Here is a 575,076-nt window from a genome sequence, read left to right on the forward strand (position 1 = left end):
ATAGGGGCAGTAGGTGTCCACAAACCCATCAAAGGGTGAGGTTTAGTGTATATGTGCATATGTGGGCTTTTCTAGGGAGTACTGTCCTTAGCTTTCATAAGATATTAAGAGTTCATAACCCCAAGAAGATTTGGAATTTTAGATATATAAGGGGATGTGTTTTGGGGAGAAAGCTGCTCAGATGCGTGGTAGGGGAGACTTGATCTAGGTTCTCAGGTTTGTAAGACCTTAGATGGTATGAGGGAAGAGCTCTTTGCTCACTTACATCAGCCCACCCAAGTTGTGTGTGTGTGTGTGTGTGTTTTACCTCTTCTGTCACTTATAAAGGTGATAAAAATTCATCAGATTCACATAATGGTTGAACTCAGAGGGTGATGAAATCCCAGTATAATTCTCTCCAAAGAGTGTTCTGATTAATAGAAACTGCAGAGGAACTAATTTTATGAAAATAGCAAACGGGATTTTTTCAGCTGAAGCAAACCGGGAGAGCGGGGTGCTGATGCCGAGTGAGCGGAAGATGCAAACAGCCCCATTGTGCGGAGCTGACAGCTCCAATCTGGCCGTTTATTTATTAAATGTCTTTCCGCTGTAAATTATTAAGCCTGGATTCTGGGAGATGAGGGAGCTGACAGGATAAGACAATAGAATGGAAAGCAAACCTGGATGGCTTGCTTCAGAATTATTGCAGCATTGTGTCTCGTAAAAGCCCCTGTCTTCCTGGGTTTGGAGAAGGGGGAAGAAATCCTCTTTGACAGGACTCAGACATGGAAGAGACAAGCAACATGCTGTTGATTTCTGATTTTTGTTTGCCAGTTCTTACAAGCCAGAGTGTTCTTCAGAGAAATTTCAACCTGTTGGCTCAACAGCTGGGAGTCAGGCATTTTGTCTATTCTCTGCAAGAAGCTGTTTCGCCCAAATAAGGAAGAACTTGGTCAGTTTTACCGTTAAGTATCAAATGAAATGTTTTAGGGTCCTCGACCATGACAAGACTGTATTCACTTGGTTTATTTGATAGTTGGAAAGATTTCTCATGCTGGGAAGATGTTCTAGGGTCTAATTCTGAAAAAGAGGAAAAGGCTGGTGACAGAGAGGGAATTGAACGTTGATTATGCTCATCATTGCTTGAAAAACTAGAGTTCTGATCAATGGGGAGTGGCTGGTTTATGTGACCTTAGGCTTTATTTTTACACCTCTGTTTTCTGAATAGTGTAAGAGGGTGTGTGCGCGCGTGCCTGCTAAGTCTCTTCAATCATGTCTGACTCTTTGTGACCCCATGGACTGTAGCTCGCCAGGCTCCTCTGTTCATGGGATTCTCTAGGCAAGAATATTAAGAGTGGATTGCCATGCCCTCTTCCAGAGGATCTGCCCAACCCAGGGATCAAACTTGCATCTCCTGCATTGGCAGGTGGATTCTTTACCACTGAGCCACCTGGGAAGCCTGTGTGTATGTATATATATATATATATGTGTGTGTGTGTGTGTGTGTGTGTGTGTGTATACACTCTTTCATAAATCTCTTATAGATATTTATCTGGTTCTCTGGTCTCTGCTTGAATATATTCAGGATTAAGGAGCTCTCAACCTCCCAAAGCTGCCCGCTTCGTTGTTGGATAGCTATAAACCTGAGAAAGTTCTTAAATTGGGTCAAACTGCATCCTCATATTTCCTACTCATTCTGTTTAAGCTTTGCCATTTGTAGCAACACATAAAAGGCCACTCGAAAAATATTTGAAGATACAATGAAATCTTCCTTCCCTTTTCAGTTTTCCAAGTTAAGTACACACAGAGCTCCCTCGTTCTGTGTTTATTTCATCGATTCTGGACTCCCTTACCCTTCCGGTCACACCTATTTGGATGAACTGTGGTTTATTGAAGCACCTTTCAGAATCTGGCACTAGAATTGCTCATAATACTTCAAATAAACCCTAAAGGCGTGGAGTACGGCCGTGACATTGCGGCTTCTTTTGAGCTGGACACACTGTGACTGTCCGGGACTGTTGTGGCCTTAGTTTGTTACTGGCCACATCTCACTGTTTGCTTTTAAAGCTTTTGGTTAACCAACGCTCCTAACTCTTCTGTACCTTAATTACTGCCAAGTAAATTCTCCACCATATTCAGTATGTGTGATTCATTTCTGAAATCTAAATATAGAACTTTACATTTATTTAAATGTTACTTTGTTAGTTTTCTAGACTACTAGCTTCCAGCCTATTAGATTCATTTTTAAAGAATTTTGTTTATTTATCACTGTGCACAGGCTTTCTCTAGTTGCGGTGGATGGGGACTACTCGCTAGTTGCTGGGTGCAGGCTTCTCATTGCAGAGACCTCTCGTGTAGCAGAGCATGGGCTTCAGCGAGTTCAGGCTTCAGTAGTTGTGGGACCCGGCCTTAGTTGCCCTGAGGCATGTGGGATCTTAGTTCCCAGACCAGGGATTGAACCTGTGCCCCCTGCATTGGCAGGCAGATTCTCGACCACTGGAGCACCAGGGAAGTCCCTAGATTCATTTTTTAAGCCTTCAATTTTCTTTTTCTATGATGTTAGTTGGCTTGTCTGCACATTTGATATACATTTGTTATATGCTTTAATCCAGGTCACTAATAAAAATTCTGTCTAGGATAGAATTTAGTATCATTGGAGACCTCCTTCCAGTCTGGATCTGTGTTCACACAGCTTCAGTTTTGCCCAGTGACCCATTTTACAACATTATTCATGTGATAACTTGATACACTGTATTTGGCACGTCCTCCCATTCAAATCAATAAATTTTTATTGTTGACCTCCTATCTACTAGGTTCTGTGGTAGGTACTGAGAACACAAAAATGATCATGACATCACTCATGTCTTGAAAAGCTCATGGAGGTGACGTTCATTCAAATCAATATGTGTATAATTAAGTATTTGTTGTTTTTTAGTTGCTAAGTCATGTCCAGCTCTTTTGCAACCCCATGGACTGTAGTCCACCAGGATCCTCTGTCCATGGGATTTCCCAGGCAAGAATATAGGAGTTGGTCACCATTTCCTTCTCCAGGGGATCTTCCTGACCTAGGGATTGAACCTGTGTCTCCTGCTTGGCAGACAGATTCTTTACCACTGAGCCACTAGGGAAGCTCTATAATTAAATATATGTTACCTCAAATTTGTATTAGAGATATATATTTTTTAATGTTTTTTCTATAATAGGTACTATGCCATGTACATCATATGCGTGTGTACTAAGTTGCTTCAGTCATATATGACTCTGTGGCTCCATGGACTAAAGCTTGCCAGGCTCCTCTGTCCATGGGATTTCCCAGGCAAGGATACTAGAGTAGGTTGGTTGCCATTTCCTCCTCCAGGGGATCTTCCTGACCCAGGGACTGAACCCCACGTCTCTTACATCTCCTGCATCGGCAGGTGGGTTCTTTATCACTGGTGCCACCTGGGAAGTCCCACGTACATCATATCATTTTATATATTAGCAGGATAAAATATACAGAGAATCCAGAGAAAAAGTAGATTACTTCTTCATAGGGGGAAAAGGAAAATGCATGTCTTCACAAGAGAAATGACATTTTAACATAAGTGGAGAATGAATATGGAAAGATATTCCAGACTGAAGAAACAGAATATGGAAGAGGGAATGTCTTTGGTTCAGAAACAGCAGGCCTTCTAATACAGGTGGAGTGTAGGTTCAGGGAAATGAGTGGCAGGAAATGAGACAGAGTGAGAAGGATCTTGAACACCAGATTAAGGAATTCAGGCTTTACCTTGTAGGTGAAGAGTTTTAGCTATATCAGAAGTCTCTGAGCAACATGATCTGATGTATCAAGGTCATTAACTCTACTGTATAGGAAATGAGTTCAGTTTGGCAACACTTATTCTTAGTGAACTCATGTTGGCTCTGGTATTAACCAATTATTAAGGATCTGTTTAATGAGCATCTCAAACTGTGTGTGTGCGTGTTTAATTTTAATTTTTTTGTTGAAGTATAGTTGACTTACAATGTTATGCCAATCTCTGCTGTACAGCAAAGTGACTCAGTTATATACATATGTACATTCTTAAAAAATTTTTTTTTCCATTATGGTCCATCACAGGCTATTGAGGCAAGGAAGAGACTTTATTCAGAAAGCAGCTGACAGAGAAGATGGCAGGCTAGCACCTCAAAATAACCATCTTATGGGGTCTGGATACCAGGTTCTTTCCTAGATCATAGATGGTGGGAGGTGAGGAAGCAAAGTAAAAAGGCCATTAATCTTGCAAACGTCTCCTAGAATGGTAAGCCTCAGGCAGGGGATATGTTAATTTCTTCCTTCCTGCCGTCCATGGCATAGACAGGGTTCTGAACAAATGCATTTTAGTTTAATAGTCAGGGGCAGGATTCTCTGAGATCAGCTATTAAGTATGATTATAATAACAAAAGCAATGAAAAGCGAGTCAAAGGAACAGTTCCAACATGGAGTTAGAATTGGCTTCCTCCCTGCAACACATTCTAGACAACTTCCTTTTTAAAAGTTTTGGCTATTTGAGACACAAACATTTCTTGGGAAGGAGACACATAGGGTGGAACTTCCTGTGAACTCCCCTGTGATTGGCTCCAAAGCTGCCTGTCTTAGAGGAGCGACCCGGTCTGTGCCATCTAGCGGTTATTGCCACCAGAAGCCTTACCCGCCTCAAGGAGAGAGCAATTTAACGCCATTTCCAACTTAAGCACCATATCTACAGGGCGTGAAATTAGTTCCAGCAAGCAGCAAATTTGCTGCTAATAAAAATATTTAGCGATTCACTTGTCTTTAAATCAGCAGCAGAATATTCTTTTACTTGCATCAATGCTCGTTTCTCCCAATTCTAATATTTGATAATCAAGCTGGCGTTGTTTAGCTAAAGCTGTGAAACAGCACATTTTTCAGTTCTGCAAAAATTTGGGTTTCCAAACTTTTGGTCTCTTTCCTTTGGTCAAAAATAGGCCTAGATGTCTGGATCATGGAGATGGAACACTTATGGTGTTTTGGGAGAGCTTGGAAATAAGTTTTCATTCTCTTCTGTCTGCCAATATTATCTCCCAAGTCACTGCACATGGAGAATCTGGGGCATTAAGAAAGGATGTGATGTCTATCTCATGTTTAGACACAGCCTTCCTCTGTCTCAGTGCCAAACTCTTTTTAATTTCTTTCCTTTTAACCTCTAGTCCAATGTTTGTGTGTGTGCCCAAGTGCTCAGTCCTGTCTGACTCATTGCAACTCTATGGATTGTAGCCCACCAGGTTCCTCTCTGTTCATGGGATCTCCCAGGCAAGAATACTAGAGTGGATTACCATTTCATCCTCCAGGGGATCTTCCTGACCCAGGGACGGAACCCACGTCTCTTGCTTCACCTGCATCGGCAGGCAGATTCTTTACTACTAGGACCACCTGGGAAGTCCAGAGTGAGGGTTATCTAAATACTGAAGAGACACTGAAGGACATTAAAACTTCTTTTTCATTCATTCAACAAATATTACTGGGCACCTCCCATGTGTATTCTTAGTTCCAGGTCCTTTGGATCAGAGTGTTCCAAGAAGCCTAGAGTGATAGTTGGGTGAGCGACTCACCTTCTCTGGGTCATGGGAATAGTGGGTCACACAGACGCCTACTTCCTTTTCCTTGTGGAGCTCATCAAAGAAACAAAGAGCTGCAGATACTCTTGCTCTCATCGCCTAATTGGTCCAAGGGTCTAAACAGATCACTCATTTCAAAGTCCATATAATTTAAAGAAGGAATGTAGAGGCACTTGGGAGACTCTGTCTTCTACCCTAGAGGAGCCCTGGCTGGATCATCTTTCTTCAGGTCCCAGTAGAAATCAGTTTTGATCATCCTGACAGGAAGTCAAGATACAAGCTGCTTCTGACTTAGAAAATGAACTTACAGTTGTCGGGGTGGGGAAGGGATAGTTAGGGAGTTTGGGAAGGTCATGTACACACTGCTATATTCAAAATGGATAACCAAGAAGGACTTACGTAGAGCACAGGGAACTCTGCTCCGTGTTATGTGGCAGCCTGGATGGGAGAGGAGTTTGGGGGAGAATGGATACATGCATATGTATGGCTGAGTCCCTTCTCTGTGCAGCTGAAACTATCACAACATTGTTAATCAGCTAAACCCCAACATAAGATAAAAAGTTAAAAGTTTGAAAAAGAAGATATAAGCTGCTAATGACATATACAACTCTATCCTTCTCAGAAATCAGCCAATAAGAGATGCTGAGGAAAGCTGGCCTCTTGGTTAAAGGAGAGCCCCTGGCAGGGCCCATGATTAGAATCAAAGACAAACGGAGCCACCTAACACTAAACCTCACTGCTGGAGATCCCAGAGGGAGTAGATTAGAGACATGCCATCGAGAAAGACAAGGCCCAGGGGTCAGCGTGGAAGCTCAGGAAGGGGATGGAGAGCAGCACAGCGGAGGCACACAGGAATGGGGGTCAGGGTTCTAGGCTGTGTGCTTGGCTTTTGCCCTCAGGTACACGACTCTGACGAAGCACTGTCTCCTGCTTGATGTCAGCGTCCTCATCCATCAGAGCAGATGGATGCTCCCTCCCTCTCCCAGATCCTCCCCCTGCAGCTTGAGAAGATCGGATGGTGGCTGTTTTGAAGGCCTGCGAGAGACTCCCCAGAGGGGTAGGTGCTGTGATGAAATTCCTCATGGGATGGCAAGCACAACAACATGATACATTTCAGTTAGATGAAGCAAGGCTGTTCTAATTATAAGGGACATAGGGCTGGATTCAGCAGAGCACCTGCACTGAAGGAGATATGAAACCCCCTCCCTCATGCTGTAATCTGCAAATCCCAAATATTTGTGGCTAGTGAGAGTCAACAGAAATTCCTCATGTTTAAAACCTTGATTCTATCCTAGTTCTAGAATGATGGGAGTCATCAGATGTGAATTGCTAGGGAGATATAAAAAGTGATTTGAAGAGCGTGTGTGCATCCGTAGTCATGTCTGACTCTTAGCAACCCCATGGACGGCAACCCACCAGGCTCCTCTGTCCATGGGATTTTCCAGGCAAGAACACTGGAGTGGTTTGTCATGACCTCCTCCAGGTGATCTTCCCAACCTAGGGATGGAACTCAGGTCTCCTGCACTGTGGGCAGATTCTCTACTGTCTGAACCACCAGGGAAGCCCAAGAATTCTCTAGTGGGTAACCTATCCCTTCTACAGGGGATCTTCCCCACCCAGGAATTGAACTGGGGTCTCCTGTATTGCAGGCGGATTCTTTACCAGCTGAGCTACCAGGGAAGCCCCAATTTGAAGAACAAGCATTACCAATTAATACTTAAACAAGAACCAGAATCAGGATCAAGAAAACGAAAACTGAAATAATTTAGTAATTAAATAGAAATAAAGACATTCTCCAATCTTCCTGGAGACTGGAGTCTTTCTTCTATGTCCGTATGTAATCAAGACTTTCTGGCAACGAGTGTACAAGGAAAACATGTGACTTGGCAGATGTAGACTGAATGTTGTTGAGGGCAGCTGGGATAGAGCACAGCATAAGGCCACTGGGAGAGCAGGGGACGGAAGGGGACAGAGAAAGGAACCATTGGAAGAGAAGGAAGGGAGCTGGACCATGTGAACCCCTGGACCCTAGAGGCAGAGCTGGCAGAGGCTGGGAGAGGAATGATGGAGTTGGGGCAAGGATGCAGTTCTTCTCTGCCAGGTATCCTGGTCCCTTGGACCCTCCTAGCTGCTTCTCATCTCATTGTCCTTCAGGGAAGCTGTCTGCCTCTTTGTTTCCCATGGCAGCCGCCTTGCCCCTATCAGCTCCCACCCAGGTGGGAGGGTGGGGGGGTGTCTCACGCCTATGGCCCTCTTGCAGTCAGGTGCCAGAGCTGGGTCAAAAGTTAAACAGGCTGAGGGTGGGTTAATGATGCTTCAAAATGTCTAATCTCTTTAAATGCCCATCTGTTTCTTGGACATTTCTCATAACAGCATTCATCATAAGCCTGTCATTAGATTTCCCTGAGTTCTCCTCTGGCTAATGCAAATAGAAGATAGAAACTTAGCACTACTTCCACAAAGCCCTCATAAACACAACCCTAGGAGGTTGATAATCCAAACCTAGGCTGTACAGAGCTTATAATCAAGGGCCAGTAGTCAAAAAGGGCTTTACAGATAGAAAGAATAATGCTCAGGGGTGTTAAGTCTCTCTGTAATCACAGAAAGAGGAGCATGGCTAACACACTGGTTCATAAAACAGACTGGCCTTTTGCAGAATTTCTAATGGGTTAGGTGGCTGATCTCATTTAAAGTTGTTATTCTCAGAGGTCATATATAAAATACTTGATTTCTTTCTAAGGAAAACGTATCCACTTTCCTAGCCCTTAGCATCAAGAATTTGGATTGTTGAAATCAAGACTGCATCCTGTGTATTTAGGAAAGAAGACACGTTGGCGCAGAGCTGTCAAAAGAAATGCCTTGCTAGGACACCCACATTCCAGAATTGGGAGGTCATTCGAATACAATGAGAAATGGAAACAATTAAAAAAATTTGGGGGGTAGCCATGCTGCATGGCATATGGGATCAGGGATTAAACCTGCATGCCCTGCCTTGGAAGTGCAGAGTCTTAACCTCTGAGCTGGCAGGGAAGTCTCTCTTTACCATCATTTTAGTTGGATTTTTTTGAGGGAAAATAGATAAAGATGTCTAATTCACCATGTTTAACCAGAGTCCTGATTGCCTTTCACTGAGCTGTTCCCTCAGCCTCACGCTCACGTTTTAAGGTGGTTTCTTCTTTGACCCAACCTATAGGTTTCTGCCAGATGAGTTTTTCTATAGCACGGCTCTAATTATTTAACCGCTCCCTTGAACATCCTTAAAACGCGTCCCCGTTTTACTATAGAACCTTAACACTAGAAAAGACGCTACAGGTTTTTCACACCAGCTGCCTGCTGGATGCTTGAGTCCTCTGTCTGCGGTGACTGGTTATGGGGCCTCTGCTGGAGTGAGCATCTCCGTGGGGAGGAACCTACTCCTCACGGGGCCGTCCATTCCCTCACTGCACAGGTGTGCTTGTTAGAAAGTCTTTTCCTACACAGAACTGAAATCTTGCTCCTGTAACTGTAATTTGGGTCTAGTTTTTGACCCAAATTATGACCTATGGATTCTCACATTAAAAGCCTTGTCTGTCTTGCACTTGAGAGCACTTTATATAATTGAATTATTGCTGCTGCCATGAACCTCCTAAGATCTTCTCTTTTAGTTAAAAATTCCTAATTCCTTTTTACCATTTCTTATCTAACATTGCCTACTGAATAATGTCCAGAATTCCAAACAGGGGAACCTCTGCGGCAAGAATCCAACTCCCCTCACCCTGTCCTCTCTCATCTTCTTCTGCTTTTGCTGAGCACTCCAGGCACATGACTTGCCTTTTCTCTTACTCCCATTCTTTACCTGTGATACCCTTTTCCTACTCTTTCTGTGAAAATCATTTCCACTTAAAGATGAGGGCTGATACACAACAAATTGTTAAAATAGTTAATCTGGGGGGATGGAATGGGGTGGATGAGAAGAGAATATTGACTTCTTACCCTCTATAACTCTTAAAAAACAAGTAGAATTGTTGTTGATCATCTTTGAAACAAGGATATTCAAGGGACTTCCATGATGGTCCCGTGGCTAAGACTCCACCTTCCCAATGCAGGGGGCCCAGGTTTATTCCCTGGTCAGGGAACTAGATCCCACATGCTGCAGTTAAGGGTTTGCATGCTGCAACTCAGAGTATGTTGCATGCTGCAACTCAGCTATGACCTGGCACAGTCAAATAATACACTAAAAAATGCTATCCAATTCATTTTTGCAAATGCATCCAAGTTAATTTGAAAATTATTTTAACAACAAGTTCTCTCCATCAATTGCAGTTCATCTCAAAAAGTTATACGGCTCAGGAAACCTTGGCTTCTTTTTTCTAACGTGAGGTTCCCCACTCTGAACACTTGGAGCATTCAGGGGTAACTTTCTCAGTGACCTTACCTCGTTGCACTTTACATCATAGATATTTGTGTGCAAGCCTTACCTTCTTATCATATTGTAAGCTCCCAGACATGAAGGATGGTATCTTATTCCTTCAGGAAGCCCCTGCCTTCCAAACATACTTATATGCTATACACACTGCAGGAGTGCAATGCATTTCATTAAAAGGGTGAGTTGGCGAGTTCATATTATAATTCACTCATATTCCTTCTAACATGGTCTTCTGTTGTTGCTGCTGTTGTTTTAATGAGGCGCGAGAACTCAGCCTCTGGTCAGCCACTGGGTGGCTTAACTAAACATCACACTTTCCAAGGTGCGGACAGGTGCTCTGGCTTCTCTCTTAAAGAGATTTCCTCTTTCCTTAGCCTCATCTGTTTCCACGTCTGAGCGCATAAAGTTAACCCAGAGACCCTGAAGAGGGCAAAAGACTCTGGAGATCTGGCCGGGGCCGGAGATGGGGAGGTGGGGGTGTGGGGAGGTGGCGGGTGCAGAGGAGACTGGGTCAGAGCCCAAGGAAGTGAACTCGTTCCTGTCCCAGAAAAGCATCAAGCAGGAGAGTCAGAGGAGAAGAGAGGGCAGCAGGATGGGGAGCAGAAGGCATAGCAGGAGCACAGTTAGTGCGGCATCTTCGCAGAGGCAGCCGGGGTTGCTCCCCCGAAAACATCCCCACCTCACAAGTGCCATGAAGAGATCTTGCTCCATCTGGTGACAGAGTGAATGGAAAAAAAATGCTCTTTATCTCTGTTGAATCTGGGGCTGTGCCAGGCCCGAGCTGAAAACAGTGTCTGACTCGCACACAGGCACCACACTGACTCCCACCTTCCCCTGTGGACAGGATGCAGCTCTCTCATAGCTCCTTGCAGTAAGGATAGGCTTAGGCCAAGGTGAGGGTAGGGAGGCGGGGTCATCCCTGGCTTCCAAGTTCTCAAGGATGTGCCTGGTGACAAGGGTAAGAAAACATAAGACCTCGCCGAGTTACCTGCCTGGCTTTTCTGAGTCCACTGGCCCACAGGCAGGTGTTCAGTGACAGAGTAAAGTGAACAGGGAAGGGGCAGCGTGTGAACTGCCCACAGGCGGATGGTTTTGATCTGGTGGGTTTTGCACCTGACGGCGTCGGTCACGTTCTTGATTCCGAGTTAAGCCATCAGGGCTGGTCCACCGGGACCTCTCGTGGACTTCCTGGAACTTCATTGCCTCCTTCTGTTTCCCTGTCTCCATGCGGGCTCTCTTCTCCACACTGAGGGCTCCCACTCTTGATTACTTAATGTGTCCCTTGATGAGGGCTTTCTGGAGAAGGTTCTAAGATGAGACTTGTGCACAGGTTTGCTCAGGAGAAACATATGAAGAAATGAGAATGGCTAGTTAGGACTGCAGGTGAAGCTGATTCCCATCATGGTTGCGAATGAGGACTCAGCTGAGGCCATGCAAGCTCGAGAGCTGGCAGGACCCTTGAGAGCTTTCCCAAGGGTCCTTTGTGAGACCTGCCTCAGCCAACCACGGATCGCTTCCCTTAGAAGGGGCCTAACCTTGGTGAAGCAGTTCCCTTGTGGGGCGCACCTTAGTCTCAGCACTAACATCCCAGCAGATGGCGGTGGGTGCGCTGGCCCTGAAGAGGGGGATGCCCAGAGCACCCCAGTGTCCACTGTCCTGTTATGTCCTTCTAATTCACCTTCCAGAAGTTTATTCACCCACAAATGTACCCTTGAAACATAAGTAGGGTTCCTTTGTGTCTTTTAAAAATTTATGTAAATGGTATTGTGCTATGAATCTAGCCTCTCCCCCACATGATACCCCATCTCCCGTTTGGAAGCCTATCCCTGTTGCTTTGTCCTGTGCTAAGTTGGTTCAGTTGTGTCTGACTCTTTGCGACCCCGTGGACTGTATAGCCCACCAGGCTGCTCTGTCCATGGGATTCTCCAGGCAAGAATACTGGAGTGGGTTGCCATTTCCTTCTCCAGGGGATCTTCCCCACCCAGGGATTGAACCTGAGTCTCTTGGGTCTCCTGCCTTGGCAGACAGGTTCTTTACCACTAGCTCCACCTGGGAAGCCTGTTGCTTTAAGCAGCTCTGTTTCATTCCATCTTACCACTGCACGTGGTTTCGTCATTTGTAGTCACCGCTGTTTACTCTTCTCTTCCCTTGTTAATGGACGCCCAGAGCTACTAGCGCTTTGCTGCCTCCATCAGGGAGGTGACAGACATTCGGTACGAGACTTCCTCCAGGGCGTGTGTACCGATGCAGTGGCAGTGCTGGGTCCTGGGCTCCAAGAAGTCTTCATTTCAGTAAGTCCTACCAAACTGCCTTCTAAAATAACTGTGCTAGTGTGCACATTTATCAGCTTTATTGTTTCTTTACATCCTTGCCAGCACTTAGTATGATGAGACTTCTGATTTTTTGCTAATTTACTTTCATGCATTGAAGAAGGAAATGGCAACCCACTCCAGTGTTGTTGCCTGGAGAATCTCAGGGACGGGGGAGCCTGTTGGGCTGCAGTCTATGCGGTCGCACAGAGTTGGACACGACTGAAGTGACTTAGTAGTAGTAGTAGTAGTAGTAGCTGTATAGTAGTGGGCCCCAACCTTTTTAGCATCAGGGACTGGTTTCACGGAAGACAATTTTTCCACGGGCAGGGGTGGGATGGTTTGGGGATGATTCAAGTGCATTGCATTTCTCGTGCACTTTATTTCTATTATTATTACATCAGCTCCACCTCAGATCAACAGGCATTATATCATGGAGGTTGGGGACCCCTGCTGGAAAGTGATACCTTATTTTTTTTTCCCTGTGTTCTTCATATTATTTGTGAATTTAAGCATCATTTCAAGGACTTGTTAGCCGTTAAGATGTCCCTTTCTATGAACTACCTATTTATAGACCTATACTTTGCTCTTTTTTCTGTTGTCTCCTCTTTTTATTTTTCTTACTAATTTTTTGGATTCCCTGAACATTTGTTCGTGCAAATGTCTTCTTCTAGGTGTTACTTGTCTGCTAACTCGGTCGATGGTATACTTCACCGAACAGCAGTCTTTAATGACAATGTAAACTCCAGCCATTTTTCTCCTTATGATATCTTTTCCCACCTCAAGGTCACAGCATATTATCATATATTTTCTTCTACTAGTCTATGTTTTCACCTTTCCCATTGAGGTGTTGACTCCACATAGAGTTTATTTTCTTATTCAGTTATGAAATAGATTCAAACTTATTTTACCATGTACAAAATAATAATTCTTTTTACTGTGATTCATGATGCCAGATTTATCGTATGTCAAGTTTTCCTTGCAAAAGCCTGTTTTTGGATTTGCTCTTCCATCGCATTGGCCTGTTTCACTCTTTTGAGGAGGGGCACGTGCTGAGTCACTTCAGTCACATCCGACTCTGCAACCTCACAGATTGTAGCCCGCCAGGCTACAATGGTATCTGTCCATGGGATTCTCCAGGCAATGGTATCTTACTATATACTGAATTTGTTTTTACTTATAAAAAAGAATTGTGTTTTATTCTCTGTTGGTAAGACAATGGCTAATTCATGCTCTGGGGGTAAAAATACAAAAAAAAAAAAAAAAAAAGCAATATTTGAGCAGCCTCTTCCCTTTTGGTGTCAAATAATGACCAAAAATGCTGCTGTTGTCTGGAAACTACTAATGTCTAAATTCTCTACTAAGATGTCACTAATTTTTATTTGCATCCATTTTCCAATGTCAACACTGGGTAGGTGCTAACATGCACCTCCGCCTCTACCCCAGCCTTCTCTACTTCTGCTTTCTCTCCTTCAGAGAATTCAGTGCCTGGAATTTCTGACTGAACCAAGGTTGGTGGGTCCAACGTGGTGTGCGGTACTGCTGATTGGAAAGTTGGGCGAGGGCCAGAGCAGGAAAAATTGACAAGTCTTCCTCAGACACCATTAAGTAATACCTTTTCTGTCTCATTTCCCAGACTGACTCAGAAGGGGGTCTTGGAAGGCAGGAGAAAGAAAGCAGAGCTGGGAATGAATAGGGCAGCAGGGTCTACCAACCCCATCAGGGAGCACGGCTGGAGAGGCAGCCCTGCAGTGTCTCTGAGCTGAGCAAGTAAACCAGCAGGCTCAGCCCACGCTCCCTCTTCTATGTCCTTCCTTCTCTTCCCTGCAGTCTTCTTAGGTTAACCACAACAGAAGCAACACTTTCTTTTTTTAAAGTCTTTATTGAATATGTTACAATATTGCTTCTGTTGTTTATGTTCTGTGTTTTTGGCCACTAGGCATGTGAGATGTTAGCTCCCAGACCAGGGAATGAATCTGCACCCCCTGAATTGCAAGGCGGAGTCTTAACCACTGGACCACCAGGAAGTTCCCCCAAAACAATACTCTTCATCTCACTGAGTTCATGCAGGCGAATCCAGGGACTATCCATCTCAAAATTAGACTCTTTACCTTTTATTACAATACTATGGAAAATACTTTTCACATGCTTTGAGCAACACTTTTAAAAATGGTTTCCCTTGTGGCTCAGCTGGTAAAGAATCTGCCTGCAATGCGGTAGACCTGGGTTCAATCCCTGGGTCAGGAAGATCCCCTGGAGAAGGGAAAGGCTACCCACTCCAGTATTCTGGCCTGGAGAATTCCATGGACTATATCCATGGGCTTGCAGAGTCGGACACAACTGAGCAACTTTCACTTTTAAAATGGTTACTCCACATCCACTGTGTCCTGTGATTCTCATAGCACCCCTGAGAAAGTGAAAAGGCACAGACTCGCCCCTGTGTGTGCTCAGTCACTTTGGGCATATTCCACTCTGTGACCCCATGGACTGTAGCCCACCAGGCTCTGCTCTCCATGGGATTCTCCAGGCAAGAATACTGGAGTGGGTTGCCATTCCCTTTTCCAGAGAATCTTCCCGACCCAGGGGTTGAAGCCACATTTCTTATGTCTCCTGCTTGGGCAGGCGGGTTCTTTACCCCTGAGCCACCAGGGAAGCCCTGACCTGCCCCTGATGCCCAGTAATGATGTTAGACTCAGGCCCTAAGCCTAAGTCCTTCCACTCTACCATTGTTACTCATATTTGATTAGTGTTCAGAGTTTTCTCAAAGAGGAAAAATAGTTTCTCAGACATCTAACATGGACCTGGATTTTTTGTATCATAATATGACTTAAAAGGTGCAGACAAAAGAATAGGTATGACTTCCCAACACTTGTAGCTTTTCACATCTAAGAATTAATTAAATGCTAACAAAATTCTAAAATAAAAAAAAATTAACAATGTTAGTCCAGTTTGAGCCATCATGTCATTTCCCTGCAGCTGAATCACCCTGTGGAGGACATGTAGCCCTGACTGCTCAGCTGTGGGTTCTTTTCATGTGGCTCCCCTAGTACTTGGGTCCCACTGTTCTCCTGAATTCAAATTTTCTAAGATTGTTGAAAGCACCATGGCACCACTGGGCCTTCCCTTGGCCCAGATGCATCCTTTAAATACTGGGTCTGCCTCTGTCTTCTGCTTTTTCAAAGTTGATTCCTTCCTAAGGAAAGACAATTAGTAATTTGTATTAAACCCGGCTTCCCAGCATGAACCATAGTGAAATTAACTCTTTGCATGATGTAATTGGGTGATCCTCAGGGACAGAAGGAATCATTTCTAGATTTTGGGTCTTTTAAAGAATGATCAGCTTTTCCTCTTTGGGGAGGAGGTATGAAGAAGAAAATAAACACTGGAGAATGCCATTTTGCTCTGTGGAAGGTCTCATCTCTGACAAGCAGTTCATCTCTTTGTTGAGACTGTGAGAGGCGAATCTCCAGCAGGGAGAAAATTAAAAAACGCTCAGCACCAGTTGCTACACTGATGAATCCCATCCAGTTACTTAACAGGACACTGCTGTTATGTTCCTTTATTATTTTGGCTTTAATATTATTATATTCTCTGTTGTCTGTCTTACCCTTGTGAAACTTTTGGAGATTAAAAATTGTTTTTCTGAGTCCATCCTTTTTTGTTTGGGATCCATTGATTTCTTTTGCTTCTGTTTTCATAACTGAGTTCAAAATTAATGTAGGATTATTATTGATTCATGTATTTCTTTGTTTACTTTCTTCTTGGAACGTAGCATCTAAGAGGTTAGATTCTGAAAACAAGAGCATCAGTTACAGTAGGAGAGTTTTGGTGTAAAAAATAGCATAGAGTTGTGTCAACTTTCGCAAAAAGTGTGAATTACACTTCTCCTTTGCTGGCAGAGACCCCCTTTTCAACATGAAGCACTGAGGCAAGATGCTTTCAGTGAAGGAAATTCTTTCTTATCAGTTTGAACCTCGCTAGCCTCTGGGATTCCAGCAGGTGCAAAAAGATATTTTTTTTTTCCCCTTTGGGGGACTCAGTTGTCTACCACTTGAATTTTGGTTCCATCTCAGTCATTGACAGATAAGGGGCCATACTCTCTACACAGCCCAGGGCCTTTGGAAATGATGGGGTCTTTCATAACCCATCATAGTTGGAAGAATTGGCCTGACCCACTGACGCTGTATGGTTAGGGCTCTCTGGCATGCTTTAGCTTTAGGAAGATTGTCTACCTCTTAGATCTATGAAGATACTCTTGTCCTCACCAAACTCGTGACCTAGCCTCCCGGCCACCATTCCAACTCCTCCAGCCTCAGGGAGAGGGTGCCAGATAAAATACAGGACAGCCAGTCAAATTCGAATTGCAGATAAACAATGAATGGGTTTTGGTATGAGTGTGTACCAAACCTCACAGGAGATGCCCTTACAGTTCTCGTTTTCTCCCCTGTCCTATGCCATACATGCTCAGAGTTCAATTGTCCTTCCTCTGGCTCCTTTTTCTCTTTCAGCTTCTAACCTCTAACAATCTTGGATTCCTGGCTTTTTTTCAATCTCCTCACCTCCATCTCTGAAGACAGGCTCTCCCCTGCTCAGGGCAGCAGCTGACATTCTCAGGCCAAGGCAAGGGGGTGCGGGGAGGCCTGCCCCCAGCACCTCCCCTCCCCACCTTTCCATCACCAGCACAGCTCTGGTCTGCCAGGAGCCCCATGTCCCTTGATCCCTGTCCCAAGATGTGTCTGTATCATAACTCCCCACTCCCCTTCCAGTGCTCACCCTGAGGCTGGCCCAGCCCCTGGAACACGACCCAGAAAGGGGAGCAAGGTTTCTGCTCCCTACCTCCTGGGGAGGAATGCCCATAGGAGAGGGGCACAAGCCCTTCTAAAGTGTGGGGTCCGGCAGAGTCCCAGTGGTGGGTCTAAGGATGGTACTGCCCGGGCACAAACTGGAAAGCAGAGTGACCATCCTCTGGGCTTATGGCCTGTGCTAGCTGAACTTCTTCATCTTCATCGGGAGGTTCTATGAAGAGAGAGGCGTCTGGTTACACTCACTTCCACCGTCATCCCTCCCCCCTCCCCAATCCTTCCTGGCCTCAGCCTCATCTTCCTCCTTCCATCGCTGCCACAGGATTTAGGGCTTCCTTCCCTCACTTGTCTGGTGGCTTCCCTGGTAGCTCAGATGGTAAAGCATCTGCCTACAGTGTGGGAGGCCCAGTTAGAGCCCTGAGTCGGGAAGATCCCCTGAAGAAGGGATAGGCTACCCACTCCAGTATTCTTGGGTTTCCCTTGCAGCTCAGCTGGTAAAGAATCCACGTGCAATGTGGGAGACCTGGGTTTGATCCCTGGGTTGGGAAGACGCCCTGACCTGGGTTTGATCCCTGGGTTGAGAAGATGCCCTGACCTGGGTTTTTATCCCTGGGTTGGGAAGATGCCCTGAAGAAGGGAATGGCTACCCACTCCAGTATTCTTGCCTAGAGAATTCCATGGACAGAGGAGCCTAGTGAATCCCAGTCCACGGGGTCAAAAAGAGTCCGACACGACTGAGCGACTAACACACTTTCTTTTCCTTGCCATATAGATCGCTGGAGACAGAGAGAGAGAGGGAGTGTGTGGGTATGGTGGAGAGGGTCAGCAAATTTAATTTAACAAAATCTTGACAACTAACAGTTTTAATTTACTGTGTTCTGAGGCCAGAGGAACAGGTAGAATGTTGAAGTGACAGTGGAAAAGGATTATTGTTTTGGGGAGAATTCAACCATTCAACTGGTGGTCTTCACCCTCCCCTCCCCCCCCCACCCCCTGCTCGGGGCTGAATTAGCTGGCTATTTTCCAACCCCTTGGTGTGTAGAGACACACCCACAGCAGCTTTCATCCCCTCCTCTCCTCCTAATAGACTAACTGCTGCCAAAGCTTCCAGCTTCTTTCTCCATGGTGACCAAGCCCCTCATTTCCATTTAATCTCAGCCTCTACCTCCCACAGCCGCCCTCCCTTTGCAAAGCCTGGCCCTTTCCTTCTCTGGTCGCTTTGCAGGCTTCCCACTTCTTTGCTTGTCTTCTGGTGATCTTCCCCCACCATCAAGGAACACACATCAGCATGTCCTGTGTTCCTTCCTTCTTCCTTTATCTGCCTCCTTCCTTCTCTTTGTCCCTTTGCCTCAATGATTCTTTGTAGCTCCCTTCCTGGCCCAGCCTCTGCAAAAGGATGCAGACATGCACAGAAGCGGGTGCAGAGAAAGGGCCCTTCCCCTGTGGCTGGCTCTGCCTAGACTCTGGGATTTCCCAGGGAAGATGAGTCTGTGGTCCCACCTGCCTGTCCATCTCAGGTTGGGGGTCCAGGCCCCCAGAGTCCCCCAGAACAGTGCCCGGAGTCTGCTACTGCTGGAAACCACCCCTGGTGCCCAGCCAGGCCTCTGCTCACATACAGGCTCTGTGTGCAGGTGAGCAGAAGGGCCAAGTCCGAGAGCCGGCCTCTGCACCTGTCTGGACTGTGGGGCCTGACTCTCAGTCTTAAGACAAGTTTGCAGAATTCCCTTCATACCTCCCCTCTGCCCCAGGCCTTCCCATTCTAATCAGTGATTCTTTCGTAATGGAGAAAATGGCCCGATCACTTAGAGACAGTTTATGTTCCAGTCTTTTCCAACATACATGCATTCTTACCCAAGTTATCCTACTTGGGCCTTGTGACAATCATGTGATTCTGATTTTGCAGATAGAGAAACTGAGGCTCCATGAAACAGAACCTATTACCCAACTTTGCAACAAACATCTGGAGGAGCTGGGACTAGAACCGGGCTTGTCCCACTCCTGGTTCATTGCATCATCTTTCCTTTGGTGGTCTAAGAGGGAGAGGGGAGGGGAGAGGGCTGCCCCTTGGGACACAGACCAGGCACCAGTGGGAGGGATGAGCTGCAGTTCCCCTGCTTCTGCCATGTCCCCTCAAGCCCAGTTTACACAGTTATACAATGCTTTGTGTGTGCTTCATGTTAATGTCTCTTTATAGATGTTTTAGTTCTGTCTGCCCCATATGCCCGCCTGATCCTTTCCTGGACACTGAGCTTCTTGTGGACACTTTGCACTGCACAACTCCACCTCCTCCCTCCCCCTGGGTCAGCACAGGCTTCAGCCCAGGGTCCCTGGGGTGTCTAACTTAAGGCCCTGCAAAGGGTGAGAGAAAACAGTGCTGACATCATGTGCACCGGGGCAGGCAGCAACCTGACCTAACTTTCTCCTTTTCCCTTCTTTCTGTTACACATCAGCCAGGCTTCTCAGCCTCCTTGTTAGCCTCTGTGAGAAATTAAAGTCCCCATAATCAAATCAGCCCTTGTAAATTCTCTAGAAGCGGCTCCAGAGCACCACGAAGCCAGCAAACCCCAGACCCAAATCCATGTCAAATTTCATAGATATAATTTAAACAGGGATCAAAACCCATACCAACCCAGTAACTAAGGCTGCTCAAAATGCAGAGTTTATAGTCCATCTGCCTCTCTGCTTCAGGCAATCTGTATTAAATTTATTGCAAAGTAAAACAAACAAACCCAGGCAAAGGCAGGCTGGAAATCTGCATACTCTTCAGAGAATTAGCAGCCCTCTCGGGTTAGGAAGGCTGCCTCTCAATTTGCATCTCTAAGAAGTTGTGACCGGCCTGGGGGCTGGGAGGTTCGGGCCGGGACGGAGACCGGCTGCAGGACTGCCCCCTGCTGGCCGATTGCTGAACGGCAACCCTTTGACCGTGATGGACCACAGGGCAGGAGGTCACGGGTAGTAGCTGGGTTCCCCGGGAACAGTTGAAAAGAGAGCCCGCAACTGAAGGTGGAATTGGAAGAGCAGAGAGAAGAGAGGGGCTGAGAACGAGATCCTTACTTGGAAACCTAAGACGGGGCGGGGGTGGGGGGGGGGGGTGGAAGCGGGGTGTGGAAGCCGGAAGCTGGGAACCTGGGAGGCGCTGGGAGAGGCGGAGGTTCGGAGCTGTCTCTAGTTGTACAAACCAGGGACTTGGAGACTTTCTTGACTCCTCCCCCACTTCTGTCTCCCTCACCTCTGCTCCTGGTGGATCACAAGGCCCAGAACACAGATGCTGTCCTGTTGATTGTGAACCATCTGTCTCTGTGCTCCCCAAGGGAGCTGCGCTTGGGTTCCGGGCTGGAACTCGGGCTGGACTGACTCTCTGATGGGGCTCTGCCTGCAGGGCCTGACACGGCGCTGAAAGGAGACGACCTCTGAGGTTCCTCTCACTGCTCACATGCTCTGATTCTATGCCTCTGTGTCCAGGGATTCAGGGATCTCTCATATGCTCTCCAGGGATGCTCCAAGGAGCCCAGCTGCTCTCCTGGGATATTCCCATCATCCTTCACAACAGGCTTACATGGCACCTTCCTCAAGGGCTGTCCTCCTTTCAATGCTTTATGGATAGAAAGACATATACTGATAGACGTCTCTAATCACACTGTGATAATTTTTGCATTTATTCAGATATCAACCCATTCCTAGAATGTAAAGTCCTTGAGCTCCTGGATGAGGGCAAGGGGAAGGGGCAGATTAGTGTCATGGTCATCAGTATGTGGCTGTTGCTCTTTTCTCAGCCCAGTGCCGAATCATAGTAGATTCCGGCTAAGTATTTGTCAGACGCCACTGAACAAATAAATGAATTAAGAAGGTGTCACAAGATGATGAAGGTCTGGCTGTGCGATTTACCAGAGACCTGGCTGTCACCCCAACCTCCTCTTTCTCTCTCTCCCTCTCCTTTAGTTTTCAACTGTGCCATGGTGGCTCTAATTAATTTCCTTCCTGAGTGACTCTCAAAGCCGCCTACCTCTTCTCCATTTCCTTAAGAGATCAAGAGCATAGGCTCCGGAATCAGAAAGACTCTTGCACTTAAAACTAGCTATGGGAACCCGAGTCTCGGTTTCTCTGTCCATTCCCCCCGCCAAAGACAATATGGATTTGTGGTTAGGAGTAAGGACACCCAAGCTAGACTGCAGCTTTTAATCCTGGCTGCTCCATTTTAGCTGAGTGGCCCAAGGCAAGCGTCTTAATCTCTCTGTGCTCAGCCTTCTCATCCATAAACTAGAGTTAATAGAATCTACTTTATGTGGTGGTTTTGAGGATTAAAAGAGCCAATACACAAAAAGCCCTCAAAACAGTGTCTGGTACACAGTTAGTGTTCAGATCAGATAAGTTGCTCAGTCGTGTCCGACTCTTTGTAACCCCATGACTCGCAGCACATCAGGCCTCCCTGTCCATCACCTTAGTGTTAGCTAACTCAATTTTGTTGTTGTTTCGTTGCTAAGTCTTGTCTTACTCTTTGCCACCCCATGAATGCCAGGCTCCTCTGTCCATGGGATTTTCCAGGCAAGAATACTGGAGTGGGTTGCCATTTCCTACTCCGGGGGATCTTCCCAACCCAGGATTGAACTGGCATCTCCTGCACTGCAGGCAGATTCTTTATAGCTGAGCCACTGGGGGCTAATGTTAGCAATTATTAACAAAAAGCAAGGGAATTTTGCAGAATTGAAAGCAAGCACCTGAAGAAGGAACCATCCCAGCAGATGCTCTGAAAGGCTAGGGGGAAGCTTATAGACAGAAAAGCAAAAGATTTCCATAGGGAATGTATGCAGACATGCTGAAGGGAGATTCCCCTGCATAGGGTGGCAAGAAAAGTTGACTACTTCTTCGTTCCTGTAGAACCCACACTGGCATTCTTTTCCCCCCAGCAGAATCAGAATCATCAATGGGTGTGTCCTAAGTTTTACAAGGTAGAACAATGTCTCGTGTTCAAGATCTTCAAGGGCACGTTTACTCATGAGACCTCCCCCAGAGGGCTCCCCTCACTTACTCAGCCTTGTTCTCTCCACTCCTCCTCTGACACTACAGGCTCCGTCCACAGATGTGCCCTGCCCTGGTTTCTCTTCCCCTGCCAATCCTTCTGGGAGCCTTCCCTTATCCCTAGAACCGGGCAGGGTGCACCTGATCTGGCCCCCTCCCATCCTGAAACATGTTACGCTGCCCCAGCTGCCATAATAAAATGCCACCGAGTATGTGGCTGAGACAACACAGCTTTATTTTGTCATGGGTCTGGAGGCTGCCTGGCCCAGACAAGCTGGCAGCGGAGTTGGTTTCTGGTGAGGATTCTCCTTCTGGCTGGCAGATGGACCCCCCTCCCCGTGTTCTCACGTGGCCTCTTCTCTGTGTGTGCGTGGTGAGAGAGAAGGCTCTGACATCCCTTCCTGATCAGGACCCCACTCTCATGACTTCGTTTAATCTTAATTACTTCCCTAAAGAGGGGCTTCCCAGGTGGCTCCGACCAATGCAGGAGACGTGGGAGATCCCCTGGAGAAGGAAATGGCAATCCACTCCAGTATTCTTGCCTGGAAAATCCCATGGACAGAGGAGCCTGGCGGGCTACAGTCCATAGGGTCACGAAGAGTCAGACGCCACTGAACATGCATGCACGCATTTCCCTAAAGACTCTGTCTCCAGACACAGCCACACAGGGGATTAGTGCTTCAGCATGTGAATTTAGGGAGGATACAGTCCAGTTCATAACGCTCCATCAGACCCTAAGTTCCATGAGAGCAGGGCCTTTTCTCCAGCTTATCTGCATGTCCTCCAGCTTGGTCCTTACCCCACCTCCTTGTGAGTCTCTGTAATTTCTACAGTACCTGCTCATAGCAAGGGCTCAGTAAATATTTTTGAAATGAATGAATCACTTTGTCAGTTACCTGTGTTGATAGCAGGAGCTTGAGACACACAGACATTTAGACAGGATCTGTTGAGGTTCCCAACAGGAGGCTCCTTGCTAGCTCATGACAGAATGAGGACTGGAGGTCAGGGCTCCATACTCCCTTCTGTGAGCGTGCTAAGTTGCTTCAGTCATGTCTGACTTTCTGCGACCCTATGGACTGTAGCCCACCAGGCTGCTCTGTCCATCAGATTCTTTAGGCGAGAATACCGGACAGGATTATTCTGAGTCTAATGGTCTTTTCAGAAACCCGGAATAAGAGTTGTCAAAGATCTGTGTACATTCTGGATTCTTTAAAAATCCTTGCCTGAGTTTCCTTGCACAGAAAGGTCTCTGGTCTTTGAGGGACAAGGAAAAATTCTTCCTCACTTTGTGTTTTCTGCGCACGGGCTGGTTTCCTCCCATGCTGAGCGTCGGGAAAGCACTTGAAATGCTTCTTTTGCTTCCCCTCCGTCTGCTTAGGGGCAACAGCACTGGGCTGGGGCGGGCACTCCCTCACCGCAGGTTTGATTCCAAGCCCAGGTGTGTGGCTCATTGGATGCCTCCTTCTCTGCTAATGGATTTTGTTAACTGTTTGTCATTTGCTTATGCAAATCTACCACTTTCTGCATTAAAATGAACCCAATTATAAAGTGAAATTTCACAATTAAACCACTTAGTGAAGGACATTAAGCGACCAGAAGGAATTGATTTGTAAAAAATTCAGCGATAATTACCAAGTGTTTCTGAAATGTGACTAAGTTCTAGGTTTTCCTTTAAACCAACTGGCATACGTGCACATTTTCATATGCGTACTACACACAGACACATGCGTGTTTTTTCACACACCTGGTTTCCATCTTCTCACGACGGGACTTGTTCTTGCTCCTTCTCAGGGTCTAAATTTTCCCCAAATAGAGGAAATTCCACCAGCCATCAGATCATGTCTGCAAAGTTCTTGGAAACCTTCCAAGAGAAATGGCCACTGGGCGGAGGAAGCTGGGGTGGGCAGGAAAACAGAAGAAGGTGTAATGGTTTTAATAAAGTCTCTCTGCCATCTTGGTGATTGATTGATATATTTTGGCATTTGCTTCCCAGCTCTGCTGTAATCAATAGCAGTTATAGAGCGAGGAGCAGGAAAGGGTGGGGACGTGGGGTGGAGCAGTATTGATTGGCCTTTACAGGAAAGAGCCTTGCCTGACGATTGCAGTGCTGTGGCCACAAGGAATGAGACCCCGCTGTCCCAGTGAGACATCATCTTTGCTTACACTCATCCAGGCAAGAGGGCACAGAGTCTCAAGGCTTGGAGATGGATGAGGATAGATGAGCATCCTCATCCTAAAAAAAAAAAAAATGACTCTTTCTGGCATCTGAGGGAGCCAGACACACTCACTTTAATCATAGTGCCCAGTTTGAGGGTGGAAACCTTAGTCTCCTGGGCTGGGCAGGGTAAGTTTGTTGTTGTTGTTTAATCGCTCAATCATGTCCCACTCTTTCGTGACCCCGTGGATTGTAGCCCATGGTCTCCTCTGACAATGGGATTTCCCAGGCAGGAATACTGGAGTGAGTTGCCATTTCCTTCTCCAGGAGATCATCCCAACCCAGTGATGGAACTCGTGTCTCCTGCATTGGCAGGTGGATTTTTTTTTACCACTGAGCTACCAGGGAAGCCTTATGGCAAGGGTCTTTAAGACAGAGAGAGATTGTATGCTGATGGCTTCAGGCTATACCTATATCCAGGAATGGAACCAGCTCACTTGACAGCATGCCACGTGCTCAGGCAGAATAAAGAAGAGCTGACTTTAGTTCAGACTGGAACCTGATTGCTCAGTTTTAAAACCCAGCCCTGCTTCTTAATGTGTGACCTCAGATGGGTTATTTAAACTTTCTGTACCTTGATTCCCCATCAGTAACATGGAAATGATAACAAGACCTATTTCCTAGAGTGGCTCTGATCAATATGAGAGTTCATATATGTAAAGAATCTGGAACAGTCCTGGTATATAGTAAATGCCATGTACATGTTGTTTTTATGATCTGACAGTGATGGATACCTGGGTTGGCACCTGTGATTTATGGATGGAAACATAAGGATACACATTTCTCTAATCAAACAGGGTCATCACAGCATTCACCTTCTGCTGAGGCGAACACAGGGCTCAGGACTCAGCCTCTGTTCAATAATTCTCTTAGTAGATCAGCCCATTAGCTACAGGATTTCTCAACCCTTTTTATATTTTTTTTTTCTAAAAGCTTTAAAAAAAGACCACGTACACATATACAGAAATAAGGATAAATTGGATTGGGAATGATAGCTTCAAAGCCTAACAAATCCAACCTAGACGGGTATGTATTTGTTCAACAAAGAATTTCTGCTATGTGTGAGACAGTTTTAATTGATGTGACAATTTCCACGTGTGAACCTGAACCCCGTGTTGATCCATTCAGATGTGTAATCACCCCTCTGCAACGCCACGCTGGCTTTCCTGTAGCTGGAAATCTTGTGGCTTAGAACAATGTGCTCAAAACAGAAAATAGTTTATTAAAGAAAAACACTGTTGCCACAATATTTTTGTTGAAAACATATTCCCTTTTGAAGTATAGTTTTGTTTTCTTTTACAGACATGGGTGAATTTTCAGTTTTGGCACGTGAACTGATTTAGGGGCTTTTTATTTTTTTCCAGTTTTAGGCCTAGACACATGACTAATAGAAGTTGGCAGATTGACAAGCAGATACTAAGGAACACATTACAAACTCTTTTAAAGGTTAGAACTGGAAGGGACCCTAGAGATCCTCTAGTTCATCTCCTTCAGTTAAAGATGAGCCCAGAAAGGTTCCTTGGCTTTTGGAGTTTAGTCTTTTGATTCCAAGCCCAGTGCTATTTCACATACCATGAGTTTGTACCTCAGCCCTTCCCCTTTTTTCTCTTTCTGTTCTCAGATTTGTATATTTGATAATTCAGTTCAAGTTGGTGAAAATGCACTGAATGCCTACCTGGTGCCAAACATTATGTCAGGTCCCGGATGCAAAAATAAGCTGTGGATGCCACCAAGGAGACTGCAGTAGATGGTGTTATTGTATGCAGTTCTGTATTTCCTTTCACCGTGAGAGGACTGTACTTAACCTGGGTCATTGACGTCAGATGTGGTCATCTGAGTAGCTTTAACCAATGAGGCTTGGGCAGAAGTGATGTAGGTCACTTCTGAGCAGAGGCTTTTGGGGGCACTTTATGGTCCTGCCCACATTTTCTCTTTTCTATCTTCCAGGAGAGTGGTGTGTCTAGAAGAGGGCTGCACCTTTAGCTGGGTACCACCTGGGGAGAAGACATGGAGTAGATCCAGAGCCACAGCCGCCATATAACGTGACAAGAGATAAACCTTCGTGCAATGAGTGTCTGAGACCCTGTGGCCGCTCATCCTGCAGCATAACTAGCACAAGCTGATGACTGCGGAGAAGGTCGGGGGTTAGTTAGAGAGTCAGCTTATTACCAGCTGAAACATGGGGTGACGGATGCTCTGCTAGAGGGATACACAGAAGAGTCAGACGTAGGCCAAAAGACGGAAAAAGAACTGTGGGGAAGAGGTATCAAGAAAGACTTTCTAAAAGACGCAGTAACTCTGAAGGGTTTTAAAGGTTGAAGAGAAATTCATCATCTTAGGGGCTTGGGAGGTTTGTTTTTTGAGGCATTCTAATCAGAAAGACCAGCACGCACAGACATGAAATATCACAGTATGTTTGAGAATTGCCTGTAATGTCCACAACTGGAGGCCAGGATCAGATCCCTTCATCTTTGAAGCCTATTGGGTATATGCAGACACTCAGATAAAAAAATGTATCATTTATTTCATTTTAATTTTTATTTAACTTTGCATCATTTATTTTGATCAGAGCTTTGGCTAAAATTTTTCGTCTGCTCTCACACCCTGGGGATGTAAGCTGGACTGTGTGTGAGCCACAGAGGCCCTTTTTCAAATGTTTAATTTTTATTTTAATCACATAGTACATATACATAGTTTGCCTTGCTTGTCTCCTTCACACTCCCATTCTCCAGACCAGTCACTCTGTTTTTATAACTCATTTCTCTTTTTTTTTTAATACATGGCTGTGTTTTAAAATGAGCTCCTTTGTTGCTATTTCTTGACTTGCTAATTTTAGAACTTGTACACTGACTTTCTATCATGATAGATGAGAACTTAGTTCTCCCACACAATTCTCCCTCAATTTCATTCCTACACTTCTCCTTCTATCTTTCCAACATAAACTTATTTTTTGTTAAATCGATATCTTGTTTGTATATTAATGAATGTGCAAATATTTCTTCCCGAGTCAAGTAGTGTACTGCGACCACGTGTCCTCTTTTGTACAGTTCTTTGTTTCTTCCTAGAGTTAATAATTGCCTCCTTTATATTGACCTGATGTCCAAAGGTACTTATCATGCATTTTTCTCAGATGGTTTAACAATTCTGCTAATACCTGTCAATTTTTCCTACAGTTCCACTTTGTTCTACAGCTATTCCTCCAAGAACTTTCTGTTTTTCTGCTCCAGTCTGGATTGGCTGCTCTTGGAATTGAAACAGTGTATAGTTGTCGTCTTGAGACTTTGCTTTATCATCATTATGAATATTTCCTTTACTGCCTTCCCACATGGGATCCTCTATTTACTGAATCCCTCATCTCTTTAGTGGACTGAACCCCACTAAACTCCAACTTTTAATAACTTCTTAAGAATTCGTGCTTGGGAGGTAATTTTCTGGAGTCATTGGCTACCTGGAAATATTCTATACTATTCTGGCATGAGACTGATAATTTATTTGAGATAGAATTCTAGATTTAAAAATATTTTATTTCAGAATTTAGAAGGTATATTTAACATCTGATGTTGTTTTTGAAGAAGTTTGATGTTTTCTTTTTCTTGTGTCTTTTACTTGTTTTTTCTCTTTAGAAGACTTCAGAAACTTCCATTTATTCATCATGATTTAACATGTCATAATGATCATGGTGGCAGGCACTGACTGGTCTATATCTTTTTCTCATTTTTTGTGCAGGGCTAATCAGGAGACTAACATCCTTTATTTTTATCCTAGTCTTCTCTTTTTTCTTTTGCATTTTCACTCTTTGGAAGATTTCTTCAGTTTTTGTCTTCTGAATCATGTGAGTTTTGAAAAAAATTTTAATTATATTTTTAACTTAAAAGAGGCTTTTTTCATTTAATTTTTTACTTTTTCATTGTAGCCTCTTCTTGTTTTGTGAATACAATCTTTCCTTTTATCTTTGTGGACTGGTGTTATTACTCTTTCTAAACTTTTGTTCCTTGCAAAATTTCTATTGTTAGATCCCCCTTTTTCCTGTTTACTTGCTCCTTTTTTCCTGTTTAAAACTTTAAAAATTAAAAAAAAAAAACAACTCTGATGATTCTCAACTGTTTATTCACATTTAAGAAAGAGGCACTAAACGTTGATTTTAGAGGCTTGTTATGTAAGTGCCAGAATTTGCTGACCGGTGGGCTTTATCAGGGTGATTGGATGGAAAATAAATCTTCTTATTGAGGGAACTTCAGATATCAGTAACTGGAGTTCTTTTTGGGGCTGTTCAATTCTTCAGAGTAGAATGTTTTATTCTACTGGTTGGTGGTGGTTCAGAGTTGCTAGGTGGGTCAGAGAAAGGACTAAATCCACCTCTCCTCCTTACTCTTCACCTTCCGCCATACTTGGTGTTCTCAAGTCCGATATTGTGCTTATTTAGTTTCTCCAAAGAAAACATTTCTCATTTCCTGAAGGATAAAGGGCATGACTGACTGGCTGTGTTGGGAGAGGAGGGGCCCCTTCCACAGACAGACTTTCCACCCATGCCCCCTGTCCAGCCAGGCATCAGAACCCAGCCCCACAGTGCTTGGTGCTGCCAAAGGCTGAGCTTTCCAGGGCTCTGTAGGGTGCGGCTGCCCGCTCCATGGACCCTTGGCTTGTGATTCCTCTCTCTGTTGACCCAGTTACCATTCTTCCTCCTTCATTCTCTTAAAAAAAATAATTGTGAAACTCTCTAATTCTCAGTTTTTCCCTCTCACATTCGTGTCCTTGGTTCACGTCTTTGTAGTTTGTTACTAAAGGGTAGGCTGTTGACCCACAGGCTCACAGGCTTCCCTGGGGTGATGCCTGTGTCCTGGAGAAGAAGGGGATGGGTGACTGGATGTCCGTCTGGGTCTCACAGCTCCTGAATTCCCCTTGCTGGCTCCTCTTCTTCATATTGTCCCTTGAATGTTGGTGTTTCTCAGGCTTCTGCCACACAAGGACTCTTGTGGGCCCTGTGCGTGCTAAGTCACCTCAGTCGTGTCCGACTCTTTGTGATCCTATGGACTGTAGCCCACCAGGCTCCTCTGTCCATGGGATTCTCCAGGCAAGAATACTGGAGTGGATTGCCATGCCTTCCTCCAGGGAATCTTCCTGACCCAGGGATCGAATCTGAGTCTCTTATGTCTCCTGCATTGACAGGCAGGTTCTTTACTACTAGCACCATCTGCTGAGCTAAAGACAGGGGCCAGGACTACTCTCTGCTCTGCAGCCCCTTTCTCTCAGCTCATAGCTTGGTTTTGGCTCCAGAACTGGAGAAAGAAGCAGAGAAGATGGAGGAGCAGGGCTGCTCTTTGCCAACTGCTCGAGGCCCCTGGCTCTCTCTTCTGCTCTCTCTTCCTTTGGTCTGACCTTGCTGCTTGTCTGGCCTTAAAGTGGTTTTTCGTGACCCCAAACAGGAGGGGCTCCCAGACTGGCCCAATTATACGGGCCTCATGGGAAGGCAGGCCTGTAAGGAAAACCTCTTTTTTCCTGGTCCAGCTCTTTCACCCATTCCAAAATGAGTCAGGCACCACACTAGGTGTTGGAATTACACTTGGGAGAAAAGCAGACTGGATCCTCCCTGGATCTTATCATCTGGTCCCAGGAAATTTACCAACAACAACAACAAAACGAAAGCCCGCCACTCCATAGTGCAGAAGCCCCGAGTGTGTCACTGCCGAGCTCCTGTTTCTCAGGCCTGGGGTGGGAGGGGGAGGGGGACTCATGGGGAGCGGGGGGCTTTGAGTAGGGGGCTGCTTCACGTTTCCCTGTCGTTTGCATGTTGGCTTTCCTTCCCTTGTCATTTTGGCAAAGTCCGTCTGTTCTTTAAAAAAGTCCTCCCTGACCCGCTCCCCAGCCTTAACCACACTCCTCCTAACCCCTCCCTCCTGATATAATCAATAATGTCCTGGGTTAGGCACTGCTGCGGGGGCTAAGGGGCTCAATGTGGGGAGACCCTGAGCAGTGTGTGGGGACATGCCGCCTTGGGTTGAGTCCTAGTTAGGTGTCCCAGCTCTCCCACACGCTGCTTTGGCTTCGGGCAAGTGAATTAACCTCTCTGAGCCTCAATCTTCTTATCTGTAAAATGAAGATAATAAATCCACCACAAAGCGTTAGGGTGGAGATGGAATGACTATGGTACGTTACACAGGAGCATATAACTGGCCCTTAGATATTGTCTCCTTCCCCTTTCTCCTTTTAAGGGGCTTCCAGTCTCATAAGGGGAGAACGACAAGCAAATCAACAAATGTCAGAAGTGCTGTGATTAAGGACAATGACGTACCTGCTGTTGATGTATGATTCTACTTCCTGTCCCTCCACTTGACTGTGAGCTCCCGTGTTAACAGGGTTTTCCCCAGCACAGAGCACAGTGTCTGGCACTCAGGGTTGCTCAGTAAACATTTGAGTAAACAAAATGGGAATAAAACTCCTGATCACAGTTTTATTTATTTATTTGCTGTGCTGGCTCGTCATTGCTGCATGAGCTTTTCTCTAGTTGCGTCGAGTCAGGGCTCCTCTCTGTGCACTTGTGCTGTGCAGGCTTCTCAGTGCGGTGGCCTCTCTTGTGGAGCATGGGCCCGAGAGCGTGGGCTCAGTAGTTGTTGCACATGGGCAAGGTTGCTCCCCTGCCTGTGGGATCTTCCTGGACCAGGGTTCGAACCTGTGAACCTTGTTTTGACAGGCAGATTCTTAACCATTGGACCACCAGGGAAGTCCCTGATCACAGTTTGATAGAGCCATGGCCAGTGGTGCCTTCTCTTCAACATGCCCCCCGCTGAACTGTTCCTGCCTTAGAGAAGGGGAAAGTATGTTTTATCAGCCATCTGGGTGAGAATCTTCCATCCTCACTAGAGGCTAATTTTTCCAAACATTATGCAAGTTTGGGACACGAGTATCTCCCACCCCTCTAGGATGATGGGAGTGAATGGACACAGATGAGGCCCCTCTAGGATGGTGGGAGTGAATGGACACAGATGAGGGACGACTCAGCTGAAGTTCTCCTGGTGGACCAGCCCCTCTCTGCCTCCTTCCCTCTGAGCATCCAGACATGCAGACCTCCCTCCGTCAGCTTATCCATCCTCTTCAAATAAGTCTGTCTCCCAAGAACCAAACATTTTCTCTCCCTGGCCCTGACTTGGAATGAAACGACTTAGCCCATCGACAGTTTTACGGTCCCTCGCCTTCCATTCCTCTTGTCGAGTCATCACGCTGGTGAGAGCCCAGCCCGGGCTGATTTATGCAGCTCTCCCCGGCCCTGGTGTATTCGGAGTCTGGAACAATGAGACAGGGCTATCCATCACCCCTCTGTTCAGATCTCCCTGGACTCATTGGGAAGGAAGGAGGGGTGGGTGGCAGAGAAGACAGCCTCAGGGGTTCTGCCCAGAGAGCATTTGTCACATTGATCGAAGGCACAGGGCGGGAAGGGGTGGGGGGATTGGGGGCTTTTTAGCTCACCCCAAGCCTACCCTGTGACAGCAGAGATTGAGTGGAGGGGGACGAGGGTGAGAGAACACATGGGGAGGGCAGGAAGGGAATTGGAACTCAGAAGGCTGCTGGTGACCACCAGTGCTATCCTTGCGTGCTCCAACTCAGAATGTAGCAAGCAGCCCCAGGTCCAGCCACGGTGGACGACCACCAGCTTCTCCATCCTATTGGTACCATCCTATAGCCTCCTATAGCACTGTGCCCGCTGCGTGGTAGGCATGCTGCAGATTGACCAAGCCTCCCTTCCTCCTTCCTTCCTTACCTGATCTCAGGCTCAGAGACCGTTCTGAGACGTCCTGGCACACAGAAGCATGCTGCCTCTGTGCTTCTGTGGATGTGTGGGTGTGGGTCCCACGTATTCATCTGTGATGAGTGTGTGTGTGTGTGCGTGCACAGGTGCATGTGTACTGCACACATGTCCACACAAGCCCACACTCAAGAAAGAACTTTCCGAGAGTCAAGCTTCTTAAATTCTAGAGTGGATGACTCAAGCAAAACCATGGCTTTGGCTTCTGTGAAAAATTTAATGATTGAAGCCTGGGGCTGGAGGGGTGGGGAAGCCTCTAAATCAGCAGTCCCCTACCTTTTGGGGGCAATTTTTCCATGGACAGGAGTGGGAGGGTGGTTTTGGGATGATTCTAGTGCTTCCCTGGTGGCTCAGACAGTAAAGATTCTGCCTGCAATATGGGAGCCCTGGGTTCGATCCCTGGGTTGGGAAGATCCCTGGAGGAGGGCATGGCAACCCACTCCAGTATTCTTGCCTGGAGAACTCCACGGCCAGAAGAGCCTGGTGGGCTACAGTCCACGGGGTCGCAAAGAGTAGGACACGACTGAAACAACTAGCACAGCACACACATATAGCATTTATTGTGCACTTTATGTTTCTATTATTATTACATCAGCTCCACCTCAGGTCATCAGACATTAAGATCCCGGAGGTTGGGGACCCCTGCTCTAAATGTCCTCCTCTACTTCTGACCCCTGTTCAGCCAACACAGGAGGGGACTGTTATGTGATTATCACCCGCAAATAACTTGAAATCGTCATTGCTCCCAAGGACCCCACCCTCTGGTCTTGGGGATCACTTCCCAGGAAACACACTGTGGGTGGAGAAGCGGCAGCCCCCACTACTCCCCAAGCAGACGGCTGGCTGCAGCGGCGTGCAGGCCGCTCCTGGCCGTGAGCAGACTCTGGGGAGAGCATGTGGTTGTCAGGAAATTAGAGGCTTTGTTCAAAGCCAGGAAAAGAAAATCGACGCCCAAATCTGGGAGCTGAAGAAAAGAGAATTCAAGAGCCGCGGGGCGGTTGTGGCTTTGTCGTGTCTTTTTTGTTTTAGTGCTGCTGAAGCAATAACATGTAATGGCCCGAGCGTCGCTGCCTCCCAGCGCCTGGGAAGTTGGCTGACCTGAGGAGAAGCCAAGGGTGGCTAATGAGTCATTAAGAGTCTTTATCAAATTAGGATTATAATCCATCTCAACATGCAGAGGAGAATGTTTCAAATTATCTGCTTTCTTAATTGCAACTCAAAGATTTGGCAGGAAATTATCATGAGAGATAACGTCTGGAAATTGACGGATTGTGCTGATGTGTGTCTAAGTTTCCATAACCGTAATAGCTGGAGAATTCATCCACACACGTGCATCATGCTGACACTGATCCTTGGATGCACAGACACCCCTGCTGTGCATACTGATTCAGCGTACCACCCAGACAGACAGACAGACAGACACAGTAAGTCTGCCCATGGCACATCAAGCCATCGGCATTTATTAGGCAATTCAGATAGGCCAAGGTTGCTAACAAATGCTGAGAGATTGGGAAGGACAAGATAGAAAAGAAACACTCCTTGGTTTTGAAAAGTTCAAAATCTGCTTGGAGATATAATGCATACTTGAAATTTTTTATTTTTACTTTTTAAAAAAATTTTTTAGCCCATACTGTGTGGGAGCTTAGTTCCCCCACCAGGGGCCAAACCCGAGTTCCTGGCATTGGAAGTGTGGAATCTAGACTTCCACTGGACTGCCACAAAAGTCTCTGTACTTGAAATTAAAGAACACATTCAAAGCAGCCTTCCACTGCACACTGCTAGAGTGGAAATGTGAGCATAAGAATGCAGAAGGATCCAGGACACGGGTGTCCGAATGTAGAGTTTCTGGAGAGGCTGAGTTTTGACGTGAGTGTGGCCTTTCCCACTGCAAGTTGTAATAGAGGCCAGTGGGGAGGAAAGCAGAAGAAGCCAAGCCAAATCTGTCCAGAGGTCCTGGAAAGGGTGGGGCTGGATGACACACCCTGGTTTGGTTGGAGAATCCAAGCTGAGATTAAGCCAGAAGAACTTTAAACTCACTCCTTTCTTGCCCCTCTGACCCAGCCTCACTTTCTCTGCCTGTAGAATGGGAGAGGGATCTGAAGGCAAACACCTGTAAGACCCCTGTGCGTTCAGGGAGGGTGATCTGTTCATCCATAGAGTCCAAGGGCTTAGGATGTGCCTGGTCAGCCTGGATGCTGAAGGGGAACCAATACTCTGGCACGTGGCTTAGCGGCTCTCAGTCACACACATGCTGAAGGAGGATGAATGAGTGAATGAGGGAGTGAGGAAGTGGACGTGTATGCTTTTAAGGAAGCAGCGCAGGACCGTGGTTTGGAGTGTGGGTTCTGGAGGCAGGCTGCCTGAGTCCCCTCCTGGTGATAAGTTACTTACCTAAGCTTTCACGGGAATGCTATGGGGAGTTCATGAGACATGGCATGCTGAGCACTTTGCATGGAGTCTGGCACTGAACAAATAAATCCATGCGTATTGGCTGTTATTATTATTGGTGTCACTCAATTTTGTTCTTTTGCTAAACAAGCCGTGTTCCCCGTGCTGCTTAAGTTGGATATCTTCTTTTCTCATTAGATCACTCTTCTGCACCCTCCTCCTATGAAGTGATAAGACATGATCAGCTTCTGCTGGGGCTGTGGCCCTCTCCCCTTCCCAGAGTTGTTCCTTGGTTCTCAGAGCCCTGCCATCAGGCTGCTGTAGGTCCCAGCCACCAGAATGAAGTTGGGCATCCAGCCCTTCTGTTCAGGAGGGCCTAGAGGTTGGCTGCAGCATCAGGGGCAACAAATACAGATCGAGTTCATCCCTGGAGATGGGGAAGACATGGTCCACTGGACAGGAGGAAGGATGCAGGTGAGGATGGGGATGGAGCTGAGGGAGAGGGTGGTGAGAGGGTGACGACTGTGATGCTGATAAGGTGGTTGAAAAGGATATGGGGGCTGGGTCCCTCCTTACAGATAGGAGAAGAGGTCTTGCTTTTGGAGGGGGATATTTCAAATACTCCATATAACCCTGGGGGCAGAGGAGGGGGGATCTGAAGTCTGAGGGAGGAGGCACTGGATGTCCTGCTGGCCTCCCATCACCCCTCAGCTACCAGAGTGATACGTGATCAATGATAAAAGTTTCAGCATCCAGACACAGTTACACCAGGGCAAATCCAAAGCCCAGACAAGAGGCTTTAATAAAAATCGAAGGCAAGTCACATAATAATTTTAAATTTTCCAATAGCCACATTAAAAAGGTAAAAGAAACAGGTGAAAATAGTTTGAGTAACCTATTCTGTTTAATTCAATGTATTTAGAAGACTATCATCTCAGTATCTTATTGTTGTTTTTGTTTAGCTGCTAAGTCGTGTCTGACTCTTGTGACCCCATGGACTATAGCCCACTGGGCTCCTCTGTCAATGGGGTTTCCCAGGCAAGAATACTGGAGTGGTTTGCCATTTCCTTCTCTAGGGAATCTTCCTGACCCAGGGGTGGAACCTGGATCTCCTGCATTGGCAGGTGGGTTCTTTACTGCTGAGCCACCAGGGAAGCCTGCATTATCTCATACATATAAGCTAATTATTAATAAATACTTTGCACTCTTTTGTATACTGTCTTCTAAATCTATTATGGGCATTACGCTTACAGCACATCTCAATTTGCACACCAGTGCTCAGCAGCTTCTAGTGGCCAGTGGCTGCCAGGTGGGCAAGCACAGCTTTACATCTTTCTTCCTCAAATTTTGGCGGCTAAATTCTTGGGATGCCATTTCCCACAAATGACTCATTTTTTAATCCATTAAATATTAATTTTTTTAATTGGAAGACACTTGCTTTACAATGTTGTGTTAGTTTCTGCTGTACAACCACATGAATCAGCCGTATGTATACATGTATCCCCTCCCACGAGTGGCTCTTTCTGGCGATCATCTCAGCATGTTCCAGTCTCAATATCCTCTCTCCCAATAGTCCTCTTCCTCCGTTCTTTCAGACCGGCTGTGACACTGCCTACTTCTTGCTAGCACCTGGAACAAAGTGCAGAATCACTCTAAACTTTTTCCTGTTTCCGGCGGAGTCCCTCATCTGGAGCTAAGGCCTGGCAGCTCCCTTGAGAGCTTATATATTCGTGTGTGTGTTCGTGTGTGTGTGTGTGTGTGTGTGTGTGTGTGTTGGGAGTGGGGGTTGGCAGAAGTAAGGCATGGGCGGGAGATGGTGCTTAAAGAATCCCCCCAAACGTATGTCGGCACCATAAGAAGGATGGGTTTTCTGAAAGGCTTTGGGGACCATATTGCTCCTCTATTAGGGAAGCCGGTTAGAGACATGACCCAATTAGCTGCCTGTCTGTGCCCAGAGGACAGGCTGCAGCCCCCGTGCTTCAGAGGGCGGGAGTGGAACGCAACAGAATACCCAGAGAGACTTTCTCAGGGTAAAAGAAAAAAAAAAAGAATCAGAGTCTGAGGGGCCTCGACGTCCCCTCTTGCAGCTCAGAGCACCGTCCTGGAGCTCTGCCTTTCAGATGAGTTATAGAGGCTGATTTTTCACTGCTCTGGTCCCCAGCCCCAGTCTCTGAGGGAGCGTGCCTTCAGGCATTTAATCAGAAGCAGACTCTTCTCACTTGGCGCTGACTGCCGAAGCACCACTGTCCCACCTGGTTCCAGGGTTAGGAAAGGGCCTTAGGTAAAGAGTAAGCACCATGTTCCGCTTTCCCTTGCTCACATTATCTGTGTTTTCAGCCCTCAGAGCCTGTTGCAGCATTCTCAATAAATGCTATCTCCCATCCTCAGGCCAATTAAAGAAGCTCTATAATAAAGGCATGGGCAAGTGCCATGGAAACCCTGGGAAAGGGCCATTAAATCTAATGGCTCTGCTTATTAAGGAGCCTCCCGTGTGCCAGGGACTGTGCTGAGCTCCTCGCCTTCAGTACGTCCTTTCATCTCCATGGGCTCACTAGTGGGATATTATCATCATCCTCATTTCACAAGGGCAGAAACGGAGACTTGGAGAGCATCAGGAGTCTCCCAGACACCTGGCTATTTCGTGATAGGGTGGAGATTTGAGTCAGGTCCCTGCGATTCCAAAGTGAGTGCTCTCTGCTGGAAGAACCAAGGAAGTTTTGAAAAGAGGTGATATTTCAGTGAAGTCTCGACAGCAGTTACAATTTTGGAAGGTAGGGTAAGAATAAAAAGTCAAGCTGAGCAAGTATGGAAAGTGTTGGGTGCATGTGGAGTGTTTTCACATCCATGAGTGCCCAGGGTGGCTGGGATGAAAGTGCCCAAACCTCTCCATCACAGTGACTTTTTAAAACATTAAGAAACTTTATATTTTAGAGCAGTTTGGGGTTCATGGCAAAATTGAACACAAAGCATGGGGATTTCTCCTATATTCTCGGCTTTCCGCCCCAACATGAACTGCTTCCCTCATTATCAACATCTCGCATCAGAGTGGAACATTTCTTGTAACTGATGAACCTGCATTGCCACATCATCACTCGGAGTCTGTAGTCAGCAACAGGGTTCACTCTTTCGTTGTACATTCTGTGGGATGTACAGGACTGATTTCCTTTAGGATTGACCACTTTGATCTCCTTGCAGTCCAGGGGACTCTCAAGAGTCTTCTCCAACACCACAGTTCAAAAGCATCAATTCTGCAGCACTCAGCTTTCTTTATGGTACAGCTCTCACATCCATACAAGTGTACAGAGTGTCGTTGTTCACTCTGTCATTGTACGTAAATGTGTAATGGACAAGCAGTCATCACTATCAGTTCAGTTCAGTCGCTCATTTGTGTCTGACCATTTGCAACCCCATGGACTATAGCATGCCAGGCTTCCCTGTCCAACAGCAAACCCATGTCCATCAAGTTGGTGATGCCATCCAACCATCTCATCCTCTGTCATCCCCTTCTCCTCCTGCCTTCAATCTTGCCCAGCATCAGGGTCTTTTCCAATGAGTCAGTTCTTTGCATCAGGTGGCCAAAGTATTGGAGCTTCAGCACCAGTCCTTCCAATGAATATTCAGGACTGATTTCCTTTAGGATTGATCAGTTTGATCTCCTTGCAGTCCAGAGGACTCTCAAGAGTCTTTTCCAACACCACAGTTTAAAAGCATCAATTCTGCAGCACTCAGTTTTCTTTATGGTATAGCTCTCACATCCATACATGACCACTGGAAAAACCATAGCTTTGACTAGACAGACCTTTGTTGGCAAAGTAATGTCTCTGCATTTTAATATGCTGCCTAGGTTGGTCGTAGCTTTTCTTCCAAGGAGCTGTTTCATTATAGTATCATACAAATAGGATCATATATCATACACATATCATCATTATAATACCATACAAAGTATTTGGCTGCCCTAAAAATCCTCTGTTCTCTACCTATTCATATCCTTTCCCCCTCTCTAGAAAGAGAGGTCTGTCTAGTCAAAGCTATGGTTTTTCCAGTAGTCATCAGCCCTAGCAACCACTGATCCTTTTACTGTCTAAACAGTTTTGCCTTTTCCAGAAAATCATACAGTTGGAATCATTCAGTGTGTAACCTTTTCAGGTTGGTTTCTTTCATTTAGTAATATGCATTTAAGTTTCCTCCATGTTTTCTCAAGACTTGATGGTTTATTCCTTTTCTAGTGCTGAATATTATTCCACTGTCTGGATGTACCACAGTTTATTCACCTACCGAAAGACATCTTGGTTGCATCTGAGGCTTGCCAACTATGAATAAATCTACTGGAAACAAACATCTGTGAGCAGATTTTTGTGGGAATGTAAGTTTTCAGTTTATCCGGGTAAACACCAAGGAGTGTAGTTGCTGGATCTTACAGTAAGATCCATGCGTAGTTTTGTAAGAAACTATCAAACCATCTTCCGAAGTGGCTGCACCGTTTTGCATCCCCATCAGCAATGAAGGAGAGTTCCTGTTTCTCTGCATCCTCACCAGCATTTGATGTTGTCACGTTCCAGATTCTGGCCATTCTAATAACTGTTCAGTGGTATCTTGTTTTAATTTGCATGTGCCTGATGACATATGATGTTGAGCATCTTTTCATATGCTTACTTGCTGTCTGTATACCTTCTTTAGTGAGGTGTCTGTTCAGGTCTTCTGCCATTTTCTAATCAGGTTGTTTGTTTTATTCATGTTGAATTTTAAGAATTTTTAATATATTTTGGATAACAGTCCCTTATCATGTCTTTGCAAATATTTTCTCTCAGTGTGTGGCTTGTCTTCTCATTCTCTTCATGCAGTAGTTTTAACAAGACGGATTCCCAGGCCCTTCTCCAGACCAGCTTCCTCCAGGGCTGGAACCAGGAACCCTGAATTATAAAGAGGTTTCCCAGGGGATTGTCATGCAGGAAGTCCATGGGCAGCACTTGGAACCACTGAAGCTGGAGTTGGGAGGTGTATGCAAGAATACAGGAGATGAGCTGAAAGGTGGCCAGGGCCAGAGGAGGAGGAGGAGGTAGGGAATGTGGCACTGAAAGCCATCCTTTTTATTACAAGGCTCAATAAACATTTTAGGCTAAATATTATAAGCAGTGAAAAGTGATTGAGGATTTTGAGGGGAAGCCAATGTGTGAGCCAACCTTTGTTTTAGAAAGAACATTTTGGTGACAGTATAGGGGAAGTATTGGACATGTTGGAGTAATGAGACCAGTTAGAAAATCATCAAAATACTCGAGGTGATTGGTGATAAGTCCCTAAACTGGACTGGGACAATGACAGAGAAAGAAATTCCATTCCATTCAATTCAACGAGTATTTCTACAATGTTTTTTTGTTTTTTGACTGAGCACAGTACCAGGTTCTAAGGATTCTAAGATGAAATAAGATACTGTCCCCATGCTCAAAGAACTCACAGTCTTTATGTTGAGAATAAAGGAAACAAGCACGTGGACAGTGTTCCGGACTGAATTGTGTCCCTCCTAAATCCATGTGTTGAAGCTCTAACTCCCACTGTGGCTGTATTTGAAGATGGGCTTTAAGGTGATTAAACTTAAATGAGGTCATAAGGGTGGGCCCCTAGTCCAATACAACTGGTGCCCTTATAAGAAGAGGAAGAGACACCAGAGGGCATTCTGCAGTCTGGCGTACACAATGGAAAGGCCACGAGAGGACACAGCAAGAAGGTGCCATCTTCTAGCCAGGAAAAGAGGTCTCATCAGGAACTAATCCTCGTTGGCACCTTGACCTTGGACTTCCAGTCTCCAGAACCGTGAGAAAATAACTGTCTGTTGTTTAGGCCTCTTAGTCTGTGGTATTTTGTTATGGTACCCCAAGCAGACTAATACAGACAAGTCTTTAATTTACAAGGTGATATAGACAGCAGCATAGACAGGATTCAGTTAGGCCACTGATTAGACATGTCTAAGACTCAGAAGAGGGCTTCCTAGGTGGCTCAGTGGTAAAGAATCCGCCTGCCACTGCAGGAGACAGAGGTTTGATTCCTGGATTGGGAAGATGCCCTGGAGAAGGAAATGGCAACCCACTCCAGTATTCTTGCCTGGGAAATCCCTTGGACAGAGGAGCCTGGTGGGCTACAGTCCATAGGGTCGCAAAGAGTCAGACATGACTGAGTGACTGAGCATAAGCACAAGGGCTCAGAAGGGACGACTTAGGTTGCTGTTAGCTTCTTCTACTAAAGATGGATTAAGCGCAGATAGATTGAGAACATGGCCCAGAACCACACCTGATGAACTCCAGCACTGAAGAAAGATGGCAAGAGTGGTAGGAACTCCTGTTGGTTCTAATGTTGATGTGTTGGTGACTTAAGTGACATACGTGCCCCTCTCTACCCTCTTCTTCATCCTCAGAAGGATGATGGGGGAGAGATGGTGGATATCTGAAATGAATTCTACAGACTTCATTTCTACTCTATTCCTTCTCTACTCACCGACAAAGCCAACATTTAGAAATGGAGTTTATGGAATTTGACATATTGTCGATTCACTTGTTCATTAATTTTTTGTGAGCTGTGTCATCTGTTGGATTCTTGTATTATTATTTTTTAATGTTTTCTCTATTGGGACTTTGCCTTCTTCAACAAGAATGGAAGCTTCTTGAGGACAGGAGCTGTTATTTGAATTTCTTTGTTTCTGCCCTTTATCCTTAGCTCTAGCACACAGCTGAGCTTGGGTACAGGACAAACATTTGCTTTGAATGATTATAAGAATGGTCACATTAAAAAAAAATTTTTTTTGGCTGTGCTGGGTCTTCGTTGCTGTGCATGGGCTTTCTCTACGTGCAGTGAGTGGGGGCTACTCTCTAGCGGCGGTGTACAGGCTTCTCACTGCATTGGCTTCTCTTGTGAGCATCGGTGCATGGGCTTCGGTAGTTGCGGCTCTCAGGCTCTAGAGCTTGGGCTCAGTAGTTATGGCGAATGGGCTTACTTGCTGTGTGGCATGTGGGATCCTAGTTTCTGGACTAGGGATCAAATCTGTGTCCCCGCACTGGCAGGCGGATTCTTAACCACTGGACTGCCAGGGAAGTCCCAGAACAGTTACATTTAGATAATCATTTTAAAACTTCTGCAAATTACAAAAATAGTCAAAGTAAAATATCTTTATTTAAAATTACAATGTGCATTTTAAAGCCTCAAAAGAATATTAGTGTAGAAATCACAGTATTTAAGTAGACTCCAAAATAGCTCATGGCAATGGATCTCCTGTACCGAGAGAGAGAGATGGGCAAGGAACTAGATTTCAGAAAATGAGGGGTGTGACAAGTGTGAGTCAGTGATGCATGGCCGTTGCCTGCAGCACTATTTATGGCTCAGTGACACCTCTCTGATGGGGTTAAGTATTTACATGCAGCCTGATTCTTCCCTCTGACTCTGCAAGCTACAGCAGCTCACTGGGAGCCCTGGGAAAGAGAGAAAACCCTCCCTCCAGGGATCCAGGGGCTAGTGGATCTTCCCTCCCCTTCCTGGATCTGAACTGGGCTTCCCTCTGAGAGTTTATGGCAGCCTGACCTCCAGCCTCTGAGTTGGAGAATCTGGCTGCTTCTGTACTACATAAAAAGGGCAAGTGTGTTCATTATTATTATATTATTATCAATGTATAATATATAAGTGCGATTATACTGTCAGCAGCCAGAGTTTCTGACCACAGATCAAGCTGGGGTGACATAAATACACCTAGTGAGGTCTTTGGAGAGTCTATGAGAAGCTGAGAGGATTCAATTCTGTCTATGATGGGGGCTCCAGTGAAGTATCTTCCACAAGCGACTTTGGAAGTGGAATGTGGTGGGAGGTGGGGTGGGGTGAGGGTGGGGGCGGGCACTGGGAGGATCTGTATAAACAGTATTTGCTATATCTGGGTTGTGATGTAAAAAAAAAAAAAAAAAAAAAAGATTCAATTGCCTCCTCTGAGCAGTAGCTAATGGTTCTCCTTCTTGGCCAGGAAGGAGGCAGACAAGGAATGACCCAGAGGCCTGGAAAGAGCGAAGGGGCAGCCTTCAGCTTCTTGGGTCAGCTTCTTTACCTGAAAACCTGGGCTGCTTGGGTTTCACTTTCTGCTTTCCTCACTTACATCCGTGTCTTTTGTCTAGGCTTTATCCAGGCCCCCTGCCTGGTCTGGGGTCAGAGGATCAATCGCTGCCTGACAGTGGCTGAAATGGCTCCTCTCCAGAGAGCAAGAAGCAAATTTCATAGGGGAAGTGGGGTTCTCTTGTCCCTTACACAGAGGGCCACGTGCTAAGTTGTGGAAGCAAGCAAGCCTCCACCTGACACTCACTTAGTAGGACTGTAATCTTGGTGGAAGGAAAGAAGGCACACGTCTGACCACACATGCTTGTGTTGGTCCTCCTCCTGTTGAATTTCCTCCCAGAAGCAGAGGAAGCCACCCCAGTAGTCAGTCCCAGGCTGTAACAGTCCAGCTGGCCTCTCCTTTTACACCACCTCACCGATCCCCAGAACTCTGCCACTTTTTAGAATGAAAATAGGAAGAGGCTTAAAACAGGCCTGCCTCGCATTTGCAAAGAGGTGTTTTACTGACAAAGCCCCCACACCTTTTTATCTCTCCCTCTGCCCCACCTGCTAACAGTCTTCCCCTGGAAGAACCAACCGCCCCAGGAAGCCCAGAGCAGAAGGAGCTCTTGAGAACAGGAATAACTAACCAGAGTGTCATCTGAGCACCTTTTCTGGGGCCAGGGTAATGAGAATTATTCAAATGCAATCATAAAAATGAGGCCAGCCAGGCAGCAATGGGGTGGAGCTGGGAGAGGAGTGGGGGTAGGGGGAAGGATTTCTTGCCAGTCTTAAGTTTCATAATTTCTGGGGAGTGCTCTCAGGGTCCACAGAAGAAAATTTCCCCGCATCTCCACCCCGCTGAACTCAAGTTGTCTGGAAGCCCCGCCTCGGTTGTCTGCCGAGGGGGACTTGGCCTGGGTTGCAGGTAGTATCCCCGAGATCCTGGAGGGCAGGGGGTGGGGGGTCGGCTGCGTTCTTCCGTCGGAGGCCACTTCTCACTCTGAGGTTTTCTCCCGGCAGCCGGAGCCGGCTTAGACGTCTTAGAAAAGTCTCCAGCAGAGGGAGACACTCCGGCGGCTGCTCCGACTTGGAAGCGGCCGGGGCCGGGAGTGGGTGGGGGTGATGGGGGGGTGGGGAGAAAGGGGGAGTGGGGAGAGGGGAGGTGTGTGGAGGGGGGGGGCTCCGGGGGGCGGGTCCCTGTGCCGCTGACGTCCCGAGCAGTGCTGGGAAGTATAGGCTGTGTTGTCACGCCGGTGTCAGTCTGATGAAGATTGGCATCAGGTAAGCTGTCATTCATTTCCATGTCAGAGACGCTTTTGCAGGCGGCGGCGGCGCGGCGGCGGCGGGTGCTGCTGCTGCGGGCGGCTGCCTCAGAGCGCGTGTGTTTTATTCCAGTCCCCAAGCCAGAGTATTATTCATTGCGACAGGGCAAGGAGGAGAGAGGGAGAGAGGGAGGCAGCAGGGAGGAGAGAGAGGGAGGCAGCAGGGAGGAGGGAGGCAGGGAGCAGCGAGGGACGGCGGGAGCGTGCAGAGGAGCTGGGGAAGCGCCGGGAGAGCGCGGAGCGAAGCAGCGCGAGCGGCGTTGAGGCCCGGGAAGGAGGCGGCCCGCCCGCGCCCGGGCCCGGCCAGCGCGCAGCCCCGCCGCCCCGCCGCCTCGCCCCGCTCGGGCCCTTGGCGGGGCGTGCATTGTCCACGAGTGCGAGGAGCGGGGCTGCGGACTCGGACCCCCGCGGGCCTAAGACACCGTAGCGGGCGGGCGGGGAGCTGCGCTCTGGGTGCGCCGGGGACCCGAGTAGGGACTCGCGCGCGGGCCGGCGGAGCCCCGGTGCCGGGAGCTCCGGGCTGGGCGCTCCGCGGGGGAGGCTGAGATCGGCGGGCCGGCTCCAGGTTCGCTTTCTTTCTCCCGGCTTCGGGCGCCCTTCGGGCCGGCGCTTCCTTGGCGCCAGCAGCTTGGAGCTGCCTTCGAGCGGCTGGAAGCCGGAGCAGCCCCAGACTCGGGCCGGGTGGCTGGAGTCCGGGAGCCGCGGCCGCGTCCTGCCCGGCCTGGGGAGCCGGGACGAGTGAGGGTTTGCAGGCGGATCCGTGGGGACAGCGGAGCACGAGCTGTGGATCAGGGAAGCCGGGATCGCAGGGGCCAGGCTCGGGGACCCTAACGCGGGAGGAGCCGTTAATTTGTAGCGTTACTAGCTTTCCAAGGATTGTTGGGAGTCTTTGGCGAGGTGTGGGGAGGCGTAGGGGCCCTAGGCGAGATTCGGGAATTGGAAGCCCTCCTGGCTTAAGAACTAGGGCACGAGTTCGTAAGAGGTGGGGTCGGAAAGCGCTCAAAGAGAGAGAGCCGAGGGGGATGGGGCAGGGTCCCGAGTCTGCTGCGCAAAGTTTGCGTTTCTTTCGGGTGAGGCGTGCGGGGCTTTCCCGACTCCAGATCCAGAGGAAGAAACGAGCCACGCGGGCCGCCTTTTCCGGGGGCTCTCAGGGGAGAACCCGAGGTTCCGGCGCTGTGTGGAGACCAGGGGCTAGGACTGGGAATAGGGCGAGGGGTGGGCGGTGGTTGTGCATCAGCCCTGAATGAGGGCTGGGCTTCGGGACGAGGTTAGAGTTCGGGTTTTTAGGATCCAAGCTGTTTTCAGAAGCCGGATCTAAGGGCCGCCGATCGAATCTGCACACCGGTCAAAGCAGGGAGCCGGAAGGCTGGAGTTAGGGGCCTGGGCTTACATCTGAGGCTGGAATCGGAGGAACTGTTGGCGTTTTTTAAGGTTTAGCCACGGGTTCACGGCTTTTTTTGGAGGCGGGGTGGGGAGTTAAAACTACTGGAATTTGGGGAGGGTCGCGCCCGGGAGTCCCCACTCTCAGTGGGTTGAAAAACGATTAGGTAGGCAATGAAAGTAGTTGATGGGCGCCATGGCCGGCGAGCCCCAAATTCCTGCCGCTTATCCCCGAAAGAGGATCTGGAGGAAAGGACTTGAGGAGCGCAGGACCGGGTCCTTGGAGAAAGATTCCGGGAAGCGGACAATTCGAAGGGGTGTTCTGGGCGAAGCGACAGGGCAGCCTCGCAGGGCCAGGGATGGATAGGGACCTTGGCGGCTCGGCGGGCTCCGGAAGCCACTTGGAGTCTGCGGGTGCAGCGCGGCGGGGTGGGTGCCGTGGCTCGCAGGGGCCGCGGCCTGCGCGGGGGGCGCTAGCAGTAAGGCCTCGCTCCAGGCCTGGGGAGTCCGGGCTGCGGCGGAGGGCATGCTGGGCTCGAACTCAAGCGCCCGGACCGGAGCCGCCAGCTGTTGACCCGCAGGTTCTGTCTGCACTTCCCCCCGGCCTCGTCCGGAAGCCCACACGCCGGGCCGCCAGTGTGACGATCCGCTTGAGAAAGGGGGGGAACTTGGGGTCCTCTGCCCTTAACCCTTTGCCCCAGTACTCCTCCAGCGTGTTGAAATGTTTTCCAACTAGTGGAAACCGAAAGCTTCACATCTGAAGCAGATTTAGACTATCTCCTCCTCTTCAAATTTAAGAAAATGATGGTGTCCAAACACAAGCTCTATCACGCAAAGTCCTGGTCCCTAGCCCGACCGCGTGCCCTGCATTCTGGCCTTCCCGAGGCTTCAGGACCTTGGTGGGCGGAAGGTAGGGAGGGTCTCCTGTCTCTGATCGCCCACTCAAGCTGCACCCCTCTTGGCTCTGGCCTAGCTTGGTGGGGCCGGGGAGGGAGAAGAGAAGTCCCGACTAGGAACGGAGATTACCCCTTGGGCCACTGGAGAAGCAGAGTTGGGAAGTGAACAGGAGGAAGATTTGAAATTTCTCCTTTGCCATCTCAAACCCACTGTCCCAGCACTCTGCACACACCGCGCCCCTCTCCCGGGCAGCCAGAAGGCGCTTCCGGGACGCAGAAGGCGCGCGACCCACGAGTGGCCGCGGCGGCCCCGGGGCGCGGCGGCCGCCCGGCGGCGGAGCTCCGAGGCTGTTGTTTTGCAGGCTTGGAATTCAGGCGCCCTCTCTCCCGCGGAGAGCCCGAGGGCGGGAGGGAGCCGTGACCCCACGGAGACTCCCCGGTCACCGCCTCCCGCTTTGTGAGCGCGAAAAGCATGAAAGCCGAGAGAAAGGGATGCTGTTCAGAATAAGGGGCAGGGGGTTACCGGAGGGAGATGGGCCCGGCCACCGCTCACAGTAAAATGCCTCGTGCAAATTGCACTGAAGTGTACCCAACTTGAGACTGGCTGTTTTATGATCCTTTCTGCGAGTTTACAGCTCTCTGCTTTTAAGTCCATAGATTGCTTTAAGTTAATGAAAGTGCTGCTTTCAAAAAGGGCTTTTATTGTGCGGCCCTGGCAAGTCCAGCACCTCCCCTTTACTCTTCCAAAATGGGCCTGTTTAGAAAGAGGGAGCCTCCTGGAGTTTTCACATGGACAGAGCTTGGGGGGAGGACGCCATATGACAATGAGGATTAATAAAAATCAATGTCCAAGTCATTCGGCAAGAGGAGCTCACTTCTTTTCCAGTCCAGCGCCATCTGTACATTCCTGTCTTGCCTTTTGGACTTGCACTGAGTCTGACTGCAAATGTGGCGGGGTGCCTCCCCCTGACACCCCCCTCTCCGCATTGCTTTATGTAGGCCTGACCTTGTTCAATTAAACTCAAACTGGATTTCAGGATTTCAACTGGCTGCCCATTCAAACTGCAACTAAAATATTTACTTGGGACTGGGGGAGGGGCTTTGCCTGGCATTCAGGGAGATAGATGTGTTAAAATGTCAGGGAGGATGGTTGGGAACCTTGAGAAGACACATGGAAGGCTGTTTTCCTGGGCTTTTTTCCTTTTCTCAATCTATTTGGCACAAAAGGTGAGATGACAAGGTTTTTGACTAGGTCCTAACACAGAAACTGCAGTGGGGCTGGCCTGCGGCTTTGACCGCATGTCATAACCATTTAAACTGTGGTTAGTTGTTCAAAGCCCAAAGCTTCTCCAAGCTGGGTTTCATTAACTCTACACCAGTTGCCTGGAAGTTCAGTAGCAATAAATTGTATAAACACATTTGAAGTAAGTTAGTGATGAAATAAGGAGAATTACTGTCTTGTGAGTGGAGAATCCTGAATTCATGGAGTTCTAGCTTAACTGGAAACATACCTCCTCTTCCTTGGCCTTGATGTTTATGGGTGTACCAGAGTGTGTGTTAAATTTCTTTCTGCTATGTCCATCTTCAACCTGGGGCTGTAACTCATTAGGGACCAAGGCATGCCTAGAAAGCAAAAAAGCTGGGTTTTAAAGGGCTCTCTATTAGCCTGGTTTAGAAACCAAACCAAACCCATCAACCTGACTTCCTTACCCTGGATGAATGCAATGTGCAACAGAAACAGCAGCAGAGCAGACCAAATTAGATTTTTAAATGTTAGCGGCTTAATAATACTGTGTTGTTAGCAACTGAATTTGTTTTTATTAAAGAAACAACCTATAAAATTTATAGGCTTCCAACATGTTGCAAGATTTCCTTGCTATTTATTTAGCCTCCTCCCCCTCTTCTGAAATTCTATCTTCAATTTCAAACTTTTTGTTCCCGATTTATTTAATTTGGAGCACATTTTCTAAATTAGTTCAAGGAAGGTGAGAAATGCAGTTATAAGTTTTTCTTTTTTCCTGTGCCGTGCGGCACCAGGACAGCGATGCTGTAAGATATATATAAATGTGTGATGCAATTGCCCGAGGTGCCGGCATGTGAAGCAGAGTGTCTGGATCAAACAAAATGCAGATCAGTGTAGGGAGAGGATGAAAATGATGCCACAGAGGAAGTTACGTGGGGAATGAAATCATCACGAGCCACCGTTAGCCTTGATTCTAGCCAACACACCATGCTTTGTATGACACTTCAGATGAGATCCGTGACTTACTGAAGATTGAATTAGGCTGAGAAGCCGAATTTTGGAGGAGGAGCCTTACTGGCTGGGCTCCGTCCAGGCTGCATGGCCAGGCTTGTTGCGATGAGGATCTGCTAATTTAATTAAAGCTAATACCTGGTGGGACTTCCCTGGTAGCTCAGTGGAAAAGAACCTGCCTGCCAATGCGGGAGACCGGGGTTTGATCCCTGGGTCTGGAAGATTCCCTGGAAGAGGAAATGGCAACCTGCTTCAGTATTCTTGCCTGGAAAATTCCATGGACAGAGGAGCCTGGTGGACTACAGTCCATGGGGTCAAAAAAGAACTGCACACAACTGTGCGATTGAAGAGCACCAACAATGCCTGGTGCGAAAGGGAGGAGGGAGGTGATGGAGGCTGGCAGGTCAGCGTGCCGCGCGGTGTTCAGGCTGAAGCTTGGGGCCCTGGCAGTTTTATGCCCTGTGACTGTCTGGCTTCATGACTAAAGTGGGTCAGCTAGCTAAGCTTCCAGGTCTTGGTTTCTTCGTCTGCAAAGTGGAATGTCTCACACAAATTCCTCATTAGGCCCTGAGAAAGACTGCTGCCTAATCCCTCACTCTAAATAATAAAGGAAATTGGAGGGAGGAGACTTCTGAGAAGTAAAGTTGCTTTCTTTGTGTTTTCTTGCTCTGCCGAGCCCCAGAGCTGGTCCCCACAACTCTCAGGAGTTCCCAGTTAGACTTGGGTGGAGGGACTGAACTCCTGCCTTGCTTATATCCTAGAATTTGAAATCCCTGCCGTGATTCCAAAATCCACCTGGACTTTTTCTGGAAAGGCAATTAACCCCGAGCTGGGGGAACCAGGGTACTGATTCCCAACAGTGCCACCTGGAGTAGCTTTCACCCATCAGATGAACACAGAATCTGACTGATCAGAAATGTTGTCTCTTTTCTTTATGTCACTGGGAAGAAGAGGCTGGGGTTGGGGGTGGGGGGTGGGGGTGGGGAGCAGGGTGGGCGCTGGTCTGGAGCTAACTGCAGCTTGAACCTCGCTGAGCAGCTTCCACGCTGGCAGATCAAAGCAGATTCTGGGCCAGAAAGCCTGAGAAGTTACACCCGGCCCTTACACAAAAGTGCATTTGCACTTGGAACCTCCTTCCGTTCCGGCGCCTGATTTTTCAAAGCTAGCCAGTGATACTGGAGACAGGCTGCAGTGGAATGCTTTGCCTTTAAATCTCCCTCATCCGGGGGTGGGGGGAGACTTCTTGGGGTAATTTTTCCCTCCGCACATCCTTCTCCAGTGGTCACAGGCAGCATCTGTTTCCAGTCTGATGGGGGAAGAGCTGGGACACACAGAATGAGGGTGGAGGGAGATGGAAGGCACTCCTTCTACCAGAGCTCGACTTTTCCTCGGTCCAGATCCCCCAGGAGGAAGGAGGAACCAGCCCTGGGCAGCTGGGGAAGAGCTTGCTGCCAGAGTGTTGTCTTGAGGGAGATCTGCTGTTTGGCTTGGATCTCTCACCCCCCAGCCCTGCCCGCCTGGGTTTCTAATTACAAGAAGGATGGTTCTGCTAAGACCTATCTCACTAAAAACACATCTTAGTGTGTAATAAGAAACCCTAAACCAGGCAGGATATTTTAAAACTGAAGCAATGAAGATTAGATTAAGTTCTCCACCAAACAGCTCCGCTCTCATATTATTTTTGGCTGGAATGTGGAGAAAAGCCGCTAGCCCTAGGGCCCAGGGCAGACTCCGGAGGGTTTGGATGGGGCTGGGGAGGGTGGCGTAACTGTTACTTTCTCTGCTCAGTAGGAACGTGGCCAGTTTCAGTACAGCTCAGGCCAGGCAGCGGGGTGCCTTGTGGGGGGAGGAGGGAGCCTGAGGACAGGGAGGAGACCCTACCCAAAGGGGCCAGAGAGTGGTCCTGAGTCAGCAGGTCACAGGGCACTGAGAACCTTTTAACTCCCTCACATCATCTAGTCTTCTGTGTTCAGTTTATGCTCCTACCCGCCCCCCACTGCCCCATCCCAAGCCTAGTTAACCCAGCCATCCGCCACGTGGCCTTTGCAGGATCCTTAGTTTGTACAGGCTTTCCTGACTAAGAAGGTAAAGAACCCACCTGCAATGCAGGAGACCTGGGTTTGATCACTGGATCGGGAAGATCTCCTGGAGGAGGGCATGGCAACCCATTCCAGTATTCTTACCTGGAGAATTCCATGAACAGAGGAGGCTGGCTGGGGGGCTACAGTCCATGGGGTCCCAAAGAATGGAACGTGACTTTCACTTTCACTTCAGTTTATTGGGTATTTTTCTGGGTGGAGAGAGGAACAAGCAGTTGTGCAGACTTCCTGGTAATAGAGTAACCAATAATGGGGCAGAAGAAGCCCTCACTCTGTCTTGACCAGGATGGGCAGCAGGGGGTCTATTCAACCCTTTGTTCCTTCATTCAGCAAATACTTAGAGTGGCTCCTCTGTGCCTGGCATGGTCCTCGGCACTGAGGACGCAGCATCAAAAACAAATGGAACGAACACACGTGACCATCAGGTCACTGCCCTCGAGTAGTTTGCTGCAACAAGTTCAGAGTACAGGTTAGCTTCAGAAAAAAACCACATCAGAAGTCTAACTCTACTAGTTACTAATCGGGTGAATTTAGACAAGTTGCTGTGGGCTTCCCAGGTGGCACTAGTGGTAAAGAACCTGCCTGGCAATGCAGGAGACATAAGAGGGTTGGATCTCTGGGTCGGGAAGATCCGCTGGAGGAGGGCATGGCAACCATCTCCAGTATTCTTTCCTGGAGAATCCCATGGACAGAGGAGCCTGGAGAGAGAGAGTTCATAGGGTTGCAAAGAGTCGGACACAACTGCAGTGACTTACCATGCACACACAGACAAGTTGCTTACCATCTCTGATTCAGTTTCCCCGTCTGTAAAGAGGGAAATAGAAGAACATAGCTCATAGAACTGTGGAGAGAGGGTCTGTAAAGTGCGAGCACAGTGTCTGCCCCCCAGGATGGGCTCAGTTGGTTTTCTGTCCAGCTTGTGGCTTATCCAGCCTCCCCTTTCCCTTGCCTTTCCTTCCCCAGGACATGGCCTGGGCCTCCCACAGGTCACTGGCACAGCAACAAGTGCTGAACAAACAGCCGTGTGCTCCCGTCTGCATGCAGACTTCAGGAGGGGCTGTGGTAGAAATGGGGACACAGAGCGTGTCCCCAGGGACTGTGCAGCTCCAGGAAGGACAAAGTTGACCCACAAAGGACTGAGAGATGCGTGCGCATGCACTGAAGTGAAAAGAAAAAAAAAAGGTAGAAATCAATTGTTAACAACAGAGGCAAGAGGAGGATGGGAGGCTGCCAAGTGATGGGGGCTGAGTGGAGGTGAGCTCTCAGTTGGTCTGGAGTTGGAGGGGCAAAACATGAGACTGTCCAGGTCAAGGTGCTCCAGTGCTGTCCTGGTGATGGCTGGCGGTGGGGGGTGGGTGGTGGGCAGACTGTACTAGGTTAAAAAGTCCAGCCTCCTCTGACCACAGCCAGGGCGTCAGAAGGGGCCACCACTGCCTCAGGAGAGCCTCCCAGGCCTCCCTGTTGGGGAATAGGCTGGTTTCACGCCTTGATCTTTCAATGCATAGAATTTAGGATTATGATTTAGTGCAGGGGGCCAACCAGCTAATTTCACTCCCGGCTGTGATGCGACTCTCTTACCTACCATCCCTGCACTCCCTAAGCCAGGAGAGCAGAGGCTAGGCCCACACCCGGCCCTCTCGGGGGCCACAAAGCTGCTGATGCCAGAGCAGCTGGGATGTGGAGAACAAGGATTCTGCTCCAGACTGGCCACTGGCTTGCTGTTGACCTACAACATGTGACTGACCTGTGGATGTCAGTTACTTCGGCCATCTAACCAGGAGCTGGAACTTGCTCTCAGAGGCCCTGCTCAGCCCAAAGTTCTGTGATCCTGTGTTTCCTTCCATGGACTTGATTCACACAGAGATGGTCATTGGAACCACTATTGAAACACCAAACCAACAAGTATGACGCGTAGCAGCCAAGGCACGGAGTGTGAGGGCTTGGCCCTGGGGTGTCCTTCTGTTGTAGGGTCTCCCAAGACAATGGGGAGTTGACAATGGCTTTGGCTTGATCGATGGCCTTCCCAGGGTGAATGGGCAAGTCTAGCAGTAGGGGCGGGCTTCCCGGGTGGCACAGTGGTAAAGAACCCACCTGCCAGTGCAGGAGACACAAGAGACATGGGTTCCATCCTGGGTCAGGAAGATCCCCTGAAGGAAGAAATAGCAACCCACTCCAGTATTCTTGCCTGGGAAATCCCATGGATAGAGGAGCCTGGCGGGCTATAGTCCCTGGGCACGACAGCAACTGAGCACATAACTCACAAAGAATGGTAGGGACAGCTCCATGAGGTGGCCTTTTATCTGAAGACTCACCTGCCTCTTTAAAAAGTGCCGTTTGCTTCTTTTGTTGAGCTAGTGTGGTGCTGGGAGAAGGGTCACTGGCTTTGGAGCCATTCTGTGTTCTGACCCTGTATCTACTACAACTAAGCTTGTGTCCTTTGGCACATCATCGAACCTCCCTTAACCTCACTTTTCTTAGCTAGACAGGCTGCTGCTGCTGCTGCTCCTGCTAAGTCGCTTCAGTTGTGTCCAACTCTGTGCGACCCCATAGACGGCAGCCCACCAGGCTCCCCGTCCCTGGGATTCTCCAGGCAAGAACACTGGAGTGGGTTGCCATTTCCTTCTCCAATGCATGAAAGAGAAAAGTAAAAGTGAAGTCGCTCAGTCGTGTCCGACTCTTAGTGGCCCCATGGACTGCAGCCCACCAGGCTCCTCCATCCATGGGATTTTCCAGGCAAGAGTACTGGAGTGGGTTGCCATTGCAGGATAGTAATAATACGAAGCACATAGGACTGTTGGGTGAAGAAGGGAATGGCAACCCTTGGGGTCGAGAAGAGTCAGGATTGAGTGACTAACACAACAAGAGGAGTATTGTGACTTTTCTAGAAGAAAGTATCCATAAGCGTTCATGGTGAATATTAGCTTTTTTCCCCCAATTAGAGAATTTTCTCATGCACTCTCTCGTCTGAGCCTCTCAACTTTGTGACGCTGTCTCACTTTACAAGGGAGAGGAACCTGGGCGGAAGCGACAGAGCCAGGAAGGGACGGCAGATGCCTCTGTCTGTCCAGGGGGACACACGGTAATTAGGGTGGCCTGCGTCCACCTATGATGATGAGGGCTCTTTCTTTAGCCTTCCAGAGACAGAACAAGCACCGCTGAGCTCTAAGAGCCTCCGTGTCCTGAACTCTACCTTGCCCTCTCCTGAGAGTCTCTTCACAGGAGCCGCCTGAACCCAGCTCCCCGCCACCCAAACCTTTGTTTGGCAAACTGCGGGTACCTCCCGGCTGTTATGGAAACCCAGACTATCTGCGTTGACGGATTTAAGGACCGCCGGGGAGGGCTCGGGACTGAGAACGAGCTCCTGTCACCCTGAGGCCCTGGGCGCATACCTGGAGTCTCTCTGGGCTGCTGTTTTTTCACTTCCACAAAGCTTTCAGGAGGGCTGGGGTGCCTGGCACGGAGATGGGGAGGTGGGTTTCGGGCAGGGAGGCGGGGTGATGGCAGGGGCAGTGGGTGGCAGAGCTGCAATGCCATCACCCTGCCTCCACCGGCCGCCGCGGCTGGGAGGTGGCTCAGAGTGAGCCGACTGATGTGATGTCCTGGGGCTACACGTGTGGTCCTCTGGCTCTCCGTCCTGACAGACACGGGGGACCCTGAGGCTGTAAGTGGCAGGGCCTCTGTCTGGGCTGAGTCCAGGGTGGTTCAGGGAGTCTAGATGGAGCAGGGGGAGTGAGCCCACACCCAGAGGTCCCTCATGTGGTCCTCACTGCGCTGTCCCTTGTCTCTGAGTAGTCTCCATTCCCAGGCCTGTGCTGAGCCGGGGGTCCAGGGCTGTCCCCACCCTTTCTCAGGTGAGGCCCTGCTCTGTGTGGGTTGTGAGTTCAACTCCAGGTCAGGGGCTGAGAGAAGCAGCCCAGAGAGATTCCACACGTGCACCCAGGGCCTCGTGGTGACAGGAGTGTGTTCTCAGTCCTGAGCCCTCTCTGGTGGTCCTTAAATCCGTCAGCGAGCCGCCTGCTTAATGAAAGCCTGGCCATGTGCTGTGTGGTTCTCAGGGCCTCGTGTGTTTGACCTTCGACACGCCTCTTAGCTTCTCTGGATCTTGGCGTCCTCATTTTATACAAGGAGGAGGTTAGATAAGATTGTCTTCGAGGCCCCTTCCGGATCTGCTATTCTGTGACTCTGGGGGCTGTCCATGCTGGAGTGTGTGCTCCCGACGCCCAGGCGCCCTGCGTCCGGAGGAGGTGGTGGGCTTCAGGGAATGTTCAGCCCAGCGGTGGTAGGACTGCCTGGCTCTGACTAAGCAGGGCGGGGTGGGGAGAAGGAGATTTAAGGGCAGCCGGGTCTCACTTAATTTGGGTGCTGGAGCTGGCGAGCTCCCACCGAGGGGCCCTTTCTGAGTGGGGGGGATAGTCATCAAGCAGGAGAGACCAGCGGTTAGGGAGCTCAAGTCTGATGCTCTCCTGTGGCCTGAGCAGAAGTGGTGGTTTTGCACTGTTGCCTTGATGGGAGCGTGTCTCATGGCCCCATCTCCCTCCAGCCCTCTCTGGGAGGAGCTGACTAGATGCACAGTGGGGCGGCAGTCCCCTGGGGGCTCCTCACTCGTCGTTAGTATGACCCGGAGGACAGCCAGAGAGCTTGGTGGGACTCCCCAGCTTTCCCTGGGGGCCAGAGGAAGGCATCCCGTTAGCAGCAGTGAGATGGGAGGATGCTACCACCTGTAGACGCCCAGATTGTTGGGAAAAGCCCTTTCCAAGCTGGACGTCTGGTCTCCTGGAATACTCTTCAGAGTCGTTTCCATTGGCTTTGGAAGGGAGAAAAGATGGAGAGAGCTCTACACTCGCGGGCTGTGCTCTGGGTGGTGCAGTTAGCTGCTGGCAGGGGACTAGGGGAACATCCCCCACTTTCTTTCTGCACAGAGTCCAGCTGCCGCCCGTCCACAGTGGGGCTGGATTCCGCTGAGAGGGAGGAGACCAGCTCCCACAGCGAGCATGCAGACCACGGGAAGAAAAGGGCTCTTCTGAGTCCTGTGATTTTTGAGTTAGCTGCACAAGTCCTCAGGAGAGTGGGGACCCTTTCACTACGTTCTGGGAGCACTCACTCTTTATCTGGCCATCATCATCATAGACCCAGGAAAGAAAGTGAGGCTCAGTGTGCGTAAGAGAACTTGCCAAGGGTCACCCATCTGGTTCTGTGTCCCTCTGGATCAGTGGTCTTTCCAGCCCAGCTTGCTGCCTGCTCTAGGGAGACGTGTGTTTAGGGGTAAGTTGCTATTGATGGCTTGCTAACTTTTTTCTCCTTCTCTCTGCCAGCCTAGACCCTCTGTTCCAGCTCATAGCAGGCTCAATGTGAGATACAGGGCTTTGACTGGGTAGGTCACAGGTGATGAGATTCTGGTGTGACAAGGAGCATGACTGAGGCAGACCAGTGCCTCATGAGCCAGAGCCTTGGGTTTGAGCTGAGACTCAGCTGTATGCTTAGTGCATGGCCTTAAAAGCTGGCCCCACCATCCTCCTCAGTAAAATGATGGTGATAACGCCTACTGGCCAGGACCACCTGAGCTAGCAGATGAGGATGTGTTGGCATATTACATAAACATAAACAAAAGTGCCTGCACTGTGCTTCACACATAACATGTGGGGGAGAAAATCGGTTGGCACAGACTCTATGTTTCTTAATAGTTTAGGGTTGAGCACACATACATGCACACACACACACATACTACACACACCCCCCTCATGCTCACTCAGAGAGTGATGACAACCCTGTTTAAGTGATTGAAAGCTGGCAGGGTGGCCGTTCACAATGGCCCCACAGCTGGGGCGTGAATGGGTGGTTTTCTAGATTCCCGCATAGAGTCAGCAAACCGGAATTGCAAGCCTACTATGTGCCAGTGGTTGTCCCCACTTAAGTTTTCCCGTTTGGCCCAGTGAGGGGCCATCTCGGGCCTGGTGTGGGGAGGCTTGGCCTCTGCTGGGTCCCATCAGTCTGCACCAGGCCATAGGCTCCTCCCTGTAGGTAACATTCATGCTATAGATTTTTACTGAGCACCTTGTACATGTCAGACCCGGTGAAGGTGCTGAGGAGACCGTGAACTAGGCAGACAGGCACCCTGCCCATGGAACTCACAGTCTTCGGGGGAGATGGGCATTTGAGTTCTGTGAGTAATTAGTGAAACCATGATAAGAGGCATGGAGGAGAAGTCCAGAAAATGATGAGCACATAGCTGGGGGATGTGCGCTCCTCTGGGGATCTGGAGGGCATCCTGGGGACATGAGCTTCATGCTGAGGTTTAAGGGGAACTGGTGAGGATTCTAGTCACCTTGGGCTGGCTTTGCCTGACCTCGTGGTCACTTGAGGCCCTTCCTGAAGAGAGAGAGTAGGCCAACCCCTCATCCCGGGGGGCTCCTTTTCCATCCCAGGCAAGGGCAGAACAAGGTGAGAGAAAGCCAGTGGGCGCCAGAGACAGCCTGCCAGGGATTTTGCTCTCACTTGCCATCTCTGGGGTCGCACAGAGTTGGACACGACTGAAGCGACTTAGCAGCAGTATCAGCAGCAGAGTTTACCAGGCGGCTTCACAGAGCAGAGCTGATGCTGTTCCCACAGAGCCCCTCCCCCTAACCCATCCTTCCACACTCCTCCAGGGCACAGCCTCCAGGGGAGCCTTTAAACGATGCAGGCCTCCCTTGCCCATTCTTTCCTGGCTGGGGCCCTGCTCGTATCTGGGGCTGCCTGGTGATGTTGCCTGGTGATGTTCACATTCATGTCTCACCTGAGTTGATTTCTGGAAACCCCTTAAGGGCAGCAGCTGTGAGCTGGGGAGGAAGGCTCACCCTTCTTTCTTGGTACCATTGAGAGGACTGTATTCATCACAGATCTGGCCCTTCCCCCTAGATGGGATGAAGTCAACCTCTTGAGTTGTTTCCTTGGTGAAGTTGGAAACACTGGGAACAATAGATGAATATTTTGTAGTCTGGTCCTTTGGAGGGGGCACTGGAGAGGCAGGAGTGGGTAGCCAGAGAGAGACTGATGAGTTTAAGTGACTAGGGCTGTAAATGCAAAGTTAAACAGATGATTTAAAAAAAAAAATGGATGCTTGCAAGGGAATAGCTGGTGGTACAGAATGGACCTTTGCCTGAGGCATCAGCATCCCCCGGGGTTGGCAAAGTGTATCTGCCTTGGGGTTGGAGAGGTAGGGCCTCACTTATGCCACAGGCTGGATGTGTGATTTTGGGCAATTTCCTAAGCCTTTGAGCCTGAGTTTCTTCCCTTTTGTGAAATTGGGAGAACAAAGACTCTGCAGAGGTTTGATGAGCCTGGTCTAGTCCCTGGTTGCTTGCTTGCTTAATTGTTTCAGTTGTGTCCAACTCTTTGAGAGCCTGTGGACCATAGCCCACCCAGCTCCTCTGTCCATGGGATTTTCTAGACAGGAGTGCTGGAGTGGGTTGCCACGCCCTCCGCCAGGGTATCTTCCTGACCCAGGGATCAAGCTCGTCTCCTAGGTCTCCTGCATTGCAAGTGGATTCTCTACTAGGGAAGCCCCTAGTCCCCGGCACAGGGTACTAAAGATGTGTGGGTTCCTTTCCTGCATGTCCTTCTCTCTCCCCACAGTGCTGGACACAAAATTCCCCTTCAGGAGTCAGGAAGGAGTGGGTGCAGGGAGGTGTGGGCCTCTCTGGGGAGCCCAGCTGGAATGGCTGTCCGAGGACTGCAGGCTGGAGGCATGGATGTCAGAGCTGGCGAGTCTTCCCCAAAGGCCGGGCACAGTGTTCTGGGGCTCCCGCAATAATCAGAACAGGGTAAGTGGCCGTGGGAGGGCTGCAGAGCAGAGATTCTTTGAATTGGGAGGATAGGAGGGAGGAAATGAACACTTAGGAAGAGGCTGCTCTGTGCTTGCCCTAGAGCTAGGTGCTTTAGCACCCATTGTGTGAATTTATAAATGTAGAAGCATAAAATTTTAAAGTCTCAGAAATCTCAGAACTGGAAAGGACATAAAGACATCTATTTCAGCCTCTGTATTTTATATATGGAGAAATGAGGCTCAGAGAGGGCAGTAATTTGCCTAAGGTCACACAGGAAACTGGTGGCAGAGGTAGGTTAGAAACTGCCCAGGCCAGGACAGTTGGAGCAGAGCAGAAAGAGCACAAATTTTGGAATTAGACAGTCTAAGTCTGACTACAAATGTGCTTACAGTATGACCTAGAGAAACTTACTTCTTGAGCCTCAGTTTGCTCAGCTGTAAGATGGGATAGTAATTCTCGACTCAAGTGGTGGCCATGGAATAGAAATGAGATTACCTGGATAAAGTGCCCGATATGATAAGGGGGCTCTGTGGGCTTGAATCCTTTCCCCTCTCAGCCCTGCCCCCTCCCCACTTGGCTCAGGGCTCTGACCACACCCACAGGGCCTCCAAAGAGCCTTGAACTGGTCCAGCCTTGTCCCCACTAGGGTGCCAATACACAGGAGGCCTGGGGGCACTCATTCATTTCCTCATTCAGTTATTCAAGTACTTACTACGAATCTCGCGAGTGTGCAAGGCATTGTCTTGGTGCCTGGGCTTTATTGTTGCTGTTGTTCACTTGCTAAGTCATGTCCAACAATTTGTGACCCCATGGACTGCAGTGCACCAGCCTCCCCTGTCCTTCACTATCTCCCGGAATTTGCTCAGATTCATGTCCACTGAGTCAGTGATGCCATCTAACCATCTTATCCTCTGCTGCTCCCTTCTCTTTTTGCCCTCAATCTTTCCCAGCATCAGGATCTTTTCCAGTGAGTCAGCTCTTCACATTGAGTGGCTAAAGTATTGGAGCTTCAGCTTCAGCATCAATCCTTCTAGTGAATGTTCAGGGTTGATTTCCTTTAGGATTGACTAGTTTGATCTGCTTGCAGTCCAAGGGCTAGAAAGGAGCAAAAACAGATGTAGCCTCTAGCCTGATAGAGTTTTCAGTGGATGGAGAGAAACATTAATTTAAAAAAAAATCATACAAATAAATTTGAAACAACACATGTAAAAGGAGCTTTGACGGGAAAAATGTGGAACTACGAGAGCATTTAAACAGGAGATTTTATTTAGAGAGAGCAGGGAAGAGTCTGCAAGGAAGAGAAGTTTGAGCTGAGATCTGAAGGGAGAGGAGGAAATGAGTGAATAAAGATGGAAGCAAAGAGTAGGGTTTAATCCCTTGGCCAGGAAGTTCCCCTGGAGGAGGGCGTGGAAACGCCTTCCAGTATTCTTGCCTGGAAAATCCCATGGACAGAGGAGTCTGGTGGGCTACCGTCCATGGTGTCCTGATGAGTCGGATACAACTGAAGCAACTGTGCACACATGCAAAGTGTATTCCAGGGTGTGTGCCTGGGGGAAACAGTAGGTGTGAAGGCCCTGGGGAGAGAGGAGGTATTGATGGATGGCCAGGGGGCCAGGGCAGAGAACCATGTCAGGAGGGACAACTTGGAAGAGCTGGGAAGCACGCACAAGCAGTCTGATCTGGACCAGGCAGCACGTTTGGATGAGAAGGGAAGACCAAGGCTGTGATTCTAAAGTAGAGACAAGGCTAAAGCTTGGCTAAAGCGACTTCCCTGCTGGTCCAGCGGTGACGAATCCACCTGCCAATGCAGGGGATACGAGTTCGATTCCTGGTCCAGGAAGATTGCCCAGGGGCAACTAAGCCCGTGCACCACAGTGACTGAAACCTGCGTGCCTAGGGCCTGTGCTCCGAAACACGAGGAGCCACCGCCCCGAGAAGCCGGCACACCCCAGCTAGAGAGGAGTCCCTACTCACCGCAGCTGGAAAGAAGGCCGAGTGCAGCAACCAACGCCTTGTGCAGCCAGAAATAATAAATAAAGAAATAAAAAATTTAAAAACGCTGGCTATAGGCCCGGAGAGAGAAACAGAAATGAAAGTAATAATAATAAAAATCATAAATAGATTGCAGGTCCTTGGTGGAGAGGAGGGAGGTAGAAGTAAAAAATGAGCAAATCCATCATATAAGTGAACGGTGTCAAATTCATTTACGTCAAAGCCTTAATGATTTGGATTCATCGTTGAATAAAAGCCGAAGCCCTCACCGTGGCAGAATCCCCACCTCCCCAGTCCCGTTCTTCTCGCTGTCTTCCTTTTGCACTGCTCTGGCCAGCCAGATCATCCCCACCCAGATTTCCCTGTGGAACCCAGAGGGGTCAGGCATGCTTCTCCCTTGGGGTTCTTATACTGGCTGTTCTCTCTGCCTGGAGCCCTCTTTCCCTGACCTTTGTTTGACTCGCTTTGATCTAGGCAGAGCTGAGGGCGAGACCCTCAGGATTCAGGATTCTTAAACATTTGGGGAACTTCTGAGAAGATCCTCCAAGTCATGAGTCCCCAACCTCTGGGATCTAGTGCCTGGTGATCTGAGGTGGAGCTGATGTAGTAATAATAGAAATAAAGTGCCCCATAAATGTAATGAGCTTAAATCACACTGAAACCACCTGCTCTGACCCCTGGTTCGTGGAAAAATTGTTTTCCATGAAACTGATCCCTGGTGACAAAAAGGTTGGGTACCACTGCTCCAAATGGTCTATGAGGTTGTGGCTGTTCTGTGTGTGAGGTGGGCAAATAATCTCCCAACGATGATGAGCATTTGTTTCTCAAGACCTGGGTCCAATCAGCTTCCAGTGTTGAGCACTCTGCTCTTCTGCCCGCCCCCTCAAGCCCCAGCTCCACCCAGACTGGCCACTCTTGGTCTTAGGCTGGAGCTGGGATACACAGAGAAGATGTCTTTGCCCTGGTGCCTGGGCCTTTGGGGGCTGTGCTGGGGGACAGGCCTCAAGCTGTGTTCCTATTCAGAGTGGGAGCCATCAACGTTATCCTTCAGCTGATGTTTGCATTCTGAAAATGCATTTGTTTTGTTTTGGAGCCACAGAGCACAGGAAAGCCTCAGTCACCGGAGGCCAACCATCTCAGTTTGCCCGGGGCCCTACTGGTTTAGTGCTTTGGTGCTGAAAGCCCCAATTTCAGGTGGAGCCCTGGGTCCCGGGCGCTGGGGTGGTTGGTAACCCTGTGAGTCAGTTCAGACAGACTCATACAGCCACTAAAAGCTGTCCCCTTGCTCCCTCCATCTGGCTTCTGAATCTCTCAGCAATAACAGAAGTCCCCGGAGGGCCTAACAGAAAGATAGAAGCTTGTGGCTAGAGATAGTGGTTTAGTCGCTAAGTCATGTCCAACTCTTGAGACCCCCATGGACAGAGGAGCCTGGCAGGCTACAGTCCATGGGATTCTCCAGGCAAGAAAACTGGAGTGGCTTGCCATTTCCTTCTCCAGAGTTCAAATCCCACGTCTGCTGCGGACTATCATCTTGACTATCATGTAAACCTGCGTTTCAGGGTCCTCTTTTGTAAACATGGGGACTGTAATAGTTCCACGATGGTGTTGGGTGGGGACTCAGATGGCCTGATGCGTATATAACTCCTGGCACATGATAGGTGTTCCTGTCACAGGCTAGGTCATCATTTATTCCCAGTGTTGGCTATCAGATCAGATCAGATCAGATCAGTCACTCAGTCGTGTCCAACTCTTTGCGACCCCATGAATCGCAGCACGCCAGGCCTCCCTGTCCATCACCAACTCCCAGAGTTCACCCAGACTCACGTCCATCGAGTCAGTGATGCCATCCAGCCATCTCATCCTCTGTCGTCCCCTTCTCCTCCTGCCCCCAATCCCTCCCAGCATCAGAGTCTTTTCCAATGAGTCAACTCTTTGCCTGAGGTGGCCAAAGTACTGGAGTTTCAGCTTGAGCATCATTCCTTCCAAAGAAATCCCAGGGCTGATCTCCTTCAGAATGGACTGGTTGGATCTCCTTGCAGTCCAAGGGACTCTCAAGAGTCTTCTCCAACACCACAGTTCAAAAGCATCAATTCTTCGGTGCTCAGCCTTCTTCACAGTCCAACTCTCACGTTCATACATGACCACAGGAAAAACCATAGCCTTGACTAGACGGACCTTTGTTGGCAAAGTAATGTCTCTGCTATAGGATGGGAGAAATCACCACTTCCTTTCTCTCAGAGAGGCTGGCCTAGGCACCCCCAGTGCCATGCACAGAGGGTTCTTAAATGGGCTGGGAGTCATCTGGTCAAGGGACTCAGGGCATGATGGCTGCAGCACGTGACAAGTATGTTTCTGACCGTGGGTCCCCTGCCGTGTGGATTATTGGAGACACGTCTTAAATTCATGGCCAGCTACTCCCTGCCTCTCTGATGGAGGGTGAACTGTGCTCATGGGACAGGAACTCTTTTTTTTTTTTATAAATTTTTTTTACATTGACCTTTTAAAAAAAAGAAATTTATTACTTATTTATTTGGCTGCACTGGGAACTTCCTTGATGGCTCAGCAGGTAAAGAATCTGCCAGCAATGCAGGAGACACAGGAGATGTGAGTTCAATCCCTGGGTTGGTAAGATCCCCTGGAGGAGGGCATGCCAACACACTCCAGTATTCTTACCTGGAGAATCCCATGGACAGAAGAGCCTGGTGGGACACAGTCCATGGGGTCACAAAGAGTCAGACACGACTAAGCACGTGGCACACAGATCTTCACTGCAGCATATGGGATCTAGTTCTCTGACCTGGGATCGAACCCAGGCCCCCTGCATTGGGAGCACAGAGTCTTAACCACTGGACCATCAGGGAAGTCCCTACATTGCTTATTTCAATGGCCAAAATGAAACAAAGGAGATAAACATGATTTCCAAGGCATTCTAAAAGTCACAAAAAGAGATGATTGTTTTCAGATCAACTCTTTTCCTGGATTTCCAGTCTAACATTGACTTTGACAAGCCGGGGGCATCAGCAGATTGCACTCCCTCGATGAACGGAGTATTCTTGAAGGGCCAGTCTGAGCAGGGGACGGACTCATGCAGAGAAGAGAAGACCAATGGGCTGTTACTCGAAGCTGAACACGCTCTATTTCCTGTGAGGTTTTCCTCTGTTGCCTGTGGCCCCTCCATTTGGCTCAAATCCATTTTCAATTTGTTTAGCACCCACCGTGCACCAGCCACCAGGGAGGAAAACAAAGATGATGAGCTTTGGCCTCTACGTGAAGGAGATTACAGTTTGAGTGGAGAGAGAAGTGTGGAAACATGGAAAATTAAATTATTTTGGAGGAGTTACATAGCAATACAAGAGGGTGGATCGTCAGAAGAGATGTTCCAGGACAGAGAGGATTCCTTACCGAACAAGAGACACAGAGAAGAGCGTCTCAGAGGAAGGAGATGTAGAGGGCTGCAAGACCCAGAGACCTGATGGAACAGGCGGGTGGGGTACCAAACCCCTGATATGTATGATCTTGGAGCAGGCTTGGGATGCAGGTGTGACTGCCTCGATTTTTTTATTTGTTTATTTTTTCCAGTATTTAAACTCTTTATTTTATACTGGAGCATAGCTGATTAACAATGTTGTAGTAGTTTCAGGTGGACAGCAAAGGAACTCAGCCACTCTCCCCCAAAGTACATGGCTCCCCAATGGCTACATGTAGCCACTCTCCCCCAAACTCCCCTCCCATCCAGGCTGCCACATAACAATGAGCAGAGTTCCCTGTGCTCTACAGTAGATCTCTGTTGGTTATCCATTTTAAATATAGCAGTGTGTACATGTCCATCCCCAATTCCCTAATTATCCCTTGCCTCCATCCTTCCCCCCAGCACCACCCCCCGACAACCATAAGTTCATTCGCTAAGTCTGTGAGTGACTGATTCTATCTATACATATGGCAAAGGCTGAGTCGCCCAGCTGATAACTTTGGCGCAGAAGCCAGGCCTATCTTCGTCTCAACTTTTCCAAGAGCAATCCTGTCTCCCATGAGCTAGACCCTGAAATTTGGGAAGGATTGACTAGTCAGGGAAAGGAGAGCCGTAAGCAAGGGTGTGAGTGAAGAAAGTCAGGGAAAGAAGAGCCGTAAGCAAGGGCGTGTGTTGGGGTGTTAGCCAGCTGGCCAGGAGCGGGAAAAGTCAGCCTTCTCCTGGGGAGTAGCACCCCCAGTCTACTGTGGGGTAGACACTTGAGCCTCCAGAATTTTGCACATGCTGACTGCTGTTCTCCTCAGGACCTCTCCTCTCCACACTCAGGAGCACCCAATGTCTTTCTCTTGGCCTGAGTCAGAGGCTGGCTAGGCTAGCATCCTCCAAGAAGACCCAATAAATCCCTAGTGGTAACAGTAATGATAACAACACCATCTCACCTGTATAATGCATTTCTATCTACACAGTCCTTTCATTTGAGACCTGAAACAAACCATGAAGAAAGATGTCCTGACGACTGAACACAGGCCAGGGCTCCAGGAAGATTACTCACTGTTTATTGCTGTGTGTGCAGCACATAAGAGGTGCTCAATAAACATTTATTTGGTCTCACTCCATTTGTGTGTACCAGATTCCAGCCCCTCTGTGGAAAGCAAGCAGCATTTCTGTCCTTCTCTCCTAGAGTTTGTTCTCTGTGCCCAGTGGCCCCATGTCTCAGCCAAGTAGAAGCTGTTGCAAAGCCCACATGCATTTATAACTATTGACTTCAAGATTGAAAGAAATCTGAGTTTTTCTCTTTGGTTAGGTTCTCTGTGTTCAATTTAGTTTCACGTGAGAAATTAAATAACGACACTTTATCCTTGTCCTTTTTTTTGAGTAAAATATAAAAATTTGCCATTTTTAACTATTTTAAGTGTATAATCCAGTGATATTAACCACATTCACAATGTTGTACAAATGTCATCATATCTATCGTCAAAACTTTTTCACCACTCCAGGCAGATTAAACAACTCCTATTCCACTCTCATTCTGCCCTTGGTAAACTCTAATTATTTTCTGTCTCTGGGAATTTATCCATTCTAGCTATTTTATATAAGTGGATGATAGTATATTTGTCCTTTTGTGACTGGCTATTTCAGCGTTTGTCTGTGTTGTAGCATATAGAAGAATTTAATTCCTTTTCACAACTGAACAGTGTTCTACTGTATATATATGTACTATATTTTGTTTAATCCAGTCATCTGTTGATGGACACTTGGGTTGTTTCTGCTTTTTAGCTATTGTGAATAATGCTGCAACTGTCTGAGTCTCTATTTTGAATTCTTTTGGGTATGTACCTAGGGATGGAATTTCTGGGTCATATAGTAATTTGGGCTACCCTGGTGGCTCAGATAGTAAAGAATTTGCCTGCAGTGCAAGAGACCCAGGTTCAGTCCTTGGTTTGGGAAGATCCGCTGGAGAAAAGAACAGCTACCCACCCCAGTATTCTTGGCTAGAGAATCCCCTGGACAGAGGAGCCCGTCCATGGGGTCGCAGATTCAGACATGACTGAGTGACTGACACACACGTAATAATTCTACATTTAGCTTTTTGAGGAACTGCCAAACTGTTTTTCACAGTGGCTGCACCATCCCACTAGCAAAACTCCAGGGTCCCGATTTCTCTAAATGCTCACTAACACTTGCTGTTTTCTGTTTTTATTGTTGTTGTTTATAGTCATTCTATTAGCTTTGAAGTGGTGTCTCATTGTGGTTTTGATTTGCATTTCCCTAATGACTAATGGTGAGGCATATTTTCATGTACTTACTGGCCAATTTTTTTTATTAAAATTTTTTTTTCTTATTGGCTGTTTATATCTCTCCTTTGGAGAAAATTCTATTCAAGTGCTTTACTCATTTTAAAAATGGATTTTCCTCTTGCTGTTGAGTTGTGGGAGTTCTTTATATATTCTGAATATCAAACTCACCTGAAATGTACCTTGCAAAGATTTTGTAGGTTGTCTTTTCACTTCCTTGATATTGTCCTGTGATGAACAAGCTTTTATTTTAATGAAGTTCAATTTATATACGTTTATTTTGTTACTTACGCTTTGGGTGATGTATTCTAATCATTGCCAAATCTGAGATCATATAGAATTATCCCCATGTTTGTTTTTTTTTTTTTTTAAAGAGTTTTATCTCTAATTTTAGGTTTTTGATCCATTTTGAGTTAGTGGTTTGTATGGCATGAGGTAAGGTCTAAAGCTTCATTCTTTTGCATATGGAAATCTAGTTGTCCCAGCACTCTTTGTAGAAGAGACTATTCCTTCCCCCAGTTGAGTGGCCTTGGTACCCTGTATATACTCAGTAGCTCAGTTGTGTCTGACTCTTTTGTGACCCCGTGGACTGTAGCCTACCAGGCTCCTCTGTCCAGGGGATTTTCCAGGCAAGAATACTGGAGTGAATTGCCAGAATCAATTAACCATTAATGTATAGGGTTACTTCTGGACTCTTGATTCAACTCTGTTTAGACTACTGTAGCTTTGTGGTAAAATCTGAAGTTGGGAAGTGTGAGTTTTTCAACTTTGTTCTTTTTTTTTGCCCCAGGATTGTTTTTTATATTCAGGGCTTCTTGTGATTCCATGTGAATTTGAGAATCAGTATTTCTCTTTCCATGGCAAAACCTGTTGGAATTTTGATAGAGACTGTGTTGAATCTGTAGATTTCTTTGAGTGGTATTGACATCTTAGCAATTGTAAGTCTTCCTGTCCATAAACGTGGAATGTCTTTCCATTTATTTAGGCCTTTTTTAGTTTTTTTCAGCAATGTTTTTTCAGGTTTCTGGGTAAAAGTCTTTCACTTTCTTTGCTACATATGTTCCTGGGTATTTTATTCTTTTACATGCTATTATAAATAGAATTGCTTTCTTAATGTCCTTTTCAGATTGCTCATTGTTGGTATATAAAAACACAACTGATCTTTGCATGTGATCTTGTACCCTACAACTTTGCTGAATCTATTAGTTCTAGTAGCTTTCCTGTGGATTCTTCATGATTGTCTATATGTAGGTTCATGTCATTTACATATAAAAATTTTGATTTCTTCCTTTTGAATGCCCATCCCTGGTGGCTCAGATGGTAAAGAATCTGCCTGCAATGCAGGAGACCTGGGTTTGATCCCTGGGATGGGCAAATCCCCTGGAAAGGGGAATGTCTACTCATTCCAGGATTCTTGCCTGGGAAATCCCATTGACAGAGGAGCCTGGGATCATAAAAAGTCAGACATGACTGAGTGACTAACAAATTCACTAGCTCTTTTTTTTTTTCTACCTAATTTATCTGGGTAAACTTCTAATAAATGTTGAATAGTAGTGGTGAAAGTGGGCATCTTGTCTTATGCCTGATCTCAGGGGGAAAGTCCTTCATCATCGAGTTAGCTGTCCACTGCCCTTCTGATGATGGACCACTCCTAGGGCCCTGAGCCAGGTGGGAATGGGGGATATTATCTGCTTTATTACTGAATAGATGTATTTCTCCTGAAGGAGAATGTGTTAGTCTTTTGGGGCTGCTATAGCAAATTACTGTACACTCAATAGCTTATAAACAATATAAATTTATTTCTCACAGTTATGGAGCTGGGAGAACCAAGATCAAGGCACTGGCAGATTTGGTGTCTATGGAGGGCTTACTTCCTGATTCATAGATGTCCATCTTCATGCTGTGACCTTACACGCGGAACGGGCAGGGAAACTCCCCGGGGTCTCTTTTATAAGGACACTGTTTCCATTCATGAGGGCCTCACCTTCACAACCTAATCACTTCTCAAAGGCCTCATTTTCTAATACCATCATATTAAGGAATTGGGATTTCCTCATGTGAATTTTGGGAGCACATTTTCAGTGTATATCAGAGAATCATATCTGGAGCCTGTTCAAAGACAATACCCACTAATTCAAAAATATTAATTTTATGGCAACACCAATCACACTAATAAAGTGTTAGCTGAACTAACAACCTCCCCCCGCCCCGCAATTGTTAAGTTCCTGCTATGTTGCTGGCACTTTCTTTACATCATGTGATCCTATGATAGCCCATGGAAGCAGGTTTTTTATTATTACCTCCCCCATTTTAGAGGCGAGGAAAGGAAGGCTACGGGGCAAGATGATTTATACAGCAGGCAGATATTCAAAAGAAGTTAGGTGTGTATGGTGACTTTCCTGATTTGTAAATTGACTTCTTTTCTGTCCAGTAATTTTCAAGGGGAGAGAGTGATAACTGCCCTTCTTTGCAGGGTGTTTCAGAACCTCCCTGGGGGTGGAGGGAAGGAAGGCGTTCTTAAAGACATTGCCACCCCTCAGCCCATCCTGACTGATCACTCATTCAGGGGTGATCTGACCCCAGTAGGGAATCATCGCTGCAAGGATTCACCATGACTACCGAGCTTGCTGCAAACTGCAGGGGCGAGCAGTGGAAAAAAGGTCGAGGGCCACTGCAAACCACAGCATCCTTTTTCTTTCACATTGTTGATGTCACCAGATCGGCTAGAGAGACTTGGGGACTTGATTCCATCAGGCGATTCCAAGGGGGAAAACTTTCTGAGGATTAGGAGCACCATACTTGGAGTTCAAGGAGAAGTGCTGGGCCAGGCAACTTTGTCCTACCCCAAACCCTGCGTTGTTAACTCAGGAGTAATCAACACTCTTAGAGAGATTAGCTTTATCGCGAAACTGCAGCCACAGGTACTTGGATAATTCATAGCCAATGGTTAGTTTCTGCCTCAAATTTCTGGGTCACTGGAGCTCTGTAAGATCCTATTCTGGACAATGATACAAGACCCAGTTGGTGGACTTGTGTGTCTTCCATAGAAAAAGGGCGGACATGATCCTGGAATAGAGAATCCCGACTGTGGAAAGAGGATGGTGGGAGGCAGCCTGTAGAAAACTCTTAGGTTTTCTGAGTCCTCACACAAAAGTCCATGTCAGCCCAGGACAGGGGAAGACTACATGTTTGCTCTCTTGATCTTGAGGGCATTGAATTTCCTTTTCTTTTCTTTTCCACCTCATTTTCTGCATTTTAGTTGGAAGAGGGACCTGGTGAATTTACTTCCCTGCTCCCTCTGTTCTGCTTGGAGCAGGATTTACTGAGTCTCCTGCCAGCGCTGGCCATTTCGATGCCCCATTTATGTTTTCAGCAACATTAGAATCATCAGTTCATGATGAGACTTCCCTGGGCTGCAGATGGTATGAGGACAAGCCCACCAAGAGGCACAGCGACTGAAATTCTAAAAGCATGCATATGAACAAACGAAGCTGAGGGGAGAGGGGTAACCCTGCCTCCTATTTCCCCAACAGTCGGTCCTCTTTAGATCAACTTCAGAAGGTCTTTATTGTCTCAATTCAATTTAGCAAATACCTGTGTGATAATGCAGGTTAGAGGCAGTTCTTGTCTTTATAGAATTTAAAATCTGCTTGGACACTCAATTTCGACAAACTGCTCTCATCACTTATTTCTCTGTTGCTCTGTGCTACCACCCCTCGCACCTGTCCCTGTCAATTCCAAGCTTTTCCTTGCTTGCAGGCTTGAAACCCTGGAGTCCATCTCTCCTCCACCCCCCGCTTCATTCTCTGGTTTGACCAGGACAGTCCTGGTGCCAAGTCTGTTGTGCCAGTGTAATTGTAATGGCTCGCCTATCATCATCTGAAGTGTCCAATTCCAGGTGATAAGTAACTGATCATCCAGTCTGTAACTTTCAGAGGCCAAGGCTGTCCTCCCATCCCTCTCCATGCCTGGCACATGTACCCCAGTGTTCACTGTGGCACTATTTACAATAGCCAGGATATGGAAGCAACCTAAATGCCCGTTGACAGAGGAATGGATAAAGAAGATGTGGTACATATGTTCAGTGGAATATTGCTCAGCCATAACAAGGAACAAAATTGGGTGGTTTGTAGAGATGTGAATGGACCTAGAGTCTGTCATACAAGGTGAAGTAAGTCAGAAGAAGAAAATCAAATTTGTATATTAACTCATATATGTGGAAAAATAATACTGATGAACCTATTTACAGGGCAGGAATAGAGACGCAGACACAGAGAACGGAACTGTGAACACAGTGCGGGAAGGAGAGGGGGGGATGGCTTGAGAGAGTAGTATTGACATATATAATATATACACTATCATGTGTAAATTAGATGGCTAGTGGGAAGCTGCTGTGTAGCAGAGGGAGCTCAGCTTGGAGCTCTGTGATGACCTAGAGGGGTGGGAGGCAGGCTCAAGAAAGAGGGCATATATGCGATTATTGTTGCACAGCAGAAACTAATACAACATTGTAAAGCAATTATACTCTAATAATAAAATTTTTTAAATGGCATGTCACTGCATCTTCACTGCCACCATCCTGGCTCAGATGCTGTCACCTCCTGCCTGGACTGCTGCAGTTGCCTTCTGTCTGGTCTTCTTACTTCCAGTCCACTCTGCAAACTGTTGCCTGATTCGTCCTTTCAAAAAACAGTGTTCTGTGCTCACTCCATTGATCCCTTGCTGGATAACAGCACATAAGTCAGGCTCCTGCATCTGGCACTTAAAATCCTTTGTAACTCAACCTCTGCTTTTGTCTTCTGCCTTTTGATTTCTTTAAAATTTACACTCTCATTAGTCAATGCCCTGTCCCCCGACCTGCCCTTTAGGAACCACTGTTGCTCATGAAGGACTTCCCTGGTGACTCAGTGGTAAAGAACCCACCTGCCAATTCAGGAAACTTGAGTTTAATCCCTGGGTCGGGAAGATCCCCTGGAGAAGCAAATGGCAACCCACTCCAGTATTCTTGCCTGGGAAATCCCATGGACAGAGAAGCCTGGTGGGCTTCAGTCCATGGGGTCGCAAGAGTTGGACACGACTTAGTGAGTACGCATGCTCATGAAGAGTTCCTGCTTGGCAGTTCCCACTGATGCAAATCCCTGTCCGTGTGTCATTCAGCCCAACGTGGGCGCCCACCTCTCCATTCAGTATTCTGTGACTAGGTGTCCCTCGGTGCTCCCTCATCCTCTGAACTCCTCTCAAGCAATTATTGCTGCGCAACTCTTTTAGCATCTAATCACGTACTGCCTCATGACTGTGCATATGTGCCCTTGCTCTCTTGCACAAGGGCTGCAAGTATTTGTGGTAATTTCACTCTGGTTCTCCTAGACCTTTCTCCTCAATGAAATTGCAGGCTCCTTGAGGCCAGGAACTGAGTCTTATTCATGCTTATATTCCTTATGGCACCAAGTGCCTGGTGGTTGTTTTTTTTTTAGTTGCTAAGTTCTGTCCGACTCTTTGCGACCCCATGGACTGTAACACACCAGGCTTCCCTGTCCTTCACCATCTCCTGGATTTGATGATGCTATCCAACCATCTCATTCTCTGTTGCTCCCTTCTCCTCTTGCTCTCAATCTTTCCCAGCATCAGGAACTTTCCCAATAAGTTGGCTTTTCACATCGAGTGGCCAAAGTATTGGAGCTTCAGCATCAGTCCTTCCAATGAATATTCAGGAATGATTTCCTTTAGGATTGAGTGATTTGATCTCCTTGCTGCCCAAGGGACTCTCGAGTCTTCTCCAGCAGCACAGTTCAAAAGCGTTAGTTTTTTGGTTCCCAACCTTCTTTATGGTCCAGCTCTCATATCCGTATGTGACTAGTGGAAAAACCATAACTTTGACTTTATGGACCTTTGCAGCAAGGTGATGCCTCTGCTTTTTAATATGGTGTCTAGGTTGGTCATAGCTTTTCTTCCAAGGAGCAAGCATCTTTTAATTTCATGGCTGCAGTCACTGTCTGCAGTGATTTTGGAGCCCAAGAAAATAAAATCTGCCACTGTTTCCATTTTTTCCTCATCTATTTGCTATGAAGTGATGGGACCAGATGCCTGGTAGGTATAAAGAAATTCTTCCCAGAAACCCTGAATCGGTGCTCATCTAGGAATCCTGGGATTGGAAGGACCTTTCTAATCAGGTAGTTCAGACTCTTATTTTGTAGCTAAACAGAAAAATGAACACAGAAGACATCAACAGGCTTGCTCAAGGTGACCCAGCTCTGCAAATGGCACAGACAGGATTCAAATGCAGGTCTTCTCTGTCCGCGGGTTCCATATCTGTGGATTCAACCAACCGTGGATCAAAAAGTATTTTTTTAAAAATCCAGAAAGTTCCAAAAAGCCAAACTTGAATTTGCCACATGCCAGCAACTATTTACATAGCATTTACATTGTATTTACAACTATTTACATATCATTTACATTATATTAGGTATTATAAGCCATTTAGAGATGATTTAAAGTACAGTATGAGGAGGGAATGGCAACCCACTCCAGTATTCTTGCCTGGAGAATACCATGAATAGAGGAGCCTGGAAGGGTCCATGGGGTCACAAAGAGTCAGATGCGACTGAAGCAACTTAGCACGCATGCATTACAAAGTACAGTATACAGGAGGATGTGCTAGGTTATCTACAAATGCGACACCATTTTATATAAGGGACTTGAGCATCCACAGATTTTGGTACCCATGGGGTTCTGGCACCGATCTCCCGTGTGTATCAGGCAGTGGCTGTATTTTCCCCAATACCAGGCTCCCACCTGCGTTGATTTTATTTTGTGAGTGGATTACAACACTTTAGAAGCATGAGTAGGCATTTAGAAGGCACAGGCAAAGAATGTGAGCAAACCAGGAGGTCGAAACGGCCTTAGCAGAGTCCCAGAGATGAAACTTGCTTGGCATAATTATGTGGAGAGAGCAGTCAGGCCTAGATTGTTCCTATGTGAGAGTTTTAGGGGAGGGGTGGGTTCAGGAAGCTCTCCGAGCTCCTGATTCGGGTTGTAAGATGTCTGTCACAGAAAGGCACCTGCAAGACTGTTAGAAGAATGTCTCTTCCCTAAGACACATGCCTCTTTCAGAAGGGGCGGGGGAGTGGGAGAGAGCTCAGGAGGGGCAAAGGAGGTCTCAGGAGGTGCCCGCTTGGAGGCAGCTGGGTCACATTTACTTTGGGCGGTAAGGAAGCCCGACTTGAGCGGTGTTGAGAAGTGCCACCGGTAACACCGTTATATATAGCTTTCAACTTTAATAAGGTGTTGCAGAAACTATGAACATACACATAACTAAAAACACATTTCACTGGAAGCCTGATCTCGAATCCCTCTCTACTGCTCCTGTGCGGTGCTTCACGCTGGCAGTAGAGCTGTTAAAACACAATGGAAAGTGGGTAATTGTGCATTATATGGCTTTTGTTTTCCGATATGAAATATTGACATCCGAAAAGAGAGTGGGATTATCGTGGTGGAGGGCGCTGTGGGAGATACCGTGAGAGGGAGGCCGAGGGGGCCCGTGAGGGCAGAGGAGGGGAGGGCAGGCATCTGGCTGCTTCTAGTCCGGCAGGTCTTGGCTTTTCCAGCCATAAACCTGGGGAAATTCACACATCTCAGGGCGTGAAGAGGCTCTGAGCTGACAGAGGATTAGAAAAGGACTCTGGGGTCCTGGCAGAGCTTCGAGGTGAGGGCAGGGGCTGGGAGAAAGAATGTGTCTGCAGGCCTCTGGGGGAGATAAGGGCAAATTAAGTCAGGAAACAGGCGCTGGAATGGTTTCCCGGGAAGCCAGCGGCATCCATGCCTGGGGCCTCTCCAATGACGACCCGCGACCTGAACCAGGAGCCTGAGGGAGCCTCTTACCCAGAGCACACGCTCCTCCCCTAAGTAACAGCAACCATAAAGTAATAATAGCTATGCTTTATTGAGTGCCATGTGGCAGGTGCTTTATATCCATTTCCTAACTTAATTCTTACAAAGCCACTCTTTCTGGGTGGAACCGAGGCCAAGTTGGAGGACTCCCTGCCATGTCTCTGGGGTCTCCAGCCCCTCCCTGTTTCTGAGGGCCACAGGAAGTGGAACACTTGGTCAGCAAGTAAGAAGCAGGCCCAGCTGGTCCTGTTTGTGTGTGTGTGGTGGGGGGCAGGGGTGCGCAGGGGACGGGTCTTGGTGGTGAAGGAAACAGCACTGGCTGGCAGAGAAAGTAGCTGAGTGGGGTTTTGGATGGGAAGCTTATCCCGAGGTACCCTGAGAGCAGCCTGCCCCAGGGGAGACTTAGAAGCACCGCAGTCATCAGGGACAGTCCCCTGTCTCCGTACAGGTGACCCACTTGCTGCAGTGGGGTGTGCAGGGTAACCCCCCTGTGCGGCCCTGCGGGGTCCGCCATTGGGTTTGAGGGACGACCTGTCTCCCCAGACAGATTATGTTTGGTTTGCTCGGAAGGCATTTACGGCTTTATAAAGCTCTTAAATTGGCTCTTTCCCCACCCTCAAAACATTTCTTCAAGCTTACAAGGCCAGTTTTAGAATAGCAATTACCAGCTCCAATATCCCCCAGCAAACTCACGCTGTGCTGTTGTATATAAACTGCTCGGGACATTTGTAATGCTGCCACGCCGCCTATCTGCTCGGCGGAAAGCCCCGTCTGTCCCAAGGAGTCTGCAGAGGCCCTTTCTCAGCTCTAATTTATGGGCCACATAAAACTCTGTGAAGTTGCCCTGCATCTTTCTGAGGCAAAGTTGAGGTTTTTTTTACTGTTTCAAGCTGCTAATTTTTACCATTTAAAGCCAGCCTTCTGCCCGTGCCAGTGTGCATGTGTGCATACAAGTTGGCCACTTTAATTTATGTGCCTCTTTCTCTCTCCGGGATGCTCATAACTTACAAATGTGTGCATAATGTACAGTCAGTTCTTCCTGGTTACGAGAGAGGCTTGGCAGCTTTGTCCTGTGCCCGAGTTAACCCGGACTCCCTCCCGCTCCCTCCTCAAACCCCGGGAGGGGGCCCCGGGGTGGAGACGGAGAGGGACACTGGCCTGGGAACAGAAAGTGGTGAATGGCAGGAATTCACTGTGCGAACCTGCTCCAGGGTTCTTTCTGGTGCTGCGGGATGCAGCGAGCCGGAAGGTCAGAGCCGCGAGAGACCAGGATTTCAGGCTGGAAAGGAGCAGGTTCCAGGTGGAACCTTCTAAGCCTCAGTGTCCTCATCTGCAGGATGGGGGTACAATTGGAGGTTTCTCACTGGGGTGTTGTATCAAGGAGAACGATGGCTGTGAGAGCCCATCCCAAGCTTAGGCAACAAACATCTTAGGGCTGGTTGGTAGCTGTTCCAAGCTCGAAACTGTGGGCAGGGCCCCAGAGGAGGGGGCACGGCCAGGCTCAACGTGATGCCTCAGGGTTTTCCAAAGTCCAGTGGCGGTGCCTCTGGCAGGCCTCGCCAAGCTCTGCTCTGTCATGCGGGGCAGGCTGTGGGAACCCTGGGAACTCAGCTCCTCCTTTCCCACCAGGATCTTTTGAACCCTGGGTAAGAGCTCCTTGGCACCCTCTTCCCCACCTCTAGGCCTGCTTCCACCCCTAACCTTCCTCGGGGGCAGTAATCCTCTCCTGGCCTTTGCTGACGCCTTTCATCAGGAGATGACACAGGCGGCTTTTCTAGCAGTCTCCCGGGGAGGCTGCTGTCCAGTAGTCTTGGGGGCCCAGAGGAAGGCGGTTTGTACCCCAGTCCCCCGTGTCCCCACAGGGGGGCCCTCACTGCACTGTGGGGGCCTCGACCCTCGATCCCCCGAGGTGGGATCGCTCTATTACACCAGCTGACAGAGGGGGACGTTCAGCCCTTCCTTGGGGGTGTGGGTGAGTCCCCTGAATCCCACCCTTCCTTCAGCCTCCCTCTAAGCCTCATCCCTCCTCTGCTTCTGCTGGAGTGCTCACCCTTGGATATTTTGCCACTGATGTGAACTCCACGAGTTTAAAACGGGCTCATTCCGCACATTTTAGTGAAGGGAAAGACGCTGTCACCTATTAAGCATCAACGATTTGGCTGGCGGTGGGCAAAGTGTTTTGTATGCTCCTAATTTCATTATCACCACAAATCCTACCAGTAATAATAACTAAAGGGGATGCGGCCCTTACTATGCGCCAGGCCCTGTTCTGAGCTCTTCACATGAACTCAGTCCTCACAGCACTTCTGTGAGGTAGGTACTATTATTATCCTCTGATATTATAGATAATCAACCCGAGGCACACAGAGGTTGAGGAACTTGCCCAAAGTCACACAGCTAGGCATTTGGGAAGACAGGATTGGCACCCGAGGAGTCTGGTTTCTGAGTCCTTAACCGCTACACAAGAAATACTGGTTCTTTAAGGAAGGTGTTTATTATTACTCCTTTTTATACGTGTAAGAGGGCTCCCCAGGTGGTGCTAGGTAAAGAACTGGCCTGCTGATGCAAGAGATATAACAGATGCAGCGTTAATCCCTGGGTCAGGAAGATCCCCTGGAGAAGGGCATGGCAACCCACTCCAGTATTCTTGGCTGAGAATCCCATGGACAGAGAAGTCGAGGGTCCATGGAGTCAAAAGAGTCGCACATGATTGAAGCTACTTAGTATGCATATAGGTGTAAAAACTGATATTCAGAGAGGTCAAATAACTTGCTCAGTAACACACAACTTGGAAGAGGCAGAACCAGAATTGAACCAGGATTGGTCTGACTCCCAAGCCTAAGGTCTTTCTGTTACACCCTCCATCCTTTTGCTGACTGGCTTAAGATATGGGTTCAAGACACATGGTTTTCCCACCCCCAGTTCTTAACATTGTGAGCAGATGAGTAATATCGTAAAACTGAAGTTTTTAAGAAGATATGGATGGTTTGTGCTGGGAGACCTGAGAGGCAGGAGCAAGGGGATGAACTTGGCAGGAGTTGGGCAGTGATGGGAGAGGGGGTGTGGTCCAGGTTAGAGTGGGAGGAATGGGCGACAGGATGGACTTGAGAGCTCTGTAGAACCAGTAGAACCTGGTGATTGACCAGGTACTGGGAGACTGCCTTGGGGTGGAATCTCCAGCCTGAAGAGTTGAGGGAGTGACATCCTAAGTCATGAAAAGAGCAAGGTTCTTGTGGGACAAGGGTCTCTTTTTACGGGTGCTGACTCTGAGCCCCCTGCAAACATCCGGGGGAGGAGTTCTGTGAGCAATGTTCGATCATTTCTCCAACTTCCAAATTTGATTTTGGGTGTCATAGCCTCTTGGAGAGCGTGGTAGAATGATGGATTCTAGCCCAAGAAAAACGTACACACACACACACATGCATACCCACACACAAAGTGTATTGACAATATCCCATGGGGGATCGCTAGGATTCAGGGTCTCCAGGTTACCAGCACTCGGTTTAGGGCTCTGTTCTGGCTGAGGGCATCTGCGCTCTGCCACCACTGGGTCTGCTTGGGAAGCTGGAGATGGATGTCCTGGGAGGCTCTGTCTCTGCGTATTGGACGTGTGGATTAGGCCAGAATTCCTCAAAGGGACACTTCCCCATTTCAAAGCTTGTACCTGGAAACAGCATGGGTCGGGTTTCCTCTCAGATTCTGAGCCAACGGGAGGGTCACAGGTCATTTTTCCTGGGCTTGTGCATCCCTGGGTGTGCCCCAAACTTGGCCCTGAGTTTGTTCAGTTTTTTCCTCTCATTCACTCATGTTGCTGAGTGCTGACCGCGTGTCAGGGGCTGGGCTGGGCGTCCCCTGAGGAATGGTGACTCCGGACAGAGCCTGAGCAGGGCCCGAGCCCATCAGATGCTTCCGTCAAGTCCGTCTTCTGAGCCTATCGCCAGACCCAGGGTGTCTCCCCAGCACCTTCACGGAGTGTTGTGTATATCTCTCACAGAATTTCCAGTCTGTACGGGGGTGGAAGTGTGGCAGTCAGGGAGGGTACACTGGGGTTTGGAGGCGGTCCAGGGAGGGCGGGGGTCGTAGAGCAGTGACGTCAAGCCTGGCTTCTGATGGCCCTGCTACAGTTTCCTCTGTGACCTTGGCCAGCTGCCGCACCTCTCTGGGCTTGGATTCCCATATCAATAGAGCAGAGGAGCTGGATCTGGTCATGGCCAAGGTCTCATCCAAGTTAATTTTCCATGATTCTAAGTATAGAGCCGCTGCTTGCTTTCAAAGGCTCCCGGAAGGAAGTGGCCCTGAGACTATGAATATAAAGCATGCCTCCTCCCCCAGACTAGTGGTAAAGAACCGGCCTGCCAAAGCAGGAGATGCAGGAGATGTGGGATCCATTCCTGGGCCGGGAGGATCCCCTGGAGAAGGGAATGGCTACCCGCTCCAGGATTCTTACCTGGAGAATCCCATGAACAGAGGAGCCTGGCGGGTTGTGGTCCATAGCGTCGCAAAGAGTCAGACACGACTAAAGGGACTTGACAACATGCCTCCCCCAGGCAGGGCCCCGGTGCTTCATCACTTAGAGAGGAGGCCTGTGTCAGTGCTGGGAAGGCATGGGGAATGTTCTTCCTTGAGACCATTGGCTTTTACCCTGTGTGGTAAGAATATGGTAGCCACCACGGTGTGCCTGTGAAAGTGAAGTCACTCAGTCATGTCTGACTCTTTGCGACCCCATAGACTGTAGCCTATCAGGCTCCTCCATCCATGGACTTTTTCAGGCAAGAGTACTGGAGTGGGTTGCCATTTCCTTCTCCAGGGGATCTTCCCGATCCAGGGTTCGAACCCAGGTCTCCCGCATTGTAGGCAGACGCCTACAATTGTAGGCAGATGCTCTGAGCCAGAATTCCCTGGCAGTCAGTGGTTAGAACTCAGCACTTACACTGCTATGGGCCTGGGTTCAATCCTTGGTGGGAGAACTCAGATCCCACAAGCCAAAAATAAATAAGTAAATAAAAATTTTAAAACATTTCAGCGAATTAAAATGAGATCACATGAAAAACTCAGTTCCTCAGTCTCACTGGCCACATTGCAAGAGTTCAGTCACCTCATGTCCATCACCTCAGGAAGCTCTGCTGGATGGAGCTACTGTAGAAGCCAGCCCCAGCCAGGGCCCAGTGTCTCTGAGGGGGCAGAGGCCTTGTGCGGTTGGAGAGGGTGGGTGTTGACTGATGGCGCTTGGGGAGACCCCAGTCTTGTGTAATTCATTGTATCTAGGATGAGAGGAAGATGCAATTTCTCAGGCACAGCCACTCTGACCTTCAGACTCATTTATTTACTGCCCAGCCTCTGGGGCAGGCAGTGAGCACAGCCCAGAGGTTGCTCTTGGTGTCCTGTGACTGTCTCCGCCCCAGGGTCTTTCTTTCTGAACCTCTATTTGACTGGGGCCCCAGAGAAAGCTCTTCTGCTCCATACCCACCTGAGAAAGAGGTCCTGCCTAGGCCTTCACCGGGGGTCTTCGGCTTCCCTCCAGTCTCTGCTGAGGCCTCAGATAGGGAGCGTTCTCCCATTGGGGACTTGTTAGTAATAAATAACTGTGCCTCAGAGCCTTGCCTGCCCCTGGCAGGGAAGAAAGAGACCCAGGTCGAGGTTCCGACGCAGCAGCTGCAGCGGGAGTGAGCTGAGAGTCGTCAAGGAGGAGTGCACATCCCCAGAGGTCCCGGGTTGCTGTAGAGTTGGGGTCAGTAAGGGGGTTGGGGTTGTTTTCGCAGCAGCTCTCTGTGCACAGAGCTGGTGGGATTCCTGGAAAAGGATCACGGTGACCTCTGGCTGGGTCACCTCCACCCCTGCTTACACTGCCCTGCACACAGTCGCCTGCACAGTCGTCTCTGAGGACCACACCACAGCTGTGGGTTGCAGCTTGGAAGATCCTGGGAAACCTGGCTGTTACCTCCCCACGTGACACATTAGCAGCATAATCCTGGCTTGTAGGCCAGTGGAGGGCCCTCTGGGAGGCAGTTGATTCTTTGTCTGGACCTCAAGGTATAGTTAAGACTATGGTTTTTCTAGTAGTCACGTACGAATGTGAGAGCTAGACCATAAAGAAGACTTGATGCTTTCAAACTGTGGTATTGGAGAAGACTCTTAAGGGTCCCTTGGACAGCAAGGAAATTAAACCAGTCAATCCTAGAGGAAATCAAGCCTGAATATTCATTGGAAGTACTGGTGTTGAAGCTGAAGCTCCAATACTTTGGCCACCTGATGCAAAGAGCTGACTCATTGGAAAAGACCCTGATGCTGGGGAAGATTGAAGGCAGGAGGAGAAGGGGATGACAGAGGATGAGTGGTTGGATGGCATCACTGACTCAATGGACATGAGTTTGAGCAAACTCCAGGAGCTGCTGATGGACATGGAAGCCTGGCATGCTGCAGTCCATGGGACTGCAAAGAGAATCAAACCCGACTAAGTGACTGAATAGAAAGAAGCTTGGGAGGATTGGGCCTCCTGGCAGTGTCTGCCAACCTGTGGTCAGGCTAAGGCCTGGAGGGCCATCTTCCTGGGACTTGCTGGGGGCTCTCAAGTCTACTGACCAAAGAGAGATGAATTGTGTTGGAGTTTAGAGTGGAGGTCTCATTTGGAGGAGGCCAGATGTTCCACCATCATTTCTATAGCAGGCTTCCCTCCCAAGGGGACAAAGAATTCTGTCTGGAATCCTTGCTTCCGTCAGCTTTTTGGATGGAAAGTGCAGAAAGGCAAAGGGGTGATGGGGAACAGGTAACACACCCCGTGGACCAGCCTTTCCACCTTGGCTTCCCTATTGGTGCCTTCCCCAAGAGATAAGAAGGGTGGGGGTAGCAAGGGAGGGGCCAGTCCTCCCTTCAAAACTTGCTTTGGGTTCTACTTCAACACACTCATTCCTGCCCATTGTTGCCTGGCGATATGAGTGCCAAGGTCAACTTGACTTGGGCACATGTGAACTCGGGCACATTCACCAGGGTAGGTTTGTTTCTGTCTCCACTTCTTTTGAGTCCCTTTGACCTGTGACAGCCAGAGGCCTTGCATCCCAACCCTGCAGATCTGACCTCCAGACTCTTCAGACAAGATATTCCCCCACCCCACTCACCCGGCCACCCACCTCCCCTCTCTGCTCCTTGGCTGGCCCTGCTCCCCACCTGCCTCTTCCCCTGTGTCTTCCTCACCCTCCTTCTTCTTTCCTGTCTTTCTCCTTCTCATTGGTGGTTGTCAGAGTCCCCACCCCCCTGCCCTCAGCCCACCCCCAGGTGGCACCTGACTGATGTTTCAGCTGACCAGCCTCTGCTCCCCTGGCCCTGGTCACCCACCCAGGCCCCTGTCTACTCTGAAAAGACCGAGGAGCTTGGCTGCAGTGGGATGTAGGCTGCTCCCTCCTTGTCTGCAAGGAGGGAGCTTCTCCTCGCTGCAAAGCCCTCTTTCGTTCTCACTGTCATTCAGGTCCAGGTGCCCCTGCCACCCTCTCACATTCATTCATACAAATTAAATTTATTATCCATCTGAGAAAAACCAAACCAGGAGGTTAAGTCAGTCAGCACGAAAGAAAATGGTGTGATGCATCTCGCTGTCCCCGATGAAGCTGCGTGCGGCTCCCGATCTCTCCGTGGTGCTCTGTGGACTGGCTAAGATGCAGGCCGTGTCCACGCACAGGGGAACCCGGGCTCCCCGTCGACACAGCAGTGACACTGATGTCCTCTGAGAGCAGTACCCGCGGAGCACACCTGGTGTTCCATTAAGGCACAGCGCTGGGTCCTGCCGCTGGGTCCTAGCCCCTGGCCTCCCTGCCTTGCAGGTGTAATGAGGTGAGGCCAAAGGTCCCCACTGTCAAGACGTTTTGCTTTCCTGGTCGCAGTCATTAGTCACAGAAGGAAATAAGACAAAGTGATGAGCAGAGATTCTCTTCCAAGAGCTGGAGTCAGTGTGGGGTGGGGACAGAAAGGTCACCCCAACTTGCTCTCCTCCCCCTCAACTTAGTCTGCACCTCCCCAGCCTTCCCCACCCCAGGGGACAGCAGGAGCATTCACCAGGTTGCTTGAACTGAAAACCAGGGCACCCTTGACTTTGCACTTTCCCCCATTTCCACATAGCCAATCCTGTCCGTTTGACTTAGGGTCTAAGGTAAGTCTTGGCCCGACCATGGCTCTGCACTCCCCACACCATGCCCTCGGCCAGATCTCTGCTTACAGCCTGGCCGCTGCAGTGCTTCCAACTGGCTTCCCATTCACCCTCGTGCCCCGATCTCTCCTCTACACGGAAGCCAGAGCCATCTTCCTTACCCCAAGTCTCTTCTTCATCGAGGCCATTTGCAGCCGAGTCTTTATATGTGTGGTCTGACTTGCCGCTTAGACAGGCTCCAGGAGGTCAAGGAGAGTGTCTGGATTGATCACCACAGGCACCCCAGCACTCTGGATAAGCAACTGTTGAGCAAATGAGTGAATGGAGGGCCAGGTGGGGCATTTGCTTTCTTGCTCTCTCCTCCAAAGGGATGTGCGCTCCACATGAGCAGGGGTCTGTCTCTTTTATACACTGTTGTCTCCTTAGAGCCTAGAACACCTGCACATCCAAAAATTCTGTAAAGGTCATAGAGCCGAGTGATTTGAGAGGCTCTAAAGTAGAAGGTTTGACCAGGCTCCTGAGCTCAGACCACTGGCCGAGATTCAGACCACCACGACATTCTCAGACCACCACCTCATTCTCTTTCCTTCTTCCAGGCCTCCCAGGCCTTTGGTTCCAGAAGCGCTTTCTGAGCTGGGAGCTTAGGTTGGGGCTGAATTGCTATCGATTGTGTCCTGCGACCCCCTCGAGGAGGAAGTGGTGTCTTCTTTGTCATTTCTGGGTTAGGGCTGAGCAATGGTGAGGTGTGCTGGGGCCATGCCCTTTGGTCCCGTGAACTTTTAAGAACAAGCCTCGGAGCACTTTGGAACTGCAGTGTGCGTGCTCAGTCGTTCAGTGTCCGACTCTTTGCAATGCTATGGACTGTAGTCCCCCAGGCTTCTCTGTCCATGGGATTCTCCAGGCAAGAATACTGGAGTGGGTTGCCATGCCCTCCTCCAGGGGACCTTCCCCACCCAGGGATCAAACCTATGATTCTTACGTCTCCTGCACTGGCAGGCGGATTCTTTACCACTAGCGCCACCTGGGAAGCTGGAACTACAGCAATGCAGCTCTGATCCTTCTCAAATATTGCTTTCCTCCTTTGAAGAAGAAAAGCAGCCTACCTCCTCCTCATTCAAAGTTCTGGTGACTCCCAGAAAACATGGAAAGTGTCCGCAAGGTCTGGCCACAGAAGAGAGGACAAAGCCTTGGGGAGAAGGCAGCTCTGGGAGGCGTGCTGTGCTGGGACTACCCACCTCGGTCCCTCTCCGAGCCGCGGTTTCCACCTGTGGGAGGGAGGTTGGGGTACCTGTGTGCAGCCAAGCTGAAGACTATTTGAGAGGCTCCGGAATAGAAAGTAAGACAGCTTGGAAATGGTCATTTTTCATCTCACTCGTCAGGAGAGCCCCAGCTTCAGCACACCCTCCCACTCTCCCATTGTGAACGACCCCATGGATCCAATTCCTCCACTGCCTTGAAGGTTTTCTTCCAGAGCCTTCTCTTGGGCACTCCCAGCTCTCTTTTCAGTTTCTCTCCTGCATGCAGTCATTTCCCCCTAGAGCCCAGCTAGCCTGGCATCAGCTCTGGTTTGGGGAAGAGAGGTGTCTGAGGGGTGGTGGGCTCGGCTAGGGGGCTAGGGGTCGCGAGTTGCCTTGTGGCTGCTCCGCGGGGTCTGGCAGAGCCCCAGCCTCTGGCTGTGACATACAGCCCCCTTCATGAAACCAGACAGAATTAAGCCTTTTGTTTCCTGTTTGCTAGGCCGGCTTAAAGAAAACACAGAGGGTCCGTGCGGCTGGGGCTCCCAACAAGACGGCCTTTGTATTCATTTAATTAATCAGTTAGCTGAGGGGAAGGAGCGGAGGGAAGTTCATGTTATAAATACATGTTTTTCTTTGGCTTTTTTCCCCCAAAAGACAGGGCTTGAATGGCATCCCCAAGAGAGCCCCCCATCTCACCCCAGACATGCTGGGGCCCTGCGGGGCTGCAGCTGTGACTCCCCCGCCCCCATGCCTCCAGGGGCATTAGCCCTGGTCTCTCTGGGTCCTGGGGAAATGTCAAATGCTGGTGGGGGGGGGGGTGTGGAAGGGGAGGGAGTGGACGTGCCCAGTTGTCTCTGGACTCCATCTCCCGATCCTTGCTTCTCCTCTCAAACCCTACATCTTCCTACACCCCCCACAGCAGAGGAACCTGCACTGCCAGGTGGAGAAGTGCCTGCCCCCAGAGGCGGGGGTGCTCGGCAGGTGCACTGCGGGGAGAGGTCCTGGTTTAGGAGCAGAGTGGTCTTTTTAAAAATGTACTTGTCTGGCTGCATCAGGCCTTAGAGGGAGCACTCACTGTTCTCTCACTGCCTGCCCTCGACTGCCTGGTGAATTTTTTTTTCTTTTTTAGAATTCAAAAAAACCTTTTCTGATGAGGTAAAACATTTGCAGTCCCTAAATATATGACCCTCACGATGGAATTTCACTGTGGTAAAGTTTCCTTCCTGTTTCCTTCATCTCAAATCTTAGAGGAAAGACTCTAGTTCTGGGAGCTGGATGAGTCTAGGCCTTGTGGACACACCATGCACAAAACCCCAAAACAGAGGGTCCGGGGGTGGGTCCTCACATCTGGCCTCTAATTATCAATATTTATCTTGTCTCATCAGCCTGATATGCAGCCAGGGTGCTGCCACCTCAGCAGGGGCCAGGCCCCTGCTTCCTTCCCATGCCTCCCTGCTTCCTTGGCCCTTCAGGGAAATAGGGAGACACCAAAGCCTGGGCGGGAAGAGAGCATGTAAAATGTTCCTGGAGACAGGACTACAAGGCCTTGATTTTCTCTCCCGTCTACCCCCATCCCCTCGACGAGGGCATTCTTTCCCCTAGTCTACGGTTTCAAGCCACAAACCCTAATATCCTCCCTGTCGGCCTTTCTGGGAGCACAGTCAGGCTAGTGAAACCCAGGCTGGGGTGGTCTTTCGTTAGCACACCAGCACGATGCTTGAAGCCACGTGTGACCTGCATCAGCAAACTGATCCACGTAATGTGGATCCACGTAATGTGTGGCTGAAAGAAGTGTGTGTCTGCTTGCCCGGCCCCTGAAGCAGGGACTAAAACTCAGAACTCTAGAATTTCTATGGCATTTCTGGGGCAATCTGGCGTCGGCCCTTTTCATCCCAAGCTTCGTGTCCCCCGACCAATTCTCTACCTTGACCTCTGCTTCCCTTGCAGGGAGAAGTACAAGCCTCTTAGGTTCCTCTGTCTGGAGGGCGGGCTGTAGGTTCAGGGGAAAAAAAAATCAGTGCTGCTTTTTGTGGCTCCTGGAACTGCTTTTTACCAGAAATCCATACATTGGGGGTTGGCAGGGAGCAAGATCAGACCCTGGAGAGTAAATCTCATTTTCAAAGTTGCTTGAATCTAAGAGACTCTGAAGCTGGAGAGGATCCCCATGATGAGCTGCACGGGGAAGAAGCCATGGCCTCCTGCTTTCTAAGCAGAGGAGGTTTAGTCCATGGCAGGATCGTGGGTGCAGCTGGCAGGGCTCTGGTTTTGGTCCTCAGGATGCAGCCAAGGTGGCTAGGAGTTGGATGTCCAGGGGACAAAGGGCCACCAGGAACACGTTTTTCAAGCATTATTGAACAAATGAGACACATGGGTGTCTTGTTAAAATGCAGATTCTCAGTTGCGTCCTTCTTATTGCGACCCCAGGAACTGTAGCCCACCAGGCTCCTCTGTCTGTGGGATTTCCCAGGCAAGAGTACTGGAGTGGGTTGTCGTTTCCTTCTCCAGGGGACCTTCCCAACTCAGGGACCAAACTCGTGTCTCCTGCATTGGCAGGTGGATTATTTACCACTGAGCCACCAAAGAAGCCAAATGCAGATTCTGAGTCAATAGGTCTGGATTGGGCTGAGATCCTGCATTTTGAACCGGCTTCCAGATCATGCTGATGCTGCTGGTCTGTGGGCCACACCCACGGTAAGGGTGAATAGTGAACAGTTTGGGGCTGGTGGATTTGGCAGTGCTGTGCTCACTAAGTGAAAAGTTGCTGGCCTGTGGCTTGAACGACTGCTCTGTTCCTGTCAAAACATGACCGCTTATCCGTTTCCCTGGGAATTCCCCAGTTTTGTCAATGAAAGTTCCCTAAATGGCTGACCACCCAGTTCCAAACCTCTCCTCCAGGTGACTATGTCTTTAAGGCCATCATCTTTCTTTCCTGGGCCTCACCCTGTCATATGGTTTCCATTTAGAATGTTAATTGACCCCAGTCCAAACCCCACTCCTGGCCTTACTTTGCAGCCCCTAGGGGTTTGCCTTAAAGGTGGGATGAGATTTTATGGGGCTCCCCGGGTGGCTCAGATGGTAAAGAATCTGCTTGCAATTTGGAAGACCCGGGTTTGATCCTTGGGTTGGAAAGATCCCCTGGAGAAGGAAATGCCTACCACTCCAATCTTCTTGCCTGGGAAATGCCATGGACAGAGGAGCCTGGGGGGCTACAGTTCATGGGTTTGAAAAGAATTGGATACGACTTAGTGACTAACACTTTCAAACCCCCTTTCAGGCTCGCATTGTCCTTCTCCCAACTCTGCTAATGCCTTTTCTATAACACATCGGGACAGTCTTCCTCAGGCCACGGACCTGCCTCTTCTCCAGGTGATCCTCCCCTTCTCTGAGCTCTGGGACCAACTGTGTTTGGCGCAGGCTCTCTGGTGCCACTGACTGTCAAGTGGACTAATGGCAGCCATGAGAACACTCCACACCCATACACAAAGGTAGTCTGAGTGAACTCCGGGAGTTGGTGATGGACAGGGAGGCCTGGCGTGCTGCGATTCATGGGGTCGCAAAGAGTCGGACACGACTGAGCGACTGATCTGATCTGATACACAAAGGGCCTGACTCCAGAGATAGGCTGCTCACTCCCGGAGGACGAGGACCGTGTCCCCTCTTTCTTTGCGTCCTTTGCATGCCATGTACACAGCAGTTGTTTATTCTTGGAAGGATGGGGCTTGTCCTGCGGGCGACTCTATTCCCAAGACTCAGCGGGCAGGGCCTGGCACAGAGTTTGTGCCTGTTATGTGTTCATTACACGTTGGAGTGAGTTAGAAGATATTCAGTACATAGTTTAATCACGAATGGTTTTCTATGCCTGAGTTCTTGGCATTTATTTTTGTATCCATTCTGCCTGGCAGTACTGGGCTGGATACTTTTTATTTTTAATGAAACTGTGTGGCTGGGCACGGAGTTGCTTCTGGAGAGGAAGGGGAGGAGTGAGCCCTTGTCGAAGGCCTGGGACCCCGAGGCTCCAGGTGGGCTCTCCCCTTTACCACTTGGCCTGCAGGGGCTCCACATGCTTCTTGGCTCAACTGAGGGGGACTGGGCTTTGGGGCCCAGCAGGCCAGGGTGGCTGCTTCTTGACGGATGGCAGAGAGTGATATTTTTGGCTTTTATGCATACACTGTGACTCCTGATCTAAAATTTTAATTCAATGTTTTATTACATTCAATTAAAAATCGATTTCAAAGCCAGCAGCTGACTCTCTTGCTTGGGATGAGGATGAACCCCCGATTTTTGGCCCCTTGAAGCAGCCCTTACTTTAAAGTCAGGGTCTCTCCCCTCTTCTCTCATTGCCCTCAGCCCAGCCTCGGCTTCCTCAGGCTGCATTTAGTTACATCACCGCACGTTTACTGAGCACTGAGGCTGCACAAGGCACTCCTTGTCTGTTGTTTAGCCCCTCAGTCCTGTCCGAGTCTTGGTAACTCCATGGACTGTTAGCCCACCGGGCTCCTCTGTCCATGGGTTTCTCCAGGCAAGAATACTGGAGTGGGTTGCCATTTCCTTCTTCAGGGGATCTTCCTGACCCAGCGCTCAAGCCTGGGTCTCCTGAATTGCAGGCAGATTCTTTACTGGTGAGCCACCAGGAAGCATTTAGGAAGTGAAATCTAGCCCCTAATTTCCATCTCCAAGTTTATCCTCTAACTGGGGAGGCGGTTCATGAGAAGAAAGTGACAATGTAGGAGTTGAATAATAATGAAGATGGCAGGGCAGGAGGTGTCACGAGATGGGACAGGATGGATTAATCACCGAATGAGTGGCACAGATTGTCTGTGCTGAGGGAATTCTGGAACAAGGAAACTGCTGTGCACCGAGGTGATCTGGAATGACTGGCGTGGGATGGGGTAAGCTGAGGAAGCCAGAGTTGAGTTTATCTCAGTGAATACTTACGGGGCATCTGCTACTACATTCTAGGCACCATGCTGTGCCCTGCAGAGATGAGGGGAATAAGACCTAGTCCTCAACCCTGAGGAGTCTACAATCCAGGGGAGAACTGTGGACGGAAGTTCAAGGGCGGAGTGGGGGTTTGTAGAGCACCAAGGAGGGATACCTGGCTCAGGCTGATGGCCGTCAGGGGGGCTGGCGGGGTCCATCCCTTGTGACGTCTAAACTGACCTGAGGGGAAGTTTGTCCAAATGTGGCCAAATGCGAGAGGGGGAGAGTCAAGCCAGGATGTCATGTGCATGGAGGCTCAGATACAAAACCAGCCAACTGCAGATGTACCAAGCGAGCATCTCAGGGTTTCTGGGGCAGGAGGAAGTCTCCATTGTCCTAGAGAGCCTCAAATGCCAGCTAAGGAACTTGGCGTTTTCATCTAGCCCATGGGGGAACCCTTGAGGGAGCAACATGAAATAGCACTGGAGAAACAGGTCCAGCTCTGTTTCATCATCTGTGTAACCTTGGCCGAAAGATCATCTCTTTGTGCCTCAATTTCCTAATCTGTAAAAAAGGTGTAATAATAGTACTGACTGCCTTGGGCTCTCATGAGGACTGAGTGGGTCAGTCACCACAGAGTGCTAAGAGAGCAATCTTGGAACAAAGAGAATACTCAGTAAATTGTAGCCATCATTGGTATTAAGGGATTTTAGGCTGGCAAGTGCCTCGGGCAGATTTGTGTTTTAGAAAGATCATGTTGGCTGTCCTGAGAAGACTGGATCAATGTGGGCAAGACTAGATGTAAGGAAGCCATTTAGAAACTTAGCACAGCCCTCCAGGCATGCAGTGAGGAGGGCTGGTTGGAGACAGGGGCACTGTGGCTAGAGGGCAGGGGCCAGACCCCAGAACTTTGTGAGAATAAAGGGAAGGGAGGGCTCCAAGGAGACTTCTGAGTTTTCACTTTACGTTCTGGGTGGAGAAGATGGTTAGATAGCATCACTGACTCAATGGACATGAATTTGAGCAAACTCTGGGAGACAGTGAAGGATGGGAAGCCTGGCGTGCTGCAGTCCATGGGGTCGCAAAGAGTCGGACATGACTGAGTGGCAGAACAACAACAAAACCGCTGGGTGGACGGTGCTTCCAGCAACTGTGCCAGGAAATCCAGGAGGAGCAAAGGGTCTTCTGGGCTGGGAGTCTTCCCTCCCTTCTTCTCTCCCTCCCCTTTTCCCTCCATCCCTCCCTTCCTTCATCCTTCCTTCTGCAGATTCTTCCCTCCCTTCTTCCTTCATTCTTTTTTCAAAAAAGGAAACATTTTGAGTTCCAGCATCTGTGGGATACTTAGTTGGAGATGTTGTCTATCAGGAAGTTGAATGCACACTTAGAGGATGTGACTGCGATAAAGGTGTGGAAACCATGAGCCACGCCTGGTGGTCAAAACCATGAAAGCGAACGAGATCACCAGGGAAGAGGGTACAGAGGGACAAGAGCCGTGAATGCGGTGAGGAAGCGGGGGCAGCCAGTGTGTGCGGGGCGTGGCCAGCTGTCAGCCTGGCTTTGCCAGAGGACCCTTGGATGGGGAATCAGACAGGGGCCATTGCACCCATGTTGCAGATGAAGAAATGGAGTTTCTGGGGACACAGGGGCCAATATATGTCTTGGGGGGAGTCCTGCCTTCTGGGCTATCATTTTTCCCACTATGCTTTCGTATCTGTGACGGTGATGGGTCTGCAGGGCTGTCATGCCTGTAACAGGGCTTCCCTGATGGCTCAGACAGTAAAGAATTCACCTGGAATGCAGGAGACTCAGATTCAATCCCTGGGTTGGAAATATCCCCTTGGAGAAGGGCATGGCAACCCACTCCAGTATTCTTGCCTGGAGAATCCCATGGACAGAGGAGCCTGGTGGCTTACAGTCCATGGGGCCGCAAAGAGTCGGACATGACTAACAAACACATGCCTGTCACATGATAGCTCGGTCTGGGAGACTCTATGTGCATAGGTCCAGGGGCCTGAGCAGAGGGAGAGACCATAGACACATGAACACACACACACTCACAAGAGATGGGCACCGTGGGATGGAGGGTCAGAGCACAGGCAAGGCCTTAGGAAGGAGGAAGTGGGGTCTGCTTTTGAGAGGGGAGGAAAGGAAAGGGAGATTAAAGATATATGCTGAGAAGAAAGGGAGGCTATTAGGCAAACTCAGAGTCCCAGAGTTGGAGGACACTGAAAATGCCTTGCTGAAAAACTCAGGCATTTGTGAAGTAAAGTGCCCATGAGCACAGGGATGAGCTGGACTGGCTGGAGGATGTGCGAGGCGATGAGTGGGTTGTGGGCCCACTGCTTTGGCCTAGAAGATGCAGGTCAGAGCCACCTTTGTTGTGAAAGAACAAATGAACGGAAGGGTGGAGGGCCCCTCTCCTGAGGCCCTGAACAGATTAATCTCAAAGGAGTGTGTCCTATGCAACCCTACATGCGCCCCAGCATCTTTCTTCACTCCTACCCTCACCTGCCCTTGGCCTCCTGTGACCTTCCTGCCCAACCTGTTCTTATTGTAGGCCCCAGGAGAAGGAGTGACCCGCCCCTACTCCGGATGGAGGGGAAGCCAGGTGGAGGAGGGAGGCTGGAGGATGGACCCCTCTGGAGGCAGGGGAATGAAAACATGGAGTAAAGTTTCCACCAAAGTCTGCCGGGGAGCAGAGATGTGGTCTCTTGTACTGAAAGAGCATCTCACAGAGGTGACCTCATGCTCGAGTTCGTGCCTGTGGTCTGGGAAGCCAGGACACTCCACCCCGTGGGCCCTACCGTGCTTCTTGCTAACTTCTGGGCTGTCCTAAATTCTGCGCTTACTGCCCAGCTCCTTGGCTGGAATTCCAGGAATCTGCCCTCCTTGCCTTCAGCAGGTCATCTTGTCCCTGCGGTTGCAATCTTTTAGGGAAGGAGCCCACACTGTTCTTGTTCTGAGGCCAAAGTCTGCATTTGGGGCAATGAGGAGGGGCAGGACCCCTCATAGCTTCCTGTCCTCCCCCTGCACCAAAATGGGCTAGGACTTGCATGTAGAGAATCAGTTGCAGGCGAGGTGTTGGAGGACGTACAGCCAAGTGGACCAGACACAGCTGGGCCCTCCCATCGCTGCAGTGGGAGCACATGGGGGCCATGGTCCTTCGCAGGAAGCCCCCTGCGCTTGGGTTCAGAGTTTTCAGGGTCTCTAGCTGTGGCTGCCTTCCACCAGGGGAGGCTGGCTATTTCTGTTGGCCTGGAACTGAGGCCCTGGAACTGGGATAGGAGTCCTGCATATGGAAACCTGGAAAGTCTCAGGAAAACTGGAACAAGTTGGTCACCTCAGTCCCCACGCTGACTTCTAGAAAAGGGCAAAGTTCAGGATCTCCAAATTCCACTGGGTACAGCCTGGATTTTCCTCTGGGTGGATGCACTCTCCACATGGGTCATGGATAAACTCTGCAGTGTGTGATGTAGCTGTGGCCTAGGGATCGACAGGCCTGGGTTGGAATCCCCTTTCTGTCACTGCCTAAGTGTTCAAGTTTGGGTGAGTTACTTTATATTTCTGACAGTGTCCTTGTCTGGGATCAGGTAATCACAGTATCAATCTCACAGGTGGTTGTGAGGATTAAATGGGGTGACTTTTGTCAGTCAGGTGCCTAGCACAGGACACTGGAAGGAGACCATCAGTAAAGCATTGTGTGTGTGTGTCTGTGTGTGTTTAGTTGCTAAGTCGTGTCCGACTTCTTGCAACCCCAAGGGCTATAGCCCTCCAGGCTCCTCTGTCCATGGGATTCAGTTCAGTTCAGTTCAGTCGCTCATTCGTGTCTGACTCTTTGTGACCCCATGAACCACAGCATGCCAGGCTTCCCTGTCCATCACCAACTCCCGGAGCCCACCCAAACCCATGTCCATCGAGTTGGTGATGCCATCCAATCATCTCATCCTCTGTCGTCCCCTTCTCCTCCTGCCCTCAATCTTTCCCAGCATCAGGGTCTTTTCAAATGAGTCAGCTCTTCTCATCAGGTGGCCAAAGTATTGGAGTTTCAGCTTCAACATCAGTCCTTCCAATGAACACCTAGGACCGATCTCCTTTAGGATGGACTGATTGGATCTTCTTGCAGTCCAAGGGACTCTCAAGAGTCTTCTCCAACACCACAGTTCAAAAGCATCAATTCTTTGGTGCTCAGCTTTCTTTATAGTTCAACTCATATCCATATATGACCACAGGAAAAACCATAGCCTTAACTAGACAGACCTTTGTTGGCAAAGTAATGTCTTTGCTTTTGAATATGCTGTCTAGGTTGGTCATAACTTTCCTTCCAAGGAGTAAGCGTCTTTTAATTTCATTGCTGCAATCACCATCTTCAGTGATTTTGGAGCCCAGAAAAATAAAGTCTGACACTGTTTCCACTGTTTCCCCATCTATTTGCCATGAAGTGATCCAGGCAAAAATACTGGAGTGGGTTGCCATTTCCTTCTCCAGGGGATCTTCCTTTGATCCAGGGATCGAACCCACATCTCCTGCATGGGCAGGCAGATTCTTTACCACTGAACCCCCAGGGAAGCTCCAGTAAGCGTTAATTCTCTTTAATTTCTCACTCTTCTTTTTCCTTGCATTGGAGGGATACCTATTCTGCAGATGGAGAAAGTGAGGCTGATGAGCGGGTTTATTTTATTCTGGATCAAAATGACAGTCAGAATTAGAAATCAACAGCAGACTTGCAGCTTTTGACTACCATCTTCCTACTTTGGATAAGAGTTTCTCTATATGGAATGTTCCCTGGATGAGGGAAAGGAACTACATTTTTATCTATCTATCTACTTACCTATGTATTCACCCACCTACCCACCCACCCAATCCATCCATCCATCCATTCAACAAATATATATTGAGTACTTACCATGTGCCAAGTAGTGCTCTAGGTGCTAGAGTTTAACTGTCAACAAAACACATTAATTTCCTACCCTCTCAGACTTAAATCCTGCTGGGGGAGACGCGCATGGGGGAGACGCACAGTAAGCATCTATCTTGGGACTTCTTTGCTGGCTCAGTGGTGAGGACTCTACGTTCTCACTGCAGGCAGCACAGGTTGGATCCCCAGTTGGGGAACTAAGATCCTGCATGGTGCATGGCATGGCCAAAATAAAATTTTAAAAATCTATCTAATATAATGTAAATCAGTAATATTTGCTCATCAGGGGAAACAAAGCAGGTCTGGGGGTGGAGTGGCTGGGACGTCTATGTTCTATGCCGAAGGCGGGATGGCCCCTCTGAGAAGGTGACACTTGAGGCGTGAAGAATGCTGCCTGGGTCCCATGGGCCTGCTCCCTTCCTCCCAGAGCTCCCACTGCAGGCCCAGCTGCCCAGGGTGGAGTCAGCTGGTGAGGAGAGACTGTCAGTGCCCGATTTGGCCTGCAGGGGAGGTGGGGTGCAGCTGTTTATATCAGCTGTCTCTCTGTGGTCTTGACCCCTTTGCTGGTTTCAGCCTACAGGATGGGGGAGGGACTCAGGCTGGGAAAAGAGTACTGAGGGTCAGATCACAGATGAAGATAAAATAAACCCCACCTGAGGACACTCTATATTTGGGACAAGTTACAGTGGTTTTGGTTTCCTATACAGCTCCACTTTTTGACCTGGCCTTTTACTTTAAGAAAAAAAGATGCACCCTTGTTTGGATTGCATGCTAAATGATTTATGAACCTTATTCTTCTCCATCAGTCTACCTGTAGGAGCTCCAGCCCTCACAATCCTTTTCATGTTGATTAAGTACATTTGAAAGCAAAAGGAGACGGTTTGAAATTGCTTCACTATAAGCCTCCCCAGACCCAGGAGGGACTCCTCATCTTCCCTCTAAAAGAGTTCCTTTGCAGCTAGTTAAGCAGGAGAGCAGTCTAGAAGAGTGTAGGCAGTCTTGTGTGTTCTGGAGGAGGCAGTCTTGTATATTCTGGAGCTGGTAATTATGGATCTGAGACCCCAGAATCCTTGGCTAGACCGTCGGCCAGGAGTCATCCTTCTAGTCCAAGTGGGACTCCGCCTGGCCTGGCCCTGGGGGTGGGTTAAAACCAGTTAGGAGGTTAAGGAGGAGTTCATAAAGGGCTGGTCAGAGCTCAGTGCTGTCAGGAGACCCCACTGAACAGGATGGGAAGACAGGGGGAAGAGAAGGAACGTCATACCCATCTTTGATGTCCCTAGCCTCCTGGAAGGCATGTGTGGAGAGGAAATAGGAGCCAGAAAGCCAGCCCCGAGGCTGAAGGTCCTCTGGGTGGGTCTGAATTACACCAGGACCCAAAGCTTTCTCTGGCTCCTCCCCCACTGCTGTTGAGTACCATATGGTGGTGATCTCGGACACATGTTCTATAGTGTGTGCGTGCGTGTGTGTTAAGTCACTCAGTCGTGCCCAGCTCTTTACGACTCTGTGGACTATAGCCCACCAGGCTCGTCTGTCCTATGGTAATTATGGGTCCACACTTAGTAAGTGGCCTTGGGAAGTGGACTTTAACTGATTTGGGTTCTACCACCTAGTCAGTCTCCTGCGCCCCAGTCTGGCCCAGGGCCCCCTCTCGCGGGTCTTCATGTCCCAGATGTAGTGGACAGCTTTCCCTGGATTCCCGCTCAGGCCATGGAAATGGTGTGAAGCTGCTCTCTCCTGTCTCCTTGTCCAACAGACGTCCCTCTGCGTTGCTCGCAGATTCCGGTTTTTCCAGTCCAGGCTTTAAAGGTTTGCTTAGAATCCTTCATTTTCCAAAAGTTGTCGTCCTTCGTGGTTTCCCTTCTGGCAGAAGCCCCAAGTTCCCTCCCATCGGTCCCCCCCGCCATGTCCTGTACAGGGTGGCATTTCTTAGTCGTGTCTGCCTTGGACACCATCTGGGTTCGGCCTCATCTTACCGGTGCTGCTGACCTATTGCGTGGCTTTGGAAAAGTCACGTCATATCTCTGACTCCCAGTTATCTCCCATTTATTAAATGGGAATAAGACCATTTGAGGAACAAATGAGATACTAGTTTTGAAAAGGAAAAGGAATTGTTGTTGTTTAGTCGCTCAGTCATGTCTGACTCTTTGACCCCAGGGACTGTAGCCCACCTGGCTTCTCTGTCCATGGAATTATCCAGGCAAGAATACTGGAGTGGGTTGCCATTTCCTTCTCCAGGGGATCTTCCCAACCCAGGGATTGAACCTGTGTCTCCTGCTTGGCAGGTGGATTCTTTACCACTGAACCACCAGGGAAGCCCATAGTTTTGAAAAGTGCTCTGTAAATTCTCTTCACTGTGCCCTTATGACAAAAGCTAGTATAGACACTTAAACATTTAAAATTCTGCTGTCGGGGGATTTCCCTGGTGGTCCAGTGGTTAAGACGCTGCATTTCCAGTGCAGGGGATGTGGGTTTGATCCCTGGTCAGGGAACTAAGATCCCACTTGCTGTGTGGCATGGTCAAAAATAAAACACAGAACAAAATAAAATTCTGATGCTGGGACAAGGGTGAGGCCGTGCACAGAGGAGACCTGAAGAGAAGGATGGATTGTCCAGCTCGACCCCAGTCCTCACAGTGGTGGGGGGCTTTGTGCTGGGGTCCCCTGCTTGGCTTTAAGGGTCTGCTGTCTGTGGGAGTCTGAGGACTCCCATCGCCCTTGAAATCATTGTCCCCATTTGAGCAGATGATGGAGAGAAGACTCACATAGATGGGATAAGTTGTCCATGATCACAAAGTGAGCAAGTCGTAAGCAAAGAATCAGATGCAGCTCCTCCTGGCCCTCCTGCCCACGCGTGTGACATCACCCCTCCCGGAGGAAGCCTTTGAGGATGGCTGGCCTCCATCAGTGACAGCGGCTCACTGATGCCTCTGCATCCCACCCGCATCTTGAACCTGTGATTCTACCTTGAGCAATTTGGTCCCCAGAGCTAAGCGTTTACCCTCCTGGTTCTCTCTTCCTCCTGTTCTCACTCCCTCCCTCTTTCCTCTCTCTTGACCGCACACACCAGGAGGGTTGCCCATGAGGCATGGATTCATGTTGTCAGCCCCTTTTTTCTTGGCTCAGAGAGACGGCCAGAGCAGAATCTCTAAATTGTGTGCCCTGGAGGGTGGCTGATCCCCAAAAGGGCAAATAAGAAAGGCTTGCCCAGCTAGGACAAATGTCATCCCCTTCCGAGTTTCACCAGAGCTGTCCCTGCCTTGGTGCAAGTTGACCCAAGATCTGCGGACAGTCTGGGAGACCCACATCCTCCACCATCGGAGAGCCCAGCCACCACCCGATGGATACAGGGCTGTGGTTAGTTGCTGACAGTCTGAGACACGCAGTGCCCTGCCTCCACCTCCCTGCTCCATTTTCTCCCTCCTCCCCCTTCTTCCCCCTCCTCCTCTCTCTCTCTCTCTTTCTCTCCCTACTCCCCCATCCTTGACATGCAGGACTCAGTCCCACTGAAGCTTAGGTCCATTTGAAGAGCCCCTCTCTCTCCAGAGGGGCTCAAAGGGCCTTTTCAGTAGGGAGCAGGCAGGCTGTGGGCCTGGGAGGAGAGATAAAGGCGTGAGATCCCCCGAGGGCTTGAAGGGTCAGGGGGCTGTGTATCTGGTGACTTCTGAGTGCAAACTCCAACAAAGAGAAATCTGTGAAGGGAGAGCCTCTGCGAAGGAAATAAAATCTCCGTGAAAACAAACTTTTGTTGGAAGCTCTCTCCCCCTGTTTTGGCAGCGAGGACGCTAAGTCCTGGAAGGGGAAGGCTGGGTCTTCCGGAGCAGTTGGGAGGATCTCAGATTTTCTAAATATCAGCTTGCTACTAGGGGACTATTTTCCTCCCACCGGGAAGACAGGGCTTGGGAGCTGGTACAGTGATAATTGGTTTTCTGATCAAGGTTACAAAGAGTCAGAGAAAAGCTGGGGACCATGCAAAGAGCCCTGGACTGTGGGTTAGGGTCTCCGCGGACACAGCAGTGCTTGTGGTCCAGTGGGGCAGACCCAGAATCCTCCAGGCCTTACTTTTCCTGCCTGTAAAATGGGCAGAATTTGCCCTGTAGAAAAGCAGGGTCTGAGCCAGGAAGTAAACTTCTGTTGTCCCTGAGCCTGTAATTCACGGACCCAGAGGACAGAGGTGAAAGATCTCTGAAGACATCATAAGACCGAGGGATGCTGGAGGGTTGTTATTGTTCCTTCTTAGGCCTAGGTGGTCACACTCCAAGCTTAGTTGTTTAGTGTCTGCATCTTGTTTTCCAGAGAAGCTGCGGGGAATGGCTAAAGAAGGGCCTTTTGACTTAAATCAACTGTGTTGGCCTCTCTCTGAATTGGTTTGGGGGCACCAGTCCTCGAAGGGTTTGGAGATGCAGACAATGAGCCTCTCTGCCTCATCTGCTGGGATTTTTTTTTTTTTTCCTCAGTTTGGGGAAAGGGTAAGGATTGGCTTTGGGTCCAGGCCCCATCAAACTGTCTTCTTTCACCCTTCTGAGAGAGAAAATCCTTGATTGTAACTGTCATCAGACAGAGCTCAGAGGACTCGGGCAGCAGTGCCCAGGGATGGGGATTCCGAGTCTGTCTGCTCCCAACAGGCTGGACGACCTTGGGCATGTTTCTCCCCCACAGACAGCGTCAGATGGAATGAAGGGCAGAAGGGAAGAGAAACTTGGGGGCAGTGCTGGTGGGTGCCAAGGGGTCCTGAGAGAGCTGGCCGGGAACCAAGGTCGCCTGCTCTCCTGGGACCCCACCCCCCAACTCCTTTCCCAGCTGGAGGCCACGCTGCTGATTGATGGATTGGAAAGAGGAGTGTGTCTCACTCTGTGCTCTGAAAGTCTTTGAAAACCGAGAGACCCGCGGGCAGAAGGGCCTCCCCAGAGTCCTCTCTGACCGGACCGACCGTGATGCGTCCAGGCTGGGGAAGGTCCATCCAGAGAAGGCGCTTCCTGCCTCCCCCTTGGTCCCTTCGGCACCCTGGCTGGGTCACCCTTGGGCTAATAACAGAGCCAGTCCTGCTGTGTCGCATGGCTGCTTGCCACTGCCGGGAACATGGGGACACTGTGAAGAGGCGAGTTAACAAGTGAAGTTTCCCCCTGCTGCCCCCACGCAGAATTCATGGGGATCGGGGGCAGGTTTGGGCTTGCTGTGGCCTGAGTGTGAATTGGCATGGAAGGAAGCAGGGGGCCAGTCCGTATGGGCTCCCCTCAGCCCTCCTCAATACACACACAGGCACTCACATGCACACACACATTTGCAGAGTCACACTCATGTATAACACAGTCATATACACATGTGCATGTATATACTCACAGAATCATACATGTGATCTCACATAGATACACACGAAGGCACATACAGAGTCTTATATACACACAGGCATGCACATACACATTGAAGAGTCATATTCACTTTTAACACAGTCATATACACCTATAACACGCAGTCATATACACACGTGCATGTATGCACACACAGAATCATACTCATGGTCTCACATAGACACACGAAAGCACACACGGAGTCTTACATACACAGATACACACACAGGCATGCACACACACGTGCAGAGTCATACGTATAACAGTCATATACATGTGTGCACGTATGCTCACACAGAATCACATACGTGGTCTCACATAGACACACACAAAACACACACGGAGTCTTACATACACACACAAGCAGAGGCATGCTGGTGACGAGGGAGAAATCTCTTCTAGGAGCTTCTCCTTCGCCCTCGCATCTCCCTGTCTCTCACCCTGGACCCCTCTCTCCTCCCCTCTCCCTGGTCACCACCTCTGATTTCATCAGCAGGAACACAAGTCCTGGATCTGTCAGGCCGGCTGCATTCCACGTGGTGTGGAGACAGCACAAGGCAGTGAGGAGAACTCAGGTGTGAGAGCCGGACAGTGCTGTGCTGAGACCTGAGCCCCGCTGCACCGGGTGCCTGCTGGGGACACTCTGGCAAGCTGTCTGGCTCTCGTGAGCTTCACTCTCTCTAGATCAGATGGAAAGCACCACCTCGCAGGGTGGCTGTGATGTGCGTGTGGGGACACGCAGGCACCACGAGCCACACACAGAAGCGCCCAGTGGCCGCCCGCGCTCTCCTCTCCCTCTTGTTCCCATAAATATAGTTCTGCTCTGTGGTCACCAGGATGGTGTGTGAACTAGACAAGTGGCCTCCTAGTGAGGGGTCGGGGTCTGCCTCACTCTCCGGGGGCTGCTTTCAGCTCTAAGGGGGAGCCAGCGTGGCTCTCGGTACCGAGCAGTTTCTGTGAGCTGATTGATGACAGCCGGGTCATCTTCATCTCATCCCTCCTTCCTAAATAAGGAGGCGGAAGCACAGAGGGCTTAGGTGACTTCTCTGTGCTCACAGAGCTGGTTAAGTGGCTGGAGCCCGGCCCCCGGCCCCAACCTGCTGGTGCGGTGGGGGTGATGGGCTGCAATCCCGGGTCCCCAAGTGTGGTACCCACACCCAGGGCAAATGGCCTGGTTTAATCTGGTGGTTTAATAGGTCATCTGCTTCCCTTTCTGATGGGACCTCTCTTTTAGCTTCTCTCTACAGTGACGTGGACTTGGGTAGGAAGAAGGTGGGAGGGGACATCTGGGGGACAGGTGAGATGAAATTAGGGAGCTCTGTTCAGGTCTGCAGACACTGCTCAGATGCCTGCCACATGTGGAATCCTGAGCTAGAGATGCAGAATAAACATGATATCTCCTTGTCTTCAAGGAGCTCACAGGGCATGAGCAGGGTCGGAGCTTGGGCACGTAGAAAGAAGTATAGACCAAGAGGTGAGTGCAGCCTTGGGAGAAAGCTCTGGCTGCTCATGCTGGTGATGGGGTGGGGACAGGGACTTGGTGTGCAGTTTGCTTGGAGGAGGTAATGTCAGAACAGACTGTCCTGGGGATCAGGAGAAGGAGGGATGGCCTCTCCACGGAGGGAGAAGGCGTAAGGCAGCAGGAGCAGGGAGGGAGGAGGGGCCGGCGACAGACCGTGTGCTCCATCGCTTGATCGCATCTTGTAGGTGATGGAAGCCTTGGGATGTATTAGGATAAGGCAAGGGCATTGCCAGGTTAATATTCTAGAACACAGGCCTCAGCAGCAGTGGGCGTGGGTTGGAAGGGATCAGACTTCTGCTAGAACATTCAAGGTGTATATCGGTCAGAAGGCCTTTGGCTGCTAATAGTGGCAAATCCAACCCGAAGTGGGTTAAACAGGAAGGGATTCATTTTCTTATGTATTGTGAAGTTCAGAAGCAGGACTGCTCTAGGGTTGGATAAGCTCAGTGACTCAAGGACATCAACAAGCCCCCAGGTTCTTTCTCTGTCCCCCTCTGTATATCAGCTGTTTTCAGACCAGCTTCCCTCTGGGTCACACAATGATGGCAGCAGTTTCAGACATCACACTGATGTCCTGGCTCACATTTAAAAACAGTGAAGCAAGTCAACTGTAAAACTGGGGAGTCACAGAGCTTGCGACAAATGGGAGAGTGGATGCTGCTGGCCTTTTAGAATTGAAATTAAACATTTTAGGAAGCACCTGCAAAATACCTAAAGCAAAGCCAAGAGACAAATGGCTAACTGGGAGAAAAGTTTTGTAACTCAAATCACAGGGCTGTTCTCCCTCTTATACAAAGAGTTCCTAAAAATCAACAACAAAATAGAACCCATTAGTAAAACCGGGCAAATAATTCTAACAGACTGGTGACGGAAAAGAAAATACAAATGACTCTTAACATATATAAGATGTTCAATCTTACACATAATAAGAGAAATGCAAATTGAAACCATCCTGAGTGAGCATTATTCATTCATCTTTTAAATGTGCAAGAATCCCAAAAGTTTGTTGCCACACTGTACTGGCAAGTCTCGGGGGGAGCTGGCTGACTTATAGTATAAATCAGTACAGCTATACTTGGAGGGCAATCTGGCAATAGCTGTCAGAATTATAAATCATATCCCCATTGACCAGCCATTTCATATCAGGGAACTGATCCTAAAGATACATTTGCACATATATGAAATGACATATGCATAAGTTATTCTTTTTAAAAATATTTATTTATTTGGCTGTGCTGGGTCTTACTTGCAGCGTGTGGCATCTTTGATCTTTGTTGCATCATTTGTGATCTTTTGTTGTGGCATGTGGGACCCAGTTCCCTGACCAGGAATGGAATCTGGGCCCCCTGCATTGGGAGCACAGAGTCTTAGCCACTGGATCACCAGAGAAGTCCCTTTTTAAAAAAAAATGTATTTATTTATTTATTCCTTGCAACATCATTTGTAAGAGTGAAAGATTGGAAAAGACCCAAGTGTCCATTAATTGGGGACCAATTAGCTACATTATAGACGATACTGACAGTGGAATAATATGTCTTTAAAAAGGAATAAGGAAGCTCTCTTTGTACTGATATGGAAAGACCTCCAAAAATACATTGTGTAAAAAGAAAAAATCCACCAAGATGCAGAAAAGTGTGCACAAAAGGGGAAAACAAGAATCTACATTTGTGTTTGCTTGAGCAAGCGGGAGACAGGGATGAGAGGAAGACATTTTAGCATAAACTTTTATGTGATATTTGATTTTGGAACCAGGTTACATATTACCTGTTAAAAAGTAGAACCAAAAACTCTAAGGATATCCCTCAAAACTTGGGTAAGAGCTGCTTATGATTTTCACCCCTGAGCTCTGAATTATGCAGTGGTAGTGGAGATGGGAAGAGATAGATCTGAGAAGTGTGCTTGGGGAGTGAGGTCCCCTGGACTGGGTGTGGGAGTGAGAAAGAGGGCAGAGGCAGGATGGAAGATGCTTCTCAGATGCCGGCACCTGGTGGCAGATTCTGAGATGGGAATATTGGAGAGAAGCATGTTGGGGGTGGGCTTCGCAGGTGGCTCAGTGGTAAAGAATCCACCTGCCAATGCATGAGATGCAAGTTCAATCCTGGGTTGGGAAGATCCTCTGGAGAAGGAAATGGCAACTATGCCAGTATTCTTGCCTGGGAAATCCTGTGGCTAGAGGAGCCTGGTGGACTACAGTCCATGGGGTCACAAAGAGTCAGACATGACTTAGAGACTAAACAAAAAGAAGAACACAATGTTGGGGGAGGCAAGGCGGCCTGGAGAATCATTTCACCCTTGAACTCAATCTCTGTGATTCTCGAGTCACTGAGTTCCTGGGACCCTACCTTGTCCTAGCTGTCCATCCACCAGCAGTGTATCTGGCTAGACTTCTAGCTTCCTGGTGATGTTCCTCCTGCCAGACACACGGTCAGCGCAGCCACATGGGTGTGAATCCCAAGAGAGAACTGGGGCTGCAGATGGCTCTGGGCAACCGTCTGAGCACAGAGTTTCCCAGGAAGCAGAGGCTAATGTCTGGAGCACTAGGGGTGGGGAGGAGGCCCGATGAGTGGAACTGACAGCAGAAATCCGCATTCCCCACTGGGTCAGCCTGTTCTCGAGAAAGGGCAGGTCTTGGTGTTCTACTTCCCATCTTGGTTCTGATCGCTTTGGCTCACTCTGCTGCTGGAGAGGACTCAGGGCTACGAGCCTGGCGCTGGGCATCCCAGGAGACAATGTGCTGTGCTCTCCAGGACTAATAGATCCAGGCACACCGTGTACAGACGGCAGTGCTGACGGGCAGGAAGTGGACCCCAAGGAGGAGAACTCGAGGCCAAGTGAACATCCCTGGGAGATGCCAGTGGGCTGGGGTGTCTTTGGGGTGCATCTACCCCTTTGCTGCCAGTGATAGTCCCCTCTTCCAAGCCCTGCTCCAGGCCCATCTGCAGAGTCAGGGACCAGAGTGAAAAATGGATGAGATAGCTAATGGCAGCCTTGTTGTTTGGCGTCGGAAGCATTATGAACTGGTATGTGAAATATGGCCACACTCCTGGTTTTCATTGTAGCTGGAAAGGATTAGGAGACAATTAATAAATCATTTAGTGCCCTGAGTTTAAGTAACTTATTATTATGAGCTAGCTGCATATATTTATTATGCTTCACTGAGCAACATTGGCAAATTTCCTTCAAATGTCACACAATTTGTATGTAATTTGTTTCAGAAGAGGCTTTTTATTTTTAAAGAAACACATATATAAATTATTAACCCGAATTCTTCAGAACACATTGCCCGAATTCCAAGCTCTCCCAACCACCCCTTATGAGTGTCATAAAGATTTTCCTGTCTCCCAAACGATGACAGCACCATGTCCCCTGGCCTGCCGTCTGAGAGACTGGGGAGAGGATGAAGAGTCCCTTGCTGTCCCCTCTGGTCAGTCATCTGGGGCAGAGATCTAAAGGGACTCTGGATAAAACACATGTGTTTTTGGATGATTGGCTGGAGGCCATAACTGTTGGTCAAAAATCCTTCCTTCCAAATCTTTGGAGAAAATAAAAGAAATCAAGTAGGGAGGGTCAGTCCTTGCATAAAGCTCAGATCCTGTTGACTAGGGAGCTGGAAGTGTTTCAGACATTGATGGCTCCAAACTGTTTGTTTTATTGATGGGGAAGCCAGGCTCACCGAGGGGCAACCGCTTTCTCTAAGATGAACTGGAAAATCTGTTCCGTGTTTTTCCAGACCCGATGCTGTGTTGTCTTTTTGTTTTTCTTGGTGGAGCAGTTTAAAGTTTTGATCAGATGACATTTTTAGTTGACTCCTGAAATATTACAGTGCTTCCCCACAAAGATTCTCATTTGAGTAGCTAGGGACTGGGTCAAAGGATGGTCTGACTGGCTTGCCTATCCTCTTTACAGATGTGTTTTCTACATCTGTACGACATGTGTCTGTTGAGCATCTAAGGCATAATGAGTGTCCCTGGTGTGCGTGCGTGCATGTGTGTGTGTGTGTGTGTGTAATGTATCAAAGCCACCCTTGCCTTCTTCTCATTTTATGCATTGTTAGACCACTCCAGCATCCATAGAGTCAATGCCTGTTGACTGAATGAATAAGCCAACCAGGAACGAATACAAGCAGCTTCTGCACAAGCTCAAGATGACCGATAGGTCTGTGGTTTATAGCAAATGAAGCCACTGACAAGGGATTACTCTCCAAAATAGGCCAACAGGTCATGTAGCCCAATATCAAAAAACCAAACAACCATCAAAAAATGGGTGGAAGACCTAACTAGACATTTCTCCAAAGACACAAAGATGGCCAACAAACACATGAAAAGTTGCTCAATATCACTAATTATTAGAGAAATGCAAACAAAATTATAATGAGGTATCATCTCATGGTCAGAATGGCCATCATCAAAAAAAAAAAATCTACAAACAATAAATGCTGGAGAGGATGTAGAGAAAAGGGGCCTATGCTGTTAGTGAGAGTATAAATTGGTGCATCCACTATGGGGAACAGTATGAGGTTCCTTAAGAAAGTTAAAATATAACTACCGTATGACCCAGAAATCCCACTCTAGGGCATGTATCAGAGAAAACCATAATTCAAAAAGATACATGCTATGTTCATTGCAGCACTATTTACAATAGCTAGGACACGGAGGCAACCTAAATGCCCATCGACAGAGGAATGGATAAAGATGTGGTACATAATGTAGTGGAATATTACTCAGTCATAAAAAGGAATGAAGTTGTGCCATTTGCAGAAACGTGGGTAGACCTAGAGACTGTCATACCTAATGAAGTAAATTAGAAAGAAAAAAATGAATATTGTGCATTAACACACATATGTGGAATCTAGTATAATGGTACAGGTGAACTTGTTTGCAAAGCAGAAATAGAGTCATAGATGTAGAGAACAAATGAATACCAAGGGGGTGAAGGCTAGGGTGGAATGAATTGGGAGATGGGGACTGACATATATACACTATTGATACAAAGTATAAGACAGATAACTAATGAGGACCTATTGTATAGCACAGGGAACTCCACTGGATGCTCTGTGGTGACCTAAATGGGAAGGAAATAAAAAAAATAGGGGATCTATGAAGAATCCGCCTGCAAATCCAGGGTAGCCTGGAGTAGGCTACCCACTCCAGTATTCTTGGGCTTCCCTGGTGGCTCAGATGGTAAAGAATCCGCCTGCAATGCAGGGGACCTGGGTTCGATCCCTGGGTTGGGAAGATCCTCTGGAGGAGGGTATGGCAACCCACTCCAGTATTCTTGCCTGGAGAACCCCCATGGACAGAGGCATCTGGCGGGCTTCAGTCCATGGGGTCACAAAGAGTCGAACACCACTGAGCAACTAAGCACAGCACACATGTATACGTACAGCTGATTCATTTTGCTGTACAGCAGAAAATAACACAACATTGTGAAGCAACTATACTCACATAAAATTAGTAACAAGATTAAAAAAATACATGAGTGAGATCAAGAGTTCAGTTCAGTTCAGTTCAGTTGCTCAGTCGTGTCCGACTCTTTGCGACCCCATGAATCGCAGCACGCCAGGCCTCCCTGTCCATCACCAACTCCCGGAGTTCACTCAGACTCACGTCCATCCAGTGATGCCATCCAGCCTTCTCATCCTCTGTCATCCCCTTCTCCTCCTGCCCCCAATCCCTCCCAGCATCAGAGTCTTTTCCAATGAGTCAACTCTTCGAGTGAGGTGGCCAAAGTGCTGGAGTTTCAGCTTGAGCATCATTCCTTCCAAAGAAATCCCAGGGCTGATCTCCTTCAGAATGGACTGGTTGGATCTCCTTGCAGTCCAAGGGACTCTCAAGAGTCTTCTCCAACACCACAGTTCAAAAGCATCAATTCTTCGGTGCTCAGCTTTCTTCACAGTCCAACTCCCACATCCATACATGACCACAGGAAAAACCATAGCCTTGACTAGACAGACCTTTGTTGGCAAAGTAATGTCTCTGCTTTTGAATATGCTGTCTAGGTTGGTCATAACTTTCCTTCCAAGGAGCAAGCATCTTTTAATTTCATGGCTGCAGTCACTGAAATAGAAGTAAACCTTTCTTTTGGTTTAAAAAAAAAAAAAGACAACCTACAGGAAGGACCCAGCAACCTGGAAGCATCTAGAAGGAGACTCACTTGGGATTTCTGAATGGGTAAAGGTTTACTCCTGAAAGTCCTCCAAAGATATTTTAAACATCATCAGTGGACTGCTTCCTAACTTCCTGAGAAAATGACCCTGAAAATGACTGCAACTTGTGTGGTAATTCACAAGGTTCCCCTTAGCTCTCTCCTTGGTCAATCCTCCATCCCCTCAACCTGCGTTCTGGCAAAGCCCAAGCTCCCTCTTCATGTTTTTGCTTCTAATCAGCTGTGGCTCCAGGGTTCAGATAACTGAGCATATAAAAAACGCATACGAAGAATTAACGCTTTTGAACTGGGTGCTGGAGAAGACTCTTGAGAGTCCCCTGGACAACAAGGATATCAAACTAGTCAATCCTAAAGGAAATCAAGCCTGAATACTCTTTGGAGGGACTGATGCTGAAGTTCCAATACTTTGGCCACCTGATAAGAAGAGCTGACTTACTGGAAGAGACCCTGATGTTGGGAAAGATTGAGGGCAGAAGGAAAAGAGGGGACCACAGAGGATGAGATGGTTGGATGGCATCACTAACTCAATGGACATGAGTTTGAGCAAATTCTGGGAGATAGTGAAGGACAGGGAAGCCTGGCATGCTGCAATCCATCGGGTTGCAAAGAGTCAGACACAACTTAGCGACTAAACAAAAACGACAAGAAATGAAATCAGTGAAGAAGCTCTAAGCAAAGCCAGGGAGTTTTCTTATGACTCAGGTTTATAGACTTTAGTGCAAAGATTTTGCAACATGTCCTTTGACTGCTCAGAGATTTTTTTAAACATTGTTTACTTTCCAGTGTTCTCATACTATGCTGAATTTATGAGGTTACTGACGAGCTAAGCCACATGCTGGTGAAGAAGGTATCTTTGTCATAGAAATTCTGGCTTGTCTGCTGCAGGGGTTGGTAAAGGTATTTTATCTACCAGTTTGCTTTCAAGAGCGTCGCAGGGAATGTTCTCTGATTCAGTTATTTTAAGCCACAAGGAGGCAATTTCACGACGAGCAGGGCCTCTTGTTTCCAGGGGTTTCTGCCCATCAGTCTTGAGAAAGCATCTGCTGCTGGGGCCTTGCTCACCAGCTCTTCCTTCCCCTTTACCCCTGGAGGGTGCTTGCTCTTCACTCGGCCAGAAACAGAGCTGCTTTTGTGTCTCTCGGGAGGGGCATCCCAAGCCGACCTTGCTGCAACCCGACAGAGGGCCTTTTGAGCTGGTTCTGCCTGGAGAGGGCCTCAGTGGCCCTCTCGGCACCCGGGGAGGGTGGCCTGAGCCAGCCTATGACGCTCACCAGTTCTTTTGCTGGCAGGTGGCGGGTGGAGACTGTAAGCGGCTCAGGAGAGAGATTGTTCTGGCTAGTTACTGTTAGCAAGGAATCTCATTTTATCTACCTGCCCTCAGAATAATCTCCTGGAGGCACCTCAGAGGGGCCCTGAGCAAGTGAGCCACGGCAGATGGCAGGGCAGCCAGGTGACTCCGGGCTGGAGAGGGAGGCGGCCAGGCCTGCTCAGGAGGCCGAGGGTGAGTGTGACATACTCAGGAAATCTGCACCCTCCCTGTTGATGGTGAATTGGGCCTCCTTCAGGAAAGGCACAGTTTTCCTACTCCGTTTGTTCTCAGATTGGTGTTATCCCCTGGAGCCAAATTAGTGGCTAAGAACAATTGGGAACAAATGCTCGTTCAGCATCCTGCTGCGATCTGAGGATCCAGGTGGGGACACTAGCAGAGTGGCTGGCTTCTCTTCCACGGAGCCACCGCTCTGCAGAGAATCAGCACCCCAGAGCCATTGAGCATCATCAGCTGTGCCGAGTGCATCTGCCTACCCTCAGCTGAACAAGCTGGAGCCCTCTCATGTTACTGACGAAGCAATATCCAAGACCAGGCCCCATGGCCCCATGATGAGTTAGGAAGTGATGGACTGGAAGCGCAGTTTAGAGAGGTCTGGTTCCTGGGACCTGTGGCTGGCCGGCCAAGCGTGGCCTCTAATAGCAGGGCTGGACCCTTGAGGCTCCTTTCCATGGCTGCCATGGTGGGTACCCTTCTCTGAGATGCAAGGGGCTGTTGGTTTGGCTTGACCTCAGAGGGAATATTCCCACTCCCTCCAGCACTGACTGGTCTGAGAGGGAGTGGCTGAGTCCCCACCTCACCCCATCTGGATGCACCTGCCTGGAGTGGGGGACCCTCGACCCTTCACCCTTTCGTCTGTCTCTCTCATCACACTGGGCTCCTTGGGGGCAGGGAGCTGATGCACCACTTATTATTATCATTATTTTAAAAAACTGCTACCCTTTAAAAAAAATCAGTTAATTTAGTTATGTATGGCTGTGCTGGGTCTTCTTTACTTTGTGGGCATTTCTCTAGTTCGGTGAGCAGGGGCTGCTCTTTGCCAGTGGTGTGCAGGCATCTCATTGCGGCGGCTTCTTCTGTTGCAGAGCACAGGCTCTAGGGCATGCCCTTCAGTAGTTGTGGCACGCGGGCTCTAGAGCACCGGCTCAATAGTTGTGACTCACAGGTTTTGTTGCTCCAAGGCTTGTGGATCTTCTCCAACCAGACCAGGGATCAAACCTAAGTCTCCTGCATTGGCAGGCAAATTCTCTACCACTGAGCCATCAGGGAAGCCCCACCCTTTATTATTGATCTCCAACCGGAGGGAAGCCTATGATATGCAAAGCACATCTTATAAATGAATGAAGGGAGCTATTGGCCTGACTTCCCTGCTAAGTCTCCACCCCTCTCTCAACCCATTTCTTCACATGTGAAAAGAGGAGTCAGAATAGATGTCTCTCAGGTCCCATCCAGGTCCGAGCACGTGCGGTTCTGACACTGCCTCTGGGCTGCTCTTCCTGGCTGGTGCTTCCTTTATGCCCAGGTTCCCTCTGTCCTGGTACCCCAGGTTCCCAAGCCCCTGCTTTCGTCATGACCCAGGTTTCCAATCCGGGTCCTGCTCTCCCGTGGTAGATGCCATCCTCCACTTGGGCTCTTCTGCCAGTTGCCTCCTCAGCCTGCCACTCGCCCAGTTGAAAATTTCCTCCCAAGTGTGAAGCCAGATGCAAGAAGGGGGCTTGTTGGCCCAGAGGACGCCTTTGCTCTATCTGGAGCTGCACCTCCTGGGGAGGCTGTGTTTACTTTTCTCTCTGGCTGAGACCCCTCTCCACAAGAAAGATCAGGGGCCTTCATTTCCTATCAAAGGAGAGTCGCCCTGCAGAGCATCCCCTCCAGCCACTGTGTATCCTTTGTTGAGGATTCAGGGCCTGGACGAGCTGGCCTCCCTCCTCCACCTGTGTGTCTGGCCCAGAACTGCCCCTGCTTTCCGTGAAACAGCAGCAATAACCATCTTTATTTGCACAAAGGAAATAATTTTAACTTTTCAAAGTATATCATCATTTTGCTCCGTTTTTACAACATCTCTGTTGCAGGCAAGGCAGGAATAAGCATCTTGACTTCTTTGAGGCCCAATATTTGTTGGTACTTAGTCCAAGATTTCTCAGAATCTTAGAATTTTCTAGTTGAATATAAGCCTAACGATTATCCCCTCCAGTGATTCTTAACCTCTCTGGGGACATGCACTCGGTCACTCAGTCGTGTCTGACTCTTTGTGACCCCATGGGCTATAGTCCTCCAGGCTCCTCCCGTAAGGATTTTCCAGGCTAGAATACTGCAGTGGGTTGCTATGTCCTTCTCCAGGGGATCTTCCCGACCCCAGGGATTGATTCTCTCCTGCATTGCAGGTGGATTCTTTACCATTTAAGCCACTAGGGAAACCCAGGCCTCTACAAAGCCTCCCAACAGTTCCTTTTCTTTTTCACCCTAAGCTGTCTCATCTGTATAGCCTCAGCATTCTGGAATCAGATGTTCCCATAGGAAGGTTGCCTCCCCTGCTGGCCCACTGGTCTGGGAACCCCAGTCCCTCTGTGTTCCCCCACTGTGGCTGCACAGACTTGGGGCGCCCTGATCTCTCTTACTGCCCTGAACTCCCTTATCCTCTTTTTCATAATTGTAATTAAGTACATAGAGCATATGTCTCACCACCTTAACCATTTTAAGCTTACAATTCAGTGGCATTAAGCACATTCATATTGTACAATCATCACCATCATTTCAGTTCAGTCACTCAGTCGTGTCTGACCGTTTGTGACCCCATGAACTTCAGCACGCCAGGCTTCCCTGTCCATCACCAACTCCTGGAGTTTACTCAAACTCACGTACATTGAAGCAGTGATGCCATCCAAGCATCTCATCCTCTGTCGGCCCCGTCTCCTCCTGCCTTCAGTCTTTCCCAGCATCAGGGTCTTTTCAAATGAGTCAGTTATTCACATCAGATGGCCAAAGTATTGGAGTTTCAGGTTCAACATCAGTCCTTCCAATGAATATTCAGGACTGATTTCCTTTAGGATGGACTGGTTGGATCTCCTTGCAGTCCAAGGCACTCTCAAGAGTCTTCTCCAACACCACAGTTAAAAGCATCAATTCTTCAGCCCTCAGCTTTCTTTATAGTTCAACTCTCACATCCATACATGAATACTGGGAAAACCATAGCTTTGACTAGACGGACCTTTATTGGCAATGTAATGTCTCTGCTTTTTAATATGCTGTCTAGGTTGGTCATAGCGTTTCTTCCAAGGAGCAAGCATCTTTTAATTTCATGGCTGCAGTCACCATCTGCAGTGATTTTGGAGCCCAAGAAAACAAAGCTGTCACTGTTTCCATTGTTTCCCCATCTATTTGCCATGAAGGGATGGGACCGGATGCCATGGTCTTCGTTTTTTGAATTTTGAGTTTTAAGTCAGCTTTTTCACTCTCCTCCTTCACTTTCATCAAGAGAATCTTCAGTTCCTTTTTGTTTTCTTCCATAAGGGTGGTGTCATCTGCATGTCTGAGGTTATTGATATTTCTCCCGTCAATCTTGATTCCAGCTTGTGCTTCATCCAGTCCGGCATTTTGCATGATGTACTCTGCTGCTGCTGCTAAGTTGCTCCAGTCATGTCCGACTCTGTGTGACCCCATAGACGGCAGCCCACCAGGCTCCATTGTCCCTACCTATAAGTTAAATAAGCAGGGTGACAGTATACAGCCTTGACGTACTCCTTTCCCAATTTGGAACAAGTCTGGTTTTGTTGGAACAAGCTGGTTTTAATTGTTGCTGCTTGACCTGGATACAGATTTCTTAGAAGGCAGGTAAGGTGGTCTGGTATTCCCATCTCTTGAAGAATTTTTCACAGTTTATTGTGATCTACACAGTTAAAGGCTTTAGTGTAATCAGTAATGCAGACGTAGACATTTTTCTGAAACTCTCTTGCTTTTTTGACGATCCAACGGATGTTGACAATTTGATCTCTGGTTCCTCTGCCTTTTCTAACTCCAGCTTGAACATTTGGAAGTTCATGGTCCACATACTGTTGAATCATCACCATCATCCATTTACAAAATGCTTTTATCTTGCAGAACTGAAACTCTGTATTTTTTAAAAAATACTTATTTCTTTATTTATTGACTGCACTGGTTCTCAGTTGTGGCACACGGGTTCTTCAGTTTTGATTGTGACATGCGGGGTCTTTAGTCGCAGCATGTGGAATCTCTTTGATTGTGGTGTGTGAACTCTTTTAATTGCGGCATGGACCTAACAGAAGTAGAAGATGTTAAGAAGAGGTGGCAAGAATACACAGAAGAACTGTACAAAAAGATCTTCACGACCCAGATAATCACGATGGTGTGATCACTGACCTAGAGCCAGACATCCTGGAATGTGAAGTCCAGTGGGCCTTAGAAAGCATCACTATGAACAAAGCTAGTGGAGGTGATGGAATTCCAGTTAAGCTATTTCAAATCCTGAAAGATGATGCTGTGAAAGTGCTGCACTCAATATGCCAGCAAATTTGGAAAACTCAGCAGTGGCCACAGGACTGGAAAAGGTCAGTTTTCATTCCAATCCCAAAGAAAGGCAATGCCAAAGAATGCTCAAACTACTGCACAATTGCACTCATCTCACACGCTAGTAAAATAATGCTTAAAATTCTCCAAGCCAGGCTTCAGCAATATGTGAACCGTGAACTTCCTGATGTTCAAGCTGGTTTTAGAAGAGGCAGAGGAACCAGAGATCAAGTTGCCAACATCACTGGATCATGGAAAAAGCAAGAGAGTTCCAGAAAAACATCTATTTCTGCTTTATTGACTATGCCAAAGCCTTTGACTGTGTGGATCACAATAAACTGTGGAAAATTCTGAAAGAGATGGGAATACCAGACCACCTGATCTGCCTCTCGAGAAATCTGTATGCAGGTCAGGAAGCAACAGTTAGAACTGGACATGGAACAACAGACTGGTTCCAAATAGGAAAAGGAGTACGTCAAGGCTGTATATTGTCACCCTGTTTATTTAACTTATATGCAGAGTACATCATGAGAAATGCTGGGCTGGAAGAAACACAAGCTGGAATCAAGATTGCCGGGAGAAATATCAATAACCTCAGATATGCAGATGACACCACCCTTAGGGCAGAAAGTGAAGAGGAACTAAAAAGCCTCTTGATGAAAGTGAAAGAGGAGAGTGGAAAAAGTTGGCTTAAAGCTCAACATTCAGAAAACGAAGATCATGGCATCCGGCCCCATCACTTCATGGGAAATAGATGGGGAAACAATGGAAACAGTGTCAGACTTTACTTTTCTGGGCTCCAAAATCACTGCAGATGGTGACTGCAGCCATGAAATTAAAAGACGCTTACTCCTTGGAAGGCAAGTTATGACCAACCTAGATAGCATATTCAAAAGCAGAGACATTACTTTGCCAACAAAGGTCCGTCTAGTCAAGGCTATGGTTTTTCCTGTGGTCATGTATGGATGTGAGAGTTGGGCTGTGAAGGAGGCTGAATGCCGAAGAATTGATGCTTTTGAACTGTGGTGTTGGAGAAGACTCTTGAGAGTCCCCTGGACTGCAAGGAGATCCAACCAGTCCATTCTGAAGGAGATCAGCCCTGGGATTTCTTTGGAGGGAATGATGCTGAAGCTGAAACTCTAGTACTTTGGCCACCTCATGCGAACAGCTGACTCATTGGAAAAGACTCTGATGCTGGGAGGAATTGGGGGCAGGAGGAGAAGGGGACGACAGAGGATGAGATGGCTGGATGGCATCACTGACTCGATGGACATGAGTCTGAGTGAACTCTGGGAGTTGGTGATGGACAGGGAGGCCTGGCGTGCTGAGATTCATGGGGTCGTGAAGAGTCGGACACGACTGAGCGACTGAACTGAACTGAACTGAGGATCTAGTTCCCTGACCAGGGATCGAACCCAGAACCCCTGCATAGGGAGCGTAGGGTGTTAGCCACTGGACCACCAGGGAAGTCCCTGAAACTCTGTATCTATTAACCAAAACTCTTCATCTCTCTCCCCCAGTCCCTGATAACCCCCTTTCTATTTTCCCTCTGTAAATGCCAGTACTCTGGGTACCTCATGTGAGTGGAACCAGGTAGCACTTGTTACTTTGTGATTGGATTATCTCACAAAGCATAATGTTCTCCAGGTTTATCCACGTTGTAGCACTTGTCCTTCCTTTTGTCAGGTGAACCATACTCCGTAGTACTTAGAGACCACCTTCTGTTTATCCATCATCCAGCCGTGGATGCCTGTGTTGCTTTCACTTTCCGGCTCCCATGAATGACGCTGCTATGAACGTGGGAATACAAATTGGCTTTTTGAGTCCCTGCTTTCAATTCTTTGGGGTATAAACTTAGAAGTAGAGGGATGTTTTTTAAGGAGTCTTAATTATTCTCTGTTCTCCATCGAATCTATTTTTACTTTGTTCTTCAACTAACATCATTTGCATAACTACTAACCTCACTGGGTCTGTGGAATATGCCCTAAGAGTACTTTCTTAGGGAACTCTGAGGCTCTTTCATATCCTACCTCTCGAAGATGCCCTCCCCAGTCACTTCTGCTCCCTAACCTGTTGCTTTTTTTTTTCCTTAAAAAAAAAAAGACTTTTTATTTTGTATTAGGGTATAGTCTATATTCAGTGTTGTGATAGTTTCAGGTGGACAGCCAAGGGATTCAGCCATGCATATATTAATACATGTACCCATTCTGCCCCAAACTCCCTTTCCATCCGGCCTGGAACATAACATTGAGTGGAGTTCCCTGTGCTGTACAGCAAGTCCTTGCCTTGGGCATCTTTTTTCTTCAGTGCTTATCATTTCAATATTATATAATTGTGAATTATATAATGTGAACTATTAGAATATGAGCTCCATGAAAGCAGGAGCTTTTCTGTTCTATTTACTGTTGCATCTCTGATGTCAGGCACAGTGTTGGTGCATGTGTCTAAGACACAGTTATTCAGTTATTAATAGTTCAGTCCAGTTCAGTCCCTCAGTCGTGTCCGACTCTTTGTGACCCCATGGACTGCAGCACGCCAGGCCTCCCTGTCCATCACCAACTCCCAGAGTTCACTCAGACTCATGTACATTGAAACAGTAATGCCATTCAACCATCCCATCCTCTGTCGTCCCCTTCTCCTCCTGCCCTCAATCTTTCCCAGCATCAGGGTCTTTTCAAATGAGTCAGCTCTTCTCATCAGGTGGCCAAAGTATTGGAGTTTCAGTTTCAACATCAGTCCTTCCAATGAATATTCAGTACTGATTTCCTTTAGGAGGGACTGGTTGGATCTCCTTGCAGTCCAAGGGACTCTCAAGAGTCTTCTCCAACACCACACTTCAAAAGCATCAATTCCTCGGCGCTCAGCTTTCTTTATAGTTCAACTCATATCCATACATGACCACTGGAAAAACCATAGCCTTGACTAGACAGACCTTTGTTGGCAAAGTAATGTCTTTGCTTTTGAATATGCTGTCTAGGTTGGTCATAACTTTCCTTCCAAGGAGTAAGCGTATTTTAATTTCATGGCTGCAGTCACCATCTGCAGTGATTTTGGAGCCCAAGAAAATAAAGTCTGACACTGTTTCCACTGTTTCCCCATCTATTTCCCATGAAGTGATGGGACCAGATGCCATGATCTTAGTTTCTGAATGTTGAACTTTAAGTCAACTTTTTTATTCTCCTTTTTCACTTTTATTAAGAGGCTCTTTAGTTCTTCTTCACTTTCTGCCATAAGGGTGGTGTCATCTGCATATCTGAGGTTATTGATAATTCTCCCAGCAATCTTGATTCCAGCTTGTGCTTCATCCAGCCCAGCATTTCTCATGATGCACTCTCCATATTGTACTCTGCATGATGTACTCAGTTATTATTAACTTAATAAATGGAATAAATGGATGACTGGATGAATGAATAAATAAGCAAGGTACTGTTCCTGCCCACAAGGAACTTATGTTCTGGGAAGGAGACAGATGTAATAGAACTTTAATAGAAGACAAAATACAGGGGCCCTGAGAAGCGTATGATTAATTCCTACATCAGTGCCCAGCAGGGTCAGTTCAGAAAGTACCTCTGTGTATTGGGCAGACCAGTCGCTCAACATTGATTAAAAAGGTCTAGGCTATTGAGTAGCTTTAAATTTATTTTCTTTTCAATCTCCACCACCCCCCCCGCATCCACCACCAACCATGCTATGATATTATTATCATTAGTTTCCAGGTGAGGAAACAAGCAATGATGGACAGACGTTAAGTAACTTGCCGAACACAATGCAGCTAGTAAGGCAGGTTTTTTTTTTTTTTTTGTAATTTATTTATTTGGCTGCTCTGGGTCTGAGTTGCAGAATGTGGGATCTAGTTCCCTGACCAGGAATCGAACCTGGGCCCCCTGCATTGGGAGCTTGGAGTCTTAGCCACTGGACCACCAGGAAAGTCCCAGTAAGGCAGGTTTGAAGTCGGATTTGACTGCCTCCCAAGTCCAGCCAGTTTTTCTTTCTTTTATCAGTTATCTTCTTTTCTTTATTGATAGCTCAGTTGGTAAAGAATCCACCTGCAATGCAGGAGACCCCGGTTCGATTCCTGGGTTGGGAAGATCCCCTGGTGAAGGGATAGGCTACCCACTCCAGTATTCTTGGGCTTCCATGGTGGCTCAGCTGGTAAAGAATATGCCTGCAATGCAGGAGACCTGGGTTTGATCCCTGGGTTGGGAAGATCCCCTGGAGAAGGGAAAGGCTACCCACTCCAGTATTCTGGCCTGGAGAATTCCATGGACTGTGTAGTCCATGGGGTCGCAAAGAGTAGGACACGACTGAGCAATTTTCAAAAAAAAAAATTGAGTTTCTTTTCAAAAATTACAGAAGTGGCAGTGCTCACTGCGACCTGAAACCAGGCAAAGGCGCCCGAACCGCGGCGGGCCTTCACCCCTCGGTTCCTTGTCCCACACCAGCACCGGCGTGAACGCGCAGGCTGCGCCTTCCATCTCTGTGCTCACACAGACTCATGCACATGGATGCACTCAATCTGGAGTTTTTCTCTATTTTTCCAGAAATGGAATCACACCGCACGCATCATTCTGCTACTCAGTTTTCTTACTTGGAACATTATGGCGTCTCTTGTGGCAAAAGATGTAGATCTAACTTGCTCCTTTGGATGCACTGTGCTGTGCTCAGCCATATTCAACTCTCTGCAACTCCATGGACTGAAGTCCGCCAGGCTCCTCTGTCCATGGAATTCTCCAGGCATGAATACTGGAGTGGGTTACCATGCCTTCCTTCAGGGATCTTCCCAACCCAGGGATCAAACTCAGGCCTCCCTCACTGCAGGCGGATTCTTTACCAGCTGAGCTACCAGGGAAGCCCTGGCCTTTTGAGTAGCAGCATTTAATGACAGTATAGCTGTATTGCAGGTTATTTGAACATTCCCCACCTGGTGGATATCTAGCTTCTTTTTCACTTCTTCCCACTACAAATTGCTGCTGCATTATCCTCATGCATGGATACTTTCCTTTTTTTAAAAAAAATGTATTTATTTATTTTCATTTCTTGGCTGTGCCATTTGGCATGTGGGATCTTAGTTCCCCGACCAGATATCAAGCCCACACTCCGTGCACTGGAAGCTTGGAGTCTTAACCACTAGACCTCCAGGGAAATATCTGGTGCTTTCCTTTCTATAGGATACATTCTCAGACTGGGGCTGCTAAGGAGAAGTGTCTGTGTGCTTTTAATTGCAATAGATCTTGACATACTATTTTTTCCAAAGTTAGTAGCCATGCAGTGTCATGCTTTGAATCGCTGAAGTTTCTAGGCCCGTGGCTGCCCCTCTTTCTTCCTCTGCTGCTTCTCCACGGAGCCCAGTCCCCTCAGGTGCCTCCCAGCATCTTCTGACCTGGCCAGGACTCCCCAGGAAGGCTGCAGGGACACCGCCTCCTTCTCTCGCCTTCTCTCAGAGCCTGGTTCTGTCCTATTCCTTGGCCAGTGAGGCATGGTCGTCAGGAAATCTGAACTGTAGTCCTAACTCTGTCACTAATCAGCTGTCTGACTTTGGACAAGCCACTTAACTTTTCTGTGTATCGGTTTCTTCATCCATAAATTGAAGGAGGTTGGGTTGGATGAAGTATGAAGCCCTCCTTCTCCAGATGACCTTCCAGGGTTTGAGACCCCATAGTGCCGGCCCCCAAGTGGAGTCTTGTGGTCTGTCTGCTCTCTAGGGATCCAGGGGCCTGCGGCAGACAGAAGAGTCTTTCTACAGCTAACCATTAAAGGGTCTTCTAGCCACCTCGACCACTCGTTCTATCAAGAAATTGTGTGGAAGGTGGGGATTCTGGAGCCAGGCTGAATGAGACCTGGGCTCGAACCCAGCTCAGCCATGACCTTGGGCTGCTTGCCTCACCTCTCTGTGCCTTGATTTCAGAATCAGTTCAATGAGCAAGACAACTGACTTTCATATACTAGAGCAGCACTGCCTGCCTGTGATGATGGGAACGTGGTCTTTCTGGGCCTCCCAGTACAGCCACACATGGCTGTCAAGCACTTGAAATGTGGCCAGTGAGGCTGAAGACTAGATTTTATTTAATTTTCATGAATTAGGATTTGTATTTTGAAAGCCAGATGTAGGGACTCCCTTGGCAGATGGTCCTGTGGTTGAGACTCCATGGTCCCGATACAGGAGGCACGGGTTCATCCATGGTTGGGGAACTAAGATCCCATGTGCCTCGTGGTACAGCCAAACAAAAAAGAATCTTACCTTTAAAAAAATTGAAATAGGACTTTCCCTGGTGGCTCAGTGCTAAAGAATCTATCTGCCAGTGCAGGAGACACTGGTTTTATCCCTGATCCGGGAAGATCCCACATGCGGCAGAGCAAATAAGCCCATATGCCATAACTACTGAGCCTGTGCTCTAGATCCTGGGAACTGAAACTAACGAGTCCACGTGCCCTAGAGCCCATGCTCTGCGACAAGAGTAGTAGCAGTAGTGTTAATCACTCAGTCGTGGCCCACTCTTTGTGGCCCCATGGACTGTGGCCCACCAGGCTCCTCTGTCCATGGGATTCTTCAGGCAAGAGTACTAGAGTGTGTTGCCATTTCCTTCTCCAGAGGATCTTCCTGACCCAGGGATTGAACCCAGGTCTCCTGCATTGCAGGCAGATTCTTTACTGTCTGAGCTACAGGGAAGATTCTGCAACAAGAGAAGCCACCGCAACGAGAAGCCCGAGCACCATAACTAGAGAGTAGCCGCTGCTCACCACAACTAGAGAAAGCTCGTACATAGTGCTGAAGATCCAGCATAGCCAAAAATAATTTTTTTAATTAAAAAAAAAACTTCAAAAATAAATAAAAAGCCAGAGGTAGCTAGTGGCTATCTTGCTGGCATCTGTAGCTACAGTAGATGAAGATATAATACAATACCTGGAAAGTGCTCAACCAGCCCAGTGTCTGGCACATAGTAAGCACTCAGTAAAGGTCTGCTATTGTTAGGTGTGTGTCTCGCTTTCCAGCCCACCACACCCGATGGCTCTCAACGACACCCCCACTTGCTGTCCCAGAGTCACCTGGGGCGGTGAGGAAGGGGGGAAGGTGTCGCTGCTGGTGGGGCATGTCAGTAATGAGCCTGGCACTAAATGTTTCTGGTCTGCTACTTTCCCTGGAGGGTCATGTGAGCCGGAGTGGTATGTGGCCTGCTTTGCAAGTGATTAACATGGTGTAAGCAATCTGCATGGAGAGAAAAACCCCTCCGCTGGTATTCCATTATTCTATTAGAGTTTCAGAGCCGGGATTAAGTGGACATGATTTCTTCCTATGGGCCATTAATTTTGTTTTATTGCTGGTCTGATGGCCATTACCCTTTTTTGCCAATGCATTCCCCCATTAGGTTTGTACAATTAACAAAATATGTGCTGTTAGGGCTTTGATAGGAACAGTGGGATGGAAATAAAGGGAGGGGGTGCAGCTTCCACTGAGTTGGGGGTGGGGAGAGGCTGGACTCAGGGGTGGGGCCCTGTAGTCCTGGCATTCCTAGAAACTGCCCTAGGACCTTCTCTGGCTGTCTCCTGGCCAGAGGTGAAGCAGCGAGCCAGGGGAGAGAGAAGGAGGAACGCTTGTGGGCCTGGCTGGGAACAGCGCGGCTACGAACGCAATGAGTCACCTCCACACTGCCACCTTGGGCCCTCAGCCGGCAGCATGAGTCAGCCTCCAGGTGCCCGGCCCTGTGGGCTTCTTGCAAGCGACACCTGCCTTCTCTCTGAGAGACAAACAGGGGGACCCAGGCCTGAAAAGGGGGCCTCTGACACTTGTTGTCATCCAGCGACTGCCACGTGAAGATGCAAGTTTGGCGTTCATCCCGAATTCGGGAGAAAAACCTAGGATCTGGATTTTCAAATGTGAAACTTTTAGCGTTTTAGATGTTGTCAGTGTTTACAAAAACATCAAGCAGGCAAGAGGCTGGCTCAGGGCTGCCGGGGGGTGACCTCTGCCAGACGCTGAGCTGTCCTTGGAGGGTTTGGAGGAGGAACGGACATGACGGAATTTGTGTTTCAGGGAGATCCCGGGCTTGGGGGAAGTGGTGGACGGGCCGGAAGGGGATGAGGCTGGAGGCCCAGAGATGGATTAGGGGCCCAGCAGAGAAAAGGAAGCCTGGCAGGTGACGATGGGTCAGGAAGAAGAGCAGTGACGTTCCTGATGGAGAATAAGTACGTCTTGTGTCTCGGTGTTTTCTCATCCCCGAGGGTGCCCTCTTTACAGGTGTAGGACCTGGCTTAGAGTCTCGGGCTGAGGCCGGAGGGCACGACTGAGGCAATTTCCCCGGTCCTCTCTGCAGCTGGGCGCCCAGACCTGCCTGCAGCCCAGGGCGCTGAGGACGGCGGGAAATGAGCCTGTTCTCACCTGGCTCTGAGGAGACCTGTGCAGCACTCTCAGGGCTGGACGGATACGTTTCCCAGAGCCAAGCGCTTAGTGCCAGCTGGGTCTCTCGGTGTTCGTTTCCTCGGTCGTTGTGTTATCGAGAGGCTGGTGCTCAGGGCCTGCGATGCTGTGACTGACTGACCGCCTCACTCTAACATTAACATAAACCACAGCGAGCTTTCATGGGGGGGTGTGAGGGGAGTGGAGGTGGAGTAGAGAGGGTTCTCGGGGTGATGAGGCGGGAGACGCAGGACCCACTGTGACCCTGCAGGTGACTCTGTCTCAGAGGGTCTTATTTATTTATTTTTGGCTGCGCTGGGTCTTCATTGCTGTGTGGGTTTTCTCTAGTTGTGCCAATCAGGGGCTACTCTTTAGTTCTGGTATGTGGGATTCTCATTGTGGTGGCTTCTCTTGTTGCAGAACGTGGGCTGTAGAGTGAGGGCGTCAGCAGTTGGGGCTCCCAGGCTCTAGAGCACAGGCTCAGCACTTGGGGCTCCCGGGCTCTAGAGCACACACTTGGTGGTTGGGGCTCCCGGGCTCTAGAGCACACGCTTGGTGGTTGGGGCTCCCGGGCTCTAGAGCACAGGCTCTGTAGTTGTGGTGCACGGGCTCTAGAGCACAGGCTCTGTAGTTGTGGTGCACGGGCTTAGTTGCTCCATAGCATGTGGGGTTTTCCCAGACCAGGGATTGAGCCCAAGTCTCCTGTATTAGCAGGAGGACTCCTTACCACTGAGCCACCAGGGAAGCCCTGGGAGCGTCTTTTTTAAGTTTTGTTTCTCTTTGGGGAGTTTTACTTATGTGCCTACAGAGGTTTATCAGAGATGGGGACCATCCAGAGAGACTCCAGGTGCCTGAGAACAGATTGTCATGTCACAATTTGTCCTCCTCCTAAAGGCCTGGTCGGGGGAAGAGCAGAGCGGCTTGTCATGGGTGGTGGGATGAAGGCAGAGGCCCTCAGGCTTCTTGATTTGCCTCCCTTTCCCCATCGAGCTGCTGCCAGCCCTCACCTCCTCATGCTGAAGAGCAGCAACAGCAGCCCCATTCGTTGTTAGGAGTATGTTCCAGGCATTGCACAAAACTCTCTTGGGGCATCACCTCATTTAAAGGCGCTGCTCTTATTCCCCTTTTACAGATGCAAACATTGATGTTTGTAGAGATTAAGGTTAGGGAGGCGATGGACCCATGCTAAACCCAGAACTGCTGCCTCCTACGTCTATATTCTTAACCACAGTCATAGACTGAGCTACTTCAGGGCTTCCATGGGGCGGTGGGGGAAGGGGTGAGTCTGGGCAACATCAGAGATGTGTAGAAGTCACATGCTTCCAGAATCATCTAGTCAAGCACTATCATTTTGCAGATGGGAAAACGGAAGCAGCCAGTGGTTAAAGTTCCATGTTCAAGACCACACAGTAAGTTAATGATGGAGTCAGGGTGTGAACCCATGATGCCCTTGGTCTAGTGCCCTCTGTGTTAGACCCATCTTGCTAAGTTCCAAGCCCATCTCCCTCCAGCCTTCTCTCTTACCCAGGATGCTTCGTGGGAGCTGGCTCAGCTCTCCTGGGGCATGCAGAGTCAAGTTCTAGGGTGTCCCCTCCTGTGGGAAGCTTTCTTCTGTCCCCCTCAACCTCTTAATGATGAATGTTCTTCAGCTCCGTCCTCATTTACCATTTCATGAATGTCCACATATTTATAAATCCCATTTATGATTCACATCTATGTTCATTGGTGAGTAAGGCAGGCCTGAGTTTAGATTCTGGTTGTATAGGGGCAGGGCTGCTTGTCACAAGGCCTTTGATGTGGCATGCCAGGAAGAGAGGCTGCTGGCCTTGGAAGCCCTAAAATGACATGCACTTGGCTCCCCAGCAGCGCCCCTGGGTCAGTGCCAGACAAGAAGACTTTTCCGCTGGTGCAGAGTGAGGAGTGGCAATCAAGGACAATGTGGAGAGGTTGTGTGTACACATATGTGTGCATGTGTGTTGGGTGTGAGAGAGAGAGATGGACACATAGAGACCGAAAGAGACAGAGACAGAAAGAGGAGACAGGCGTGACGGTGGTGGGGCAGGGCTGCTGCTGTTTATGATGCCCCATTCATTTCAGAGAGTTCAGTGAGTGGCCCTTTGTGCTCACCTTACTTTGAAGGGTTGGTTTACTTTATAAAACAATGATAAAAGAAGACACTTTTAATATTTTATCGATACGCGTGTTTGTCACCTCTCCCAGTCTCCCAGCGTTTTCTTATTAGTGTTTTATGGGTGAGGGGAGCCACGTCTGGGAGACCATACTAAGGGGCATCTTCTTACCCAACAAAGGATCCTCTTTCCTGAATCGGAAGCTCATTTTCCAAAGAAGCCTAACTCCCTGTTGGATGGTTCTTCGGACTAGAGGAGTCCTTATATATTGAACTGCAGATTGGCTTCCTCTGCTGCTGCGGCTGCTAAGTCGCTTCAGTCGTGTCCGACTCTGTGTGACCCCATAGACGGCAGCCCACCAGGCTCCCCCGTCCCTGGGATTCTCCAGGCAAGAACACTGGAGTGGGTTGCCATGTCCTTCTCCAATGCATGAAAGTGAAAAGTGAAAGTGAAGTCACTCAGTCGTGTCCAACTCTTAGCGACCCCATGGACTGCAGCCTACCAGGCTCCTCCATCCATGGAATTTTCCAGGCAAGAGTACTGGAGTGAGGTGCCATTGCGGACTAGAGAAGTCCTTATATATTGAACTGCAGATTCGCTTCCTCTAATATCTGTCAGTTAGCCCTAAGTCTACCCTGTGGAGCAACACCAGCCCCTCTTCAAATATCTGGAGGACCCCATGTGGGAGAGAGATTGTTGTCAATAGAACTAGGACCAATAGGTCATGTTAAAGAGGGGCAAATGGAGGTCCATCTCCAGTTTCTTCTCCCATATCTTCTATTTTATGGCTCCTGATAATTAAAATCACAACAATGACAGGTAATATGCAATGTGTGTTTATTTTGTGCAAGGCACTGTTCTAGGCATTTTACAGTATATGGATTCATTCAACCCTTACAGCCAACCTCAAAGGCAGAACAGAACCCTCATTAGCGCCATTTTACAGATGGGAACTGAGAACTATGGACAAAAGTTCCTTAACATTGTACAAGAGGTAGTAAACAATAAAACCATACCAATGAAAAAGAAATCAGATCAGATCAGATCAGTCGCTCAGTTGTGTCTGACTCTTTGCGACCCCATGAATCGCAGCACGCCAGGCCTCCCTGTCCATCACCAACTCCCAGAGTTCACTCAGACTCACGTCCATCAAGTCAGTGATGCCATCCAGCCATCTCACCCTCTGTCATCCCCTTCTCCTCTTGCCCCCAATCCCTCCCAGCATCAGAGTCTTTTCCAATGAGTCAACTCTTTGCATGAGGTGGCCAAAGTACTGGAGTTTCAGCTTGAGCATCATTCCTTCCAAAGAAATCCCAGGGCTGATCTCCTTCAGAATGGACTGGTTGGATCTCCTTGCAGTCCAAGGGACTCTCAAGAGTCTTCTCCAACACCACAGTTCAAAGGCATCAATTCTTTGGCGCTCAGCCTTCTTCACAGTCCAACTCTCACATCCATACATGACCACAGGAAAAACCATAGCCTTGACTAGACGAACTTCTGTTGGCAAAGTAATGTCTCTGCTTTTGAATATGCTATCCAGGTAGGTCATAACTTTCCTTCCAAGGAGTAAGCGTCATTTAATTTCATGGCTGCAATCACCATCTGCAGTGATTTTGGAGCCCAGAAAAATAAAATCTGACACTGTTTCCACTGTTTCCCAATCTTTCCCATGAAGTGATGGGGCCGGATGCCATGATCTTCGTTTTCTGAATGTTGAGCTTTAAGCCAACTTTTTCACTCTCCTCTTTCACTTTCATCAAGAGGCTTTTGAGTTCCTCTTCACTTTCTGCCCTAAGGGTGATGTCATCTGCATATCTGAGGTTATTGCTATTTCTCCCAGCAATCTTGATTCCAGCTTGTGTTTCTTCCAGTCCAGCGTTTCTCATGATGTACTCTGCATATAAGTTAAATAAACAGGGTGACAATGTACAGCCTTGACGTACTCCTTTTCCTATTTGGAACCAGTCTGTTGTTCCATGTCCAGTTCTAACTGTTGCTTCCTGACCTGCATACAGATTTCTCAAGAGGCAGATCAGGTGGTCTGGTATTCCAAAGAATAGCAAGAAGACATAAGAAAGCCTTCTTCAGTGATCAATCCAAAGAAATAGAGGAAAACAACAGAATGGAAAAGACTAGAGATCTCTTCAAGAAAATCAGAGATACCAAGGGAACATTTCATGCAAAGATGGGCTCGATAAAGGACGGAAATGGTATGGACATAAGAGAAGCAGAAGATATTAAGAAGAGATGGCAAGAATACACAGAAGAACTGTACAAAAAAGATCTTCACGATCCAGATAATCACGATGGTGTGATCACTGACCTAGAGCCAGACATCCTTAGTGGGTGGCTTAGAAAGCATCTAGTGGGCCTTAGAAAGCATCACTATGAACAAAGCTAGTGGAGATGATGGAATTCCAGTTGAGCTATTCCAAATCCTGAAAGATGATGCTGTGAAAGTGCTGCACTCAATATGCCAGCAAATTTGGAAAACTCAGCAGTGGCCACAGGACTGGAAAAGGTCAGTTTTCATTCCAATCCCAAAGAAAGGCAATGCCAAAGAATGCTCAAACTACCTCACAATTGCACTCATCTCACACGCTAGTAAAGTAATGCTTAAAATTCTCCAAGCCAGGCTTCAGCAATATGTGAACCGTGAACTTCCTGATGTTCAAGCTGGTTTTAGAAAAGGCAGAGGAACGAGAGATCAAATTGCCAACATCCGCTGGATCATGGAAAAAGCAAGAGAGTTCCAGAAAAAGAAATGCAAGATGGCAAAGTGGTTGTCTGAGGAGGCTTTACAAATAGCAAAGAAAAGAAGAGAAGCAAAAGACAAGTGAGAAAGGGAAAGATGTACCCAACTGGATGCAGAGTTCCAAAGAAGAGCAAGGAGAGATAAGAAGGCCTTCTTAAATGAACAATGCAAAGAAGTAGAGGAAAACAGTAGAATGGGAAAGACTAGAGATCTCTTCCCCAAAATTAGAGATACCAAAGGAACATTTCATGCAAGAATGGGCACAATAGCGAGGACCAGAAGCAGAAGAGATTAAGAAGAGGTGGCAAGAATACATAGAAAAACTATATGAAAAAGGTCTTAATGACCTGAATAACCATGATGGTGTGGTCACTTACCTAGAGCCAGACATACTGGAATGTGAAGCCAAGTGGGCCTTAGGAAGCATTACTACAAATAAAGCTACTGAAGGTGATGAAATTCCAGCTGAGCCATTTAAAACTCCTAAAAGATGATGCTGTTCCAATGCTGCACTCAATATGCCAGCACATTTAGAAAACTCAGCAGTGGCCACAAGACTGGAAAAGGTCAGTTTTCATTCCAGTCCCAAAGAAGGGCAATCCAAAAGAAAGTTCAAGTTTCTTATAATTGCACTCATTTCACATGCTAGCTAGGTTATGCCCAAAATTCTTTAAGCTAGGCTACAATAGTATATGAACTGAGAGCTTCCAGACGTACAAGCTGGGTTTAGGAAAGGCAGAGGACACAGAGACCAAATTGCCAACATTCGTGGAGAAAGCATGGGAATTCCAGAAAAATGTCTACTTCTGCTTCATTAAATATGCTAAAGGCTTTGACTGTGTGGATCATAACAAAGGAAAATTCTTAAAGAGATGGGAATACCAGACCAACTTATCTGCCTCTTGAGAAACCTGTGTGTGGGTCAAGAAGCAACAGTTAGAACTGGACATGGAACAGTGGACTGGTTCAAAATTGGGAAAAGAGTACGTCACGGTTGTATATTGTCACCCTGCTTATTTATCTTATGTGCAGAGTACATCATGCGAAATGCTGGACTGATGAATCACAAGCTGGAATCAAGACTGCTGGGAGAAATATCAGCAACCTCAGACATTCAGATGATACCACTCTAATGGCAGAAAGTGAAGAGGAACTGAAGAACCTCTTGAAGGTGAAAGAGGACAGGGAAAAAACTTGAAACTCAACTTTAAAAAACGATGATCATGGCATCTGGTCCCATCACTTCATGGCACATAGAAGGGGGGAAATGGAAGCAGTGACAGATTTTATTTTCTTGGACTCCAAAATCACTGCAAACAGTGACTGCAACCATGAAATTAAAAGATGTTTGCTCCTTGGAAGGAAAGCTATGACGAACTTGTGCTGTGCTATCCTTAGATGCTCTGTCATGGGGTTGTATGTTGACTCTTTGCAACCCCGTGGACTGTAGCCTGCCAAGCTCCTCTGTGCATGGGGATTCTGCAGCCAAGAATACTGGAGTGGGTTGCCATTCCCTCCTCCAGGGGATCTTCTCAACCCAGGGATCAAATCCAGGTCTCCTGCATTGCTGGTGGATTCTTTACCATCTAAGCCAACAGGGAAGCCCAACAATTCTGGAGTGGGTAGCCTATCCCTTCTCCTGGGGATCTTCCTGACCCAGGAATTGAACTGGGGTCTCCTGCATTTCAGGCAGATTCTTTACCAGCTGAGCTACCAGGGAAGCCCATGACAAACCTAGAGAGCATATTAGAAAGAAGAGACATCACTTTACCAACAAAGATCTGTATAATCAAAGCTATGGTTTTTCCGGTAGTCATTTATGTATGTGAGAGTTGGACTGTAAAGAAGGCTGAGTGCCGAAGAACTGATGCTTCTGAATTGTGGTGCTGGAGAAGACTCTTGAGAGTCCCTATGGTCTACAAAGAGATCAAAGTAGTCAATCCTGAAGGAAATCAACCGTGAATATTCATTGGAAAGTCTGATGCTAAAGCTCCAATACCTGACAACTTGATGCAAAGAGCTGACTCATTGAAAATGACCCTGATGCTGTGAAAAATTGAAGGTGAAAGGAAAAGGATGTGGTGAGGATGAGATAGTTAGATAGCATCACTGACTTAATGGACATGAATCTGAGCAAACTCTGGGAGATAGTGAAGGACAGAGGAGCCTGGTGTGCTACAGTCCGTGAAGCTGCAAAGAGTCAAACATGACTTAGCGACTGAACAACAGCATATGAAAAACTGAGACATAGAGAAGTTAAGTAACTTACCCACCGGCCCACTGCCAGGAAGCGGTGGGGCTGTGATAGACACCTGTACTGTCTGATTCCAGAGGTTGTGCTTTGAATTACTAAACTGTTAGCCAGTACTTTGACCACTAGACATCTTTGCTCACCTCTCTCTTCTACCCATCACTGTCAAAGTTATTAAAATATGATGTCAAAACTGCATCTGAAAGTACTGTAGATCGCTACGTCTAAAGTGAGAGGACCATTCTCTTGGTTGCCTATCATACAGCTATTAAGGCAACTGAGATCAATGTAAGGGGTTTGGCAGCAACATCACACCCTGGGCTCTACCTCAACTTGCATTTAACTCAAATAACACTTGCCCTTTTTTAAAAAACCAGGTCACCCCAATCTGTGATTTCTTTTATTTTGACCGTGCTGGGTTTTTGTTGCTAAGCATGGGTTCTCTCTAGTTGAGGCTACTCTCTAGTTTCAGGGCAAGGGCTTCTCTTGTTTTGGAATGTGGGCTCTAGGGGCTTGCACTTCAGTGGTGTGGCGCACAAGCTTCGTTGCCCCTTGGCATCTGAAATTTTCCCAGATCAGGAATCGACCTCGTGTCCCCTGTGTATTCTTAACCCCTGGACCACCGGGGAAGTTCCCAATGTGTGACTTTTGCAATTGACTTTTGAATGTTAAGAGTAGTATTTGGTATATTTATCCTTGTCAAATCTTTTTCCACAACTCAGTAAAAAACTAAAATGGATTTGCATGTGGACATAGCATATAATAATTTGATGGTTTAGAGTGATAGGATGTAATAAGAATTTTTTTATTTTCAAATTTATTTCATTTATGGTTGTCATGATGTTATTGTATGAGAGATAAAAACTGGTCGTGGGAAAAATTGACTTTTTAATTTTGGCCCATCCTTTCAACTTGTTCAAAGCTTTGTAACACGTGCCCATCAGAATCCATCTCCCGAACAGAGTGGCTGTCCTGTCCAGCTGACCAGCATGTGCACCTGGAGGTCCAACCTATTTCCTTCCAAGTCTCTGGTGTCTCAACAGTCAGTCCCAGCAGGCAGGGATAAATCCGCACTGCATGCAGTTCAATCAAGAAACTTCCTGTCTTGAGTTCATATACGCTCAGTAGCAATGTGTCAATAGTGTAGAAGATTACAAGTTGGAGCCCATTGCCAGCTAGGAGCTGGTTGTCAGGTTCTGGTTAGAATGAACAGAGTCCACCTCTGAACATTGCAGCAGACACTTGTTGAGAACCTGTTATGTTGTGGGCTAAACAGATGCATAAATGCAGTCCTCATCCTCAGCCACGTGCCATCAGTGGTCTGGTCTTGTCTCTGAAGCACCTCCATGAGTCAGCAGTCTTGGTCCTGGAGATGTTAGTAGACAGCCCCAGGAAGTGCCTCATCTTGGGTGACATCATCATGAACAAGAGGGACATCTTTTCCAGGAGTGCGTTGTATCACACTCCATTCCTGAATGTCCTGTCTGAAACTCCACCTTTTCCAGGGAACCTCTCATCTTAACTAAAAGGAAAATACTACAGAGTGGTGGGGGTGGGGAGGGTTCTCTCTTTCATGACATTTCTTTGTAGGAAAACCTTCCATGGCTCCAGGAGCTCCCAGCCCAAGCCTGACCTCTCCAGCTGCCACTCGAGCTGGGATGCTCTGGCCCCAGCCGGCTGACTCAGCATTAATTCCTCCTCCAGTGTCTCAGGCACGCAGCCTCTGCCTTGTCCCTGGACACTCCACGCTTTCCCCCATCATTCTTGCTCAGATTGCACCCTTTCTTGGAATGCCACCTCTCTTCTTCCACCAGCTGAATCTTGCCTGACCTGTCCTCCAAGATCCTGGTCAAGTTCTCCCTCTCCCTGAAAACTTCCCTGAATTCTCCAGCTCTCACAGTCCCCATTTCTGTAGAGAGAGAGCGAGTTATAGTCTCTACCACACAGTTCAGCACTGCTTTATGTACGTTCTCATCTTATCTGATGGATATTCTTGTTTCACCAATGACGTGGCAGCACTTTTATTATGGGACCCATGGATTTTATTCCTGCTGGGCTGGGTGAGTGTAGATGGTATAAATATGTGCTGGCTTTTTTTTTTTTTCTCTCCTTTAAAAATGTATTTATTTGACTGTACTGGGTCTTAGTTGCAACATGCAGGATCTTCGCTGTGTCATGTGGGATTTTTCGCTGCAGTGCACAGACTCTCTAGTTGCAGTACTTGGGCTCAGGAGTTGGGGCACTCGGGCTTAGTGGCTCCAAGGCATATGGGATCTTAGTTCCTTGACTAGGGATTGAAGCTAAGTCCCCTGAATTACAAGGTGGATTCTTAACCACTGGGCCACCAGGGTAGTCCCTGTGCTGGGTTTTCTTCTTTTTATTGTTGTTGTTGCTTTATCCCAGGGTAAAGCAATCATGTTTTCTGATCTTATCAGTCACACCCCATCACTGTTCCCCATGAACATCTCCCTTCTAACCCAAGGGGACTGACTCTTCACTTTCCGTAATCCTGCCATAAACCACAGTACTGGTGGTGGTGTTTGCTTGTCTGGGCAGCTCCCCCATATGAGTTTCAAGCTTTCCCAGGGGCTCCTCCATTCTGTCCCGCTCTGCTGGGGTCTTTGGTCAGACAAGAGGCATTGGTAAATGATCATTGCTTTGCTCAGCTCAGGGCGCCCCACAGCCATGAGCTGCTTTTTCTCTGGGACTCCTACAGGGGAGGTGTTGAATCACACGCAGTCTATAAAGATGTCTTTTTTCACCATCAGGTTGAAACTGGAGTGGGACTCTGAGGCCGACCTCCATGCCGCTCACCAGCAAAGGGACTGTGAACTGTGAGTAGCTTTGATTGGCATTTTCTAAGCTAACTCAATAAGGTTATGGGTTAAAGACCAGCCCTGAACCTGATCTTCCACAACCATGCCTTGTGCGAGGGACGCGCTCGACAATGAGCCGGTCAGGACGTGAAATATGGTGGACCTGTAATTAGATGAGGCCTGAATGTGACGAAGAGGCCCTGTAACAGGACATCCTATTTAATTAGATTGTATTGATTGTGCATTACGGTGGGTCTGATGTGTTCTGTGAGTCATGAGTGTTGGAGAGGGAGATTCTGGAGTTTGCAAGGCCAGGCCAGACCCCAGCCACTATGGTGTGCGAGCTAAGTGTGGGAGGCTGTGAGAGGAGGAACCAGGCGAAGTTCAGAGCTCGCACTTGCTTTTATGTCTGGTTGTTTCTAGAGAGACACGAGGGAGGAAAAAGGAAATACGGCTGGTCGCTTCCCTCTGGTCAGCCTAGGAACCACTGCACCTTATATGTGTGTGTATTTGCTCATCAGACTCTCCCACTTGGCAGAAGTCTTCTAATCCGTAGGCCCTGGCCTCTGTCCAGTCTGCTCAGTGGAACTTTCTTTGGTAATTCAGCTAGAGGTGGTTTCTCCATCTTCTGGGTTTCTTTGCCTTATCTGTCTGCTGGGCATCTCTCTGCCGGCACAGTGCCCTCATGAGGCTGAGCTTCTGGAGACTGGTCTGGGATCCCCTCATCCTTATTTCCAGCTGTGCCCTCCAGCTGTGCCCTCCATCCCGGCCCTGCTCAGGCAGTGTCAGCTGGAAGGGCCTGTGGCTGGGCAACCTCCCCCACTCTGCTTCAGGGGCTCCCGGGGCCCCAGCGGCTGCGACTTTGATAGTACATTGGCTCCCAACCAGTCCATGGAATTATAAATGATTAACCGTTATCAGCGCACATCTTCACCTCTGTGTAAAAATAGATTGACTGTAATGAGTATTTGAATAAATCATAAGAATGGCCACCCCGCGATCGTCTAACATCCTGCCGATGGCTGCCCGATGACTGAGCAGGGCGCCGGCCCTCTGCCTAATGGCCTGCGAGGCCATGCCGGTGCCTCCGTGATTGACGGGTGTGGCTCCCAGGGCACCCCCTCTCAAGCCCGCAGGCCCGGGGGTGGGAAAGGGTGCCTCCCTCCCTCCTGTTCCAGGAAAACCTACCTCAGAGATGGAGCCGAGGGGGCGGGAGGGGGGAGCCAGGGTAGGAAGATAATGACCTTTGTGAGAATCGATGTCTGCTCGCGGCGGAGGTTAGAGGGACCCCATAAGTCAAGTCAAGTGTGAGAGGAGCAAGCCGAGCGTGAACTTCGTGAGAGCCAGCAAGTAGGGGAACTAGGTCTGCACACATTCTGCCTGGATCCGTGAGGTCAGCTGATGCCCAGCCTGCGACCACCCAGCCTCGGGGGAGCGCCCTCTCGGGGACAATCTGGGACCTGCCCAGAGGACGGAGGCAGAGCGGGAATCTGCAGGTCCCAGGATGCTGAAATGGGATGATTCAAAGGGTCTTTCAGGGAGCAGGGTTTTTGCTCAGGCTGCCCCATGCAGAGGAGCCTGCAGAGAAGGGAAAGGTCTCAAAGTCTGAAGTGAGGGCTGGATTTGAAAAGGAAAAGTCAAACATAATTTGGGTGGTGTTCCAGTTCCTAGGGCTATGTAACAAACCACCCCAAGACTTAGTGACTTAACAACATTTATTGAGCTCATTTATTCTGTGAGTCAAGAGTCCAAACAGGGCACGAGGGTGGGGGGTACTGTCTCTGGTCCACAGGCCTGGGGTCTCCTCGGGGGCAGAAGCTGAATGCTGGAATCATCGGAAGGCTCGTTCGCTTGTCACTCTGCAGGTGGATACCAACTGTCAGCCAAGGTGTTAGCTGACATCAGAACCATGTGCCCTCTCCCTGTGGCCTGGACATCCTCATAACATGGGTGCCCTGAGGGAGCATCCCTGAGAGGAGCCAGGAGCTGGGCGGGGCTGCCTGCTATCACTTCCACATGTTCCTGTTTGGGGCAGACACAAAGGCTCACCTGGGTTTAAAGAAGGGGACGTGGACACCCCCTAATCCCGTCTCAAAGGAGGAATAGGCACAGCACGTTCAATGAAGAATGTGTTGGGGGGTGGTAATATGTCATTGCAGCTGTCTTTGGCGAGGACACGCCCACAGCTAGTGTTCATCCGGTATGGCAAAGCACAGCCTCCTGAGGCAAGCTACGGAAAGCCCTGCTTTCAAGAATCAAACCGTCTCTTAACTCACACAATGTCTGTGTTTGAAGCCCCCCTGGAAGGCTAGGCTCCTCCCCCTGGCAGGAGGTGTTGAGGCTCTGCAGCTGGTAGAAACCTCTACCCAATGGTCCTTCTCAGCAAGAGGGGCTCCAGTTTGCAGCCCACAGCTTGAAGTGCCAGGTCTGGAGAGGGACTTAGACCTGTGACACAGACGCCACAAGCCTTGAGCCCTTCATTCCCTGGGGCGTAGCTCCTTCCCCACCCCCCGCCGACTCCAGGGCTTTCCAAGCTGGGAGACTCAGCTTTGGCCAAAGATTGGATGAAGAGGTCCATCCCTGGATGGAGCTCAGGGCAGGCCACAGTCTGCTTCGTCCCCACACCTTCATACACTCACTCACACACACAACACTCTCACTCGCTCACACACACACAACATTCACACACAGTCACTCACACACACTCACACTCACAAACATAACACTCTCACACACATTCACTCACACATACACACACACAACACACACACACACACATAGACACACTATACCCTGTGGGAGGCAGAACCCTTGAGGCCCAAACTCCCTGTCCTTTGCCGTTTTCCTGAGCCAGTTGCAGCCAAGTTTTGAAAGAGGATCTGAGTCCTCTGGATGCCCTGTCCTGACTTAAGGGGATACAACCAGAACTCAAGCAGCTGAAGGGTTGAGGGAGAACCAGTTTGTTTTCCCAAAGATACGGGAATGGCTAGTGACAAAAGGGAGGGGGTAGGGAAGAGAGGGGGCAAAGGGGCATGATTTTGATGAAAAGGTTTGGAGGGAGCGTCTGAAGTCTTCCACAAGTTGGCTAAATATTAATATTAATAACCATGTTAGTTGAGCACTTACTATATGCTAGAACTCTGATCAGCATGTGATGGGCATGTTCTCCTTAAAACCCTCTACTGCTTTATGAGACACTGTTATTATCTCAGTAGTACCTACAGAAAGGGGGCAGAGGTCCAGACACCAGAGAGGAACCCTAGTCAGGGATACAGTAAGTTAGCCACAGACCTGAAATCAAACTTAAGACTCTATTCTAAAGCCTTAATTACTTTATCCTGAGGCTCCGAGAAACCCAGTTTACTCTCCCGTAAAAGGGGGAAGTCTGATGACCTCATCTCCAACATCACCCGCAGTCCTTCCTTACCTTCCAAACGCGCAGAAAAGATTCTGGGAACTGGCTTTGTTGTTGTTCAGTCACTAAGTTGTGTCCAACTGTTTGTGACCCCATGGACTGCAGCATACCAGGCTTCCCTGTCCTTCACCATCTCCTCAATGAGTTTGCTCAAACTCATGTCCATTGAGGCGATGATGCCATCCAACCATTTCATCCTCTGTCACCTGCTTCTTCCCCTGCCCTCGATCTTCCCCAGCATCAGGGTCTTTTCCAATGAGTTGGCTCTTTCCATCAGGTAGCCAAAATTTTAGAGCTTCAGCTTCACCATCAGTCCTTTCAATGACTATTCAGGATTGATTTCCTTTAAGACTGACTTGTTTGATCTCATTGCAGTCCAAGGAACTCTCAAGAGTCTTCTCCAGCACCACAATTTGAAAACATCAATTCTTTGGTGCTCAGCCTTCTTTATGGTCCAGTTCTCACATCTGTACATGACTACTGGAAAAACCATAGCTTTGACTATAGGGACCTTTGTTGGAAAGCAATGTCTCTGTTTTTTTTAATATGCTTTCTATGTTTGTCATAGCTTTTCTTCCAAGGAGCAAGTGTCTTTTAATTTCATGGGAACTGGCTTCAGTTCAGTTCAGTTGCTCAGTCGTGTCTGACTCTTTGCATCTCCATGGACTGCAGCATGCCAGGCTTCCCTGTCCATGACCGACTCCCGGAGCTTGCTCAAACTCATGTCCATCGACTTGGTGATGCCATCCAACCATCTTATCCTCTGTCGTCCCCTTATCCTCCTGCCTTCAATCTTTCACAGCATCAGGGTCTTTTCAATGAGTCAGTTCTTCACATCAGGTGGCCAAAGTACTGGAGTTTCAGCTTCAGCATCATTCCCTCCAAAGAAATCCCAGGGCTGATCTCCTTCAGAATGGACTGGTTGGATCTCCTTGCAGTCCAGGGGACTCTCAAGAGTCTTCTCCAACACCACAGTTCAAAAGCATCAATTCTTCGGTGCTTAGCCTTCTTCACAGTCCAACTCTCACATCCATACATGACTACTGGAAAAACCATAGCTTTGATTAGACAAACCTTTGTTGATAAAATAATGTCTCTGCCTTTTAATATGCTGTCTAGGTCATAGCTTTTCTTTCAAAGGGTAAGCACCTTTTAATTTCACGGCTGCAGTCATCATCTGCAGTGATTTTGGAGCGCGAGAAAATAAAGTCTGTCACTGTTTCCATTGTTCTCCATCTATTTGCCATGGAGTGATGGGATCGGATGCCATGATTTTAGTTTTTTGAATGTTGAATTTTAGGCCAGTTTTTTTACTCTCCTCCTTCACCTTCATCAAGAGGCTCTTCAGTTCCTCTTCACTTTCTGCCATAAGGGTGGTGTCATCTGCATATCTGAGGTTATTGATATTTCTCCCAGCAATCTTGATTCCAGCTTGTGCTTCATCCAGGCCAGCATTTCTCATGATGTACTCTGCATATTGTACTCTGCATGATGTACTCAGTTATTATTAACTTAATAATAAATGGAATAAATGGATGACTGGATGAATGAATAAATAAGCAAGGTACTGTTCCTGGCCACAAGGAACTTATGGTCTGGGAGGGAGACAGATGTAATAAAACTGTAATATAAGACAAAATACAGGGGCCCTGAGAAGCATATGATTAATTCCTACATCAGTGCCCAGCAGGGTCGATTCAGAAGGTACCTCTGTGTATTGGGCAGACCAGTCCCTCAACATTGATTAAAAAGGTCTTGATTCCAGCTTGTGCTTCATCCAGTCCCACATTTCACATGATGTACTCTGCATATAAGTTAAATAACCAGGGTGGCAGTATACAGCCTTGACGTCCTCCTTTCCCAATTTGGAACCAGTCTGTTGTTCCATGTGCAGTTCTAACTGTTGCTTCTTGACCTGCATACAGATTTCTCAGGAGGCTGGCCAGGTGGTCTGGTGTTCCCATCTCTTGAAGAATTTTCCACAGTTTGTTGTGATTTGCACAAAGGGTTTAGCATAGTCAATAAAGCAGACGTAGATGTTTTTCTGGAACTCTCTTGCTTTTTCGATGATCCAGCAGATGTTGGCAATTTGATCTCTGGTTCCTCTGCCTTTTCTAAATCCAGCTTGAATATCTGGAAGTTCTTGGTTCACGTTCTGTTGAGGCCTCACTTGGAGAATTTTGAGCATTACTTTGCTACTGTGTGAGATGAGTGCAATTGTGTGGCAGTTTGAACATTCTTTGGCATTGCCTTTCTTTGGGATTGGAATGAAAACTGAACTGGCTTAGACATCTCTAAAGCAGAGACTGACTCTGTGGGCATGGGTCTATGTGAAAGCATGGAATGATTTCCTCTTCTCTCCTTTCTCCTTTCATGAAACTTGAGTCAGGAAACCAATGTTTAATTTGGGCAGGTGAAGGAAACAGATAAGAACTTAAAAGACCATTTGTATTTTCAAGGCCTCAATTTGGGGGTGGAGCATCGGGTGTGAAGCCCAAAGCTGGGGTTCAAGTTTAAGCCCTATGACTTAGAACCTCTATGATTCCGGACACATCTCTTTGGTCTTTAGATTCCTCGTCTCTGGAATGGAAATGGGATTGTACACGCGTCCCAGGGCGGCTTGGGGACTAAATGAAATTCAGCACATACGAGCTTTAGGGCCATTCCTGGCACACATTAGATACCCTGTAATGGTTCAGCCATCCCCTCCCCACAGTACATAGGGAAAAAAGTGGAGTTGGAAAGACTGTTCCTTTCCATCGCTTCTGACGGAAATGGTCAAGCATCTTCCCTTTAACTGTACTCTCCATAAAAGTTCACTCATAAACTATTGATATTTTAATAATACACATTAGCATCCTGCCCTTTGACAGATGAATATTGAATGAGCAATAAAGAAGCAAAAGAGTAACCAGGTATGTGGCTATGGGGAAGCTGTTCTCAGAGGAAAGGCTCCTCTCTGGGGAACTTGTGACTGGCTTCTCTCTTTCTAGTGACCCCTAGGAAACAGCTCTCAGAAGGAGTTCAGAATCTGGCCCAGCCCAGCCCAGTCTGAGCAGAATTTGCCCTTGGTTTTCTTTCTCTTGGCTGGAGGGGACTTGGGAAAAGACAGAAAAAGGTCATTAAAGAGATGCTGAAGGTCTGGACTTTGCACCCTTGTGTGAAATTCCTGGAATCTCTCCTCTCTCTTTGAGGAAGGTGCTGGCTTCTTCCCCACTTACGGTGTTCAGTTCAGTTCAGTTCAGTCACTAGTGTCCTGCTCTATAAATGAAGAGTCTTCAAATAATGTGCCCACAAGAAATCAGGCTGTCCTCTGCCCACCAAGTCTTGATGGGCACCTGTGCTCGGGGTGTGTGTCTGAAGGTTTACAAGATAGAACATCCTGCCTTTGCCACTCGGCTCCAGCCCCGCCGCCAACAGCCTCCGGTTTTCCATGGCCTCCATCTGGGCTGGGAGTCCTTGAGTGTGCAGAGAACAGTGACAGGGGCCTCTTCGTTGGTCCGGCTTAATTGGTGTGATTTAATGGCGTTGGTGGCGGATTCAGATTTATACGGCTTTCTGAGCTGCAAATCTGCTTTCTAAATGTAGAATTTTTGTGGAGTGGTAAAAAATAATGGCTGTTCTGTGATTCCTGCCTCCCGAGCTAGGAGATTGCAATTTACATTATGCAAATAGACATTATGCAATCAAGGCACTTTAGCAGGAATCTGACGACAGAGAGGCCGCTGATGAGCTACGAGGTCTGCAGCCCCAACTGGAAGGGTCCTGGAAGAGCAGAGATGGAGTGGGGAGGGTGTGTGGTGGGTAGAGGGGACCGGGTCTGTTCCACTGGCCCAAGGAGGCACTGTGGAGCCAGGCCCAGAGATGAACGCTTCCGGGGGGCTGCCCAAGCGACTCTCTCAATTAATGGCTTTGTTTAATCATACCCCCTGTCCAGAGGAGTATTGTCTTACGGATAATTTCGTTTGCCTAACGAGATTTTGCTAATTAAATCTCCTTTCAGTTGGTGTGACTATGCCTGCAGGAGACAGGGCTATCTGGAGTCTTCTCCATAAACCTTTCTGGAGAGGAGCTGGGGAGAGGGACAGAGGGAGGGGAGAAAAGGAAGGGAAGGAGGGTAAACTTCCCTGCTGCGAGCAGGCCTGGAGAAGCTTCCAGCAGGGTTTGGAAGTACAAAGTGGCTGCCACCACCCACCTGGCCTTTCTCTCCTATTCTCTTTGTCCAGCCTGAGGGATTTTCCTGCTGTCTGCTTCCTCTGTGGCTCCTGTCACCTCCACCGTTATCCTTTCTCAAGTTCTTCCCGATTCTCAGGAGCTTCTGTGAGCCTTCTAGGCACTGATTCTAGCAGCTCTAGCTGCGGTTGGTGATGGTAGCGATGTGGGAACCTTCCCCTGGTCTCTGCTGTTAGCCAGCCAGCCTGGCTCTTCAGAGAGGAAGATTGGCCAAACTGGCCATTTCTCTAGGGATAACTGAATGAATCAAAGAGGAGAAAACCTTGTCAAATTCATGTTTGACAGAGCCAGCCAGAATATGAAGGAGCCTAGCTCTGGGCCTGCAACACCTGGAGCTTAATAAATGCTGTTGTGAGCCTGTGCCCGTGTCACACCTGTGCCCCCACATCCCCAGGGATTCTTTACTGTCTGCGGCTTCCTGGGCCTGGCTGGCCATGGGCCGCACAACTCAGCTCTGTCTACCTGCCAGCTTTCTCTCCTGCTCGCCTTGCAGCTCCCTCCTCCCCATTACTTACAGACACTCCTACTCCTGGTGCCTAGAATGCCAGGTTGTTCGGTTTCCCCAAAATACTCTGCGTAACTTCGCACCTCGGTGCCTCTGCACTTGCTGCTCCCTCCATCTGGAATCTCCTCAGCCTGGATAGACCTGCTCCTCCTGCAATGCCCAGCTTACGCATCTCCTCTCTGACTACCGTTGACCGGGCTTCCTGCCTTTCCTGAAAGGGTGCTGTCTTTCCACATCCTGTATATTGTCACAGGACCTCAAACAAGGTATCTGTCTGTCTAGCCAAGTTAGGAACTGAATCTTATTCTTCTCCTGATCCCAGTACCTAGAATCATGCCTGGCCACAGTAGGCCCCTACAGTTTTGGATGAACGGAAAAACGAATGAATGAGCCAAGGGGAAGAGGGTGGAGTGATGGAGAGGTTTTCTCCATTAAGTCTTCCAAACCCCAGGATGAGTGATGGTGGTGCAGCGACAGGAGACTGACTTCTGTAGGGGCTTTGCAGAGTTACTTGCTCATCCATTACCTTTGGTTCCGGGATGGGAAGGTCCTAATTCACTCTGTGTGCCAGACCCTGCACATCAGCAGGGTACATCAGCATCTCTTGTCGTACATTTTGACATGGATCTTGTGAGATGGATATTATTTTTGTAGAGGGCACTGAGGCTTGTCTGTCCTCATCAGAGAGTAAGGCAGTGCTTGCCTGTAACTGGCTGAATGGCAGGGCCCCAGCAGGCTCTAAGTAGGTGAAAGCTCCTATGCTTCCCAGCCTTCCCTCCCCATCTATCCAGCTAACGAGCCATCCAACCAGCCCATGCATCTACCCATCCAATCCATCATCCATCCATCCATTCATTCATCCATCCATCCATCTATTCATCCACCCATACATTCATCTCTCCATCCATCCATCCATCCATCCATTCATCCATCCATCCATCCATCCATCCATTCATCCATCCATCCATCCATCCATTCATCCATCCATCCATTCATCCATCCATCCATCCATCTATTCATCCATTCATCCACCCATACATTCATCTATCCATCCATCCATCTATCCATCTATTCATCCATCCATCCATTCATCCATCTTTCCATCCATTCATCCATCCATCCATTCATCCATCTTTCCATCCATTCATCCATGAACTCATCCACCCATCCATTCATCCATCCATCCATCCATCCATCCATCCATCCATCTCTCCATCCCATCCCATCCTATCCCATCCCATCCTGTCTATCCATCCTGACTATAACCTAAGCTGCCCTGGATGGGCACACCCTGGGCTCTCCCCATGCTGGAATTCCTGGGTTGTTGCACTGGGAGAACCTGTGTGTGTGCTGGGAGACGGGTGAAGCTGAAGCCCCACAGGCAGCCTCCGGCTGCTGGCTCTGGTCTGTTGCCTAGCTAGGAGTGGGGCTGTAAGGATAAAGGAGTCTGCAGGCCATGCTGGGAAACATGAGGGCAGTTGAGGAGAAATGGCTCATATCTTCCTATGTGATAAGGGTATATGCCTCTTGCTTGTATGTGTGCAGACTGTAGGGTGTTCATGTGTGTGTGGGGCGGGGGGCAGTGTTTGAAGATAGTGCTTTATGTTTTCCTCTGTTTCTGAGTTTCAGTGCTTTGCTTTTTGCCCTGATGTTTTCCCCTTGGTGCCAATGTTCTGTCTCTTCATCGAGGCTTCCAGTCATCTTAACATCCCACCATGTTATCTATGCTCTGAGTCTGAAGGGTTTCTTGGTTCATAATAGGTGCTCAACAAATACTCCATGATGCACTGAATGAGTGAATGAGTCAGCAAGCATGCCCTTTGCTATCAGAAGTCTTGAATGTGAGCCCTAGTTCTGTTCTTTAGGTAGCTGGGACCTTGGGATTTAATTTTCTCATCCAGAAAGCAAAAATACTAATAGTGCCTATTCTATCTTTCTCCAAGTGTCGTTGGTGGAAGATTACAAGAGATACATGAAAGTGTTTTATAAACTATAAAGCACTATGCAAGTATAAGAGGTTATTATTATAATGGTTATTATGCTTGAAGTGATCATTGTGTTTGAAAATTAAGGATTCTGTTTTCAGGAATGTAAAATCACCCAGACCTTGTTGGAACTCTTGAGACGTAGGAGCAAGCATCACAGGAACTGATTCCACACTGGCCCGACTATGGGACCTTTCAGGGGCTGGGGTGGGAGAAGGGGTCTGGTGAAAATGGCGCAGGCAGATCTTCATTTGTGCTACGTGTCCCCCGTGTGGACCCACACACACGATCTCTCTTGAGTCTCAGCTGCTGCCAGGCTTTCTACATTCATTATTTTTGCGTATGCTGTTCCCTCTGCTAGGTAAACTCTTCTTTTCTCCTCTGGTCTTTTGAGACTGTCATGCCAAGTTGCTTCCCTGTCCCTGGGCTCTCAGGTTACCAAGTTTACCTCCCTGAAGGCATTTATCATGTGGACCCGGGACTGTGAAGTCTGCCTCCTGGGACACAACACATACCTCCAGGGCAGGTGTCAGGTGTTACTCATGTCTGTAGTTCCAGAGGTAGGGGATGGATGGATGGATGAGTGGATGGATGGATGGATGGATGGGTGGGCGGGCAGGTGGAAGGATGGATGGGTGGTTGGATGGATGGAAGGGTGGGTGGATGGATTGATGGGTGGGTGGGCAGGTGGATGGATGAGTGGGTGGATGGATGGATGGATGGATGGGTGGGTAGGTGAAAGGTGAAGGAGTGCTTGGGGGTTGGTAGATGCACAGAATTTGAACTTTTGAAGCACTCTAAGCTGCAGGGGAAGGTAAGGAAGAAGTAGCTTCAGAGAAATTAGCACTGCTGTGTAAATAACCCCCAAATCTCTGAGAGTTCCCACCCACTCTCAGGCCCAAAGGGTCAAGTAGGCTGATCTTCCCTGGGGTCCCGGGAGTCCTAAATCCCATGCAGGTTGGTGACTGGCCAGCAGCCAGGCGAGCAGTGAGGCGTTAGTGTTGGGGCTGAGTCTCGAGGAGCGAGGCACCGGCCTGTCATGGTTCCCCAGAGATGAGCCGCCATCCATGTGGGGAGGCAGGTGCTGCCTACCGCCATCCCCAGCACCCCCAGATCCTGTCTGTTGGTGAAGTCAGTCCCAGCTGGTGAAGAATCTGCTGGAAGCCCTCCCAGCACCCTGGCTCCGGCGCCTTCTCCCTGTGTTTGGAGGCATCTTGTCTCCACCTTGCTCTGGCCTCTCCTCCATGCCCTCCCACTCCCAGCACTGCTCCTTCCAGAGCCCCCAGGCAGCCGCAGCCAAGTGCCAGGGGGCTGGGAGGCTTTTCATTACCGAATGCACTGAACCTATTTGTGAGTGTTTTGCAAAGTGTTTAATCCAAGGTGTTCCCTCAATTAAATTAGTGCAAACATCTGTGTCCCACATCCACCTCCATTTGCATTCTGTGCCATTTATTACAGCGGGAAATGGGAAGGCACCTTAGGAATACTTAGGACTGAATTAGGCTAGCTTGGGGTGGGTGTTGGGGTGGGCGTCTCAGGGTGCCTGTGAGGTTGGTCCATAAGGCGGACCCATCTCCAGGCCGGAACTGGTGGAGGAGCCGCTTTCTGGGGCAGGGGGCCACGCAGGGGATGTGTCTGATTTGGGGACCACCCGGTCTTGTGGGGGAGGCTGGATGAGTTTCATTAATGCCCCTGATGCAGGTGGTGCTAGTGGTAAAGAACCCGTCTGCCAATGAAGGAGACATGAGACAGGGTTTTGATCCCTGGGTCGGGAAGATCCCCTATAGGAGGAAATAGCAATCCACTCCAGTATTCTTGCCTGGAGAATTCCATGGACACAGGAGTTTCACAGGCTACAATCCATGGGATACCAAGGAGTAGGACACGACTGAAGTGACTTAGCATGATCCCCAACTGTCCAAGTATTAGTACCTGCAGAAGCAGGAGGAATTCACTGCGGATGCTTTATAACTAAACTCATTAAAAGAAAACGAAAACAACTGTATCACATTCAAGCGACCCACCTGGGTTTCGCCCTGGAGGAGACATTTCCTGCTGGAAGGTGGGCTTTTTCATCACGGAACTGCTCAGCCTTGGTGACTTGGCCGAGTGTGGGTGGTGGCACTGCTCCGCATACCGCGTGACCCCCAGGACTGTAGAGGACTTTGGGAGTCCTGCCGTTAACCCGACCCAGGAAGCACTGAAGAACAGCTTCTGCTCAGTGCGCTTACCTGTCGTAACCCTCCCCCCAGCCCTCTGAGACAGGGCCTCAGGACAGATCAGAAAGCCGGGCTTAATCAGACAGAGTGAGCAACACACTCAGCATTGGTCCATAGCTAAAGAGGAGCGGAGGGGATGTGAACTCAGGTCTACACGACCCCGGAGAGGATGTATGTACTTCCTGCCACATTAGGACATCTCTTGGGAATGAAGCAGCTGACTTTGGGTCAGGGACCTTGCCCCATCCCCAGATGTCGTGGCCAGGACACCCTGGCTGGGCTGTGCAGAGGCCCCTGGCCCTAGCTTGCCTGCCTGCCTCTATTTATTGTTCAGTCGCTAAGTCGTGTCAGACTCTTTGTGACCCCATGAACTGCAGCACTCCAGGCTTCCCTGTTCTTAACTATCTCCCAGAGTTTGCTCAAACTCATGTGCATTGAGTCGGTGATGCCATCCAACCATCTCATCCTCTGTTGCCCCCTGCTCCTTTTACCTTCAATCTTTTGTTATAACTGATGAACCTGCATTGCCACTCATCACTCGGAGTCTGTAGTGAGCGACAGGGTTCACTCTATTCTGTGGATTTGGATAAATGTGTAATGGACAAGCAGTCATGACTATCAGTTCAGTTCAGTCACTCAGTCATGTCCGACTCTTTGTGACCCCATGGACTGTTTCCTGTCCATCACCAACTTCCAGAGCTTGCTCAAACTCACGTCTACCAAGTCAGTGATGCCATTCAACCATCTCATCCTCTGTCATCCCTTTCTCCTCCTGCTTTCAATCTTTCCCAGCAACAGGGTCTTTTCCAAGGAGTCAGTTCTTCACATCAGATGACCAAAATATTGGAGCTTCAGCTTCAGCATGAGTCATTCCAATGACTAGTCAGTGTTGATTTCCTTTCACATTGACTGGTTTGATCTTCCTGTTGTCCAAGGGACTCTCAAGAGCCTTCAGGTGGCATAAATTGGGATGCCCAGGGGCTTCAATGGTCACTTATCTGAGAGAAGGGATTCCTGGTTTTTGCGTGGTGGGGCAGGGAGGAAAAGGAGAGGAAGTGAGGAAGAGGCTCATGAGTTGCTCAAGGACTTAGAGATCGCTGAATTCTTTGGAACTAAATAGGAAAACTGAGGCTCAAAGGAGGCATCCCCTGCCTAAGGCCACTGAGGGTTTAGTGGGAGAGGCTGGACTGGAAACTAGGGCTCTCACCTCCTGGCAGGGTAGTGATGTCAGGGCCTGGGGAGGCTGCAGGGGTTCTGTAGGATGTGCTGGCATTCTAGATACAAAGTGTGTAAGTCAAAGCTGGAGAAGGAACCAGGGTGAGAAGGGGATGGATGGCTGCTGTGGACTCGTCTACTAAGGATGCTTCTGGACACCTTTAATGAAGAACCTCCCAGGTCCTAGAGGGCTACTGGCCAAGTCTGACCTACAGCGGGTCTGCACCAGCATCTAGAGTTCTACCTGGGGATGTCCAGGGGCTGTAGAACCTGGGGAGCCTGGAGGAGTCCAGAGACCTTGGACTGTGCACCCACGGTGTCCAGCTCACCTCCCCCTTCCCCATCTGCCCAGGGTGCCATGGACTCAAACTCCAGTCCCCTCTCTCTCTTCCTCCCCAACAAGCCAGGACCAGGTCTTAGCCTTAGTTTCCCCATCTGTTAAAGAAAAAGAAAACCTCATCTTACAAAATATTTGGGAAAATCAAAGGAAATAGTAGGCATGCTTGACCCTAGTTCTGGAAGCAGAGCTCTGTTGTTTTCTGTTCTTCTCCATGGCTCAGCTCTACTTTCCCCTCTAGACTCTGAACTGGATACAAGGGGCCAAGGGCTCTATAAAGCCAAGGGTGGGCAGCCCCTATCTCAGCTCCTCCCCCTCCCTCTTCTCTCCCCTCCCTCCCTCCCTCTCTCATCAGAGGACTTTAATAAATGCATATCAGCATGTGGTCCTTCCTGGGGCTTTATAAGAATGAATTGCTTATCCCGGCCTACAGTACTTCCTAGAAATGACAATCTACAATCAACACACATTTATTAAGCACCACTGTGTGTGGTACCCAGTTCTAGGCCTGGCAGGGTCAGCCTGGGAGTGATCCCTGGGCTTCCTGTCTCCTTCCAAGGGCCCCAATGACCGTTGCTTTCTTTGGCTTTGCCAGATCCCAAGACAATCCGCCATTGCTAGCAGGACTGGGGATTTTGGTACCCTTACCTGCCTCTCGACTTCTGTACAAGGTCGTCTCTGCCTTGAAGTGCCCTCCATCCCATCCCCCTCATTTACCTGGTTAGAGCTCAGGTTCTCCATGATCAGTAGGTCTGTGACCTCATCTCAGCTAGGGTTTATCCTCCTTGAGCTCCTGGTGCACACTGGGCATCTCTCTGAGACTACTGTTGTTGTCCTTTAGTCGCTCAGTCATGTACGACTCTTTCGACCCCAGGGACTGTAGCCTGCCAGGCTCCTCTGTTCATGGGATTTTCCAGGCAAGAATACTGGAGTGGGTTGCCATTTCCTTCTCCAGGGGATCTTCCCGAACCAGGCATCCAACTTACATCTCCTGCTTTACAGGAAGATTCTCTACCACTGAGCCACCTGGGAAGTCTTCTGTGACTATTAATCACATCGTATTTTCATTATGCTTCTACTAGGGATGCTGGGCTCTTTAAGAGGAAAGCTACTGTATGCAGCACCCTAGGACTCGTTTGTTCTACCTCGCCGCAGGCCATGTCCTGCTCAATTCATCCCTCAGAGCAGAGAATGCCTGTTATTAGAATGCCTTCCCCTCCCGTTAGCCTCTGGTTCTCAGGAAGTGCTTATTTTGTTGGAGGAACCACTGGCAGGCTCGAAGGGAGGCTGTCATGGCAGCACGCCTGGCTCTCTAGTTTCCAGGGTGTTTGGTCTGAGAGCATGTCCCTGTCCCTTTTATATTCAATTCTATAAGTATTCTCTCCCTTTCACCGGCCTCAGGATATGGGATCTCCAGATGGAGCTGAGAATGGCAGAGAAGAATGCGCCCATTGATTTATTGCCCCTGTGTCTTTGCCACGGGCATTTCCTCTTCCTGAAAAGTCCTCCCTGCTCAGCCAAAGCCTGCCCTTCCTCCCCAGTCCCGCACCACCTCTTCCAGAGCCCTGAGGGGAACGCAAGCAGTGTCTCCCTTCCCAAGAGCCTGGTGACTCTGAACAGAGTCTGCCTGCATCCTGGGTGTACCTGTCTGTCCTTTTCCATGGAGATATGTCAGAACAGGGCACATAGCTGATGCAGTAAGCCCTCACTCCACGTGGCATGGCGCCTGGCACATTCTGAATTTATCGCACATGTTTGCCAAATGAACAGGATTACTCCTGGTCTGTCTCAGAGAGGGGGATGTCTGGGTTCTCCCTGCATCCTCTTGCTTTGACTTTTCTACCCCACGATTCTAAAGGAGCTGGAGGCTCGTTTGTCACCAAGTTCTGGAAACTGGAGGCTCCAGCCAGCAAAAGAAAAACAGGTGTTAAATTCTGTTTGGTGTACTGAGCAGACTGGAATTACTTCTCTATGGCAGGACTGTCAAGTCCCAGACACTGATACGCTACACGCAGAGTCTCCAAACCAGAGTGAGCAAGATGGGCCATTGGAATAAGAGAAGAAAACAGTACAACTTTGTTTCTGTGCTGTGTGCGTGCTAAGTTGCTTCACTCGTGTCTGACTCTTTGCGACACCATGGTCTGTAGCCCACCAAGCTCCTCTGTCCATGGGATTCTCCAAGCAAGAATATGGAGTGGGTTGCCATGCCCTCCTCCAGGGAAATCTTCCCAGCCCAGGGATCGAACTAGCAGTTCTTATGTTTCCTGTGTTGGTTCTTTACCACTAGCAACACCTGGGAAGCCCTTTGTTTATATGGATATTTTATCTCATCCTGTCCAGATTTCTATTTTTGAATATGCTCCATAAGACATTTCATGTATTGGCAGAGCAGTAGGCTTTATATATACTCTCCCACACATGCATCTTCATATATATAGGTACTGAGGTATATTAAACATTCTTTACTGATAGAGTTGTAAACACGTCTGAAAACCTTGGACTTGGGCCCCTGGCCCACTGTCCAGGACATGAGTTCAATGCATACGTGCCAGTGTCTCCAGACAAATGTCCTGTCCCCTAGCATGGCCCCATATCATGCCTAAAGCTTTACAGCCTGAATCTCGCTGGAGGGCAAACTCCTTGGGGATGGTAATTTGGGGACCCTCTTCAGCGGTGACACGTGGCAGTGACTCCACAGGGTCTGGAGCATGGCAGATACTCAATAAATTACATGGGGCTTGAACACTATTTATTTAAATTGAGACATCTGAGAGTCTTTTAAAGTTTTAAAATTTGACTTTAATCCTCAAATGTCTGCTCTCAGAAAGTATGCTTGATATATTTACTTGGGGTCTATTATATAACAACAAAAAATAAGTATATAGGCCAGCAGAGGATAAGATGTTAGGTAGCATCTCTGACTCAGTGGACATGAATCTGAGCAAACTCCAGAAGACAGTGGAGGACAGGGAAGACTGGCAGTGCTGCAGTCCATAGGGTTGCAAAAAGTTTGACGTGACATAGCGACTGAACATCAATGCCTCCTGGGTACCAGGTTGTGAGTTAGGTCCTGGGTGACAAATCTGAGGTCTCTGATCTCAAGTTATTTATATTCCTTTTTCAAAATGTTTATTTATTTATTTATTTATTTTTCGGTCATAGGTCCTGTGGAATCTTACCATTTCCTCAGCAGATGCTCTAGACTGTCGGTCTGTTGGTATTTTAGGGAGGGCAGAACCCATCAACCAATGCAGTTGTGTTCTAGGGGCCCTGCTACCCCTCCATGGATGTGGTCAGAGTCCAGTGCAAGCTGGGAGTGATAGTTCTCCCATGAGGGTGGGATGGGGAGATAGAATGGGACCAGGAAAGATACTTAGGCTGTCTCTCAGCTCAACTTCTAGGCTTCTATGTGGAAATTTCAGAAGCCAAGCAGGGGCCTATCATAAGGGCTGAGTTTGAAGGGAAGATCCATCAGTAGAGGGAGATGGCCTTCGAGAAGGCAGACACTGATAGATCTGACAGCTGGCCTCCCTCCTCTTAGGACCAGAAGCCGGGGGCCTCTTGGCCAGGGTTGCAGAACTGGAGATAGTCCGTGGCTGAATCAGGGCTCTTGGCTCCTCCCTGGGATCCACACACAGAAGACCCTGGGGCACAGGCTGGACCTGCTTCCTCCACCCCAGGTGGTTATGCAGCCAGGACCAGAATCCTCAAAGTCCCCAGTGCTTCTGGGCTGCGGATGCAACTGCCTCCCTCCAGCAGCTTCTGGAGGGGCCAGTGGCCCACAGCCCCAGAATGATCACAGGCTGTGTGTGACTTCTTCTTTCTTCCTGTACGAGTTGAGCACTTGCCACCCTGCTGTCTGTTTTTCCTTGCTAAGGTTCAGTTCTAATTATGTTGATTTTCTTCATCCCACCCCCTCCTGGAAGCTTATTAGGTTGAATATTTTTATTTATTATCATTTCGCCCAACTCCTGCCAGCATTTCCAATTACTCTCCCCGCTTCCTTGTAATTGTCTTTCTGTAATGGCTCTGAAACAATTGCGCTAAATGAGGTGTCTCCTGGAAGATGAGAGTCTCACTTCATTAAAGGCTAATGTATTCTCAGCTCCAGCTCTGTGGGGCTAGCTTGGAAGGAAGACATTTAAACAGCTTCTTTTATTTTATAGGGAGCAACTTTTCAGCGACGAAGATGTCTGTGGGGTATATGTGTATGTGTGTGTGTTGCCTGATTTTAATTTAAAGAAAGTTTATGAAATAGTGCAAGTCTCCCTGTTGACGAAACTCTCTGTTCCCGGGTAGCTGAGGTTGACGCAGATGGGGTCCAGGGTTCCAGGGCGCAGGAAGACAGGGACATTCTATTCGGATATCCTCCCTGCCTTTCTTCCAGGTCCCCTCCCTTCCTGTCGACCCCTGACCTCTTGATGCCTCCATCCTGTGCTGAGTCCCACTGGATGATGTACCACCTCCTGCTGCATATAATTTTTTTCAGTTTATATATCCTCATTCATTCATTCATTGTTGTTTATTTGTTTACTTGTTCATTTGTTATTCATTGAGCACATTTTTTGTTTTTTTAAAAATGGAGATGGACTCTTTTTTAATTATTTGATTATTAGTTTTTAGTCGCACTGAGTCTTTGTCACTGCAAGTGGGCTCTCTCTAGTTGCAGCGAGCAGGGTCTACTCTAGTTGTGGTGTGCAGGCTTCTCTTGGCGGTGGCTTCTATCGGGGCAGACAGAGCACAGGCTCTAGGCCCTCGGGCTTCAGTAGATGTGGTGCATGGGCTTAGGGGCTCTGCGGCACGTGGGATCTTCCTGAACCAGGGATCGAATCCATGGTGGATTCCTATTCACTGTACCACGAGGGAAGTCCCAATGCATGTTTATTGCCTGCTGTGTTCAGGCATGATTCAGGATGGGGATATGACATTTTGGAGCTTACAGATCAGTGAAAGAACAGAGGTCGATGACAGGCAAGCAGGCACTTCTAGTACAACGTGTTAAGTGCTGTCATCAGGCAAGGGAGGACCACCGGAAAGCTCTCAGGAGGGCACCTAGTAAAATCTTGTGGGGTCGAGGGTGACTTCTAGAGGGCAGGGGATGGGGTCTGGGTTGACACCGGGAGGATGACCAGTTTACCAAGCGACAAGGGCGTGGGTGGAAGTCTTTGAGGCTGAGGGAACTTCTGTAGCAAGAGAGGGCCTGGAAGAGTGAGATGCAAGACAGGAGCCGGTGTGGGGCAAGGGCTGTGATGGGAGGAGGGGCTGGAGATCAGGAAGAGTCCCAAAGGCTCGGCTACTGAGAGATTGAGTGACATGGGAGAATTTTAAGCTGAGAATTGATTTGGCCAGATGTGCCTTGGGAAGATTGCTCCTACTTGAGTGTGTAGAGTGGATTGTGGTGTGGTGGCTTAGTCGCTAAGTCGTGTCTGACTCTTGCGACCCCATGGACTGTAGCCCACTCTGCTCCTCTGTCCATGGGACTTTCCAAGACAGGACAAATTCAGCCAGGAGTGGGTTGCCATTTACTTCTCTGGGGGTTCTTCCTGACCCAGGGTTCAAACCCAGATTTCCTGCATTGCAGGCAGATTCTTTACCACTGAGCCACCACGGAAGCCCATAGAGTGGATTGAGGGAAGCCCCCCCAAAAAGGCAAGAGACCTTTGAGGAAGCTGCTGCAGGTGATGGTGGTGTCCTGCCTGGAGGAGGCGGAGGAGAACGAGAAGGCTGTGTACATTAGTGAGATGTTACAGGCGGAGAAATGATGGGCTCCAAGTGGGGGTGGTGGTGGTGAGGGAGGGGGGTGTTAAGGATGAGAGCTGTTTTCTGGCTCCAGCAGTCAGGTGAATGTGTGTGGTGGGGTTCCCATTTCAGGACAAGGACCGTGAGAGGTCCGGGGAGCTCCCTAGGATGTGGGGCTACCAGGCTCAAATCCCAGCAGAGGTGGGGTGTCTGTCCCCAGTGACAGCTGTGGAGCCCCAGCTTCTTCACCAGCGGGGTCCGTGGGTTGCAGGTGGGCATCAGCTCACTCCGTTAAGGGGCGATAAGCAGATTCATCATCAGACTCTGTGCTCCAGGCTAAGCAGGTCCCCTCTGGGCTCTGACTTCTGACCCAGGCAACACAACCTGTACCAAGGCCTTTGAGCATTGCCCAGGCATCTCCCATAGTTAAGGGCTGTCTCTTCTTTTTTTTCAGCCGTGCCACATGGCATATGGGATTTTCGTTCCCTGACCAGGGATTGAACCCCTGACCCTTACATTGGAAGCGTGGAGTCTTAACCACTGGACAGCCAGGGAAGTCCCCAGGGTAGTCTCTTTTAAAGGGTTTTTTATTTCATAGTCAAGAAGGAGCAGGAAGACCCTTCCTGATATGTTTGGGTTAGGAGTGAAGAATGTAAGCTTACAACAAGTGGTGAATCACGTTCATCCAGAAGTGTTTTATGCCTCCGAGCACTTTTTTTTGGATTCCTGGAAGCTCGTGAGTACCACAGTGGTGGTGATAGTGATAAAAGGAATCGTGATGATTTCCCCGTGTATCCAGGCTGCTGTGTCCAGGACACTCTATTAGGCATTGCCTGAAGTATTTTATTTAGTCTTTGTGACAACCCCATTGTGCTGGTATTGTTATCATCACAAACAGGTTACATAAGCAGGCCCCCTGGACTCCCAGCCTGCGGATTCCTTCTCAGGGCAAGGAAGGAATGGGCTATGCCAAAGCCGGTTTGGGGGCAGCCAAGGGCTAAGAGAAGCGGCTTATTCCATCCTCTGCTTGCTGTTTTTTCTGTACTCTTCATGCCCTTTGTTATGGATCATCTTTTCTGCTTATGTCCTAACTCACTCATTCGTTCATTCACGTGAGTCCTTCAAGGCCTCATGCAAATGCCACTAATTCCTGAACAGAGCTGGCACTCGCCCCCGCCCTGGTTCCCAGAATACACTCCTCTCTCTCTGTTATAGCTGCTGATCTGTAGTGAGTTCTTAGCGTGTCTGTCACCTCAGCTGTACTTTGGGTTTTCCCTGGGAGGGGATCTTGGCTCACTCCTCTTTATACCCTTGGTACCCAGCACCCGGCCTGGTGCACTGGTGATCTATGAATATACTATTAGTGATGCCAGGATGCTCAGGGGGGGCCTGGGAGGTCAGCAGACAGGAACTTCCTGCCCCCTGTCCATTACAGGAGGAGCAGACGAGCTGCCCAGATACGCGCCAGACTGGGCTTGGCTCCCTGGGTCGGCTGCCTGCTGATAAGGGGCAGCCAGCGGCCAGGAACAGAATTTTCTGTGTGCTCTGGGAGAACGTGGGGATTGAGGTAAGCGCTCCTCCAGGGCAAGGACTGAAGGAAGCAGCGTGGAACTGGATGTTTATTCCGATGAGGTGCTTATGTAACACCAGGCTTCCTTGGGCTCCCGGGGACTGAAGGGAGCACACACCAGAGAAACAAACAAACGGAAGACAGCGGCGAGCCACTCGCTGTATTAGACAAGCGAAGTGAAGAGGTGCTCGCATCTGCTGTCTCCTGTGAAAATTTAGTGCAATTGCCAGGCAGCTTTTTGTTACAAAGAATAAAATGTGTCTAAATACTCAAGTGCAAAAGTCAACGATAGTTTTCCAGCTCCTCAAATCTTGCTCTGATCGCCATTCCTCCCAGGCCATGATGGGGTGCCGGGAGATGCTGTGCTCAGGAGAATTGGGGCCATCTCTTGAGCAGCTCCCTTCTCAACCTGCAGAATCAGGGCTCTGATCACAGCTGGAGGGCAACAAGGGGAGAAGGAGGAGGAAGGAAGCACTAGGGTTCCTGATCACTAAACAGCGGTGTGACCTGGGGCAAGTGCCTTGCCCTCACTGAGTCTCAGTTTCTAAATCTGTGGATGAAGAGAACCATTACCCTTGCCCTCACCTGCAGCCTTGTTGTTTTGAGGCTCTGTACCCCATGGCATGGAGAAGGAAATGGCAACCCACTCCAGTGTTCTTGCCTGGAGAATCCCAGGGATGGGGGAGCCTTGTGGACTGCCGTCTATGGGGTCACACAGAGTCGGACACGACTGAAGTGACTTAGCAGCAGCAGCAGCACCCCATGGCAATGCGTGGGATCGTGACCCCTCTGTAATGTGGCCTCTCATACAAGTTGGGTAGCACAGAACCCTCTGCCGTGCTCTCTCTCCCGCCAGCTTTGAAGCTGAGTCAGGGCTCCCCACCTCACTCTCCACAGGGGATGAGGATCTAAGTGATTTCTAAGTCTGGGGCCTCCTGGGGCTCTTGGAAACAACAGGCCAGGCCTCCTGAGCCCAAGGGAAATGGGGAACCGAACTTTGTGCTACAGAACAGTGGATAAGAAGTCTTCAGATCCTAGAATGGAGCTGGACAAAACATCACTGTTCATTTAGTAAGCATTTACCTAGGACCTACCACGTGCCAGGCATTGTGCCAGCAGCCCCTGGCCTTCCAGAACTCATGGGCTAACAGGTATTCCAGGTTAGTGCCCAATCCTCTCCATTCCATGAGAGAACAGACGGCCAGGGGATAAAGTGACTATCACAAAGTCACATAGCCAGTCGGTGGACTTGGCAGGATCAAAAATCTGCTTTGTGAGGCTAAAATGAGCTGATACACGCCAAGGGCTCAGAGCCATGCTAGGCACCTGTCTAGTGAGTTCGCTGTACCTGCATCCGCTGGGGCCACAGGCTCTAGGAGTGGCACTCACATGGCACCTCTTGTGTCCTGAGTCCAAGTGTTTGAGATGAGACTGCGCCGCACCTCTAAGGTGACACTGACAAAGGGAGGGTGGGAAGGACAGTGGGTCTGAGGCTACCGGCTCTTGGCATTTTATTCTTCTATTCAACCCAGGCTTATGGAGAGTGTGCCTTATGCCAGGCACTGGGACTGAACAACCCCACAAGCTCCATACCCTTGAGGGGTTTGTTTGTCAATGGGGAAGGAGGTTGGACCATAAGTAAACCACGTATTTGCCAAATGATAAGTGTTATGAGAGTGCTGTGAGAGTCCTGTGCAGGATTTTTTGTTGTTGTTGCTGTTGTTCAGTCGCTCGGTTGTGTCTGACTCTTTGAGACCCCATGGGTTGCAGCACGCCAGGCTTCCCTGCCCTCACTGTCTCCTGGAGTCTGCTCAAACTCATGTCCATTGAGTCGGTGATGCCATCCAACCATCTCACACTCTGCCTCCCTGTTCTCCTGCCTTCAGGGGGCACTGCACTCCTTTGCAGTGTGATTTAGTAGAGCTTACCCAGATAGTGGGTTAGGGGGCAGTGAAGGTGGGGTGTGGGCCAGGGTGTTGAGGCAGATTTTCTTTGCTTCTAAAAGTTGCCCTGCCAGGAATGAGGGGTGTGGCATACGGAGAACTTCTGCTCAGCTCTATCCCCTCACCTCTAAAGCTCAGGTTCCCAAATGATGTAGCAGTACTGAAATTGTCTCCTCCCTGCCCAGCCTCCAACCCACAGCAGGAAGTAGCGAATCCAGAATAAGACCCCTCAGATTTCACCACTATCCCCTTGAGGGGCTCAGGGACTTCCCTCCGCTACAATTTGGACATCCATCAGAAGAATTCTTAAAAGAAACATTTGACTCAGAATCAAGTGTCTTCCTTCTTCTGGGCCTCTTCCTCATTGCCTCCCACCCTAACTGGGCATCTCAGGTGCAAAACCAGGAACAACAGAGACATTCTTGGCCAGATAACACCCACTGTGTCTGTATTTGGGGTAGGCACAGAGGAGCAGGCCAGATTTCATTCAGTCCAGTCCTGGGCTGACAGATCCGGGAATCCCCAAGGGGGCCTATTCACCTAGCCCTAGGGGTTAATGGTCAGCCGGGCCTCCCCTCCTAGGGTATTGATTCTTGTGCTCAATCCCTTTTTGTCCACCAGTCCCCTGACTCAGTAGCCCCTGGAGAGATGCTTTCTTCCCGGGTCATTGGCCACTCCGGGTCTCTCGGCAGATGGACCCCACTGCTCTTCCCCCACCCAGCTGCTGAGGTGGGTACAGATTTCTTAGTAATGATCTTCTTCCAGGAGCCAGGGAGAGAGAGGAGCTGCTGCCGCTGCCTCCGCTGCTGCCAACATCAAAGCTTTCTGCGTGGCTTTGGTAGGATGTTAAGAATTGCGAGATAATTAAGTTGCATTTCTGTGCATTGTTTACTGTTGCTCTCAACCAATCACTATTCCGTAGGGGCTAATCTGTGCTGGGTTTTTTTTTTCCCCCTCTTTGGAGTGCCTGTTTGTACCACATTCTTCATTATGCTTCAGTTACAATTTTAATTTTACTATTATTAAATCTTCCCCAAAGCTGTATTATTCTGCGCCTCTGAGCTGGAATTCCTGATTTGGGGACTGTTTGCATCTGGGCCTGTTCACAAATGATTGTTCTTGTTTACAAAAGAACATACATTACAACTCAGCACTGGAGGAATCCTGGCTCCCTTCTCCTCTCCCACCCCTCGACTCACCTGGTTGTAGGAGGTGGGGGAGAGAAGACAGCAAAGGGGATCTGACAATTTTTAAGATTTTCCTGTTAGAGCACCTTCATAGCCTCTAATGGCCAAAGAAGAGGATTGGAAATTGAGTTCGAGGTTGGGGGCGGGGTGGCGAATGAGCTTCATTTTTTTTTTTTTTTTTTAGTATTTATTTATTTGACTGTCAGGTCTTTGTTGCATTATGTGGGATCTTTCCTTCCAGCGCTCAGCTCTAGCTGTGGCTCGTGGGCTCAGTAGTTGCAACGAATGGGCTTAGTTGCCCCGCAGCATGCGGGATCTTAGCTTCCCAACCAGGGGTCGAACCCACGTCCCCTGCATTGCACGGCGGATTCTTAACCACTGGACCACCAAGTCCTGAGGCTTCGTTTTTATACCCTGCAAATTACCAGCTTCTTTACTTCCTTAGGCCTGTGACATTGGGCTGTTAAATAACATTGCTCAGCCTCTGATTCTGCTTGAAAAATCAGGAAAATTCTGATGATGCTATAATACTGCCCCACTGGTAAGGATGAAAAGGGATAGTGGAGCCCGCCAGATGAGGAGGACTTAGCGAGGGGCAGGTAGAGTTACATTATCCTCATCATCAGCACCTTCTCGTTCTGTCTCCTGTCTGTTTTGCTTCTTCCATCGCCTGTCCCCAAGTTTACCCGCTTGGCTCCCCTTAAGCCTTCCTCTGCTCTGTCATCACTAAGCCAGTAGAGTGGAATCGCAAGTGCTTTGCATATGCTCCCCATTACTGGGGGCTGATAGGAGTAACTTACCTACCTTCTCAGGAAGAAAACAGGGCAGATTTGCAGGGGCCTGAGCTTGCGGAGGGAATGGAGCTCTGCCCCTATGAAGGTGGCCCGCCCTGGGGTTTTGAGAGCCCAGAGCCAAATGCCAGAGTCCTCTGCCCCAGCTGGACCGGACAGGAGCAATGCAGCCCATGTCTGGAGCTCTCCTCTCTGCACTCAGCCCAAGGTCCCTGCCTTCTCAGCCTCCTCCTGGGGTCCCCTCAGCTTCCTTCTTCCCTGTCACCCGGTCCCCCATGCCTCCACACACACTAAAACCATAACTTTTCCCCCCTTTCCCATTATCTCTAACCCATATACTCTGGGAAGTTTAATTTGTTCTCGGTAGTAATCACCATTAACTAGAAATTGTCTTTCTCTGTGTAAACACGTCATTAGTGAAGCTGGTTTTCTGCAGGGTCCAGATTTCATTTTTATTAAAATGAAACACTTTCAGGCGCCTCACTGTGTCCAAGGAGAGAGAGTATAATTTTAACCCATTGGGTTGGCCACAGATAATTGGGCTGGCATTTGATTGGACGATTAGGGAAATATCTTCTTCACATGCAGTATAATTTGCATTTTTTTCCCACTTATATGAAGCTAAGTCATGCTTTCGTACACAGGCAGTTTTAATGAGCATTATAAATCCTAATGAATATATTTTCATGTTCATTTTATTGGCTTGTTTTTATTACAAGAGGTCTGAAAAACAGGGCCAGTGAGGGAGCCGCAGAGGAAATGGCAGGGGAGAGAGGCAGCCTTCCGCCCCTCCCTTGGCCTCTCCAGGCTGCTAGGGAGGGTGGGGGATGGGGGGGACTCTGTTGATGTGGGAGGGCTGAGCAGGAGAGGGTCAGCTAGGTCCCCATTAACCCAAACCAGAAGCTGCCCGGGACCCAAGGGGATGCACAGAATATGCCTCTGGCCCTGGGGTCCTCGGAGCTCCTGCTGCAGCCCGGCCCCCTCTGCAGCCTCAGCTGCTGCAGCAGTGAACAATCTGGAACCAAAGGGGCACAGGCTACTTCTGCACAGTATCTGGCATGTGCTAGGAACCCCATACAGGCTGATGAGATGGAGTTGAATTGAATTCTGATTCACAAGGAGTTGCCGTAATCAGAGCTTTGTTGTTGTTCAGTGGCTCAGTCATGTCCGACCCTTTGCCACCCCAAGGGACTGCAGCACGCCAGACTTCCCTGTCCTTCACCATCTCCCGGAGTTTGCTCAAACTCATATCCATTGAGTCGGTGATGCTATCTAACCATCTCATCCTCTGCCGCCCCCTTCTTCGTTTGCCTTCTTTCCCGGGATCAGAAGCAGAGCACTGGTTTTCAAACCCAACCCTGAAAGGACGTTAGCGAGTGTACAGCATACATTCTTCTCCTGGATGCTTCAGAAGCTTTGTCAATGTCTTAGGGTCTCAGCACATTGCGATGAGAATTAGCTACAGGGTCAGAGCTCTGCTTCTCTCTCTATTCGTTCAACAAACATTTGGGGGGCACCTACTCTGTTCCAGGGCTTCCCTGGTGGCTCAGACGGTAAAGAATCTGCCTGCAATGCAGGAGAACTGGGTTCGAGACCTGGGTCAGGAAGATCCCCTGGAGAAAGGAATGGCTACCCACTCCAGTATTTTTGCCAGGGGAATTCCATGGACAGAGAAGCCTGGAGGGCTACAGTCCATGGGATCTCACAGAGTCGGACACGACTGAGTGACTAACACACATACTGTGTTCTAGGGGACATGTACAAAGTGATCCCTAAAATCCCCACCAGCTCCCGCATTTTAAAAATATCTGTAATAAGTGACCAATAAAATATAAATAAGTAAAGTGGCCTTTTTGTTCCAGCTTGGATTTCTGGTTCTAGATTAATCCGTGTGCGCGCAGGGTCTGGTCTCTTTCTGCCAGGCACCCTGAGTGCCTCTCTGTTTTCCAGCCGTCCTGCCCCCGCGCCCAGTGTTCCCCAGGCATCTGCTCAGACGGATACGGCGTTGTGGGCCGGCTCTTGGTCACTCAGCCTGGCCACCAGGATTCTCCTTCTCAGTGCTTTGCTCCAGCCAAAGGGCACCCACGGCATCTCCTCCTCTCAGGACCCCGGGGCGAGCCCACCTTCCCTTGCTGACACAAGCTTGGCTGTGGGCCTCGCTCTGGGAAGCCTGCCTAAGGACCTGCCTAGCCTCCTGTGTCGTCTTCCTGCTGAACTTCTGCTCCTCCTCACAGAGCTTGCTCTCTGCTGACCGTCCCACCTCGCTCCTCATCTCCCACCTACCCTTCCCTCCAATTTTTGTTTCTTTGAAACTATGATTTTATTTATTTATTTTTGGCTGTGCTGGGTCTTCGTGGCATGTGTGCTGTGTTCAGTCGCTCAGTCGTGTCTGACTCTTTGTGACCCATGGACTTTAGTCCTCCAGGCTCTTCTGTCCATGGAATTTTTTCTAGGCAAGAATACTGGAGGGGGTTGCCATTTCCTTCTCCACAATTTTTGTTTTTTTAATCAGAAAGATGTTTGCTGCTCTTTTGGGTTGGGAGTTTGGAGATGTTTTAGAAGCAAATTCGACTGAAAACGAATTCCGTTTCCTTTGCCGCCATCCCTTCAAAAAGGCAGCTCGGAGCTAGGGGAGCCTCCTGGGAGGCTGACCACAACCACAGGGTGGGCTTCATCCTCTACCAGAAACTCCCACCCCATGCACATGGATGCAGCAGAACACGCCTTGCTGCAACCTTCCGGGCGACTTGGTGCTTTCCTGCTATGCAAGAGAGGTTTACTGACCAGCTGTCCTGTGCTAGACTCTGTGAGAGACAGAAAACTATCAGAGAGGCCCCGTGGTCATGGAAAGTGGACTGGCCCACGTGGGAAGGACGCAAATGGTGCAGTTGAATTCTGGCTCTGCTGTGTGCGGCCCCTCACTTCCCTAGGCCTCTTTGCCCTCATCTGTTACATGAGTGTCATGATGGCACCCACCTCACAGGAGATGGTAGAGATTTAAATGAGACAGTGATGATGGAAACTGTAAATGCTGCTCATTATTCAGGTGCAATGTGACTGAGTCCTAAAGGGAGTCACACCATGGGTCCTGGCCCACTTCGTGTCTTGGATGGCCTGGTGAGAAGGTAAAGAGATGCATGCTGTCGGGCTGGGATGTTGCTGCTTCCTGGAGTCCACTGCTTGTGTCTTATGTCCAGCTCTGGTCGGAGCTGTACCACTGGGAGGGTTTGGTGGGTCTGGTTTCACCCTCACCACCACACTTTGAGCAAAGATCCGTCGATGCTGAGTGAGTGTCTGCATTTGGCATTGGGCAGGGGGCAGGGACCCTCCCCGTGGGCAGCTCTTCTCCCGAGTGGGGACTCAGCACCTGTGGCATCATATGCAAGGTACTGATGAGCGCTGATTTGTCTGCTTCCTGTGATAGGTAAAACTGCAAACTTCTGGACAGGGGTCCTTGCCTGAGATTTTTTCCACATGCTCCCCTCACTACCACATCCACAATGCCTGGTTCTGGGTCATTGTTCAATAAACGCTCTCCGATGACCTTGCTGGCCAGGGGTAGGCTCCAGTCCTGCTCACTCCCAAGTCAAGGCCAAGGGCCCAGATGTACACAGCTGGTCTTGCTCTGTAGGCAGAAGGCTGGGCCAGCGGACATGACACCGGCTCTGATGCTGTACTTGTTGGAGCTGCAAAAACAGTGGAAATCACTCACTGGAGAGACTGGAGTTTTCAAAGTGGTCAGTGCAAAAGCAAACCGCTGCCCCAGGGCTTGATCTTCATGAGGGAGCTCAGAAGGGAGAAGGGGTGCAGAGTGGCCACCCAGTCGTCTGAAACCAATGATTTTAGGGTGACTGGAGGGGAAGATTATTGAAAAAGATGTAAACTCATCGGGAGTGGTGAGACAGGGGTACTGGAGAGGAGGAGGGGGCTGCCTGCTCACATCCCAGTTCTAGAGGAAGGGAAGTGGGGGAGGGAGCAGGCCTGAGTGACCTTCAAGGTTGGGGATGAGGGTCAGAGCAAGCCGGGCATGAGGCAGACCTCAGAATGAAAGGAACCTGTGTTCTGGCTGCCACAGGAGGATGGCCAGCTAACGGGTGGAGGAGGGGGGCGGGCCGAGAGAGTCTTCTCACCTCTCCGGCAGGGGGTGTTTGTCTAGCGTCCAGCCTGAGTCTTGACAGGTTGGTGTGTTTGCTCGGGGCCACTTGAGGAGCTCCAGGCATTGTGGGATGGCTGGAGATGCCACCCCGAAACCAGTATTTTTTGCCCTCTACCACTACCCATCCCCTGAAGTGAAGGGTAGTCACTCAGTCGTGTCCAACTCTTTGTGACCCCATGGACTAAAGCCCACCAGGCTCCTCTGTCCCTGGGATTTTCCAGCAAGAATACTGGAGTGGGTTGCTATGCCCTCCTCCAGTGGATCTTTCCAACCCAGGGATCGAACCCAGGTCTCCTGCATTGCAGGCAGATTCTTTACCGTCTGAGCCACCACCTGTCCTCAAAGGCCACATGCTTGGGGTAGGGGGTCAGAACTAGCTGAGACCTAGGCTCTCCTCTGGGGACCTCATCACCCCCTTTTCCCTCCATCTCTGACTCTGCCCCTCGGACCTGTCTGCCTCTCCCACGGCTTGCCAGCTCGCTCCTTCTCTCTGTGCTCCTCTTTCTGTTTCTATGCTCACTGGTTGGTGCTTCTTTTGTTGTCAGCGACGCCCCCTCGACCCCAGGCTTGTGTCCGGGAGTGATGCTGGGTTAAGCATCTGCAGGAGCAGACGACCTACGGTACATGCCTGTCTATACTGAGAGGGACATAAGCGAAGATCCACGGCACCTGTGTGCCAACCCCCCTTTTCTATGGGCCTCAGTTTCCCCAGAAACGCAGTAGGAGGATGTGGCACTACTCTTCAAGAATGCTTCCCTGGTGTGTGCTCCCCACCCCCGCCCCCCCTCCTCCTGCCTGGGCTGCAGGAGTGGGAGGTGGTGTGAGAACTGGGAGGTGGGGGGAGCACACGGAGGGGATCTGCTGCCCGGACCAGTTTAGGCAAACAGCAGGGACTGCTGGCGGAGGCTCCAGCCCCCACTTACGCGGTAACAGCTGCAGTCCAGCTGCTGGCATCCCTGCTGGGGGAGCGTGCTAAACCTCTCCAGGGTCAGCGCTGTGGTATGTCGGTTTCCATAGCAACCAGCCAACGGGCCACTTTCTCAGAACAATTCCCCTACTCAGCCGGGTTCTGGACTTAGCTCAGCCCAAGGGCATGTGGCTGAGGAGCAAAGCAGGAGGGGGAAAGGCTGCCCGAGGGCCAGATGGCCCCCCCACCCCCTGCAGAAAGTGGCTATCTCCAGTCTCGTCTGAGTACAGAGGGTGTGGACCAGCAGGACAGGGCAGGCGGACTCTCTTCCGGTTCTGGCTGTCCCTCGCCCCCTGCTCTTTGCCACCCTCCCACGCCCACTCATCCACAGACCGCCCAGCTCGGCCTGGCTGGACGTATCAGGTCTTTGTCTGGATCACAGCTGCCTTGGCTGGGCTCACAGCTGGGAGGAGAAAGTTCCGGAATGGTGTAGGATGGGCGGGGGAGGGGGCTTGCTGTCCTCCATCTACGCACCCTTCCATCCCACTCCAGGGCCATCGGAATTCCACCCGCCCGCCCTCAGTGACCTCTGGGGAAGACAGGGTCAGAGGATGGGAAAGGTCACCTTTCTCAAGCCCCTTAGAAATAAACTCCCTTAACCTGAGCAGGTTGGTGCCATGCCTGACACTTTCGGAAAGGGAGACTCAGTAGAGAACAGACACATTAGAAGCTCACAGGGACCTTGATCCATTTTCTGGGTGAGGAATCGGGGTGGTGGAGGGGTTGGACTGCTTTGTGTGAGGATGGGATAGCGTGGGGGCACCAGGCCTCCATTCCTGGGCAGAGGCCATCACTCCTCCCCTCCTTCCTCTCCCTGGTTGGGCTCGCTGTTCAAGTCCAGAAACGGTGAGGGAGGCCAGAGCTTCTTCCCCAGGCCCCTTGGAACACAGCTCAGGCCACAGGGAACTTGGGGGCCATAGGGCCCTTGTTGTTGGACTTAAGTTTATTCCCAGAAGGGAGCAATTAGCAAATGGGGAAACTGGGATTAGGGCTGGTGTCTCTGAGCAGGCCTAATAACCTCAGGGTTGGGCACAGGGCTAGGACTTGGTGTCCTGACAAGTGACCAGGGTGGTGCCTGGGGAGGCGTAGTGTTCCCAGAGTGACCTGTCCGGCTGTCTTGCTCATCTTTTCTGATCAACGGTTATGCACTTTCAAAGGGCCTAGTTCTTCCTTCTCTTCCCCTCATCCCATCTACCCTCTTACCCCCTTAAAAGGACGGGACAGATGTCCTTTCTTCCACACACCACAGCTGCAGCCGGACACATTCCCCTAGCCCCCGGAAACAGGTGTGAAGGATTTCTCAGCCCCTGGGGATGAGGGGCATTCAGGAAGACGACCAGTTTTAGAAGCTGCATGAGTTTTCATCCCCCTCTGTGAAATGGGCGTGTTGCCTTGGATTAGCACTTCCCAAAGTGGGCTCTGCAGCACAGTGGGCTCCTTGGGGGGCGGGGGGTGGGGAGGGGAGAGCCCTGAAGCCAAGCAAACTTGGGAAATGCTGCCTAAACAATTCCTTTTGAAGAGTTACAGGGCTCCTTACCATTTTAAAGATTTTAACAAGTTCAGGATGCAAGACAACCCAGTTTAACCCAGGGCTTCCTAAACATTTATGACCATGGCACCCTTAGTGCACATTCTATGAACAAACCCACCTGGCAGTTATCAGCCTGTACCAGACTTTCTAAGGCCTTCCAAGTTACTCCTCAACATCTGAGGTGCTTCCCCCACATCTGAACATCTGAGATGTTCCCGGCACCACAGACAGTCCTGTGACCACACCCCAACCCTGGGCTCAACCCTCCTGCCCTCCCTCCACCACCACCTCCTGCTGGCTGGCTGCTCAGTTTTGCTCAGATTATCTCCATTCCAGATGGAGACACTGGTGTCTGGTACGAGGAGAGGTCTCGCCCTGGACCCTCGAGAGCCAGGGAAGAAGTGGAGAAGCAGTGTGCTGGGATGTCTCAGGTTTCTCGAGGGATGGAAGCCCTCATGGCTCCACCCCAACCCCCAACTCTCCCCCCAAGGCTCATGGGTCATCTGTGATTTTACTGCTTTAAAAAGTGAGGCAGTGCTTCTAGAACAAAGGGAGGAGAAAGTTCTGGCTCCCAAGCGTCTAGAAGGAGGACCGTGAGTGGTGAAGCTTAAAAAAGGAAAACTACAGGGGCTTCTCTAGTGGCTCAGTGATAAAGAATCTGCCTGCCAATGCAGGAGACATGGGTTCGATTCTTGATCAAGGAAGATCCCACATACTCCGGAGTAACTAAGCCCGTGGGCCTCAACTACTGAGCCTGTGGCTCTAGAGCCCAGGAGCTGCAGCAAAAGCCACCACAGTGAGAAGACCACGCACCGCAGCTAGACAGTAGCCCCTGCTTGCTGCAACTCGAGAAATGCCTGAGCAGCAACAAAGACCCAGTACAGCCAAAAATAGATAAACCGAAAAAGGAAAAGTGCCCTTCTCCTCTCTTTCCTGTCCAAACTCTCAGAAACAACACCTCACATTCTCCAGCCTTTAAATTTTCCAAAGACCTTGGGTGGAAATGCCCACATCTGCCTGTGAGGGGACAGCCGTGACGGACCGGACACCTGACCCTGAGGCAGAGCACCTGGGCTCCCTCTGTCAGATCCTCCGTTCAGTTGTCCCGTCTCTCAGAAGGAAGAATTAGTTGCATTCTCGCAGAATTCTTCAAAGAACTAAATGATATGATAAACACAACAGGGCCAACACGTAAGAACCCAGTAAGCCTCAGCTTAGGGGAATTAAATCCCCCAAGAGGCAAGAATTCTTTATTTTTAGTGGGAAGAAAATTGAAGTTCGGACAAGTTAAGCGACTTATCCAAGGTCTCACAATTTTTCAGCCTCCTGATTCCAATCCTTTGCTTTCCCGTTTTATGTCATTTCCAGGAAAATGCCTCTGAGTGGGTACATGTCTCACTGTTTCTGGAGGGCGTTTAGCCATTGTGATTTCCTTTACTTTTGAACTTATTACTCTCCCTGAGCAAGTGAAATGCTTCTAGAGACAGACAACAGGACAGGCCTGCTTTCTTGGAGGAGTTTGGCTGGGGGTGTGGAGGTAGAAAGCGGGCATTTGTTCTTGAGAAAGCAGCAGGTAGCTCTTCACGTCACCTGCAGAATTTCTTACCCAGTTTCTGCCCCTTTTTCTTATAGCAGCAAAACCCATCTACATGCATAAACCTGGGGGTGGGGGTGGGGAGTAGGAGAGGCCTCAGTGCTTTCTCCTGACTCGACTCAGGCTTTAAATCATTTTAGTTAGCGCACGGAAATGAGGACAGAATAGAGAGAAATGAGAAAAACAAGAATGCCTTAATGTGCTCCTCGCTGTGCTAGGATCTTAGGAGCGCGCTTTCTGCAAACATCGTCTCTAGCTTTTGATTTTTATGTCGGTGAGAGGGAAGCTGTTCAGAGCCTTAGGTGAAAGGGGTTCTTTTCCTGCAAGGAGTCAGCTCTGTGATTGCTATCACTGTCATCAGGTCTGATACTGACATCTGAGCACAACATAGACCCTGGTCAGCAGGTTCATTTGGCTAAGTAATTGTGTTGGCCAAAAGCTCATTCGGGTTTTTCCGTAAGATGTTATGAAGAAACCTGGATGAACTTTTTGGCCAACCCAATACCTTCTTTTCTGCCACCTCCATTCCCCCGTCATCATCTAAAAAGATCACAACCAGTGAAGTTGGGAGGGGTGGGTAGACCCGTTGGTGAAGTTCAAGCAGCTGGTCTACCAGACTTGTCTCCACATGCTCACGGGCACACTCGTGTGCCCAGGCAGACCTCCCTCCTGTCCCTGGAGTGAATCGAAGGATGTGCTTGGAGAGGAATGTCCCTGAAGTCAGCTTTCCTCAGCTCCTTTGGTCCTGCCCTCCACCTGCCAGGGCCTCTCTCCCCCTGCCCGTTCCGATGCAGACTTTCTGAGAAAGAGGAAGAAGGAAGATTCTGTCTCCCGGATGATCCTAGCTCTGCTCATCTCACATAAAGGGCTGGCCTGGCTCCAGCGGGTATCTGGAGTGAAAACAACAAACAACCCCAAACGTCTTCCAGCATCAGATCGATAAGCTCCGATCCCACCACAGGCGGTTTCCTGCTCAGTTTTCTGATGGAGGAGCCTGTGTGTGTGTGTGTGTGTGTGTGTGTGTGTTTTCTCTGCTGATTTATAGACACTTTGTGGATCGGTCGACACAAGAGGAGGAGGGGGGCTGGGGGCAGGGTATTGTCTTTGAGTAGAGGCCTGATTAGAACAAGGAGCTAATCAGCAGTATTTATGAAGGTGTTTTGTACAGGAGTTTGTGTTGAGTGATGGGAGGAGGCGGAGAGCTGTGAGAGAGAAAAGGAGAAAATGCCACATGGGTGTCTGACACCCAGAGGGTCAGAGACATGAGACAGGTCTGTCTGCAGCTCACCTCTGAGAGTCTCTGGCCTAAGGGTCACAGGAGCCTTAGGAGGAGCATGGGGCCAGGACCCAGTGGCCCCTGGAGTGAGCAGAGAGCAGTCACTCCCCCCGTATTGTCCCCATCTCTGCAAATGTCACCAGGCCAACTGTTGCTCCGAAGTCAGTGCGCGGGCTCAGAAAGCACCTCTCGGTCCATTTTCCCCTCTCCCTCTGTACCTAGTGTCTGGGACCATGTGCTGGTGAAACTGCTTCCTGTAACAGTGGGAGCAATTTTGATTTGAAATAGACAACCTTGGACCTGTCGTGTGGGCTTTCCAAACCTGGGTTTCCTGTGTCTAAAATGAAGGCTCCCAACAACCCTCTGACCACTTTATGACACTGTGAGGTCAAATGTGATGTGTGGTTGTTGTTCAGTTGCTCAGTCATGTCTGACTCTGCAAACCCATGAACTGCAGCATACCAGGCTTCCTTGTCCTTCACCATCTCCCGGAGCTTGCTCAAATTCATGTCCATTGAGTTGGTGATGCCATCCAGCATCCATGTCTTGTCCCCTTCTCCTCCTGCCTTCAGTCTTTCCCAGCATCAGGGTCTTTTCCAGTGAGTTGGCTGTTTGCATCAGGTGGCAAAGTATTGGAGCTTCAGCTTCAGTATCAGTCCTTCCAATGAATATTCTGGATTGATTTTCTTTAGGACTGATTGGTTTGATCTCCATGCTGTCCAAGGGGACTCTCAAGCGTCTTCTCTAACATCACAGTTCAATAGACTCAATTATTTGGCACTCAGCCTTCTTTATGGTCCAACTCTCACATACATACGTGACTGGATGAAAACCATAGTTTTGGTTTTCATCTGGAAAACTGGAAAAACCATAGCTTTGACTATATGGGCCTTTGTCAGCAAAGTAATGACTGCTTTTTAATATGCTGTCTAGCATATTAAAATGTGATGTGGGAAAGTTCCTTTTCAAAGCTTACGGATATATGTTTTATTATTCTTATGAGCAGACTTTGCTCACCAGCTTAATGCTGGGCTGGAGGCTGGGCCTGAAGCTGGGAACTGGAACGGATGCAGAATTTTACTCTCTCGAGTGCAACCTTCAGATCTTCAGGAAGTTATTCCTCCCTTGCATCCAAATTAACTCTGGCTTGCAGCAACATCATTTAAAGCATATAGAAGTTGGAAGGCCTTAGAACAAAAGCTCCTGGAGGGCAGGGGGTCTGGGCTGTATGTGACAGAAATCTCTTGCTTCAAGGAGGAATCAGTTCAGTGGTGGTGCTTCTTCTCTACCCTCAAGGTCTGGATACGGGCGAGCACTTTAAACCCACAAGGTGGCTGCGTCATCTCTGAGAATTCCATGGCCGTCTCTGGGATGAGCTGAGGAGGCCAGGAAGTGGCTTTGGGTCCATCAGTCACTCTGGCACCAGAGGCCAACAACTGTAGCCTCCTGGGGTGGCACTGGGGGAACTGCCAGTGGGGGAGGGTGCCATGTGGTGGGGGGATGGATGTGTTACCATCACATGCCCTTTTCCACCAGGGTGCTGCTATATGTGGTCCCTGAAAGTATGACCGAGAAGTGTCTCATGAGGGGAGAAGGATGATAGAGATGGGAATTCTTGTAAATTTTTAATCTGAAAAATAAAGTGTGAATTAGAATTAATGCAGGTATTAAATATTTAAACTTTCTGTACTCACTTTCATTTCTAACGTATTCCTCCCTCAAAAGCCTCGATAACTGTTTGTCAGATTTGTTCTCGAGCCGTCCCTCTCTCTCCATCCTCCCCCCAGCCCCAGTCCAAAGTTACCCCCAAAGAACCCTGCAGGTATTCATCATCCTGATGGAAATTTTCATTTTATTTCTCCTACAGGAACTGTCTGATCTCTCTCTCTCTCTTTATATTTATGCTTTCTCTATATGGCAGCATAAATAATTAATGCTGTTATAAACACATCCTATGCAAAATATTTATTAGAAAAAATAACTCTTTAATTTGGCGTGTCATTTAATTCCGCTTTGTAATCATAGCACATGGGCTACAATTAACGCCAGGGCTGGAGAATCCAGCCCGTCTGCTCACACTCGCAGAGATGTGACAAATCTCTGAGGGAAAGACCCCTTGGCCATTGGTTACGTGTGTGTTTAGTTGATGGAGGTAGATGGTGTCCACTGCCCAGCCTGGGGCTGGGAGTGAGGCTAGAAGGAAGTGGGATGGCCAAGGTCTCTTCAAGTGCATTTGATAGCCTGCATCCTTCAGGATGCTGGGACTTAGAGATGTAGGCATTCTTAGATCTTGAGGGTGGAGGCAGGGGGTGGTGGCAGTCCTTGGGTTGGGTTTTGTTTTGGTAAGTTCCCACGAAGGACTGGCTAACAAATAGTTTCCCAGAGATCAGGGTTCTTGCTTGTATTCATCTAATTTTTTTTTAGTTTACTGAGTTCTTCTTCTATGCTGGGCATTGTCACTGGCACTAGAGATGCGACAGCAAACAAGACAGGCGATGGAGAGGAGAACGTCCCGGGGTCCTGACTGTTCCCCCTTTGCCTCTGTGCATCCCCTGTCCCCATTAATAATCTTTCGAGGGACCTGTAGGAGAGCAGCTCCACCCCCAGGCTTCAAGGTCTAATATTTGAATAGCTCGGTGTTTCTGGATTTCTTGATGCCTCTGGATGTAACCCAACCTTGCTAAATCCTGAGGAGGGATCCTGAGAACCAGGGGAGTGGCATCCGCATCCTTTGCTCCTGGGCCCCAGTGTGGTCCTCCCTCTGCAGGAGGCGAGCGACTGAGTCTGATCCTGCTGTGACGCACCCCGCTGCGCGTCATCCTCAAGGCCCAGACTCTGGGCTGAAGTCCCAGGGGATTCACTTTTAACTTTAATGTAGCATTTGTCAGTCTCTCCCCCATTGGGTGGCTTCTCAAATTGTCCCCAGGCCTGGCATCATATCTTCATTCAATGTGCATTCCCAAGCTTAAAATCTCCCATTCACTTATGGTCCAGACTCTCGTGAACTGGCTGGTGGGGTAGAGGATAATGAGAGGATAACAAATGCCTTGGAAAAATCTTTATTTTGTACTTAGCCACATGTTACTCGTCGTGGTCTGGAAGGCCAATACGGCCTCCCCAGCCTGGAATTTCATTGAGGAGAAAACTGGAATAAGTGATGCCTAACTCCCTGCCCACCTTCCTAGGTGCTCTTGCATTTACTGTCTCCCAAAATAGGATGATAGGAAGAAACATGGAAAACCAGAACTGACACCCTCTCTCCTACGCTCGGGCTCCTGGCTCTGGGTCTGTGATAGGCATGGGCTATTTGGGGCAGGTGACGTCTGACCCATGGGAAGGGTTTTCCAGGCCTGTCAGGGGCTCCCCCTTAGCTGGGATCAAAGATATTGAGCCTCTGCTGGCTTGAGGATGAAACAGAAGGTTCTAGACAATGACGCCCAGTAGCATGATTTCTGTGTCCTTCACAGGGGACCGGTGTTGCTTCTAGGGGTTGAGGAACAGGAAGATGTGAATAACTTTGCTGCCCTGTGCCATGTCACCTTCTCCCCGCTATGGCAGTGGCCACAGGATGCTACCCCCTGGGCTCTAGCCAGGCTCTGGGCTGTATATTCACCTTCTTTTGTCAGTCTTTTGTCTTGCTTCTGCCTTTATAAGAACACATTCCCATTCATCCACTGTGTCCTATGGGTAAAGAGATTCATAATCTCTTTCTGGACTTCTCGGATGTTGAACGCTACCTGGATATGTGTTTCGTGTTCGAATTTTCTAAGTGGACTTTCTCTCCCCTCATTTGCACCTGGAGTGCATGCCTGGCTCAGCTTTCAGCCCTTCCCCTGTCTCATTCATTCATTCACTCAATACTCACTGAGCAGACTCTGTGCCTCAGATATTCTGCAGGGCGCTTGGTTTTCAGAAGAGACGTGGTTCCTGACCCCCGAGGCTCTGGTTTCCGTTCTACTCGGTCCATCCATGTATGCGCTGTCACAAAACTAGCAGAGTTAAGGGAAAGCTGGCAGTAACTTGATGACTTCCTCAAGAGAAAAAGAAAAAAACCACCAGTTCTTTAGGGAGTCATCTCCTCTGCAGGCCCTGCTCCAGCTCATGGGCCTGTTCCTGGCTCCACTCACTCAGCCCACGGAGCCCAGAAGTGAGGTAACTGCAGCTGGAGCCGCAGAGGGGCCCGGCGTGCTGATGGGGAGGCTGCCACTGCCTGTCCTCCCGGGACAGATGACCACTCTTCCCTTGGCCTGTTGATAAAATCCGCTCTTGCTTTCCTGATGTCTAGCGCCTGGAGTTTCAGGGCCAGGGCCACCAGTGCTATGGTGACAAAGCCAGAGAGCATGACAAGCCCAGAGCCGCTCAGGGCCTTTTATTAAACCTGACATCCAATAACCCAGGCCTCTCGCCTAGTCTCCTGGAACATTTGGAACAAATTGCATGGAGGCCTGGAGGAGGGGCAGAGATGAGAGCTGGCAGCCGCAGTGCCTCTGGGTCTCTAAGAGCGGGGCTGTGAGGACAGCAAGGCATCTGTCTCGATGGGGCTGATTCTCGATCCTGGATGATTGATCCGCTGATGGAATGTCTGACTCTGGATGAGTAATCTATGACATTTCCAAAGCCCTTCACCACTTACTGATGCTTCCATTAACCCTGAGATGGGTCTTCATCCCAGGTTTTTAACTGAGATGACTGAGATGCTGAACGTTTGACTTGCTGAGGTCACATGACTAATCCATGGGCCAGCCAAGACTCAGTCAAGATCTGATCTTATACCCCAGGTTCCTCTGACTGCTTGTGCCCTTTGGTGCCCCCACTCCTTAATGTGAGGGATTCAGGTCCCCTTCCACCAGGGACCAGGCTGAGGATTCAGGAGCTCTTCCTCAGGCTTTGATCTTGTCAAGTAAATAGAGTCCAAGGGGCAAAGCTTCAGCAAGCCCCAGAGGAGCAACCTTATTCTCCCTGGTGCCCCTTCCTTTGTTGTTCCCACCTGTTCCCTGGGCCGCCACTGCTGGGCTGGGATGTGCAGAGGACCAGCAGTGAACAGTGCCTTCTGGAAGTTGTTGGCTGGAGGAGGGGGGTATCGACTGCTCTGGATGCCTCGCTGTTCCCCTGTTTGAGAGGTGATGAAAGCACTTCTGAGATGCTCTTCTCTGGGTTCTGGCCACAGTGCAGGGAGGCTGTCCTGCAAGAGGAGGAAAGGCCAAAGGCCTTGCATGTTCTTGACCCAAGCCAGCCCGCTGCCTCAGTCTCAGATTTATGAGATCTTGCAGCCTGTCTCCCTGAAAGTGTGCCCTGCTCCCCAGAAGCCCAGGGCAAGGGGCCAAGTGTCAGGCCAGGAGACAGTGGCCGTGCTAGTCAGGAAGGCAGCTGATAAGATGCACAAATTCCCCGGCGAGGCTCAGAGGTCATGAATGTGTGTTTGCCTTTGCAGCCCACATTGCTTCTTGCCGCTTGAAATTCTCCTAAAAACCCAGAGGAGCAGCTGAAAATATCCCAGGTAATATGAAAATGAATAACGGCTCAGCAAACAGAGCCCAGCTCTAAGCAAACAGCCGAAAAGGCAGGCAGCCCAGGCGAAACGAGAAAAGAAGAGAATGAAAAAGGAGGGGTGGGCGGATGGAAAAAGAGAGGCCAGGGATGCAGAGGCCAGCAGGAACCTGGCCCAGGGTCTCCACTGCCAGCCCTCTTGGCACGGTGCTGCCCTCTCTCCTGGAAGATCCCCTTCCACAACTTTCTTCCTCAAGGGGTGAGGAAAAACAGAGCAGAGAAAGAGTTTCTCGGCTTTGGCTTGGATGGAGCCACTTGGGAGTGAAATCCCTTGTGGTTTGGTGCCTTACACGTGGTTTTCTACAGTGGGAGGGAATTGGGAGCAAGCGTGTTGTCCTGAGTTAGGAGGCTCCGGCTCTTACTGTATGATCTTGTGGGGGCCTATGGGCTCCAGTTTTCTTTTTTTAAAAAAAAAAAATATATATATATATTTATTTATTTATTTATTTATTTGGCTGCACCTGGTCTTGTTGCAGCATGCAGGGTCTTTGGTTGTAGCATGCAGGACCTTAGTTCCCCGACCAGGAATAGAACCTGTGCCCCTTGCATTGGGAGCATGGAGTCTTAACCACTGGACCACCAGCGAAGTCCTTCCAGTTTCCTAATTAGCAAAATGAGAAGGCAGGACTAGATGATTTCTGGGAGCACAGGGAGGATCCTTTCAGCTCTAACATATTGCAGTTTGGTTCCCCCCCACCCCCGCCCCATAATCAACAAAGACTTGGGTAAGTTCTAACTCCTTGTTAAGCTGTGAGATTCAAGAGAGTATGGGTGTGATTAACCCAGATTCTCTGGGAATGTACTCTCTGAGACTCCCCTAGGTTGGTCCCCTCCCAGAAACAGTACCAGCAGAAGAAAAATCTTCTCTCTTCCCAGTCAGACCAGGGTGAGGCCTGATGAGAAGTTCCTTCCTCCCAACCATGGGGAAGGGGGTGTTACCAGGCTCTGGAGCCAGAGGGTGGAACTGGAGGACCTAAAACCCATGGCCACTCTCATTTCTCGAAGGCTTTCGGTATATCCATAGCTGTGCTCTGTGATTTGAATCCACAACCTCATTTACTTTCTTACTGATCCCTTGAGCTCAGTGTTATTAATATCCCCACTTCACGGCTGAGACTCAGCCAGGTAACTTGCCCATGGTCACATGAGCTGAGTCTTACCCAGGTCTGAATGGCCCACATCCCTAACCACGTGGTCTTCATGACCTTAGGGTCCTGCGGAAGGGAGCACCTGACCCTAGAAGGGAGAGGGATGTTCAGCAGTCAGTGACGCACCCCAGCTCCCAAAGTGGGGTCCTCGGGGGAGCTCAGATGGAGGGCGTGCTTCATGCAGCTCCGTCACTGCTGTGGTTCTAGCCCGGTGTGCAGTGGAGGGTTCTTCCCCAAACTGTGGCTATTTTTTATTTTTTCACCATTTGATAAACTACAGAACCAAGTAGACCACAAGAACACAGGCAAGGATGTGCAACAAGGAGCACAGGGGGCCGGGAGGTGGGGCACAGGATACAGTACTGACCAGGGGCAGGAGACGGCCCCGCCCGGCCAGGCTCTGTGGGCAGTGGCCCCAGGCTACCCTCTCAGTTGCTGGGCTTCCTCACTGAACATTTGAGGATCTCGAAAGGCTCAGTGACCACCTGACATCAGAGGGATGTCTGAATACAGGGAAAATCCTACTTTAGGTGGAGGGTTAACCAGGGCTTCCCTGGTGACTTCCCTAGCGGCTCAGACAGTAAAGCATCTGTCTATAATGTGGGAGACCTGGGTTCGATCCCTGGGTCAGGAAGATCCCCTGGAGAAGGAAATAGCAACCCACTCCAGTACTCTTGCCTGGAAAATCCCATGGACAGAGGAGCCTGGCATACTACAGTTCATGGGGTCGCAAAGAGTCGGACATGACTAAGAGACTTCACTTTCTTTCTTTTTCTTTTAACCAGGGCTACTCAGACAGCATCCAACTCCAAGATGTAATAATGCATCCCACGTATTCCCCATCACAGGCTGTGCACCAGGCGCCGGGAAGGGCCAGTCCTGGCACAGAGTGAGTGAGATGGCAGAGCCTGCCCTCACCACCTCTGCCCCCACACCTAGCCACAGATTGCTCCCTTCAGGCAGACACTCAATAAATGCAAAGTTCCTCCTGTGTGCAAGGCCTGTGGTAGGTGCAGGGGATAGTGCTAAACAAGACAGGGTCCCTGCCTTGAGGGAGTCCCTGTTCTAAGTGGGAGGGAAAGAGTCAACAAACGAGAGACAAGCACGGCAGTAAGGAAATGTTAGGTGCATACTCAGGCATGGTGACCCCACAGCTCCTCTGTCCATGGGATCCCCCAGACAAGAATACTGGGGTGGGTTGCCATTCTCTTCTCCAGGGGATCTTCCTGACTCAGGGCTGGAACCTGAGTCTCTTGTAAAGATCCCATATAGCAGATCCCATGGCAACTAAGCCCGACTGAGTGTGGCAACTATGGAGCCTGCGTGCTCTGGAGCTCTCAAAGCCACAATAGACCACTGCAAGCTCTGCAATGAAGCATCCTAAGTGCTGCAGTTAAGACCCCACATGGCCAAAAATAAAGAAAATAAATGTTTTTTTTTTAAAAAAGAAAGAAAGAAAATGAGGACAAAGTGGGGTCCAGGGAGCATTTATTAAAAGGAGGTATGTTAGCATGCTGGTGGAAATAACTTAGAAAAGAGGGAGAAATGATAATGCAATACAGAAGTTGCAAAAAAAAAAAGTTATCAAAAAGGCACAGAAGAATGGGTTCAGAGCCCAGTGAAGGTGCTGCCCTTGGGTAAGGAGCCAGGATTCTTCTTCGACTGAACTTGGGGAAGGGGCCGGCAGCGTATTTGGGTTCGGGTGCAGATACAGTGAAGGACTTGTCCATGGGAAGATGAGGTAGTTCTCATCTTATAGAAATCTATTTTCTCTGTGAAATATATGACAAGGTTATCAGCTGGAGAGCGGGACAGAGAAGGGTGTGTTGGCGAGTCAAGTGGAGAGAACGAAGTGTGATGGTTTCCTCAGAGATTGGGAAATTGAATTTTCTAGGGAAGTGTAGTAGGTTTTTCTGACAGTGTTGAGTGAGATTTGTGGTCATGTTTGTACCAAGTCTAGTCAGCAAATCTGGGTCATTTTTCTCCAGCAATGTTCAGCTGCTCTGGTGCAGGCTCCACGTAAGTGGCTAGGACACCAGGCTGGAGGCATAACGGATCAGCACAGCAGAAGGAGAGAAGCCAGAAGTTTCGGGCTGTTGGTGAGGAGGTGGCTGGAGTGTGGATTTTGGAATCAAGAGCTGGGCAAGGAAGAAAGTAGGCATGTGTGGGGAGTGGCAGCAATCGATGACAAAAAGAAAAAGTGTTGTTTTCTTTTTTGATGAAATGAGATCTTGATAAGGTTGGAGAATGACTGGAGTGGGAGTGTTGGAGTAAGCTAGCCCCAAAAAGGGTGGTGATGGTCAGAAAGTGGGAGTTGGAAATCTTCACTTAGAGGGAGATTCAGTGATTGGTGTGACCAAGCCTAGGGAAAAGCCCTGTGAGTGGAGCAAAAGCTCATTGGAGCAAGGAAAGTCCAGGAACTAAGAGGTCAGGATGTGGAATGGACCGTCTTCATGGATGTTGGAGTCTCCAACGATGGTGGCAGGAACAGTAGAGAGAAAGCCTCAGTGATACGTGTGCTGCTCATTCAGCATGATGCTCATTCATCATCCAGGAATGAGGGGGAGTGACCAGGAACTTGGTAGAATGATGGCGTTATGTATGCAGGGGGAGGGTCACGAAGTCTGATGGTAAACTTTTCAAAGGAGCTTGGAATTTTGAAAGCAAAAAGAGACAGCTGAGACAGCTTCCTTGCTTAGAGGAGCAAGGAAGATACATACTCACCTTCCCATTCTGAAGTAACGTCAGATGTGGGAGACAAAACTTCTTCCACCAAGAAGAAGGGCTTCCAAGAAAATATACCCTGGGGTGGAAGGGGGGACACCAGGATTCAGTTATAGCAAGAAAGTGAAGGAGATAGAGTGGACCAGAATTCCTAGAGGGCAAAGTAAAAGGATAGGGAGAGAAGTGGGAGGGGAGGTTAGGGGGTTAGGGGGCATGCACAGCATGGACTTCAGTGTCCACACGGCGATGTCGAATCTGGGAGGTCTGAGATATTGATGGCAACTCGGGGGAGTGAGAAGCTGAGGCACGACGGGATTTGTCCTGAAAGTCATCACAGTCTGTGGTTAAGGACAGTGGCAGTGCCATGCTTGGCTTGTGATGGGAAAGTGGCGGCCTCAGCGGGAGACCTCAGCGGAAGGGCTGAATGGCTGGAGTTAGCGCCACATGGTGACTGAAGATCTGGGTGGCTAATCCCGTCCACCACTGGACATGTGTCAGCTGTTGGCATATGGGAATGGAAGATTAGATTTGTATCACAGAGAATGTAATTTTAGATATCCCCAGTCAATGCCTTTATTTTTCAGGTGAGAAAATTTAGGACCAGTAACGTGAAATGATTTGTCCATGGTCATCAAGCTAAAAAGTGGAGTTAGAATTTACTCAGCACAGAGGTACGGGACTTCCCTGGTAGTCCGATGGTTAAGAATCTGCCTGCCAATGTAGGGGACATGGGTTCGATCCCTGGTCTCGGGAGATCTCACATGCCACGGAGCAACTTCCGCAGCCAGGGCTCTCTAGAGCTAGTGCTCCCCAACGAGAGAAGCCACCACAGTGAGGAGCTGACGAATCGCAACTACAGAGTAGCCCCTGCTTGCTGCAACTAGAGAAAGCCCATGCACAGCAACAAAGACCCAGAGCAGCCATAAATAAATGGATGAATAAATAAAAATTTTAAAAAACAGAGGTACATGTATAGTTTATGGGTGCTGCTCGTCTGAGGCTGAGGCAGAAGGAGCCGAGGCATAGCAGCTGTGGGTGGGAGGACACTTGGTCTCACCTCGTGGTTTGCTCCAAACAGCAGAGGTGCCACTGCAAACCAGAAAGCTTGGACTAGGGCCTCCAGCCCTGTTGGCTTCGGGGGCGCCTTGGACTAGGGCCTGCAGCCCTGTTGGCTTTGGGGGCGCCTTGGACTAGGGCCTCCAGCCCTGTCGGCTTCGGGGGCGCCTTAGTCGAGTGCCTGCGCTTGTCCGCTCTGGAACCCTGTCTGTGACGGTGGACTCTCCTGGGTGGTGAGAAGTAGGTGCAGCGCCTGTGACCTGCGGTGGGTGAGGCTGCACCCAGCCCTCTCAGGACCGGGCTGCGGTGTGCCCCTGAGTGGGCTCCTACCTGATGACACGAACAAATCGTTTACTGTGTGCCTACCCGAAGCCCAGTGCTCCTTCCGTGAGGCTCAGAGATGGCTTGAAGAGACCAGTCTTGCACACGGGACTCAGGCTCAGCACTAAAAGATACCTGGGAGGTGGTCGGATTCGGTGGCCTCATGTTTCGGGTGAGGACATGCGCGGGGAACAGTAGAACAAAGACCTCACCCAGGCCCCTTAACTCTTGGTCCAAAGCTTTGCCACCCGTGTGTCCTACCTTTTTATTCAAATTGCGATGGCTGCTGGGTGGCCCACCATTGGAGCGGCTGCCCCATGGGCCCTATCCCTCTTTTTCCCTGCAGAACTCGGAGTTCTGTCCCTCAGCCCTGAGCCAGGAGCCTGTACTGAGAGCATTATGGGGCCTGGGGGGCCCTCGGGACGTCAGAATAGGATGCCCATGAATGTGGCCTGAAGAGCCAACTCCTGCCTTTCAGCCCCTCTCTCCTTTCAGCCCGCGCAAGTGTTAAATACAGCATCAAATTAAGCAAAATTAAATACATTTCCATGAAGCATTTTTCTCTTGACTGAATCAAACAATGCAGTTGCCATAGGAACAGCCTCTTCTGAAAAGGTCACCTGCAAGAAACTGTGTTTTAGGTACAACTCAAGGAGATTATGGGGGATTAACTCATTTTATACGTATATATTAAATATATATTTTTTTCTTTAAAGTGGCTGTTATGAAGGAATAATATCCAACTGAGCTGGAAGATACCCACGGAAAAAAATTTTAAGTCCCTGATAAAGGGTTTTTTTTTCCCTTTCCTTTTTTTTTTTTAACCAGCATGCAATGGGGGTGATAACTGAAATGGCGACTCTGTGTTTTTACTTGGCTTTAATTAAACCTCAGTCGGGGCTGAGAAATGTGGTGAAGCGAGATAATTGCACTATTCCCAGTACAGTTTTTAAACTCCAGCTTTGATATGCACCTCGTGACAGTCTGAACCTGCACCCAGACTCCTGGGGCTGCTTGAAGCTCAGCTTATAACCACCCCTCTTAACCTGCCGGCATCTGGGGAATGACACTGGGGATCTTGAATGGGAAATTAAGGCCGGGGGAGGAGGGGGCCAGGCCATCTGCACAGAGGCAAATGGAGGCCGTGTCTCCCCTAAAAAAGTTCCTCTCTGGCATCCAGGATTCTCTTAGCATCAAAAATTTTGGGGAAAGGACCAGCCCAGGTCAGTCTGAGTCAGGGAGAGAAGGGAATGGGTCCTCTCTAGCTTTACTCCCATAATTTAGAGAATACCTGGGTGATCTGGAAGAAATCCTTATTGGATCTGAGTTCTAATGGAATGCCCTGGTGTAGGCTCCTTTGCGAGTGTCATAGGCAGTATTGGGGAGGAGGGGGTGACACATGTTTCTACTTGGTGCTCCATGTAAAGGACCTGGCTGGAGTCCTCCCACAGATGAGGCTCCAAGTTTCATGAGCTCACCCCTTACATGCCCTCCTGGGCTCCCCACGCCCCACCCAGCCTGGCCAGTAATACCACAGGCATGGCAAGGTCTGGCTGTCTGCGGTGCCAGGGCGATTGGACATCCATGGCTGAATTGTGCAAGGATTATTCCTGGCCCCTTCCTTCCTCCAGTCCTGCTTGCTTTCCAGGAATCAGGGGGTTCAGGGGTGTCTGTGTGAGGCCAGGAGGCAGAGGGTCTCCAAGCAAAGAGTTAAGACAGACGGCGAGCCAGAGGGACCTGGGGATCTGAGTGATCCCACTGGCCTCCTGAACACTGGCTAGACAGCTTTCCTGTAACCCGGAGTTGCTCACACTTTAAAGATTATTCAGAACTTGCTGGTTGGAGCTGACAAGCCCAGCTGTCACATCAGGGTTGCCCAGAGGTCAGTATCCTCTGGAGCCCAGGCCACTTGCTTGGGCCAAGCCTCCCCCTGGGGCTGTAGGAGTTGATGGCCAGAATCAGCCCAGACCTGCCTCAGGAGGAAAGGAATTGAGAGCCTGGGATATAGACATGGGATTCGGTCAAGTGTGATTCCAGGAATATGTCGAACAGGCCAAATTTATACAAATCCGTTTAGAAATATTCCTTCGAAGTCTTCCCAGAGGTTGACCTGCTGTCCCTTAGAACGAACGTCTTTCCTTTTCCGTGTTTACCAGGCTAGTGTGCCTGAGATTTTCTTGTATTTGTCCCCATATCCTCAGAGTCCAGTCCCTTTCTTAATCTACCCCAGTGCCGGACAGAGTAAGCTTGTATATGTGGTAAACAGTGAGAAATTGTAAAATGGGCTGACCTGGGTTTGAATTCTGACTGGCCACTTACCCAGTGAATAGCCTTCTTTCCTCATCTATTAAATGGAGGTAATAATAATGGCCACTGTCTTAAATAACAGGTCCGGAGAGAGTAGTTCTGAAGATTAAATGAGATGACCTGAGGGAAAGTATCTGGATAACATAGGTGCTCAGTGGATGTTTGTTGAATGTTTCGGGCACATAACTTTTGTACAAAACAAATCATGTGTTTCCTTTACTCTGAAATCCAACTTGCCAGCCTAGGGACCACCGCGGAGATTAAAGAAGGAAACAGCAATTTCGAGCTCTAATCCCCTATAACAATCATGGGAGGTTTTCTTGAACTCTTAAGAAAAACAAATCCACAGTTTTTCCAGGGAAGAACTTTATTTTTAGAGCAATTCGTTTCTCTGAACTCACATGTACCCTTAAAACAAGATGCCTGAGTTTGGGCTGGCCAAACTAGAAAGACCCAAAAAAAGACCACTGTCCTGAATGGTGGAGGCTTGGTCTATGAATTACCCAAATCCAGCTCATTTCCCGACTTGGGACATTTCCCCATTTGGAGCTGTTGTTGCTGGGGAACTGCTGTTGTCATGGCTGCTCCGTGGGAAGTTTGGCCTCATCCCTTTTCCCGTCTCGGGTCCCACTGTTCAGCTTGTCAAATGAGAGAATCTCCAAGTCCCTTCAGTTGACAGGAGGAGCTCTCTGCTAGCTTCAAACATGGGGCTGTTACGGCACAGGCTTTGGGAGTTGTACCAAACTGGGTTTGAAAACTGCCTCTGCCAGCTGTTAAGTGACCTTGGGCTGCATGCATGCATACTCAGTTGCCATGTCATGTCCAACTCTTTGCAACCCCATGGACTGTAGCCCTCCAGGGTTCTCTGTCCATGGGATTCTCCAGGCAAGAATAGTGGAGTGGGTTGCCATGCTCTCCTCCAGGGGATCTTCCAGACCTAGGGATGGGACTATGTCTCCTGTATTCCAAGTGGGTTCTTTACCACCCTGCCACTGGGGAGTGATCTTGGGCAAGATGCTTCCTATTCAGCACCTCAGTCCCTTATCTGTGAAATGGGACTATGATGTTTATCTCACAGCATCATTGCCAGGTTAAGGGGGAATAATACTTGTAGGAGCTCACTGCCATGCCCAGCACAGAGCAACATCTGAGCATGTGGCATCATTATTTATCTACACAGTCAGACCTCGGAAAGCGTGGGTTCCTCTATGTGGATTCAACCAACCTCTGATCAAAAATATTCCCTCCCCCAAATACAGAAGCTTATAAAGAGCAAACCTGAATTTGCTGTACTCCAGCAGCTATTTAGATGGCATTTACATTGTATTAGATATTTTAAGTCATCTAGAGACGATTTAAGGTATATAGGTACATGTGCATAGGCTATATACAACTATTTTTCCATGATATATAAAAGACTTGAGCAGCCATGGATTTGGGTGTCCTTGGAGGCCCTGGATTCAATCACCAGGGGATACCGAGGGATGTACTAGTACTTGGTGAGCATGCAGAATCCCTGGAGCATTAAAGCGCAGATTGCCCGAGCTGACCCAGGTCTGAGATGGGACCTGAGGATTCCCGTTTCTCATCAATTCCCAGAAGACAGGATCAGATTTTGAAAATGCAGGCTTTACCATCCAAGGGCTTCCCTGTTGGCTTGATGGTAAAGAACCCGCTTGCTAAGATAGGAGATGTGGGTTCAGTCCCTGCATCAGGAAGATCCCCTGGAGAAGGGAATGGCAATCCACTCCAGTATTCTTGCCTGGGAAATGACATAGACAGGGGAACCTGGTTTGGGCTACAGTCCATGGGGTCAAAGAAGAGTCGGACGCTAGTTATCGACTAAGCAACAACAAATGCTATCCAAAGTAAGGAAAATAGTTAACCATAATCCATTAAATTTGCACCTTATAGATATCCAAGCTAGTTAACAAAAGCTTCCAAGTGGGTTTAGAGGTCTGAATTATCTAGACACATGCTGTCCAGTAGCACTTTCTGCAGTGATAGTTATGTTCTATATCTGTGCTGGCCAATTTGGTAGCCACCAGCCACATCCAGTGACTGAAAACTTGAAATGCAGCCGGTACAACGAGGAACTGAATTTTATGTTTACATTTGAATAACCATGTGTGGCCAATGACCGCCATATTGGGCGAGCAGACTGGTCTCACACGCTTGTGCTGTGTGCTTAGTCACTCAGTCATATCCAGTTCTTTATGAACCCAGGGACTGTAGCCCAGGCTCCTCTGCCCATGGAATTCTCCAGGCAAGAACACAAATGGGTTGTCAGTCCCTTCTCCAGGGGATCTTCCTGACTCAGGGATAGAACCTGTGTCTCCTATCTCTTCTGCACTGCAGGTGGATTCTTTAGCCACTGAGCCATAAGGGAAGCCAGATAGAGCTTAGTGAGGGCAAATATCCTGTTACCCAGGAAGATTCGTGATTAAGTGGATGGCACCTCAAGAACCAAGGCTAGGTTAAGACACAATATTACAGCCACCTCCTCCTTCAGTGAGTTCCCTCTACCTAAGGACCTTCTCTGGAGTCAAGTAATGAAACCTCTGCGTTCCTTTATGTACATGAATATCTAGGTATATTGCTCTCTGGGGGAGACAGGGATAGTTGGAATACATGAAGGGTAGGGTTTGGATATCCAAGTAGAGTGAATATGATGGATCTCTTAGGGACAATGTCAGCAGCAACACACCAGGGTCGTGACCCATGTGTTATGGGGAGAGAAAACAATAAAGACATTTTCTGGAAGGAAATAGGAACCAGAAAGCAGTATGATTTGTTCATGGTTAAGTTGGGAAAATGAAAGGGTCAGGTTGAAAGGGAAAAGGCTCTTGTTCAAAACTAGCTCTGCCACTTCCGAGTCATAGTGTCCTACACGAATTACGTAACCTCTTTAAGTCTGGGTCTCTCCATCTGTAAATGGAAATAATCGTGATACACAAGTACAGGGTTGTTTTGAGAATTAAATCAAATCATGGGGCTCGTGTGCTTTACATGATGTGAGATGGGAACTATTATTTTGTTCCATACACCACTGACCTCAGTCGTAGTTTCAGCAGCCATGGGCTATCCCATAAGGGCAGCATGAGGGTCAGACTCTGGGAGTCCTTCCCTGGGTGAGTGGATCGGGGAGGGGTGTCCCTTCCTTGGGCAGAGGTGACCCCTAAGCCTGTAGTCCTCCTCCCCAGGAGTGAGCCTTTACAACAACCATGATGGATAGTGGTGCGTGTTAGCGCCAAGACACAAGAAATAGCATCACCAGAGAACCAACTTAAGCCTGGCCTGATTTAGTACAGAGAAAATGACAGCTGCTGTGCTCGGCTGGCTTCCACCCAGCAGAAGGCTATTTTTTGCAAATAAAATGGTAAGTTGCTAATCAGAAAGATAAATTAAGAAGCATTAAGATAATGATGGTCTAATCACCGTCCACACAGAGAATTGCTAGAGTGAATATCCAGGCTACCGAGTGCTTGAGCGCATTTGGCAATTATTTGTGTTATGAAGGGAATGATGGATTCCAGGCCTGTAATCCATCTATCTCAGGAAACCCACAAGACCAGCCTCCTCGGGGAGAGGACACCAGAGACTTCTGGAGGTCATTTGAGCCTCCGCCCATCCCCATCCCCAGATCTGAGCAGCCTCCCCCAGACCATTCCTCATTCATGGCTGTTTCACTACAGAGGTCCCCCATCTTCTGTGAGGGCACGTACTGGTCCAGCTTTTTAAGTAACCAGTAATCTTCTCAGAGAAGGCAATGGCACCCCACTCCAGTACTTTTGCCTAGAAAATCCCATGGACGGAGGAGCCTGGTAGGATGCAGTCCATGGAGTCGCTAGAGTCAGACACAACTGAGCGACTTCACTTTCACTTTTCACTTTCATGCATTGGAGAAGGAAATGGCAACCCACTCCAGTACTCTTGCCTGGAGGATCCCAGGGATGGTGGAGCCTGGTGGGGCTGCCATCTCAGGGGTTGCACAGAGTCGGACACGACTGAAGCGACTTAGCAGCAGCAGCAGCAGCAATCTTCTTCTTGAAGATTGACCACATGGGGATTGGCTCTAGTTTGAGAGAAGTAGAAGAAGCCCTATCTGGGAGTGAGTCAGCCACACAGTGGAGAATGGAATCCAGGCTTGCCCCTGTGCTTTCTGTAGGCTATTAGGCAGACACTGTGCCATGAGCCTACAGTCTGGAGCGGGATCAAGATCATGCAGACCGTTGTTCCCCCTCTTCTTCAGCTGGGAACCCTAAGGCCTCGGGTGGGTAATAGGTCCAATAAATCAGAGACAGAGCCAAAGTTAGAACCCAGGATAGTGCTCCTACACATCTCTTCTATCTCGAAAAAGGCTCTCACACTAGTCAGAGAAAACCTTCCCCAGATTCCCAGTTCTCTCCTGAAATCCACTTGAGATAAGGTGTTGAGAAATTAAACTGAATAAAATGAAGACCCAATTGTCTGGTCTATAGCCTTGACAGTTAGACTGAGGGGCTTGGATTTGATCTAATGTTGTTTGGTTGCTAAGTTGTGTCCGACTCTTTATGACCCCCTGGACTGCAGCACACCAGGCTCCTCTGTCCTCCACTGTCTCCTGGAGTTTGCTCAAACTCATGTCCATTGAGTTGGTGATGCTATCTGACCATCTCATCCTCTGCCACCCCCTTCTCCTTTGTCTTCAATCTTGCCCAGCATCAGGGTCTTTTCCAGTGAGTCGGCTCTTCCCATCAGGTGGCCAGAGTATTGGAGCCTCAGCTTTAGCAACAGTCCTTCCAATGAATGTTTAAAGTTGATTTCCTTTAGGATAGACTGGGTTGATCTCCTTGCAGTCCAAGGGACTTTTCAAGAGTCTTCTCCAGCACCACAAGTGGAAGGCATCAATTCTCCAGTGCTCAGCTTTCTTTGGTGATGGACAGGGAGGCCTGGTGTGCTGTGGTTCATGGGGTCGCAAAGAGTCGGACACGACTGAGCGACTGAACTGAACTGAACAACAGCTTACTATGGTCCAACTCTTACATCCGTACATGACTACTGGAAAAACCATAGCTTTGACTATACGGACTTTTGTTGACAAAGTGAAGTCTCTGCTTTTTAATATGCTGTCTAGGTTTGTCAGAGGGGCTATCAATCACTGAACGTCTCTGAAGCTTCAGGGTAGCCTCACTGGGATCCTCATCTGTAAAATGGGGATAATAAATGACTTTGCCCAGAGGTTTGCAATGAGATGCCCATGAAAGCTTGCGTTTAACAGCTGTGCTTGACCTCCTCCTTCTTCCTGGGGGTTAATGCAGTGGTGGCAGTAGCAGTGGAGGCAGCAGTCCCATCACAGCAGTAGTTCGGTCCTAGGCAGTGGGGTACCAGGGCCAGCGTGGGCCAGCTTGCAAGAGCTGACTGTTAAATTTTCAGGAATTTGGCAAGCCAAAAGCATAGCCATTATTAAAACTATGTAGGCTTCAATTAAATTATATTGAACACAAAGGTAATAAATACTCAAAACTCATGGGTTCCTGGGCATTCTTCTACATTTTACTGTTATCTATGCCCTTGAGTTTGCTGATGCCTATTGTGTCTGAATGGTGGAAATGCTATTATATATCATGGCATACTACTTACTCTGCTCTCTGCCCTTATTGGTATGTTTAAATGGGCCACGTAGGAATATTATTTCAGAGAGCAGTTTGTTGTTGAATATTTACCAGCAGTCCACAGGTCCTGGGTGGGTCACGAGTGACCAGGGAGGCGTTGTGAGGGTCTGGTCATGAGGATTAACGAGAGACCAATAGACAAGCCCCCATCTCAGTGTTGGGCACACGGCATACACTCAGTTTTTTTTAAAATTAATTAGTTAATTTCTTTATTTTGACACTGCTGGATCTTCACTGAGGCACGCTGGCTTTCTCTACTATTTTCTGGTTGTGGTGCGTGGGCTTCTCATTGCAGTGGCTTCTCTTAATACCGAGCACAGTCTCAAGCTTGGTAGCTGTAGCTCTCGGGCTTATTTGCCCTGCAGCATGTGGAACCTTCCTGGAGCAGGGATCGAACCTGTGTTCCCTGCATTGGCAGGCAGGTTCTTATCCACTTGACCACCAGGGAAACCCTGCACACTCAGTAAATGATGGGTGGAACTGCAGAGACATGGAAGGAAGAAAGGAAGGAGGAAGAGCAGAACTTGGGACAGGACACCGATGCTGACAGGTGGGTGAACATGCAGAGTCAGCACCTGAAAGGGATTTTAGTGTTTCACCAACTTGGATTCCTGAACACTTAGTGTGTCGACTGGGTTTTTTAAAATTCAAGTAATATCCTAAAGTTATTAGGAAGCTGTCACTGAAACATCTCCTGGTAAACAATTTTGTAGAGGAAAGAATCCTTCTGAAATAAAACTTTCTTCCCCTCAAACTGAAATTTTGTGTAAAAATGGATTTGGACTCAATTCCTTCAAAGTAAAGTTCATCAGACTTCATAAAAGGATTGAGTCCAAGGTCCTGGTGTGTGCTGACCGACTGTGCTATCTCTTGCTGCCGGCTGAGAAAGGGGCTGGGAGCCCCTTTCCCCACCGCTCCCTGCCAGCCCCTGGGGCTGGGGGCGCCCTGGCCTGAGGGTGCTGCTGAGCCTCCCACCTGGGTAACTACTCGGCTGGCCGCATAAGGGCCAGGGCAGCGCTTGGCAGTGTATTCTCCTTCCCCTGGTGGCTCAGACAGTCCAGAGTTCACCTGCAATGCAGGAGACCTCGGTTCAATCTGTGGGTTGGGAAGAAACCCTGGAGGAGAGCATGGCAACCCACTCCTGTATTCTTGGAAATATCCCTGGACAGAGGAATATGCCTGGAAATATGCCTGGAAAATCCCATGGACAGAAGAGCCTGGAGGGCTACAGTCTGCAGGACTGCAAAGAGTCAGACACGACTGAGCGACTAAGCATTTCTTCCCCTTTCCCCTCCAAGTTCCGTGTGAGCCGGGCCTCAGGCTCCCTCTGGGAGGGACATCTGCAGCTGGAGCCCTTGGCCCTTTCCCGCTCAGGGGGCTGGCGAGGCTGTTTGGCCAGAGTTCCCAGGGGTGGCTTGGCCAGAATGCATGGGGAAGGATGGTGCGTGTCGTAAGTGTCAGGCAGAGTACAGCTGGAGGTTCTTCTTGTTCCTTCCTGAAAGGGGCGGAGTCACCGATGCTTTCATCCTGGATGTGGGTCCCCTCATGAGACCAGGCTCATGAGAGCTCATGAGAGCAGGCCCTTCTGAACCCTCTGCTGCCCAGCTGCTTGCCAGCCGGGGATGCGGAGACCCTTTGACTTGGGCCTTTCTCTCCCTTGGCCCCTCACCATTAACCATCTTACTGCATTAATCCCCATCATCACCGTATGAAGTGCAGATTTTACTATCCCATTTTATAGATGAGAAAACAGAGGCACAAGGAGATCTTGTAGCTACTACGCAGTGGCATGGGGACTCTGTTCAGATCTGTGTGACCCCAGGGTCCAGGCCAATGCTGTAGCATTTAGGGAGTGACTGGTGGGAAAAGAAGAAGCAGCATCTCTTTGAGGGAAGATTCAAGTGGAGGCTCAGCCGAGGCACCCTGCATGCAGGCTACTCACCCACTCCCAACTCCACCAAGCTGACTGAGCATCTCTTGTGGGGTGACTTGGCAAAGACTACTCCCCAACCCTGCACAGAGCCACTGGGGCTGCAGCCTGGGGAGAGGATGTGTTAGCAGCCAAAGACTCTGGGGGTCCTTCTAGAAAAAGAGCCCAGATCCCCCACCTGTGTTGGCAGGGAGGAAGGGGTCCTCAGGGTCTCACCAGACAGGGTAGTCACTCCCTCTCCGCTCTATCCAAAGCCTTGGAATCCACAGGCAGAGAGCAACACGTGGCTTTGGGCTAGTTCCCAGCTAAGGGGGTGGGGCGGTGGGGAGGAGGAATGGGGCTGGAAATTCCTGAAGACTTAGTCTTCTGAGGAACAAACGAATCTTCCCCCTCCCGGGTCTCCTCGGCAGCTGCTGCCGAGCTGCAGAATTTATCGAAGGCCTTCACGCACTATGACAGACTGCTAATGAGGGCGGCCAGGGCTTCTGCTTTCTTTGCTTTCTAATTTGCCTGGGATTCTGCCCCCGAGAGGGGGCAAGTGACTTGGAAGCCAGGAGGGCCCCCCAGAGCCCTGCAGCCTGTCAGCAAGGCTTGGCTTGAAAGGCCCCTGCCGAGGGCCACCCAGGGGGCTGCTCCCAGGTACCTGCCAGGGATGTGAAACATGCCCTGGGATTAATGGGAACCAGATGGGCAGGACGGCCCCTCCACCTGGCCTCCACCAGAGAATGCTCAGATTTCTGGCATTGTGGTGAAGGTTTTCTGAGGATTTCTATAATACTGGTTTGGGGGTTTTTGTTGTTGTTGTTGTTTTTGCTTCAGTCCACATGCCCAGGAACGGAAGCTGGGACTTCTGGAGCTTTTTGTCCAAATGTAAAGATGAGGTGGGTGAGGAAGGACTTTTGAGATCGTCCAGTGTCATGGTCTCCACCCAGGTCTCCCCTTAGAATCACTGGGGAGCTTTTAAAAACGACCTGGGCTTGAGCCCTACCCCAGATCACTGCGTAAAATCCTCTGGGGAAGGATTCCAGATGTTTTATTTTAAAAGCTCCCCAGATGTTTCAACGAGCTGCCCAGGTTGGGAACCGGTGAACTCTCCCTTTATAGAGGAGGAAAATGAGGCCCAGGTTGAGGAAGCGATCAGCTCACAGTCCCATGATCAGGACCAGTTACTCTGCCTCCAGTCCCAGCTGAAAATGTGTTCTACCAGGCCACAAGGGGCCCTCTTCTGTGGCCCCATAACCTCTTGCTCCTTCCCTGATGGCTCTGCAGATAAAGAATCTCTCCTGCAATGCAGGAGACACAGATTCGATCCCTGGGTTGGGAAGATCCCCTGGAGGAGGAAATGGCAACCCACTCTAGTATTCTTGCCTGGGAAATCCCATGGGCAGAGGAGCGTGGCCAGCTACAGTCCCTGGGGTTGCAAAGAGTTGGACACGACTGAGCGACTAAGCAAGGCAGGCAACTCCTCACTCCCAGAGCCTGTACTGAAAATGCCTATGTCCCTCCCCTCCTCAGAACTGGGCATCAGCACACCTCCTGCAGGACCTGTCCACCCAAGCTCCTCTCACTTGTCATAAGGGACCATACAAAGCCTTGCTGCTCAAAGTGTGGCCTGAGGACAAGCAGCACCAGGGCCATCTGGGAGGTTGTTAGAAATGCCTCTGCCAGTCTCAGCTCCCAACCCAGACCCACCGAACCTGCATTTGAGCAAGATCCCCAGGTGATTCATAAGCACCGGGAAGGTGGAGAAGCACTGGTGTTTGTTCTTTAACACCCACCCTCTGTCAGAGTCACGCGTGTCGAGATTTTGTGTCTCAACAGTAGAGTTGCCTTCTTCTTGAGAAAGGGGACTGTGGCTGTTGGGTCTCACACAGAGCACGGAACTCAGAGCACAGTCCTAGGCGCACAGTAGGTGCTTTTTCCCTGACCTGGAACAATTGTGTGTGGACATCTCAGGAGAACGGACACAGAGTCCGGAGTCCATAGCAGCCAAGGGCCCTGTCACCCAGGGAAGACCTCTCAGCTGCCGGCTGGGAGCACCCCCAACCAGTGGAGCAAGCCCACTTCCCAGCCAGGGCAGCAGGGGAGGACAGAGCATCTCCTCCTCACCCACTTCGGCCACTGGTCACTGTGTGACCTGGGTGGGTACTGCAGGTTGGTCCTCTAGGTTCCTTTTCTCTGAAATAGAGGGCTAGTATCTGTTCCACCAGAGAAGGCAATGGCACCCCACTCCAGTACTCTTGCCTGGAAAATCCCATGGACGGAGGAGCCGCTGCAGTCCATGGGATCGCTGAGGGTCGGACTCAACTGAGTGACTTCACTTTCACTTTTCACTTTCATGCATTGGAGAAGGAAATGGCAACCCACTCCAGTGTTCTTGCCTGGAGAATCCTAGGGACGGGGGAGCCTGGTGGGCTGCTGTCTATGTCGGACACGACTGAAGCGACTTAGCAGCAGCAGCAGCAGCAGCAGCAGCATCTGTTCCACAGACCTGCTGAGGTCACCTCAACTTTGGGGCACCTGGTGAGAGTGTGAAAGTATTAGTCGTTCACTCATGTGACTCTTTGTGACCGTGCGGATTGTAGCCCGCCAGGCTCCTCTGTCCGTGGAATTCTCCAGGTGAGAATACTGGAGTGGGTAGCCATTCCCTTCTCAGGTTATCTTCCCAACCCATGGATCAACCCAGGTCTTCTGCATTGCAGGCAGATTCTTTACTATCTGAGCCACCAGGGAAGCCAGGGGATACCTGGTAGGCAGCCAGTAAATGCTTTGAATGATAATTCAATGAGATAATCAGCATGAAGGCCCTTTGCCACTTCCACCCTGATTTATTTATAAGGCCATTTTCTCTTTCAGTCTATGGGGTCGCACAGAGTCGGACACGACTGAGCTACTTCACTTTCACTTTCTCTTTTTAAAATTATTTATTTATTTATTTTTAATTTATTTATTTATTTTTGGTTGTGCTGAATCTTTGCTGAGGCTCATGGGCTTTCTCTAGTTGCAACGAGCGGGGTCTACTCTCTCAGTGCTTGGGCTTCTCATTGCCGTGTCTTCTCTTGTGGAGCGCAGGCTCTATGGTGCAAGGGCTTCAGTGGTTGTGGCTCCCAGGCTCTAGAGCACAGGCTCAGTAGTTGTGGCGCTCGGACTTAGTTGCCCCAAGGCATGTGGGATCTTCCTGGATCAGGGATGGAACCCATGTCTCCTGCATGGCGGGTGGAGTCTTTACCACTCAACCAAGGAAGTTCTAAGGCCATTTTCTTATTCTTTTCTTTCCCATTTTCTGGATAAGCAAACTGAGGCCCAGTTCTCAGCTCCGAGCTGTGGGTTCTGGGTCAGATTCGAGCAGAAGCATTTGCCCCTGGTGCTGTAGTCAGAGGCTCCATGAGAGGAGGGGGTGCTCACAGAGGAATGGAACAAGGGTCACCCTGGCCAGAGCACAGAGTTCACCCAACCAGGTCCTAATGGCGGAGGAGATGAAGGTGTGGGTCGGAAGACTAGGACCTTAAATCACTTTAAAAAATTGCTGCTTACCACCAGCATGCCACCCGGTGCTCATTAAATGTGTAAGCACCTTCACCGGAGGCCTGTGCCGTCTGGATGCTTCATCCTTTGCCCAATAACCGTTAATCAGCCCGCAGCAGCAGCACCAGCCCTGTGAGGGCTGGGTCTTGCCTGGCAACCACAATCTGTTCCTATTTCATCTAAAAATAAAATGGATCGGATGTTGTGTTTCTCCCCCACCCCCAGCATGAAAGAGTGAAGGATCAGAGCGTTCTCCCAATCCCCACCCCCACCCTTGATGAAAAATTAACCAGCTGTGCAGAGCGAATGAATCCCTAAAGGGGAATGAGGTCTCTGATGTGAGGGGGGCTGGGTTCCGGGAACTCCAAAAAAATCCTCCTGGTTGTTAATTCTCTGGCCCCTGGATCAGCGGAGCAGCGCGGACAGGTGTATATAGCATGCTAATCGCCCCTCTGCCCGCAGCCAGCTGTGCCAGCAACTGGTGGAGCCAAGGAGGCCTGGCCGGGGTTTTGATGTGATGTAAGTCCCTGTGTGCTTTAGGGGGAGATGGAGTTGCCTGAAGCTCACTGCTTGTTCATCTCGGTCTCCTCTTCTTCAGTGGGCTTCCTGATGGCTGAAGCTGAGTGTTACTTGCAGCTGAACCCCAGTACCTAATGGAGACTGACACTTAGCCGTGACTGGAATAAGCGAATGAATGCATGAATGAGGCCTGAGGGTCTGCTCCACAGGCCCATGCAGTCCCGGGGATCCCATTCATTCATTCACTCACTCATTAGGTCAGTCAACAAACATTCATCAGGGTTACAAACAGTGTGCAGTTCATTCAGTCATTTACTTTCATTCATTCATTCATTCAGTAAACACTAGGCCCCAGGCCTGGTTTGTCCTGGGAATGCACAGATAAAATGCTCATTCTCTGCTGGGGAGACACATCAGTAAGCTGAAAGCATCAGTGAGTGCATGATGACAGCCTTGAGAGTGGATTCCCAAGGTGCTGAGGAGCCCAGAGAGGGGTACCCAGCTCCACTGAGGAGATGGGGGCTTCCCCAGGGCAGTAATACCTGAGCTGAGTCTGGAAGGGTGCACAGGAGTTAGCCAGGCAGCACTGCTGGGAGAAGGGGTCTCTGAGAGGGAGCGGAGCCAGGCCCAGGACTATGACTGCACACGGGCGTCATGACGATGCCCCAGCCCAGAGCTGGCAGCTGGCACAGCGGGGGGAGCGGGGGGACCCAGGACAAGTGCTGGTGGAGTGCGGGGTCACTGTCTCACACATAGAGCAGGAGGCAGTGGGCACTGATTCGCTGTCTCCCACCCTGGGAGTTTATAGTAGGCTCTCTCCCCGGAGCTGGATGGGTACTTGGGGAGGGGCTTGGGGGGCCAGGCCTATCAGGCCCTACTCTGAAGCCTCTAAGCTCTGGACTCTTCTCTTCTTCTCACTCTGGGCCACGCTGGCCAGGCGAGAGGAATGTGCGGTCTCCAAGGCCAGGGTGCCCAGAACACACCTTCTAGATCTGGACCGAGTCATCCCCTCACATCTTTGGCTAGGCACTGGGAAAAACAGTATGGCAGTTCCCCAAAAAGCTTGACATAGAGTCGCCACATACATAGCCCAGCAATCCCAGTCCTATGGCTATACTCTAGAGAATTGACCGCTGAGACTCTGACAGACATTTGTGTGCCCACATTCACAGCAGTGTTATTCACAATGGCCAAAGGTGGAAAAGCAGCCATCAGCAGATGAATGGATAAACAAGATGTAGTATATACATACAGGTACAGGGGACGAGTGTCCAACCATAAAAGCGAACTGATTCATACAACTTGTATGAGCCTTGACATCATTAGGCTAAGTGAAAAAAAAATGAACAAACCAGACACAAAAGGACAAATGTCATGTGAACCCACTTTAAAAAAAATCTATTTATTAATTTTTGGCTGTGCTGGGTCCTCCTTGCTCTGCGGGCTTTCTCTAGTTGCGGTGCATGGGCTTCTCACTGCAGTGGCTTCTCTTGTTGCAGAGCACCAGCTCCAGGGCATGCGGGCTTCAGGAGTTTCAGCTCCCAGGCTCTAGAGCACAGGCTCCATGGTTGTGGCACACGGGCTGAGTTGCTCCACGGCATGTGGGATCTTCCCGGATGAGGGATCGAACCTGCGTCTCCTGCATTGACAGGAGGATTCTTTACCACTGGGTCACCTGGGAAATCCCTGTACCCACTTCTGTGAACTGTCTAGAGCAAGCAAGTTCATAAAGACATAAAGTAGATTAGAGGTTATCAGGGGCTGGGGGCATCACGGGGCTGGGGAGTTATTGCTTGAAAAATAATATAGCAATGCCGTTTGGGATGATGGAGAAGTTTTGGAAATGGGTAGTGATCATGGTTGCATAGCATTAATATAATTAATGACACTGAATTGTGTACTTCAAAGTAGTTAGAATGGCATATTTATGTTATATATGTGACCACCACTTTTTTTTTTCTAAAGAGTCCTAGGCTGGCTTTTGCAAAAGATGAACGAACCAATCAATACTTGATCTCATGGACCTTCTCTGGCCCGCCTACCCGGCAGGCTTTTCTCCCCCCTAGGATTTCTCTCAGCATTGAGTTCTGCCAGGCTGGCGTGTTTCATTTTTGTTTTTATTTCCTGCATCTGCATCTGCTACCACCAGAATCTATTACTGCTCTCCGGGGCTCGTGCCCCTGACAGCGATTATTTGTACATGTAAATCAGAGCGCCCGGGACAAAGCTTTAATGACAGTCTCTGGTGGAGGCGGCGGCGGTTGCAGGATTGGAGTGAGTGCCAGCTCCGCCCCGACACAGGTCCCCTTTGGTGCGTCATGTTCAGGAACTGGGTAGGGGGTGAGGGGCTGAGACCAGCTGGTTCAGGTTCAAGGAACCCTTGCTGGTGGTAACGTTGATTTTGGATCCTGGGGGCACTGCTGTGGTGTCCTTGCAAGGCAGGCTTCGTGTTTGACTCCCCAGATCCTACTACACGGCTGGGCAGGTAATGAGTCCTCAGTTTAGGATCCTCAGGACTTAGCAGGTCCAGTCTTCTGCGGAAGATGGCTTCCATCCACGAGGCTGGCTGCGGTCACCCCTTCCTTTCCCCCCTCCCTTTCTATCTATCAGTGACTTTGCAGCCTTAGAAGACAGGCAGGGGGTCCTTTCAGACCTGAGTCCGGGCTACTTTATACCTAGAAGTGTTTGCCCTGAGAGAGAGGAAGTACAACAGGTCAAGACTGGAGACAGTTATCCACTCTCCATGTGCGTGTGAAATGTGGAAGCTGGTGGGGGGGTGCGGGGTGAACAAGAACCCAGAGGGTGGGGCAGACTGAGCGTGTTACAGGCTTGCTTTAGGGAAAGGGGGGCAGTCACCATGGACGCACAAAGCTATTTACAGGCTGATCAGGGACCCTCACGCTATTTACAGGCCAACTCCAAAGGGACCAAACAAAGGGCAAAGCAGCATCCTAGAGCACCCTGCTCTTTGCGTGAAAACAGACCTGTTTGGGTGTGCACAGAACATCCCTGGGAGGGAGATCTAGAAATTGTGACGCTAATCGCCTCTGGCTGTGAGGTGGAAGAATGGGGATTCAAGGTCAGAGGTAGGAGAAATGCTTAGGTTTCCATACTTAATGTTTTGTGCTCCTTAAATTCTTTACCTTCTTTGCTGTATGTTTTTAAAATTTAATTAAGAATTAATTAATTTTTGGTTGCACTGGGTTTTCCTTGCCGCTCGGACTTTTCTCTAGCTGGTTGCAGCGCGAGGGCTTCTCATTGAAGTGGCTTCTCTTGTTGCAGAGTACAGGCTCTAGGCACTTAGGCTTCAGTAGTTGTGGCCCACGGGCTTAGTTGCTCTGCAGTATGTGGGATCCTTCCAGACCAGGGATGGAACCTGTGTCCCCTGCATTGGCAGGTGGATTCTTATCCACTGAACCACCAGGGAAGTCCTGCCATATGCTTTTAATCGCCTAATTACAGAAACAAATTTTAATTGTTTTTTTTTTTTTAGCCAAACTATGTGTTGTAAGTAGGCAGGTGGCTAATGGGCAAGTGATGGAGAGGTCGCTATGCACCCACTCCTCTGGGTCCTTGCGGCCAGCGCAAGGGATGGTGGACATGTGGACAGAGAGGCGCCCTTGTTCCCCAGGAAACTCATCCAGGTGTTGGGTGTTCCTGGCATCTCTTTTTTAGGAAGAGAAATTTCTTCTTCAGAATTCATTTGCTTATTCTTTGTCCAACCTCCTGGAGGAATACCTATGCCCATGTGTCTGAAAGTCTCCTCTCCCTCAAAGGGTTCTTTTGCACATCTTTTCTCTTTAAATTTTGGGGTGAATTAGGCCTTATCAATGCAGAGAAGGCACTGGCACCCCACTCCAGTATTCTTGCCTGGAAAATCCAATGGACGGAGGAGCCTGGTAGGCTGCAGTCCATGGGGTCGATAAGAGTCGGACACGACTGAGCGACTTCACTTTGACCTTTCACTTTCATGCACTGGAGAAGGAAATGGCAACCCACTCCAGTATTCTTGCCTGGAGAATCTCAGGGATTGGGGAGCCTGGTGGGCTGCCGTCTATGGGGTCGCACAGAGTCGGACATGACTGAAGTGACTTAGCAGCAGCAGCAGGCCTTATCAATGAGCAGCCTCATGTTGAAGTTTTTGTTGAATAGTTGTAACACATACACACACACACACACACACACACACACACATCCCTGGGGAAATACAATGTCTCCCTTCTCACTATAACCCTCTTACTCAAATGTCTTCAAAATGGCTGAGGATATTACCGTTAATCTCATTTCCCCAGACATTGATGGAGGAGAAAAACACTCAGAGTGTTACAGAATATTCTGAGCAATGGAAAACTGTGTGCTAAGGAAGGAAGTTGTCTCCTGAGCTGAACTCTGTAGTTCACTGCCATTAATGTTGTCATAATATTTTTCTTAAATAACAAAGCTGCCTAACATGACTATCCCACTTAACTTGTAATTTCAGACAGTTATTTCCATGTTAACTGGAGGAAATTAAGACATTAAACTGAAACACAAATGACTCTTGCTTTAAGTTGTTTTGAATGTCCCTATGAAGGAACTAGTTGTTATTGTATTTTCATTATTTTCGTTTCCACAAGTATTTATGGGCCCTGACAGAACTGTGGGATATTCAGAAGCCTGAGATAAGCCCCCTTCCCCAAACTTAGGAGCTGCCAGTCATCTTGGGGACATTCTCTGCCTATGCGGCCAGCAGAGAAGTCCAGAAAAGAACATGCATGGAAAGGAAGGAGAACATCGAGCTGAGTAGAGAGTCTAGGAGAAATGGAATTAGATGGAGAAAGAGCCTTGGGAATTGGCTATAGAGGATGAAAGATAGAGGGGGGAGGGAAGGGTGGGTGGAGAGGCAGTGGTCGGCACTTGAGTGAACTGGGAAATGAGATCCAGCTCTCCTGAGAAAAGATTTGTGCGTGTCTAGGACCCTGTGTGATTCTGATGGGAAGGGCATGAGCTTTAAAGTAAAAACACCTGTGCGTCGATCCTGCGTCTGCTATTCATCAGCTCCGTGGCGTCCAGGATGTTACCCTACCAAGAATCCTTTTCTTTGTCTGCATGCACGGTGCTGGCACGTCATACAAGGCTGTCTTGAGATTCCCTAAGCACATGCGTGGTGCTACTAGGTACCTGACAATCGCTAGCTCTCTCACCACCTGCCTCTTGTGGAGTATTGGGGTCCAGTAAGAGGTAGGAAGGGGCTTCCCTGGTGGCTCAGTGGTAAAGAGTCCACCTGTGATGCAGAAGATGCAAGAGACCTGGGTTCAGTCCCTGGGTGGAGAAGATCCTCTGGAGGAGGGCATGGCAACCCACTCCAGGCAAGTGTTCTTGCCTGGAGAATCCCATGGACAGAGGATCCTGGCAGTCTACAATCTATAGGGTCGCAAAGAGTCAGACATGGCTGAAGCAACTGAGCCCTCTTGCACACATGCAAGAGGAAGGAGAGAGATGTGGTTACAGGGAGAAGTAAACACCAGGCTGAGGAATTGGAGCTCTGTCTTGCCAGGCACAAAGACCCAGAGAAGCAGAGTAGTAAGGGTCATACTTTAGTTGGATCCATCTCACGGTGGCCTCTGTCTGGGAGGACTGGCCAGGCAGGGGAACTAGAGGCAGGGCCACAGTATTGCAGGAATTCTGTCATGGGATATAAGCAGCATCTCCTAGAACACAGGGATCGGGCTTAAAGACTTTGTGGATAAGAAGATGGGCAGAAGAACAAGTCAATGATGAACCTAGACCTTGGAGCCAGAGTGTAGAGACTGCCGTGATGCTGTGGACAGAAAGGAGCCAGGCGCCCTGAAAAACTGTTGGCGGGTCAGTACTGAGCACAGCTTGACTTAAGGTGACAGCTGGACACCCAGAGGAAACGTCAGGCTGAGAGGAAAGTCCTAGGGAGAGTGGTCAGCTCCAGAGGAATCTGTGAGTCACGCCCTCCCGTGGATCGAACCTGCGGTGTGCACAATTGTGCACGTGCATTTGTGTATGGTGCACGTGTGTGCACGTGTGTGTGTGATCTGCATGTGTGCACCACTCGAAGAGCTAGAGAGCATCGTGAGGGCTCGAGGTGGCCTTTGGTGGACGCCTGTGTCCACAGTGACCAGTAGGGGTGGGGCCACATCGAATAGGGTGGATCCCGGGGTCGTATGGGCACCGAGTTAAAGGGAAATGAGGTCAGGACAAGGCCGCTGGATTTCGTGAGAAGGTGGCTTTCAAAGAGAGGGCGGTTTCAGAGCCTGAGCCGACACAACTGCCCCCTTCCTGCCCAGCCATAACCTTTCTTGCCTGGACCGTGTTTGCGTCCGGCTTCAGTTGTTTATTCTTTCCTAGATTGCTGGGTCCCCCTCTTCCCTCATCTGTACCGCGTGTGAGTCTCCCCCTGCCCGAGTGTGCACAAGCATTATGAGAATGTCCTTTTGCTCTCTCCACCTCGCACACCTCGCCCTTGGGAGGCAGCTTCTCCATCCAGTGAAGGATGAAGCTGAGCTCTCAGGTGCTCAGGAAAAATACCTCGGGGTCATCCCAGCCCCTCTCTTCCTCTCACAGTTGACACCCGTGAATTCAGAAACCTGGTCGGACCAAACCCGTCACCACTGGTGTTCCCACCTTGGTCCGTGTCTCCGTTGCACCTGGGTTGTTGTGAAAACCCCCGACCCATTGTCCTGCTTCACCCTTTCCCTCTTTGGTCTGTTGTCAAGCCCGCAGCCAGAAACTCCAGCATGATAAGCAGATCCCACCACTCCTCTGCCCAAAAGCCGCCAGTGGCTTCCCATTTTGCCCAGAATGAAGATGCAAGCCTAGCCCGGCCCTGCCTGACCGGGTGCTTGCCAGTTCAGCCACATCTCCCAGAGCGGCCACACTGGCCTCCTCTGTTCCTCCAACATCCCCTCCCGCCTGCAACACTGTCCAGTCTCTGCTTTGCTGTCATCTAACCAGCAAGACGCCTATAGGTTGTCACCAATTTGACCACCTCGTAGAAAACAGCAACCCCCGCCTGACTCCTGATACCCAACCCCTTTGGTTCTGGCTTAATTTTGTCTGTCTTGAGTACTGTGCATTTGCTTGTCTATTTATTATCTAATCCAATTGTATTCTTTTTTTTAAGATTTTTTTTAATGTGGACCATTTTTAAAGTCTTTACTGAATATGTTACAAAATTTTTCTTTTTTTTATATATTTTGGTTTCTTGGCCTCAAGGCATGTGGGATCTCAGCTCCTGGACCAGGGATTGAACCCATACCCCCTGTGTTGAAAGGCAAAATCTTAACCCCCGGACCACCAGGGGAGTCCCTAAAAGTGTATTCTATGAAGACGGAGAGTTTGTTTTCTTTATTGCTGTGAACTCAGTGCCTGGCACATAGTGGGTGGATAATAAACAGGAGCTGAATGAAGGAAAACTAACATTTGCAGGGTACTTAAGATGTACTGAGCTGTGTCTTGAACACTTTGACTAATATTAAGCTGTTACTCTAAAGCATATCAAATAATACTCTACAGATTCCTCAAAGCAATCTGTAGAGTATTATTATTCCCATTGTATAGATGAGGAAACAGATAAATACAGATATAAATCAATATTTATTATTCAAGCTGAGGATTCAGATTAGAGGCAGAGAGCAAGGTAGAGGGGATGAGGAGATCATTCAACTTCCATTTGCTCTCATTCATTCACCCATGAAATATTCAGGAAGCACTTGAGTATGTCACGTCCTCTGCTAGTTTCTGTGGATCTGAAATTGAACAGAAAACTATTCTCAGTGTCCAGCCTGATGGTGGAAACAGCTGTTTAAACAAAACTTAGAGCAATATGGTAGGTGCTGAAAGAGATAGAAACTCATCATTCAGAAAGCATGGGCAAGAAAGGGTTTCATCTAGAGAAGTCAGAGAGGACTTCCTGGAGGAGGTGACATTGGCAGTGAATCTCTGAATGAGTGTTACATGTCTAAGAAAATAGGCTCTTCCTGGAAGGATACAGGCCAAGATCTTTTTTTTTTTTTTTAAGATTTTTTTCTTTTTTTTATTGTGGACTGTTTTTAAAGTCTTTATTGAATTTGTTACAACATTGCTTCTGCTTTATGTTTTTAGAGGGTTTTAGCCCCCAGGCATGTGGGATCTTAGCTCCCTGACCAGGGATCAAACCCTCATTCCCTGCACTGAAAGGCGAAGTCTTAACCACTGGACCATCAGGGATTTTCCTAGGCCAAACTCTTGAGCCCGGCACATGGGGCCACAGCTGAATCTGCACTGGAGTCACGGCCTCGTCTCCTCCATAAACTTCTCATTGGTTCCTGGATCACGCTGCTATTTCCTACCCTTGCAAATACCACGTCCTCTGTCTGGACCGCCCTCCTCCCCACTCCTCAGTGTCCCCTCCACCCCAGGATGGCCCTGTGCCCTCTTTTAAGCTCCATATTACCCTCCTGACAGACTAGCTCACTGTCACGGTTGTGTGACCCCCTCCGAACCAGGACCCCTCTGGGGACAAACAGTCTTAACCCCGTCATTCTTGCTGCTGTGTGATATCAGCAGACCTCTCACGTGGTGGACATTCAATGTATTTTTTTTTTTTTTTTTCGGTCAAACTACACAATTTTTGAGATCTTAGTTCCCTGACTAGAGATCGAACCCGTGCCTCCTGCCGGGGAAGCGCGGAGTCCTAACCACTGGAAGGGAAGTCCCTCAACATACTTCTGCTGGACTGAGCTGAGCCTGGGCTGGAGGGGAGAAGAGGACTTTTGTGGTTGGGAAGACCCACCAGCATGAGAGTGGCTGGAAACAGCAGCTGAGCAGCCCTGGTGGAATGAGCTGTAGACTGAGGTCAGGTCCCTCAGGAGGTGGCGTCAAGGAAACAGGAGCTCCCGGGCTGTGGAGTGTGGGTGGGGCACACAAGGGGCCCTTACAATGGGCTGTGAGGAAAGGCTGAGCCTGCTGAGAGACATAAGCCCTGGGGGCCATCTGTGCACATGAGGGTCGTGGCCATAGACCCACGTGGGGCGCCTTGGAGCGGGAATTGGTCACAGGGTTGCAGGAACATCACTGCCTGCTCCCTGCACGCCTGGCCTGCCGATCGCCCAGCCTGGCCACCTGGTTGGAGGGCTCTTCCTAAACCTGGAACGAAGCACTCCCTACCAGATTGATAATAACAAAAATAAAATAATAATAATGGCGGCAAGCGGTTTTTGAACACTCTGCACCAGGCATTGTGCTAAACACTTGGCATGTGTGTCCTATTCAGTCCTCTCTGGGGCAGGGGGAGGTTTATTAGTATTATCCCTATTTTACAGATACAGTCAGTGAGGCACAGAGGGTGCCCCAGCTGGCAAGAAGCAGAACCAAGATTCAAACCCTGGCATTGAGAATTACATGCAAAGGAGGGGTTTGTTTTTTGTGCTCACTCACTTCAGTCAGGTCCAACTCTCATAGCCCCATGGACTGTAGCCCGCCAGGCTCTTCTGCCCATGGAATTTTCCAGGTGAGAATACTGGAGTGGGTTGCCATTTCCTCCTCCAGGGGATCTTCCCAACCTGGGGATAGAACCCTCGTCTCTTGTGTCTCCTGCTTGGGTAGGTGGGTTCTTCACCACTAGCTCCACTTGGGAAGCCCAGAAGGGAAGGGATAGTCCATTCACGTAGGGGAGTCGCCTCGGGGTGCTCAGTGTGCTTGAGGGTGCCTGGAGTGCAAGGGGGTGAGTGTGCGTGAGTGTGTGTGTTTGTGTGCATGGTTGAAAGAAAGAGAGAGGTGGGTGCAGAGAGAGGGGTTTTAGTGACTGCTGATGTCAGGTGTTATTTGTCCGGACAGGACATACCCAGATCCAAACAGGCAGAGCCCCAGATTTCACCTCTGCAGGGAAACCTGAAAACAAAACAAAGGCTCCAGACCCAGGGAAAGCTTCCTGGGACCCGGACACATGGCAGGCATCTAATATGTGTTAGATGACTCACAAAGATAGACACATTTCTGACCTAGGGGTGGGAAGATGAAATTCTGAGCTCTAGCAGATTGCAGCGTGTGGCCCTGGGCGAGTCTTGTCCTCGCTCTAGTCCCCGGCTCCCTCCTCCCGGAAATGAAGGTGATGGTAATAGATGCTTATTTCAGCCCCGGGCTGAAACTTGGCTGCACAAGTTTCAAGCCCGAGCTCAAAGATAGCAGCCTGCTCAGGCTTCCTCCGGGGCCCTGGCCTGGCTCTGGCCCACGAAGCTTTTGTTTGGAGTCAGATCAGATGCTGCCAGTCCACTGAGGGAGGTGGGAGGACTGGAAAAAGACCACAGACAGTGAGGACAGAGGGCAGAGAGAAAAACATCTCAGCTCATATTGGATATCTCAGGGATGCAAGACCCTCCAGTCCATATCCCCTGGGGAAAGGGGGGCGGCCAGGCCATCCTTCCCCTTGGGTCCATCAGACAAAAGGTCCTAAACTCTCATTGCCCAGGACCCTGGCATAGGGACAGTGCCTCCAGAGCGGGACTGACTCCTGCGTGCAGGAAGGAGCGTGGCATCTGATTTCACTTCCCACAGCTGCTAGCATAACGTCGATATTTTTTTGTGGTTGCAGACAGAGTAAAGAGAGAATAAAGTGTCGAATTGTTTGGCATTATCAAGGATTTCAGCTCCCCAGGACTCCTGCATAAAGAGATGGAAATAGAACCGCCGGAGCCAAGAAACACATAGAAGTATATGAATTTATTACATATTATCTTTCCTCCTTCCAAACAGCCCTGGAAATGTCAAAAGATCATCTATTGTTTCATTGCAGGCTTTGGGTTTGGGGGGCTCTGGGCTGAAGCATGAGACGGGCACTAGGAGAAGAAGATACACATGTTTTCCCAGGGCCAGCTTTCTCATTCTTTCCTTTCTGGGTGTGAGTTTCACAGATGGATTGGCTGATATTTAGGCCAGAGCAAGCACGAGATCACACATTTGCACGCTTGTAAATGTGTCAGTGCCTACTGTGTGCAGGGCTCTGAGTGTGGTGCTACTGGAGATCCCAGGGCTGGTGTGAGGGGCTCCGGGCCCAGTGCTGATGGTCCACTATGTGGTCATAGCATCTTGGACGCAGCTAGCTCCGTCTGCCTGGAGAATCCAGAGAGAGGCTGGCTGTGATGCCTGGAGGAGATCCAGGAAGGCTTCCCAGAGAAAGTGACATCCGAGCTGGACCTTGAAGGAGGAGTAGGCTTTCTGCTGGCCCAGGAGGGGAGCACCAGCATCGCAGGCACAGAGAAGATAGCAGGATGGCAGGAGCTGAAAGGCCACACCCAGGCATCAGACCTAGAAGTTGGGCCTAAAGGGCAGAGGGTACCTGAGCCCAGAGCTGCCCCAGCCCCTGGCCACCCATTGAGTAACTGAGGCCTTGTCTGATAAGAGATCTGTTTTGTTCTCTCCCTGATGCTGCTGTTGTTCAATCTCTCAGTCATGTCTGACTCTTTGCAACCCCATGGACTGCAGCACCCCAGGCTTCCCTGTCCTTCACCATCTCTAGGAATTTGCACAAACTCATGTTTGTTGAATCAGTGATGCCATCCAACCATCTCATCCTCTGTCACGCCCTTCTCCTGCCCTCAATCTTTCCCAGCATCAGGGTCTTTTCTAATGAGTCAGCTCTTCTCATCCAGTGGCCAAAGTATTGGAGCTTTAGCTTCAGCATCAGTCCTTCCAATGCATATTCAGGATTGATCTCCTTTAGGATGGATTGGTTTGATCTCCTTGCTGTCCAAGGGATTTTCAAGAGTCTTCTCCAGCACCACAGCTCGAAAGCATCAATTCTTCAGTGCTCAACCTTTTTTACGGTCCATCTCTCTCATCTGTACATGACTACTGGGAAAACCATGGCTTTGACCTTATGGACCTTTGTCGGCAAAGTGATGTCTCTGCTTTTCAGAGACCAGACACTGTCTAGCCTCTGATGCTGATATGGGTGTGGTTCTCCACCTGTGGCACTCCCACTGACCACCTGGCCCCACTGCCTTCAGCAGGCTGGGCTTGCAGCTGGGCTCAGAGCCCTCCAGGAGGAAGTTGGCCTCTAACTCACTCCCCAGCTGCCCTCCTCAGGTTGGAGAGAGGCCCACTAGTGGGGAACTCTTGGCTACCCTGTGTACAGGGACGCCACAGGGCAGAGGAGATTGGGGTAACCCTCCAGGGTCAAGGCCCTCGAGGCTTCCACTGCCAGGAGCCATCAGTCTCGTGTACACACGATGCCTGACAAAGAAGCAGGACAGGCAGGTGGGCCAGGAGCTCCCACCCCCAGCTTTTCCTCTTTGACTGGACACCCCCTCAGTGGGAGCTTCAGGATCCCCTCCTCCCAGCCCTCCCCACCTCTCTTTCACCAGGAGGTCACAGAAGTCAGGGGATGTCTGAGTTTTGAGAGACCTTGAGGGCCGCAGAAGCCTTTGGTACAGTGTGGTTGTCCAGCTTCAACCTGAACCTCCAGCTCTAACCCGGCTCCTCAGCCCACAAGGTGCCCTTTTCAGGGCTGGTGGGCTCTTCCTTTCACCCACCTGAAGACTTCCGCCAATGGCTTCCTCCTAAACAGGGAGGTTTGTGAGCGGCCAGTTGTCCAGAGGTCAGGCTTTGTCAACTCCAGGCTCTAGAAGGGACAGGCCGAGGGGGCCCAAGTGTTTGCCTGGTTTCTGCAGCAACTAACTTGTTGCCGCTGTGCTGGGTGCAGAGAGCTGGGCAGAAGACTCCTTCCACCCAGATGGCTATGTCTCCCATCTTCCAAAACCTTAATCCCCACGGGGGTGCGAGGACCCCAGCCCTGGAAATAAGCATAACCTTAGTCGCTTACCTTTGGAGTCTGCTTTTCAGTTTTCATCTCCTGTTTGCACTTGTTTCCTTGTGAGCCTCAGACTCCCCTGAGGGGTAAGGAGAACAAGCATTGCCTCACCATCACTTTTATAGATGAGCACATGGGGGCCCAGCCCGGGTGCCGTGTCTGAGTGCATACAGCTCATTTGTGGAGAGCTGGCACTGGGCCCCAGCCTCTCTACTGCATCCCCAGGGAGGCCTCAGGCCCTGGAAAAGGGGCAAGGGCAGCGGTGGGTCCTTCCCCGCCCAGAGCCAGCACCAGTCTGGAGACTCCGCACCTGGCCTCGGCCTCCCCTGCCCTGATTCAGGAAGTCTGGTGCCCGGGCCTCTGAGATGCCTCCCATCCTCAAGGCTCCTGCTTTATCAGAAAACTGCTGCTTAAACATTTCTCCTTCTGCTTTGGGGAAACGTTGACAGAAATGGAGGACAGAGCTGAATCAGCATTGCAGAACCGTGGGAAGAATTGGGCCTCCATGTAGGAACAGGCATTAGGAAGGTGACACAGAGAAAAACCCCATCTCTACCCCTTACCACCAGAGGATGCGGAGGCCGGTGGGTGAGAGCAGATGCAGGGGTCCTCACCTGCACGATAACATGGTAACATGTTCACTGCCTAACTCTCTACCCGCCCTCCATCCACACTCCCTCTCTGCTGCCTCAAGATGGACATGAGCAGCCTGTCTGAATTAGGGGCTCTGTTGTTGTTCAGATGCTCAGTCATGTCCATCTCTTTGAAATCCCATGGACTGCAGCACACCAGGCTTCCCTGTCCTTCACCATCTCCTGGAGCTTGCTCAAATTCATGTCCATTGAGTTGGTGATGCCATCCAACCATCTCATCCTCTGTCGTCCCCTTCTCCCCCTGCCTTCAACCTTTCCCAGCGTCAGGGTCTTTTCCAGTGAATCAGCTCTTCGCATCAGGTGGCCAAAGTATTGGAGCTTCAGCTTCAGCATCAGTCCTTTCAGTGAATATTCAGGGTTGATTTCCTTTAGGATTGACTGGTTTGATCTCCTTGCTGTCCAAGGGACTCTCAAGAGTCTTCTCCAACACCACAGTTCAAAAGCATCAATTCTTCAGTGCTCAGCCTTCTTTAGGAGCTTAATGCAGGCCAATCCCACAGGCTTCCTGAAGAATGCAGGGAGGTTGCTGGACTCTTGGAATGGCAAGGGAAATGGTTGGAAGGGATCCTCATCACCCGTGGAGAGCGAGTGTACGTATGGGAGCTTGGCTGCCTGGTGGAGCCAGAGAATGGCTCTGAATCTCCACAGGGAGGGCCCCTCAGAAACGGGTTTGCTTGGGTAGAGACCAGAAGGAGCCGGTGCCCTGGACTGTGGCCCCAGCCCCAGGGACCTGTCTCGCCCAGCTCTGGCCCTGAAAGAAAGACTTTCCATTCCCCTTCCCAGGAAACCCCCTCACTTACGGGAAACTGGGTGTTATCTTAAGGTCTGTAAACGGCCTGCCTGCTTTTCCAGCTGGAGCTGTTCATTCAGGACAATTAGCATGCAGTTTAGAGCTCGAATGGAACATATGGCGGGGGGTCCCCAGGAACGAGAATATGGCCTCCTGAGAAGAAGGGGAGTGGCCTAGCTAGGAGCTGAGGGGTGTTTGGAAAGGGGGTGCTCTAAGCAAGTACCCCTGCTCTCTGTGGGAGGGAGCAGAAGTGTGGACTTGCACACACGCCTTCTGCATCCCAGATCATGACTGCATCCGATGTCCCTTAAGCCAGCATTTTGTCAGGAGAGTGGAACAGCCCCATGAGCCTGGGGGATGTCCTCCTCTAGGCAGCTTCAGGGTAGATGCCCAGGGTCTCTGTTGGGTAAAGATAGGGATCCTGAGGAGCTCCTATTTATCCAGACATCCCTGGATGTTCATTCATTCCTTAAATACTGAAAATACTGATGGCAGGGGCTACTCTGTGCCAAGAACCATCCCAGGTATTAGAGAGAGACATTGTGGGGGTAACAAGCCAAGACCCCTGCCCTCGTGGTGTTTCCACTCTAGCATGGAACCTCACACGTGGCACAGCGGTCAGTTGCAGGTTTGCCTTCCCAACTGACAAGGTCGGCACTGTGATTGCCTTTTTACATGCAAGCAAATGGAAACTCAGAGTTTGTAAAAACCTGTCCAAGTTCTCCGAGCTAGGAAGAGGCATGGTCTGGATCTAAACCCCTTGGCCCCATGCCCATGGCACTCACCTAGCCTCAGGGGCAGACAAGACACCCCAGCCCACACGGCCGGCCTCCAGGTGGTCTGCGCGGCCGTAGGATCACCGACTCCGGCGCAGGGAGGTGTACAGATTGCTCTGGCTTCGCTTTCCCGGAGGAAAAATGGCTCCTGGAGATTTAGTGACCTGCCTAAGGTCATGTCCAGTCACACTGTCGTCCAAGAGGAGCCTGGCAGTTTTTTCTAGGGAACCATGCTAGCTTGTCAGTTCGTCTCAGCACTCCCGCAGCTGTGTTCCCGTTAAGATCCAGCCCCCTGCCAGCTCCAGAGGCCAGGGACCCCCCTATTCAGGTCCCCCTGCCCTGCCTGTCCCGAGTCAGAGGGACCCACGGGCTGGACAGGGACTGACTCCCCTGGGCCAGGATCTGGAGGCTCCAGGGAGGGGCCCGCCAAGCAGTGTGGCTGTGCCACCCCCAGCCCGAGTTTGTGCTCGAAGCAATGACTGTAAACAGGTGTCAGGTGTCTTGCAGGGTCAGGAGCTAAACAGTACTCTTGTCTGGAAGAAAAATTGCAGCAACAGCATCAGGGCACCTGCAGAGCTGAAGCAGGGGTGCGGGCATGCGGGGCAGAGGAGAGGCAAACTGACCGCTGTGCAGCAGTTATGAGACTTAAATTGAAGCCCAGGGCAGGTAAAGAACAGAGCTATAAATCCAGCCTCCTGAAGGAAGATTCTGGAGATAGGAGACACGAGTTCACTTAAAATATGTCTGAGATGAGAACCAAAGATCGTTATTTTTGAGTAAGGATATAAAATGCTAAACACTGCCTTTATTAGTCCTTTCTAAAAGCCAGGTGTAAAATACTGCCATTCCCAAGATCGTGTTTTTCCTTTTTTTGTCTTTTAATGGCAGAAATTAAAATCTCCTTAAGCCATTAGCCATCACTCCTCAAGGTGAGCCCGCAAAGTGGTTGTGCCAGGGACCCCTCCCCTCACCCAGGGGGCAAGCTGGCCGCCCCCCTAAGCCTCGCACACCTTTCCCCAGCCCTCCCTGGCTGGCACCAAGTGCCCGCCTGGCAGCAGGTGGCTGAAAAGACTGAGAAGTTTTATGGGTCTGCCCCAGTAGACCCTGTCTCCCACCAGTCGCCAATTTGGCCGGTTGCTTCCTGCTCACAAATACCTAATGCTGAAGATATTCGGCCCCTGGAGCATGGCCAGGCGGGCCTTCCTGGGGGTGAGCAGCTCACTGGCTCAGTCCGGGGTACTCTCAGATGGCACTTCTGCTCCCCATGCCAGCTCTCTTTCTTCCTTCCCACCCTGTCTTTCTTCCTTTTCTTTTTTCTTTTCTTTCCATCAAAGGCTGATGCTACCAGAGAAAAAGTTCATAAAAATGTTATGTCCACCATAAAACCCCTAATGTGGCATTCTGCATGATCCATGCATTAACATTAACATTTCCCAGACAGTTATTGTGAGATAATGGTCCCAGCCATAATTCAGCGGCAGCGTTCCTTCGAGCAAATGTTATGGAGGAATAAATGACTTGCCGAGTGTGCTGCTGCATTGGGGGTGGGGGGAGGTGAGCGGCTCGAAAATGCAGACTCTGGACCTTAGAGACCCCAGCATGGCTGCAGAGGGGTCTGGGGCTCATTCTAAGTCTGACCACGGACTCTCTATGGACCACGAGGCCAAGCCCTTTACTTTCTGTCCCTGTTCTCCACAGTCCCCATCCTTCTTCTGAGGGCTATATTAGGAGGATTGGCCAGGGAAAAGGATGCGAGGCACCCGCTCACATGCAGGGCTGAGAGGGTGATGAGCGGTTTCGGTACCTTGACCAGCAGCATCCTTCTTTCCATCACTCCCCCTGCGGCCCCAGCACACCACCCTCACCTCTGGTGCAGCACTTACCACCTTGGGTTTTCATTATCTGTTTACATGGCTGTGTCCCCTGCTCTAACCGTGCCCTCCATATAAGCAGCAAACACATCTTAGTCTTTTTGGTAACCTAGCCTGTAGCAGATGCTCATTATGTGTTGGTTAAAAGTGGGGAAGCATGGATGGGTGGAAGGATAGGTAGATGGATGGATAGTTGGATGAGGGAGAGCAACAGAAAAAGATCCAGAAATGAAAGCAGGCCATTAGATGAACAGGGTTTGACGTATGTGATAAAGGAGGAAATACCTGAAACAACATTTACGGAGGAAAATCATAAGCGTGTGGGCTCAAATGGGCCTTCGGGGCTTGCCACCGTGCTCCTTTACTCGTTCTGAACAGGATACCTAGAGGGTTGGGTTCAGCTCTCTACCACCTGTCATCTTGCCACTGACACGCAGGCTAGTCATATACAAGAGAACCTTTCTCTATTCTCAAGGAGCTTGCTTCCTAGTGCAGGGGACACAGGAGGCACAGAATTGACCTAGTGGGTGAGTCCGCAAAGTGGTTGTGCCAGGGACCCCTTGCCTCACCCAGGGGTCAAGCTCATGACAAGTGCCGCCGTGGGAAACGTCCTCAACTGGGAGACTAAAGGGTGGGACAAAGGATCCGGGCCTTGGAGGATGAACAAAACCAGAAAAGGCAAACCTGGAGGCCAGGGAGAACATTCAAGAAGAGGGAGCCATGTGGGCGAAGGCACAGAGATGGCTGGAAATAAGGATCCCTCGCAGATGCTTAATTCGTATCCCCAGGTGTTGAGCGCACGATCCTGGGAGACCATTTGGCTCTTAGGTCGGCCTTCCTTAGAACCTACCCCTTTTCTGCTCCTCGCTGCTCCCTCCTGACCAGTTATCAGCCTGTGGTCACGCTCTTAGCCGCATGGCTGGCTCTCTGGCTTGTGCCCAGGCTGGGCCCTGCCAGCTCCACGGATGGCAGCTTCTCTGCTACCTCTGCCCAGTCCTGCTCAGCCCCGGGGGAAGGTGCAGCAGAAGCCCACCTTCCTTCCTGAAGTGCTGGCAGCGGGGGATCTCTGTGAGGAGCAAAAAGGAGCATGAGGGCTCTCTTCCAAATGCCACACATCCTGAGACTATGATCTTTCCCAAGAGCAGTGCCCAGAATGCATGACCAGATTTATTATGCCGGCGAAGGAGATGGCAACCTCTGCAATGCATTCAAGGGACCCTGGAGAGGCTTGGCCCCAATCAGAAACACCTTCCTCGCTCAGGGATCTCGTCATGTCTTAGAGCCGGCGGGGACCTCAGAGGTCAATGGGTTTAACCTGCCATACCATGAAGGTACCTCCAGCAGCAGACTTTTGTCCCCTTCCTAATAACTCCCAGGGAGGGCGGCTCTTCCTGCTGGGGCAGCTCTCGCTGGTAGAACACCCTCACGTGATGGGGAGATTTGTCTCTGTCACCTCCACCTCTCTGTCTCAGTTCTGTCCTCCAAGCAGCCCAGTTTGAAACCAACATGTCCTCGGCATATGCTGCAGCTGCGTTGTGTGTGTGTGTGTGCTCAGTTGTGTCTGACTCTTTGCAAACCCTTGGACTGTAGCCCACCAGGCTCCTCTGTCCATGGGATTCTCCAGGCAAGAATACTGGAGTGGGTGCCATTTCCTCCTCCAGGGGATCTTCTCGACCCAGGGATGGAACTCCTGCACTCTTGCATTGCAGGCGGATTCTTTGCCACTGGGCCCCTTTACTACCTGGGAAGCCCCTCCTCTGCACAATGGCTCTAATTTAAATATTGAAGGTAATACGCACTCCTCTCCCCACGTCTTCTGTTCTGCAGGTGTCTACCTTTCTCTGGCATCCTAGCCTCCCTCCCCAGATGCACAGCTGATGATCAGGTCTCCCCTTCGGATGTAAACACAACCCTCCAAAGTGGTCTGAGCCATTACCCCCTTCACCTGGACTCGTAGGAGTGCAGCCTCAGATTGCAATTACCTTTTTATTGCTTTTGGCAGCCACATCATAACACTGGTACCTACTGAATTTTTTTTTCATATGTGATGCTTTTAAGCTCCATCTCCCTCACTTACACTGTCTGCATTTTACTCTCCCAGTATAACTTTATTTCTCTCTGTTCAACAGGCCTTGCTTTCAGCCTGTGTTTCCTGCCTCACACGCTTTAAATCTTAATTTTGTGTTTAAACACATTAAGTATCCCTTCCGTGTGTGGATGGTAGACACACCTTCTACAGTGGTATGCAAATTGTTGGTAACGATGCTCAACACCCCAAGCTGGTTATTTCAACATGAAAGACCTCCCTTCGTGCTGAAATCTACTAATCAATACTGACTGGGGACAATCACAATCTAGCTAAAAGTTCACCTACCACTTTCCCCATCCAACTTACTCCTTTTTAGTGAAACATAGCACACACGCAATATCATGTTAGTTTCACGTGTGCTGCCTAGTGATGTGATATTTGCATGTATTACAAAATGCCTCCCATGGTAGGTCTGTTGCTGCTGCTGCTGCTAAGTCGATTCAGTCGTGTCCGACTCTGTGCGACCCCATAGACGCAGCCCACCAGGCTCCCCCATCCCTGGGATTCTCCAGGCAAGAACACTGGAGTGGGTTGCCATTTCCTTCTCCAATGCATGAAAGTGAAAAGTGACAATGAAGTCGCTCAGTTGTGTCCGACGCTTATCGACCCCATGGACTACAGCCTACCAGGCCCCTCCGTCCATGGGATTTTCCAGGCAAGAGTACTGGAGTGGGGTGCCATTGCCTTCTCCGATGGTAGGTCTAGTAACTGTTTATTTGTCCCCGTGCATCCAGCTTACACTTCCATCTTATCCCATCTTATCCTATCCAGACAGATATTGTGAAAGATGTCACAGAGCTTGCTAAAATCAAGATAGGTCTTGGAATCTTCCTTATCTACCAGCCTAGGGATTCTAAGTGTTTTTTAAGGGCCATAAAGTTAGTTTGATGTGATTGTTTTTCAATGAAACTATTCTGGTTTGGGGTCATCACTTATTTCTTTCATAAATATTCCAATTTGGAATTTTTGTTAGCAATGAATATCAGACTCACTTTCATGTCGCTTCCAGAATCTAATGTTTACCACTTTAAGAAAATACAACTTCTGGGACTTCCCTGGCAGTCCAGTGGTTAAGATCTCACCTTGCAATGCTGGGGCTGCTGGTTCAACCCCTGAAACTAAGATCTCACATACCTTTTAGCCAAAAAAAAAAAAAACACCCAAAAACATAAAACAGAAGTAATATTGTAACAAATTCAATAAAGACTTTAAAAAATGATCCACATCAAAAAGATCTTTTTTTAAAAAAGAAAGACAACACAGCTTTTGCATCTTCCATCTCTAAAAATGCTTTCCATCAGTTCACAAATAGATAGCAGTGGTTCTACAGTTCGAAGCTCTTTCCTTACTCTAAGATGTGATTTGCTTGTGTCTGCAGCCTTGATTTTATTTAAAGCTATAAGATGCTCATTTACCATCTCCTCACCTATCTCAAACTTGAAACCTTTATAAATCATTTTTCTGGTTTGATGATCACTGTCCTTGAAGAAAACAAAGCAAAGTGGGAGTTAAATCATTTGCTTTCCTTCTGTCATCTGTAACCTCCTCCGTCTGCCCCAGGCTGTAGCCGCCTTCATCCCTTATTTTTGTCTCTTTCTGTTTGCTTCAAGTATTGCTTTTTTTTTTAAGAGAGAGAAGAGAGGGAGCGTGTGAGGGAGGGGGTGTAGGGAGGAGAGTGTTTTCAGTCTCCACTTCATTTTAGTCTTTGGCCTTCCCAGCGCACTTCTAATGGGTTCAGGCTACTCTTGTGTCTTGTTTTTTGTTGATAAGCCCCTCCTTTCATCTTCTGCATGTGTGCTTCTAAGCCTTCGTGGAGCTCAGATTTGAAAATGCAGGCAAAAGATGCGATGTCCATTACATTTCTTATTCCCCATTAGAAAGACATAGGTCAAACCCTCCTCTCTTAAAAACATAATTAGCAATGAAATTCAGCCCAACCAATATTTCCTCTTTTGCTCAAGGCATAGTTCTAAATATAGTGGGTGATACAGAGGTGAGCAAGAATGTCCCCACGATGGACGCGGCAGACACGCAAATTACCAAAGCCGTAGACAGGATGAGATGAAGACGACAGTGCTGGCTTATACAAAGTGTGCAGGAGTCCCCAGGGAAGAGGGACCATTTCTACCTGAGAAGATCAGGGAAAGATCATGCAGGAGGTAGCATCTGAAGTGGTCATGGAAGGCTGGGGAGTGTATCAGAAATCAGAGATGCAGAGAAGGCTGTAAATTCCTTAGGGAGGCACAAAGGTGAAGAAACAGGATGGTGTTTGGGTAACAGCAGATGACTTTATGTAGCTGGACCACAGGGTGGACTGGGGTGGACTACATCCCCAGACAGGCATCCCAAGCTTTGTCCTCTACCATGGTGCCCCATCCCGACACTGGGCCGGGAGTTTGGGGGAGAGTGAATACATATATATGTATGGCTGAATCCCTTCGCTGTTCATCTGAAACTATCACAATATTGTTTGTTAATCAGCTATACCTCAATACAAAACAAAAAGTTAAAAAAAAAAAAAAAACACTGAGCACAACACACTCTCAAATAAACTCATCAACACCTCCTCTGAACCTATTATTCCCCTGTTATCACTTCCCTCATCCACCTTTCTTGGTGACATCACCATCCTCCCAGTAAGGTGAACACTGAACTTAGAATCAAAAGATCTCCACATGAATCTTGGGTCTAGCTCTTCATTTCCCTGAACCTTTATTTCTTCTCTTTCGTTTTCTGTCCATTTTGGCTGTGCTGGGTCTTCTTGCAGCGTGCCGGAAGTGCACTGGGTGTGTCAGCTCTAGAGCACGCAGGCTCAGCAGTGGTGGTGGACGGGTTCTCTAGTTGGGGCACTCAGACTCAGTTGTGGGATCTTAGTTTCCTGGCCAGGGATGGAACCTGGGCCCCCTGCATTGGGAGCACAGAGTCTTATCCATGGACCACCAGGGAAGTCCCTGAGCCTCTATTTCTTTATCTGTAAAGCGGGGGAACAGGGCCTAACTTCCCTGCCCACATAGGAGGGTCGTTAGGATGAGATGAGAAAACATGGAAGGAACTGCTTTGCGAATGGTAGCGCTGCGGGCAAGCGAGGGCACCGCCTCTCCGATGATGCTGGTCCCTCCCAGGGCGGGAGCCCAGGGTGGTAAGTTGTCAGGAATGAATCTGTGGTTTCCTGTGGGTGGTGCCCAATGCACTTGGCAGTTTAGAGACTCGTGAAGGGAACTGGGAAGGTGAGTGGGGCTGGGTGGGGAGGCCAGAGACAAAGGCAGAGATGTGCGCAAGGCTGTTTGGAAGTCACAGACCCAAGCCCGTTTCGGTTGGGGCTGTTTTTGAGACTCTTCAGAGCTGCGGGAGCTCACGCTGAGTGCTGGGCTCTGTGGGACGTCACCCTGCCATGCCTCCAGGAAGCAGGCTGTGAGGTGAATCAGGAATGTTCTCGGTGCCAGGCTACAAGACTCCTAATGCGGAAAGGCAGGGCGTGGGAGGTGCGAAGGCAGGGCCTGAAGGTGCTCCAGGCTTCAGACAACTGCTGGTGCAGACACGTGCCCTGCCTGTCCACCTCCCGCCACATGCCGCACCCTGTGGGCCCTCTGGACACAGGGATGACAAAGCCACAGTCTCTGACCTCAGAGAAGGCCAGGGGAGATGCCAGAACTCTTAACCCAAGGCGATTAGTGCGTAACAGAGGAGTGCTCAGGGTCTCAGGAGCCACCAGCGGCCAGAGAGGAAGGATACTCAGCAAAGCCTTCAGCGGGAGAGAGTCCAGAGACATAGCATATGTGTCCAAGTAAATGAGGCCAGCATGGGTGTTCCAGGAAGAGTGGACAGCAGACTCAGAAGCACGGGGCACAGGGAAGTGTGCTGAGCGCCTAGAAATGCCTGTTTACACCGTGCGGTTGGATCACGGGGTGACGTGAGAGAGCGAAGAGACAGCAGAGCTGGGAGCGTAGACAGTGCGGGTGGGAAGGAGAGAGTAAAGTACCTTAACAGTGAGATATCAGATGTGATGGAAAGGAGGTGAGAGAAGGGGGAGGAAGGAAGAAGAGGAGGTGAGGGTGTCTCCAGATTTTCTTCTTTTCAAAAAAACCTTTTTTGTTTATTTGTTTGGCCGCACCGGATCTTAATCGTGGCGCATAGACTCTTAGTTGCGGCATGTGGGATCTTTGTTCCAGGACCAGGGATGGAAGCTGGACCTCCTGCATTGGGAGCATGGAGTCTCAGCCACTGGACCACCAGGGAAGTCCCCAGGTTTCCTTCTTGAGTGACTGCAGCGACAATGATGCCATTCATCCAGAATGAGGAACAAACGTGGGGAGCGTGGGCAGAGTGGAGACGGTGGGGCTCATGGCTGGGCGTGGTTGAGTTTGGGGTAGGGGGTGGCATGGAGTATCTGGACCACATCCCACCTCCTTCAGTCATGCACCTAAGTCCTGCTGTCCCGAGTAGAATCAGCTGCACTAGAGCCCCTGAGGGCAGAGACTAGATCCCACTCACCTCTGTACCCAGTTCTGGCATGTAGCATGAGCCCTCCACGGTTACACGCTATCTCTTTATCTTCTCTGCCTGAGTTTCTTCACACACTCAAGAATGCCTTTAAAGGCAGTACGGAAAAGCAGACAAACCCAGTGATTCCAGTCTGTGCCCCTACCAGGCTTGGGGTACGGAGTGTGCTGCTCGACCCTGGAGTCTATGCTGTCTCGTTTGGTAGCCACCAGACACATGTGTCTATTAAAATTAAAAGGAAATTAAATTACTAATCAGTTACTCAGTTGCAACAACCACAATGCAAGTGCTTACTAGCCATGTGGTGTCTCCGGTATTGATACAATGAAGAGAGGAGATCTTGCTGCAGAGAGTTCTGGGGGAGGTGCACATGAGCATCGCCTCACTGGGTCTCCAAAGGTTAACAAGGTCATGTGTGTAAAGCTGGACGAGACAGCTGGCTCACGGGAACCTTCAATAAACTTCGGCTGCAATGTTCACAGTGAACGGGGCGACAGTCCAAGATGAAAAGCCACAGGTGCCTGTGAGTGCCAATATGACAGTCCCTGGCTTTAGGAACGATAAATATTCATGTCAGGGAGAGCTGACAGGACCTCAGCATGCACTTTGAGGATTTTGGGGGTGATGCGAGAGGCGCTTCCTCAGGAACCTCCGGAAAGAGGCACTTGGGGGACCTCAGATGATCTCGGGAAAACTGCGGGGCGGTGCCTATGGTGACATCATTTCCTTGTGGATCTGGGTGTGGGTTGGGTCTGGGTCCCAGACTGTAGCAGATGGGCTGGGACCTGGGAGTGGGAGGGGAGTGGGGCCCCTGGCTCCAAAGTCCATCTGCGGTGCAATAGCGGGAAAGGCATGGAGTATGCGTCCAGATGGCCTGGCGATGTCTCTTCCTGAGCGCGTGCTGCGTCTCTGCAGGTTCCTGCCCCTCTTTTGTGCCCTGCGTGTCTGGGGCCAAATGAACAGGATCTGTCACTGACCTGGGAGTCTGCAGGGAGGGTGGAGGGGTTGTGGCTGGAGTTCCCCCTGGCAGCTGGGACAGAGAAGGAGGTAGTGATGCTGGGAGGCTCCCGTTCTCAGGGGCCATCACAGCAAGCCTCATCTTCCATCCCTGAGCTGGGCACCAGCCCGGACCAGAAGGCAGAGATTTCCCAACAAGGAGGTCCCAAGGTCCCCCAGCCCAGCAGACAGCCCTAGCTGAGGACTTCTGATAGACGGACATGGGCTTATCCCTGATCTGCTGCTTCCCTGAAGGCAAAAGGAGAATATTCGCCTTGGCTGGGCAGGAGGAGTGGGGAGGGCAGTCTGGTGTACTGGGAAAGCCCCAGGCCTCTGGACTCCAGCCTGGACATGCTCTCTCACTGACACTCCGTGTGGCTGCAGAGTCAAGCCCCTCCAATCCAGGGGCTGGACAGGTCATCTGGAAGTTGGTCTAGCTCCCTGTTCTACCACGGTGTGTGGAGGTGGCAAGGACGGGGTGGGAGTGGGCTGCGGTTTTCCTTGGGCTGAGACCTGCTCACAGACTGAGATTGTCTTCTCAGCCGAGGGGCCCTGTGCAGCTCTCCACCCGGCCGTCTCCCTCCTCTGCTTCCTAGCAGGATGGATTGAGGCAGTGTGGAGAAATCCGAATAACTAATCAGAGTCCTCATTAACCCCCTGCCGGGATGCTCAAACATTCACTTTGCTGTTTGTGAAGCAGAAAAAAAACCCTCTCCCTACATTAAAATTGATACGTTATTAATCCCTGTGCTCCTGACCTGGGGGCCCGCTCGCCCCATCCTGCCTGAGGCCCAGCGGCTTGGTCGCTACCTCGGGCCACTTGCACTTTCTATTATTTATCGGCCTCGTGCAGAGAGGCCTCTCTTCACAGCAGCGGGCTTGGTGCCAGCTTGGAGGCAGCCGCTTTGTCTTCTCCCTGGTGGGCTGGGCCCACCCCAGGGTTCAGCTGCCAGGTTGCTGGGGTGAGTGGGTGAACGGAGGTATGGACATGTCTTTCTCTGACCCGAGAGGGTGTGGTGAGCCACTCTATATTTCAGGTGAGCCAGCCCAGGGAGCAGGCAGCCTCTTAGTCTAGCACAGCTGTGAAGGCCTGCGGGTTGGTCTGGACCTTTCTGCACATCTCAGCCCACTGTGTCCCATGGGCTCCCTGGCACCACCCTCACCAGGCCTGAACACCATCCTCTGGCTCTGCATCTAAGCAGGCAGCCCGTATACCCTGCATATCAGAACAAGAGTCTACAAATGTGAGTCCTGTGCTGCACCTTGAACCAGGAGCTATGGGGAGCCAAAGCCATTCAGGGCCCAGTTCCTGCCCTCAGAGAGATTGCCCTGCAGTGAGGTGAACATATACCCTCCGCCCCCCACCCCCCGGGCACAAAAGATCCTGGGGAAGGGCGGGAGGAAAGAGGAAACCTGAGCGGTACAAAGGGCTTCTCTGGCTTCTCTGAGCCCAAGATGCTGTGGAGGAGACAAGACCTGCTGGGAGGCCCTCAATCCGCCTGCTTGGTGCTGGCTCAGCCCTCCTGCTACTGGCTGGCTGTCTGCTCTGTTAGGGTCTGTCCACATCTCTTGCCAGTCTTGACCTGTGAACTCAAAGTCAGCATCTAGCCCCACGTAAGCTCCATTTTGTGGTCCTCTGTGTTATAGGTCCCTAAAGACAGCTTTTTCAGGAGAAGGAGTAAGAGCTGAAAGTGGAGGATGAGAAGAGAGAGGACTTTAATGCCCAGCTCTCACTTCCAACCACTTTAATTTACGACATGAGCAGTGGCCAGAGGTCACCTTCCTGATCTTTGGCTTGGGTTGGCATGGATGATCATTTAACCAATGTCTGTGAGTGCCACTGTGTGCTAGGAGTCAAAGTGAGCTGAGCAAACCTGAATCCATGCCCACAGGGAGCCTAGGGGAGAAAACAGGCATTGCCCACATCATTGCAGTTGAGTATGTAATTATAAACAGCAGTAAGTGGTACTGAAGCCTGAAATGCAATATACAAAGGAGGCCTCCCTGGTCTGAGAGGTCGATGTTGCTCCCCTGGAGGAAGCAGGTCCAGCTGAGATGTGAAGGTGAAGCAGACTTGCTAGTGCCAGGTGGATGAGGAAAGAGCATCTTGCAGGAAATGGGGTGGCTGGGCAAAGGGCCTGTGATGGGAAGAAGCATGTCCTGTTTGAGGACCAGAGGCCTGAATGGCTGGAAGGCCAAGCGCCAACTAGATGAAGGAGGAGAGGTGGGAGGGCCAGACCACACCTGGCCTTCTGAGCCAAGGTAAGGATTTTGGTCTTGATCTCAAGAAGAGTGGGAAACCAGTTACTGAAACCAGCGAGAAGAAGGCGAGGGCTTAGAATGGAATTTTCACTTCAAAGAGGTCTCCCAGCTGTTCAGCAGAGAACAGATGGCGAGCATCTATGTATTCAGTGGGTCATCTTAGTCCCTAGCCGTTTGTTTCCTAGCTCCCACTTTGGTGAGCTGAAGTCTGTAGAATGTGCTGGAGCTTTTTTTTCTTTTAATATTTATTTATCTGGCTGCACCAGTTCTTAGCTGCGGCACTTGGAATCTTCAGTCTGCACTGCAGCATGTGGGATCGTTAGCTGCGGCATGTGAACTCTTAGCTGTGGCCTGTGGGATCTAGTTCCCTGACCAGGGATTGAACCCGGGGCCCCTGCATTGGGAGCTTGGAATCTTAGCCATTGGACCCCCAGGAAAGTCCCCTGTTGCTGGAACTTTATGAAGGGAGATGTATATATACCTAAATTCTGATCACCCAGCTCGGAATTTGCAAAAATAAACTCTCACCCTTGAAGTGGCATGCCCCTTTTTCTAACTCTGCAGAGACTTATGTAGTTGTGACCACCTCCCTGGGAGGTGCCAGGAGGGGCAGCAGCTGAGTGGATGGACGGGGAGAGCAGGAAGGGACAGGGTGGGTGCTGCAGAGAAGCAGGGAAGCAGAGGCGGGACTTCCGGAGGATAAGGCACTATCCTGGCTCTTTAAAAAAATAAACATATAAATTTATTTATTTATTTTGGCTGTGCCAGGTCTTAGTTGTGGCACATGAGATCTAGTTCCCTCACCAGGGATTGAACCCAGGCTCCCTTGCCTGGGAGTGTGGAGTCTTAGCCACTGGACCACCAGGGAAGTCTTGTGCTGGGTATGCAGGTACAATGACGCAGACACAAGCCTGCCACCTCCATGGACTGCAAGTGCCTCTTCCCCGTTCCGGCTAATGGCTCCTCTGTCTCTGTTTTTCCAGCCGCTGCTCCTACAGAAACTGCTCTTGTTTAGAATGGAGCTCTTTCTCTTTCATTTCAATGGACATTCATTGATCTTAGCCTATAGATAAGGATGCTCTGAGGGCCAAAACCCCCACAGTTTCCTTGCCCTGGAGCAGCCTGCCTATTGGAGAAGCCAGGTATATAAACGATTGACCCAAAGGAGGCAGAATGAATCAAGCATCAAGTGTAGGACCGCTGGACAGCCCAGTTTGCCTGGGACTGTTTCAGCTGAAGCCTTGCAGTATCAGCCGACTCTTCGTGACCCCATGAACTGTAGCCTGCCGGGCTCCTCTGTCCTTGGAATTCTCCAGGCAAGAATACTGGAGTGGGTTACCATTCCCTTCCTCAGGGGATCTTCCCAACCCAGGGATCGAACCTGGGTTTCCTGCATTGCAGGCTGATTCCTTACCATCTGAGCCACCAGGGAAGCCTTGAAGCCTGTAGTGTCTGTGTAATTATTAATCGTGCTCTCCTCCCCTGTCAAAATTGTTCAGCTTTGGTGGTACCTTGTTCATGGTCACCCTAACAATGGATCAAGGCTGTACAGAAGAGTGAGCTACTCTTTGCAGGAATCCAGGAGACATCACATGATGAATAATGTTTCACCTGAGCCCTTGAAGAATCAGCCGTATTCCAGTGGCTAGAGCAGGGAAATGTAGCATCTTCATCCTGGAAAGCAGGACCAGCACAGGCCTCGCAGAGGCTGTGAGGAGATGAGCACAGCTTACCTGCAGCCTAGACCAGCTCAGCAAACATTTTATGGAACGTTTCAGACAGTAAATATTTCAGGTTTTATGTTTAAATATTTCAGGTTTCAGTGTTGCAGCTGCTCAACTGCCACTGGTGTGGAAAGTAGACCTAGGCCAGAGTAAAGGAACAGTAGGGCCGTGTGCCAATAAAACTTTATTTACAAAAAACAGGCAGCCTCAGGATTTGGCCTGGGTGTAGTTTGCCAGCCCCGATCTAGAGGTTATGAAGGAGAGTTATGAGACATATGCCTGGAAAGTTCCGCAGGACTTGAGAGGTCTCAAATAGCTGACTTATTTATGTCAATAATAAAAGTGTTTTGTGAACACAGGAGTGACTCATCAAAGGCCCTAGGGTTTGGAGCGCACTGGAGAGAAGCAGGGAGCAGTGAGGAAAGCAGACTGGCTGGGCCCACCCAACAGCCCCCTGGAGGCAGGTCTGTGGATGTGCTCCTGGACTGTGTCCTCTGTAGAACCTTCCGTTTTGTTCTGACACACACCCTGCCCACTCCCTGTCCTCAGGGGGCTCACACTCTTGTGGGCAGACCCTGTGACAAGATGCCACCCCCTCCTTTCCCGAGGAGCCAAGACAATTGGAGACCACCCTCCCCTCACCTTCCGGTTATGCAGGATGGCTGGTCAGGGTCTCATGACCATGGGGGTACCCCGGGACTGCCCCCACTCCATCCCCAGCACTCCCGAGGGATGGACTCTGGTGCTTTCATGGTTTAATTATTATGGAGGACTCCTGGCTGCAGAGCTGAAAGGGGGTGCAGTTAGCAATGTGTCCCCCATGTGTCCCCGAAGCCCCACCATTCCGGTGAACATCCCCACAGAACAAACCACCCGCGTGTCCCCCAAGCCCACTCTTCCTGTGAACATCCCCACAGAACAACTGGAGATGTCCTCCCACACTGAGGAAGGCACAGCTTCTGTGGAGTCCCAGAGAGAAGGGGCATTAGGTTCTCCTGATCTTGTTTTGCTTCAGGGTCTCGTCAAGCAGAAAGCCCTGCTCTGCTTCCTCCCTCAGTCCTGGGGTCCTAGGCATGCGGCCTCCTCGGCCCCCCAGCACAGCTCTCTCCACTGTGGGCAGGGCCCCTTCTCTTTCTTTCCTGTAACAAAGCTGCTGCCTGGGTACATTTTTACTGGTGCCAAGCTCACTCACCCCAGGTGGCAGATGGCTAACTGCACCCCCTTTCAGCTCTGCAGCCAGGGTCTAACCCCAGGCATAACTTTAAGTTGTTGTTGTTTAGTTGTTAAATCGTGTCCAACTCTTTTATGACCCCATGGACCTTTGCAGCCCGCCAGGCTCCTCTGCCCATGGGATTCTCCAGGCAAGAATACTGGAGTGGGTCACCATTTCCTTCTCCAGGGGATTTTCCCAACCCAGGGATCAAACCCGAGTCTCTTGCACTGGCAAGCAGATTCTTTACCACTGAGCTACCTGGGAAACCCATAACTTTAAGGGGGTGCCCCCAAACTCAGCAATCAAGAGAAATCATATTTTAATGCAATATTTTTAGACCTCCAAATTAATGACAAAAATGTATGATAAACAAAGCATCAACATTTTCAACACTGGCAGAATCAGTATTACTGATTCTTCCTTTTGAGTTAAATTCAAATGTGTCTAAGCACACTTACAGGTCCTGATTTCATCCCCATTACATTTTGTGGAGCACCCTTAAACTTTGTGGCCAAGGCAGGTACCAGTGGTCCCAGCCCCAGGAGATGCTAGAGGAGGGGGTATGCTCTAGGGCAGGGGGCAGAACAAGTTAAACTTGATATAGGAGATAACCAGGTCTTTAAATCCCTCTCCTAATCACGACTGAGCGACTGAACTGAACTGAACTGAATCCTCACAGAAGAAATTCCTCCTCACTGTCCATTTTCTCCTTCACAGCCTGGCTTGCCACCTTTTCACCTGTTCTCCCAACCAGCACCTTCTTACTCCTCCCTTCTGCTCTGAGTTTTATGCTCCTCTATGTTTATAAGGCTCTGGCCTAGATTCGCCGGAAGTGAGTGGGGAACTTTCAATTCCCCATACTCCCTTTCATTTATCTTTTCTCCTTTGCCCTTGTTATCCGGCCCTGTGTATTTTATTTACTGCCTTGTTATCACGTGTCCACCACTCCCATCTCGACCAGACCAGAAAGTAAACCCCACGAATGCTGAGATTTGTATCTGTTTTGTTAACAGTTGTGAACAGTTCCTGGCACATAGCAGACACTCAATAAATATTTGTTGAATGAGTGAATAACAATTGAGTTCCCTTTTGTTTTCCTCTTTCCTCTCCTGGAGTAGGCCTGGCTTCCCCTTTAACAGCCAGAAGACCTTAAACCTTTTTCCTAAATGAAAGAACATCTGCCCTGGGCCTCTACCCTAAGCTGTACAAAAAGGCAGCAGAAGCTTTGAAATCACAGTTTTTACTTAACAAGTCCAAGCTGGCCAAAAGAAACAAATATTTTCCAGAGCAAATTTCAGGGTTTCCAAGGTATGTTGTACATTTTTTTCCTTTTTAATAGAGAGTGATGTCCAAGGGAATATTTAAACTTCTTGTGAGTTGAATGAATACTGATTTCTTTTTGTGACCTTGGCCAAGATCCTCCAAGTCTCAGTTTTGATTATTCCATCTGTAGAATGGGTGTATTGATTCCAGTACTACCAATTTCACAAAGTCACTGTCTCAGTTCAGTTCAGTCGCTCAGTCGTGTCCAACTCTTTGCTACCCCATGAATCGCAGCACGCCAGGCCTCCCTGTCCATCACCAACTCCCAGAATTCACTCAAACTCACGTCCATTGAGTCAGTGATGCCATCCAGCCATCTCCTCCTCTGTCGTCCCCTTTTCCTCCTTCCCGCAACCCCTCCCAGCATCAGAGTCTTTTCCAATGAGTCAACTCTTCGCATGAGGTGGCCAAAGTACTGGAGTTTCAGCTTTAGCATCATTCCTTCCAAAGAAATCCCAGGGCTGATCTCCTTTAGAATGGACTGTTTGGATCTCCTTGCAGTCCAAGGGACGCTCAAGAGTCTTCTCCAACACCACAGTTCAAAAGCATCAATTCTTTGGCGCTCAGCTTTCTTCACAGTCCAACTCTCACATCCATACATGACCACTGGAAAAACCATAGCCTTGACTAGATGAACCTTTGTTGGCAAAGTAATGTCTCTGCTTTTTAATATGCTGTCTAGGTTGGTCATAACTTTCCTTCCAAGGAGTAAGCATCTTTTATCAAGCAAAATGTTAAAAGCTAGCTGGACATGCTTTGGGATATATAATCATCGTGGGTACATAGAGGTGTTCGAGGTCTCATTAGCAGCTGGCCAAGCTTCCCAGGTGGCACAGTGGTAGAGTCCACCTGGCAGTGCAGGAGATGCAAGACACTTGGGTTCAATCCCTGGGTGGGCAAGATGCCCTGGAGTAGCAAATGGCAACGCACGCCAGTATTCTTGGAAACCCCACGGACAGAGGAGCCTGGCGGGTGGTAGTCCATGGGATTGAAAAGAGCTGGACACGACAGAGCACGCATGCAGGAAGCAGAGCCACGATTCACCCGATGAGACCGCAGCAGAAGTGATCATCCGGTCCTGTCTTTCTGCCTTACTTTTGGCTGTGCTGGGTCTTCATTGCTGTGCTTGGGCTTTCTCCAGCTGTGGCGAGCAGGGGCTGCTCTCTAGGTGTGGTGCTTGGGCCCCTCGTTGTTGCAGACCATGGGCTCTAGGGCACGCAGGTTTCAGTAGTTGTGGCACACAGGCTTAGATGCCCCACTGCATACGGAATCTTCACAGACCAGGGATCGAACCCATGTCCCCTGCATTGGCAGGCAGATTCTTAACCACTGGATTACCAGGGAACTCGCAGTCCTAAACTTCTTACTTTATAGATGGAGAAACTGAGACCAGACGGTGATGTACCCAGGGTCACATCCCGAGCTCAACCAGGAGGGTGATGGATACAACCCAAGTGTCCTGACTTCTGGTGCAGTTCCTGGCCTCTCTGAGTTCCTCAGTTGCTGATTCCACAAGAATAGGGATCCTGGGTGCTGCTCTCAGCCCAGGTCAAAAGCACCATGGCTGGAGGAGAATTCTTGACTTTCAGCTTTCCTTTCAAATCCCAGCCCTTCCCAAGCAGTCTAGGGAGGGAGATAGTTCAGATAAAACTCCTTTCCCATCCCTTCTGTATCTGAGACTCATTTCTGAGAGGTATCCGAACGAGAATTTTACAGACGTTTCATTTCTCAGCCTTTTCCTGGTTCCTTTGTGGTCCTCCAGGCACTGGTTATGACCGAAGCCTTGGAGACGCAGGCAGTGTGAATCCAGAGTGGGGACTTGGTGCCTGGGGCGCAGGTCATCTGATAGGCAGCCTCTCCAGACGCTGTGTGATCATCACAGGAGGGAACAGGGCAGTGCGAAGGGCACGGAGGCACGGAGAGATTAGTTTCTTCAATGTCAAGCTTCCTGTGCATCCCTTAATGACTGAAATTTACATGTGTGGGGAAAATCACAATTTCCCCTGGAAGGCATGGAGGGGAAGTCACAGCCATCAGACAGTTTTGCAAGTGGGTGTGTCCACAGGGCTCTGAATTGACCACACTTGCAATCTTTTGGTATTTTACAGGGTGTGTGGCCACAATCTTGATGGAGAACTGGAATTTATGCCTTTGCATGTCTGTGTCTCTGGGATTATTCATGTGTGTGTGTGTGTTGCCATCACTTCTATCTGTGTGACCATGTGTAGATCAATGTGTGTTTCTTTTTAAAAAAATTATTTCTCATTTCCTGCATAAATTATTCCAAGTAAAAGGCCATCCGGAGCTCAGTTCCTAGCATCCTTTTTCAATAAAGCAATATTATCACAGCCTAGTCCCAAAACTGGTCCCAGGAGAGGCTTTTCCTAGATTCTTTGTCAAACGAAATGTCACCGACTCACCAAATGATGAGAAGAAGAATTCTTCTTGTTTATTTCCCAAGTGAGGCAGAGCAGCAGCAGCAGCTCAGCCTCTGTGCATCCTCTCCCTAGGTGGGCAGGGAAGGGGACAGGTGGGCAGGGGGCTAGGGAGGCAAAGGAGGCCAGCCTTAGACTCTGCCCTTTCCCTTCGCCCCTTAACCAGCTTTGTGACTATTCGAGTCACTGTTCTAGCCTCAGTTCCCTCTTTCAAAAATAGGGACTAATACTACCTCCTTTACAGGGCTGTTGCAAGGATTGAGTAATAAACCGGGAGATATAGTTCTTTGTAAAGGACATAGCATGTTGTGTGCCATACATTCTACATATCCTCTGCTGAATATGTGTGTGTGTGTGTGTGTGCTCAGTCTTGTCCGACTCTGTGACCGAATGGACTCCTGTGGCCCACCTGGCTCCTCTGTCCATGGGATTTCCTGGGCAAGAATACTGGAGTGGGTTGCCATTTCCTACTCCAGGGGATCTTCTTGACCCAGGAATTGAACTCGAGGGTTTTGCATCTCCTGCATGGTCAGCTGGGTTCTTTACCACTGCAATACCTGGGAAAGCCCCTCTGCTAAATAGATATATTTATTTACTCCTTTATTCCTCCAAAACTTATTGAACACTTAATATGAACAAAACACACATTAGGCTCTAAACACTTTCAGTTTAGGATGATATGATCTAGTGGGGTAGGCAAAGAGAGAACCACAATTTTGCAGGATAAGTGCTAAGAGAATTGTGCACAGGGTGCTCTTAGCTGCTAGAAATATCCTGTGGCAGTCAAGTGGAGGAGGGAGTCAGTTCAGTTCAGTTCAGTCACTTAGTCGTATCCAACTCTGCGATCCCATGGACTGCAGCACTTCTTTCTTCCCTGTCCATCACCAACTCCTGGAGATTGCTCAAACTCATGTCCATCAAGTCGGTGATGCCATCCAATCATCTTATCCTCTATCGGCCCCTTCTCTTCTTGCCTTCAATCTTTCCCAGCATCAGGGTCTTTTCCAATGAGTCAGTTCTTCATATCAGGTGGCCAAAGTATTGGCATTTCAGCGTCAGCATCGGTCCTTACAATGAATATTCAAGACTGATTTCCTTTAGGATTGACTGGTTGGATCTCCATGCAGTCCAGGAGACTCTCAAGAGTCTTTTCCAACACCACAGTTCAAAAAGCATCAATTCTTTGGCGCTCAGCTTTCTTTATAGTCCAACTTTCACATTTCATACATGACTACTGGAAAATTCTGAAAGAGATGGGAATACCAGATCACCTGACCTGCCTCTTGAGAAACCTATATGCAGGTCAGGAAGCAACAGTTAGAACTGGACATGGAACAACAGACTGGTTCCAAATAGGAAAAGAAGTATGTCAAGGCTGTATATTGTCACCCTGCTTATTTAACTTATATGCAGAGTACATCAGGAGAAATGCTGGGCTGGAGGAAGCACAGGCTGGAATCAAGATTGCCAGGAGAAATATCAATAACCTCAGATATGCAGATGACATCACCCTTAGGGCAGAAAGTGAAGAGGAACTCAAAAGCCTCTTGATGAAAGTGAAAGAGGAGAGTGAAAAAGTTGGCTCAACATTCAGAAAACGAAGATCATGGCATCTGGTCCTATCACTTCATGGGAAATAGATGGGAAAACATGGAAACAGTATCAGACTTTATTTTTCTGGGTTCCAAAATCACTGCAGGTGGTGACTGCAGCCATGAAATTAAAAGACGCTTACTCCTTGGAAGGAAAGTTATGAACAACCTAGATAGCATATTCAAAAGTAGAGACATTACTTTGCCAATAAAGGTCCATCTAGTCAAGGCTATGGTTTTCCCAGTGGTCATGTATGGATGTGAGGGTTGGACTGTGAAGAAAGCTGAGCACCAAAGAATTGATGCTTTTGAACTGTGGTGTTGGAGAAGACTCTTGAGAGTCCCTTGGACTGCAAGGAGATCCAACCAGTCCATTCTGAAGGAGATCAGCCCTGGAATTTCTTTGGAAGGAATGATGCTAAAGCTGAAACTCCCGTACTTTGGCCACCTCATGCGAAGAGTTGACTCATTGGAAAAGACTCTGATGCTGGGAGGGATTGGGGGCGGGAGGAAAAGGGGACAACAGAGGATGAGATGGCTGGATGGCATCACCGACTCAATGGACGTGAGTTTGAGTGAACTCTGGGAGTTGTTGATGGACAGGGAGGCCTGGCGTGCTGCCATTCATGGGGTCGCAAAGAGTCAGACACGACTGAGCGACTGAAATGAACTGAACTGAACTGGAAAAACCATAGCTTTGACTAGATGGACCTTTGTTGGCAAAGTAATGTCTCTGTTTTTTAATATGCTGTCTAGGTTGGTCATAGCTTTTCTTCCAAGGAGCAAGTGTCTTTTAATTTTATGGCTGCAGTTACTATCTGCCGTGATTTGGGAGCCCAAGAAAACAAAGTCTGTCACTGTTTCCATTGTTTCCCTATTTGCGATGAAGTGATCCCATGATCTTCATTTTTCGAATGTTGAGTTTTAAGCCAGCTTCTTCACTCTTCTCTTTCACTTATCAAGAGGTGCTTTAGTTCCTCTTTGTTTTCTGCCATAAAGGTGGTGTCATCTGCATATCTGAAGTTATTGATATTTCTCCTGGCAATCTTGATTCCAGCTTGTGCTTCATCCAATCCAGCATTTCACATGATGTACTCTGCATATAAGTTAAATAAGCAGGATGACAATATACAGCCTTGATGTACTCCTTTCCCAATTTGGAACCAGTCCATTGTTCCAAGTTCGGTTCTAACTATTCCTTCTTCACCTGCATACAGATTTCTCAGGAGGCAGGTAAGGTGGTCTGATATTCCCATCTCTTAAGAATTTTCCAGAATTTGTTGTGATCTTCACACTCAAAGGCTTTGGCATAATCAATAAAGCAGAAGTTAATGTTTTTCTGGAACTCTCTTGCTTTTTCAATGGTCCAACGGATGTTGGCAATTTGATCTCTGGTTCCTCTGCCTTTTCTAATTCCAGCTTGAGCATCTGGAAGCTCATGGTTCACATACTGTTGAAACCTGGTTTGGAGAATTTTGAGCATTACTTTGCTGTGTGAGATGAGTACAATTGTGCAGTAGTTTGAACATTCTTTGGGATTGCCCATCTTTAGGATTGGAATGAAAACGGACCTTTTCCAGTCCTGTGGCCACTGCTGAGTTTTCCAAATTTGCTGACATATTGAGTGCAGCACTTTTACAGCATCATCATTTAGGATTTGAAATAGTTTAACTGGAATTCCATCACCTCCACTAGCTTTGTTCATAGTGATACTTTTTAAGGCCCACTTGATTTCACATTCCAGGATGTCTGGCTCTAGGTGAGTGATCACACCATCGTGGTTATCCGGGTCATGAAGATCTTTTTTGCATAGTTCTTCTGTGTATTCTTCCCACCTTGTCTTAATATCTTCTGCTTCTGTTAGGTCCATACTGTTTCTGTCCTTTATTGTGCCCATCTTTGCATGAAATATTCCCTTTGTACATCTAATTTTCTTGAAGAGATCTCTAGTCTTTCCTGGTCTATTGTTTCCCTCTATTTCTTTGCATCTATCTCTGAGTAAGTCTTTCTTATCTCTCCTTGCTATTCTTTGGAAATCTGCATTCAAATGGGGAGGAGGGGGTAGGCTCAGGGAAACTGATTAGGAGGCTGTTGCTGAGCCAGGTGTGGCAGAGGTGATGGAGAGGAGGAAAGTGCAGCTTGCTTTGCCTGCGGGCAAAAGACAATGATTAGCTTGTGTCAGGACATACTGACCTTCTCCCATTTCTGGATTGGGAAGGCGGTCCTAGAACCCAGGGTCATTCAACAGCCTGGGGGGCTGAGGGAGCAGGGGCTTCAAGGCTGGAGGTCTGACCATTGGGGAGAGGAATGGTGGGGAGCAGCAGGAGAAGGATGGAGCCCAGCTGAGGAAAAGGAGGCTGCAGATAGGAAGGGTTTGCAGAGAAGGTCAAAGGGCTTGTGATGGAGCTGCTGGCTTTCCCCAAGAAGGTTAATCCTGCTGGAAAAGTTGAGCAAATTCTTTAAATTTGAGGCCGATCTTAGGTGAGTTTAAAGGGCCAATTGCTAGGGACTTCCCTGGTGGCCTAGTGGTTAAGACTTTGCCTTCCAATGCAGGGGGTGTGGGTTCAGTCCTCGGTTAGGAAACCAAGATCCCACATGTCTCATGGCCAAAAAACCAAAACATGAAACAGAAGCAATGTTGTAACAAGTTCTATGAAGACTAAAAATGGTCTGCATCAGCACCATCTTTCCAGATTCCATACACATGCATTAATATGCAATATTTGTCTTTTTATTTCTGACTTAACTTCACTCCATACCATAGGCTTTAGGTTCATCCACCTCCTTAGGACTGACTCAAATGCTTTCTTTTTTATAGCTGAGTAATATTCCGTTGTACATATGTACCACAGTGTCTGTATCCATTCATCTGTCGATGGACATCTAGGTTGCTTCCATGTCCTAGCTATTGTACATAGTGCTGCAGTGAACACTGAGGCACACATGTCTTTTTCGATTATGGTCTCTTGCATTGCAGGCAGATTCTTTACATTCTGAGCCACCAGGAAAGCCCCCTTCAATTATGGTTTTCTATTGCAGAAACCAACACAATATTGTAAAGCAACTATCCTCCAATTAAAATTTAAAAATAAAATTTAAAAATGGTCCATATCCAAAAAAAAAAAAAATTAAAAAAAACAAATAAAGGGACACTTGCTTTCCACGCTGGATTTCCTATCACCAGGCTCACCTTTGGGTCTGGGCAAATTCTGCCCGGGCCTCTTGACTGCTCTTGGCCCTGCTGCTCATCTGTTCATCCCCTCATTTAACAAACACACATTGATCCTGATGCTAGGCCAGAGCTGAAAACATAAAAGGTGAGGATGTCCTTGTTCAGCTCAGAGCTGAATGAGAGGGACCCCTCTAGTGACACATAATAATAATTTGATGAGATTCAGCCTGGAGTTCATAGCTAAGAACTTTGGGCTTTATCTTATAGGAGAAACAGTCCCAGTTATCAGGGGAGCGGGAAGGAGGGAGTGACTTGCCTTGTAGAGGGTAGAGGAGCATTGAGCGATAACTTCACAGAGTTGAATCTTAAAGGATGAGTATGATTTTGCCAAACAAGATCTAAACAAACCACCATGCTGTCATTGTCATAACAATGATAGTCACCATTTATCACAGGCTTTGTCTATGTCAACGCTGAGTCCTTTATTATCCACTGAGCACATCTTATGTCTGATGTAAAACTGCTCAGTTCAGTCCCAGTAAACACCTTGTTGTTGAGTTTGGTGATCACAGAGCTAGAAAAGGGGCTTCCCCAGTGGCTCAGGGGTAAAGAATCAGCCTGCAATGCAGGAGATGTGAGTTCGATCCCTGGGTCAGGAAGATCCCCTGGAAGAGGAAACAGCAACCCATTCCAGTATTCTTACTGGGAAAATCCCATGGACAGAGGAGCCTGGCAAGCTATGGTCCAAGGGGTTGCAAAGAGTTGGACACAACTGAAGTGACTGAGCATACCACATACAACTAGGAAAAGGGAGATCTAGGATTTGAATCCAGTTTTTCCCACTGTACTGTCTCCCCCACCAACTTATTAAGAGGCATGTGTAAGGAGCATGTGTAACAACCCATTGTTTTCTTCAAATCTTTCAATTCAGAGACACACTGAGGCATAGAGAATTGTGATGCCTTTGACAATGAGTAACAATGACTAAACAGGCAAAGTCTAGCTGAACTGGTTAAGCACTGATCTGATTTAGCATTTTCCAGTCGTGGTTGCCCTTCCTATGATAAGAATGATCCTGCTGATGATCTGCATAGGCACACCACTAGCCTAGTTACACATGGCAGACATAAGCGAAATGGAAGACTTGAGTCTCTCTCTCTCTTTTTTTTAAAATATTTATTTATTTAACTGCACGGGTCTTAGTTGTGGCACTCAGGATCTTCAATCTTTGTTGCAGCATGTGAGATCTAGTTCCCTGTCCAGGGACTGAACCTGGGCGCCCTGGAGCTCAGAGTCATAACCACTGGACCACCAGGCAAGTCCCAAAGACACCAGTCTTGTCCTCAAACATCTATGATGCATGCCATTGAGATTCAGACAAACACGGAAAGCAGTTCACAAAATAAGGGCCAAAATAAAGTAAGATTCAGGGCCAGTCATAGGATGGAGGAGCAAGAATTTGACTTCACTCAGCTGCAGAAATTCAGAGAAAAGTAAGACTTGAGGGTTGGCTAGGACCTGGGTATCGCAGAGGAAGGAGGGACACCAGGCCCTCCAGGCAGTCCTAGTGGGCTGAGAAAGAGGGGAAGAGGGCCTAGACACGGCGTGTGCTCAGTTGTGAGATAGGGCAGGCTGGTATGGCTGGAGCAAAGGCTTAGGCTTGAAAAACCAAGGGATTAAGTAAGATAAACAGGTTGGGGTTGATGATGAAAGATAAGAAAAGAGGCTATGAAATTTGAATTTTGTCTTCATAGACCTCGGCAAGTCATTGCAGACTTCTGAGTCGGGGAGAAGCTGTATAAACAAGCCTGTAAACTATTTTAGCCTCCAAGGAGGCCCTCTCTTCCTAGAGGATTGGAATCCGGTCTCTTTGAGATGGTCCTCACAGCTCTGGTGAACTCTGAGTCTTTTGCTGGGATGTTTGAACTCGATAGCTGCTCAAGAGCAGTCAGAGAATGGGGTCGTGTGAGAACGGGGCACGGCGTCAGGTCCCACCTCTTATATGCAGACAGCAGTGATGAAGAGTGCCGATGATGGGGATGGACCGGAATTCAGAGGTGGAGGGTTTTGTGCCACATTGCAGAGCAAGCTCCTGGCAGAGCTGGAACCAGCCACCCCAGCAGGAGGTGAGAGGAACCTGGATCTTTGGGGAAATGCCCAAGGGTCCTAGTAGGCAAATCACAGGGCTGCACTATGCAAACACAGGCCCTGGAGGGTCTCCAGACAGAATGGATTCTCTCCAGGCTCTTGGGCCAGTGAGGACAAAGACTCCAGTGCTTCTGCTCGTGGGGCAGATACCAGGGTGGGGCAGCTCCCTAAAGTGGACAGGGGGCAGGCCTTTGGTTTGGGTGTCTGGCCAGAATTCCAGAGGCTCAGTCCTCAGCACTGCCCTGTTCATCTGAAAAGTGTAAATCAGACCCGCTGAACAGGCAAAGGTGTTCTCCAGGGAAGCCTGCCATCCATCAGAGGTCAGAGGGCGCCCTGGTTAAATGCCTCAGGGCCCAGAGCTAAAAATCAGGGGCAGAGCCACTGCTTTCCTTGGGGATCTTGTGGGGACAGAGGGACCTTTTCTTCAAGCTGAAGGTCCTGGCTCCTCCTGTCCCTTAAGCATCTGGGCCATTGGGTCACAGGGGCCCATGTCTCCCCATCTGTCTCTCTGTCTCTGTCCGCCTCCGTGCCTATCCAGCTGCCTGTTAATTGGACCCAAGCCCAGCTCCAGGGTCAGGGCAGTGGTATTACAGACTGCCTGCAAGCCTCTAGAGGAGAAGGACTTCGTATGGTGACAAAACAAAGGGAACGAGTTTTCTCTGGAAAGATCTAAAAAGGCACACGCGGGACCCTCCTCGGGCAAGGTGGGCATGAGCGTGGGGGAGGATGGCCTTGCCCTCTGGCCCAGACTGTCTTTCACTTTCCTCGGGCCCTTCTGCCCTATGAGTTGCCCTGTTATGCTCAGAGGAAGAGATGGCAGTGACAGAAAAAGATGACAGGCTCTCTTTCTGCCTTGAAGCTTTCTCCAGGCTGGGGGGAACCAGGCAGTCGTCAGTTCTGGGAAAGGGGAAATCTGTGTGTATTGTAGCCCCGAAGGGGTGCCCTGCGTAGGACACATGGGCATCACCAGGGACCGTCCTTCCCCTCTCGGCTATGTATTTATTAGTCCCCCAGTGGGGCAGGGTTGGCGTCTTTTCCCTAAACTGGTGTGATTCCCTCTGTGCTGTGTGAGGGGTGAGGGCAGGGGCAGAGGTAGGCTGGAGCAGAAAGACAGAGAAGCAAGCACTGCAGCGAGATGCAGAGAGGGAGCTCTGGCCCCTCAGGGCCAGAAAGGGTTGCAATTAGAAGGAGGGGCTGCCGGACACACTGGGCAGGCAGGTCAGCCTCCTTCTGCAACCCTGACTCGGGCCTTGTCCTCTGCCCCTGGCAATAAGGGCTTTGGCAGAGGAGGGGCAGTGGGACCAACAGCCAGCAGCAGCAGCATCCACGCGCGACAAGTTATGCCCTCTGAGATGTGGGGAGCTTCGGTGTGTGTGTGTGCTTCATCTTTGCACGCTCAGGCCCTAATACATGGTAGATTCTCAATACATGGAGTCTACATTGAAGCAGTTTGCATCTGCCCAGAAGAAGGGAGGAAGCAATAGTTAAAAGTCTACCTAAGACCAGAGCTGTCCTCTGCCAAAATAGGTCTCAGACCCCTGGGACACGAGGCAGGGGAGGCTGACACGAGCTGAGCCTCCAGAAGTGGCCCACCCCACTACTTAGGACACATCACCTTGCCTCGTCCTTCAGGAAGCCCAGTGTTTCCGTAGCATTTACACTGCAGGCTTCCCTCTGTGCCGGTAAGAAATACAAGAACAAAGAGAGGTGGGGAGGTTGGAAGAGCGAAATATCCGGAGCCAGAAGACATGCTGTGTGCCGGCTTGTCTTCTTAGGCAAGTCTGATGTTCGACTTTCCTCAGCCTCGATATCCAACTTGATACGATGAGATCAACTACCCAAAAGAAAAAAAGGTATTTCGCATAAATTGCAGATGTGATGTAAATACGTGTGACCTTCTGCAAGTCATTATTCTTTCAAATGAATATGCATTTAGATCTGGCAACTCCATATCTATAAAGTTCTCCTAAGACAATAATCAAGTCTGGAGCAAAACTCAGCTTTAAGAATGGGCTTTATGGGACTTCCCTGGCGGTTCAGTGGTTAAGACACTGCCTTCCAATATAGGGGTTGTGAGTTCGATCCCTGGGTCGCAAAGCTGAGATCCCACACACTTGCTGGCCAAAAAAAAAACAAAACATAAAACAGGAACAATATTGTAAAATTCAGTGGAGGCTTTAAAAAATGGTCTACATGATTAAAAGAATAAAGGAATGGGAATTATTTGTTTATAGTAGCAAAATCTGGAAATAATAGACAATTGGTTGGATAATTGTAGTACATCTGTAAATGGAACACCACATAGTCATTAAGATCATATGCAAAGGTATTTATGATATGCTGCTAAATATAAACAACTGCTTCCAGAACAAACAATATGTATAGTATGATGCTGTTTTGAAGAAAGAAGGGTTTTACCCTTCATATTAACTGTGATTATTTTTGTATGGTAGGATCACAACTCACTTTAAAATTTCTGGGATTTCCCTGGAGGTCCAGAGGTTAGGAGTTAGTACTTTCACTGCCAGAGGCCAGGTACAATCCCTGGCTCGGAAACTAGATCCCACAAGCTGCAACACACCACCAAAAAAAAAAAAAAAAATTCTCTGTCTTCTTTATTTTGTGCAATAAACATATATTAGTTTGTAAAGGTAATAAAAATTGTTACTGTATTGAAATGAATGCATGCTCAGTCGCTCAGTTGTGTCTGACTCTTTGCAAGCCCATGGACTATAACCCGCCAGGCTCATCTGTCCATGGGATTTTCCAGGCAAGAAATACTGGAGTGGGTTAACATTTCTTTTTCCAGGGGATCTTCCCAACCAAGGGATCCAGTGTGAGTTCCTGCATTGGCAGGTGGATTCTTTACCACTGCCCAACCTGGGAAGCCATTATATTGAAATATTGCCCTCTAAAGATTGTTTAAAGAGTTAAAGAAGATATTACATACCAAAGTACTTTGTAAACTGAACAATTACGTGGATGTAAGACAGGGTCTCTGCCTATGAGGAGTCTCCAGTTTGGAAAGAGATGAAAGACGTGTAAAATAACTAGACCATAATACGAAATGTGGCGAGAGCTTTCAGAAGATGACAAGCAGCGTGTTCCTAGGAAACTCAGAGGGAGATACAATGGCGGCCAGCTGTAGAGGAAAAAGCCAGAATGTCCACGCTGAACACTGAAGAATCGTGAGGGTCTTTTCAGGTAGAAATGTAGAACTGGGGCACTGAGAACAGCAGGAGGTTGTGGGGCAGCTTGGGGAATGGAAGGTGTTGTGAGTGGATGGAGGGTAGGCAGTCTGCAGGTAAAGGGTGGAAGCTGAGCCCAGAAGGCAGAGTGGTTTGCCGTGAGACTGAACACCTGTAGGTGCCTGTGAAGAGGGAGTCACTGAGGATTCTGGAGTGGGAGGTGACACAGCTGTGCACCCATCCCGGGCGTGGGTCTGGATAGATGCAGGATGCAGCTGGCTGCCTGGGAAGCCTGGAGGTGGCTCACAAGTTGGAGGGACTTGGCCCGCGTGACCAGGAAGGAGGGCCCTTTCTAGGAATGTCCCTGAGAGTGGAAATGCTGCAGGAAGGGGGACCCCTTCCGGGTCCCGAAACTGGGCTCTTGTCTAACACTTGGAGATGAATTGTCTGAGGAGACACGTGTGCTGTCAAAGCAAGAGGTGTTATTGGGAAAGGGCACCCGGGCAGAGAGCAGGAGGGTAAGGCAACCCAGGAGAACAGCTCTGTCACATGGCTTGCAGTTTGGGGTTTTATGGTGGTGGGGTTAATTCCTGGGTTGTCTTTAGCCAATCATTCTAAGTCAAGAATCCTTCCTGGTGGTACATACCTTGTTCAGCCAAGATGAATGCCAGAGAGGATTCTGGGAGGATGAATGACAGAGAGGATTCTGGGAGGTGGTCAGACATGTGGTGTCTCATTTTGACCTTTCCTGAACTCTTCCAGTTGGTGGAGGCTTATTAGTTCTGTGTTCCTTTCCAGGACCTCCTGTCATAAAACAACTCATGCAAATGGTTACTATGGTGTCTGGCCAGGGTGGGTGGTTTCAATCAGTGTTCTTTCCCTAACAGAAAGGCTGGAGACCATCTTCCGCCTGGACTGGAAAGGGATGGGAAGTGGGGAAGTGAGAGAAGGAGGACATGAGGTGGGGCTTAAGGAGGGAAGACGTGGGCTTGTCCCCCAGTTTTGTTCTCTGAAGTTGGGGGCAGAGGACTGGGAGTCACTCACAGAAGTCACAGTCAAGACCAGTGGAGGAGATGTGGCCTGGAGTAGGAGTACCTTGGTGCTCATGGCATCCTCGCTGGGCAGTACCAAGGGGCCTGAGCCTCCTGCCACTTAGAATGTCTCATATCCGCCATCTCTTTTCTGGAGAAATCTGAGTCCAGGGTGGTGAAGGGGGTTGTTTCAACCCAGATTGTGCTCATGGAAATTCATTAACCACCCTGCCTGTTCTTGGAGTTCTTCTCAGCTCATCCCATCTCCCAGCTCCCCTGCTTCCTCGGGCCTGCAGCTGGGAATTCATGCACCCTTCAGGATCCAGGATGCTGCGCTTCTGCCATCCTCACCTCCCAGCAGTGCATGTAGGCCAAACACACACACACACACGCACGCACAACTCCCAGGAAGGAAGTAGGCAAGTCTTGTTCAGGCAAATGTCTGAATTCCCAGTTCCCAGGGCAGCTCCAAGCCCAGCCGCTGTTTAGCTCCTCCTGTTGTCATGTCACTAGTTAATTACATTCTTTACTAAGGTGCAAATGTGTTTTTACAGGGAGACTAAGATGGTGTTAACTAGGAAGGAATTATCAATGTTAAAGACACACTTACCTCTGGTTGCAGGGTTGGGGCTCTTGGCTGGAGGTGGTCCCTGAGGCTGCCCTGAAAACAAAGCTCAGGTATAGCAGCCCCCCTCCTAAACACCCCCATCCCACGACCCCCTGTCATCCTTGCCCCAAGCGCAGCCTCAACTGGAGTCAAATTAGAAACTCGATCCACAAGGAGAAATTGATGTGTTTGGGAAGTGTCAGGCCAAGCCTTATACCAATGCTGACCACCAAACTCATTTTTGAACATTTTGGTCCATTTCAAATGTTGAGAAACAAAATCCATTTTAATCTAATTATTTAGAAAAGGCAGAGGAAACAGAGATCAGTTTGCCAACATCCATTGGATCACAGAAAAAGCAACAGAGTTCCAGACAGATATTTACTTCTGCTTTATTGACTATGCCAAAGTCTTTGACTGAGTGAATCACAACAAACTGGAAAATTCTTAAAGAGATGGGAATACCAGACCATTTTACTTGCCTCCTGAGAAATATGTATGTAGGTCAAAAAACCACAGTTAGAACCAGACATAGAACAAGAGACTGGTTCCAAATTGGGAAAGGAGTATGTCAAGGCTGTATATTGTCACCCTGCTTATTTAACTTATATGCAGGGTACATCATGCGAAATGCCAGGCTGGATGAAACACAAGCTGGAATCAAGACTGCCGAGAGAAATATCAATAACCTCAGATATGCAGATGATACCACCCTTATGGCAGAAAGTGAAGAGGAACTGAAGAGCCTCTTGATGAAAGTTAAAAAGGAGAGTGAAAAAGCTGGCTTAAAACTCAGCATTCAAAAAAACTAAGATCATGGCATCTGGTCCCATCATTTCATGGGAAATAGATGGGGAAACAGTGACAGACTTTATTTTCTTGGGCTCCAAAATCACCACAGATGGTGACTGCAGCCATGAAATCAAAAGACCCTTGCTCCTTGGAAGAAAAACTATGACCAACCTAGACAGCACATTAAAAAGCAGAGACATTACTTTGCTGACAAAGGTCCATCTAGTCAAAGCTATGGTTTCTCTAGTAGTCACATATGGATGTGAGACTTGGACCATAAAGAAAGCTGAGTGCCGAATAATTGATGCTTTTGAACTGTGGTGTTGGAGAAGACTCTTGAGAGCCCCTTGGACTGCAAGGAGATCCAACCAGTCAATCCTAAAGGGAATCAGTCCTGAATATTCATTGAAAGGACAGATGCTGAAGCCGAAGCTTCAATACTTTGGCCACCTGATGCAAATAACTGACTCATTGGAAAAGACCCTGATGCTGGGAAAGATTGAGGGCAGGGGGAGAAGGGGACAACAGAGGATGGGATGATTGGATGGCATCACTGACTTAATGGACATGAGTTTGAGCAAGCTCCAGGAGTTGGACAGGCGATAGACAGGGAGGCCTGGCGTGCTGCAGTCCATGGGGTCACAAAGAGTCGGACATGACTGAGCGACTGAACTGAACTGAATCTAATTATGGTCTTCCCTGGTGGCTCAGATGGTAAAGAGTCCTTCCACAATGCAGGAGACCCTGGGTCAGGAGGATCCCCTGGAGGAGTGCATGGCAACCCACTCCCATATCCTTGCCTAGAGAATTCCATGGACAGAGAAGCCTGGTGGGCTACAGTCCATAGGGTCACATGGAAAAGACTGATGCTGGGGAAGATTGAGGGCAGGAGGAGAAGGGGGAAGCACAGGATGAGATGGTTGGATGGCATCACCGACTCAACGGACATGAGTTTGAGCAAACTCTGGGAAATGGTGAAGGACAGGGAAGTCTGGCATGCTGCCGTCCATGGGGTCGCAAAGAGCTGGACACTACTGAGTGACTGAACACCAACAAATCTAATAATAAATAAATAAGTCATGCAGCTGAAGCCCCCTTTAGGTCAAGGCTGTTCTTCACTGCTTTGGGTCCTTTGCCCTCCAGACTCTTCCTTCCTGCTGCCGACCAGTGCCCTCCTCCCACCCACCAGTGTTCAGACCCCCAGATGAAGCCTGTCTGCTGGGAAAGCGTCTGAAACTCCTGCACACATCTGAGCAGGTGGCAAGTGCCACTCTTTCTCTGAGTTCCCTACAGTTTAAAGCAAGAAACCGGCTGTGCTTCCCCAGGCTTCACAAATCACTCAGTGACCTGACCACACTTGGGGCAGAGGGGGCTGTCTGGTTCCAGGAGACCAGATGGGCAACCACAGGCCATTTCCTGCCGAGAGAAGGGCTGGGCTCTAACACGGCTCGGTGGGTCTGAACACCCAACGAGGAGAGGGGCTTGAATGATCGTGTAGTAGGAGGTCTGCAGAGCACACAGAGTGTATCCTTCACCACCAGTCTGGGAGGAGGGAGAGCAGAGTGGGGTCCCCCTTTATCCCTGCACCTCTAGCCTTCCCTTCTGAGTGCTGCTCTGCCCTTTCTCACAGGTGCGCTGGTTCTGGTCAACAGGAAGGATTGCTGGCCCAGCTGGAAGTGAGGAGAGGACTGAGTGCCCTGAGGGCCATCCTAGAGGCCGCCGGGATCACCGAACAGTAAGAAACGTTCTCCATCCTTCAACACGTGGTTAAACCCTCCAGGCTTCCCTGAAGACTCAGATGGTAAAGAATCCGACTGCAGTGCAGGACACCCAGGTTTAATCCCTGGGTTGGGAAGATCCCCTGGAGAAGGGAATGGCAGCCCACTCCAGTATTCTTGCTTGGAGAATCCCATGGATGGAGGAGTCTGATGGGCTACGGACCATGGACTAGCAAAGAATTAGACACAACTGAGTGACTAGTACTTAGCAAACCCTCCAGGCAGATTGTCTTTTCTTCTGACAACCTTGAGAAGCAGCCCATAACGTTAGCTGACACTTACTGCACATGACCTCAGAACACGCAAACCCGTTCTGTTTCTCCTTGGCCCCTGGAGGATGGGGCGAGAGCTATGCCTAGTCCCTGCCTACCTCTATTTCGCTCTGCATATTCCATGAACAAGAAACTCTTGTTGCTATGTAGGGATGGGCTGTTGCTCACACCCATGACGGTAATACTTGTCCAGCCCTCTGGAGCAAGCCTTGTCTCCAGGAGTGTTTGTGAAAAACTCAGTTCCTGGACCTCACACCAGAGATCCCAAATTGTGAGTCTAGGTTTAGACTGAGAATCTGCACCCTGCCCCCAGTGTTTCTGATGAACACAGAGGAAACTGCATCGAAGATGTGTGTGATGAACTATGAGAACTAGTTCCTTAGAGAGTATAAAGCAGAGAATCTCACTTAATCCTCTTATCAGATAGGGTTCTTAAAATCGCCTTAAGTAACCTGATGATCTCACAGACCTAAGTAGCAGTGTAGGCAGGGGTTTAGAAATCCAGTTATCCAAAACAAGTCTTTTTTCTTTCCAGTATGCCATGATAAGGGCTGGATCTGTTATGGTGAGATGGGCTCCACCCCCTCCCCACCCCAAATCTACAGGACCCTGCTGGGGTGTTTGTAAGTTTCCCTGATGTGTTAGGGCCACCATGATCTTCTAGTTTCCCAGCCTTTGTGACCCAATATGTGCTCAGTACTCAGTCATGTCAAACTCTTTGCAACCCCATGGACTGTGGCCCGCCAGGCTCCTCTGTCCATAGGATTTCTCAGGCAAGAATACTGGAATGGGTTGCCATTTCCTTCTTCAGAGGATCTTCCTGACCCAGGGATTGAATCCCCGTCTCTTGAGTCTCCTGCATTGGCAGGCAGATTCTTTACTAGTCCCACCTGGGATCCAGTCTTTGGGGGGCAGTAATCATTGCCAGATTCCTCACAAAACCTTGTTTCCCTCAAGAGAAGAAGAAGGAGAGAGGCAGGTAATTAGAAATGTCATGTATATTGAAGAGGACCACACACACACACACACACACACACACTGACCACTGAACCATCTTGCCAAGGGAGCTCCAGTCTGTTCTGTGTTCTGGGACTCAATACAGTTGACACCGTTGCTTGGGTGGGTGTAGTCGGCAAGGACAATTTTTGCAGCTAATGCTGGAAGTGTGGCAATCAGGGAGCCGCCAGCTGTCTCACTTAAATTCTTAGCTCTCTCGCTCTCTTTTTTTAAAATCATTTTGCTTACATAATCCACCCCCTTTTTATTTTCTAATTCTCTCCTTGCAAAGCTGGCACCAGAGGGGAAGGGCTGGGGTGGAGGGGGTAGCAATTACACATCAGTTTGGGGAGCATTTACATTTTGCAATTACAATTTAAAAATAAGCCTCGTTAATGATCTCCACGTGTCAACGACAACCCCTAACTGACATACATTCTCTTGTGGGCCTGCCTGCCTGCCTCCTGCTGAAGTCAGAGGCTCCATGGGGGCGGAGGCGCCTGGGGAGACGTGGGGGAGCCGACAGCATCTGGGGGTGGGATCAAGGGCAATGAGGTGCCCTGGCGGTTGGAGGAGGGCAGGTATGGAGCTAAGCACTAAAAACCAAGGGTCCAGGCTTCCAGCTTCTCTTCTCCACTCGGTGTTCATGCTCCATCCCAGTGCACCTCCTTCCAGACATCTCAGAAGCAATGCAGGGAGATTGCATTCTCGGGGCTGGGAGAAAGGGAACCCCAACTCCTGTTCTCCTCCGAGGTGGGAATTTTCAGGGTCCTACTGGGCCAGTTGAGCCAGCCATTATGCCTGGGTGTTCATGGATTGGGCAGGGGGCCTGAGTCCATACACAGGATTCAGGAGGTGAGAAGGGTTAGTTTATCCCAGTTTGGGAAAGACACTCCTCCTAGCAATGAGTGACCACACATTGATTGATGCCCTCTGATTCCTTAGCAGGGACTTTGGATCAAAGCAGCCCAGCTTCAGATTCCAGCTCTGTCATTTGCTGGCTGCGGGATTTGGGGCAAGTTACATGACTTAGGTTTTCTAACTATCACTGTCTTGATGGACTGGGACAACCGCATTTACCCTGCAGGGCTTGTGTGAGGATGAAATGCCGGAACTCCTGTAGGGCACCTCATGCACGTCTGGCACACGATGGATGCTCCCAGCCCTTCCCCAATGTGTCCCCTCCTGCCCAGATTGAAGCTGCTTCTTTCCAGCTTCTGTGGACACTAAGGAAGTGCGTTCCTGTCTGATTTCCCCTGGTCTTCCCCAAAGTCAAGCCACCTTCTCCATGAGCAGCTCCTGAAGTGGACCCCAGCCCCACACACCACACCCCCCACCGTCTCCCTATGGGCTCCTCTGCAGGGCCCTGGCATCAGGCTGCTACTCCAGCTTCAGCATCTCTTGGCTTCTTTCCTGCCTCTGGTTGATAACAAGCCCAACTCCCCCTCTTCTGGGCACTAATTCAATACAGTGACCTTCCATCACGCCCCACATATGTTCTTTATCTGTGAATGTGAAACGCGGATGGGAGCTCTGTGAGATGCCTTTTAGCCTCGGCATCTGTAATTCTCAGATTTCCCTTCCCGACTTGATTTCCCCCTGGCCAGTTACTTGTGCGTGAAGCTTTCATCTCCTGAGCGGCTTCATCCAGGTCCATCTTTGAACTTACTACTTGTAGTCAAGAACTTGCATTTGTGACTTGAAACATACATAAAACAGCTCTCCCCTAGCATAGAAAGAGATCTGCATCTTGCAGAATTCTGAGCAAGGGAGATGTTCCAGAAGCAGAAGCCGGTGGGGTAGAGCAGAGGCATGGAGAGGGGCTGCAGAGGTGGGGTTGCTTGAGGACACAGACTGTGTCTTATCGGTTTGGGTGTTTAATTGAACACAGTGAGATTTAAGTTTCAAATGCTGTTCTAAAAACTTGCTTTAAACTAGGCTATATAATGGAGAGTTTTCCAGGTCAAGATAAATCGATTCAGTCTATTGTTTTTGATTGCTGCATAGTATTCTAAAAAGCCTCCCTTCTTTCCCCCACCTCTGCCCACTAGTTCACCATCCAGTCAACCCCAAGAAACGGTTTCTGATTTAGCTGATTTTGTGGCCACTTATTGGGCTTTCCAGGTGGCTCCGTCATAAAGAATCTACCTGTAATGCGGGAGACACAGGTTCAATCCCTGGGTCGGGAAGATCCCCTAGAGGAAGAAATGGCAACCCACTCCGGTTATTCTTGCTTGGAGAATCCTGTGGACAGAGGAGCCTGGCGGGCTACAGTCATAAGGTCACAAAGAGTCACATAACTGAGCATGTACGCACGTGGTTGCTTATTATGTCATACAATATGTGTCAGTCTCTCTCTTTTTTAAGATATTGTATTTATTTATTTATTTGTTTGGCCTCTCTGGGCAGCATGGGAATCTTACTTCCCCGACCAGGGATTGAACACATGCCTCCTACAGTGGAAACTTGGAGTCTTATCCACTGGGCCACCAGGAAATTTCCTCAGTCCCTCTTGTTAATGTATGTGTTTATTTATGAACGATCTGCTGTGGAAGTTGGGGAAACGAGCACACATTCTTCTCCTTCCAATTTATATTAGTTTGATCAAACTATATTTGCTATCTATTTTTAGTTGATAGTATTATATATAATACGGAATATATATATTACAGAGTGCACAGTGTTATACTATTTAGTATAGTTTATGTGCTAGCTTTATAAGATTTAGAAGATTTTTATTCTGTTAAATAACTGTGGTTACCTCCGCATGTTGACTATAGGTTGGTAGTGAAGTGAAAGTCGCTCAGTCGTGTCCGACTCTTTGTGACCCTATGGACTATACAGTCCATGGAATTCTCCAGGACAGAATACTGGAGTGGGTAGCCTTTCCCTTCTCCAGGGGATCTTCCCAACTCAGAGAGCGAACCCAGGTCTCCTGCATTGTGGGCGGATTCTTTACAAGCTGAGCCACAAGGGAAGCCCAAGAATATTAGAGTGGGTAACCATTCCCTTCTCCAGGGGATCTTCCCGACCCAGGAATAGAACCAGGGTCTCCTGCAGTGCAGGCAGATTCTTTATCAACTGAGCTATCAGGGAAGCCCCAAAGTGAAAGTGAAAGTTACTCAGTCTTGTCGTCTCTTTGCGACCCCATAGACTATACAGTCCATTGAATTTTCCAGGCCTTGTCTATAGGTTGATAACAAGGTGGAAATGTTATTCAGCCACAGGACTTACTCTTGGGATTTGACCCCAGGAAAAGGAATGCAACACTGTCCTCACCACCCGGCTACTGCCTAGAGTCTCCTGAGCCCCAGGGTTGATGCCCACCCCTCCGTCCTTCCAGCTGCCTTCCTCCCGTTGGGCTGCAGCTCTGTTTTGTTTTCCATTGTCTTCTTCCTCCAGCCTCCTTGTTTTTTGAATTATCACCTCTAGTTATTTTTATATTGATGGGAGGGGAGTAAATTGAGTCCTCATGTACCCAAAACAGACTTGATCTTCTCTTTGAACCTGACTGACAGAACTCAGAGCAAGTCCCACGTTCCACAGCATTTTCTCGTAGGTCCTGAAGGTGCTGCTTCACTCTCTTATTTCCAGTCTGGCAGTGAGAATCCACTTTTAGATTTCTTTTCTTTTTAAAGTTCTGAATTTCTACCACTGTGTGCTGAGGCTTGAGATTTGGTTTGCTCCTTTTTTATTTCTCTTACTCAGCCCTCGGGATCCCTTGAAATCTGAAGTCATCTATCTTGCTTCATCTTGTATCTTTATTTATTCCACTCGTCCCTGTTTTCTCCTTCTGGGACGTCCAAGGCCTTTTGCAGAGCCTGGCACATGGCAGGTGCTCAGTAAATGACTGTTGGTTTCCGGGTAGGAGCCCCGCTCAACTTGGCTGTGGCCTCGGACGGGATTTTCTCCTCTGTACCTCTCCTCTAGGCAGCACTCAGACCCACCACGGCTCTGCCAGCCCTCCGGCAAACTGCTCTGAACAGACTTCTTTGGAGCCTTGCGTCCAACGCTGCTTCTGGGCTTGAGGAAGAAGCTAAGAGTAAGGAGTGAGGACAACGGTCAGCTCAAGCCAGGGCAGCCATAGTGGCCAGCCCCCAGTGACAGACACATCTCTGAAACCTCAGATCTCATCAGCATTCCCTGAACATTGATCCTGTTGGGGACCGCTCTCCTTGACCTTCCTGATCATTCTTACATGGGCCTCCTCTCTTCATCTCCCTCTGCCCACCCTGCCCCCTACTCCCCAGACTATCTCAGCTCATATGCATACACTGCTCCTGTTCGTGAAATAATCCCTGACCACAGCAAGGGCCTCATTAGGTGAGATCCTTTTTTACACTTTTATGAATCCCAGAACAAAGAAACAACAGACTTCTCTTCCCAGGGCTGCAGAGCAGATGCTCTAACCTGAGACAGCCAGGCCCTAAAAAGGAGATCAGAGAGGCTTGTGGATAGCAGGGATCTTGCCCAGCCTGAGGCGATCTGTGCCCTTGGGGAGGCATTGTGGCTGAGAATTCCCACTTTTTCCTCCTCCCTTCCCCACAGATGGGCTCTGGGAGCAGACACCTCACACTCCTCTCTCCTGCCCTGCCCAGGCCACTCTGCTCTGGATAGAATCTCTACACTGGGAGTTGACATGCTTCACTCCTTCTCCCTGAACGGGCCAGACCCTGGAACACCCAGATCAACAAGCGCTCAGATCCCAAAAGATCATTCTCTGTTCTAATCGAAGTATCCTAATTGGTCCCCCAGGTCCAGAGTCCACTGTGTGAATTTGTCTCCACGTCCCCGCCTCCCCGCCCTGAACTTGCCCTCCATGGGGTCTGTCTTAACTGACACAAGTAGAAGCACTTGAACTTCGAGTCCACAAAGTTTCTCTAATGAAGGCAGGATTTCTTTCCACCGAGACCACAATGATAGGAAATGAGTCGTCCCTGCAAAGGGCAGCATTTGAGGCAAGTTATAATTTTCGGACAAGTGGCTAGCATTCAAAGACACCCGCTGCTAATATGGAACACTTCTTGGTTGAGTGCGGTAGAAAGGGCCAGCATATGACTCAAGTTTTCCCTGTTAGAAACCCGAGAACTACTGACCCCTTTTCAAAGCTGGAGGTTGAAGGGATGGAGCTTGGCAGGGGCCAGGGGGACGCAGAACAGAGCTCTAGCCCCCTGCACTTTTGTTTAATGGCTTCCTGCTTTGGAGGCTATGGGTAATAATCCCGTTGCTGGCCAGCAAAGATGTCTTTGCTGGTCACCCCTTCAGAAGCTGCCTGAAACCTCTCTGGGCTGAGAGAAGAAGGAGGCAGTTCTGAAAGGAAGGTTTGCGGGGAAGCGGCTTTTGCAAGGGGATAAAGTTAGGACTCAGGGAGCTATGTCAAGGGATGCTCCCTGAGCATGGGGTGCCCCTAACCTGAATAAAAGCCAGTCCTGTTTCATCAGACAGGCTTTCCGCAGATAGAGCCAGGTGCCTCTTAGCCTGTGAGTCACGGCATATTTCCCTCCAGAACAGGGACTTCTTTGCAGCTGTGGGTGGTCCTTGGAAAACCATGGGTGGGGCGGAGAAAGAAGGCCAAGCAGAGAGACTTCACAGGGAGCAAGTAGACTTCAGACCCCCTCCCTCCCCACCCCGCCCGGGCCGCAGCCCAGAAGGGAGACATTGCCAGCATCCCCGCCGACATGAGTCGGATCCCGGCCCCGAGCTGCCTGCGTGGTGAGGGGTCAGGGGGCAGGCAGCCCCTGCCCCCGCCTGGCACCAGTTCCCAGGGTTCTGAGCCCACGGCTGAGACACGTGATCGCCTGTTACGTGCCGTCTTCAACCATGTATTCCGTCATTTCATAGTCGTTCTCAAATCTTGTTCTTTCCCTTCATAATTGAACCCACAGTCCAGTGAGTCCCCGACGGAGGCTCAGACCTGCCTCTCTCAGCGCTCATGGAAGCATCTCTGTCTTGGTTGCATCGTGTTTGTGAGGCCCCGACTTCTCATGGGTGTTAGCAGCATTTTGTTTCCCGTCTTCCACTCATTTTTATACAATAATAAGAGCAAATGCAATACAGATTTTAAATGAATTTGCACACACCCTGCTGTCCAGAGAAGACAGGACTGACAGAGATGAACAGTTGCTGTTTAAGAGGCCTCACCATCCACAGGCATAAAGTATGTGCCCGTTAGTGAGGTGCAAAAGCTCAAATTTGGCAGACGGGTGACATTTAGGTGTGTTGCTACAATGTGACCCTTTGACCTTCAGGGCATGTGGAAGTTAGGGACCACCTGTGTTGGGTGTCCTGACTCCAGATGGTAGCTTCTGCACAGTCAGCTTTGTCTTTCTCCTGTTCCATTTCCAGGGCTCCGCTGGTGTTCCCCGCCTCCACCCCAGACTTCTAGGTTAAACGTCCAGACTCTGAAATCAGGCCTTGTGTCACATTTGAGAACTCTCTCCACCACTCCAAACCTCAGTGTTCACATCCTTGAAAGGGGACAACTATCACAGCTATACCTTACAGTTGCTGGGAACAATAAATAGGGTTCTCTGTGACAGTGGCTTAGCATAATGCCTGGTGCATGGCAAGGGCTCAGTGAGTTGAAGTTGTTAATAATTCTGGATTATCATCTCACTCCAGGGCAAAACTGGCTCCAGGGAAACAAACTTATTCTCACTAAGGTGTAAATGACTGCTGGGACTTAAAGATTTATCCTTTCTTCAAGTCCTAGTATCTAATATCCTTAGATTTATTGGCCTGTTTGACATTTCAACAATAAACCAAAGGAAGTTTTATGTCTATCCAGGCTCTGTAAGGAGGTTGTTATTATTGTTTAGTCACTCAGTCGTATCCAATTCTTTTTCAACCCCATGAACTGTAGCCCACCAGGCTTCTCTGTCCTTGGGATTTCCCAGGCAGGAATTCTGGAGTTGTTGCCATTCTCTTCTCCAAGGGATATCTTCCTGACCCAGGGATCGAACCTGTATCTCCTGCATTGGCAGGCGTATTCTTTACCACTAAGCCACCTGGGAAGCCCTCCATAAGGAGGTAGACCTTGTAAAATCACATTGCACAGACCTTTTTCCCCAGAAGGAAGGCAAGGCCATGATCTTGTCTGCTGGGAACATAGAGGTCAATGGGCGAGATGAGACCCAATTGGGAAGCAGGCTTTCCAGGACATAGAAACACACGTAGCGCTAAATCCTGCTGCATGCCCTCCCTCTGCCTGACGGCAGGGCTCCAGCTGAGAGGATGGTCCTGGAGTAGAAAGTGAAGAAAGGCTTCGTGGAAGAGAAGGCTTTGAGCAAAGTTTTGATGCAGGCAGAGGTGTGGTCGTGTAACACAGAGGACCTTGCCAGCAGAGAAGCACCGCAGAGGCACCATTTCTCAGGAGGTAGATGGGGCTTGTCTGATAGCTGGGGCTTGGATGCTGAACCCAGGGGTGACTGCCCGGCATCACCCCCTTTCACATGGAAGATGCCATCCTCCCTTCCCTTACCCCCCAGGGCTGCCTTTCTGACAGATCAGGAACACAGCCAGTGTACCTGCTCTAGTTCCAAACAGCCGTGAGGACCAAGGCACCCGGCTGGTGCCCTTTCCTCCCACAAGCTGACCACATTGCTGTGGACTCTACGGGGTCCCCCTGTCTTTTCTCATGGGCTCACCGAGGGCCCAGAGTGAGGACAGCTATGGGCTGAGTCAGGAAGTGTCGGGGATGAGTGGCTTTTCAATGATAAACTGAGCCCAAAGGACTACTTGCTTTCATAGCCCTGATTCTTGACCCCCTTTTTTTCCCCTCTGGAGGCAGTTTTTAAAAATGAAATCAGATATTATCCAGCCAGATAATGTGGTGCAGTCCTTCTCAGAGAGAAAGGTGGCCTGGCTGACCCTCTTAGCATCCTCTGCTTCCAGGAGAATCTGAGAGCGTCTCAGGTGCCATGCCCAATAGGTGCCTGGGTCCCTTAGTTCTGGGAACTCCCCTAACCAGACCTCTCCCTGCACCTCCATCCCAGCCCCTCACTTCTATTCTTCTTCCTGGCTCCCAGGGAGGGCCGGCCTCCCGGGTGACTGCCTCTGAGAAGGCAGTTGACTGATAGGAGGAAGCAGGCAGGTAGGACAGCAGAAACGCTCCTTCCATCTGGGGTCCCCAGCGTCTGAGCTGTTTGTCTGTCTCTGCTGAGTCGCAAGCCTCAGGAGCCCAGCCCGTGTTGTTTTCTCAGCTCAGTTCCTGAGCAGTGGCTGCTGTCAGCTCTCAACAAATAATAATAAACCTGGGATTCGGGTTTGTCGAGGGGGATTTCAGTCCCTGGGTTCATTTTTAGATTTGTTTCTCTCTGTGTATGTGTGCAGACCAGGAGCACATGATGGGGTCCCGGGGGAGCTGGCCGGGGCTCCCAGCTGCCCTGGCAATCCACCCTGGCTGCTCCCATGGAAGAGCTGCAGGGCCCTCCTCTGCCCCAGACCCCTAGGACTGCCTGCACGTTTGAGAGAGACGAAAAATAATTGAATGAAAGGCCTCAAGCTCTCTCCTGTCTCCGTTCCTCCCCACCTCTCCCACTCATGCTGTTTGGATAGAGATGAAGAGGGCTGGAGATGAAAAAGAGAGGGCGGACTCCCATCTCTAGGCTCCAGAGTTGCCCAAGGGATGGGCGGGACCCTGGTTACGGGCCTGGGGAGAGGCTTCGTGCCTGGAACCAGCAATGGCCTCCTCCAACCCCCTTTCCTGGGATGCAGAGACAGGGCAGAAGAGAAAGAGAAACTGTGTTCTAAGTCAAGTATCACTGGCAAAAGCAGGACCCAGCTGTGGGTGAAATTTAGGACCAGACCAATGGGGCCTCTGGGGCAGAGCAGCACTTGCTTGAAGGCAGATTGGAGATGACCCTTGGAGGTCATTGCTGCCAACCCCCTGCCTTCCAGCAGGAGAAAGTACATACCACTTCTCTGTAAGAAGAATGCAGGGCTGTGCTTACCCTTATAGCTAGCATGCTCCCCCCTCCCCTGCCACCCCCTTTCTGCTTTTTTGTTTTATTTTGTTAAAGGAACCAAAGGGGGGAAAAATCACCAAGTTGTAAAGTGCTTAAAGAGGAGATGAGAATCTTCATCAAAATGCTAAAAGCTGGAGGGGGAGAGTAATGTGAAGACTCTCGCCTGCTATTTATGGGATTGATTCTCAGATCAAGAAGAAGCAAGCAGTTGGATGAAAGGAATTATTGTTAAGCTCCTCGGTAGGAAGATCTAATGGACAATTGCCGCTATCAGGGGGAATTAAATTGCTGTTTCAGTTTGTAAAATATATCAGCGGCTTTTTGAAGCCAGAAAAGGTGTGACAGCCAAGGCAGGGAGGAAAACGGGGGACTGTCACTTCCTGGTCCCTGTGTGCGAAGAAGGAGCAGACAGGAGAGATGCTGGGGCCACAGTAAAGGCTGCTCTCCTAACTCTGACCCGGGTCCATTTTTTTTTGAAACCAAGTTGAACAGTAAAAGGGAACCGGGTACATAAAGGAAAGAAAGCTACAGCCCTAACTCTGGGTGCTGAGGTGCCAGGAGCCCCCGTGAGTCAGAGGCAGTGGGGCAGGATGGGTCTCCTCCCCTGGAAAGCCGATCAGGGGTGAGGAGAGCCACTGACCTGGGTCAGAGATTCCCAGCATCCCTGCAACACCCAGGGAATGTCACAAGCCCCGCCAACACCCCCCTTACCCCAGCACACACACACTACACTGTGGGCACAGAGGAGTCCAGAGTGGATTATAAGCCCCTTCCTCCCAGAACTGGGTCTCGCAGCAAGCTGTAGCCCATCCCCAGACTGGGGTCCGTGAGCACAGAAATGACTCCTAGACCCGGCCCCAGAGGAGACATATTGTTATTCCAGCACAAAGAATGAAATGGCCTTGGAGTGGGGAGAGGGGAGGAGGGGGAGGCTCCTGGAGGGAGGACCACAGGCCACGGAGAGGACCTCGCTGCTGGGACGGTTCACAGATGGTTCCGACCTCTTCCAGAGACCAAAGGGAGGTTACGGGCTGAAGGAGGAGAGAGAGGTAGAGAGAGGGAGATTCCCCATCTCCCAAGGAGTCTGAAACTGGCCAGGCTGGTCAAACTCAGGCTGGACCCACTGGCTCCTCTGTTCCTTGGAAACCAGCACCGTCACAAGAAGTCATGACCTGGCTCCACCTCCCAAGTGGGCTGCCCAGAGAGGTGGCGAAAGGCAGTCAGAGCAGAGGGCTGTGGGTGACCATGAGGGCCGGAGCTGCCTGCTGTCTTGGCTGTCACCTTTGCTGTAGAGAATCATTCCCCACTGAGAGCTCCAAGCAGGAACCAGAGGGGTGCCAGGGAGGTTGCCCTTCTGACTGAGACGTTCTGCCAGGACTTGAGCTCTGTGCTGGGAGCAGTGACCCCCCTGGGACCCCGGTGATGGGGGTGGTGTGACCTCTCGGCCAGCCTTCAGCTCAGTGAGTGAGCCTGGGGAGTCTGATCCTGAATGTGAATCCTAATACTTCCTCCAGTGCAGACTCGATTACTCTTCTGGCTCCCATGCTGATCCTGGCCTCATTACATTGAGAGGATTCTATCTGCCCCTAGGACCCTAAAGTCAGAAAGATGGGGGGGGGAGTGGGGAACAACAGTCACTAGGCCACAGCATTCCTGTCACCCCAGGCCCCGAGGTTCCGCCTGGCTCCCTAGCATCTGGGTTGAACAGCAAGCCCAGATCCAGCGCTTGCTGTGCTGGTCGGGGGGGCGGGGGGCTCTTGGGGGCTGGCCCTTTCCCTTTATTCTACAAGGACCCTTCACCTCTCTGAAACACCTCCATCAGACCTGCTTACACTTTGAAGCTTCCCACCCATGGGTGTGTCCTCTCTCTCACCTCCATCCTTCCTACCATCTATCCCCACACTGGCCTAAGCCTTGTCACCCCGGTGCTGACTCCAAGCACCAAGGATCGGGGACCATCCAGTTCCTCTAGGCACTCAGCTTTCCACTTGTGGTTTCTAACCCTTACTGGGTTTTGCGAAAGAGACCTGGTGTGTGTGTGTGTGTGTGTGTGTGTGTGTGTGTGTGTGTATGTGTGTTTGTCTGAGTGTGTGTGTGCACGCGCATGCTTGCGTTTCTTTAGATAAATCCACAGAGTCACATGAAATCAGTGACAGGTTGACACCGTTATTTCAAGATTCATCGCTCCGAGTTGCCAGCATAGGAGACGTAGCCAACTCCTTCCCACCACCAACACATTTTTTTCCCCCAGGCATAATTTATAGCAGCGGGGTGAATTTGTTTCCAAAAGATGAATATCACACTATCAGCAACAGCTGCCTCTCATTTTTATTTGTTTTTAAATTTGACTCAAAGTCCAATTCTCTATACACATCCGAAGCTGTAAATCCTAAACCGACTGATTACATGATTTAGTAAACAGGTTATATTATATAATGCAATTAAAGCGGGGCTCCGCGGCGCCACCTACAGGCTGCTTCTGGGAAGGGAGCTGGGCCGGAGACTCCCTTTTGGACCAGGCTCTCCGCGGAAGGAAAATAAAGGGAACTGCCTACGGTTGAGCCAGCCAGGTTACTAATGCAGCCTTTCGGGCCCTCCTGCTGAGTTCACTGTGTTATTTCAGCCTCCTGCAAATCTGTCTAGACGTCAGAACCCTGGCCTGGGCAGCTGCTCAGAGGGGCGGGCCTGGGGTTGGGGGAGGGGCGGGAGCCACCTGGGGCCCCTGGGCTGGGGGCGTGGAGGAGGCTTTCTGCCTCTCTTGGACTCCGGGGCCCCCTTGCTTCACTCTCAAATGAGGGAGGCTTTAGAATGAAGCTACCAGCTTCAACTGTTTCCATTCTATTCAGCAGAGCTTGTGTGGTGTGCTAACCCTGGGCAGAGGCTTTGGGAATATTCTAGTGAATTCCCTCGTTTTGCAGATCAAGAGGGAAAGGGACTCCTACAGTCACAGAGAGGTGGCAGAGCTGGGTGTGGAACCCAGCCTTTTCTGACCCTAAGCTCAGCCTCCATATGATCACTGGGGATTTACAGATGAGGAAATGGAGGCCCAGACTGCCACAGCCTCTTGTAGGAGCAGGGAAAGGAAAATGATACTACCAGTGTGGGGGGGACAGAAGAGGAGGGCTCCTGGGCCAGGGGGCACCTCAGTGCCGCCTCTTTGATGCCCTTATGTGGAGCCAGAGAAGGAGGGAGGGAAGATGGGAACAGGGAGGCAGGGAGGGTGATGGGCGGTGGGGGTGGGGAGGAAAGGGGGGAGGTGGGAGGAAAGGGGGCAGGCCCAGGACCAGAGCTGCCTCCCACCCCTCCCCACCCCTCTTCAGGCCCTGGGCTCTCAAGGATCCTAGCATCTCCAAAGAGGTTCTGTAAGAGAGGGCAATATTACTGAAAAGCTCTCCAAAAGAGGAGACTTACTTCCCAAGGCTAATACAGAACCCTTCCCTGGTCCAGGGGGTTTAGGGGAAGGGAGGGAAGAAGGGTAGGTGTCCCAGAGGGTGGAAACATCTCCCCAGCCTGTCCTGTGCCAGCCACCTACCCAGCCTCCAGTGGAGGGGGGGGGGTGGCCCACAGTGGGGAGCCACAGGGAAGCTGGTCCCTTTGTCCCCTCTCCCACCTCAGGCCTTCCAGGGGAGGGTCAGCCGGGGTCAGGGAGCTTGCTCCTGATGCTGTGGGGCCGGCTGGCCAGAGAGTTCCCAATTAGACTTAGTTTCTCATCCTTAAGGCCCTGAGCCCCCAACCCAGGCACCCCAACCCAATTACTGCTGGGCAGCGTTAACCCCTTGGTGCCCCGGGCCGTTAATAGAATGTTAATTGGTCTAATGGGTTTCTTGTCAACAAGTCCTAATGAGCTCCTTCCTAACAAGCTTGGGTCTTTTTTCTCAATCTGTTTGTCAACAAGCTGGAGTTTGGGCTCCAGTCGAGCCTCACTTTGTGGGGCTGGGGAGCTGGAGCTGAGGAGGCAGAGGGAGTGAGTGCTCCCGGGCTGCTCCTCCCTAATTACTAAGGGGTGGCCTTCACATCCCTCAGCCACCCCCAACCTGTGCGCACATCCTCTCTCGGCCCCTGAGCTCTGTAAAATGGCAGTTTTAGCTCCTTCGGATGACAATATCAGTGACAAATGATTTCTTCTGGATATCACTGTGGGGTTGAGTGTTGCATTAGGGTTTGTTTGTTTTTTTTTCCTTCCCAGCTTCCCCTTAATAAAGGTGCTCAGCGTTGAAAATAGTCCTGTGACGTGGGATATTTCTCAGTGGTAAACTGTTCCTTGTGTGTCCTCCATTTGCAGTCTTGGCTGTGTCCCTCCAGAGCCCTGGTGTCCGGTGACAGAGGGCTGGGGCCTCTGGACAGGGTGGAGCAGCCTCCCGGCCGTCGGCCACAAACAAATACTCCGAGGCCCCCGCGCCCTCCAGCCTCCCAAACAAAGCGCCAGAAAGGCAGGGTTCCCCAAAGGGCCTGGCGCCCAGTGATGGCTCAAGGAGTTCCCCCACACCCCTGCTGTGGAGCCTCGGCCAAGAGAAGTCAGACCCCCACATTCCTCTCCGGGATGCTCCCTCGTGGACCCTCTGCACCCCAAGCCCAGCTGGTGGGAAGAAGGGGCACCTGTGCGGGTGAAGAAAAGCAATAGCTTCCGGATGTGGTGGTGGGCTCCCGGTCCCCCCGGAGTCGGGTTACCAGAGGCTCTGTGCTTGAGCACGTAGGGAAGGAAACTTAAGCCCGTGATGAAAAGGCCTCCTGTTTTTTGCAGGAGAAGCCCCCAGAGGGCAGTAGGGCAGTGGCCTAGTGGCCTGTGGTGACCCCAGAGAGGAGGAGAGGAGGGGCAGAGGCCATCTGGGTCCTCAGAAAGTTGTTCCCGTGGCCTCTAGACCCTGCTCCACAGCCCAGCAGGCTCCAGATGGAAAAATCTCCTGTCAGCCTGGATAGTGCTGGTTTCTGGGTGCAGACTACTCTTGTGTGTATGTGTGTGTGTGTGTGTGTGTGTGTGTGTGAGTCGCTCAGCTATGTCCGACTCTGTGCAATCCCATGAACTGTAGCTCGCCAGACTCCTCTGTCTATGGAATTCTCCAGGCAAGAATACTGGAATGAATTGCCATTCCCTTCTCTAGGAGATCTTCCTGACCCAGGGATCGAAACCAGGTTTCCCACATTGCAGGCAGATTCTTTACCATCTGAGCCACCAGGGAAGCCCTAGACTACTCTTGCCATCTCTCTTTAACCCCCAGGTAGGGCAGTTCATCAGCTGTTACAAACATTTCTAAAGTGACCCTACTTCCCATCCATTGGACAGTGAACAAAAGAATGCAAACTAAAGAGTCCTCTTCTTAGCCTCAGTCTTCCTCCTTTTGAGCTTCTTGTGCTTTGCCTTCACGATGACTTTCTCATCTGGGGAATAGGTGTATATATATATTTATATAAACCCAAACCCAAGGTGGAAGGGAACTGTGAGTGTGCTCAATCAAGTGCACCCCACCAGGTTCCTCTGTCCATCCTCCAGGGGATCTTCCTGACCCAGGGATCAAACCCATGTCTCCTGCATTGGCAAGCAGATTCTTTACCACTGAGTCACCTGGGAAACCCAGGAGGGAACTGCTGCTGCTGCTGCTGCTAAGTCGCTTAAGTCGTGTCCGACTCTGTGCGACCCCATAGATGGCAGCCCACCAGGCTCCCCTGTCCCTAGTTACCCCCACAAGGGGAAGAAAAATCTGCCGCCAAACTCTGCCCCCCGGGCTCCCCCTTCTGGAGGCTTCTGGCCCTACAGCCCCACAGATGTTTGCTTTTTCTGGGCAAGGAGCGTTTAAGATTGGTGCTCCCCGGAAGGGATCCTGCCTTCAGGACCCGTACAACCTATCCAAAATTACCCCATCTGCCAGAGTTTCCAGGAAAGCTCAACCTAGCACATCCCTGAAATGACCGTATTTCCTTTATTCCCTCCAGGTTTTCTGAAAAAGAGAGATTCTGTGCCCCTTTTAATATCTCAGAAGTCTTCATTCTTCAGGTTCTTTCTGATGTCTCAAGGAGTGTATATCCTATGCCCTGTCCCCCAATCTTATTCACTCTACTCTCGCCTTTCTGGGATGTTTTTCACCTTCTGGACAAGACCCAGCCATGAAAAAAGCATTGGTTTCCCTGCCTGCAGAGTTAGGCTCCACCTGGGGCTTCCTTCCAAGCCTCTTTGCAGAAGTAGAGCTTGGGTCTCAGTACCTAGTGCGTGTGAGATGGGGTGACCCTGGGTGCTTTGGCTACAAAGATGACCTGGCGGTCCGTCTCGGAAGTGAGGCCAGGGTGGATGGGGTACAAGTTCAGTGAGGCCAAGAGGCGTTCCCTGCAGTCTCGGGTTTTTAGCATGGGAAGTCATCCTTCCCCCCACCTTCTCCACAGGAACCTCGATTCACTGCACCATCACCTCCCTCCCTGGGGAGAATGCCTTGCCTGTTTTCATCTGTCCCCTCACCCCCAGCACAGGTCTTTGCATATAGTTGACTCTTGATAAACCTCTGCTGAATGAACTAAGATCGTGGCATCCAGTCCCATCACTTCATGGCAAATAGATGGGAAAACAGTGGACACAGTGGCTGACTTTATTTTTCTGGGCTCCAAAATCACTGCAGATGGTGATTGCAGCCATGAAATGAAAAGATGCTTACTCCTTGGAAGGAAAGTTATGACCAACCTAGACAGCATATTAAAAAGCAGAGACATTACTCTGTCAACAAAGGTCTGTCTAGTCAAGGCTATGGTTTTTCCAGTAGTCATGTATGGATGTGAGAGTTGGACTGTGAAGAAAGCTGAGTGTCGAAGAATTGATACTTTTGAACTGGATGTTGGAGAAGACTCTCGAGAGTCCCTTGAACTGCAAGGAGATCCAGCCAGTCCATCCTAAAGGAGATCAGTCCTGGGTATTCACTGGTAGGACTGATGTTGAAGCTGAAACTCCAATACTTTGGCCACCTGATGTGAAGAGCTGACTCATTTGAAAGGACCCTGGGAAAGGTTGGGAAAGATTGAGGGCAGGAGGAGAAGGGGACAACAGAGGATGAGATGGTTGGATGGCATCACCGACTCAATGGACATGGGTTTGGGTGGATGCCGGGAGCTGGCCTGAGGAACTCCTCCCGTGATCCCGCCTTTGTGTATGCCGAGCCTCCTCTCTCATGACCTTTGCCACGGGTGGAGTTCCTCAGGCCAGCTCCCGGCAGGTGGACTCCGGGAGCTGGTGATGGACAGGGAGGCCTGGCGTGCTGTGGTCCATGGGGTCACGAAGAGTTGGACACGACTGAGCGACTGAACTGGACTGAACTGAATGAATGCCTGGATTTCCAGGGCTTTCACACGTGGACTTTGGGTCAAAGCACACCTGGTGGTTTGGAGACTCGGGTCAGCAAAGCTGGTCTTTCCTCCTTTTCCTGAAAAAGAACTAACACAGCAACACACACCCACACACACTCCATATGGGGCCCTAGAGACCCTCCCTTTGACTCCCTCCAATTCCCACAGAATTCAGAGATGTGAACATTTTGGAAGGCCTTGCGGAGGGGGTGTTGGGAGGACATCAGGGAAGAAGAGGATGGAGCCCTGAGGTCCCCAGGGAGAGGGAGGAAGGGGAGGGAGGGTCTGACTGTCACGCTCGCCAAGATTGCCTGCTCCTGAGCGCCCTCCACCAAGGAGGAGGCCAGGCCCTGCACTCGCGGACGTTCTCAGGAGTCCCCGCATCTCTCGATGGACAGGCCTGTATCGGGCAATGAGCCGTGGTTTCCAGCTCTAAATATTTCAGGGCCTCTCCTGCAACTGAACAGCTCTCTGAGCATTCTGTTTCCTTGGGTGGTACAGCCAGGCTGTCTCCTCTTACTTCACCACTTAGTGATTCAAGAAGAGACCTCGAGGCCAATGGGGGCAGCTCGCTTTTGGGGGATGGGATGGGAGGGCTGGTAGATGAGAGCAGCCCCCACCGGGGGAAATCTAGAGATCTTGGCGAACCTACTTCCCAAGCACCACGCCCTCCCTGAAACACACACACACACACACACACACACACACACACACACACACACGTCTGTCCTCTCTGCCTCTGCTTCCTCCTCTGTAAGAGGACCCTTGGCTCTGCGGCTCTTCTGGCTTCACTTACGGTTGAACTCAGAGTTGAACACAGGCTGAGGAAGTCTTAGTAGAATGTGCAGGAGCGTTCATGCGGCAGCGGCCCCTGCTCCCCTGCCTCTGTCCCTTCCTGGAAGGCCTCCAAGCGGTCACCTGGGGCTACCCGCCCCTCCCTCCAGCAGGGGAGGAGCCGGCGCCCCAGGTCCCTTCCCATCACTAGGGGGTGTGGTGAGCACACCTCCGGGGTTACTGTGGTGCTGGGAGACTCCTGGGGAGGGGAGGGGGAATCTGGAAATCTGGAACTGTGAGGGCTGAGGCTTCGTCTTCTTTTATTTCTTATGGAAGAGGAGAGGTTAAGAGTGGCTTTATTACTGTGCCAGGCAAAAGGGGAACACAGTAAGCTAGAGCCTCAAGAACTGGGCCCCCTCCCAGGTGAACAGGGAGAGGCCATACAGTCAGGCAAGTGTATATGATGAGGACCAGCGCTGAGATTTCTGCCCTGAGGGTATAGGGTGGCTCCAGGAGGCCTGGGAAAGGAAAGCATGCTTGACCATGGTGTGCCCACATGACCTCCAATGCCCCCTCCCACGCCCTCCTCCAGTGCTGCCACGGACCAGGCCCCCTCCCGACTCCTGCCTCTCCCCGGGCCCCCACCAGGCTGGAGCTGGTGCTGAACAGAAGCAGGGCTGCTGGCTTCCCAGATTGCTTTACATGTGATTTGAATATTGTTTATTCCAAGTCCAAATAGCACAGCAAGTCCCTCCCTACTCAGGCTTCTCCCCTTAACTCTCCTGCACTCCCCCATGGGCTTCCAGCCCTTGCTGCATCTGGTCAGTCCCCGGGGGCCTGGCCTGGGTACACATCCAGTGGCTGGTCCCCAGGACTCCCTGCGCTCAGCGATTAACAGTGCGGCCCCCTCTCTCCTGCCACAGGTCCCCCATGTGAATCCATCCCATGATGCAACATGCCTCCCCAGCCCCCGCTCTGACGATGATGGCCACGCAGAATGTCCCACCCCCAGCCTACCAGGACAGCCCACAGGTGAGTGACTGACCAGTGGCGGGGTGGAGGGGACCCGAAGGCCTTCCCCGGGCGGAGGGCAGGGCCAGGCCTACCCCAGCTCTCCTCCTGTCCAGCCTGGGGAGCCTCTCTTCCCAGACTCCCTGAGAGGAGTCTGCACTTGGCAAAGCATCGGGTTCAGATCCCACCTGGGCAGCTGTCGCCTGCATCAAGGACCTGGCACCCCAGGGTGCAGTACCTGCTCATGGTCTGGTGCCCCTCCCCACCCCGATTCCTGCTCAGATCAGACAAATGCCCCAACCCCTCACTCAGGGAGACAGCTCCAGGTACTTGAGTCTGTCTTTGAGTGTTTAGGGAAACCCTTGAATAGAGGGTCCCTCTACAGATGGTGACTGCAACCATGAAATTAAAAGACGCTTACTCCTTGGAAGGAAAGTTATGACCAACCTAGATAGCATATTCAAAAGCAGAGACATTACTTTGCCAACAAAGGTTCGTCTAGTCAAGGCTATGGTTTTTCCTGTGGTCATGTATGGATGTGAGAGTTGGACTGTGAAGAAAGCTGAGTGCCAAAGAATTGATGCTTTTGAAGTGTGGTGTTGGAGAAGACTCTTGAGAGTCCCTTGGACTGCAAGGAGATCCAACCAGTCCATTCTGAAGGAGATCAGCCCTGGGATTTCTTTGGAAGGAATAATGCTAAAGCTGAAACTCCAGTACTTTGGCCACCTCATGCGAAGGGTTGACTCATTGGAAAAGACTCTGATGCTGGGAGGGATTGGGGGCAGGAGGAGAAGGGGACGACAGAGGATGAGATGGCTGGATGGCATCACTGACTCGATGGACGTGAGTCTGGGTGAACTCCGGGAGTTGGTGATGGACAGGGAGGCCTGGCGTGCTGCGATTCATGGGGTCGCAAAGAGTCGGACACGACTGAGCGACTGATCTGATCTGATCTACCAGCTCCCTCATTCACTGGTCTCTGTGTGCCTATGGGAGGAATCTCCCTTCTGTTCAGGACTCCATTCAGTTTGTATCCAGAAAAAGGCCAGGACTATTTCTCTACACCCTCCTATCCTTTCCTCTGATTCCCAGTCTCCATTAACCACAGCTCGGACACGGCAGCCCTAAGTCCTTCTGAGATGCCCAGCCCAGTTGCGCCTCCTGCAGGAGGCATCGGCCTCGCCCTGTATTCCTGTTCTCTCCTCCCTATCCTCCGGATACCCGGCCCAGCTTCTGTGGTTCGGGCTCCCCAAGTCCTTGAGACCAATCACTTCTGATCTGGTCCCCTGTGTGTGCCTCCCCTCCATGCTGGGTTCTTTGAGACTCAGAGTTCCTGAGGCTATGTGTTCACAGGAGGCTCCACCTTCACACTCTCCTGTTTTCTCAATTATTACTGATCGAGTCCCTGTAATGTGAAATGCAGCCAGCTAGAACTGAACTGAATTCCTTCTTTCATTTCATGAAAGTGCAGTGAGCCCCTACTGTGTGCCAGGCCGTCATTCCCATTCTGTCTTGATCGCTGGTCTTTGCCCTGCGCTGCCATCCCTCACTCGTTAGCATTTCAGACACAGCCCTTCTCCTGACCACAGGGGATATCTGTGCCACGTGGACAGGATGCAGAGATGCAGGTACAGGGGGCATCGCCTTATGTCCCACGGCCCTGCCACCCCAGCCTAGTGTGAGCCTGTGGGGTTGCCCTGTCCACCCTTTCATCCCCCCGACAAAATGACCACTTGGTCCAGCACATGGACCACCCCTGACTCCTCCCCTTTTAAGTCTGGAAGCGCTGACTTCCGAGTGCACGTCCTTTCATCCCCATCCCTGCTCCTGCTCGTCAACTCTGTGCTCCTTCCCAGGCTCACCCTGCCCTGACCTTGGCTTCAGCAGAACCTCTGCTCATGTCAGTAGCTTCCCATGAACGACTGTGGGCTGGGCTTGGCATTTGCACGGTCCCCCTGTTTGAAAGCCTCCAGGTGTGCAGCTGTTTCAGGGCCTTTCCCTCTGTGGTCAGAACCAAGCATAGAAGGAGGCCTGAAACAGTGGAGACCTGGGAACATAAGGACCTTACGGGGGAAAGGCACCATCCTTCCTCCATAGACCAGAACCACCCCCCGTCTGCTCAGGCCGTGTCGGGTACTAATGGGTACTGATACCTGAGGGTATTAATGAAGAGGCAGGAACATCAGCTCCATTTCTTTTGTAGCTGGATGATGCTCTCTTAAGTTCCACAGTGGGATCCGGGAATGACAGTCAGGACACTGCTTGTGTTTAGCAGGTGGTGGGCGCCAGGGCTCCCATCCCCATCCCCAAGGCTCAGGGACAGACCAGAGTTGGGCCGAGAGGTCAGGGAGCACCAGATTGGCCCAGCTGCCTCCCTGCTTCCAGCCGCACCCCCTGTTTTGCCTTCCCAGGCAGCTGGGAGAAGTTTGGGTTTGGTGGGGGAATAGTAGGAGAGCTGTAGCAAAGACCTGTGTTGTTCAGGAATGCTGGTCCCGGTGGAGTGAGGAGGGTACAGCTGAGAAGTCGTCCATCCCAGGTGCTGAGGGAGGTGGGGGAGGTGGGGCTGCAGCCTGATGGTGCTCAGCCCCCACCTCCAGAAGCCACCACCAAGCTGCTGTAGCCTTTTAGGGAGGGAAGGGAGGCTCCAGCCCCCAGCTGAGGCCTCAGAGCAGAAACCCAATGAGGGGGCTGTCCTAAGGCTCTCTTCTCCAGCAGCCACTGGAACCTCGCCATCGAAAATATTCACATTTATAGCAGAGGAATAATTTTCCATGGCAAAGCCACATATCTCCTTGTAACCACAGAAGTCCAGGGATGAAGTCTCAGTGTCCATGGTAAAGTGACCAGGCCAAGGCCTGGGGTCTTTATGGCCTTGGCTAGGCCACTAGGCTGTGGCTAGATTCCCATGGGTCCTCCCTGAGCCAAACTGGTTCCCAAGGAAACTGACCAGGATGAGCAATCACAGGGAGAACTTAGGGCATGGATGGAATGGGTGGGATAGAGGAGGTGGATGAAGACTGCAGGCAGAGTCTCTGACTCACAGAGAAGGGCTGCTCTCCCCAGAGTGCTAGACTTTGAGGCCAGTTGGCTTTCGGGGGGCCCTTCTCCCCACTCTTCAGGGCTTCTCTGAGTGGCTGCATGTGAGCATGTCTTCCGTGTTGGGTTTTCAAGCATGGGGAACTTTCTCTGGTCCTCCTGCCTTCTTCCCTTTGAGCAATCAGGGGCGGAGCCCTGCTTCCCAGGAGAAGCCTGCTCCATTGCCCTCATCATGCTCATCATCCTGGCAAATCAGCTGCTTTCTGACACTCCATGTCCTCAGGAAAGCCCAGCCCAATAGTGTGGGCCAGGCCCACAGGGTATCACTTCTGGAACAGGGCTGTCTGGAAAGGGTCCCACACTTCTCCATTCCTTCAGGTCTAATCTCATTACCTTTGGACCCGATATGACTTGTCTCCTCAAGGCCTAGACCGCTGAGTGCATCTCTTTATCACCTCTTCAGAAACCCAGTTTCTTCCATGGGCAGAAATGGACAGTCTTTGCTACAAAGTCCCCAAAATGAAAAAGGAAGCGAGAAAGCAGGACCCGTCCTCTGAGACCCATGCAGTCGTTTTAATAATGTTCCCGTTGTGCTAAGGGCTAGCAATTCCGAGCATAATCTATTCAAATGCACAGGAGAATCTCGCTTTGGAAAATTAGGAATCTGCATTAAAAAATTCCCAAGCCCCGGACCTTCTTTATAATAAATTAGGAAGAAAAATTTTTTCAAGGCAAATTCTTAACTTGGCAATTTCATTTTTGAAGTTTGGGGAATAAAGTTATTAAAAATGAGGGAGGGTTTTTTTTTTCTTCTTCTTCCCATTTTAGTCCAGAAATGTTCGTGGTTATGGTTCTATGCTATTTGGGCACAAGCCAAGTGGTATAACAGTTAAGCAGCCTCCGGTCCCTTCAGTTCTGTTCCCGTCCATCCTGGAAAACTCCGTGATTACTTGTAAGAACGTCCCTCTGTGTTCATTGTGCACTGAAGACAGATCGTAAGTTTAGAGAGTACAAAAGCAACAACCCACTGGGACCCTTCCTGTGGCCTGCTTCCTCCTTCCTGTGGCTCCCTGTTGAATTCTGTCAGGGCCACAGCGCCCTCTGCTGTCCACCTCCAGTACCTCAGTTCTGGCGTGATGACACCTGAGTCCTGGATGCAGATTCTCACTTTATGCTCGGAGAGGTAGGGCAAGTCACAGGACTGTGGAATTCTCCAATAATTGTTTAATAAGGACATTGTCTCCAGAGAGACCTGGATGCGAACAAGGCCTGTGGTCCCTCCATTCGGCGCCTACATCACTCTTCCTCCTTTCGCATCTCTGCCTCTGCCTGCCCATCTGTCACCTGGACTTTCCCAGCCCCTCCTCCCGCTGCCCCAGCACCCCCACGGATCCCTAAGGGAGCCTCAAAGTCATGTTCTCTGCTGTTACTCCCCTCTCCCAGCAAGTGCCACTCCAGTCTCCCTCCCAGAATTTTCCTGGTAACACAGCCTCTCTCTCACCCATCCAGGCACATACCGTCTAACCATGCATTCTTTCCACCTCTGAAGTGTCATTCAAGTTCTCCCGTTTCCTATAACACCCCGTGGGCAACACCACCCACCCACCAGAGTTCTCGCTCTGTGGCTCCACCAGCAATTTTAGGAAACTGACAGCTTTACTGGGGAGGCAGCGGCTTCCCCACCCCTCACTCTAACCCCCTCGTCCCAAACTCCTGCTGCCAGTAACCTCCCCCCGCCCTTCCTCAAACACAGACACATACCTACTGTTCCACAAATACCTTTGCCCTTGGCTTATAGGCAAGACAAATATTTTATCTGGTCTATTTGTGTGTGTGTATTCAGCGTTTAGTACTCCTCTGCGTGTCCCCAGCATGTCGGCTGCGTGAGCATTTGAGTAGAAAGCAGAAATCCTGGTGGCCAGTCTGACCCACTAGGCACAGTGGCAATGGATGGGGGCACTCTTGCAGTTTGGATTAGGAGCCAATTGCTCTGCAGGTAGCTAGGTGCTTGCATAGTGTGACATCATGATAGGGGGTATTGAAAGGGTTCTGGCAATTCACCAAGGATGCAGCCTCATTATTGACCAGAGGCAGGCAAGACAGACAAAGTCAGAACTCTCAGCTCAGGACCCAGATGGGAAGCTCACTTCAGAAGGGAGTCAAACCCTTGCTTGGGACTCCTCCCCACCCCCCACCCCCTCCATCCTCCTGCCACCCTCAGAGCCAGGAGAATGGTGTTCAGATGCCGTGCTGGGAGATGAGGGGTCCAGATGATGCTACCCACCCCCATGCGGCACCGGCAAGGCTAAGGCTGGGCCAGCCATGTCGGGGGAGACCAGACCTGTCTCTCTTGCCCTCTGAGTAACTTCTTTCCCTCCCTGTCCAGGCATCGTGCCCTCTCTGAGCAGAGGCCTGAGCAGATACCTGGGGGAGCTGGAAGGGCTTTGATCAGTCATTAGGATCCCCACGCTGGTTTCATTAGGCGGAGGGGGATGGGAAGTAGTCAGGGCCCCTGGCTGTGAATGCCCTCCTCCATCCAGGCCATGCAGCTGGACCAGGCAGAAGCGGGTTCAGTTGTTTTCACACTTTACATTCCTCTCATCTCTTTACGGGTAGGAGCCCCCTGCCATGCAGGACCTTCTGCTCAGCTGCTGGTGAGGCACTCTGCAGCTTTAGAGTTAATTCCACAGCTTTGAAAGCCTCTCTGTGGCTGTGATTGACGGCTCCCTCTGCCCCTGGGGCCAGCACCAGAGGGACCATATGGGTGACCTGCCTTCCCTCGCTTTGACTCATCAAAACGGACTCTTCTCTTTCTTTTTTATTTTCTGCCGGGCCTTTCTTCTCACTGTGCACAGTGACCTCTCTCCGTGGCCTGCTTGGGCCACCCATGTCTTTCAACAGGACATGCTCCTGAACTCCAGCTCACTCCAGGCCTGGATTCTTCACTGTGGCAAAGGCGAAAACAGCCTTCAGGTCTGACCATGGGGCCTTAAGCCTCGCTTAGGAGACAGTGGCCTAGCCACAGGATTTTGCTAGAAGACACCCGTGCTCTCATGGCCTTGCCTAGGGTTTTTATTTGACGAACTTCCTACTCGAATTCTTGTATTTACAAAAAAAAACTCAGATATTTTATTGTCTATCCTCTTGCCTGCAAGCAGGATGAGCATTCTAAACAGTGACAAAAATAGCTGATGGCCGAAGTACACAAAGCTTAAAATAAATCAGGCAACAGGTGATCCATCAGCAGCGGGCCTAGGGAGCTGGAACCTGCCTTCCTCCCCACCCCCTTTTCCAGTTGATCTTCTAGGAGCTCGGATATCTGTGGAGCAGGGTGGGATGGGGGTGGGTGAGCACAGCTCTGAGGTGTGTGCTGTCCTTGGAGTTTGTGGTCTGGAGGAAGAAGAGCGAGCTGACTCAAGTCAACGTGGTAAAACAGGAATTCAGAATCCTAAGCCTGTCCCACTCCAATGCTGATGAATTATACAAAGTTGGACAAGAAGTTTCAATATTATCTCTTTCATTCACTCAACCAGTTAATAAATACAAGGGGCTTTCCATGGGTCTTGCAAACCTGTGCCATGTGCCAGGGACACATGTCCCTGCCCTAATGGAGCTTATGGCTTATTGGGAGCCTTTCTGCATCAGTAAAATGGGAATAACTTCTGCCCTCCTTGCTTCACGGGACGGCTGAGAGTGTGGATGTGAAGGGTACCATGGTGTTTTCCAGCTTTCTTTCAGCCATGACCCTGACATTGATTTTTTTTTTTTTTCCTCTTGATCTTCTGTATGTCTCCAGTAGACAAGACTGGATTGAACTTTAATTACTCTCCTTTTTATTGGGAACACAGTAGGGATATCAAGTATGTGTCTCTAGCTGTAAACACACTCCCTCACACACACACACACACACATATACGCATACCCTCAAGGGCATAATTGAATTCACTGTTGTGGGACTATTATACAAGCAAAGGGTCCTCCAGGGATGGAGGGAAAGATGGGGAGAAGACAGCGCCCGTGAAAGTGCCTGAAGCTGGGAAGTGAAAGAGTTGGATCACAGTCCATGGTCTTCCTCCCTTTAGGTATATGGCCAGTCACCCCAGCAGTGCAGGCAGGGTAGCAAACACTTTCAAGTTTCATTCTGTAAGCCACTGCCTACAAACCCTTTTAAAATTAATTAATTGCTGAAGACCTCCATTTTGCACCACAAAGTAACTTCTTTGCATGGCTTGTTCTATCTGGTTGGTCCTGGAATCAGAAGGCAGATGCGCCAGGCCTGCTGTTGCAGGAACCCCTTTGAGCCAAATGGACTACCCTCCTCTCCTCCAGCCCTTCCTTTCCTTGAGCTGACTGGGTTGGGGCATATTTGGAGGAACCATGCTTGACTCCTCCTGGTTTTGGATCCCTAACCCTTTCAACATGCCACTCTCTCATTTCCTGGGCTTCCCTGGTGGCTCACTGGTAAAGAATCTGACTGCAATGCAGGAGATGCAGGTTCGATCCCTGGGTCAGGAAGATCAGTGGGAGGATCCTTCAAGAATCTACAAGAATACTCCAGTATTCTTGCCTGGGAAATTCCAAGGACAGTGGGCTACAGTCCATGGGGTCACAAAAGAGTTGGACATGACTGAGCATGCATGCTCTCGTATCCTCATTCAGTCAGTCATTCAGCCATTCCACAGACAGGCCTGGAGCCCATGGGAGCCAGGGCTGGTGATGGGAGCTGGACTCCAGTCCACTCGGGGAGATGGATAGAAGAGGACCCGAAGTGCTACAGGGTTTAAGGTCCATCACCACACGTGCAGAGGAGGCAGGGAGCGGGGCTACCTGGTCAGGGCTTAGCTGCTCAGTCGTGTCTGACTCTCTTCAACCCCATGGACTGGAGCCCACCAGGCTCCTCTGTCCATGGGATTTTCCAGGCGAGAATACTGGAGTGGGTTGCCATTTCCTTCTCCACCTAGACAGGGGCGTGGAGAATTGGGACAGGCTTCCCGGGAGGGCTGACACTCCCTCCAGCTGAGTCTTGAAAGACAGGTGTGTTCACACGTGGTCGGGGGGGATCCGAGGGCAGCGAACATGTCTGTTCTGTTCACTGTTGTAGCCCCAGTGTCTCAGACAGAGTGACCACAGCATCGATGGCATGCTGGGGTGACCGGTGTGGGGCGGGTGACACCAGGCGGGGAAACCTGGACCCTTTCTGCTGAGGCAGCCGTGGGGGCGGGGGCGTGAAGATGTCAATCATGGGGCGTGTCTGGGCACCCCCACCCAGGAGGGTCTGCTGGGGGGCGGGGTGGGAGAGGGGTGCTGTACCTGAGATGAGGCTGGATCAGTGAGCAGGTCCAGGCCTGAGCACCCTGGACTGTGCCCTCCCCTCAAAACCATCCGTTGTACCCTCTCTGCCTCCCCACTGCTCAGGCCAAACCTGATATTTACTAAATGGCTTCAAGCCCTGACCTCCAGGTCCTTGGACTCCATCTAGGTTACAGGAAACCAGATCTGGCCTTTTGTTTGTTTTTAGTCACTCAGTCGTGTCTGACCCTTTTCGACCCTGTGTTCTGTAGCCTGCCAAGCTCCTCTGTCCATGGGGATTTCCAGGTAAGAATACTGGAGTGAGTTGCCATTTCCTTCTCCAGGGGATATTCCCAACCCAGGGATCAAACCCTGGTCTCCTGCAAGTCTCCTGCGTTGCACAAGAGCTCTTTACTGCTGAGCCACTGGGGAAGCCAGATCTGGCTCTACCGCCCCCCAGAGCAGACCAGCCCTCCTGGAGCCTCAGCGGCCCCTAGTGGTTGGGCCTGTGTAGGCCCCCATGTTCTCAAAACACAAGGCTTCCCTGACCTGGCCGGCAGGCCCTGGGGATGGGCAGCCCCACCTTGCCATGTCAGATGAGGGGGTGTTCCCTCAGGAGTGCTGTCTGGGCTGAGTCGTGGTGAGGGGTGCAGACCTTGGAGGCCCAGGGTTTGCAGAAAGCACATGTGGGAGGTACCCGGGTGAACCTGTCTAATCCAGTATCAGCAAGCACCTCGTAAGCCATGCCAGCGTCCTCTGCTTGTTCTCATGGCAGACTAGACTGTTGAGGGGATGGATCTCTAAGCCCCTCCAGATTCTGCCTTCCTGCCTTCCTACACACACAGCGTACACGCGTACACCCCCCAACTCTTCCCTTGGTGTTTTAGGTTTGGGGCTGGGGCATCAGGAACTTTCATCTCACCATGTCACAAATGGAGAATCTGGGCAGGGACCTTTAGCTCCAGGCTTAATGCAGGGCTGGATCAGAGCTGATTGATAGCGGAGAGTCCAGTGGGTTAGAGCATCTGTGGGATGCAAGGACCCCATGCTAGGAGAGGCGATGGGGACTTTAGAAGCCTGTGTAGGTTCTGGACCCGGCAGTGCAGCTCACCTCGGGCAGGCCTCTGGGGAATACTGTCACCTGTCCCTATCCACTCTTTGTATCCAGTTTTTTCTTGTTCTTTTTAATATTCTTTTATGTGGCTGTGTCAGGTCTTAGTTGCAGGGCGCGGGACCTTTCACTGCGGCTTGCAAGCTCAGTATTTGTGGTCTTAGTTGCAGGGCGCAGGACCTTTCACTGCGGCTTGCAGGCTCAGTATTTGTGGTCTTAGTTGCAGGGCGCGGGACCTTTCACTGCGGCTTGCAGGCTCAGTATGTGTGGCCATGGCCTTGGTTGCCCCTTGGCACGTGGGAATCTCAGTTCCCCAACCAGGGATGGAACCTGCATCCCCTACATCGGAAGGCGGATTCTTAACCCCCGAACCACCAGGGAAGTCCCCTGCTTTCTTAATCAAGGCTCACAGCCTGTCTGGGGAGGATGTCCAGGGCTCTCCTTGGAGAAGGGTTCCTAGTCTGGAGTGGCCGCTTTTGGGACCAGCTGGAGACACAGCAAGTGGCCTCAGAGAGTGTAGTCTCTTCACTACAGATTGAGGAGAACAAGAGAACGTTACCTGGAGAGAAACTCTGACGTTAGGGGTGTGCTTGTAAATATTTAACAACCAGCTGTCAGGGTGGGGTTTGGGAAAGGATTTGATTTGTAACATTTGTCAGTTTCCATGGTGTGATTGCTCCCACCATGGCCACTCTCAAGCTGTTAATGTGATTATCAAACTTGCAAAATTCCCGAAAAATTATCATTTGGCCTTCATTGACCAGAGCAAGGGATCTCTGCCCTCCATCCATGCAATCTTTCCCAACAGCTTCTCTGTTGTAGGGCCAGAACCTCCTGCCAAAATCTCACCACCCAACACCCTCTTCCCCCTGCCCCCGGGCCCTGGGACAGCTGTGGGCCTCTCCCTCTGCGCTCTAGTTCTTGAGAAATGGGTGTCTCTGGCTAGATAAAGAAATCTATTTGGAGATAAACACTCATTCTCCAAACCTGGAGGAAATGCCAAGTTTGCTGAATTAACTCCCAGGAGTTAAATAAATCTGAATCATTGTCCTCCTCAGACCAGCTCCCCGGCTCTCTGAACCCCAACAACAGCCTCTCAACTAGAGCCTCTTGGGATGCTGGCAATGACTGCTTTTGATTTACGCTTTCCTCTAGACCCCAGAAGGCCCTTCTGCCCCATCTTTCCCTGAAGTCCTGCCTAGAAATGGGAGGTCAGAGGAAAACAAGCCCCTCCCCTCAGCCCTCCTGCTCCTAGAAGCTCATCTGCATAGAAGAAGCCCCTTGTAGATTCCTTCAAGGACACAGGAAATTCACCTTTAGAGGACTGAGCCCAGCAGAGCACACCAGCCCACGTGTATTTTACTCTTGAATGAGCTGTGCACATAGCTGTGCCTTGCTTTTGGCAAGATACATGTTCTGGAAATCTTGTGTTTGATAACTACAACTACCCTCCCTGTGGGCAAAACTTTAGGGTTTCAAAGCACTTTTACACACCGGATGTCATCTAATGGGAGCCATGTGCCATCGCTTGGGGTGGGTAGTGATGGTGTAAGCATTTTCATGGCCTGTCACTGCTATTAATAGAAGGGGTTTTGGGACTTCCCTGGTGGTTCAGTGGTTGAGAATCCACCTGCCAATGCAGGGGACACGGGTTCAGTCCCTGGTCTGAGAAGATCCCACGTGCCATGCGGCAAATCAGCCCGTGTGCCGTAACTACAGAAAGCCTGCGCACCACAGCTACTGAGTCCACAGTCTAGAGCCCGTGCTCTGCAACAAGAAAAGCCACGGCAGTGAGAACTGTTCGCACAGCTAGAGAGTAGCCCCTGGAGCTGCGACTAGAGAAAGCCCTCTCACAGCTGGCTCCACTGCAGCCAAAAATAAATACATAAATTTTTTTTAAAAGAAGGTGCTTTTTCAGATACCACCTGAGCCAACACATCCAGCTAGGGAGCTTCCACCATCTCCGGGTGAGTCTCTGCTTGGCCCCTGTGCCAGTGGAAACAACTTCCTGGAGGCAGTGCATCCCAGCCTTGGAGAGCTCAGAGGCTTGGAAACTTACTATGTGGGTCGAACCCAAATGTGCTTTATGTGTTGCAGGTTTGATGTGTCGGTTGCAGTTTGACACTTTGGAGTCCACAGTACAGAACTTGCACAATCTAACCCCGGGTTCAGTGGTTCAAAGGGGGCTTGCATGTCCTTCCATCTCCCACCCATCCCCCAGATCTTTCTTAGTATTGCTGCTGCTGCTAAGTCACTTCAGTCATGTCCGACTCTGTGCGACCCCATAGATGGTAGCCCACCAGGCTCCCCGTCCCTGGGATTCTCCAAGCAAAAACACTGGAGTTGGTTGCCATTTCCTTCTCCAATGCATGAAAGTGAAAAGTGAAAGGGAAGTCGCTCAGTCATGTCGGACTCTCAGCGACCCCATGGACTGCAGCCTACCAGGCTCCTCCATCCATGGGATTTTCCAGGCAAGAGTACTGGAGTAGGGTGCCATTGCCTTCTCCGTCTTAGTATTATTGCAGATCCCTGCAAATATTCTTTGGAATCCCTTCAGCAGCCTGGCCCACTCTCCTCTGAGTGTACCTTCGTGCCACGTCTCAGCTTAGTGCGTGGGGTTGAAAGCTCTGCATGAGCCACGCCTCTGCTCATGGATCCTCACAGAGCATCAGTATAGAGGTTTGTTTGACAGACAACGTTACACTTTGGACAGACTGAGCCTGCTGTCAACTGAAACATGGTGCTAAACCACATCTCCCCTGTTCTGTACTTATATTATCGATCTTTTTTTTTTCTGGCCAAAGTGTTAGAAGTTTAAATTCCAACTTATTAGATGAGAATTAATCTTATTAGAATTAGCACGTTGCCAAAATCCGTAAAGATCATTTGGATCCAGTTTCATGTCACCCATAAATTTGTCAAGCGTTTTTTCAGAACTTTTCTGAGTCACTGATTAAAATATCGAGGAAGAGGGTCGAGGAGAAAGAATGTAGCATCTCCCAGAAGCCTTTCTCCTACTGACATCTCTCCTTTCATTGCCATCCGTTGGGTGTTGCGTCCTAATAATCCACACAGTTGTCCACCAGGCCATGTCTCCAAGTTTTCCATGAGGAAATCACAGGAGGTCATTTACGGCATCTCTGTCTACTACATTCTCCTGCTCTTTAGCGTGTTAAACCCAGAAAGTGGGCACTATTATAGCAGGCATTCATCCTAGTCACCCCAGTGCCTAAGTACCCAGTGGGAACTCAAAAAGTATTGGGAAAATAATCAGTTGCATTAGTGAGTGAAAAAAAAAAAACTGGTCCAAGTCAATGTGAAATTTAGAAGTATTTAGTTTTCCTGATTGCACCTTATTTCTGTATTTTGAAGATTAGAACAGTGATTGTTTCTACTTTCTCCCTTATTGTGCATGCTCAATCACCCAGTTGGGTCCGACAGTTTGTGGCCCCATAGACTGCTGCCCTAATACCCGTGAATCCTAAAAGGACACCAGTTTGCCTACAGATGAGAAAGTAGGAGCTTAGGAAAGCTGAGGGATTTGCTGTAAGTCAAAAAGCTATTAACAGGAGACAGTAGGAGTCAAGTGTGGTACCTTGCTGGCCTCAAGGTATCGTGATGTTCTGTCTAGCCTGTTAAGTTTGAGAAAGTTCCCCCAGCTCAGCCAACAGAGACAAGAATATCTCTACCTAACAAAAAATGATGAGGAGACAGTATATTTCTTTTATAGTCTCAATTTTATTTACCATCAGTCACTCATTCATTCAATAAATATTTGTTGAACATCAACTAGTGCCAGGCTATTCTAGGCCCTGCAAACACAACTGTTAATCAGCCGTCTTTGAGCTTAAATTTGAGTTGGAGGTGGGAGAGAAAATAGCAAGTAGTGTAGTGTCTAGTCCAAGGGTTGTGAAATACATGGTCACGATAAGGGCTGTGAAATGAGGCAGAGCAAGGGGGAGAGGGACTCTATTTCACTCTGAAGATGTGGCATCTGACAGATCTAATGAAGAAACTGAGACAGCAAGCGTTTGGGGGCCACAGGCACCACCAGTCACGTATTTGTGGAAATACCATACTCTTTCTTCTAGGAAGCAGGGTCCTAGATCATAAGACGAACTTTCCAGCTGGAAAACATAATTCTCTCAAGGTGTGTTCACTCGTTAGTCCCTCATTCATCTTCTCAAGAGATACCAAGCATTCACTCTGTGCCATCCGCGTGCTGGGGATGAAGGAGTGAACAAGGTGTTATCTCGAGAGGCAGACAAGGATGTCAAGTCCCAAGAGCAGAGGGGATGAGAGCTGTGAGGTGCTGTGGACAGGCTGGAGGAAGGCAACAGTTGAGGCTTATCACCACATATGACGTTTCAGGGATCCATTTAATCAAAGAAAATAAAATATAAAAGCATTAAGTTCTGTAATGATGGTTGTTGCCAAAAATTTTAAAGCCATGTAATCATTTTGTCAAATGAAATCTTGTACTGAAAGTCCAATATATTTTTAAAAGGTGCTCTGATTGATGTAAACTTGGGACACCTTCCAAGGCATGTAACAGAGGAGGAAAATGACTACTCCAAATATTTGTTAGAGTTGAGAACAGAAATCTGCTCATTGTCCACTAAAACCCGCTTATCTTCAAGTGCCCAGGTAAACCAAAATTTGCAGAACACTCAGTTATCCATCAAAACCATTAAAACAGTTACCTCTGGCTTACGTTAAATGGAATAAATCTTTGCCCAACTGAGAACTGACTCAGCTAATTTTTTCCTGCCCTCCAAAGTCACAGAATCAAACGCAGCACTGCTCGGCACAGCCCAAGTGACTCGTAAGCAAAATTTAAAGGGCTCATCATTCGGGTTTTTTTTTTTTTTCCCCAGCTTCTGGGCAGAGGCCACCACCTTAATTTGCATTAAGAACTATGGCTTTTAAAGTGAGCTCACTTCAGCATCACTTGGCTTTGGATGGTCCTAAACTGTTCTCCAGAACTTTCTGCTTTGAAGAAACGTCTGCTCTCTGCCCACTTGTAACACATGTACACATCGGTGCTCATTATACACTCGCATTTCTCTGTACCTTTTCTCTTATCCACACACACAACACGGGACGATGTAGACCTCACGATTCCAGTCGGGGAACCAGCAGTCCTGGCCCACTAACCCACACCTCCTCTCCCTTGTCTCTGCAGATGACGGCGACCGCTCAAGCCCCCTCTAAGGCCCAGGCTGTCCACATCTCCACGCCCTCAGCTGCTGCCAGCACGCCCGTGCCCACCGCCCCCATTGACCCCCAGGCCCAGCTGGAGGCTGACAAGCGCGCTGTGTACAGGTAGGAGACACTCTGGCTGGGCTGCGCTCAGAAGCCCCCAGGTAGCCTCAGGCCCAGCCCAGCCCCGAGAGATGAGAGTGCAGGCCCGAGGGTGGGCTCATGGAAGCCAGTAGCCAGGGCTGTTCTCTCCGCGCTTCCCCCTGAAATCACCCCAGAGAGCCCTCAGCTGGCCACACAGGGTGGGCTCCAGCTTCCTGGAATCATCCAGGGAGGGAAATGCAGCCTGGGCCGTGTCTCCCAGGAGGGGCCCTCCCCAGCCCAAATGGGGGGATGAGTCCCGATGAGCATCAGAATGCCCCTACCCCCCCACCGCTCAGAGCTGCCTCAGGACTGTCCCGGCCCCAGTGCCCATTGTCACCCTCACTCCAACACACACCGTCCAGGACTCATTCATGAGCGAACTTGAGTCCACCTGAAAGCCTCTGGGAGGCTTGTTAGAACACGCATAGCTGGACTCCGTGCTTGGAAATGCTGAATCAGTAGGTCAAGCTGTAGGAAGAGGACATGAATTTTTAACAAGCATTCCAGGTGGATGTAATGCAGCTACCTCTTGGCCCACGCTGTGATTCACGGTTGACTTTGGTTTTCAGCAGTAGAGGTTGTACGTGACGGTGGAGGTTCTGACACCCTCCCCGAGAGGGGCTGCTTGCAGGGAGCAGGCTGCTTGTCTTGTTTTAGTCTGCATTAGCCCCTGGCACCCAGGGCTGGGCCCTGATTGTTGCAGAGGGTGGGTGAGGCTCAGGGACTTACTGGTCTGTCTTGTGTACATGGGTGAAGTGAAGATGCAGTCCTCGGAAGGCAGATCTGATGAGGCCCTGGCAGGGATTTCAGCCATCATTTATCCATGGGGAGCCCACATCACTAAGAAAAGATGCCTAAGTATGGAGGCGTCGGTACTGAGGTCAAACCCTTGTGCACATCCACCTGTGTGTGGGCACGAACAGCCATGAGCATCAGCACCATTAACCTCCACTGGGCGAGCCCTGCAGTGGGCGCTAAGGCCACCCACACTCGGACCGGCCCACCCAGGGTGAATCAGAGGACTGAGTCCTTCCTCACTCACCCCCACTCCCTGTCCCCAGTCCTGACAGGCTTTATGGTAATGGTCGTAATTTTAGCTGTTATCATAATTATCCTTGGCACTACCTGTAGGCACTCAGATGGGCTGAATGAATGCCTCTAATCCAACAGTTGGAAGTCCAGAGCAATGGGCCCTGATCCCTAGATCATGACTGGAGGTTCTTCCCAGGCCTGGATAACACAGTGCCTGCCCCCCAAGGACCACCCCCCTACCCCCAGACACACACACTCAGGCCAGGCCCAGCTCCTGTGCATAGAGACCTCTGCCTTGGGCTCTGAAGAATGCCTGGATCTGGTGTCACAGGGCCAGTCAGAGACCCTAAGAAAGATTCCAGCTCCCCCTCCCGCAACACAGACCAGTAAGTGCTCCTGTCCTCCCACCACCTTGGCATTGAGTCCTTGCTGTTACTAGTGCTGTGCTGGGCGCAGGAGAAAGAGGGTAAATTATAAAGGTAACGTGCGGGCTCTTGCCAGACTCTCTGAAAACGAGAACAAGAAACCAACACAGAGTGGTCAGAGCTTTAACAGAGACAGCTTCAAGGGGGAGGCAGTATTCAAGCTTGATTTGAAACCTGAGTAAGACTGCTCAGCAAGAGGAGAAATGGAGGCGGGGGTGGCTTTCAGGCAGAGGAGAGCCTGGTGAGTTCCCAGCACAGCCGCTGGCCAGAGTAGCTGGGTGTGGGGACACGAGGCTGCATGGGGTCTATAAGTTCAACTATGTGGTGGGCTTGTGCCTTCGTGGGGAACAGAAGCAGGCACAGGAGAGTGACATGGCCTCTGAAATGCGTTGGGGTACAGTCATCACACCTCATTTAGATAGTGATTGACATGCTCCGAGTGCGATCCGGACTGGCAGCATCGCATCCCCTGGGAGCTGTTTGGAGACACTGACTCTCAGGCCTCACTCGACCTCGGGATTCCTGCTCTGCTTTTTGACGAGATCCCGGGTGATTCATGTGCCCACTGCAGATGGGTCCCCGACCCCTTCCCAGACTCCAGGGGGCAAGGGCATGTAGCGAGCACCGATCGTAGTCTAGAAAGACCCCCAGTTAGTGGTGTGACAAAAAGCTTCTGGAAACCTAGACTCGAGTCCTCCCTTCTCCTGGTACTCATCTCAGCATTGGTTTCACGATAGAGCCTAATCACTGGTTCAGCAAGAATAATGAGACAACCCATGTCAGCACCCGGCTCCATGTCTAGCACAAAGCAGACAGTTCTCTATGTCCCACCAGTGGGACCCACGTGCTCCATAGCCCTTCCCAAGACCCCAGGGTCATGCCCCACCCAGGCCCAGCCAGGAAGTGAGCTGCCTCCCACAGTCCATCATGGTGTCACTTGATGTATGGAGGCCCAGATGGTCCTTCAATCAACATGTCTCACCTTTGTGGGGCAGGTCCCCTCACAGCCCGTGGCATTTGCACAATAATCTCTGCAACTGTCTGAAGGTGAAGAAGAAACCCCGAGCTGATGCCACCAAAGAACCAGCCAAACATTGCCACCCAGCCTCTCAGGACGACCAAGCGGACAGACGTCAGCATCCTTGCCCGGTTCTTTCCTCTGCAGCCCTTCCTGTCCCAGGGCCCCAGGGTGTCTGTCTCCCACAACCACACCTCTCCCATTAGTGCCAGTCGCCCTCTCCACAGCCCTTGTTGGGGGGTGAGGCAGGGAGGAGGAGGGGGCCCCGCCTCCTGCAGGGTCGGGTAATTCTAATTAGATTTGCCTGCCTGGGGCAGCGGCGCTCCAGAGCACATCAGGGAGTCTGCATTTCATGTCAATAAATGTAACCAGACCCTTTCCATGGAGATTAGTGCCCGGCTCTGACTTTTGGGAGCCCCCTCTGAGGCCCCTCCCAGATCCGAAGAAGAATGGAGGTGTGGGGGAGGCCCCTCCCTGGCCAGGTCTTCAGGGCGGCAGGAGACAGTGCCACGAAAGGGAGGGAGCCCGTCAGTGCCCTGATGCTTTATTTGTATGTGAGGATGTGTTAATGAAATGTACTGGTTCCTTCTGATGTGGAAGCTGGGTGTGTGTGTGTGTGTGTCTGTGTCTGTATATGTGTGTGTGTAGTGTGTGTGTGTGTGTGGCCGGGGAGAGGGGAGGCAGAGCCTGTCTTTAATTGGATCATACCAGAGCATCATCTGGGCTAATCAGCAAGGCAACCAGGAGCTCGGGCTCAGATTAATGATTGCAGTCTAATCCAAGCAGATCCCATGATTAGATGCACATCGTGGGTAATTGTGTTTGTGGCCCGTGAGCAATGCCGAGCCTGGGTCTGTGGAGGGGAGGCCCCGTGGAGTGGGGACCACAGGTTTGGACCCAGCTCAAAAATCTCCTTCCCCAGGCCCACCTCACCCCTGGGGTTTTCGCCTCACAAGAAGTTAAAATTTAGCTTGGACCACACCTCCCCGCCCCCTCCTCCAGTGTGGGCTGTGGGCTGGACGGTGTTAGGTGGCTGGGAACCTGGGGCTTGGCTTGCCAGCAACCACAGAGACGGGCCAAGAGGGTGAGGTTAATCCGGCCTTCACTCTCCCTCCTCCCCTGCAGTCTCCTTGGTTCCCCTTTGAAGTGAGTGGGTTCCCATGGAAACCATGATGTCCTGGGGAGCAGAAGAGTGGCAGGAGCTGGGCCTGGCCAGGTGCGGTGGGGAGGAGGGGGACTCTGGTAAGACCATTCTGCGAAGGCTGAGTTCCTGCCGCTTAGGCTGACATTCTGTCTGAGGACCCGGGAAGAGGCCGGCCAGGCACAGCAGAAGTTACCTGCTAGTGATGGGAAGTGCTGGGCTAGAGGTCGGAACAGTGAGCGAAGGGTGGGGGCAGTCCCACCATGAAAAATGCCAGGGAGCTGAGTTGTGAATCAGGTGGGCAGGCTGAGGGGGCTGCAGAGCCCTGTATTTCTCCTTTGTGGCGTTACTCGCAACTGAATGGATTGTGTTAATATTAGTTCTGTTTCCACTGCTAGATCGTTGCCTCCGTGAAGACAGGGTCTGTGTGTTTTCATTGATTTATCCCCAGTGCCTTCCACAGCACCTTAGAGCTTGCAGCCTGGACGAGGGTGTACTAAATCAGAGCTGTTGAGTGGATTCCTTAAACAGGCGAGGAAGGACTGGACATATTTCAGGGTTCTAGGTTGGGGTGCTGGCAAACTGGTCCTGGGGGGAGAGGGACCAGGAGAGCCCTCACTGTGACGTCCGTCAATCTCCATGGTGTGACTGCACCCACCACGGCCCTTTTCAAGCTACGGTGTGATGCTGCATGACATAGCTGGGAAGAGAAGCACACAGTTGGCTCCCACCAGCCTCAAGTACAAACCCCACACAGGAGCCAAGTTACAGGTACCCAGTTTTACCAGCTCCTTTATAACTGATTGTACGGGATGGATTAGCCACAATTCTGCACTCCTTGGTCCTATCCGGTCCACTCCTCAGTTTCAAATCTGAAATGGTCTCTCTTAACAAATTAATCCTTAGAACAAGACCTAGCATAGAATGAATGCTTTCTGTGTGTGTGTGTGTTAAATCGCTTCAGTCGTGTCCGACTCTTTGCAATTATATGGACTTTAGACCACCAGGCTCCTCTGTCCATGAATTTCTCCAGGCAAGAATACTGGAGTAGGTTGCCATTTCCTCCTGCAGGGGATCTTCCAGACCCAGGGCTGGAACCTGTATCTCTAATGTCTCCTACATTGGCAGGCAGGTTCTTTACCACTGGCGCCACCTAGGAAGTCCTGGAATGCCTTCTAAGTGTCTGCAATTGTGATCTTTCACCTCAACCCCAACACAGTGAGTTTTCTCCTTCCTAGAATCTATCCAGCTCCATCCAGCTCTCAGCATCTGCTTGAGCAAAGCCCCAACTTTCCCACTTTCCCCAAGGAGATTCCAAATGTTTCCTGGTCTCTCCGTTAATGAGCTCCTTTGCTGCAGCTCCAGAAACCTGTCATCAAACCAGTCTTCTGCCTCCTCTTTAGCTTCTCAGCCGTCAGTCTTGGCCTGTCCATGTAGCGTTTGTCATTCTTCCTGTCGGTCTCATCTCTCTGTAAACCACGCTCAGAGTTTCTGCCCACGTGGGACCTTGCCCTAGACAGCTCATGCTGAAGAAGTCCACTTCTAGCCCAGTGAAAGCAATACTCATTCCTAAAGCCTTGTTTGTAATCCATTTGTCCTGTCACATGCAGACTGGATCACTCTAGACTCTGCTCTTGTTTAGCGAAAGATCAGAACAGAGTAGTGGGCAGGTCCCTCCCTTGAGACTGTCCCTCGAAAGGTCACTGAAGTTCAGGCTTGGTCCTGATGGTCCTGTAGTTAGGGGGGCATAAGTCATAGAACAACTATTCTGGGTGGCAGGACGAGCTCTAGAAATGGATGTAGTGGTAATTAATTTGGTCAGCTCGCACAAGTTAGTTTCTCTGAGCCTGTTTTCTCAACCATAAAAAAAGGAAATAGTCATAGCTAGACTAAAATGAGATGATGTTATGATATCTAACACACAGATCAGTGTTGGCTGCATGGGATGAAGTGAAGGTGGGGTTTTTTTGTTTTTTAATGGTGAAGCTACTTCTTTAAAACATTTTTTTACTATTTATTTATTTTTGCTGTGCTGGGTCTTTGCTGCTGGGCATGGACTTTCTCTAGTTGCAGCTAGTGGGGGCTATAGTTTCAGCATTTGGGCTTCTCATCACAGTGGTTCCTCTTGTTGCGGAGCATGGGCTCTAGGCGTGCAGGCTCAATAGTTGTGGAGCATGGGCTTAGTTGCTCCTTGGCATGTGGGATCTTCCAGGACCAGGGATTGAACTTGTGTCCCCTGCGTTGGCAGGCAGAATCTTAACTGCTGGACCACCAGGGAAGTCCCGAGATGGGGGTGTTTTAAACAGAGGGGCCAGCTCGGTTCCCTTGGCCCTTTCAGTACATGAGGCATCTTGTGTGTTTGGGGAGGTGAAATTCAGGCATCAGAACAGGGCCTGGGGACCTCAATTGCCTGGGTTTCCATTCTGTCTCCACTACTGGCCTCTAAACCTTTCCGGGCCTTTCCTCATGTGTAAAATGGGACTGAAAATAGTGCCTGCTCCTCATTAGGCTGGTCATGAGGATTAGGTGAGATAATACCATAAAGTGCTGGGGGAGGAATCTGGTACTTAGAGAGTGCACTGCAGGCATTAGCTGCTATTAGATGTTTGAGGAAATGAAACGGGGGTTGGTAGGGCTAGAAGGTGACTGCTGAGAGGCGAGACAGCAAGAAGCAGGAGAGGAAAGGGCTCCCAGTTGAGTGCTGTTCGCACTGCAATTTGGTTAAACATTTATTGAGCTCTGCCATGTGTAAGCATCGTGTCAAGTTCCAAGAGGGATTCTGAATTAGAATGGATCGGTCCAGGGAGTGGGAGGAAAATAGGCGTAGGAAGTAGCTAGAGTATAAACTTGGCACATGGTTCGGGCTCAAAAAGTATTTGTGGAATTGACTGCAAGGCCCCTGGCCCATGGTGCAGTGTGGGAGTGTTGGACTGCTTTCCCAAGGGAGATGAAGCCCAAGAGAAATGGTAGCCAAGAGGCCTCTCCTGGGACCGGGACCATGGATGGGATGAGAGGAGCCCCCAGCAGCTTGAGGTTGGGCAGGGGGGCTGGCTGCCGTGTGACCGACCTCTTCAGCAGCTGCCTGGCCAGGACCCTGGGAACTGGCCCTTCCTGCTGAAGCGTCTTTGAGGGAACTCTTCCACCCTGTGACCAAAGGGTGTTTCGTCTCCAGGGAGTTGACCCTGGGGCTTAACCCTGTGCCTTCCCTGGCAGAGGGCTGGGTCATTCCTGGAACGTGCTGGGCGAGGTGGCCTGAGGATGGAGGGGGATAGAAGTTCAGCCATTCCAAACTGAAGAGTCAGGACCAGATGCTTCCGGACGAGTTGCTGGGAGCAGATGTTCCAGGCAGGGTTTTATGGGCTGGGGCTCTAGCAGACACTCCTTGCTTTTGGAAGCAGTTGGATTCACTGGCATCCAAGAAAACATCTCAGCTGTTGACTACAGTCAGGGGAGTGATCCTGCCGGAGCCGTCAGCTGAAAGTCAAACCATGCTCAGTTCTCCCCCAGGCGCCAGGCATCGCCTGCTCCCTGCCCTTCCTGCCAGCATCTTGAAGGCCCCCGCCCCTGGGCCCAGCCTCCGCACACACTGCTGGCAGGCACAGGGACACCGGCTGCCTGGCCCCGGGAGCAGGTGTGTTCAGAGGCAGCAGCTCTGGCTGCTTCCACGGCTCACCACCTGGCCTAGGTAGAGCTGAGAAGTCCAGATACTCCCCAAGACCAGGCACATGGATGAGAGATCCAGGAGCCCCGAATCCCAGTGACTTATTCTCACAAGGTTATGTTAGGATTAAAGGAGATAACCAACGCTCACAGCTGACAGTGCTTGGCACAGGCAAGGCTCCCAGTGAATGGTGGCCACAGTTGTGAGTCGTGACAGTGGATCAGGCCCCCTTCCTAGCAGGAGGATGGCAGTCACTGGTCCTCCTGCTGGTGCAACTGGGCTGGGATGGGAGCCGGCAAGCTGGGGCTTTGAGGGCTCGTGTGGCCCATGCCTTCTCACCAGGGATGGACTAAGCTAGTGTAACCCTTCCTTTTTTTTTTTAAATTAATTTATTCATTTATTTTTGGCTGGTCTGGGTATAAGTTCCTGTGTGTGAGCGTTTCTCTAGTTTCGGTGAGCAGGGGCTGCTCTCTAGCTGTGGTGCACACGCTTCTCATGGCCGTGGCTTCTCTTATTGCAGAGCACGGGTTCTAGGCATGCAGGCTTAATTGCTGTGCAGCATGTGGGGTCTTCCTGGATCAGGGCTTGAACCCTTGTCCCCTGCCGTGGCAGGCGAGTTCTTAACTTCTGGACTGCCAGGGAAGTCCCTAGCCCTTCTTTTAACTAAGCCCCACTTTCTGATTTTCCCAAGCCACTGGACCATTTTGTGGTCAAGTGAAAAGAACATAAGACTAAGACTTCAGACTAAGTTCTGACTCTACCACTGAGCAACCCATTTAACCTCTTCAGATAAGCTTTCCTACTCCATAGAGTAGGCATCAAATGAGAAAATCAAAGATCTATAAAAATGTCAAAGTCTTCTTCAACACACAGATGTATTACTATGGGAAAAGACTCTTTTGGGAACTCATTTGATGAGGCACCCTTGTGCTGCAAAGGTCCTAATGCTCAAAGGGTAAGTCTGGCAGCTCAGTTCTGTGACCCCAGAACACCCAAGACTCAAGGGCAGTAGAGAAAAAAAGGGGAGGACAATGAAATGATTCTAATAATGGTTCAAAAATGGTACCTGGGAGAGGGGAGAAAGCATGAAGTTTAGGGTTTGGATACCCAGGTTTAAATCTAAACGCAATCATTTATTAGCCTGATGATGTAATTATTTAACCACATGGCACCTCAGTTTGCAAATCAGTAAAGTGGGAATAATAAGAAATATTGGGTGTTTCAGTGCAATAAGTGCATGAAATGTGACTTACCAATTGCTACCAAATGTGCATGGGTGTGTTAATACCAATGACCAAAGCAAAATGGATAGAGTTCCCCTTCCCAAAGCATCCCTTTCCCCAGGGCTTTTTCACTGGGGACTGGTTGAATCTCTGGGGACTTGGATAGAAGTTGCCTCTTTGTAGCTGCCTACCTGTGGGAAAGATACTTCTATTTTTTTTCTCTTCTGAGTTTCCTCCCCTTAAAATGAAGGGGCTGAACATGAAAAAGACAGGAGATAACAAGGATTAATAATAGTAAGGATTGGAGAAAAGAGAATCCTTGTGAACTGTTGTTGGGATTGTAGATTGGCATAGCCACTATAGAAAATAGTAGGGAGGATCCTCAAAAAAATTAAAACTAGAATGACCATAAGATCCAGTAACCCCTCTTTGGGGACCCAAAGGGAATGAAAACGCTAACTGGAGAAGATATCCGCACCCCCGCCCCCAACCACGTTCAGAGCAGCATTGTTTATAAGAGACAAGGCGCAGAAACAACCAAAGTGTCCACTGATGGATGAGTGGGCCAAGCATTTGTGGTGTATATGCATGCAGTGGGATAGTATTCAGTCATTAAAAGAACAGCAACAAGGAAACCCTGCCATTTGTGATAACACGGAGGGACCTTGAAGGCGTTATGCTAAGTAAAATACCTCATCGAGGAGGACAAATTCTGTGTGATCTCACTTATATGTGAAAACCAAAAAATAAATAAAAAATAGCTTAGAGCAAAAGAGATCAGAGTCGTGGTTACCAGAGGCGGAAAGTAGAGGTAGGGGGCAATCCTGGAGGGTAGTTGAAAGGCACAAACTTCCAGAGAAAAGGCACAAACTTCTATTTATAAAATAAGTAAGTATAAGGATGTGACAGGGGACTTCCCAGGCGGCGCAGTGGTAGAGAATCCGCCCACCAATGCAGGAGACACAAGAGACGTGGGTTCAATCCCTGGGTCAGGAAAATGCCCTGGAGGAGGACGTGGCAGCCCACTCCAGTATTCTTGCCTGGGAAATCCCACGGACAGCGGAGCCTGGCGGGCTACAGTCCACGGGGTTGCTAAGAGTCCGACACGACTGAGCACACACACAGAAGCTATAAGGGATGTAATGTACAACACAATGAGTGTAGTTAACACTGCTGTATCATATACAGCAAAGTTAAGAGTAAATTCTAAGAGTTCGCATCACAAGGAGAAATTTTTCCTTTTCTCTTTTTATCAATCTGAGAAGATGTGTGTGAGCTGAACCTATTGTGATGATCATTTCACAATGTATGTAAATCAAACCGTCATGCTGTACAGCTTAAGTTTATACAGTGAAGTAATTGGTTATTTCTCAATAAAACTGGGGCGGGGTGGGGAGGTGGGGGCGGTGGTGCCCTGTGTGCCGGCAATGAAGGGACTATGACATAAGATCCTAACAGGTTGCAAGTTTTAGGTTCTTTGTATTCTTGCCCTTGTAGACTAGCCTTAACAATCAATTTGTGGAGATTTCACATTTCTTTTTTTTTTTTTTTAATGTGTCAGGAGGGAGGTGTGTGTGTGTGTGTGTGTGTAAAGGGATGGAGACAAAGCAGACTCTGGCCTGCCCGGGACCCCACCCTCTCCAGGGACGGACCTGTCCGCCCACCTGCCGGGAGGAGAGCTGGTTGGAGCCCAGGAACCCAGCAGATGCAATTCCAATTTAGCAACACGAAGAAGTCCTCTCCAAGGCAACCCAGGCGAACACACCGCCCACTGGGCAGGGCTAAAAATACACCCGCATGGTTTCCACGTCACACCTGAAGTAAAAATACATCCAACCGGGAGCTGCTGGCTTGGTCTCCCCCACCTCGCTCTGCTCTCTCCATCTGGTCTTTCGAGGGGAAGAGCGGGGAGGAGAGGAGGCGGGCTGGCTAAGCTCTTCCTTCACACTGGCTCCTCTGCCTCCGGGACCCTGGCAGCCCCCACCCCCGGCAGAGCCCAGAGGAGGAGGGTCCCTTTGTAGCAGCTAGAAACTGCCAGATGGCCGTAGCTGGTCTGGGTACCTTAGAGGAGTGAGTGGATTCTGAGCCCAAAGAGCACTTTATGCTTGTGTCTCAGAACCCCCACTTGCTGCCGGTGGTCACTTCATTCATTCATTCGTCCCCATGCATTGATTCATCAAAGATTTATCCACCTTCTGCTGTGTGCCGGGCAGCGTGCTTGACCCTGGAGAATTCAGAGAAAAAGTGAGATTGTGGATCACAGGAGCTCCCCATGGAGTGAGGAAGACGGCTGAGCACAAACAACTGTAGTCAGTAAAGTTTAACAATCGTCCTAAAGGAAAGAAAAATAAATGCTTACCGGCAGTGTTTTTTGGTTTAAAAAGAGGATTTCGAGTTCTGATGAGTTATACTTTGCCTCTCCTCCTCCTCTTTCTCTGCCTCTATTTGAATTGACACGTGGGCTTGTTTCCCTGCCAAATGAGTCAGTGGAGATGGAATTATACATTTATTGGAGCGGATAGCATCGACGTTGCTCTGAATTAAAAAAAGGTGCCCCCACGCCACTCCAGCGAAGAGGAACAAGCATTAACTGACAGCTTCCTAAGTGCCAGCCACTCTGTACTATCCTTCCTTTTCTCCTTGCTACAACCTCTGTGGTAGGTGGTATCATCCCCTTCTATAAAAGAGGAAACTGAGGCTCAGAGATATTCAGTCACTTGCCCCAGAGTTATACAGTTAATTATCCATCTCCAGAGACTGTGCTGGTTTCAGACCAACCAGCCCACTGAATTTGTGAGGTCAAAGTAGAACTCCCACCCCCAAGCACATCTCAGTGGCAACTCAGAGGAGGCAATGACTTCTCTTGCTGGAGAGACCAGCCGGGGCAGCCTTGGTACTAGGGCCGGCACTCTGAGCTAGGCTATTAGGAGAGGCCTACGCACAGGTATTTCAGGTGGAAGGAACAGCAGGGGCATGAACAGTCTGGTTTGCCTGAGCTGGTGAAGGGTGTGATACAGGTACAAGGGGCTGGGGGCCACCTGCTATCTGTCCAGCCATCACGTATTCCTCTGAGTCTGTCAATGAGTGCTGAAAAGAAGCCTGAGGCCACGCTGTGAAGCCTCATCTGATGATGCTGACTCTATTTCCTCAACATCCAGGAGCGATGTCTCTATATTTCTCAGACTGACTGCTGGTAATAGGCCTTCTGGCTGTGAAAGGGAAAGGGGCGGGGCCACCAGGCAAAGTGGCTCCAGGCTATTGACTCTGATTCTGTGGTCCCAGCGACCTCCGACAGGGGGCACTAGAAATAAAAGGTCACAACGCCAGCCCCCTGGGTAGTTTCCAGGGTGGTGGGCCTTTGGCAACTTGAGACCCCCACTGTGTGGGAGACTAGGTTGGGTGGCTGGTGAGCCGGTCATGTCACTGCTTGCCCTCCTTCACCCCACGTCTCTGGCCAGTGACTCATGTCCTGTGCAGAGGTCTGACCCTGACCAGGCTCTAGTCCCTCTGCTTCATCACTATAAGCCTCCACATTCTGGGACTCTCCCGGCAGTCCAGTAGAGAAGACTCTGAGCTCCCAATGCACGGGTCAAGGTTCAATCCTTGGTTGGGGAGTTAGATCCCATGTGCCGTATCCTAAAGATCCCGCATGCCGCAGCGAAGACCCAGTGCAGCCAAATAAATAAATAAATATTAAAAAAAAAATAGAATAAAAATAAAAACCTCCACCTGGAAATTTTCCTCTCCCACTCTACATTGCCTCCTCTGGGATGGTCCATTCTTAGGAAGTGCCTGGGGGCTCTGACATCCCACCCCATCCCCATTGGAGGCAGCAGCCGAGGCTCAGGGAGGGGTGAGCATTGACGATGGGCTGTAAAGGGAGCTGCAGGACAGGCCTGGGGGCTCCAAGGTCAGGGAGTGGACAGCCAGGCAGGCTGCCACACACATGGCTGGACCCATAATTGAGGTCTGCAATTCTGGCCAAGGTCACAAGGCGAGGGATGGCTGAGAGGCTCAGAAGTGACGGAGTGGCATGACTGTGAATCACAAGGTTTATCACCCAGAAAGGGAGCTCAGTGCTAATGTCTGCCCCTGCGTGTGACCATCATCTCCCCTCCCCCAGCCCATGGGGCTCTGTTTCTCTCTACCTATCTGTTCTGTGTCTCTTGTGCTCTTTGCATTGTAGCCTCTCTGAAGCGCTATTCAAAAAAAACTTTTTAAACTGAAACATAGTTGACTTACAATCTTGTGTTAGTTTCAGATGTACAGCATAACGATTAAGTTTCATGTATATATATTCTTTTTCAGATTCTTTCTTCTTATAGGTTATTACAAAATATTGAGTGTAGTTCCCCATGCTGTCCTGTAGGTCTCTGTTGGTTATCTACTGAAGCTCTATATTTTTGCATTCTTTCTTTTCCTATCTCTGCTTCTCTGTCTGTGGTCCTCTGAGTAGAAAGAAATGTTAAAAAAAAAAAAAAAAAAAACTTTTTAAAATCCAGGTTGTCCAAGGAGGAAGGGAGGGAAGCAGAAAAAGGTCTATTTGTCTTTGCTTGAGTCCTTTAACAAAAGGCAATGAACTTCAGCCTTAGAAGGGAACTTTGAGTTAGATGTGAGTGTAAAAATTACCAAGGAGGTTGGGGTCTCTATCCCAAAAGGTCTTTGGAAATGTTAGTGCGACCTATCGGGCCATCTACATTATGAACATCTGTCTTGAGACAGGAAGGAATAAAATGCACAGCTGCCCAAGGATGCGCTCAGAAGCTTCATCAGAAATATGTGTCCAGTGTGGGGGGAGGTGGGGAGGACCTGGCTCACTTCGCTCTCAAGAAAATCTGGGGCTTTGCCGAGGGGGTCTCGGCCTCTCTGCTGCTGGAGGGAGGGTCACATTCAATTCTTCAAAGGACTCAGCCAAGATCCTGCCCAGTTTATGGCAGGTGGGTTGTCTCCCAGGGGCAACCCCACACACCCTGGCCCCAAACTGGGCATTCTAGGCTGCCGAATTTGGGCAATGTAGAAAAAACAAGAAGGCAGAAATGTCAGAAGTAATTAAACCAAATGATGGCTTAAACCCCTGTAGAAATCAACACATCCGGTTTAATCACCTTCTTAAGCTAGCACAAGACTGCGGGTCTGTGAAGGGGGTTCTTTATTTCTTTGGATCGTTAACAAAAAGTGCGTATCTTGAGCTTGCTTTTGGTTCATATCCTCCTGGGGAGAGGTCTGATGTGGGTGGAGGTGGGGTGGGGGGCGGTGGTTGGTGAGGACTCAGAAAAGAGAAAAGAAATAATAAAATCTTATTTGAGATCATCTCTCGTCCCCCGTGCCCGGCTCTGTCGGCTCTCGGGGCGTCCCGCCCTCCCGGCACCCAGGCAGAGGCACAGTGCTGAATGTGCTAAATCAGGCCATTAGAGAAATTCATTTCTCTTTATTAGTCTGTGTCAAATCCTTTTTATTAGTGGCTGGAAACGACCTCTCTTCTGCAGTAAAATGTCATGCCAGTTCACTCCTTTTATTTGTTCTGCACCGACGAGGCTCAAACTCTCCGTGAATTAGTGCGGTGAGATTTAGTTCCTCCAAATTTTGAACGGCTTAAGAGAGATTGGGGTGGAGGGGGCGGCCAGGCGGGAGGCAACGCAGGGAGAAGAGTGGAGAGGGATCGGGGAGGGAGAAGGTGAGCTCTTCTGGAGGTCAGGTGTCCTCGGCTATTTGGAAAGAAAGCCTAATGGCCATCTTTCACATCTCGATCGTCAGCATCTGGGCACTGGAGACCAAGTCTCCACATTTCTGCTTGCAGCCTCTCAAGGGTACTGATCCACAGTGGGCGAGATCTGGACAGAGGGATGTGAAACTCCTTAAAACTCATTTTCTAGTTGGAGAGGGTGAAGCTCAGGGAATGTCAAGAATGGCAGCATCAGTATCCCATCCATAGCTGGAAATCCGCCTTCCCCATCCCATGCCTGGATCAGACTGGCCATTTGTGTTCTGGGTAACGTATGTGTCCAGCTCCCATGGTCCCTGCCGTAGCCACTGTGTCCTCCATTCCAGGGCCAAAATAGGGCTACTGGAAAGGACTCCTTGAGGGTGGCTTCTAGCCTCTTCCCCAGCTTTATGGAGTGACATTGGAGGGTATCTTAGAAATGGAAGTCAACGCTTAGGCAGGTATAAGATGGGCCACTGGGGAAGGGGCCGTGGAGTGGGCTGGAAACAGCCATCAAGGTGCCCATAGCATCGATGCAGCCATGGAACAAACAGCTGAGTCACTGGGAAACTGGACTTGCTTCTTGGGGCTGGCCCAGAGTGTCTCAGCAGCCCCCACACTTGGGCTTAGCAGGTAGCTGTCCGGGTGATGAGAAGATCCAGATGGATAAGCAGGGGAGCCACAGGCAGCCCCACCAACCCTGCCTGGGGGTCATGTGAGAAGCTGTGGGTTAGCACAGGTGTCATCCCAGCTCCTAAGCTCAGGGATCCTGGCATCAGGGTGGGTGTTCCACCCAGAGGTGGGAGGGTGGGACATGAAGGGAGGATTTGGGAGCTGAAAGTGCTGCTCAGGCCAGGAGGGGCTGGGGAGAGGGGCCATGGCAGCCACTAGGAAGCCTGCTCTGGGCTTACAGGTGCTCCCTTCACTTGCAGGACCAGGAAGGAAAGCAGGTTTTCTTCTACTGAGACTTGACATAAGTCATAGAAAACACTTCCGGGTATGCCTTCATCTCTCTCTCTCCTTCTCTCTCTCTCTCTCTCACACACACCCCCTACAGCAGGGAGATCTGTCCCCTCCTGGTGAGATGCTTATAAGATGGAGCAGTGCTAGAGCTCTGCCTTGAAGGTGTACACTGTCCCCCAGTGGAAGGGACAGAGCCTCCACCCCAGTCCCTGAAAGCCCACTTCACTGTGAGCCCCGTGATCTGCAAGTTCACCTCTTGGACTTCATCTCCCTCCATTCGCCTACCTTACTGCAGCCACACACACCTGGACTTTGTTCCAGACACACGCCACACTCATTTCTATCCCAAGTGCTTTGGTCCTCTCTTGCTTGGAACGCCCCTCCCTCAGATCTTTGCCTGAATGCCTCTTCATCGTTGGAGGCTTCACTCAAATGCCACCTCCTCAGAGAGGCCCTCCCTGACCACTCTCCTGTCCGAAGGGGCCAGGACAGCAGCCGAGGAGCCTGCCTCCTGCTGCCACCTCAGCCCCAAGGCTGGTGGCTGGGAGATGTAGCCACCAGCAGCTCCCTCTTCCCTGCCTCACATGCCACACTCACTGTGTACACAGAACGCACGATGCTCGCACACACTGCATATAAATAACATGTAGCACACACACGCACACACACACACACTGCATATAACACAGGGCACATGCACAGTGTATTCACAGCACACGATCCCTGCACCCCAGCTCCATGCACACAACCCGTATGTGCATCGTCCCGCAAGACATAACACCATGTGTGCACACAAATAAAAGCACCCAGGACAGTCCACTGACACACCACTCACACTTGCTCTTGTTGACAGCCTACATTCAACCTAGGTGCACATGCATGCATGGACACCCACACCCACACCCACACCCACCCACACACACACACACACACCATCCCCTCTCCTTCCAGCAGCTGCCCACCCTCCTTCCAACCCGTGAGAAAGGAACGTGCAGTGACCAGCCGCTGCCGTGGGGGTGGGGGGGCGGGCTGCACCCCCACCACCTGGCACGATGCTGCGGATTATTAGTTCCTGGTAATTTAGTGCCCTTGTACAGAGTCGATTTGTGCCTTTCATTCCTAATTGATCTAGTGGCTGTTTAAATGGCAGCAGGCATCTGTTGAGAGTAGGAAGGTTCATAAGGCGCAATAATTCATAACACCGTCTGGAATTTGCCTTTCATGTCCCTCAGCTAAACTACTGCAGGGCTCTGCTTAAATCACAGCCGCGGAGGCTTTCTTTGGTATTCCACTCAGGGCCAGGAGAATCTTGCATTAAACTGGGATCAGGTTAGATTAGACTATAATATGCTGCGGTATTAGTGGCTGCAAATGAAGACTTAGACTGGAGTTTAACCCCTTCACCTGGTTTTCTCTTTGTCTTCAGCGGCTGGCTGAGCGAACCCATTGTCTTCCCACCAGCTTCCTGAGGGGGCTGAGTAGATCTTCTAGCAATTTGGGGGCTGCAGATGGGCTAGCCTCGGATAGTGACCCTTTTTCTCTCCATGCTATCACCCAGCCTGCAGCCTTGGAGCCCAGCTGTTTATGCATCAGCTCCCAAACCAAGAGTCAGGGCGGCAGTGTCCAAGCGCAGCTCTGCCAAGCCAGGCGGCTCATCGGAGACAGGAGTTCACCTCCCCTCCGTGCCCCCTGCCCTTGAGCTTGGGTAGAATGACCAGCAGGTATGGGTTTGGGTGTGGATGGGTCTCAGCACTTTCTGCCTTTCTGTCCAGAATTATTAGAATCCCAGGATGGGACAGGCTCATAGGGGTTCCCCATCTGTCTACAAACACTCTGTAGGCTGGCTGTTCATTCCTTCTTGGCGTGGTTAATCACAGTGTTCCTGCTGGAAGAAGTGTAGTTGGGTTTCCTCTTCAAGATTTCTCGTGCTCTCCAATATGGTAGCCACTAGCCATATGTTGCTATTTAAATTAAAATTAGTTAAAATTAGAATTAAAAATTCAAGGTCCTAGGCAAAGCATCCATTTTTTTGAACTTATTATTTTATATTTGAGTATAGCCAATTAACAAGTTGTGATAGTTTCAAGTGGATAGCAGAGGGACTCAGCCATCCATATACATGTATCCTTTCTCCCACAAACTCCCCTCCCATTCAGACTGCCACATAACACTGAGCAGAGTTTCCAGTGTTCTACATTAGATCCTTGTTGGTTATCCATTTTCAGTACAGCAGTGTGTACGTGTCCAACCCAAACTCCCTAACTATCCTTCCTCCCATTCTGCCCCCCTGGCAGTCGGAAGTTCATTCTCTGTGAGTCTGTTTCTGCTTTGTAAGTCAGTTCATTCGTATCATCACGGCAGCCATATTTTAAGTGTCCGCTGGCCTCCGTTAGTTAGTGGAGACTATAGAACCTTTTCATCATCGTAGGAAGTTCTGCTGGGTGGTGCTGGCTACCCCAGGAGCCTGGGGACCAGGCCTGACACATGCTTTCTCCTCTCCCAGCAAACAGATTTTCATCAAAAAGAAAGGAGCCAGATTTCGTGGTCCCAGGGGACTTCAGTGAGAAGCCAGAGAGGGATGTGCATATGCTTTTGGGAACCACAGTGGGGAGAATGGGGCTCCAGAGTCCAGTGTCAACACCCATGTAAGCACACGCACAGGTGCTGGGTGTGAAGACAGAGCTGCTCACTCAGGCTGCAGAGAAATGAGAATGAGATGCACTTACATGTGCAAATGACATCTCACACATAGCATACATGTATATTCAACAAATGTTTATTCGGATCACGTACAGTCACTGCTAGACTCTGGGCAGAGAGTGAAGACTACGATGGGCTTGCTTCCTGCCCTCATGTAGCTGATAGTCTAGTGAGGAAGGCAGATGGTAAGGCAAACAAGCCAGGGTCTGTGTAGGTTTCAGGGTCGGGCAGTCAGGGCAGGTTCCCAGAGTTGGTGATGTGGAAGCCAAGACCTAGAGAGCGGCCAGGTCAGCACTTCAGCTTACATCCATCCATCACAGAACCACCCGTGTCGCCAAACATGCTCATGCTCACATATTCTTCATTCATCAGTTCATTGTCAGTCACCAAATATGTATTAAGTGCCTGCTGTGAGTGTCAAGGCAAGGTCCTAAGGATACAATGATCAATGAGACAGGGACAGTCTTGGGGAAAAACAGTGGCCAAGTAATGATGCGTATTATTATTTAATTGCAGTTGTGCTAAGTGGGTGTTGATGGAAATGTGTAGGGAGGTGTCACATGTAAGTGGGGTGTCTGACCTAAACTGAATCAGCCAGCAGAGGCAGGATGGGTGGGGACATCTGCCCTCCACATGTGACGAGTAGCCAGGTCCACACACACACACCCTCCTCCCCGCCCCGACCCCCACCCCCATCGACACTTGCAAACACACAGGTACTGCCCTTGGCTGACTCTACACAGCCAAGTGTGGATCTGTGACCAACGATGAATGTTTACATCTAGGACTTTTCTGGACATTTCCCATATTTCCTTCCCCGGTTGACCTTGAGCCCGAAATGGACACCTACCTCTTTGAAGAGTTATACCCAGCATCCCTCATCAAATATCCACACAATTTATCTAGACAAAGAGAACAGTTAGGCTCCCAGTAGGGGAGGAACAGAAGCCACTGAGGCCCCAGGAATGAGGAGGTTGGATCCTCTGTGCCAGGGTATGAAATGCTGCTGTCCCGGCAGACCGTGGGGACGGGGCCTTCCTCCAGGAGTGAGACCCTGGGCGAAGAGGTGATGGGAAGGTGAGGTGGGCCCCTGAAGGCTTTTGCACTGTTAGAAGCCCTGATGGCAGCAGGTCTCTGAGTGCACATGTGTGAGCTCTCGCTGTCCCTGCAGGCATCCTCTTTTCCCGCTCCTGACGCTGCTGTTCGAGAAATGTGAACAGGCCACCCAGGGCTCTGAGTGCATCACGTCCGCCAGCTTCGATGTGGACATCGAGAACTTCGTTCACCAGCAGGAGCAGGAACACAAACCCTTCTTCAGCGATGACCCGGAACTGGACAATCTGGTAAAGACCCTCCAACCCCCACCCTGGCTAGGGTCGTCCCGCCCTCTGATCCCCTCCAAATGCCCCAAAAGCAATCCTTTCATTTATTCACTCAACAAAGAAATGTGCTTCCCCGCTGTGGGCAGGCCTTGGTGTTCCAGCAGCTGAGAACCTTTAACCAAGAGTTGCACACACTGGTGATGCTGCCAAAGCTCTGCCTTCCTCCTCCCCCGAAGCACCAGCATCACCTCCCACCCACTTGCAGTGCAGATGGGAGGAGGGGAGGGCCATGGCATCCAGAATGTTCCGAGGGCTGGAATCCTGGCATGTTGGGAAATCTGTCTTGGGCTGCCCAGAGAGGAGCTGATGGCCATGTGCTACATTGTGAAGGAGGAGGGTGACATGCATATTCAAGCACATCAGTGGATAGATAGGAAGACTGGAAGCAACAGACGCGAAGACCAGCTTCTCTACTGAGAAGACCAGCAGATGTCCTGCCCATTTAGGATACAGTAGATCAGGCTCCCAAGCCTAGCTTGTCATCCAGATCATCACTACAGCCTTAAAAAGTACATGCTCCTGGGCCCCTCCACCTGGAAACCAGGATTCAGTAAGTTTAGTGGGACTTGCACACGTACATTTTTAAAGGCTTCCCAGACAACTGCAATCTTCAATAAGGCTTGGGAGCCAATAGATTAGATGATACTCTAACGCTTCGTCTAGCCCTGGGAGTCCTGCTGAGAAAAGAGCTCTGGAGAGACCGCTCTGTTTGTTCATCGTGACAACAGTTATCCTGGGATTATTAACCACGATTCTTGATTTTGCTTGGGTGGATTATCCAGATCGTGCATGGTAAATTTGGAAACTCTGAAAATATGTCTTCCACAAGTTGATTGATTATAGGGCTGACCTCCATCCAGAATTTAGTTAGTACCTACTCCCCAAAGGGAAACAGAGTTAGAAAAGCAAATGTGACTCCAGGAAGGAAGGAAGAAACACACACACACACACGCACACATGCAGTGCATCTGCAGAGCAGACTTAAATGACTTGGGTATTATTCTGTGTTGTGAATGACCCACCCCACCGCTTCTCTCAGGAGTTGAATATGATACTTTATGGAGTCCAGCAGCCCTACCAGGAGAGGCCCCTCTCTTTTGCCCGGAAATCTATGAAGTGTTATGGTGTTATGATACAGGACAGAGGATATGCACTTGGCCAAGGTCAGGAGCATGAGTGCAGGTTTCTGGGAGCCCCAGGTGCACCTCTGCTCGGCTCCTGGCTGTGACTGAGCTAACATCCTTCCTGGTAACGCAGTCCCCTATCTCTCAGGTCCCCTGGGAGAATCGTCCCCATGCAGGTTCTCCGTTTGGTTGGACAGTTAGTGCAGGCAGACTTGCCCCTGCCCTGCTGTTCATCTGATCAAAATCTCAGAACCACAATTGTGAATCAGGTCTTTAGAAGCTACCCCTGCAGCAGTCATGGGGCCAGGATGTGAGGCAGCCGTTTGTGTGGGAGCTGGAATGAACACTCCCTTCACTTGACCCCCCAAAGAAGCTGAGGCCTCAATTGGTGGGAAATACCTAAAATAGGCTGAGTAATACGAAAGAATATAAACTTTTTCAGAAGTAGGAGTCCTGGCGAAACCAACCTCACAAACTTGCCCACTGCCACCTGCAGTGGTGAGTTCTGGAAGACACCTCCCCCTCCCAGCCCCAGGACAACCTCTTATTCTATTAAGTTGGTCAGAAAGTTCATTTGGATTTTTCCCTGAGATGTGGTGGGGAAATCTGAACAAACTTTTTGGCCAATGCAAGAGTATAGCCTAGAAATACCAAAAAGTGACCATCTCTATGCTCTCCCCTGGCCCACACTACCTGGGTCTCTCAGGGGTCTGCTCACGGAAAGACTCAGATTTCTTCATCTAATCCAGCAAGACGTGGTAGTATCCACCATGTGCCATGCCTGATCTGAGGGTGGGGTTGCTGGAGGAGGTGCCCCAGTGGCCCCAGACCCCTGGTGCTCCCTGGGCTTCTATCCCAAGTGATGGGCTGGGAGTCGTCCACTGGCGGAGCAGGCTTAGCACCGCCCACCCCTCACATGGACCCTGAGGAGTTTACCTGGGGGAGTTGGCCACAGTCAGTGACTGATGGATGGGTGAATTATTTAAATGGAGGTGGTTGAAGGAGCCAAGGACCCGAGGCCAAGCTCACCTTCTGGGAGACTTTGACGACAGCTCCTTTGAAGCTCAGTTTCCCCATCTGTAGAGCCAGTACACCTGTCTCCTGTGACTGTCATAAAAAAATTAACGCCATGACTAGTGGAACTAAATGGCCTTTGAAAATGCGTGGCATCCAGAAGGTTAAGGTCAAATGCAGTATCACTAAGGCCAGGCATTCCAGCTGCCTCATCTCACCTCCAGGCCATCAGAGAGACCATGTGGCGGAGAGCCTGAAACTTTCAGGGGGTTGGGGCTGGGATCAGGCAGTGCCCTTTGCCATCCCACGTGTGGTCCTGTGTCAGGAGGGGGGAGGTGAGGAGGCCGACCACAGGAGCCATCATTAGAACAAGAGTCGTGCAGCCGGCACTGCCGAGATGCACATAATTAGAAATTAGAAAAAGGTCAGATCGCGTCATTATCAGCTCAATCAGCTGCCGAGTGCCACAGCCAGTTAATTTGGCATCTGTATTTTTTACAACCCCGCACACGTAGCCCAGCGGACTGTAACTCTTTATCCGGACAGATATACTGCGCAGCGGAGCAGGGACATAAAATGAGACCCCAAGCAAATGAGCTGAGATAATTGAGAGATTTATTTTTTATATATATGTGTGTCAGGGCGGCTTTCCTTTGCCCTTGAATGTTGACTTTCACAGATGGGCTTGTCACGAGGATACTGGGATCCCCCCAAACTGTCCCACCCTGGATCCTGGAGCAGGGCTCAGATCCTGCCTGCTCCCCAGCCCCACCAGGCATACCACCCCCCAGGACATGGGTCCTCCCCGCTCCTGCTGGTCCCTCTCCTCCCATCCAAGCAAATCGCTGTGTCCACCTCCCTGGCTCCTGCGATCTCCTGACAGGTTCCCATGGGAACCATGGCTGACAAAGCCCTCCCAGAGATGTTCAGAGACCAGAGAGGTTCCCAGAGTGTAGGTTTCTAAGTGAACCTTCCTTCTCAGTTAGCCAGCGGCCGGAATATAAACTTAGAATCATAAAACACTGGGGGAAAACCCCAAGCATGGAGAGCAGCATGTCCATTTTACAGATGGGGACACTGGAGTCCGGAGAAGGGCGGTGACTTGTCAGCGCCCAGGTCTGCTGACTCCTTCCACTCCATCACCCACCTCTCTGCTTCCCCAGGGGCAGCAAAGCCCTCATTTATAAATGACCATCTTACAAAAAACAACCCTGATATGAAAGGTGAAGAGGAGTGCAAGTCTGAATAATAAAAACATATGACATTAACTATAAAAAATAAAAAAATAAGCATCTCTCCCCCTGGTACACACACTCCCTGATCCTCTCCACCTCCCCATTTCAGTACCATGGGGGTGGCTTTCCCCTGGTCAGCTCCCCCAGGGACACTCCCCACCCCCTGCCCCGGCTCCAACTCCCACACACATAACCCAGTGCTCACCAGCCCTCTGTCACCTGGCCCATCGATCCCCTATTTGGGCCCAGCAGCCTCTGACTGGCAGTTGGTACAGTTTGTAAAATTTGCAAGTTCCCCAAACCCCTTTGAAAGGCAAAAGCTTTTTGTTTTATAAAATCTGATTTACGGGCCCCCAGTGCAGGGCCGAGGTTTTATATATTATGCAAGATTTCAAACTGAGGCTGTAAAACGTACGGTTTCAGTTTCATGCATGGAATTTTTTTATGTGTAAATTTTTTAACATTTATGGGGCACGTTTTAATGAGACTCTGGTGGGGCTCACGGGACAGATTAGAGCTGCCTGATCGCAAAGCCAGCTCCAACATGGGGCCCCCCAGGCCCCTGGGCCCTCTCTGAAGGGGGTGGGGTGCAGAGGCCAGAGGTTGTGAATATGGAGACACGTGAAGGAGGCAGGCTGGAGCCATGGGTCCACAGGGACCCCAAGCAGCACCCGTTCAGAGAGTCATTCCCTCCTGCCTTCTGTCCAGACCTTCTTCACCTCGACAGGAGTAGAAAATCCCACAAGACCCCAGAACAGGGAAAGGAAATAATAATCAAAGCCAGTAATAAATAACATTTATAGCATACTTACTGGGTTCCAGGTGCTGTCGTCCTAAACACTACACCTGTATTATCTTATTTAATCCTCTTTTCAGACCCACAAGGCACAGATTATTACTATCCCTATTTTAAGATGAGAGGGCTTAAAGATGAGAGAAGCCTAGTGGCTCAGATGGTAAAGAATCTGCCTGCAACACAGGAGAACCAAGTTCAATCCCTGGGTCAGAAAGATGCCCTGGAGAAGGGAATGGCTACCCGCTTCAGTATTCTTGCCTGGAGAATTCCATGGACAGGGAGCCTGGCGGGCTGCAGTCTACGGAGTCACAAAGAGTTGGGCAGGACTGAGCGACTTTCACTAAGATGAGGATCTTGCGACATGAGGTGAAATCATAGCTCAAGACCACGCAGCTCAAACGTGAGTCAAACACAGGCATGGAGCCCTGGCCCACACTCAGCAATTATGCGGCCCTAGACGCCGTCTTTTCTTAGTACTTCCTCTGCACTCGTCTTTAGTTCTTTTCTGGCCAAATCTCCTTCCATCCTCAGTATGATGTTGAGGGAGTTGCTGTTATGATCCCATTTTACAGATGAGAACAAGGAAGTACAGAGATCATGTGAATCCTGCAGGGCATCCCAGAAGGTGGAGGGCCCCAGACTCAGCCTCCAAAATCCACTATTTCCTAGCACCCAGCTCTGCTATTTAATTCTCGAGATAGCCCTGGGAGGGGTTATCATTATACCCATTTTACAGAAGGGAGAATCCAAGACTGAGAACCCTGTAGTCACTAAGTTACAGAGCTGGGATTTGTCTAGCTCCTGAAGCCCACCTCTTTTCCCTGAACCACAAGGCCTCTCCAGAGTCTGAGGAGGAGGCGGGGGAAGTGCCACATTGTGACTTAAAAGTATTTAACTTGTCCTGCGTGGCAGCCTCCCTAAGTGCTCGTCCTCTTCCTCAGTCATCTGGCAGTCTCTAGCCCCTGGTCTTCACCTTTCTTCCACGTTCCAGGCCTTGTTCCAGGGACCCCACCCTTCCAACTGCTCAGGCCAGGCTGGGCTGGCCTGGAAAAATTCCCAATTAGATTTTAGCTTTGGCTGCCCTATGCTATGCTAAGTCACTTCAGTCGTGTCCAACTCTGTGTGACCCCATAGACGGTAGCCTACCAGGCTCGCCCATCCCTGGGATTCTCCAGGCAAGAACACTGAAGTGGGTTGCCATTTCCTTCTCCAATGCATGAAGGTGAAAAGTGAAAGTGAAGCTGCTCAGTCGTGCCGGACTCTTAGCGACCCCATGGACTGCAGCCTACCAGGCTCCTCCATCCATGGGATTTTCCAGGCAAGAGTACTGGAGTGGGGTGCCATTGCCTTCTCCGGCTGCCCTAGTGACACACAGGAAGCACTTCAGAGCACTTGAAGGAATGCATGTTTACCGATTCGTCTGTACGTGAAGCAGACTATTCCAGCTTCCCAAAATGCAGAAGAAGGAGAGGGAAAAAGGAGTCTACCCTCCAGGGCAGAGCTACTCCCTAATTGCTGCCTGGAATTTCGCAGGTTACCTAACCCCTGGGTCTTGATTTCCTGTTCTCCAGGAGAATGATAACTGTGCCTGTGGGTCCCCAGGTTTATGCGACTCAAATGAAGTAATGGAGAGAGAAGCGTTTTGCATATTGTAAAATGCTATGTATGTAAATGCTTTGAAAGGCAAGGATTTATTATTATCAAATGAAGAGGTCGCAAGCTTACAAGAGAGGCCACTTTTCAGAAAAGTGCTTGATGGAGGAGGGAGGGGCACGTTGATGTAAATAATCGACATACAACACAGTTGCTGTGTGCCCAGGACACACGTGTACATGGTTTCATTCAACCATGTGAAGCTGTTCACAACAGCTCTTTGGTGTATTATTGATCAGCTTACATGTTACAGATGAAGTTAAAGGTCTGGTTCCAAATACTCAGACAGAAAATAATAGATTTAGGACATCACACCAAGGGACTTTCCGGAGAAAGAGAGGCTCGTCCCATCCTGTGGGCTTTCCTGAGACTTGTGAGGCCATGCGGGCTTCTCAGGTGGCCCTTGGGGTAAAGAATCCACCTGCCAATGCAGGAAGCCTTAAGTGAAGCAGGTTCAGACCTAAGTGATCCCTGGTTCAGGAAGATCCCTTGGAGGAGGAAATGGCAACCCACTCTAGTATTCTTGCCTGGAGAATCCCATGGACAGAGGAGCCTGGCGGGCTACAGTCCACGGGGTCACAAAGAGTCAGACCCGACTGAGCACACACACACATGTGGGGCCCGTGTGCTATGATATGAGACTAAAATGTAAGAGTGCAGCTTGTTTTGCTTTAGTGAAGGATGCTACTTAGAAAAAGAGGGCTGCTTTTTTAATTAGTATTTTGAAAGAGAAGGGTGGGGAGAGAAGCTAAAAGATGAAGCCAAACTGGGAGAAAAGGAATTAAGGATACATTCATCACAGTTGTTGATGATATTAAATTAAATGGAACTGTTCATTGCACTAGAAGATTTGGAATAACCTTTTACATGACATCGATCACTTAGGGAAATAGTTTAATACGCCAGAGTTTTATTCTGATTTAGAGGCAAAAACCCAAAATTGCATTAGAAATAAGCTAGAGGATGATTCACGAAACATAAATATAGAAGAAAAAACTGGGGATGATTATTTTTCCACTCTCTGAAAATGGAATAGCAATAGAAAAGCCAACAGGATATTAGAAATCATTAAAAGAGGTTGCAAAAATGTATATGCCTTTGGTTCCCTGTGGTTTATAAAGCACTTTCACATTATTATCACTTTTAGCCCTAATCAAATCCTGTGAGTCAGGGATGAGGAAGACTGAGGCTAAGGGAAGTCGTGGAATTAGCCCAGTGTCACTCAATCTGTAAACAGTAGGCCTGGGCTCAAATCTGGGCTGACGGTAAATCCCACAGGCTTTGTGCTATGCCAGGCAGCTGCCCCATATTAATGGCATTGCCCACTTTTTTCTCTAATACTGAATAGATCCTACATATTCATTGCCTTGGAATACCATTGTGATTTACTCTATGTTCTTAAATCTTTAAACCAAGTCTGTTATCTCATAAAAAAGTAATCCTTCACCTGTGCTTCATTAAACCAAAAGGTAGGTCCACTTTCGGCCACTGTGCATCAGATCTGATTTAAACACATTGCACGTGTATTTCATCTGAGCAAAGCTATTCTGTGTAGATTTTATTTTGTTCTATTTAATTGTATTTTCTGATTCTTTTTACATAAGAAGTATTTATCGACTATAGGTATGTGTACTTTCCTGTGTGTGTGTGTGTATGTGTGTGTATTCACAGAGAGATTTTAAAGTGAGTAAATGTTGATTGAAAAGGAAAAAGTCCAGTTAAGGAAAGCTCGGAGAAAGAGGAAAGAAGAAATGAAAGGATGGAAGGAAGAAGGAACAGAGGGAGGAGAAAAAGAAGAAAGGTTTAAGGAATTAGGATTATTTTGGCTGGAGAAGACAAAGCTGACTGGCATCTTATTCGAGTGAGAGGTCTTGTACAGCGTTTGGCATTTAATGAGACTTACTATTTGTCGAAATAATAATGTTAAATTAAGGGAGGTTGTAGGGACTTCCCTGCTGATCCAGCAGCTAAGACTCCACCCTCCCGATGCAGGGGACCTGGGTTTGATCCCTGGTCAGGGAACCAGATCCCACATAGTGCAACTAAGACCTGGCTCAGACAAATACGCAAATATTTTTTAAAATTGAGAGAGATTGTACTGATAGAGGCGCTAGATATCTAGTTCTTGGTGCCTATCGAAAGCTGTTGTTCAGTCACTCAGTTGTGTCCAACTCTTTGCGACCCTATGGACAGCAGCACACCAGGCCTCCCTGTCTTTCACCATCTCCCAGAGCTTGCTCAAACTCTTGTCCATTGAGCCGGTGATGCCATCCCACCATCTCATCTTCTGTCATCCCCTTCTCCTGCTTTCAATCTTTCCCAGCATCAGAGTCTTTTCTAATGAGTCAGCTCTTTGTATCAGGTGGCCAAAGTATTGGAGCTTCAGCTTCAGCATCGTTCCTTCCAATGAATATTCAGAACTGATTTTCTTTAGGATTGACTGGTTTGATCTTGTAGTCCAAGGGACTCTAAAGAGTCTTCTCCAGCACTACAGTTCAAAAGCATTAATTCTTCGGTGCTCAGCTTATTTTATAGTCCAACTCTCACATTCATACATGACTACTGGAGAAACCGTGGCTTTGACTAGATGGACCTTTTTTGGCAAAGTAATGTCTCTGCTTTTTAATATGCTGCCTAAGTTGGTCATAGCTTTTCTTCTAAGGAGCAAGTGCCTTTTAATTTCATGGCTGCAGTTACCATCTGCAGTGATTTTAGAGCCCAAGAAAATGAAATCTGTCACTGTTTCCATTGTTTCCCCATCTATTTGCCGTGAAGTGATAGGATCAGATGCTATAATCTTTGTTTTTTGAATGTTGAGTTTTAAGCCAGCTTTTTCACTCTCCTCTTTCACTTTCATCAAGAGGCTCTTTAGTACCTCTTCATGTTCTGCAATAAGGGTGATGTCATCTGTATATCTGAAGTTATTGATATTTCTCCTGACAATCTTGATTCCAGCTTGTGCTTCATCCAGTCCGGCATTTTGCATGATGTACACTGCATATAAGCTAAATATGCAGGGTGTCAATATACAGCCTTGACATACTCCTTTCCCAATTTAGAACCAGTCTGTTGTTCCATGTTCAGTTCTAACTGTTGCTTCTTGACCTGCATACAGGTCAGGTAAGGTGGTAGGTAAGGTAAGATGGTCTGGTATTCTCATCTCTTGAAGAATTTTCCACAGTTTGTTGTGATCTACACAGTTAAAGGCTTTAACACAGTCATTGAAGCAGAAGTAGATGTTTTTCTGGAACTCTCTTGCTTTTTCTATGATCCAACAGATGTTGGCAATTTGATCTCTGGTTCCTCTGCCTTTTCTAAATCCAGCTTGAAAGTTCTGGTTCACATACTGATGAAGCCATGCTTGGAGAATTCTGAGCATTATTTTGCCCACTTATGAAATGAGTGCAATTGTGCAGTAGTTTGAACATTCTTTGGGATTGCCCATCTTTAGGATTGGAATGAAAACGGACCTTTTCCAGTCCTGTGGCCACTGCTGAGTTTTCCAAATTTGCTGGCATATTGAGTGCAGCATTTTCACAGCATCATCTTTTAGGATTTGAAATATTCAGCTGGAATTCCATCACCTCCACTAGCTTTGTTCGTAGTGATGCTTTCCAAGGCCCACTTAACTTCACACTCCAAGATGTCTGGCTCTAGGTGAGTGATCACACCATCATTGTTATCTGGTTATTAAGTTCTTTTTTGTATAGCTCTTCTGTGTATTCTTGCCACCTCATCTTAATATCTTCTGCTTCTGTTAGGTCCATACCGTTTCTGTCTTTTATTGTGCCCATCTTTGCATGAAATGTTCCCCTGGTATCTCTAATTTTCTTGAAGAGATCTCTAGTCTTTCCCATTCTATTGTTTTCCTCTTATTTCTTTACATTGATTACTGAGGAAAATATACATTTGTCAGTTTCTGCCTCTGAGTGATACTTCATCTAATTCTCCAAGAACCTTTAATTAGCCAAGCACAATCCCTGTCCCTATAAAGAAAGTTGATCACTGAAGAATTGGTGCTTTTGAAAAGACCCTTGAGAGTCCCTTGGACTGAAAGGATATCCAACCAGTCTATCCTAAAGGAAATCAGTCCTGAATATTCACTGGAAGGACCGATGCTGAAGCTGAAATTCCAATACTTTGGCCACCTGATGCGAAGAAGTGACTCATTAGAAAAGACCCTGATGCTGGGAAAGATTGAAGGCGGGAGGAGAAGGAACGACCGAGGATGAGATAGTTGGATGGCATCGCCGACTCAATGGACATGAGTTTGAGTAAACTCAGGGAGTTGGTGATGGACAGGGAGGCCTGGCATGCTGCAATCCATAGGGTTGCAGAGTCGGACACGACTGAGCAACTGAACTGAACTGAATCCCTACCTATCAGACAATCCAGATGAGAGTCTGGGGGCTCCTCTATCACTCTCCACTTGAAATGCTGATGAGGCTCAGGGAGGGTGTGGCCAACACACCTGGACAATAGGATTCTCTGGGAGCGATGCCCTTACAAGACTTCCTGGGCATCAAGATGTTGGCCAAAAGCTAGGAGCATGGGATTAACGTAAGACGCCTCTACATGGCTTATGTCAGCATCAATCGTCTTGGAAGGCAACCACCTTTTCTTTTTACTTTTTATTTTGATGTAACTTTTGTTCACATTTTTGTTCAGAATTGTGTTCACATGCAGTAGATTCACATGCAGCTGTAAGAATTAGTATAGCGAAGACCTGATTCCCTTTCTGCATGGCTAGAGGACAGTTTCACAGCCAGGAAATGACAATGGTATGACCGCCAAACTTATTCAGGTTTCACTAGTGTTACGCATCGTCATAGCGGTATGCGTGTGTGTTTAGTTTGTGCCACTTTGTCACGTGTGTATTCATGGAGACACTACGACTGTCAAGATACAGAGCAGTCCCTCCCTCCCTCCCCCACCATACCCCCTAGCCATCACTGACCTGTTCTCTATCTCTAAAATTTAGTCATTTAAAGAATGTTCTATATATAAAAACAGAAGAAAAGAATGTTGTATAAATGGCATTATGTATGTAGCCTTCTGAGACTGGCTTTTTTTCTCAGCATCATTCCATTTAAATCCATCCAAGTAGTTGAGTATATCAGTGGTTTGTTTTTGTTGCTAAGTATGATTTCATGATACAGATGTACCATAGTTTCTTTATCCATTCACCTGTTGAGGTGTATTTTGGTTGTTTCCAGCTTGGGGTTATTAAAAATAAGATTTCTTTGAATATACACGTTTTGAGGTGAACACATGTTTTTGTGTCTCTGGGATAAATGCCCAAGAATGCAACTGCTGAGCTGGATGGTATATATTCAGTTTTGTAATCAACTATTCTGCTGTTTTCCAGAGTGGCTGGACCATTTTTTATATCCGCCAGTTACACATGAGTGATCCAGTTTCTAATTCCTTGCCAACATTTAGTGTTATCTCTATTTTTAATGTTAACCACTCTGATAGGTGTGTGGTGACACCTTACTGTGGTTGTAAGTTGCATTTCCTTGATGATGCATGCATGTGTGCTAAGTCACTTCAGTTGTATCTAACTCTTTGTGACCCCATGGACTGTAGCCCACCAGGCTTATCTGTATGTGGGATTCTCCACACAAGAGTACTGGAGTGGGTTGCCATGCCCTCCTCCAGGGGATCTTCCCAACTCAGGGGTAGAACCTGGGTCTCCTGCTTTGCAGGAAGATTCTTTACCATTTGAGCCACCAGCGAAGACCCTTCCCTGGTAATTCTGAACATCTTTTCCTGCGGCTATTTGCCATCTATGTATCCCCCTCAGTGAAATGTCTGATGTTGTCTTTTGCCCATGTTCTAATTGGATTGCTTGTTATTTTACTGGTTAGTTTTGAGAGTTCTTTATATATTCTAGATATAAGTCCTTTGCCAGATGCGTGTTTTTCAGATATTTTCTCCTGTTCTGTAGTTTGTCTTTTCATCTTCTTCACAGGGTCTTTTGAAGAGCAAACATTTTACACTTTGATAAGTTTCAATTCATCAAGTTTCCCTTTTCTGGGTCATGTTTTTGGTGTCAAATCTAAGACTTCTTTGCCTAGCCCTCTGTCCTGATTATTTTCTCTTGTGTTTCTTTTTTTTCTTTCTTAAAAATTTTACAGTTTTATGCCTTATGTTTTGGTCTTTGAGTTAATTTTTGTGTAAGATGTGAAAATCCACTGTTTTGCTTGTAGATGGCCAATTGCTCCAACATCTTTATTTGAAAAGTGATTTGGCCATATCTACCACGAACCAAAAGAATGTCCATAGATTTTTTTTCCCGATCACTTTTGGGATCTTGTCCTAAGGAAATAATGAAGAAGGATTAATAAGCTGTAAAGTTGGAAAATACTCACTTAACATTTTTTATAAAGTTGAAAAATTGGAATTAACCTAAATGCCCAACAATAAGGAATTGGCTAAGTAAGGCACACACATGGAATGATATGTTATTGCTGTTAGTCGCTAAGTCGTGTCTGATTCTTTGCGATCCCATGGACTGAAGCCCACCAGGCTCCTCTGTCCACAGAATTCTCCAGGCAAGAATATTAGAGGGGGTTGCCATTCCCTTATCCAGAGGATCTTCCTGACCCAGGGATTGAACCCAGGTCTCCTGCATTGCAGGCAGATTCTTTGCCGTCTGAGTCACGGGGAAGCCCCATGGAATTTTTATTATTTTTTTCATTATTTTATTATATTATTATCTTTATTATTGCATGGAATGGTATGCAATAATTTAAAATATATTTACTCAATAACTTTTACCCATTCGAGAACTATATACTCAGTATCCACATGTGTTAATAACCACAATAACAGGATAAGCAAATTAGATGCCACGTCTCCCTTCTAGAAGCCCACAGGCTAGAAGCGAGAATAGAGAAAACAATGCTGCCACTTAGAAAAACACATCTGGTAAACTAAGGGGAGAAACAGGAAACAAAATTGCGTGTGCCAAGTGACTGAAACTGTGTTGACATATGTGCATGTGAACCCCTCCCCCAGAAAACCCATTATGTTCTAGGGTGATTGGGTCAAGGGCAGCCTTTTTCATCCTCTGTTTTCCTTACTTCCCATAGTGCTTTCTTTTTATAATAATAGCAACAATAAAAAGAAAAGGTTCAATTGAGAAATAGCCTCTTGCCTTGAAAGGTTAGGAAGGTCCATTTGAAGAGGCGGCAGGCTCACGTACAACCACCCGAAGGGTATGGAAAAAGCCAGCGCAGACAGTTGAGTATCCCAGCGCCCAGCTCAGTCACGCTGGATGACGCGGTCAGTCAACAAGCGTTGATGGGGTGTCTGCACGGTGACTGGCGTCACATGAGGCCCTCAGACCACGCGTCTAAGAATAGCCGGTCCCTGGCCTCTTGGGGCTCTTACCAGAAGCTCTGATCCCTGTCTTCCTCATGCCGGTTCAGGGCCACACCCTTCGAATCTTGTGCCTTCCCTAAGACGCTCCTTTCTGCAATCCTGCACAGCTGTCAGGAAGGGCGTCATTGCGTCCAGCTGTCAGGTAGTAAGGTACAGAACTTACGCACTTGACCAAGGCCACACAGACAGGCAGGCCCAGAGCTGGAAACCTGGCCTTCCATCTCTAAGGCTGTTCTCAGAATAGCACATCTGCCCTCATTACAGCTATGATAACAGGAGGCTCAAAAAAGTAAACAGGGGCTTTCCTGGTGGTCCAGTGGATAAGACTCTGCCTGCCAATGCAGGGCATATGGGTTCAATTCCGAGCCTAGGAAGATTCCAGGTGCCTCGGGGCAACTAAGCCCATACACCACAACTACTGAAGCCCAAGTGCCTAGAGCCTGCGCTCTGCAACAAGAGAAGCCACTGCAATGAGAAGCCCGGGCACCGCAACTAGAGAAACCTGCGTGCCGCAACAAAGACCCAGGGTAGCTGTGTATAGATTTTTTTTTTAAGTAAAAAAAAAAAAAAAATCTGTGCATTTAAAAATACAAGCTAACAATCTGCATGTACCCACAGAGAGAATTTAAATCCTCCATCGCCAGAGCAGGGCTTCTCTCTGCTGGTGTGCTTGGGGTTCAAGGGTCAAGACAGTGAGGGGACTGGAATCCGGACACACCTGAGCTCACCTATCTTTCCTCTCCACAGATGGTGAAGGCGATCCAGGTGCTGAGGATCCACCTGCTGGAGCTGGAGAAAGTCAATGAACTCTGCAAGGACTTTTGTAACCGGTACATCACCTGCCTCAAAACCAAGATGCACAGTGATAATCTGCTCAGGAACGACCTCGGGGGACCCTACTCCCCCAACCAGCCCTCCATAAACCTTCACTCACAGGTAACACAGAGCACTGGGTCCTCACTCCTAGCAAGGCTCCAAAGCCAGGTATCAGAAGGTCCCGTGGTTTAGGGAAATGGTTTAGAGTCACTGGATCCTTTCATCATGAGATGCATCCTCTGGTCCATTCCTCCTGCTATTTTCAGGCAGCCAGACCCTTGAAAGCCCAGTGCTCACCACGCCAGGGCATCAATATTCCCTAGAAAATGACTAAATCTGAGAGGGACAATGTTCAAAGCGACTCCTGGCTTCCGGGTCCAAGAAATTGCAGGAAATAAGCACAAAAGTTAAGGAGATGGAGAGTTTTGCTGGAGGATGAGGCAGGACAGAGCTGGGAATGGAATCAGACATGCCAGCACCACCCCTCGGATTCTCCAGGGGCTTTGGTTTAATGAGTTCTTGTGTTCTGGGCAGGAGGGTTTGGGGGAAGTGGTCCTCTCCTGAATTCCACTCAATAGAAGAATACAGAAGCTTCCCAAGGGGCAGCTTTTCCCCGATCATTCTCTAGTTGCTCACCCCACCCTGGCACATCTGTCTCCTTGTGGTTCAAGGCCACTGTATAAGTCACCTAAAGTCACCCCCTCCTCTCAAGATTCACCTGCCACCTTCATCCTGGGAACCGGGAGCTGTGGAAACAGTAACTCTGTGCTCTAGGAGAGAATGGGTTCTCTCCAGGGCAGAATATTCCCCCCAAACCTATGAACTATAAAAGCTTCCTGGCAATACCTTTCCAACTCACTGGTGTCTATATAAGCCCTAGGCTCATCCCCTTCTCCCACTGAGCTCTGAGTCCAGGACAGGCATATGGAGATCCCACAGGAGGTTTGCAGTAACCTTCTACCCATGAGACAATCAGGCTTGGGGATACAGTTGAACTTTCTAAGAATGCTTGATGAAATGTGCTGGAAAGAGTGCCAAAGAAAGGTGATGCCATTTTTAACCTGTAAATTTTAAGGACCAACACATATCATCTATTTCTCTAGGTTGGCAGAGGCAGGGGAAGGGACAGGGTGACCTCTAGAAGGCCAGCCACGCCTTGTACATGTTGACCACAAAAGTCACATCGAACCCACCCCCAGGGGATCTCTGGGGGACTCAATAGTGAGTACTGCAGGAGACATGAGGCAGGAAGTTTATTTCCTCTTCCCTTTGCTTGAAATCACCAAATCACTTTATTACAGATCTAAACTCCGCCGCCCAGGCTTCTGCTTGCTAATATTCTCTTGAAATAGACTCATTCCTTCAGAGTCTTATTGTACTTTCCCTTATGATCAAAATTAGCAAGAAACTTGCATAAAAGAGGACAATAATTGCTTAACGAGCATCTCGTTTGTAATTTATTAGTTTCTATTATTGTGGGTTACCATGGCGACGCTGCGCAGCCCCGGTGACGGGAGAGATGCAAGATAGGAGCCGAGGAGGCTGTGAGGCCTCACCAAATGGAGATGCACATTTTTATCAGTAATTTTCATGAAAATAATAAGTGAGGAGTTAATGAGATGGAAAGCCATCCTGTGGCTATTGTGAATTTGTTTTAAGTGTTGATCTAATTAGAATGCATCGGTCAGGAAAAGTAATGAGGATTTAGTGCCTCACAGAGATGTGAGGATCATATCAGAAAATTAGCACAAGTCTTTGGAAATAATCAGGTCCTTGGAGAGGCACCAGGTTTCCCCTTCTGGGCCCTCCAACCCCAACTCGAGCTCTGGCATTGGGGGTGTACCAGGGTAGAGGGGAAAGAAAGGAGGGCCAGGGGGCTTAGTAGCCTCAGGGGCCTCCGAAATGTTGGAGTCCCGGGGCCAACAGGTTCGTCCTGCAGGAAGCAGGGTCACTGGGAGACACTAGTAGAGAAGGATAACGTGGGTGCTGGGTGAACCAGGCATGGGCGATACTGTCTGCAGAAGTCAGTCTTCCTGGGGGATCCCAGCATCCAATGCCTCTGAGTTTAGAGAGAAGAGGAAGGAACTCTGATCTCTATCACTGCAAGCATCACATCGGTGCCTGACAGTGGAGCTGGCCCTGGGGTGACCGCTGCAGAAAGGCCTCTGATCCGCTTAGAAAGGGGAGCTCAGACAATCTGACAAAAACAAAGACACTGAAAAAGAGAGAAGACACTTGGCGAGGTGGTCCTGTTCGCCGCTTCTTAGACCGCCCCTTTCGTTTCCTGTCTCTGCCCCCAGCTCCTCGGTTCAGGCTTCAGTGGGTGAATAAGGTAATTACACACGAGCTACTGTCAAAGCTTCCTATTCTGCTCTTCTGTGGCTATCTCGAGGCCCTCCTACGCACACACACATGCTTTCACACCCGCACACCTCTTAGGCTTCTGTGGCTGGCTTTATCATCTAAAGCACTGTTCAAGCCCTTCTCCTGCTCAAAAACTCCATCACCAGCTCCCCCAGGGTTTTCACATCCTTTCACGTAACATTCAAGGCCCTCCTAGGTCACTGTTTTTCCATGCCCGTGTGTTTGGGTGATGTCCCCACACCTCTGCAGGACCGAACCCAGCTTCTTCGCCAAGGGCAGTAAGAAGGCTGCCCTCCCCATAGAGGCCTCCTGGACGCCCCACCTCAAAGCTGGACTTTCCTTTCTCTCAGCTAACTCCTGGGCATGGCGGGCCATTTATGTGGTAAATATCACATGTGACTTTGCATCATCATCACTTGTGTAAGCCTTGTTTTCCTCTCCTGGATAACAAACATTTTTTGAGCAAAGACGGGATTTCATGTATTATTATGTCTATACCCGACAGTAACCACACAGAGTCTGGTGCATGGTAGTTAACCAATAATTTTCTGTTGAAGGATGTAATATGATGAGAAAGATGGAGAGAGAAAAATCAGAGGCAAGAAGAAGTCTGAGGAGGGAAGGAGAAATAGGGAGAAAGAGGGAAAGAAAGGCAAATATCAAGGGTATGCTTTGCTTTTCTGCCTTATATTCTTTTTTCAAACTTTTAATTTTTATATTGGCGTTTAGTTGATTAGCAATATTGTGATAGCTTCAGGTGAACAGCAAAGGGACTCAGCCATACATATACATGTATCCATTCTTCCCCAAACTCCCATCCAAGGCTGCCACATAACATTAAGCAGAGTTCCCTATGCTATACAGTAGGTCTCAAGGGTCATGTTTGAGAGGGAGGTGCAGAGAGGATGAAGAACTGGAGGAAAAGAGCAACAAAGACAAAGAGACGCAGACAAGGAAGAGGAAAGTGAGTCTGGAGACAGACAGAGGCAGAAAGAAATGGAAAGAGAAATGGTGACAGCAGTGGGGGGAGGGGCCGGGGCGGGGTCGGCGCAGTGTCCTGGGGTGTGCAGAGGAGAAGGTGGGCAGGATGCCTTGTGTGTGTCGCCCCATCCTCATTCCCAGGCTCCCATCTCTTCCTTGCTAAGGTGGGTGCGGGCTGGCCCTGGGCCTCCCCAGGAAGGAGAGCCCCATGGGGCTGAGAGACTCAGTGCAGGAGGCAGGCCTGGGGTCTGAGCATGGAAATCAGCACCAGAAAGGAGAGAGGAGGTGCATGTCTGTGTGTGTGTGTGAGTGTGTGTGTGTGTGTATCTGCATACACATTCGTCATGGTTCGACGTTAATCTCCCCCAGCCTGAAATAGCCGCAGTGCGCGCCAGCCTGGCCTGGGGAGGGGTGTCTCCCCTCCGGAACATGATCCACAGGATCAACATTCCGGACGCCCGCCAGCTTTGTTGCAAACTGCTGGCTCATGCTTTTGCCTGTGTGCTGATCATCCAGTCTTGTGTTGCAAAGTGGGAGATATTTTTTTTTACTCACATGGTCCCCCTGTCTCGGATGCCATACCGTGTCCTCATCTGGCACAATGGGGTCTGGGCATACTCCCCACGTGGCCTTCCATTTCGATGCGTGAGCTTTCTCTATAGGGGTTAGAATGGGAGTGCCGAGTGGAGGAGACTGCTTCTTCCAAGCAGGAGAGCTAAACTGGGGTTTCCAAGGGCTTGGACCACAGCCTGGTCTTCCCCCTCCCCAGGAAGCCATCCTGCCCTGCCTGTGTCTAATGACATCCTAGCTTCTTACTCAGCAGAGCCCAGGCTTCCTGTGTGGGCAGATCCTTAGCAAGGAACCTCTTCCTTGATTCCAGGGGCTTCCTTGGTGGTTCAGACTGTAAAAGAATCTGCCTGCAATGAGGGACACCTGGGTTCGATCCCTGGGTTGGGACGATCCCCTGGAGGAGGGCATGGCAACCCACTCCAGTGCTCTTGCCTGGAAAATCCCATGGACAGAGGAGTCTGGCGGGCTACAGTTCATGGGGTCTCAAAGAGTCAGACACAACTGAGCAACTAACACTTTCACTTTCCTTGATTCCACTGAAGAGACCCTCACGCCAAGCTTGCATTTAACCTTAAACCGTCTTTCGCCTTGGAGATTAAACCCCAGCTCTCTTCCAGGGCAGATCAGGCTGAGCCACAGTTCTCACTCAGTTGCCAAGCACTGGAGGGACGCTTACTGTATGCACTGCACTAGGTCCTGAGAGAACACTGTGAATTTTCCAGGATGAGCACTCAACCTCAGTGGGAGGGAGCCACCTGAAGATCTAGATAAGTTCTGTGAGCATACAGTGCTCAGGGGCAAGAGGACCCTGAGGAAGGACAGGAAAGCAGCCGCTGGAAGGGGTCTGGATTGAGCGAAGCATGTACGTGGCCTGAGGTTGCCCAGTCACCTCTCAGCATCCTTCTACCTCCCGCTGGGAAAGACCAGGCCCCACCTGTATACCCTCACAGCCAGGGTCTGTTCCGGCCCAGAGACAGACTGAGCCAACCTCAGGAGGGATCAGATAGGTGTGCAGGAGAATTTCCAAAGCTAATGTGATTGGAGAAGCTGTAGCTTCACTGGCTTTGGGAGGACCTCCTGAGGGAGGGAGCATTTCAGGCAGGCTTGGGTCAGTAGGGGCTTGGCGTAGTTAGGCTTGGGGTTTCCCTGGTGGCTCAGATGGTAAAGAATCTGCCTGCAGTGCAGGAGACCCCAGGTTCAATTCCTGGGTCAGGAAAATCCCCTGGAGAAGGGAATGGCAACCCACTCCAGTATTCTTGCCTGGAAAATCCATGGACAGAGGAGCCTGGTGGGCTATAGTGCATGGAGTTGCAAAGAGTCGGACACGACTAAGTGACTAAAGCTTTCATTTTCACTTTTTCTTTTCACTCAGGTGAGTGGAGGGCGGTTAGTAGACAATCTAGGAGCTCTTGGTGTGAGTGTTCCCAGTGTAAAGAGAAGTCTGGAGAAGGGGAGGAACAGAGAGAACAGTCCCTGCAGCAAAGAGGCCAGGGTTTAGGGGGAAACTCATGCCTCAAGCATCTGTTCAGGGATCTACCGAGCCTGCTCAGTTCCAAGGGCATAAAACCACTGCAACACAATCTCTAACTGCAAATGGAGTATCTTGCAGCCAGATTTGTGGGGGCTATGCCTTGAGTCTGATCATCATAACTGCCAAAGACTTCCATTCTTCAGTGAGACTGTGGGCAATGGGTTAAGGCTTGAAGACGCATTGGAGATAAATGAACTAAGTTGCTACCTCTTGAGCTGCTCAAGAGAGAACTGGCAGAGAAAAGGGAGAAAACGTCCACGTTTATTGAGCTCCCTGGTCTCAGACACTGTGTGTACTGGGTGTTTGACACAGATTCTCTCACTCATCACAACCAGCCTGCAAAGTGCACATTCTTTTCTCCACTTTATACTCAAGGAAAGGGAAACTCAGGGCAGTTAAGGCTCAAGGCCCCATGCCTAATAAGCGACAGAGTCAGGGATGGAGTCCTCCAGAGTCCATTTTCATTTCCTAGGTCCTTTTACTTTTTCAGAGATGTGTAGGAAGGAGAACCAGGGTTCCTGGACCCCTAGTGGGGAGCCATGACCCTGTCTAGTTGTCAATCAGGGATGAGAGAGCAAGTGAGAAAGCAATTGCGGAGAAGAAAGAATTTGGATTCGCTAATTGAAAGTAGGGAGGGGAGAGGCCACAGAGAGCAGAGTTCTGAGATACCAGGCTTCGCCCACCAGATGTCACTCCGCAGGTGGGCTGCTCTCTAAAAATACAGGAAGGGCATTATCAGTGCACCCCCGCCTGGGGAAGGGGACTTGCCGATTGACCCACAGGGAGTCGGCATTTCCAGGATTAGCAGGAAGCCAAGGGGGTGGAGGGCCAACACCTCAGGCCAGCCCCTGGAAGTTCTGCGTCGTGGCCGAGCGTGGGAGTGGTGGTCCACTCTGCAGGGTCACTACTGAGATGGAAAGGGGACACCCCCAACCCAAGTGACAGGACACTGAGTTCCACTGCCTTCTTCCTCCATAGGTGTTAAGGCTGTCCCTCCTGGGTCCCTAGCCCCCCACCCCACGACCCCACCCACCCTCCAGCTCAGGGGCCAGGACCCGTTGAAGGCCGCCCTACCAGGCTCGGAAACCAGAGCGGCTCCCTCCTTCCAAGGGAGGGTTCCTTAAGAGCGGCAGCTGCTGCGTGTCCCTGCAGGCCAAGCGCCTTTCCCTTGAGATGTCAGCTCCCACCAGGAGAGGAAGAGGAACGGGGTTAGGTGGCTTGTTTACATGTGACTGGCTTCCTGGGTTCGGGAACCCGACTCTTCTTAGCCCGCTGGCTTTGCCAGAAATGGAGGGACACTGCCAAGAATGGGGTGTCTGGGGACAACGGTAACCTCCTCAGCAGGTCCAGACCTCAGCTCAGGCAGGCCGCCGACCTACCGAGCATCTATCAGGCACCCAGTGCTGTGCTGGGTAGCTTGGGGGAATTTAAAGACCCCTGTTTCCCTAAAAGAAAAAAAGAAAAGAAAAACCCTGCAACCAAACAGGGGAAAAGACACATGTATAAGAAAGATGCCTTCTGCTGTGTGCCCAGTGTGCCAAGCCAACAGGAAGCGTTAAAAAGGAGTTGAGAGGATGGGCCAAGGGCATGCCCGAGTGGGTCAGGACAAGCTTCCCAGCAGAACCCAGGCTCTCAGAACTGGCTCCCCACCCCCAGCCCAGGCAAGATAGGCGCAAACCGGTCCTCCTAGGAGGCTGGGGAGGCTTTGGGAGAAACGTCTGGGCTGGTGGATCAGCAGAGACCCCTAGTGGCCTGGGGGTGGATGGCAGACATCTGGGGCCGCCCGCTCTGGCTGTCCCACCCCCCCCCCCCGCCCCGCCCCTGCATACCCTCCACCCACTCACAATACATCTCAGGGAGTGGTGGTGTTTTTTTCTAAAATCCCCAACTGGAAGGGCCTTTGCGAGTTCATCCAATTCACTCCCCTGTTTCGCAGGCATCCTAATAAGATAAAAAAAATTCCAGCTATTGCAAAACAACTTAAAGGAAAACTCTAATCAGTTCTTTCCTTCACTCTTCATTTCTTCCTGCCATCACAATTTGTTCCAGGAATTTCTTCCTTGAGTGGAAATTAGGTCTTCCCAGGCAGCACAAGCCCTCCCCTTAATAACAGTGAAGGAAGACAGTCCAAGGAGCTGACATACCTCCCCCTGGGCTGACATCAGACCACAGTGTCAGAGTTCACAGTCAATGCCAGCTTATTTCCAACCCCAACCCCACCCTCTGCTTTTAAAAGTAATCATGGAGCCCTTCACTTTTTCGTAGTTCAAAAGGGCTTCCTTTTGAACAAGTCATCTTTTTTTGTTCCAGAAATGAAATGTGGAGTAGAACTCACCCAGTGACCACTGTGGGTCAGAAGGAATGACCGATGGCCCCAGGGCCCAAGGGCCTGGCAGCTGGCCCATGGGCGGTGTTGAGGAGTGCAAGTTCTCAGCTGTCGTAAGCTGCTCTCCTGCCTCTCTCTGCCCCACTCCCCGAGGGGCTTTCAGCCTGTGTCTCTGAGAAACAGCACACAAGGAGCAGGAGAGAGATGAGGCCTGTGGAGGCCAGCTCACTGGTTTCCATCTGACCTCTTGGTCATCTGGTCCCTGCCCTAAAGGATGTCCTTCCTGGGAAACTCTAAGCTTTCAGCTTTTTGGCCCATTTCCTACTAGAAAGTAAGAGACCCAGTGGAACAGCTCCAGCAGAGAAGCCAGGAAGAATGCCCATGATTCCTAGGCTTCTGGCAGTTTCCAGAGGCTTGGGGACACCCCTGCCATGCTCCTGAACACGGCAGAGAACTCCTGGGCTGGATAACCAGCTTTCAGCCCCTGGTTCCTGGGCAACTCAAGGGATGTGAGACCCCGGATATTGGGATGTCACTGAAAGTACCACATGTGCCCCTCACCTCTTTATGGGGCCAAGGAGCCTGGCAGGAAACAGCTCTGTTTGGGTCTAGATGGAGTAGCATCCACCTGGTTTGGAGTGTGATGAGCCCCAGGAGGAAGCTGTCAAGAAGATAATAACACTGTGTGCTTAGCCAACGTCTTCTCCCCAGGGGGCTCCTGCTGCTGCCATAGTAGCTCCTCCTTCAGAAAAGACCAGGAGGTGGTCCCCAGAGACCCAGTCCCTTTGTCTCCATAGAGACAAGGCTCTGGCAGGCTGGAGACTAAGGCAGCACCAGAAATAGCTGCGAAGTCAAGTCACGGGGCTCGTCTGGGACAGAGGCTGCAGCTTCGGATTCTGTGGCTTGGCCTTGGACCAGGAACACCATTTGGGCAGGGAAGCTGGCACAGGGCACGTGGCACTGACCACCATGGCTAGGTGTGCAACTCTGGGTGAACCTCTGCTGTTGCTAAGTAAGGAACCCGCAAGGCTCTGCGACTTCTAGGACAGGTTTTAAACCCTGGCTGTGCCGTTCCCTAGTGGAGTGACCTCAGCCAGAGGAAGTGGGAAATGATTTACTAGGTGCCTAAATGTGCCAGACACCATGCTTACCTTGGAGCCTGGCTGACTGGCTCCAAAGCTCATCTCCCCACCGCAGCATCCGCGCCACACTTGGGACTGGAAGACCCGGATTCAAGAGCTATGTGACTCAAGAATGTCACTTCCATTCTCAGGACCTTGATTCCTCCTCAGGCGAACAGAATCGACGATATTTGGGAATTCTCTCCTCTGCTGACCCCATAGGTAGTGGTGAGGTTAAGATGAAATAGTGCAGTGAGAGAATGTTCTCTGATACTCAGTGTGTGTAATAAAAATGTGGTGTTCAGTCCCAGCTGATCTTTGGGACCATCTGAGAGGGGTTTTTTAAAAACACAGACTGCTAGGACTTCCCTTGTGGTCCAGCAGCTAAGACTGTGCTCCCAAGGCAGGGAGCCTCGGTTCAATCCCTGGTCGGGGAACTAGATCCCACGTGCCAACAACTAAAAAAAGAAAAGAAAAGAAAAGAAACACGAGCTGGCTGATGGTCTCATTTAATGGCCCTGAGAATCTGTGTCTTTAAAAACACTCCAGTGCTCAGGCAGGTTTGTGAAACAGCTCATATTTACAAATGTCAGAGACTGCCAGCAAAAGGAGAAGGGGGCAGCAGAGGACGGGATGGTTAGATAGCATCACCTGCTTAATGGACATGATTCTGAGCAGACTCTGGGAGACAGTGGAAGACAGAGGAGCCTGCCAGGCTGCACTCCATGGGGTCACAAAGAGTCGGATACAACTGAGCAACAACAACAACACCAACAAAGAGATGAATATCACTTCTCTAGACCCCAGAGATGCCAATATTTTGCTTCTTCTCTGTCCCAGCTAAGCTGTGGTCAGCACAGGCCCCTGACCACAGTCTCCACCCAGGAGGTTCTCTGTTTCATTCCTTTACTGATGTAACTCAGCTGCCTCTTAGCACCTCCCAGCAAAGACCCAGAGTAGGAGGAGAGGGTAGGAAAGTGAAGGGTCTGATGCAAAGAATAAATTGCCTTTAGTTACCCAAACCGGTTAAGCTGGCACAGAGGTTAACCAAGCCACAAGGCTGAGAACCAGTCAGAGTGTGAATAAGCCAGGGAAGATCCAAGTGATAACTCACTCTCTTGCCTCTGGCTAGTAAAGATGTGCTGGTTGAATCCCAAGTCATACATCTTGTATTTATTTTACTGGCTTTGCATATATTTTCCTAACCTTGCTGGATTTATTCTGGGGATGGAAGAAGGTCTGGAACAACTTTTTATGTTGGAAATTCCCAAATATCCTTATTCAATGGTGAGCACCGTGGCATGGATGGTTCCAAACCAGAGGTCATTGAAAAGTCATTTGCCATGAGTTTTATGGTGAGTGTCAATGGAGTGGCTGTCCTCAACTATTAAATGTACCTTCCAGAGACTTCCTTGGTGATCCAGTGACCAAGACTCCATGTTCCCAGTGCAAGGGGCCTGGGTTCAATCCCTGGTCAGGGAATTCAATCCCACATGCCTCAACTGAAGATCCTGCAGGCCACACCTAACACCTGGCACAGTCAAATAAAATAAATAAGTAGTTTTTTTTTTTTTTAAATTTTCAAGTTTGTCCCAGCTTTTCATAATCTCAGTACTGGTTTACACCCTGGGAGAAAGGTTGGCTGGGAGGCTGGATCGCGGGGAGCTCAAGTTCGGAACAGACTCAAGCTGAAGAGTCAGGCTTCGAGGATTCCTGGGTGTGAACACAGGGCCAGACACATCTTATAAATAAGGAGCCCACTGAAGGGCTGTGCATGCGTGCTAAGTCGTTTCAGTCGTGTCTGACTCTTTGTAACCCCATGGACTGTAGCCTACCAGTCTCCTCTGTCCATGGGATTCTCCAGGCAAGAATACTGGGGTGGGTTGCCATGGGACCAAAGAGCCATGACGTGCTAATTCCTAATCGACCATCCTTTCCTCGGGTGCCCATGCCGCCTCTGTATGTCCGGGTTTGGGTTGTTTTTATCTGCTCACCTGCTCATATTCATTGAACCCCTGTGATTCCAGGAGCACCTTGCCGCCCAGTTCTTGGCCCTGGGGTGGGGGTGCAGTGTTTGTGGGTGAAGGAGGGCTGTGGCCTAACCTTGTTGTTGCTACCTACCTGGGGGACCTTGAGCAAGTGTTTTGGGTTTCTTAGCCTCAATTCCTCGTTTGTACCCCAGGGAGCTGGAATACTCAGGCTGTAAGGGCCCTTCTCCCAGCGACAGGGGAGCCTGGTGGGCTGCAGTCCATGGGGTCGCACAGAGTCGGACACGACTGAAGCGACTTAGCAACAGCAACAGCAAAAGGGCCCTTCCAGTTTCTAGATTTCTGCAGCTCAGATGGTGTTACACTTGAGCTGTCCAAATGGAAAGGCTGAGAGTCCTGCTCAAAGAATAAACCTCACTGGTGGGGAGGCCCTCACAGGTCCCAGAAAGGAAAAAGTGAGGCAGGAGCTGGCCCCTCCTCCCTTCACCAAGGTCACAGCCGCAGAGGTGAGCCAGTGGGGAAGCAAGGCCTCCTCCCCCACCCCGCCCCATCAGAAGCCAGATAGGAGGCGAGGGCGTGGAGGAGGGGCAACCAGACTCCAGTCCCACGGCTGCTTATTTATAGCCTGATCTCCTCAGCCCTGGGCCGGACAGTCCAGGAGGGTAAAAAAAGGCAGTTCTGGAGAAGATGCCAAGGGTGGGTAAGCAGCTGAATCGAGTGAAACTGTCTGTACCGACTGCCTCCACCTGCAAGGCTCAGCCAGCTCCTGAGAGCTAGGGTCTGGGAAGTGACGTGCCACGGCTGTCCCCCAGCCCCTGATGTGTCTTCTTGGTCTGTGGCTCCAGATTTGCAGGCAGTGGCTCCAGGTTTTGCTCCAGGCACACACTTCTTGCTGCATGCTCTCGATCTTCCTGCAGCTGATGGTCCAAGCTCATCCGGTCCTTAAACCAAAGCTAGGGAACTGGGGGCTTTCTCTTCCCCCGGATTTTCTTAACCATGGCATGTTCAGTCATGTCTGACTCTTTGCGACTCCATGGACTGCGTGCAGCATGCCAGGCTTCCCTGTCCTTCACTGTCTCCCAGAGTTTGCGCACACTCCTATCCACTAAGTCGATGATGCCATCCAACCATTTCATCCTCTGTCACCCCCTTCTTCTTCTGCCTTTAATCTTTCCCAGCATCAGGGTCTTTTCTAATGAGTTGGTTCTTCGCATCAGATGGCCAAAATATTGGAGCTTCAGCTTCAGCATCAGTCCTTCCAATGAATATTCAGGGTTGATTTCCTTTAGGATGGACTGGCTTGATCACCCTGCTGTCCATTTTCTTAACCATTTTCCTGTCTAAATCCTAAAAGCTTCAGGCCTGTGATTCCAGGCCTTCGCCATGGGAATGACCATCCTAGCCAGCAGGTTACCCAGTATAAGTCTTGTCTTCACAGGAAGAACTGTGGTTGGGGGGTGCTCAGCGACCCCAGTGGGTCTTTTCAGGCTCACTTACTTTCCACCATTCATGCCTGCCTTGCTTTCTCCAAACAAAACCTAGAGACCCCAACCCTCACACTCAATTCCTTCCTCACAAACCCTCCCTAGCAGAGCAGAGCGCCCGGTGACCAAGGAGGGAGGCCTCACTGCCCCTTCCTGGAGGCTCTCAGCTGAGCCTGCTTCCTGTCCACCTACATCAGAGTCCAAGCACTCTCTGCCCAGCTCTTAGGTGGCAATGATGAGTGTGCCAGAAAAAAAAAAAGGCCCCTTAGCTGCTTTGGATTGTCTGCAGGAAAGGGGCCCGCAGGTGACAGCCTGGGGAGTGAGCCTCTTCAGGGGGCTCTGTGTTGGGGACCTAAGGAGGGGGGAGCTGATGAAATGTGCCCCCAGCTGAGGGGACACTCCTATGGGATGCCCTGGAAGATGGGTGATGAAGAGGACAGGGGGCTATCTTTATTATTATTTAGCAAATATTTTAGTAGCCACGATACGGCAGATCTGAACTAAGTACAGATAGTACGTTGGCGGCTGCTTTGTGGGGAGCTTTGTGTCATAAACGCCGTGATACGGGTGCTGAGCAGCGAGGCCCTCGGTGGCAGGAGGCTTCTGGGGATAGCTGAGGGTGAAGGATGAGTATGCGCTAAGCAGGTAAAGCCTGGTTCCCAGCCCTGGCTTCACATCCAAGTCACCTGGAGCTTTCAACATGCACTTTCCCCACAGAGCCCTGGCCACACCCCTGACCAATTAAGTTAGAATGTCTGGGAATGGAACCCAGGCATCAATACTGGAGCTTCCACTGTGAAGCCAAGGTGGGCACCACTGGTGTGGGGGATAACTTCTGTCTCAAGTTCACAGGGGAATGGAATAGGTCAGCAGATGACTCTTGTCGGTTAGTTGTTTGTAAAGTTGAACCTGCTTATTCACATTTTCTAGGGAGAATGCCTTTTGGATTTGGGTCTGGGAGGAGCAGGAGGCGGGAGGCGGGAAGGCAGGAAGCGGGAGGGAAGAGGAGGAATTTGGGGTTGTGGCAGCTAAGCCCTTAGTGACACTGTCACAAACCACGCCTCCCTTGCTGCCAGGACCTCCTGCAGAATTCCCCCAATTCCATGTCTGGAGTCTCCAATAACCCCCAGGGGATTGTGGTCCCAGCCTCAGCGCTCCAGCAGGGCAACATCGCCATGACAACCGTCAACTCACAAGTGGTGTCAGGTCTGTGCAGGGGATCCTGGGGAACACCCCTGGGAGGAGAGTGGGTGGCCCTGAGGGAACTCCAGGGTTGGTGGGGGGCAAGACACTGAACATAGTGTCCTAGGATGTGGGAGGCGGTGCCCCCTGCCAAGGGAGGGGCTCCCAGCTGAGTTTCTTGCCTAAAGTGTTCCATAAGCTTACAGATCATTAGCAAGACCTGACGATGGTGGTTTGGAACAAATTTGGGTCGGAGTCTCATGAGCCCCACCCAAAGACCCTTCCCCCCCGCAAACACACACAGAGACTCTGTTCTCTGCACCCCATCCCCTCCCACCCCTTCCCCACAGGGGCTGAAGGCCTCCAGAGTAGAGAGTGTTTACACGTGAGTGCCAAGTGGATTGGGAGCCCTGCTTGCCCTCACTCCTACCCATCCCTATGGCAGGGGACCCCAAAACTGGTTGTCTCCTCAGGTGGAGCCTTATACCAGCCGGTTACCATGGTAACCTCCCAGGGTCAGGTGGTCACCCAGGCAATCCCCCAGGGAGCCATCCAGATCCAGAACACACAGGTGAGTGTGTGTGTGCAGTGCAGGTGTGTGCATATGTGCATGGCGTGGGGGAGGGCTCCGTGCCCAGTCGCCGTCTGCTAGGCGCTTTCCACCACTAGCTCCCTTGCCTCTCATCATTCCCCGGAGAGGTATCATCACCCCCACCTGACGGGCAAGAAGGTGGGCATTGGAAAGGTTCTACCAGCTCCTGAGATCTCGGGGTCACATGGAGGGATCCTACACTTCCTCCTCCTGCTCTGCACTCTGAGCCAGTCTGTAGCTCAGTGGGGTAGAGGGCACACACAGAGGCCAGGCTGGGATGGGAAGATCTGAAGGCAGAGGCTGGAGGGCGGACATTGGCTCCGCCATCTTGGACAGGTCAGCTGAGCCCTCTGAGCCTCCGAGTTCCTCTCCATAGAAGAGGGACTCACATCAGCTGCCCATGGCCCCACCAGCCTACAGAGCTGATGTGAGGGCTGACCATGGTAACTGATAGGAAAACCCTCCAAAAAAGATCACGTACCCCAGAAATGCTAACGACCATTGGATGGTTTATGGCTAACCTCTCTCTCCTATACCTTCTGCATGAGCCTGTTTCCTCTGTCTCCTCTCTCATCCCCTACCTCTCCTCCCCTCTTCCTCCTTCTCCTCTTTCTCTATCCTTCTTCCCTTCTCCCATTCTCTGAGGGGTTGGTGCCAGATGACAGGAAAGGTGACCTCCCCCGGACCCTCAGAATGAGTTGGGATAGGGGATTGGCAGCGAGAGCCTGCCGTCTCTATGGCAACAGGTCCCTAGCTGCTGGCCCGCCAGGCTGCTGATGCTGATTTTTTCTCCACGTGCCCTGAAGGTTAACCTTGACCTCACCTCCCTCCTGGACAATGAGGATAAGAAGTCCAAGAACAAACGAGGAGTCTTGCCCAAGCATGCCACCAATATAATGCGTTCTTGGCTCTTCCAGCATCTCATGGTGAGTGTGTGTGTGATGGGGTGTGGAGTTGCAGTGTGGGGTATGAGTAAGCCCTGGGACACCGGCCCGTGATTCCCACATCTTCAGAGGGCGTGGCCTCAGAGAGAGGCTCTCTTGTAGGGATACCATCTTCCAGAGGCCAGGGTAGAGGGAGGCTTAAATGGGACCTAAAGCTGGAGATTCCTCCAGTGCTTGTGGCTACTGCCTCAAAAGAATATGACGTCCATGAAGTAACGGGGATGGACACGTTCTGAAGAGCGTAAAGTTGTGGGCAAGTGGGCAGTGTTGTTTCATGAACAGAGTGGGATTCTGTGGGAGCGGGGCTGTGGTTACTGCTCATGCAGCAGCCACGCTCACCCCTGTCCTCTCCCGTGGAAGAAAATGCTGATTCTCCACCAGAACCCTTCTGTTTCCTGAGTCCTTGGTGCTCGGGGAGGGAGCAGAGGGTGTGCATCCCTTTCCTTCTGATCAGAGCAGCCAGAAGAAGCGTGGACTGGCGAGCTGTGGTTAAGCCCACCCCTACCCCGAGGTGGGCAGCCAGCCCAGGCTGAAATCCTAGCATCAGATAGCCAGCTCAGCTCAGAGATGCAGTGAGCAGTTGTTTCCTTGGGTCTCTTTCATGAGATGATGATGCAGCCTGAGGTTTAATAGTAACATTTATGGGGGACTTCTCTGATGGCCCAGTGGTTAAGGCACCGCACTTCCAAGGCAGGTGGCTTGGGTTCAATCTTTGATCAGGGAACTAATCCCACAGGCCGTGGGACAGCCAAAATTTTTTTTCACTAAAAAAAAAAGAGTAACGTTTATAGGGGCTTCCCTGGTGGCCCAGTGGTTAGGACTCTGAACTTCCACTGCGGGGGGCGTGGGTTTATAAAAAACCTGCCGTGTGCACCTAGCAGGATGGTGGTTGTGTTTGTGTGCACGGTAAGTTGCAACAGATAGGCCTTAGGTTGAGTATCAGGAGTGACTTCAAAACTGTGACCTTCTTGCATCATTCAAGGGTTGGAGCAATAAAGCTGGTGACTCTGTCTGGGCTGAGTGTGTGTGTGTGTGTGTCTGGGATGGGGAGGCAGAATCTTCAAGCACAGGCAGGCTCCCAGTGGTCTGCAAGCTCTTGGCCTGGCATGGAAGTGATAGACACACAGACAGAAGATAAATACCAGGCTTAGGGTTGTAGGCATATTGGCTGGCAAAGTGTGGAGAAGAACCAGGAGTTAGGGAGGCTCTTTGTTCAGAGAGGAGAGAAAGTCAGTGGATCTTGGGAACTAATTAATTAATCATCAGCCCTTTATTTGAAATGGGAGAGCCTCCAAAAGCCATGGAGCCCAGGCCCAGGGTTTGGGGATCTTTGGCCACTTGATATGAAGAGCTGACTCATTTGAAAAGACCCTGGTGCTGGGAAAGATTGAGGGCAGGAGGAGAAGGGGACGACAGAGGATGAGATGGTTGGATGGCATCACCGATTCAATGGACATGGGTTTGGGTAAACTCCAGGAGTTGGTGATGGACAGGGAGGCCTGGCGTGCTGCAGTTCATGGGGTTGCAAAGGGTCGGACACGACTAAGTGACTGAACTGAACTAAACTGAGGATCTCTGTCCCGGAAGCAGGGGGTCTGCCCACCCAGCAGACAGCCAGCATCGCTCTGGGGTGCTGGATGCGGCTGGAGCTCTGCATCCACCACCAGATCCACACCCTGCCCAGACTCTGGAGACGTAGGGCCGCCCCAGTACTTTGCTGAGGAAGCCCATTTTGAAAGCAGCCCCTTGGGCACAGACAATAACCAAATTTAGAGAGAAGGAGCTGGAAGGCTGAAGGTTAAGGTGAGGAGAGGAGGATGGAGAGACACCCAGAGCCTAGTGAAGAAGCCAGGGAGCCAGGGCCAGCCTCTTCCTCTAACTCAGGATCTGGAGCTCATGGTGGAGGTGCCCAGGTCCCCTGCCTGGTCTCTCTTCCACGCGGGCAGAGAGCAGAGGGCTGTGGTGGCCCTAAGACCCTGGTGTCTGTGCTGAGCTCCAGCCCTGCCCCCGACCCCAGAAGAGGGCTTCAGTAGGGGAAGTTTTGTGTCTGTGCTGACCTGTGACACCCAGGTTTGTGGCACCCAGGCAACCTCCCCGGCCATAGCAGGCGCCCCCTGTGTCATGCTGTGAGAATGTGTAACTGTAGGCCAGTGGGAATGCTGGGAACGTGTGGGCTTTTGAGACAACCAAGTATGGCTCCGTATCTAGGCTTTCCCTCAATTCTCTGAGGTCTGGCCACACTCATCTCTTGTGGAGATCATGACAAAGGAATGAAATGAGTGCGGAGGCCCTGACGTCCTGGGTCTTAAAAAGTGTTAGCTGACTTCTCTCCCCTGTCCCAACCCCCCAGTGTATTTTTGAAGACTGAACACATCTACAACCTCGCTTTTCAGGGGAGAAAACGCAAGTGTAGTAGGGAGAGGAGGCTGCAAGACAAGTCCCCGCCCCACTGCCCAGGAGCCCAGCATCCAGGCCAGCACCCCCACTGCCTCCCATCACCTCAGCTGCCTCCCACCCCCAGATGGCAGCTCTCCCACCCCCCGAGTTAAGCCTTCAGCCTGAGGCAGAAGGTCATCCCTCCCTCCTGGCTGTGCCTGCCCTCTGACCTTGGGCTTCAGGTCAGTGTCCCGCCTCTCACCCCTTCCTGTCCAGCCCCTCCCTTCCATAGCTCAGGGTCCTTGCCTTCCACTCCACTGCCACCTCCAGCCAGACAGGCGAGAGACAGCAGAGCAGCTGAGCAAAGCAGAGGGGAAGGAAGGACCCAGGTTAGAGCTGCAGAAGGACCTGGAACGATGGGGGGACCTGCTGAGCTGCAGGAGTGAGGTTGTCACCCACCCCGGGCCCTCTGCAGCTCAGAGTGCACTCAGAGTGGATACTGTTGATAAAGCACTTGACATTGGCAAGTCCTCCCCGCAGAGGCCATGGAGAGAGGACAAGGGAGTGACCCTTCGGCCTTTAAAGTCAGAACTCAGGACTTCTGGATGAGGGGGAGGAAGAGGGTCGGGAGAAGTCTGGGCTCTAGTAACTCAGCATAACAAGCTGTCCTCTTCAGGCCCAAGGCTGGCTCTGCAGATACAGGCAGACACACAGCCCCCGCTAAACACCAGCTTAGGACAGGCTCTGTGAAAGCGCTTGGTCACAGGGCACAGTGAAAAGAAGACAGGCTCTGAAGCCAGACAGACAGAGGTGTGAATTGAGGGCCTTCCACTAGCTGTGCACGCATTCTATTTCCTTGAAAAAGGAGATAGTAACTCATTTCCCACAGTTGAGAAGACTAAATGAGATAACATATATAAAGAGCCATGCCTGACACAGTCACACTTAAGAAATGTGAGTTCTCTTTAAACTTTCTAGAAGAGTGGACCATGAGCAGGGTTTTTAGGCTAAGACTCAACATTTGTGAAAGTTATTTAGAGGTAGCTGACTGATCCATTCTCATCCGTGATAGCTACTGATTCTCTCTTGATCCTAAGAATGCGTTGACTAACTCTGTTACTTGTCAGTTCGGTGTGTATATGTGTGTGTCCAGTCTACATGTTTTATGTCTGACTCAGTTGTAAATTCCTCAATAGGGATCATATATGAAACCTCTTCTATGGGCCCCAAAGCACTGATTGATCCCCAAGTGTGTGTCTTACAGGATATTATAGATGTTGCTCCCAAGAAAGGGTAGTGCGATGAAATAGGTTTAGGAAAATCTGGGTTATCCGAAGTTTAGCTTATTTCTTTACCCTTAGTGTACTAGAGGGCTTCATGAGTTTGCAAGAGGGTGCATGGCTTGAAGCTTTCCCCAGACATTTGGCCACTCTGAGTCATACTCTTGTTTTCATTGTTGCTTTGAGGAACAACTCTATATAGTTGTTGGCGAGTACTGCTCTGTGGCAATGTTGTGTTAGACACACAGTAGCTGCTCAGTTCGGAGAAGGCGATGGCACCCCACTCCAGTACTCTTGCCTGGAAAATCCCATGGACGGAAGAGCCTGGAGGGCTGCAGTCCATGGGGTTGCTGAGGGTCGGACACGACTGAGCAACTTCACTTTCACTTTTCACTTTCCTGCATTGGAAAAGGAAATGGCAACCCACTCCAGTGTTCTTGCCTGGAGAATCCCAGGGACAGGGCAGCCTGGTGGTCTGCAGTCCATGGGGTCGCACAGAGTCGGACACGACTAAAGCGACTTAGCAGTAGCAGCAGCTGCTCAGTTTTAGGAAGGAAGCATAGAAAAGGTATGAATAAGGGCAGATCTCAGTATCAGTAGATGGTCTCATATCCAGTGCAAGGCAACTAATTTGTTGGTTGGTTATTTGGAAAAGTTTGTTGAAGAAAGGAACAACCATTAAAAAGATACATTTTAATTTTTATTTTATTTTATTGAAGTGTAGTTGATTTACAACGTTGTTAATTTCTGCTGTACAACAGAGTGATTCAGTTATACGTATATATGTTCTTTTTCGTACTCTTTTCCACCGTGGTTTACAGGATATTGAATATAGTTCCCTGTGCCATACAGTGGGGCCTTGCTGTTTATCCATTTTAAGTATAACAGTTTGCCTTTGCTGATTCCAAACTCCTAACCCACCCCTCCCACACCCCCACGTCCCCTTGGCAACCACAGATCTGTCCTCTCTGCCTGTGAGTCTCTTTCTGTTTTGTAGATAAGTTCATTTGTGTCCTATTTTAGATTCCATGCATAAATGATATCCCGTGGTATTTGCCTCTCTCTGACTTACTTTATCAGTATGGTAATCTCTAGGTCCATGCTGCTACAAATGGCATTATTTCATCTTTATGGCTAAGCCGTATTCCACCGTGGGCTTCCCACATGACTCAGTGGTGAAGAATTCACCTGTCAATGTAGGAAGACGCAGGAGATGTGGGTTCAATCCCTGGGTTGGGAAGATCCCCCGGAGTAGGAAATGGCAACCTGCCCTAGGATTCCTGCCTGGGAAATCCCGTGGACACAGGAGCCTGGCGAGGTATAGTCCATGGGGTCGCCAAGAGTCAGACATGACTGGGCGCACATGCAAGCAAGGCGAAGAAAGATACATTTTATTTGGATTTAAAAGATGTATATTTGTTTGCTAATGTTTTGATACAGGAACAAGGTCATTTTCTCATTGAAGTTTGTCATTTTTACTTGCACATATTTCTCCTATATATAGCATCTATAAATTTCATTTTTATTTAAAATGGAATAAGCACCTTGGCTTTGGGGAAGTAATCTGGCTGTAGGATCTTTTTAGGTTTTTTCTGTATATCCCAGTCTCTTTCACTTGTCTTACCTGATCTCACTTTTAAGCGAATTTGACTCTGGAGTCTTCCAAAGCACTCCACTTGGTTTTCTTAGCAACAACTCTTGCTTTTTTGCACTCATATTTCATGGTTTACAGAATAGTTAATTAAGTTCCATAATTACAGTAACACACAGAAGTAGCATAAACTAGTCAATGCAGAACTGCTGTCTTCCTGATAAGCAGATAAATTGACTAATGAACATTCTACAAAGTAAGCTATTCCTCCTAAGCTTTCAGGATGTAGACAGCAGTTCTAATGGCTGACAGCAGGAGGGAAGAGCACGGTAAAATATGCAGACTTGTTTAACAGATACCAACTCTCAGAACTTCTTCTGTGGGTGCTGGTTCTCTGTTGTCTTCTTTCCTTCAGGCAGAAGTTAGTATTCTTTCATCCTTTCGCCCTGTGTCAGAGACTTCTTGACTTTTCCACTGTCCCATGGCACTTGCAGCTCCGGAAATGTGTTCAGATGACAGCGTGCTCCTGAGATAGAGGCTCAACCCCCGAGCCTTTTTGCTCTTAGGCTACTGTGAGATTGGGATGGTTTCATCCTTTAGTTCCTTGCTCCAGTGAGATTTTCTTGCTATTGCATTCTGGCTGAAAGCAGCTAAATTCCTGCTGGAAGCGATCATTTCATTGCAAATCCAGATTGGGTGGGAAACCCTGGTAGAGGGTCCCCTCTGTGGAGGGGAGGGTTGCTGCTCTTCCCAGCCTCCCCTGTCCCCACTTCTGCCCTCATCCCCTCCGGTCCAGATCACAGCTTCCCCCCACCATCCGGTCCCCTCTGTGGACGGTGAGGGGTGCTGCTCTTCCCAGCCTCCCCAGTCCCCACTTCTGCCCTCATCCCCTCCGGTCCAGATCACAGCTTCCCCCCACCATCCTGCCTGCATGATTCTGCTCATTTCCATCAAAAATGTGACTGCTCCCTGCTGCTGCCACCCAAGCACAGGAGCCACTTTACAGAATGTTTTCACTATGGGGGGATCCTGGAGAGGAAACCAAGCCCTAGTGGCCCCACCACCACCAATGGAGCCCCCTACTCCAGTAGCCTCTGCGGCTTGCCGGGTGCGGGCTAAGCTTCTTTCTGCATCGTCTCGTTTCACCTGCCCAGTCAGCCTAGGAGGGAGTACTGCTACCATCCTTGTTTTGCCAGTTACAAAACTAGGCTCCGAAAGGGTAACCAGACTTGAAACCAGGTCCGTGTGGCTCTAATTTCTTCCCACTAGGATGTACCGCCTCTCCACTGGCTCAAGAAACAGCAGCATCTCTTGGCTCCCACACAAAGTCTAGGTAAAGTGCAAGGGGACCCCAACCCCGAGTCGAGGCACAGAGCCCCATCCTGGGACAGGTGTGGGGTTTGATAGCCCGGCCCTCGCTTTCAGATACAGTGAGGCTGCCTGACTATCTCATCCGTTCCTCTTCCTCCGGCCTCCATCGCATCCACCAGCCAGGCCTACGTCTCACCAGGGTTGCACTCTGCTTGCTGCCACCTCGCCCCCACCCCACGGAGCTGACGACCTTGCTCTAGGGCCGTCAGATACACTTGGCTGCTGTCACACAGACTGAGTGCACAAAACCAAGGGCCTTCTCCGCTTGATTCTTTGGGTATTGAAGTGTAATTCACATACCATAAAATCCACTCTTTTTAGCTATACAGTTCAGAGGCCTTAGGTGTATTTACAAACTTGTGTAATCATCACCACTATCTAATTCCAGAACATTTCATCACCCTGGAAAGAAACCCTGTACCCTTTAGCCATCACTTGCCCACCCCTAGAAGCCAGTGGTCTACTTTCTGTCTTGAGGGGTTTGCTGATTTTGGAAATTTCACGTGAGTGGAATTGTATGATATGGAATCTTTTGTGACTGGCTTCTTTCACTTAGCATGATGTTTTCAGGGTTTACCCTCTTGTAATACATGGCAGTGCTTCATTTCTGTGTATGAATATTCCATTGTGTTAGAGAGACCACAGTTTGTTTATCCATTCATCACTTTATGAACATTTGGGTTTCACCTTCTTGGCTTTGACTGATACTGCTACACACGTATACCTCATGATTCTTGTCTCTGAGACTCTTTGCCCGGTTCCCAGCTGTTCTCACCCACAGGGCTGGAGCCTCACATGCTGGGCTCATCCCTGCTGGAAGTCACCCAGGTACAGCATGTGCCCTGCATGCAGGCTCCCGGCCAAGGAGGGCTTGTGAAGGAGAGAGTCAGCTGGTTGCCTCTGCACATCAGTGTTGCCTTCAATCACTCAGCAAACATCCTTGCCTGCTTCCCTGTGCCTAGCGTAGCATTAAGTCTAAAGGAAGAGGGCATCTACCCCTATCAGACACCCACCTAGGCAGCAGATAGAGATAGTTTATGCAAAAGGCATGGTACTTGGAGACAAGATCTGGATATAAGTCTCACTGACCCCTCAGTGGTAAAGAATTTTACCAGGTGGCTTAGTGGTCGGCCTGTCAAGCAGGAGACCTGGGTTCAATCCCTGGGTCAGGGAAGATCCTCTGAGGAAGGAAGTGGCAACCCACTCCAGTATTCTTGCCTGGGAAACCCCATGGACAGAGGAGCCTGGCCGGCTCCGGTTCACAGGGTCACAGAGAGTCGGACATGACTGAGCGTGCACGCACGCGCACACGCCCTCTGTGCCTAGCCAGCAGAACTGCAGTGAATTGCTGGGCCTCATCAAGCCTCAGTTTCCTCTGCTGTGAAATGGGAGCCACAATATCCAGCTCATAGTGCTATTGCGAGGATAGAATAAGATGATGGATGCGGAGGTCCTTTGTCCTGAAACAGACACAGCTGCTGCTACAAATACCTGCTACAAATACCTCTGAAAGTCCCCGTGATCTGCTCTGCCTTGGAAACCTCAGAGAGAAAACTTGATACTTCTAGGGAAACTGGAGTAAAAAAACATGGAAAAGCAAGAAAATAGCTTAGGGAGACTGCACCATTCTTGCTCCAGCATATATTATCTATTACTTTTTCCTTTAATTTCATCACCTTATCTGAAATCTCACTCATTTAAAATTATCCTATCCCTGTCAGAATGCCCACGGTGAGGTCATCACTCCTTCATAGCTTAGGTATGAATTAGTCCAAAAGCTTGGTTTTCTACACCCACTCCACTAGGATCAGTTTCAGGCAAAGAGTGCCAGTGTTTATTCGTGGTGGAAGATGAAGATCAGAGCATCTGTAAGCACAGCATTTTGAGGAGGTAGGCCAGAATGGGGTGCCAGAGGAAAGGCTCCTAGCAATTGTCTTCAACCTCTCCTGACCCTTTTGAGAATCTGATGAAAGCTTTATCTTCATCATCATGAACATCACTGCAGGGGATTTGACCTTAAAGTCCTAAAGGCTGGAAGCCTCCGATTCAGGAAGCAGATGGGAGGATAGCATAAGGATCCAGGGATTTGTCACGGGAGGGACTGGGAAGAGTCAATGGAGCACAAAAAGGGAAAGGCTGAGGAAGTCTATGCTCACCAGTCTCAGCATTTACCTGGGTCTAGTTCTGTTCCCTGAAAGCAGAGGAAGATCTCTCATTTTTTCTTCCTGAATCCTGGGGGCTTCTCTCCACCAGAACACAGATCTTCAACCAAATCAGTCTTTAAGGCTAGGCCAGAAAACTACCTATTTAAAAAAACTTGTTTCTATGGAGAAAGGTGATCTAAGTTCCAAATAATACCTCTGTCCACTAACACCTGACCTTCAGGTGAGAGAGATGATTTCAGCACTCCTAGGACTGGTCATTTAATTGAGGGGATAAATCATACACATCCTACGAATGGTCACCCCATGATGTAACCAAGTGCTCTCACACAAACACACTTGCAGGGGGTTGGCAACTCAATAGAGGGGAGGGGGTTTGCCCATCTTCCTGGTCAGACATGTCCAGCATAGTGTATCCAGGACTGGGCATCAGATTCCAAAAGGTCCTTTGACAAGTCATGTCCAAGGACAGGCAGCCAGGATGGGGACATATCTGTTCAGATGACTCCTACAGGAAGCAAGTCACACAACAAGGGCTGAGGGCTGAGGGCTGGAGATTGTTGGTCTGTGGGACCTTTGGGACAGCCTGTGGAGACAGACCTGAGGTTGAGCTCTGCCCCATTTTTTACTTACTATATGACCTTGAATGAGTCAATTAACTTCTCTGATGTCAGTTTCCTTTTCATAAAGTGAAGGCGATAATACATATGCATGGTGAAGATCAATAATATGTTAAAAAGCGCAGTGGCTGACACAGGTGAAGAGGACATGGTTAAAGATACAGGAGGAAAAAAAAAAAAGATGCAGGGGGTTGGACGTCCCTGGTGGTCCAGAGGTTAAGTATCTGCCTGCCGATGCAGGAAATATGGGCTCAGTCCTTGGTCCGGGGAGATTCCACACGCTACAGGGCGACTGAGCCCAAGAGCCACAACTGCTGAGCCTGTGTGCTGCAGTTAATGAATCCCACGCACCTAGAGCTTCTGCTCGGCAACTAGAGATGCCGCTGCAGTGAGAAGCCCTTGCACGGCAACTAGAGAGCAGCCCCGCTCGCGGCAACTAGAGAAAGCCTGCAGCAATGACGACCCGAGGCAGCAGAAAAAAAAAATGCAGGGAGTGTGGGTCCTGACTCTGCCTCATACCCCTTGTGTAAACTGGAGCCAGTTTCTCACCCTCTGAGCTGAGTTTTCTTGTGCGTAAAATGGGAATGATGATGCCTACTTCATAGATGCGTTGAGAATTCAATCAGAATACATGTCAAGTACTCTCACAGGGTGCTCTATGCTCTGTAAGTGCTCAGAGTTCTCCAAAAAGCTGTCTACTTCCAGGAAGTGGCGGTGAGCCCTGTTAGGAGGCGAGGGCAGGTGCTTCGGACCCTGTGTGGCTTTGGAAGACAGTCTCTTCTCTCTGGTTGGACAATAGGGAGGCAGATGAGTTCAACAGAGAATTCCTTGGTTGGGGAACTAAGATCTCACTTGCCACAGCACTGCCAAACACTAAAAAATAAAATAAAGATTCCACCTGAAAATGGCCAGGGGAGATTTACACCTCCACAGCATCCCCCAAGGAGCCTGAAGGCAGATTAGCAGAAAATGCCCCATCATATACACCCAGGGGCTGGTGAATAAACCTATTTGAAAAGAAAGCACATTTGTACATGCACACAGGGGCTGCTGGGGGTCTTGCCCTCAGAAAAACAAGCTGTGGCTTTCCCAGAGAGAGAGCCACTTGCGCTGAGCAGCAGGTTTATTTTATGTTACTGATTTACTTAACAAACACTCATGGAGCGCGCTAGGCTTCCCAGGAGGCTCAGTGGTAAAGAATCCACTTGTCAAACAGGAGACGTGGGTTCGATCCTTGAGTCGGGAAGATCCCCTGGAGGGAAAAATGGCAACCCGCTCCAGTATCGTTGCCTGGGAAATCGCATAGACAGAGGATCTTGGCGGGCTACAGTTCAAGGGGTCAGAAAGCGTCAGACGTGACTTAGAGACTAAACAGCAGCATCATGGAGTGTTCCAGGCACCCTTCTAAGCACCTTTCAAATATTAACACACTGATTGTTATGAAACAACCTTTGGAAGGTGTATTTGCTCTCCCCGCTTTACAGAAGGAGAAGCTGACACGAGAGCCCAGGGTCTCGAGCTGGTGAGAGACCAGGGTTCAAAGCCGGGCAGTCTGATTCTAGAGCCCCGTTCTTCTTCTTTGGGGTGCACCAGATCTTAGCTGCGGCATGCAGGATCTTTAGTGTGGCACACAGACTCTTGGGGTTTGCGGGATCTAGTTCCCTGACCTGGAATCCAACCCAGGCCCCCTGCACTGTACCTCTAGGGAAGTCCCTAGAGGCCTTCTTATTTGTCCTTGCCTACTGCTACCATGCTGCCTCCGAGACCCTTCTAGAGAAGTAGTCGACTCCTAAGGACCCCCTTCTCCTTCTCATCCCCCCACAGATATGTTTGAAACCATTGGTTGTGAGAACAGCACTGTTAATAAGCAGGTGGCCCGGGGAGCCTGAATCACTGATGCCCCCCACCACCTTCCTACTCATTTTCACACCCACAGACACGCACAAAGGGAATGATGACAAGTACCACTTACCCCCCAGGATCCTATGGTCATTCAACGAAGACATTTTGAACACTTGGCACAAACCTGGCATTTTCCTCTGCGCCAGTGAGGTGGGGGCGAAAAGAACAGTGTGGACCCTTTTCTCAAAACTTGCAGCCTGTCTGGTTGGGGTGAAAAACAGACCATCCTTGTAGTGTGTGGAATTCTGGATAGGGTGGGGCTCAGACCTCATGGCAGTGGAGGGCATGTTCCAAATGGATTTAAGGGGTTGGGGGCAGGTTAAGGACCAAAATTTTACTACTCTCTGGAGGACTGATTGAAATAGAAACCGGGGGAAGGGTGAAGAGCAGGAAGGGCTTCCCAGGTGGCTCAGTGGTTAAGAATCCGCCTGCCAATGCAGGAGGTGAGCATTCAATCCCTGGATCAGGGAGATCCCCTGAAGAAAGAAATGGCAACTCACTCCAGTATTCTTCCCTGGAGAATTCCATGGACAGAGGAGCCTGGCAGGCTATAGTCCATGGGGCCGCAAAGAGTTGGACACAACTTAGTGACTGGAGGAACAAATGAAGAGCAGGAAGGTGGTAGATTATTACAATGAAGAACTATATAGCAATGAACATGAAGGTGATTGTTACATAGAACAACCATGGATGGATCTCCCAACTATACTATGGAGTGAAATACTGCATGCTCTATGATTGCATTTATATAGGGTCCAAAAATCAAGCAAAACTAAACCATATTGATTAAGAATGTAACATAGATTGTACAAGTATAAAGAAAAGCAAAAAAAAAAAAAAAGGAATTACAAGGAGCATTGGATTACCTTAGGGGAGGATATCTTTGGAAGTTGTGATTGGCAGGGGACAGAAAAGGGGCTTCTGGGCCAACAGTAGAAATCTATTTTGTTGACCTAGGTGGTGGTCACATGGGTGTTGGTGACACCAAGCTATGGATTTTAGTTCTCTGTGATTTCCTGCGTGTTCAGTCGCTCAGTCATGTCTGACTCTTTGCAATCCCATGAACTGTAACCCACCAGGCACCTCTGTCCATGAAATTTTTCAGACAAGAATACTGGAGCAGGGTTGCCATCTCCTTCTCCAGGGGATCTTCCCAACCCAAGGATTGAACCCGCATCTCTTGTCTCCTGCATCGGCAGGCAGGTTCTTTACCACTGAGCCACCTGGGAAGGCCCCGTGCTTTTCTGCGTGTGCACAATTGTAAGCGGGGAGGTGAGTAGAAAAGAGAAAGGAATGGAAAAGTGGGACGTCTGAGCCAGGACAGCTCTAGCAGGAAAGGCAGGGCCCCTGGGTACCTTCTGTATCCCTCTCCATTCTAAACTGCTCGTCTCTCCCACTTTAGCGTCTCTGAGGTCAGGGTGTGCCTTGCCATCAGTGGCATCTTCTGTGTGATGCAGTGTGGCTGTTTCAGGGCCCCTCACCATCCCAGCTGCCTCCCTCTGGCTGGTTTCTGGCCCTGCTAGAGCAGTGGCCAGATTAAGAAGTTTTGTAGCCACAGCAGGCTACATGCACACAGCTGGTCAGGAGCGGGAAGGGAAGGAGGGTGTGGCTGACCCCAGTGTGGGAAAGCAGGCCAGGATAGCAGCTTCAAGCTCTGCTCCAGCCTCAGCTCCATCTCACACCTGCAGGCTGCTGCTTCCAATGCACCGTGTCCCTCAGGGATCTGGCCAGCCTCCCGCTTGTCTGCCTGGGTGAGGAGGTGGGTGCTCCCTACTGGGTGGGCTCTGAGTGAGAGAAGTGGCCAAGGGCCCACGTACCAGCCTGGGTGAGCTGCTTTCGGACCCAGGACCCTAGAGGGGACGCGTAGTTCAAACCGAAAAATGCCTTCAGCTTCACTTTAGCCCAGATGAGACTTGAGTCATGGGGCCCAAAGGGAGGTGTCAGCAAAGATTTGGGTTAGATGTCAGAGGAGCTTCCTGATGGCAACTGCGGTACCGTGAAATGCCTCTTCAGCTTACATCCGGCAGTTCCCTTCCCCAGAGCCTGGATATTCAACTGAACGCTGAAGTCTGGCCGGTGTTACTGTTGGTCCAGAGTGAGTCAGCACAGCATGTTCTCATTCAGTCATCCTCAAAGGCCAAGGAGTAGGCCCCGTCTTGTTATTTCCATCTTAAGCCCAGAAACTGAGGATGGCAGATGTGAAACAATACATTGCCAAGGTCCTGTGTCTGGTTAAGCGGTGGATGCAGGACTCGACCTCTGCAAAGATGGTACAGGTGGTGATGTAGTCGCTGAGTTGTGTCTGAATCCTTGTGACCCCATGAACTATAGCCCACCAGGTTCCTCTGTCCATGGGGTTTCCAGGGCAAGAATACTGGAGTGAGTGACCTCTGCAGAGGCCATGCTCTTAACCAGCAGGCAGCACTGCCCAGTCACACGGGGCTCCTGGCTGGCCTGAGAAGGAGCTGTCATTGTCTGGTCCATCCGTGTCTCTTCTAGAGGGCCTCTGTCTTCACCCTTCCCTCCTGGCTGCGGAGGAGAAGTTCGTCCAAATAGTGAGCCGAGGCCCGAGGGCTCACCGCCATCACGCTGGATTCCTCTCCCTGCCCCTGGCCCCCAGCCTTTCCGATGGTGCTAAAAGTAGAGCTGACCAAATCAAGGGCTGTCCAGGGGCCAGGGCTATTTTGACTCTGTCCTCAGGAATCATCTGGTCTGAGGCGTGGACAAGCTGGACTGCTCCCACGAGCACTCAGATGGGGTGCCAGGAATGTTCTGGCAACACACCTGTCCCCAAGGCCATGCCAAACCCTGCACTCACCACCACCACCCCCAGCCTCCCCCGCCTCCACCGCATGCTTCCTGAGATACCCATCCCAGGAGCCATGGGGGAGGGGGGGACTTGCACTGAAGGAGGATCAGGGCTTTGTGTCTGTGTTTGTAAGAGAATAACCAGCCAGTTTGGGGGACCCCACCTCTCATCCCTTCCCATTAACTTAATCTGTGGATTTATGACATCCACTCAGAATGGAGGCCTGCCCTGGAAGGCTCCTTAGAGACAGCAAACTTTATCTGTGGGAGGCTGAAGGATTTCCTTCTCTGGAGATCTTAATAGTGGAAGAAATTTGCCTCTGACAATAAGTCCTAGCGCAAAGCCCCTGCCTGGAATGCCCATGCCCTCCATTACTAAGATGGCTTGGCCATTCTTCAAAGTCCAGCTGAAGCCCGCCTCCCTAGAGAAGGCTCCTCTGACTGCTCTGACTACCCAGTGTGCACTGAAACGCGCTACGTATCTTTTTCTTTTTGTTGCCCTGGGTCTTCATTGCTGTGGTGGGCTTTCTGTAGTTGCAGCGAGCGGGGGCTGCTCTTTGTCGCGGTGCCCGGGCTTCTCATTGTGGCAGCTTCTGTGGAGCACGGGCTTAAGGAGCTGCAGCACACGGGCTCTCGAGCTCAGGCTCAATAGTTGTGGCACCTGGGCTTAGCTGCTCTGCGGCATGTGGGATCTTCCCAGGCTAGGGATCGAACCCATGCCCCCTGCATTGGCAGGTAGATTCTTATCCACCGCACCACCAGGGAAGTCCCCTACACACTCCTCTTTAATAGAGGCTTTCTTCTGTGCTTGAAGCTTTTCCCTCTAAGCTGTGGGCTCCATGGGTGGGTGTCTCTCTCTTGGGCCGTAGCAGCTTCCCTGAGTTTGTGGTTGATGTGCCAGCATGGTTGTCAAGGCTCAGGGAACAAGTCACCCAGCTCCTTCCCATGCTGGTTCACTCATCTGTCTCATACACAAACACCGAATAGCCACGCCACCTGCTACTGGTCTGGACACTGGAGATGCGGTGTCTGATAAGACAGGGTCCCTGCCTGAGCAACTCCCAGGATAGGGGAGAGATCTGTCACCGGAGAGTGGGCTGAAGGCAGTTATTCAAGGGCCGCAGCGACTGACTTGCCCTGGGGAGCTGGGAGAGACCTCACAAAGGACTTGACCTGGGAGAGGTCTTTTGCAGAAGCTCAGAAACGCACGCAGTAGAAAGGTGGGAGATGGAGTATTCCAGCAGGGGGACAGCAGGGCAAAGGCGTGAAGATGTGAAGGAGCTAGTAGGGCCTGGAGAGGCCAGAACATTGCTCAGTTTTTACTGTATCCTCAGACTAGCTGCCATGGATGACACGGAGGCTGCTCGGCTTCTAATGAGGGCCACGGAGATTGAAACTCCATGGGCAGGGGAGGAGGGCTCAGCCACCGCCCCTCCACGGAGGGGGTCAGAAGACACGGAGCCCCTCCTCCTCTGCCGCTGAGGGCAACAGCCTCATCCCCACCTCCCTCTGCTCCTCCCCTTTTAGATGGAATTGGCTCCTGCGACACTGCTGTGCTTTCCTTCTTGTTAGAATCTTAATATTATGTGGCTCACAAGCCCCAGCTGCCCTGGCGTGGCAGGCAGGGTCAGAGGTGTGAATTAAAACAACACACGATCCCGATTGCTTCAGCCGGGGGACGCTGAGGCCACTGAAGAGGTTGCTTTCCTTTGTCACTGATAATGAGCGTTCCACCGAGGCTGTTGATCTCAAGCTCATCCCTCAGACAGCTTTAAGCACCTTGCCAGCATCATCCAATAATAGTTTGAAGAGCCATCTCTTGTTGAGCACTTTACGAGTACAATTTCATTTAATCATGACATGACCTTTTGATGTAGGGTAAAGCGATGGTCTGGAGATCTCACCGGTTGTCATGATAGAGCAAAAATCTGAGTCCTGTGTCGTTGGGACTTTGGAAGACCCAAGCTCCAGTATCTCATACCACCTCAATAAGGGGATATTTCCAACCTGAGGACAGCTGGGCCCTCTACCCTAAGAGCCCCCAAACCTCCCCTAGCTGCCCGGGCAAGGCTCCAACCCATTCAGACTCTCATCACACCTATTGCCAGCCTGCCAGGTACCAGGTGGCATGCAGAAGCCGGAGAAAGACACAGAGTCACACAGAACTGGTCGTCACAGGACTCACCACCCTAACCAACTGCCATCACAAAATTTCCCAGTCTTTAATGTGACCTGTTCAGCCTTCCCAATGCTCCGGCCAACACCCCACTGCTCTTTCATCCCAGCATCTACTGCCTCGTGTCTGCTTCCTTTCACTGGGTGTTATTGTGTGTCACTGACGTCACGACGTCATTTGTGCATTATGCACATGTGGAGGGCACTGGGAATACATTAATAAGATGAATTAATAAGAGCTGGTCTTTGCCCTCATGAAGCACAGGTCGAGAGACAGATAAGCATGGAATCAGTGCAGGGACTGAAGGCCCTGGCTCACGTCCTCACTCACCCCCCTCCAAAGACACGGACTCCATGTCACAGAGTGGCAGTGTGCAGTGATGGGGGTGCCCGGGCCACAGTCAGGAGAACTGAGTTCCAAGCTGATGCCACCATCTGGGGGACAATGGAGATGGTTCTTCAGTTTCCTCATCTGTAAAGTGGGAAGAGCAACCCCTAACCTGCCCCTTACTGAGTTTTAGTGAGGTGCTTTTATTAAGTGAAATTAGTGCATGAAAGCATTTCACAGGCTGTAAAATATACAAGTTGTAGTTGTCCTTATATTTATCTTCTGTCTCCTAGAATGCCTACATGAATCTGCACACAGAGTAGATGTTCAGTAAATGTCAGTTAGTGTAAATTAAACGGATTCATTCACCCCGTTTACCACCTTCTGAGAGTCCCCTGGGCTTTGGAGGCCACTGTAAATCCTAATACTGATCGCGCTTGACCTGCCTGCTGGGGGGCGGGCTGGAGGATGTGACGGTGCTGTGGGAGCGACCACGGTGCTGTGGGAGCGACCACCATTGAACTGTACCGGCTCCTGGGAGACCACTTGGTTCCCCACCAAAGGGGGGCTGGGCCGAGGGTGGGTGGCCCTCCTTAGGCACAGAGCAGCCTCCCTTGAGGCCGGTAGTCCATTCTTTCTGGGGAACAAACATTAACTTTCCCCAGTTTGGGCTTCCAAACCACTGAGGCTGCCTGCCCGGGACGCTGCCTGTGTCGTGGGCATGGTCTCTAGGGGGACCAGGTCACCACGTGCCCACCCCTCACTAGCTCTTCGCCTCTCATTTCAGCACCCCTACCCCACGGAGGATGAGAAGAGGCAGATCGCAGCCCAGACAAACCTCACCCTCTTGCAAGTGAATAACTGGTGAGTTAGCATCACGTGCCCAGAGGCTATCAGACCCAGGGGCCACTTGCTCAGCAGGGGGATGCACAGCAGGGGAAAAGGTGGGAGTGCCCAGCTCACTTCAGTCTCCGCCCAGCCACCGTGCCAGCCCTCCCATGTTGGCTGGAAACAGAAAAGCTGAAATCCACACCTATAGCTTCATCTGCAGCTTCTCAGCGCCCTCTGCTGGGAAGCTGTGTCAAGAACATCACGGAAAACTTGAATAGACACACAGGCGTGGCTGCATCCCAAGCCCACAGGCCCCCAGGCCCCCAGGGGTTATCTGCTCTGCTCACAACCTGTGTAAACAGAGCTCAAGCTAAAACATTCTGCAGAGCTGGGAGCCGGAAGGAGGGAGGAGGCAACAGTCCTGACCCACAGGGCTCCCCGTGTTCCCTCCTCTGTGGCTGGCCGGGGTGTCATGGGAATCTCAGAGGGCAAGGTCTGGTGGGTGGGAATGGACCCTTGGCCCCCCGGAGAGAGATCAGAGATTAGTGCTTTTGACTAAGGAGCTCTTCCTTCACTGTTCAGTCTTGACGGGTCTGGAGCAGATTCCCAGGCCTTCTCACACGTTCATCCCAACTTGTACCCAAGCTCCTGGTGAACTCACAAGCTCCTCGGTGCCCAGGGCTCATCACTGCTGTGCTTTCATACCCTGGACTAGACCCCCAGTCGGCTCCATTCAAGGACCAGCCGGTGGGAGTCCAGAAGCAGCTTAGTGCTCTCTGCACATGTGTGTACACACATACATGTGCACCTGCACACATGCTCACATGTGCTTACATACACGTGCACACACAAGCCCACATATACACACCCATGGGTGTGCACATGCACACATGGACACATGCATGCATGTGCGTACCCGTATGTGCCCATGAGTGCAGAGACCTGCACGCACCCAAATACGCTCACACCTGCACACATGTGCGCACACATGTGCACCCATGCACACGTGTGCATACACACACGTGCGTGCATGCACACAGGACATGTGCACACGCGTGTGCTCACACGTGCACACATATGCTCACACACATTCCCGCCCCCGTGGTGGCTAACCTGTCTCCATCTGACCCCGGGACAGGTTCATCAATGCCCGAAGACGCATACTGCAGCCTATGCTTGATGCCAGCAACCCCGACCCTGCCCCCAAAGCCAAGAAAATCAAGTCGCAGCACCGGCCCACCCAAAGATTTTGGCCCAATTCCATTGCTGCGGGGGTTCTGCAGCAACAGGGCGGTGCCCCAGGGACAAACCCCGATGGTAAGAACTGGGGCTGAGGGTACTCTAGACCCTGGGGTCGGGGGATGGAAAAGGGACTCCTGAAGCTCCTACAGGTACGGCTGTGCAGAGTCAAAGGTTGAACGTCTACTCACTTGAGTGGCAGTGTCAGCTCTGTCACAATAGTTAACTCTCCCGATCCCGGCCAAAGGATGTACGTAAAGCCTGAAAGAAGGAGATTTTTTGGTACATATTTTAACAAGTCAAAAGCAATCTCACCAGGATGAGTGGGAGTCCACTGGTGGGCATCTGAGTCAATGGCTGCTCAGCAGAGGCCCCCTCCTCACTCCCACACCCACCCTAAGTTTCTTAGCACCAGTCAGTGTCTTCACGGTCCCCCAGGAGCCAGGGCCATCTATAAATACCAAGGTAGGCAGCTGACTTGTGAACAGAGGCCAGGAAGAGTTTTGTTTTCCCAGCTTCTCCATCACACCCTCCGTATACACTTTTCTAATTGCCAGTCGCCTGGTGCACAATGAATAATTCAATGAGCCATGAGCCAGGCATTTTATAGCTTGGCATGTGAAGCTAGCTCCGTGTGGGAAGTGGAGTGGAGGTGTACGCGTGTATGTGCACACCTTCATGTATATGTGCATGTATATGGCTGTGAACCAGTTTCCATGTGGTGGGCAACAGTCTTATGAGGTAGAGTGGAAATCAACAGATTTTGAGCTAAACCCACCAGGGAGAGAAGCGCAGCAAAATCGTGCCTGTCTGTGTTCCTTTGAGCTAATGACTCAACGGTCTGAGACTATTTCCTCCTCTTTAGAGTGAGGATGACAATACCTACTTACAGAATTCTTCGAAAGGCAGCAGTGTCTGCCACACTTACACGGAAACTGGCAGGAAGTGGTACCCAGGAGTGTTGCTGCCTGGGATGGGGCAAGGCGTGGCTGACAGTGAATGGGCGGGAGACTTCACACCAGGGAACTGTCCGGCGTAGGCACTCACCACCCCATCCACAGGGGCTCCTGCGCCTGACCCCGGCCTTCTTCTCGCTCTAGGGTCCATCAACCTGGACAACCTGCAGTCCTTGTCCTCAGACAACGCCACCATGGCCATGCAGCAGGCTATGATGGCGGCACACGACGATTCACTGGACGGGACGGAAGAAGAGGAGGAGGATGAAATGGAAGAGGAGGAGGAAGAGGAGCTGGAGGAGGAGGCGGACGAGCTGCAGACAACGAATGTCAGCGACCTGGGCTTGGAACACAGTGACTCCCTGGAGTAGCCGAGCCGCCCAGGTGGCACTGGTCACCGAGCGGGAGAGGAGTGTCATCAGGAGGGCTTCGGGGTGGGGGGGAAGGGGACGGGGCAGGCGGCACAGAGGAAGCTGGGCCCTGGCTTCCCGGAATCAGGAGCTGGAGGAAATGCACAGGAAACACCCGCTCCTTCCCAACCACCAAGCTTCACCGAGAACCCCGGCCCCACTTCCCTAGTACTGCAGAGGACTCAGCGTGGCGGGGCCGGTCGAGCAGCCTGGACAGAGAGGCAGGAGTGAGATCTGGACTCACCGCATCCCTGAGGACAGAGGGCACCCACAGCACCCCCCACTGAAGGACTTGAGTTGTTTACAAGCCCCACCCTGGGACATGGACCAGTGCTGTTCACAGAGTGAGCCTCTGCCAGGGAACAGAGTCAGGAGGAAAGAGACAAAGGGGGGCTGGGCTCCACCTCCACAGGGTCCTCAGCTCTTTGAGAGACATTCAAAGGCAGGAGGGAACCGGAATGCATGACTCTGGAGGGAGAGGGGTGCCACGGCGTTACATCCTGTAGAATAAGGTGGGACCTGGATTCTGTAGGGCTCCCCTCAGTCCTCCAAGGCCCATGGACTTGGTAGAGGGGGACAAGAGCCATTAGAGCCACCTTCTCTCTCTCTCTGCCTCCTGGAAATCAGTGGTAAGCTGATGGGCTCAAATTATAGGTTAAGTGGAGGCCCTTCACCTGGGTCGGCTTCAGGACACAAGGAGATGGCAAGACCTGGGCTAGGAGCCATATCAAGGCGACCTTGGGGACCACAGCCGTCCCCAGGCGGTCAGTGGTGTCTTAGCCCAGATGTCGCAGCCCTGGGATGGAGCTCTCCAGACGTTCCAGTCCTTCCATGGGCTGTTGGAGAGGGTGGAGCCAGGTTAGCTTGGCAGATGTCCACCCCTCCTGTCCCTCGCCGCTGTCCCTCTGCCCCCAGGCTGGCTCCACCAGCCTTCATCCTCTCTTCTTCACTCTATCCTTCCGAGAAGGCAGAAGAAACTTTGGAAAGAAGCATCCAGCCCAGTGTGAAGCCAGGGGTTGGAGAAGGTGCTAGCTACATCCCCCTTCCCATCAATATCCAAAGTGTGGGGGAGGTGCCCACCCACCCGCCTCACTGTTCCACACTCCATCCCCACCACAGCCCTGGAGGAACCTGGGCTCCACAAGGAGGAGGAGTCTTCCCACCATCTGCCCTGACACACAGCCTCCACCCCCAACCCCCAGGCCCCCAGGATTGGCGCCCCGCCCTCCTGTTCCCTCCCACCCCTACGGCTGTGAACCACAGGACTGATCACACGTGTGTTTTCCATTGAATTTAATTTAATGGACTTGCAGCTTCATCTGTCAGATGTGCGTTGGCCACCTCCGGCAGCAGCAGGATGTGAGTGGGCTGCTGGGCTCAACTCGAGGGCCCCCTGCCAGGGCCCTGTAAGGTGGAGCAAAAGGATGGTGGCTTTCCTGAGGTCTCCCTGAAATGAATGTATTTCTTCCCCCAAAAGAGCTGATATTTAATGTTTTAATAGGGATTTTTGAGAAACAAATAACCTTATTTATAATCTGGGTGATCCAATCATTTTTTTACTCCCTTTTGATGCCATAGGTAGAGGAAAGTCTAGCTTTTTTGGCGTGAGACTTTTGCAACGTGCAGTGGGATAAATACATTTCCTGTTCTGCTTCATTTTTCTTGTTCATACACACACGCACGCGCACATGCACACACACACATACGCCCTTCCACTTATCACTCTGGACAGGCATCCCACCCCACACTCTTGCACACACGTGCCCACACATCCTCCTCCCAGCCCCCCTCCACCTGCCTAATGTTATGCAACCTCTTCTGATGTATCCACCAAACCAGTACTGAATGTGGCCGAGTTTTCAGTAAACCTTATTACCTACCGTAATTCTGGTGCGTGATTCTCTTTTCACGTGGTTAAGGGTTAGGGGGACCCTGGACCAGAGGAAATCTGGAGGCCTCACCACAATCCTTGTTCATTCGACTACCCATGAAAGGGACCGAGGAAGAGGGCTTTCTGGGTGTCCTCAGCTTGCCAGTCTGGGGAGGAAGATGGCCAAGTTTGGCACAATCACCGCAGCGGTATCTTCTCTAAGACAGAGAGCAAAAGACAGGCAGAGGCTCTGCACTGCCCTCTCCTGGCGGTCTGCTGTCATGGCAGGGGAGCTCAGAACTCCGTCTCCTCTTCACCTAGCCCAACCCTCAAAGACCCTTGCTTATCCCACCTCCATCGAAGCTGGTGCCAACACTGCCCATCCCCCAGCCTCACATGCCCCCGTCGCCCTATCCCTTGTGTGAAAGGCCCCAGGAATCAGGAAGGATGGGCAGTCTTGACTGACACATTGAATCCAGGAGCTGTGTTTGGAGGGGAGCCTGCCCTTTGAATCCCAGAGTTCAGCACTATATTCCCTGGGGCAGGAAGAATTTGAGAGACAGCTAATATCCCCAACTAAGTGAGAGGCAGCCTTGTTACTTTGATCCTAGAGGTTTCCTTACTTGGGCCATGTGCTGAGACGTCCCGGCATGGGTTTAGAATTCTTCGTTCCCATTGGCAAGGGCTGGCGACAGGAAGACAACTTTCAAAGCAGTGATTTGCGAGGAACAAACTTTTTTCCCTCTTTCTTGTTAATTTTTTAAATTATGTAAGTATGATAACACATTTACAGGAGACTTGGAAAATACAGAGCAAAGTTACATATCATTCCACTATATGTGACAATTATTTTTTGAAGGTGATAAATTAAGATTTTGTAGTTGGAGTTAAGGAACACACTCTTAAGAGATAGCTGGCTTAGTCTAGGATGAAGTGCATATTATACTTTGTCAAAGGGGTTTCGTAATGTGAATTAGAATATAAAAGCCTCTGAAAGGTACTACAGGAAAGAAACCTGTTTAACGTGTTCCCCAAATGTATTTATCTTTTGTTTTTCAAGTAATAGCTAATCAATCGTACTAGCATGGCACAAAACGCATTTTAGGAAACAAACCTCTGAGAACTTACTTAATAGCCTGAGCCCAGCCTCTCCCACCCCTTCCTAAGTTTTTCTCTCAAGTTCTGCCATTTTTTATACAAAGCAGCCAACTAAAAAGTGGTCTCCTAAATCATCTGAGATGTGGGTGGTTGTGTTGTGAGAAGGCAGCAACCTCTGTCTGCGTTAGACCCCGACCCTATCCAACCCGTGGGGATGTCTCAAAGTCCATGTGGAAAGAAAGAGATGGGACAAGGTGGGGTGGGGATGAGGAAGATCTCCTTTATCCTCAAGATGGAGCTGTGATATCCAGACCCTGGGAACGTTCAGACTGACTTCTGGCCCCAACCCCGTAAACCCATCAGGGATGACCTGATTGGAGATTCCTGCCCAAGGAAGTTCTTGACCAGAGCTCAACTTCCTGGACCATGTGACCTCTCTGCTGCCTTGCACGTGACCAGATGATGGCATTGACTGTCGCAACACAGCCAGCATGGACTCATTCATTCAAGCACTGAGCAACACTCTGTCCCAGGCAGTGTTAGATACTGAGACTACAGCTGTGATCAACGAAAACACAGTTCTTGCCTTCAGGGAATTCACACTCTAGGGGAAGATTGAGACTGAAAGAGAACTCATCATATCCTCATAATGGTTGAGCTATGACCATATCCTAGACAATAACCTCCAACTTGATCATTCAGAGTTGCAAACAGGAGACACTTAGGTCAAATCCAGCTTACAGTCATGTTTTGTTTGGACCATACTTTGTTTTGGAAAATTTGCGGGCCAACATTTAAGTCAGAAGTTTGCACATAAAATGCGGGTTCCTGATTTATCTCGAAAAATCAAGCAAACAGGCAACCTAGGACCTAGATTCCCACCCAGCCACGGCTGAGGGTAGTTGAGTCACTGCACCCCCTGACAACGTGGCCTCCAGGCTGTCGTGACATTGGCCACTCACGTGGTCTCCCAACACGGAGCTTGAGGGTCAGCTGCCATTTGTTACTGGGCTGCCATTCTTCAGTTGGCTCACTGGCTAATTATATTTTCTCCTCTCTTTTTTCCTTTTTTTACCTTTCCCTCCAATATTTGAGCAGTTGTCTTTAAAAAGGAAACTTGGGGCTTCCCTGGTGGTCCAGTGGTTAAGACTCTGAGCTTCCAAAGCAGGGGGTATACGTTCCATCCCTGGTCGGGAACTAAGATCCCACATGACATGCAGCCACAAAAATAGCAATAATAAATTTTTTAATTAAAAAATAAATAAAAAGGAAAACATATCTCTATACCCATTGCTCCATCCAGAGTGAGAAGACAAGATAATCCAAGAGGGCTCTGCACTTAAAAATAAAAAATGGGGAGAATATATTTGCCTGTGGAAGAGAAGAATCTCCTACCTTTAACTGCAGAGGTACCTGGGTCTTATAACCAGACGCCTTCAGTCCTGTGTTACCTGTCTGCCTGACCTCCAGAGGGGGTCGTGAGCCTTGGGGCATAAAAGCCACCAGGGCTGCTTGTGCTATACACAGATCAGGTCTCACGACGACTAATCGTTCCCAGATTCTGATCAAGATGCTGAAGACTTTGAGAAACACCGCTCTCAGAAAATCGCTCTCAGTTGCCTTTTAGAAGTTCCTTGCTTTACAGCTGCTCCCATGAACTTCCTTCTGCTAAACACACTACAACCCCCTGAACCTGTTCATCATTCAGTGAGCATCCACGGATGCCTACTATGTGCCTGGCATCGAATGAGAGACAGAGGATGATTCAACTTTGCAGAGTATCCCAGGGCAAGGGTCACAGAGGACTGGCAGAAAGAATGCCAATAGCATCCTACTCCAACGTCGCTAGGAGTCAGACACGACTGAGCGACTTCACTTTGACTTTTCACTTTCATGCATTGGAGGAGGAAATGGCACCCCACTCCAGTGTTCTTGCCTGGAGAATCCCGTGGACAGAGGAGCCTAGTGGGCTGCCGTCTATGGGGTCACACAGAGTCGGACACGACTGAAGTGACTTAGCAGCAGCAGCCACACGTTTTTATGTAGTTGTGTGCTCAATCGCTCAGTCGCATCCGATTCTTTGCAATCCCATGGACTGTAGTCCACGAGGCTCCTCTGTTCATGGGATGTCCCAGGCAAGAATATTGGAGTGGGATGCCATTTCCTTCTCCAGGGCATCTTCCCAACCCAGGGATCGAACCTGCATCTCTTGCATCTTCTGCATTGGCAGGCGGATTCTTAACCACTGAGCCACCTGGGAAGCCTCACATGTTTCCACATTTCTGTGGTGGTGTCTTATTTTCATCCCTCGGACCAGGCAGATTTTTTTTTTTTTTTTTTGGCTGCACCATGAAGCTTGGGAATCTTAGTTCCCCCTTGAGGGATCAGAGTCCCCTGCAGGGGAAGCGTGAAGCCTTAACCACTGGATGGCGAGGGAAGCCCCCAGGCAGATTTTATTATACCACTGTCAAGTGTACCTTACACTTCTATATTTCTCAGCCTCTCTCTGGGCCAATCTCATTTAGCCCCTTTGCAAATTAAATGCATCTCATTAAACCAAACCCATTTAGGACAATGCCCTTCAGGTGTGTGCATCTTAGTACATCTTTCATTTTAAGACAAGTGTTTGATTTATTTTTCATCTCATTACACTCTTTAGAATTATGTGCATCTCATTACTCAGTGCACTGAGACGACTTATTTCAGGTGTAGACATTACACCCAGTATTAGCAGGCAAGAACTTTTTTTTCATTTCATTACAAGCCTGACAATTTATGTACATCTCATTACAATCAGCCATTTAAGACAATTCCCTTCAGTTGTGTACATCTCATTATACCTTTTCATTTTCAGATTTTTTTTTCCATCTTATTACACCTAAGCATTATCCAGAGCACTCACATCAGGTGTGTAGTTTTCTCATCCACCTGTTCTTTCGTGCATTTCTGGGTGGTTGTTCCCCCAATGGTACTGCAACATTTTTATGACATCAGACTCATGGAAGGCCAGCTTTGCCCACCTGTGGGCCTCCCGTGGCTCCTCTGCAGCAAAAGGAAAAACACTGGATTCCCCTGGATTTGGGGGAGACTCTGGCAATACAGCCCCTCACACACAGGGACCATCTAAATTTACTTCCTCCCTTGTACAGTGAGAAAGTGAGAAGGGATGGTTGCTAAGTCCGCCTTCGGGGGATCTTCTATGTTGTCCTACAGACGACAGTACTGCGAGCCCCCAGCATCTCCTAGGAGTGCTGCTCCTCTGTTGGGAGCCCCCACCCTGCTGGAGAAGCTGAAACCACATCACCACCCAGGCTCCCAGCAGCCGGGCTTCTCCACAATTCCTGCTGCCCCTTTGACTGTATGGTGCTCGGTATCCACGTGGGGTCAACATTTTGGAAAGTTTAGTCGCTCAGTCATGTTCAACTCTTGGCGACTCCATGGATTGTAGACTACCAGGCTCCTCTGTCCCTGGGATTTTCCAGGCAAGAGTACTGGAGTGGGTTGCCATTTCCTTCTCCAGAGGACCTTCCCGACCCAGGGATCAAACCCGGGTCTTCCACATTGTAGGCAGACACTTTACTGTCTAAGCCACCAGGCAAGTCCCTCAACATTTTGGAAGGAGATGAAATAACCCAGCACTCTTGTGATGAAATCCCCCAGCACCTCCCAGTTCAAGGCCATCTTCATCTATGACACCCCAACTCCCACCCTTGGACTACTCTGCTGGGGGCACCTTAGAATTGCTGAGCAGGCTTTTGGAGGTGCAGGCACCCAGGTTCTATTCTTGATCTGCTAGAGCAGACCCTCCAACAGTGGGGCGGAGGTCAGTGCATTTTGAATAGCAACCCAGAGATGCCGAATCACTGTCTCACCCAAGCCTGATTTCGGAAAAAGCTCTGCGGCCAGTCGCTCTGAACTGAAAGAGCCTTGTGGCCCTCAGTACCTCCCCCTCCAGGGGTCTTTGCAGGTGACAAGGATCCAAGCCTAGAGTGAAAACAATCGTTTCTCAGTCCCGGAAAGGGAACTTAAGGTCATTAAACCCAACTTTCTCACCCTCTGTGTGAGCCCCATCCACAGCATTGTAAATTGTCATCCACCTTTACCATCCACGTCCAGCGAGGGAACCCAGTGTCTCTCGGTGATCTCGCCAACCTCCACCCTGCGAGCTGAGAGCTGCCCTCTGGCGGCGGGGGGAGAAAGTGGCGGTCTTCCAGGCTTAACGCCTATGCGAGAGATTGCAACACCTTTCCCCAACCTCTAGAGTGAAAGTCGAGTCGGACTGTTTGCGACTCCGTGGACTATATAGTCCTTGGAATTCTCCAGGCAAGAATACTGGAGTGGGTTGCCATTCCCTTCTCCAGGGGATCTTCCCAACCCAGGATCAAATCCAGGTCTCCCTCATTGCACGTGATTCTTTATCAGCTGAGCCACCAGGGAAGCCCAAAAATGCTGGAGTGGGTAGCTTATCCCTTTTCCAGCGGATCTTCCCCATCCAGGGATTGAACCAGTGTCTCCTGAATTGCAGGCAGATTCTTTACCAACTGATTTACCAGAAAGCTCCTTAGGCCCCACCTGTGTGGCCTAATCACAAAGCATGTGAGGCTTCTCAAAGTGTGTCTGGGGTGGTCTGTGTGATTCCTCTGCTGTCACTCCACCTGTCTCTTTGCCAGTGAAAACAGAATCTTTTCTCTAAGCGCAAAAATAAATGTGACTTTGCACTGCCCCTCCTCCACTGCCTGCCTTGAGTGAAATTGCTGAGAAATCAGAACATGATCCAGCTCTTTGCTTGTCTCTTTATGCAGGAGAGCCTGGAGGCCATGGGTTCTAGAGTCAGATGGGCCACCACTAAGCAGGATTTAGAGAGCATAAAGGGTGGGGTGGGGCTGATTTTAGGGGAACAGGTCACACCCTGTCTTGTTTTGGTCTTGTTTTCAGATCTTCTGTGACCACTGGTTTGAAAAAATGATGAGGCTCAAGAAGCCCTGGGCTCAGTTCTTTCTCTTATGTTCCTTGAAGTTTACCAGCAAAAATAAAAGTCACAATTTCTTGAGCACTTTGCCTATATGCTAGATACTGTAAATGATTCAAAACAACCCTGAGAGAATTACTGGTATTATTGCTAATATTAATATTCCCATTTCTAAAATAAGGAGATGTGTGCATGCTAAATCACTTCAGTCATGTCCGACTCATTGCAACTCCATGGACTGTAGCCCGCCAGGCTCCTCTGTCCATGGGATTCTCCAGGCAAGAATACTGGAGTGGGTTACCATGCCCTCCTCCAGGGGATCTTCCTGACCCAGGGATCGAACCCACGTCTCTTATGTCTCCTGCATTGGCAGTCGGGTTCTTTACCACTAGCACCACCTGGGAAGCCCCAAAATAAGGAGATAGAGAAATTAAATTTCTCAAAAAGTATTCAGCGAATATGTAGTAGAGCTGGGATTTGACCCCAGGCCTCAAACCCACACTCCTTGATTGAGATAATTTGCCTCCTGAGCTTTGGCCTGATCAGGGCTGAGCTTCAAGGCCAAGGGAAGAGACTCCTCTGGTCCCTGAATTCCTTGGAGGTCCATGCATGCCTGCATCTGCCTTTGCTTTCCTCCTCTTAGTTTCTGAGATGAAACAGCCTTCAAAGACATGGGGTCCAGGACTTCCCTGGTGAACCAGTGGTTAAGACTGTGCTTCAATGCAGGACGTGCTGGTTCAATCCCTGGTTGGGAAACTAAGATTTCACATGGTGCACAGTGCAGCCAAAAAAGTTTAAAGAAGTAGGATCCAGACCTTAGCTGCTTCTCCCACAACAGATCATCTGCCCACTAGTCCACTGGCTCCCACTGGAACTATTTACATTTGGGAGGAGGGGCAGGACGTAAGCGCTTAAGAAATTTCTCTGCGTCCTTTTCTAGTAGAGATGGACGCATGAGGTCAGTGAACTGACAGTATGACAGCAGCCCTCCCTCCCTCCCTTCCGGCCTCTGTAGATGATGCCCTCCGTTCTGTTCAGAGGGCAAGGCCAGATTCCTGGGTTTTTTAGGCTGGAATACCGAGGGCTTCCCTGCTGGCTCAACAGTCAAGAATCCACCTGCAATGCAGGAGACCCAGGTGCGATCCCTGAATCTAGAAGATCCCCTGAAGGAGGAAATGACAACCCACTCTAGTGTTCTTGCCTGGGAAATCCCATGGACAGAGGAGCCTGGTGGGCTACAGTCCATGGTGTTGCAAAGAGTCAGACACAACCAAGGGACCGAGCAGGCATGCACTGAGAGTAAAACCAGGTTGAAAGATGGAAGGACAAAGAGAAAGGAGCTCATCTCTGGGAGATAGAATGGAGCATGGAGCCTAGATGAAGTGGGGGAGGCTGCTGAGAGCAGAGGGCAGGCGCAGGGACCCCAACATGGTCAGGTCGGGAACGCTTTAATGGGAGAAACAAAATGGTTCTGTTTGAGGAGGAGTAGAGGAGAAAGAAGTGGAAATACATGGGACTGGAGGACAGACCCCTGGCCTTTCACTGACTCCCTCCTCTGGTTCTGTGATTCATTTTCCTGTTCTCTGGCAGTTGGAGAGTGAAGAGAGAACCAAGACGGGGACTTAGGATCGAGGAAGAAGAGAGAGGGAGGGAAGGGGAGAGAGAGAGGGACTAGATGTGCTTGTGTCTCTGGGGTTTTTCAGACAAAGCTATTATCAAAATGCCAACCAGCTCCTGCCTGGCCGATTTGCATATTCCATGCTGTGCTCTTTGAAGCAGGATGAATATGCATGAGGGCCTGGGTGGGGGTGTGGAGCTGCAGGGCTGTGGGCTAAGGTGGCTCATTGTTCTTTTTAAAGAAAGGCATTAATATGAAGCTAAGTACCTTCCTGGTCAGCAGAGTGGCCTCTACGTCCGCCTCTCTGGTGAAGAGAGGAAGAGAGCAAAGCTGAGGCTCAGACAGAAAGCTTAAGGACTCTCCTCTCATCCTCCCAAGAAAATGAATAATCAGGCCCCAACAAAATGTGAGTGTCTCTTCTCCAAGAGCGGCATCTAATTACTCTCCCCTCCACGCATACTAATCGTGGAGGCTGGCCCTGGTGAGAGTCACCTCTCCTGGCTCCTTTGGAGATGAGGCCCCCCCATCTCCGATTCAGGCTTCTGCTGAGGAGGGGGTGGCCCCTGGTGCCCCCTGCCCCTGGCCTTTGGTGAGACGAAGTGGTCTGCATAACGGGGCTATGCAAGGAGTCCCTAGGACACAGTGGTGCTCAAAGCCCACAGAACAGATTCATCACGTCCATTAGGACTTGGCTCATCATGCATCCTAAGACATCCAGAGGGGCGCACCTTTTTGGATTTTTCGCATCTCTTGCCTGACCTCTAAGTGAAGACAGTTCTAGTCCAGATAATACTCCAGTGCATATGCAAAAGGTTTATTTCATTTTAAAAATCCAATTTATCCTATAAAACGTATTGCCCCAACACCCTTCCCTTTGGGTTTTCTTTCTGAGACACCCCATCTGTCTCCCACGCTGAAGCAGAGATACAAGATTAGGGAGTGTGAGGACATTCCATTTGGACAATAGCTTGTCCCCACAGGGTCATTGTGGCTCAGCTGGTAAAGAATCCACCCACAATGCGGGAGACCTGGGTTCGATCCCTGGGTTAGGAAGATCCTCTGGAGAAGGGAAAGGCTACCCGCTCTAGTATTCTGGTCTGGAGAATTCCATGGACTGTATAGTCCATGGGGTCGCAAAAAGTCGGACACCACTGAGCAACTTTCACTTTCACAGGGTCATTTGTTTCAACTCTACACAAATGAAGGCTGGAGTCAGGCCCTACAGGGACATTTCCTCACCAGGGCTGGATCAGATTAGGCTTCGCAAACCCACATGGAGGCCTTTAGTTGATAGAGACAAGCCTCGGTAAAGGAGCCCGCTGGCCAGGCCAAGTCCCACCTGCCCAGGAGGGCACCTGCAGGACTTGTCTCCCCAGTGCTCTGGCTGAGAGTGGACACCCTGGGTGGACTTGAGTTTTGCCGTCCAAACTGACTGGGGCCTGAAGAATCATCTGCCCTGGGACTCCTCCTGAAAGATGAGGGGAGGAGAGGTGCAGTCACGTGTTAATTACACTATCCATGCTTTCCAGGTTCGGTCTTCGAGAGTCAGGGCTCCAGCAACTCTCAAAGTGTCTCTGAACTTAACACAAACACCAACTGCCTGGAAATCGTGTTAAAATGCAGCTTCCAGGGACTTTCCTGGCAGGCCAGGGTTAAGACTCTAGGCTTCCACAGCCGAGGGGATGGGTTCGATCCCTGGTCAGGGAAACTAAGACCCCACGTGCTACATGGCATGGCAAAAAGGAAAAAACCTGCAGCTTCTGACTGGGGTAGAGGATGGGTGGGCGGGGGATTGCGATCTGAGCTCTTTACATTTGTAATAAATTCCTAGATGTTTTGTCTCTGCTGCTGGGTTGGGCCCCACGTGTTGAGGAGCAAGGACAGAGGAAAGAGCGATGCAAAACCAGAGGCATGGATCTACCGTCCCACTCGGCTCCCGATGTGGGCCATAGGCGAGAAACGGCAGTCACTGCTCCCACCCCTCCTCCGAGACTCACCTCCTCGGAGATGGAGCATCTCCTTGACACTTGAGATTTATTTTTACCTGCCAGCCGCTTTGATTAGCTTGTCACTGCTGCTTCAGACACCTGCTGGCAGGATAAATTGGGGGAAAGGAGCGGCTGACCCAGATATGACAAACCCTAGGCAGGAAGGCAGGCTCCTGGGGAATTCACTGCTCCCCCAGAGCTGGCAAAGTGTGAACTGTGCCAAGGACCTCACCCTGCCAGTGGCCCTTTGCCCCGTGACCGTGGCACCAGGGAACGCAGAGCTGCAGGTGTCCCTTTTGTCAAAGCTCGGGTACTTAGGTCCACGTGCTGAGCCTGAGCATCTGTACAACTACCTCGTGCTGTTTCCATTTTCCTGTAGTGGCCAGGGTGCCGTCCACATGGAAGCCCTGCTCTGTGTGGATGCCTGAGTTGGAGAGCTGCCGGCAGTGGGGCGGTTTCCCTGGTGGGTCCCCCCTTCCCCCCGGGGGAGATTGCTAGTGCTCTGTAGCAGAGCTCCTAGAAAAGCAGAGGCCCAGGGAGTGAGAGAGTGCCTAGATGCCTTCTACTGTCACCCGCGTCCATCTGTGACCTTCTAGGGAGCTGCCCGTGGGACGAAGCACAGCTTTCCGTGTGGCACACAAACACCAGAGTCCTAAGGAGGCGTGGAGATCTAGGTGCGCAAGAGGCAAAGCGCCAAGCTGACTCCACCGCTTTGAGCGTCTCTGCTTCTTGGTGTCCTCGTCCGTCTATCAGGGCAATGCTGAGACGCAAGATGATTTCGAGGTGATTATGCCAGTGGCAGGTACATAGCAAGTACTTGAGAAAAGTTTTTAAGACAAAAACGAAATTGTGCAATTTGCAGAGAGGTGGATGGACCTAGAGACTGTCATACAGAGAGAAGTAAGTCAGAAAGAGAAAACAAGTATCGTACATTAACGCATACATGTGGAATCTAGAAAAAACAGTGCAGATGAACCAATCCATTGCAAAGCAGAAATAGAGACTCAGATGTAGAGAACAAATGTATGGACACCGACGGGGGAGAAGGGTTGGGATGGACTGGGAGGTTGGGATTGACATATATACACTGCTATGTATGAAGTGGATGGCTGGTAAGGACCTACTGTATAGCATGGGGGGTAAAAGTCCTGTTTGTAGCACATATATTAAGTTAACCTTAAAAATGCATTCCGATATATATTAGGTGCAAACACTGATTCCACTTATATGCGGTACCTTGAATAGTCAAATTCATGGAGTCAGAAAGTACACTGGTAGAAGCCAGGGGGCAGGGGTTGGGAAGGAGGAAGGGGATGAGGAGTTCCTGTTTAATGGGGACAATTTCAGTTTAGGAAGGTGAAAAAACTGGGGAGTTGGACGATGGTGGTAAGAGTCGCACAACAAGATGAATGTACTTAGTGCCACTGAACTGTAAGTTCAATATGGTTAAAATAGCAGGTTTTATATGACATGACTTTTACCACGAGAAAAAAAATAGATTTTTTTTTTTTTAAAGATGAGACTGGGAGAATCCGCAGAATGAATGCCATTCAAGCCAGAAGATGGAAGCCAAGACAGTTCAGGTTGTGCCAAAGCGGAGCCCCTTCCAGACACACGGACAGCTTTCACCTGCTGGCTGGTTGCAGCTGCCTGTCACCAATGCCGGGGACAGCATGTGGGAGGCAAGGGCCTCGGGGAGGTGGGGAGGACACAGACAGCCAGAGGCCACCAGGGGTCAGAAGGGGCGGTCAGGAAAGCAGCCGCAGCCCCCACACCGAGAGAGCCCAGCGGAGCTCAGCCGTCCAGCCCTCAGACCTCAGGGTGTCGACCCGGCCATCCCAACAGGAGGCACTAGAGCCGCCCTGTTACCCCTAAGCCTCACTTTCCAGCTGCTAACTTCCCAGTCTCCTCCCCAGCCAGTCCTTCCTACCACACCTTGTGTGGCCCCATCTGGAACTGTCAAGCAACAAGATCTTAGGAGTCTGTGGATGGCCTCCTCCCTGTGTGGACAATGGCAGCGCCACCAGAACCCACCAAAGGTCACAACAGGTACCACCCCATCCCCTAACACCCCACCGCTGCCGTGCCCAGGAGCCTTGCGTGGAGGCAGCGACACGTCCTTTCTCTGGAGGTTTGTACCAGAGCACCGAGGGACACCACACGCCAAAGCACATGAAGCATACTAATTAAATGAAGGTTTATTTCAAAATTAGTCTTAGAGTGGAAGCTGTTTTTGAGGGCTGGAGCCAGACTACATCATGAGCGGTGACAGCATCTGCCTCCCTCCAACACGGGCGGAGAAGAGGCGACGTCACCAGCCCTGCCCGACAGTCATGCATCCAATGGTTACTAGGACTAGAAGCCAACAGCAAAGGACCCCGCGCGTTTGCTCATGTTTAATCCGGGTTAAGCTATACACGTTTAAATACACGGCGGAGGCTACGCGGTGTCATGCAGTCCCTGCGGTGGGATGACTCTTGCTCGGTGACCTCCGCAGCAAGGCTGCTCCCAAGGGCAAGCTTAGGTGGGACAGAGCACTGGAAAGAGAAGAGAGAGGGCATGTCAGAGCAAGTGTGGGGCCGGACCTCCCGGCCCAGGGTGGCCCTGACCTCTCGCCAGTGTCCTGAGCAGAGAACCACCCGCCCCCTTAGAACCAGGGAAGGATGGCAATCACGTGTTTTCCTTCCAGAAGGAGAATGAGCCACTGGTGGTTCAGTGTAGTGATGAAGTGGGTCTTCTCTGCTGTCCAGCCGCCTTGGTTCAAATCCCGGGTCTGGCTGTTATTAACCACAACCTTCGGGAAATAACCTGTGTCTGTTTTTCTTCATGTATACAGTAGCCTGTGCCTCTGCCCAGCCCACAGCATTGCTCAGAGGCAAACAGAAAGTGCTCATAAATGTTAACTAGTTTTATACATTCACTGACATTTCAGCTGATCGTGAGGGGTAAAGTCTAGCCCCTGGGCTCCCAGACTTATAGAACCCATTTCCACAAACCTCCTCTGAGAAACGGGATGCTCTTTTAAAACCTTTAAGAGCCAGAAGTTCTTCCTAATGTTGAGTTCTTCCTAAATCCATCCTGCAGAAATTTAAGATTCATCTTTCTGATCCTTACAGAACAGTACAGCTCAGAGGTTCTAACCTGAGGTCTACAAGCCTTCAGAAACTGCACCCAAGGTTGTCTGCACCTGTGGAGCAAAATCTAACGAGAAAAAGGATCTGGACTATGAATGACAGCCAGTGGAAAGTGTTACAGAGTCGACATTTGTGTCCCCAACGCAAGAATTCATGGTGAAGCCCTAACCCCCGGGTATACGTGGAGATGGAGCCTCTGAGAAAGAAAGGTTAAAATGAGGTCATGTGGGTGGGGTGCTGATCTGCTAGGATTAGTGTCCTTGTAAGAAGAAGCACAGAGGCTCTGGCACTCTCTCATCAACAGAAGAAAGGCCATGTGAGGACATAGCAAGAAAGTAGCTGCTTGCAAGCTGAGAAGAGAACCCTCACTAGAAACCCGATTTACTGGCCCCTTAATCATGGACTTCTACTCTCCAGAACTGTGAGAAAATTAATTTCTGATGTTTAAGCCACCCAGTGGTATTCTGTTTTATCAGCCTGAGCACACTAATATAGATATTAACATCCCCCAAAAGAAAGACAACCAGATGGTAGCTGTCTCTTAATGGAAGTTCCCAACCACTGATAACTAATGCTTTCCAAAAAACTGTGGATGCTAGTGTACTGAGTCCTCTGGCCCTGCCCAGTCCGGTCTGGTGTGGATGCTCTGAATGTGTTCAGCCCTCTGGCTCCGCTGGACAACAGGAAGTGCAAAAGGTGGAAGAACATATTAAATGAAACCACGAGGACGAAACTAACAAGGAAAAGCCAGAATAAGGAAATTCTATGGATCGAATCACTTGGTTTTTTCATGAAATAAAATTCAAAGGATGTGAGAGGTGAAGGAAAGGGGAAACTGTATATATATTAAAGTGAAAGTGAAAGTGAAGTCGCTCAGCCGTGTTCGACTCTTTGCGACCCTATGGACTGTAGCCTACCAGGCTCCTCTGTCCATGGGATTTTCCAGGCAATAGTTCTGGAGTGGATTGCCATTTCCTTCTCCAGGGGATCTTCCCGACCCAGGGATCAAACCCGGGTCTCCTGCATTGTAGACAGACACTTTACCATCTGAGCCACCAGGGAATATATATTAATAGAGATTTAAAAGACATCCTTGGTGGTCCAGTGGCTAAGGCTATGCACTCCCAATGCAGGGGCCCAGGTTCCATCCCTGGTCAGGGAACTAGATCCCACATGCAGGAGCTAAAGTGTCCACATTCTGCAAATAAAACACGGTGCAGTCAAATAAATAAAATGAAGAGATTTAAGAGAAACATTATGAAATTGTAACGTATGGAACTTCTTTGGATCCTAATTCAAAGAAATAAACTGAAAAAATTTTACAGGGAAATCTGAACACTGGTTGAAGAGTCAAAGATACTTTGGGACGGCGGGGGTGGGGGGTGGGGCCAATGTACATGGCATGAGGGATCTTAGTTCCCCAACCAGAGATTGAACTCTTGCCCCCTGCAGTGGAAGTGTGGAGTCTTAACCACTGAACCACCAAGGAAGTCCCTCAAAGATACTTTAAAATGTTGTATTTTTCTAGCTGTGATCATGATCTTGTGATCATGTTTTAGAAATACATACTGAAATACTTATGGATGAAAAAAGATATAATGGTTGGTATTTGCTTCAAAATAATATGGAAGGGAGAAGCTGGGTATGGTTATAAATGAAACTAGATCAGCCAGGAGTTAATAATTTTTAAAGCCACATGCTAAGCACGTGACGGTTCACTATCCAGGGGTCTCCAACCTCCAGGATCTAACACCTGATGATCTGAGGTGGAGCTGATGTAATAATAATGGAGATAATGTGTCCAATAAATGCAACGCACCTGCATCATCCCCAAACCATCCCCTTCCCCTCCCCCTGGAAAAACTGTCTTCCACAAAACTTGTCTCTGGTGCCAGAAACGCTGGGTACTGCTGCACTACGCCATTTGCTCTACTTCTGCATATGTTAAATGAAAGATGAAACAAAAAACTATCATCCACAATGAAAGATGAAACAAGAAATAGCTATAAAAGGATGTAGCTAATCATGTCCCTAGTTTGCTGCCTTTCAAGTAGTCGAGACTGTTAAAGGTATCCTGAGGCTTTGTTTTTGCCAACTAAACAGCCCAAGCGCCACAGAACTTTAACAATAAGCCTTTTGTACTGGTTTGGCTGCTCTTTGTGTGGAGTCGCGCTGGTGACTCGGGGGTGATGGAATGTCCTCCTCAGGCCTCCTAGCAACATCCAAAGGCAAGGGCCCGCTCACAGTCGTCCACGGAGCTCCCCGGCCCTGCCTGGTCTGGCCCAGTGTGGAGGCTCTGGGAGGCCCACAGTGTGGGCTCTGTGCATCCAGCTTCAAGAATCCTGGGGGAGGGGAGCCCCAGAGGCCACTTCTGCTCCCAGAGACCTGGGCTGCTCTTACCTTTTAAAATGTAGTCCGTCAGCAAAGTGGGAACCTTCTCATTATCCTCCTTCATGGCAAAGAGAACTGGAGGGAGGGGAGAGAGAAGAGTCAAGATGAATCAGGACACATAGCTCACTTTTGGGCCAGACAGTCCACCAACCCAAAGACAGTGAGAGAGAAGTCAAGGAAATCAGACACTTGCTGAGTGTTGAGCAAAGTCTAGAAGCCTCTGTCAAGAGCCAGCATTCACCTGCTGGTGAAGGAGAAGCCACCAAAAGGATCAGGGTAGCCCTACTGATGAGTTGACGTCCTCTTTTCTCTTATTTCTCTTTTTCTTTTAGTCTTTCCTTTTTGTAGGCATGTGCTCATCTGTAATTTCCCCATCACCTATGAATTATGTGTCTTTAATGATCATAAAAATAAATAAAGCAATTTAAAAAAGGAATCAACTTTCAGATGCAATCCAAATGTTAAGAATAACAGCTGTCACACTGCTGAAACTCTGACAAATCTGTCTTTAAAGACATCCTATTCATACAGATATTATTAGGAAAGTTCTCATCTCCAGTTTATTAAGAGCAAATGAATTTAATTCAACAAATATCTTCTACTTTATGCCCAGTACAGCACTAGAATTTGTGGAAATGCAAAAGTACTGATGACCTTCAAGGAGCTTACAGACTTTTTGTTGAAAAGGGATATGAACTACATATGAAGCGAACAATAGGAAAGTGATTAAAACTTAAGGTTTTTCATAGAACAGATTTTTCTGTTATTAAACTAAGAAGTACCTTCTCATATTCATTATTCATGATGCAGAAATCAGTGCTGTAAAAAAATCCTTCAAAAAAATTAATATCTGGACCTTGTTTATACTATCAAAAAACGAGGGAAGGGATGGGAGTATCCAACAAGAAATTTCATCATCAATAGATGCCTTAAGTAAACTCTAGTATATGCTATCTATGCCATGTCAAACAGCTTCATAAAAAAAGATAGATGTGTATGTATACAAGACATACTTATCAATGAAGAAAGGAGGTTGTGGAACTTAATATATTAATTTTAAAAGAGTAAATAATAAATGTTAATATTCATAGAAAAAAACCTGGAAGAATGTGCATGAAACTTAAAAGCAGTTACCTCTGAGTATGAGGCCCCAGGTCATGTTCTCTTCAGCATCGTATTGCTATAAGGTCCAGATTTTTTCCATGAACATGTATTACTCTTTTTTTCCACTGGATACAATAATCTTTGCACTTAATTTCATTTTTTTAACTTTTTTACTTTATATTGGGGTATAGCCAGTTATCAGTGTAATGTGATAGTTTCAGATGGACAGGGAAGGGACTCAGCCATATATATACCTGTATCCATTCTCCCCCAAACTCCCCTCCCATCCAGGCTGCCACAAAACATTGAGCAGAGTTCCCTGGGCTGTACAGTAGGTCCTTGTTAGTTATCCATTTTAAATATAGCAGTGTGTACATGTATTGCTTTTTGCAAGTGAAGAAAACACTGAAGATCAGCTGGCCCTGATGACTGAGGTCAGGAGGCAACTTGACAATCGAGAGACTTCCCAGTCCATTCCGAGGTCCTATTCTCCATTGATTACCTTAACAAGCTGCAAATCAGCATCATGGAAAGTGAAAGTCGCTCAGTCGTGTCCGACTCTTTGCGACCCTATGGACTGTAGCCTGCCAGGCTCCTCTGTCCATGGAATTTTCTAGGCCAGAATACTGGAGTGGGTAGCCGCTCTCTTTTCCAGGGGATCTTTCCAACCCAGGGATCGAACCCAGGGTTCCCACACTGAAGGCGGATTCTTTACCATCTGAGCCACCAGGGAAGCCCACTTGACTCCAAAACTCAGGAGGGGGTAAGAAACAGAGGCTGACGTTGGCATGAGTCCATGGCCAGGCCCAGAAAAAGAGTGGACCTCAGGCCATTCAGGCGATGGTTTGTTTCCTTTCTTCCGTATTTTTAGACATGGATTCATTTCAACATAACAGGCTGAAAATACGTTGCAGCTGGGCATGCGAAGACTAAAATAAATGCTGCCCACCAAGAAGACAGCAATAAAAATACAATAATTGCACTCAGCCCAGCCAACATGTGACTCAGGTGGTCTCCAAAATCCAAAATTTACAAGAATTGTCCAGTCCCCAGAGTCAGTCTTGGGCTTATGTTCTTGACTCAGGAGTTGGGAAAAGAAGAATTACTGTTTACAAACCCATACACAGATGTGCCAAAAAAGAGAGCTCTCATAACATACAGGAAAGTTGGTATTCAGGGAAGTTGGCAGCTTTTTTTAAAAAGAATAAAATATTGGAATGTGGTATGTCTATACGACAGAAGAGAGAGCCATAAAAAGAATGTTAACCAAATGTTAACTGATGTGACTAAAATCATGATATGAAATTTAATAGCCTGTGTAATCCCAACTATATGGGAAAGACATAAAATACTATGCTTGAAAAACACCATATAGTAACCACAGTGAAGGGAGGAAGAAGCTATTTATTTTCCTTTATTCACATTTCTGTTTCCAAAGTATTCTAAATGATGGATATACTCTAGCCCTAATTTTTTAAATGAACTTCAAAGTGTACACAAACCACTGTTTCTTGATTAAAATGAAAGGATTTCACACTAAATTTCTGAATGGGGATCTGTAATAAATTTATAGCTCTTTATTTTTCAAAAAACAGCATGATAGAGTGCTCTACATATATCAACCTTCATAATTTGTCCAAATTATTTTCCAAATGCTTGCTGCTTGTGAAAACACCAACACCTATAAATGTCAGCTCATTTCTATCTGCTCCCATTAAAAAAAATCTTAGTGCATATTTATGCAAATAAAAGAGCTTCAGATGAGTTAAGAGGAAGCTGATGCACTTTGAATTTAAACTTCCAGGTTCTCAAGGACGTGGTGTCTATTGATGGAGGCAAGATTTCCATTTATCAGAAATGTCTTCTTTCGTTCTCCAAAATGATAAAAATGAAATCTTTGGACACGTTAAGCAATGGGCCCAGGAGGTATCTATCTTCTTCAGCCAAATAGATGAAGACCCCCTTCCCTCCCCTTAGGCATCAAAAAGCCCTACGGCGGCCCATTCCCTCTGAGGCAGCACAGCAACGGCGGGCATCCCGTTAGTGTGTTACTCAATGCAGAGCACGGTTGCCAGGGTGATGGATGGCCTTGTGATTTACTGAGCCCTTCCTCACATCTCAGCCTAGAATTTTTCTCTTCCTAAAAAATCAAGCTGGCACTGATGGCTAATACCCTGTGGCCCCAGCCCTTTGGGGGCTGTAGTGTCTGATGGGTATCGAGAGATTTTGCCTAAAAAGGCTCTCCATCACAGGCTGTTTTCCCCAACCGCTCTGAATGCTTGCTAATATTACTTGACAATAGAGTCAGGGCCTGGGAGGAAAACCAGAATCTATTCTCTCCCATCAGCCTTACCCCACCCAAGAAACCTTGCGTCTCATTAAATACAGTCAGTCCCTTAGAAGGAGCTCCCTGCTTTGGGAACACAAGGCAACCTCAAACTGCAGGCAAGGCGGAGAGCGCATGGCCTTGAGACCTGTGGGTGAACCACAGAAAGTTCCCCTGCTCAACCTCCTCTATCAGCTTGTCTTTTCTGGCAAGTCTCTTCCCTTCCAGGAACCAGGAAAAGACAAAGCAGCTCCTAGTATCACTGAAGAGCTCTTTAATTCTGTCCCATGGAGGGGACATGATGCAATGGTGTGGAGCACATTTTGATCCATTGAAACTGCACTATATTTAAAATAGATATTTAAAATAGATAACCAACAAGGTCCTATTGTATAGCACAGGGAACTCTGCTCAATATTCTGTAACAACCTAACTGGGAAAAGAATTTGAAAAAGAACGGATGCATGTACATGAATAACTGAATCACTCTGTTGTATATTTGAAATTAACACAATATTGTTAATCAACTGTATTCCAATATAAAATAAAAGTTAAAGATGGGGATGGGAGGGAAACTCAGGAAGGAGAGGATATATATATATATATATATATATACACACACACACACACATATATAGTTACGAGTTATTCACATTGTTGCATGGTAGAAACCAATACATTTTAAAGCAATTATCTTCCAATTAAAAATAATAATAGTAACAAAAATAAAAAAGAAATTGCCCTGGGGAAACCTCAGACCTGAGACACCAAGGGTATAACTCACAGGGCAAGAGGGACAGAAATGAGCAGTTGATCTGGCTGAGAATGGGAGGAACTCACTGTTAGTCAGCATCTGGAGGTCTTCCACTGACGGGGGCGAGGCCTTCTTCTCGTAAGGGATGACTGTGTTCAGGTACTAGGAGACAAACAGGGCATGCTGCACGTGAGACAGAAGCCCCATTCCCGGGGCCGAGATAGGGGTCGACAACTTGCACAGGAACTGGGTTTTTCTCTAAAAAACACGCGCTCCATCAAATCTGATGTTCTCAACAACATACATGACAATGTGCACACCATTGTTTCAGGATTTCCCCCCATCTTTGGAAAATGTCTCTTAAAGGAAGACTTTATCATAATTAAGATTTATACAATTCTCACAAAACAGTAGGATACAAATTCTGAGTTCCCATAGACTATGAACCAGGAGACACTGGAACATATCTGGGGACATAAAGCAGAGTGCAAAAATGCCATGGTCTAAAGGTATTGAAATCAACAGAGTCTTTTCTATCATCATGGGATGTTAGAAATCGATATCAAAAGATATTTGAAAATAACCCCCATATTTTGGTTCATGGTGCTTTTCATGTCTACTATATCCTTCTACTTTTCTGTCTATTTATTCTATTAATTTTTGAGAGTTTGATATTGAAACTCCAACTAAAAATCTGAATTTATCTACTTAAAAAATAATTATAATATATAGTGGAACTATATGTAACTTCAGAGAAGGCAATGGCAACCCACTCCAGTACTCTTGCCTGGAAAATCCCATGGATGGAGGAGCCTGGAAGGCTGCAGTCCATGGGGTTGCTAGGGAGTCGGACATGACTCAGCAACTTCACTTTCACTTTTCACTTTTATGCACTGGAGAACGAAATGGCAACCCACTCCAGTGTTCTTGCCTGGAGAATCCCAGGAATGGGGGAGCCTGGTGGGCTGCCATCTCTGGGGTCGCATAGAGTCAGACACGACTGAAGCGACGTAGTAGTAGTAGTAGTATATATAACTTTGTTCTGTATTTTCCAGGTCTCCTGTAAATGTGTTACCATACTTTCGTAATTTAAAAAAATAAAAAAGAAAGTACAATTCCCTCCCACCAAAATAAGACTTGATCATATTAGCCAGGAGAAGGGTCCCTCCAACTAACAAAGTCTTCTTTTAACACTAGAAACTTTTTATTTATTTAGGAATACTGGTGAGCTTTTGGTCCTCCAGGTTAAAAGCAGAGAACATTCTACGGGCATATGATATTTTCTTCTCCTCTGCAATGTAACTTTTGTCAAAATGACTAGTGAGAAAACCTCAACCCCGCCCAGGATCTGGGATGTTGGTTTTGCTCCCTCTGGTGGAGATGAGGTGCTCCTACAACAAAATCATCTTACTGCCCAGGGGGCTATCCCAAAGCACTGGCCAGAGGGACCTGGAAGGTCCTGAGGGAGCCTGACATCACGATTGAGAAAAGCTCTAAAGCACGAGGCTTGTGTTTTAGCCGTGGCCTTGCCACTAGCAGTGTGGCCTGGGGGAAATTGCCTAATCTCTCTGGGCCTTCGTTCTACCTCTGTGAACTCAGGGGACCAAGTTACATGTTCATAAAATCTCTTCCAGGGAGAGCTCCAGGAGACAGTGAAGGACAGGGAAGACTGGTATGCTGCAGTGCATGGGGTCGCAAAGAGTCAGACACGACTGAGCGACTGAACAACAACAACAACAATCTCTTCCCAGCCTGTAGCTCCAGAATTCGAATACTTAGGATTCAGTCACAAATAGGCCTAAAACATACAGTTTTGTGCACGATCTCAAAGATGTCTTTGGACATACCAACTTTCTCTGTTAGACTATGCACTCCATGAGGGCAGGACCAGGACTCATTCATCTCTGTACTGCTTGGGGGCCTAGCAACAGAGCTCAGCACATGGCAGGCACCAGATAGCCAGAAATGCAAACCATTTCTCAGGGAAGTAATTGATTAAGTGAAGCCAAACTGGAGACCCCGCAGTGTGGGTTACAGTCAGCAAGGCAGCTGAAGAGGCAATCTTGGTGGGACTGGCTCAGCTAGGAGGCCAGTGTGCTTGCTAAGTTGCTTCAGTCGTGTCTGACTCTGTGCAACCCTACAGACTTTAGCCCGCCAGGCTCCTCTGTCCACGGGATTTCCCAAGCAAGAATATGGAGTAGGTTGCCATGTTCTCCTCCAGGGGATCTTCCCAACACAGGGATCAAACCTGCATCTCTTGATCTCTTGTGACTCCTGCATTGCAGGAAGATTCTTTACCACTGAGCCACCAGGGAAGCCCAGTGTGGTAAAGCTAATTAAGCTCTTGGACAGCATCTTTCATGAAGCAGGTTCTCCCTTAACGCATTTTGTTCTGAAAGCAACTGAACTCACAGGTCTACAAGGAGTGTTGAGTTTTCACCATGGCCTCTAATACAAAAGTTCAAAAAACCATTTGCCTTTAAAAAGACACATTCTGCTTCTCCTTCGAATGGAAGACCCTAATGGAAGAAATTGTTAGGACATCCTCCCACGCCCTCAACCTTCCCCCATGCTGGGATAATTCTAGTGTATCCCCATCCCCCACTCTGTTGAGGAGACCGAGTGGCAAGAGCCTGGGAAGGAAACTGGGAGCAGAGAGACAGGCCGTACCTGCTTATCACTTCCCGAGGGGCCGAAAGTCTGGCGGATGCCACTCTGCAGGATGTTGGAGATGCCTTCCATGCTGAAGCGCTGGGGGAGGACAGCGAGACTCAGAAGGGCAAGTCTTCCCTAAGCTACCCAGACCTGTCAGTTTCTACACCATCCCAGATCAGGGCCCTGGGGTTTTATATCTAGAAAGTAAAGACCTGGGCCAAAATTTTTGCAAAGCACCTCAGCCTGTGCTTTGCAAGAAGAAATAGCAGCATCTCAAAGTCTCTTATCTGAGTAAGTCCCTTGGGTGATAAGACCCAACCCCAGCCCCCGCCCCCCCACCTCTCCCAGGCACTCATGGATTTCCTCATTTCAGCCTCTGTATGTAAATAGAAAAATAAAGCAGCACAGGGAAACTTGGACAGATGACGATGAAAATGTCTCAGGGAAGAAAACAAAATGCCTAGTCATTGGGAAGGATGGATGTGAAGCACCTGTCCTCATCCAGGAAGCTTTCTCCAAAATGCACATGCCCGAGGCCCCATTCAGTAGCTCTCGGGGAGAACTCAGGAATAGGTATTTTGAGAAATCTCCTTAGATGATTCTGCTGAGCCTCCCTGATTGAAAACCACTGGTTGGAAGAATCTGGTCACTATAACAAGGTGTCATAATTTTCAATCCTGAAACACCCCAATGACCTCCTATAGAGATGAGTCAGAACTATAAATTGCTGGTAACAGGGACTCTGAACCCAGAGTCCCAGGGCACAACTCCACTCAGTCTTAAATACCGTCACCCCACTTCCTAGAGTCTTGCCTATTAAAGCACATAGCTGTACTTATTTCTCTTCTAGAGTTACAGCCTGTCTCCTTCAATTAGACCAGGCATCCTCTGGGGGCACAGAGGAGATGGGTGGGCTCTTCTCCCTCTCGTGGCCTCACTGTCTGCCCGGGGTTCCTGCCCAGTCATGGCTCAGGACAGGTCTGTCTGGGGCCACAGCTGGTCTGGTCCCGGGACCCGCAACGGGGACCCCAGAAGCTGGACACCTCTGGTCCTCGTGCCGGGCTGTCCTCTTACCTTGAGAGGCATCTGGCTTCCCTTGTCTATCCGGCTGCTCTGCAGGCTCAGCCCTTTCTCTTTCCGCCTCTTCTTCATCAGTTCTCGCTGCTCCTTCTGCTTGTTCTGCACCTCAATGAGCACCGTGATGAAGGAGTTCTTCACTTCCTTCTCGAATTCCAGCTCATCCCGGCGGGCCAGCTGCTGCACCAGCTCCTCCGAGAAGTCTCGGATGGCTCCCTCTACTTGATCCAGGAGCTCCATCAGCTCAGACCCAGACATGTGCCTCAGGCCTGCAGGGGAAGACCATCCTGCAGGGTCACTGCCTCCAGCCCACGGGAGAGGCTCCCGGGGCCCGGAAGGACCTGCACGATTCAGGCACATGCCAGAGGGGAGGACCAGTTATGGACTGTGAAAGAAAACATCATCTAGGGAAAACAAAGGGGAGAGAAAAACCAACCCCGGGGGAGACCTGTGGACTCTGTCCACAAAAATGCAGGCGGACACACATGTGACATTTGATCGCTTGATTGGTCTCCCTAGTTTTCCTCTGTCTCTATAATATTCCTCAGGCTTCCTAGATGGTACCAGTGGTAAAGAATCCACCTGCCAATGCAGGAGACACAAGAGAGGCTGGTTTGACCCCTGGGTGAGGAAGATCCCCTGGAGTAGAAAATGGCAACTCACTCTGGTATTCTTGCCTGGAAAATTCCATGGATAGAGGAGTCTGCCGGGCTACTGTCTATGGGGCCGTAGAAAGTCGGACACGACTGAGCGACTGAGCACATATAATATTTCTCACGTGAAATGGGTCAAGAATTGGGAGAGGGGGACATGAAGATTTTGACATCTGTGTCGAAGAGCAATAGAGAGGTGGTGTCTGTTCCCAAGACCTGATCAAGACAGAGCCAACAGCAAAACAGGCAGAGTCATCTGAGGCCTCTCTACACTGACTGTCCTGTGTCACAGCATACGTGTCCAAAAATACGTGAGACATGCAAAGACAGGCAACACGCATGGGAAAATGAAGCCTGGCCTGTTGGCACCGAGTCTACTGCTACTGTTAGAGAAAAGAAAAAGGAACCTGGGAGAACAGAACACAGATCACTTTATTTTAAATTCTTATCCCCTCAGACTTCTTCATTTAAAGTAGATCCGGGAGCATCTTTTCGAATGTATTCCTTTCTAATGGCATCTTTTGTTTCTTCTACATCAGAATCCATTCTCCTCTCTCTTTGCGTTCCCTGCTCTGCCCGGGGTATTTGCTGACTTACTTCAACCTTCTCCTTCAATTCACTCTTTGGAGTTGTCCTCCTCCTTCTGTTTTTGCCATTTAACTCTGCGTTTCAGCTGTTTTCCCCAGTCTTTCACTGAGCAGTTCTCTGTATGGGACCTTTGTGTGGCGGAGAATGGCCTGATTGGAGCCGCTGTGAATGCAGTGCTGGGGCCAAATCCATGGCTCCCAACAGATTCTTTCTGCTAACATCACCCTGCTTCCACTCTCTGGAGCCACGGTCTTACTTATAGGACTCAGTCCCTCAGGTCACGCCTCTGTTTTCGCTACTATTCTCATCAGAGTTTGGACTTTTATACCCTAACCATCCCGCCTTCCCTCTCTGTCGTTTGTTAAGTCCCCCATGCAAATCCACTCCCAGGGAACGTGGCCCTTCAGGCAGCATGGTTACCATTATCCCTGCAGACTGATAAGCTTATATCCGTTTTTGCCACTGGTGTTACATCTTTTAATTTCACGCTTCATCTGCCTCTTTGTTTGCAGGATCATAATTACTACAAACCTGTGTCAGAGAGTTAATACGATATGCAGATTAAGAGTGTGGACTCTGCTGCTAACCTGCCTGCCTTCAAATTTTGGCTCCACCCCTTATGACATGAAGGTGGTGTAGGGGCAAATATGCATTAAAAATAAGAGGCTTGGGGCTTCGTTGGTGGTTCAACTCCATGCTCCATTGTTGGGGGTGTGATTCAATCCCTGGTTGGGGAACTAAGATCCCACGTGCCACATGATGGGGAAAAAAAAAAGAGGCTTGATTCTCCCTGTTGAAAATGAGGGAAGAGACTTCCCCCCTCCCTTCCTTTTCTTCCAGAATCTCTTTCTCTGTCCTTTTCAAATGTGTGTCATTCATTTTCATGGCTAAATACACCTCCTGCCAGTCTCAGGACTCAGGAATGTTTCCTCAAGGATGTGGGAGCCACTGCTTTGAAAAGTCATCACCAAGAAACAAAACAGGGGCCTCACTCGTCACCTGACTCCAAATGGCAAAACTTCCTCAATGTAATGGGTTGTGCCCAATTGCCTGTAGGTAAAGGTGAGATTTCTTTCTGGTTTTGCAAGCCCTTTGGTGGATGACTGTGATAAGGAGATCAAACCAGTCAATTCTAGAGGAAATTAGTGCTGAATATTCATTGGAAGGTCTGATGCTGAAGCTGAAGCTCCAATACTTTGGCCACCTGATGCAAAGAACTGACTCACTAGAAAAGACCCTGATGCTGAGAAAGATTGAATGCGGGAGGAGAAAGGGATGACAGAGGATGAGATGGTTGGAAGGCGTCACCAACTCAGTGGACATGAGTCTGAGCAAGTTCCAGGAGTTGGTGATGGACAGGAAAGCCTGGCAGACTGCAGTTCATGTCGCAGAGTTGGATACAGCTGAACTGATTGAACTGTGATATGCACCATATTCTGGCTTAATGCTTATTCGATAATAAAATTGTTTCCTTTCTCCTTTACTGTGAAAAGGTTTCTCGGGTGGGGAGGAGATATTATTTTTAAATCATATTTCCCCGACAATGGCCTCAAACAAGTCACTTACTCGTCCAGAAACTCAGTTAGCTCAGTCCTAATGGGGTTGCTACAGGCATGAAATGAGATTATGCATACAAAGCTTTAGAACAGGCTTTGGCACTCCAAAGCTCTCTAAATATATAAGCTATTATTATCATCACTGTTTGTAGATTTTTTTCATTGACTTTATGGTAGTATCAAGTGGGGTTTTCGGGGGGTGCTCTGTGCAGCATGTGGGACCGTAGTGCCCCAACCAGGAATTGAACCTACACCCCCTGTGTCGGAACTGCAGTCTTAACCACTGGACTGCCACCAGGGAAGCCCACCAGGGAAGCATCATTTGGAATAGTGAGTTCAGATTTCCTCTACTTGTTCTTTGGTTCATTTTACCATTTCAATTTTGCTCGATTGCCTCCTCCCCACCCTCTGTGATGCGAACTTCTCTACTGATATACAGTAAGAACAGTGACGTCAACTCCCTAGATCCTGAGGCTCTATTAGTGACACGTGAAGCTCATGCCCTACCCAGCAGAGCTGAGTTCATCCTTCACGAGTCCACCCCAGGACCCTCACCTTCGTAGGACCAGTTGTTGTTGAAGGTCTGGGTCAAGGCCTGCATCTCCTGCAGGAGGACCGAGTCCGCCTGGGAGGAGGTTTCTCCCCCATCCTCCTCTTCCAGGACCTCCTCTTCCTCTTCAGGGTCGGGGGAATTCTGCATCATTTCCTCAATCTCTTCAATCACCTGAGGAGGGTACACAAGAGAGCACTCACTCTTCTCTGCTGCAGGAATATCTCAGCATGAAGGATGATCAATGAAGGATGTGCCTAATTTTCTTTGTAAAATTCCTAAAGCAATATTGTTACTTAATAAATATTGAATAATAATAAAAATAGATCTGACCGAAGGCTTGCAAACATTCTCCCTTTAATACAAAGCCCTCTTTAATGTCAAACCTCTTCCAAGAACACCATTTAGATGAGTGCTTTATTGGAAATAAACTGCTCTTTCAGGAACCAAAGCAGAGCTGCCTGGAAGGGAACATTTACTTCAATTTGCTGAGCACTTTCTTCCTGACTGGGAGAATATTTCATCCACCCAACTCGAACACAAAATCCAGTCCATTCATTGTGATGATGCTTATGACCGGAAATGGCCATGTTCCTAGGACAGCTCAAATTCATGTACTGCTTTTCACATAGAAGAAAAGAGCTCTACCTCCAGAACTCACCAGGACAAGAACTAAAGCTGGCCAACAACTGCAAATCAAGACAAATAATAATAGAAAAAGTAGGGTCTGGACAGCAGAAAATAGGTAAGAAACTCAGCTATAATCTAGACTATTGTAGGGGACTGGTTCTAGAAGATGAGAGTAAAATTAGGTAACTGCCAAAAGGGAAAAGTGTGAACTATTGAACAATACACGAGACTTTGGACACTAATTGTTCACACGTGAAGAAAAGGGAATGAGCAAAGGCTGCTTCTTTGGAAGGAGCCATTGATGAGTCTGGTCAGAACAGGGCATCTGTATATTTGTTCTCGATGCTGTGATGGGCTCCGGCTCCAAGGCCACTGGTCACTGAAGTGGGTTCCTTTATGTTAGGCTGGACCAAAGATAAAGGCACTTAGAGTTCCCTCCTTTGGAATAATTTCCATTTTATTCCAAAGCTTCCCCATCTCCACTCACAAATGTAGGGGATACTTAAGCCGTTCATGGAATACAAGCAAATGACATGACCCCTCTTTGGAATTTTATAGCAGAGCTCCTCTTTCCCTCGAAGTCGTTATCATTGAATTTGGATCACTGAACTGCATTTCTTCTCGAAATTCACAAGAATAAATGCTAGTACCTCTTCTTTTCAATCCAGTTCCCTTTAATCTCTTGATCCTTATCTGTTTATATCCCACCCTTTACCACAGATATGAAAGAGTTCCTTTTACTGAAAAGCACTTTCTGGCACCAAAGGCTCCTGGTAGAGCTTTTTCAGAATTGCTCTGTGAAAATGCTTGAAAGGTGCCTGCTCAAAGCAAGTGCCCATAAATAGTTGTTGACTGAAAGGTTGAATGAGGAATCCAGAGACCCAGGAGTATTCTCCCTAAGTAACAAATTATTAAACCCAAAATGTAAGTAAGTCAATAAAACGTGAAGCATTATATCTTTTTTTTTTTTTTTTTTACCAAATGAGTGTTTCTAAGACTCTTTTAGGAAGGTTCAACATTTTCAATGTTTTATGAAATATGAGAAAATATCCATCACTTGAAAGCCTCATCTGTCATTTCTATTCTCGAGAGAACAAGGATTTAGGACCCTTGTTTAAGTATCTTGACACCAAGTACAATGAGTTGCAATAAAAAGGCAATAAAAAGGTTTACTGCCTCCAGGAAATGGAGGCAGTAAATGCTGGGCCCCTCTCTGGCTGTTACCAAACACGGACCCCACCCGATGCACATGTCAGGAGTTACATTCCCATTTATTGCAGGTGGGTAAACTGAGTCTTAAAGAGACATGCAATCCCTTATCAAACACACTCTCAGTCATGACATAGCCACCACAAGACCATACATTTTTCTGTCACCTTAAAAGGATGTGGCAAGTGCGTACTCAAACTTTTTCTCTATCAAAAGAACTAAAAGTCCCAAGAACCAAGACATATTCATACCTGATCTGCTGTGAGTAGAGGCTCCTCATTGATTCCAGAATCGTGTTCACTCTTCTCATTGAACTCTTCTTCTTCTTTCTCATGGATCTGAAAGGGGTAAAGAAGGGGGGTGGAATTTTGATTGACCATCAGCAGAACTAGGATTCTCTCCAGTCTCTAGAACAGATGGCACTGGCAGAGACCACCCTGGCTATCCACTGTGTAAAGAGAGAATCTGAGAGGTGTGCAGAGTTTCATTCAATTCCAAGAATACTCTGTCCATACAGCATACATCACTGGGTCCAACATGGTCAGAAAAAGACAGTAAGGCATGTGTAGCCAGCACCATTCTCACCCAAGGGAAGAAGTATAGTTGTTAACCCATAGACAGGTCACCTTCAGGTGAACAAGGAACCTTCTCAAGGTGAATAATTATGGCAACCAACTCCTGCAGCAAAGGCACATCTGTTTATATAAGGAGTTTCAAATGGGACTCTGTTTCCAGATTTTACTTTAGATGGTGCTTTAGTGGTAAAGAGCCTGCCTGCCAATGAGGAGACATGGATTTGATCCCTGGGTCGGGAAGAGTCCCTGGAGGAGGGCATGGCAATCCACTCCAGTATTCTTGCCTGGAGAATCCCATGGACAGAGGAGCCTGGCGGGCTACAGTCCATAGCGTCACACAGAGTCAGATACAACTGAAGCCACTTAGCATGCAGATATCATAGAGGGTGAGTTGTTCCAGCCCAAATAGTCATGCTTTTAAAATCTGACAAAAAGTCATCGTGTTGGAATCTAGGCATGGTATCATAGCTGATGAAGGATGAAGGATGTGTCAGAGCTCCACAGGACATGCCATGGAACAACCTGACCACACAAACCAAAGAACAAACTCCAACGGCAATAGCAAATATTGAAATATTTGCACTGTCTCCAAAATTCCATCCCAAGCAAGACTGAAAGTCAACAACCATCGAGGTTCTAGATGTTGAAGCCCGGCAAGGTATTCACAACGTGTTTGACTTTGCTATCTGTGTCCCAAGAGGCCTGGTACTGCTGGTCAAATCCTGCACAAATAAGCACAAAGCTGGGAAAGACTGCAGGCAGGAGAAGAAGGGGGGAGACAGAGGATGAGATGATTGGACGGCATCACCAGCTCGATGGACATTAGTTTGAGCAAACTCCAGGAGATAGTGAAGGACAGGGAAGCCTGGAGTGCTGCCGTGGAGTCGCAGAGTAGGACCCGACTGAGTGACTGAACAACTAGCCATTAACAAACTAACAAGCTGTCTGTGTCCAGGAGTCTCATTTGAAAGTCATCTCCAGCCTGGCAAGAAGTGCCTCCAGGAAATCTTTCTGCAGACACCTCTCATCCAGGAATCAATTTCACTTGTACACCAACAGCTGGCATGCTGGTCTGTCTGACTACTGGGGATTACACATTTCCTGTTCTAATTAGCACCCCCAGGAAACACCCCTGTTCCAGTCCAAGCAGTCATGTCAGAGGGAATCCATCCTCAGAAACATCTCCCCGTTTCCTTAAACTCTACCTTGGCAGGCACCCCCAACAATGTATTGCCTTCTATCTACTTTTGCTTAAAACCAGGACTATGTCATAAAAGAACAAAAACAAAAATCTCAAAGGCCATCTGCTCTCAACCTGGGTAAGGGGTAGGACAGCGAGGTAATGGGATTATCTGAGGGGCTTTTGTGCCAGATGGTGACATCTATTTCTGCTGTTGAACCCATATGCTCCTCTCTCTGCCAAGCCCACTGCCTGTGGTACATGCCTGCTTCCCACAGCTCCCAGCTGTGTAGAAGGAAACTCCTGTAGGCTTCTTCACAGCTACTCTCTCATGGTAGAACTTTCTTTAGGGCTAGGAAATCCTGTGGTAGGAGTTAGGCTCCTGTTCAGAAAGTTTTATTTTCTTGTTGGGATTATTTTTCATAATAATATATAAGCATCTGACAGCCATTGTTAGTCAGTCTCTAAGCAGAATTTTTGTCCTAGTAAATCTATTTTTTAAATGGAATATTTACATTTTCTGAGATATGGCCAATTTTAGCGAGTTTACCTCACTGACTGTTAATACTGCATCTTTCAACTACCCCAGCCCCCTGCCCAAGGTCCTCCCCCTGGGCTCCTGGTGAAGGCAGGGAGAGAGTTTTTAGGCATTGACCCTTCTTGCCATTCAGACATTATGGAAGCATGGAAGCTGGGCAGCAGCATGGATGACTCCTAATTAGAGCCTTCTCTTTTCTCTCTGTTGTACAGTGTACTAGTCTGATTTGTCAGGCGTGGGCAAAACAAGATTTGAAATGAATTGTAAGCTTGTGAGGGCTTCCTTGATGACTCAGATAGTAAAAGAATCCATCTGCAATGCAGGAAACCCAGGTTTGATCCCTGGGTCTGGAAGATCTTCTGGGGGAGAGACTAGGAACCCATGCTAGTATTCTTGCCTGGATAATCCCATGGACAGAGGAGCCTAGCGGGCTACAGTCCACAGGGTCACAAAGAGTCAGACATGTGTGAAAGCTACTGAGTTCCTGGTAACATGGGAGCTATACCTAACTCATACATCCCCAGATCCCATGAAATTTTTGCAGCTTGTTTTATGTCCCTGGATATATTCCAGTGTCTCCTAGTTTACACTGTATGGGAACTTGAATAGAATTTGTATCCTTATTGTGTGAAAATTGAATAAATCTTACTTATGTTGAATTGGTTCACAGTGCTTTTCAAGTCTACTGTATTCTTCTATTTCTCTTATATTCATTCTATTAATTTTTGAGAGTTTGATATTGAAATTCCAATTAAAAATCTTAATTTATTTGCTTAAAAAATAATTTAAGATATAGTGGGACTATATGTAACTTTGTTCTGTATTTTTTGATTTTCCTGTAAACTTTCATATTATACTTTTATATGATATGACATGATAATATGAAAGTGTTATCATATTTTCATAATTTAAAAAATATTTTTAAATTAATAAAAGAGTGAAGTATAACTAAAAATCCATGGCAGAAATAAAATGGAAGACCAGAAGTATTCAATTAACCCAAAAGAAGGCAGAGAAGGTGAAACAGAGGAATACCAACAATAAAAGAAAAACCCAGGTGGAACAAATAGAAATGCAAGATGGTAATGCCTAAACACAAACTATTAACATTAAAAGTTAATGAATTAAACACTATGCAAATGAACTAAACACAATAAACTAAAAAGCACAGATCATCATGGTCAGACTAAATATAAAAGAGCCAACTACATATAATCTATAAAAGATATATTTTTAAAGACACAGATGGGTGAAAAGTAAAAGGATTGAAAAATGTTTACCTAACAGCAACAGAAAGCTTTTGTGGTTAAATTCATATCAGACAAAGTAGATTTCAAAACAAGGAGTATTACCAGAGATGAAGGATATTTCAGGGCTTCCCTAGTGGCTCAGGAGTAAAGAATCTACCTGCCAATGCAGGAGACACAGGAAGGTTTGATCCTTGGTCCAGGAGGATCCCACACACCGCAGAGCAACTGAGTCAGTGCGCCACAACTATTGATCCTGTGCTCTAGAGCCCATGCTCTGTAACAGGAGAAGCCACTGCAGTGAGAAGCCCACGCGCCACATACAGAGAATAGCCCCTGCTATCTGCAGCTAAAGAAAACCCCGCACAGCAATGAAGACCCAGCACAGCCAAAAATAGGTAAATAAATAAAATTAAAAGACATATCATAATGATAAAAGGGTCAATCAGGAATATACAACAATAATAAAAGTGTGTGTAATTAATAACAGATCTTCAAAATATGTACAACAAAAACTAACAGAACTAAAGAAACAGACAAATCCATGATTTAATATTAATAATTGGAGATTTTAACACTTCTTTCTTGATGACTGATAAAACAAAGAGACAAAAAAATCAGGATATAGGACAGTCCAACAGCACCATAAACCACCTTAATCCAGTTGACCTGTACAAACATCACAACCGATTGCAAAATAGGCATTCTTCTCAATGGCACACGGTACATTCACCAAGATACAACATACGCTTGGTCATACATCAGTCTCAGTACATTTTAAAAGATTTATTTGTACAGATTTTGTTCTCTGACTAAATTAGAAATCAATGACAAAATGATATCTATAAACATTTTTCTAAGTAACCCATGGGACAAAGAAGAAAGCACAAGAGAAAAGTGTAAAATATTCTGAACTGAATGATAATGAAAACACACCATATTAAAACTGCGGATTCAGTTGAGGCAATGCTTAAAACTTTCCTGTTTTAAGATGCTGTGTTATGACTATGGTCTGAATGTTTGTGTCCTCCCAACACGTATGTTGAAATCCTAGCCCCTAGTGTGATGGCATTAGGAAGTAGGGCCTTGGGGAGGTGCGGAGGAGGGTGGGACCCTCGTGAATGGGTCTGTATTCCTATCAAAGAGGCTCCCAGAGCTCCCTTGCACAATGTGTCCTGTGAGGACACAGCCAGAAGTTGGCAGTCTTCAAGCTGGAAGAGGCCCTTTAACAGAACCAACCGTTCTAGCACCCTGATTGTGGATATCCAGCCTCCCTAACAGTGAGAAGTAAATTTCTATTGTTCATAAGCCATCCAGTCTGTGGTACTTTGTAGCCCAAATGGAACAAAATCATTTTTTCTAAGTTTGAAATAGGATCTAAGCTCCCACCTTTGTTGCTGCTTTTAGTCAGTAAGTCGTGTCCGACTCTTTGTGACCCCATGGACTGTAGTCGGCCAGGCTCCTCTGCTCACGGAATTTCCCAGGCAAGAACACTGGAGTGGGTTGCCATTTCCTTCTCAAGGTATTTTCCTGACTTAGAAGTCAAACCCGAGTCTCTTGCATTGGCAGGCAGATTCTCTACTGCTGAGCCACCAAGGAAGCCACAGGCTCCCATCTTAGAAGCTTAAAGAAACGCACGGTGAAGTAAAACCCTAGTTTAAGCACAAAGAAGGGTACAGTAAAGGTAAGGGAAGAAATAAACAAACCAGAAAATGAAAAACAACAAAGGAAAAAAACCAGAAGTGGTTCCCTGGGAAAATTAATAAAAGTGATAAACTCATAAATAAACTGATGCAGTGGGGGTGAGGGGAAGGGACAGAAGGAGAGAGAAAACACAAATCAACAATATCTGTAATAAAAAAGGGAACATCACTCTAGCTCTTATTAACATTGAAAGAATAAGAGAATATCAGAAAGAACTTTGTGATCAGTACATTCAATGACTTAGATTAAATGAATAAATTCCTTGAAAAACACAATTTACCAAAATTAAAGAAAATCAGCAAGAAATGGAAAATCTGAATAGCCTTATATCTATTAAAGAAATTAAATCGGTAATCAAAAACTTTCACAGAAAAAAAAAAACAACTTTCACAGAGAAGGATGGTTTCACTGGTGTAGTCAATCAAACATTTAAGGAAGAAATAATACCAGCATAACAGAAACTTTTTCAGAAAAGAGAATAAAAATTTCTAACTCATTTTATGACATTACAAGAGAAGAAAACTAAAAGAGTCCTATGAACATAGAAGCAAAAATCCTTAATAAAATGTTAACAAGGGACTTCTCTGGTGGCACAGTGGATAAGAGTCTGCCTGCCAGTGCAGGCGACACGGGTTTGATCCCTGGTCCAGGAGAATGCCACACACCACGGAGCAACTACATCCACGCACTGCAGCTCCTGAGCCTGAGCACCTACAGCTTGTGCTTTACAACAGGAGAAGCCACTGCACTAAGAAGCCTGCACACCACCACGAAGGGTAGCCCCTGCTCTTCACAGCTAGAGAAAGCCCACGCACGCAGCAGTGGAGACCCAGTGCAGTGACTCATTACATTAACATAAAGAATTGATCTATACACACAAATTGTTCCATAGACTTAACACGATCACAGTTGAACTTCTGGCAAGTTTGTTTGTACAAATTTATCAGGTGATTCCAAAATTTATATGGAAATGCAAAGGACCTAAAATAGCCAAAGCAACTTTGAAAAAACAGAACAAAGTGGAAAGACATATGCTTTCTATCAAGACGTTACCATAAAGCTACAGTAACAAAGACAGTAGAGTATTGGCACTCAGATAGATGCATGATCGAGAATTCAGAAATAGGTCCGCACATTTAGGTCAACTGATTTTCAACAAAGATGCCAAGACAATCAAATATGAAAAAGATACTATTCCAATGAATTGTATTGAAACAACTAGATAGCCATACCCATGCACAAAAAATGAACCCTGACCTAGCCTAACACCGTATACAGAAACTAACTTGAAATGGATCATAAATCATATAAAAGCTAAAACTACACAACTTCTAGGAGAAAAGAAAAAATCTTAGTGATGTTGGGCTTGGCAATTTCTTAAATACTACATGAGAAGTACAAGCTGTTTTAAAACCGAATAAATTGGATTTTGTCTCATTTAAAAGAACATTTTCTTTTCAAAAGATAATGTTAAGAAAGTTCTAACTTTCTTAGACAAGAAAAAAATATTCACAAAACATACAACAAACAAAGGATCTGTATCTAGAATGTATGTGTTAAATTAATTAAACAAAGAGACCATTAGGCTAAGGTGACTTCAATGCTTCAGGAGGTTTCTAAGCAAAGCAAAACCAAAACCCCCAATGCCTCAAAGTTAAGAATCAAACCAAAGGACAACCACTCACAAACAGCCAATCAGATTTTCCCAAATAATACAACCACTCAAACTAGAGCCAATCAACTTATTTCCTTCCTTTGCTTCCACCTCTTCTCTGTAAAAGTCCTTCCTCTGACTTCTGTGGGCGGAGCACTCTTAACCACTTTGGGTTTGGCACTGTCAGATTTCAACAGATTTTTGCTCAAATAAACTGTCAAAGATTTAATATGCTTCATTTTATCTTTTAACATGAGGAACTCGAACATCTCCATAATAACACAAACAGCCCACTAAGAAAACGGGCAAAAGATTTAAACAGGCACTTCACCAAAGAGGATATACATGAAAGGATGCTCAACATCATATATTATCAGGGAAATGCAAATTAAAATCAAAATAAGATGCTGCTCTATACCCACTCAAATGACTAAAATCAAAAAGGCTGTGCATGCCAAGGGTTGGTGGGGTAATTTGAGTTCTAAACTGGAACACAGTTTGGCAGTTCCTTAAAAAGTGAAACATACACTTACAATATGACCCAATCATTTCCCTCATAGAATTTTATCCAAGAAAAACAGAGACATATGTCCACAAAAAGACTTACACCGGAATGTTCATAATAGCTTTATTTGCAATATTCAAAGGCTGGAAACAACCCAAATGTCCATTAACAGGTGAATGAATAGGAAAATAATGGTATATCCATATAATGGAATACTACTCAGCAATAGAAAGGAATGAATGTAGATACATGCAATAAAATGAATGAATATCTAGATAATTACACTGAATTTTTAAAAAAAAAGACAAAAAGAGTGCATGCTTCATGATTCTATTTATACAAAATTCTAAAAAATGCAAACTGATCTACAGTGACAAAATCAGGTCGCCTGAAGATAGGGGGTGGAAGGAAGAGCGATGGACATGTAGACATGCTTCCTATCTTGCTTAATATCTTGTGGTGATGGTCTCACAGACAAACATAAGAAACATAAGTCAAAACCTAGCAAACTGCACAGTTCAACATGTGCCGTTCACTGCATGCCAATTATTCTTCAGTAAAGCTGTGAGTTTAATCTCAAGAGCGCAAGGTTGATTTAACATTTGAAAATCAATTCATGTAATTCATCACATTGACATAAGAAAGGAAAAAACCATATAATCATCTCAATAGAGGCAGAAAACAGAAACAGTTTGTCTTCAGAGAAATAACAAGAAAGCATCCCACAAGTGAAAGTCATGAGCTTCCAGGTTGAAAGGGCCCACGGAGTATAAAGCAGGATGGATGAAAAAAACACAGCTCACTCTAAGGCACATTACTGTAAAAGAAATGAGAAAGGAAAAAGAGAATATCCTCAAAGCTTCTAAAGAGAACCAAAAGAGAGTCACATATAAAAGACAAAGAATCAGAATGGATTTGGGGTTTCTCAATAGTGACTGAAAGCTGCAAGATAAGAGAATGGTACTATGCAATTTTAAGTAAATATTCCTTTGCAACCTAAAATAACTCTATCAAGTCAAATTCTCAGTCACATGTATGACAGGAAAATAAAAACACGCTCATCTATTCTAACAAATACATTCCTTCCACCCTTTCTTAAGAATATACTGAATTTATTTTCACTAGAACAAGAGAATACACCCAGAAACATAAAAATATGGCAATCAGGACAGGAGAGAGAGGCAAGAAGAATTCCCAAGACAAGAGCTGTGCACTAGATCTGGAATACAACCATATTCGTTTAGAGAAGAAAGATAGAGGGTACTAATTTTGATTTTTTAAAATTAATTTTAAAAATTAAAAGATTATCTGATTTTAAAAATATATATATGAGATTTAGAGTTCACTCAGAATTTGGAGTTGAACTAATGATAGATGTACAGGAAACTAAGCAAATGAAAACCAAGGCAATTTTTCACTCCGAGTTAAGACAGGAAGTATTTTTTTCAAAAACTCCATGATTCAGCAACAAAGAGTATTTACTCAGTTATACTCGTATTTACATATCCTCTTCCCGTCTCGCTCAGTCCTGTCCGACTCTTTCTGACCCCACGGACTGTAGCCCACCAGGTTCCCCTGTCCATGGGATTCTCCAGGCAAGAATACTGGAGTGGGCAGCTGCTCCCTTCTCCAGGGGATCTTCCTGACCCAGGGATCAAGCCCAGCACTCTCGCATTGGACACAGATTCTTTACCATTTGAACCATCAGGAAGCCCAGTATCTATACATAAGATTGATTTAACGATAAATTGGTGACAAGAGGGAAGGCCAAATGGGAGTATTTGAGGTGATGCAAAAGAATTAAATCTTCTCTTCCATAATAGATAACAAACAAAATTGCTTTTTTAAATAATCAAAGAAATAGCAATATAAAAGTGTTATTTAGGAAACTGTAGATGCCTGACCAAAAAATAACTAAAAACAGCAGATGCGGCTGCCTCTGTGGAACAGGGAAAGGTAAGTCAGGGGCTGCTGTATGTATTTTTTGTTGTCTCCTATTATTTTAAAAGCATGATTTGACTTTTAAAATTACTTACATGTGTTACTTTAATTTTATAAAAGCAAAAATGACCCTCTTTGCAGTCATAACCCTACAGCTTCTATTTCATTAAATTGGTTATAGTCACAAGGACAAGCATGAACAAGTTTGAAAGCAAATATAACTGATCCTTGGCAATGAACTAAGCAGAAGTAGAGAGAAGAGGACTTGGCAGAGAGAGAGGCCGACCAGCCGTGGGGACACTGCATGCCAAGGGTGTTTGGTCACCATGTTTTACAGAAGGAATACAGAGCATGGGTAACATAGCAAGTGATTTAAACTGAGGTCAGTGAAAAGGGCTTCTGCTGTAATGAACACAGATAATAAAGGAGGCTGAAATAAAACAGCCTTAATCCATCCATTATTGCTACCCCGTCCTTTTCCGTGGGTTAGATAGAGAAAACTCTATGAGGAGATCAAGATCATCTTTCGCAGGGTCACTCAGTTTCCCCTGAAATATTAACCCTTTTAAGGGAAATCTGCAAGTGAGGATAAATTAGAGTCCTTTCGAAGGGGAGGTTATCTTATATATTTTTTGGCTAAATCCACAAAATGAGTTAGAAAGGTGACAAAGGAGATAATAAAGCAAAATCTGCCTTTTGCACACGACAGGCCTGATTTCATCTCAGTGATGAGGTTTACTCTATTACTGCTTATCTTCTCCTTTGCATTTTGGGTAAGGACTCAACACTATCCATATAAGCACTGCAAGAGGAAAAAAAGCACTCAGGAGTTCAAAACAGCACCTGAGACATCCTATATCCATGCTAAGTAGGATTGTAGCAAATCTCTGAGATTCAAAGTCTATTTTGCCCAGTAAATGAAGCCTCAAGGTTCTGGGTATTTTGAATAGCTAATCATTAGAAGAGTTAGAAAGGCTATATAGAGCCAGCTTTCAACAAATCAACTGATTGCTGATCTCTCTGCTGTGATATTTTGGGCAGTGGTCTACAGAAATATCGCCTGGTAAGGGAAATCTGGTTCTTGCCCTTCCCTGGACTCAATCCTGGAGCACCTAGAAAGATCAGATCCACCTCCCTCCCTCGTTTGCCGAGCCCACAGAATCGTGACAGCACTTCTTGATAGGGAATTGTCAGATCTGCTTTGCAGCTAAAACTAGAAAACTAAGCAGAGTAGAATGAGGCTTTGAGCAAGGACAGAGCCATTATATGATTTAGTAATACTTTTCTACACGTATATTCAGCTAGGAGGGACATTTTGGAGCTCCTGTAACCTATGCAAATCAACTCAAAACAAGTATTCCCTTTTCTGCTTTTTTCAGAAGCCAGTAGGCTACCTTCTTCTTTGGTGTCAGTAACCACAGACTGTGACTCAGGTCCAGTCATGTGCATGCCTGGTTGGTTGAGTTTCATAAAGAATTCCTCCTAGAGGGTTAGAGGGAGGCCCAAGAGGGAAGGGATATATATACATGTAGTTGATTCATTCTGCTGTACAGCAGAAACTAACACAACATTGTAAAGCGATTATATGCCAACAAAAATTATATGGAAAAAAAAAAAAAAGAATTGCTCTCTATTGCATGACGACCTCTTTATTATCTGGGCCCCAATCGTGGCCATTAGCCAGGCCCTGAGCTTGTCACAAGCCTGTCAATACTGCTTTTTTCAACTTTTTATTTTATATTGGAGTATGAAAGTGAAAGTGAAGTCACTCAGTCGTGTCCGACTCTTTGCGAACCGTGGACTGTAGCCCACCAAGCTCCTCCGTCCATGGGATTCTCCAGGCAAGAATACTAGAGTGGGTTGCCATTTCCTTCTCCAGGGGATCTCCCTAACCCAGGGACTGAACCCAGGTCTCCCACATTGCAGGCAGACGCTTTAACCTCTGCGCCATATAGGAGTATAGCCAATTAATAATGTTGTGATAGCCTCAGGTGGACAGCAAAGGAATTCAGCCATGTATGTTGTCAATACTGTTTTTTGATGGGACTGAACTGTTCATTTTAGATGGTAAACCCTGATTTTTTTTTTTAACCATCATTGTTTGAACACAAAAGAAGCCTGTGATACTCACCCTCCTGTCTTACTTCAGATCACCTAATTCTGCACATTGAGGACAGAGATGAGCAACAGAAGTGACCTGCATTTACACTATTTTACAATCATTCCATTCACCTCATATACCCTGGATGCCCTCCTTCATCTTACTTTTCACTTCCTCCACAATCCCTGCCTTCCCAGCAATGATGTTGAGCTTCATTACATAATGGGGAAGACTGCTGAGTTACTGGGTGCTTTTTTTTTTTAATTTTTTTTAAACTGGAATCCACAGCTCCTCAAGCCCTGTTAAGTTAGGGGCCCCAGAGGTACCTCGGTGTCAGAGTTGTTGCCGTTTAGAGCCTCCATGTTTGGGTCCCTCCAGTCTTCTGAGAGTGAAGGGATGTAATTGTCTGTCAGAGCATCCCAAACCCTGGAAACAAAGAGAAGCTCTCATTAGCGCACATCTGTGGCCTGGCCCCGCCTGGAGGAAGGAAGAGCTAGGCCGGGGGAGGAGAGAGGCTTCTGTGCGTGCCAGGCTGAGATCATCTGCCTTCCAGCATGTAGGAGTGAAGCAGCTTAAAAACTGAATTTCAGGCACTACCAGGAGAGAAGGAGCCAAGGGAATGGACCCTAGCCAGGAACTTCAGGGCCAAAAAAAAAAAAAAGGAGGAATTTCTCATCATTGAGATACCAATGGTAGCGTCTACAATTAAAACACCACTGGCAATAAAGAAACTACTCCAGAACTAAATCTGCCCCTCAACCAAATGGCTCCTGTCCCATGAATCTAAGAAATGTCCATGTTTCCTTTCTTATGGGCAGAGAAGAATGAGAGGAAGAGGAAGGAAGAGAGAGACAGACTGATCTGGGCAGATTTTCTGGCTGAATCTCATTAAGAACAAGGTCATCGTCTGGTTTATTGATACAGCTGACCCTTGAACAACACGAGTTTAAACTGTGAGCATCCACTTAAATGTGGATATTTTTCCAAGGAATATTGTAGTACCAATATTTTCATTTCACAGATATTTATATTAACTAAAAAGTACGGGGGAAAGTTTGTGTTAGTTTAGAGATCACAATATGTGGAATCAAAAGAACTAGGGTTTGAGTCCTGATTCTCTTCAAACTATTTCAGCTTCCTGCCCTTGTCATTTATCAGTTCCTTTGTTTTTGAGGCATAAATAGCAGAAAAATGCACTTCGTAAGGGGTAAGTACCCCTAATCCCCCTTGTTGTTCAAGGGTTAACTGTATTTCAGTTTCAGATGCCTACAATCCAGTCAGGAATTAACTCCTTGACCCCTAATGGAGGTAAGGGGATGATGCCAATGTTATTAAGCTTCTTATTACCCAAAATGTTCTGGGGATCCCAGGGTGGCACAACAGTCCTCTAGGAATGCAGAGTTTAAGGTGCCCTGTCTCCATCACAGAGACTCTAAGGAAAATATATGAAAGGAATATGAAACACACCAGTGCCTACTCAATTAGTTTTTAGTGGGGGGAGATGGGGTCCCCTTTATTATATTTTTTTAAAAATTTTCTGATAGGTACATTATAAAAAAGGATATTCTACAATTCTTTTTGTTTAACTCACAATTTCAGAAAGGTTTTCTTGGGGAAAAAAGTGGGAAGGGGATTGGGAAAAATCCTGAAGTCACAAACTTTCACACACAGGAAAATAAATAAATCAGTTAACAGCAAGAGTTCATGTAAATCAGTAAACCAAGCTCCTAAAACAACACTCTCCATGGAAGTCAGCAGCACTTGAGTTAATATGAAGTAATGAAATAATGAGGGCTCGATGCAATCTCCTGCAGATGCCTGTGCACATCAAACAGGACTGATACCTGTGAAACAAGTGCAAGAAGGGATATTTTATTTAGCTATACAAATATAAGGAAATAGCCATTTAAAAACAAGCAAATATGTACACAAATGGATCAAATCAAAACATGACAAAGTATGGTTTAAGATGCTGAAAAGATAAGTGTACATTATATATATATATAGCAAATATATAGATATATAAACAAGTAGATATGTGTGTGTGTGTGTGTGTGTGTATATATATATATGTCAGAGCACAGACACTTGAAATCAGATACATAAAATGAGGGAGGGGAGTGTTCTTAACATATATAGAATATGGAATGTATAATATACAAGTATATAAACAGGGAGATTTTCCTAATGTACAATGCACACAATTTGGTGATGAAACAAAAGCAATCAGGAAAACACAACTTAATGGCACTGCTTTGGCTCTCCACCGATTCATTTTTTCCCCTACAATTATAAGGAAGCACTTCCACAGAGCTCATCAAGTGTTCCTTAGACATTCATTCAGCAGGACTGTCTACATCTTAAACATGGGTGACAGTCCAGCCTCCATCAAGCACTATTAGAGCGTCAGTAATCCAGCCTAATTCTAAATCCAAGTCTTGTTAGCACTCGAACGCCAAGGAGCAAACACGATTTGCTGCCTTCAAGACAAACGTCCCAGCACCACACCCACCAGGAAGATCAACAGACAAACCCTCCGAGCATCGTGGCGTTACACTCAGAATGAACGGCATGCGTGCAGGCACTGACCTTGAAGTCTGACCCTGCAGCAAGTGCCTGGAAAACTGTTTCAGCAAAGCCCAAAACAGGCAGGAGCCTTCTGTGCCTCTCCTAGATAGGGTGGAAGCTGGGACCTTGAATGGGGGACTACACACTTTCCAATGACCTTGAAACTGTTTACATCTTTAAAGTGACACATGAAGATGCTCTAAAATCATTTAGGGCAGCAACTTTTCTCGCCTGAGCCTTCACTGACAGACCCTGGATTTCATCTTCTAGTTCTAGATTTTTAGTGACAATTCCCTAAACCTTTATCTCCTTGGGATTTCAAGGCATCCTTGTTCTCTTTCAAGTTTTCTTCTTCCTTTCTCACAGACATATTTTTTATCCTTTGAGGTTATAAGCAACCTTTAATAGAATGACTCATTGTCATCATTTGCACGCCTTCCCATATTCATTCAGTGCTCGTTTAACAATAATTACCATAGCAGCCAACCTTACTGAGCAATTACTAAACACAAGCCAGGTACTATCCTAAACTCTCTATGTGGATCAATTCACTCATTCCTCACAGTAACACTGTAAAGCAGATGCAGAGGAAAAAAACACTGAAACACAGAGAAGTTAATTAATCAAAATTCACACAGTAATAACAGAGGTAGGATATGAACCCAGGCAATACAGTTATTACAGCCTATATTCCTACCCACTTGACTATTCCAATTCTTTATAAATTTTATGATTCTCGTGAGCATCAGAACATATGCCAAGTTAAAAATCACAACCGAGAACAGCAGGGCAGCAGCCGCCTCTGTGTGAAAGGTCTATAACTGCATTATTCTGGACATGGTGCTTTCATCAATCTGTGAAAGGAGAACTGGCAAGGTCAGCAGGGGTACACGCCTGCTTTCTGTTTAGATCTCCAGCCCAGGGAAGGTTAAATGGAAGGCAAAGGCAGGCACACTGGCAGGCACGAAGCCCCGGGAACCAAGAGAGGCCTGGGAGGGGAAAACACAAAGCTTTCTGGAGGGAGAGAATGGGTTAGACTTTTGTCCCCAGAGAGGTTGTCCATCCTATCCTAAGCAGGATCCTTGGGAAGAGATGTATTCCCTGTCAGAAGTACCCTGGGTGGACTGTAGAATTCCACTTCCTGAGAGGAATCCTCCTGTTTACTCTTATCTTAGGGAAAGGAGACTTTGAAAGCTATCCACTACTATCTTTCATCAAAAAAACTCAGATTAAACAAGTTCCCACAATTCTCGTTATTATGCTGTCATGACACCTGAAATCCAGTTTGTTCCCTCATGCATGCTCAGTTGCTTCAGTCGTGTCCGACTCTTTGCAACCCATGGACTGTAGCCTATCAGGCTCCCACGTCTTGGAATTCTCCAAGCAAGAAAACGGAATTGGTTTGCCATTTCCTACTACAGGGGATCTTCCCGACCCAGGGATTGAATTCGACTCTCTTATGTCTCCTGAATTGGCAGACAGGCTCTTTACCACTATGCCACCTTTCCTCAGTCCCTATAATAATAGAAATGCCTTTTCAAGTGCATATTTTATATCTTGGGCTTACATGGTTGCAGGAGACTTGGGTTCGATCCCTGGGTAGGGAAGATTCCCTGGAGAAGGAAATGGTAACCTGCTCCAGTATTCTTGCCTGGGAATGCCATGGACAGAGAAGCCTGGAGGGCTACAGTCCATGGGGTGGCAAAAGAGTAGGACAGAACTTAATGACTGAGCACACACATATACCTGTAGAAATGACAAAACTGTCTTTTACCGTGGAGGGCTAGGGATTGGAAAGAGATGCTAGCAGAGGATGAGCAAAGCGAATAGAATTTATTGGACAAGTGAAAGTGAAGGTCACTCAGTCGTGTCCAGCTGTTTGCAACCCCATGGACTATACAGTCCATGGAATTCTCCAGGCCAGAATACTGGAGTGGGTAGCCTTTTCTGACTCCAGGGGATCTTCCCAACCCAGAGATTGAACCTAGGTCTCTCTCACTGCAGACGGATTCTTTACCAGCTGAGCCATAAGGGAAGTTGGACAAGACATGCACACTAAAATCTGGGTCTGAAACTGGCAACATAGCCATCAAGGCTACCTCAATCCTGCTGCACATACACACACCCATATACATATTCCTGACCCGATGGTAGACAGGGTAAGGTGCTCATTAGAATTCCAGCTTGGTAACATCTCTTAGGCTGTACTGCCTTCATCCATTGTTTTATCGGTTTCAAGTCAGGCCAATATCCACACTTAGATGTGTGTTAACATGAGTACACTTTTGCTGTTAACGCTTATGAATTACGAATTATTAACACACCAATGACCTTGAACAACTTTTTAGATTCTTTCAAATGCTTCAAAAGAATCCACACTATGTCTGCCTTCCATATGGGGAAACAGAACCTCTGAGAAGAGAACTAACTTTCTTAAAAACCACAGCTATCTGTCGACTTTCCCTATCTGATTATTTAGGATTTACTTGTCTTCAAGTTAAAGCATGGCTGACTACAATCTGTTTACTTATCATGGGAACTTGATTTTTAACATGACCCCCTGGTGGCTCAGACGGTAAAGCATCTGCCTGCAATGCGGGAGACCCGGATTCGATTCTTGGATCAGGAAGATCCCCTGGAAAAGGAAATGGCAATCCACTCCAGCACTCTTGCCTGGAAAATCCCATGGATGGAGGGGCCTGATAGGCTACAGTCCATGGGGTCGCAAAGAGTCGGACACGACTGAGCGACTTCACTTTCACTTCACTTTTAACTCAGTAATTCTATTGGAGGAACAGGAAACTCAGTGTTCTCATATATTTGGCCCCTCTGTCACTAGGGGCCTTGTAAGAGGACAGACAGGGAAACCCAGAGAAGTAGGAAGTGGGGTGAAGGCTGACCATTCCCACTCGGTAGGCCTCCAGGTTGGATCTCTTATGACAAAGAAAGGGTGAGTCTACATATGCAGAGAAGAGATTCTGGAGTATTTTCTAAATTTAAAAAAGTGAAAATACATTTTCATACAGATTGACTCTCTTTTAATGACTTCCATGCCCTGACAAGGCAGAGATAAGTTGATATCTCAGCCAATTCTCTTTGAGCCAAATAGTTACAAATGAAAACTTTGGGATTTCCCTGCCCATCCAGTGGTTAAGACTCTGTGCATCCAATGCAGGTGGTCCAGTTTTGATTCTTAGTCGAGGAAATAAAATCCCACCTGCCACATGGCAGGGCTAAGAACAAGAAAAGAAAAAAAACCAAAACTTCAAAGGGAATCACTCCCCCTGCTTTCTGATTTGTGCTATCTTTCAGGAGGAGCCTGGTGGGCTACATTCCATGGGGTCGCAAAGAGTTGGACACCACTGAGCGACTTCACTCACTCACTCACTCAGGAGATTACTTTGGCTAAGAATTTCATTGTTTTTGTTTGAAGCTTCCATTATGTAGTTCTAACCCATCCAAAAGACTTGCAATTCATTGGCAGATGAAACCTCTAACTACCAAATCCTACCAAGTTTATTAGAACAAGAAGGCTGGGCTTAGGAGACTATTAACCAGGTTGGATATTAAATTATCTTTTTCTTTTACCCCATCATAATATTACAGTTGAAATAGCTGGATGGGTGTCTATAAAACAAACTGTATAATTTGATTCAAATTTTTTCTTTTCTTTTTTTTTTTTTGATTCAAATTTTTAAGCAGTAAAGCTTTAGATATGTATGAAACACACGCTGAATGCCCAGAGAGCACAGTATTACAATTTCTCTCCCCAGATTCTTCCCACCACACTATCCCCACATCATATTTTACCTCTAAAGAATTATTCAGCTTTCAGTCATTTAGCTGAGCAGTCAATGAAGGAGGCAAGTCAGAGAAATCAGGATAAGGCCAATAATCCCATGTGATGGTAATTCACACTGAGTGGCCTCTGCTAATGTACTAGAAAAGGGTAAGGACCTGGTTGTTGAACCTCTGTCCTTAGTGAGGCAGAGGGGGGTTTAGACAAGGAGACATGATCTATTGGAAGCAAAGGAATTTTCAGAGCACAGCCTGGGTGAGGTGAGAAATGAGGTTCTTAGCCAGTCTTTAGCCCTGCTGCATCGAAACTGAGCTCCAAGGTTCCAAAGATGAGCACCATCACAGTCAACTAGACTTAAGCGATGAGCCCAAGGTCACACAGGGAGTGAGAGTGTAAAAATGGCAGTTCATAGTGTTTCTAGTCCATCGTGCACTGCAGTGAACTATGGTCAAAAAAGCTCTGTATTATAATAAAGCCCCAGAACCATTCTTTTATGACCTCGAGGAGTTGACTAAATTGTAACAGGCTCCGAATCTAAAAAATCAGTTTGAAACTTAAAATTGAATTGAAACATGAAGCCCACAGTCACAGTATTGGTCACCAGAGTGAAATGTCCTTTGTGATCGTACCTTCAGGCTAGCATTAATTAAAAAGAAAAGGAAATGCATTACATGTACCTATGAGGCTAGCTATTATTGCTCATCCAGGTCATTCAATATTCACTCAAAAAACATGATTTGATCACTTACTACATACCACGCACTGTGTCAGATACTGGAGACAGAACAGCGAGTAAGGCAGACAGACAGCCCTAATATTCACAGAGATACAATCTCAGTAGTTTTCCAATAAGCAACTATCTGCCAAATATAATCAGGTTCAATCTTGTAGTGCAGAGGTTCCCAGTCTTTTTGGCACCAGGGACCAATTTTGTACAAGACAATTTCTCCACAGACCGAGAGTAGGGAGGATGGTTTGGGGATGACAAACGCATTTCATTTACTGTGTACTTTATCTCCAATCTAATGCCACCGCTGACCTGACAAGAGGTACCAGTCCACAGCCTGTAGGATGGGGACCCCTGCTGTAGAAGGGGTCTTCTTCCCCCACTTACTTATGGGCAACTTTTCCCCCCAAGTACATAAAAAAGAGAAACGCAAAGTGCAGTTGCTCTTTTGGCTGAAACTTCCACTACCAACTACTCGACATTTCCTGTGTGATCCCTAAAGAATAGTTGATGCATATTTATCCCTATCGGGAATTTATGCCTATTTTTACTAAATACCCCAAACACCTTCTTTAATTCATACAACAAACACCCTCTTCTCTTTCTAGTCCCTCCTTGAACAGCACTTTTCTCAAATCTCTGTTCCTGACTTCTGTTAACACCCTGCTAAGTCACTTCAGTCGTGTCCAACTCTGTGTGACTCCATAGACGGCAGCCCACCAGGCTCCCCCACCCCTGGGATTCTCCAGGCAAGAACGCTGGAGTGGGTTGCCATTTCCTTCTCCAATGCACGAAAGTGAAAAGTGAAAGTGAGGTCGCTCAGTCGTGTCCAACTCTTAGCGACCCCATGGACTGCAGCCCACCAGGCTCCTCCGTCCATGGGATTTTCCAGGCTAGAGTACTGGAGTGGGGTGCCATTGCCTTCTCCGGTTAAGACCCTGGAATGTGACTATTAAGTGACACAGGGAATACTCAAAAGCCACTTCACCTGCTTATCATCTTTACTTTGTCCAGGGTAATTCCCCAATCTCTTGGTTCAATGTTCATGCTTTCTTATTTGTACTTAACTTTTGCAGATTATCTTTCCAGTCCTGAGGGGGTGTAAACAACTTGGAGATTTTCACAGTTCTGGTGTTTTGTAAAGCAAATTGTTTCAACAACATAGTTCCTCTTAGTTCATTTTTTTTCTTGCCCTTATCTCTAATATCTGGATGGATTATTACGATATAAAGAAAGCTGAAAATAGACAGACCCCCAAATTTCCCATGCTCCTGAATTTTGATTTTGTATCTAAGGAAATCTCTTTCCTAAAAATACTTTATTCCTTTGTGGTTTCAACTTAAGAAAACTCTACAGGTGACTGTAAAGGGATATAAGGGAACAAGGTGAGCAGTTACCAGGGTGCGGTCTCACTGATACAAAAATATAAGTAATATGCCATAAACCCACGGACAGAAACTCGTTCTATGTCAGTGAGCCCCAGACCCCAGGGCTCTAATCTGAGACAACAGAGAACAACTGAGACGCCTTACTCCTCATCCTGCAGGGTCTCCTCCTCCTCTTGAATCTGGAACTGGTTCTTCACAGGAGCTAGGTTCTCGGTCTTGGCGTTGTAGTTCCGAAAGCAGACGTTGAGCTTCTCATCAAATTCATTCACCAGGTCCTCCATGGACTTGAAGCTGATGATTTCAGAAGAAAAATTCTCCAGCTCAGATAGGGAGGGGTCCTCGAGATGGTGGGGAGACGAGCCATAGAAACACCGGGGCTTCTCCTCAGGGTCTTCCGAGCAGCAGGGCCGAAGGTCCTCAAATTCTTCATCCAAACTCACCAGTGGGGCCTCCATCCTTGCACAGCAATCAGAAAACTGCAACGTTCAGGATTCGTTTATCTGGAAGAAATAGACACGGTAATGTGAGTTTGGACTGGGCTTTTATGCCAGCTCTGTTGAGGAGCCACAATCACTTATTACATAATCACTCATTACTCTCAGCCCCTAAAAACAAAGATCCTGCTTTACTGGCTCCATTGTCTGTGCTTCCTCACTATTATACCCTTAACGAGTGCGAATGTCATTATCAGTGTGAATAATGCTAACTTAATAAGCATGCATTTTGGAGACACACCTGCTTTCCATTCCCTGCCCCCAAAAACAAAGCCTAACTTTAACAAAGGTTAAGGATGCAGCCCACCTAGACCAGCCTGCCTAGGTGTGCATCTGCTCACGCCTCAGCTCCTGCCCAGCTGTAATCGTAGCAGTAATTTAACTTCTCTCTGCTCCTCTTTTATTCTCCTTAAGACAGAAATAATAGCAGGACCTACCTCAAAGGGCTGTCCTAAAGGTTAAAGGAGTAAACACAGGTAAGTGCCTAGAACAGTGCCTGGGAGATAATAAACATCGATGTTGTTCAATTTATGTTCTTTGTATTATGATGGTGATGATTAACATAGGTCTACATCCTTAACCATGTGCTCTCAAAACTGGAGGTTTGTGGGACTTCTCTGCTGGTCCAGTGGCTAAGACTACATGCACTCCCAAGGCAGGAGGCGTGGTTTGATCCCTGGTCAGGGAACTAGATCCCACATGCCAAAACTAAGAGTCTGCGTGCTGCAACTAAGACCCGGCACAGCCAAATAAGCAATTTTTTTTAATTTTAATAAATATTGAAAAGGAACTTCCCTGGTGGCCCAGTAGTTGAGACTCCACACTTCCAACGCAGGGGGAATGGGTCTGATTCCTGGTCAGGGAACTAAGATTCCACACGTAGTACAGCACAGCCAAAACAAATAAATAACCTGGAAGTTTTCCATTACTTATTTGGTGGCAAAACCTGCCATGACCTAAACTCATGTGGCAACTAAACCTGATCTACATGCTTACAGAGCTGTTTATGGTTTTAATGTATCCCATTTAGTGTGTTTTGCTGCAGAAATTTTAATTTTTTTTTTAAATTATAGAGATGGCTGCCCATCCCCAGCCCCCAAGGGATGATATGCAGAATATGCACTCTATTACTGCATTCCAAAACCTGAGATCATCTCAATTCTGAAACATGCCTGGCCCCAGGGGTTTTGGACAGGGCTTCATGGACCTGGGTAGTACTACTCTCATCAATAAACGGTGGACTAATAGAGCACTAATACAGACTTTCATACAAGTACCTGAGTTTTCTCCAGACACACAGCTTACGTCTGGAACTAGAAGAGTGGATTAGTGACCTGTAAGAGAGAGACCCAACTACCCGTGTCCTCCAAAGCCAGACTCCACAGCCACCTGGGGCACCGCACCCCAGAAGGCTGTACATTCAGGCCTCCCTTTATTTCCCAATAGCTCCGGGCCTTCAGCTGTGATTTATCCATCCGTATGTATACAACCAAGCCCTTCCCCAATTTTAATTTAAATTCCTCGAGGACATGAACATCCTCTGGATACCCTCCACGGTTTCTAGCACACACGGCCTGCGGCAAGGTAATCAATCAATGTGTGCTCACTGACAAATGATCTTCCGTCCCCCTCACAGAGTTTTCATTTTCCACTGCAGGCTGCACAAGCTTATTGTCTATCATGCCCTTCTCTACCTACTCCGTTTCCTTCCCTGGAACACAGCAAGGCAACCAAACTTCTATCTCTTATCTGTGTGGTGACGGATCCAGTCAGATGCTTAAACTGGAACCACTACCCAAGGAGAAGCAAACAGAGAGCAAAAACATCCTCCACCCCTACCTTTAAAACTAAAATTCTACATAAGCAGGGCAGATGGCATGCCAGGTGAGGACCTGGACAGTTCTTCCTGGGATTTTACTGGGATTGAGTCAGTTACCACCACATCTCAACAAAACACATTCTGAGTATTTATGGTTTGCAAAGGCAACGTGATTAAGACCTCAAAATACAAAAAGATACAAAAGCAGTATGACAGCTTAGAAAGAACACAGGGTCAAGAGTCAACAGACCTGCCAATGTCTGACTGAGTAAGAAGTACTGTGGGTCTTGATTTCCTCAACTGTTAAAATGAAAGTGTTGGTATAGAGCTAACACTTTTGGAAGTCACTTTTAATAAGATATTAACATAATAATTTAACTGTATATTTGAATATTATAGTTCAATCCAATATATCCAAAATATTACCATTTAAATATCTAATCCAAATTTTTAAATATTAATGAGACATTTGACACTATGTTTTCATACTAAGTCTTCAAAATATACTGTGTATTTTACATTCACACTGTGTCTCCATTTGGACCAAATTGCAAGTGTCCAACAGCCACGTATGGCTAGTGGCTACCATATCGGACACCCCAACTATTAAATAATACACAACTAGTTGCCAGTCAGAGGTTCCTCGCCTATGGTCAACAGACTCCTGAGGGTTCTTTGAATATACCACACTTCATTTTTTGCATTTAAAAGCATATTTCAGGGAATTCTCTGGTGGTCCAGTGGTTAAGACGGTGAGTTTCCACTACGGGGGGCACAGGTTTGATCCCTGGTTGGGGCACTAAGATTCCACATGCTTCTCAATGTGGCCAAAAAAAAAAAAAAGAAGAGAGATAAAATCATATTCTGAGAAAGATCCCAAAGCGCTCCTCTACATTGCTAAAGTGGCTCATCGCACAAAAAAGATTAGGAATCCCTGAGTGCCAAAAGAGTGAGTTTAGAAAAGATCACTCAGCATGACAGAAATTAGGGAAAGGTTTACAGACGAGAGATTTGTGTTGAAAGAGCCCCAGGTTCCCATCCTGGTCCTATCACTTCCCAGCTTTGAGACTCTGGGCAAATTATAAACCTCTTTGACTTCATTTCCTCATCTGTAAAATGGGGTTTACAATAGTACTTATATTGGAGGTTGCTTTGTGCAATAAATGAGACAATCTTTGAAGTGTTACTCACAATGTATGGAATACATGAAGTGTCCAAAAATGTCAACAATATTAGGAAAGCAAAGATAGTTACATGAAAATGTGAGATGACAGTGCTTCAAGTAAAATAAAAACTACCCTTGCCAAGATATTCCCTGTGTGATGCTTCAGAATGCTTATCAAAAGAGAGAACTATCGCTGAATGAATGTTATCATGCTTTTTACTAAGGCACTCCTGCTATTTTCAATTCATGTGGTCAAAGCTTCTCAGATCACTGGTTCCATTTCAGCAAGACATGAAAGCTAACCAGCTTGTATTCCAAATATTCACACTTTCTTTAAATCTGTACTCTTCCTGGAGGGGACAAGGGAGCTGGCATGAGAAGGTATACCAAGGAGGATGCTGATTGCAAACAACAGAATCTATCCCATCAACCAGTAACAAGAGGGCAATCCAATCAGAATCTAAGACTACAATTGAGTTTTGAGTGACAGCAACAAGCAAGATTGTTCTAAAAGCACCTGTCCTCAGCACAGGCTCTAGAGAAAATGGATTCACCTAGAAGATTATAAAAGAAGAAATGGATATCACCACTCACTCTGGAGTTCAGAAACATGATCACTGGAAAACTCTCAATATAGCCTTATTTCTTTTCATCAACTCATTTGCTCCCCAAGCGCCAAGAAGGTCTGCATGATTGACCAGCTGCGGATGAAGCTAAAATTGAAAGCACTTGACACCCAAACTGAGCCCAGATTTTGTAGAAAGAGCCCAGGCTGTGGCAGAGGAGATGAGAGGCAAGCATCTGGCCCACCTCAGCTTCAAGGAGGGCTCCCTGAATTGGGGCTGGCCATCCTTCTTAAACGGTGCCCCTTCTCTCCTCCTTTTCCTCTTCTCTCTTAGTGGAGTGCCTCTGCCCCCAAATAAGATGTCCTACTCTTGTATCTTGGCAAGCTCATGCCTGTCTTCAGTCACAGCTCATTTCAGAAGCTTCCTTCCCTTAAAGCTGGGGTGAATTCAATTGAGCATTTATCCTCCTCCTCTGTACTTCCAAAATCAACTTGAAGAAACAGAAAAATGAAGAATGGCAGAAAAAAAGGACTCATAGGAGGGTGGTCTTGTCTTTTTCTCTTTATCATAGAACGAGAGTGCAGGACTACAGTTTGCTTATGTCCTATTCCGTTTATTTAGGCTCCCAAGAGATGGTGTAATTTGGAAAAGAAAGGACCGCGGGGAGCTTAAGAGAGACCCAGTAGGAAACAAGCCTCTCGTGCAGCACAATGATACACGGTCGCCGCAGCTCAGGCTGCGGGTACCGGTTTCCCAGTGCCTGCTCTGCTGAGCTGAGCAGCAAAGAATTCACCATGCCTCCCCCTGCCGGGCCTCTGCATCTCCACACAGGCCCCACTCCAGCTCCCCTTCTTCCCACTACTTGCCCCAGAGATCAAATGATCCTATGTGCCCACCGCCCTCCAAACCGTCCCCGAAGCTGATGGTCCACTGACCCACCTTCGGTTTCCCCACTGCTGCTCAGCAAAAACCAGTGCCAAGCCGCACCTTTCGACAGAGAGTATTTCACCGCATAGAAGTCAGCAGCCTCTTTGTAGTTCTGCTCCCCCCTTCTCCCTCCTGCTGCTCCATCCACCCTCATCCCACATCCCCTCCCCCAGGCTGCCGGGGTAAAGAAAGGCCCCTCCAAGCAGCACAAAGCCTGGTGCTCCGAGAAAGCCGGGCTCACCCCGCACAGGCCGCACACATACTCCACGGCCACGGCCCTTTCGGCCCAACCAGACCCGGACGCGGGGGACGAATGGGGGGTCAGGAGGTGGTGTCGCGGCGAGGAGGGAAGGGACGGGCAAGACAGGAGAAGAGAGGGCGTTGATAGGCCCCTGGGGGGCTGTGTCGGATGCGCCCCCAGCCCCCAGAGGCCCTGGGCCCACAGGAGCGCAGTGCGCCCCCACCAGCATCACACTCGTCCTTTCTCCGACCTGTTCGTAGTAAAACAATCGCTCCGCCAGCGTCTGCGGCAGCTGCCAGTGGTTCTGACACTGCAGGAATGCACGGTCCTGGGGAAAGGCTCGGCATCCCAGGGAGGGGCGCGGGCGGGCTGAGGGCCAGGTTCTTACAGGCATGAAAGATGCTGGGGCGTGTAAGGGAGCCGGAACAGATGACAGTCCTGGGAGGAGGTACTGACCCACTGCTCCAGCACCACCCGGCAGCGTCCCCTGCCTCCCCCAGCCCCAAACCAGGCAGCCTCCAGCCACACACACACACACGCGCGAGCGCCCCTGGCTGGCGGGCCGCGGCTCTGAGGATGCTCAAAATGCGGGTCTTCCCGAATCCCACGGCCCCGGGCACGGCAGCCCACCGTGCTCTCCCGCGAAGGGCTGGGCAGGAGGGCGATGGCCCTCGGACTCTCCCTTTACGATTCCAGGATGGGACAGGATGGGGTGCAGAGACTCGGTGCCCCCAGCCCTGCCCACCGGAGCATCCCAAGTCGCGCGGGGCCTCCTTCAACAACCCGGTCCACCCCCCACCCACGGCAGTGGGTCGGTCCGGACTAAAGGTCGCCCCCCGCGACGGCACCTGTGCGGGTCCTGGCAGAGGCAGGCGGATCGCGGGGCTCAGCTGGACACCCCCATCCAAGGGCCGCGGCGAGCGGCCGGAGCGCAGCGGCAGCGGCAGCGGCGAGCCAGAGAGCGCTCCCCTCGCAGCTCCGCCGGCGCCCGGCTCTCGGCTCCCCTCCTCCACTCCGCCCCCTCTGCCCCCTCCCCGCGCTCGTGCCCGGGCTCCGGGGAGGGGGTAGGGTGGCGCGCGCCGGGCACCCGCACAGCGGGCACGCTCAGGACCCGGACGTCATCTTCTCGTTAACATTCCTTGCTTTCCTTGGTGCATGTGGCTTGCCTTTATGAATATTTATGACTACTATTTCTCTTTCCTCCCCCTACCCTTCAGCGCTGACCTTTCTGCTTCGCTCATGAATATTCAGAAGCTCAAGATGCGAACTTGCAGTAACTCCCAGTGTGGGTTTCTCACTGGGAGGGCCGGGCACTGTAGCTTCACCATGAAAGCGTAGGCGGGTGGCCGAATGGATGGGCGGGGTGCGCAGGCGGATGCCCGCAGTCACACTCAAAGACCTCCCTGGACTTTCTGGACTCCCCGTTTTATTCTGCTGGGGACTGGCGTGAGCAAGCGGAGGCATGCCTACAACCCACTCGAGGTTTCAAAAGTAATAAACGCTTTTAGCACCCAAAGATGCAGGGTAGGGGCTGGCTTCAGGCCAAGAAAGCTGCAAACATTTCCACTATCCATCTGCAGGACTTTTTCATGGGTCCCACACAGAAACTCGGTACCAGTTAAACATTAACTCCTCAGTCCTCTGCAGCCCCTGGTAACCACCATTTTACTTTCTATCTCAATGAATTTGGCTATTCTAAGTACCTCTTGTCAGTGGAATCATTTGTCCTTTTGTGTCTGTCTTATTTTCCTTAGCATAAGGCTATCAAGGTATATCCGGGTTATAGCATGTGGAAGCATTCTATTTCCATATAAGGCTGAGTGATATTCCATTGAATGTACATAAAACAAACTTCCCAGGTGGCTCAAGTGGTAAAGAATCCAGCTGCCAATGTAAAATACTCAGGCAGGAGACGGGGGTTCCATCCCTGGGTTGGGGAGATCCCCTGGAGGAGGAAATGGCAACCCACTCCTGTATTCTTGGCTAGAGAATCCCATGAAGGGAGGGGCCTCCTGGGCTACAGTCTATGGGGTCATGAAAGAGTCAGACCCATCCATTCCTTCATCTCTGGACACCTGGGTTGTTTCTGCCTTTCAGCTGTTGAACATAGGGGTACACTTTTCAGGCAACATTTTAAAAATATTGTTCTAAAAAAAAAAATACATTGTTCTATGACCTGTGCTAGACACTGAGGAGGTAAAAATTCAGGCCTGTCGTCAAGAGGTGCAGAATTTAGTCTGTCAATTTCCACACTCTGCTACTTGGAACCAGTAGTGGTTAAAAGATGTCTTTCCCCAAATCTATATCCACCTAGAACCTCAGAATGTGACCTTTTTGGAAACAGAATCTTTGCAGATATAGTTAGTTTAAAAAAGGCTATAGTGAATTAGGGTGGTCCTAAATGCAAGGGGATCCAACCAGTCCATCCTAAAGGAGATCAGTCCTGGGTGTTCATTGGAAGGACTGATATTGAAGGTGAAACTCCAATACTTTGGCCACCAGATGCAAAGAGCTGACTCATTTGAAAAGACCCTGCTGGGAAAAATTAAGGGCAGGAGAAGAAGGGGACAACAGAGGATGAGACGGTTGGATGGCATCACCAACTCATTGGACATGAGTTTGGGTAGGCTCCGGGAGTTGGTGATGGACAGGGAGGCCTGGCGTGCTGCAGTTCATGGGGTCGCAAAGAGTCAGACACGACTGAGCAACTAAACTGAACTGAAATGCAGTGAATGATATCCTCATAAGAAGAAAGGACACAGAGAAATAGGAAAGAAGCTACGTGATGATGGAGGCAGAGATTGGAGTGATACAACTACCAGTCAAGGGACACCAAAGAATGCCAGGAGCCACAGGAAGCCAAGAAGAGGAAGGGAACCATTCTTTCCCAGAACTTTCAGAGGGTGCATGGCCCTGCTGACACCTTGATTTTGGACTTCTAGTCTCCGGCACCGTGAGACTGTAAATTTCTCCTGTTTTAAGCCATCAGTTTGTGGTAATTTGTTACAGCAATGCTAGGGAAATAACACAGACTTTGGTGGTGGAGTGCTCCTGTAACATATATTTAGGACTTCCTTGGTGATCCGGGCTTCCATGGTAGCTCAGATGGTAAAGAATCTGCCTGCAGTGCAGGAGACCTGGGTTCAATCCCTTGGTTGGGAAGGGCCCCTGGAGGAGGTCATGGCAACCCACTCCAGTATTCTTGCCTGGAGAATCCCATGGACGGAGGAGCCTAGAGGGTTACAGTCTATGGGCTTGCAAAGAGTCGGACACAACTGAGAGGCTAACACACACTGTCCCTGGTGGCCCAGTGGTGAAGACTCTGAGTTTCTGAAGCATGGGGGATGGGTTCCATCACTGATGGGGAACTAATACCCCACATGCTGCACAGTGCAGCTTAAAAAAAAAGAATTTAATGTGGAAATGGCTTTGGAATTGGGAAAAAGATAGAAACTAGAAGAACTTTGAGACACATGACGGAAAAAGCCTAGGTTGCCTTGAAGACATTGTTGGTAGAAATATGGGTTAAAGGGCAATTCTGGCAAATGCTTAGGAAAAAAAAAAAAAGATGAATTATAGAGAAAGCTTCTATCATCATAGAGAGTACCTGTATTGTCATGAGCAGAATGTTGCTAAAAATATGAATGTTAAAGTGCTTCTCGTAATTATGGTCTCAGATGGAAATGAGGAACACGTTATTAGACACTGGACAAAAGGCAGCCTGGTTAGAAAGTGGCAGAAAGCTTGGCTGGAATGTCTTTTGCTGTTGAGTGGTGAGTAGATTTGTAAACAATGAACTTAGATATTTAGCTGAGGAGATGTTTAAAGTGTGGAGGATGTGGCCTGGTTTCTACTTGCTGCTGATGTTAAAATGCAGTGAGGATGATGGCCTGGACACCCTTCGCTCCAAAGCATCAAATTGCATGTAACGTTTCTGAGAATGTTATCCCAGCAGAAACACTGCCAGCCTGAACTAAAAGGCACAGAGATGGAACACGGTAAAGATAGACCGTTAAGACTTCTGAAATTTCATGTTTAAGAAACAGGCTGATAGAGATGAACGTTATCCTTCGAGAAACAGAAAGAATGACTCTGAAGGCAGGGCCAAGAGGATGGAGCTTCGAGCCTCAGAGGATGATTCTCAGTCCTTGAAACCTCATGGAACTTGCCCTGCTGGGTTTTGAACTAGCTTTACACTAGTAATCTCTTTTCTTCTTTCATTTTCTCCCTTTCTGAATGGGAAAGTCAATCCTTTGTCTTATCATCGTATTTTGGAAGCAGATCAGTTTCACAGGTCCAGAAATGGAGAGGAATTTTGCCCTAGGATATACAATACCCATTGTGTGCTTAGCCATTCAGTCGCGTCTGACTCTGCAGCCCCATGGACTGTAGCCCATCAGGCATCTCTGTCCATGGGATTTCCCAGGCAAGAATACTGGAGTGGGTTGCCATTTTCTTCTCCATCCTAGAGCTTTAAAAGTTTCTAAATATATGACACTCCCAATGGACAAAGGTATATGTGTTTTAAAGAAGTTAAAAAGTGTTTTAAGCAAAGCTCTATAATTGCTATCGGAGTAGGAAGTGGTACCCCACTCCAGTATTCTTGCCTGGAGGGTTCCATGTGCAGGGGAGCCTGGTAGGCTATAGTCCATGGGGTCAGGGACTCGGACATGACTGAGAGACTGAACACACACACACACACACACACACACACACGATTGCTATGTGATAGTGGAGAACAGAGCAGGGGGTTGCCCAAAAGGTCACCTAACTTGGACCAAGGGTCTCAAACCTGGCACTGTTGTATTTTGAGTTGAGTGGTTGTCCTTGGGGGCTGTGCTGGGCGCTGTAGCATGTTTTAACAGCATCCATGGCCAATACATGCCAGTAGCAGCCCCCTAGCTGTAACAACCAAAAATGTTTCCAGACTGGACTTGCAGGGCTGAAAAAAAAAAAATTACAAAATTGCCCCAGCTGAAAACCACTAGCTTTGATGTAAATCTTTCAGGAGTAAACATTCTGCTAGAATGGTGCGGCTTTTCCTACATAGGGCATTAGCAGGACTAAAGCCTAGACACACACACCTTTTAAGTATGAAAGATGAAGACTGGGTTAGAGGAAAAACCACTGATTGTTGACAATACAGGGTAAACCACCACCCTTGAAATTTCACCAAAAACTTTCTAGGGTCTTATTTTAGTTCCCAAACTGAACTTATTTTAGTTCCAAATTTACTCGATGGAATCAAAGAATCTTAGCATAAATAGAGCACCTAAAGGTCATTTGGTCTAATCACTCACCTGATGCAGAAACCAATATCCTTCTAGATTATGTTATACACAGCTTCTACTTAGATGCCTCTCGTGATGAGAAACTTGATCTTACAGGGCTGCCCATTCCTTTTTTTTAAATGGCTTTCAAGGCTAGAAATGGCTTTTTCAATTTAGAAATTCAGTGAAAGAACGATATGTATTGTGCTCATCGTATTTGATCTTCCTTAAAAGGACCCTTCTTGAAGAAGCCAGTTTTCCATGACATTCTGGAAACGAGCAGCTAAATCTTCATTGAAAACTTATGTCTATCACAGCCCAGCAAATAAAGATGAGATCATCACACCTGCTAACATTGTAAGATTACTTGATTTTTCTATCACTGGTAGTTCTTGAACAGCAACATTCAGTTTGAGCCTATATTCATCTCCATCCTCAAGCTCCAGGGTTAATTAAACTCCCTGATTTGTTTCCACAAGGGAAAAGGAACATTCCCCAAGATTCAAATTCCATTCATAACCATACAGTCAGCAAGTAATTACTTCCTACCACAAAGCACGTGCACCAAGACTATATTACTTTCAAAAAGAGTAAGCAACATTATACAAGTTGACAATAAATCACACCCAAGAACAATGATAAACTCCAGAACAGTCACTTCTGTTTTCTGATGAAAAAAGAAAAATACATGAGCTAGTTGGCAAATAAAGAATGAGATCCCTTAAGATCCTGAAGAATCTCATCCCTTAAAGAATGAGATTTCCCTTGGACATGCTGTAAGTGTAAATGCGATGACAACTTTTTTATTCTAGAAACGAGTTAGATATTTCAAGAAAGGAGAACTACAAATTTTAATAGGAAAACACAAATGAAGTCCCCAGTGTGAGGAAAGCTTTCATGTCTACAGTGGTCAAAAAGAAAGGTCCTGGACTTCCCGATTGGTACAATGGATAAAAATATGCCTGCCAGTGGACGGACACAGGTTCAATACCTCGTTGGTCCAGGAAGATTCCACATGCCTCCAAGCAACTAAGTCTGTGCGCCACAAGTCCTGAGCCGGATCTCCAAAGCCCACGAGCCACATCTACTGAGGTCCCTGCACCCTAGAGCCTGCATGCCACAACTACTGACGTTTACGAGCCTAGAGCTGATGCTCCGCAACAAGAGAAGCCACCACCATGAGAAGTCCGTGCACCACACCAGAGAGTAGCCTTTCTCACTGCAACTAGAGAAAGCCCACAGCGAAGCAGCAACAAAGACCCAGTGCGGCCAAAAATAAATAAAATAAAATAAAGGTCATTAATCTCCCTTTCTCAGTGGCTACTAAGTGATTCATTAGGACAAATCAGCATGTGCCCTGGGTGAATGGGGACAGAATAGACTGGCCTATTGTTGCCACGTCCTCACAATAGGAAAGAGCCTAGAGGCAGTGTCATGAGGGAAAGCCACTCATGACATGGTTCAGTTCCACAGGCTCACTTTTAGGTTAACTTTTGGTTCTTTATGAGCCCTCCCTCGTCCACTCAGGGACATCATTTGTATAAATCCCTGAAGATTGACTCCCATCCCCTCAATCTCAAGGAACGTCTCTATTTTCTGCCATCCCCAGGATGCCCTGGTATTCAGAGACAAATCAGAAATAAACTTGAGGGAATAAAAATGCCAAAAAAATTTTGCCATTTTACTGCACCAGTCTAGCCAGATAAAAATCACTTCACCTGCAAACCCCTAGAGCCCAGCACACTCTGCAAATCCTGCCCTGGGCCGTAGCTATCCTAAGGCACGGGCGACAACAGCGTTTTCAACCCTGTGAAAATGATGAGCAAAGAAGCCATCTCTTCCCCAAAGCCTCAGTTTCAAGTTAGTCTTTTTGGCAAAGTCATCGTAGCCAGGTTTCATGTAAGTCAGCCTCTTCTAGTTGTCACATCCTGCAGGGTGACAGTTTGACCATATTGAACACCAAGATCTCTTTAGAATGCTGGATTGGTGATGGTCAAGATTTTTCCCTTTAAAGTACACAGACCAGGATTTTCCTGGTGGTCCGTCCAGTGGCTGAGATTCTGCACTCTCAATGCAGGGGGCCCAGTTGGATCCCTCGTCAGGGAACGAGATCCCACATGCTGAAGCTAAGAATTCCAAAGTCGAAACCTAAAGATCCTGCCTGCTGCACCCAAGGCCCAGTACAGCCAAGTAAATAAATAACATAAAGTAATTTATTAAATAAAATACACGGACCGAAATAAATTTTTAAATAAATAAATAAAAATACTGATATGACCCAGGACTGGAAGTTTTGGAGAGCTATGAAAGGAAAAAAAAATGTTTTTTTTTGGAAATTGATCAGATCCCTGGAATGTGTGAGAAGGTGATGAGGCCAAGTACTAAAACTGTTGTTTTAGTTCCACATAGAATGAATGTAAAACCAGAAGATTTGAGAGGCTGGGCAATCTATGAGCATTCAAAAATCTGCTGACTTGTTTTTTCAGATTTGCATATTCAAACAAATCCAGCTACTTTACGGAGTAAGAATTTGCCTGTTGGGTATAATGACTGGACACTGGAAATGCAAAATGTATAAATCAGGGGAATCTCACTCATTACCCAGCCCGCCGGGCTCCTCTGTCCATGGAATTCTCCAGGCAAGAATACTGGAGTGGGTAACCGTTCCCTTCTCCAGGGGATCTTCCCAACCCAGGTATCCTGCATTGCAGGCGAATTCTTTACCAGCTGAGCTAGGAAAGCTCCCATTAGAAAAGAAAGATTATCCCCAAATTCGATCACGGCAACTCTTTGCAGCTAAAAGATATGAAAAGAAATTAATCTCAAACCCTTCGAGAAATCTTGTTTAGAACAGGAAACTATTTGTTCCGTGTTAAGGAATCTAGCTCTTATACTTGGAAGATCTAAGGAGAATTCCCAGTTTCACATTTCACTAATTGTGTGATTATGGGTGATCTGATTATCTAGACCACATTAATGGAGAGGAAAACTAAAGGGAGGGTAGCTCAGCGGTAAAGAATCCTCCTGCAATTCAGGAGACACAGATTCAATTCCTGGTTTGGGAAGAACTCTAGGGACATGGCAACTCACTCCAGTATTCTTGTCTGGAGAATTCCATGGACAGAGGAGCCTGGCAGGGTACAGTCCACAGGGTAATAAAGAGTGGGACACAACTGAAGCGACTGAGACAGAAGCACACGAACTAAAGGGAAGGGGCACAATTTAGTTTAAATGAGGAAAAATTCCATAGGCTAGGAGTCCAGTGTTTGAGATTTCAGTATCAACTTTACCATTAGTGAGCTTTGTGACTTAGAGAAAATTATTTAGGTTTTCTGAATCTTGGTTTCCTCTTTCATAATATTAATGTAAAGGGCTTCCAGTAAAATCTTAAGTTTAATGAATCTACAATGTATATTTCTAATTTATTTTTCAATTCCTGTTGGAGTATAGTTGATACATAATGTCGTGCTAGTTATAGGTATACAGCAAAGTACATCAGTTATACATATACCCATATCCACTCTTCTTTAGATTTCATTCCTGTATAGGCCATTACAGAGTACTGAGTAGAGTTCCCTGTGCTCCACAGTAGGTTCTTATTAGTTACCTATTTTATACATTGTGGTGTATGCGTACGTGTCAATCCTAGTCTCCCGATTATCCATCCTCACACCTTTCTTCTTAAAATCTATGTTTTCTTTCAAAAACCATTCATGATATTTTGTTTAAAGTGACTCCAAACTCACTTTGAATGTATATATATATATTTATATATATAAATATATATATATTTTTATATATATATTTATATATATAAATATATATATATTTTATATATATATATATATGTACTTTTATTTTTTGGCTGTGCTAGGTCTTCCTTGAGGTGCTTGGGCTCTCTAGTTGTGATGCTCAGGCTCAATAGTTGATGTATGGGCTTAGTAGCTCCATGGCATGTGGGATCCTAGCTCTCCAACCAAGGACTGAATGGCATCCCCTGCATTGGAAGCACAGTCTTAACCACTGGACCACCAGGGGAGTCCTTGGCGTACCTTTAAATATCTCTGCTTTTCTTTCTCCATGTGTAGACTCCTAAGTAATTCATAGATATATTGTGAGAAAGAAAGATGACACAACACTTAGTCGCACAGAACCCTAGGGAGAGAGCAAAGTAAATTAAATCAACAAATTAGCTCTAAATTCCATTTTATTCTGAGATTTCCTACAACTAAACCTCAGTTGCTACCCAGTCATGAAAATTATTTATATTCATTGGATGTTCTTTAATTTCCCCTTCTAGGGATTTTCCAAGGAAAGATAAGGGACATCCAGTTAGTTTTTTTTTTTTTCAATCCCTGTCTTTGACTGTTTAAGAAATTTATTTATTTATTTACTTTCGGCTGCACTGGGTCTTCACTGCTGTGCACAGGCTTTCTCTAGATGCGGAGAGTGGGGGCTACTCTCTGGTTTCGGTGCACTGGCTTCTCACTGCAGTGGCTTTTCCTGTTGCAGAGCACAGGCTTCAGTAGCTGGCAGCTCCTGGGCTCTTGAGTGCAGGCTCAGTTGCTAAGTCGCTTCAGTTGTGTCTGACTCTGTGCGACCCCAAAGACTGCAGCCCACCAGGCTCCCCCGTCCCTGGGATTCTCCAGGCGAGAACACTGGAGTGGGTTGCCATTTCCTTCTCCAGCAGGCTCAGTAGTTGTGGCATATACTGGCTTAGTTGCTCTGCGGCACGTGGAATCTTCCCAGACCAGGGATTGAACCCATGTCCCCTGCATTGGCAGGCAGACTCTTATCCACTGAGCCACCAGGGAAGCCCTAAACAATGGATTAAAAAAAAAAAAAAAAACTGTCACAAATATTGCCTAAAATAGATTTATACAAAAAAATTAATCATTGTTTATCTGAAATTCAAATGTCACTGGGCCCTCTATCTCTGTAATTTTTCTGGCTACTCTACATCTATCCTTACTTTGGTTCAGTTCAGTTCAGTTCAGTTCAGTCGCTCAGTCGTGTCCAACTCTTTGCGACTCCATGAATCGCAGCACACCAGGCCTCCCTGTCCATTACCAACTCCTGGAGTTTACCCAAACTCATGTGCTTCAAGTCGGTGATGCCATTCAGCCATCTCATCCTCTGTCGTCCCATTCTCCTCCTGCCCCCAATCCCTCCCAGCATCAGGGTCTTGTCCAATGAGTCAACTCTTCGCATGAGGCGGCCAAAGTATTGGAGTTTCTGGCTCAGCATCAGTCCTTCCAATGAAAACCCAGGACTGGTCTCCTTTAGGACGGACTGGTAAAGGTAGGCAATTCCTAAATGGTGGTGTGTGTGTGATAATTTATTGACTTGTACAGTTTTTAGAGTGGATAGCCTATCTCAGTAAAGTTTAAAACAATGTTTCTAAGTGATATTTTGATTGTCATTGAATAATAAACTTGGCCTACACTTCATTGTCCCTCTCTACCTCTCCCCTTTCCACACTTTAAGAATATCTTTGTGGGGGAAAATATCCTTTGTGAGCATCTCAGATGCCATATCTGGAAATATGCATGAGATTGACTAGATTGTTCTCTAGAGAGAGATGAGAGTAAGAGTAAGGAGGAGAATAGGAGTAAAGGAAAGTAGTCTGAGGGAAATTTAAAAAGAAATAATCATGTCAACCTATCTTTCATATTTATATTTTCTTTATCTGGTCATATGTAGGCCATGGGGCATGATAAACCATGAACTAAAACTCGATAAATGCATATACACAAAAACTTATACCTGAATTCATCAGTTCAGTTCAGTTCAGTCGCTCAGTCGTGTCCAACTCTTTGAGACCCTGTGGGCTGCAGCATGCCAGGTCTCCCTATCCATCATCAACTCCCGGAGTTTACTCAAACCCATGTCCACTGAGTCAGTGATGCCATCCAACCATCTCATCCTCTGTCATCCCCTTCTCCTCCTGCCTTCAATCTTTCTCAGCATCAGGGTCTTTTCAAATGAGTCAACTATTCACATCAGGTGGCCAAAGTACTGGAGTTTCAGCTTCAGCATCAGTTCTTCTAATAAATATTCAGGACTGATTTCCTTTAGGGTGGACTGGTTGGATCTCCTTGCAGTCCAAGGGACTCTCAAGAGTCTTCTCCAACACCACAGTTCAAAAGCATCAGTTCTTCGGGGCTCATTGAATTCATAGCAGCTTTATTCATTAAAAAAAATTGTTTTTATTTTAGCTGTACTGGGTTTTCGATGTTGGACACAAACTTTCTCTTGCTGCAGTCTGTGAGCTTAGTTACCCAGCAGCGAGTGGGATCTTAGTTCCCAGACCAGGAATCAATCTGGGGACCCCTGCATTGGGAGCTTGGAGTCTTAACCACTGGCCTACTAGGGAAGGCCCTCTCTAGGTTCTTTTGAGGTTATCAAAATGTACTAAAATCAGACGATGCTTACAACTCTGTAAATATACTAAAATCCACAGAATTGTACAATTTGAAAAGTGTGACTTTAATGATATATAACTACATCTCAATAAAGTTGCTTTTTAAAAAGTCAATGCATTAAAGCCATGTTTGAAAACAATTGAATTATATGAAGATCTTTTACTTTTATCTAGTTTGTTTCACTTTTTCTATTTCATATTCAGTGTTCCAATTTCATTTAGTTTATGTTCTCTGATTTCTCCATCTCTTCTTTTTTTTAATGTTCTTTCTCAAGCCTTTATCAAGTGTAGAAAAGCTCTTGTATACACATATATAAATAATATGTATAATATATATATTCTAGAAATCTTATTAATTTTTCTAACTAAAAATTTTATGACATTAAAAAAATGTCAATGCATTAAAAAAAACATTGGTCAAATCTCAGGTGATGGTACAGAACCAGACAAAGAGAGCCAGTTCTAAAGAACCAGCAGAGTAACCAGAGTAGCTGTTATTTGTGTGCCTGACATGCAAGGAGCTTCAATTACTATTACTGTTTATTAAAGTTCTTAATCTCCTTTCCTTTCCACAATGGCCCTATAGAGTATTATTATCCTCTGTCTTAGGAAAAGGGGAAATGGACTCTGAGAGACCAATCTGCTTGAGGCACACACAGGTAAGTACCGTTCAAGGCAGCATCAGACTCCATGGTGCAGGGTAGCCTCAGATCACACCTATCCGCCGGAGAAACCCAGAAAGCCAGGGATTCTAGCTCAGCCTAGCAACAGGACCATCAGGGCACTGCCAGCGACCCTGCTGCTCACTCCTTCCTCTCCAGTCGAAGTACTTTCTCGATCTTGTTTTGTTTTTACTACATTCTCAGCCATCCACCTGCCAAGCAGGAGACTCAGATTCTATTCTTGGGTCAGGAATATCTCCTGGAGAATGGCAACCCACTCCAGCATTCTCGCCTGGAGGATCCCATGGACAGAGGAGCCTGGTGAGCTAAAGTTCCAAAGGTCGGACATGACTTAGGGACTAAACAACAACAGCCTTCCTTAATCTTTTCTCTTTTTCCAAACTTTAAACTTTTTATTTTGTATTGGGGTATAGCCAAATAAACAATGTTGTGGTAGTTTCAAGTGAAGAGCAAAGGAACTCAGCCATACGTAGACATGTATCTGTTCTCCCCCAAACCCCTCTCCCATCAATAGCCTTCCTTAATCGTATTGCACAGATTTGTTTCTTGCTTTAGATGCTGCTTGGAAATTTCCTGGCCCCTAGACATCTTTAACAAAAGTTGCTTGGACTCTCGGAGCCTAACAACAGCTCCACGTGGTATTTTGCCTGTAATTAGAATGTAGTGTCAGAACGTGCTCACATGAGATGCTTCACTGTGTCTCCCAGCCCCCCTGCCCCTGCTGAGCCATGCCATAGAATAAAAAAGCACCAGTAGGTCTAGGACCTGGTGTCCAGTTTGGCTTACAGCCGTGGCCCAAGCTCCTCCTGAACTGGACTATGCAGTGAGGTTTAAACTCATCAGGGGCTTCTCCTTGGGGCCATCTAGAGAGGTGGGCATCTTTTCTGCTCCTTTTCTTGCCTCAGCAGGAAGAAAGCCGGCTTTACCCCCTCCCTTCTGCCATAGAACTACCTCCTACCACTCCCATCCTCCTCCTCTTGCTGCCTTTCCCTCGGGGTGCCAGGTTGCCATGCCAATAAGGTTCCCATGGTTACTAAGAAGAGCTGCTGCATTCCCATAGGCAGCACCTACCTAACAAAAGAGAAAAGAAGACCAGCATGGCCCCCAGGGCAAAAAAAACGGAGAGGGGGGAGGGAAGGGGGACCAAAGGGGATCTCAGTCCAGGGGATGTTGAAGGACAGATTTGTTTATCTTTGATGTTTCCAGGCTGGACCTTGGACCAAATCCTGCGGCTTCCACTCAAGTTCTCCCTTCCTTAAGCCTAGGGAGAGAGCACCCAGCAGTAGTTCAAGTCCATTGTTTCACCTAGTGTGGGGTCCAAATAGGCAGGAGACTGTGAAGACCAGGTTGATATGTAAATTTACTAATATTTCTGGGCTGTTTGTCTGGCTCTGGCTAGGAAAATGGCAAAAGGCAAAACACACTCTGTGGTCTTGTCTGTTGGGTATCTTCTCTGAAAATATGCTTTTCTCCTTATGGTGTTCCTCCCTGGGTTGACTGTCTTAGGCCACACCAGGACTGTTTGTTTGTTTTTTCAAACAAAGTTTGTTTTCTCTTAAATATAAAGAAGTGGATTAAAATACAAAATTCAAAAACAAAGGAAAAAATCATTCATGGTTCCAAGATCAAAATATTTACTTCTTCTCTTAAAAATAAACAGCTTTTTGTTGTTGCTGCTGCTGTTTGCTACTGGTTTGTATAGGGTAATTGTGGAACATCATTTTTGGAATACAGTTTAGTTTATTCAGGTTTTGCTATGGTGTCTTTTCTCTTTGCTTCTATTAATTGTCAACTGAAAATGGCAGTTCCTCAGGAAAACATAGACCTTCTGTGCCTAAAACCTGGGTAAACTTGCCTTTGAGAGAAAAGAGACTTTTATCCTTGAAGATGGGAAGCTGACATCAAGATATGTTTTCATAAATAGAGCTTACTGAAACTGTCCTTATCTCCCATCAATTTCTCCTGTTTCCTAATCACTTGCCCACGATTTATTGTCTGTTGAAGCCCAAATTCTTTTTGTTAAAAGAGTAAATTAGGTCCAAGTGTAAACACTTCTTTGAGTTTTACTCTCTGTCATCTCACATGCATATGAACATTATTAAAAATTAAGTGTCTTTTCTCCAGTTTAATTTGGAGAAGACAATGGCACCCCACTCCAGTACTCTTGCCTGGAAAATCCCATGGGCGGAGGAGCCTGTTAGGCTGCAGTCCATGGGGTCGCTAGGAGTCGGACACGACTGAGCAACTTCGCTTTCACTTTTCACTTTCATGCACTGGAGAAGGAAATGGCAACCCACTCCAGTGTTCTTGCCTGGAGAATTCCAGGGATGGGGGAGCCTGGTGGGCTGCCGTCTATGGGGTCGCACAGAGTCGGACACGACTGAAGCGACTTAGCAGCAGCGGCAGCTCCTGTTCGATTGGCCTTTTGTCAGTTTAATTCACAGGCCCCAGGTGTGTGTGTGTGTCAGTCGCTTAGTTGTGTTCAACTCTTTGGGACCCCATGGACTGTAACCTGCCAGGCTCCTCTGTCCATGGGATTCTCCAGGCAAGAATACTGGAGTGGATTGCCATTTCTTTCTCCAGGGGATCCAAGTGTCCAACAATAGATAGAATAGATAAGCAAAATGTAGTATATACAGACACATACAATGGAATACAAGTACCATTGACCCTTGAAAAGGAAATTCTGACACATGCTCTAATAAAGATGAACCTTGAAGACATTATGTTAAGTGAGATAAATGAGTCACAGAAAAATAAATTCTGAGGTATCTAAATTCAGAGAAACAGAAAGCAGGCTGGTGGTTGCTGGGGGGCTAGGGAAAGGGGGGAAATGAGGAATTGCTTAATGAGTGAAGAGCTTCAGCTTATGTGATGAAAAACTTCTAAAGATGGGTCATACTGTGTGAATATACTTAATACAAAGCTGTACACTAAAATATGGTTAAGGGGGTACATTTTATGTGCGTTATACCACAATCTAAGAAACACAAACAAACATAGACTTACCATATGACCCACCAATTCCATGCCTTGGTACATACCCAGGAGAAAATTTAAAATACATATGTCCACATAAAAATGTGTGCAGGAAGTTCATGCATGCATGCATGCTCAGTCACTTAGTCGTGTCTGACTCTGTGACTCCATGGACTGTAGCCTTCCAGGCTCCTCTGTCCATTGGATTTCCCAGACAAGAAATACTAGAGTGGGTTGCTATTTCCTTCTCCAGGGGATCTTCCTGACCCAGGGACTGAATCTGTGTCTCCTGTGTCTCCTGCATTGGCAGGTGGATTCTCTACTGCTGAGCCACCTGGGAAGTTCGCAGTAGCATTATTCCTGAAAAAACAAAAAACAAAAGAAAACAAGCCACCAGTCCATTAGCTGATGGATAGTCTATCATACAATGGAATATTATTTCAGCTATAAAAGGAAGAAAGAACTGCTACATGTTACAACATGAATGAACCTGAAAACGTGGTGCAAGAAGCGAGACACACAAGATATATACTGTAAGATTCCAAGTATGTGAAGTGTCCAGAATAGGCATCTATAGAGACAGAAAGATTAGTGCTCACCTAGGGCTGGGAGAGAGGTGGGACTGGAAGTGACAGCTACTGGGAACGGTTCATTTTTGAGGACCATGTGATGGTTGTGTTATCGAGATCTCAGCCTCTCTGTACATGGTACTGAATTAAGTCCTAGAGACAGGGTTTTGGGTAAACTAGAAAAGTGAAAGTCATTCATTTGTGCCCGACTCTTTGCAACCCCGTGGACTGTAGCCCGCCAGGCTCCTCTGTCCATGGGATTTCCCAGGCAAGAACATAGAAATGGATAGCCATTCCTTTCTTCAGGGGATCTTCCTAATCCAGGGATTGAACTCAAGTCTCCTGTATTGCAGGCAGATTTTTTTTTACCATCTGAGCCACCAGGCTAGTGAAAAGGATAACTTTATTGCTTTGCCAGGCAAAGGGAGACACACCAGACTTCTGCCTAGAAAAACTATGCATCTCAACCCCAGAGAACTTGATGAAGGTTTTCATAACCGTGGGTCAAAGGTGGGGTCTGACAGGATTAGGGTGTGTGCAGGATCTCAGGTGGTCAGCCTCCTCTCTAGTCCCTTAATCTGTGTCAGATGATTTCTTGGCGGCTCCTTCCTCAATTAGCAACTGTTTAAATTCGACCTTAGGAACACAGGAAAGGTCATAAAGGCTGTAGTCTTGCCTTCCCCATTACTTCTTTGAAGCAGTTTCTTAGAGCTATCTGAGGTGCTGTCTCCCAGGCTGCAGTCTTCATTTTGCCCCCAAATAAAACTTAATCTACAACTTTCACTTTGTGCATCTTTTTTTAGTCAACACCTACAAGAAATGGGGGACAAAGAGGCCTCCGTGCCCGGGAGCCCCAGAGGGCCCCACTCAGTTACATGGAATAATTTACTATAAAACATCGTACGTGTGTGTGTTAGTCCCTCGGTCATGTCTGACTCTTGGCGACCCTGTCTCCTCTGTCCATAGAATTCTCCAGGCAAGAGAGAGCAGCTGGAGTGGGTAGCCATTTCCATCTCCAGGGGATCTTCCCGATCCAGGGATCAAACCCAGGACCCCTGCATTGCAGGCAGATTCTTCACTATATGAACCACCAGGGAATATGGCATTACACTCTTTAAATGTGTGAAATGTATGGTATGCGAATTATATCTCAGTAAAACTTTTCTTAAAAATTGAAAAATAAAAACAAAACTAGTATTTAGATCTTACTAAACTGTTGAGTTCCAGTAGCTCTAGTAACTTAATGCAAAAAGACAAGCAAAGCAGACCTCTTGGCCTGAATCTCCAGTTAACTATGGAGGTGATTGTTTTAAAGTTTGTCCTAATTCCTGGACTCAGCAAATTCAGTCCAGAACCTTTGTTTTTAACTCTGCCATAAATGTCTTGCTACTTTTAACTCCTGGATGTTGTCATAGTGAAGGGAATAAATGTGACTAACCTTCCTAAACATTCATTGAGGGGCAATCCCTAACATCATATTGTATTGTCCCAGGCAGGACAATATGATCCCTGGTCAGGGAACTAAGATCCACATGCTGCAGGGCAACGAAGCTTATAAGCCACAACCAGAGGGAGAAGCCTGCACGAGGCAACTAAAACCCAATGCAGACAAAAGAAAGAAAAAAGATTTTTTTCCTGATGATTTTGTCGTGTTTCTGGTTGCACCATGCAGCATGTGGGATCCTAGTTTCCTGACCTGGGGTTGAACCTATTCTCTCCCTGCAGTGGAAGCGCGGAGCCCTAACCTCTGGACCGCCAAGGAAGTCTCACTGATGGGTTTTTTTTTTTTTTTAATTGAAGTACAGTTGATTAACCTGGGCTTCCCAAGCGGAACTGTAGTAAAGAATCCAACTGCCAATTCAGGAGATGCAGGAGAGGGTGTTCGCTCCCTGGGTTGGGAAGATTCCCTGGAGAAGGAAATGGCATCCCACTCCAGTATTCTCACTTAAGAAATCCCTTAAACAGAGGAGCCTGGTGGGCTACAGTCCATGAAGTCACAAAGAGTTGAACATGTCTGAGCATACACATACAGTTGATTTACAGTGTTGTGAACATAAAGATTACTTTAAATGAAAGATGTTAGAGACAGCAAATGCAGAAAGAAGCATTTCAAGAGCATCCCTATCTGATCAATAGACAAGTCCTTGCAAGTGTAAAACTGCCATTAATCACCTGGGGGAGCTTCACTCCCAGTAAGAGAAATTGCATAAACAAACTTTATCAAGAACTGTCAATGCATTTGTTTTCCTATAAAGCCTTTTGTCTTTCTTAAAACAAAATAAACAACAGCAAGCCTTCTGTGCTTCCCATGGAAGCTCTTTTTGTTCTTTCTCATTACCCTATTAAAATGATATATAAACTCCTGTCCCCAGCAGTTTGGGACTTCCCTATAGCTCAGATGGTAAAAAATCTGCTTACGATGCAGGAGATCCGGGTTTGATCCCCGGGTCAGGAAGATCCACTGGAGAAGTAAATGGCAATCCACTCCAGTCTTCTTGCCTGGAGAATCTAATGGACAGAGGAGTCTGGCGGGCTACAATCCGTGGGCTCACAAGGAATCGGACACACACCCCAGCAGTTCAGAGAGCCTCTTCATCTGAATGGTCCTGAAAGTGAAAGTGACTAATGATCCTGTCTGCCTATAAATAAGACTTGCTTTCTTTTCTCCAGTTACTCAATTGTTAATTCAAACTATTGAACCTAATTTGGTAGGAGGAAAGATTTTCCTCCCAACAGAGGGGATGCAAAAGATTGGAGGAAAATGGGGGTGACTGCTAATGGGTAGGGGGTTTAGTTGGAGGGTTAGTGAAAATATCTAAACATTGATTGTGATGATGGCTGCATAACTCTGTGAAGTTACTAAAACCCATCATATTGTACACATTAAATAGTTGAATTTAATGGTATGGGAGTTATATCTCCATAAAGTTCCTATTTTAAAAGATTCTTTAAATTCTTCCTCTCAAGTCCTCAGCCTGCTTTTCCTACCATGCCTAGTCTGATTATCGATTCTTACTCATCTTATCCAATCAAGTCCCTAGTACGGGGAGAATTGCCTTGAACCAAACTGCAATTTCTCAATAAATTTTAACTTAACCTTGACCTCTAAGACACTGTGAAAGTTCTGTCCTGGTGGTGTTCCCTTTTACTGTCCTAAGAAATAAACTCAGCTCTGTCCTGTTAACAGAAGAGGGCTGATTTGGTAGTAAGCTTGTGTGTTATAAAATACACACAATACAAAATTTACCATTTTAACCCTTAAGTGTATTGTTCAATGACATTAAGTGCTTTGTTACCCAGTCCAAACTCAGTCCGCTCACCGCATGGCAGGCCAGTTAACTGAGAGACAAGGTATAGAGCTTGCTGACCACCATTCCAGGTTCCTTTATAGGATGGAGAAGGGTAGGAATTGAGGAAGTAAAGGCTATTATCATGCAGATATCTCCTGGAATGACCAACCTCAGGGCAGGGATGTGTTAATCAGAGGGGGCAGGGTTCCTTGAGGCTGGTCATTTACATATGATTATAATGATAAAAACAATGAGAAGCAAAGGTTAAAGTCAAAGAAACAAATCCACCAAGAAATCAGAACCTGGGCTTCTCTGCAACACATTCACATGACTGTTGCAACCACCACCATCCATCTTTACAACATTTTCATCATCTCAAACTGAAACTTAATAACCATTAAACAATAACTCCCCACCTCTCCTGGCACCAGCCTCCCCACCACCCTCCCCTCCGGAACTACTATTGTATTTTCTGTCTCTATTCTAGGTACTTCATGGAAGTAGAATTATACAATATGTGTCTTTCTGTGCTTGGTTTTTTTCACTTAGCATAATGTTTTCAAGGTTCCTCCATGTAGCATGTGTTGGAATTTCAACCCATAAGCTGTAGGTTCATTCACATTTAAGCCTCCATTACTAATCTTCCGTCTTCTACCCTCTACTCTATTTCATCCTCCTCTTAATTTCTGAAACAAATCTGATCTCATTCCTTCTCGGATTCAAACGTTTTAATGTAAAAGTCAGGCTGGAGCAATCCTTGGCTGAATCCAGGCTGCTGAATCCAGTATTTTGTTTAGTCTTCAGTTTTTCCAACATTTAAAAAATCAGGAGATTTTACTTGAAAATCTTGATTCTGGCCTCTCGATGAGTGTGACCATTCTGCGGCACTTCCTTAACTACCAAATGGCAGCAACTACCAGGACCCAAGTGACAGCCTTCTCCACCGAGAGCATCCTGTTCAGCCTGTCACAGGCCCTGCAGACATCTGACATTCAAAACCATGTCTGAATGTTCCTCTGGGTCTGCAGGAAAAAGTCAAAAAACAAAATTGTCTCCTCAGGCAGCAATGAGAGGTAAACGGTTAGCTGTCATTTAGTATCAAATGTGGTGCCATTTTCAAAACAGAGCTGAGTGGAAAAAAGAAACAGGCTCAGAGCCATCTTTTTGTAAAAGCCCATCTTTTACAAAAACTAAAACTATGTACCCATAATAAAACAATTCACATTTTACAAGAACAAATTCAAATAAACTAATACATAGCTATCAAACATTTTGGAACACCTGTGTACGAAAGGATAGAGGGGAGAATCTCTTTCATCACTTTTATTGGTGATAAAGAGGAACATATAAATGAAAACTAACAAATATTATCAGAAGATATCGCTTATATGTGGAATAAAAAAAAATGATACAAATGAACTTACATACAAAAACAGAAATCATTTCAGTTCAGTTGCTCAGTTCTGTCTGACTCTTTGTGACCCCATGGACTGCAGCACGCCAGGCCTCCCTGTCCATCACCAACTCCCAGAGTTTACTCAAGCTCATGTCCATTGAGTTGGTGATGCCATCCGACCATCTCATCCTCTGTCATCCCCTTCTCCTCCTGCCTTCAATCTTGCCCAGCATCAGGGTCTTTTCAAATGTGTCAGTTCTTCACATCAGGTAGCCAAAGTACTGGAGTTTCAGCTTCAGCATCAGTCTTTCCAATGAATATTCAGGACTGATTTTCTTTAGGATAGACTGGCTGGATCTCCTTGTAGTCCAAGGGACTCTCAAGAGTCTTCTCCAACACTACAGTCCAAAAGCATCAATTCTTCTGTGCTCAGCTTTCCTTATAGTCCAACTCTCGCATCCATACATGACCATTGGAAAAAACATAGCTTTGACTAGATGGATCTTTCTTCACAAAGTAATGTCTCTGCTTTTGAATATGCTATCTAGGTTGGTCATAACCTTTCTTCCAAGGAGCAAGCATCTTTTAATTTCATGGCTGCAGTCACCATCTGCAGTGATTTTGGAGCCCCCCAAAATAAAGTCTGTCAGTGTTTCCACTGTTTCCCCATCTATTTGCCATGAAGTGATGGGACCAGATGCCATGATCTTAGTTTTCTGAACGTTGAGTTTTAAGCCAACTTTTTCACTCTCCTCTTTCACTTTTATTAAGAGGCTCTTTAGGTCTTCTTCGTTTTCTGCCATAAGGATGGCATCATGTGCATATCTGAGGTTATTGATATTTCTCTCGGCAATCTTGATTCCAGCTTGTGCTTCACCCAGCCCAGCGTTTCTTATGATGTACTCTGCATATAAGTTAAATAAGCAGGGTGACAATATACAGCCTTGATGTATTCCTTTCTCAATTTGGAACCAGTCTGCTGCTTCATGTCCAGTTCTAACTGTTGCTTCTTGACCTGCATACAGATTTCTCAGGAGGCAGGTCAGGTGGTCTGGTATTCCCATCTCTTTCAGAATTTTCCACAGTTTATTGTGATCCACACAGTCAAAGGCTTTGGCATAGTCAGTAAAGCAGAAGTAGATGTTTTTCTGGAACTCTCTTGCTTTTTTGATGATCCACTGGATGTTGGCAATTTGATCTCTGATTCCACTGCCTTTTCTAAATCCAGCTTGAACATCTGGAAGTTCTCGGTTCACGTACTGCTGAAGCCTGGCTTGGAGAATTTTGAGTATTATTTTGCTAGTGTTCATGATGAGTGCAATTGTGCAGTAATTTGAACATTCTTTGGCATTGCCTTTCTTTGGGATTGGAATTAAAACTGACCTTTTCCAGTCCTGTGGCCATTGTTGAGTTTTCCAAATTTGGTGGCATATTGAGTGCAGCACTTTCATAGCATCATCTTTTAGGATTTGAAATAGCTCAACTGGAATTCCATCACCTCCACTAGCTTTGTTCCTAGTGATGCTTCCTAAGGCCCACTTGATTTCGCATTTTAGGATGTCTGACTCTAGGTGAGTGATCACACCATTGTGATTATCTGGGTCATGAAGATCTTTTGTGTATAGTTCTTCTCTGTGTTCTTGCCACCTCTTCTTAATATCTTCTGCTTTTGTTAAGTCCATACCATCTATGACCTTTATTGTGCCCTTCTTTGCATGAAATGTTCCCTTGGTATTGCTAATTTTCTTGAAGAGATCTCTAGTCTTTCCCATTCTATTGTTTTCCTCTATTTCTTTGCATTGATCACTGAGGAAGGTTTTCTTATCTCTCCTTGCTATTCTTTGGAACTCTGCATTCAAATGGGTATATCATTCCTCTTCTTCATTGCCTTTCATGTTTCTTCTTTTCATAGCTTTTTGTAAGGCCTCCTCAGACAACAGTTTTGCCTTTTGCATTTCTTTTTCTTGGGGATGGTCTTGATCTCTGCCTCCTGTACAATGTCACGAACCTCCATCCATAGTTCTTTAGGCACTCTATCAGATCTAATCCCTTGAATCTATTTCTCACTTCAATTGTATAATCATAAAGGATTTGACTTAGGTCATATCTGAATGGTCTAGTAGTTTTTCCTACTTTCTTCAATTTAAGTCTGAATTTGACAATAAGGAGTTCATGGTCTGAGCCATCAGTCAGTTCCCGGTCTTGTTTTTGCTGACTGTATAGAGCTTCTCCATGTTTGGTTGCAAAGAATATAATCAATCTGATTTTGGTATTGAAGATCTTGTGATGTCTATGTGTACAGTCTTCTCTTGTGTTGTTGGAAGAGGGTGTTTGCTATGACCAGTGCGTTCTCCTGTCAAAACTCTATTAGCCTTTGCCCTGCTTCATTCTGTACTCCAAGGCCAAATGTGCCTGTTACTCCAGGTGTTTCTTGACTTCCTACTTTTGCATTCCAGTCTCTTATAATGAAAAGGACATCTTTTTTGAGGTGTTCATTCTAGAAGGTCTTGTAGGTCTTCATAGAACCATTCAACTCCAGTTTCTTCAGCATTAGTGGTTGGGGCATAGGCTTGGATTACTGTGATAATGAATATAGACTCACAGAAATAGAAAACAAACTTATGGTTACCAAAGGGAAATCGGGCTGGGGAGGGATAAATTATGAGTTTAGGATTAATATATGCACACATATATACAAAATAGGCAGACAACAAGGACCTACAGTGTAGCACAGGGAACTTACACTCAGTATTTGTAACAGCCTATAAGGGAAAATAGTCTGAAAAAGAATATATGTATTATTATGTATATAATATATATGTGACTGAATCATTTTGCTATATACCTGAAACATTGTAAATCAACTATACGTCAATTAAAAAACAAGTAAAACAAATAAGACCTTGACAAGACCGAAAATGACAGAAAAACTGAGAAGTTCAGTGAACTCATTCAGTTACAACTGATGTAACACCACAAATACTGTGTATGTGTATAAATATGTGTTACACATATAGCTGTCGTTTAGTTGCAAGTCTTATCCAACTTTTTGTGATCTGTGGACCGTAGCCCGCCAGGCTCCTCTGTCCATGGGATTCTCCAGGTAAAAATACAGGCGTGGGTTGTCATTTCCTTTTCCAGGGGATCTTCGTGACCTCGGGACTGAATCCAAGTCTCCTGTGTTGGCAGATGGATTCTTTACCACTGAGCCACCAAGGAAGCCCAAATATCTGTCTATTTATATATGTGTGTGTGTGTGTGTGTTTGTATCCTTAGCATCTGTGTCAGAACTGGGTCTAAGGCAGTTGTTAATTATTTGGTATCAGTGACCGTCTTGAACCAGTAGTTTCCCCTTCAATTTCAGGAGACAGCATAGAACAATGGTTATGCGTATAAACTTTGGAGTAACATGGATCTGTGTTTGGACTAGTTCTGCCACTTATCTGTCTGTCCTTGGGCAATTACTTTACTTCTCTAAATCTCAGTTTCTTATCTATTAGTTCAGAGAGAAACAATCGATAACATAACACTTATACAGAGTTGGCAAGGAAAGATCCTACATGACGCAATGACGATCCATAGAGCTGCAACTACAAACTGATGCGACCAAATAAATAAAACTTTCCTTTTAAAAAAGGCTTTTATGTCTTTGTCGACTTATTCTATAATTTACATCATTCATGGACGTTTCTATTGATTAGTTATTCTATAACGCATCATATTTTCCTGCATCTTTGCATGCCTGGTCATTTTTATTTGAATGCCAAACACTATGCATATTTTCTTGTTGGGAGTTGGATATTTTTGGATTCATACACATATCCTTGAGCTTTTTTTCCTGGGACATGGTTGTTGTTGTTTAGTCACTAAGTCATGTCTGACTCTTTGCAACTCCATGGACTGCAGCATACCAGGCTCCTTTGTCCGTTTGATTCTCAAGGCAAGAATACTGGAGTGGGTTGCCATTTCCTTCTCCCGAGGATCTTCCTGACCCAGGATCAAACTCTTGTCTCCTGCATTGGCAGGTGAATTCTTTACCACTGAGTTACAAGGGAAACCTAGGACATAGTTATCTTACTTGAAATACTTTGGTACTTTCAAGAATAAGGATAGCTTTTAAACTTTCACCTAAGGGAGGACCAGAGTAGCCTTTAGTACGGGCTAGTTTTCCCTACTGCTGAGGCAATTTCTAATTGTCAGGTTTTTCCCACTGTGGCTGGTGGGAACACAAAGTATTCCTGGCTCTTAGTGCATGTGTGCCAAGTCGCTTGTTGATGTTTGGTCACTAAATCCTGTCTGACTCTTTGCGACCCCATGGAGTGTAGCCTGGTAGGCTCCTCTGTCCATGGCATTCTCCAGGCAAGAATACTGGTGTGGGTTGCCATTTCCTTCTCCAGGGGATCTTACCAACCCAGGGATTGAACCCAGCTCTCCCGCATTGCAGGCAGATGCTTTAATTTCTGAGCTACCTTAGGTGTAGGTCTTTTTTCCCAAATTGAACATGTATGAGATTGATCCACTTTTATGTATATAGTATTCAACTTTAAAAATACACTGAAAATTTTTTATGCACTTACTGCTGATGGATGTTTTGGGGTTTGTTTGTTTCTTGAACTTGACAGTTAGGAAGAGTGCTGTTATGAATCCTTAGGTGTGACTTTCGGTGAATTGTGAAATTTGAGGGAGCACAGCCTGTTAGATCACCCTTACTACTGACACTAGTTGCAAGTCATGGGTTCCAAGACCTTCCTTAGTTCTGACAATTTGCTAGAAGGATATACACCACTCACTGAAAACTGTTAAGCTTGTGGTTTCAGTTTATGCTGCTTAATATCTGTGCATTTTCTCTGGGTGATCTCTTCTACCTACATGATTTTAAATCTCATCTATATGCCAATGACTCCCAAATCTGTATTGCCACCCAGATCTCTTTCCTAAGTCCAGATTCAATTGCCTACCAAAATATCTCCACTTGTACATATGGCCTGGAACTCAACATGTCTAAAACTGAATTTATCTTCTACTTTAATTTCTACTTATATATTTCCAGTTTCAGGGAATGGCATTTCTATCCATCAAGTTAGCCAACTTAGAAACGTAGGTGCCAATCTTGAGCCCTTTTTCTCTCTACTTTCTCATCCAGCTACCAAGTCCTTAAATTTCTTCTTTGTTGCTATCTCTCTAAACTGTTTTCTTCAGATTCAGGTATTCATCATTCCTCCCTTCTGTAATGTACCTTTACATTCACTATTTCCAGTTTCATTCACTTGAAATCTGTGTCTTGTTGCTTCGTTGATCTTTCATAAATACAAATAGAATCATTTCTTTAAAGTTCTTCAGTGGCTCCTTGCTGCCATCAAGATAGTGTCCAAATTTCATGTGGTGACCTAAAGCTATGATATAACTGCCTATCTCGACTTCCATTAATTTATTGACTTACTCTTTTAACAAATTTTTGAGTCCCTACTACTCCAATGCTAGACATGTGGATATAAATGGGGGAAACAGATTAAATAAGTGATTACAATTTAGCAGGATGAACACTCTGATAAGAGAAGTTCAGGATGTCCCAGGAGCTCAAAGAATTAACAGGGAGGTAGCTGGAGAAGGTTTCACAGAAGATGTGATGGATGAGGAGGACTCACCAGAAGAAAGATATGTATGTGGGGAGGATGGAGGGAGGCAGAAAGAATGCTATGTGAAGACCTAGTAGGCAGAGGAAATTGGTGTGTTTTAGGAATGATGACTGACATAGAGAGTACAGAAAGGCATGTGGTAAAAGAGGTATGCAGACACAGATCCCCCAGAGCCCTTACAAATTATGATAAAAAGTTTAGACTTTATTCTGATGGGAATAGGAGCCACTCAAGGGTTTTAGGTAGAAGAAAGAGTAATTGAATTTCCATTTCCTAAAGGTTGAGGGGCTACTGTGTAGGGGATCAATTAGAGGCAGTTGATTGGAAGCCCAGTAGAGATGGAATCAAGGGGATGGATTTGAGCATTTCTTTAGGGAGTACAATCAAAACTACTTGGTAATTGGGACTTCCCTGGCAGTCCAGTGGCTAAGACTGCACTCCCAATGCAGGGTGCCTGAGTTCAATCCCTGGTCAGGGAACCAGATCCAGCATGTCACAGCTAAAAATCCTGTGTGCCCCATTTAAGATTCAACACAGCCAAATAAATAAATACATATTAAAAAAAAAAAACAACTATTTGGTAACTGATTGGATATGGAAGGTAAAGGAGAGGCAGCCAAATATGGCCTCGTCATATTTGCAGCCTCATTGTCCTGGTTCCTGGAACAGACCAAGCAAGTTTTGATCTTACAGTTCTATCCTTGGTTTCCTCTGCTAATCCCAGACCTTTACATAGCTGGCTTCTTCTCTGTATTCAAATCTAAAGACAAGATCAGCTCCTCAAACTTGCCTTCCCTTCAAAGAGCCAGTGGCAGCTGTCCTGCCAATCAGTCTCTAGGACATATTCATGTTTTACTTTTTAAAATCACTTATCACTATTACATTATTTTATTCTATTTACTTGAATGTAAACTCCATTAAAGCAGACATCTTGTCTGTCTTGCTTACCATTTAATCCTATTACTTGAAAAGAGTCTGGCAAATCGAGGGCACTCAGTAAATAGGAAGTTTATCTCTTGCCATTTCTCCTCCTCTTCTATTCCGGCCATAATGGACAAATTACAGTGCTCTAAATACTCTGGGTAGCTTTGCTGGTGTTTTTTCCTCTGAGTAGAATTCCCTTGCCATCCTTTGTTCTCTTTGCTAATTCCTCATTGTCCCTCGAGACTTTGCGTTTATCCCATTGCATTTTCTTGTCTGTTTTCCCACTGGAGGGAAGCATGTGCGTGCTAAGTCACTTTAGTTCTGTCTGACTTTTGTGACCCTATATACCCGCCAGGCTCCTCTCTTCACGGGATTCTCCAGGCAAGAATACTGGAGTGGGTTGCCATGCCCTCCTCCAGGGGATCTTTCCAACCCAGGGATCAAACCCGCATCTCATATCTCCTGCACTGGCAGGCGGGTTACCACTAGCGCCACCTGGGAAGCCCCACTGGAGGGAAGCAAATTGAGGGCAAACACATAGCCAAGATAGGTACTGGGTTGGCCAAAAAGTTTGTTTAGGTTTTCCCATGACATCTTACAGAGAAACCCGAGTGAACCTTTTGGCCAACCAATAGATACAGAATAGGCACTAGGTAAATGCTTATATGTCTGGGAGCTTGTTAGACATGCACTCTTCGCCTTTACCCAAGATGAACTGAATGAGAATCTATTTAGCAAGATCTCCAGGTGATGGGTTTTGAATTTGAGGGGTGCTACTTTAGTGGTGATACACAAAGCCCTAATTTAACTGAGTGGCCTTGTGAGCCATAAGGGAAGGCAGGTGTGGTAAGGAGAAAAACATGAGGGACTTCCCTGGTAGTCCAGTAGCTAAGACTCTGTGCTCCCAATGCAGGGTGCCCAGGTTAGATCTCTGGTCCTGCCAATAGTAGTAAACAGATCCCATATGGAACTAGATCCCATATGCATCCTGCATGCCACAATTAAGACCTGGTGTAGCCAAATAAATAAACACAAATAAATATGTTTTTAAAAAGACAGTGTTCTGGGAACCTGGCAAACCAGGTTGGATTCTTTTTTCCTAAATCAATTATGACACTTAGATGGTTGTGAAATAATAAATGGGAAAGGTCTGGTACATAGTAGATACCTAATAAATTATAGTACTAATGTCTCTCCCCTAGAATATTCTAAGGCTTGAAACTAGGATTTATGGCTTCTGGAGCTAGTATTGACATCAATTCACTAAATCAAGAAAGTACGGAGTTAGAAGGGACTTTCACATAGATCCCATTTAGCAGCCCTGTGTTATGGAGACTAAGGCTTGAGGTTAGACTGGAGATCAAGTCTTCTGAGTTCAGGGCTCTGCCACAAGGCTTCCTCAGTAAGGAAAATAATACACAATAATACACAATTATTGCACAAAATAAATAATTACACAAAAATACAATTAGGAAAATAATACACCTTCTACTTGTTTCATGGATGACACCCAATATTCAATAAGTATGCAAGAGCTCTTTAAAAATGTAAGGTATAATTGTTACTGTTTTTAAAATCTAGATTGTATTATACATGTTGGAATTTGTAAAATGCCCTTCATCAGGCAAGTTAGATTCACCTATTAAATTCTTTCTAAACTCACACTTTTTGGGCATTTATTTATTTTAAAAACTTCTTACTTTATATTGAAGCATAGTGGATTAACAATGTTGTGACGGCTTCGTGGTGACCCAAGGACAAAAGAATGCAAAATAGGAAGTCAAGAAATACCTGGAGTAACAGGCAAATTCGGCCTTGGAGTACAGAATAAAGCAGGGGAAAAGCTAATAGAGTTTTGCCAAGAGAGTGCACTGGTCATAGCAAACACCCTCTTCCAACAACACGAGACAAGACTCTACACATGGACATCACCAGATCGTCAATATCGAAATCAGATTGATTATATTATTTGCAGCCAAAGATGGTAGAAGTTCTATATAGTCAGAAAATAAAAAAAAAGACCCGGAGCTTACTGTGGCTCAGATCATGAACTCCTTATTGCTAAAATCAGATTTAAATTGAAAAAAGTAGGGAAAACCACTAGACCATTCAGTTCAGTTCAGTTGCTCAGTCGTGTCCAACTCTTTGCGACCCCAAGAGTCGCAGCACATCAGGCCTCCCTGTCCATCACCAACTCCCGGAGTTCATCCAAACTCATGTGCATCGAGTCGGTGATGCCATCCAGCCATCTTATCCTTTGTCGTCCCCTTCTCCTCCTGCTCCCAATCCCTCCCAGCATCAGGGTCTTTTCCAATGCAGGTATGACCTAAATCAAATCCTTACAGTTACACAGTGGAAGTGAGAAATAGATTCAAGGGATTAGATCTGATAGACAGAGTGCCTGAAGAACTATGGATGGAGATTTGTGACACTGTAGAGGAGTCAGGGATCAAGACCATCCCCAAGAAAAAGAAATGCAAAAAGGCAAAATGGTTGTCTGAGGAGGCCTTACAAAAAGCTATGAAAAGAAGAAACACGAAAGGCAAAGGAGAAAAGGAAAGATATACCCATTTGAATGCAGAGTTCCAAAGAATAGCAAGGAGAGATAAGAAAGACTTCCTCAGTAATCAATGCAAAGAAAGAGAGGAAAACAATAGAATGGGAAAGACTAGAAGTCTCCTCAAGAAAATTAGAGATACCAAGGGAATATTTCATGCAAAGATGGGCACAATAAAGGACAGAAATAACATGGACTTAACAAAAGCAGAAGATATTAAGAAGAGGTGGCAAGAACACACAGAAGAACTATGCACAAAAGATCTTCATGACCCAGATAATCACAATGGTGTGATCACTCACCTAGAGTCAGACATTCTAGAATTCGAAGTCAAGTGGGCCTTAAGAAGCATTACTAGGAACAAAGCTAGTGGAGGTGATGGAATTCCAGTTGAGCTATTTCAAATCCTAAGAGATGATGCTGTGAAAGTGCTGCACTCAATATGGCAGCAAATTTGGAAAACTCCTCAACAGTGGCCACAGGACTGGAAAAGGTCAGTTTTAATTCCAATCCCAAAGAAAGGCAATGCCAAAGAATGTTCAAACTACTGCACAATTGCACTTATCATGAACGCTAGCAAAATAATACTCAAAATTCTCCAAGCCAGGCTTCAGCAGTATGTGAACCGAGAACTTCCAGATGTTCAAGTTGGATTTTGGAAAGGCAAAGGGACCAGAGATCAAATTGCCAACATCTGCTGGATCATCAAAAAAGCAAGAGAGTTCCAGAAAAACATCTACTTCTGCTTTACTGACTATGCCAAAGCCTTTGACTGTGTGGATCACAACAAACTGTGGAAGATTTTTCAAGAGATGGGAATACCAAATCACCTGTCCTTTCTCCTGAGAAATCTATGCAGGTCAAGAAGCAACAGTTAGAACTGGACATGGAACAACAGACAGGTTCCAAATTGGGAAAGGTGTACATCAAGGTTGTATATTGTCACCCTGCTTATTTAACTTATATGCAGAGTACATCACGAGAAACACTGGGCTGGATGAAACATAAGCTGGAATCAAGATTGCAGGGAGAAATATCAATAACCTCAGATATGCAGATTACACCACCATTATGGCAGAAAGCTAAGAGGAACTAAAGAGCCTCTTGATGAAAGTGAAAGAGGAGAGTGAAAAAGTTGGCTTAAAACTCAATATTCAGAAAACTAAGATCATGGCATCTGGTCCTATCACTTCATGGCAAATAGATGGGGAAACAGCGGAAACAGTGACAGACTTTATTTTTTTGGGCTCCAAAATCACTGCAGATGGTGACTGCAGCCATGAAATTAAAAAATGCTTGCTCTTTGGAAGAAAAGTTATAACCAACCTAGACAGCATATTAAAAAACAGAGACATTACTTTGTGAAGAAAGATCCATCTAGTCAAAGCTATGTTTTTTCCAGTAGTCATGTATGTATGTGAGAGTTGGACTATAAAGAAAGCTGAGCGCCAAAGAATTGATGCTTTTGAACTGAGGTTGGAGAAGACTCTTGAGTCCCTTGGACTGCCAGGATATCCAACCAGTGCATCCTAATGGAAATCAGCCCTGAATATTCATTGGAAGGACTGATGCTGAAACTGAAACTCCAATATTTGGCCACCTGATGCGAAGAACTGACTCACTGGAAAAGACCCTGATGCTGGGGAAGATTGAAGGTGGGAGGAGAGGGGGGCGACAGAGGATGAGATGGCTGGATGATATCACCAACTCGATGGACATGAGTTTTAGCAAACTCCTGTGAGTTGGTGTTGGACAGAGAGGGCTGGCGTCCAATATGTCCAAAGCGTCGGACATGACTGAGCAACGAACTGAACTGAAGGAGGAAAGAGCAGATAAAACCAAGGAGGGTCTTGGAATACAGGAATGGAAAAACCAGACCTTTATTATCCTTCCCTCCCATCCCCAATGTTGTAACTCTTAATGAATTTCAGGTCCTCCTGACCAGCATAACCTGTCTCCTCTCCTCCCGCATATAGGGAGAAGGTATGTCTTTCTCTCCCGCCCTCCCTCCCATATAACTGCCTCATCCAAGACCCCTATCCCGCTCCTTACACCCTGGGTATAAAAATGAATCAAGGACCCCTGTTCAACATCAGCTCTCTCTGACTATCAGGAAGCTGGCCCCCTGTGCTGGCAGCGACTCTCCCCTCACCACTCTAATAAACTTGATTCTTCTTTCACTCTGCCTCATGTCTGGAAATTCTTTTCCAACCTGCACCTGGACCGTGACATGTTTCAGGTGCATGGAAGAGCAACTCAGCCATACATATACATGTATTGGTTCTTCCCCGAGCTCCCCTTCCATATAGGGTGCCACAGAACATTGAGCAGCGTTTCCTATCCTCTACAGTAGGTCCTTACTAGTTATCCATTTTATATAAAGCAGTTAAATTCACACTTTTGAGAAAGGCTGCAGCTTGGAGGAATCACTGCTACTGTAATAATTACAATAATCAGTTTATCATTAAACCACTTAAATCTCTTTATAACAAGATAGCTAAGACTCAGCAGATGACCTGCTTATATTTTAATCAAAATTAAGTTCCAAAAGAAATAAAATTCATTTCTATGTAGTTCCTTATAACAAATAGTTGAAGATATTTACTCTTGTGACAAAAAGGAAATTTAGGATTGTCTCCTCTTTGTGATGACTTTAAGTGTTAACTCACTCAGTCATGTCCGACTCTTTTGCAACCTCATGGACCTTAGCCCGCCAGGCTTCTCTGTGCATGGAACTCTCCAGGCAAGAATACTGGAGTGGGTTGCCATTCCCTTTTCTAGGGCATCTTCCCAACCCAGAGATTGAACCCGAGTCTCTTATATCTCCTGCATTTGCAGGAGGGTTCTTTACAACTAGCGCCACCTATGAAGCCCTGCAGAGTAATTACGACTCAAATTAAGTAGGAAGGGGAATTCCTTTCCTGGCCACAATGCAGTAACAGGACCTGAATTCACTTTCCATTTGAAACAATACAAAGACAACACAGGGACTTCCCTGGTGTGGTTAAGACTCCATGCTTCCACTGCAAGGGGTGCAGGTTCGCTCTCTGGTTGGGTAACTAAGATCCTGCAAACTGTGAGGTATAGCCAAAAAATAAAATAAATGCATTAAGTAAAACAGACACATACATGAAACAATTTATCAGGCAACACGAAACAGGCATCCTGAGAGGGAAGGCAAGTGAGATGAGACCTCTTCCTGCTCCACCTTTCCATTCTCTTTAATTGTGGAAAAAATCAAGCAGTAGATTTATAAGAAAAGGAAACTTGACTGGATATTCATAGATCTATTCTTAGTGAAAATGAAATTATTGCCCAGGCAAAACAAATAAGAAAAAAGTTCCCCTCCCAAGGGGTTTACATATATAAATTCCAGGTTGGCCCTTTATTTCAGAGGCTTGTGCTATTCTCAACACTTAGTTTTCTTCTCCCATCTTGTTAGTTTCTACTCCGGGACAGTCTTCCCGGTAGTTTCCACAGGCTCAGGGTAGGGGTCTTGGCTATTCTGGAATGGGGCTGGAAGTTGGTCAGGGAAGAAGAGGTCAGTAACTAACTCAAGGAGAGTCAAGAGGTCTGGGTATTTGTCACTGACCTTGAGTAAGTCAGAAGACATCTGGGCTTACACTATGTAAGATTATACTAAATAGCTTCTAGTTGTAAAATTCTGATTCTATTGGTGGCCCGAGCAGAGCAGCTCTAAGCACACCTAGAGGTGAAGGAAAACGGAAATGGAAAGAAAAAATATGTGGAGTGAGAGATACAGGAGGTTGGGAATAGGGGAGAAAAAGGTTATAAGTCAGGCTTGATGGTTCGACGCCCTGGGGTAGACAGAGTGGGGCCTCAGAGGTGAAAACAGTTTCATTTCTATTTACTTGACCGTTTTCATCTCAGCCAACACTGTGCTGCCAGAAGACAAAGTCTAATGCAGCTAAACTGCATGGCAGCTTGACCTATTCTTCTTCTTATTTTTTTTTTTTTAATATTTATTTATTTATTTGGCTGCGCCAGATTTTAGTTGGAGAAGGCAATGGCAATCCACTCCAGTACTCTTGCCTGGAGAATCCCCTGGATGGAGGAGCCTGGTGGGCTGTGGTCCATGGGGTCGCGAAGAATCTGACACGACTGAGCGACTTTGCTTTCACTTTTCACTTTCACGCCTTGGAGAAGGGAATGGCAACCCACTTCAGTGTTCTTGCCTGGAGAATCCCAGGGACGGTGGAGCCTGGTGGGCTGCCGTCTATGGGGTCGCACAGAGTCGGACACGACTGAAGCGACTTAGCAGCAGCAGCAGGAGCAGATTTTAGCTGTGGCATGTGAGATCTAGTTCCCTGACCAGGGATCAAACCCTTATCCGCTGCGTTGGGAGCGCGGGAGCCTCAGCCACCGGACCACCAGGGAAGGCCCACTGACCTATTCTTAGTCATTTTATTCTTAATAGGTGAATGAGCTTGATTTAAACCCAGCATTCCTTAGTACTCTTTGGTTACAGAAAATCTCTAACCAAATAGATCAAAATGACTTCTGCATCTTATTGTTCCGTTGTTAGGCTTTATAAAAGAAAGACAGGCAACCTCGGAGAAGTAAAAAAGAGAGAGCAAAGAACTGTTAATAGATACTGGATCAGGAAAGAGGGCAACCGGGCGACGGTGGAGGAACAGCGTCCGGGAAAGCGGCGCCGACAGACCAGGCGCGCGAAACCGGTTCTGCGCACCGCCGGCATTTCCAGGCTGCGTCCGCACGTAGCCCCGCCCCTCCTCCGCCGTGGCCCCGCCCCCCTCCTCCTGGGCCGCTGAACTCGGCGCCCGCCCAACTTCCCAGCGGCCCCGTGCGGCCCGGGCATGCCCAGTGCGGGCGCAGCGGCCCCGGCCCTGGCAGCGCCCGGGCGGGAGCGTGCGACCCGGTGCGGAGGGTCTCGGAGGAGACGAGCGGACCCTCGGTGGGCGAGAGACCCGGCTGGAGCCGGAGCCGGAGCCGCGGCGGCGAAGCTGCCGGGTAGGTGCAGCTCGGCCGAGCCAGGCTCTGGCGCCGCGCAGCACGCTCGCGGGGTGGACCCCGGCGGCTGGGCGGCGAGGGCGTGGGAGGGCAGCAGGGCCCGAGCGCGGGGATGGGAGGTGCGGGCGGAGGCTGCGGGCGGGGATCCCGAACCGGAAAGTGCCTCGGCGGCGGGACGGGGCTGGGGCGGGGGACGCAGCCGGCAGACGCGGGCGAACCTCTGCCCAGGTGCGGCGCGGCTCGGTTTAGCTCACCGTGTGACGGGAAGTGAGCTTGCCCCGCGCCTCGTGCACGGCTCTGGTTGCCGAGAGAGACCAGCCTCTACTGGAGTTTGCCCAGGAGCTGCAGGGAGACGGGTCCGAAGGGACCTGTGGGTTCCGAGCGTCCGCGGAGCCCGGTGAGAAGAGAGGATGCTTACCTTTAGCGGACCTGGAGTGGGATGTGACAGCCACCTGCCTTTCGGACTTGGGTTTAGTGACTTAGAAATGAAAGTACAGGACTGTGCCTCAGTAGATACTCGGTCAGTTCTCATGACTGCTTAGGAATTTAATGGCCAGCTGTGTTTACAGGCGTAAGAAACATTTTGTCCCTGGGATGCTCTGGTTAAAATTCCTCATTGCAAAGCTTGAGTAGACAGTCTCGACTGAGGGTTGGAATACCGGGGTTTTGAAGTTCTCTGTAGCCTTTCGCGTGCTGTAATCTTGGGCAAGCCATTTAACTTCAGAGACTCAGTTCCTCCGTCTGTGAAATGTGAACTAGATGTATCTCATTTATTTTCACCTCAGTTCGAGGATTCCCTCCGTATTATTATTCAGTCTCTGGTCTCCAGTTGTGGCAGGTTTTTCTCCATATCTGACCTCTCTTGTCAAACCAGATAATTCACCTATTTCTGTAGCAAGGCTGCTAGGGTCTCCGTGTAAAATTGAAGTGACTTGTCCTCAAAAGCCCCTGTTGGTCAGTAGGTAACTCGCGACTTGTTACCTGCAGAGTGAAAGTCGCTCAGTCGTGCCTGACTCTTTGCTACCCCACGGACTGTATAGTCCATGAAATTCTCCAGGCCAGAATACTGGAGTGGGTAGCCTTTCCCTTCTCCAGGGGATCGTCCCAACCCAGGGATGGAACCCAGGTCTCCCACATGGCAGGCGGATTCTTTACCAGCTGAGCCACAAGGGAAGCCCTGCAGAAGCCAGGTGTTAATGGCCATGGTTCAGATAACAGAGCTCTTCCCCTTGAATTAGGACCAACACACTTCAAGTTGTGTCAGGGCCTTATGAGAAATCCAGACTAAGTAATCTGTTTCCTTAAACTCCCAAACTAGCTCATTCTGTAGTAGGATTATGTTTATATTAGAAGTTAAGGTTTTATTTTCATGTTATTGCACTGTATACTCAACACCTAGGAAGAAATTTAATACCCTTAATTCATCGATGAGGAAGTAGACGATTAAGAGTGAATCTGTGATAGTCTTTAGCAACCAGTGTCTTATGTATCATCATGAGCATTAACTGTTCACCTGACTCTGAGTGTATCTGTGTAGGATTTGACCCAAGGAGCAGATGGAACATACAGTGTTGGGCAAGTTGCCTTCCTACTGCTGTATTCCCTGCTCTTCCTGTTCTGGGTGGCAGTAGTCCAGTTGGGTCAGTAAGGTATAGTTTGATGAAGTGGTCATTAAGCAAAGGGTGCTTATGTTTTGAAATTTGAGATTTATAGAAGCTGCCTGTGATACTGTCATTATGCGCTCTCTCTTAAACTGAGGATATCTCAGATTGATTAAGTCACATTTGAGAAGTTTAGAATCCCAAGTTCTTAATTAAATTTTTGAAAATGGGTTCTTCGTTCACCTTAAACACATTACTTGGGAGCATAATATTCTAAGAATATTTATACATGTGAACTTTCAAGTTATTATTTTGTGAAGCTAGGTTTTTCATTCACCTAATAAAAAAATACAGTGGGAACCCAGAGAAAACCATAACTCAAAAAGTCACACTCAAAAAGACCCACGCAACCCTATGTTCATTACAGCACTGTTTACAATAGCCAAGACATGTAAACAACCTAGATGTCCATCAACAGAGGGAGTACAACAGTGGAGTACTACTCAGCCGTAAAAAGGAGCAAAGTTGAGTTGTTTGCAGAGACATAGATGGACTCAAAAAATACAGTGGGAAAGTTATAGTGTGTTAAAGAATATTTGTATATGTGAACTTAACCTTTTTTTGGCCTAGTTTAAAATTCATTATTTTTTGCATGCTTATTAAAATTTTACATATGTATGTATATATTTAAAGTTGGAAAACAGGAAAGGCATATTTGAGGGTCTTGATGGGAAATTTCACATCATCATCCAAACTTACCGCTGCCAGAGTGTCCCGTGTATGAAGTGCGTATTTAAAATTTTTGTTAGAACTTTCATCTTGCTCTTGTATTTGCATTCACGTAACATCAAGCACAAATATTGCTTAAGAGGATATTGAAGTGTAATTGTCACTCATGATCTTGGATCTCAAAAATACTTGGGACATGTAGAAGGGATGGTAACCTGATGTAACTCATTGGAAAAGACCCTGATGCTGGGAAGGATAGAGGGCAGGAAGAGAAGAGGGTGACAGGGATGATTGGATAGCATCATCGACTCAGTGGACATGAGTTTGCTCGAACTCTGGGAGATGGTGAAAGACAGGAAAGCCTGGTGTGTTGCAGTTCACGGGTCACAGAGTTGGGCACAACTTAGCAACTGAACGACGACGGAGGAGGAATAGTTAGGGACATCATGGCCCAGAGAAGAGGCTACTGGTCCAAGAGCACATTTACCCCGAATAAAAGTGAAAGGTAGGTAAGTGACTTAAAAATGGTTGATTTCAGGTTTTTCAGCAGTTACAGCTATAATCTCACTTGGTTCACTTGCTAGTATCTATGTAACTGATAGAATCTACTGCACTCCTGTTAGACAAGTATGTGGAAAACGTCGTCATGTAACTTGAAGATAAATATTTTTCCTTGATTATACTCCATCTATTTGCAGGTCCTTCATAATGAAAAATCTGGGGACACTTCTCTCTCCTTTGTGTAGCTGATAGTTTGGGCGGTAAAGAGATGGCTGACAGTGTCAAAACCTTTCTGCAGGACCTTGCCAGGGTGAGTACGTCCAGTCTTCTTCTGACCCTTTTGCTGCAAGAACGGACTAGAAAATCTGTTACGTAGTGTTGTTGTATTTGTTGGATTCTTCACATACAGGTTTTCACTCTAATCCATACTACTCAAGAGAGAGGAATTATCCTGCATCTCACAGAAACTTGGGAGACCTGTCTAGTGAATGTCTCTAGTATGGGGACCCTGTTCAGCTTGGGCCCAGACCGTCTTTTTTTTTTTAAAACTGTATTTTTTTTTTTTTACCATGCCAAGTGAATTGTGGAATCTTAGTTCCCCTACTAGGGATTGAATCGGGCCCTTACCCTTGAGAGCATGGAGTCCTAACCACTGGACCACCAGGGAATTCCCTAAACTTTATTTTGGAATAATTTTAGACTTGCAGAAAAGTTGTAGGGTCATACAAAGAGCTCCACTGTATCCTTCACCAGGTTCTCCTAATATTGCCATCTTATGTAACTGTGGTATATTGTTGAAAACCAAGCAATGAACATTGGTGTAATGCTAATACCTAACCTACTTTGTTTGGATCTACAGTATAGAACCTCTCTTATTCTCCAATCTACAAGGCGGAGATGATGATGCTCTAGGAAAATGTCCCATTAAAGGGACATTTAGGACCCCCTAATCAACAGAGCCATAAAGGTCTGTTTAGGACCCAGTAACCCGAATGATCTATCGTGTGACATTCCGTTATAATGATGTCTGAGGTCCAGTGCCCTAGTTGGAGCCCCTGTCGCTTTATTCTTGAGGGCAGGAGAGAGACCAGTTCTGCCTGGGAGTGGGAGTGTTTATAAGTTTATTTCCTTGGATTAAAAGAGGTGGAATTGAAGGAATATCTTAGAAGGGCCAAAGCAAATTCATGCAATGTGACCTTCTTTTAATACCTTACATCCTTGTCTTGCCATTCTTGTGCGATAAAATGTCAATTGTGGATCAGTTATACAGCATGCACTTTGTGTGTTTGTCTGCCTCAGACAGACTGCAAGTATCAGAGGTGGGGATCCTGTCGTCATTCTGGCACATGCTAGGCCTTAAGCCACTTGAACTTAATGATCTTAAAATTTTAAACTGTTGGTGGAAGACTCAAGTTAAAAAGCAAAATAAGAATAAACGTTACTCATAGGTAAAAGATCATGTGAACCTTGCCAATGTATGCTCCTTTCAGTGTGTAGTTCATAAACGTGTCCATTTCTCTGTATTCTGACAATTTTCTCTAAAATTTGTTTTTGCTCATAATAGGAGAAAATGTCATTCTTAAATCCAGGTTGACCATTGTTTCTAGAATACCTTTTTCTGCTTCTTGATGATGTTGAATACCCTAGTTCTTCCCTCTCTACTTTGGATATAAAACTGTTCTGGCACTTACTAAACTATACATTGTTGTTGTTGTTTACTTACGTACTTTTCCTGCCGAGTTATGAGTTTCTTAAGCACGTCCATATGACTGATGTCTAGCTCATTAAGGACGCAAGATATGAAAGTGGGTCGATGAATGAGGGTAGTCCTTTGAACTGGGTAATAGGCAGGTCTAATGTTCGTGGTAATGACAGTAACCTTTCTACCACTGGGGCTCTTACAGTTATTGGCAAGTGGTCCCGTCAGTGACTTATAGACTTAATCATTCTCTCCCTCGCCATACATGTTTAAAGACATTCTTCTCCAGCTATACTGCCATGCTGTTTCTGTCTTACTCAGCAATAGCTTTTTATACTTTTATGCTAATTATTTCTTTGTGTCTTCTTCAGCCTTGGTCCAGCCCCGGTCCTTTTTGGAGACCAGTGTTTAATCTATCCTTGTATCACTGGTTTGATACAGGATGTAAATCATACTTGTAGGCATTCAACTGATATTAGAAGCGTATCAAGGAGGGCTATAACTTGGCTTAACAGTATTGGTAACTCTTAGATGGATTAGAAAACCACTATTTTGCAATGTGTTATTCAAGATTGGTTTGATCAAGACTTGTTAATTGATGCCCAAATCTAGGGAAGAGGACTTGATGAGCAGGATAGTTGCCTGGTCTCAGAAATGTCTGCCCACAGATTCCTTACTGGTTGCAAGGAGAAAAATTTGCAGCCATACAATGGAGCTGGATAACACCTTCCAAATATGTAGAATCAGTGTCACCTGCAAGGGCCAACACAGACATCACGTGCTTCTGGGTGTAACACCTGGAAAGGCACACCATCACTTACGTGATTCTTGTTGTTTTGTCGCTATGTCGTGTCTAACTCTTTTTCGACCTCATGGACTACAGTCCACCAGACTCCTCTCTCTGGGATTTCCCATGCAAGGATACTTGAGTGGGTTGCCGTTTCCTTCTCTGGGGATCTTCCCGACCCAGGATTCAATCCCATGTCTCTTGTACTGGCATGTGGATTCTTTACCACTGAGCCACCTGGGAAGCCCCCCTTAGGTGATAACTCCTGCTAAAAATGTGTAACCTGGGGTCTAATCATGAGTCACAAACCTAAATTGAGGGCACCGCATAAAATAACTGACGTGTATACTTCAAAAAGAAAGACAGCTATAGAGCTGTTCCTAATGGAGGGAGACTAAAGAGATACTAGAGCTAAGTGCAAAGTGTGATTCTGAACTGATGTCTGGTATGCGGTGGGTAAAAATGCTGTAGAGGGCATTTCGGAGACAAATGGGGAAATTGTAGTATGAACTCATTGGAAAAGACTCTGATGCTGGGAAAGATTGAGGGCAGGAGAAGGGGACGACAGAGGATGAGATGGATGGATGGCATCACCGACTCAATGGACATGGGTTTGGGTGGACTCTGGGAGTTGGTGATGGACAGGGAGGCCTGGCATGCTGCGGTTCATGGGGATCGCAAAGAGTTGGACACGACTGAGCAACTGAACTGACTGAACTGATCTTGTATTAAGGAATATCATTGTTCTTAGGAAATACACAATGAACAGTTGTAAGTAAAGAGACACGATATAGCAACCTACTCAAATGATCCAGAAAGAAATGAGTATATATGTATACAGTGAAGTCGCTCAGTCATGTCCGACTCTTTGCGACCCCGTGGACCGTAGCCTACCAGGCTTCTCCATCCATGGGATTCTCCAGGCAAGAATACTGGAGTGGTTACCATTTCCTTCTCCAGGGGATCTTCCTGACCCAGGGATCGAACCCAGGTCTCCTGCATTGGAGGCAGACTCTTTAACCTCTGAGCCACCAGGGAAGCCCGTAAATAACAGTGTGGCACAGCAACTGGTGATTTCGAGAAAGGATATTAGGAATTTCTTCATTTTTGCAACTCTTCTGTAAATTGGGAGTGATTTCTAAACAGAAGAATATCAAGGGTCACTTCAGCCTTGTAGCAAACTAAGTAGAATGATTTACACTATTATTTCATTGTATCTAACTTTGAGAAGTCTTCTGATCCATAATTTTCCCTCTTTAAAAATAATAAATACTCATGTCGACAGGGAATCAAAGATTCCATCTGGGGAATTTGTACCATCTCAAAGCTAGATGCTCGAATTCAACAAAAGAGAGAGGAGCAGCGTCGAAGAAGGGCAAGCAGTATCCTGGCTCAGAGGAGAGCCCAGAGCATAGAGAGGAAGCAGGAGAGGTAAGGAGTGGAGGCTGAGGTCAGGGAGCATCTGAACTCCCTTCCAGTCGGGGGTAGGGGGGCACTTTAGGAAGTAATCAGATTGAGCATAAAATTCAGACACTACATAATGATGTGGAGTTTCAGTACCGCATTATTTGTCTTTTGTACTCTCTCCCCATAAAATTTACAGGTGATTTTTCCCCACTTCCCTCACACTGAATTAAACTGAGGTCTAGCAGTAATCCTTGTTCAAAATATTGTGGTGTCTAAAAGAAATCAGAATGATGAATATCGTTGTTGTTTTAGTTGCTAAGTTATGTCCGTCTCTTTGCGACCCCATGGGCTATAGCCCACCAGGCTCCTGTCCATGGGATTTCCTAGGCAAGAATACTGTAGTGGGTTGCCATTTCCTTCTCCAAGAATGGTGAATAGAGAACCATAAAAAATATTTTTGGCTGAGTGGATGCTTCTAGGAGCACCTATGTGGAATTTGATAAAAGAACCTGACATTCCCTTCTAATCTTCTCCAGTCTTGGACTTAGGAAATAAAGGAGTTTATTTGTTTTGTTTTTAAGAAAAAAAATGCTTCTCTTGAAATATTTTTAGCCTTTCTCATTGATATTAGGAGAGAACATTGGAAGAACAATAGGTGCTAAAAAATAATATGGTGCTAAGAAAATATATAAAAAGGAGAGCTGCTGAATGACAATATGGAAATAGCCTATATACCTGTTGAGCTAAACACATGTGGTCTTTTCCAGTGAACCACGTATTGTGAGCAGAATTTTTCAGTGCTGCGCTTGGAATGGTGGAGTTTTCTGGGTAAGTTCTTTTTCCTCAAATTCCAAGTGCCTTAGAAGCATCTTTATTCAGGTTGTTGCAGTGTTCATGGTTCTCAGCTGTCTTCTTAAACCTGAGACAGGTAACTTTCACGTAGTAATACATTCCTAAGGCCATCACTCGGGATTCTGTGCATTTTCAGTCATTTTATGTCCCCTCAGACTTCTTGTATGTAAATGTCAGGGATAGCCCTGCACATACACTCTTTTGTTAAATGACTTAACAAGTTTTATTGTCATAGGTAACAATTTCTCATGACATTGTCTGGACATTTTGGTTCAGAGTGACTGTGGAGGCTCAAAGGGGAGGGACAGATGGACATGAGCAAGGCTCTCCCGTCAGCTGGTCATAGCAGTGTCCTCAAACTGATTACTGTGGAAACTCACACCAGAAAGTTGTCTACAGTTGACCGAGAACCAACACAGCCCCAGGAGAAATTTGAGTACTTTGAAAAACAAAGAGTCAAAATATTTTCTTTGACTTGAAATTCAGTATAATTCAACTTGTTAATCTAAACATTTCACAGCTGTTTTTAGGTGTTAGTTTTAATTAATAAAATATGGCTGCGTTCTTAGTATTGGCACGAATACTGATTGACTTGTGCTTCTGTGCTGACTGCATTCTTAGTATTGGCACGAATACTGATTGACTTGGGCTCCTGTGCCCCCAAAGTTTGTTTCCATGGGCAGTGTCAGGTGTGTGCCTCTCGCTGGAGGACTGGTAAAGAGCAGCCTAGGCAGTGTCAGGTGTGTGCCTCTCGCTGGAGGACTGGTAAAGAGCAGCGAGTCCGGTTTTGATGCCACTGCAGGACTCCTGATTGATAAAAGGCACTTCCATCTGGAAAATGAGTACGCTGAAACTTGAAATTCTTGTTTTAAAGAAGGGCTTTTGATGCTTACCTTGTTGCTTCTCTCCTTTAGTTCAGTCTCCTCTTGTTTTATCGAGTGTTTATTCCCGTCCTTCAATCAGTAACGGCCCAGATTATTGGTAAGTGACTCCGTTGCTCTGTGCTCTCTGCCCAGGATAGAGGGGGGAGGTTTTTCCTGTCTCCCTCAGTTTATTGGACACTTACTTTGAACCTGGAGCTTTAGGTTTTTTATGTATTTATTTGTTTGACTGCATCAGGTCATATTTGCCCTGAGGCATGTGGGGTCTTAGTTCTGTGACCAGGGATCAAACCCATGTCCCCTGCTTTGCAAGGCAGATTCCTCTAAGTCAAATCTCTCAGCAACCCTTTGAGTAGGTATTGCTGTGGATACCGTTTTGTAGATGAGGAAATGCAAATTGGTTACCAAGGTTAACCCATTAGTAAGTGGCGAAGCTGGAATATGAACTCAGGTGGATTCCTGCATCCAGTGACCACTAGTCACTGACCTGTCAGCCACCACCACGTGAGCACTTTTGTGTCCAAGTAAGCAGCACATATCCATGGCCGCTCTGAATTGGAGTCATGGCCAGAATGTGGTGTTTCTATGACAAAGTAAGACTACCTGGCACAGGTACAGTGATGTGCTGGCAAGAAGCAAAGGTGTGTATGTGGAGGGGAAGCACAGTCACAAATCAGGGGATGCGCCTTTGGTCTTCTGGCTTTCCCTTTCTCCAGGTAAACTAATAAGCCCTCCCCCCTGTCCTAGGTGACCCATCGCTACACGGGGATGTCTGGTCGTGGCTGGAGTTCTTCCTCACATCAATTTTCAGTGCTCTCTGGGTGCTCCCCCTCTTTGTGCTCAGCAAAGTCGTCAACGCGATTTGGTTTCAGGTCGGTCCAGGGCAGCATGGAGTCTGGGTCTGACGGCATGATTGGTCACCAGGTGGCAGATTTCAGTCTGTCAATTTAGTAGCTACGTAGGGAGCGACTCCACAGCCTGAACTTTTCTTGGTCAGGCAGCCAGCGGGTGAGCTCTGGGCTCTTGTAAAATGAAATTATTCTCTCAGCTCACAAGGGTGTCTCATGGCCAGGTGTCCAGGGGCTTTTCTCCCCTGGTAGGTCTCATGGCAAATTAGTGGCCTTCACTTTGGGGATGGATAATTAGGCCATTTAATTCATGGCAAATAGATGGGGAAACAGTGGACACAGTGGCTGACTTTATTTTTCTGGATTCCAAAACCACCACGGATGGTGATTGCAGCCACGAAATAAAAAGACGCTTGCTCCTTGGAAGTTATGACCAACCTAGACAGCATATTAAAAAGCAGAGATAGTACTTTGCCAACAAAGGTCTGTCTAGTAAAGGCTATGGTTTTTCCAGTGGACGTGAGAGTTGGACTCTAAAGAAGGCTGAGCGCCAAAGAATTGATGCTTTTGAACTGTGGTGTTGGAGAAGACTCCTGAGAGTCCCTTGGACTGCGGGGAGATCCAACCAGTCCATCCTAAAGAAGATCAGTCCTGGGTGTTCATTGGAGGGACTGATGTTGAAGCTGAAACTCCAATACGTTGGCCACTTGATAAGAGCTGACTCATTGGAAAAGACCCTGATGCTGGGAAAGATTGAGGGCGGGAGGAGAAGGGGACGACAGAGGATGAGATGGTTCGATGGCATCACCTACTCGATGGACATGGGTTTGGGTGAACTCCGGGGGTTTGTGATGGACAGGGAGGCCTGGCGTGCTGCGGTTCATGGGGTTGCAGAGTCGGACACGACTGAGTGACTGAACGTTTTGGTGAGCTCTTTTCTCTCTTGCAGGATATAGCGGACTTGGCATTCGAGGTATCTGGGAGGAAACCTCACCCATTTCCTAGTGTCAGCAAAATAATTGCTGACATGCTCTTCAACCTCTTGCTTCAGGCTCTCTTCCTTCTCCAGGTGAGACTGGCCTTCCGGGCACATGGGCGGATTAAACAAAGATCCACTAGAGGGAGCTTCAGAAAAACAGGGTATCCCGTTTATACTGAGCAGATATGTTTATGGGAGGTATTGATTTTTAAATCATTTTTCATAGAAACAACTAGAGACTTTTAAAATCATAAAATTATTAAAAAAAAAAACAACATGAATTTACCTGCTCTTACCAGCCACCCTGAGCCTTCTGCACTCACCTGCTATTTTAGAAACTTTAGAAGCAGCTCTCTGGCTGGCTGGGTAGAGAGCGAGAGCAATAACTCAGAGTGGCAGGTGAACCGTGTTAGGTCTCTGAAGCGTTGGAATTAAGCTTTTCCATACTTGTTCTTCAGGGGATGTTTGTGAGTCTCTTTCCCATCCATCTTGTTGGTCAGCTGGTTAGTCTCCTGCATATGTCTCTCCTCTACTCACTATACTGCTTCGAATATCGTTGGTTCAATAAAGGTAAGCCTGTCCAAAGAAACTCAAGAGCTTGGAGGCCCAGTTTGGAAATGGTGCTGCTAAGGAAACTTCTTAAATTCTTCAACACTGAGGCCCTTGGCAAACCCATCATTGGGATGAAGCAGCCTTTTTGGCAAGAGGGGACTTACATTTGGCTTAGAGGTTTTTTTAACCCTTTGGTGCTGGGGGGTGTAGCCCTGTAGGACTACCCTGTGGAGCTCAATGTCATGTAGCTCTGACAGAGCCATAAGGTGGCGTAAAAGCACCAGTTATTCTGAATCAGAGAAGTTAGTTTGATGCTGGTGCATACAGATCATTTGAGGGATATGTTGAAAGTCCTTGGTATATTTGGGTGTGGATGGTTGAAAGAGATTAATTGATTTCTAGAGGATGGCTGCCTTTTTTTTTTTTTTTTTGATATATCTTGCTTTGTTCAAAACTAATACTGACATATGATGCTGCTGGTATTGAATGCAGAATTCACTTGGCTTGCCAGCTTTGAATTGTGATGGTTCAGTTGTAAAATCTTTGCATGGAAGCTTTATGGGATTTGGGCAATTCTAGTATACTTTAGTTGTATTGTAAATAGCAGATCCGAACCTAAAACTTAAACCTCAAATAAATTGTCAGTGATATTTAGTCATTTGACTAAAAGGAAGTAATGCAGCCTAATTATGTTGGCTCCTTGTTTTAGGAATTGAAATGCACCAGCGGTTATCAAACATAGAAAGGAATTGGCCTTACTACTTTGGATTTGGTTTGCCCCTGGCTTTCCTCACAGCAATGCAGTCCTCCTACATTGTCAGGTAATTGGACTGCAAGGACTTGGAGGGAACTAGTTTAAAGAAAAGTAATAATAATAACAATAATAACTCAGTGTAGGGAGCGCCTTGAGTGCACTGGTTCTGTGCTAGGCATTCTGCATTTTTACTTGGCCGTCTAGAGGTCTGTAGGATTTTTCTCCCTGACAGATAGTCACAGATGTCTGTCAGTTAGCATTATTTTATTTTTTGTGGGGGGCCACACATTGAAGAATGCAGGATCTTAGCCCCCCTGCAGTGGAAGCATGAAATTGTAACCATTGGACTGCCAAGGAATTCCTAGCATTAAAATATTGTCTGCATGATCCTATATCCCATATTCTTTCTTCTATGTTGCTTCCTGGAACAATGTTAAACATAGCCTGTGTTTAGAAAAATCCTTTTTTTAAAAAAAAAAAATTTTAAACATATGTTTGATAGATTAAGGGTCCATCAAGCCATGCTATTTAGCACTGGAGGTAACTAACTTTGGGCTTCTAATATCTTCAAAGTCATGGCTATTTTGAAGGTGACTAATTCTTTTTTTTTTCCCTCACAAACAGTGGCTGCCTCTTCTCTATCCTCTTTCCTTTATTCATTATCAGCGCCAATGAAGCAAAGACCCCTGGCAAAGCATAGTAAGTATTAGCCAGTATTAGCTAAAATGTAGCAAGTATTTTCTGTCTAAAATACTGGGGTTGTAACACTGCAGTTATGTGAATGAGACATTTTTACAGTTTTTAAAAAAAACTGTATAACTGATGCTTTTTTTTTTTTTTACAAATGAGAAAAATGTTTATTAAGGAAACAATTTTACAATTCTGTCTAGCAGAACTTGACAGACTAGGACACAACCTGAAGACAATTACAGTTTCAGTCATTAACACACTATAGGGTGCTTATTCTACAACTGAAAAGTTGCTGGTTTGTGACATTATTTTCCTCACATTGCAGGAAAATATTAATATACAGTTTTATGAGAGTAGCACTTTTGGGATATATCCCAAGATTTTCCCCATGCATATGTGTGCATTTCTGTTTCAAAAATTGATGCTATTATACATATTTATACATATTCTTAAAATGTAACAGTTCACTGAATAAGACGCCTATACCTGTAGTTAAGCTCATTTTGTAAGAATGGCCACATTTTTAAAAATACTGGGTCATGTGATGTGGCCACATGAGTTTATTGATAATGATAACAAAACAGTATTTTAAAACTGAATCTTTAGCAATAGTAGCACTCTGGAAATTAGATCACTTCAGAAAAAAACTCAATCTTTTGACAGTTTTGGTTAAGTCAGTGAGGACACATGCATTAGAAAAATTTCCAGTCTGCTTTAGGGTCTCACATGTTCTTGCTATCCACTAATGTTAAGTGTGTATCTTAGCGTAATTGACTTTCTCTTGGAACTCTCCTGCAAGTGAACCACACCTAGCATATGATATCTTCAGACCACAGCTTGAAGTCTTTATTTTGGCTGTGCTGGGTCTTTGCTGCTGCATGGGCTTTCTTCTGTTTGCGGCGAGCAGGGGCTTCTCTCCAGTTGCAGTGCACGGGCTTCTCGTTGCGGTGGCTTCTCTTGTGCTGCGGATCGTGGGCTCTAGATCACAGGCTCAGTAGTTGTGGTGCACGCGCTTGGTTGCTCCGTGGCATGTGGGATCCTCCTGGATCAGGGATCGAACCCGATTCCACGGCCCTCCTGACAGTGACAATCCCAGCGCTTTCTGTAGTTGCTACCTGTTTAATCTGCGTGTCCAATATCTATAGTCGCTTAATCAAATTTCAGTGGTCTTGTTTTCCCCTGTATCATTTTAAATTGAAAATAGTCAAATAAGTGGCCAAATGATTAAAACGGTTTTTCTCAGCTGGCCGGTCTAACAGGTTGGGTCTCTCTTGCCTTGCAGCCTTTTCCAGTTGCGCCTCTTCTCCTTGGTGGTTTTCTTAAGCAACAGACTCTTCCATAAGACGGTCTACTTACAGTCGGCCCTGAGCAGCTCCACTTCTGCAGAAAAATTACCCTCGCCGCACCCGTCTCCTGCCAAACTGAAGGCTGCCACAGGCCGCTGAGTCGGTCACCCGCCATCCGGAGGGGCCGGGTGGGATCGGAAGGATGCTGTGGCGGCTCTTCTCTGGTTCACCTCCACCTCTCCCAGGGAAGGCAGGGCCCACCCTGCCAAGGGCCCTGCCCACATTCCCTTCTCTCTGAGGAATCCAGATTTTTGTCTCTGGTGCACGTAAGGCAGAATCTTCCTGCGACCAGTATGGATTTTAAACACTGGTGAGTCTGAAAGGACCACAGGTTTTTCTGCAGCTCTTTTCTAGCATTTGCCAGCCCCGTGCCTGGACTGATTTGAATACTCTCTCCCTGTGCCATCTCCCTTCCATTTCCCCTTCTGCCTCCCACCGCCCTTGGATGAGTGGATTTCGTAGTTTTGCTGTTGTGTTTTGTGGACCTGTTTTTTTGTTTTTCTGTGAAGCACATATATTGGGTGTGGGAGGGACAGGAGGCTCCGCTGCTCCTGGCCACTCCCTTTATAGCCATCACTGTCTTGTTTCTTGTAACTCAGGTTAGATTTTGGTCTCTTGCTCCACTGCAAAAAAAAAAAAAAAAAACACAAAAACACAAGCCTGAAGACACGGGACAGAAGAAAGACTTCAGCCAGAACTCCACTGGGTTTGAGGAATGACTTTCCTTCTTCCCCTTGCAGGGGAAAAAGCTTTTTTCACTGGTACATTTAAAGCTCCCCAGAGATAGGGAGGTACCAATTTCGGACAAGTGCCACTGCAACACGGATGCTCAGAGAACCTGAACTTTTAAACTCTGGAGGTCTGATTTTGACTGTTGGCCACTGCTGGGTCTGTCTGGTGTTTCAAAGGAATATTGGGTGCTGCAAATAGGACCTGAAGGGGTAAACTTATTAAACCCATTAAACCTGTGATTGGTTGGTTTTTTCCTATCATTTCAAAGAGACTAAATATGGAGGGAGGGGGCAGATGTCAGAACACCTGTACAGTGTTAAGATGTCACAGGTGTGAGCTGGTTTCTCACATGTGTAATCGTCGAATTTATAAATTGTCACTTCAGGAAACATATTCATGGAACACAAGACTTTGTCATGATTAATTCTAAAAATTAGTTCTGAAAAATACTCCCTGAGGAAGTTTGGGTTATGTTGTTATAATCGTGTTGGCACCTAGTGAAAGAATTTGGAATTGAGTTGTTTTAAAGTCTATACATCTCTGTATTTGTGAAGAAGAGAGGTCCTTCCAGACTTCAACTAATTGGACATTCTCATGAGGGAAGAGAAGAGATATTTGGTTAACAGAAACCTTTACTAAGTACAAGACAAAAATAAGGATTTAAAAATCGTTGCCAGGAGATGTGAACCAAGTTTGAATACAGAAGGTTTTAAAGTAGTGTGTAGTTTGTTTCATCAGTTTGCAACTGATCGGCAGTTGCCTTATTGAAGATAAATTGTTGTAGTTTTTAAAATGAAATTTTAAAAGGTCACATTTTTGCTGTCTGAAATTAGTAATTGTGTCTGCTAAGCTGATCTTAGAAGGATGAGGGAAACTGAGTAGATAAAGGTAAGTGATATTATCCAGTATATGCCTGGCTATAGAAAATGATTTAAGTTACTGGAAGTGAGGGATCTGTAAAGTTTTATTAGTGTGACTGAGAGACCAGGCGTGTACAAAAGCTAGGTTAGCAAATGTCTATTGTAGATAAGCCTAATCTCGCGAGGTGTACACAGAAGCAGTGTAAATTGCTCTTGCCTTTTCACTAGCACACAGGAAGTGAGGGCAGTGATTAGGAAATTGGGATCAAAGGGAGAGCAGGCTCTGTTTTTGCCAAATTCACAATGGCAGCTTCAGTTCAGTTCAGTCGCTCAGTCGTGTCCAACTCCTTGTGACCCCATGAATCGCAGCACGCCAGGCCTCCCTGTCCATCATCAACTCCCAGAGTTCACTCAAACTCATGTCCATCGAGTCGGTGATGCCATCCAGGCATCTCATCCTCTCTTGTCCCCTTTTCCTCCTGCCCCCCAATTCCTCCCAGCATCAGAGTCTTTTCCAATGAGTCAACTCTTCGCATGAGGTGGCCAAAGTACCGGAGTTTCAGCTTTAGCATCATTCCTTCCAAAGAAATCCCAGGGCTGATCTCCTTTAGAATGGACTGGTTGGATCTCCTTGCAGTCCAAGAGACTCTCAGGAGTCTTCTCCAACACCACAGTTCAAAAGCATCAATTCTTCGGCACTCAGCTTTCTTCACAGTCCAACTCTCACATCCATACATGACCACTGGAAAAACCATAGCCTGGACTAGATGGACCTTTGTTGGCGAAGTAATGTCTCTGCTTTTCAATATGCTATCTAGGTTGGTCAGCTTAAGGTGGACTAATAATAACTGAAAATAAGGGAGAGCACATCACTACAGATGAAAATGAGAGCTTGACCTTCAGTCATGCAGCCAGGAGGATCTAAGTAATCACATGCACAAAGCTCTCTTTAGGAACAGGTATGTGTGGTTCCAGGCATGACCCTTTTATCCTATCTAGAGTCAAGTTGTCCATTATAGCAACTCTAAAAAGTAAAAGCTTCAGACATGAGTATGTTCAAGTCTGCTGGAAGTGTTTAAATGGACATATGTATGCACTGACTTGTTCGTTGCTCTGAACATAGACAGGGGCCAAGATTAAATTTAAGAGAAGTGACAAACTGGGATAAACTCAGAAGAGGGTGACTAATGGGTTAGGGGTTAGTGAACCACGTTAAAAGATAACATTACTCATGTAATGACTATTTGAGTGCCTTCCCTGTCAGTCTTTGCAAGGCACTGAGGACTCAAGGGTAAGCCAGAGAGATGATTGCTGTCCTCTTGGATCTAACAGTACCGTGTAGGAGACTGAGAAATGATCAATTTCTGAAGAATTCTGTATTCAAATACCTTCTGTTTCCCATACGTCTCAAAGCTGGATAAAACATTGGAATTCAGAGAAGCTCTGGGTAAGATAAGAGTTTCTCCCATGTGTTCAGCCTCCCATCCTCAGACTTATTCTCTGATCTCAAGTTTAAATGTTTTATTGCACCTTCAGACCTATGAGACAAGTAGTGACCATTTGATCATTTAGATAAGTATGTAGTTCTTAACCAGGGGTTAACATCAGCATCATCTGAGGACTTTCCTAAGAGGCACAGGAACACCACTTGGACCTGGAATTATTTTTAAAATGCATTTTTATTTGACTACATTGGGTTTTTGTTGTGTCATGCGGGATCTTTTGCTGTGGTCTTAGTTGTCCCACAGCATGTGGGATCTTAGATCACAACCAGGGATTGAACTCCCATCCCCTGCATTGTGAGGTGGTTTCTTAACCACTGGACCACCAGGGAAGTCCCTGGAGGAAATTTAATGCTAAAAATAAAAGTTAAATTCTAATAACTACTTTCACAGGAACTTGGTAAACTATTGCATCCATAAGTAAGAACAGATTGTTGTGAAAAGGGGACAGAATAGGAAGGTTCTTGGAAATTAACAAAATGTGGAAGTAAAATGAGATGGCTTATAAAAATGATGCTGAGGAGGCTGAAGAACCACAACGTAAACTTGAGGAAATTTCTCAGTACAAACGCCAAAAAGACTAAGACGTGGGAGAAGTTAACAATCATGGACATGTCCAAGGATCAGATCCAACATTTATTTCAAAAAATGAACAGAAGCATGGAGACAATAAAATCAGGAAATTTTTCTGGACTGATCATGACAATTGGAGTTTTCATATAGATAGTTTCCTCTGGAGTTTTATTTTTTTTTAAATTATTTTCTTTTGGTGGTGCTGGGTCTACAATCGGAGTTTTCATGTAGATAGTTTCATCTACAGGGTTTTTTTTTTAATGGTCCTGGGTCTTCGTTGCTGCATGGACTTTTCTAGTTGTGGTGAGTGGGGGCTACTCTTTGTTGTGGTGCTTGGGCTTCCCATTGCAGTGGCTTCTCTTGTCGAGGAGCACACGCTTCAGTACTTGTGGCACAGGGGCTCATTAGTTGTCATTTGAGGGCCCTGGAGCACTTGAATGGCAACTCACTCCAGTGTTCTTGCCTGGAGAATCCCAGGGACGGGGAAACCTGGTGGGCTGCTGTCTCTGGGGTCGCACAGAGTCGGACACGACTGAAGCGATTTAGCAGCAGCAGCAGCGCACTTGGGCTTTAGTTGCCCAAGGCATGTGGAGTCTTCCCAGACCAGGGATTGAACCTGTGTTCCCAACATTGGCAGGTGGATTCCTATCCACTGCACCACCAGGGGAGTCCCAGTAGTTTCCATATAAGATGCTTTCCACTGCCAAGTGAAAAGCAATGAAAGGAAAAAACAAAAGCCAGATGGGATCTCTAAGGAAAAATATCAGAAAAGTAGGTTACTTCCAAGAGACTGTGATTCACATTGGTATTAGACTTCTCAAGAACAACTCTGAGTAATAGAAGATAAAATTGTAATGCCCTGAAAGTGTGCTTTTATGTGTGCTTGTGTGTGTGTAGGATTGGTGAGTCCCTTTTGTGTTCTTACAACTCTAACGATATTATCAAGGACAAAATAAAGGCATTGTTTGCTTTCCATTCAACTTTTCTGAAAAAGTTACTTGAAGAATCTACCAAAGGGAAAAAGTCCAAGAAATAGATAACTAATTAAAACAAAGGCCCAATCAAACAAAGTGAAACAGTGGAACCCGAATGTGCTGAGGAGAAATCTTGGTATTATAGCTATGGTGAAACCTGGAAAGGTGGTTCTGGGGAGAACGTCTTCAAGAAAAAATCAGATGTCATATTGATCTGCTCCCGATTAGATGAAGACGTGTTTATTTTTATCAGTAACATAAAAGAGGTAAGTAGACACTTCAGGAAAGACCAAAAGCTCCACAGGAATGACAACTCCTACAGTCAGTTCAGTCAGTACACTCAGTCGTGTCCGACTTTGTGACCCCGTGCACTGCAGCACGCAAGGCTTCCCTGTCCATCACCAACTCCCAGAGCTTGCTCAAACTCATGTGCATTGAGTCAGTGATGCCATCCAACCATCTCATCCCATGTCGTCCCGTTCTCCTGCCTTCAATCTTGCCCAGCATCAGGGTCTTTTCCAAGGAGTCCATTCTTCGCATCAGGTGGCCAAAATATTGGAATTTCAGCTTCAGCATCAGTCCTTCCAATGAATATTCAGGACTGATTTCCTTTAGGATGGACTGGTTGGATCTCCATGCATGCAGTCCAAGGGACTCTCAAGACTCTTCAATGCCTCAGTTCAAAAGCATCAATTCTTCAGCACTCAGCTTTTCTTTATGGTCCAACTCTCACATCTATACATGACTACTGGAAAAACCATAGCTTTGACTCGATGGACCTTTCTTTGCAAAACAATGTCTCTGCTCTTTAATATTCTGTCTAGGCTCATAGCTTTTCTTCCAAGGAGCAAGCATCCTTTAATTTCATGGCTGCAGTCACCATCTGCAGTGATTTTGGAGTCCCCCTAAATAAAGTCTCTTACTGTTTCCACTGTTTTCCCATCTATTTGCCATGATGTGATGGGACCAAATGGTATGATCTTTGTTTTCTGAATGTTGAGTCTTAAGCCAACTTTCTCACTCTCCTGTTTCATTTTCATCAATAGGCTCTTTAGTTCTTCTTTGCTTTCTGCCGTAAGGGTGCTGTCATCAGCATATCTTGGTTATTGATATTTCTCCTGGCAATCTTGATTCCAGCTTGTGCTTCACCCAGCCCAGCATTTCTCATTATGTACTCTGCACAGAAGTTAAATAAACAGAGTGACAGAATACAGCCTTGATGTACTCCTTTCCCGATTTGGAACCAGTCTATTGTTCCATGTCCAGTTTTAACTGTTGCTTCCTGACCTGCACACAGATTTCTCAAGAGGCAGTTAAGGTGGTCTGGTATTCCCATCTCTTGAAGAATTTTCCACAGCTTGTGGTGATCCACACAGTCAAAGGCTTTGGCATAGTCAATAAAGCAGAAGTAGATATTTTTCCGGAACTCTCTTGCTTTTTTGACGATCCAGTGGATATTGGTATTTTGATCTCAGGTTCCTCTGGCTTTTCTAAATCCAGTTTGAATATCTGGAAGTTGACGGTTCATGTACTGTTGAAGCCTGGTGTGGAAAATTTTGAGCATTACTTTGCTAGTGTGTGAGATGAGTGCAATTGTGTGGTAGTTTGAACATTCTTTGGCACTGCCTTTCTTTGGGATTGGAATGAAGACTGACCTTTTCCAGTCCTGTGGCCACTGCTGAGTTTTCCAAATTTGCTGGCATATTGAGTGCAGCACTTTCACAGCATCATCTTTCAAGTTTTGAAATAGCTCAACTGGAATTCCATCACTTCCACTAGCTTAGTTTCTGGTGATGCTTTCTAAGGCCTGCTTGACTTAGCATTCTAGTATGTCTGGCTCTAGGTGAGTGATCACACCATCATAGTTATCTAGGTCATGAATATCTTTTTTGTATAGTTCTTCTGTGTATTCTTGCCACCTCTTCTTAATATCTTCTGCTTCTGTTAGGTCCATACCATTTCTGTCCTTTATTGTGCCCTTCTTTGCATGAAGTGTTCCTTTTGTATCTCTAATTTTCTTGAAGAGATCTCTAGTCTTTCCCATTCTATTTTTTCCCTCTATTTCTTTGCACTGATCACTGAGGAAGTCTTTCTTATCTCTCCTTGCTATTCTTTGGAAGTCTGCATTCAGATGGGTATATCTTTCCTTTTCTCCTTTGCTTTTCACTTCTCTTCTTTTCACAGCTGTAAGTAAGGTGTCCTCAGACAACCATTTTGCCTTTTTGCGTATCTTTTTCTTGGGGATAGTCTTGATCATTACCTCCCATACAGTGTCACGAACCTCCATCCATAGTTCTTCAGGCACTGTCTATCAGATCTAATCCCTTGAATCTATTTGTCACTTCCACTGTATAACTGTAAGGATTTGATTTAGGTCATAACTGAATGGTCTAGTGGTTTTCCCTACTTTCTTCAAGTCAACTCCTACAAAGCAAGCTAAAAAATAGCATTATTTTAAACAATGATGGGATTGTAAAACATTTTTCTGAAACAACCAACTCAAAACTTTTGGTGCAATAAGTTAGGAGGGAGAAGGATTAACTGATATGCTGAATGTTCATATATAATCTCTGGGTCTATAATAATTCCCCCCCGCCACCCCACAACTTTGCCATCCTGAGTTTTACCTGTAGTTCAGCCTTTCCCTATCAATTGATATTAAAGTATCATCCTAAAAATTGGCTGAGATTTTAAAAACTATATTTTGCTGGGCCATTTCTTAGTTGCAGCATTCAGGATCTTTACTTACAGCACTGGAACTCTTGGTTACAGCATGTGATCTAGTTTCCTGACCAGGAATCCAACCCTAGGCCCCTACACTGGGCCACCATTAAAGTCCTTTGACTTAGATTTTGAACTTCATTCTTTAGATGTATATTTCGGCTTTTGAAAAAATTGACTTAATTTTACCACTTGGAAACTTAAACGTATTCCCTTTAAGAAACAGATTCAGTAATTTTAAAAAATTGAGAATCTCGATATCTTAATGTTCTTCAAACGGTATGTTTTCTCATTTAGAGGAATCTTCCTAATTTTATTTCATTAAAAAAAAAAAACCTCATTTTGAAGAAGCATTTACTTGAAGTTCTGTGTTTCCTTCTGAAGTTTCCTTCAGGTTCAGCTTCAGTTTCCTTCTGTTAATACAATTACATTGAATACATTATAAAGACAAAATGAATAAGCAGATCTATTGGAACATGACGTCCTGGGGTGAACCTGGCCATGTGAATTTTGTAAAAAGTACTTGTGATGTTGAAGCACTAATTTATTTTTTTAAAAGCAATAATTTAATATGCTTTCGGTAAGTTTGGTGGGTTGTATGCCAACAAAGGTTCGTCTAGTCAAGGCTATGGTTTTTCCTGTGGTCATGTATGGATGTGAGAGTTGGACTGTGAAGAAGGCTGAGGGTCGAAGAATTGATGCTTTTGAACTGTGGTGTTGGAGAAGACTCTTCAGAGTCCCTTGGACTGCAAGGAGATCCAACCAGTCCAATCTGAAGGAGATCAGCCCTGGGATTTCTTTGGAAGGAATGATGCTAAAGCTGAAACTCCAGTACTTTGGCCACCTCATGCGAAGAGTTGACTCATTGGAAAAGACTCTGACGCTGGGAGGGATTGGGGGCAGGAGGAGAAGGGGACGACAGAGGATGAGATGGCTGGATGGCATCACTGACTTGATGGACGTGAGTCTGAGTGAACTCTGGGAGTTGGTGATGGACAGGGAGGCCTGGCGTGCTGCGATTCATGGGATCGCCAAGAGTCGGACACAACTGAGCGACTGATCTGGTCTGATCTGATTCATAGTACTGTAACTGCTAAAGAGAACTGAGTACACTGGCACTAGATTTACACAATTGCCAGATGCTCCCATTTTCTTCGGTGTGGCTCTTGTTCACTGAGGTCTCTAGGGAGCGGAAGTGCGTGTCTGAGAGATGATAGAATCGGTTGCTGAAACTTCGCCCCTTTCCCTGCCCTCAGCAACGTTTCTTTGGGTGTGAGGGGTAAGATGGGGCAGTTAGGACACTTTTCACTGGCAGGTAACTTACAAAGGGATAAGCAAAGCACCGCCAGGCTGCAAACTGGTTCCAGGAAGAAGCCTGTCTATAACTTGGGAGGACCGCCTCTGCAGTCCTGGTGGACGCAGCCCGCGCGTCGACTCTTCCACTGAAACCCCACGACCCCTTTAGCCTAGGCATGCCCATTCACGAATCAGGGGCTTAAGAGAAATGCCTCGTGGTATTTGCAGGTCTCTCGTCCACCGGTTTACCAGAGCAAGGTCAAAATGACTTTCCAGCGAACTGTCAGACAAGATCCTGTACAAGATGTAACAGTCTGGATTGTGAAGCGCTTGAGTTTTCATTGAGAATTAGTAAAAAAAAAAAATTTTCTCACCTCTCCTTTAACCTTATATTAAGGTAACGTCAATTTCTACCTTAAAAAAAAACAAGACTCTCTGAAACGGAAGCGGGCGGTCTCAGTTCAGCTTTGGGGGATTTGCAGTTTCGGCCTATGCCTTTGCGTCGTTTCCGCTTCTTGTCACGTGACTGGGCTAAACGCGCCGAATCTTCCGCCCGCGACTCCTTCGCCGTCCGCAGACCGACACGTCACTGCTCGTCCCTCAACCAAACTGCTCCGAGCGTGTTCTTGCCGTGCTCGGGCTCTCAAGAGCCGGCCTATCACGGCTGGGCAGTTGGACGAAGTCCCGCCTTCCTGGTACTAAGTGATATCTGTATTTTCCAGTTAAAACATGGGAGAGCGGCTGCGTTCACGCCTCCGAGTCTGACAGACAGTTCCAGAACCCTATCGCTCTCTTCAAGTGTCGAATTGTACCTGAACTAGCCAATGGGGAGCAGTCCGGGAGGCGGACCCGGCGCTGCCAGGGTTGGGTGCACCATTGAACAGATGGCAGAGGGAGGCGAGCGGATTCCTGAGGAACGCCGGTCAGGTGAGAAGGCCTTGGGATGTAACTTGAGGATTAGCGGCAGGTGCAGTCCAAGGCGTTGGTGGGACTGAGCGAAGCGCAGGAGGTGCGGCTTTAATGGCGGCGGCTGTGGGCGCAGGCAGAGTCTGGGGCCTTGCAGAGGAGGGGGCGTGGGACGTGGTGTGGGGAAGGATGTGAGCGTCTGGGATGGATCATGCACATAGGCCAGGTGGGCGTGGGAAAGATGGGGCTTGGGCACCGACTAGTCCTGGGAGGGGGTGGCGCTTAGGATCCTTGGGTGGTGGGGTGTCCCACGCCGGGTGGTGCAGGAGGTGTTGAGTTCTGGGAAGATGGGAGACGGAGGGAGGGACCTGCTGTAGTGGGCAGAAGTGGGGGAGGGAGGGACAGGCGTGAGGAAGTGTGAGCAAGTTGGAAACAAGAACCAGGGTGAGACAAGACGCCGCACTTTGCAGGCACAGTTGTAGTGGAGGATAGATGCCCAGTGTTTTAAGAAAAGTGTCTTTGCCGTTAAGCGATGTGCAAACACTACCAGTGAGCACAGTATAGAAACTCCCTTGAGATCCTGGCCTAAATTACCAGCTTCTTTACTCCGTTTTCAAGGAAAGGTTCTAGTGCTCTCATTTCCTCCGCTTAGTCTTCTAGGCATGTGGCTCCTATCAGCTCAGTAGTGGTAAGTTTTCCTGTTTCAGGCGTTGGAGAAAACAAGTACAGTCCTGAGGGATGTAACTGTGTTACGGACTTCCTAGAGTTAGGTGTTTATTTTTGATTGCAAGGTATGGTTTTCCTTTGGGACTATAATTAAAAATAAATGTACATCTGCTCCTCTGGGACAGTTAATTATGGAAAAAGATGCTTGAGTCCTTACTTTTGGAGCTAGGAATATATGATTCTTGATGCCCTCCACCTAGTCCAGTGTTAATTTTTTCCCTCCTTTCCTCTAGTAATAGTTGGAAAAAGATCAGGAGGGATCCAGGTTCCTTTTATTTTTTTTCCCTGCAGTCTTTAGTGTTGCATATTCTTTATCACTTAGCCCTTGACCAGCTTATGATTTAAGAAGGCAGTGCTGTTTTAAACAGAAATACCTATGCTCCTACTGAGTGCTGATAAAATATTGTTCATCAAGTGATCACCGTTCTGAATGGTCTGAATGGTCTAGAGACTACTTCCCTCCTTCAACATTTTATTTTAATCTAATACACCCGCCCCCCCCCCCCGCCCCACATACAGTCCAATCTTTTTTTTTTTTTTTGGCCTTAGTAGGGAAATTTTATTTTCTTTACCCTCCAGATCGTTATCTGGTTCTGTCTCTCAGATCAGTGGCTTAAATCAGCAGTGTCAGTTACAGGATGCTTTGAGACAGCTGATGGGAAGTGGGTGTAGATTTGAGCAGCAGTTAAAGTGTGATAGAAGAGATTGAAAGTGCAGTGATCTGTCTGTGTGCCTCTCCCTCCCCTCCTGAGTGCATAACTACTTGTATTCCTGAAGAGTCGTGTGCTCTAGTTGACCCTGCAACCCCATTGGGATTTGGAACAGAAAGAAGCGTGTAGCCAGAAAGTTTGGAGCTGAAATTTAGGGATGTAAACGGTGCCGATTCAGTCATGACTTCTGTTTCTCAGCCTTCTGCTTTCACTTCTGTGCTCATTCCCTGCTTTCCTTCATACACTCCTGCCTTTTCTTGTATGCTGTGTTTCTCCATTTAATTATTCTTTTCTCTGTTTTCAGTCTTTCCTGTTTGCTTTGCCTCTCTTCCTCCAACCCTCTTTTTTTCTATGTGTTTCTTCTTTACTCCTGTCGTACCACACGATTGCCAGTTGTGCTCCTTGGTAGCTGCAAAGACTGAGAAACAGAATTATGGTGATAGAGTCTCATCATTCCTTTTCATCCTTGACTTACAGCTCTGACATGCCAACTTCCTTGTCTGTTGGTCATAATTCAGGGTCAGCTTGGGTCTCAGTTAGTCCTGACCCTCTCTTGTGTGTTCACTACTTCCTCTCTCTGTGGTTCTCTCCCACCATAAAATATGAAAGTGAATTAGCTAAATTGAAGGTGTTTGATATCTCATGGTCTTGGCTTTCCAGTTTTAGCTATTTGACTGTCATCTGTTGCCGCCCATTGATGTGAAGATGACCAAGCTGGGATTTTTGCGGTTGTCCTATGAGAAGCAGGACACACTTCTGAAGCTTCTGATTCTGTCGATGGCTGCTGTGTTATGTGAGTGTGCATGTGGACCTCCTTTCTTCAGAATATGGAAGGGAGAAAATTTTGAAGAAAAAAAAAAATTAGCAATGGCTTTCTTAAATGCTTTGCTTTTCTTCCAGCAGATTGTAATGTGTTCTTTTTTAGTGTTCTCAACCAGTAGAATTTTGTGAAATCAAAAGAAACACAAGGATTGTAGAAGTTTGGACTAGTGATCATCTGGGAAAGAATGGGAAGCGTGCTGTGTCAATTTTGGTTTTTCTTAGAACTGAAAGTGGTACCAGAGACCCTGGGATACTGAGTTTTGTAAAAGATATTTGTCTTCCGTAGTTGCCTGCCTCAGTATTTCTGAAAGTCTTTCCAGCACTTATTCTGTTTTCTTAGGTTTTTCTTGCTCTTCATGAGTCATAAGTGGTCTAGATTCCCTTACTTCTTAGTTCACTCCAAAGCTAAGGTTGTGGAAAGGGGAGGTCAACGTATTAGAAGATGACCATGTAAATTAGGTGCAACACTAGTGGGTGAATGTGGTGTTATAGGCCTTGATAACAAGTAGTTAAATGTGTCCTACTTCAGTGGAAATGTGGGTATTATTGTCACGGGAAAATGAACTTCCTTGTTTCTTGTGTGTGGGAGGGATGGATAAATACTTGATTCAGTCATTATTTTGTATTTCCTGTGACTTCCGTGCTGGATAATACTACTGTCTGTGTAACATTACTATCTACTGTTGTTTTTCATGGTATATTGCCATTAAATATTAGTTCTTTGTTTTGTGCAGCATTCTCCACTCGTCTCTTTGCTGTCTTGAGATTTGAAAGTGTCATCCATGAATTTGATCCGTGAGTACCTTTGCTTGGTCTGGTATTTCCTTCAAGAAGCATTCAGGTTAATGGGTTTCAGATTCAAATTCCCGTGAACTCTTGGTAATGGGGATGTACTTTCTATGCATTTCTACAATGGTCCCCTTTTTGAAACATTTCCAGTGGAATTTGAGACCAAGTGAGTCTCTCAAACTTATAAAAAATGAGAGAGGCCTTGCTGGTGTGCCTACCTATTGCTTAAGGCCTGGGTAAGCTAAGAGAAGTCTGACTTCTCAGCTTGGTTGACACTTAATGGTACAGGCTACGGGAAAGGGGACTGGGCCTGGTGTGTGTTTGAGGCTCAAGAGAAAAATCAGAGGTCGTAAACTTGAGATCCATGACTTTTTTCTGTTTAACAATTTGTGTGGTATAAATTGGGTCTGTCAGTTAAGTTCTAAGACATTGAGGAAAATTTAAAGTTGTGATTTTGATTAGGGATTTTATTAGCTAAAAAGAGGCATAGGTGAAAGACATTTACTGAGCTTCATTCTGTTCCAAGAGCTGTTGTACAGATTACCTATAAATCCTCCCAGTAGCCCTATGAGATGGAGGTATTAGTGTCCCCTTTTTACAAATGTAACCGAGGCTGGCAGAGGCCATTCAAGGTCACATGTATAGTAAATGTTACATATATGGTAAATGTCACATGTATGGTAAATGTTAACACATATAATAAATGTTACATGTATAGTAAATGGAGGAGCCAAGATTTGAACTGAGGTTTGTCTCTGTTTCTAGACACTGGAGTAACTTGTATTACTGAAAGTTAAGGCTTCAATTAAAATTTAGAGAGCTAGAATCATAGAATCTTGATGCGTCATTGATATCATAAAAATAGAATATTAGGCTTATGGAACATTGATTCAAGTTTAATACCCACATAAGTTTGCAAGTTTGTCATATTGTTTTGGGTAGATATTTGAAAGCACTTTGGAGGCATACAATCATCAATTTTTTTCCCTCAGGAATGAGATAACTTACATTCTTTTGGTTCTTGATCACCAGTATGTTAGGGCTTTTTCTCACACCCTCTAGATGAGTGAACATTGAGATGAGATGGTCAGGGAAAGCAAGAGTATCTGCTCTGTAGTCATAGAGACAGAAGGGATGGTACAGATCATGTGATTTGACACTTCCTTTTGCAGAGCAGGAAGCTGATGCCCAGAGTGTGACCCCAGGCCAGGCCTTTTCCCACTAACTTGCACTTCTCTGTCTCACTCTGCTGCTCCTGCCATTAGGTGAAGGACATGATTCTGACACCTGGTGACTGCCTGCTACCCCTATCCTTTCTGTCTCTCTGACAGTTACCAAAATAACATTCGTCAGAATAAATAGAAGGATAGATATCTATGCCATCTGCTACTTTACTCACTTCAGCTGCTAAAATTTGACTGACCAAGGAGGAAATAGGGTTAGAGCAGTGGGCAGGAAAGATGGTTAGTCATAATCATCTTTAGTGATTAAACAGTTCTTTTCATTTTACTTGTTTATATTTTATTATTTGTAATAAATTTGTTAATATATATGTGATATATATAAATGAATTATATGATAAATTATATATATACATACATAATATGTTATTTGTCTTTCTTTTTTACTTTTTAAATGAGAAACTTATGGGGCTTCATAGCTTGAGCCTAAAGAACTGTGTTTTTTTGTGTATAACTCTTAAGCATTTTGTATAAAATGCTTTTTATGTGATTTTTATTTTTATGCTACCATGTAGGTGGCATTCAGAACTATTTTAAATAACAACATGAGTAGATCTGATTACAAATTTAAATACCCATTAAGAGGTGTGTGTTATAGAGTAGACTAAAAAATGTTCATCCTGCATCTGGTGTTACACCCACATCTTTAGAGATGCTCCTCACTTGAAGTTCCCCGTGTGTCCTCGTGTGTGTTATGGAAATGTTCTTTTGTGTGTCGCTGTCACTTGAAAAGAGTCGAATCTGTTGGTGCCCACATCTCAGCTGTCCTGTCTTCTGAGTGCTTGAATCTTCTGGCTGGGGCTGATGCCTACTACATGCCAGCCTGGTGAAGTGTCCTTTGTTTAATTAGCCTCCAGTTGCATTTCCTTACGAGAGAAGCAGCGTTTAACTGAGACAAACGTGGAGCTGCAAATGAGGAGACTCGTGGTAATGTGAAGTGATTTTCCTGCTTCGCATACTTTCGGGTACCAAACTGACTTTGATTGGAGTGATGATAAGTTCCTCGGTGGTATAACCTGAGGAGCCAGATTCACTGCACACTGGGGCGAATACCTGGGTGTGGGGAGGAGCAGACACAGTTCTTCCCTGTCTTTCTGCAGGTACTTTAATTATCGCACCACCCGGTTCCTGGCTGAGGAGGGATTTTATAAATTCCATAACTGGTTTGATGACCGGGCCTGGTACCCCTTGGGACGAATCATTGGAGGAACAATTTACCCAGGTGAGGGGAACAGGATTTTTTTTTTCCTTACAGCAGTAACTTATTTGTATAATATGGAACAGTGTGTTTTATTCCTAATATCTTTGTTTTGTGACACTTGTAATTTCATTCTGATTACAGATTCGTAAAAGTAGATCCTATATAGAAGGGAGAACGTGTATGAGAGAGTGGGAGTGGGTAGCGTTTCATAAATTCTGGACTTCTCATTGAATGCACAGGATGGAAATTTATAGGCCTCCTGCAGCTGCTATGTTAGTGTTTCTGGTGGGTTGTTGAGACCCGTGTTACCACCGTATTGATAACTTGGATTTTCCCTTTCTCATTCCCTTGCGTTCTTTGTCTTAGGGGATAACCTATTGGCCTCTCTTCTTCCTGTTGCAGGCTTAATGATCACTTCTGCTGCAATCTACCATGTCCTCCATTTTTTCCACATCACCATCGACATTCGGAATGTCTGTGTGTTCCTGGCCCCTCTCTTCTCTTCCTTCACTACCATCGTCACGTACCACCTTACCAAAGAGCTCAAGGTGAAGGATTTGGGGTGACAGGAGGCTTGGGAATGGATGTTGTTGAACCTCTCTAGTAGATGCTAAAGGGTGGGGGACTGAGAGCTTAAGAAGGGCAGGGAGCTAGGGGCTAAAGACAGCTTTTGATGAGCCGAATTGCTAGTTTCATCCCAATCCCTCCCTAGAATGTGTGGTGTCTTATCATTAACAACTGTTTGTCCATATAAGGGAATGTTTGAAGGTCAAATATAAATTGTTGTATATGGAAAAAGAATTTTTGTGTTAGTTTACTCATCACAGGACTGCCTTTTTTTTTTTTTAACTATTTTTGGCTGCATTTTGTCTTCATTGCTTTGGGCAGATAGCGAGGGGGGGCTGCTTATTTGTGGTGGCATCTCTTAATGCAGAGCCTGGGCTCTAGGCACATGGACTTCAGTAGTTGCGGCTCGAGGGCCCTAGAGCACAGGCTCCATGATGGCAGCGCACGGGCTTACTTGCCCTGCAGCGTGTGAATCTTCCTGGACTGGGGATCTAACCTGTGTCCGCTGCATTGGCAGGTGGATTCTTATCCACCAGGCCACCAAGGAAGTCTTAGGAAAAGAATATTTAAAGTGAGATTTAGATTTTGAATCTAGTATCCCTTACAATCTAAGGGAGAGAGAAAATAGCTACAAGATATGTTCCAAAACAGGTAGTTCTTCTTACTGGAAACGGACACTTAGCTTAACAATTATTTGTTGATTTTTAAAGAAACATTTATTTAAAAATTCTGAAACCCCTTGGCTTTTATACTTAGAGTCTGTGATACGGGCTCTGCTTCCCCAGGTGTCTGCCTCGCTGACCCTGGCTCCTAGGATGCTGTTCTCTGTGGCTGTGGTGTCAGGGAGATACCGGATGTGCTAAACCAGTTGGAGGGCTTGGGAAACTTGAGTTTAGTTTGAAAGCTCTTTCATCCTTCTCCTTGCTGCCCTGTTCCAGATTTGACACGTATCAACAGACAGGTCCTTCCTCTTTCCTTGTGTGGGTTATATTTTGTTTTTCCTTTTTCCCGAGTTCACAGATTGACTCATAATATTCCAGCTCTATTATCTAAGCTGGTATCTTTAGTCTACTGTATATTATCACCTCTGTTTGTTGACTTTTTAGCTCAAATACTTATGTCTTCCTTTGTCTATGCTTGCATAGCTTTTAGGGGTGTGACTCGTGTTCCTGTGCTGTGCACATGTTGTTGAAGGGGGACTCAAATCTGGGGGTACTCCGACCCAGCCGCCCGTTCTGGGGCAGCATCTGCCTGATTTCATGGTTTGTCTGTTCTTAGCACACATGTACTCAGTTTCAGACTTAGTACAATGGCAGGGAGGGAACTGGTTGTGAGGTGTGTAACTTTCTTGTGCTGCAAGCTTTCCTAGCATCACATCTCCCTTGCAAAGTGTCGAACTATTCTCTGGGCCCCGTAGAAGCAGATGGGACTAGTGGACCCTCTCCTCTCCCACAGCTGTGTTGGTGTTGACTTCCTGTTACCCCTCTTGTCTTACAGGATGCAGGAGCTGGGCTTCTTGCTGCCGCCATGATTGCTGTGGTTCCTGGCTATATCTCCCGGTCTGTGGCTGGCTCCTATGATAATGAAGGTAAGACTTAAAGTTCACCTTATTATCCAGTAGAGCTCTGTGAAGGGTAATAGAATCTGGGTTCAAATCTGCTATTTAGCAATAGGAAAAATGGTGTCTGGGTGAGAAGATTAGAAGTGGGCAGGAAGGGACCTCAGACTGTTAAGTTTATATTCTCTCTCTCGTTTTCTCTAGAAAGGTAGCTGGTAATTTTCCTTAAATAAGGCCTCTGGCTCATCTCTGTATTACTAAAAGGAGAGTTAGGTTTTAGGGTTGGATGGGTTTTTGTTATTGTTTATTCACTCAGTGGTGTCTGATTCTTTTGCGATCTCATTTGCTGTAGCCCACCAAGCTCCAGGGTTGAATGATACTGTTGTTTTAACACTGTAATCATTTGCTTTATTTTAGATGAAAGGAATGGATATTCTTAAAACCATAATGACTTTTATTGACTTATTTCCAAATCACTGTATTTATTGAATGTTATTGGTAATCAGTGTTAGGTATTACAGAAATAGTTAATGAATAAGAGTATTGGCTTATAGTTAAGGAATTACAGAGATAGATAATGAACAAAATAATTTAGCCCATAATCTATTAATGCAGATTAATGCAGACCTATAAAAATAAATCTTGACGGGCAGATAGTATTGTATGCTATGAGAGAAATATGAACAGAGTACTTTGGGAGCGCAGTGAGAGAAGAGATTCCAATTTGGGGATCAGGGAAGGCTTTTTGGAAGTAGTTGTGTTTGAACTGGGCCCTGAAGTTGGAACTTCATTAGGCAAATATTAAAGAGCGAGGCAGTCAGGGCATAAAGACCACCTTGTGGTAAAACGCAGAAGCAGGGTGGTGCTTGATAGTATGGGATATCATTAGGACTCAGATAGCAGGTTCAGTGCCTGAAAAGAAGAGTAGCAATAATGACTAACACTGAGTGCTTGCTGCAGGCTAGATTCTGTTGCAAGTGCTTTACATGCAGTGGTTAAATTGGTCTTTATGACACATTTATGAAGTGGACACTATTATGGACTCTTTTTCTTTTACCAGAAACTAATTCAAAGAGATGTAGAGCAGTTACACTGTTACTGGGTTGTAGGTCTGAGATGTGCAGGTAGTTTGTTGCAGATCAGGATTTAATATCCCAGTGTGGCTTTATTGAATTTTGTGTTCCTTCTGCAGGGATTGCCATCTTTTGCATGCTGCTTACCTATTACATGTGGATCAAAGCAGTCAAGACTGGTTCCATCTACTGGGCAGCAAAGTGTGCCCTTGCTTACTTCTACATGGTAACTCTTCACTCCCTTCTTCCAGGAGTCTCTCTATGTTTGCATACCTGTTGGGATTAACTGATGTAAACTGGAAGTAGCTCTTGGGGTTTGAGACCATAGAGTAGAGGACAGAAGCCTTTATGGTCTCTTGTGTCCATACAAAGCCTAACCCAAGGCAGGCGGATGATAAGATAGAGGAAATTTTTTTTAATTTTTAGAGGTCTCCAGATACTGTATTTCTTATGGATACATATTGGTTGGCTAGCTCTCTTTTCTGATATGTTTCCCTTAAATTTTTTCTTTCCTAACACATACTTTTTTCTGTTCAATCTTTCATTAACCCTGAGACTTCTTCCCTTAACTGTTTCACTTGCTCACATTTCACGTGTATCCCTAAATCCTCCATGTGACCTTATAGTAGGTCGCATCCAGATTAACGCCGAGGGTTAGCGGCCTTTTGTTTTGTGATCACAATGACAAGAGCCATATAGAACAGAGGACTGAGTTAACAGTAATGGGTTTAATTTGATTTTCCTGTTTAAAGAAGTCAGTTACTTAAACTGTTTAAACCACTTGGCATTAATAAAATTTTTGGTTACTATAAAAAGGTGTTCTGTAAAAAGGTCACAGGTAACAAGGAGGAGTGCTGAGAGGAGCTGTCCTTTTTCCTCCTGTCCTAGGTCTCTTCCTGGGGAGGTTATGTGTTCTTGATCAACTTGATCCCTCTTCATGTACTAGTGCTGATGCTCACGGGACGTTTCTCGCACCGGATCTACGTGGCGTACTGTACTGTCTACTGCCTGGGCACCATTCTTTCCATGCAGATCTCCTTTGTGGGTTTCCAGGTGAGCCCTAGACTGAGTGGAGTTTTTAGTTTCTTCCACTTTTTTCCTAATCATCTCCAACTAAATTGATTTATCTTGGATTCTGGTGAGGATGTTAAAACTTACAGGTCTGACCTTGGACTGCTTGTGTTAACTGAAACAACAGAATCATTGGTCAATAAAGTCTGCCCCCTGAGAGGGTTAATATTTGTTCATGTTGTTTAATTGCTCTTAAGTTAGCTTAAGTTTGGGGAGAAGCAGGGGTATTTTGGTAGAACTGAGGTGATGTGAGTGATCACAGTTATCTTTTTCAGTCCTTCTTAATGTGAATGATCCCATTCAGTAGTAATGACCCCTGAACTTGTTAATGGGGCCAAGTAATTAAGTCCTTTAGGAAGCAGAACATAGACCTTTTAACCACATTACTCCATAGGGTTAAGAGACAGCTATTAAATCCGAGGAATGATGCGATATGTGTGATTTTTCATGTAAAATTCTTACGAAAAGTGGAACCCTTATTCAGCTCAGCAAGTATTCCTTTGCTTATCCCCTACAATGTGCAATTTGCTAATAACTGGGAAATGTAAAAAGTAAAGATGTGATCCTGGTCCTTAAGGAAGTCTTTCTGGGAAAGACACCCATGTAGCTCTCTGTGATGTAGTGGTCCTAGAAATGTAGTCTTGGACCAGCAGGCTCAGCAGCATCAGGGAATACATTAGAAATGCAAATTCAGGATTTGAATCTACTGAGTTTCAGAAGCTCTGGCGGTGGGGCTCAGCTGTCTGTGTCTGAACACCCCCTCTTCATTCTACCATGATTATGCTGCCTGGTGGAGTTTGAGAACCGTTTGTCTAAGTTACAGGAGAGATCTAAGGTGTGTAGATACAGAGGAGAGCAATGGATTTCAGCTTGGCAGAGTAGGAGGCAATAGTATTTGCTTGGGGCCTTGAAGGGAATTTCAATGAGTGCAAATTTTGGGAAAATGAGAAAATTACAGTCGAGGCTCAAGAAATAGCCTGAGCAAAGGCCAGACATGTGATATTGATAGAGTATGGTACACTTTGGACTCCAGGTATTCTGTGGAAATGTGGCAGGTAAATTAGACCCTCCCCTGGATTGGCCCTAATTCCTTGGTAGCCTCAGAACTCATTGGACCCTTTGGTCTGAACTTGGTCTGGATAATTCAGGTCAAGGCTGGACCCGTTGTTTTCCTGACATTCTCACACATCTGCTTTCACCTGCAGCCCGTCCTTTCATCAGAGCACATGGCAGCCTTTGGGGTGTTTGGTCTCTGCCAGATTCATGCCTTTGTGGATTATCTACGCAGCAAGTTGAATCCACAGCAATTTGAAGTTCTTTTCCGAAGTGTCATCTCCCTAGTGGGCTTTGTCCTTCTCACCATTGGAGCTCTCCTCATGCTGACAGGTAGGAAAGGCTTTTAGTATTAAGTATAAATGGGTATGAACATAGCATAAACTCCGAAAACATGGGTTATTTCCTGACCACAGGAAGATGCATTCTTTTTCTCCCCTTTGTCTTGATTTCATGCATATAAAATCCATATTACACACTCAATCCATTTGTCAGCCAGTGTTTGGATTCAGCATAGAAAAAAGATCTTATTAGATCAGTATTTAATCTCAGAAGACTCACACTTGGTAACAGAACTATATTTACCATGCTTATCTTTCTCTTTTTTTCTTTTGTCCTTTTCTTTCCTATATTGGTAGGGTAGGAGAAATCCTAACATTGTTTGTCCTACAACGTGACTTCATCTAATCCTAAATGACAGAACTGTGTCTGTTTAGTTTGGTTAGCATTGCACATTTTCCTCACGTGATGTCTCAGAGTCTAATTTGATTTTGCCCAGTCCTCTGTATTGTCTAATTCAGAGCAACACTGGAGGACGGCCTGACTTAGTTTATAGCATTGGCCTTGGTTTGACCAGATTTAGTCTAACCCTTCCAGGAAGCATTTCCACCTTCCTTCTCTGAGTTTATCATACAGCCTGACTTTATTCTGCTGACTGTGCTGACATAAGTACTCTCAAATTTGAAAGAAAGGAATCAGTGAAGTTCTCAAGGTATTCGTGACATTTAGACAAAAACCTAGTCTTGCTTTGTCTCAGAGAATCTTATTAAAATGGAAAGTTATGATTAGTTAGGATCAGATGTTATTTTGTTTCAGAAGTAATTGTGAAATATTTGTTGCCTCTTTGCTGCCAGGAAAAATATCTCCCTGGACGGGGCGTTTCTACTCACTGTTGGACCCTTCCTATGCTAAGAACAACATTCCCATCATCGCCTCCGTGTCTGAGCATCAGCCTACGACCTGGTCCTCGTACTATTTCGACCTACAGCTTCTTGTCTTCATGTTTCCAGGTCTGTCTGCCTTGTTCTGAAGTGGTCTTCTTTGCAAGAATTATTTGATTGAAAATAAGTAAAATACCCCCATCCATATATTTTTATTGTTTTTGTTTTTTGCCTGTGTATTTATGTGGTACAGAAGATGGCTAAACACGTTTTTCTAATATTTGAAGCAGAATGGAAATCAGAAGTTGAACAATTGCAGATACTGGCAAGTTCAGAGTGTCACAGTTTTCTGTTCAGTTGTATTATAAAATTCAACTCTAATTCAGATTTTTTTTTAGTACTTCTAGTGTACCCAATCCTCATCCCTGACTCCTTCCCATTTATCTTCTTGATATTATTTTGATAGTAGGCATAGCTGATTGTAAAGCTTCTTCATCTAACTTACCTTCTGGCCAGTTCAGAGATAAGAATTTACCACTGGTAGGGAACTTTTTTTTTTAATTGAAATAACTATATTTTTTCTTACTATGAAAATAAGTTGTCTTTTATACGAGTAGAGACAAATATTAAAGTTTCAGGAGTTCTCACCACACACCTGTTGCTCCTGTTAACAGTTGGAATGTATATTCATCCAGTTGTTTACTGATTAAAAGTCAGATGATAGAGGTTTTCTCCTGACTTCTAAAATTTTATAATCATAATTTATGTTATTTAGGATTACGTCAGTGAAATAGTGTTTAAGATACAGCATTTGTTAATTTTTTAAGTACAGAGGTATGTAAAGAAGGTGGCAAATGGTCCATAAACTTGCAAAGCAAAATTTTAATTGATGTGTTTTATTCTGTTTTATAAATATTCTGTAGTTAAATACCTCCTTTATGTTGGACATTTAGGTGGTTTCAGATTTTGTGCTATTTTAGAGTGCCATAGTAACATCTTTGCATGTGTCTGATTGTTTTTCCAGCTCTTCACTTCTTTTTTCCCTTTATTTTTGTAGTTGGTCTCTATTACTGCTTTAGCAACCTGTCTGATGCCCGGATTTTCATCATCATGTATGGTGTGACCAGCATGTACTTTTCAGCTGTAATGGTGAGGAATGCCCTCAGTCCTGGTGCAGCTTTCCATCTTGACTCCGGGGGTTTTCTTCTTCCCCCGGCACGGGAGGAGTCAGTGCTGACAGCTGTGCAGAGGCTTCCTTCTGAGCACTTGAGGGGCTGCGTGGTAAAGCTGCTCACTGTTGTTGACCTTTCCCGGGAAGGTACAGGGTACTCACATTTTCTGATTGTGAGGCCCACCTTTCTTGGATTTGTACCCTTGTGTCAGGGAGAGGCCCTGTGCAGGTTCTTTCCCCCGTCTTCCTGGAGTCTCAAAAAGGGAGATGATGTTTTTTTCTTAAAGGCTTGGGTGCTGAGTGCCAGATTGTTAAAAGGAGAGAGGAGAGATTTTATATATTGCAGTTAAAGACAGTGCTTCTCAGACTTTTTTGATTCCAAACCACGATTAAGAAATACTTTTTATAGCCTGTCATTACTCAAGATGTACATACATTCATACATGTAGAACTGGGGGGAAAAAAAAAGTTTAAAAAAAACCCACATAACTTCTATTTTAGATGTGTCAAGTATTTTCTCTCCTTTTTGTTCTGTTCCATTGACAGACCATGTTTGTTGAAAACCCCTAAACAGATGTCATCATCTACTAATAGGTTGAAACCTGTAATTTGTAAAACACCAATTAGATTGTGATCTCGCTTCCTGTTTTTTAGGTGCGTCTGATGCTGGTGTTGGCGCCTGTTATGTGCATTCTTTCTGGCATTGGAGTCTCTCAGGTGCTGTCCACTTACATGAAGAATTTGGACATAAGTCGACAAGACAAGAAGAGCAAGAAACAGCAGGATTCTACTTACCCTATTAAGAATGAAGTGAGAAGCGACACATAGAACAGGCTGGGGGAACTGCGTGTGTTGTGTGTGTGCACGCACGTGTGCAAGCATCTGTGGGGTGTATTTGAATGAGGGGGAGTAAAGTGGAACACTGTCACCAGAAGTTAGGATTAATTCATATAGCCTCTCACTTATTTTGGTTCATTTTTTCTAAATCATTGACTGTCTGTAAGAAGCTGTTCTGTGCTATTGTAAATTTAATTTGGTTTACGACACAATTCTTCTTGTCTAGGTGGCAAGTGGCATGATACTGGTCATGGCTTTCTTTCTCATTACCTACACCTTCCACTCGACCTGGGTGACCAGTGAGGCCTACTCTTCTCCCTCCATTGTGCTGTCTGCTCGTGGTGGAGATGGCAGTAGGATCATTTTTGATGATTTTCGAGAAGCGTACTATTGGCTTCGTCACAATACTCCAGAGGTGAAAATTTGGGAGGTGTGGGATTGTGGGGTAGGAGGACGGGAAAGACATTTGCTGTTACAGTGAATCAAATAGCTTTTAGATGGTAGAAAGCTTGGAAAAATTGAAACTATAGAACCTGGTGCTGAATGGGCCTTAAAGGTCAACCTCCACTCAAGTTAGGATGTCTTCTGTAGCAGTGCTTCCTGGTTCAGATTATCTGCACTCTGCTTGGACATTTGTATTGACAGCATGGTGATATTATTGTGAGGTAGGCCATCCCAATTATAAAAGAGAAAGGTTAACAGTAATGCATGTTTATTGTAGAAAAATCAGAAAACAGAAGCAAAAAACAAAGACACAAATTTTCTATAAAGGATCACCTAATGATAACCACTTTAAATATTTTGGTTTATACCTTTGGAGCATTTCCTTTCCAGTAGTTACTGAGATTGGCAATTGTGAGTTAGATTCTTATAAGAATTTCTTTTTATTTATTCGTCATATCCTGCGATTTATCCCCTTCCACCTCCTACCTCCTTTCTTTATAGGAGCTGATTTTTATGATATTGTTTATGATCATTTTTTATGATGATCATTTCTCTGATGACACCAAGCTGTTTATTTGGAAATATTATATAGCTCCCTACACCTCCCATGCCATTATGTTTATTTTTATAAGATTATCTGGAATGAAAGTATTGGCAATGTTGGATTGTATAATTTGCCTTAAGATTTCATTATGGTATACAAAGGTAGGACCAGGTGCCAAGATTTATTTTCTTGTTAGGCACGCGTTATTCTGCAAAGAGTCAGACACAACTGAACGACTGAACTGAACTGAACTGATTCTGTAAAGATGTTAATTAGCTGTATGTTAATTCCTGTCAAATGCCCTTCCACTACTAGTATTTTATTTTTGGAGTTGGTGAGACACTTGTAATTTCTGTTTCTCATTCTTCTTTTCAGGATGCGAAGGTCATGTCATGGTGGGATTATGGCTACCAGATTACAGCTATGGCGAATCGGACGATTTTAGTGGATAATAACACATGGAATAATACCCATATATCTCGAGTAGGGCAGGTAAGGTGAAGGGGTCATTTGAGTGTTTGATGCACAGGGTCTCATGGGAAATACTTCTCCACCAGGGATCATATGGCCTGGAATTTCGCTCTGAGAAATGTGCATGTGTTTTTCTAGGCAATGGCATCCACAGAAGAAAAAGCCTATGAGATCATGAGGGAGCTTGATGTCAGCTATGTGCTGGTCATTTTTGGAGGCCTCACTGGGTATTCTTCAGATGGTAATGAAATTGATATATTTCTAGCTACAAGACTAAGAAAACTAGATGAAATCTACTTTTCTATCCTTTTACTAATCTTATCAACATATTTTCTTAGTTGATACATATATGCAACTTGAGGTTTGGTTATTTTGATTTTTGTTTCAAACAAGTAGGAAGTAGATGTAAAGAATTCTCATGCATGTATGAAAAGTGAAAGTGTTAGTCACTCAGTCATGTCTGACTCCTTGTGACCCTATGGAGTGTAGCCTGCTGTGCTCTTCTGTCCATGGGATTCTCCAGGCAAGAATAGCCATTTCTTCCTCCAGGGGATCTTCCCAACCCAGGGATTGAACTGGGTCCCCTGCATTGCAGGCGTATTCTTTACCATGAGCCTCCAGGGAAGCTCCATGCAAGTATGCTGCTGCTGCTAAGTTGCTTCAGTCGTGTCCGACTCTGTGCGACCCCATAGACGGCAGCCCACCAGGTTCCCCTGTCCCTGGGGTTCTCCAGGCAAGAACACTGTAATGGGTTGCCATTTCCTTCTCCAATGCATGAAAGTGAAAAGTGAAAGTGAAGTCGCTCAGTCGTCTTTGACTCTTAGTGACCCCTTGGACTGCAGCCTACCAGGCTTCTCCGCCCATGGGATTTTCCAGGCAAGAGCACTGGAGTTGGGTGCCATTGTAAGTATGGCATGTTATAATTGTCTGAAGACGTAGGAATAGTTCCACAAGCAGTGAACAATAAAGAAAATAAGGCCTCTGAAAATGAGCTTAAGAATTAGCATTTTTTAGTGGGTTTAAGCCATAGAATCATCTCCCAACTTAAAATGTTTCTTATATATATATATATGTGTGTGTGTGTGTGTATATATACATATATATATATGGCATATGTTAACCATGTTCCTTATAATTATTAGCAAATCCTGTGGTTAGAAGAATCATCCAAATACAGTTCTCTGCCTCAAAAAAACCTTGAAAAACTTAAAGCAATACCTGTTTCAACTTTAAAAGGTTAAACACTTCTGAAAGTTTATAATAAAAATGGTGCTTCTGCTTCTAAACCACCTTATAATATCAGTTACCAGGAAAATTATTCCTTCAGTTATTTCTTCTAGTACTTATATTCATATTTCTAAATAATATGTATATTCTATTCACAGATCGATCATTTTAGATACGCTTTATCAACTTCTTGTACTAGATAAGGAATTTAGTTTTCTGTATTTCCCTCTCCCCCTTCTCATCTTGAATCTTCTCATTAGAGTTAATGATCAGTTTTTGGTTAAATCCAGATAAAGCGTTTTCACAATCATGACTAAATAAATACTGTGCACTGCTGAGTCAACCTGTACACTGGGGTTAACATTCTTATCTAGAATAACTTGTTTTCCTGCAGTTAATAATTACCTCTTATTTCTATCTTAATTTTCTTTGACTATATGGTTGCTTCTTAGAGATGTTCAAATTTTAGATTATATCTGGCTTCTGATATGGACAGACTTACCGGATTCACCTGGATTGAATGTATAAAGTGTCAGTATAATGTAGTAAGACTAGTTTCTATGTGTGTCTTGTACAGGCAGAGGAGGAATGACAATAGCCGGGATGTGTTCCCGTGGACTTGCACTTTCACAAACAATTGCTTCGGCACTATTTGGTTATGTGTGACTCTAGGTTTTTTTCTTATTGATAATAATAATATATGCAAAAAGTACAGAAAGTTTTTTGTGTATGTATGTTTGTGTGCTTATGTGTTTGTATGCATATGTATTTTTATATGTGTGAATGTATACACATAGGTGGTAGAAATAGATGGTTCCCTAAAATCTTTAGTATTCCATGAGACATATATGTATCTGTCTATCACATTTTCTTATTAGGTCATCTGTTGATAGACTGAGGTTATTTCCATATCTTGTTTATTTTGAGTAATGCTGCAGTGAATACTGATTTCTCTTGGGAATAGTGATTTCATTTCTTCTGGGTATATATCCCAAGAAATGGGATTTCTGGATTACATGGTGGTTCTATTTTGAATTTTTTGAGGAACCTACTTACTGACTCCTATAGTGTCTGTACCAATTTAGATTACAACCAGCAGTGCACAAGGATTCCCTTTATTTAGCATCTTTACCAGCATGACTTTTGTCTTTTTGACAAGAGTCATTCTAGCAGGTATGTGGTGATGCCTCATTGTAGTTCTGATTTGCCTGCGTGCATGCTCAGTTGCTCAGTGGTGTCCGAGTCTTTGCGACCCGTTGACTGTAGGGCATGCCAGGCTTCCCTTGTCCTTCACTGTCTTCTGGAGTTTGCTCAAACTCATGTCCAGTAAGTTGGTGACGCTATCCAACCATCTCATCCTCTTTCGCCCCCTTTTCCTCCTGCCCTCCATCTTTCCCAGCATCATGGTCTTTTCCAGTGAGTCAGCTCTTCACGTCAGGTGGCCAAAGTATTGGAGTTTCAGCTTCAGCAGCAGTCCTTCCAATGAGTATTCAGGACTGATTTCCTTTAGGATGGACTAGTTTGATCTCCATGCTGTCCAAAGGAGTCTCAAGTCTTCTCCAGCATTCCAATTCAAAAGCTTCAGTTCTTCGGCACTCAGCCTTCTTTATGGTACAACTCTTACATCCTTACATGACTACTGGAAAAACCATAGCTTTGACTATACAAACTTTTATTAACAAAGTGATGTCTCTGCTTTTTAATACACTATCTAGGTTTGTCATAGCTTTCCAAGGAGCAAGCATCTTTTAATTTCATGGCTGCAGTTACCATGAGCAGTGATTTTGGAGTTCAGGAGAATAAAATCTGTCACTGCTTCTACTTTTTTCCCATCTATTTGCCATGAAGTGATGGGACCAGATGCCATGATCTTAGTTTTTTGAATGCTGAGTTTTAAACCAGCTTTTTCACTCTCTTCTTTCACCCTCATCACAATGCTCATTAGTAGCTTTCTTATTTTTGTAACTTTAGAGTTATATGGTACTGTATGCCACTAGGAAAGGATTAGAAATAATGAACTTTCATTATGTGATTTAGCTGTAGCTACCTTGGTATAAAGCAGTTTTTTCTTTTTCTAGACATCAACAAATTTCTGTGGATGGTCCGGATTGGAGGGAGCACAGATACAGGGAAACACATCAAGGAGCACGATTATTATACTCCAACTGGGGAGTTTCGTGTGGACCGTGAGGGCTCTCCAGTGCTGCTCAACTGCCTTATGTACAAGATGTGTTACTACCGATTTGGACAGGTTTACACAGAAGCCAGTAAGTGATTCCTGAGAGCCTTAACAACAGTAAGAAGAGTAGTAGCTAACACATACAGGATATTTTTTATATTCCAGGCACTGCTCTAAATGCTTTATTTCTACTAATTCATGTAACCTTACAGCAGTCCAAAAGGTTGATGCTAATATTATGCCCATTTTATATGTGATGAAATTGAGGTACAAATAGGTTCCTTAACTGCACAAGGTCCTATAACTAGTGCTGAGTCAGGTTAAACTCAGGCAGTCTGGCTCTAGAAAAGTCTGTGCTTTTATTCATTACTTTTTTTTACCTCTCAGTAAAAGGTGTTTTACTGGAGAAAGGATTATGAAAGGGAATAGAGTATGATAAAGGACTTTACATTTCTTCAGATAAATTGAAAGGAATGTGCTTAGGTTAAGTCTTTCCTTCTGACTCACAATTTCTTGGCTCTGCAATTGGGACTGTTTCGTGGATGCAGGCTGTGACATCTGGAAAGTTCTTCTCTGTCCCATGGAAGGGTTACTGGTGTGTCCCAGAGGTCCTGGGTGGTAGTCCTCAGGAATAGAGGTGCTTGGAGGTCAGGCCTCTGTCTTTTAGAAGAGAGAACCTCCGTGGACTCTGCCAAGCACCATCTTGAGGAAGATGTGAGTTAGGCTAGCACTCAATTTGACCTTCCTGACTGATGTCCTTTTTTGTAGGCCCTACTCTCTACACAAACTGCATGCTAGGGAGTAACATTCCAGTGGGATGATTTAGCACATGGACTTACTGTTTCCTTAGGAAATGAGCACTGTAGAAAGAAATTTATCGTCTTTTTTCCTGCCTTTCTAGAGCGTCCACTAGGCTATGACCGTGTCCGGAATGCTGAGATTGGGAATAAAGACTTCGAGCTTGATGTCCTAGAAGAAGCATACACCACAGAACATTGGCTGGTCAGGATATACAAGGTGAGCAGGTGTTACACTGTGAAAGCAGCTCTAGTGCTTAAAAATAGGCCACGTATTTCTAAAATAGGGATATTTCTGTGTCTGAAAAATAGCCTGCTTGGAATTTTTCTTTCATTTTAGATTGTTCTTAGTAGACACCCCAGTCTGCTGTCATTCTGGCAGTGGTTACAGTGATATTTTCCCAGTTGGAGTTAGGCTTGGTCTGTTTTAGTAATTCTCAGGCTTGGGGGAGGTAGTAGGAGAGTGTATGTGTTGTTCGAACTATTTTTCTTCTCTCCCACTGAAGAATTTATGGCATAGAGAGTCACATCAGTTCAGTTCAGGCGTTCAGTCATGTCCATGGACCGCAGCACACCAGGCCTCTCTGTCCATTACCAACTCCTGGAGTCTGCCCAGACTCATGTCCATCGAGTCAGTGATGCCATCCAACCATCTCATCTTCTGTCGTCCCCTTCTCCTCCCACCCTCAATCTTTCCCAGCATCAGGGTCTTTTCAGATGAGTCAGCTCTTCGCATCAGGTGGCCAAAGTGTTGGAGTTTCAGCTTCAATATCAGTCCCTCCAATGAACACTCAGGACTGATCTCCTTTAGGATGGATTGATTGGATCTCCTTGCAGTCCAAGGGACTCTCAAGAGTCTTCTCCAACACCACAGTTCAAAAGCATCAATTCTTCAGTGCTCAGAGTCACATAGAAGTGTGTTATATCTCTTACATAAGAAAAGGTTGAGAACCTTTGCTGTATTTGGAGGATAGATCATTTACACAGCTCCTTACAAGGTACCCTGAGAAGCTCAGCAGAGAATAGCTAGTCTCACACCAGAGGCAAACCAGGGAGCAGAATCCAGTGTAACGCCTTCCTGTCTGGGTGAACCCAACTCAGTAGAAAAGCTCTCCCGTGCTGACCTGATTATAAATGTTAAACTGATACCTTTGTGTTGCAGGTGAAGGACCTGGATAATCGAGGCTTGTCAAGAACATAAATGTTACGTCTGGTTCTGATCTGCTTTGCACTGAGTGCGTCCCATTTAGGGCGCTGAAGATGGTTTAAAAAATATGCAGTTGATATGAACAGAGCGCGATGAGATTAGAATTGTCCGGAGGTTTTGCCCTGGGCAGTGTGGGCTGGGCCAAATGGAATGATCTTTTAATTCTGAGCAGGTTACCAAATGAAATGTCATGGCTTTACTTTGGTCAATTAAAGGGGGGAATTTTTTTTAAATGTGCCTTATTTGTTTTGACTTATAACTGATTTGAGGAAGCCTAAAGTTTATGCCAGGCTGTAGAAGGACAGAGAGCAGACCTCATCTGTGGTCTTAGCTCTCTAAATGAGCCATGTATGGGGGCATTCTGTCATTCTCCCTCTCTCAAATCAGGAAAACTATCAAGGACTAGCCGATCCTACATACACAGTTTTGTCATTTCAAAAACTGCAGCACCTAGCCCAATGCCTTGCACATAGTGGGTGCTCATTAAGCATTTACTGAATGAATAAAAGTTCACGGGACCAGAGGAGTGCCATTTCTGGGTAGGAAAGGCAGCTGTGTTGCCATAATGTCTCTGTTCAACATCGCTTGTCCTTAGCGGTGCTTTGACTACAAAGGGACAGAGGTGGCTACCCAGACCTGATCACACCAGTCTTCTTTGGGACTAGCCTAGGTATTTTTGTGTGTTTTTATTTTTGAGCAGGAGTTCATCCAGGGAGACTAAATCAATAGTTTTGAAGACTTGAGGCAAACAGTACAGTGTTCTCAATGGAACAGAAGAATCTCCTCCAACATTATGTATAGAACTTGATGGTCAGTAGGTGTTCTTGAATTAGCTGACTTGTAACCATACATAGCTATTTGAAATCTCGCTTTTTAGCATTCTCACCCATCCATGATATAGTCCATGTCTCTGCTCGTTTCCTTTAGCTTGTGCACTCAGCCTGTTGGTTTTACTTAAAGGTGAGCTGCTTTTGTCCCTTTGTCTCAGCTTCTTTATTATTACATCTTACTAAGAAGCTCTGTGATCTGGTTTTGAAGGCCTTGCCAAGTTAGCTACAGAAAGCACAGGAGTCCCATCATATTTAATGTCAGGACAAACAGCCTTATGTTCAGTTATACTAGGGTATTTTAAGACTTACATCAGTGAGATATATAAACCCTTAGTTATTTGAAAAAAAAAAGAAAAAGGTAACTCTTTTCTGTTACCTGTTTAAGAAATAGGAGCAATGACATGACTTTCAGATAAGTCAAAAATGGTGTTCCTAAAGGTGTACCTGTGTACCCAGGAAGCAGCCTTCCAAGACAATTTATGAATCAGGTGCTTCAGTTGTGGGTGAGATTTAGAACTGATGTTAAGACTTGACTTACTGTGTGTAAATACATGATTTATATACAGAATTCCTTCCTAGTGGAAGAGGTTGTTCTAAGGTGGGTTTTTTTTTGTTTTTAAACCAATGGGATACCAGAGATCATTAGTGTCTTCCTCTGTAAGCATGATAACCCTTTATCACCGCACTTGCTGCTCTTATGATTTTGTTACTTTCTAGACTACATGAAGCTATATATATATATATTTTTAATTACTTGTAATTTCCACTTTACAGTGAACTGAGTGTAAAAAAACATTAATTCTAAAAAGAGACAACACTGTTTTCAACCCCCCTCAGAGGTACCCAAAGGTTCAGGTACTTTCAACTCTGCTGATTCTCACATTACTTACCTCTATATCATTAAATAACTTGCTTTATTTTGCTCTGTGTTGGGTCTTCAATTTTTAGTATCATCTGTTGACTTTCTGGTGTGGAAAATGAGGATTTAGCTCTTTTTCACCATCCTGCTATTCCCATGGACACATCCTTAGCATCTCAAGGTTCTATTACAGTTATGGTTGAGGTTAACTCAGTAGTTTTTACCTTAAGGCTGTTCACAACGAGACCATGTGGTGTACTGCAACAAGTTTTGTTTTTTTTTTTTTCTGTGTAACTTTTGAGGGGGCGAGGTTTTTCATTGGTGTTCTGTAGCTGTCACTAATTTCTCCCCTAGTTCTCCTTCATTTGTGCCGGCTTCCTTATGGTGTGTTCAGATCCACCAGGTATTCATTCTTAGCAGTGCCTTCTGTTTGGTGTATTCCAGTTTGGACTTGGTGTCGTGTGTCCTTTCACTGTCATATTGTGTGTTAATCTCCTGACTTCTTTCTTGCTTTATCACCACTACCTTCCTGAAAAAGTGTATGGGAGGTAATTTCTTGAGATCGTGAGTGTCTGTTGTCACACTTGAATCATAGGTTAGCTTGGTGTAGAGCTCCAGGTTGGGAATAACTTTTCCTTAGAATTATTTTTGAAGGCATTGGCCCATTGCTTTCTGTCTTCCAAATGCTGAGAAGTGCAATGATATTCCGATTCATAATTTTTTTTGTATGTGTCCATTCCATCTCATTCCCTCCCCAGACTCTTAGTATTCTTCCCTTTGTATGTAAAATTTGAAATTTTCCCAATAATGTATCCAGAAAGCTGGGTACTTTAAACTTGGAAAAATACGAAAAAAATACGGAACGTCAAGTTCTTCAGTCTGGGAAATTTCCTTCAGTTGTTTCTGGATTCCCCCAACTCCCTTTTACATTCTGAAAAACAAGTTATTTGGATTTTGGACTTCTTGGATTAGTCTTCCAATATTCTTATATTTATTCCTCTGTTTTCTATGTTTATTCTTCCTTCTGGAGACCTCCTAAACTTTTTTTTCCTATCTATTTTGTTTCCTTTTTTCCTACTATCGTATTTTTTTAATATCCAAGAGCTTCTTGTGTTTGAATATTCCTTTGTTTGGACATCTTTTGTACTGAAGTCCTTTTCAAATTCTTGCTTGTCTGCTGTTTTTAAAAAGAAGGACCCTGGGACTTTCCTGATGGCTCAGTGGCCAAGACTCTGTGCTCGCAGTGCAGGGGACCTGGGTTCAAACCCTGGCCAGGGAACTAGATCCCACATGCTCAACTAAAGATCCCATATACTGCAACTAAGACCCATGCAGCCAAATGAATAAATATTTCTTTTTTTAAAAAAAGAAGGACCCCAAAAAGCTGATTGGAAGGTCTGTTGGGGGTGGGGTAGAGAATTACTGAATGTGGGCTTCATGCTCCTGTGATCTGGCTGAGTTGTTAACATTATGAAGTTCCTGATACCGCTATCTTTAAATCTTTTCTGTGTAGGTAAGATTTCCTTGAGATGGCTTTTATGTCCTTGGAAGAATATAAGCCAGGCTGCCAGACTTCTGGGAGTCAAGTGAGGAAAAAAGGCTCAGAGGTTTAACCTTCAGTTCAGTTCAGTTCAGTTGCTCAATTGTGTCTGACTCTTTGCGACGCCATCGACTGCAGCACGCCAGGCCTCCCTGTCCATCATCAACTCCTGTAGTTTACTCAAACTCATGTCTGTTGAGTCGGTGATGCCATCCAACCATTTCATCCTCTATTGTCCCCTTCTCCTGCCTTCAATCTTTCCCAGCATCAGGGTCTTTTCCAATGAGTTAGTTCTTTGCATCAGGTGGCCAAAGTATTGGAGTTTCAGCTTCAGCATCAGTTCTTCCAATGAATATTCAGGACTGATTTCCTTTAGGATGAACTGGTTGGATCTCCTTGCTGTTGAAGGGACTCTCAAGACTTCCAACACCACTGTTGAAAAACATCAATTCTTTGGTACTCCGCTTTCTTTATAGTCCAACTCTCACATCCATACACAACTACTGGAAAAACCATAGCTTTGACTAGACGGACCTTTGTTGGCAAAGTAATGTCTCTGCTTTTTAATATGCTGTCTGCTGCTGCTGCTAAGTCACTTCAGTCATGTCTGACTCTGTGCGACCCCATAGACGGCAGCCCACGAGGCTCCCCTGTCCCTGGGATTCTCCAGGCAAGAACACTGGAGTGGGTTGCCATTTCCTTCTCCAATGCATGAAAGTGAAAAGTGAAAGGGAAGTCACTCAGATGTGTCCGACTCTCCGTGACCCCATGGACTGCAGCCCACCAGGCTCCTCCGTGCATGGGATTTTCCAGGCAAGAGCACTGGAGTGGGGTGCTATCGCCTTCTCTGAATACGCTGTCTAGGTTGGTCATAACTTTTCTTCCAAAGAGCAAACATCTTTTAATTTCATGGCTGCAGTCACCATCTGCAGTGATTTTGTAGTGCCCCAAAATAAAGTCTGTCACTGTTTCCATTGTTTCTCCATCTATTTGCCATGAAGTGATGGGACCAGATGCCGTGATCTTTGTTTTCTGAATGTTGAGTTTTAAGCCAACTTTTTCACTCTCCTCTTTCACTTTCATCAAGAGGCTTTTGAGTTCCTCTTCACTTTCTGCCATAAGGGTGGTGTCATCTGCATATCTGAGGTTGTTGATATTTCTCCTGGCAATCTTGATTCCAGCTTATGTTTCATCCAGCCTGGTATTTTGCATGATTTACACTGCATAAAAGTTAAATAAGCAGGGTGAGAATATACAGCCTTGATGTACTCCTTTTTTTCTAACTGTTGCTTCCTGATCTGCATACAGACTGCTCAGGAGGCAGGTCAGGTGGTATGGTATTCCCATCTCTCGAAGAATTTTACAGTTTGTTGTGATCCACAGTCAAAGGCTTTGGCGTAGACAATAAAGCAGAAGTAGATGTTTTTCTGGAACTCTCTTGCTTTTTCGATGATCCAACAAATGTTGGCAATTTGATCTCTGGTTCCTCTGCCTTTTCTAAATTCATATTGAACATTTGGAAGTTCATGGTTCATGTACTGTTGAAGCCTGGCTTGGAGAATTTTGAGCATTTCTTTGCTAGCATGTGAGATGAGTGCAGTTGTATGGTAGTTTGAACATTCTTTGGCATTACCTTTCTTTGGGATTGGAAAATAACCTGCAGTGTATAAACTTAATCCTTTTGTTTTCAGTTAGGTACCCAAGACTTAACTGGGCTTGATCCTCTGCAGTTTAGATAACCATGTATTTTCCCTCTCAAGTCTAGGACCTACTTTAGAGAGGGGCAGTTCCTTTCCTACAGAGAAAAGGGAGGAGACCAGGGATCTGTTTGCTTCATAAATAGTCCTTCACCATCTTTTAGCCTCACCTTTGCCTCATTTACCACCAGGGATTCCCTGGTGGCTCAGAGGATAAAGTGTCTACCTGCAATGCTGGAGCCCCGGGTTTGATCTCTGGATTGGGAAGATCCTCTGGAGAATAAAATGGCACCCACTCCAGTATTCTTGTCTAGAAAATTCCATGGATGGAGGAGCCTGCATGGGGTCACCAAGAGTCGGACAAGACTGAACAACTTCACTTTTGCCTCATTCAGTTACATGGATGTGTGTGCTCAGTTGTGGAGTGGATTGCCACTTCCTACTCCAGGGCATTTTCCCAACCCAGGGATTGAACCTGTGTTTTGTGTCTCCTGCACTGGCAGGTGGATTCTTTAGCAGTAGCACCACCTGCAAAACACCATTCAATTACATGTTGTCATATAACTAATTGAACTTGAGCCTTTAGGCAATTCTAAGATGGAATTCATCTTTCATCTATGTTAAAATTTTATTTTTTCATCTATATTTGTAGGTTATTGCCTTTAAAAAGTCAACTTTAAAATAGTAAACTTTATTCCATTCTGAAACCTTACTAAAATAGTAAATTTTAATAGTAAATATTAAACTAAATTAATGGAATATTTTAATATTTACTATTAAAATTTACTATTTTAGTAAGGTTTCAGAAAGGAACAGAGCTTTTTGTATCTATTCTCCCATATGCTGTCTTTAGCTGATCCTCTGCCTGAAATGTGTATACCTCATTTTTTTTCAGGGTAAGATACCGTTACTGTGTCCAGACACAAAGAACTGTGCAGGCCTTCGCTTCATATTTACTTGCAACAGGCCGTGCAGAAACTAGAGACAATGGAGTAAACAACCTGGAAAACTTACATGAAACCTCAGGCGTGGTTGAATTTCGAAGTGTTCTGACTTGTTTTTTGTCCCTGACTTTAAATCCAGTGTGTGCATTTTTATACACTTACTTTACCAGTATCACAATCAAGAGCTAATTACGTTAAATGTATGTTGCCCAGTTTTAAGGACTGGAGAATTTGATGAAGATGACCTTACTTGCGCCTTGAGTTCCTAGTCTTTACTGTCGAGAGGGAGTATCTATTTCAGTTTTTCCACATTGTTTTGTTCTCTAGCCAATCTCTTTCCCAGAATTTACTTTCCCACCTAAACTGGTTATTATGCTTTTAAACTATGCATTATAAAAACGCAGCGTTTTTGCTTATACAAAACGCTGTTTTGCCTGTTTCTTATACATTAAAGACAGTGGGTAGAACTAAGCTATGCAGTTGCACTTCCTTCAAAAAGGTTGAGTTGGAGGTATTGTTTTGGTGCCTGTTCGGACAAGACAGGGCAAAATTGGTTTTCTTGACATTATCTCAAGCCACAAAATAGCTTTCTTCACCCGGATGCCTTCCCACCCCACTGCTGTGTGGCCAGTGTTTGATGCTTCTCGCTCACATCACAAAGTTCCTTTCATTCTAAACAGGATCAATTCTCGACAGCTGTTCCCAGCTTCTAGGCTCCAGTTTTACCTGGGCCGAGCTTTAAAGTCACTGAAGCAGCTCTTATGGCGTGTGCTCCTGATTACCCTGCCAAGCCACGGGGCGAGGTGCTCGGGGGTTCGGTGGCGGGCAGCGAGCGCGAGGCCGAGTCACAGGCCGAGTCCCACTTCGCGTTTGGGCCCGGAGGTCATTCGCAACCGATGCAGTCCGCAGTTCCAAAACCTCTTCCGCCAGGATCTCGTCCCGATTCCAAAGTAACCCTGGTCCTGCCGGTCTCCGCCGGCACGGAGGACCAACGCTGGCCCCAGGCGCTGCCAATCTGCAGAGCCGCCGGGCCGGGAACGCGCACCTCTCTGCTTTACGGCAAGGGAGCGCGCGTTTGCGACAATGTGACGCCAGCAAGTTTTGGCGGGAAAAGCCCTGCATTTGGATTCCTGTGGTGGCGGGCAAAGGACGGCCTGGTGAGGAAGGGCGGCCGGTAGAGTGGGAAGGGCTCCTGGAGCTGGGGTTCGGGGACTACATGATTTAGGAGGGGCACGGTGACAGAACGTTCTCGGTTCCGATCCCAAAGGATCGGAGAGGCTCCCTCGGAGGGGTGGTTTCGGAGGGTGGAGGAATATGGTGGCGGGGGTCCCCGTTGTACAGGGACTGGAGAGAAGCCGCCTCTGCTGGCTGGGAGCCCCCAAGGTTTGGGGCCCGGCGGTCCGCGTGCCACCCAGCCCTTCCTTCCGCTTCTTGGGGCAGTTTTGGCCCCGCCCCGGGCTCCTCCTGGCCTTGGGGGACGGGGTAGGGGTGGGAATTGGGAGTGAGCGGGTGGGGAGGAGTGGCTGCGGTCCCCGCGGTTATTTCCTCCTCCACTAGCCCTCACCCCCTTACTCTAACCCGAGACTTCACTTCTCACCCCCTTCACCAGTCCCCACCGTACAGCACTGGTCGCCAGCTCCTCGGCGCTACTAGTACATTTCCTCTGCCGCCTAGAAAGAGGGGTTTCAGCTTTGGGTTTGCGTGGCAGTGGGGCTTGTGAGTTATCAATCAAATGCCGCAGTTTAGGATATTTGCTCATGCTTTAAAAGACTTGGATAAAATACGGATGATGTGAAACCAGGAGCTGATTTATCTTGAGGGAATCACGGCAAGAGGCGGAGCTCAGAGGCGTTAGAAATGATTGAGGCTCGTCCTCACCAACCGTCTTTTCTGGGTTCCTGCTCTTACAGCCGCGGGACTGAGTGGAGTCATGGCAGTGCCCTTTGTGGAAGACTGGGACTTGGTGCAAACCCTGGGAGAAGGTGCCTATGGAGAGTGAGTCTGAGTCCATTTTACCCGCCTTCACACTTGTTTAGTTTTCTGTCTCCTTTGAGTACATATTCATTGTTCTGGAATTGTTTAACACTGTGGCGCCCAAAAGAACAGATCTTTGCATGCAAATTCCAAAACTTTGGGAAACTGAAGCTACACAGTCTTTTGTAAGGGTTAACTGTTTTTTTCTTCTTTTTTTGGGGGGTGGGGTGCAAAACAGCAAAGCAAAGCATTTTTCCCCTAAAATTTAGAGGAGATTTCTGAAGTCGGTTTCTCCTCCCATATATTCTTTCCTGGGATTTAAACATAGTGGTTAAATGAGCAAATGAACAGACTGGAGCCACATTACTGGCCTTTGTTTTGTGAAGCTTAGGCAAGCTTTTTCTTTTTTGGCCGTGCCATCCTGCTTGCAGGGAGGCGGACCAGAGATTGAACCTGTGCCCCAAGCGGTAGAAACATGGGGTGGGGTCTTAACCAGGGGGCCACCAAGGAAGTCCCTAGGTGAGCTTCCTAATATCCTTGTGTGCCTGTTTCTTCAGCTGTAAAATGGCAGTAATAGTACATATCGTGTAGGTACTTAGAACATTTACCATAGACATAATGTTAGGTAGTGTTATTAAAATTAAATGACTAGGGCAAGAATGAAATCTTGACATTTGGGACAACGTGGACCTGGAGGGTATTATGCCAAGTTTAAATAAGTCAGACGGAGAAAGACAAATACTGTATGGTTTCACTTACTAGGTGAAACAAAACAAATGAACAAAAGTAACAAAAGAGAAACAGAGTTAAAACAAACAGGTAGTTGCCAGAGGGGAGGGTGGTGGGAGGGGGAGAGAAATACTGGTACAAACTTACAGTTGCAAAATAACTCTCCAGTATGAAATGTACAATTGGAGAGTATAGTCAGTAATTATGTAATATCTTTGTATGGTAGCATATCCTAACTAGACATACAGTGGTCATCGTTTTGAAATGTACAGAAATATCAAATCACTATTTTGTAACAGGAACTAACACAGCATTGTAAGTCAATTATACTTCAAAAACAAACAGACTTATAGAAAAAGAGATGAGATTTGTGGTTATCAGAGCAGGGTGTGGGGGGAGGGGTATTTGGGTGAAGATGGTCAAAAGCTACAAACTTCCAGTTATAAGATAAATAAGTTCTAGAGATGTAATGTACAACATTATTAATATTATTAACATTGCTATAAGTTATACATTAAATTTAGTAAATAATAAGAGTTCTCATCACAAGGGAAGTTATTTTTTCTATTTTTTAAATTTTTTATCTGTAAAAAGTGGATTGTCACTAAATTTATTGTGGTAATCATTTCAGTGCTTTATGGCAATTATATCTCAGTAAAACTGGAAGAGAAATTAAATGAATAGAGCATGTATATGTGTGATGTGGCCCAGAATTGCTGTTATTCCATTTTTAATTTATCAAGTGTTTATATATTACTTTTGGATGTACAACGTAATGACTTCTTTGGAGCATTAGCTATTATACTTCACATTTCAGAAAGGAGTATTATCTGTTGAGGACATGGCAGAAACCATTCCCATGGTTTCTTCCAGGTGGCGAAAGTAATAAAGGTAAAATAGTTTTGGATGAGTTATGTTTAATCTTTTGAAGTTTTAAAAGAAATACAGTTCAAATGTCTGGAATATTATATTTCTTCCTTTTTCTTTTTAGAGTTCAACTTGCTGTGAATAGAAGAACTGAAGAAGCAGTTGCAGTGAAGATTGTGGATATGAAACGTGCCATAGACTGTCCAGAAAATATTAAGAAAGAGATCTGTATCAATAAAATGTTAAATCATGAGAATGTAGTGAAATTTTACGGTCACAGAAGAGAAGGCAATATCCAGTATCTATTTTTGGAGTACTGCAGTGGGGGAGAACTTTTTGATAGAATAGGTATGGAAAAAATTTCAGATAATTCTTCTGCTAAATAAGTTTTTAAATTTGTCTTTTAATCTTGGGGCTTCTGTTTGTTCACTGTCCATTCAGAATTGCTTATGCAATAGTGAAAGTGGAGTAAATTTTTTTGTTTTTACAACTTATGTCAACACTGAATACATAGGTAGAATCATCAAAGAAATTTTTCCCCAAGTTGTATAAGTGATTTTGGTTGGCATTTCTGTTTTGCAGAGTGTAAGAATGATAAGCTGTGGTTTCTTGGTGCGTGAAGTATCCTAAGTGCAATGTATTGTATGCCTATGCAGTTGTTTTCTTTGTAGATACTCTAGTCTCATGAAATTGTTGCATTCATTTATAGATCTGAAATAAGAGGTTGTTATATAAGTGAAATAATTGAGAATTTTATAGGATTTATATATATATATTAAGTACTGTTTTTGCTACTAAAGATTAAAAGTCTTGATGTTAAAGAATACCAAGAAGTACATAAAATATATTTTGTGGACCTAAATTTATTATTTAGATGTATTAATAGTTAAAAAGTGATTATTAGAATCTCCAAAGAAATGTATCTCAGAAAAGAATTGAGTATACAAGAAATCAATTCATAGACATGCATGGCTTTGTGGTGTGAGAAATTATATGAAATTTAAATTTGTTGTTAAATATTTAGGAAATCAGATTTGCCTAGGCTTCTGCTTTGACAGTTACATTTCAGGAGTAGAAAAAATATTGGCATAGCATTTAGAAGAAATTAGGGGTGAATTTGAAGGATATAAAGTAAATCATAAGTAGTATAAGTCGGGGCTTTCAAGGTATATCTTGCATTCTTGATTTGGGTTATATTTTGTTATTCTCTAATTTTCCTGTGATGTTAACTTATTTTTGCCACTTAACAGCTGGGGAAATGTGAATTGTTAGCGATATATTTATTAGTGGACTCCAGAATCATTTCACTGTAAGCATTAGATTTTCTTTGCAAAAGTACGATCATAGATGTTTAACTTTAGAATTAGGAAACTATGTGGTTGATGCCTGACTATATTTACCTGATAAACTAACTTTCACAATTAATTCTTATAGAGCCAGACATAGGCATGCCTGAACAAGATGCTCAGAGGTTCTTCCATCAACTTATGGCAGGGGTGGTAGGTACAGTGGTCTCTTTTCCTTTTATTTAAAATTAGTCTTAGTGAAATAAGTTACTCAGTTCTGATATGCTTCCCTCTGCTTCTCTTTTAGGTTTATCTGCATGGTATTGGAATAACTCACAGGGATATTAAGCCCGAAAATCTCCTATTGGATGAAAGGGGTAAGTTTAGCATTTTGTCACTTATACCAAAATCATTTTAATACAGCCTTACAAAGGCAGGATCAAGGCTTTTGCATTACTGAAATTTCAAGGCAGCTTCTTAATTTGCCACTCAGTTACGGTAAATATTCAGTAAGTATAGTTAAGGTGAAAGTTCTGCCTACAGTTTGTGTGTCTTAAAGGTGGGAAGTTAGAGAGGAAATTTGCTCTTCTTATTTGTTTTTTGTACAGAGTTACTCCTCCTTTTATAAACATAGCCACCTTGATGAGAAGCTCTGGAGGTTTGTGGATCTTGAGTTTCTATGTGTCTTTATATGCTTCTTTCCAGCCAGCTGGGTTTTTACATCTCTGAGAACGTTGTGCCTAGAGTATTATTGATACCTCCTGCCTCTGCACAGCCGGGTGAGGACATGGCTCTGCTCTCAGTGTTTAAGTGCTCTTTTCTAGAAGACCCTTTTGACTCCAGGATCTTCTATAACCTGGTCCATGCTGTGTGTATATTGACAGTATTTGTCTTACGTTAATAGAAGTCATGAGGCCTTTTTCTAGTTTTAGTTATATGATGATGTCTCTTATTTCTTCATTATTACAATTTATTTTTGATCACTTTAAGGTAGAGAAGTTCCACAAATCTAAAATAACACCAGCAGTTTTCCAGTAAACCTTGATTCCTTTAAGTATTTGTGTGTGCTCAGTTGCTCAGTCGGGTCTGACTCTTTGTGACTCCATGGACTGTAGCCTGCTAGGCTCTTCTGTCCGTGGGATTCTCCAGGCGAGAACACCAAGTGGGTTGCCATTTCCTCCTCCAGGGATCTTCCCTACTCAGGGGATGAACCCGAGTCTTGTGCATTGCCAGGTGCATTCTTTGGCCATTGCGCCACCTGGGAAGCCCCTGTAAGCATGCCTATTTACAAAACATTCTCATTCGGTGCCATCCTTTTTTCCTTTGGCTTAGATAACCTCAAAATCTCTGACTTTGGCTTGGCAACCGTGTTTCGGCATAATAATCGGGAGCGTTTGTTGAACAAGATGTGTGGTACTTTACCATATGTTGCTCCAGAACTTCTAAAGAGAAAAGAATTTCATGCAGAGCCAGTCGATATTTGGTCCTGTGGAATAGTACTTACTGCAATGTTGGCTGGAGGTAAGAGCTGTTTAATCATGATGAAATTCCTGTCCTTTGGAAAACCAGGTTTCCTGTACCAATATAAATGAAATAAATCAAGGAGGTCCATATTTATGTTATAGTATTTTAATATTAACCTATTTATAACTAAGTTGGAACTTTTAAACCCAAAGATTTAAAAAAATGATTTATGTGTAGCTATTAAATGAAATATCACAGTAGCTCTCTCTTAAAATTATGTGAATACTTTGGAAATAGTAAGACGGAAGTGGATTATCTGTCTTAGAAGTGTCTTTAAAATTTCTTAAACCATAATTTAATTAATTTGAAGAAAACTTTTAATGGATTTGTGTCACTGATTATTTTCCCTTAAAATCGTTACTGTAAAATGATTTGAACATTCAGAAAACCGAGTCTTGTTTCCTTTTTAGAATTGCCGTGGGACCAGCCTAGTGATAGTTGTCAGGAATATTGTGATTGGAAAGAAAAGAAAACATACCTCAACCCTTGGAAAAAAATTGATTCTGCTCCTCTAGGTAACTGGGTTATCTTGATATAAAGTACTGATTTCCTGGATAATGAAGCCTAGTGCTGTTTGAATTTTTTTTATGTATATTTTTCTTTTTAACTTTTAATTCATTATATAAATAATACATGATCTTTGTAGATAAAGTAGAAAAATAATAAATAAAATATTAAAAATCCAACCCTATAATTCTAGTACTCAGAAATAGCTTCCTTTAATATTTTGATATCTGCTTCTGTGTTTTGTAGTAGAAAATATGTAAGTATATATGTTTGTTATATATGTATATTATTTATAAGTATATTTGTTTTCACAAAAAAAATGACATCACACTATACATGTTATTTTGTAAACTTTGTGTGAGTGTGTGTGTTAATGCTAAGTGAACACTTTTTCATGACTATACTTGTAAGTATTCATCACTGTTTTTAAAAGCTGTGATGGTATTCTGCTATATGGACTTGCCTTACTACATTTCTCCGGTTCACCTTTTTAGAGATTCAGAATTTTTTCTAATTTTTCACTGTTGTGAAAGAGAGATGATTATCATCCATATACCTTAATCTTTGTACATACGTCTCAGTTATTTAAAGTGAAACCCCAGAAGTGGAATTGCAGGGTCAAAGATGTATACAGCATTTAATTATTATGGTTTACTTTGCCAGATTGTTTTCCAGAAAGTTTGTACCATTTCATCACAGTCTACCTAGTTTACATTTAAGCTATTTTTTGGCTACACCTTGAGGCATACGGGTCTTTGTTTTCCCACCAGTGAATGAACCTGTACCCTTGCAGTGTAATCAGTGAGTCTTAACCACTGGACCACCAGGGAAGCCCCTTACACATTTTTCTTTTTGACTGATCTAATAGGCCTACCTATAAGAAATATATTCTAACTTTAAAATTTTTATTTTAAATTTAGTATCATTGAAGTTGTACATCCATTTTGGATTTATTAGCTTTTTTGTCTATTTTTGTGGAATTGTCTATTTTGCTCATTTTTGGTAGGAAGTTTTCCTTTTATTCTATATGACGTTTTTAAGAAAATATTAGTGTCATATCATTGCATTTGTTACAAGTATTTTTGACAGTTTGTCATGTATTTTTACTTTATGTTATGCTATTTGAACATACAGAAGTTTTATATTTTATGTATTTAAATCTAGTATCTTGTCCTTTTTGATTTCTGACTATATTGTCATGTTTGGAAAGGTTTTTTCTACCCTCTGCTGCTGCTGCTAAGTCGCTTCAGTCGTGTCCAACTCTGTGCGACCCCATAGACGGCAGCCCACTAGGCTCCCCCATCCCTGGGATTCTCCAGGCAAGAACACTGGAGTGGGCTGCCATTTCCTTCTCCAATGCATGAAAGAGAAAAGTGAAAGTTAGGTTGCTCAGTTGTGCCCGACTCTTAGCGACCCCATGGACTGCAGCCCACCAGGCTCCTCCGCCCATGGGATTTTCCAGGCAAGAGTACTGGAGTGGGGTGCCGCTTTTCTACCCTCAACAGTAGAAAAAAATTACCTGTGTTTTCATGGCTTTTTTTTGTTTTCTTTTGTTTTCCATTTAAATCTTTGGTCCATTAGAAGATTCTTTGGTATTGGGAGGTGTATGAATTCTTTATCAATAAAATTAAGGTTTTAGGATGATTGTTGCTTTTATTACTGTCTCTTAAAAAGTTATTGGAAAGTAAATTTTCATTATAAAATTGTGTGAATGAGAACTTAATATGATATGTTAGAACAATGAAGTTTGGTATTGAAAATGGATGAGGTTTTTTTTTTATCTTTGTGTAAATAGGGGTTTTCAGGGGTTTTATTTATTTTTTATTATCTTTGTGTAAATATCATCAAATGGAGAGAAACATTTCCACCTGGCTCTTGTTCTATTTGCAAACAACTGAGAGTCTGATCTGGGAAGAATATTCAAAGATATAGACAGTAGCAAGGAATAATTGCATGACATTCAAGCAAAAATTTAGTGGCTTTGTTTTCTCTTCCCAGAAGTAATATTTGGACATAAGGAGAGCAATAGAGAATGTGTGTGTACACTACAAGCTATAGGCTTTTCTAATCTGCATGACTCTTGTAATGTTGTCTTAATATTTTGTTTTCAGCTCTGCTACATAAAATCTTAGTTGAGAACCCATCAGTAAGGATTACCATCTCAGACATTAAGAAAGACAGATGGTACAACAAACCATTCAAGAAAGGTAATATGCTTAAAATACAAATTTTTTTTTAAGTGTTTTTTTTTTTGCGAAAGAAAAGGTACTTGTAAAGTCAGCATAAGGCAACAACACAAGATAGCTGTGGTCTCTGTCCTCATGGAGATGATAGCCTCTGGTACAAAAAACAGAAATATAAAAAAATAATTTTTAGTTCACTAATAATTATAAAGTAGAAAATCAGGGTACTGTAGCTAAGAATTTGACCAAGTCTTTTTTTTTTTTTACCTTTTTCTTTTGTATTGGAGTATAGCTGATTGACACTGTGGTGATAGTTTCAGGTGGACAGCGAAGGGGTTCAGCCATACATATACACATATCCATTCTCCCCCAAACTCCCCTCCCACCCAGGCTGCCACGAAACACTGAGCAGAGTTCTCTGAGGTATACAGTAGTTGACCTAATCTTAAGTGACAGAGAACGCTTACCTTGCTGAGGAAATAACATTAAATCTAAGATTCGAAGATTAAAGGGGGGCTAGCCAGATGAGTAGCAGCAAGACGAGTGGCAGATTCCAAACATGGCAGCAGCATCAGGGATGACCTGGTGGTTAGAAAGGAGTGCATTTGAGGAGCTTGGAAAAGGCAGGTGCGGCATGGACCATGTCTGGCTTGTTCAGCATTGCATCACCGGTGCTTAGTACAGTGTGTAGTCCATTGTAGGCATTTCATAAATGTTCATGGAGTGAATAAGTGAGTAGAGAAGGAGGGGAGGGAGAGAGATTTGAGATGAGGTGGTAGATAGGAACCAAGCCATGGAGGACCTTATAACCCATGCTAAGAATCTTGGGCTTTAACTGAAGGCCATGGGAAAACCTTCTGGGAGATTTTAAGCAAGAAAATGACATGCTTATATATTTGGTTTTAAAAGATCTTTCTAGAATTTCAGATTCTTTACCATTGAGCCACCAGATCCAATTGGGAGGAAGACGCTAAAAGTCTAAGAGGAAAGAAAAAAGCAGCAAGGTCCCTAAGGAGAAAGGAGGGTATGGGCTCCTTTTCAAGTGGAGAAATGAACATTTGATGGGAGGATGGAAGGGAAGAGAGGACAGGTAGGAATACAAGTAAATTAGATTTGGTAGTGGCAAATTGAGGGAGCTTCCAATGACTGAAATGGGAGATATATGTAAGTAATGAGGTACTGGAGGGTGTCTTGGTAATTTGACAGGAGTATAGAAGTTTTGAAAGAATCATTATGGGGAAAGGAAGAGGAAATGGATTAGAGAAATGTAGCATAGCGTGTTAGGGGTGAGGATCCAGTGGAGGGGAGTAGCCGTGAATTTACAGTGGCATCCTGTTCTCTATAACGATTATTTTTTGTAAAGCTTTTCAGAGAAGGCAGTGGCACCCCACTGCAGTACTCTTGCCTGGAAAATCCCATGGATGGAGGAGCCTAGAAGGCTGCAGTCCATGGGATCGCTGAGGGTCGGACACGACTGAGCGACTTCCCTTTCACTTTTCACTTTCATGCATTGGAGAAGGAAATGGCAACCCACTCCAGTGTTCTTGCCTGGAGAATCCCAGGGACAGTGGAGCCTGGTGGGCTTCCATCCATGGGGTCGCACAGAGTCGGACACGACTAAGGGGACTTAGCAGTAGCAGCAGATAGCTTACGGTGAACCATCTTGGATTAGTGATCTTCAAAGAAGATTTAACTTTGGGACCAGGGACCAGCCTTGATCACTCAAGAGCTGTTGTATAGCAGAGTTTTATTAAAGTGAAAAGGGACTAAGAAAGTGTATGACATAGACATCAGAAGGGAGAATGCCCGCCCCCCACCCCTGCCAGCTAGTCTTATCAAGGCCTTATCAGACCCACTCCCACAACATACATCTTAAATTAATAAGATTAGAATGAACAATAGAAAGATCTTACCACCCACCCCCATAATACACATTTTAAGATGACAGGATTAGTCAGAAAGTTCTTACTGAGGAGAAACATGTCATTGAGCAAGAAACATTGTTATATTGACTAAGACAAAGCAATGTAGAAAGAAGGTTTGACCTTTTCTCCTTGAGAGCCCCAGATTCCTTTCTCCTCCTTGGAAACCTTGGACTTCTTATCAACCTACCTAGGAATTGACTCTCTCACAAGCAAAGAAGATTGGGTAGAGCAGATTCATAACTTTCATTGTCATTATCACGAATTATTTTTTATTTTAAAAGGTTTTGATCCTGTTGCTGGGTCTCTCAGTCTTCATAGAACATTGTTCTGTTACCAAAAACGGTACCATTAAAATGACTGCCTTAACATTGACACTATGCACTTGGGACATACTTATAGGTCAAGATTTATGAAATGTGTAGTTTGCGCAATTTGACAAGTGAGTCCGAGTCAGAAGTTCCTAACTACATATCTCATAAAATCATGTAGGAAAAGCCACTATCTATTGTATAAGTATTTTGTGTTTAAGAAATGAATTTAGGTATGGTTTTGCTTCTTCCAGTTGCCAACTGGGAAAGCATTTGTATTTGGTCTCTTTTTTAGGGGCAAAGAGGCCCCGGGCTACTTCTAGTGGTGTATCAGAGTCTCCTGGTGGATTCTCTAAGCACATTCAATCCAACTTGGACTTCTCTCCAGTAAACTGTGCTTCTAGGTAAGGTCAGTTAATAATTAATAAAAAATCAAGTAGTTGTTGGATCTAATAGTCCCCATGAAAAATAATCCATGTACATAAGGTTTTCTGAAGATGAATATAATTTTTTTCAGTGTGAGAATGATAATGCCTTATAAGAAAGGCCTAAAGAACTTTATTTAAAGCTATATTTTTCTCCATATCATAATGCCTCAGTGAAGAAAGTGTGAAGTACTCCAGTTCTCAGCCAGAACCACGGACAGGCCTTTCGTTATGGGATACCAGCCCTTCATACATTGACAAACTGGTACAAGGGATCAGCTTTTCCCAGCCTACTTGTCCTGATCACATGCTTCTGAATAGTCAATTGCTCGGCACTCCAGGATCCTCACAGGTAAGGGAATTTAGTTCCTCAAATAAATAATGGCAACTCTATTTTTTATTGTCTTAAAGTCTTTTTTTGTCAATCTAAGAAATACAGTATTAACACTTGATACAGATTTTTTTTTTTTTGGTCATGGAGGAGAGAATTAGGGGAGACGTTTTTTTCTAATGTTTATTTGGCTGCACCGGGTTTTATTTGTGGCACACAAGATCTTCAGTCTTCATTGCAGGATGTGGGATCTAGTTCCCTGACCTGGGATCCAACCTGGGCCCACTGCATTGAGAGTGCAGAGTATTAGCCACTGGACCACCAGAGAAATCCTGAGACTCAAGGCTTTTTTTTCTTTTTTTAGCCACATCATGGCATGCGGTTCTTAGTTCCTTAACCAGGATTGAACCCAGGCACTGGAAGCAGAGTCCTGACCACTGGGCTGCCAGGGAATTCCCTAGGGGAGACACTTATGTATAAGAATCTGAAGTCAAAAAAAAAGAATTTTCAGGCCAAATAGCTATAGTATGATTACTTTTGGTGGTAGATCTGATCATTTATTCAGCTTTCCTCTATTTGACTTGTAGAACCCCTGGCAGCGCTTAGTCAAAAGAATGACACGATTTTTTACCAAATTGGATGCAGACAAATCTTATCAATGCCTGAAAGAAACTTGTGAGAAATTGGGCTATCAGTGGAAGAAAAGTTGTATGAATCAGGTATGTTTCATTGATTTTTGTTAGATCTTTTCCTGAAGAAAAATTTAAAATATTTGAGTAAAAAAAAGAGCTATCATTCTATGGTTGATTCATGTTGATATTTGGTAGAAATCAATGCAATACTGTAAAGCAATTATCCTTCAATTAAAAACAAATTTTAAAGTGCTATCATTTATGTATATATTAAAAATATAAAGTAGTTTAATTTGAAAAAGAAACCATTGAAATTTAAGTACAATGTTTTTTCCTTAAGAACTAGTATTTCTTAAAAGAAGACTTCTCTAAGGTTATTACAAATACTAAGAGATTCAAGTCTTATTTTCTTTAAAACTATGCATTATACTTAAATTGTAACAGCGATGAGCTTCCTTCTGTGAAAGATGGATCCATTAACAATCCCATGTTTCCTCCATCTTCCCTGCTCCCAATTGCCGATTTTTGTTGTTTGCATTGTTATAGCATATTTATAATACTGACATTCTGATCTGTCTTTAGGCTTTTCAAAAGTCTTAATATTGTGAAAAACAAAGAGAAAGGAATATTTTGTATTAAAGGAGACTAAAGAGGCTTGATAAATAATGTAATGCATGATCTTTCACCAGATCATGGATTTAAAGAAAAAGAAAGCTATGCGGCTGCTAAGTCACTTCGGTCGTGTCCGACTCTGTGCGACCCCATAGACGGCAGCCCACCAGGCTCTCCCGTCCCTGGGATTCTCCAGGCAAGGACACTGGAGTGGGTTGCCATTTCCTTCTCCAAAAGAAAGCTATAAATGATGTTATTAGAACAATTGGGAAAATTTGAACATGAGTTTTATGTAAGATAATGTTTTTGTATCAGTGTCAGATTTCTTTGGTGTGATCATAATACTGTGCTTTGTAAGAGAATGTCTGCGGGAGACACATGGTAGTGTGTGTAACTTATAACTTAGTTTAAAAACTAAAAAAAAAAAAAAGACAATCACGTAAAAAAGAAGTAAACATGCTTATCTAGGTTTATAAGGCCAATAAACATTTGTGGTTATTTATTGTAGGATTCTTTCAGTTTTTCTGTAGATTTGTAAACTTTCAAAATTAAAAGTTAGGGGAAAATGTTACTGTGAGGAAACCTGAAGCCAGCCTGATTATCCTTTCACTTATATAGATATCTTACTTTTTTTTAAATTTAGGTAGATTTATTAAGATAAAGCTCACATGATATAAAAATCACTTTAACCATTTTAAAGTGTACAATTTAGTGGTTTCAAGTATGTCGCAGGATTGTGGAGTTATCACCATTTAAATCTAGAACTTCCCAGTGCCCCCCAAATAAACTCAGTACCGATTAGCAGTCATTCTTTGTTCCTTCCTCCCTGTCAATCACTAATATACTTTCTGTGGATTACCTATTTCTGGGCATTACATATAAATGGAATCATATAGTGTATGACCCTTTGTGTTTGTCTTCTTTTACTTAACATAGTATTTTCAAGGTTAATTCATGTTGTACCATTTATCAGTACTTTATTCCTTTTAATGGGTGAATGATAGTCCGCTATGTGAATAGACTGTTTTGTGTAACCATTTATCTACTGATGGACATTTGGGACGATGTATCTACTTTTTGGCTGTTAAGAATAATGCTGCTGTGAGCATTCAGGTTTCTGTATGAACACAGGTATTTTAGTTTGCAAGGGCCATCATAACAAAATACCACAGACTAGGAGGTATTTATTTGTTTATTTACAGAAATTTATTTTCCTACAGTTCTAGACACTGAAGTCCAAGACCAAGGTTCTGGCAGGGCAGGTTTCCTCTGGAACCTTGGCTTTTATGTGGCCACCCTCTTGCTGTCCCCTCCTATGCTTTGTCCTCTCTGTGCACACATCCCCCGTATCTGTCACTTTCTGTATCCTGATTTCCTTTTCTAATGAAGACAGCAGTCAGATTGGATTAGGGCCCTCTGAATGGTCTCCTTTGAACTTAGTCACCTCTAAATTAAAAGACACCTGCTCCTTGGAAGAAAAGCAATGACAAACCTAGACAGCATATTAAAAAGCAGAGACATTATTTTGCCAACAAAGGTCTGTATAGTCAAAGCTATGGTTTTTCCAGTAGTCATGTATGAATGTGAGAGCTGGACCATAAAGAAGGCTAAGCACCAAAGAACTGATGCCTTTGAACTGTGGTGGTGCACAAGATTCTTGAGAGTCCCTTGGACTGCAAGGTGGTCAAACCAGTTAATCCTAAAGGAAATCAACCCTGAATATTCGTTGGAAGGACTGATGCTGAAGCTGAAGCTGCAATATTTTGGTCACTTGATGCAAAGCCAAATTAATTGGTAAAGACCCTGATGCTGTGAAAGATTGAAGGCAGGAGAAGGGGACGACAGAGGATGAGATGGTTGGATGGCGTCACCAACTCAATAGACATGAATTTGAGCAAGCTCTGGGAGATGGTGAAGGACAGGGAAGCCTGGTGTGCTATAGTCCCTGGGGTGGCAAAGAGTTGGACACGACTAAGCAACTGAACAACAACAACAACTACCTCATTAAAGGCCTTATCTCCAGAATAGTCACATTCCGAGGCATTGGGAATTAGGGCTTCAGCATCTGAATTTGAGGGGACACAGTGTCAGTCCAGAAGATGTTTTCAGTTTCTTTGGTATGTACCTGTGATCAGAATTGCTGGGCATACAGTAACTCTTGTGTTTATCCTTTGAGGAACTGCCAAGTGATTTTTCAAAGCAGCAGCACCATTTTACATTCCTACCAGCCATGTATGAGGGTTCCAATTTCTCTTCATCCTCGTCAACACTTGTTATTGTCTCTTTTTAATGAAAGCCCTCCCTGTGTGAGATGAGAATTATTAAAAATGTTTTTGTACTTTGGGCTGGGCTTAGCTAGACAAATCTGCTGATCTTGGGCTTATCCATCCAGCTGAAGTTGATGGCTTTTCTATGCCTAGTGATCCAAAGCAGCCTCACCCACTTTTGGGATCTTGGTGCTGCCTGTTGGCTGGGCCTTTCTTTCCGTATCAGTCTTCTAACCTGTGCTTCTAAAACACTGAACATGGAAGTTGAAAGACCTCTTAGAACCTTCGCCATCTTGTGATCACTGTTGTAGCTTTTTACCCAAAAACCTAGCCTCTCTTTTTCTTTCTTCTGTTTTAATAATCTTGTTTTCCCTCTCATTCTGGTTTCATTCTCTTCAATTGTTTCTTCTTTCAATTGTATTTTGATAAAACACTAGATTTCTTCTGTTGCTAACCATTCACATAGACTCAATCCCTAGTGATGCACTGCATTCTGTTTACACGTTGGTCTCGGTGGTCACACACGTACCCGTCGGGAGAGGAAAAGTCCTGGAAGGAATGGGGTGTTCGGCGACACTGCTCCTATTGTAGAAGCTTTTCTCAAATTTGCATCCCAGTAGTATCACTGAACTGAGATTACAGCTTTTATTTAGAGTATTTTCTATCCACACATATGCTCTAACCTTATTTTTATTGTCTTAGGTTACTGTATCAACAACTGATAGAAGAAACAATAAGCTGATTTTCAAAGTGAATCTGGTAGAAATGGATGAGAAGATCTTAGTTGACTTCCGGCTTTCTAAGGTATATAGATTAGCACATTTTTTAAGAGAGAAAACTTTGTTTTGTTATTTTTGAAGAAGTATTACATGTTCATTTTAGAAATTTTAGAAACACAAAGTGTAAAGAAGAAAGTAAGAATCGAGTTTAATTTTATCATCCATAGAAAACAGATTTATTTTTGATATTGTATTAGGGTAACCTTACTATTCGGAGAAGGCAATGGCAACCCACTCCAGTACTCTTGCCTGGAAAATCCCATGGACGGAAGAGCCTGGTAGGCCGAAGTCCATGATGTCGCTAAGAGTCGGACACGACTGAGCAACTTCACTTTCACTTTTCACTTTCATGCATTGGAGAAGGAAATGGCAACCCACTCCAGTGTTCTTGCCTGGAGAATCCCAGGGACGGGGGAGCCTGGTGGGCTCCCGTCTATGGGGTCGCACAGAGTCGGACACGACTGAAGCGACTTAGCAGCAGCAGCAACCTATTACTTGTAATACATGCTATATGGAAATACTCATGTGGAGGTTTTTACTGGCATTATATTTTAGATATATGTTAACTTGTTTTTTTTTAGTTAATATTATGAACATTTGTTCTTGTCATTATCTAGTCTTCTAAAACAGTTTTTCAAATAATATTCTTTATTATAAAAGTTTTTGTTTTTTGTGTAATCTGTAAATAACAAAATAAAAATAGTCGTAGATTATTTTTATCTTTAATTACCTTTGGCATTTTGTAGCATTTTAAGCTTTTCCTTATTGAATTTGTATATGGTATTTTTCATAAAAATTGTGATTTGTCAAAATGTTTGCACATTATAGTTAATGAGCCTTTATCTGTTCCAAGCTACTTTGTGATTCATAATCATATACAGAGTTTTACTCACATTTCTGATTCTTTCTGTAGAAATTAGTGGTTCTGAGGTTATAGTTTTAAAGCCCTTGATACATAAGACCAAAATAGCATTTTCTATATTTCCTGAAAGATTGTACATGGCTCTGAACAAGGCTGGAAGAGTTGGTCACTTTCTTTATATTGGCAGCTTGCTGCAATACTATTGTCCAGATGCTTGATATGGAATTAAATTAAGATACTAGAGTAGTGAAATCCTTCTCATAACTGAATCACTGGCTTTGTTGCCACAGTGTTTTGGCAAGACTTAAGTGTAGTTGTGTAGCTTATTTTTAGTTTATAAACTCCCAGTACCTATGAAAAACAGTGACCTAGGTCCAGAGCTATCAACAGTTGAAACAAACAAGATGCCATTGGTTTCTGCTCTCTGGGCCCAGTGTAATGGGCCCAAAGTCAAGTCAGAATTATTTATGTAGCCATTTCTTCTTCATGGGCTTCCCTTGTAGCTCAGCTGGTAAAGAATCTGCCTGCAAAACGGGAGACCTGGGTTCAGTCCCTGGGTTGGGAAGATCCCTTGCAGAAGGGAACGGCTACCCACTCCAGTATTCTTGCCTAGATAATTCCATGGACTGTATAGTCCATGGGGTCACAAACAATCAGACACAACTGAGCGACTCTCACTTTCACTTTTCTTCTATGAAGGTGTTTTGTCTTTGTAAGAGGACCTGAAGATGAGGATAGCTGGACATATCTATGGATGTTTGTCTCTATGTACCACTAAAGAAAGTTTGATTTTATGGCATAGTCTTTTTTTTTTTTTTAACATGAGTTTTGGATATTCCTAATATAGGGTGATGGATTGGAATTCAAGAGACACTTCCTGAAGATCAAGGGGAAGCTGAGTGATGTTGTGAGCAGCCAGAAGGTTTGGCTTCCTGTCACATGATAGATCCACTGGCTCTGGGATTCCTGGTGAATATAGTGCTGCTATGTGGACATTATTCTTCCTAGAGAAGATTATCTATTCTGCAAACTGCAAACAATAATCCCTGAAGAGTTGTCTTCCCTCTAGCCAAACATTTTCCAATTCTTTTGTATATTCTTCATACAAATAATAATCTATATCCTAACTGTAAGTGAAACTTTGGGGAAAGGGTAGATAGAATTCATTTAGATATTCCTTCATTTGCATTTAGCGTCTGAATTGAGACCCGCCTGGTGGAAACCATGCTCTGGGGTTACATGAGTTTACCAGCTTTTATACCAATATAATGAAAAACGATACTCTTGTCCCATTCTACCAAAACATTTGGTTCCATCCAAAAAGTACATATTTCCTGCACATTGACTTAATCACATGGATAAATTAAAAAAAAAAAAAAACCTTGTTATTTGTGGGACAGTAAATTTATCAGTCAGTCTGTGAAGTGAAGCCAGCTTCAAAATGTATACCCCAAGATTTGTACTTAAAAGGGCCTGACCAGGTATATAAAGCTGTTTTTGAACAATAATTAAAATTGCAAGTAGGTATGTTTTTTTCTGGTATAGTTAATATGTATGATTGGTCTTTCAAATAGAAGTTGAGCATAAACTCTAGTGCTTAACTACCTTTACTTGGAATTACTGTTGCACATATTAAATATTTTTCTATATTATTTTCTACTTTCACAGCCATATTTTAATTCTTTATTACATAAATAAATTCTATTTTGAAAATGAATAGCTAACTCTGTAAACTCATTGGTGACTAAACTTCTAGATGGTGAGGAATAAAAGAGGTTGGAGATGTAAGAAAGTAATGGAAATTGATCTGATTCCTGGCTTTTTTCACCTGTTAATTTTAGTAAGATTTTGTTCTTTCAATGAAATTTATATTAACATTTGAATGTGTCCCAGTATTCCCGTTTCTTGGTGATTTATAAATATTAGCCAGTTATTCTAGTCTGAAGCCAAGAACATGAAACTTTATAGAGTTTATCATATATTGTATATCTTGGTAAATGGTATTATTGTCGTATAGCTATTGTTTTTCCAGTAGTCATGTACAGATGTGAGAGCTGGACCATGAGGAAGACTGAGCACCGAAGAATTGATGCCTTCGAACTGTGGTGTTAGAGGAGACTCTTGAGAGTCCCTTGGACTGCAAGGAGATCCAACCAGTCAATCCTAAAGGAAATCAGTCCTGAATATTCCATTGGAGGACTGATGCTGAAGCTGAAACTCTAATACGTTGGCCACCTGATGCAAAGAGCTGACTCATTTGAAAAGACCCTGATGCTGGGAAAGATAGAATGCAAGAGGAGAAGGGGACAACAGAGGATGAGATGATTGGATGGCATCACTGATTCAATGGGCATGAGTTTGAGCAAACTCTGGGAGATTGTGAAGGACAGGGAGGCCTGGTGTGCTGCAGTCCATGGGGTCAAAAAGAGTCAGACATGAGTGACTGAGCAACAACAACCCACAGGAGGAATAAATTTAAACCTACAGGCAACTTCTAAGAATTAAGCCAGTATATTCTCAAATAAGAAATTGTGTTCTTGAGAATTGTCAACCAGGGAATTCTCTGGTGGTGCAGTGGTTCAGACTCCAAGCTTCCAGTGCAGGGAGCGAGGATTTGATCCCTGGTTGGGGAGCTAAGTTCCCACGTGCCACACAGCATGGCCAAAAGAATAAAAGAAGAGAGAAAATTGTCAGCCAACCATTGGTAACTCTCATAAACAAAGTTGTCCCTGGCTTTGACCTCTCCCCTGAACTCCAGACTTTTACAGCCATGGTCTACCTGACATTTCCCCTTGACTAATAGTCATCTCCTGACCAAATACAACTTTTGATCCCTGTCCTCCAACCTACCCCTCCCTAGTTCCCCCCACCTCAATAAGTGCTACATTTAGCCCCCTAGTTTCTTAGGCCAAAACTCTAGAAATCATCCTTGATATGGTTTTCATACTCTGAATTCAGTTCAGCAGCTCCTATTTAATTCAGCAAATATGTACAAAATAGGGCTTCCCAGGTGACGCTACTGTTAAAGAACCTGCCTCCCAATGCAGGAGACATAAGAGACTCAAGTTCAATCCCTAGGTTGGGAACATCCCCTGGAGGAGGAGGAGGGCATATGGCAACCCATTCCAGTATGCTTGCCTGGAAAATCCCATGGATAGAGGAGTCTGGTGGGCTGCAGTCCATAAGGTCACAGAGTCAGACACAACTGAGCCACTGAACAACAACAACATGTGTATTTCCATTCTGTGACTTATTTCACACTTCATATAAGATTGTAGTTTTAATGTAGTTTAAGACTTGCCTCTGTCTAGCAGTTTTTGTTTCCTACTTAAACACTCATTCCCTACTTCAAAATCATGAAGATTTTCTTTTATGTTATCTTCCAAAAGCTTTATAGTTTTGGCTTTCACCTTTAGATCTACGGTTTACCCGAAAATGATTTTTGTGTATAATAGGAGGTCAGGTAGCATTTTTTTCCCCATATGGCTATCTAATTTAGCACTGGTGAAAAGATTATCCTTTCCCCATGGGTCTTCATTGATATCCATCCAGTGTTCAGATTTCCAATTCTTACTTTTTACAGTTTTTTGAATCAGGATTGAAATAAAGTCCATACTGGAAATTGACTGATGTCTAAGTTGCTTTTGGTTGCAAGTTCCCCCTTTGTTCTCCCTCTGTCTGATTTTTTTTCTCCTTGTAATTTATTGGTAGAAGAACCCAGCTGGTTGACTATCTAATTCTTAGTCTGAATTTGCATCACTGTGGTTCAGTTTCTACATGTTTCAACTGCCCGTTGTGTTTTCTGTAAATAGAGACATTTGGGCTTCTCTGGTGGCTCAGATGGTAAAGAATCTGCTTGCAGTGAACAAGACCCAGATTTGATCCTGCGTCAGGAAGATCCCTGGAGAAGGGACTCTTCTCCCTTCCCCAAGAATACCCACTTCAGTGTTCTTGCCTGGAGATTTCCATGGATAGGAGCCTGGCGGGCTACAGGCCATGGGATCAGTAAGAGTCAGATACGACTGAGCAACTAACACTTGCACTTTTTACTTTCAGGATACTAGCCCTGTGTCAGTTTTATGTGTTGCATGTGTGTGCTAAGTCACTTTAGTCATGTCCAACTCTTTGTGACCCCGTGGACTGTAACCGGCCTGGCTCCTCTGTCCACGGGGATTCTCCAGGCAAGAATACTGGAGTGGGTTGCCGTGCCCTCCTCCAGGGGAATCTTCCCCACCTGGGGACTGAACCCAGGGCTCTTGTCTCCTGCATCCACAGGCAGGCTCTTTAGCACTAGTGCCCCTGTGTGTCGCACGTAAGTATTTATGCATATAACTATTTAAAATCATGCATTTCTCTCTAAGTTTCACTGTACTTAATGCCACGACTTTTCATGTGTTGGATTTTTGTTACCTGGCTCAAATTTTTTTTCTAATTATTTTATTTTATTTTTTTGACTCATGGATCATTTAGAATTGTGTTTTTATGTTTCCAAACATAAAAATCTTGGGAGAAAATCCCAAAGAAAATCTTTGGGAATCTGTTTATTCATATGACTCTAATTTCCTTTAGATTCTTTCCCTCCTTTTAAATTAATTTTTAAATTTTGGATTCACTTATCTTTAAGCATGATTGACTTGTATTCTGTTATTTTCAGGTGTTCAACATAGTGATTTGATATTTTTCTTAGATTTTTTTTATGTGGACCATTTTAAAGTCTTTATTGAATTTGTTACAGTATTGCTTCTGTTGCTTATGTTGTTTTTTCGGCCATGAGGCATGTGTGGTCTTAGCTCTCCCACCAGGGATCGAACCTTCACTCTCTACATTGGAAGGTGAAGTCTTAACCATTGGACTTCCAGAGAAGTCCCTGGTGTTTTTTATACATTACAAAATGATCACCGCAATAAGTCTAGTTAACATCTCTTACTATACAAAGTTGCTACACTATTGTTCACTGTGTTTCCTATGCTGTACATTATATTCCCTTGACTTCTTTTGTCCCTGGAAGTTTGCACCTCTTAATCCTCTCCTTTAGCTCTTGAACATATCTCAAATGGTTGTTTATTGCTTTTGTTCACTAATTTCAATGTCAGGTTCATCTTGGGGCCAGTATCTTTTTAAAAAATTTTTCTTAGCTATCAGTTACATTTTCCTGTTTTTTGTTTGTTTTTTTTCTGCTTGATGATTTGTATTATGTGGTGGACATAGTGAATGATGTATTTGAGAGATTCTGGACTCTGTTCCTCTGAAGAGTATTGACATTTGTTCTGGTAGATAGGTAGCTTGGGTTGACCTGAACTCCAAAGTTGGTCTTTGAGGTGGACAATAGCTGAAATCTCTGCTCAGTTCTCTCTCCTTCCAGGTGCTATTGTTGAGCCTCCTTGGATCAGTGTCAACCAAGAATGTGGTCACAGTTTATACTCAAGTTTTGGAGTTTATCCCCTCTGTGTTTCCCTTTCCAGGGTTTCCCCCTAATTTTACAGCTGCTCTGCCAGCTCCAGCCTATGTTCTCTGACCTCAAGCCAGTAAACTGGATTTTTGCCACCCTATGACATATGGATTGAGAATACCCTTAGGCATAAAGCCTCAGAACTGTCTGTCTCACCCAGTGCTGTCCTAGTCTTTTTAGGGGTGACTTCTCTCTGGTTCCCTTTCGAGGAATTTTTAAGTAGTTGTTTCTAACTTTTGGTTCATAGTTTTTAATTCTTATCTGAAGGAAGGTTAGTTCACCCAAACTAATCCACCATTCAGTTCAGTTCAGTCACTCAGTTCTGTCCAACTCTTTGCGACCCCATGGACTGCAGCACGCCAGGCCTCCCTGTCCATCACCAACTCCTGGAGTTTATTCAAACTCATGTCCATTGAGTTGGTGATGCCATCCAACCATCTCATCCTCTGTTGTCCCCTTCTCCTCCCGTCTTCAATCTTTCCTAGCATCAGGGTCTTTTCAAATGAGTCAGTTCTTCGCATCAGATGGCCAAAGTATTGGAGTTTCAGCTTCAACATCAGTCCTTCCAATAAATATTCAGGACTGATTTCCTTTAGGATGGACTGGTTGGATCTCCTTGCAGTCCAAGGGACTCTCAAGAGTCTTCTCCAACACCACAGTTCAAAAGCATCAATTCTTCTGCGCTCAGCTTTCTTTATAGTCCAACTCTCACATCCATATATGCTGCTGCTGGTAAGTCTCTTTAGTCATGTCCAAGTCTGTGACACCCCATAGACGACAGCCCATGAGGCTCCTCTGTGCATGGGATTCTCCAGGCAAGAATACTGGAGTGGGTTGCCATTTCCTTCTCCCCATCCATCCATGACCACTGGAAAAACCATAGCCTTGACTAGAAGGACCATTGTCAGCAAAGTAATGTCTCTGCTTTTTAATATGCTGTCTAGGTTGGTCATAGCTTTTCTTCCAAGGAGCAAACATCTTTTAATTTCATGGCTGCAGTCACCATCTGCAGTGATTTTGGAGCCCCCAGAAATAGTCTGTCACTGTTTCTATTGTTTCTCCATCTATTTGCCATGAAGTGATGGGACCAGATGCCATGATCTTAGTTTCCCAAATGTTGAGTTTTAAGCCAAATTTTTCACTCTCCTCTTTTACTTTCATCAAGAGGCTCTTTAGTTCTTCTTCACTTTCTGCCATAACGGTGGTGTCATCTGCGTATCTGCGGTTATTGATATTTCTCCTGGCAATCTTGATTCTAGCTTGTGCTTCATCCAGCCCAGCGTTTCTCATGATGTACTCTGCATATAAGTTAAATAAGCAGGGTGACAATATACGGCCTTGACATACTCCTTTCCCAATTTGGAACCAGTCTGTTGTTCCATGTCCAGTTCTAACTGTTGCTTCCTGACCTGCATACAGATTTCTCAAGAGGCAGGTCAGGTGGTCTGGTATTCCCATCTCTTGAAGAATTTTCCACAGTTTGTCATGATCCACACAGTCAAAGGCTTTGGCATAGTCAATAAAGCAGAAATAGATGTTTTTCTGGAACTCTCTTGCTTTTTCGATGATCCAGCAGATGTTGTCAATTTGATCTCTGGTTCCTCTGCCTTTTCTAAAACAAGCTTGAACATCTGGAAGTTCACAGTTCATGTATTGAAGCCTGGCTTGGAGAATTTTGAGTGTTACTCTACTACCGTGTGAGATGAGTGCAATTGTGTGGTAGTTTGTGCATTCTTTGGCATTGAGTTTCTTTGGGACTGGAACGAAGACTGACCTTTTCCAGTCCTGTGGCCACTGCTGAGTTTTCCAAATTTGGTGGCATATTGAGTGCAGCACTTTCACAGCATCATCTTTCAGGATTTGAATTAGTTCAACTGGAATTCCATCACCCCCACTAGCTTTGTGTGTAGTGATGCTTCTGAAGGCCCACTTGACTTCACATTCCAGAATGTCTGGCTCTAGCTGAGTGATGACACCATCGTGATTATCTTGGTCATGAAGATCTTTTTTGTATAGTTCTGTGTATTCTTGCCACCTCTTCTTAATATCTTCTGTTTCTATTAGGTCCATACCATTTCTGTCCTTTATTGAGCCCATCTTTGTATGAAATTGTTCCCTCAGTATCTCTAATTTTCTTGAAGAGATCTCTAGACTTTCCCATTCTATTGTTTTCCTCTATTTCTTTGCACTGATCGCTGAGGAAGGCTTTCTTATCTCTCCTTGCTGTTCTTTGGAACTCTGCATTCAAATGGGTATATCTTTCCTTTTCTCCTTTCCTGTTTGCTTCTCTTCTTTTCACAGCTATTTGTAAGGCCTCCTCAGACAGCCATTTTGCCTTTTTGCATTTCTTTTTCCTGGGGATGGTCTTGATCCCTGCCTCCTATATAATGTTGCAAACCTCCATCCATAGTTCATCAGGCACTCTGTCTATCAGATCTAGTCCCTTAAATCTATTTCTCACTGCCACTGTATAATCATAAGGGATTTGATTTAGGTCATACCTGGATGGTCTAGTAGTTTTCCCTACTTTCTTCGATTTAAGTCTGAATTTGGCAGTAAGGAGTTCATGATCTGAGCCACAGTCAGCTCCCGGTCTTGTTTTTGTTCACTCTATAGTGTTTCTCCATCTTTGGCAGCACAGGATATAATCAGTCTGATTTCAGTATTGACCATCTGGTGATGTCCACGTGTAGAATCTTCTCTTGTGTTGTTGAAAGAGGGTGTTTGCTATGACCAGTCCGTTCTCTTGGAAGAACTCTATTAGCCTTTGCCCTGCTTCATTCCGTACTCCAAGGCCAAATTTGCCTGTTACTCCAGGTGTTTCTTGACTTCCTACTTTTGCATTCCAGTCCCGTATAGTGAAAGTGAAAGTTGCTCAGTTGTTTCCGACTCTTTGCAACCTCATGGACTGTATAGTCTATGGAATTCTCCAGGCCAGAATACTGGAGTGGGTAGCCTTTCCCTTCTCCAGGGGATCTTCGCAACCCAGGGATCGAACCCAGGTCTCCCGCATTGCAGGCAGATTCTTTACCAGCTGAGCCACAAGGGAAGCCCAAGAATACTGGAGTGGGACATCTTTTTTGGGTGTTAGTTCTAGAAGGTCTTGCAGGTCTTCATAGAACTGTTCAACTTCAGCTTCTTCAGCATTACTGATCGGGGCATAGACTTGGATATTGAATACTGAGATATTGAATAATCCAGCATTATTGGAAGCCGAAACTCCCCTACCCTTCAATTGTTACAACATATTTGAATTTATTTCCTCAAAATACATAGCTAATAGATTAGGCTTCCCTGGTGGCTCAGACGGTAAAGAATCCCCCTGCAATGCGGGGGTCTTGGGTTGGGAAGATCCCCTGGAGGAGGGCATGGCAACCCACTCCAGTGTTCTTGCATAGAGAATCCCATGGACACGAGAGCCTGGCAGACTACAGTCCATGGATTCGCAAAGAGTCGGACACAACTGAATGACTAAGCACAGCACAGTAGATTTAGCTATGTTTAATACATTTAGCTAATATTTATCTCCCTCCATCAAAAAAATAGCATCTATAATGTTAGTAGGATTTTATTTCTCTTTGTTTCTGACACCAGGGGTTCCCAACATGCACCACCATTGTTATATTTTTAATATATTTTAAAATCTGTCAATTCAGATGTGTTGTACATGGTGTTTTTGACCTTGGCTGAGATTGTTCTGTGAGGTTTGCTTATTAGCTAATTTGACTTACTGATCAAACTGTGCAGTACTGTGTCTACTCTGGATTTTTTAAGTTTTTTATTATTATCATATCAAATTTACCACTGTATGAGTGGAAATTAAGACCTAATGTAGTTTTTATATGTTGTAATATTTCTTCAAGTAAATCTTTCCTACAAACACACACATAAAATCCTTGATAAGAACCAGAGCAAAAACATTGATTTTTCAGGGGCTTTTAAACAGAGGTGTGGGAGCAGTGGCTGATAAGAAATGGGCTTGTGTGGGACAGAGGTTTGGTTTTGGTGTTGAAAGAACTGTTTTACCTAATATTTATACTGTGCTATTTGCTCAGATTGCGATCATGCAATCTGGCCCTGCCTCACTGCTGCTCTGTAATCTTGATATGTTTGGAATGACATGGAATCTGAATATATAAAACATTTCTATGTCAGACTTTCTTACTTGTGAACTCAAGATGATGCTGCCTTTCTGGGCCCTTTTCCATAGATTAGATGTAAAAACACTTTGAAGAGTGTAACTCTAATACAAGATGAAAGGGGCTATATACAGTTACCACCTGCCCTCTATGCTGAGACAAACCAGTGAGTGACATTGTGTGTGAGAAAAAGATTTAGTTAAGATAATTATGACCTGTTCTATTTATGTAGTAGATAAATTAAAAGGAATCATTGTTATAATTCTGTTAAGCATAGAGTCTCCACTTATAACTCTCAAGGTCCCAAGAAAGGGTGGGTTTTGAACATCGTGGTAAGTAGAAGTGAGTTTGGTTTCCATAGGGATGGAAAGGTTGGGGTCAGAGACAAGGACTTGCAATATTATTTTAAGCTCCTAAAATGTTAGCACCTACTTTGCATTCCTCTTCATGGTCCCTGCCCTGGAGGACCCCTTCACTTTGAGGAATGTGGAATTGTTTAAAAATGCATCCACTTTGGGGCTTCCCTGGTGGTCCAGTGGTAAAGAATCCACCTGCCAATGCAAGGGACACAGATTTAATCCCTGTTCTGGGAAGAACCCACACGCCACACGGCAACTAAGCCCGCTGTGCTGTAACTACTCAGCCTGCGTGCCTAGAGCCTGTGCTCCGCAGTTGCGACTAGAGAAAGCTACATACAGCAGCGAAGACCCACCACAGCCAAAAACAAACCAAAAAATGAAATAAATCTTTTTAAAAATTGCAACCACTGTAGTGTGTGGAGCAAAAGGAAGCTCAGGGTGACCCTGCCCCTGGTTGATGGGAAAAGATGTCTGCCTAGAGTCAGTACTCTTTAATTACGCAAAATTTATTGAGAAAGAAAAATGTTGAGAGATAGGGTGAAGGAATAGGAAAGACGGAGGGCAGAGAAGGATGGGTAATGGCATGGAGAGGAAAGAGGATATTAGGGCTTCTGGTCTGACAGGCAGAGAAAGGTGTCATTAGCAGTTGCCTGGGGAAGACACTAAATTGAGTCCATTAGTGTGGAGGATTTTTGCTGCCTGAGTCAGGTCAAGAAGCCAGGGCATAGGCTGCTAGATCTTGTTGCAGAAAGACTGATTTCGACAGCATATAATTTGCATCCTGGTTCCGTGGGAGAAGAGGTTCATGGATGGGCACATGTTCTCACAGCCCTGAACCATGAATTGAAGTTTTCCACCTGGAAGAAGCAGAAACAGACTGTAAAGAGCACAGAGCTTCCTTGTTGAATCTTACTTTCATCATGGTCCTCAGAGTCCTTGCATAGGCATGACCAAGTCCTCCAACTTGCATATTCTTTCTCCCCTCCCCTTCTACCTGCTTCTTCTGGGCTGTTTCCCCATCAGTTGCCTACGCTTTCTAGTGAGGGACCAGACAAACCACAAGAGAAGTCAGGCAATGGGGTTCACAGGATAAAGTAACCAAGATCCCTTCCCTTATTTGAGGGATAAGGACTGAATACGGGCTTTCCAGGTTGCACTATGGTAAAGAACCCGCCTGCCAATGCAGGAGACACAGGAGATGCAAGTTTGATCCTTGGGTCAGGAAGATCCCCTGGAGTAGGAAATGGCAACTCACTCCAGTATTCTTGCCTGGAGAATCCCATGACAGAGGAGCCTGGTGGGCTACATTCCCTGGGGTCACAAAGTGCTGAACACCTCTGAGCAACCGAGCACAAAGGACTGAGTGTAAGGGTGGAGGGGTGTCGGAATCCACTCAGGCCTGGCAACTTGTGAACACAGACTAGTGGACAACTGTTGACTACCTAATTCATTTATTCAATACTTACTAAATGCTTGCCATGGACTAGGCATTGTGCTAAGTGCTAGGAATATATAGCCATGAACAAGATAGACACATTCCTGAGTTTGCAGTCAATGTCCCACTGGCTCAAGGGGCAACTCACACATTAATAGGAAGAGACAATCTCCCTGTCTTCTTTTAAGACATCAGAGGCCTTTGGGGAAGGGCCTCTCCCTCAATAGCTGGAATTCTACTCTTGATTCTTGTAAGAATTGTCCTCTTGACTCTCTAAGCTTCTAGGGAATCCCAGCTTGATCCCTCCTCCAGCCCCTGCCACCCTAACCATCCCCTCCCCCATCAGTACTCAAGCTAGCTGATGAGTTCTCTGTCAAAGACCAGCCCATGAAGTCCCCACATACCTTCAAAGATCTTCTTTAACATGCACTGCTGGGAATTCTGAGTGGAGCAGACTCCCTCTCCACGAAGACATTTCCCTTGGTCATTCATATAAGAGCATGTGTGGCAGCTTAATGGTGGGCCTGAAAAATTTAAGATCAGCCTGATGAAATAACCCTGTGATCCAGATGTGTAGCCTTGAATCACACATCTGGGAAGGGATGATGGACAATAAGTAGAACCATTTTGTAGGTCTGAGAAAGCATCTTTTCCCTTCCATACCAGAGAAAATGACTTCATCCTTACTGCTTCATCTATGATATTCATTGCTGATGAATCCCACCTTTCTCCCTCCAGTACTGACTTTAATTCATAGCCCAGTGGCTTCCTGGACATTGATCATTAGATGCCCTTCTTCTGTGTCTAACTCAATAGGAGCGATGGAACTTTTCACATGACATTCATACTCCTCACGATATTCTCAGTTATCCACAAGGCACAGACACTTGCAGTAAAATTTGACTGATTAATAAGCTGTGTTAAGGACTTCCCTGGTGACCCAGTGGTTAAGACTCCTCCTTCCAATACAGGGGGAGGGGAGGGTTCAATCCCTGGTTGGGGAGCTAAGAACCCACATGCCTCAAGGCCAGAAGATCAAAACATAAAACAGAAGCAGTACTGTAAAATTCAATAAAGACTTTTTAAATAGTATGCATCAAAAGTAAATAACAAAGAAAAGAGAAATTGCTTTAAAAAAAAAAAAAAACTACGTTGGAATGTTCTAATGTTGCAAACCTGGTAAAGTGTTTGTATCAATTTGCTACTCTCAAATTCACCTCAATCAGGGCAGTTTGTCACAAAGGGCAGAGCCTCTCTGAAATGACTCAATATTGCCTATTTCCACTGGCAATTTCCTAATTAAGGAAGCATAAAGTGGAAAGAATATGGGCTAATCTTAGCTTTGCTTCTTTCTAGCCAGATGAGGTAAACCTCACTCTCTCTTCTGAAAATTTGGAATACTGCTACTTACACAAATGGGGTGAACATAAAGTGTTTATGTCTAGTAATAACTTGAGACAATAACCTTAAATCTTGTTTTTCTTCCTGAACAAACCCTTGTAAGAGCCAAAGAGCTGCAGTTGTCCTGGGAACTTATTTCTGTATCTTGCAGACAAAAGTGTTGGCATGCTTTACTTTCCAATGATAAAAGAAACGGTCACATATCGAGGTCTAGAGAAGTCATTCTGGCTTATACATGAGTTAACTTGAATTTTTTGCTAACTACAATAGCTTCTTTGTGGCCTATCAAACATACATTGTACATCTCTTTTAATTAGTAAAGAAAATGTCACATTGACAAGAAGTTAAAAGTTCATATTAAAAATTAAGATTAAATACCCTTCTTTCTGGGACACCGATTCAAGTCCTCCACTGATGATTAAACTCCCTTTCCAGGTGGGGAGCCCAAACTGTACGTGCTGTATGTGTATGAACTGGTCTGTTGTGTTTTTTTAAAACCGTGAAGAAATATAACCCTGACTTGTTCAATATGCCTTGTCTGGACGAGATATAAAACTGCCGAAAACTGCTTCTCCAGGGCCGTTTCTCAGACTAATCTGCGAAGCCAACTAGTCCTCAGTTTGGCTCAAATAAAACTTTTCTATTATTAATGATTGTTTATTATTTCCACTGACATCATGTTCAGACAAAAAAAGCCCAGAGCTACCTGTCTGGTGCTAGCCATGTTGTTGGAGGATTTGCAAAGATTTTAACATAGTTTGTGAATAGGCTGATTTAGCCTGAAGCTCACCAAGGTTGTCTTCCATGAGCCCCTTCTTCCAGTGGAGCTGTGGGCATTCATTTTCCTAATTTCTAATGTGGAATGAAGTTGCAGGGACAGCTGGCAGTTTGTATTTTGTTTTTCTTAAAGAGGGCCCTCTGAACTGTTTAGCCTTCAAAAGCCCCACAACACCTGAATTCTGCCTCTGGGGATTATTGCAAAGAAATGTAAAGAGATTCTTTGAGAGAGTTGTTCGTTCCGTCTGAACTGTTCTTTCTTCTGAATGTCTTAAAACTGGCTTTCTTGATGTGTCACCTACTTTCCCCTGCAAGTCAAGGAAGGGTACCCATGCAAATACGACTCACCTGAGAATGTGCTTGAAGGTGGGAGTTCTGAGGGCTGTTCCGCTGATGATTCGGCTGAGACCTGTTCGGCTGAGATCGGTTCAACTGCAGACTGTTCTCCTGCAGGTTTATCACTTGCAACCTGTTCGTTTGTGGGCTGTTCACCTACGGCCTGTTCACCGACAGACTGTTCGCCTAGAGGCTGCTCACCTATAGGTTGTTCCACAGAAAGTTGTTCACCGGGAGTGTGCTCATTCAGAGTGTGCTCACCTGCAGCAGCCTCCCCTGGAGCATGCTCAACCGCAGTAGCGTGATCAACTGGAGCGGGCCCACTTGCGTGTTCAACTGCCAAGGGCTCACCGGAAGCGTGTTGGGCTGCAGCGGTCTCACTTGAGCCACGCTCACTCAAAGTGTTGTCGATTGAAGAAGTCTCATATAAAGCCTCATCCAAAGGGTTTGCAAGTGAAAAGTAGTCACTTGAGAGTTGCTGAACTGATGCTTGATGATCCATAGAGCCAAGAAACTCATCAGATTGAGCTGATGCTGCTGGGGTGGAGAAGTAATAGAAGAGAGATGGTGAGGGTGAGAGAGGATGCCCCGGTAAGGCGTCCTTTCCTATGAAGCAAGGCTCATGTTGTGGGAGCGCTGGGTTTCTGGGGGTCTGGTCAAGCACCTGAAGATACTGCAGAGGCTGGAGGCAGTCAACCGATTGCTCGAGGGACCGTGAAGGCCAGGGGTGTTAAGGAACCGCAGAGGCTACCTTTGTGATTGAAGGGAAGAATTTTAAGATCCACAGTGTTTGTGTGGATCTGTGTACCCTGAGTGGGCACAGGGCACCAAAAGCACCTGTGCCTCCCTGACAAAGACAGCATCAGGAAATCAACGTCCCATCGTTCATGTAACCAGAATTCCACTGCTCGCCTCCCTCCGGTTCCCCTGTGGGTGAAAGGTCGGAATGGAGACACAACGGAGAGAGACTCTGCAGTGTTTCAGCAACTGAGTAATTCTAGCTGAAACCAAGGGCGGAAGATTTTAAACTCCAAACAAAATGATTTTGAAACTAGAGAGGACAAATATATAATGAGGCCACGAAAATTACCAGAAGGGATTAAGACCTTTATTTGGCAAGTTCATGTTTTTTCCCACACCCAATCCCCTATCCATGTGGTTGGGAACCGAAAACCAAGTTGCCATGAATTATTAAGATAAAAATATGATATACTTCTATATCTCTGCATTGAGACTCCTTTTGATGTACCATTTACTCCTACTTCATGGAGTTGTCATGAGTCTTCAATAAGATAAATTGTGAAGTGCCTAGTCCATTGCTGAAGTGCTCAATTAACTTTAATTTTTCCTTCTCCTGACCTTGCATTTGGAATTCCAAAACTCTTAGCTGGTCACTCTCTTCTGACTTGTCTCTCCTACATTTAATCCAGTTTATCAATGACCGTCAGACGAATACTCCTTAAGTACAGCTTTTATTTTATTAAGTGTAGCATCATGCAGACAATTTGATTATTACTCTTTTTTAAATTATTATTACTCTTTGAGTAACTGATTTAGGCTGAATAACCTAGAAGAGGGTGGGGAATAGACTTTAATGATGAGTATTTTATTAATCCTATCAAAAAGCTGAGAGGAATATAATATAGTCAGTATCATCCTGATTATAATCCTGTAAGAATTTGTGTGTGTGTGTGTGTGTGTGTATCTTGAGTGATTTGAAGTCCTTATAACCAATGACTTTCAAAAGACTAACATTAGAATATGTTGATAAAGGAAAGATAAGATAGACTAAGGCTTTTGCATAAGTGCTCAGTTGTGTACACTCTTTGCAACCCTGTGCATCTGCCAGGCTCCTCTGCCCATGGGATTTTTCCAGGCAAGAATACTGGAGTGGGTTGCCATTTCCTCTTCCAGAAGATCTTCCTGACCCAGGGATAGAACCTGCATCTCCTGCGTTGGTAGGTGGGCATTCTTTACCGCTGTGCCACCTGGGAAATCCGACTAAGGCTTTTAGGAGTTTTTAATTTTAAAAAGTTGTTACAGAAATACTACCTGCTTGACTGATTCTTCAAAAGTGAACAGAAGTTTTAACAAAGAGATTTTTAATACAAAAAAAAAAGAGGCTTGAAAAAGCACACTCCTTTCTTAGTCATTCTCATCATTTATGACTCACTGCCTCACAAAGTGGCTGGCACATACTACCATCTGGTATGTAGCTTGTTTCTGAGTCAATTTTTGAAAACCAAAGAAGGCAAAAGACAAAATCTCAGAGAACCAACATTACAGAAAACACTCTCATTTAATGGAGAGCTAGAAACTCATGGCCTCTGGCTTCTGCAGGAGGAAGAAGGGAATAGAGCTCACCCTGAATGGGCATCCTGAGAGAGGAGAAACAGATGACTGAACAGATAGACCAGAACCCGGAAGGGGAGGCTTCTAGGATCTCTGGCCCCGGGACGACTTTCAGGCATACCTCACTCCTTTCTCCTGTGTCTTTCCTTCTACCTTAAGTACACAAGGATCCCACACACTCAGTTCACTGGGGCAAACCTTCCCAGACTTCCAGAACCCTAGACCTGTCTTCTCATTTCACAGAGCATCAGGTACAACGTCAAGTGGCTGAAAGTATTAGGAATGAGCTGTGCCAAGCTAGTCTGTGATGGTGAAGCCATTAACTAGGGGGAATCAACCGATTCAGCAACTCTCAGAGTTGAACTTGTTCAGCCACTCCTGCTTCAGATTGGTCTGGGTAACTAAGATACTGGTCTTCGTTCTTCAAGGGCCTTAAACAGGCCTCTTCCATGTCCACCTGGAACCAAGAGAGAGGACTCACCTCTGGCAGATCCAAGGAAACACAGACTCACTAGTAGAAGGAAATTCTTCATCTGGATTTTGGGCAAGAGGGGACCCTGGTGTGGGGCACCCAAGAGCAGTGAAGAAAACCTGTGAGCGGAGGCTTCCAGTGCCGAGCCACAGAGTCTGCAAATTCTAGAACCTCAGAAACAATCCATGATTCCTCACAATGGGTTGTGCTGATCAGGTGCCTGATCCGGCATGTTGACGCTCTGGCAACCCCCAGCAAACCATACTGTGAGGGCTGATATGTCCCGTGCCTGGCACTTTATTGTGGCTCTCTGCCTTTTCTTTAAAAAATCAAGTTGCCAAAATAACATATATACTCTCTGTAATAAATTTTAAAAGCCATCTACTCGCTTTTTAAAGTGTTCATGACAGTGAGGTGTGATTAGCTGGTTATTTTTTTATTTGGTTCTCTGTATGAGCCCTTTTATTTGGGTCAGGGGCCTCAGAAGGCTGATCTCTATTGAGCTGATCACCTTGAAGGCTGGTTGGGTTTGGCTTCAGATTGTGTTCAGCCAGTGGAAGACTGGAGAAGGGAACACACATACAGATTGAGACTGAAGTATTTATTCCTCCTATTACCTTCCTACCACAGTTCAGATGCTGGCTGGGTCTTGACAGGACAGTTTCTGTTCAGTGTCTCTCCTCATGGCTCCGGTTCTCCACCAGGCTGTGGGAGCATGGCTTCCTTCCCCTCCCCGCTGAGGCCTAAGAAGGATGATGATTTCTTACTGTTGCTAAACCTGGATGCCCCAACTTTATTTTCATTGTTTCCTTAACCCTGCTCACTTCTGTCAATCATCTTTTCATAAAGGCCCATATCAATCATGGTTTCGGCAGGAAACAGATGGCAAACTCAGATGGGTGACAGGAGGATGCACCTGATATGGACATGGAAAAGGGATCTCCAGCCTCGAGCTGACTGCTGAAAAGACGGGTGCAGCGAAGCGTCTACCTGGTATTACACTGGAACTTTAGGAAGACGGGGCCGCCCAGGTGGTGCCAGTGGTAAAGAAGCCGCCTGCCAGTGCAGGAGACGTAAGAGACGTGGGTTTGATCCCTGGGTCGGGAAGATCCCCTGGAGGAGGGCATAGTAACCCACTCCAGTATTCTTGCCTGGAGAATCCCATGGACAGAGGAGCCTGGAGGGCTACAGACACGACTGGTGGCAGAGGTCTACCTAGCCCCCATCTCCTCCCTCTTCCTTGCCCACCTCTCTTGGACCCTTCATTACGTATACCACAGAATGCTGGATCTAGAATAGACGTATTTGTCACTCTTATAATTACTGAATGCTCTTCTCCCCCATTAGGCTTTAAGCTCTATGAAAGTGGTGTTTCAGTCTGTCTTGATCACTGTTGTGTCCTCGCTACCTGAGAGCATGCTGACACACAACAGGTGTTTAATACTGCGTAGGCCAAAAAGTTCACTTGGGTTGTCCATAAGCTGTTATGGAAAAACCAGAATGAACTTTTTGGCCACCCCAATAGATTTTTTTTCCTGCATGAAGGAATGAATCAGTTGCCTTTTCTCTACATCATGCAAAGAAATAGAGGAAAACAACAGAATGGGAAAGACTAGAGATCTCGTCAAGAAAATTAGAGATACCAAGAGAACATTTCATGCAAAGATGGGCTCGATAAAGGACAGAAATGGTATGGACCTAACAGAAGCAGAAGATATTAAGAAGAGGTGGCAAGAATACACAGAAGAACTGTACAAAAACAGCTTCATGACCCAGATAATCACGATGGTGTGATCACTCACCTAGAGCCAGACATCTTGGAAGGTAAAGTCAAGTGGGCCTTAGAAAGCATCACTATGAACAAAGCTAGTGGAGGTGATAGAATTCCAGTTGAGCTATTCCAAATCCTGAAAGATGATGCTGTGAAAGTGCTGCACTCAATATGCCAGCAAATTTGGAAAACTCAGCAGTGGCCACAGGACTGGAAAAGGTCAGTTTTCATTCCAATCCCAAAGAAAGGCAATGCCAAAGAATGTTCAAACTACCACACAATTGCACTCATCTCACATGCTAATAAAGTAATGCTCAAAATTCTCCAAGCCAGGCTTCAGCAATACGTGAACCGTGAACTTCCTGATGTTTAAGCTGGTTTTAGAAAAGGCAGAGGAACCAGAGATCAAATTGCCAACATCCGCTGGCTCACGGAAAAAGCAAGAGAGTTCCAGAAAAACATCTATTTCTGCTTTATTGACTATGCCAAAGCCTTTGACTGTGTGGACCACAATAAACTGTGGAAAATTCTTCAAGAGATGGGAATACCAGACCACCTGACCTGCCTCTTGAGAAATCTATATGCAGGTCAGGAAGCAACAGTTAGAACTGGACATGGAACAACAGACTGGTTCCAAATTGGGAAAGGAGTACGTCAAGGCCGTATACTGTCACCTTGCTTATTTAACTTATATGCAGAGTACATCATGAGAAATGCTGGACTGGAAGAAACGCAAGCTGGAATCAAGATTTCCGGGAGAAATATCAATCACCTCAGATATGCAGATGACACCACCCTAATGGCAGAAAGTGAAGAGGAACTCAAAAGCCTCTTGATGAAAGTGAAAGAGGAGAGTGAAAAAGTTGGCTTAAAGCTCAACATTCAGAAAACGAAGATCATGGGATCTGGTCCCATCACTTCATGGGAAATAGATGGGGAAACAGTGGAAACAGTGTCAGAGTTTATTATTTTGGGGCTCCAAAATCACTGCAGATGGTGACTGCAGCCATGAAATTAAAAGACGCTTACTCCTTGGAAGGAAAGTTATGACCTACCTAGATAGCATATTAAAAAGCAGAGATATTACTTTGCCAACAAAGGTCTGTCTAGTCAAGGTTATGGTTTTTCCTGTGGTCATGTATGGATGTGAGAGTTGGACTGTGAAGAAAGCTGAGTGCCAAAAAATTGATGCTTTTGAACTGTGGTGTTGGAGAAGACTCTTGAGAGTCCCTTAGGCTGCAAGAGAACCAACCAGTCCATTTTAAAGGAAATCAGTCCTGGGTGTTCATTGGAAGGACTGATGCTAAAGCTGAAACTCCAGTACTTTGGCCACCTCATGCAAAGAGTTGACTCATTGGAAAAGACTCTGATGCTGGGAGGGACTGGGGGCAGGAGGAGAAGGGGACGACAGAGGATGAGATTGGCTGGATGGCATCACCAACTTGATGGACGTGAGTTTGAGTGAACTCTGGGAGTTGGTGATGGACAGGCAGGCCTGGCGTGCTGCGATCATGGTGTCTCAAAGAGTCGGACACAACTGAGCGACTGAACTGAACTGAACTGAGAGTGGGCTGGGTGAAGATTCTGGGTCAGTTGGAGAAAGCAGGACCTCAGGGGTCAGAGGTTGCAGAGGCCTACCCTACTTGGCTGGAGTTGGAGGAGAAAACTGAGGATTCTCAGGTCTTTTGCTTCATCTGGGGAGTCCTACCGCCAGGGAAGCCATCAAGACTGTGCAGCATCTGTCCTGACATTTCCTTCCTCTGTCTTGTCTTTCTGTCCCTCCCCTTTCCTTCCTCCACCTTCATCCCAAGCTCCATCCCAAGCCACATCCATTGCTATTGTTCAGTCGCTAAGAGATGTCTGACTCTTTGCGACCTCATGGATTGCAGCACACCAGGCTTCCCTGTCCTTCACAGTCTCCCAGAGTTTGCTCAAACTCATGTCCATTGAGTCGGTGATGCCATCCAACCATCTCATCCCCTGTCACCCCTCTTCTCCTCCTGCCCTTAATCTTTCCCAGCATCAGGGTCTTTTCTAATAAGTCAGCTGTTTGCATTAGGTAGCCAAAGTGTTGGAGCTTCAGCTTCAGCATCAGTCCCTCCAATGAATACTCAGGGTTGGTTTTCTTTAGAATTGGGTGGTTTGATTTCCTACCTGTCCAAGGGACTTTCTCAAGAGTCTTTTCATGGCTACATTCATACACGACTTCTAATTATTCTCTGAATACGCAATGCCCTCTGTATTTTTGTGGTCCCCTCCCCCTTCTTGACATTGTACTTTTCCATCTCAACTTCGTGACAAGAATTAATTCTTAATCCATGTCAGTCACCACCTACCATTTGGAGACTCCCCAGATCCACCAATCTGTTTCACAGACTCCTCTCTTTTTAGTTCAGGCCCATACATCTGAATACCAGCTGGAATACCAGCTGGACACTTCCAGCTCAATATCCCAGAACACTTGAAACTCGGCATTTGTGATGCTGAATTTATCGTGTGCGCCGCCACTACTGAGCCTGTGCTCTAGAGCTGGAGAGCTGCAACTACTGAAGCCCTCCACAACCACTGAAGCCCGCCCACTTAGAGCCCCGTGCTCTGCAACAAGAGAAGCCGCCAGAAGGAGCAGCCCGGTGCACTGCAAGGGAGAGTAAGTACCCACTGGCGACAATCAGAGAAAAGCCTGTGCACAGCAACACAGACCCAGCACAGCCAAATATAAATATATAGATAAAATTATTTTTAAAAATTCAAAGCTAGTTAAAATGAGGGCAAAAGAAGCCAGGAAAGAACATGGCTTCTTCTGTAGAGCAGGTGGAGGTGAGCAGAGGCCGTGTGCAGGACTGAAGGGCTCCCATCAGACACTGGGTTTACTGCATCTTGAGGAAGCCCAGCCCTTCACCTCATCTCCCATTGGACTATAAACTTCATTCAGTTTTTATTATTAGGGGAATGAACTGTTGCAAAATGCTTAATGTTCTACCCTGATTGTACATGCTTAGATATATATGGCTCAAAACATGCTGTAGGCAACCAACACCTGACCCAGCCAAACAAAGAAATATAACCACAAAGAAAAACCAACCACCAACAACAAAAATAGGGGAATTCCCTGCAGTCCAGTGGCTAAGACTGAAAGGTTGTTGTTGAATCACGCGAAGACACTGGGATTCTCGGCCCCCGGAGGAGAAGAATTCAACCCAGGGCCAGAGACGAGGCTTGATTGCTCAGAGCTTTTGTGTAATAAAGTTTTATTAAAGTATAAAGGAGATAGAGAAAGCTTCTTACATAGGCATCAGAAGGGTGCAGAAAGAGTACCCCCTTGCTAGTGTTAACAATGAAGTTATATACTCTCCAATGAATCCAAAGAATGTCTGGAGGTTGTAAAGACCTCACCAGACCTACTCCCATAATTTACATTTTAAAATAAAAGAATTAGGCAGAAGGTTTAATCCAGAGACTGTCCTCAGGCAGGATACATTATTGTTGTATAATCCCTGTAAAGACCAGGTCTACTCCCATAATTTACATTTTAAGATAACAGAATTAGCCAGAAGGTTTAATCCAGAGACTGTCCTCAGGCAGGATACATTATTGTTATATAATCCTTGTAAAGACGCCCAAGGAGCAGTGGCTGCGGGGGCCCAGGAGGGCCTAGAGGAGCTATCCCACGTTGAAGGTCAGGAAGGGTGGCGGTGAGGAGATACCCCTTGTCCAAGGTAAGGAGCAGTGGCTATGCTTTGCTGGAGCAGCCGTGAAGAGATACCCCACGCCCAAGGTAAGAGAAACCCAAGTAAGATGGTAGGTGTTGCAAGAGGGCATCAGAGGGCAGACACACTGAAACCATACTCACAGAAAACTAGTCAATCTAATCACACTAGGACCACAGCCTTGTCTAACTCAATGAAATTAAGCCATGCCCATGGGGCAACCCAAGAGGGGTGGGTCATGGTGGAGAGATCTGACAGAATGTGGTCCACTGGAGAAGGGAATGGCAAACCACTTCAGTATTTTTGCCTTGAGAACCCCATGAACAATATGAAAGGACAAAATGATAGGACACTGAAAGAGAAACTCCCCAGGTCAGTAGGTGCCCAATATGCTGCTGGAGATCCGTGGAGAAATAACTCCAGAAAGTATGAAGGGATGGAGCCAAAGCAAAAACAATACCCAGCTGTGGATGTGACTGGTGATAGAAGCAAGGTCCGATGCTGTAAAGAGCAATATTGCATAGGAACCTGGAATGTCAGATCCATGAATCAAGGCAAATTGGAAGTGGTCAAACAAGAAGAGATGGCAAGAGTGAATGTCGACATTCTAGGAATCAGCGAACTAAAATGGACTGGATTGGGTGAATTTAACTCAGATGACCATTGTATCTACTTCTGTGGGCAGGAATCCCTGAGAAGAAGTGGAGTAGCCATCATGGTCAACAAAAGAGTCCAAACTGCAGTACTTGGACGCAATCTCAAAAACGACAGAATGATCTCTGTTCGTTTCCAAGGAAACCATTCAATATCACAGTAGTCCAAATCTATGCCCCAACCAGTAATGCTGAAGAAGCTGAAGTTGAACGGGTCTATGAAGACTTACAGGACCTTTTAGAACTAACACCCCAAAAATACATCCTTTTCATTATAGGGGACTGGAATGCCAAAGTAGGAAGTCAAGAAACACCTGGAGTAACAGGCAAATTTGGCCTTGGAATACGGAATGAAGCAGGGCAAAGACTAATAGAGTTTTGCCAAGAAAATGCACTGGTCATAGCAAACACCCTCTTCCAACAACACAAGAGAAGACTACACATGGACATCACCAGATGGTCAACACTGAAATCAGATTGATTATATTCTTTGCAGCCAAAGATGGAGAAGCTCTATACAGTCAACAAAAACAAGACCAGGAGCTGACTGTGGCTCAGATCATGAACTCCTTATTACCAAATTCAGACTTAAATTGAAGAAAGTAGGGAAAACCACTAGACCATTCAGGTATCAGTTCAGTTCAGTCATTCAGTCGTATCCAACTCTTTGCGACCCCATGAATCACAGCACGCCAGGCCTCCCTGTCCATCACCAGCTCCTGGAGTTCACCCAGACTCACATCCATCGAGTCAGTGATGCCATCCAGCCATCTCATCCTCTGTTGTCCCCTTCTCCTCCTGCCCCCAATCCCTCCCAGCATCAGAGTCTTTTCCAATGAGTCAACTCTTTGCATGAGGTGGCCAAAGTACTGGAGTTTCAGCTTTAGCATCATTCCTTCCAAAGAAATCCCAGGGCTGATCTCCTTCAGAATGGACTGGTTGGATCTCCTTGCAGTCCAAGGGACTCTCAAGAGCCTTCTCCAACACCACAGTTCAAAAGCATCAATTCTTCGGCGCTCAGCCTTCTTCACAGTCCAACTCTCACATCCATACATGACCACAGGAAAAACCATAGCCTTGACTAGACGGACCTTTGTTGGCAAAGTAATGTCTCTGCTTTTGAATATGCTATCTAGGTAGGTCATAACTTTCCTTCCAAGGAGTAAGCGTCTTTTAATTTCATGGCTGCAGTCACCATCTGCAGTGATTTTGGAGCCCCCCAAAATAAACTCTGACACTGTTTCCACTGTTTCCCCATCTATTTCCCATGAAGTGATGGGACTGGATGCCATGATCTTCGTTTTCTGAATGTTGAGCTTTAAGCCAACTTTTTCACTCTCCACTTTCACTTTCATCAAGAATAGACCATTCAGGTATGACCTAAATCAAATCCCTTATGATTATACAGTGAAAGTGAGAAATAGATTTTAGGGACTAGATCTGATAGATAGAGTGCCTGATGAACTATGGAATGAGGTCCGTGACATTGTATAGGAGACAGGGATCAAGACCATCCCCATGGAAAAGAAATGCAAAAAAGCAAAATGGTTGTCTGGGGAGGCCTTACAAATAGCTGTGAAAAGAAGAGAAGCGAAAAGCAAAGGAGAAAAGGAAAGATATAAGCATCTGAATGCAGAGTTCCAAAGAATAGCAAGAAGAGATAAGAAAGCCTTCCTCAGCGATCAATGCAAAGAAATAGAGGAAAACAACAGAATGGGAAAGACTAGAGATCTCGTCAAGAAAATTAGAGATACCAAGGGAACATTTCATGCAAAGATGGGCTCGATAAAGGACAGAAATGGTATGGACCTAACAGAAGCAGAAGATATTAAGAAGAGGTGGCAAGAATACACAGAAGAACTGTACAAAAACAGCTTCATGACCCAGATAATTACGATGGTGTGATCACTCACCTAGAGCCAGACATCCTGGAATGTGAAGTCAAGTGGGCCTTAGAAAGCATCACTACGAACAAAGCTAGTGGAGGTGATAGAATTCCAGTTGAGCTATTCCAAATCCTGAAAGATGATGCTGTGAAAGTGCTGCACTCAATATGCCAGCAAATTTGGAAAACTCAGCAGTGGCCACAGGACTGGAAAAGGTCAGTTTTCATTCCAATCCCAAAGAAAGGCAATGCCAAAGAATGTTCAAACTACCACACAATTGCACTCATCTCACATGCTAATAAAGTAATGCTCAAAATTCTCCAAGCCAGGCTTCAGCAATACGTGAACCGTGAACTTCCTGATGTTTAAGCTGGTTTTAGAAAAGGCAGAGGAACCAGAGATCAAATTGCCAACATCCGCTGGCTCACGGAAAAAGCAAGAGAGTTCCAGAAAAACATCTATTTCTGCTTTATTGACTATGCCAAAGCCTTTGACTGTGTGGATCACAATAAACTGTGGAAAATTCTTCAAGAGATGGGAATACCAGACCACCTGACCTGCCTCTTGAGAAATCTGTATGCAGGTCAGGAAGCAACAGTTAGAACTGGACATGGAACAACAGACTAGTTCCAAATAGGAAAAGGAGTACGTCAAGGCCGTATACTGTCACCTTGCTTATTTAACTTATATGCAGAGTACATCATGAGAAATGCTGGACTGGGAGAAACACAAGCTGGAATCAAGATTTCCGGGAGAAATATCAATCACCTCAGATATGCAGATGACACCACCCTAATGGCAGAAAGTGAAGAGGAACTCAAAAGCCTCTTGATGAAAGTGAAAGAGGAGAGTGAAAAAGTTGGCTTAAAGCTCAACATTCAGAAAACGAAGATCATGGGATCTGGTCCCATCACTTCATGGGAAATAGATGGGGAAACAGTGGAAACAGTGTCAGAGTTTATTATTTTGGGGCTCCAAAATCACTGCAGATGGTGACTGCAGCCATGAAATTAAAAGACGCTTACTCCTTGGAAGGAAAGTTATGACCTACCTAGATAGCATATTAAAAAGCAGAGACATTACTTTGCCAACAAAGGTCCATCTAGTCAAGGCTATGGTTTTTCCTGTGGTCATGTATGGATGTGAGAGTTGGACTGTGAAGAAGGCTGAGCGCCAAAGAATTGATGCTTTTGAACTGTGGTGTTGGAGAAGGCTCTTGAGAGTCCCTTGGACTGCAAGGAGATCCAACCAGTCCATTCTGAAGGAGATCAGCCCTGGGATTTCTTTGGAAGGAATGATGCTAAAGCTGAAACTCCAGTACTTTGGCCACCTCATACAAAGAGTTGACTCATTGGAAAAGACTCTGATGCTGGGAGGGATTGGGGGCAGGAGGAGAAGGGGACGACAGAGGATGAGATGGCTGGATGGCATCACTGACTCGATGGACGTGAGTCTGGGTGAACTCCGGGAGTTGGTGATGGACAGGGAGGCCTGGCATGCTGCGATTCATGGGGTCGCAAAGAATCAGACACGACTGAGCGACTGAACTGAACTCCCATCATTTACATTTTAAGATAACAGAATTAGCCATAAGATTTAATCCAGTGGCTGTCCTCAGGCAGGATACATTATTGTTATATAATCCTAAGGAATGTAGAGAAGGAAAAAAATGTTTTGTCTTTTCTTCCTCCTTAACAATTCCAGACCCCTAGACTTCTTATCAACCTGCCTAGGAAATGACTCTCTCAAGACTCTGCGCTTCCAATGCAAGGGGTGTAGGTTCAATCCCTACATGCTGTGTGGTGTGACCAAAAAAAACACACCACATTTTTGTGCCCAGGGTTTTTGAGAGTCTGGGGTTTGAGGATGTAGACAACCTGCGTTGTTTACAGCTGCTCTTCCCTCTCCACCCCTCTCTCTCTTTTCCCTGGAGCCCTAATAACCACAAATCTCCCCCAGTCATCCTCACATCCTTAGGAAGAACAATTTTCTTCTCCAACCCCTATCTTACCATTGGTTCTGCCTTCACAGATGTACAGATTCCACCATTTCTCTACAAAAACAGAGGCCTTAGCTTTCAGAACTGGAAAAATTTGTTGTTTTTTCCTTGCCATCATCAGTAGGGACCTTAATCCATCCAAGAGATGCCAATTCACTTAGAATTAGTGTTTGCAATGATTATATTTCTCCATTACACGAATAATATGCTCCTCTCATTAATCTATAATACCCATTTCTGCCAGTAGATTTCTCTAGACTTCTTAGCAGGCATTCAGAAAACAGTTTTGAACTTTGGCTATGTACAGGGCTTTCTGTACATCTGAGGAGGAAGTCCTGGACTAAGTCTGATGGCTCACACCTATGGAAAAGCTCAGAAGTCTAGTTCTGACAGTTAATTCTTATATGAATTTTGTCAGACTGCTGGCTGCTGAAACACACTAAACTGACATGCCGGCAGTCCTATGCATTTCTACTTTCGTTCAGCACTGTGCTTAGGCGCTCAGTCGTATCCGATTCTTTGCGACCCCATGGACTGTAGCCTGCTGGGCTCCTCTATTCAGACAAGAATACTGGAGTGGGTTGCCATGCCCTCCTCTCGGGGATCTTCCCAACCCAGGGATGGAACCCAGGTCTCCCACATTGCAGATGGATTCTTTACTTTCTGAGCCATCAGGGAAGCCCAAGAATACTGGAGTGGGTAGCCTATCCCCTTCTCCAGAGGAACTTCCCAATCCTGGAATCACACTGGGGTCTCCTGCAGGCGGATTCTTTACCAGCTGAGCTACTACATAATCTGTACTTTTGAACATTAAATGCTGAATCTGGTGCTGCTGTTGCTAAGTCGCTTCAGTCGTGTCCGACTCTGTGAGCTACTGACAAAGAATGCTCACATTTGACACAAGAGGGAGCCACTGACCAGCCCCACCTCACTTAACTCAGGCAGCTTGGTCTCAGCAGTGTTCCGGAGGTTACTCCAAAATTGTTTCATTTTGCTTCTTCTGATTGTAAAAATAAAGTGGGAAATTGAAAAACAAAAATGGTGGTACCAGAAATAAGAATGTTAGGTTCTATAAACTTAGTATTTAATCTACAAATGAAAAACAATTGCACCAGAATTAGGACCCTGAACCTCAGTTGGATGCTCTTTGGACTTAATCCAGTTGGCTTCACACATGAACAGTTGTGAGGATCACTGGACATAAGGAATAGGTTTGAACTCGGAAAGTAAATATATTATAGTTTGTTTCTAAATGATGACATGCAATTAGGATTTTAGTATTTTAGTTAACTAGGAAGGAAGACCTGGTTGTAACACAGAGGCTACTTTTTCTTTTCAGTAATATTTATTTTTGGCTGTGCTTGGTCTTCGTTGCTTTGCACAGCCTTTCTCTAGTTGCAGCAAGCAGGGGCTAGTCTTTGTTGCAGTGCTTGGGCTTCTCGGTGGGACGGTTTCTCAATGTGGTGGCTTCTCTTGTTGCGGAGGACACACTCCAGGTGCACGGGCTTCAGTTGGTGCAGCTAGAACTCAGCAGTTGTGGCACACAGGCTCAGTTGCTCTGAGGCATGTGGGATCTTCCCAGACCAGGGATCGAACACATGTCCCCTGCCTTGGCAAGTGGATTCCTATCCACAGCACCACCCAGGAAGTCCAACAGAGAGGCTACTTTCCACATTTCCACTTCCACATCCACTTTCGGGTTCAGAGTATGTCCAGAAGTTGGAGATACCTGTACTTTCCATGTAGAGTATCAGATAAAACATTCCCCCCCAAAACCCAGAAAAAGGGTGCGATAAAGTTATTATGTTATAATGTTATAATATTATGTTATAATAAGTTATAAAGTTATTATTACTTTACAGATGTAACATAGCTGTTTACTCCTTCATTCCATCACCCGTGTTATAGAGGGCCACATCCCTGAAGTAGCCAGCTGTCATCCCGTCTGTCATCTTCCTCCTCTTAGAGGATCCTCTGCAGATCCTTTCCCCGAGTCTCCCAGCTCCTAGCGGTTGCCCTTCAGGCATCAGTTCCAACTTGAACTTGAGGTTGGGCTCCAATCAGGGAGCTGGCAGATTCAAGTGGCAACTCAGATGAACTCTAAGAAAATAGAAAATAGTAGGGGCTGGTGTCTGTTTAACACAGTGTTCAAAGTCCTAGCCACAGCAATTAGACAAAAGGAAGAAGTAAAACTGTCCCTGTTTGCAGTACTTTATAAAGAAAACCCTGAAGTCTCCATCAAAAAGGTGTTAGAATTAATAAATGAATTCAGTAAAGTTGCAGAGTATAAGCTTAGCATACAGAAATCTGTTGATTTTCTATACACCAATAATGAAGAGAAAGAGAAATGAAAAAAAAATTCCATTTAAAACTGGAAACCGGCAAAAGAACTATACAATCAAAGCTGTAAAAAAGATCTTCATGTAACCTAGTAGGATAGAAAACAAAGGCATTGTCTCGGAACCTGCACGCTTGACGGGATGTGTAAGGAAGAGAAGGTCCATACAGATGGACTCCTGCCCTGGGGGGTGAGCAAGGAAAGCTGAAATTAGGGCATCCCATCAGGTTCCCAGGAAATCCACTGACACAGACCAAGGACTGGAGAAGGCTAGACTGTACTTGTGAGGAATGCATGCATGCTGGCTTGCTATTGCTTGCATTACTTCCCAACCTGAAGGTGCAAACACCCTAGCCCACTCACAACACACCAAAGGCTGACACGAGATCTGGGATAAGATTTGCTCTAGCTCTGCAAAAACAGACCAGGGCGCCTGGGGTGTGATTGGTCGGGAGCCACAGAGTCCACTGAGGGCCCATAAACAGTGAGTGGGCAGCAAGTCTCTAGCCACAGCTGACGTCAGAGTATGTACTAGGAGACGCCACAAGAGGGCGCAGCCGCTAAGCACCGAATCTCAACCACTCAGTCGTGTCCAACTCTATGCCCCATGGACTGCAGCACGCCAGCCTTCCCGGTGAATCACCAACTCCTGGAGCTTGCTCAGACTCATGTCCATTGATTCGGTGATGCCATCCAACCATCTCATCCTCTGTTGTCCCCTTCTCCTGCTTTCAATCTATCCCAGCATCACTGGAAAGTGCGGGGAGCAAGCTCCGTCCCTGGCAAAGGTCATGAGGAAGGAGGCTTGGCATAGGCAAAGGCGGGATCAAGCCTCAGGAGTCTCCCTGGAAATTCTGGAGCAATCTACCCCCAAAACCAGAGTCTGCCTACTTTCTGCTTTGTGCTTTCACCTACACCTCTGACTTTACGGGGGGCTGTCCCCCACTACCTCTCTCTGAAAAAAGAGTTAGCTTACAGCTCCAGTTAATAATTCCTGGGTGTGACAGTGTTTCAACTTACAAACTCCCTTGGAAGTCCTCTAGCCTGCCTGAATAGGTTTTTCCGGCCACATGTGATTGCTCAGAGCCTCCAAACTGTGAGAGGCATGAGATGTTCTAAACTGTCTAAATACAGATTCCTTTGAGCAGTTAAAAGATTGATTAGAAATTGTATTGGTGAAGGGATTTTCACTTCTTGGGCCAATGTTTGCTGCTAAGTCTCCATATCCCTTACCTGCTGTGTCCCTGGCAGTGTATTGATTAATATAATTGGTGTAAATAGTAGCTTTAATGTTTGTAACCTGGGACCCTTGAGTTAATTCTTTTTCTTGTTATAGCCCACCACACCTTTGCTCTGTAGGAATGCAACTTTGTCTAATGCTTTTGGAGGGTGGCGCTTGACTTATCACCTTTAGAGAAAAATAAGTTTTCTGAAGAAAGGGTCTTAAAATGTTAACAGGCCTCCGGGCCAGAAGATGATGCAAATCACCTAAGCTTTTGCATATGATAAGTTTGCAGGAAGAAAGCCTGGCTTGCTGCATGACTCTACCCCTTCCCCCATTATCCTCTATGCATAACTTAAGGTATAAAAACTACTTTGGAAAATAAAGTGCGGGCCTTGTTCACCGAAACTTGGTCTCACCATGTCGTTCTTTCTCTTACCTTCTGGCTGAATTATTCAGCCTCTTTTCTCCACTGAATTTCCTCACTGAGCTATCCTTATTCCATTACTCTTTATATCCTTAATTAAAGTTTAATTAAGCAGTTGTTTCCTGATCCTCGCCGACGCCGTCCCCGCTTCGAATTCCCTGGATCCACCGGGGCTGGACCCCGGCAGGAAAGTCTTTTCCTTTAGGATAGACTGGTTGGATCTCCTTGCAGTCCAAGGGACTCTCAAGAGTCTTCTCCAACACCACAGTTCAAAAGCATCAGTTCTTTGGCACTCAGCTTTCTTTATAGTCCAACTCCCACATCCATACATGACTACTGGAAAAACCATAGTTTTGACTAGACGGACCTTTGTCGGCAAAATAATGTCTCTGCTTTTTAATATGCTGTCTAGGTTTTAGCTTTTCTTCCAAGGAACAAGCGTGCATAAGTGGCTCAGATGGTAAAGAATCCGCTTGTAATGAGGGAGACCTGGGTTCAGTCTCTAGGTTGGGAAGATCCCCTGGAGGGATCCCCTGGAGGAGGGCATGGCAACCCACTCCAGTATTCTTGCCTGGAGAATCCTCATGGACAGAGGAGCCTGGTGGGCTACAGTCCAAGGGGTTGCAAGAGTTGGACATGACGTAGTGACTAAGCGCTCAGCACAGACAGATGAGGGTGGCTGGCCTATGACTCGGATAGGCCTTAGTGGCCACCACCTTCACAAGAGGCTGGGTGGTGCCACAGAGGGTGCAGTGGTTAAGCGCTGAACATCGGATAGGCCCTGGGAGAGGACTTGGTTTAGCTACAGCCCAGGGTCTGGGGAAGACAGGTCTTGGGAAATGTCAGTCACCTCAATTCCTGCAGCCACAACACCCCGACCTCCAAACTTGCACCACCACTCCGCACCGTAGGCATACCCTAGATCTGAGATCAACACAACAGAAAAGGCTTGGAGTTGGAACTGACTTGAACGGAACCACGGATACCTAGGCAGGAACGTTTGGACCCTCTGCGCCTGCACAGGCTTCACTCGCTTCAGCAATCTTCTCCTCTGGGGCCAGGAATGCATTCCACAGCAATGGAGCCTGATCAAACCAGACCCTTGGACCTCTACTTCAGCAACTGGGGAGCAGACCCCACCCTTGCCAGAGCAGGGACAGCACAGTGTGGACAGGAAGCCCCACCTCATATCCTGCACAGGCTCTAAAACCCCAACACAACACACACAGTCTACCAAGGGCATATGGCCAGCGCACTTGGAGGAAAGACATGGCTGGCATCCACACTAAAACCAGCCCTTGTAACAAAAATACTGGACACAGACTACACAGGGATGCTCCCACATAGACATACTCCTTTAACACCACAGCAGACAATAGTTTCTCCAAAATTCATAGAGACAGATGAAGTTCAGTAAAATGAAAATGCAGAGGAATGACTCTCAATTAAGAGAATGAGGAAAATCCCCTAAAAGAACAATGAATGAAACTTTACCTCACCAGTCTACAAGACCTCAAGTTCCAAAGTGTTAGTTGCTCTGTCATGTCCAACTCTTTGGGACCCCATGGACAGGGGTCCCACCAGGCTCCTCTGTCCATGAATTTCTCCAGGCAAGAATACTGGAGTGGGTTGCCATTTCCTCCTCCAGGGAATCTTCCTGACCCAGGGATCAAACCCATGTCTCTTGTGTCTCCTGCATTGGCAGGTGGATTCTTCACCACTGAGCCAGCTGAGAAGCCCGAAGTTGTCCTAGACGACTTCTGTTTGTGCTTGCCAAAAACCCTCTGTGAGGTCAGGTTTTGAAAAAGCTTGGAAGCCTCTTAGAAGAAATTAGAGTTCTTCAGGGAAGGATAAGGGGGAAAGGAGTTGAGTGTGTCCGTTTCTTATCCTGCCACATAATTGGGGCATCTTGTGTGACTAATACTGGCTTCCCAGGTGGCGCAGTGGTAAAGAATCTGCATGCCAATGCAGGAGATGTGGCTTCCATGCCTGGATCAGGAAGATGCCCTGGAGGAGGAAATGGCAACCCGCTCCAGTGTTCTTGCCTGGGAAATCCCATGGACAGAGGAGTCTGGTGGGCCACAGTCTATGGGGCTGCAAAGAGTTGGACACGACTGAGCACACACACACACACACAGACTCACACACAACTAAAAAACTGCTATCAGTCTCCCCTGTCCGACTGTTACTTGCTGTGTATTTAGCCATCTTCATAACCCCAAGGTGGAGATCTTTCCCTCTTAAATCAGCACTTGCCATGGGCACTTGCCATCTACCTCTACGAGGATTAAATTATGTACTGCTGCAGCTGCTGACTTTGAATACCCCCCTGAAAAGCTCAGGGTGAAGAACAGAAATGAGACATTCTGTTCTCTGGGGAAAACTGGCAGAACAGGTCTTTAGATAGATATCTTCAGGAGCCAATTTTATGAGCCCAGTTCTTGTATCTCCCCATATCTAGAAAAGTACTAGAATCCTTCATGATGATGTAGCAGAAATTTCTTGACTAGCAGAAATCTTCTGGGGAAAAAAAATGTGCTTGAATGCATGAATTCCCTCTTCACCAAAGTATACACCAAATCACATGTATACTGACCTTCTCCACCCTACCTCTGTAGAGCAGTTTCTCAGAGCTATCTGAAATGCAATCTCCTGGGCTATAGTCCTCATTCCCCCCAAATAAAACCAACCACAACCCTCATATTGTGCTCCCCATCCCCCCCGAACCCCGCCTAATGTCAGCACTCTCCATCAAGGAGAGCAGTATGTGATTGTAACACCCACTGAGCTGGAAGCTTCCCTAGACTTGGATTCTTTGTAGAGAAGCTCCCAGGGACTGAATCCCACAGGGCTGAGCTAAGCTGAAGGTCCCTCTTCCTACCTGAGGCCCCCAGAAACCACATAATCGGGAGACTAGAAAAACCACTTGGTAAAGCAGCTTTCTTCAGTCAGTATGCTCATGGAGGACAGAAGAGGGTGAAGCTGAATAGGTATCTGTGCCCCAACACCGAATTCAATCTCAGAGACAGAGTTTGGAGTGAAGTAGAAAAGAATAGCTTCTTTGTCTTGCCAGGCAAAGGGGTCCAGAGCCATCAAAACTGTGTGTTCCAACCTAGAGGGACTAATGAGTTTTATAGTGTTCAAGGAACAGGGTCTGATCAGCTCATGGACATTCTTCTAATTGGATGGTGGTGAGGTCAGTGAGAGTGGTCATCTTTAGCCTCCGGTTCCAACTGTCTGGGTCTATGTGCCTCTGGGCAGCTTGCCTCTCCCACCTGGAGGGGTTTCTCTATTTGAAAAACAGCTCAAAATTATTGTTTTGTGTATGCCTTGAGTGGGGACCAGAGCCTTGCTCCCAAGGCTACAACTATTGCATTCTGACTGTTCCTCCCTTATCTCTGCATTTCATCCCTTCCATGATTGGCAACTGCCTGAACCTGCCCTTTGGAATTCAGGGAAGGGGACACAGAATTTAATTTCATGGCTGCAGTCACCATCCACCGTTGTTTCCCCATCTATTTGCCATGAAGTGATGGGCCCAGATGCCATGATTTAGTTTTTCAAATGTTGAGTTTTAAGGCAACTCTTTCACTCTCCTCTTTCACCTTAATCAGGAGGCTCTTCAGTTCTTCTTCACTTTCTGCACACACTTTGGGGTAGTGTCACGGTGTCCTCTGGCCTCCACTAATTCTGAAGAGAAGTCAGCTTTTAATTTATTTAGGAAGTCCCTTGTATGTCATGGGTCATTTTTTTTTTCCATGCTACTTACACGACGTTTTTGATCTTTAAACATTTTTACCATGATAATCCTAGGTGTAAATCTCTCTTGGGTTTACCCTATTAAGAATTTGTTGAGCTTTCTGGATAATGTACCTGTCAGGGTTCCGCAGAGAAACAGAACCAACCATATTGTTATAAAGAAGCCAATTCTGACTCCATGTTGGAAACTATTCATTTGACTTGCTTCTTGTTCCTTTTGTTATTACAGTCATACACAATGGCCTGCATCAGTGGACCCTGCCTGCGTGCCTGACTATTAAACTAAAGAGCCTTTGTTCATCTCATAGAGAGATAATCTGGCCCTGCCCACCTGTGAATAGCTAGACAAAAAGAAGAGATTAACACACCCCTTCCACAGGACGGCCCTTCCTGGAGATGTTTTGCAAGACTGAAGACCCTTTGTACTTCCTCACTGCCTCTGCCTCTCTGTTCTGTCTTTGATTTTAGTTCTTCATTGCTTCTCTCTCTCTGGCTCTATAAGAACCTGGCATCCAGACTCTGACAAGATGGCTACTTTCAGACATTAGTCTGCCATCTTCTCAGTCAGCCGACTTTCCAAATAAAGTCGTATTCCTTGCCTCAACATCTCATCTCTCAGTTTTATTGGCTGGTTTTCCAAGTTTGTTACCGAGTCCAAGCTCTCTCTGCTCACTGCATGAGAGGCCAATAAATCCGAGGCTGACCGAGAAGATGGCAGACTCATGTCTCAAAGCGACCATCTTGTCAGGGTCTGGATGACAGGTTCTTTTATAGAGTCAGAGAGAGAGAAGCAATGAGGAACTAAAGTCAAAAGGCAGAATAGAGAGGCAGTGAGGAAGTAAAAAGGGTCTTCAGTCTTACAAAACATCTCTGGGAAGGGCCAGCCTTTGGAAGGGGTGTGTTAATCTCTTTTTTTGTAGCCATTCACACATGGGCAGGGCCAGATTATCTCTCTATGAGCTGAACAAAGGCACTTTAGTTTAACATTCAGGCATAGAGGTAGGGTCCTATGAGGCAAGCCATTATGCATGATTGTAATAACAGCAGCAATGAAAAGCAAGTCAAAGAAACGGCTTCCAACATGGAGTCACAATTGGCTTCTTCTCTGCAACACTGGTGAGCCCTGAGGGAATTTAGGATGTAATACTAGCCCCAGATAGCTGAGGTGCATAGCAAAGGAAAGATTTCAGTGAGCTCAGATTCTTGGATCTTCCCATACATAGAAAAGCACGAAATTCCTTAACTTGGGATATCTGATTTTCTTTAAGTATCAGTAAACGTTTGACATATCTTTCAACATGGGCTTCCCCAGGGGCTCAGTGGTAAAGAATCTGCCTACTAATCCAAGAGACATGGGTCAGGAAGATTTCCTGGAGAAGGAAACGGCAACCCACTCCAATATTGTTGCCTGGGAAATCCCATGGACAGAGAAGCCTGTTGGGCTACAGTTCATGGGATCAAAAAGGAGTTGGACACAGCTACGTGACTGAACAACAACTCAACTTTTAGACTGCGCTTTTTTTTTTTTTTTTTTCAGCTGAAACCCCTACCCCAGCTTTATTGAGGTATGTGTGCATGTTAAGTTGCTTCTATAGTGTGAGTTTGTGTGACGCTATGGGCTGTAACCTGCCAGCCTCCTTTGTCCATGGGATTCTCCAGGCAAGAATATTGGAGTGGATTGTCATGCCCTTCTCCAGGGATCTTTCTGACTCAGGGATCAAACCTATGTCTTTATGTCTCCTGCATTGGCAGGCAGGTTTTTTACCACTAGTTTCACAGGGAAGCCCTTACTGAGGTATAATCGATAATGACAATTATGTATGTTTAAAAGATACAGTGTGATGATTTCATGTTATGTACACACTGTGAAATGATTACCACAGTCAAGCTAATTAAAACATCTATGGGACTTCCCTGGTGCATTAGTGGTAAAGAATATGCCTGCCAATGTAGGAGACACAGGTTCAGTCTTGGTCCAGGAAGGTCCCACATGCCACGGAGCATGTGGTGCATGGACCATGACTACTGAGCCTGTGCTCTAGAGCCTGGGAGCCACAACTACTGAGCCCATGTGCTGCAACCACTGAAGCCCACGCACCTGGAGTCTGTGCTCTTCAACAAAAGCAGCCACCAATAATAAGAAGCCAGAGCACTGCAACCAGACAGTAACTCCTGCTTGCCACAACTAGAGAAAAGCCAGCACACAGCACCAAAGACCCAGTATAGCCAAAAGCAAATGATAAATAAAAAAATTATTTTTTAAAATCTGCCTTACATAGTTATCTTTGGGTGTGCGTGTATGTTGTAAGAACCCTCAAGATCTATTCTCTTAGCGAGTGTCAGGTACACGATACAGTTTTGTTAAGTATAGTCACCATGCTGTACATTAGATCTCCAGAACTTAGTCATCTTACAATGAAAATTTGTGCCCTCTGACCAGCATCTCCCCCTCCACACCTCCCACCCCCCAGTCATAGGAGGTTTTTATCGCCTATTTTATTTTCTTTCTGTGTATGGGTCATACTTTCCTGTTTCTTTGCATTTCTCATGATATGGGGTTGAAAACTGAACATTTAAATAAATCATCACTGCAATTCTGGATATTGATTCCTGCTCTTTCACCTTGCCTCCCAGCGTTTGTTATTTTGTTGTGATTTTCTGTTTATTTGCTTAGTGACTTGGTTGGACTACTGTGACAGGGACAGCACAAAGGGACAAAGTCGGTGATTAGTTAATCCCACTAGAGGATTGTAAGTAGAAAAAAAGGTGAGAGACCCCCTAAGCTAATGATTACTCAAGAAAGCAGGTTTGCTTAATCACAAAACCAAGCAGGCTTGCATAACAACAAAACCATGGAACAGAAGCATGAGACATGCCCCGAAACAATAAAACAATGGAGGCATGGGACCCACAGCCTGCCCGGTGAGCTCAGTAAATTAATGATCCCTAGGGCATGTGCTCTCACACACAGAAACAGTAATTTGCGAGCCTAGCTTGACCATGTAGAAACAAGAAAATTCCCCTGGTCAACTGGAGAAGGAGCTGATGACAGAAACATCATGTCTATTCAAGAAAGACCAAGAAGTTCTTCTCCACTTCCCCACCTTTCCTTTGATTATAAAACTGTAGCCCCATAAGTTCTCAAGGCATGGTACCCTCTTGTCCACTACTTGTAAGCCTCACAAGCATCCTATTCTAATACACCACTTCTTATCCATCACTCTGCTGTGTGTGCTCAGTAATACAGCTGTGTCCAACTCTTTGCAGCCCCGTGGACTATGGCCCACCAGGCTTCTCTGCCCATGGAAACTTCCAGGCAAAAATAGTGGAGTAGGGTGTCATTTCCTAGTCCAAGGGATCTTCCCTGACCCAGAAATTGAACCTGCGTCTCTTGCATCTCCTGCATTGGCAGAGCGATTCTTTACCACCGCACCACCTGGGAACCTCATCTATCACTCTGCCGGTCACTGAATTCTTTTTGTGCTGAGACATAAGGGACTATAGTACCAGTGCTCTTCAGAGCTGCCCGAGATGACACCCCAGCAGTTTCAAATGTAGTGAAATCTATTTCCCCTGTCGTGTGTCAGCTCTGACGTCACCCTTAGAGGGCACAGTTTAGTGCATGGTCACAGTCATCCTGGGATGAGAGGGGTATGCCAGATCTTTCCCTGATTTTCTGTGAAACTGTCATTACACCAAGCTGTGGACTTCATGCTTACCTGCTGATGGCCTCCTGGGACATGAAAATCTTCAGGGTCTGATCCAATTATTTTCAAAGGGTTGACCCTTTGCAAAGGTCAACCTTCAGGCCAGTCTTTCAAATCTGTTCTGCCCCAAGTAGGGTTTTCTTAGCTGTTTCTCTCTCTGGGTCTCTCTGGTAAACTAGCTAACCTATAGTTTACGGTGGTCCTTGCAGGGAGGTAAGAATCTTTTCTTTACTTACCACCAAAATCTCCATTGTTTTTGAGGGCGCCCTTTTTCTTGAACGTCCCCACACTCTGTTTAAAATCAAGTTTGTTCTTTTGGGGGAGAGCTTCAGATTCTTATATTCTTATGGACTACTGGCATCCAAGCTAAAGCAAACTTTCCTTCCATCAACCTGGCCTCTTCAGTGGCTTCTGATTGGCAAGCCTCTGGATCCCACTTTTGGTGGCACCACCTGCCCAGATTCTCACTGTTCCTACAGAGATTTAGTAGATTTTCTTGGGAAAAAAAATAGTTTCCTGATTTGCTGTATGCCGTTATGACAATTTTCAGAGATTTAGAATGATTGTATTTAAGATCCTTTTTGCCAGTTAGTTATTTCATTGGATGGTGTGGGGATGGGTCAGCAGATTTTCTTCTGACACCATTCTGGAAAGTGAGTTCTCCACTAGCTGTAGTCCAGCATCCAGAATAGAAAAGAAAATTTTATTTAAAAAGGAAAAATGAGATTAAAAAAATAATGAAAACTCTGGGTCACTTGTGAAACAGGGCAGGACCCTATGGTCCTTCCCCCCAACCCACTCCCTCCATGTCTTCTATCTGCCTTTTGTCTGTGGGAAACTTTAGTCAAAGAATAAGTTTAATCAGACAAATGAGAAATCCAAAAATAAAGGAAAACAGTCAACGGAGACCAAAATAATAATAATATGGTCATGTCAAGGACCTTTAGTTCTTTCTCAAGAGAAGTGAAAGTCACTCAGTCTTGTCCAACTCTTTGTGACCCCATGGACTATAGCCCACCAGGCTCCTCTGTCTGTGGAATTCTCCAGGCAAGAACACTGGAGTGAGTTGCCATTCACTTCTCCAAGGAATCTTTCTGACCCAGGGATTGAACCCGGGTCTCCTGCATTGCAGGCAGATTCTTTACCATCTGAGCCACCAAGGACTACAGATAATATTTTAAGCTACATCCTGTGAGTTGTTTTATAGATACGAAAACACTAGGGTGAAGAACTTAGTCACATTATGACCAAACTGTACCCATGACATAAGCTGCCACAATTCTCTCTTTTTTTTTGTTTTTAATATTTTTTACATCAGTGTATTCCCTTCCCGGGACGGAACTCCGTCCCTCCCTCTTTTGTCTCTTTTTTTTTGTTTTTAATATTTTTTACATCAGTGTATTCCAAGCTGCCACAATTCTGAAAATTCGTCTAAAAATGGGGGGAACAAATGGACCCTGGAACTTAAGATTCACTATACCTAAAAGTCAAAATGATGTGGGCCAGACCGTCAGTGACCAGTGTGAAGCAGCTGACTGTGCTGTTTCTGCATGTGGCCCCTTCCTTCTGTCTATAAAAGCTCTTGCCCCACTGATTGCCAGGGGAGGGAGGGGAGCCAGCCTTTGGACAGACGTCCACCACCCTCCCTGCCCACCTCCGCCCCCACCCCCAGTTGCCAACACCTGAAATAAAGCAAACTCTCCACCAACCTGGCCTGTTTTTTGGCTTTTGAGCGGTGAGCAGCCGGACCCCCCTACACTCTTTCAGTAACACTTGTAGTACAGATTTTGATAACCTGGGGAGAAATACTCCATTTTGCTCCTATTAGCCAAAAAGTGAAAAAAACAAATGCAATTGTGTTTCATTTCCAAGAAAGGAGACAATACTACTGAGACAGGCTGGGATCCTTTGCTCAAGTGCTTGTATCTGACAAACAGGCTGGGACAATTTGCTCCAGGCCTTGTATCTGACAAATGTCTCCTTGAGCAAAAAACCTCCCAGAAACTAAAAATGACTGCGTACATGTGCAGTTGGAGCAGATTATGGACAAGATAAAAAGAGACCAAAAACCCAATTTCTGAAGAGCTGGGAGCAAATGTAGGGTATATGCATGGTCCCTGCACTCAGCACTGCTAAAGGGGTGGGCAACCACCTAAGTAACTCCTCTTGCCTGACCCCTGGACAAACCCTTACAGTCGCCCCATATAAGGAGCCAGCTTGCCTCCCCTGAGCGAGTAAGTGAGCAATGAACCTGTTGCTTGTTCCCACTTCCCCCACACCATACTTCAGTGCTGCTACTGCTAAGTCACTTCAGTCATGTCCGACCCTGTGCGACCCCATAGACGGCAGCCCACCAGGCTCCCCCATCCCTGGGATTCTCCAGGCAAGAACACTGGAGTGGGTTGCCATTTCCTTCTCCAATGCATGAAAGTGAAAAGTGAAAGGGAAGTCGCTCAGTCGTGTCCGACTCCTAGAGACTCCTTGGACTGCGGCCTACCAGGGTCCTCCGTCCATGGGGTTTTCCAGGCAAGAGTACTGGAGTGGGGTGCCATTGCCTTCTCCGATACTTCAGTAGTTCCGTTCAATATGGTAAACCTCTTAAATGGTAAAACATCATGAATTCAACCGAATTCCCAAGTCCCTAGGTGATGTAAGTCAGACTCTAGTCTTCAATTTTTATAATTGCGCAATGGGGACACAGGAGAGTCAGCTCTTCTTACATACCTTGGCTTCCTCAGTAGGGCCAGTGGAAGTGAGCAAGACCAGTAATTGCTATAAAGAATGTAGGGCCCTAGTTCCTTCAGGCACTCTTCTCTTTGTCTGGGAAAGTGCAAGCCTTTGTCTGGGCTGCCATTGGCTGCTCCTCCCAGCCTGGAATTATAAAGTCAGGATCTCAGAGGCTCTTGATGCTGTGGTTCCGTCCTGCCTTCTGTAAGTCTCTGGGGCTTGAGCCAGATCCAGAGATGGCTAAGTGCCTTCTGCTACTGCTGCTGGTGGTCCTGTCCTCACTGCTCGGACTCCCGAAAGGTGAGCTCCCCTGCTCCCCCCGCGCCCAGCATGTAGGAGGGCAGAGGGGAACCTGGCTGAGTGGCGGCTTATGGTTCTAGGCATTGCCTGTCTCTTCCACTCTTTGTCTGCCTGCCTAGACATTAGAATTTCCAAGAGATAAGATTACCATTTACCCTATAATCTGGGGCATTCTGCTTTTGTAGGAATACATTTCTATATCTTTTTTGCTTGAAAGTCTATTTTTCATCATTTCAACTGGTTAAACATTTTTGAAAGCTGAAATACTTGGGTACTTCATTTGTTGAACACTTGACGTTAAACTGTTGGGGTTATATGATAGAAACAGGATGAATCCTCACCCAAACTTGGATTACATGTCAAGACTGATGATGCCGCATATGTATCAGGAGGGTGTGAAAAGCCTTAATTAGTTATCTCATGAGGCTTTCTTGGGAGAACAGGGCTTACTGCCAGGTGTCTTAAGATGGCTTGGGGGATCAGAGAAAGGAGACTCTTGAATTTAGATGATGGTGAGGAAGAGAGGCAGGGCTATGGTTCTTGCATTCAGGTAGGGGCTTGTGTGGTGTGAAACTCCCACCAATGTTGAAAGAAGGAGCCCCTGGGGCCCGCATGTGAAGCACGAGGGGCAAGACTTCAAGGTTGCCAGCTGTGAAACATCAAAAACCGGAGTCAGACACTCTATTATGTGACCAAAATGCAATTAATACTTGCAGGACCTTTTACAAAATATCCTTTACTTGTTGTAGAACACAGATTGAATCCCAGTGTAGTTCTTCAGAAGCGTAACCATTTTCTGATCTGCTTGATGACAGGGAGCAGGGAGAATTTTTGCTGAAGACTATTTTTTATTCCACATCACCTTTACCACACAACTTTTACAGTCCAGTTATTTTACCTGTGGGTGTGTATGTGCACATACATATAGAATGTATATTTTCATATATATGGTTCATAATATATGCTATACAAAGACATCACTTACTTTAATATTCATGTATTAATAGATATTTGTGTATTTTAATATTCATATATGATATGTTTATAATGTATAAATACTAAAATATACTTACATATACATGTATTTATATTCATATACTATCTTGTTTGGACACAGGACACAATTCACAATTATGTGTGCCTGAAAACCAACTGCAAGGGCCTTTTTCACTCTCTGGGTTCTCAGTTTAGTCACTTTTGCTGCAATATCATATTCTACTGGCATTTGTATTTATTCTTCCACTGCAAAAATTAACGAGTTTATGTGCTTTGTGGATTTTCCAATTAAATTTATTATAGCATTACAAAAAGTGTTTCACCTTCTACAGAATATACTTTCATAGTTTTTTTTTTCATTCCATGATTGATTAAAACTGGAATGATCATTGGCATTAACAGGCACCACTTTTTTCCCAATGTTCTTTAGCAAATGGAATCAGCCTGCTAATTGTCAATGTTTTGTTTGTTCTGTAAAAGCACAAGAAGACTTGGAGTACAAAATATGAAAAATTAATTTATAAGAGCATACACTTGATCTAAATGAAAATCCATCATCTGAAGCTGATAGGAATAAAAAATCATTTGTCTGGAAGCTGATTCCAGGAAATACCAGGAGGGGTGTGGGGAAGTAAGACAATGTGCAGGCATGCCTGGTTGCTTCAGTCATGTCCAACTCTCTGTGACCCTATGGACTGTAGCCCGCCGGACTCCTCTGTCCATGGGATTCTCCAGGCAAGAATACTGGAGTGGGTTGCCACGCCCTCCTCCCAGGGATCTTCCCAACCCAGGGATCGAACCCACATCTCTCATGTCTCTTGCATTGGTAGGCGGGTTCTTTACTACTAGTGCCACCTGGGAACACGCAAAGAAATTAATAAGCTGGACACCATGGTGAACAAATGGAGCCCATCCTGCTGGAAATTGTGGAGGGCAGTGTAGGGGATCCAAGTCATGGAGGAAAGTTGGTGTATTCATCCACCAATAACCCATCTGTTCTTGGAAGAAGGGTGCTCCCAGGGGCATTTGCTCTCCACTGTTTGAGCTGCCTGACGTGCATGATGAGTGTGTCAGAGTCACATGTGCTGCAGGGGCTGCCTCAGCGTGTGCAGGTGGAGGCTGAGGGCTGTGGGTTGGGCAAGAAGAATTGCACCTGCTTGAGCCAGTGACACTTGAGGCCTTTGTTGCAGCTGCTCATATGAAATTATCCAAGGGCACAGTTCGAATGAAATGATTATAACTTTCAAGAGAGTCACTGAAATTCTCAAGCAGATTCGTATCTCCAGTAGGGTTTCATGTGCTCAAGGACATCACAGATCCAGGGGTGACAGTGAACACTGACAAGACAGACTGCTCAGGTTACACAATCATCATTAAGTTTAGAGGAAGCGGAATCGAGAGCTCAGTTTTTTTAACTGAGTGTGAATTTTTCAAAGTTCATTATTTTTGAAATTTTGGAACGTTTCTTGCAAAATAAAAACGTGTGAGTAAATAAAAACATAAATGTGTAGTTTTAAATGACACAAAAAGATGAAACCATGAGAAGCACAAGGCAATGACCTTCTATTTGCTCTGTTGTAGGTTTCCTAGTCCCTGTTTCCCACATACACACTTCGTTTATGTGTGCAAACTTAGTCACTTCAGTCATGTCTGACTCTTTGTGACCCTATGGACTGCAGCCTGCCAGGCTCCTCTGTCCATGGGATTCTCCAGGCAAGAATACTGGAGTGGGTTGCCATGTTGTCCTCCAGGGGATCTTCCCCACGCAGGGATCGAACCTGGGTCTCCTGCATCTCCTGTATTAGCAGGTGGGTTCCTTACCACTAGCACCACCTGAGAAGTCCTATTTCAATATACCTGACCTATAATTTCTCAAATTTTTGCTTGGACGCAGTTGACTTGTGGCTTCCGTCCCAACTTCCAGTTTCCACCAACCCTGTCCTGGGCCTCTGTTACTCTCTCCTTTAAAGTCTATTGTCTACAGAGTTGCCAGAGTGTACATGCAAAAAGCTAGTCAATGTCACTGCCTATTGAAAAAGCCTCTGATGGCCTTTTCCAACTTTGAATACAATGTCAGTTCTTATGATGGCCTAAATGATGGTCCAAATAAGATGCAAGCCAAGCTGCAGACATCATTTTTACTCTTCCAGTAGGCATATTAAAAAACTCAGAAATGTGGAAAATTAACTTTAATATACACTTTATTTAACCCAGTATATCTAAACTATTGGGCTTCCCTGGTGGCTCAGTGGTAAAGAATTCTGCAATTCAGGAGCCGCAGGAGATGCAGGTTCAATCCCTGGGTGAGGAAGATCCCCAGAAGGAGGGAATGGCTACCCACTCCCGTATTCTTGTCTGGAGAATCTCATGGACAGAGGAGACTGGTGGGCTACAGTCCATGAGGTCACGAAGAGTCGGACACTACTATCATTTCAGCATGCAATCAACATCAAAGTCACTGATGAGCAATTTAAACGATGTGTGTGTGTGTGTGTGTGCTGTGTTTGAAATTGACTTACAGTCCATCTATTTGGACTACTGGCATTTCACAGGCTCAACAGCCACACATGGCCCATGAATACCACCGTAACAGCGCAGGTCCAAGCAGATGCGTGCGTGTGGTCTGACCCCTATCAACCTCTTCAGTCTGGTTTTACAATACTCTCGCCCTTTTCCACTTTGCCTGTGCTGATGCTTCTCTTTCTCAAACTGGCCAAGCTAACTGCAGCTCAGAAACTGTCTGTGCACTGGCCCGTGTGTTGCTGGAACCAGTTTGCTAGCTACTGCCAGTTGTTTTAGTGGTTAGCATAAAAAAAAATCAGGTTTGAGCTCAAGTCACCCCTGAGAAAGCTCTTTGCCTCCCCACAGCCTCCTCACGCTCACTCCTCCATGATCCTCCTTCCCATTGTCATGAGTCACCAGGACCTGAAATAACCTTTCTTATTTCTTCATTGTCAGCCATTTCCCCAATTTATTTGTTTAGTATTTGACAGGTGGAATGCATATTTCGGTGCTCCCTTCAGCACCCTATTTCCAACACCTAGAACAGCGCCTCTCACTGGCAGGAACTCACTGTTTGGTAAATAACTCGGGGACCAGCGAGGAGGGAGTGAGGAGCTGTGACCCCAGGCGCATGCGTTTGTCCTGCAGATCCCTCCCTCTCTCCTGGTCCTCGTCTCCCTCCCTTCCTCTGTCAATCACCCTCTCTCCCTCCTCCCCCTTCTCTCCCTCCCCTCCTCTCCTCTCTGCTCTCCCTCCTCCTCCCTCTCCTCTTCCTCCCTCCCCTCCTCTCCCTCCTCCCCCTCTTCTCTCTCTCCCTTCCTCTGCTCCTCGTCTCCCCCTATCTTGCCTTACTCTCTCCTGATCTCTTTTTCTTTCCAACCCCCTCCGCCCACCTGTCCTGTCTCTCTCTTCCCTGCCCCTTTTTAGGCTGAGTCCTAGAGTTGTCTCTTTAGATGAACAGAAAGGGTGGAGGATGGGGGGCTCTGCGAGAAGGAGGGGAGTGGGCGGTGCTGACTTCTCACTCCAACCCTCATCGCGCCGCTCCTGCAGATGCCATTCACACGGAACATCTTCAGTGGCGTCCCCTGGGGTTGGGGTGATAATCAGCTGGCAAATGGGATCCGCGGAGCCGCAGTGAAGGACTTGCCCTTCCTCCAGCGGCACCGCGGGTCCCTGGGAGGACTGCGGAGCTCTCTGTGCTCGGGTGCAGGTCTTGTGCCTAGGGGCACGCATGCCTCCGCCCGGGTGGAAGCCAAGCAGGGAAAAATCACCTGCCTCCAGAACATTCATCAGGAGGAGGGAAACCGTCAGCGTCCAGGCGCCCCTGGGTCAAGGGTGCTCTCCCTCCTGAGCTGCCGGGAGGCTGGTCCGGAAGAACCTTATTATGTTGGTTTCACTTTCCAGCTCTAGAATGTTTCCAGTGTAACAGAGTCAACGCCAGCGGAGTCTGCGAGACTGGGGAAAGCACCTGCCAGACTCAAGGCAGCCAGCAGTGCTTTCTGAGGAGGATCTACGAAAGTAGGTGGTGCCTAACAGGTCTCGGGGGTGAACTTTGCTGGAGGTTAGGGGTTGACAGTGGGTGTTCCAGGAGAGGGGCTCAGGGGATAGTATGAACCCTCCATGGGACCCTGTGAGTACCTGGACCCCAAGGACAAGTCGGGGTGGCTGTGGGACTCAGGAAAGTGGTCCCTCAGGAACCCTGGGAGCAGGAGCCACATAGAAAGGGGTTGGTTTTCTTTTTTTAAGCTAAATTAGTGAAGCATATCCCCTCGTTCTGGTACTGGGCTGCCACTGGCCCTTAACGAGAATGGGGACCTTTAAGGGAGGGGGAGGAGAGGGGAGGCGGAAAGGGATGAAGGAGAGAGGGAAGGCTGACTGAGGGAGAGAGGAGGAAGGAACAGAGGGAGAAAGCAGGGAGTTCAGCTCCCGAAGGTAACTGGAACTAGGCTGAGTGGGACTGACTGGGATGGGGTTTTGGGGAACTAGGGACATGTATTGGGGGAGAAATGGGCAGGGCGGAGAGGACAGTTTCTCTTCATCCTTTCTGCCTTCTTTTGTGGGGGGATGGATTGTACTCTAATATACAGAGCTTGGGCTTCCCTGGTAGCTCAGTTGGTAAAGAATCCGCCTGCCGTGCAGGAGACTCTTCCCTGGGTCGGAAAGATACCCCGGAGGAGGGCATGGCTCCAGTGTTCTTGCCTGGAGAATCCCACGGACAGAGGCACCTGGCGGGCTACAGTCCATGGCATCGCAAAGAATCGGACACGACTGAAGCGGCTGAGCATGCATGCTTGCATACAGAGCTTGCAAAGCTATCCCAGGAGAGCCCACCAGGGGGCCCTACCTCCAGACTGTCAGTCCCAGATGGCTGACATTCTCTCTACTAAGAGTATGAGTCCTCCTCCATGAAATGTGCTATTTCCTCCTCATTCTTGATTAGTTGGTTGATGCATTAATCCTGTGCTTCATTCAGGAATATTTACTGAGCAGTACCCCCCAGGATATGCTGAGCTGGGGCTGCGTCCTAGGTTCTGGGGTCTCACTTGTCTTCTCTTCTCCTTTCCAGATGGCACGCTTTTCTACGGACACCAGGGTTGTAGCCAACTATGTATTCCCATGAAGCTCTTTAATCCCAGCGTTATTGTGGAATATAAATGCTGTCATGACTCGCCTCTCTGCAACAAGTTCTAAAGTCAGGGCCCCCAGCTTTTGCCCTGATCTTTTATGGATGAAGCTAATTTCAGTTCAGTTCAGTTCAGTTCAGTGGCTCAGTCATGTCCAACTCTTTGCGACCCCATGAATCGCAGCATACCAGGCCTCCCTGTCCATCACCAACTCCCGGAATTCACTCAGACTCACGTCCATCGAGTCAGTGATGCCATCCAGCCATCTCATCCTCTGTTGTCCCCTTCTCCTCCTGCCCCCAATCCCTCCCAGCATCAGAGTCTTTTCCAATGAGTCAACTCTTCACATGAGGTGGCCAAAGTACTGGAGTTTCAGCTTCAGCATCATTCCTTCCAAAGAAATCCCAGGGCTGATCTCCTTCAGAATGGACTGGTTGGATCTCCTTGCAGTCCAAGGGACTCTCCCTAAATTGCAACCACCGCAGCCTCCAAGATTCTCTGATCTGAATGTGAATCCCCTATGAGAAGCAGTCTCAGACTTGTTCTGTCTTCAAACTCCTTTTCCTTCACTGCAAGAAGCCCCAGGGATGTAGTCTTTGAAACCAAATTGGGATGAAGATTAGTGGGCATAGCTAGGTCCAAGGATACTTTCTTCCTTCTCAGGTCCTAATTGGCAGTCACACTGATTGGCTGCTTAAAAAGGCAGGGTCTGGGGAAGGCTGAATTTGTGATTCTGCATGTTCTGGAGGCAGGAACTGAAGGAGGAGGGGGAGTCTTCCAAGGCTGAAAAAAGTAGAAGTGTGAGGGGCTCCATAAATGATGGGTTAGTTCAGTGGGCTAGGTGTTGTAACACAAATCTCTTAAATATCAGTGGCTTTAAAAAAATGGAGTCGCTTATGTCAAAGGGATCCAAGATGGAGCTGGGAGGCATTAAGGAAGTGGAACTTACACACATCAACTGCTAAACCCAACATAAACTTAGAACCCAGACATCCTGAGACCACCTAGAACTTTCTTCTTTTCTCCTTAGAGAGCACAGCTTAGCAACCAATCTGCTGCCAGCAAGTGACTGAATGCCTGCCAGCACCAATCATAGTTCTGTAATGATAACCTTTGTTTCTTCTCTAGAATGTCTCTGTTGCCTTTATAATCCCCCACTATTGTCTATTTCCCCACCTGGAGCACATGTGAGTTGCCATTCAAATGGTTGCCTCCCAAAATGCAATTCTTAGCACTCTCAATAAACTCTTTTTCTTGTTTGCAGCCTTCTGCATTTTTTTGGTTATTACCTGATAATGGTCTCTGGATGGCCATAGCTTGCTTTGTATTCACAGAATACATGCCACAGGCTGGGCGGGAGAATGAGTGTATTAATAGATACATCTCCTCGAGGGTGCAAAACATACTAAGACTTTCCTCTGGTCTGGGTTGACTGGGTCAGTGGTGATTGCCACTGAGTTGACTCAATAAAATTCTCTTTCCTGGCATTTTGTTATTGGATTTTAGAAACTAATTCTTTGAATGTGATTAGAACTGTAATATGAAACTCAGCTGCTTTGGGGTATCCATCTTCAGTCACATGATGGAGAACCAGAGAAAGCCCATCTGCAAAGAACGGAAGACTGGAGACAATTCTGAGTGGTAGAATTATCTTTAGAATAAGAAGCAGAATGCAGGAACTTCCCTGGTGGTCCAGTGGCTAAGACTCCATGCCTCCAAAGCAGGGGGCATGGGTTCTATCCCTGGTCAAGGAATTAGATCCCGGATGCTACAACTAAGACCCAGAGCAGCCAAATAAATAAATAATTTATAAATAAATATATTATTAAAAGCAGCAGAGTACATATGTGATCTAATTCTGGTGCACTGAGTACCCATTTTTCATCCACCCATGCTTGATGTCTAAATATTTCACCCAAAGGTGCATTTCATTAGCAAAGGCGTTGAATGTCACGACAGTGTATCCCACCTTTGGGATTGTGTCTGCTGTCAGCCTTTATATCTTTCTGTGAAGTAGCCAATAATAATAATAACAATAATAATCATAAGTAGCACATATCAAAAGCAGTACCCTTGTATCCATTGTATCTTTTTATTCTCACAGCTCTGTGAGGGAGGTACTATTATTCCCATTTTATAGATGAGGGAACTAAAGACTAGAGAATTGTGGTAAGTTCCCAAAACTATGGCAGTAGATTTCCACCCAGACAATATGTCTCCAAAGTTCACAGTACTGCTCTCCAATCCAAAAGTTATTGATTGTAGCAAGAACAGATCAATGTTCTCTGTAAGGACCAGAGAGTAAATATTTTAGGTTTTATGAGTCATAAGATCTCTTACAACTATTCAACTCTGCCATTTGTAGCAAAAAGGCAGCCACAGAAAATAGGTAAAGGAATGAGCATGGCTGTGTTCTAAAATTCATATAGTTTTTTTTAGGTTTTTAAATTTTTTTAATGGGAGTAAAATTGCTTTACAATATTGTGTTTGAATTTCATGTAGCTTTTGCATGTTATAAAATACTATTCTTCTCTTGAATTTTCCAGTCTTTAAAAGGTTATTCTTTTTTTTAAACTTTTTATTTTGTACTGGGGTACTGTCCATTAACAATGTTGTGATAGGACTTCCCAGGTGGTCCAGTGGTTAAGAATCTGCCTGCCGGTACAGGGGATGTGGGTTTGATCCCTGGTCCAGGAAGGTTCCACGAGCCTCAGGTCACCTGAGCCCATGCGACACAACTGCTGAGCCTGCACGCTGCCAGAGGAGAAGCCCCCCACCCACCTCAAAGCCCCCCACCCGCCAAACTAGAGAGAGCCCGCGCGCAGCAAAGATGACCCGTGCAGCCAAAACTGGCCAAAGGAAAAAGAAAACAGAATAAAGGACACTATATACTAAAACAACACAATGCTGTGATAGTTTTAGGTGAACAGCAAAGGAGCTCAGCCATACATTCACATGCATCCATTCTGCCTCAAGGACTTCCCTGGTGGCTCAGATGGTAAAGAATGCCTGCAATGTGGGAGACCTGGGTTCGGTCCCTGGGTTGGGAAGATCCCCTGGAGAAGGGAATGGCTACCCACTCCAGTATTCTGGCCTGGAGAATTCCATGGACTATACAGTTCATTGTGTCACAAAGAGTCAGACATGACTGAGCAGTTTTCACTTTCTTTTATTCTCCCTCTCACTCCCCTCCAATCCAGGCTGACACATAACATTGAACAGAGTTCCCTGTGCCATCCAGTAGATCCTTGTTGGTTATCCATTTTTAATATAGCAGTGTGTACACGTCCATCTCAAACTCCTTTTGAGAAAGAAGAAAACCCAAAGACGAAGGCACAGCTGACATTTGAAAGCACTTACCATTTCTCTATAGTTCTTCGTTTGTTCAGTGTTCCCCCATGCTGTGGCATGTTAACAAAGAAGAACAGAGAGCATTGCTCACTCCCCGGTTTCTCAAGGGTTAAGTTGTAACCCACTGCAGGCCTCACTGGGCACTCTGAGTGGAAATTCAGGTGATAACAGGTGAGGCACCCTGTGCTGTGGACAAGCAGGCCCCTTAGGTACTTAGATATATATCTCAGGAAAAATGTTAATAACCCCATATTCTTGCATCTTCCTATACAGTGGAAAAACCCTAAAGTCATTAACTTGAGACAGGTGTTCTTTTTGACTAGCAGTTAACCTTCATCAAGATGTATACCTGGCCTCATGTACTCCCTAGCCAAAAACCACAAACTGGCTTCTCCTCTGCCTCTTCAGATAATCCCCTTAGAGCTACTGAGAGGCTGGTCATCCAGGCTATAGTCCTCAGTAAGTCCCTGAATAAAACATAACCTCACAACTCTTAGCTGTACACTTTTCTTTAAGTAGACAAGTATGTATCAGTACAGCATTTCTTTTTATTGCTGAATAACACTTCATTGTATGGATAGGGTTTTTTTTTTTCCTTTTCAGTTCAGTTCAGTCGCTCAGTCGTGTCCGACTCTTTCCAACCCCATGAAACGCAGCACGCCAGGCCTCCCTGTCCATCACCAACTACTTTTTGCCTATTATGGATTATGCTGCTATGAACATCTGTGTGCAAATTTTTGTGTCAGCTTGTTTTTAATTCTCTTAGGTGCATGTGTGCCTGCTAAGTCACTTCAGTTGTGTCCAATTCTTTGTGACCCTATGAATTGTAGCCTGCCAGGCTCCTCTGTCCATGGGATTCTCCAGGTAAGACTACTGGAGTGGGTTGCCATGCCCTCCTCCAGGGGATCTTCCTGACCTAGGGATCAAACCCAGATCTCCTGCATGTCCTGCATTGGGAGGCAGGTTCTTTATCACTAGCATCACCTGGGAAGCCCCTCTGCCTCTTAAGATAATCCCCTTAGAGCTACTGAGAGGCTGGTGTCCAGGCTATAGTCCTCAGTAAGTCCTTGAATAAAACATAAACTCACAATTCATAGCTGTACATGTATACTGTCGAAAAAAGTAATAGTCAATCTAAGAAAGAAGGGGAGAATTTTATTCAACCTAATCTGAGGATTATAACCCAGGAAACAGTCTTTCAGAAATCTCTGAGGGCTGTTCCACCTATAACAGATCAAAGCACAGTTATGTACATTTTTGAGACAAAAGGTTATCTGTGAAAGTAGCGTATGGATAGTCTACGTAGTTCATATCTGTACTTCCAAAGCAGAGCACTGTGACCCCTTACAGAATTGAAAAAGAACGTTATCTCCTAAGGACTTACCCTGCTGGTGCCAGAAGAAAATTCTCTTTTCAGTCAAGCAGGCATTCCTACATCTTTCAAGGAGATCTGGTTAATGTATAATGTGGATGTTATAATGCACAGTCCATGGGGCTGCAAAGAGTCAGACACAACTCAACGACTGAGCACGCAAATAATGCACAGTGAAGAGGGGTAGCGGCCCAAATGGATAGAGACAGGATTTTATGCTTAATTTTTTTTTCTTGTTCTGCCTTAAACAAATTTTTATTTCGCCAATTCCTGGGTATGAAATTGCTATGTCACACAGTAATTCATTATTTAACTTTTTAAAGAAAAGTTAAAAGAACTGCCCAAGTGTTATCAGAAGTGGCTACACCATTTTATAATCCTGTGATGTCGGGGGTTCCAATTGGTTTTGATTGAGTTTTACTGATGACTTTTCATTTCTTCCTAAAACATGGCTTACTTGTTTCCAATGCTTCCTTCACCTTGCTTGTCTTCTCTTGTCAACACACTCATGAGTGAATGCCCAGCAAGGCATAAGGGCAAGAAAATCATGATTGGGATCAAGCAGTTTGTCTGGCAACTATGGAACCTACGCAATTGGCTAGAGCCTGTTTGGGACTATTGAAAGATTAAGAACAATCCCACCCCCTGGTACTGTATGCTGGCTTCCAGTCTTCTCTCTCTCATGGAGTCGCTGGCCCCCATCCCAATCAGCCCTTCCATCAGTTTCCGTGTACCAGTTCCGTGTCTCTTCCTTCCATAAAAATCACACTGAAAACCCTGATAATTGACACAGAGAAAAAACATGAAGAGGTAAGAATATTCTTAGCACTGGGAGGGAGGGAGGGAAGTAGGTTTAGAAGCCAAGCTGAGAAGCAATGAAAGGGATTGGTTTCTATCATTTGGTGGCTCAAGCCAAACACAGAGACATATATGGGGGGACAGGAAGATCTTTATCTGTTCATAAGCACACTCCTAACTTCTCCCTCCACTGGTGGTTTTAGTGACAATGAGTGGAGCAAGCGGCTTTGCGGGTCGTAGTGGATGGAAAAGGGCGCCTGAGTTTGATCAGTGGACAGTCCCATCTTAGATTTAGGTCTTTAATCTACTTTGAGGTGGCTGTCATTATTTATTTGTTTATTTTTCAGTATATGGTGTTAGAGAATGTTGTAATTTCACTCTTTTCCATGTATCTGTCCAATTTTCCCAATACCACTTCCTGAAGAAGCTGTCTTTTTCCCTTCATGTATTCCTGCCACCTGTCATACCAAAACCAGATAAAGACACTACCAAACAAGATTAGAGGCCAATATCTTTGATGAATATAGGTGTAAAACTCCTCCATAAAATCTCAGCAAACTGAACCCAACAACACATAAAAAGGATCATACACCATGATCAAGTTGAATTCATTCCAGAGACACAAGGATGGTTGATTGATGTATAACTGAATCACATTGCTATACAGCTATTGTATAGCGTACCTATTGTACACTAATACAAAATTGTAAATCAACTGTACTTCTTTAGAATAAAAAAAAAAAAAGCTGCCCTGAGAATCTAACCACCACAGGCGCAAACTGCAGCCATAAGCAGTTTCACATTTCCAATTACATCAACCTGAATTAAGGAGCTGGTGATCTTACACAGGGAGTCATAAATGATGTGCTGGGTATGATGACAGGACCAACAAGTGACATTTGTTTTTTTGTGCACAAAAAGAAAAGTGAAAAAACACTCATAATTATATCACCTAAAGATATCTATTGTTATATTTTGGTATGCATGTGTGCATGCTAAGTCACTTCAGTCATGTCTGACTGTGACCCCATGGATGGTAGTTGTCCAGGCTCCTCTGTCTGTGGGATTCTTCAGGCAAGAGCACTAGAATAGGTCGCCATTGCCTTCAATGGAAACCCATTCCAGTACTCTTGCCTAGAAAATCCCATGGACAGAGGAGCCTGGTAGGCTGCAGTCCATGAGGCAGCTGATGCTTTCAGACAAGTTACGTAACTTGGCCACAGTCCCAGCCAGTAAGTGCTGGAGTCAGGATTTGAGCCCAGATCCGACCAGTTATGGATCTTGTGGCATTAGTCACCCTGCTCCACTCTGGTCCCAGCCTGAACTCCCATCCTGGAAGCCGGGGAGACTGGAAGTCCCCCATCAGGGACCCTGGAGAGGAAAAGGCTCCTGCAGAGAAAGGTGGGCCGCTCAGGTCCCTGCCAGCTTTTCTGTAACTGCAGTCATCAAGGCTCCCTCTAGTCTTCCTTGTGGATCCCCCAAGCCTTCTCTTTTCTTGAACAATCTAGAAAGCTCACAGCTTGGCATTCAAGGCCCAGCATCATCTAGTCTTACCAGACCATCCCCTGGAGGAGGCAATGGCAACCCACTCCAGTATTCTTGCTTGGGGAATCCCTCGGACAGAGGAGCCTGGAGGGCACAATTCACAGGGCTGCAGAGAGTTGGATACAACTGACTTGTATGGACTGAGGCAGAGACTTGGGTACTGGTGCTCAGGACCCTGGGGCTTCCATGCTGGCTCAGTGGTAATGCAGGAGACCCAGGAGATGCAGGTTCGATCCCTGGGTTGGGAAGATTCCCTTGGAGAAGGGAATGGCAACGCACTCCAGTATTTTTGCCTGGACAGAAGAGTCTGGTGGGCTACAGTCCATGGGGTCGCAAAGAGTCGCTACAGTCGCTACAGTCCATGAGGTCGGACACAACTGAACAACAACAATGATGCAAAGTCTTACCTTATTAATTTCTGAGGACTGAGGCATGGGGACATGTCAACCCTTTTCCTGAGTCAGTTCAGTTCAGTCGTTCAGTCATGTCTGACTCTTTGCAACCGCATGGACTGTGCATGCCAGGCTTCCATGTCCATCACCAACTCCCAGAGCTTACTCAAACTCATGTCCATAGAGTCGGTGATGCCATCCAACCATCTCATCCTCTGTCGTCCCCTTCTCCTCCTGCCTTCAATCTTTCCTAGCATCAGGGTCTTTTCCAAGGAGTCAGTTCTTCACATAAGGTGGCCAAAGTATTGGGAGTTTCAGCTTTAGCCTCAGTCCTTCCAATGAATATTTAGGGCTGATTTTCTTTAGGATGGACTGGTTGGATCTCCTTGCTGTCCAAGGGACTCTCAAGAGTCTTCTCTAACACCACAGTTCAGAAGTATCAATTCTTCGGTGCTCAGCTTTCTTTATAGTCCAACTCTCACATCCATACATGACTACTGGAAAAATCATAGCTTTGAATAGACGGACCTTTGTTGGCAAAGTAATGTCTCTGCTTTTTAGTATGCTGTTGAGGTTGATCGTAACTTTTCTTCCAAGGAGCAAGCTTCTTTTAATTTCATGGCTGCAGTCACCATCTGCAGTGATTTTGGAGCCCCCTAAAAATAGTCTGTCACTGTTATTTCAACTATTTCATTGCAGGGACTTCCCTGGAAGTCCATTGGTTAGGACTTTGACTGCATTTTCTCATCTCTCACACTGGTTTTAGCTCCTCACTGAATAGGTGGCTTGTTTTTTAATCATACAGAATCTGAAAGGGAGATCCTTTCTCTGCAAACATAATGAATTCTTTATTGGCCACATAAGAAATATGGGCTTGGTAACTGGATACAAAGGTATGAACACTTGGATAATTGTACAGTTGGAGATGTGAAGTTTGGGATCATAAATGGCTACATGCTAACCAAGGATGTATAAACTGCTAAAATTCTGAGTTAGGTGGTTTTCCAGTGACCCAGGTGCTGAATGATAGGAACTGCATGGAATTCTAAGGAACACTAAAGTTAAAGGGTTGAAGAATTCCCTGGTGGTTAGGTCTCTGGGCTTTCACTGCAGAAGTCCCAGGTTCAATCCCTGGTCAGGGAGCTAGGATTTCTCAAGCCATATGGCGTGGCCAAAAAATTAAAAGAAATACAAGGTTGGATGAGGGAAGCACCTTTAGAATGAGGGGATGCTAGTCAGATAGGTAGAAGGCTAACTGAAAGGAACAGCATCCAGAATTCAAGTCAGAAGATCTTTTTTTTTCATAATCCTAATCTTTTTATTTTCTTTTTAAAATTTAATTTAATTTTATTATTATTATTATTTTACTTTACAATACTGTATTGGTTTTGCCATACATCAACATGCATCCACCATGGGTGTACATGTGTTCCCCATCCTGAACCCCCCTCCCACCTCCCTCCCCATACCATCCCTCTGGGTCGTCCCAGTGCACCAGCCCCAAGCTTCCTGTATCCTGCATCGAACCTGGACTGGCAATTCGATTCTTACAGGATATTATACATGTTTTAATGCCATTCTACCAAATCATCCCCCACTCCCTCTCCCACAGAATCCAAAAGACTGTTCTATACATCTGTGTCTCTTTTGCTGTCTTGCATACAAGGTTGTCGTTACCATCTTTCTAAATTCCATATATATGCGTTAGTATACTGTATTGGTGTTTTTCTTTCTGGCTTACTTCACTCTGTAGAATAGGCTCCAGTTTCATCCACCTCATTAGAACTGATTCAAATGTATTCTTTTTAATGGCTGAGTAATACTCCATTGTGTATATGTACCACAGCTTTCTTATCCATTCCTCTGCTGATGGACATCTAGGTTGCTTCCATGTCCTGGCTATTATAAACAGTGCTGTGACGAACATTGGGGTACACGTGTCTCTTTCAATTCTGGTTTCCTCAGTGTGTATGCCCAGCAGTGGGATTGTTGAGTCACATGGCAGTTCTATTTCCAGTTTTTTAAGGAATCTCCACACTGGTCTCCATAGTGGCTGTACTAGTTTGCATTCCCACCAACAGTGTAAGAGGGTTCCCTTTTCTCCACACCCTCTCCAGCATTTATTGCTTGTAGACTTTTGGACCTCAGCCATTCTGACTGGTGTGAAATGGTACCTCACTGTGGTTTTGATTTGCATTTCTCTGATAATGAGTGATGTTGAGCATCTTTTCATGTGTTTGTTAGCCATCTGTATGTCTTCTTTGGAGAAATGTCTATTTAGTTCTTTGGCCCATTTTTTGATTGGGTCGTTTATTTTTCAGGAATTGAGCTGTGGGAGTTGCTTGTATATTTTTGAGATTAGTTGTTTGTCGGTTGCTTCATTTGCTATTATTTTCTCCCATTCTGAAGGCTGTCTTTTCACCTTGCTTATAGTTTCTTTTGTTGTGCAGAAGCTTTTAATTTTAATTAGATCCCATTTGTTTATTTTTGCTTTTATTTCCAATATTCTGGGAGATGGGTCATAGAGGATCCTGCTGTGATTTATGTCGGAGAGTGTTTTGCCTATGTTCTCCTGTAAGAGTTTTATAGTTTCTGGTCTTATGTTTAGATCTTTAATCCATTTTGAGTTTATTTTTGTGTATGGTGTTAGAAAGTATTCTAGTTTCATTCTTTTACAAGTGGTTGATCAGTTTTCCCGGCACCACTTGTTAAAGAGATTGTCTTTTCTCCATTGTATATTCTTGCCTCTTTTGTCAAAGATAAGGTGTCCATAGGTGTGTGGATTTATCTCTGGGCTTTCTATTTTGTTCCATTGATCTATATTTCTGTCTTTGTGCCAGTACCATACTGTCTTGATGACTGTGGCTTTGTAGTAGAGCCTGAAGTCAGGCAGGTTGATTCCTTCAGTTCCATTCTTCTTTCTCAAGATAGCTTGGGCTATTCGAGGTTTTTTGTATTTCCATACAAATTCTGAAATTATTTGTTCTAGCTCTGTGAAGAATACCATTGGTAGCTTGATAGGGATTGCATTGAATCTATAGATTGCTTTGGGTAGTATACTCATTTTCACTATATTGATTCTTTCAATCCATGAACATGGTATATTTCTCCATCTATTAGTGCCCTCTTTGATTTCTTTCATCAGTGTTTTATAGTTTTCTATATATAGGTCTTTAGTTTCTGTAGTAGATATATTCCTAAGTATTTTATTCTTTTCGTTGCAATGGTGAATGGAATTGTTTCCTTAATTTCTGTTTCTATTTTCTCATTGTTAGTGTATAGGAATGCAAGGGATTTCTGTGTGTTGATTTTATATCCTGCAACTTTACTATATTCATTGATTAGCTCTAGTAATTTTCTGGTGGAGTCTTTAGGGTTTTCTATGTAGAGGATCATGTCATCTGCAAACAGTGAGAGTTTTACTTCTTCTTTTCCAATTTGGATTCCTTTTATTTCTTTTTCTGCCTGATTGCTGTGGCCAAAACTTCCAAAACTATGTTGAATAGTAGTGGTGAGAGTGGGCACCCTTGTCTTGTTCCTGACTTTAGGGGAAATGCTTTCAGTTTTTCACCACTGAGGATAATGTTTGCTGTGGGTTTGTCATATATAGCTTTTATTATGTTGAGGTATGTTCCTTCTATTCCTGCTTTCTGGAGAGTTTTTTTTTTTTATCATAAATGGATGTTGAATTTTATCAAAGGCTTTCTCTGCATCTATTGAGATAATCATATGGCTTTTATTTTTCAATTTGTTAATGTGGTGTATTACATTGAATGATTTGCAGATATTGAAGAATCCTTGCATCCCTGGGATAAAGCCCACTTGGTCATGGTGTATGATCTTTTTAATGTGTTGTTGGATTCTGATTGCTAGAATTTTGTTAAGGATTTTTGCATCTATGTTCATCAGTGATATTGGCCTGTAGTTTTCTTTTTTTGTGGCATCTTTGTCAGGTTTTGGTATTAGGGTGATGGTGGCCTCATAGAATGAGTTTGGAAGTTTACCTTCCTCTGCAATATTCCAGAAGAATTTGAGTAGGATAGGTGTCAGCTCTTCTCTAAATTTTTGGTAGAATTCAGCTGTGAAGCTGTCTGGACCTGGGCTTTTGTTTGCTGGAAGATTTCTGATTACAGTTTCAATTTCCATGCTTGTGATGGGTCTGTTAAGATTTTCTATTTCTTCCTGGTCCAGTTTTGGAAAGTTGTACTTTTCTAAGAATTTGTCCATTTCTTCCACATTGCCCATTTTATTGGCATATAATTGCTGATAGTAGTCTCTTATGATCCTTTGTATTTCTATGTTGTCTGTTGTGATCTCTCCATTTTCATTTCTAACTTTACTGATTTGATTTTTCTCCCTTTGTTTCTTGATGAGTCTGGCTAATGGTTTGCCAATTTTATTTATCCTTTCAAAGAATCAGCTTTTGGCTTTGTTAAGTTTTGCTATGGTCTCCTTTGTTTCTTTTACATTTATTTCTGCCCTAATTTTTAAGATTTCTTTCTTTCTACTAGCCCTGGGGTTCTTCATTTCTTCCTTTTCTAGTTGCTTTAGATGTAGAGTTAGGTTACTTATTTGACTTTTTTCTTGTTTCTTGAGGTGTGCCTGTATTGCTATGAACTTTCCCCTTAGCACTGCTTTTACAGTGTCCCATAGGTTTTGGGTTGTTGTGTTTTCATTTTCATTCATTTCTATACATATTTTGATTTCTTTTTTGATTTCTTCTGTGATTTGTTGGTTATTCAGCAGTGTGTTGTTCAGCCTCCATATGTTGGAATCTTTAATATTTTTTCTCCTGTAATTGAGATCTAATCTTACTGCATTGTGGTCAGAAAAGATGCTTGGAATGATTTCAATTTTTTTGAATTTACCAAGGCTAGATTTATGGCCCAGGATGTGATCTATCCTGGAGAAGGTTCCATGTGCGCTTGAGAAAAAGGTGAAATTCATTGTTTTGGGGTGAAATGTCCTATAGATATCAATTAGGTCTAACTGGTCTATTGTATCATTTAAAGTTTGTGTTTCTTTGTTAATTTTCTGTTTAGTTGATCTATCCATAGGTGTGAGTGGGGTATTAAAGTCTCCCACTATTATTGTGTTATTGTTAATTTCCCCTTTCATACTTGTTAGCATTTGTCTTACATATTGTGGTGCTCCTATGTTGGGTGCATATATATTTATAATTGTTATATCTTCTTCTTGGATTGATCCTTTGATCATTATGTAGTGTCCTTCTTTGTCCCTTTTTACAGCCTTTGTTTTAAAGTCTATTTTATCTGATATGAATATTGCTACTCCTGCTTTCTTTTGATCTCTATTTGCATGGAGTATCTTTTTCCAGCCCTTCACTTTCAGTCTGTATGTGTCCCCTGTTTTGAGGTTGGTGTCTTGTAGACAACATATATAGGGGTCTTGTTTTTGTATCCATTCAGCCAGTCTTTGTCTTTTGGTTGGGACATTCAACCCATTTACATTTAAGGTAATTATTGATAAGTATGATCCCGTTGCCATTTACTTTATTGTTTTGGGTTCGAGTTTATACACCGTTTTTGTGTCTCCTGTCTAGAGAATATCCTTTAGCATTTGTTGGAGAGCTGGTTTGGTGGTGCTGAATTCTCTCAGCTTTTGCTTGTCTGAAAAACTTTTGATTTCTCCTTCATATTTGAATAAGATCCTTGCTGGGTAGAGTAATCTGGGCTTTAGGTTATTTTCTTTCATCACTTTAAGTATGTCTTGCCATTCCCTCCTGGCCTGAAGAGTTTCTATTGAAAGATCAGCTGTTATCCTTATGGGAATCCCCTTGTGTGTTATTTATTGTTTTTCTCTTGCTGCTTTTAATATTTGTTCTTTGTGTTTGAACTTTGTTAATTTGATTAATATGTGTCGTGGGGTGTTTTGCCATGGGTTTATTCTGTTTGGGACTCTCTGGGTTTCTTGGACTTGGGTGATTATTTCCTTTCCCATTTTAGGGAATTTTCAACTATTATCTCCTCAATAATTCTTAACTATATATTTTATTAATTATTAACAATAATTAATAGCTATTATCTTTCTCATGGTCTTTCTTTTTGTCTTCTTCTTCTGGGACTCCTATGATTCGAATGTTGTGGTGTTTAATATTGTCCTGGAGGTCTCTGAGATTGTCCTCATTTATTTTAATTTGCTTTTCTTTTTTCCTCTCTGATTCATTTATTTCTACCATTCTATTTTCTATTTCACTAATCCTATCTTCTGCCTCCATTATTCTACTATTTGTTGCCTCCAGAGTGTTTTTGATCTCATTTATTGCATTATTCATTATATATTGACTCTTTTTTATTTCTTCTAGGTCCTTGTTAAACCCTGTTGCCCATAAGAAGTATTGCTACCATTCCTACACTGAGAATATAACCAAATTTTCTGGACTCAAAAAAAGTATATAAGGTCATGTATAATACAAGTAAAATAAACTATTAAATAATCTATTAACCAGAGTTAATCAATATAAGGAGATCAAAACACTCAATCCTAAAGGAAATCAACCCTGAATATTCATTGAAAGGACTGATGTTGAAGCTGAAGCTAATACTTCGGCCACCTAATGCAAAGAGCCAACTTATTGGAAAAGACCCTGATTCTGGGAAAGACTGAGGGCAGGAGAAGCTGGCAGCAGAGGATGACAGGGTTAGATGGCATCACCAATTCAATGGACGTGAGTTTGAGCAGACTCCAGGAGATAGTGAAGGACAGGGAAGCCTGGTGTGCTACAGTCCATGGGGTTGCAAAGAGTCAGACACGACTGAATGACTGAGCAACAACAATCAATATAAACATATTAGTCCCTATACTTCTATTCTCATGTATGTAAATGTTTAACCATCTCACATTTGCCTAAGAAAAAAGGGGTTTTCCAGGATGTGAAACTTTCAGTGCTAAAGCCAGAAAAGTCCTGGGCTACCTGGGATGAGCTGATCACCCTGTTATAGTTTTTTTATTTCTTTTTTTAAGCAAATAAGTTTTAATACATCTAAGTTTAACATCTTAAGTACATTTTAAAACTTTTAAAAACTGAAAAAAAATTTTAAATATTTTATGTCAGCATTTTTTCTCCTTTTTTTAATTAGAGCATAGTTAATTTACAATGCTGTGATATTTTCAGGTATACAGCAAAGTGAATCTGCTATACTCTGTTATAGTTTTTTGGTGTGTTTTTTAAAAAAATTGTTTAAAAGAATGCGTTTTACACAAAGATGATGAAAATGTAGTACATGGCTTTCAAGAAGCAGTTCTTCCTTGGGTGGTCAGCCACTGAGCCAGCTGACCAGTTTACCAGAGTCACCAGGTTATGAGACTCCCCACACACACAGCACTCACCAGGCAGGAAGCAGAACCAGAGCTGCACTCAGCCCTAGCAGCTTGTCCATTGGCCTCAGAAGGCAGTCCCTTAAGTAGGTCAAAGGGCCTCGCCTCCCCCATCCCAGGGCTTTGGCCTTATACTAGTCCTGGTAGAAAGTGAAAAGTGAAAGTTGCTCAGTCCTTTCCGACTCTTTGTGACCCCATGGACTATACAGTCCCTGGAATTCTCCAGGCCACAGTACTGGAGAGGGCAGCTTTTCCTTTCTCCAGGGGATCTTCCCAACCCATGGATCGAACCCAGGTCTCCTGCATTGCAGGTGGATTCTTTACCAGCTGAGCCACCAGGAAAGCCCAAAAATACTGGAGTGGGTAGCCTATCCCTTTCCCAGCAAATCTTCCCAACCCAGGAATCAAACCAGAATCTCCTGCATTGCAGGCAGATTGTTTACCAACTGAGCTATCAAGGAAGTCCTGTCCTTGGTAGAGACGGGGGCCAGTCATTGGCAGAGCAGGTCCACTAACAGGGTCTTTTTTTTTGACTGAAGGATAATTGCTTTAAAATATGTGTTGGTGTCTGCCATACATGAACATTAATCAGCCATAGGTATACACATGGTCCCCTCCCTCTTGAACCTCCCTCCCGCCTCTGTCCCCATCCCACCCCTCTAGGTTGTCACAGAGCCCCGGGTTGAGTTCCCTGAATCATACAGCGAATCCCCACTGGCCATCTATTTTATATGGTGCTGTGTATTTGCAGGGCAGCAATGGACATATAGACATTGAGAACAGACTTATGGACACAGCACGGGCTGGGAGAGGAGAGGGTGGGATAACTGCAGGGTAGCATGGAAACATGTACACAGTCAGGGTCTTTTAACAAGCTCAGTGCTCTTCTACCACTGACTCCTCACTTCAGGAGGTATCACAGGCTCTCCGAGTAAATCCCCAGTTGATGAAACTTTTTCTGTTTTTCAGGGAAAGTGAGAGTGTTAGCTGCTCAGTTGTGTCCGATTCTTTGGGACCCCATGGACTGCAACACATCAGGCTCCTCTGTCCTCCACTGTCTCCCAGAATTTGCTCAGATTTATGTCCATTGAGTCGATGACACTGTCTGAACATCTCATCCGCTGCCACCCCTTTTCCTTTTGCCTTCAATCTTTCCCAGCATCAGGGTCTTTGCCAATGAATCGGCTCATTGCATTAGGTGGCCAAAGAGCTGGAGCTTCAGCATTAACATCAGCCCTTTTAGTGAATAAGAAGGAGCCCAAGAAACAAGCAGAGAATAGAGGTCACTAAATATAAACCCGTGATATTACTTAGTTTCAGTTTTTAAATTAAATTTTTCTTAACTGAATTCTCTAGTTAATAGTTGAACAGAAAATGAATATAAAGAATTGAATGCAGAACTGAATGACTTAAGTGGAATTATATTTCCTATTTCCCTAATGGGGAAATTGGGGGCTATAGATTAATGACTTGCCAAGGTCTCCAGTATTCTTGCCTGGAGAATCCCCATGGACAGAGGAGCCTGGTCACACAGAGTTGGACATGACTGAAGCAACGTACCATGCAGGGTTTCATAGCCAGTAGATGTTAGAGTGAGTCTTTAAACCCAGATTCACCTAATTTCTGAGTCTGGTCTCTGTCTGGGACACTTCCTGGTTGGGTTTCTGCCTAGATACATTACTGCACGATCTGATGGAGATCAGCGTGGGCCTGGAAGCTTGTGGTGGTTCTAGACGCCACTTGTCTGGCTGATGCCCTGGAGAAGATTCCTGCACTGAGAGAGAGATCATGCCTGATGACCTCTAGGTCGACTGACCATATAATTTATTCTCTAGACTGAAGCTCCGGAGAAGGCAATGGCATCCCACTCCAGTACTTTGCCTGGAAAATCCCATGGACGGAGGAGCCTGGTGGGCTGCAGTCCATGGGGTCGCTAAGAGTCGGACCTGACTGAGTGACTTCGCTTTCAATTTTCACTTTCATGCATTGGAGAAGGAAATGGCAACGCACTCCAGTGTTCTTGCCTGGAGAATCCCAGGGATGCAGGAGCCTGGTGGGCTGCCGTCTATGGGGTCACACAGAGTCGGACACGACTGAAGCAATTTAGCAGCAGCTGACTGAAGCTCTGGGGAGTGAAAGGGGCGTTTACTAAGTAAGCTTGGAATACCATGAATTAGAACTAACTGTTAGTTCTCTCCCAACTTTGGAAGTCTCACGAGCTCAGGATAAATTTAATATATGACATTATCAAGTGCTCAATTTCTGATGGACCTCTGAAGGCTCCTCTCCTGAAAAACCAGAAGAATTTTACAACACGTCATTCACGGAGGTGCATGTCTTATTCAGCATTAACTCCACCATTTAAAATGACCATTATCTTCCAGTGCAACCTGGTTGGACACATTATGGAATGTTGTTTAAGAAACTATGAGGAAGAATGGATGAAGGAAGGCCAGCCAGGAATGTGGGGCAGCATATTCTTCTTTGAGGCAAGCATGGCCTTTTCTGGTGTCGATTTAACTCACGATACTTCTAAATGACTTATGTGAGGTTCAGATACACAAGTAGAGCTATTTTAGTCATATCACATCTCCATTTTATTTTAGCATAATCAGAAAACTGTCACCGGCATTTTCCAGTGGGGCCACATTTCCTAAATCTTTTCTAAAAAGTGTAAGTGTTGGTGATTCATATTTACTGTCCTTAAAGTATAAAAGTCTTTTTTAAAAAGTATAGTTGATTTACATTACTGTATTAGTTTCTGGGGTACAGGAAAATGATTCAGCTTTACATAGACAGACCAGACACACATACGCACATGTATGTATCCTTTTTCATATTCTTTTTTTTTAAATTTTATTTTATTTTTAAACTTTACATAATTGTATTAGTTTTAATACATACATAATTGTATCATATTCTTTTCCATTATGGGTTATCACAGGATATTGAATATAGTTTTTGGTGCAAAACAGTAGGACCTTGTTGTTTATCTATTTTATATATGGGAGTGTGTGTCTACCACTCCCAAACTTCCAGTTTGTCCCACCCCTATCCACTCTCACTTTTGTTAATCATGGGCTTGTTTTCTAAAGTGAAAGTGCTAGTCACTCAGTTGTGTCCAACTCTTTGTGAGTCTGACTATAACATGGACTGTGGCCTGCCAGGCCTCTCCGTCCATGGAATTCTCTGGGCAAGAGTACTGGGGTGGGTTGCCATTCCCTTCTCCAGGGGATCTTCACGATCCAGGGATCACACCTGGATCTTCTGCATTGCAGGCGTATTCTTTGCCATCTGAGCCACAGGGGAAACCTTGAGTATATTTTTGTTTAGTAAATAAGTTCCTTTATGTCATATTTTAGGTTCTATATAGAAGCGATGTCATGTGGTATTTGTTTTTCTCTTTCTGGCTTACTTCACTTAGTATAATAATCTTGAGATTTTTCTACGTTGCTGCAAATAGCCTTATTTTGTTCTTTTTTATGGCTAAGTAATATTCTATTGTGTATATGACCACATCTTCTTTATCAATTCATCTGTTGATGGACATTTAGGTTGATTCCACGTGTTGGCTATTGTGAATAGTGCTCCAACAAACATTGGGCTGCATGTATCTTTTTGAATTAGAGTTTTCTCCAGATATATGTTCAGGAGTGGGATTTCTGGGTCTCAGTGGCTGCAATAGCTTACATCTCCGCCAGCAGTGTGGCAGTTTCCCTCTCCTCCTCACCCTCTACAGCATTTGTTATTTGTAGAGTTTTTCATGATGGCACCAAGATCTTTCCCTGAGGAAGCACCATCAACATGTTTGAGGAGCATAAACTTCCATGAGAAGTTTTGGCCAGCTCATTATCTTCTGCTTTCCAATCTCTTTTCCTAGCTTCCCCAGTGATAGATAACATGCCTCTTTCCAATATCACAGTACTCATTGTGTCCTATGCACTATTATCATCAATACAACCTTCAAGTTTGCATAGACCAGGGTGGAAGTAACGCTATGAAAGAATAATTTTGTTCTTTGGTGGCTCCAATAATCTGTTCATATCCTGCTTTCTCCATTTTCTACTCCTTCCTCACCCTCTGTTCTTGCACAGTGATGACCGGAGTGATGTGGGACTCAGGGCTCTGTGGGCCAGCTCTGGAACCCCACTATCCTGTGAGAGGGGCTGCTGAGCATACAGGAGATTCTGGACCATTCAGCAAAGTTCATCATTGTGGGGACTGGGTATCAATGACATCCTTCATCCACGCACCCCACACTGCTGCAGAATTTACTCTGAATCACATTTGTCTTTGGGAGGCGGTGGAGGGGAGTTCTCTCCTCTCACAGTGTGGGAGGAGCTGGACTCCCAGTCTGTGGCTCGTGGGGACTCTGGGCCCCTTTCCCCTCTGATTGCTTTCTGGGCTGGCAGACCCTCATGCATTCATGTATTTGTCCTACTATTCTTGTTGAGTCAGAAATAGGGCTGAGCGCCTGCTCTGTACCACGCAGTGTATGGAGAGCTTCTGGGGAATGATTAGCATGACTGTCAAGGTCTCTGCCATGAAAGGGTTGTGCTGATGGAGAAGGAGAGAGGGGAATGGGAGACACCCCCATCCTGCATTGTGACCTGGAACAGTTTCTCTAGCCCCCAACCTGCATGCTGGGACCTTGCTCCATCATCTTTCTCCTTCCTTTGGCTGGATCTCCTAGAATGAATACTCTTATTTGGGAATTAGCTATTTTTATTACACATGACTAATCAATTCAGGATGACACAAAATTGTACTTTCAAAGGTACTGGGACATAGGTGTTCCTTTGGGCAACAGCAACAAAATTTTAAATTAAATTATTTGCTTCTTTTGTAGTCTAGAGAAATAAGAGTAATATAGCAGGAATTATTTAATATTTTATAAAATAGACTGGTCCTCTATAATGCTTTAGTTCCTTTTTTATTTGGAAAGTATTTGCCATACATTTAATGTGTATAAGGCTGAAGATACATCCTAATTCAGATATGCATGATAGCAGTAGATGTGGATACTGGTTTATAGAAAATACTTAGTGGATTTGTCTCTCAGTCATGTCTAACTCTTTGGGACCCTGTGGACTGTAGCCCACTAGGCTCCTCTGTCCGTGGAATTCTCCAGGCAAGAATACTGCAGTGGATTGCTATTTCCTTCCCCAGGGGATCTTCCTGACCCAGGGATTGAACCAGGGTCTCCTGCATTGAAGGCACATGCTTTACCATCTGAGCCACCAGGGTTTGCTATGACAACTACCCTCGTATTGTCAACATGGATTCAGTATTGAGAGGCCCTGTGACCTCTCACTTATGAGCTCAACCAGAGGGAGGGGGAAGGGAAAGCAAAAGGCATGGGATGCACCTATAGTGAGTGCACCCCGAGCCCTGAGGCAGGCGTCAGCCAGGCCGGGTACTGGTTTGAACTCTGGGACTGGAGGGCAGGGAATAGTAGGGAACTTTGGACCCAGAGGAAAAAGCTATTTCAGCAAAGCCTATTCTCAGGAGAGGGCTTCCAAGTGGCTCAGTGGTGAAGAACCCGCCTGCCCGAGCAGGAAATGTGGGTTCGATCCCTGGGTTGGGAGATCCCCTGGAGAAGGAAATGGTAACCAACTGTAATATTCTTGCCTGGAGAATGCCATGGACAGAGGAGCCTGGCAGGTCACAGCCCATGGGGTTGCAAAAGAGTTGGACCCAGCTAAGCCGCTGAGTACATACACACCCACCCACAGGAGAGGCTCTTGTTTTTGGGCTCAGGGCAGACGGATGTCCAGAGAGTAAAGAGGCCAGGACTGGTATCCAGTTTCTCACCCAGCTTCCTGGACAGCGAACAGATTACATTGCATTGGTATTGTCACCACTAATGAAAAAATATTATTTCATTAGCGGTGACAACAGTAGCAACAGTACTCTTTATTATTAACTAAACTCCATATTGTATTCAGAGTTCCTTAGCTTCTTGCCTAATTTTTCTTTTTCTCTTCCAGGATTCTTACATTTCTTTTACTCACCACATCTCCCTACCTGCTCTGGACTATGACAATTTCTCAGAATTTCTCTGCTTTTTTGTGATGTTGATAATTTTGAAGATTACTGTGCAGTTATTTTACAGAATGTCCCTTGTTTGGGGTTTGTCTGATATTTTTCTTGCAATTAAACTAAGGTTATGGATATGGGGGAGGAGAACCACAGAGGGGCAGTGCTATTCTCAGGGCTTAGTATCTAAGTTATATGCTGTTAACCTGCTTTATTGCTGTTGATATTAACCTTGATTATCAGGCTGAGATACTTTTTCTCAGGCTACTCCAGGTAAAGTGACTTTTTCCCTTTTACCATACTATGCTCCTTGAAAGCAAGTCACTATTGCCCATTAACTCTGTTTTTAATGTTCTTTTAACTTATTTGTACTTTTAAAATGTTTTAAAATAGTCAGGGTTCACATTGCTCATGAGAATATGGCTAAGAACGCAGTTATTTAAAAATGTTTTTATTTTTTGGTCACACCATGCAGCATATTGGGTCTTAGTTCTCCAACTAGGGATTGAACCCAGGCTCCCAGAAGTGGAAGTGCAGATTCTTAACCACTGGACAACCAGAGAAGCCCCAAGAGGATTGCTCTTAAAATAAAAAGAACCTCTCACTGGTCCTGCCTCCATCACCCTGGCCGTCCATAGTTCTCCTTAGTATCCATGTGGGCATGTGAAGTCATTTCAGTCGTGTCCTACTCTTTGTAATACCATGGACTGTAACCCACCAGGTTCCTCTGTCTATGGAATTCTCCAGGCCAGAATACTGGAGTGGGTTGCCATGCTTTCCTCCAGGGGATCTTCCCAATCCAGGGACTGAACTTGCATCTCTTATGTATTCTGCACTGGCAGGCAGGTTCTTTACCACTAGCACCACCTGGGAAGCTCTCTCCTTAATATTAGCAAGATCTAACTAGACAAGCTTAATGTGGGCTGGAATACTTGAGTTGGTTTTTCACCTGCAACGCTGATGGAGTTTTTCCTGATGTTTTACAGGGTGTTTTTTTTTTTTTTTTTTTGTATTTTATTTTTGGAGTATAATTGCTTTACAATATTGTATTAGATTCTGCTTCACAACAAAGTGAATCAGCTAAATGTATACATATATCCTCTCCCTATTGAACCTTCCTCTCCCAAACCCCCATCCCACCCCTCTAGGTTATCACAGAGCGCAGAGTTCCCTGTGCTACACAACAGCTTCCCACTAGCTATCTATTTTACACATGATAGTTTATATATGTTAATACTACTCTCTCAGTTTGCCCCACCCTCTCCTTTGCCTTGTGTCCACATGTCCATTTTCTGCATCTGAGTCTCTGTTTCTATGCTCTGCTAATGCGTTCATCAGTACCAGTTTTCTAGATTCCATATATATGCGTTAATATACGACATTTGCTTTTCTCTTTCTGACTTACTTCAATCTTTATGACAGACTCTAGTTCTGTCCATATCACTACAAGTGACCCAATTTCATTCCTTTTTATGGATGAGTAGATGGTCTGCAGCCATGAAATTAAAAGACACTTACTTCTTGGAAGGAAAGTTATGACCAACCTAGACAGCATATTAAAAAGCAGAGACATTACTTTGCCAACAAAGGTCCGTCTAGTCAAGGCTATGGTTTTTCCTGTGGTCATGTATGGATGTGAGAGTTGGACTATAAAGAAAGCTGAGCACCGAAGAATTGATGCTTTTGAACTGTGGTGTTAGAGAAGACTCTTGAGAGTCCCTTGGACTGCAAGGAGATCCAACCAGTCCATTCTGAAGGAGATCAGCCCTGGGATTTCTTTGGAAGGACTGATGCTAAAGCTGAAACTCTAGTACTTTGGCCATCTCATGCAAAGAGTTGACTCAGGAAAAGACCCTGATGCTGGGAAGGATTGGGGGCAGGAGGAGAAGGGGACAACAGAGGATGAGATGGCTGGATGGCATCACCAACAGGATGGACATGAGTTTGGGTGAACTCTGGGAGTTGGTGATGGCAGGGAGGCCTGGCATGCTGCGATTCATGGGGTTGCAAAGAGTCGGACATGACTGAGTGACTGAACTGAACTGAACTGAATATTCCATTGCATATACGTACCACATTTCCTTTAATCATTCATCTGTTGATTAACATTCAGGTTGCTTCCATGTCCTGGCTATATTATAGAGTTTAAAGACAAAGCTCTGGCTTAGGCGGCGCCCTACAAAGGCTAATCTAACTGGCCTTATATTTTATTTTCTATCTCACCTCAATTTTAGGGGGAAAATACCATGAAAAATATTTACACTTGACTTTCTGAAAATAGAAGTAGATATACAGAAGACTTTCTCACAAGTTCAAAAAATTTTACTGAAATTAAAAAAATCATACAAAAATGAATTTTTAGACTCTACAAAAGAAACAAAATATTATTCATACTTTGTTTTAATTTATGAAAGAGAAGTGTAAGATTATAGCAAAAAAGTAAAGTAAGATGATAATATTCTTGCATCATGAGTGGTTAGGGAAAGAAAATAAAGGAAAAGGGTAACAAGGGAGGAAACAATACAAAGGAGAAAAGAGAGGTCAAAAGGTCAGAAAAAACACACACAGAGCGACAGTGGTAATAAGATGGTGACAGATATTTCTAGTCATAATAATAGAAGCATTTTTACACTAAAGAGAAGACACAAATCTTCCTATGCCTGACAACTTACTAAACTCATTGTTCTTATAAAGATGCTGCTCCGCATTCTCAATTCTTCCCAAACTTCTTGGAAGAGCTGCCCACCCTCACTACATCCTCCTGTCCTGGTCCATTCGTTCCTCAACCTGCTGTAAGGTGGCTTCTGTGCCACTTCTCCACTGAACCCGCTCTGCAATAACATACACGTTGTCATGGAAACACTGAATCCTGCTCTTCTGTCCTGCTTCCGCACCGACTTCCAGGACAGTAACCCATGACTTAGTGACTAGACAGCAACAACAATTGTTACAGTGCTCTTTTTACTTAAATATGTGTGTGCTTTGGATGACTTGTGGTGCTGTCCTTGAAAATCTTTGGAGACCAAAATCTGCCTCATCCTTAAACCAGTGTAGTACTTATGCCCCATCTCTTTCCCAAGGGATCCTGGTCCAGGGTAGCTATATGGAATGCACTGACTGTGTTCTGCACACCCTTTTTGGAGAGTGACCTTCACCCACTTTTTCTTTGGGTAGCCTCTAGTGTCAATGACTTGTCCACCCCCTTTCACACCTCACTCCCTCAAGAACCTCTGTAAGCCTTATCACCAAAGCTGTCAATAGATTCTGAGTATGTATGTAGCATCTAAATCTGATGATCCTACTTTTTCTTCTTTGGACCTTGGTACTGGTGTCTTCTTGGACTTTGAGGCCTCTGTGTCCATCTTCCAGGTGGACACATTTTCCTGAGTTTTCCACTAACCCCACGAATTCCTGATGTAGAAATGGGACCCATCCCCTTTCTGGGCACACTGCAGTCACTGCTGAGCAGGTGGGATCAGAAACCAGGCGGCCAGAGAAACAGAGTGACTGTGAGGGATGAGGGTGGGATGGGGATTTACAGATGTGAAGGAAGCAGGAGATGAGCCAAGGGTGAGCTGAGCTGAGAGCACTTGGTGTTGGGGGGAAGGAGCCAGTGGCCAGGAGGGAAGTGAAGAGGGAAGCTTGGAGGAGAGAGGAGGACACTGCATGCTTGGCAGGAGGGCGTGTGGAAGGATCCAGGACCAGAGATGCCAGGAAGAGAAGGGTGAGGGGACACCACCACTGACAGGGAATTAGCATTTAGTGACTCTTCCAATGCAGTGATCTTCCTCTGTACATATTGCAGAAATCTTGGCCTTTACAGCAAAAACTTGAAACTTTGAGGCGTCCGCGCACCAAGTTCCAAGCTCTACATTTATCGTAACAGTCCAGTTGCGTGTGGTTGTAGAGCCAGCCATCTGGATAGGAAGGATGTTGACGCTCAGCACTGGAGAACTGTACCTGGAACCTCTCCCAGCTACATCCAGCCCAGCCTTAGACCAGGGACATGTCCACCTCCCAGGGAGGGCCCCTCAGACTGCAGCCCTTCCCCAGGGTCAGGAATAAGGCGCCCACTCAAGGCAGAGAAGCCCCGCGTAACAGCATTACCTTTCACATTGAAGAAAGACATATCGGAAGTTCTGCAACCGGGACCTTCTTCAGCAGTGCAGTTCCCCTCGCCATACAAACAGATGCCCCTCTTAAAAATCGTGCAGACCTTACACAAGGTGGCTGGTGCTGCAGAGAGACACACAGGGAAGTGGAGGCCGGGGTAGGATGGGCTGCGACCAAGGTGTGTAAGACGCAGTAGGACCTAGGAGTTGAGGGGCAAAGCCCGGCTCTAAATACTTGTCCTGCATGCTATCTGGGGAAAGACATACCCCCACTAGGCTGCTCCCATTGGATATTTAAGAAAATGGGGTCTTTGACATGGGAATCTCAAAATCCATTTAGGATAAATAATTTGTGTATACTTTATGAGTGAATTGCATACTATGTGAATGATGCCCCACTAGAGCTGTTTGTTTTTCCAAAATAACCTTGAACAAGAATATGACACATTATCTGCTGGGAGATATGGCAGATACTAGAAGGTGAGATATGAGAGGGGGAAAAAAAAAAAGCTATGGGTTCTAACCAAGCGAGTGAAATTTCCAAGCTTGCACCTGAATAGCACTAAGATTATGTCTGCTCAGCCTTTATTCCCTGGGATCTGGGCTGAACACCCCCATAGTATCAGCTCTGTGCTCACAAGCTGCCTTTAGCTTTGGAGCAGTTGTGCAGAACACACTCAGTGCATTCCATATAGCTACCCTGGACCAGGATCCCTTGGGAAAGGGATGGGGCATAAGTACTACACTGGTTTAAGGATTAGGAGGCAGATTTTGGTCTCCAAAGATTTTCAAGGACAGTACCAAAAGTCATCCAAAGCACACACATATTTAAGTAAAAAGAGCACAGTAACAATTGTTGTTGCTGTCTAGTCACTAAGTCATGTCTGACCCTTTGTGACCTCGTGGACTGTAGCCCTATAGGCTTCTCTGTTCATGAGATTTTCCAGCCAAGAAGACTGGAGTGGGTTACCATTTCCTTTTCCAGGTGATCTTCCTGACCCAGGGATCGAACCCAAGTTTTCTGCATTGGATGGTGGATTATTTACCGCTGAGCTACCAGGGGAGGATGTACAGCAAGTACTTTCCAAATAAAACAGGAACAAAAGCATTATATAGGACTAATTAATTATATAGTCTATTTTTTAAAATATGAAACAATTCCTGCTATATTACTCATTTCTCTGCCACAAAGGAAGCAGATAATTTTTTTTAATTTAAAATTTTGTTCTTCAAAGGAACATCTATGTCCCAATACCACTGAAAGGGGTCTGACAGTATCTTGAATTCATTAAGCATACATAATATTACAAAATAGCCAATTCTATATAAGTATTGGTTCAAAATAAGCCATCCAATTACCTGCTCTTACTACATCACTGCCCCTTGGCTGTGTCTTTATGGAAAGTCTGGAGCAACCATTGACTCTGCCTCATAGGGCCAGCCCAGCAAAGTACAAATCGTTCCCCCTTGAGAGGGGGCCCCAGCCCCAGTCTGCCCCACAGAGGGACTGACCCCGCTCTGAGACCTTGGAAAGGAACCTGAACTCTTTCCCTGGAAGCAGTCCGGGTGGGGACAGCAGAAAGAGCCCTCAGATCCTTGCCGGTCAAACCATCTCACAACCTCCTCCTGGACTTTGTCCCCTCCCGAGCGGATCGGGTCACCAGGCGGGCCCTGCTGCCGGGCCCAGCTCCACATCCCCAGCCCCAGCCCAGCTCCCGCAGGGACTCACCCACTCCTTGGAAGAACACGAAAGGGAAGATCCCCAGCAGCAGGAGCAACAGTAGGAGCTTGTCCATCTCAGTCCAGGGGTGCAGGGGGGTGGAAAGGTGCAGAGGTGGCTGGAGCAGGGGAGCAGAGTGCCCAGGGAGGGTGAGGACAGACTGCGCTTGTGTGCGGGTGAGAGGAGGCTGTGCACTCTGGACAGAGCCGCCCTGGGCTGTGGGCAGGAGCTTCCTTTTACACACCTGCCCGTGGGTGTTTCACAGCCAAGTGGGCCCAGGAAATGATCCCACAGGACCAGCCCCCTTGGACACTTACAAGGACAAATGTCGCAGGTGCCACCCCTGTGCCCTTGAGGCTGCTATCTAATCAGTGGGGGACATGAGGCCTGATCAGATCTCTGGGCCCCTCAAGAGTCCCCCGATTCTTTATTCTCTGGGCATTTCACTGCTCCAGGCCCAAGAGCAAGAGCTTCTCTTGTGGGTAGGGCTTTGCTGAAATAGCCATTTCTTCTGGGTCAGACGTCCCCCATGACTACCTCCCCTCCAGTCCCGGAGTCCAAGCCTGCACCCAGCCTGGGGGGACACCTGCACTGAGACTCAGGATACACTCATTGTAGGTGCAGCCCATGCTGTTTGCTTTTCCTTCCCCTTCCCTCTGTTTTCACTCAGTTAGGACCATGCTGCTGCTAAGTCACTTCAGTCGTGTCCAACTCTGTGCGACCCCATAGGCCGCAGCCCACCAGGCTCCCCCGTTCCTGGGATTCTCCAGGCGAGAACACTGGAGTGGGTTGCCATTTCCTTCTCCAATGCATGAAAGTGAAAAGTGAAAGTGAAGTCGCTTAGTCGTGTCCAACTCTTCGAGACATGGCCCTCTGCTAAATGAAAAATACTCATGGGGCTTCACTGCTGGTGCAGTGGTTAAAATCTAGCCTTCCAGTGCATGGGATGTGTGTTTGATCCCTGGTTGGGGAACTAAGATCTCACATGCCTCACAGTCAAGAAACCAAAGCATGGGACAGAAGCAATATTGTGACAAATTCAATAACAACTTAAAAAATACTCAGGACATTTGTTAACAGCAGTAAGGCAGATTTTATTCCAGGGAACAACTCTAGCGGGGTTTGGTGGTAGGGAAGAAAGCTTGGACTCAGTTCTGAGTCCATCAAAGACTAGTGAAGATTTATAGACAAGGGGCTGGTTGGGGCGGAGGGTGGCGTCAATGATGTAAAATTACTAAGAGGAAACATTAGATCTAAGAGAAACCTGCTAGGTTGACTCAACAGGATTCTTGCTGAGGGTAGCGTGTTAAGATATGGAGGCAGGGAAGGAGGAATTTGATCAGATTATCAAGGTGGAGGGTTTTACTAAAAACTGAGCCAGCAAGATTTTTGCTAAAACTGGACTGGCCTTGCCAAGAACACGGTCCAGGTCAGGAAACAGGACAAAAAGAGACCTTAGAGGAGCTTGACTCACTTTTGGTGAAAGTAAAGAGTCCCTGTCACCTCTCAGAGTCAAGTCGGTGTTGGCAATTGTGAGAGTAGTTAGAACAACAACACTTATTTAGTATTTTCAAAACCCAGGATCTACAAATGCAAATACATCATTTGAGATTTATCTTCAACCTATCATAAACACATCGTAAACAAATATGCAAAAGCAAATCCTATCCAAACAATAGAAGTAATGGAGACCTTAGAGCTAGGTAGATGGCTACATTGTTTTACAATGTATAAAACAATTTCTACCATATTCAACTCTTTTTCTAGCCCCTAAAAGCATAGATCCTGCATTCACCAAGTTGGATTTATATAGACAGAGATGATCACTGCTCCAGGACTAAATAGGAGGGCTCAGAATTTTTACAGACGCTTGGTCATTGGCATGGACTAACTAGGTGACCCACCCAAGGCAAAGAGGGTGCAAATATTTTTCCTATATTTTAATTACATTTTTAAGAGCTATGTCAGTTTTATTTTATTTAATTGGAGGATAATTGTTTTAAATATTGTGTTAGTTTCCGCCACATATCAACATAAATCGGCCATAGGCACAGATATGTTCTCTCCCTCTTGAACCTCCCTCCCACCTCCCACCCCATCCCACCCCTCCAGGTTGTCACAGAGCACCAGGTTGAGCTCCTTGCATCAGCAAAGGAGCAAATTCCCACTGGCTATCTATTTTACATACAGTAATGTATATGTTTCAATGTGACTCTTTCAATTCGTTCTTGCTACTTATATTCTCTGGAGTGTCTTCACGTTTTATAAAAATAGCCAGTTCCCCAACAATGATATTCATGCGTGGATCCAGCCAAAGGAAGGAGAAAGATGATGGAGCAAGGTCCCAACGTGCAGGCTGGGGGCTAGAGAAACAGTTCCAGGTCACAGTGTGGGGTGGGGGGTGGGGTCTCCCATTCCCTTCTCTCCTCCATCAGCACAACCCTTTCATGGCAGAGACCTTGACAGTCATGCTAATCATTCCCCAGAAGCTCTCCGCACACTGCGTGGTACAGAGCAGGCGCTCAGCCCTATTTCTGACTCAACAAGAATAGTAGGACAAATACATGAATGCATGAGGGTCTGCCAGCCCAGAAAGCAATCGGGGTGGAAGGGGCCCAGAGCCCCCACGAGCCACAGACTGGGAGTCCAGCTCCTCCCACACTGTGAGAGGAGAGAACTCCCCTCCACCGCCTCCCAAAGACAAAGATGACTCAGTGCAGATTCTGCAGCAGTGTGGGGTGTGTGGATGAAAGACGTCATTGATACCCAGTCCCCACACTAAGGAACTTTGCTGAATGATCCAGGGTCCCCTGTATGCTCAGCAGCCCCTCTCACAGGATAGTGGGGTTCCAGAGCTGCCCACAGAGCCCCGAGTTCCACATCACCCCCGTCATTGCTGTGCAAGAGCAGAGGGTGAGGAAGGAGTAGAAAATGGAGAAAGCAGGATATGAACAGATTATTGGAGCCACCAAAGAACAAAATTCTTCTTCCATAGCGTTACTTCCACCCTGGTCTATGCAAACTTGAAGGTTGTATTGATAATAATAGTGCATAGGACACAATGCAGACTGTGATATTGGAAAGAGGCATGTTATCTATCACTGGGGATGCGAAGGTGGCTCAGTGGTAAGGAATCTGTCTGCAATTCAGGAGCCGCAGGAAACATGAGTTTGACCCCTGGGTCCAGAAAATCCCTGGAGGAGGGCATAGCAACCCACTCCAGTATTCTTGCCTGGAGAATCCCATGGACACAGGAGTCTGGTGGGCTACAGTCCATAGGGTCACAAAGAGTCGAACACAACTGAAGCGACTTAGCATGTATCACTGGGAAAGCTCAGAAAAGATCGTGAAAAGCAGAAAATGATCTGGTCAAATTCTCAGGTCAGTGCGTCACTCTAGAGAATAAATTATATGGTCCATCTACTTTGAGATCAGGTCAGTTCATTTCAGTTGCCCAGTCGTGTCTGACTCTTTGCGACCCCATGGACTGTAGCACGCCAAACTTCAGGCACCATCTCTCTCCCAGCACAGGAAGTTTCCCTGGGCAGCAGCCAGATGGGGTGTCTAGAATCACCACAAGCTTCCAGGCCCACTGGATAACATCCTTGTAAGTGTTCAAGGGGGCCGGTCCTGTGGGATCATTTCCTGGGCCCACTTGGCTGTGAAACACCCACGGGCAGGTGTGTAAAAGGAAGCTCCTGCCCACAGCCCAGGGCGGATCTGTCCAGAGTGCATGGCCTCCTCTCACCCACACACAAGCACAGTCTGTCCTCACCCTCCCTGGGCACTCTGCTCCCCTGCTCCAGCCACCTCTGCACCTTTCCACCCCCCTGCACCCCTGGACTGAGATGGACAAGCTCCTACTGCTGCTT

The 575,076-nt window shown here is 47.0% G+C and overlaps 7 protein-coding genes and 1 long non-coding RNA gene across 24 annotated transcripts in view; 6 read left to right on the forward strand and 2 right to left on the reverse strand.

Moving 5' to 3' along the window:
* The first annotated feature begins 43,369 nt into the window (after positions 1-43,369).
* On the forward strand, positions 43,370-341,936 carry PKNOX2 (PBX/knotted 1 homeobox 2). Of its 6 annotated transcripts, XM_061406327.1 has the most exons (14): positions 43,747-43,852; positions 130,348-130,413; positions 212,934-213,096; positions 237,378-237,482; positions 256,777-256,885; positions 271,486-271,625; positions 290,682-290,853; positions 304,851-305,039; positions 318,361-318,490; positions 318,940-319,037; positions 319,865-319,984; positions 337,403-337,479; positions 338,585-338,763; positions 339,786-341,936. In XM_061406327.1, the coding sequence occupies exons 5-14, from the start codon at positions 256,799-256,801 to the stop codon at positions 340,010-340,012; spliced, it is 1,419 nt and encodes a 472-aa protein (XP_061262311.1). In that variant the 5' UTR covers positions 43,747-43,852; positions 130,348-130,413; positions 212,934-213,096; positions 237,378-237,482; positions 256,777-256,798; the 3' UTR covers positions 340,013-341,936. The 6 variants fall into 6 exon arrangements, with proteins under 6 accessions (XP_061262309.1, XP_061262311.1, XP_061262308.1 ...); XM_061406325.1 differs by lacking the exons at positions 43,747-43,852; positions 212,934-213,096 and adding an exon at positions 43,370-43,496; XM_061406324.1 differs by lacking the exon at positions 212,934-213,096.
* Positions 341,937-353,774: 11,838 nt separating this feature from the next.
* Positions 353,775-396,672, reverse strand: FEZ1 (fasciculation and elongation protein zeta 1). 7 transcript variants are annotated; one of them, XM_061406332.1, is made up of 11 exons: positions 395,991-396,064; positions 393,109-393,275; positions 390,293-390,648; positions 381,993-382,092; positions 370,473-370,559; positions 368,388-368,556; positions 365,033-365,304; positions 363,974-364,054; positions 361,390-361,465; positions 357,129-357,194; positions 353,775-354,131 (listed from the first exon to the last, which is right to left on the reverse strand). In XM_061406332.1, the coding sequence occupies exons 3-11, from the start codon at positions 390,601-390,603 to the stop codon at positions 354,115-354,117; spliced, it is 1,179 nt and encodes a 392-aa protein (XP_061262316.1). In that variant the 5' UTR covers positions 390,604-390,648; positions 393,109-393,275; positions 395,991-396,064; the 3' UTR covers positions 353,775-354,114. The 7 variants fall into 7 exon arrangements, with proteins under 7 accessions (XP_061262316.1, XP_061262317.1, XP_061262321.1 ...); XM_061406333.1 differs by lacking the exon at positions 395,991-396,064 and adding an exon at positions 395,749-395,957; XM_061406337.1 differs by lacking the exons at positions 393,109-393,275; positions 395,991-396,064 and adding an exon at positions 396,571-396,672.
* Positions 396,673-429,991: 33,319 nt separating this feature from the next.
* On the forward strand, positions 429,992-444,677 carry EI24 (EI24 autophagy associated transmembrane protein). 2 transcript variants are annotated; one of them, XM_061406344.1, is made up of 11 exons: positions 429,992-430,080; positions 433,109-433,221; positions 436,683-436,828; positions 437,572-437,632; positions 438,571-438,637; positions 439,285-439,409; positions 440,335-440,454; positions 440,823-440,934; positions 441,626-441,737; positions 442,295-442,369; positions 443,643-444,677. In XM_061406344.1, exons 2-11 carry the CDS (start codon positions 433,180-433,182, stop codon positions 443,803-443,805), a joined length of 1,023 nt encoding a protein of 340 aa, XP_061262328.1. In that variant the 5' UTR covers positions 429,992-430,080; positions 433,109-433,179; the 3' UTR covers positions 443,806-444,677. The 2 variants fall into 2 exon arrangements, with proteins under 2 accessions (XP_061262328.1, XP_061262329.1); XM_061406345.1 differs by lacking the exon at positions 441,626-441,737.
* An 8,506-nt stretch (positions 444,678-453,183) lies between these two features.
* Positions 453,184-474,351, forward strand: STT3A (STT3 oligosaccharyltransferase complex catalytic subunit A). 4 transcript variants are annotated; one of them, XM_061406339.1, is made up of 18 exons: positions 453,184-453,291; positions 455,373-455,499; positions 456,263-456,323; positions 458,659-458,780; positions 459,162-459,307; positions 460,824-460,914; positions 462,077-462,183; positions 462,846-463,010; positions 464,234-464,414; positions 465,215-465,370; positions 466,299-466,390; positions 467,067-467,222; positions 467,476-467,664; positions 468,613-468,729; positions 468,847-468,949; positions 472,014-472,202; positions 473,016-473,131; positions 474,074-474,351. In XM_061406339.1, exons 2-18 carry the CDS (start codon positions 455,412-455,414, stop codon positions 474,110-474,112), a joined length of 2,118 nt encoding a protein of 705 aa, XP_061262323.1. In that variant the 5' UTR covers positions 453,184-453,291; positions 455,373-455,411; the 3' UTR covers positions 474,113-474,351. The 4 variants fall into 4 exon arrangements, with proteins under 4 accessions (XP_061262323.1, XP_061262322.1, XP_061262325.1 ...); XM_061406338.1 differs by having other exon boundaries at positions 453,185-453,291; positions 455,367-455,499; XM_061406341.1 differs by having other exon boundaries at positions 453,263-453,373; positions 455,367-455,499.
* A 6,712-nt stretch (positions 474,352-481,063) lies between these two features.
* Positions 481,064-498,916, forward strand: CHEK1 (checkpoint kinase 1). Its single transcript, XM_061406343.1, has 13 exons — positions 481,064-481,145; positions 481,899-481,983; positions 483,683-483,906; positions 484,993-485,057; positions 485,152-485,221; positions 486,177-486,365; positions 486,779-486,883; positions 488,987-489,082; positions 491,587-491,695; positions 491,891-492,068; positions 492,635-492,766; positions 496,261-496,362; positions 498,047-498,916. The coding sequence occupies exons 2-13, from the start codon at positions 481,919-481,921 to the stop codon at positions 498,140-498,142; spliced, it is 1,431 nt and encodes a 476-aa protein (XP_061262327.1). The 5' UTR covers positions 481,064-481,145; positions 481,899-481,918; the 3' UTR covers positions 498,143-498,916.
* An 8,718-nt stretch (positions 498,917-507,634) lies between these two features.
* Positions 507,635-514,088, reverse strand: ACRV1 (acrosomal vesicle protein 1). 2 transcript variants are annotated; one of them, XM_061406347.1, is made up of 4 exons: positions 513,929-514,088; positions 511,108-511,629; positions 508,986-509,105; positions 507,635-508,003 (listed from the first exon to the last, which is right to left on the reverse strand). In XM_061406347.1, exons 1-4 carry the CDS (start codon positions 513,978-513,980, stop codon positions 507,879-507,881), a joined length of 819 nt encoding a protein of 272 aa, XP_061262331.1. In that variant the 5' UTR covers positions 513,981-514,088; the 3' UTR covers positions 507,635-507,878. The 2 variants fall into 2 exon arrangements, with proteins under 2 accessions (XP_061262331.1, XP_061262330.1); XM_061406346.1 differs by having other exon boundaries at positions 511,108-511,632; positions 513,929-514,087.
* Positions 514,089-542,512: 28,424 nt separating this feature from the next.
* Positions 542,513-545,800, forward strand: LOC133241176 (uncharacterized). The gene is made up of 2 exons (XR_009734533.1): positions 542,513-543,431; positions 544,053-545,800. It is a non-coding gene; the product is annotated as an uncharacterized LOC133241176 (long non-coding RNA).
* Positions 545,801-575,024: 29,224 nt separating this feature from the next.
* Positions 575,025-575,076, forward strand: part of LOC133241840 (sperm acrosomal protein FSA-ACR.1-like) — a 1,766-nt gene continuing 1,714 nt past the window's right edge. Inside the window, exon 1 of the mRNA XM_061407760.1 lies at positions 575,025-575,076. This exon is cut by the window's right edge and continues 43 nt beyond it. Within this exon, the coding sequence (XP_061263744.1) occupies positions 575,053-575,076 (24 nt within the window). The 5' untranslated portion in view covers positions 575,025-575,052.

This window comes from Bos javanicus, chromosome 29, assembly GCF_032452875.1.
Source record: "Bos javanicus breed banteng chromosome 29, ARS-OSU_banteng_1.0, whole genome shotgun sequence".
In the NCBI taxonomy this organism is placed as follows: Eukaryota; Metazoa; Chordata; class Mammalia; order Artiodactyla; family Bovidae; genus Bos; species Bos javanicus.

Bases quoted from the DNA above. Each gene is read 5' to 3' on its own strand.
- PKNOX2 (XM_061406325.1), top strand. From the start codon at position 256,799: ATGATGCAACATGCCTCCCCAGCCCCCGCTCTGACGATGATGGCCACG. The intron at 319,038-319,864 runs GTGAGTGTGTGT...CGTGCCCTGAAG, and splicing joins TCCAGATCCAGAACACACAG to GTTAACCTTGACCTCACCTC. The intron at 319,985-337,402 runs GTGAGTGTGTGT...CTCTCATTTCAG, and splicing joins GGCTCTTCCAGCATCTCATG to CACCCCTACCCCACGGAGGA.
- FEZ1 (XM_061406337.1), bottom strand. From the start codon at position 390,603: ATGGAGGCCCCACTGGTGAGTTTGGATGAAGAATTTGAGGACCTTCGG. The intron at 370,560-381,992 runs GTACCTCTGGGG...TACCCCTTTCAG, and splicing joins GCAACAACTCTGACACCGAG to ATCCATGAGAAAGAAGAAGA. The intron at 364,055-365,032 runs GTAAGAGGACAG...GTCCTCCCCCAG, and splicing joins GAAGCCAGATGCCTCTCAAG to CGCTTCAGCATGGAAGGCAT.
- EI24 (XM_061406344.1), top strand. From the start codon at position 433,180: ATGGCTGACAGTGTCAAAACCTTTCTGCAGGACCTTGCCAGG. The intron at 436,829-437,571 runs GTAAGGAGTGGA...GGTCTTTTCCAG, and splicing joins ATAGAGAGGAAGCAGGAGAG to TGAACCACGTATTGTGAGCA. The intron at 440,455-440,822 runs GTGAGACTGGCC...CTTGTTCTTCAG, and splicing joins AGGCTCTCTTCCTTCTCCAG to GGGATGTTTGTGAGTCTCTT.
- STT3A (XM_061406339.1), top strand. From the start codon at position 455,412: ATGACCAAGCTGGGATTTTTGCGGTTGTCCTATGAGAAGCAGGACACA. The intron at 462,184-462,845 runs GTAACTCTTCAC...CTCCTGTCCTAG, and splicing joins CCCTTGCTTACTTCTACATG to GTCTCTTCCTGGGGAGGTTA. The intron at 468,950-472,013 runs GTAATGAAATTG...TTCTTTTTCTAG, and splicing joins CACTGGGTATTCTTCAGATG to ACATCAACAAATTTCTGTGG.
- CHEK1 (XM_061406343.1), top strand. From the start codon at position 481,919: ATGGCAGTGCCCTTTGTGGAAGACTGGGACTTGGTGCAAACCCTGGGA. The intron at 486,884-488,986 runs GTAACTGGGTTA...TTTTGTTTTCAG, and splicing joins AATTGATTCTGCTCCTCTAG to CTCTGCTACATAAAATCTTA. The intron at 491,696-491,890 runs GTAAGGTCAGTT...ATAATGCCTCAG, and splicing joins CCAGTAAACTGTGCTTCTAG to TGAAGAAAGTGTGAAGTACT.
- ACRV1 (XM_061406346.1), bottom strand. From the start codon at position 513,980: ATGAAGAATTTCCTTCTACTAGTGAGTCTGTGTTTCCTTGGATCTGCC. The intron at 511,633-513,928 runs GTGAGTCCTCTC...TCTCCACCCCAG, and splicing joins TTTCCTTGGATCTGCCAGAG to CAGCATCAGCTCAATCTGAT. The intron at 509,106-511,107 runs GTGAGTCGTATT...TAAATTTTTCAG, and splicing joins ACCTTCAAGCACATTCTCAG to GCCCACCATTAAGCTGCCAC.